This window comes from Mus musculus, chromosome 12 (genome assembly GCF_000001635.26).
Source record: "Mus musculus strain C57BL/6J chromosome 12, GRCm38.p6 C57BL/6J".
NCBI lineage: Eukaryota > Metazoa > Chordata > Mammalia > Rodentia > Muridae > Mus > Mus musculus.
In genome coordinates, this window is record NC_000078.6 from 96,385,465 (window position 1) to 96,962,180 (window position 576,716).

Consider the following 576,716-nt stretch of genomic DNA (forward strand, 5'->3'; position numbering starts at 1 on the left):
AGAGACATCGAAATGGATCACATATCATACTAAGGGAGAGACACTTTCTTCATGGAACAGATGATGATATGGTATCATGAAATTGCAAAAGGCAAGTTTCTTAACTTGATATTTGAAGGAGAAATCTCCTTTTTTTAAAAATCTGTCCTTTCAATGAATGTAGTTAGCTGTTTATTATGGAATAAGAGAAAGTTGTTGAGGTGTTGTAACTAAGATATTGCTATTAAAATTTGGCTGTTAGGTGTATATACAATGAAATCCTGCCAAAGTGTGGAGGAATCAGACTCCCCAAGGCCATCACTGTAACCATGTAATCTATACAATGTGATGTATAAATTTGCTCCAGTATTATTTTCATAAAAGTCATTATCAACAATGTATAATTATTTATACTTATTTTATTGTTAATATTCTGATCAGTTTAAAAGGAATGCCTATGTTTCTGGTAAATGCATATCCCAAGTTACAAATGATTGGCTCCAATATTTACTGGCATATTTACTAGGAAAAAACCTATTAGGTCTATAGTGTTGAAAAACTTTGGGGATCAAAAGGTGACATCTAGATTACAATGTCATGGTATATACATTAAGAGAAGAATTAAAAGTAGATGTGTTTTGAATGAACTCCAAAATTCCATGAATACATATTTCTAGGAGACTTCCATCATAATAAATTATTGTTTTACATATTATGATATGAAAAATTAGAAAATCTTATATTTAGAAACTAGAAACACATCATGTAGCCTTTATGAAATCTCTCACAATGAGAAATATGTAACAAATACCTTGGCTGACTTTCCATTGATTATTCTACATAATATTAAGTGGTTCTTTGGCTGAGACAGTGGTTTCAATTCCTCTGAAATTATGTCTTAAGCTTCAGGTCTGTTTGCTGGGTATACTATTTCTGAATTATTCTCTGTAATGTCAGCATCCCAGGAAATATAAAGAGCTGGCTCATAGGAAAGGTCAGGGAAAATGAAGTAGGTTGTTACCTCCTAAGCCTTTAATAATTATAAATTGTGAACAGGTGCTGCAATTTATAGAGTAGGTTCAATTTATTTTCATTAGGAAGCATACTGCCTTACCATTTATAACTAGTAAAAATAAAATAAAGTTAGTTGGAGTAAGGAAACATGCATGATACCTAGGTCTAAAAAAGGTTCTTTCTGCCATTTCTTTTTATAATCAAAGATATCTAGAAAATAAATCATGATCAAAGATTTCCATCCTGGAGAGTTGTATTTAAGTTCCATAAGAGACATTCTTGCTGTTACTTAATTTTATAGATTTCATTCAATTATTCATCCAATAGGATCCTTCAGTTCCATTTCATCCATTCAACTGGGGATAATAGAGTATGACTAAGTTAACTGTGTTATTCTAAGACAGGTTATTTAATAAAATATTGAGTATTATTTTATAATACATATCTAACTAGTCACCACCATACAAGGCATACAGAGATATGTATTATGTATGCACATATGTATATATGTAGGTAAATGAGATAGATAATTATGTAGGCAGGTAGATAGCTAGATCATAGATACATAGACACTTCCTCAATAAATACTCTTTGTTGTTGAAATTCTGATTTTCTAACAAAAACATCTTTCCTAAGTAAGTAGTTATTTTAGTACTTCTGAAAAATTACAAACAATATGTAGTTTGGGTAGTATTTAAGTTCTCTTTTGCAAAGCTCAGAAATTGATTCATAAATTATTGAACCTGCAAACTCTAAATCCCCTACAGAATTGTAGATATATTATTGATTTCATTCTTGAGTTTTAATCCTTTCATCTTCAGAGCATCCTTATACAGAATTAGTGAAGCCACTTGTAATACCAGCCTGTATGTTTCTGAGAAACTAGACATAAAACTACTATATGCTAACACTCTTATTTTTAGTTCTCAGTAGCTAAGAAATAATTTATCACCTGAATGGATAAGGAAAATATATATAACAAGTGATTGTTATTCAGGTGCAAAGAAAAATGGAATCATAAAATTGTAGGTAATTGGGTAGAACAACAAAACAAAACAAAAACTAAACCAAAACAAAATAAAACTGAATAAAGTCACAAAGGCCCCAAAAGATAAGTACAGAATATAATATAAATTTTCATGCTTGTATTGGCTTTTCATATTTGGTTTTATATAGTTGATCTGGTTTCTTGTGGAGTCCAGGAAATCAGAAACCAGCCTCTGTGGGTTAATGCCTTAAAGGATGAGTGATAATATAATAAAGGTAAAATAAAAATACCAAAGGAGGATTCTGGAAATGGAAAGGCTGAATTATGGAATGATGGAGGGAATGAAAAAATGAGGGAATTAGTTGATATCTTAGTAAAATTAAGGCTTCATTAAAACTTGTATGGAAAAACAGGTTTTCCAAATCCAAGTAAACAAACAAACTGTAGGGGGTAGCACAAAATAGGTGGAGGAGAGAAGAGAGTAGTTTAGTCAAAATGAAGGGTACAAGAATCCTCCTGGCTATCCAGTAGTCTATTGACAAATTACTCAACACAGACCTTGCAAGGTATATGTGCCTACCCCCCATACACATTCATATGTAGATAGATAGATAGATAGATAGATAGATAGATAGATAGATAGATATAAAAAATTGAGGGGAACAACTGTTTTACATTTTCACAGCATTTTCTGATTAGATTTGGGGTCTGCTTTACTGAGGGAATTTTATGCCTGGTACTTTTATCCTGGCCAAAGTTGTAAGTATCTGGAGAAAATCTTGCATATTATGATGAATTCTGTTATGTTTATTTTTTGCCAAGTGATTATCCTGTTAATTGGCTTTTACTTATACCTGGAGGTATGGATTACTCTTAACCTTGATTAGAGACTCTTCTTTCTGAATTCAACAACAGTAATATAAGGATGCGTAGCTAGTCAAAGTGCTGGAAATAAGAGACTCAGTACTCAGTCATAAATGGGATATCTGTATTAACCCACGATGACTGTCTCAGGCTTCAGGAAACATCACAGAATGGGAGCTGAAAGGATCTAAGAACTGCAGAATAGGAATGAGTGCTGTGCATTGCTGTCTTCTGGACATGGCAAGTTTTATGTAACCATGACCCTCTAGCAGCTGTGGTTACTATAAAAAATGTATATAAGATCATGCAAACAAATATCCTCACATAGACAGATGGATGGTTTCCAAGTCTGACCCCATTCTGAGGAGCTATGGACCATGGATAAAGGTGGGGGTGACAAGTGTTTATTGAGGAAATGGCCACAAATGTATCCACTAGAGAATAGCCACACACATATGCACATATGGCCAACACAAACCAGACTCAGTGGGTATACAAAAAAAGAAAGAAAAGAAACGAACTGAAATTGAGGGAGCTTGTTGATGGAAAGATGAAAAAAATAGGAGGAGTCAATGGAGACACACATAACGGTATTTTGTTAAATGCATGTATGAGATTATCAAATATAAAGAGAATTAAAGAAAAAAGCAAAAAGAATTTTACAAGGAGATACTGCATGAACAAACATCCTCCCAGAAATCATGGGATATTAAATGTAAACCTCAGAGCCAAACACAGGGTATCTCCATAAGAGTTATTGGTTATATAGACCCCCAGTGATCTCTGAAGACAATACCAACTTTTTTTTCCATTTTCCTTGGCTTCCTGCCATATGTGGATGGGACAACACTATTACTACTGACAATATTCACTTTTGATGTAGAACGCAGATAAATCAACCTGAAACTGAATAACAAGCAAAACCCTTTTCTACTACCCCACTTATACACTGCCAGATATAGTATGTAAGATGGTAGTAGCTAAAATATATCTGTAGTCTTATTCAGTGCTGGGTCCTTTAGGCTACAGTATGACTTGTTGGTAAGTCATGTCCACTGGATCAATAGTGGCATGATGGTATTGCTTAAAACTTTCTGATTGGATCTTAGTCATATTCTGTAGAAGTGATTTTATGACTCTGTACTATATACATGATCAAGAACATATGACTTGGATAATGTTCTTATGAGAGAATGTAAAACATGTTAAAACATCATGCCCTCAAGTAGTACTTTAACTAGCCATAGATTTGTGATGCTTATAACATTGATCAGAGGTGTTTCTTTTGCACTGGGTAGGGGCTAGTGCAGAGAATCATAACTACAGTTCATGTTGAATATGAGCAAATCAGCTGTAGAGGTACCATCGACACACACCTTTCTCTACTCAAGGCTTGGAGAATTTCATGGAATACTGAGAAAGAAAGAATATAAGGACTTCACAATAGAGGAGGGAGCTGTGAACTGATTGATGGAAATGGCTTGGTTGTTGCACACATCAACAGAGCAGCTAAGGTTGACTGTAAAATACTTAAACAAGTCCTTTCCAACCAAAATTCCAGTGTGTATGAGGTTGTGCTCTCTGTGGTTGCTCATCTATGACAGAAATCCCTGGCAAATGACAGGTGAGAAGAAATGTCATTGTCGTTTGATGATTTGGGCAATAGTAAATTGTACATACATTAATAGGTAGCCCCAAATTCATGTAACAATGGACAACACTAATGAAACTCATAATTATTAACAGAATAAATAAATAAGTATGGGGTGTGAAGTTTGAAAGTGTATGGAAAGGAGATACTAGAAAGTGTTGAGAAGCATATCAATGGGTAGATATAAATATATGCAACATTTTAAGAATAAAATATTATTCTAAAACATAGATATTTGTCCATATTCATTAATTTGTTCACTCATTACCATCTATACGTTATTTACAGATTGCTTACAGGGAATGAGATAAATTTGTGACTGCATTAATAAATCCACATTCATGACTTATTCCTACTATACTGGATACTTCTGTCAGAGATTTTCTAAAAAGACTTATGATTGCTTAATTAATTTTCTCTAACATACAATAATGTTAGTCTAAATGTGAACATGAACACAAAATTGTTATTTGAAGTAGGACGAGAACGCATTAAAATCTTACAGCTTATAAAATCTCCGGGCAAGAAAAACTGGTCCAGTTGCTGCAGGAGTAATAAGGTTACACAAACAAATACCAGAGTTTGAGAGATGGCTGGAGTTTGACCCAGCAGCTGATATAATGAACCTGGAAATTGACAGAAACAGGAAGCAATACCTCTAAACTCAGCAGCCATATGGAAGAGTCTCCCATAGGACTATTTCTTTCACCATTGAGTCGGGAGATGCTCATGAGCTGTCCTGGAAATCACACCTAGCTTACAGTTTACATCAGTTGTGACCTAAAAGCCATGATCTCTCCTATTTTGCAGAACTTGCCTAGAAGTCCCTCAATATCATAATCTCAGTATATTCAGAAACTTGTTCTGATTAATGGCATTCTAACTCATCTGTAGCATAAACGGAAAAATATAAGTGGTCATCTCATTAGAAGTAATAAAAAATTACACAGTTCATTCTTCTCTTTTAGTAACCCAAATAATTCCTAATGCTTCACAAACTTCTTTAAAAATCTCAACAATTATTTCATCTTTCACTTCAGATGATGCAACTATATTCCTTTAAGTGAAAATTAATCTCTTTCTCAAAAACATGTTTGAACATATTAATTTGTCTCCTAGGTGAATCACAACCATCTTTAATACCCTGCAATATTTTATTAATGTCATAAAAGTAATTGTGATTTAAGTGTACATCATGGTTATAAATTAAAGATGTAAAATATAATTAAATATGTAGAAAATAGTAGAAATAAATTAATAACTAGTATATGTGTATAGAAAACAATGGGAAATGAGAATGTCCACCATTTGTTCTTTCATGCTATTTACCCTCTTGTTACATTATATATTGTATTTTTAGTTTCTATTCCTTTTCAATCCATTCTCTAGCAGCTGACTTGTCAGTGGATTTCAGTGGATTGTGATTATGTACATGATCAAACAGAAACTTGCAATAGAATAATCAGAATAATCAATGCTTCTGCATTTGCTTGTTCCCATCTTTCATTAAGGTGACTTCTAACTGGAAAAAAAAAGAGCTGTGTCCACAGAGCTAAGGTATTAATTTTGACACTTTCTCCAGGCAAAGTTTTAAGAAATACACAAAGGTCATGAGCAGCCTCATCATCTGATTGAACAGACCTACTATTTTGTTGGCTTGTGGGAAGGTATCCTTTGTAACTGTACATTTAACATTGACAGCATCTGCATTAGGGACATACAGAAAGCTTGGTTTCTCAGCATCTTTCTTCTGGGAACAGTTAACCCTCAGAACAAGTGAACATCACTGTCAAGTCCTTTCATGTAATCAAATTGGAAAATGTTCATGTTCCTTATGAAGTAACATTGTCAGATGCCAAAAATCTGAGGGGCCTCACTTTGAACCATTAGTTAACTCATTATTACTAGTATGGAATGATAGCCCTGGCTGTGTCATCTGCACTGCTCTATGTGGTTTTACGTGAGCTCAGGATACCAAGGTTTGATATTCTGTCTTAGTCAGGACTAAGTATTTTACACTCTCTTATTCTTTATGCTTTGACTGATTATAGATCTTCATTGTTAATTACTAACTACTGCAAACAAGGTTCTCTTAAGAGGATTGAGAGATTCCTTAATCTATGAATGTTCTACTCCAGCAGTTTGTTAAATGTTGCTTCTATTTAGCAGCTAATAGTAGTAGCTTCTTTCCTAGGGTCTATTATGTCTAATGATAGGTACTTGGCCAGATAATGGTGCCACATATAAGTATCAGCCTGTGCAGAGGGCCTTATATTCACTATAAGGTAATTCTCATAAGACTGCAGTTAAAATTGCTGTAGTGGGCAGGACTTATCAGGCCAGTTATTATCGTCACTCCTGGGATTCACAAAGTGTTGTTTATCAAGAATTATTACAGATGCAGAATAGAGGGTTTATACACACACACACACACACACACACACACACACACACACACACACACACACACACCTGTGAATAAATAGCTGAAGAATCTTACATTTGAGACTACTAAATTTGAAACTTTTGCTGGACTAAAAATCTTATAAAAAATCTGTGTCAACAAAACAAAATAACAGACAAAAAGTTACTATACAGTAATTAAGTTATAAGAGAGAGTTCCTATTCTTCCTCCAAAAACTTCAAAGTAAGAGGCAAATCTTTTAAAGAATGTTGCCTCAATTGAGACTCCTGGTAATAAGAGCTATATAAACAGTTAGTTTGTATTTAACCTGATCTTGTTTCAATCTCCTCTTGCTTGCCAGAGCTTGATAATTATGTCCTAAAATGTGATACATACACTCAACACTTTTTTTCGAGAACAAGAAACATCTTACATCTTATTTAGTTATGAATTTACAAATAGCATCCCGCCACCCATTGTCCTTGAAGAAGCTAAAACACATGCTCAGTATTAACTACACATGGCACAGTGATATAAAATGGCAAGACACTTAGTAATCTTTAGTTTATACCCCAGCTAGGAAACACATGCTTTATACCAACCAATATACTATTTAATAATTTAGTTGATGTTTAATAATTCACCCAATGTGGATCTCTCCTGGGGGTGGGGAAGAATGATGAAGCTCATACTAAGCTGACAGTAAAAATAGACCACATATATCTCACTTTAAACTGCCAGGGCTACCAAGTCTATGTTTAAGTCTGTATTGTTGTCCTATTACAGATATTGAAATGAAGGAAAGGATGAATTGTGAATATATGAGTAATTCTGCATTGTGTGAGAATAGATGTACTCCTGGTGTGAAATATCAATTTAAATTTATGCATTACCTTCTTTACCATAGAAATATTATTTTGAGCCAATGATTTTATCCCAAATGCTTTTACCACTGGGTTAATTAAATGACTCAAATCCATGGAGACCCAGGCTTGTGAGAAGGACAAATGATTTTTCTATTACTTTGACATATGGTCAGTGTCTTTATATCTAAGGAACCTGGGTCAGTTGTTGATTTAAAGATTTATTTTCTGTATCAACAGCATTTCTACTTCAACTATACTGAATTTCTTCTAAGTCTGCATAGAATTCTTGTTGTAGCATGCATTGACTCTTTGAAATGAGTCAACTATTTTAGGTTTCAGTCATATTTATACTGTAATTATATTGACAATTTCTAGAGATGTATAGAAAAGTAAGACTTATTATTTAGCAATTTTGATTTATAAATTATTTGATTAAATGTATTTCCCCTTTTCATTTATTTTTAAATATAATCTCAAATATGTTATACTAAAACAAGACACTGAATGTAAAAAACATTTCTTCCCTTAAATTTTTTTAATTTATTCAATACAGATTTATTGACTATTAACTGATGTGTTTCTATAAAGCTATGCCTCAAACAAAGAAGGTTTCACAGTAAAGAACTATTTAAAAATTGTAAAATAGCATTACTACATGAATTCTAACTTGTAGTGACAATATTTAACTACTATTATTGGTACATATGTTTTATTTTTTTAATCCCTAAAGCACTATTCATTTTACAAGGAATCAGGATAAAGCAAGAGAATACCATAAAGCAAGAGCAGAAAAATAAATCTATATGATACACAGTTTATGGTTTGCACAGCACTCAGTCTGTATCATGACTATTTCATTTATTCTGTGAAAGCAAAAAAAAAAAAAAGTCATCAAGGACACTAAAATAAGTGGATCTCCCGCCCCCCCCAAAAAAACCACAAGTAAAATAGTGGACTTGATTTAGTTTTCAAACAGTGCATCCCCAATCCTTGAGCACTCCAAAGCAGTGTGAAGTGTAAACCAACTTGACATGTAAGAAGAATTCAAGGAACACCAGTGTGATTACATTCACCCTCTAGATGAAAAGAAGTCTAAAAGAAGGGGAAGTTGAATAATTCTAAAATCCTATAAGACAAATCCCTAAGAAGTGATTACATTATAGATGAGAGGTGTAAAAACTAAAAGTGAGAGACAATCAGGACTCAAAGGGATGGATGGTAGATGAAATGTCCTACAGTGGGAAGAGAGGACTTGTAAAACCTACCTCCAGCAGGGCATCAAGTAAGAAATGGGGTTGTCGTCCCACAGTCAAAACTCTGACCCATAGTTGTTCCTGTCTGAAAGAACTACAAGAACAAAGCTGGAGAAGAGCCTGAGGAAAAGGAGGTCCAGCCACTGGTCCAAAGTGGGATCCAGCTCAAGGGGAGGCCCTGAGGCCTGATACTATTACTGAAGTTATGGAGTGCTCACAAAAAAAGGGACCTACCTATAATGACTGCCTTCCAAAATACACAACAAGCAGTTGAAAAAGTCAAAGACAGATATGTACACCCAATCAATACACAGAAGCTCCTGATCCCTGAAGTTGAACTAGGGAAAAGCTGGAAGAAGCTGAGGAGGAGGGTGACCCTGTAGGAGGACCAGCAGTCTCAATCAACCTGGCCCCTTGAGATCTCTCAGATGCTGGACCAGCAACCAAGCAATGTACTATATCAGCTGATATGAGTTCCCCAACACATATACAGCAGAAGACTGCTGGGTCTGGGTCAGTCAGAGAATATGCACTTAACCCACAAGAGCCTGGAGGCCCCAAGGAGTGGAAAAGTCTGGTGGGATGGGGGCTGAGGACATGTCTGTGTGGACAGGAGATGGGGAGGGGGTATGGAATGGAAAACAGAGGGTGGACCAGGAAGGGGATAAGATCTAGAGAGTAAAATGAAAAAAAAAAAAGGATTAAATAAAATTTTTATTTTTATTTATTTATTTTTAGGGACTTGTTTACTTTTTAAGAAATTTATTGCATTATGAGGAGAAAAGATACATAATTTCAATTTATCTGAATTTGTTAACATTTAAAAAAATTAAAAAGTGCATATTCAGATACAAATTCTTGCTGTACTCATACCCTTTTCAATTTGTTTTTCTGTATATATTTTTTTGGTATGGAATCCATGCTTTCATTATTCAATGAGATGGCAACAATGGGGACATACACAGAAACTTGCAAAACTCCAGAGGCCAGAACAAATCTTCTCTATTGCTTTATGAGAAGTTTTGACTTATGAAGGTCTCCGTTTACTATTTGACTTTATGTAAAAGGATAAAAGCCACGTAGATCTGAGTAAAGTTGAGAGGAAAGTGGAAATTTTACTATTATCAATAGACTCAATAGTATTAAGAAGGATGGAATATATGGGTGAAAACAAAAGTCTGGGGTCAATATCTGTGTAGTGAGGTGGTTGTGTTGTGTACAATAAAAATGTTTCTGACTTGATTACTTTTTAAACAATGACAATCAAGATCTCTGTTTTGACATATCTCATTTAGAAAACAAATATGACATCCAAAGCCAAATGAATGGCTCATTTTGTTTCCTCTTCAGCACTCTTGCTAACATTGTTCATGTATATACTTGAAATATTAAGCTATATCAGTACCCATAATCTCAGATAATATTATGACTATACAAAAATGGAACAATGAAGAACAAATGAATACAACATTATGAAAAGAGAAAATCTCTTCGAAATTAATATAAAACTTCTCATCTTAAAAAAGACTTACACATATTTTAGAAACTTTTATCTAAATCATTTAATATTTAAAACCACAAGGTGAAATAGAAATCTCTCTCTCTCTCTCTCTCTCTCTCTCTCTCTCTCTCTCTCTCTCTCTCACACACACACACACACACACACACACACACACACATTTATTTAAACAAGGACTATCTGTGCAGCCTTAGCTAACCTAGAATTCTTTTTGACGAATATGATGGCAAAGAACTTATAGGTAGCGTCTGTGCCTCTGCTTCTGCCTCTGTTTCCTTTGCTTCTGCCACTGCCCCTAGTGCATTAGTGTGGAGATTAAAGGGGCATAATCACCTCTGGCCTGAGTTGATCATCATTTCTTGTGCCTGTAACACTAGCTTTGGGGTATATAGAGAGGGAATTTTTGCAGGATGTCTAGGCTAGCTTAAATGAACAGGTGGATGCTCAATGAGAAATACTGCATTAATTCATGCATAAGGCAGACAACCACAGAAGAAAGGTATAGAAATTTTAATCCCTTTGTTCAGAAAACAGACACACCCTTAGCACACACCTTTAATGAATGGATAATTTGAAAGGGGGGCAGCCATGTTGAAAATAATGTCCAATTGAGGGGAAGATAAAATGACAAATCAGAGAAAGAGTTGACAGAATTAGTCAGAGATCCGATATGCTCAGTTCTAATGAGAGGAGACAGGAGAGGGGATCTGTTCATGAGCAATGTAGGAAAAGAAACAATAATGGTCTTAGAGCTATATTTGGGTATAAAAACCACTATGAAACCACTCTCACACCCTAAATAAAGGTGTGAAAATTCCCTCTTTTCTCTCTTCATATTTCCCATTCTTTTTACTGTTTCCATCCAAACTGAAATTTGTAATTTTTGTTTAAGTCCCTTCTGAAAATATCCTAATTTTAAGACTCACCTTACTTATAGAAGAATGATCCAGAGTTCCTGACTACATTAATACAGAACCAATTTCACATTATTGTTCAGGGGCCCTTCAAATCAGGGCTGGCTTCACTTGGTGAAGTATCTCACCAAGTTCCATATAGCACTCAGTACTTGAAATAATAGCTGAAATATACTCATTCATATTATAGGTATCACTCTTAAATAGGGTATTGGTAAGTATTTTTAAAAATATTGAAGTGAGCAGTTTCCTCATTTATTTCTTCTTGACTAATATCTTCAAACATCTAGCCTCTCTTAAAATAGAATCAATTAGTTTTTCTAACAAAAAAAATGCTTCACTCTGAATGACTGATGTAATTATGTTCACTATCTGAACATTTTTGCTTTGATTTGCATTTTCAAGAGCAGAAACTTCTCACATTAACTCACATAGTGCCATTTTCAAATGTTTAATAGCCTCCATTTTTCCTAGTCTTCTACTTTTCTTGGTCCTCCTAATTTTGTAATTTTCTTAAGGTTTTTGACTTCCTCTTTTATGTCTGTTGCTCTAACATCTGGGGTAACTTTCACAGTATACAGAACAGAACTTCTCCAATGGATTATGAATGCATTGCTCCAATCAAACCTTTTATTTCATTTTCAATAGTTCTCCTAAGTTACAGAGAGCCTGTCCTTGTCTATAATGTATCTCTAATATCATTTCCAGCAATTTTCCCACTCATTTGTTTGAACATTTTGTACTTGCCTAGCAAACTGATGACTCGGGATATTTACATTTAACTGAAGATTTGGAACATGCACAGTTTATGTATTTCCATATGTACACATATTTTTATCTATGTATGGTTCTTTTAATATATAAGCTCTATAAGTGTAGGACTTTTTTCTTTTATTCCACTCAGAACTGTCCTCTTTGAATGATGACTAAAAAGAAAAAAATAGGGAGAGAAAGGCAGACATACTAAGAAACAAAAAGAAATAAAAAAAAATCTTGGATAGCTCTGAGAAACATTTTTCTAAAATTTATATTTAAAATCACTCCTAATGGCTTGTGGATTGAAAATATAGTGCTACACTGTCATTATTAGGAAGTAGTAGACATTTAAGGAGGGGGAAATTAGTTGGACATTTTTCAGTCACTGGCAATATGCTCTTGAAAGAGACAGTCACACATCTGCCTCTTCCCTCCCTCTCTTTTAATATAGTAGCCCCTAAGTGAATGACTTATCTAGGTAAGATGCTTTCCTAAGACGCTTTGCTATCTATCATCAGGGGTCCAAAGGTGATCCATTCGCCATCTCTTGAATGAGATCACTGAAGCTATGAGAGAAGAAGAAACTTTTCTTCCTAACAAGTAGATTTATATCAGGCATCTGCTACTTGGGGGAAGTTCACTAATGCACTCACTGAATGACAGTTGTATTTATGTCAATGGGTCAAGCATGGTTTGGTAGAGGATCAAGAGTTCAACGTTGACAGGTTAAGTCTGAGATACACTGGAAGACTGATTCTAGTGACTTTTATGTGGGGAAGAAAGCTACATGGCATAATAGGATCTGCTACAAGAATGCATTGTCTTTTTACGGAAGCTGGAGCTGGTTTGCTGTTTGCTAAGAAAATAATGAGCAAATGAAGGTGACATAGAGGAGTCTACCAGACGACCCTTTCTTGCTAGTTTCTATATATCTATTACTGGCATTATCTTCCTTATTACATAGGTGCCATGTTTACTCAAACTTGCAGTAGACTGTGTTCAATCCCAATTAAACTTCTGAAATGGTACAAGTCTTTTGTAAATTGCCTAATAGCATTTATCACGACTAACATGAATATGAGATTTCATTTTAAGCAAACAGCAAATTTACTTTACCTCCTTCTTGCACAGCAGACAATAACATTTTTCTAACTAATCCTATGTAATCTAGATGAGATGATAGGTTAGAAATTCTTAGGACACTTATAAAGCCCACAGTCAATGCAAGGGCTCCATGCTAATTTTGTAAGAGAATCCAAGGGCAGTGAGGAAAGACAGAGAAATGGAAATGGTGAGGTTTGGTTTGTTGCTTTTTGATTTAAAATGAATCACTGACTGTGTTTAATTTCTGTCCCTCTCTCTTGAGTTTTAAACTTTGCTACTCATAAGTTTAAGTCTTATAAAGTGCTTCCTGCTGAAATGCCACGCTGACTGGAATTCAGCAGCAAATAAATATTGCTGTCCTCACTAATTTGAAACAGTATGAGTTTTAAACCTCTAGCCGTGGGAGATTTATTAAGATTACAGTTTTCATCACCATCTCTTCAGTCCATCAAGACAGGTCAAAGCTATGCAAACTTTTTTTTTTTTTTTTTGGACCAGCAGCAATTTCAATTCTTTAAGACTCTGGCTTCAGAGCCAGTATCAACGTTAAATGCAAAAGCCAAAAGCCGAAAGTAGATGAAACACATATCCATGCATCCCTGTAAATATTTTAACATGACTTTGAAAGGAATGAAGACTGTTGAATGTTTTAATTTAAATTACAACTTGGTGATTTTTAAAGTAACTCTTCACAAAGAAAAAGGCATACTTCACATGCTTTGAATTATTATGCTTTTTTGTTTGTTTGTTTAAATTTGTTCTCTTACACACTTAATTTTAAAATAAAATCAGTAATCTTACATTCACTGCATGGTAGTAAACACTGAAAAAAGTACATTTTCCAGCTTCTAGAGGTTTAAAAGTACAAATTAAATGAGTTTTCCAAATCATTATATATAGTTATTGAATATATTGTCTTCTATAGATAATTAAATTAACAATAATTCAAAATATCCTTCCTGGTTCACTAATATTCATGAAAATGTATTCTAAACTATTTTAATGTTAAGATAAGATGTAGAAATATCTTTGGTGAAAATTCTGGAATATATTAAATAAAACCATTTATGTAACCAGAATCAGTACTTACTGTACAGTCTTCTATGAAATCTCAAATGAGTGTTTATCATTTCAGCTGATAGAATCAACATGCAAACAAAATATATAAACAGATTGGACCACTGTGTTACAAGTAATAAAGACTTTATTGAGGTGTTATATAAAAGTATAGAGTAAATACAATTACTATTTAATAAAAAAATCTCCTTTAAAGAAAACTATCAATAATTTATCTTATAATTGGTATTATTTTCATTTTGCAAGTATCTAGTGAGTGTGTGGATCGCTTACAACAGTATTTTCAGTTTACTTCTGGTGATATTTGTATATTTATACATTGGATGTGGACAAGGATCCATCAAAATTATAAAGATGATATGTTACTTTTTTCGTTTTTTAATGTATGTTATCTGCATGTGTTGTATGGGGAAGCACATATGCACGCAGGTACCTTGGAGGTTAAAAAACAGCAGGGGATACCCTGGTGCTGGAATAGCAGATAATTGTGAGCTCTGAATGTAAGTTTAAGTTTAAGTTGAACTCTGGTTCTCTGTAATAACAGCAAACATCTCTCCACCATACACATAATGACAAATACACACACACACACACACACACACACACTTATATTGGTATTTTATATATGTACATTTCAAAGGTTATCCCCTTTCCCAGTTTCCTCTCCACAAGCCTCCTATCACTTCTTCTCTCCCCGCCTGCCTCTATGAGGGTGCTCTCCTATCCGCCCACCCACTCCTGCCTCAGGGACCTAGCATTCCCCTATCCTGGGTCATCAAGCCTTCACAGAACTAAGGGGCTTCCTAACCAGTGATGCCAGATAAAACAATACTCTGCTACGTATCCAGCTGGAGCTGTGGATACCCCTGTGTACTCTGGTTGCTGCTGCAGTCCCTGGGAGCTTTGGGAACATTCTGGTTGGTTGATATTGTTCTCCCTATGAGGTTGCAACTCCCTTCAGCTCCTACAGTTCTTGCCTTAACTTTCCCATTTGGGGTTTGTCCCTGCACTTAGTACAATATTTGACTGTGTATATCTGCATCTGTATTGGTCAGGCTCTGGCTGAGCCTCTCAGGGGACAGGTATACCAGACTCCTGTATCTTTTTTTTTAATGGGTCCTGAAATTTTTTTTTATTGGATATTTCATTTATTTACATTTAAAATCTTACCCCCTTTCCAGATCTCCCCCTCCAGATAGCGGTTTTCAGGAGGGTTCCTGTATATTAATTTTGGTACACACTCATCCATCAAATATACCTTATCCATATATTCCTTTTGTCTGCTGTAGGCACTCATCTTTTATTATAATTGTCAATCTAGATCTGAAAAACTAGGGACAACACTCAGCCTTTTGGTTAGTTATGTTGCTAAATGAGCCTGTTGATGTTTTTATGCCTTCTTTGTTGCCCCTGGTGATTAAAATGGTTCAACCTTTGTGTGCTAAAACTCTTTGTAAGCATTACATGTTCAATTACTCCCATAAACTGCTCCTAGCACTCAATATCTAAATAAAATAGCAGATAGTGAGCTGTTTTCTTCATTCTTCAATAAGACAAGAATTCAAAACATTTTCATGGTCAAAAAGACACTTCTCAGATTCGACAGGATAAAGCAGAGACTGACCTCATTCCTAGTTTCCCACTGCCATGGAGTCAGTGTTCAAGATTGACAGTTTAACAGTGCCTCATTCTCTGTGTCCACTATTGGTGATGCTTGGTGGAGATTGCATCTGCCCGCTATGGAGAACTAGCACAATCATGCATCTCTATGTTCTCTTTCCTTATTCTTCCCCTCCGTCTTCCCTTCCATCCCTTGTTCCCCTCCTTCCTCCCTCTCTCCCTCTTTCCTCTGCTCTCTCATCTCCCTCTCCCTCCCTTTCTAGACCTTGTAATCATTCTCTCCTCCTCTACTTTCATTATTCCTCTACAATTACCTTTCTTTTGAATTATTTTATTAATCATTTTATTCGTTTACATTTCAAATGATATACCCCTTCCTAGCTACCTCCCAACATCCCTCATCCCAACCCCCTTCTCCCTTCTCCCTTTTGCCTTTATGGGGGTGCTCTTCCAACCATTCATCCACTTCTGCCTCACCCTCTAGCATCCCCCTACTCTGGGGAATCAAGCCTCCACAGGTCCAAGAGCCCCACCTCCCATTGATGCCCAACAAGGCCATCCTCTGTTACGTATGTATCTGGAGCCACGACTCCCTCCATGTGTACTTTTTGGTTGGTCGTTTAGTCCTTGGGAGTTCTAGGTGGTTGATATTGTTCTTCATATAGGGTTGTAATTCCCTTCAGGTCCTTAAGTCCTTTTAATTGAACTCTTTACTTTGGTTTATTCCAATTTTTACTTTTAGGAACTTAAAATTAGGGCCTTTTGAGCTTTGGGGGATATTGTTCTCTCTTTAATAGAGAAATCACAGATAAAACATCTTAGAGCCAAATAACAGTAGCTTCAACTTTCATCTATGTTATTGTGTTGTATATTATTTATATGAAGAATGTATGTTTCAAGGGAATGTTAGTCACTCTGACATGAAGACTGACATAAAGAAATCCTATTTAGAGGTAGATTACTCAATCTCTCTAAACTTCCTTCTCAAGGCTTATTTAGAACAGAAGTTTGAGAACTCTAGCACATTAGATTTGGGAAGAAAATTCGTTAAATATATATCTTCTCAAATAGTATGCTTTACATGAAAAAAAACCACCCTGTGGTCTTTATTCAGTGACCCAAGATATCTGCAAATGTGTAAACAGTAAATATGTGAATATAGAGAATGATTAGCAGAATAAATAAATTGCCTGTGCACCTACTTTTTTTTGCATAGTACTCTTGTTTTAATTTAACTTTAATTTATAACTTAACACAGCATATTTCAAATTTTAAATTAATAGCTTGAAACACTTTCAGTATGATTTGTTTACTGGTTTTAAAACTCAAAAAAGTTTATTAGATGATTACTGTAACACATTAAAAACTTTTGATTCAGTCAACTAACAATTATCAGTACTGTCACTATGGTAATGAGTGGTTTAAAAACAAACAACCAAGTTGATTTTTTCAATGCTATTTTAGGAATCTTCCTTGAAGAAAAATAACTGTATATTTTATGTATTTTATACCTGTAAGTACAATACTTAACATTTCCCTGTTGTGTGCATGCTGTATATTTTTGAATTATGATTCTTCTTTGAAATTTATATTTTAATATTTTACACAGTTCAGGCTATTTATGGAAAATATGTTTCAACAATGCTGCACATTTCACTTTCCATCATTATTAGAGACAAAAGGCTCTCTGGATACTAAAAACATTTCAAGGATCCTGTAAGAGCTTTCTTGTGTTCCATCAATTCAGCATATCCAAGACTCATTTGTCCATGAAGCACTTTTCTGTTGTCATTTGGTTTAAATTGTCTTTTATTTCATTTTACTCTGTCTCTGTCTCTCTCTGTCTCTCTCTGTCTCTCTCTGCCTCTCTCCGTCTCACTCTGTCTCTCTCTCTTTCTGTCTCTCTCTTTCTGTCTCTCTCTCTCTCTCTCTCTCTCTCTCTCTCTCTCTCTCTCTCTCTCTCTGTTTAAGAATAGATGTTATGTGTGCCATTGCTTACAAGGAACAGAAGAGGGAATCAGACCTCCTGGATTTGAAATCCTTATTAGTGATTATAGACCATCCAATGTGTGTGATGACCTTGAATCCTGTGGATGATCAGTAAGTGCTCTTGTCTGCTACACCTCCTCTTCTGCCTTTCTGTTGTTTTGTAGGAAAGAAAAAAAGTTTACTTAATTCACAGTCTATGGAAACAAGGTAAACTCTACTATATACGCCACAATGCCTGGAATTCTTACTAACAAAAACATTTTGTTAGCTAAATTGCCATGAGACAAAAATCAGATAGGAATAAATAACAAATATTTCATGTATATTGACATTTTGGCATGCCATCAAATTAGTTTATGAGGCATTGAATTTTACTCATATTCTTAATCTCATCCTTCAATTTTGTCATTTTAATTGGCTCATTTTATTGGCAACTAATCTAATCAGGGAGAAGTTTATACATGTGTTTCATTTTTAAGAATCTAATAACTATATAACTGAATATAACTGTTAAAATTATTTCTGTATCTTCATAATTTCTAAGCGTATGCACATGTTTAAATTTTTCTTCTCTTGGCCAACTTTTAATTTTTTATTAATTTTATTTATATTTCTGACAAAGTGAGAATGTATCACATGTGCCAGTGTTGAAGACAAATTCCACATCAAGGCATTATATTTTCTTGAGCAAGAGTTAGAGGTTGCACGGCAGTGGTGGCACAAGCCTTTAATCCCAACACTTGTGAGGCAGAGGGAGATGGATTTCTGAGTTCTAGGCCTACCTGGTGTACAGAGTGAATTCCAGGACAGCCAGGGTTATACAGAAAAACCTCTGTCTTGAAAAAAACAAGAGAAAAAAAAAGAGGAAATTTGAAATTTGATTCTTTTGGTGTGTATGCCAGAACTCAGGACTGAATTTGAGTGTTCTGAGTGAACAGGGAATGTCTCATACCAGTAAAATCACCATGCCGGCTCCTGATGAACATTGTATAGATAGAGGTTTATTCAAATAAAGGTATCAATGCAAAAATTTGTAGTCACTTTCCATTTGTCTTTACATAAAATACATATAAATATGTGATCAGGTATATACATAGATATGAACCATATTTGCATATATATGGCAAATGTTTTAAAAGTGTTTCTCAATAGTGTATTAATTAAAAAATCTTTTTATATTAAAAGTTTAGTGTTCTTAGTATTTATGGAGTCTTAACATGGATTCATAGCCTGTTATATTTTTAATATTATTATTATTATTAACTATTATTTTATTTATTTACATCCCAGATATTCCCCCACCTCCCAGCATCACCTCATAGAGTCCTTTTGCCCAGCTCTTCTCCCCATTGCCTCTGAGAGGCTGCATCCCCCATGTTATGCCCCATCCCAGAGGCATCAAGTCTCTTCAGAATTAGGTGCATTCTCTCCCATTGAGCCGAGACAAGGCAGTCTTATATTTTCATTGTATTTTTCCTGGCTTCCTGAGCTGTCCACACATTTGCCCTGGGATTCATATACTCCATGCTGACCTGAATAGTTCCTTTTTTTTCTAGTTTATGATTTCTAGCTTTTTATTTATTGTTTAAGGTTTTCCAGACCATAGTCTCACCATTCTAAAATACTTGTAGATGGCAGAAGATGCAGCTGAATTGAGGGAGTACTTAGAAAAAATATAGTTTTGATAAAATTGTAATTATCTGAGAATTAATAGTGGACTATTTATAAATACATTTCTGTTCATATTTGGGTGAAACTAACAAAGAAGTGAAACTTTCAGACATAAGAATCTATTGTTCATGACTTAAATGTCACTCAATAGTCAGGATCACTTCATTAAAATGTGTCCTTAATGGAAAAGCAGGGGACTTGTGGTGAGGGAACTAATGAAGGAAGTTAGACACAGGGGCATGCCATTGAAGTGACTAATGCATGCTCAGGCTCCTTTTCCCTTCAGGAATTGTGAAATTGTCCTTTACAACATAGTGCAATTTATAAAATACAGGATCCATTGACCATGGTCCAAAACTTGAGACTGTATGAAAAATAAATATTTCTTTCTCAAAAATTGATTTTCTCTGCCATTTTGTCATAGTTCTGTAAACCAGAAACCATGAAAGTGGTATAAATGAGGACTTCCTATTAATACTTTGAAATAGGATAGACAGAAATTCTGAGATCTCTAAAGAACGTGCCAGAGCCATTACTACTACTACTTTTATTAGCCCAAAAAATGTCAAGATGTTTCTGAAGATGCAAAATTATCTGAGTCCATATAATCCTTCTTATTTATATTACATAAACTCTAGTTCCTTCAATAACTTGATAAGGATGACTGGTTCCAGTAATAACCCATAAACATGCTATATTTGTCACAGCCATTTTTCTGTTTTCTTTGCAATGCAAGTGTGGTTAATTGAAGAGCCCAGAAAAAGTGGGCTTAGAAAAGAGGAAATTAAGTTTATCTGACATATTATAGTGTCAAAGCAGGTACTGGCTTTATCAAACACACTGAACAAATAATAAATATATTAATTAGACCATGAAGCATGAAGTGTTTGGATTAGCAAATTCTGATTTTTGTCTAAGTATTTTTATTTAGTTTTATTATTTAGCAACTCTTAACAATGTGTGAGCATAAATTTATGAATTTGAGAAATGCACATAGAAAGAAAAATTCAACATTCATTAAATAACAATTGTAGAAAATTGAAAAACTATGTATGGACTCTAAATTAAAAAAAAAAAAAAAACTTTAACAATTACAAATGAGGAGAAAGTGCCAGCAGAACCTATGTCAACATATTTCACTCCATATATAATCTAAAATCAATTTTATCAATTGTGATTGGTACAATATGTTTTTTAAAAATTTTCCTTAACATGCATTAGTAAAGTAAATTCTATGAACTAAATACTGTATCATTGAGGATACATTTCTACAAGTAAGATTAAAGTAATACTTGATTTCATGGTATTTATTTAGAGTACTTACAAACTAAATGTAGCCTTAGGAAAGGTTATAATTATTAAATGATGGTACAAAATTATCACATTAAGAACAAAGCGCTGTACTAGTTGCCAAGTAGAACACTGAAGAAAAAGAAATTAGTCTTGAAACATTTCTTTAAGTATAATTTTGTTTAGAAGGAGAGTAGTTAGAAAGTCTTTTCACTGGAACCTATTTGGCACATTGACAGAAAGCAATATCTTGGATTGTAATAAGTGACATCAAAATAATAAGAAAGCCGGGTGGTGGTGGCACACATCTTTAATCCCAGCACTTGGGAGGCAGAGGCAGGCAGATTTCTGGGTTCAAGGCCAGCCTGGTCTACAAAGTGAGTTCCAGGACAGCCAGGGCTATACAGAGAAACCCTGTCTCAAAAAAACAAAAAAACCAAATTCAACAACAACAAAAAGTAATAAGTAAAATGTAATTATTTTATTGATCAATTAATTCATTATTTTTTTGAAACACAATTTTACGTAATCCAGACTGACCTCCAATTTTTTCATGACTTCAAGGGCAATGCACTTCCTGAATCTTGAAACCCCCACCTCAGATGTATTAGAATTACAGTCATTTCCCTCTCTGCCTGGCTCAGGATATAAGAACTAGTTTAAATGCATTTTGGAGTTGTGTGCCCTCTCAGGAAGCATTCTCAATCCCCAACAGACCACCAAGGAGTCAATTCTGTTACTATCTTTGTATTCAAGCTGGAGATCGGCCTCACTGCTGACCCTGCAGGACTGTAGGGTGAAGCTCCAAGTCCAGTTTCATGTAAGCATTTATAGAGGCGAGCAAACAAGCAAGGGGGTATTGATCCCAGTACACAATCTAATTAGAGTGCTATTCTGGAATTTGGTTGCCCTTTAAAATAATTGCATGGTGCTGAGGGTCAAACCAAAATCTTAACTTCTGCTTTTCTCTTGATGGGTGCTTGTTAGAGAGTGACTTGGAAACCAGTGTTGGGTGCAGGCTTGTTGTGGAGGAAACTAGTGCTAGAAGCAGGATTATCAGTTAAATTGAGTTCACCTTGAAGTCAGGTTCTCTAAGATGAAGCCTGGACCCATGATGGAGTTGGTCTTGTCTCTCGGGAGCTTATTTATATTATTATTAGGCTGTAGCAAAGCCTAGTCGGTCATCAGTGGGAGGAGAGGCCCTTGGTCCTGTGAATGTTCTATACCCCAGTATAAGCGAATGACGGGGTCAGGAAGCAGGAGTGGGTGGGTTAGAGATTAGGGGGTGGGGGAATGGCATAGAGAGTTTTCGGAGGGGAAACCAGGAAAGGGAATAACATTTGAAATGTAAATAAAGAAAATATCTAATAAAAAAGTTGATGTTTAATTTTATGCAAACTTGTCTTGGTCAAAGATTTTAGAACTTATTTTATGCATACTATGCAGGTATTAATGTTGAAATCTGATTTTGTGAAATAAGGTATACACAGTAGTTATAACAAAATGTTCCATCTGTGCAGTTGAATAGAGACCCTTCAGTACTGCATAAAGGTTTAGTTTTTTAAAAAAAAAAAAAATCTGGGCAATTCTCTCTTGTTCTTTTCTCCTGTGTGAAAGTGACAGGAATGGATTTTTTTTTAAAGCTTCTATAAAATGGAAGCATTTTACTCAAATACTGTAAATTAGCACATAGAGTAGTGCAATGTGGAAATCTGTGTGAAACAGACTGTCCAAGCATGATTGGTATTAAGTGATTGCAATCAATGAGATCAGTTAGATAGTTAGAACTGTGTAAGCTACAGAACAACCAGACGATATAAGAAATACACTGACTAAAAAATAAAGTAGATTGAAATTGATGTCAGACATACTCATAGGGTGTGGTTTGTGTCTTTGGTCAGTAGCTGCGCAGTATCAGGGTTTATGATAAGATAAAAGGGTCTTTCCAGGAAATATGCTTATTTTAAGCTTATTCTTAGAAACAAGGATGGGAAATGGGGCAATTATAAAAATATCCCTGATGGAAACAATATTATGTTCAGTATAGTTGCTGCAGTGTATTGAAAGCCCAGCAAACAGAATTAATTCATATATTATTGATAAAGAAGAAATAGCTAAACTAATGGGTAGATTGGATTAGATTGGTAAAGTCCCTTGGAATTCTGTTCTATAAATTTCCAATTGGAATCACACACACACACACACACACACACACACACACACACACACACACACACACACACACCTCCATACCTGGTATACTCTGGTCTGAATTCTTTTAGAAGCAGCTGGAAGTCTGGAACCTCAGCAATCCCTGAGTCTTCTGACTGCAGCCTGCCAGTGGAAAACTCCTGTTTCGGGTTGGGAATGATGAGAAACATTTGGCTTGTTCTGGATTTACTGTAGAGGCTGGAGAGCTTTACACAGCAGTAGATTTTACACTTCGGTCTCTGGTTTTAGAATGCGAAGTAATTAAAGCTGAGATTTTTTTTCATATCAGTGATTTGTGTACTTTATGACACCTGAAATTCTAGCAGCCATCTTCTGAGTATTCTGTCTTAAAATCTCCCAACAGTCTCATAAACCTTTCATTTTTCACATTAAAACCTTTTTTTTTATAGAAATGCACAGATTGTGTCTTTCTATTTCATATTTAGTAAAATGTAGCATTACAGCTAATAGAAAATAAGATATCACTGTAGCCTCATGAGAAAAGGGCTGTGAGAGTCAATAATACTACTCAAGATCCCTGCTTTGAAATTACTAAAACTAATTTAAATCCACTTTATAATCTGTGGTCCTAACTTGTGTTCTATCAATGACTATGTCTCTCTGACTCTTAATACTCTCTTCTACAATGGTGGATTTCAAACAGTTTCCTGGATACCATTACAGTTCACATCATCTTGAACCTGTAATGAAATTTTTGCATATAAAGAAAATGCCAGGTACTGGTGCATTGCTCAATGCATTATTCTACTTCCATGTGCTTTACACCATATTGACATGTGGTATGCAGCTACAAAATCACATGTCATAATTGAAAGCTCATTGAATTTGATGGGCTAGCTTAACAGTAAGTGATAGTACTTCCCAGGATTGTTGTTTTGAATCCAGGGTTGGCACATCAAGTCTCTGTCAGGCTAGGTTCACTCTTTCCCACTGAGGCTAGACAAAAAGCTCAGCTAGAAGATCATATCCCACATACAGGCAACAGCTTATGGGGCAGCCCAAGCTGCAGTTGTTCTGGACCCACATGAAGGCCAAGTTGCGCTTCTGCTTCATATGTGAGGAGAGGTCTAGGTCCAGCTCATGTTCTTTGGTTGATGGTTCAGTGTCTGAGAGCCCCAAGGTTCCAGGTTAGTCGATTCTGTTGGTCTTCCTGTGGAATTCTTATCTCCTTTTGAACCCACAAACCTTTCTTCTACTCTGCCATAAGAGTTCCCAAGATACATCCACTGTTTGTCTGTGGGTGTATGCATCCTCCTGAGTCATCTTTTGGGTGGAGAATCTCAGAGGACAGCATTGCTAGATTCCTGTCTGAAAGTATAATGGAGCATCATTAATAGTGTTAGGGGGTGGTCCTTACTCATGAGATGAGTTGGTCCGGGTATTGATTGGTCATTTAATCAGTCTCTGCATCATGAACTGTCCATACAGTTTTTGTCGACAGTATAAATTTTGTGTCAGAAGTTTTGTGGGCAGGTTAGCGTCCCTATCGCTCCACTGGACTTCTTGCCTAGCTGTAGGAAGTAGCCTCTTCAGGTTCCATTTTCTCAATGCTGTGAGTCAAAGCTAAGGATACTCTCATTGATTCTTGGGTGCCTCCCTTATCTCGTGCTTCACTTTTTCCTGGAGATACTCCTTACTTCCCTAACCCTGTCAATTGCAGATTTCCAGTCATTCTCATGGCTATCTGGCCATATCTCCTGTCTCTTCCTACACCTGATCCTGAATCTTGCTATCCCCTTCTCAATCCTCTCCCAGACCCAATTCACTCCTTCCATCTGCCTCTTATGAGTATTTTATTCCTCGTAATAAGTGAGATTCAAGCTTCCTCTCTTGTGCCTTCCTTCTCATTTAGCTTAACTGGGTATGTGGATTGTAGCATTGGTACCATGCATTTAATTGCTAATATTCACTTATAAGTGGGTACATAGCATGCATGCATTTTTGGGCCAGGGCTCTTCTCTCAGGGATGATTTTCTCAAGATCCATACATTTGCCTGCAAAATTCATGATGTCCTTGTTCTTAATAGCTAAATAGTATTCCATTGTGTAGGTGTTCCATATTTTCTTTATCTATTCGTCAGTTGAGGCATAAATATGTGGTTTCCAATTTCTAGCTATTAAGAATAAAGCTGTTCAACTATCTTTGTGGGATGGTGCCAATCTTTTGGGTATATGCCCAGAAGTGGCATAGGTGGGTCTTGAGATAGAAAGTAATCACAAGTGGGGAGGGATGGATGGAGGGGCTTGGGAGGGAATGTGGACAGGGTGGGTGGGGCAGTGGAGAGTAGAGGGGAAACCTGATCTGATATTGGGTGAGGGAAAAGGGGCTGAAGCCCTGAGGGCCAGCAGAAAGAATGTAAATAGGCAACCTCTGGAAATAGGTTGGGGGGACCCCCCCCCCCGCAGAATGCACCAGAGACCTGGGAGGTGAGAGACTCCCAGGACTCATGGGGAGGGACCTTTGATGAAATGCCCAACAGTAGGGAAACGGAACTTGTAGATCCCACCTCCAGCAGGAAGACAGGACATCAAGTGATAGATGGAGTTGCTATCCCACAGTCACACCTCTGACCCTTAATTGTTTCTGTTTGAAAGAATGACAGGGATGGAAATGGAGAGGAGCCTGAGGAAAAGAAGGTCCAGCAACAGGCCCACAGTGGGATCTACCTCAAAGGGATGTCCCAAGGCCTGACACTATTATTGAGCTATGGAATGCTCACAAAAAGGGATTTATGACTGCCCTCTGAAAGACCCAACAAGCAGCTGAAAGAGTCAGATGCAGTTATTTGCACCCAACCAATTGACAGAAACTGCTGACCCCTGATGTTGAATTAGGAAGGCTGAGAGAAGCTGAGGAGGAGGGCTTCTGTAGGAGAACCAGCAGTCTTAATTAATCTGCACCCCTGAGATCTGGACCACCAAAAAGTCATCATACACCCACTGATATGAGGCCCCCAAAACACATACAGTAGAGGACTTGCAGGTCTATGTTCATTCAGAGAAGGTGCACCCATCCTCAAGAAACTGGAGACACCAGGGAGTTTAGAGGTCAGGTGGGGTGGGGATGGGGGCATCCACATAGAGATGGGGTGGTATGGGGTAGAGGTGTGGGATGTGGAGCAGTCAAAGGGTAAATGGGCAAGAGCAGGGAATAGAAAATGGAGTGTAAAAAATAAATTACAAATATAATTAAATTTTTAAAAAACCTGGAGAAAGGGTGTAAAAAGAGGCATCATCTGGATCTAAAATAAAGACAGATTTTATGGTAACAAACAAAAAAAAGATGTTAAAATATACTATATTTTGAACATTGTTGTTTTCTCAAATAAAATTACTTAATTTAAAAAAATAAATTAGATTTTTTTTCCTTTTTCAATATCAAGGCTACCTTTTTATTTAGAGATCAGTTAAGTCACATATTATGTTAGATTACAGATGCATAGAAAAAGCTTATTCATGAAGGTGAAACATGAACAAAATTGTTAATAATCAGACCCTATGAGTGAATTTAACTTATATATATCTTAGCCCAAACCCTATGTGGAAAACCATATATGGAGAACCATAAGTCTAGAAGTGAATTTGACTAAATATAATTAATATATAAGGTAGACACTGATCATTAAGCATGCCTATAACATAGAGGGATGCTACTTTAATAACAAGGTCAAAAGGATTGGAAAGTAAATGTCACTTTGTAAGCATTAGTCAGTGTTTTCTCTACAGTTTTATTCACTATATTTACAAATACATTCAACATTTGGTTTATGTTATATCTGATATATTCTCTTTCTCCATTGAAATTTAATACAGCAAGTAATAACACACATATCCAGCTCAGACATGAGAAGAATTAAGAAAGATGAGAAACATTTGAAACTAACCTTGGTATAGAGCAAAAACCCTAGCTAATTAGTACTGTTGACATAAATAAATATTAAAAACAATACCAGTGCCTTGCAATATGCATATTCTCTGGAGAAATGATGAAGTTGTTGGATAGACAAGAGAAACTACACAGAGAGCAGCACTTGGGATATACTTTATAGTGGAATCTTAGGTATGTAATTACCCACCCTATAAGTTATAATGCATATTCTGGAGAAGACAAAGAACAAAGGCAACAAATGTATCCTTGAATTCTGAAATTGATGCCTCAAGCAAATAGACAACTATTCCTAATTAATAATTGAGAAGATGAAAATACATATTCTAAATATCAAGTAAAATAATTACTAAAGTGCAAGAGACTCCCTGGTAAAGAGAGGGAATTCATACATCATGATATTTGTTATAAGCAAAGAAAAGGTCATTACAAATAGATGACATTTCTTATAGACTCCTTAAAATTTTACCACTTCAACTGCTTTTACTATCCCTGGGGGAAAAAATCACACATAAATTATAACTTCACTTTAGTAGACTAAGTAGATAACCCTGAGGATACCAATTCCAACTTCTTGTATCTGTTTCCATGCCATTATATTACAAAGTCTTAATATAAAATGTGTATAAAGATCTTGAGATGAGGATTATGTTAGGGTTAAAATTCAAGTTTCCCCCACAGCCTCATGTTCTGGCTGTTTGATTTTCCATTAAACATTACTATTTGTGCGGCTGTTTAAGTTTTCAAAGCGAGGTCTAGCTGGAGGTCAGAGGTGACTAAACGCTGCCATTTAAGGTTATACATATTCTCTGGTTTTCAGAATACAGCTACATAGACAACACATCACAAATTTTCATGAATTACCACCAGGAATGACTTTCTTGTTGTAAATTGACAATTTCAGGTATAATCTAAAAGGTGAACCCTGTATACAATTTTAATATTTTATGAAAGAAAAGGTGAGGTGGAAGATACATGCATATGCACAGGAGACAGGAAGAGAAATACATAGAGGAGAGAAATAATGGAAGGTGCCTTAATGAGTGTAGTGACATGGCAGCAAGCCAAACAATGCCACTTGTCACTAAGCGATTAAATGGTAATGCACACGTCTCCTCTTAGACATTTAGGAAGCATCCTTACCTTTGAAAAATAATACAGATTATAGATTAGTAGCCCCACAAATGTGAATAAGTTAACTTAACTTGCAATTTTCTTGCTATACTTCAGCTAGTTTGTGACAATCATTTCCATCACACAAAACAAACTATTCCACTCAGAAAAAGTAGTTCTTGAACTATATAATATGTGTGCTAGATTGATTTATATTGACTTCACATAAGCTAGAGTATTTTGCAAGAGGAATCCTGAAATTAAGAAGCTGCCCACACCATATTTGCCTGGGTATAAGTTGTGGTGCATTTTTGATTGGTTATTAATGTGATGCTTCATGAAAATGAATTGAACTCTAAAATCCCAACCCCTGTGATTTGTTTCCCATAGCACAGCCCTATCTCCTTAACCACTCCAAGTAACCCCCACAAACTTGGGAATATCTTCAAATGCCCATGTTTATGAGAGATCTTTTCATTCAAACCACCAGAGTGTTTTAATAAAAATTTCACAAAATTCATGACTTTATTCACAAAAATTAACAATAACAACAACAACAACAACAACAACAACAAAAACACATTGAAACATACACTTTTGATGTTGAAAAAGTTTACAACTACAATCAAGTGCCAAACTTATAGAAATGATTAAATAACTTACTTTATATTCACTTAATCATATATCACATTATTGCTAAGCAGGGTATTTGCCTTGCATTTTAGGTGTCAAAAAATCATCACTTATTATTAACAAGACATATATTATATAATTTACTTTAATTATGAAGAGAAATTAAAACAAATCTGTCCAATTGTTAAGAAAATGAACATGCCGGGCATGGTGGCACACGCCTTTAATCCCAGCACTCGGGAGGCAGAGGCAGGTGGATTTCTGAGTTCGAGGCCAGCCTGGTCTACAAAGTGAGGGTCCAGGACAGCCAGGGCTATACAGAGAAACCCTGTCTCGAAAAAAAAAAAAAAAAAGAAAGAAAATGAACATGAACATGAATCATAGGTGAATATGGCTCCGCAGCCCCGCTATGGGAAGACTTCAAATGTGAGAGGAAAATTAATCAGCCTTTCAAATAGTTAATAAATGCATAGTATAAGTAAGCTGTGTACCAAGTGGGTGTAACCTATAGGAACATGGGTTTCAGAAAATAAACCCAAAGTGTATTTTGGGGTCACCAAAAAGGATCTAGTTCAAACAGGTCCACAATGAAGTGCTTTATAAATAAGAAACATAAAAGAGCACCTTAAGTGAGATAGTCAGTCCCTATGACCAACAATTCTTACCCTATGAAGGTCACAGGGAGATGGATGGCAGAGACCATTCTTGTTCTGGATGAAAGACCCTTGCTTCCGTTTGTCAGGTGACCTGTAGTGGTGGGGATCATGTAATGACATAATATGCACACCCTTAAACAGAGGTAATGAGTACACACCAAGTCCAGAAGAGAGGAGTCAGGTACTACACACAGGAAGAGCAGAGGAGCATTTGCAATGACACCTTATCTTTTTGTTGAATAATGGCTTAGGTTGCCTCAAAGATGTGCAAGGAGCAGAACGATGCTCATGATTTGTTTTCCCATGAAGAAGGGCTGACTTGATTATTTATGTTAACATTTCAATGGGTAAGACACAAATTTACATAATTAAAATTTGCTATGGGACACAAATTACATAAAATCCTGATACTTCCTGAATGCACAATAAAATGGATTTTTATCTATCAGTCATTAGAAAACCATACAATGAAATTTTGGAAAAATGAAGGTATATTTCAGAAAAAAAAATTACATTAGCTACAAGATGTTCAAATCTCATACTAAGTAGGAAAATAAAATTAATAATACACATGCCCTAAAATGGCTAAAATAAATGAAAGCCCAACAAAGCCTATTACTTTCAGTACATAGTACGGTTGCGTTTTCATATGCTCTCTCTCTGTCTCTGTGCATCTGTATCTCTGTCTCTGTCCCTGTCTCTGTCTCTGTCTCTGTCTCATTCTCTGTGATTCTTTGATTTTTAAATTTTATTTTACTTTTAATTTATTTTTTACACTCCATAGTCCATTCCCAGCTCTCCATCCACCCTCTGACTGCTCCACATCCCACACCTCCTCCGCACCCCACCCAGTCTCCATGTGGATCCCCCCACCCATCTTCCACCCCATCTGACCTCTAAGCTCCCTGTGTGTGTTTCTTAATCTTTTTTTTTTTACTTATCTTTTTTTTTCTGTTTGTTTGAATACTTGGCTCTATTCTGGTTTTGTTTTTATTTTACCTAATTTTGTTTTATTTAGATGCCTGTTGTATCCCAGTGAGAAAGAGAAATCAAGAGTGTGAATTTTGATGAATGGTAGGTAAGATCTGCGAGAGATGATCATATTGTGTTTTTATAAACTTTTAATTTTAGTAAAACAGATTGATGTCAAATGTTAGTGAGTACATATAGTAACTGGTGTTCTCATGAGTTGCCAATGGACATGACAATTCATTATAAACTCTAACATTCATTTAGAAAGTCATCATTCCTTAAAGTGGCCAATAATTGGTAATTTTTTCATCCTAAGATTTACCTATGAAAAAATGAACACCTTTGCTCATACACAAACTTGTACATAAGATTACGTAGCACTTATAGTGCTTTAGCTTAAACCTGGAAACAATTCAAATATCCACCATGATGTGATAGAATAAAAATAAAATAAAATCTTTATTTGTAATGGACAGCTATGTAACAAAATAAAGAATTATTTGTTAACAGATACACACTCATCTGAAAGGTTCACACAGATTAATATTGGTTAAAAAATCTCAATAAACAGACAACTGTTAATTATGTAGTGTCATTTCTTTGAATATCTTTAAAAAAAGAAAATTTAATTGGTGATGACAGCAAGTCAGTCCATACTCACTAGCTTTGACGAATTGAGAGACTAACAAAAAGCAAAATTGCTGTGGTAGAAGATTCAGAGAAATGTGAACACATGGGGGGAGCAATCCAATGCAACAAGCTATTTACACATATGTTATAATGAACATACACATACACATACGCATGCACTTACACATACACATACACATACCCATATACAACATACACATACACATACATACACACATACATATACATATATTTGTTCTGAACAACAACTCGGGGAATCTGGAGAATATAGAGAATATGGCAATGCAGAATACGTTCTAATCAGAAAGAGTGTTTTCAGAAGGCTTCTACTCTCCTTCTCTGGCTTTTACCATGGAAACAGCCCAAGGTTTAGTACTTTGTTATCAAATATTGATAGAGAATTTTCAGTTGTGCTGGCCTATTGAATGCAAGGATGGGATTTTTGGAACCCTGAAAGCTGAATAGATAGGAAAGCAAGGCACACACACACACACACACACACACACACACACACACACTAATAAATAGATGATAGATAGATCGATTAACAAATAAATAGATAAATAGATAGATAGATAGATAGATAGATAGATACATACATACATACATACATACATACATGGAATATCTGAATAATAAACTGAGAGTCTGTTCCTGCATGGTTCTGAACATATGTGAAGCCATCAAGCAAGCTACTCCTGTGAATGAGATTTGATGATCTTTGGCCTAAGACCCACAGGACACCAAGTGGACTAGTCCTGAGTGCTAGCTACAAGCTTGTATACAGGATGATGGCATATTTGGGAGATTCTACTACATTTACTTCTGATGTACATGACACAATCCATTCCACAGGGCAACTGGAAAATTAGGAAAACATGGCTTTAAAGGAAGAACAGTAATATGTATTAATATGTAAATGCTCAGAACTGGAACTAGGATCCACTCATCTAATGGACTCTTTCATTTCAATTAATTTTACATATATATGTATATATATGTACATATACATATATTATTACTTGAGCTTATTAAGAAACAAAGTGTTATATACAAACCTAAAAGCACAACATTTTTTACATTTTATTTTAGTTTTATTTATTTATATTTTAATATTTTTATTTTTATTTTTGAACATTCCACCCAAGTATCGTGTTCTGTTATAAGTAGTGCTTGCCCTCCATATCAACTCCCTGTGTGAGGACCACCAAAACTAACAATGTTTTTAAAAATTGAAATTTAATATTGAAAGGGCAAGCATCACACATCCTACAACAAGCAGTAGGTAAGACAGGGTAGTTAATTGACCTTGGCATCGCATAAAATGGATCAACTTTAGAGTGAAAGCTCACTCTGCTCTGTTACTACTCTATTTCTGAATGTGTATTCTATATACATCAATAAAGCATTTGGGGCCTAGTCAATCATCAGTGGGAGGGGAGGCCCTTGGTCCTGTGAAGGCTCTATGCCCCAGTGTAGGGGAATGCCAGGGCCAGGAAGCAGGAGTGGGTGGGTTGGTGAGCAGAGGGAGGGGCTTTCAGAGGGGAAACCAGGAAAGAGGATAACATTTGAAATGTAAATAAAGAAAGTATCTAATTTAAAAAAAGAGAGAGAAAAGAAAAGAGAACTGCAAAGACAAGAACATTGTACTGCTGACTCTTCGGGGATTAAAGTCCAGTGCAATGCAGTCAGGAGAAAAATAAGAAAACCAAAGAGAAAATGGGTCGAAGATATGAATCATAGCCAGTAGGACCACAGAGGATGACAAAGTCAGGAGGAAGGAGATTGTGAGGCATCAAAGCAGGGTTGTGTGAGGAAGATCAATTTGAACAGAAGCTACTAGCAGAAGGGGAGTTGATAGACTTGGGAGGTACTGGTAAGACTGATGTCTTGTGCTGTGGTGCTTGTCCTTTCAATTGTGGCCATTTCAAATATTAGCGTGATGTGTCTTTAAAAAGTAATAATAATAAAGCAAATGTGGCTTCATTCACACAGCCAGAAAACCTGCCTACAGATCTGGTACTTGTGACTTTTGATTAATGTGTGTTTGTGTGTGTGTGTGTACTTGAGAGAGATTCTATAAAATTTGGAGGACATCTTGAGAGATTTGGTTCTCTCCTTCCACTAGGTTGGTTGGTTGGTTGGTTCTGGGGACTTCTTTCATGTCTTAGTGGTCTTAATGCATTGAGCCATCATGTTCTTCTTCCATTGTGAGGTTTCAGAAATACTTAACTTCCTGGTTTTCAATGAGTACAAAGAGGGAAGGAAAATAGGCTTTCTTTCCTCTCTCTCTCTCTCTCAGCTGCATCATTTTCAGGAAGATAATATTAAAATTTATGTATTCATGAGTTTTAATTGTAATTCTACAAGTGTATACAAAGTTGGATTTAGGGACAATCAATTTACAAATATTTTGCATTATTTGAGACTTAGCACACAGATACTCAGACTAGTGTACTTTGGGGAATCAATAACAGTATTAGAGGATGATAGTTTGCTGTTAAATGTTAGGTAATAATTCTCTCACAAATGGTTTGTTTATAAAATTTTCAAACGTATTTCTCTCTGTGAACAGTATTCCCAGATCATCAAAAGCTTGGCCTTTTAACTTCAGTCTGATTTGAATAAACTTTGAGGGACTTCACAGACACTTGGTCTTAGCAGTTCATTAGATATAATTTTTCTCCTGCTTAACATAAGTACAACCCTTGTTCTGATTCACGGGACAGATGTAGAGCTCCCAAAGAAAGGCTTGTTAAACTTCTAGCCAACTGGAAAGATTTCAGTTCCCACTTCAAATGCACCAACCAAACAAGCCTTTATTTCAACAAGAAGGTCATAGCATTTGTTAACAGTCACTGTCACTAGGGTTTTGAAACGATCTCCCTGCCAAAACTAACTCATTCTGTCTCAGACTGCACCAGTCCTCCTACATTTCCTTCTTTCTCATATTAGTCCTTTACATTTTTCTTAATTTACTTTTAAACTGCAACACTCATTTTATAAATGCTTGGCATTATATAGTCTCCCTGCCTCTCCAGGTGTTGGGAGAGTAGTGATTTAAAAGTGACAGTTAGCACTGGATGCCAAGATCTTTATTGTTGCATTGTGTGTTCTGTTTTTATTGTGGTGGGTAGACCCCAATCCATCACTCATCTTCCATAGGCTTAATGATCTCTAAGCCCATCTTTGAACAGCATACCCTTTGTGGTTATGGGCTGCAGAAAAGAGACTTTGTTTCTCAACTGACACTATTGTATGTGGTATAAGAGTTAAAAATGTACTCCCTCCTTGCTGGCCAGAAGAACTCTAAGTCCAGTTGATGATGTTGCAAACCTCTGTGCTCTGGTAAAATGTACTGTAAATGTATGATCCATATTAGACACTAGAATTCTACCTATCAACTTGCAAATCTACTTAAGGACTTTCAAACCATAAGGTCAAGCAATGATTCTTTAGGTCATTGTGGCTTTTGGATGTGGCTGCTCCCTGTGTTATTTGATTAAGAGGGTGGCCTGAGGTCACATGGCTATCCTTAACAAGGAACAATTACAGAGGACTGGCACACATATGATGTTATTTTACAAAGTATATGTAGCCCCTTTCTCCATTTTCCCCATGTAAAACAATGCTATAAATGCATTGAAATAATTATATCAGACACTAAAGCCATCATTGTGACATTTGAGGTTTCTGTTTAAAAGTAAATTCCTACTGTATAATAAAGACTCATTGAGCTCAGTTGTATCATATAGTAAATTAAACCACACATCCCTTTACTTCTAAGTATACATTCGAATTACTTTCCTTGATGCTATAGGTAAGTGCCTGTCAAAATCTACTATGGAGAATGGGGAGCTTAGCTTATTTCAGAACATACTTCCAGAGTACATTTCCTTCATGGAGGATATGCCACGGAAGAAGCAGCAAGAGACCTGTGTATGTTTTCAGAATCTGGAGAGAATTGAATGCTTGTTCTCAGCTCACTTTATCTTTTTCAATCAGTGTAAGAGCCTATCCCAGAGAAGATTGACTCTTATATTTACCGGCGTATTCTTATATCAGTTCACTAAAAATAAAGTCTCCCTCAAGGATGTTCCAAACTTTATGTTCTTTCTCACTCTTGAAACAAAAACAAAACAAACAAACAAAAAACAAAAACAAAAACAAAAAGCACAGACAAATAAGTAAATTCAATTCATTAAATCAAAACACATGGCCCATTTGGTTTTAGGTAATGCCTCCTTAGTTTGAGGCTATATCTCAGAGTATAGATGATATATTCTGTTTCATTACATTAAATGCAACTAATCTTCCTTCTAGTAGTTTTCAGTTGTAAATAGCTTTTTGGCTAGGAGTGATACCTTTTACCTACTTCTCTGTGATGACATTTTGCTTAGCTTCAGCATTTTGGCTAAAGAGGGTCCCATATACAACCTGAAAATATTAAAGGCCTCTGCCAAGGCTGTTGTTTACTCAACACAACCTGAGAGTAACCCTATGGTTGAAGACTTCACAATGTTATTGTCATCAAATGGTGAATGCTTAATGAGATGTTTAATTAGAAATTTCTTGGATTCCTATGAGCACTCCTAATGCTGGAAACACTATACATGCTTTCAGAGGAGAGACGTACTAACATTGCATGGTATTTTAAAGCAATCACATTCAGTATCAATTTTAGAGCTCTAGCTAAGTTATGCAAGTAAAAAAAATGAGTGGGAAACTAAACTTAATGCATGCTTTTTCATTTTAATTTCTTAAACATTTGTGCATATCTATTTGTGTCTTTCAATGCATAAATGTGTGTGAGTGTGCATCAGCAATGGCCACAAGACAGTATTAGATATCCTCTTTCACCACTGCCAACCTATATTTTAAGGCAAGATCTCTTCAGGAATCTAAGACTTAATTTTTATGGGCTAGGCTAGAAGTTAGTAAGCACCAGCCATCCTCCTGTCGAAGCCTTTATGTGATCTGGAGTTATCAGAATAAATTCTTCAGCACTTTCCTCAAGGTGTCCATGTGGATTATGATTCGAATGAATCCTGAAGTGCTACAAATCTGTTTTTCGTGTTCATGAGTGAGCCGTTTCTCTACATGTCAGGACCTCTTTGAGTAGAGATATTATTTGCTCACATTTTTTCCTCTTAAAGGATTTATGTTATTATATCAGACTGACCTTGAACTCAAGATTAAAGCCACCGTCAATTAGACAAGAAGGCCACCAACAGATTGGGAAAGGATCTTTACCTATCCTAAATCAGATAGGGGACTAATATCCAATATATATAAAGAACTCAATAAGGTGGACTCCAGAAAATCAAATAACCCCATTAAAAAATGGGGCTCAGAGCTAAACAAAGAATTCACACCTGAGGACTAATGAATGGCTAAGAAGCACCTGAAAAAATGTTCAACATCCTTAATCATCAGGAAAATGCAAATCAAAACAACCCTGAGATTCCACCTCACACCAGTCAGAATGGCTAAGATGAAAAATTCAGGTGACAGCAGATGCTGGGGAGGATGTGGAGAAAGAGGAACATTCCTCCATTGTTGGTGGGATTGCAAGCTTTTACAACCACTCTGGAAATCAATCTGGCGGTTCCTCAGAAAATTGGACATAGTACTACCGGAGGATCCCGCAATACCTCTCCTGGGCATATATCCAGAAGATGTTCCAACTGGTAAGAAGGACACATGCTCCACTATGTTCAGAGCAGCCTTATTTATAATAGCCAGAAGCTGGAAAGAACCCAGATGCCCCTCAACAGAGGAATGGATACAGAAAATGTGGTACATTTACACAATGGAATACTACTCAGCTATTAAAAAGAATGAATTTAGGAAATTCCTAGGCAAATGGATGGACCTGGAGGGTATCATCCTGAGTGAGGTAACCCAATCCCAAAAGAACTCACATGATATGTAATCACTGATAAGTGGATATTAGCCCAGAAACTTAGAATACACAAGATACAAGATACAATTTGCAAAACACATGAAATTCAAGAAGAATGAAGACCAAAGTGTGGATATTTTGCCCCTTCTTAGAATTGGGAACAAAACACCCATGGAAGGAGTCACAGAGACAAAGTTTGGAGCTGAGACAAAAGGATGAACTATCTAGAGACTGCCATATCTGGGAATCCAACCCATAATCAGCCTCCAAATGCTGAAACCATTGAATACACCAGCAAGATTTTGCTGAAAGGACCCTGATATAGCTGTCTCTTGTGAGGAGATCCCGGGGCCTGGCAAACACAGAATTGGATGCTCACAGTCAGCTATTGGATGAAACACAGGATCCCCAATGGAGGCGCTAGAGAAAGTACCCAAGGAGCTAAAGGGGTATGCCACCTTATAGGTGGAACAACAATATTAACCAACCAGTAACACTGGCGCTCGTGTCTCTAGCTGCATATGTAACAGAAGATGGCCTAGACTGCCATCATTGGGAAGAGAGGCCCCTTGGTCTTGCAAACTTTATATGCCTCAGTATGGGGGAATGCCAAGGCCAAGAAGTGAAAGTGGGTCGTTGGGGGGGGGGTCTCAGGGACTTTTGGGATAGCATTTGAAATGTAAATTAAGAAAATACCTAACTAAAAAATAAATTAAAAAGAAAAAAAAATTCTGAATCTATTCTTCAGGGGTTTTTTTGTGCATGGTGGATCTCCTTGACTGTATTAAATGATTACATCCTTATTAAAATTATTAAAATTTATACAGTTTCTAAAGTCTCTAGAAAGTTGTGATTATTTACCAATTTTAAAAAGGCAGTTATCTAAATATTAAAAATGGCTTCTGATTTATATACTCTTTGTTGGTAGTTTAGTTAGCTTATTTAATACCTTCTTATATATTCTTTCTTTTATGCTTTTATTAATTTAGACAGTATATACCCTGCCACTTATTTTATAATACTTATGTAGTTACCTGATCTCTGTGTCCTTTTAAATTTTGCCTCATTTTAAAAAATATTTATTTATTTAATTATTTATTTTAATTTAAATCTCAACCACAGTTTCTCTTCCATCCTCTCCTCCCAACCCCTCCCCACTATCCTGCCCTCCTGTAACCAATCCACTTCTCAGTTTCTCTTCCTCTTGAATCAGAACTTCCATAGATATCAACAAGCTATGTAATATCAAGCTGCAATAAGACTAGGATCCTTCCCTCCTTTTAATGTTAGAAAAGAAACCCCAGCTGGAGGGAAGGATCTCAAAAGCAGGCAAGAGTCAGTGACAACTTCTGTTTCCACTGTTTCTGTATTATCACAAGAAGACCAACATATACAGCGAGAATACATATGTGTATGTGCACGGGGGTCTCAGTCAAACCTATGCAAGTGTTTTGATTGGCAGTTCAGTCTCTGTGAGCCCTATGGGACCCAGGTATTTAATTCTTTTAGGGTGTGTGTGTTTATGTGTGTGTGTGTGTGTGTGTGTGTGTGTGTGTGTGTGTGTGTGTGTGGTGTTCTTGACCTCTCTGGCTCCTAAAATTCTTCCTTCTCCTCTTCTACAGGAGTCTCCAAGATCTGCCTAATATTTGGCAGCATGTCTCTGCATCTGTTTCCATCATTTCATGTTTGTATATTTGACCTTATGGGTTATTAATTTGTACTTAATTTAATCACACCCCATTTGTTTATTATTTTTTATATTATACCTTATATGATGGATTCAGAAAGACCTTTGGGTGCTCAATTGATTCAAGAGCACTTTCAAAATTTTGAAAGCTTAAGTCTGTTAATATAACACACACACACACACACACACACACACACACACAAACACACACTTTTTAGTAGTGGATTCCTTTGTGATACTTTCAAAGGGTCTTTAGTATTAGTTATCCTTGCCCATTCTATGTCTTTCATACTTCTTTTCCATCCCCACCAAATTTACTCATCTCTGATCCATTATCTTTCTCTCTTTATACCACAGCATTCTATCTACACCTTTCCTTAAAACACCACCTAGTCAATTGTTTAGTAATTTCCTGAGGGAGGGGTTTTAATAAAAGACACATAATTAAAGATTTTGAGCCAGCATGAAAAATTAAAGAATGCAAGTCAGGCTTGTTTTTCTGAGTCTTAAGTTACCTCATCAGGAATAACTAAAGGAACTTGATTCCTGATAATTTCAGATTCCTTAAAAAGCTAAATAATATTCTATTTTAAATATACCACCAGAATGTTCGTTCATTGGTTGATGGAAATCTAGGTTGTTTCTATTTACTGTTTATGGTTAACAGAGCAGCAATGGGAAGAGATGAGCAAGTATACCTGTCGTATGAGAGTCATTAAGTTATGTGATAAAAAATGATGTAGCAAGAACACATATAAGACATATTTCTAGATTTTCAAAGAACATACACACTGATTTCCATAAATTTTCACAACTAGCAATTTCACATTTAGCAATGGATAAATATTCCTTTTCTCAAAATTCACGTGAGAATATGTCAATCAAACATTTTTTTAACTTAGCCATTCTAAATGGATAAGTAAAATCTTAAATTAGATATAGTTCAGAGTTTTCTAACCAATAAGATATTACAATTTGTGTACACACACACACACACACACACACACACACACACACACACACACACACACACATCTTTGCTACCCATCTGTGTTTTGTTTTATGTGAGAGCTCATTTCCTGTACTTTAAATTAAAACATATTCCATGTTCTCTCCTCATTTAAATTTTGGCTATAAGGTCTTATGTAGTGATCTTTGATACACTTGGAGTTTGGTTTTGTGAAGTGAGAGACACAGGTCACTCTGCTTTCTTTACATGTAGCTATCTAGTCTGTCCCAAACCATTTAAAGCAGATATTGTATTTTTCTGCCATGTGTACTATTGGCCTCTCTCAGAAATCAGATGGGAGCAGGAGAATGGGCTTTCATTTGGACCCTTACTTATACTCTATGTCTGCTTTTATTGTAGTACAATAGTGCTTTCCTTACTATACATCTGCAATAAAACTTGAAATCTAGGTTGGGAGGCCTCTAGATTTTTTTTAAATCTCTTTGTTTTCTGTCCTCCTCCTCTTGCTGCTCCTCCTCCTTTTTCTTTTGAGTTGGACGATTTTTCCTCTTCTAGATATTTCTGAATCCATATAAAGCTTAATGTTCTTTCTTTAATTTCTCTGGAGAATTGTTTTGGAATTTTGATGGAGATTTTATTAATATGTAGATGATTTTTGAAGGATGACCATTTTATCCTTCTTGATTCTACCAATCCTAAAGTTTCATCCTTTATTTTTATATCATTTATCAAATTATCAATTTTCATCATTTATTATATAGTCAATATTATGAAATTTGATCCATACTGAAAATGTGTAGAGAGAAAATATTTGAATAAAAGAGAAAAAAATGAAAAAGATGAATTTTCTAGAATAAATTAATCTCTTCACACGAACTTATAAAATACCATTTCAAAAAATTCACATGGAGGTGTGGGGAATTGCAGGCTGGTATCCAGTCGAGCTGAGGTCTGAACCCTGATGGTCATAATTCACCTACATGACAAGGTGGCCATTCCCTCATGCTCCTGGAACTCAGGCCCCTGCCTAAGGTATCCCCTCCCACAGCCTCCCAAGAGAAGCATGGTCAGTAGTCACATAAAAGGAATGGCCCAAGCCACTGACTTTCAGGCCAAACTCCTCCCCAGTTACCTAGCAACAGTGAAGACCATAAAAGGGGTGCTCAGCCCATACTCTTATTCCTTTGTCCTTTCACCTCTCACTCCTCTTACTTCTTTCTCCTCTCCCTTTCTCTTTGTCTTCTCTCCTCTCTCTCTCTCTCTCTCTCTCTCTCTCTCTCTCTCTCTCTCTTCTACCTTCTCTCTTTTCCCTGCATTTCTATAATAAAGCTCTGAAACCATAGAGTCTCTGCTCTGCTCAATCAAGTTCTGCTACGCACTCTGGTTAGTGTTAAGAACTTCTTCCCTCTCTCCCACGACACTGGTGGCTTTAGCAAAGTAGCTCCTGGGGGGTCCCCAGGCAGGGTTGCCCCTTGGCCTCCCCCTGAAGAGTTGGATAGAGGAATGCCCACCCAGAGACGAGTGGATAGGGTAGGTAGCACCCCACCAACGCCTGACTGAACAGAGAATAGGGAAACTCTGGCGGGGTGTGGGCATATTTTTCCTTTTGTTCTTCCCCAGGACTCCCCCCCCCCCACCTGATTTTGTTCCCAACATGGAGGGACCCATGCCTCTGGGCACATATGTGGCAGAGGATGGCCTTGTTGGAGGAACATCCTTTGTGCCTGAGGGGGGTTGATGTCCCATTGTAGGGGAATGCCAGGGCTGGAAGGCAGGAGTGGGTGGATGGGTGGAAGCACTCTCATGGGGGGAGTGAGATAGAGGGTTTCTGGAGGGGAGACCTGGAAAGGGGATATCATTTGAAATGTAAACATAGAAAATACCCAATAAAAAGAAAAAAATGAAAAAGAAAATTCACAATACTCATGTATATGAAGATACTTACACAAGTTGTCAAACTGTAATTCTAATCATTTGTGTACTTGTGGAAGATAATATCTTTTGAACTAATGAAGACAGCCAGCATAGCTATAAACTGTGATGGAAATTATACATTGTAGTAAAATATAAAGCAATTCCTGTGGGAATCTAGAGTATTAAGAGACATATTTAATTCTGGTATATTTTATATACTTTTTAAACTCAGGATGGACAGACAGTTTGAATGATAAGGTTGAGTACAATATTATGTCCTTATTCTGAAACAGGCTTGGGGAGACAGGTACAATGCTGAAAATAATTACAAAATATGGAAACTTAACGGGTCTGGGGACTAAGCACTATTTGCAGTTTAACTTATTTTCTGTTTTGCTTATTATTACAAATAGGGTTTGAATCAAAGGACTTGGTTCTTCATCCTAATGACAGAGCATCCAGGAACGCTGTAGTAGGCTCCATAGAGAACTGCTATTTTTCTCTTTATGTCAGAGTAATAGAAATGCCTGTGCTATGTTCTCTTACTTTAGCCATTCTGGATTAAATAAATTAATCGTATTCATATTATTTGGAACGATTTTTTTAATCTAGTGACTATAAAGCATCCTCTCTACACAATTAACCTTTTATGTAGTAATCTATCATAAGAGTACTATGTCAAGCAAAGAGTGCTACAAAATGTTTACTTTTTGTGGTTGTAAGGGAGAGAATACTATACAGATGATGTCTTCCTTCACTGTTTTCATAATTGTCTCTAATCTCTCAGAATGAAGAAGACATAAGAACAACGAGGATGTAAATCTTCACCATATTAGTGCTATCCTAGTGACACATCCTTGGCTTGTGATAACAGTTTACAAATTCTTTTATCTCCCTGGCACTATTTCATCTTTCTATAAGCATTTTTGCTAAAGTTTAAAGCACTAAAATTTCTATTAAAGTTATCTTTATTAATTTAGTGTTGTTAGTTCACTTTGTAAAACCAGCCAAGTAATTATCAGGCTTATACCTTATAACCTTATGCTCACATCCATTGGTATTCTGCACTAAAAATTATTGTCAATGGCTCTCAAATAACATTCATGTTCTTGAGGATGCATACATGTATTTATCATATTTATGTTTCTATTGCTCTGAATAGGAAAATAGTTAGTAATTTGGATGAAAGAGATGGGCAATTCATAGTAATGTTATATGGATTCATGTGCTAAAGTTCATAAGAATTTCTCTTTTTCTTCACCAATACTAAATTATCTGCTGCCATTTTACAGTTAACTATCACAATTAGTCCTTGGAATGTTGGGAAGATGTCTCAGTGTTATATTTGTGTTAAGGACCAGCTGTGGTACAGTGTCCTCTGTTTCTTCCCTGAGTGTCCATGAAGGAGGCTGGAAGTCAAGAAAGGGTGGGATCTGCAGGATGTCAATCCAGGTGTGAGTGATTGCTGAGGAGTAAGAAGGAAGGCCTTCTCTGGGGAATTTAGTGTTACAGCTCTTTTAGGCAATATTCAGTGAAACAACTCTCCTAGGTGATGTTAGCATGTGTGCATACCTTAGTTGGGGTAGGCTTGGACACATACACTTTATTCAGGGTGAGCAAGGGCTTCATACAAACCATAGAGAGAGCAAAGGAATTTTCAAGGTGATTGTGAAATCAATAGTTAGATTTTAAAGTATTGTGAATGCCTCAGTTGTATTGAGAGGCATTGCAGGAATCCCAGATACTAGCTGGATGAGTTTTTATTGGAACAAGGAAGTTGAACATGTAAATGTCAAGGACTTCTTCCTCAGGTATAGGGTATAGAATGTCCAGCTTCCCAGACATGGTAAAGAAGGGGAAGCCCTGCTGGTAAAAGGAATGTCCATTTTATGTTGAGCTCAGAGGAGCTATCTGCTGAAGGTAGACTGAAGCCTTAATTACCAAGGTTATCCCACATCTTAGTGCTTAAGAATATGCACTAATCTTCAGAGGAATCAAGTTCTTTTCTAGGACTAGGTATTGGATTTGGTCACTATAAACTCTAACTCAGCCCCAAGGAATCCAACAACCTCTTCTTGGGCATTACACAACCATGATGCATATTCATGCAGGCAAACATGCATGTTCATCAAATAAAAATAAATTCATCTTTAAAAATAGACATAGGGGAGCCTGGAGAGATAAATCAACAAATCAGAACACTAGCTGGAGTCCTCTGTGCACCTTCCTTGCCAGAAGAGAGCTTGCCTCCCAGGAGTGTCTGACCCTAGGACTCAGGTGAAGTCACCATTTTCTCTCCAGTCACTCTCTAAGGTGGGTTCATGCAGGAGCACACAAACAGCAGAAGTGGCAGAGCAGCTGGTATCTGTCCTACATCTGTACCCAGGAAGGGTAGCTATTCTGCAACCCTCTATGAACTGGTCTTGCCAGGAAAGAGCTGATCTCCTGGGACTGCTGACACAGGCTTACAGACTCACAGGAGGATCAAGCTTCAGCCAGAGACAGCAAGAACATATAACACCAGAGATTACAAGAGGGTGAAGGCAAACACAAGAATATTAACAACAGAAACCAATACTACTTGGTATCATCCGAACCCAGTAATCCCACCTCAGCAAGTCCTGGAAGCCCCAACACACCATAAAGGCAAGGTTCACATTTAAAATCATATTTCTGATTCTGGTAGAGGATTTCAAGAAGGATATTAATAACTCCCTAAAAGAAATACAGGAGTAGACAGCTAAACAGGTAGAAGCCCTTAAAGAAGGAAGACAAAAATCCCTTAAAGAATTATAGGAAAACACAACCAAACAGATAAATCCATCCAGGATATAAAAATGGAAGTAGAAACAATAAAGAAATCACAAAGGGAGACAACTTTGGAGATTGAAAATCTAGGAAAGAAATCAGGAGCCATAGATGCAAGAATCACCAATAGAATACAAGAGATAGAGAATTTCAGGTGCAGAAGATTTGATAGAAAACATGGACACAACAATCAAAGAAAATGAAAAATGTAAAAAAATCCTAACTCAAAACATCCAGGAAATCCAGGACACAATGAGAAGACCAAACCTATGGATAATAGGTGTAGATGAGAATGAAGATTTTCAACTTGAAGGGCCAGTAACTATCAATAGAATAATAGAAGAAATCTTTCCTAACCCAAAGAAAGAGATGCCCATGAACATACAAGAAGCCTACAGAAGTTCAAATAGTTAGGACCAAAACCAAAATTCCTCCTGTCACATAATGATCAAAACAAAAATGCACAAAACAAAGGAAGAATATTAAAAGAAGTAAGGGGAAAAGACCAAGTAACATATAAAGCCAGACCTATAAGAATTACATCAGATTTCTTACCACAGACTATGAAAGTCAGAAAATCCTGGATAGATGTCATACAGAACCTAAGAGAACACAAATGCCAGCCCAGGCTACTATACCCAGCAAAACTCTCAATTACCAAAGATGGAGAAACCCAAGTATTCAATGACAAAAACCAAATTCACACAATATCTTTCCACAAATCCAGTCCTTCAAAGGATAATAAAGGGAAAACACCAACACAAGGAGGGGAAATATGCCCTAAGAAAAAGCAAGAAAGTAATCTTTCAACAAACATAAAAGAAGATAGCCACATGAACAGAATCGCAACTCTAACAACAAAAATATCAGGAAGCAACAATTACTTTTCTTTAATATCTCTTAATATCAGTGGTCTCAATTCCCCAATAAAAAGACATAGACTAACAGACTGTCTACATATACAGGACCCAACATTTTGCTGCTATAAGAAACCTACCTTAGGGACAAAGACAGACACTACCTCAGAGCAAAAGGCTGGAAAACATTTTCCTAAGCAAATGGTCCCAAGATACAAGCTGGAGTATCCATTCTACTATCGAATAAAATCGACTTTCATCCTAAAGTTATCAAAACAGACAAGGAGAGACACTTCATACATATCAAAAGCAAAATCTACCAAGATGAACTCTCAATTCTGAACATCTATGTTCCAAATGCAAGGGCATCCACATTCATTAAAGAAACTTTACTAAAGTTCAAAGCACACATTGCACAGCACAGAATAATAGTGGCAGACTTCAATACCCCATTCACATCAATGGACAGATCATGGAAATAGAAACTAAACAGAGACAGAGTGAAACTAACAGGAGTTACTAAAGAAATGGATTTAACAGATATTTATAGAACATTTTATCCTAGAACAAAAATATATACCTTCTTATCCACACCTTCTCCAAAACTGACCATATAATCATTCACAAAACAAGCCTCCACAGATACAAAAATATTGAAATAATCCCATGCATCCTACCATGTCATCAGAGACTAAGGCTGATCTTCAATAACAATATAAAGCAGGTGGAATCTGCACAACACTCTACTGAATGTTAACTTGGTCATGGAAGAGATAAAGAAAGAAATTAAAGACTTTTTAGTGTTTAATGAAAATGAAGCCACAACATACCCAAACTTATGGGACACAATAAAAGTGTTCCTAAGAGGAAAACTCATAGCTCTGAGTGCCTACAAAAAGAAACTGGAGAGAGCATACACTTACAGCTTTACAACACACCTAAAAGCTCTAGAACAAAAGGAAGCAAATTCACCCAAGAGGATTAGACACCTGGAAATAATCAAATTCAGGACTGAAATCAACCAAGTGGAAACAAAAAGAACTATACAAAGAATCTGCCAAACCATGAGCTGGTTCTTTGAGAAAATCAACAAAATAGATAAACCCTTAGACAGAAAGCAATCTACCGATTCAGTGCCAATCCCACCAAAATTCCAACTAAATTCTTCACAGAGTTAGAAAGAGCAATTTGCAAATGCATCCAGAATAACAACAAACCTAGGATATCAAAAACTATTCTCAACAATAAATAACCTCTGGTGGAATCACCATGCCTGAACTTAAGCTGTACTACAGAGCAATTGTGATAAAAACTGCATGGTACTGGTACAGCAACAGATCGGTAGATCAATGAAATAGAATTGAAGACCCAAAAATGAACCCACACACCTATGGTCACTTGATCTTTGACAAGGGAGCTAAAACCATCCAGTAGAAAATACACAGTATTTTCAACGAATGGTGCTGGCTCAACTGGTGGTTAGAATGTTGAAGAATGTGAATTGATCCATTCCTATCTCCATGTACAAAGCTCAAGTCTAAATGGATCAAGGACCTCCACATAAAACCAGAGGAGTTAAAGAGGAGAAAGTGGGGAAGAGCCTTGAAGATATGGGCATAGGGGGAAAATTCCTGAAAACAACACCAATGGCATATACAGTAAGATCAAGTATTAACAAATGGGACCTGTTAAATTGCAAAATTCTGTAAGGCAAAGGACACTGTCTTTAAGACAAAAAGGCATCCAACAGATTGGGGAAAGTTGTTTACCAATCCTAAATCCAATAGATGGCTAATATCCAATATATACAAAGAACTCAAGAAGTTAGACTCCAGAAAACCAAATAAACCTATTAAAAATGGGATACAGAGCTAAACAAAGAATTTTCAACTGAGGATTACCGAATGGCTAAGTAGCATCTAAATAAAAGTTCAACATCCTCAGTCAACAGTGAAAATGCAAATCAAAACAACCCTGGGGGTCTGGTGAGATGGCTCAGTGGGTAAGAGCACCCGACTGCTCTTCCGAAGGTCCGGAGTTCAAATCCCAGCAACCACATGGTGGCTCACAACCATCTGTAACGAGATCCGACGCCCTCTTCTGGTGTGTCTGAAGACAGCTACAGTGTACTTACATATAATAAATAAATCTTTAAAAAAAAAAAAAAAAAAAAAACCAACCCTGAGATTCCACCTCAACCCATTCAGAATGGCTAAAATCAAAACCTCAGGTGAGAACAGATGCTGGCAAGGATGTGGAGGAAGAGGAACACTCTTCCATTGCTGGTGGGATTACAAGCTGGTACAACCACTCTGGAAATCAGTTTGATGATTCCTCAAAAAATTGGACAAAAGTACTACTGGAGGATCCAACAATACTACTCCTGGGCATATAACCAGACGATGCTCCAGCATGTAATGAGGACACATTCTCCACTATGTCTATAACAGCCTTATTTATAACATCCAGAAGCTGGAATGAACTCAGATGTCCCTCAATAGAGGAATGGATATACAAAATCTGGTACATTTACACAATGGAGTACTAAGCAGCTATTAGAAACAATGAATTTATGAAATTCTTAGATAAATGGATGGATCTGGAGGATATTATCCTGAGTGAAGTAACCCAATCACAAAAGAACACACATGATATGTACTCACTGATAAGTGGATATTAGCCCAGAAACTTAGTATACTCGAGATATTAGATACAATTTGCAAAACACATGATACTGAAGAAGAACGAAGACCAAAGTGTGGATACTTCGGATCTTCTTAGAAAGGGGAACAAAATACCCAACAAAGGAGTTACAGAGACAACATGTGTAGCAGATACTGAAGGAATGACCATCCAGACACTGCACCACCTGTGGATCCATCCCATAAACAAACTCTAAAACCAGACACTATTGTGGATGTCAACAAGAGCTTGCTGTCAGGAGCCTGATATAGCTGCCTCTTGAGAGGCTCTGCCAGTGCCTGACAAATACAGAAGTGGATACTCACAGTCATCTTTTGGATGGAACACAGGGTCCACAATGAAGGAGCTAGAGAAAGTACCCTAGGAGCTGAAGGGGTTTGCAGCCCCCTAGAAGGAACTACAATATGAACTAACCAGTATGTCCAGAGCTCACTGGGACTTAACCACCAACCAAAGAAAATATATTGTGGAATTCATGGCTCTAGCTAGATATGTATCAGAGGATGGTCTAGTTGGTTATCAATGGGAGGAGAGGCCCTTGGTCCTGTGAAGGCTTTATGCCCTAGTGTAGTAGAATTCCAGGACCAGGAAGAGGGACTGGGTGGCCTGGTGAGCAGAAGGAGGCATAAGGGGATGGGGGGGACAGGGTTTTTGGAGGGCAAACCAAGAAAGGGGTCTAGCTTCCTCCAATTATGCCCTATCTTATTTGCTACTGTGATTATTTATTGGTAATGTCACACATTTAACAATCTTTTCATGCATTAGATAATCATTGGCAAAGAATTTTCAGGGTTCAATCTGTAAATTGATTTGGAAACCAAATTGCTTCCAGAGATGTTTCTAATACTCTACCTATATTTTTCCTTCATAAGTCCCTTGATTCATGCTCACATCTTCTAAAAAAAATACAACTAGACTATCTCCAAGGACCCCAAAATTCTCTACAGTTCTGCAATTTCCCATGTTATATTTTTAAATTTACCACCAGAAATAAAGTGGTAAAACCATATATAGATAGACATGTAATCCCAAATGTCCTTTCCAGGTTGAAAATTCCAAGAGAAACTGCAGGAATTGTATGACATGTTTCTTCTAAAGGCCATGTGTGTTAAGTGTAAATGTTAACCTTAGAATATGTGGTCTATGTTTTGGAGGAAGATAAAAATTAAATAATTGCCATATACTCTGAATGTAGTGGTATGAGAATCTTGTATCTTTCCTCTTCCTCTTCTTTTTTTTTTTATTTTGCTTTGTACATACAATATTATAAGCAGCTTATCTTGCATAATGATAAATTCCTTCACATAAAGTTCAAAAAATAATATGGACAAGAATTTGTTCATAAATACCTCTGAAAACTTTTTTCTTCCTTCCTTCCTTCCTTTCTTCCTTCCTTCCTTCCTTCCTTCCTTCCTTCCCTTCTTCCTTCCTTCCTTCCTTCCTTCCTTCCTTCCTTCCTTCCTTCCTTCCTTCCTTTCTTCTTTCCTTTCTTCCTTTCTTTCCCTATCTTTCTATCTTTCTTTTCTTTTTGTCTTTATTTAATCTATTGGTATTCTGTCAAAATTGCAGAAATCAAAGCTAATTAGCAATATTAGAAGCTTGGACACAAAAGGAAAAAATATTTCTACATATAAATATTTAAATGAATATCATTATATATGCTTTTGTGATTTTGTGTTGATAAACTTTTTGAAATATTAAAAATAATCTTACAAAAAGTCTTAAAATTGAAGCGAAAGTTTCCATATAAGTTTTACTGAGATTTTTCTGAAAGCTATAATTTCTCATAGCTATAATTACTAAGAATCATGACGTTTGATCTTTATGCTGCACTTTTTCCACTTTAAAATTCCACCCCTTTCACCTCCCTCTTTGCCAAGACCTGTGTGACCTTGGTAGGGATAGAAAGAAATGGGTTCTTCCTCTGGGCATTTGGAATAAAACTCATAGAACAGTCTACTCTTTACATTTCAGTGCACTACGCAGAGCCAGATAGGTTTTCCACGTGTTCATAACTCATAAAAGGAATTTTCATTTTTTGAGTAAGATATCATCTATCCAGATTCTCCACTAAAATATTTTCCATTCTTGTGATTCAGAAGTACAACGTTGTAAGGTAGCTTGAGATCAGATAAGTATTTTAATTCTGTTAATTCATAACAAAAAGAGAATTGTGGTGCCAGGTTTAAAGTATTAGAACACTTTAGAGATGTATATACTAAACTTATCAACATCTACTTAAGAGTAAACCATGAAGTGGGTAACACTGAATAACTTCTTTTGGAGCTATAGAGACACAAAGGAAGAGACACAACATACTGTATTTTTAAATTCATACACACATACACACACACACAAACACACACACACACTACATCATTATACATGTACTAATATATATTGCATATAATTTACTCATGCATGCAAATGTATGTTTAAAATGAGATGCTCTGAATTTGAGAAGATGTGAATACACAGGGCATTGTTATTGGAAGAGAGAGAGAGAGATTGAGGTAAATACAGCACCATATATGATGCTATCAAAATTAGAGTAAAGGTTAAAAGAGAATTGAAACATGATAAAGCGGAGACATTGGGTACATAATTTTTCATTTTTGAACATACTATGATAGAGTTTGAAAGTATGTATTTAATCTTCGCTAGATATACAGACATTAGAATATTGAATAATATTTTGTCATTATATGAAGCACATATGTTGATATATGAAAATCTGAACCTGCCCATTATTTTGATTAACTGAAAACATGAAGTAAAAATGAGCTCATTGCTCCTGTACTATTGGTGGCAATGACATGACTCCCTTTCATTTTCTTTATTTCTTTATTATTTATTTTTTTTACAGCCATTAGCTAACAGCTCTTGGCTGTCTTAAATTCATCAATAATGAGGTTTATAGAGGTAAGCAATATACTTTAATGTGAGTACCACTGATTTTGGAGTCATAGATGTTGTGAACATCAATTAGCTTGAGTAGTAGCATAAGTGACCTACCACAGATGAACAAATGTAATCAGATAAGATTCAACTTAAAGCTGAGAGAGAGTATTGAAGGAACTGAGACCTATTTATTCAGGAAACTTGAAACACAATATAGTTTTCACAAAGCATATGGCAAATTATTTGTGTGTTTAAAGTGACTGCAAATTTGATAAGTTTACTTCTTTCTGAATTGTTAACAGCAACAACTACTTGTTAACATAATAGTATAAACTTGTGTTTGGGCCAAATGGACCTTCAGTTGAAATATGTTCAAGATTTCTCTGTCATCTGAGTGCTTTTACCAAGTCTTATAGAGAGGTCTCTTATTTCTGTTTGTTAGTGGAATGAATACACTTTTTAAAAAATTATTATTTGTAAATGTTATTTAAGGAACTGTTGAAAAATGTAAAATTTTAAAATGTAGCTCAGTAAAATAACACATTTCTAGAATTTTAATTTTAGTTGTATAAAAAGCAAGCATTAATTACATATGTGATTTATTTAAATAAGGGATTTTTTTTAACAAGTAATAATAACTTCATAATACTGTAACTTATAAAAGAAAGAAAATTTATAGAACAAAAGATTGTTAAAATAATGACCCTTCAAATGAACTTAATTGGAGAGACGGGGCTGATGACCACAGGAGCCATGCCCAAGCCCTGCAGTGTTAGGAGAGATGTCATCATTGTCATAGATAGCTGTGGTATGAATTTAAAAGGAGAGATGTGTTCAATTGCTAGTCTAGTAATAAGAGTTTTAAGCATCCTGTGATCAGAATGAGCTCTTAAAGAAAGAGAGAAGCTTTAGATTTATAAGACTAAGGGAATTTCTGGCTCTTCTTAGGTTTTGAGAAAAGGTTGGAGGGAAATTCCCTTACAAGTCAGCGGAATAGGTGGAGTAAGTTCTTGTCTAAATCAGAAACTCTAGGCAGAGTAAGAACTGGATCTCTATTCAGATTCAATGCAAAAAAAAAAAAAAATGAACGCATATTTCGTCCGTGATCATTCTATATAAGTCCCCTGTGGAAACAATGTGGTCACTCTAGACTGTGTGTGGCAACTTGCTTTTGACTCTACTAATGCATATGATAATTTTGTTCAGAAGTACTCTCACAAGCTTATCTAGAAACCAATATTTCTCCAATCATGTTGTCAAGTGCTGTGTAGTTTTTCTGGAAAGACTTAAACAAATGTTGCTTTGCCCTGTGTGGGGACACTAATGACAGGTAAAAGAAAAAAAAAATCCCCTCAAACCTACGTTAGTAAGTCAGTGATTTTCTTTGTATTATTTGAATAAAGAAGAGTTTACTCAAAGGCAGTTGTGTCCCCAAGTGGCCACCTCCCCAGCATAGATTGACATAGGGACACTGTATCACAGCAGTACATTATATTATTTATAGCCACCTGGTTGTAGCAATCTCCTTTGCCCATTAATTCTTTACTGCTTTTATGACCTTTTCAGTTTTATTTACTTCCAGAGCCTTGTAAGTTTTGTTTACACTCTAAGTCTTATAAACCTTATTTTCTTCCTTTGAGGATGGCTCTTTTCCATTAGGATAGAATAACTACAGAATGGCTACTTGGGAACATTTGTATTCAATCTCTTTTGGTCATAGCAGAGAAATAAGACTTGGAAGCATGTAAAATTGGTTTATTCATTAGTACCAAAGTGAAAATATTCTTCAGGCTTCTCAAAGCTGAATTTGCAAGTTTTAGGAGGTTTTTATTTTTTGCTTGTTTGACTTTTTTTTTTATGTGTGTATATATGTATGAATTTATGTGAATCACATACATAGAAGAGTTCAGGGAGGCAGAAAATAGTATCAGAGCCCATATAAATGGAGTTAGTGTGAGTTGCAAGCTTCTATATGGGTGCAGGGAACAAAACCTAGATTCTCTGCAAGAGCAGATTGATCTTAAGCACTGAGCCACTTCTGCAAGAATTCTAATGGCCTGGCCTTGCCTTGCCTTGCCTTGCCTTGCCTTGCCTTGCCTTGCCTTGCCTTGCCTTGCCTTGCCTTGCCTTGCCTTGCCTTGCCTTGCCTTGCCTTGCCTTGCCTTGCCTTGCCTTTCCTTTCCTTTCCTTTCCTTTCCTTTCCTTTCCTTTCCTTCCCTTCCCTTCCCTTCCCTTCCCTTCCCTTCCCTTCCCTTCCCTTCCCATCTTCCCATCTTCCCATCTTCTCATCTTCCCATCTTCCCATCTTCCCATCTTCCCATCTTCCCATCTTCCCTTCCCTTCCCATCTTCCATTCCCTTCCCATCTTCCTTTCCCTTCCCTTCCCTTCCCTTCCCTTCCCTTCCCTTCCCTTCCCTTCCCTTCCCTTCCCTTCCCTTCCCTTCCCTTCCCTTTCCTTTCTCTTTGTTTTGCTTTCTTTTCTTTTCCAAAATTGCATCCCTTCCTTGAGGACTTATGGGTAGTCTATCATATGCATATAAAACTGTTAGAGTGAGACAGCTGATCCACTTTGATGTGGATTCCACCATGTTTACGGCTGGGCAGGTGCAGCCTGAACTTGCTTTAGAAAAAGAATGAATTGAAGAGATATAATGAAGAATCACTATAACCAATGCTCCAAAGAGTTGCACAGAAGGGCAGGTCTTTCTGTTGGAGGGTGTGAGGATCTTAAATTCTCAGAATACCTGCTGGTTGGCAACATAAAGAATCTGGATAGAAATGTTCACCTCTTATGCAGTTAGAACCAGATGTTATATCCCTCTATGTTATAGTTTAGTGGCCTGTTTTTAAACAAAATGTATTTGATTTGGCTTTCAGAATATGTTTTATTTTTCCCATGATAAATGACTGATGTAGACAGAATGATGCTTTTGTCTGTTTATTTCCTTCAAATTAGCTACTACCAAAGAGATTTTTTTTTTAATTTTTTAAACAGGTGTCAATTTAGTAGCTCACTATAAAATCTAATAACAAACTGTAAGTGGTCTTTTTGTATTCTCAATAAAAATTAAAATAAAAATATAGGAAAAAGGAGTTTTAAAAATTGAGAATGAATAAATAAAGAAACCAATTTGGCATTTTCATATCTCTTTTAATAAGAAAGAGATGAAGTTTTAGAGGGTATCAAATAATTTTGATAAGTACATTCAAATGACAGAAGCAATGAGAGAAATGTTCAAACAGCATAATATGAACATAACTGAAGGAGAAACATCAAATACATTTTAGGTTTTTGTGTAAAAGAAAACTGTGCTTATTCTTTTATGACTCGTGAATAAGAATATGAAATAATAGTTTTATTTATATTTTTAAATAAAAGATATGTTATTGTAAATATTCTTGAACAGTGTATATTGTATCCAGGTAGCTGCCTAGTGCAATCCCCTATCATTATTATTATTATTATGTTCTTTTGTTGTGTTCTTTTTAACAAGTTGGGATTGGAAAAGATTGTTTCTCTCCATGGCTGAACAAAATAAAAAACAAGTTCTTGCTTCAAAGACTGAAGTTCTGTACTTAGACTGATGATACTGTTACTAAGTTAGTGATAAATTCATTCTTGGTTTGCATTGGTCCAAATCAATGTGAAATGTTTTCTGTCTCTTACAGAAGAAGTTTTACTGACCCATGAAATAGCAATACTATCTCAATATTCTTCAAATAAAACCCACTCATTCACGATGCACTCTATCATCTTGCCATTCATGAAGTTGTTTTTTTTAAGTATGTAAATCCTGAAGATAAAAGAAACTGAGTTCACAGATCTTAAGATTCTGTTTGAAATATAAAAAATAATAATTATAGTTAATTTATATTATTTCATTCTGCATTGAAATTTGCCTCCATAATTGAAATTTATGATATCTATGAACTATAATGAAATTTATGAAGTTAAGAAAGATGCAATCAATACTTTACAACTTACCAAAATAGCAATGGATTTAATTTATGTTTCTAAAAATTGAGATAAAAATGTGAAGCTCAAAATACTGAGTTGCAAACCCTCAAATAGCTATATAAATTCTGTGAAACTAACTGCTGACCTGGCTTTCTTATGCATGATGTCCAGGAGAGGACTCAGTCAGTATACTGTACCTTAACAATTTTTAAGATAAGTTGTTTTATGATCATATATTAAATATTATTATTAAAATTATTCATCATATTTATATCTATGTCCATATGTACATCTATGTTTAAGTATATGTACATACACATGGTATATGCATATTTTATATGGTATATGGTATATGGATATATATTTTTTATATGTCTAAATATATGTATATGGTATCCACAGAAGCTGGAAAAGCATGGCCAATGCTGGGGAACTGAAAATACATACAGTTTTGCACAACCTGAAAAGGATGCTAGAATATGAACTAAGGTTCTCTGGGATAATAGTTAATATGTTTAATGCTAAACCTTTCTTCAGCCCCTAAATACTAGACCATTTTGAATAATGTTTAGAATCCAAAACATATAACAGAAAAATTATATTAAATACATATTCAAAGTAAATCCCCAATATCACTTGAACACTTCCAGCCTCTGTGTCCCACAGAGCTTGGGACACCATCATCTTCCACTTGAAATACTGCAATTGCAGAGGCTGTAAGTATTTTATTTTCATGTCACTGTATCAAGAAGCATGGGTAAGACAAGTCAGGTCAAGTCCCTGATCTAAATCTTCCTAATGTTTTCACATTACTCTTAAAGCAAAAGCCAAAGTTCTTCCAAAAGCTCAAAGGTCCTTGTGTAATATACTTTTATTTATATTCTTTATTTTATTTATGTATTTAATATTTATCACATATCACTACATATTATATATGTATTTAATTTTTTGCTATATATTCTTTCTCTCTCCCTCTGTCAGCAGAGCTTCCTTGAATCTCATGTTGCCTGAAACTTTCCATAGAGGGTTTGCCTTTTACTATTCATCCCTAGACCATATGCAAAAGTTGTGACAGGTTGACTTCTCTCTCCATCAGGTTCCTGATCCAATACCAGTGCTCAGTTAACATTTTCAAGATTATTCTCATCAATACAGGATTCACTAACTTTGTCAAACACCTCCCATTCTTTTAAACTTCATCTTTGCAATAACAATTAGTAGAAATTTGCAAAAATTTGCAAAAATGGTTAGTGGGGCAGTGAGAGAGGTAAGTGTGGCTCAAAATTGTGTATGATTATTGTATAATACTGCCTTCCCCACAGGAGATGCTCAGGGATTATTATCAGGGCATAAATGAAGAAATACATAAATGAAAGGATCTAGGAAATAATAGAAGATAATAAATAAAGCTAAATACATTATTTATATTTAGAGGAATCCACAGAACCCCTTTTATTAAATTATAATTTAAATATATACAACATTCTTTCATTTACATCATAATGAATATATTAAACAAATTCACATGTTATCATACAGATTATCATAAAATATTTAGGTAAACTAATTATTTGTATTGAATAAACTCCCAAGTAATCTTATTATTTTCATTATCTGTTCTTGAGTTCTAACATAAATTTGTTCAATAGATTATTTTTTTACAATGAATACCACAATGTTATTAGTTATTTTAAACATTCCCTAGTTTAGAATACTTTATTATCCATGGTGTTACTGATAATAAGCACAGATTCTTATCTTTACTGGTAGCAATAATAGTAGAAATATTACAGACAAAAAGTGTTATAGCTACCTAATATCCAATAATTTATGCCTGTAATCAAAACCACAGTGTTTTGTATCCAGATAATCCACCTTTTTCCAACTTAGGCAAGGAGTGTTCTAGTATTTACTTTTAAAAGGGAAAAGGAAAATATCAAAGTCTGAAACTACAGAATCATATTGAATCATTAAAGGACAAGGTTTATTACAGTGTTGTGCATTTCTATTTCATTGTGCTTTCATAGTTTATGGGTGTGTTTGCCTACACAACTTTATAAATTAAGTCTCTCATGGAATTGGGGACTTGAGCTAAAGGTATTGTTATTTATATTTTCTAATGAAGAAACATAGTTGGGATAGGTAATGGCTTCCCTATGCTCAAATAGGTAGTAAAGTGGGTTAAAAATGAGAATCCTAATTTCCTTCCTTGGCGCAAAGAAACACTGCTAGGAATACAGCCCTGCATTGACAGATGAATCAGAAATTCTTTATAAAAGTTCAGTTTCAGGGCAGTTATGAAAAAGTGGGAAGATTTAGTATAGAGTGACAATGGCTTATCTTATGTGACCTACTTTGTCCATCCATAAAAATCACTCAAAGGCAGAAGAGATAAAGGCTTGAAAAGCAAAGGCAGAAGAGGGAACATTGGCTCAGCATAAATCGCGAGTCCCAAGAAGTGTGTAAACTGGGTGGCATGCAGCCAAGAAGTGCTAGCTCATTGTCTTTCAGGATAGCATGGGATTACCAAGGCAGCTTTGAAAGCATATGGCTTTGACACTAGAGAGCTTGTAATATGTATACTTATTCTGAGTGCAACTACCTTAATATTAACTGAAGCAAGGTTAGGATAGTTTACTACTGCTGAATCCTTGTGATAAGTGATATCTGAACGTTCTTTCATTTTGGTCAACTGACATCTAAATGATTGTTGGAAACCTAACTTGAATAACAGTAAGATACTTTAGTTGCAACAAACTATAATTCTGTTTCTATATTGTACTAATTAATTTTCAGTTGCATGGGAAGAGTCTGGAGAAAAGCAATGTGAGGAAGCAAGGATTTATTTTTGCTCATGGTGATATAGTCCATATAGTCCATGATGGTGGGATGAAAATGGTAACAGATCATGAGCTGGCTGCATAAAATATGTCCTCCATCAAGTGATTGAGGAATGCTAGGCATACAACTCCTTTTCTGTTTATTCAGTCTACAATTCCAGCCCATATATGATGCTGTCCATGTTCAACTTGAGTCTTCTCACAACAAGATCACTGTAAGTGACCACATAGATGTGCCTAGAAAATTATTTTCATGTTAATAAGTGGATAATGAGGATAAACTCTCACAGATACAATCAACACTTAAGTATGCATTTAAAGGAGGTTGTATAGAAGACTAACTAGATACATAATGATATAGAAAGTACTTCCAAAACTCAATTCTCCTTTATCCTTCTTTACACTTAAATTTATTATTTTTGTAATTTTAAATAATTAACCTCAGCTGCTAAGAAGAATATATCTAGTATAATATTTCATGTACAGAAACTGTAAAAGATGAACAAACAAAAGTATATTTACAGACTTACAAATATAGCTGTAATTAATTAGAATACTTTAAAAAATTTAGTTTCTTCACTGCCACAAATCATTTTAATAAAAGACAAACGTGTGTGCTATAAGTTAATTGTAGTGTGCTCATTAAAGATCAAAAAATATTTACAATTCAAAACATATAGATGCTTCAGATATTGCTCACTGGGTACAATGCTAGCTGACCCAAGTGTCAGCATGGGAGACCAGGTCTCTAGAATAAGTTAATTTGAAAAAGCTGATCAAAAGTGGTGCCTGCCTATAATCTCATAGTTGCAGACACACAGATAGAAGATCCCTTGAGCCTAGGTCAATAAAGTCACAGAGATTGATGGGCTCCATATTTAGTGGAAGACCATAACTTAATAAGTAAAGAACTACCAAAGGAGACAGAGAAGTAGACTTTGAACTTCTACATGCATACCCTTAGATGTTCATAAGTGCATTGTCACATACCAATGTATACATATACCTAAGAATACACATGTACACAGACCACACACATGCACTAAGAAAATAATGTATCATATTGTTATCTTATTTCATTTCTATATAGCCCGCACTAATTGAAAACAAGTTGCTAGAACAGATGAAAAGTCATTATGAACGTTAGTGTTTCACATCACTACTACAAAATACTTGAGATAATCAACTTGAAAACAATCTTAATTTAGCTTACATTTTTCAAGTTTACAAGGCATGATTTTTTTACCATACACATGTTACTGTTAATCAACCTATATATTAATATTGCACTGCATTTTATGTTAAATTTTATTTATATTTTTATACTGTATATTTTAAATTTTTATTTATTATTTTTTATGTGCATTGGTGTCTTGTCTGGATATGTCTGAGGGTGTCAGAGCCCATGAAACTAAAGTTACAAGCAGCTATGAACTGCCATGTGGGTCCTGGGAATTGAACCCAGGTCCTCTCGAATAGCAAGTCAGTGCTTTTAACTACCTGTCCAGTCTGTGCATTTTTATCATTTGTTTTTCTTTTTACCCAAAAATTTTCAAATCCTCACTTCCTCCTTACCTACCCAGACTCATGTTCTCTCTATTAAGATATCAAAATAGAAAGACAAACTAGAACAAAAAAAAAAGGAAGGGGAGAGAAAGAGAGAAAGAAAAAGAGAAAGAAAGGAAGGAAGAAAGGAAAGAAAGAAAGAAAAAGAAAGAGAGAGAAAGAGGGAGAGAAACATAAAAGTTGAAAAGACAAAAACTAACAAAACTAAACAAAAAGGTCACAGAAAGTAAAGAAAAACATACATCCCCTTTTGGTTGACCAACTATTTCTGGGCATGAGACCTGCTCTAAAATGTGAATGATATATCCACTGATACATTATATTTTCAATGTAGTACATGAAATGCAGACTTCATAAGGTTTTGTTTTTATTACTTTTCCTACCAGATGTTGTGGATCTTTGTTAACTGTGTGTCAACACTGATGATTTAGTTATTTCTGGAAAACATTACTTTGCCTTATACATGCATCCTATTTGAGAGAATACATATTCTTTTAGTATTTACTAAAATCTTAATAGAATAACTGCTGTCCGTTGTAACTGTTGTTGAGTTGAAACAAACACTAATTATTAAATTATTGCGACATTGCATTTTTCTTCTTTCTTTCCTCTCCTCATTTGCTGTCCTTCCCTCCTTGCACACCTCTCTCTGTCTCACCCTTTTGTTTTCTTTGTTCTATCTTTCACCTCTTTGTTTCCTGTACTTGATTTTCTGGTAAAATATATTTCAACCCTAAGCAAACAGTACATATTTATACAGTATATATTTATTGTTAACCCCAACACTTCAGTTCTAGTACTTTGTGACTTCAAAATTACTAGTCACTGAAACTAAATTTCCTTCAAGTAACACAATGTTGTTCTACCTCATTAAATGGCAAAGCAGTTTACACGGGGTTTTGTATTTCATCTCTGTGGAAAATACACATGTAGGAGTGCCTATGACCTTCAGTACATTATTTTTTCATTGATTTTTGTGTTATTAAATGCAGTATGGAAGAGAATTTTTACTTCTATCATAAAGAAATGAGGGGTTGACTTTAGATTAGAATTGTGTGAGAGGCTTCACCTGACTTAAAACTCCAGATTTTAGATGTATTTTATGCTATAATAGATAGATTTGTAATATGTTATATGCTATGTTATTCTTATTTGCATCATTTTATGTGTAGTAGCAGAGATTAAAATGTTTTCATTTGCTCACTAAAGCCAAATTTTAATATAAAGGACTCTTCTGTTTATTATTTTACTGTCTTTTTCATTATTTATTCACTTTACATCTTCATCACTACCTCCTCCCCTTCACCAGATTGCTACACACACACACACACACACACACACACACACACAGACACACACACACACACACACATACACACACTGTCTCTCCCTTCATCCCTCTTCCCATTCTCTTCTGAGAGGATGGAGAGCCCCCATGGGCATTCCCCTCAACCCTGGCATATAAAGTCTTTGAAGGGTTAGGCCCATCCTCTCCTTCTGAAGCCAGACAAGGCAGCCCAGTTAGGGAACAGGATCCACAAACAGCTATAAAGACAGCCCCCACTGAAGTTTTGGGGGACCCACGTGAAGTTGAAGTTCAGGGACCCTGGATTCAGCTGGTGTATGCTCTTTGATTGGTGATTGAAGTTTCTGAAACCCCTAAGGGTCCAGGTTAGTTGAAGCTGTTGCACTTCCTGTGGAGTTCCTATCCCCTCCAGAGCCTTCAATTTTTCCCCAAACTCTTCCATAAAATTCCTTTAACTATGAGCATCCACTTCTGTATTTGCCAGGCACTGGCAAAGTCTCTCAGGAGACAGCTGTATCAGGCTCCTTTCCGCAAAATATTGTTGGCATCTGCAATAGTGTCTGGTTTTGGTGGTTGTTTATGGGATGGATCCCCAGGGCTGAAGGGACTTATAGTCCTATAGGAGGAACAACAATTTGAACTAACCAGTAACCCCAGAGCTCCCTGGAACTAAACCACCAATCAAAGAAAAGATATGGTGTGACTTATGGCTCTAGCTGCATATGTAGCAGAGAATGGCCTTGTTGGTCATCAATGGGAGGAGAGGCCCTTGGTCTTGAGAACATTCTATGCCCCAGTATAGGGGAATGTCAAGGTCAGGAAGCAGGAGTGGGTGGGTTGGGAAGCAGGGTGAGGGAGGAGGGGATAGGGTATTTTTAGAGAGGAAACTAGGAAAGGGATAACATTTGAAATGTAAATAAAGAAAATACCTAATAAAAGAAAAGAGTCCCTTAACTATGTACAATTCTTGACTGTGAGTTTCTGCATCTGTTTCAATCAGTTGCTGGGTGGAGCCATTCACAGAAGAGTTACTCTAGGCTCCTGTCTACAAGCATAACAGAGAATCATTAATAGTGTCAAGGATTGTTGCTTGCCTCATGGGATGGGTCTCAAGTTGGGTAGTTATTTTGGATATTCTCTCATTCTCTGCTCTATCATTATCCATGAATTTCTTGTAGAAAGGACAAATTTGGGTTTAAAGGTTTGTGGGTGGGTTGGTGTTTTTATCCCTCCATTGTTAGGAGGCTCCCAAGAGAATACTGGGGTGACTTTAACTGTGCCTTATTACTGTGGGGATATAGAACCTTACTTGTCTTTGTTCTTAAAGGCCAATACATGACCAGGAGAGATGGATTCACGATTAAAGGCATTTGTGACCAATTCTGAAAACTTGTGTTCAATTCCTAGGACCTATGTATAAGAGAGAATTAGCTCCTTGAAGCTGTACTCTGATGTCCACTGGGGCACCTTGATATATACCTTTCCACAACACAGAGTAAACCAATAAATAATATTTACTTAAAAATAGAAGAGTTGACATACTCTTCCCAGTTCACTTAGTCTCATTTAAAACTGCAGAGATTCTGTGAACCTTTATTGGACAGCCCTACTCCTAAGTGTGAACTTACAGACTTAACACTGGTAACGTTTTCTAATAAGTTAAATTATTACAGTGATCAGCTTTTACAGTACATATCCCAGCCCTACAAATACTGCATACTTAGGGCAGCATTTACTTAAGCTGTCCTTTTCAGATTTCCAGCATTTCTCATCGAAAAACATAAAAACACAGATGAATTCTCTGTCAATATTTTTTATCTCGCATTATCTAACAAGCTATGCATATACACAGTTTATGACCAACAAAGGAAAACTATTTTTCTTCATTATTTTCACTTGCTTTGTCACTGTATCATTAGTGGGAAAATGCCTTCTTAGCACTGCCTGAGTCAGGAATTATAAAAAGTGTCCATGTAAGACCATGCATTTCATTTCTTCATAAAGGTATCAAACTTTACATCATTTAGGCCTGGTCATTTTTAATTTGTGAAAATGAGGTGTTGCCTTTAGTAAGCATGGTTTTTCTTGACCTAGAAATTTGAAGTGGGGATAAATATCTACCTTTAATGCATTCTTTTGCAAAAATATCTTCCTTTCCTATATCTTTATGGAGTGTGCGTGTGTGTGTGTGTGTGTGTGTGTGTGTGTGTGTGCACGTGCATGTGCATGTTTGTGTTTGAGAGGGTAAGAGATATATGACAATACATTTACAAAGGAATGTCAAGTTATTACCTACAAATAGAATGTGTCATTTCACCGGGAGCTCATCACTTTCAGAGAGATAGTGGCCTTTGCATCCTACTAAAGAGCACTGGGTTATGAGAATAGTTGGTTATGCCCCAGTTTTTATGTAGGTGCAAGAAATTCCAAATAAGATCTTTATGTTTGGGCAGCAGTGATCCTATAGACGTAGCCATTTTGCTAGCTTTTCCATTCAAAAGTATGCATGATTCCTAGAGCAGACAATATAGATTTGAGATCAGAGTCATGGGTACTCAAATTCTTGGTATTCAATTCTAGCTCACTGTCGGCCCTGAATGGGTAGTCTTGTTACAGTTTTTAATGTCTCCGCTTGGATAACCTCAATTGTACAATGACAACATGAAGAATAATCAGGCCACTAAAGTGGACTCATTCAAAAAAGGGTATATGTGAGCATCCTGGTGAGTGTCCCAGAACTGTGTGTAAAGTACTTTCACTAAGTCAAAATAAGGTAATAAAGTCTAGTAAATCATCATCACCACCATCACCATCATCACCATCATCACCATCCTTTGTGTATATCATTGTTTTCTTTACATATATCTCTATGAACCACTTGCATGTAGTGCCGGCTGTGACTACAAGAGGGCATTGGATACTTTGTAACTGTAAATAGAGAAGGTATTAGTCACTATGTGAGTGTTGGGAACTGAACCCTGATCCACTAGAAGACCTTATAGTGTGCCTAACTACTGAGACAACTTTCGATGCTAAATAAAATGTGTTATTTCTTAAACTTGATTGTAATTAAATAATTTCTCTAGTAATCTAATCTAAATGCAAAATTAGAACGAGCTGATGGCAAAATTTTCATGTCAAAAGAAGCGAGATACACCTATAATCTTGGTGTTGAGAGCTTGAAGCAGGCAGATGGTTATTTTCAAGAAGGTCTGAGTTACATGATGAGATTTTGCTTAAAACAAACAGAACCTAAAATAATGCTTGATAGAAGAGACAACATGCATGGTCACTACTCCATGCAGCGAATAGGTTGCAATTTACATTGATATACTTTTCAGTTATACCTCCTCTTTAACTTCCAAGGGGCTGGCTGTCCTGTATTCTTGATGCCCCCAATCTAGGTAGTGCTCTAAGAGACTTGAAATCTGTAATAAAGGAGAGTGCTGTGTGTGCTGGCTATGTGCATCATTGGCGGTCAGAAAAAAATAGATATTAAAAGAATATTTGCCTCTTGACATGTGGTTTCAGAAATTTATTAAATAGCAGTTCCAGATAGTGTTTCTAAATTCCATCTTATAAATCTTGCTATGCTATGCTATGCTATGCAGCTTCTCTCTAGAAACCTTGACAGTTCATTATAAATAGAAAAAAATCTCCCACAATCTTTAAGGGGCATCCTGAGATATTTCTAAAAGAGTCACAACTCTAACCCTACTGACATAGATTCTTATTGGTTTTTAAAAGGATTACGTTTTATTTTTGTTGTTATTAAGGTTGTCTTCTACTTGCTTCATTTCTTGAGAACTCTACACCTTACACCTTAAAAACTCTTTTCCAAACAGAACCTTGTCTACTAAAATTGCCAAAGGCTTGGAAGGATTAATCATGGCACTACAACGTGCATTTGAATGGGAGCTGACACTGATGCATAATATGGCTTAGATGAAGCAGCTGATGTTGTTTGAATGATAACTCTTGACCTAGGAAGCTCGGAAGTAGTGAAGGGAGATAAATTTGCATGATTTGTGCCATAAGCAATATTTATAATGTAAGAGGGCTTTAAAGATTAATACATTCCCAGAGAAGCACATGAAAGAGACAAGAAAGGTTACTTGATGACTATCCAAATGCTCTGTTTATTTGCAATCCTTTCATCTGAAATTTTAGTCCTCCCCTCCCTTGACTAATATAGCACACAAAGGGGATATTGATATCTTGCTAATTTTAAAATATTTTCTGGACGCTTAACTCTTTTAATAAGAAGAGGCATAATATCGCTCAAAGTAATGGTTGATTGGTTGTCTCTAATTAGAAAAGTATCCTATATTACTTTGTAAACTCTAATATGGTTAGTCATTTACTTTGGAAAACAAATAAGTTAAAGTCTTTTCTACCCAATAGGTGCATGATTGTCTTATCTTCTTATCAGTTAGTAGGTGAATAAAATGAGATTATAGATTCTAAACCAAAATTCCTCACTGTGAAATTTTCACTATTAAGACTAAATTAGGAGTTAAATCTTTTAGAGAAATGTCTTCAGGAAAACCACTGATACACTTTTAATATTTAAAAAAAAAAAAGAACTTTTTAAAACAATCTTTGTACATTTCCCATAATTTATCAGGGTCCCATTCAGCTCTCCATTCCTTCTTATCTGCCATCTTTCCTTGCAACACCTGTCCTACCCTGGGAATAAAAATCACACACAGAAACAAACAATACTGGGTCCCACAGTATAGGCCTCTCTCCACACAGCTTCACTTGTGAATGTTCATTTCAACTAGATTCATTGTTCTAGTTTGAGGTTTCTGGCTTCTGTGACACAATCAGTATTGGCTCCTCACGGGGCCTTCTCTTATTTATTCTGTTGTTGCTCTCTGTCATAGAGATCCTGAAGGTTTTGATAGCGAGACAGGCTCTTTCATGATTCCCAACCGTTCACCAATGATAAAAGTAAGCCAAATCAAAGCTCTGGATGAGGGCATAGGTCTGGACTTCTCATCTTGTTGGCTCTCCCTTATCTGCACCACCAGAGTAAACCATTCAGCAATGCTCTGGCTAGGCTACCAATACCACCACTTGTAGGAGGCAGGTTCAGCTCTTGGGCTCTCATTCCCTCTTCTGTATAAAAATAGAAGATGGTTTCAAACTGACATTTTTCTTCCTTTCTTCTCCCACTTTAAAAATAATAATTAAATAAATTCTGTTACATTGTTAAAATTTAAGATGTGGAAAGAGAGAGTTATGGACCAATAAGTATACAAGGAATTTAAATTAGAATTTTATGACAGCATATATTCAATGTTCTTTGATATGTTAAGATATGATAATATAAGTGTGTCTGCCCAGTTGAAAAATGAGCGGAACCAGTTGAGAAATGGAGAATTTTGTAAAAGATTAAATGATCTTTATTGAACCAAAGTACCTGAATCTGTAGAATATTATGATCATCCTAGATATATGGACAGAGACTGATTGACAATCATATGATTGGTTCCCACATCAATGCCTATCATAGTGTCTGGCTTTCCTCATTTTCTCTTCTTACATTTTCTTCTCTCTTTGGCAGATTGGATTTCAATAAGGCAAGAAGTGGAGACATCATTACTTACATCGGGTATTCCTTAGAGGCAAGAATGGAAACATCCCATCTCCCTTAGGTTATGATTCGTGAAATGTGACATAGTATCATTTTGACTTAACAAATGAGGGGCACCATTTAACAACTGCAGCTAAAGTAGAATGAGAATAGGCAAGGCAAAAAATGAGAACTTTTTTCAGTCTCTATTTCCTTTCTAATTTTTTCTCGAGGTTCTTTTATTTTCAGACAATTTTCCACCATGTAATTTCTGCTGTATCCTGCTATGTTTGACAACAAACATGTTTACTGAAGTCTCAGAAGATGTGTTTTCCATTTTATGCTCTACACTTACTGAGAATATTCTCTACTTAAAGGAATTTTAAAAGAACAGGAAAGAAAAGCAAGTTATCTTTTGGTTGTTGTTTTGTTTTTGGTTGGTTGTTTTTTTTCCTAACTTTATATGCACATTGAACATGGTTGAATAACCGACTAAAATAACATATTTCTATTTTAGAGTCATTAATAATACATTTGTGTATGTAAAGTAAAGACATATTCCATCATTTATCATAGTAAATTAAATGGATCTCCTGATTTAATATGCTGTTTAGAATGGTGGTCTTCTTGTCCTTTTATTTTTCAGACAATTTTGTCCCATGTAATCTCTGCTGTATCCTGATCTGTTTGACAAGAAAAATGTTTACTTATGTTTCAGAAGATGTATTTTCCATTTTATGCTCTACACTTACTGAGAATATTGTCTATTTTACTACGTGATACCGAGAATGTGAGCTTGCAAACATAAGATGGAATATTCTGGGGTTAACACATCCAGTAGTGGGAGAGTAGAAGTTCTGAAGTTTCCGGTGATAACTTTCATCTAGATGGATTCTTGCTTCCATTAAGCATAAATATAAATCTCTTTGAAAAACAAAGTGGTTCTCACTGTCACGCTACAATTGTTGTTATGACACACATAATGAATAAGTAAATGGTATCAATGTGTTCACAGGGTTAAATATGAGGTTATTAATTTTTCCATCATTCCTCTATTCTGCAAGCAAATGTGGGATAGCTGTTATGGCAACATGAAAAACATATCCTAACAATAACCCCTGGTAAGTGTTAGCTCAGCATCCCAGGATAAAAATTTCTCCTTTTCAAGAACAATCATGACTGAATATTCATTGTTCCTTAATTTTTCATTGGCATAAATGGCTGCCCATCCTATGTGTTATTCTGTTATTTCAGAACTACAGTGTTTTTTAAGAAATGTGTCTGATGTTTGAATTCTATGAAAATAATGCAATGCATATTTCGATTATCAGAAGTTAATTCATTAAAAAGCTGGCTTCATACTGAAAATCGTAGATCCTTAAATCCAGCTCTACCTTATTATTCATTAATGTTTCTTATATAAGTCACCTAGCCACAATAAGCAATATTACCATAATTTTTTGTATGAAGAACACACTACCCCATAGCATGTATGAATCATGAAAAGCAATTCAAAATATAGTACTTTAAAATACTTAGTGTCCATTTAAAAAATCAAAGTCCTATCTTGAACTTAAGAGTGAGAGAGGTTACTCCTCATTTCTCAAAACCCTAGAGCATTTAATTTTCTTGTGTACTTGAAGCAATAATGTGATCTTCAAAACACACTTGAATATAATAACTTACTGATTTTTGTGATCTGCTTTTAAACAAGAGTGTCCCTTAGTATTACTCTATGTGATTTGAATCAGACACTGAATGGTAATGTCACAAATGGGCAGGACAAAATAATCAGAAGCTATTCATTTGCACCAACTTTGTTTGTCAGTCCTTTGTTTGGGCCCTGTTAGGAGAGAGGATGCTGTGCTGAAGAGCACAGCAGGATGAGAACAACTTTTCTTATGTCCTTTTCACTCCCAAGCTGACCTTTCACCCTCCTTCAAGAACAGACTTGAAATCCAACCTCCCTTCCAGGGCCACCATAAACATGAGCTGGTTTGTTTCCATTTCTCTCAGAGGCTGGAGTGAGAAATGTTGAAAACCACATGAAAGACCTCACTTATAAGTCCTCCAGCGGAGACTGGAGACAGCAGTGCTGAAAGCCCACAGGCTGGATCCAGACGTCATGAACTTTCCAGACAAATTCTGTAACCCCTAGAGACCGAGGTAAACTGAAGTTCCCCTCAAAGTTGTCATACCCAGAGGGGATTAATGGAGAGCCATGGAAGTTTTCTTAATGATATCTCATGTGTAGTAAGTATTGTTTATGAAGTTTGTTCTACTTTGGATCAGAAAGGCAAGTGTATATTTTGCATCATGTCAAGCATTCACCACATTACAGAAAATACTCTTTCTTTTCCTCCTTTTCATTTTTAAGGTATTTTTATAACCTTTCTTCTATGTGAGGCTTGTGGAAAATGAAGCGTTACCTGAATTAATAAGTTGCCATCTCTTGCACAGACTGCTTCAATGGTATTTTAGAGTCTGTTAAAAGGGATTCAGAAAATAGCAAGAAAGCATACAAAGATTCAAAAGCATAGCAAGAAAGTACCACCACCAAACATTTCATTGCAGTTATGTTATCTAGATTTTCACAGGGAAGTAGAAAATGTCTCATTTAGTAGTTTCTTTTGTTATTGCTTGCTTTTAGCAAATGATGTCTATCTCCACTTTCAAGTCACTGGCATCACCAGCATATATGTGCTACTGAACATACATGATGAAAAACAAACAAACAAACAAAACCAGATCATTGAAATAACAAGCCAGAGAACAATCACTTTGAAAAGGGAGGTATTTAATTTATGTTTTGAGTATTTATTTCCTTTCTGGATAGGAGTGTTTTGTCTGTACATGTCCATGTATACTACTTAGATGTAGTCCTCACAGAGACCAGTAAAGTCACTTGAACCCCTGAAGCTACACTTGGATGGGAGTTACCATGTATGTGTGCTAAGAAACCAGCACAGGTTCTTGGCCAGACCAACAAAAGATCTTAATCTCTGAGATATCTCTCCAGTCCCAATATACTAAATTTTAATAAAATATATAACTAACTCAAAATAAACTAGCTCACCATGACTGAATATGTCTTTTATTTTAATTTTATGTGCACTTTTAAATTTAAAATCTGTGTATGGATGCTCCATTATCCTGAAGGGAGTCATCTAAGTCCTTGAAACTGAGATGCAGATAACTGTGAACTGCGATCTATCTGCTCCCGGGAACAAAATCCAAGTCCTCTGGAAATGGTCTTAATTGCTGAGCCATCTCTAAAGTCATCATTAGTAAATGCTTTTTAAAGCAGAAAAGCATGTTAAATATTTAAATAATTATTATTTCCCAAGACTTATCCAAATAAAATACATGATATGTAAAAAACAAAAACAAAAACAAGTTTTATCTATCATATGGTAGCTCAATTAATCAAAACTTTCAATTACTTAAATTTTTTGAGATAGCAGAGAGAGAGAGTCTTGGAGGAAGAATGTAATCAATGTTAGGTGATGTTCTTCCTATACCAAAGGCTACGGAGCCAACAGTTATATTGTATTTCCTCTATTGATACATAAATACACTGAATAATTAGTAAGCCAAGACTGATTTTTTACCTAGGTCTGTTACTAAAAATGACCTGTATTTTTTTTTTTTTTGTAAGTTTCTGCCAATTTCCTGTGTTGCAACCTAAAAGGCTAACTAATCATGGACAGAATCACAGTTTAAAATATGTTTGAACATTTTCTGGTTTTACTTCCAGAATAAAAACTTTCTTGTAGGAAATAAATAAAAGTGTTGTGAATGAAAGAAATTCCCCATATTTCCCCAACGTTCTGAAACATTTCAGGATTTCTTACTGAACATGCAATACTATAAACTACTCTGAATTTATGAGTCACCGCCTCCACTTCTGCCAATACTACCACCACCACCACCAACAAACTGCTTTTATTTTCTTTTAATGTCTGTATGTAAGGCCTTGGTGAGCTAAAGGCTTTTTTTTATATATAGATTGTGAATGAAACTCAAGGTAAATATTTGTCTGTCTCCATGCAATGTGGAAAAATGGTTATATCACAGCATATCAAGTTGGGCTATTTCTGCCAGGAGTAATTTCACTCTAGGTTCTGATGTAGTGCTCAAATCTCAGTTTATGGAAACAGATGATGTTTCAAAAATAGACACACTTATTCTCCTTTTGAGACTATTTTCTTTTTTCCTGTTCCATTAAAGTTTGATGTTGAGTGTTTATCTGGGATCAGCAGAATCGGGTTATATGTTCATCAGTGAACCAAGCCTCACATTAGGATCCTAATTATGTTTCTTTCTAGAGTGATGAAGTTTGATATGAAAGAGAATACTAAAACCCTTGAAAAATAATGTAACTGTACATTTAGCCTACATTTTAATATATATGTGTAAATACAAAATTATTCAAATTTCCCATAAGTATAAATTTTAAATAAAAAGCAATTATTTCTTTATGCCACTGTTCTCAAAATTAAAAATAAGCTCTACAGTTACTTTCAGTTATTATTTATCCATTATTAATATTTTTGTGATAATTTAGAGGAAATACCAGGATTCTGTACATGGTATGTAAGTATTATATAACTAAATTGTATTTGCACACCATGACTTTCTTGTAATTCAGTCTGGTAGTAACCCTTTGTGTCACTCAGTGTGTCTTTTCATTGCATATCCCTTTGAGTTGACAAACATCACAGGCAGTAAAGAGAATGGACACATCAGACAAAAGACATGGTTCATATCTGAACTAGAATATAGTTAAACAGTATAAAGTTTCACAATGCTTCTCAGATGGAAAACAATTAAAAGAAGTAAATTTTTATTTCTGGAACTTTCCCTCCCATATTTTCAGATTGAGGTTGATGAAAGAAATTGAAACTGCCTGGAGAAGCAGGTTGCAGAAAAACCTCTAGATGTGAACACTTGTTAAGGTGAGAATCTCTCTAACACATGTGATTCTCTTATTGCTATTATATTCATCAGTATTTTTTCTCTTCAATATTAATCAAGATCATATGAAATAGGGTAGTGCAAATAAAGTCATCATTATGTATGGAAACTGAATAACATCAAATGAAAAATCATAAAATTCTGGTGATTTATTTAAAGTAACGTTTCATCACTGTGACAAAATAACTTAGAAGATATATTGACTGTGGTTCATAGTCAAATACCTAGACCCATTATTTAAGCTGGTGGTAGTGTAGAATATCATAACTTGTAGCATACAGCAGAGTCCCACTACCTACCAATACCTATATGCTGCCAAAGGCCTTAGGTATAGTTTCTAATGACAAGCTAAGACTCAAACCACAGCACCAGCATATGCTTTTTTTCCTTCATAAGTGCGTTTTTACAAATGCCAAAGATGAGAGTTTTCATGTCCCAGTTTTTATTAACTAACTTAATTCAAATATCCTTTTCAGGCCCCTCCTTCTTCCCTTTCTCATCCCTTTCTCTCACCCCATTCCCATCCACTCATCCCCCTCTCCTCAGAGAGGATTCCAATGGATATCAACTGGCCTACAGTAAGACTAGACACACATCTTCTTCTACAGAGACTAGTCAAGGCAGCTCAGTTAGGAATCCAAAGTCAGGCATTAGAGTCAGAGAGGACACTGCTCCTTCTTTAGGAGTCCCACATGAAGATCCAGCTGCAAACTGTTATACATATGCAGAGGGCCTAGGTATGACCTTTTCATGCTCTCTAGTTAGCAGGTCAGTCTATGAGCCACTATGAGACAAGGTTACTTGATACTATAGGTTTTCTTGTAGTATCCTTGACCCTCTGGCACGTTCAATTTTTCCTCTTCTTCTTCCACAGTATCTCCAAGCTCCATTTATTCTTTGGCTGTGAGTCTCTGCATCAGTATCCATCAAGTGCTGGGTGAAGCCTCTATAATGACAGTTATGCTAGGCTCCTATCTGTAAGTATAGCAGAATATCATTAATAGTGTCAAGGGTGGGATTTCTCTTTCTTAGCATGGGTTTCAAGCTTGCCCAGTCATTCATTGACCCTTGCCTCAAATTCTGCTCCATCTTTTATCCCTGAACATGTTTTATGACTGGCTTAGTATCCAGTTCCTCCATTTGAAGTCTTGCCTGGTTACAGAATATGGCTACTGAAGGCTCCAAATCACCCTTAACTAAGGGATATCAACTGGGCTTCGCACATCAACTAAGTCTGAGTCTTAACTAAGGTCACCCTCATAGGTTCCTCGGAGTTTCCATCATCCTAGGTTTCTTGCTCATCTTATTTTTAATAGCACTTCCTTCTGGAAATACAAAATAATTATCTCTATTGCACTGCGTTTGTCTCAGTTGTAGAGATATTTTCATACAATGTGATGACACTGTTAAATACACTTGTAAATAATAGATAAGCAGACAGATGGTAGAACAACTTGAACAAACATCAATGGAATGGATATCTATTTTGTAAAATGTTAATAGTGTAACTATTTCTAGAGGGTTGAAGACTAATTGACCTACAATTGTGCTGACTCACTTTTGAGTATTTCTTCTGTCATCTCCAAAGAGTTCCTTTATTGTTCTTCCTCTATAAGTCTGATCTGCAGTCAGAGCCCCAAGATTACCATCTGTTAAGGTTGCACTTTCTCTGCTTGAAGAGAATATTTTCTCCATGTTTCATTGTTCAAGAATTTAAGAATGTGATGTTTAAAAATGGTTTATTGTGAATTAATTTGGTCACAGAGACATTCAACATACTTATTACCTATGCCCAATCAACATAGCTATCATGCTGTTCAAGTATTTATCTGTAGTAATACTTTCTTTTATTAAATATAAAAATGTTCTCTATGTATGTATTAGGATACTTCTCTCAACTATTTGCATAGTTTCTTATAGATGAATTTTAATCCAACAATAAGAATGCTCTGGCATGGAATCACATCCAAAGACCTAGGTCTGTATGATCTTGCTGGAATATAGTCATGCTACATATCTTTAATCCTTCTGACTGGAATACAGACACACTTAGTGTACACCTTTAATCTCTAACAATGAAGGTAAAGTTACTTTGTAGAAGAACAAAGCCACATTTGAAAGTGATGTCTGAGAGCCAGACAAAAAGACAAATCAGAAAAAGATTTGACAGTGAGTCAGATATAGGATACACCAAACTCTCACAAGAAAAGCACAGAAAACACAGGCAAGTTAAGAGAGGAACACAGAAAAGACAGGGAGTGAGAAAAAGAGGAGGCAGATTTTCTGGGACAGGTGAAGACAGAACTAGCCAGTGAAGGAGAATGAGCCATAAGATTAGCACAGATTGTCTGAGTTAGTCAGAGGCCAAACAGAGCAATTCCTCCAGAAGCTTAGAGAAGCCAACTTGAATTAATCAACTTGGAGAGGAGTGTGGGACAACTGAGTTGAATGAGCCAATCAGAGTTCATGAAGAGCTAAAACGAGAGAATTTATTCAATAATAAGCCTAGAAGATGACAGTTACATCTGGTAAATAAAAGTTAAATTTAGAGTTTCCTATTTCTTTGTAATGGATGAGATAGTTTCTATAATGTAAATTTCCACGAAGCTGAAAATATTGGGAAACTTTTCTCTTTTTTGATTTAAATTTTGTTGCATTATGATGAGAAAAACATACATAATTTCAATTTATCTGAATTTGTTAACATTTAAAAACATATTTTGAGTAAATAGACTTACATTACATTCTTCTTACCCTTAAAGTATTGTAATAATAAAAATGAGTATTATAAAAGTTTTTTGGTATAAAACAACAACCAATGAAATCTTATATAGATACTTGTCTACAGCAATACTGAAAATACATGTTTTCTCAATATAAATTTTAAATAACTCCAAATATATTAACTGTATGATATTTTAAAATAATATATCACTATTAGGTTTTTTGTTTTTTGTTTTTTTTTTGTTTTGTTTTGTTTTGTTTTGTTTTTTTGTTTTGTTTTGTTTTGTTTTGTTTTTTCAAGACAGGGTTTCTCTGTGTAGCCTTGGTTGTCCTGGCACTCACTTTGTAGACCAGGCTGGCCTCGAACTCAGAAATCCGCCTGCCTCTGCCTCCCAAGTGCTGGGATTAAAGGCGTGTGCCACCACGCCCGGCTCACTATTAGTTTTTTAATGAATATAAATAGATAAAATCTTTTTGTTTGTTTTGTTTTTAGAAGAGCTTAAAATCTTGGTTCTTACTGTGGTACAAATACAAAATAAGAGCAATTTTGTGACATTGGAGTTCATTGTAATAAGGCTATACATAAGGTTTTTACTTTTAGGTTTAGTAAGTCAAATCCTTCTACACAATTTGTGACATATATTTTTGTATAGGGACTTTTGAAATTTGGGCCATAGAATAATTAATTTTACAAGTAGGTATCTTATTTGGCCTATTTGATTCTATGGGCATTTAACAAAGTTTGGTTTACTCCTTATTGTTATAAATAGCTCAGAAGTTCTTTTTTTTAGAACAATATTATTTTTTTTAAAATTTTATTGGGTATTTATTTCATTTACATTTCCAATGCTATCCCAAAAGTCCCCCACACACTCCCCACGCTCCCCCACCCACTCCCACTTCGTGGCCCTGGCGTTCCCCTGTACTGAGGCATATACAGTTTGCACGACCAATGGGCCTCTCTTTCCACTGATGGCCAACTAGGCCATCTTCTGATATATATGCAGCTAGAGGCATGAGCTCTGGGGAGTACTGGGTAGTTCATAATGTTGTTCCACCTATAGGGTTGCCGATCCCTTTAGCTCCTTGGGTACTTTCTCTAACGTAGTTTATTGTACTAATGCTTTTTAAAATTATTTTATTTATTTACATTTCACATGTTGTCCACTCTTGCTGGTCTCCCCTCCACAACCCCACCCCATCAATACTATCTCCTGTCTGCCTCTAAGAGGCTACTCCCTCATCCATCCACCTACTCTGGCCTCACCCATTTAGCATCCCATTCACTGGGGCAACAAATCTCCACAGGACCAAGCGCCTCCCAGTGATACTCGATAAGGATACTATGCTTCATATGCAGCTGGAGCCATGCCTCCCACCATGTAGACTCTTTGGTTGGTGATTTAGTCCTTGGGAGCTCTGAGAGGTCCAGTTCAATAGATATTGTTGTTCTTCCTATGGGTTTGTAATCCCTTTCAGCTTCATCAGGCCTTCCCTATCCCGTCCACTGGCATCTCCGGGCTCAGTCCAATGGTTGGCTGTGAGTGTCTGCATGTGTCTTAGTCAGGTACTAGCAGAGCTTCTCAGGGCGCAGCCCTAATGGGCTCCTCTCTGCAAGCATTTCTTGAAATCAGCAATAGTATCAGGGTTTGGTGTCTGCAGATGGGATAGATCCTGTACTGGGATGTTCTATGGATGGTTTTTTTCTTCAGTCTCTGCTCCATTTTCTGTCCCTGTGTTTCCTTTAGACAGGAATTTTGGTTTAAAATTTTTGAGATGTGTGAGTGGCCCCTTCCCTCGACTAGGGGCTGTGCCTATCTACTGGGCATGGTCTTGTCAAGTTCTATCTCCCCTATGATGGTTGTTCTGGCTAATGTCATCCCTATCGAGAACTGGGAGCCTCTTGTATCCAGGGCATCTGGGGCTTTCTAGTGGTTCCCACCCAACCAGCCCCACCACCAATGCTACATATTTCTCTTCATTCTCCTGGCTCTCAGGACTTGTCTCCTGACTCTTTCCATACCTGAACCTTCTTCCCATTTTCCTTCCCCCGCTTCCACGCAGCATCCTCCCTTCCTCTGCCTACAGTGATTATTTTGTTGCCCACTTCTACATTGAATTGAAGCATCCCCACTTGGCTTTCCTTCTTGTTAAGCTTCATATGCTCTGTGAGTTGTATAGTGGGTATTCTGATCATGTAGTTATCATGTACATCTTTTTGGATCTGGTTTACCTCAGTCAGGATGATATTTTATAGTTCCATCCATTTGCCTGCAAAACTCAAGAAGTCATGGTTTTTAATAACTGAATAGTATCCACTGTGTAAATGTACATTTTCTGTATCCATTATTCTTTTGAGAGAAATCAGGATTGTTTATAGCTCCTCGCTATTATAAAGAAACCTGCAATGAACATAGTGGAGTATTTGTTTTGTTATATATTGGAGGTCCCTTGGGTATATGCTCAGTAGTGGTATAGCTAGGTCTTCAGGTAACACTATTTCCAATTTTCTGAGGAAACCCCAGAATGATTTCCAGAGTGGTTATAGCAGCTTGCAATCCCACCAGCAATGGAGGAGTGTTCTTCTTTCTCCACATTCTCACCAACATGTGATGTCACCTGAGTTTTTTATCTTAGCCTTTCTGATTGGTTTAAGGTGGAATCTCAGGGCCATTTTGATTTGCATTTCCCTGATGGGCTCAATTTACCAATAAAAAGACACAGGCTAACATACTATATATTTTAAAAATCCATCATTCTGCTGCAAATAAGAATCTCACCTCAGAAATAAAGATAGACACTACCTCAGAGTAAAGGTTTACTAAGAAAAAATACCCAAGAAACAAACTACAGTATCCATTCTTATCTAATAAAATGGAATTTCAACCAAAAATTATCAAAAAAGATAGAGAAGGATGCTTCATACTCTACCAAGATTATATTTCAATTCTGAACATCTATGCCCCAAATGCAAGAACACCTACATTTTAAAAGAAACTTTACTAATGCTCAAAGCACACACTGAACCTCACACAGTAGTAGCATGATATTGGTACAGATAGATTGTATAATGAAATAGAATCAAAAACCCAAAAAGATGCTAGATTTTTTACAAAGAAGTAAATACCATACAATAGAATAAAGAAAGTATCTTCAATAAAGGGGGCTATTCTAACTGAATGTCTGCATGTAGAAGAATCCAAGTAGATCCATATTCATCTATGTTCATCATACTGCACAAAGCTGAAGTTCAAGTGGATTAAGGACCTCCAAAGAAAACATGATACATTAAACTTAATAAAAGAAAAAAATGTGAGAAGCAGTTGGCATGAGATAAAATTTCATGAACAGAACACAATAGCATAAGCACTTAAATAAATGCTCACTATATCTAGTCATCAGGGAAAAGCAAACCAAAACACTCTGAGACTCCATCTTGCATGCATCAGAACTTGTGAGGTAAAAATAAATAAATAAATAAATAAATAAATAAATAAATAAATAAAAAATAAATAAATAACTAAATAAAATCACAAAACCAATGGCGAGTACATACTCACAGGCATATGGAGAAATGGGAACATTTCTTAATTGCTGTTGGAATTTAAATCTTATACAACCACTCTGGAAATCACTTAGGCTTCTTTTTTTTTCTTCAGAAAATTGGGAATAGTTCTTCCAGAAGACTCAGCAATACCTCTCCTGGGAATACACATAAAGGATTCGCCATGACCCAGAAGGGCATGTGATCTAGTATGTTCACAGCTGCTTTATACATAATTGCACAAAAATAGAATCAACTTAGATGCCCCTCAAGCAATAACTGGATACAGAAAGTGTGTTGCACTTACACAATGAAATAATATTCAGTTAATAATAATAAGGAAATCATGAGTTTTTCAGGTAACTGGATGGAACTAGAAGATATTATCATGAATGAGGGAACCCAGACCCCCAAAGGTCATGTGTGATTTGTACTCACTAATAAGTGGATAAAGTACAGAATATCAATTGTGGATTGGTTCTAATGCAGTTGTGTTAATTTGGTTCAGAAATTGCATGAGAATCCTGCATTTGAGACCCTGAGTATCTCTACCCCCAGCTGGTAAGTAAAGTTGCCAGCAGTCAATAGCTGGGTAGGGAGACAGAGGCTGGACTTTAGGATTCACAGGAAAGGGGATCAAATGAGAAGGATTTAGAAAAGGAATCAGATCTGGGTTTGAGAGCTGTAGAAGACAGAGTACACGCTATATAAGAACCAGAGAAGAGTGGTCTCAGGGGTCTCTTCCCCGATTGGGTCTGGGGTAGCAAAGATGGAATATAGATTTTAGTAAGTAATAATTGAGGTGTATCAGAGGAGAGGTGCTAGCAACATGGAAGTTTGGGAGTATCCCAACCATTTAGCTGGGCTAGGCATATGAAAAAAAAAAAAAAAGCTTCATAAAGCTTCTAAAGTGTCTTTCATTTGAGAATCAAGAACATTGAGCAGGTGGTGAGGAATGTGTGCCAATGGGGAGATACTATGGATTCTACTGCTACAAATACTCATGATAAACTTCACAAATCCAAAGAAATTAAACAAGAAAGAACACCAAAGCAGGATGCTTAAATCCATGTATAAGGGGAAAGAAAATAGTCATAGAAAACAATGGGAGAGAGAGAAGTTGGTGGGAGAGGGGATTGGGAGGAGAATGGGGAACAGGTGTATGGAGGGACAGGAGAGAGGTCCAGAGAACCAGAAGAATGAAGAGAAATATGCAGCTGGCTGGGGCATGGATGATATCAAGGAAATACCAGAGACCTGGTATAAGAGAGGATTCTGGAAGTCAATGTGGGTGACCTGAGCATAGATGCCTAACATTGGGGCCATGAAGTCTGAAGATGTCAACTCCTACAGCCATGCAGAAGACCCAGTGGAGGATTATGGACACACACCTACCCACAAAACATTCAACTTAAGTTGTTTTTTCTTTCTTTTTTTTTCTCTAAAAGAATGCAGGGATGGAGCAGAGACTGAAGGATAGACAAGCCAATCACTTGCTCAACTGGAAACTCATCCCCTGTGAAAGCACCAGTTCCTGATATTACTCATCCTCTGTTTTGCTTGCTGATAGGAGCCTAGCATAACTGTCCTCTGAGAGGTTCTACCCATGGGTTGACTGAAACAGATGCAGATACCCACAGCCAACTATTAGCCAGAGTTCTGCGACATTTATTAAAGAGTTTGGGGAATGTTTGAAGTTCCTGCAGTAGATGGGAGCCACACAGAACGTCCAACAGAGTCAACAAACCTGGACCACAGACAGGTCTCAGATTCTGAGCCATAAACCAAAGGTCATACCAGGGTGAAATGAGGCACCTGGCACAAATGTAGCAGACAGGTAGCTTAGTGGTCATGGACGCCTTCTTTGACCTCAGTGGGAAAGGATGTGCCTAATCTCAGAGACTTGATGTGCCAGAGAAGGTGGATATCCAGGGGGGCCCACCTTCTCAGAGGACAAGGGGAGGTTGTCAGAAAAGGACTCTGTGAGGGACAGACCAGAATGAGTGCAGCATTTGGGATGTTAGTTAATTAATTTAGAAAGAAAAAAAATGTTGATTTTTTAAAAAATATTTGTAAGCTATGTTTTTCATTAATTTATTTCAAAAAATTGTTTTGATTTTAAATTTCTTTATAAACACATTTCTGGTTGAGTTATAATATTTTCATTGTGTAATGAACTTACATTAAACATAAGTTTTAAATTATTATAATTAATTAGTTTTAACTTTGAGTTTGCAATCAGTAACCTACACTTAACCTACAGTTAAGCTATACTATTATTCATATTTATCTGATAGGACATTGAAGCTAGAAACTCTAATGAGAAACACCATTTTTCTCTCATTTTTTAATTCATTTTATTCTTTTTTTTAAAATTATTAGGTATTTTCCTCATTTACATTTCCAATGCTATCCCAAAAGTTCCCCATGCCCCCCCCCCACTCTCCTACCCACCCACTCCCCCTTTTTGGCCCTGGCGTTCCCCTGTACTGGGGCATATAAAGTTTGTGTGTCCAATGGGCCTCTCTTTCCAGTGATGGTCGAATAGGCCATCTTTTGATACTTATGCAGCTAGAGAAAAGAGCTCCGGGGTACTGGTTAGTTCATATTGTTGTTCCACCTATAGGGTTACAGATCCCTTTAGCTCCTTGGGTACTTTCTCTAGTTCCTCCATTGGGGCCCTGTGATCTATCCAGTAGCTGACTGTGAGAATCCACTTCTGTGTTTGCTAGGCCCCGGCATAGTCTCACAAGAGACAGCTATATCTGGGTCCTTTCAGCAAAATCTTGCTAGTGTATGCAATGGTGTCAGTGTTTGGAAGCTGATTATGGGATGGATCCCTGGATAGGGCAATCACTAGATGGTCCATCCTTTCGTCACAGCTCCAAATTTTATCTCTGTAACTCCTTCCATTGGTGTTTTGTTCCCAATTCTAAGAAGGGGCAAAGTGTCCACAGTTTGGTCTCTGGTTTTATGTGGAGTTCTTTGATCCACTTAGAATTGAGTTTTGTACAAGGAGATAAAAATGGATCAATTCACATTTTTCTACATGATAACCGCCAGTTGTACAAGCATCATTTGTTGAAAAGAATGTCTTTTTTAAATAGGATGGCTTTAACTCCCTTGTCAAAGACCAAGTAACCATAGGTGTGTGGGTTCATTTCTGGGTCTACAATTCTATTCCATTGATCTACCTGTCTGTTCATGTACCAGTAAGAACCATACAGTTTTTATCACAATTGCTTTGTAATACTGCTTGAGGTCAGGCATGGTGATTCTTTTATTGTTGAGAACAGTTTTTGCTATCCTAGGTCTTTTGCAAATTGCCCTTTCTAACTCAGTGAAGAATTGAGTTGGAATTTTGATGGGCTTTGCATTTAATCTATAGATTGCTGCCCTTCCGGTCTAGCTAGCACCGGGGTAGCTAGGGCAAAGAGTTGGCTGACACCCACCAGCTACCCACAAGACCTGCCACGGGATCTTAAGACCTCTGGACAGCTTCTGTGGGACCTGAGACTGCATTAGTTAGGGAAGCAGAAAACCCAGCCTGATTAGGGGTACAAATCCCTTCTGGTCCATGACAGCACAGGGGTACACTGGGCATGGGGTCTGCAGACACCCGTAAGGTATACACAGGACCCTCCACAGGATCTTAAGACCTCTGTGACTGGATCACAACTTCTGCCAGGAGGAAGGTTCAAAAACCAGATATCTGGGCATCTTCCCTGCAAGAGGAGAGCCTACCTGCAGAGAGTACTCTGAGCACTAAAACTCACGAGGGAGCTAATCTCCCAGGCCTGCTGATAGAGGCGAACATAAACACCTGAGGAACAAGATCTAACCAGAGGAAACTACAACAACTAACTCCAGAGATTACCAGATGGTGAAAGGCAAACAGAAGAATCTTACTAACAGAAAACAAGACCACTCACCATCATCAGAATGCAACACTCCCACCCCACCCAGTCCTGGGCACCTCAACACACCCGAAAAACTAGACCCAGTTTTAAAAGCATATCTCATGATGATGGTAGAGGACATCAAGAAGGGCTTTAATGACTCACTTAAAGAAATACAGGAGAACACTGCTAAACAGGTAGAAAAGCTTAAAGACAAAGCACAAAAATCCCTTAAAGTATTGCAAGAAAACACGACCATGAAACTGCAAAGCTTCTGTAAGGAAAAAGACAAGGTCAATAAGACAAAAAGGCCACCAACAGATTGGGAAAGTATCTTTACCTATCCTAAATGTGATAGAGGACTAATATCGAATATATATAAAGAACTCAAGAAGGTGAACTCCAGAAAATCAAATAACCCCATTAAAAATGGGGCTCAGAGGTAAACAAAGAATTCTCACCTGAGGAATACTGAATGGCAGAGAAACACCTGAAAAAATGTTCAGCATCCTTAATCATCAGGGAAATGCAAATCAAAACAACCCTGAGATTCCATCTCACACCAGTCAGAATGGCTAAGATCAAAAATTCAGGTGACAGTAGATGCTGGCGAGGATGTGGAGAAAGAGGAACACTCCTCCACTATTGGTGGGATTGCAAGTTTGTACAACCACTCTGGAAATCAGTGTGGCGGTTTCTCAGAAAATTGGACATGGTACTACTAGAGGATCCCACAATACTTCTCCTGATCATATATCCAGAAGATGTTCCCACTAGTACGAAAGAAACATGCTCCACTATGTTCATAGCAGCCTTATTTATAATAGCCAGAAGCTGGAAAGAACCCAGATGCCCCTTAACAGAGGAATGGATACATAAAATGTGGTACATTTACACAATGGAGTACTACTCAGCTATTAAAAAGAATGAATTTATGAAATTCTTAGGCAAATGGTTGGACCTGGAAGGCATTATCCTGAGTGAGGTAACCCAATCACAAAAGAACTCAAATGATATGTACTCACTGATAAGTGGATATTAGCCTCGAAACTTAGACTACCCAAGATATAAGTTACAATTTGCAAAACACATGAAACTCAAGAAGAACGAAGACCAAAGTGTGGACACTTTGCCCCTTCTTAGAATTGGGAACAAAACACCCATGGAAGGAGTTACAGAGACAAAATTTGGAGCTGAGACAAAAAGTTGAACCATCTAGGGACTGCCATATCCAGGGATCCATCCCATAATCAGACTCCAAACGCAGACACCATTGCATACACTAGCAAGATTGTGCAGATAGGTCCCTGATATTGCAGTCTCTAGTAAGACTACGCAGGGGCCACCAAACATAAGTGGATGCTCACAGTCAGCTATTGGATGAATCACAGGGCCCCCAATGTAGGAGCTAGAGAAAGTACCCAAGGAGCTAAAGGGATCTGCAACTCTATAGGTGGAACAACATTATGAACTAACCAGTACCCAGGAGCTCTTGACTCTAGCAGCATATGTAGCAAAAGATGGCCTAGTAGGCCATCACTGGAAAGAGATGCCCATTGGACTTTCAAACTTTATATGCCCCAGTGCAGGGGAATGCCAGGGCCAAAAATTGTGAGTGGGTGGGTAATGGGGTATGGGGGAGGGTATGGGGGACTTTTGGGATAGCATTGGAAATGTAAATGAGGAAAATACCTAATTAAAAAAATAAATCCAAGTTAAAAGAACCTCAAGAAAAAAATCTATAAATTGCTTTTGCTGGATAGTCATTTTGACTATATTGATTCTGCCAATCCATGACCATCGGAGATTTTTCCATCTTCTGAGATCTTCAATTTCTTTCTTCAGAGATTTGAAGTTCTTGTCATAAAGATCTTTCACTTACTTAATTAGAGTCACAACAACGTATTTTATATTTTTGTGAATAACGTGAAGGGTGTTGTTTCCCTAAATTCTTTCTCATCCAGTTTATCCTATGTGTAGAGAAAAGCCTCTGATTTGTTTGAGTTAATTTTGTATCCAGCTACTGCACTGAAGCTGTTTATCAGGTTTAGGAGTCCTCTGATCAAATTTTTAGGATCACTTATATATACAATTATATCATCTCCAAATAGTGATATTTTCAGTTCTTCCTTTCCAATTTCTACCCACTTTATCTCCTTTTCTGGTCGAATTGCTCTGGCTAGGACTTTAAGTACTAAATTGAATAGGTAGGGAAAAAGTGGGCAGCCTTGTCTACTCCCTGATTTTAGTGGGATTTCTTCCAGGTTCTCTCCATTTACGTTGATATTGACTACTGAATTGTTGTAGATTCCTCTTATTATGTTCAGTTATGGGCCTTGAATTCCTGATCTTTCCATGACTTTCATCATGAAGGGGTGTTGAATATTGTTAGATGCTTTTTCAGCATCTAAGGAGAAGATAAGGTGATTTTTGTCCGTGATATTTTTTATATAGTGGATTAAGTTGATGGATTTCCATATATTAAACCATCCCTGCATCCCTGGGATGAAGCCTATTTGGTCATGATGGATGATCTTTTTGATGGATCGGTTTGGATTCAGTTTGTGAGGATTTTGTTGAGTATTTTTGCATTGATATTCAAAAGTGAAATTGGTCTGAAGTTCTCTTTCTTTGTTGGGTCTTTGTGTGGTTTATGTATCACAGTAATTGTTGCTTTATAGAATGAATTGGGTAGAGTACCTTCTGTTTCTATTTTGTGGAATAGTTTAAGGAGAGTTGCAATTAGGTCTTCTTTGAAGGTTTGATAGAACTCTGCACTAAACCCATCTGGTCCTGGGCTTTATTTGGTTTGGATACTATTAATGGCTGCTTCTATTTTTTTAGGTGATATGGGACTGTTAAGATCATTAATCTGATCCTGATTTAACTTTGGTACCTCGTATCTGTCTAGGAAGTTGGCCATTTCATGCAGGTTTTCCAGTTTTGTTGTGTATAATCTCTTGTAGTAGGATCTGATGATGTTTTGGATTTCCTCAGGATCTGTTGTTATGTCTCCTTTTTCATTTTTTATTTTGTTAATTAGGATACTGTCCCTGTGATCTCTAGTTAGTCTGGCTAAGGGTTTATCTATCTTGTTGATTTTCTCAAAGAACCAGCTCCTGGTTTGGATGATTCTTTGAATAGTTCCTTTTGTTTCCACTTGGTTGATTTCAGCTTTAAATTTGGTTATTTCCTGCTTTCTCCTCCTCTTGGGTGAATTTGCTTCCTTTCATTCTAGAGCTTTGAGGTGTGGTGTCAGACTGCTAGTGTATGCTCTCTCTAGTTTCTTTTTGGAGGCACTCAGGGCTATGAATTTTCCTCTTGGGACTGCTTTCATTGTGTCCCATAACTTTGGGTATGTTGTGTCTTTATTTTCATTAAACACTAAAAAGTCTTTAATTTATTTATTTCTTCCTCGACCAAGGTATCATTGAGTTGAGTGTTGTTCATTTTCCAAGTAAATGTTAGCTTTCTATTATTTATACTGTTATTGAAGATCAACCATTGTCCGTGGTGGTCTGATAGGATGCATGGTATAATTTCAATATTTTTGTATCTGTTGAGGCCTGTTTTGTGACAGATTATGTGGTCAATTTTGGAGAAGGTGCCATGAGGTGCTGAGAAGAAGGCATATCCTTTTGTTTTAGGATAAAATGTTCTCTAGATATCTGTTAAATCCATTTGTTTCATAACTTCTGTTAGTGTCCATGTGTCTCTGTTTAGTTCTGTTTCCAGGATCTGTCCGTTGGTAAGAGTGGGGTGTTGAAGTCTCCCACTATTATTGTGTTAGGTGCAATGTGTGCTTTGAGCTTTACTAAAGTTTTTTTAATGAATGTGTTTGCCCTTGCATTTGGAGCATAGTTATTTAGAATTGAGAGTTCATCTTGGTAGATTTTACCTGTGATGAGTACGAAGTGCCTCTCCTTGTCTTTTTTGATAACTTTGTGTTGGAAGTCAATTTTATTTGATATTAGATTAGCTAATCCAGCTTGTTTCTTCAGAACATTTGCTTGGAAAATTGTTTTCCAGCCTTTTACTCTGAGGTAGTGTCTGTCTTTGTCCCTGAGGTGGGTTTCCTGTACACAGCAAAATGTTGGGTCCTGTTTGTGTAGCCAGTCTATTAGTGTATCTTCCTTCCTTCCTTCCTTCCTTCCTTCCTTCCTTCCTTCCTTCCTTCCTTCCTTCCTTCCTTTCTTTCTTTCTTTCTTTCTTTCTTTTTTTCTTTCTTTCTCTTTCTTTCTTTCTTTCTTCCTTCCTTCCTTCCTTCCTTCGTTTCTTTTTTTTTTTTTTTTTTGTTAATTGGGGAATTGAGTCCATTTATGTTAAGAGAAATCAAAGAAAAGTAATTGTTGCTTCCTGTTATTTTTGTTGTTAAACTTAGGATTCTGTTCTTGTGGCTGTCTTCTTTTAGTTTTATTGAAGGATTACTTTCTTGCTTTTTCTAGGGTGTAGTTTCCATCTTTGTGCTGGTGTTTTCCCTTTATTATCCTTTGAAGGTCTGGATTCCTGGAAAGATATTGTGTGAATTTGGTTTTGTCATGGAAAACTTTGGTTTCTCCATCTTTGGTAATTGAGAGTTTTGCTCAGTATAGTAGTCTCAGCTAGCATTTGTGTTCTCTTAGTGTCTGTATAACATCTGTCCAGAATCTTCTGGCTTTCATTGTCTCTGGTGAGAAGTCTGGAGAAATTTTGATAGTCCTGCCTTTATATGTTACTTGACATTTTTCCCTTACTGCTTTTAATATTCTGTCTTTATTTAGTGCATTTGTTGTTCTGTTTATTATGTGTTGGGAGGAATTTTTCCTGGTCCAGTCTATTTGGAGTTCTATAGGCTTTTTGTATGTTCATGGGCATCTCTTTTTTTAGGTTTGAGAAGTTTTCATCCATAATTTCGTTGAACATATTTGCTGGCCCTTTAAGTTGAAAAATCTCCATTCTCATCTACTCCTATTATCCAGAGCTTTGGTCTTCTCACTGTGTCCTGAATTTCCTGGATGTTTTGAGTTAGGATCTTTTTGCATTTTGCATTGTCTTTGATTGTTGTGTCCATTTTCTCTATGGAATTTTCTGTACCTGAGATTCTCTCTTACATCTCTTTTATTCTGTTGCTTTTGCTCATCTCAATGGTTTCTGATTTCTTTCCTAGTGTTTCCAACTCCACTTCTAGTGTCTCCCTTTGTTGTTTTTTAATTGTTCATACTTCCCTTTTTAGATCTTGGATGGTTTTGTTCAAATCCATCACCTGTTTGGTTGTGTTTTCTTGTAATTCTTTAAGTTGTGTGTGTGTGTGTGTGTGTGTGTGTGTGTGTGTGTGTGTGTGTGTGTTTCTTCTTTAAGGACTTCTACTGGTTTAGCAATGTTTTCCTGTAAATCTTTAAGGCCTTCTACCTGTTTAGTAATGTTCTTCTGTATTTCTTTAAGTGAGTTATTAATGCCCTTCTTAAAATCTTCTACCAACATAATGAGATATGATTTTAAATCTGAGTCTTACTTTTTGGGTGTGTTGGGGTATCCAGGACTCGCCGTGGCGGGCATACTGGGTTCTGATGATGCCCAGTGTTCTTGGTTTCTGTTAGTAAGATTCTTAAGTTTGCCTTTCACCATCTGATAATCTCTGGTGTTAATGTTCTAGCTATCTATGGCTGTAGCTTATTCCTTTTGTGATTCTGTTAGCCTCTATCAGCGCTCCTGGGAGTCCAGCTCTCACCCGAGTCTCAGTGGTCCAAGCACTCTCTGCAGGCATTCTCTCCTCTTACAGGGCAGGTGTCCAAAAGTCTGGAGCTCTGATCCACCTCCTCAGCCCTCCCTGTAGGCTGACAAGGCTCTGGCAAGGAATGTGCCTAGGGTTCTGGGTCTCAGCTCTGCCTCCTGGCTGAGGATGAAGGCCCGAAGGTTCCCTGACTAAGAAGCTCTGTTGCTTCTGTAGCCCACATGCTCTCCCTTGATCATGAGGTCCTGGGGGTACTAGGGATCCTGCAGCATGGAGCATCCTCTTTGGCCTTCGACGCTCTAGGCCAGGTTCACATGGAAGATGGCGGGGCTGGCCTCATGATCCCGAGCTCCTGAGTGTGCTAGGGGTCCTGTAGTGTGGAGAGTCCTCTGGGGCCCTTGGTGTCCTCGTCCTGGTTCACGGGGAAGATCGTGGGGATGGCCCTGACTGGAAAGGATCTCACCCTCTGGTTGGGCGGGGTTCCTTTGTCCCTGTTCTTGCTGGCACAAGACCCTCTGTGGTTCTTTGGAGCTGATGTTGCGTTCCACTCACCTGTGATCCTAAGTCCTGCAGTATGGAGAGTACTCTGGAGCCCTTAGTGGCCTCCACTGGGTTCAGGTGGAAGATGGCAGGGCTGGCCCCAACCAACTTCTGTTTATTTTATGATTGTATTTTATTTTAAAATTTCTGCTTTACATTTTGTTCCTTCAAATCTCCCCAAATATACCTTCCTGCTTTTCTTCAAGCTAATAGCCTCTTTAATCAACAATAGTTATTGTAACTGTAATGAACCTTTTACATGGGACAATAAATTGATGACTTCTGTTATTTGTCATACGTTGGTTGTCTATCCTGAGAGACAGTTACCACAGGTCTAATTTTCTGAACATCATCTTCATTCCCTAATCAGCTGGGCTTTCAGGAACTTATGTTTCCATCAACAATCCCAACCCCTCTGCTTCTCATCTGTTTTAACTGATTGTATTATAGCTTCTGCATTGACTCGATTGAAATTGTTTTGACAGATATTTCCAATAACGCACTTACTCCTAAATTCAATTGATTCATTTCAGGGCTATCAGCAGGGACATACAAGATGGTTTTATTCCCTTCTTGTTCAATATGTGGCCATTGCCATAGCTTTGTTACTTTTCTGGCAGTTCATTTCAACCTTTTCTTATGGAATTCTAATTTCCAATCATTATTGGAACACTTTATTATGTCTGATATTTCTCCTTACAGAGAAAAGAAATGATGTAGGGGGAAGTAATAAAGATGGAGATAAAATAAGACAGATGCAAAGAAAGAGATAGACACAAAGAGAGGGAGAGAGAAAAAACAGAGGAAGACAGAGAGAGGATAAGAAAGAGGAAGATCAGCCGTCTCTAACTCTGGCATTTTCATCCATTTATTACTTTACTTCCCTAACCTGTGAACCAAAAATGTTTTCAAATTAAACAATTTGAAAAAAATCAAGGTTTATCTTTTCTCCAGCAGGACCCCTCAGTATTGTTGTTCACACTCATACCAAAGAAAGATTAACTAATGTCATTGTGGCTATTTTACAAGAAATAATCTCATAATGTTATATTGATTAAGTTTATGAGATCATTATGAATTCTGTCCAAATACAATGATCTTTAAAACAATGAAATGCATTAGCTAAATCTGCTTATATGTTTTAAGCATATTTTATATAGTTCTAAAGATTTTTTTGTTATTACTTTTATCGTTATTATTAGTTGATTTACTAATTTCAACTGAATAAGCTTGGAGAATGATTGTAATAACAGATATTATGTCTGAAATTTATTTGTGGTGACTGCCACTCTGTTGAGTATACTAGCTATTAAATGGTGGATATGAGCAGCTTCCTTTTATATTTGCCTGATTAGAAAGAAAATTGTTTTCTTTATATGTAATATAAATTATATATATATATATATATATATATATATATATATATATGATTTCACATATATATATTCTAGAGGCTTCATCGTGTTTAAAGCCAATTTTTTGCTGTCATGAATCCAATTACAGTTCCAGTATTTCTGATTTCACAATTTTATATTATATATTCTTATTTAAAAAAATTGAATATTAATGAACTCATCTGTAAATTGTCCACATTGATGTATCAAACATATAATGTTTGGTAATCAGCAATCTCTCTTTTTGGTTGTGAGCCTAGCTTTTAATAACTGATACATCTCTGCAGTGCTCTAATTTTTATTTGACCCGAAATCATGACTTAATTTAACTTGTCAGTTTTCTTGTTTTTCGCATCACTTTCCATTTCCCCATCATTTTCCCACTCTTATAGAACTTATATATCAAAGTTATCTCTCCATTTATTTTTTCTGCAGTGAACTGGCTGAACTGTAAATACAAAATGATTCAGAAATCTAAGCATACTATATTGTTCATTATTTTATACTCTCCTACATATACAATTGGGACATAATGTATATTGTCCAAAAATAAGCATTGCCTTTACTCTTTAGTTCCAAGAATCTGAGTTAGGTCCATAGAAATTAATTTTATTTTCTCCCAAGAAATTCTTTTGATTCCAAAACAAAGTAGCATACCCTATCCCTCTATTGTCTGTTTGCCACAATTACCACAGGGTTTTCTCTGTACCATAGGTTCTCAGGGCTGTACATTTTTACTGTTTTTGCTTAATTAACAAATAGGGTTCACTGACTAGCATGGTGAACATAAATGTTCCTTACAATATTACTTTTACCAGTAAAAAATCTGAAGACAGTAAGGCAAAGAATAACACAGACAGATCCTGATAAGGATGTTATTGTCTCTTTAAATGTTTCTATTACTGAGTCCATTAGAGGAATTTCAGCACACTCTTTTTAGTGTCTTCATGTTTGAGAACCACACAAGACATAAAAGTAGCTTTTAATGGGAATTTCTGCTGTTTCTCTTGTCACAGATTTTACTTGAACACAATAATGTTACCTTCTCCTGAAATAAAGTTATAACAGGCAAAGAAAAACAGGATATAGAGATAGTAGATAGATCTCCTTATTATATTTTATAATGCTATTCCTAATGATATGTGAATCTTGTATCATCTCATATAAAACAACAGAACCATTAATGAAAAAAATATAGTTTCAGAATTATATCAGACACAGATGAAGCCACAAGACAGTGTGTATTGGATTCAAACATTTGGTTATACTAATAAAAAATAGGGAGTCAGATGCTGAGTTGAAATGCTGCTAGCTCATAAAGACTAGGAAACCAACAACATGACCTTTCTCCTCATTTGATGTCCCCAAAAGAAAAGCAAGTCCTACTTGTCCATTTTGTCTCAAAATCCCTTCAAACTCGATCTCCTTCCCTTCTGCTTCCTCTGGCTATTTCTATTCCACATCCAGACTTCCTCTGCCTATCTATGGTTTTATCCTATGCTCAGTTCCAATGGCTAAGGATATGGAGAAATTATGGAAGGAACTCAATAGTGAATGTTGATAATGACAGGAGCAACTTAGGACATATAAGGTATCACGGATAACATTTTAATAAAGGATGACAACCCGTTTTTAAGAAAACTCGAGGTTTCAATTGAGTTGCTGTACTGTCAAAGAACCATATGCTGTGTTATAAAATAGAAATAGATAAGCTGCCTGAAGTTTGTGAAAATGGAAAGAGGCTGTTGACACTAGGATAAAACCTAATATTGTGAAGGACAAAGCAAAGAACACCAGTGTAGAAGAAATGGAACTCAAACCACATAGACTGTAAGGATACTGATGAGGACAGTGAATCTTGTTACAAATAAGATAGTGTAGTTCTATTTGGTGCTAAAGTACTGGGACATAATAGGTTTTGCATGCCTTCCAATAGTTCTTAATAGAGTATACGCAACAGAAGATAACATTTGTAAGGACTCCAGAGTAACATACTATTGTCAGATGCTTTCAATTATTTTAGCTTTCTATGAGAAAAGCCACTATGTCTAAGATAGGCAATCCACATACTTATTCAAACTTGGATTACGAATTTAAATGCCATTAGGACTGTTTTGTTTAAAACAGAGAGTTTGGAATTTCTGGGACATTTTTGTATGCATGTGTTTAGATTGTGTGATTGACCTTGTACATGCTTGGAACGTCTTACTGTGTTTGCTTTGCCTGGCAGAGACATAGAGATACATTTAGATTTCTGAAGATTTGTATTCTGATTAGAAAGTCACAAAATCTGAGATAAAACATCTGACACAAGTCCCAAAAGGATAAAAATGTGCATTGGAATACTCAGAGGTCAAAGACTAATGGGCAGCAAAATAAAATCCCGAGATGCTGAGAAGACAAGTTTAGATTTTGAAGATTTGAGGGAGAGAGAGTTCTAGTCTCATTCTCAGAACACTAAACACTAAGATACAGAGCAAATGATCAGGCTAAGTCCACATTCCATCCCTGATACCTCGTAGCCTCTAGTAGTAAAACAAATGCAGCTACACTCTATATGTCTCACAGAGGATAGGTTGAATTATTCATAAAGAAATATAGACAACCAAAAGTACCAGAGTAACTACAGTTTTCTCTGTGAGTGAATAAATTTTAAGGAAAATTCTGTAAAAATTGGAAAGAATAAGGTCAGAAACAGGAAGTGAGAGGAAAAGAGAGAAAGAAAGGAAAACCATAGAAACAAGAAGAGTATGTAAGACAAAAATCAGTTTAATATTGGATTTGTTAGCTAATTTTGATTAAAAAGAACAGAGATACATGTAATCACATAGACAGCATTCCAGCATTTGCTTTTATAATAACAACACTGTAATAAAATACAACCATTATATATATACAACAATGTAATAAGATAACAATTTAAAACTATGAAGAAATAGTTTTTAAAGTTCACAATAACTGATTAAAAGCACAAATGATATTTTATGAGTTAAAATACATAGGACAATAAATAACGGGGAAATTTTATAACACAGAATCAATTCATATAGAACACACATGGGGGATTGCAATACTTGGACATACATATTGAAACTTCAGGAAAAGAAGACAAGGGAGAAAGAATTATAAAATATAAAAAATACTAATGAAATCTTTTAATCATGAATCAAAGTAGCTTAAAAGCCCATGAAGAAAATTATATTGAGACATATCAAAATAATACTAATTGCTACGAAAGACAAATAGAAATGTATATATCAGTATCTAAAGGAGAAAACAAAATATGTTTTCACCAATTAAAAAAATAAAATCTCTAAGACCTTGTTTCAATGAAATGAGAATGACAAAAGATGTCAATTAATAGGTCATTGTGTTTGCCCACATTTGCACAGGTACATGTAACCACATAGATGCAAACATACACCTACACACTAAATACACACATACACATACACATTCACACACACAACTACACATACACACCCACCCACCCACACCCACCTATGCACACACCTATACACACACACACACACACACACACACACACACTAAAAAGAAATAGAAACCAAATTCATAAACCCTCATTCAAGAGAGAGAGAGAGAGAAAGAGAAAGAGAGAGAGAGAGAGAGAGAGAGAGAGAGAGAGAGAGAGAGGGAGAGAGAGAGAGAGAGAGAGAGAGAGAGAGAGAGAGAGAGAGAGAGAGAGAGAGAGAGAGAGAGGAAAGGCTTCAGATATACACAAAACAACAGACTGAAGGAAAGACCATTCAGAGACTGACTCACCTGGGAATCCATCCCATATATAGTCACCAAACCCAGCCACTATTCTGGATGCCAAGAAGTGCATGCTGACAGGGGCCTGATATAGCTGTCTCCCAGGAGGCCCTGCCAGTACCTGACAAATACAGAGGTTGATGCACTCAGCTATTAGACTGAGCACAGGATCCCCAGTGGAGGAGCTAGAGACAGGACCCAAGGAGCTGAAGGGTTTAAAGCCCCATAGGAGGATCAACAATATGAACCAACCAGTAGCCCCAGAGCTCCTAGGCACTAAACCACCAACCAAAGAGTACACATGAAGGGACCTATGGCTCCAGCCACATATGTAGTAGAGGGTGGCCTTGTAGGCCATCAATGGAGAGGAGAGGCCCTGCTCTTGTGTAGGGAAATGCCAGGACAGGGAAGCAAGAGTGGGTGGGTTGGTGAGCAGGGGGCGGGGGATAAGATAGGGGTTTTCAAAAGGGAAACCATTTGAAAGGGAAAGGGGATAACATTGGAAATATAAAGAAAATATCTAATAAAACAAAGGGGTGGGGAAAAACACAGAGAATGTGCTGCAAAGAAGACATCTGGGTCACACACCACTACAGATGCATGGTATCTAGTAGTAAGGAATGGAAACAGTCTAATCCAAACTGGAAGCCCATTAGCCTCAGTGAAGCAGAGAGACCTTTCTGCCATTAATGGGACAAAATGGCAGCCTACAGGTTGGGAAAACACCTTCACTAAACTCACATCTGACATAGGTATAATACTCAAAATTTACAAAGAAAATTAAGAAGTTAAACACCAACAAAACAAATAACCTAATTTAAAAAGTGGAGTATAGTTCTAAAGATAGAATTCTCTCTCTCTCTCTCTCTCTCTCTCTCTCTCTCTCTCTCTCTCTCTCTCTCTCTCTCTCTCTCTCTCTCTTAGGTATTTTCTTCATGTGCATTTCCAATGCTATCCCAAAAGTTTCCCATACCCTCACCCAGCTCCCCTACCCACTCACTCCCACTTCTTGGCCCTGGAGTTCCCCTGTACTGAGGCATATAAATTTGCAAGACCAATGTGCCTCTCTTTCCAATTATGGCTGACTAGGCCATCTTCTGATACATATGCAGCTAGAGACATGAGCTCTGGGTGGTACTGGTAAGTTCATATTGTTGTTCCACCTATAGGGTTGTAGACCCCCTTAGCTCCTTGGGTACATTCTCTAGCTCCTCCACTGGGGGCCCTGTGATCCATCCAATAACTGACTGTGAGCATCCACTTCTGTGTTTGCTAGGTCCTGGCATAGCCTCACAAGAGACAGCTATATCTGGGTCCTTTCAGCAAAATCTTGCTAGTATATGCAATGGTGTCAGTGTTTGGAGGCTGATTATGGGATGGATCCCTGGATATAGCAGTCTCTAGATGGTACTATACCCTTTCGTCTCACCTCCAAACTTTGTCTCTGTAACTCCTCCATGGGTGTTTTATTCCCAATTATAAGAAGGGGCAAGGTGCCCACATTTTGGTCTTCATTCTTCTTGAGTTTCATGTGTTTTGCAAATTGTATCTTGTATCTTGGGTATTCTAAATTTCTGGGCTAATATCCACTTACCAGTGAGTACATATCATGTGAGTTCTTTTGTGATCGGGTTACCTCACTCAGAATGATGCCCACCAAATCCATCCATTTGCCTAGGAATTCTATAAATTCATTCTTTTTAATAGCTGAGTAGTATTCCATTGTGTAAATGTACCACATTTTCTGTATCCATTCCTCTGTTGAGGGGCATCTGGGTTCTTTCCAGCTTCTGGCTATTATAAATAAGGCTGCTATGAACATAGTGGAGCATGTGTCCTTCTTACCAATTGGAACATCTTCTGGATATATGCTCAGTAGTGGTATTGCTGGATCCTCCTGTAGTACTATGTCCAATTTTCTGAGGAACTGCCAGATTGATTTCCAGAGTGGTTGTACAAGCTTGCAATCCCACCAACAATGGAGGAGTGTTCCTCTTTTTCCACATCCTCGCCAGCATCTGCTGTCACCTGAGTTTTTGATCTTAGCCATTCTGACTGGTGTGAGGTATTTTTTTTGAGACAGGGTTTCTCTGTGTAGCTCTGGCTGTCCTGTAACTCATTCTGTAGACCAGGGTGGCCTCGAACTCAGAAGTTCACCTGCGTCTGCCTCCCAAGTGCTGGGACTAAAGGCATGTGCCACCATGCCTGGCTTAAAAGAGAGAATTCTCAACAGTGGAATCTCAAATGGTCAAGAAGCAATTAAAGAGATTTTCAAAGTCCTTAGTCATCAGGGAAACAACCCTGAGGTTCCATCTAACACCCATCAGAGTGGGTAAGATAAAAAACTCAAAAGATAACACATGTTGGCAAGAATGAGGAGCGAAGAAATTACTTGTTCCTTGCTGGTGGAAGTTCAAACTTGTACAGGCACTTTAGAAATCAATTTGATGGTTTTCCAGAAAATTTGGAGTACTTTTACCTATGCCACTCCTAAGCAGATACCCAAAAGATATAGTGTCAAATAGCTTGAATCCCTGGAAGCTCCCAGAGACTTAGTTAACAACCACAGAGTATATATTGGTTGGTCCAATGCCTGGGGCACCTATGTAGCAGAGGACTGTCCTTTTTGGCCTCCATAGAAGGGAGTGTATACCCAGGAAAGGGAACCCTCTCAGAGGCAAATGGGAATGGGGATAGCAGAAGAACTCTTTGAGGGAGGACTGGGAAGAGAGAACAACATTTGGGATAAAATAAATGAAATAATGAATTCATTAAAAGAAATATTCAACTTCCTTCTTAGAAAAATGACATTGATATTCCACTTTATGCACTTCAGCATGGACAATAAACTCGAGGGACAACACCTGCTGGCAAGGGTGCAGAGAAAGTAAAACACTCCTCAAGTGCTGGTGGGAGCACAAACTTATGGGGCCACTCCATAAATCAATCTTGCAGATTCTCCAAAAAGTGGGAATAGTTCTATATCAAGACCCAACTCCTCCTTAATCATGAGGGAAATGCAAATCAAAACAACCCTGAGATTCCACCTCACACCAGTCAGAATGGCTAAGATCAAAAATTCAGGTGACAGCAGATGCTGGCATGGATGTGGAGAAAGAGGAACACTCCTCCATTGTTGGTGGGATTGCAGGCTTGTACAACCACTCTGGAAATCAGTCTGGCGGTTCCTCAGAAAACTGGATATAGTACTACCGGAAGATCCAGCAATACCTCTCCTGGGCATATATCCAGAAGATGCCCCAACTGGTAAGAAGGACACATGCTCCACTATGTTCATAGCAGCCTTATTTATAATAGCCAGAAGCTGGAAGGAACCCAGATGCCCCTCAACAGAGGAATGGATACAGAAAATGTGGTACATCTATACAATGGAGTACTACTCAGCTATTAAAAAGAATGAATTTATGAAATTCCTAGCCAAATGGATGGACCTGGAGGGCATCATCCTGAGTGAGGTAACACATTCACAAAGGAACTCACACAATATGTACTCACTGATAAGTGGATATTAGCCCAAAACCTAGGATATCCAAGATATAAGATACAATTTCCTAAACACATGAAACTCAAGAAAAATGAAGACTGAAGTGTGGACACTATGCCCCTCCTTAGAAGTGGGAACAAAACACCCTTGGAAGGAGGTATAGAGACAAAGTTTGGCGCTGAGATAAAAAGATGGACCATGTAGAGACTGCCATATCCGGGGATCCATCCCATAATCAGCTTCCAAATGCTGACACCATTGCATACACTAGCAAGATTATGCTGAAAGGACCCTGATATAGCTGTCTCTTGTCAGAGTATGCCTGGGCCTAGCAAACATAGAAGTGGATGCTCACAGTCGGCTATTGGATGGATCACATGGCCCCCAATGAAGAAGCTAGAGAAAGTACCCAAGAAGCTAAAGGGATCTGCAACCCTATAGGTGGAACAACATTATGAACTAACCAGTACCCCGGAGCTCTTGACTCTAGCTGCATATGTATCAAAAGATGGCTTAGGCGGCCATCACTGGAAAGAGAGGCCCATTGGACACGCAAACTTTATATGCCCCAGTACAGGGGAACGCCAGGTCCAAAAAGGGGGAGTGGGTGGGTAGGGGAGTGGGGGTGGGTGGCTATGGGGGACTTTTGGTATAGCATTGGAAATGTAAATGAGCTAAATACCTAATAAAAATGGAAAAAAAAAAGACCCAACTTTACTACTCCTGGGCATTTACCCAAAAGATGCTCTACCATGCCACAAAGACACTTGTTCAACTGCATTCATAACAGCTTTATTCATAATAGCCAGAAACTGGAAAGAAAACAAATATTCTTCAATTGAAAAATGGATATAGAAAATTTGTTTCATTTACACAGTGGAATACTACTGGGTTATTTAAAACAAGGACATCATAAAATTTGCAGGCAAATGGACCAAACTAGAAAATATACTGAGTGAGTTAAACCAAAACCAAAAGGACATGCATGGTATGTACTCACTTATAAGTGGATATTAGCCATAAAATACAGGATAACCAAGCTATAATACCCAGACCCAAAGAAGCTAAATAGCAAGGAGTGCCCAATGGAAGATACTTGAATTTCACTCAGAAGGGGAAATAAAGTAGTAACCAATGTAGGTAGTTGGAGGGAGAGATGTGGTTGGCAGAGGAGATGGGGAGGGAATTGGGGTGGGTCATTTATAGGGAAAGCTGGGAAGAGAGGGCTGGGAAAGTGAGCAGACTCTACCTTTCAATGACCTCAAAAGAACTCAGTCTGTCTCATCTTTTTTTTTTCTTTTCTAGTCTCTTCTGTTATCATATTTAATTTATCTATGCCTTTAGAAGTACCTTCATTCAAAAGTAAAATGTATAAAATATTTTAAACATTTATGTTCCATTTTATTCACCTTTACCCATGTATCTGATTTTATGCTTCTTTTTATTATTACATAATTTTTCTGATTTAAAAATTTTTAATACCTTGTCTTTTTCTCCTTTTTACCTCTACTATAAGTTATGTATTTTACATATTTTATCCATTTAATATTTTTAATTTTAGAGCTTTTTTCACCTTCCTGCATTAACTATATTTTGATGAAAAATTATTTCCTTTGTACATTCATTCATTTACTTTTTGGCTCTTATTTTTTTATTTCATCTATAAATATTTTTCTTTTTATTCATTTATTTTATTTTCTTTGCCTGTATTTTGTTCATTTCCTAGACACTTTCTTTAGTCTTACGTATTTATATTTACATTTTTACATGTAATACATTTTAATTTTGTAACACATTATTTATTTTTGGCATTTTCCTTTTTATAAAAATTGGTAATGTATTTTGTATGCTGTATGATGTGATATTTTTCTCTTACTAGAGTGTGTTTTCTTCTCTCTGAGAGATTTGAGAGAGGAAGAGTTAAATGTAGTAAATGTTAAAAATGATAGCCAAATAAAATTTGCATAAATATGTAAACTAATAGATACGCAAATTTTAAACCAGAAACAAAAGGACTATAAAAATAAATGGCAGTACAGATTCTCCAAATTATTGTAACAACTCATCTACTGAATAAAAATACTCTGAAGTACATAAATCTCTGGGTAAATTTCACAATGCACAAATAAAAGTTCAATAACTTCAAAAAGTACAAGCAAGGAATAATCAAGTAATTACTAGTTAATTAATTAGTCCAAAGCTAAAAAAAAAAAGAAAGCCAGCAACATATTAAAGAAAACAGAGAAAACAGAAACATTAAAATCAAGAATGAGAATACCACATTATTGGCTATGAATAAGTAATCAAATTATGCCGGTTCTCAGAAGTCAAGGTCTTTTCTAAGAAGCCTCTAAAGAGGTGATATGAAACAAGTAATAAATCCTGATGAAATAAATGAAAGGAGGAAAAATATTCCATGTTCATGGATAGAAGAGTAAATACTCTCACTATATCACCTCCTCATCACTCAATATACAAATTCAAAAGAGTTTCAGTCAGTTTCGCAGCAAGTTTTTTGTTTTTCAACAAATTGACTCTATTTCTATTTATTCTATATTTTCTATTTATATTACTCTATATATTCTTCTATTATTTTATTTACTTCTCTGTAAATAAATTTGTAAAATCAAATATGTTCAAAGATACAGTCGCAAAGAAAAAAAAAACAGCTAATAAATTAAACATCACCTGTGTCTGAGGCCATAAAACAGTAAAAGAGATTGGAAATATAACTTTACAGCTACTGGACATACAGGGAAAAAGATACAAGTAACTCAATTAAATATTAAAAACATCCATGAAAAGTTAAAAGATGTTAGAATACATGAAATAAATCAATGAACTATGCCATACACTTCATACCAGTCATAACATGAATGGAAGCATATCCTAAAATGTAGATATATAAAATCCTTGCTGATATAGTATATATTTCTTAGTATGAGGACATTTTAGAAATAGCACCCTTCTCTCATTGTTAGTAAAATTGACAAGCTAGATTTTATTAAAATGCAAGCTTCTATATTGTGAATTCAGTCAAGAGCATGAAATCATGACGTAAATAAAATTAAATGTGAAAAAAAGCTTTGATGTGGGAGTAAATAATTACAAAAGCATATTTGATAAACAACTGGATGCTACCCAAAACATGCAATAATATTTAATGCAAACAGTAACAGAACAACTTGTTCAAAAGTGAACGAAGCCTTGAATTTATATCTTACCAAGGAAAGAATGCATATACATGGTAAATAAAGAAGATAGGGGCCATTATATTGTAGCATGAACCATAATTTGCTGAGTACATACTATTTTGAGAAAATAAACCCAAAAGAAGTTAAAGAATGGCACTAGAGCTCTTGTTGAGCCTTAGGAGCAACTAGAATCCTCTTTATTGCCTGTGGGCTCTTTTTCTTCTTTTTTTAAAAAATTTATTGACAATTCAGTCATTGCACACCCTCCATGTCCCGTCTCCCCCAGTTCCTCATTCCAATCTTCCCGCATCTCTGAGAAGATGATCCCCAACCACCAGGCCTCCTTACTCCCTGGAACCTCAAGTCTCTCATAATTATGTGCAATCTTCTGCTATACATGTGGTGACTGATTGGTGGTTCAGTGTCTGGGAGCTCCCAAGGGTCCAGGTTAATTGAGACTGCTGGTCTTCTTATGGGCACACCCTCTTCTGTTTCTTCCATCCTTCCCCTAATTCAACCATAGGGGTCCCAGTCTTTTAAGCACAGTTCATCAATTTCACAGTTTCTTTGAAAACTCAATATACTATTCTGAAATAAAATTCATTGAAACCTGGACTCATCAGGGACTTATCCAAAGCAAACAGCTCAGAAGAAACCAAGGTTATCCTCACTAAATGCATGGAAGAATACAAACACCAGATTAATAGTAAGCTTTAGTACATAAAGATGTTAGTTACAAAGCCAGAAGACTAGGAAGTCACCTAAATGCATGCCATGTGAAAGAAGCTAATCTAGAAGGGCTATGCATTATATGATGTTGAAGTCAAAAGAATCAAGCCTACTATGATGCCTTTTTTTTAAATGGAGAGATGGCTTAGATATCACAATTGACTGCTCTTAAAGAGGATCTGAGTTGAGTTCCCAGTATTCATTCTGCATATTAACAACTGGATCTGCAACTGGTTGTTTTTTGTTTGCTTGTTTTGGTTTTGATATGTTTACTATTTGTGGCAAAGATATATTTTTATTCTTTAATCCTTTTTTACAGTCCTGACTTCAGCGCCCCCTCCCTGGGTCTGCACCCTACTGACCATTCCCATCCCAAACCTTCTCTCCCTGCCCCCACTGTCTGGAAAAGGATGTCCCAGCCTTCTACTCCAATCCCTCCAGGCCTCCCCACACCCTGGGGCATCAAGTCTTTTGAGGGTTAGGAACATCTTCTCTAATTGAGGTTAGACCAGGTAGTCCTCTGCTGTGTATGTGTCTGGATATGTGTCTGGAGCCTCATTTAAGCTGGTGTATGCATGCTGTTTGGTTGCTGGCTCAGTGTCTGAGAGATCTTAGGGGTCCAGGTAAGTTAGACTGCTGATATGCCCTTCCTCAGATTCTTCTCGATTTCCCCCAATTCAACCACAGGGGTCCCTGGCTTCTGTCCATTGCTTGGGTGAAAATATTTGCCTCTGACTCTTTCAGCTGCCTGTTGGGTCTTCCTAAGTGCAGTCATGATAGGTCTCTTTATTGTGAGCACACAGTAGCCTCAGTAATAGTGTCAGGCCTTGGGCCCTCCCCTTGAGCTGGATCTCACTTTGGCCTTGTCGTTGGACCACCTTTCCTCATGCTCCTCTCCATTTCCATCCCTGCCTTTCTTTTAGACAGGAACAATTATGGGTCAGAGTTTTGACTGTGGGATGGCAACCCCATCCCTCACTTGATGCATTGTCTTTCTCCCGGAGATGGGCTCTACAAGTTCCCATTCCCCACTGTAGGGAATTTCATCTAAGGTCCCACCCTTTGAGTCCTGAGAGTCACTTCCTAGTCTCTGATACATTCTGGAGCCCCCCTCCCCCCAACCTCCTACCTCCGGAGGATATCTGTTTCCATTCTTTCTGCTAGCCCTCAAGACTTCAGTCTTTTTCCCCCACCTAATATTAGACCGTGTCCCCCTCCTGCCTCCCCCCCCCGTTCCCTTTCACTTCCAGGCCCTCCCTCCATGCCCCCCCACACCTTGTGACTGCTCTCTATTCTTCCAAGTGCCACTGAACTGTACTCACTTGAGCCATTCAATTTGTTAACCTTTTAGAGTTTTCAGACTGTATCTTTGGTAGTCTGTACTTTTAGGTGGCTAATATCCACTTATTAGTGAGTACATACCATGTATATCTTTTTGGGTCTGAGTTACCTCACTCAGGATGATATTTTCTAGTTTCATCCATTTGCCTGTAAAACTCAGCATGTCCTTGTTCTTAATAGCTCAGTAGTATTCCATTGTGTAAATGAACCACATTTTCTCTATCCATTCTTCTGACACATATGTGTGTGTGTGTGTGTGTGTGTGTGTGTGTGTGTGTGTGTGTGTGTGTGTGTGAGAGAAAGAGAGAGGGGGGGGGAGAGAGGGGGAGAGGGGGAGAGAGGGAGGGAGAGAGATGGAGAGAGTCAGAAGCAGATATTTGATATATATACAGAGAGAGAGAGAGAGAGAGAGAGAGAGAGAGAGAGAGAGAGAGAGAGAGAGAGAGATTGCTGTAGAGTTTAGGACAAGAGAAATTATATGAAAAGGTCAAGTGCAAAGGATTTCCTGAGCCTTGAAGCTCTTCTTCATAATGTTACTATTGTTGATGTAGGGTATTATGTAGTTGGTAGTAGGCAGGAGATTGTACAGGTACAAAGGCAGAAGGTTTGTAGGAAATATTCTGATGTTCTGATAAGTTTTGCCTGTCCTGGTGACCAGTTCTAGTGGGGAACTAAAGCATGGAAATGAAATCAAGTTCATCAGTGGGAATTAGTTTGAAAATCATTTTACATTATTTACTGAATTAATCGTTGCACATATCTATGCATCTGTATATGTCTGCTAAATTCACATTTGTCATGTGACATTTCTTGGGGAGACCTAAATTGAGCAAGTATAAACACAGAAAGAGAGGGCACCACCAGGCCAAAGAAGAATCTTATCTATGTCTGTCTTAGTGAATTATAGAAATTATTTATGGTTCCTTACAATTGCTGATAAATCAGCTGAAACTACACAACCAAATGTTTCTTTCATACTTACAGACAAATCTGTATTGATTTAATTTGGAAACAGGTCACCTTGATATATATGATAGAAGGATTTATTCATTTTTTAAATGGTCTTTCTCTCTTGGTTTTCTTTACAGAGGATGTTCATTTAAAAGGAAATAGTTAAATTTTACCTTAATGACACATTTTTCTGCAGGTAGGTTCTCTATTAAATGATCTAAGAAGAAAGTAAAATGTGTAGAGCATGTACTACTTATAGATTATCATAAAATTATCACACTGGTATTAAGATGTCCTTCGCAGTAGAAAATTCAGAAGTTGGCACATTTCTTTTGAGAATTATGATCCACCATGGTTATTTGTTATCTTTATTAATATCCTAGTTTCCATACAGAGGTTCATGGCTTTGTATAAAGGAAGTGTCTACATTTTACATGCATATTCAATGAAGAACGATGTCATTGGACATTTTGTTGACTTTTGTGCAAAAGAGAAGTCTATACATACAATAGAAATGTGATAGACAGTGAAAGGTCAACAGGTCTAAATATGTAACCGTTGTGAAAGCATTTTAAACAAAGGAAATCATTCGCAGATATAGTCTAAACTAGGATTCTTTGGCACTAAGAAGATACCCATATTTCTGTCATTAAAATCCTCACTCTGAGCCTCAAATACTTTGAATGATATGATGAGTCAGGTGACATTTGGGAGTAACATTTTATTCTCTGCAGGAGGATGGGGCAGTCATACTCAGGGAGTAGTATGGTTTGAATTAAGAAGTCTAAATGCTGGAAAGAGATTCCAAATCTGAAATTTCCAAATGACAGTTTAGATACATAGTGCCAAATGTTCTCTGTCTCACGCTGTGCTACTGAAAGCCAAGAAAAACTAGAATACAACAAAGGGACTTTTTATGCTACATGTAGAGATCCAAATCAAGAAATGTGTTTAGGCTGGGGGCCATTAACACAAGTCTTGCATGCTAAGCCATGTGCACCTAATAGCAGACCAGATGACTACCACATTCAAGAAGGCTAGAAACCTATCTCCAAAGAAGACTAGCTGGAGGTGCTAGTTTGAGTTTCTGTATTTATAGGATCATAATATTTTCATTAACCATGTGAGTGTAATTCAGTGAGCACGTTAACACTTGGCAACATCTGAACCACATTAAGGGATGAAGCGCAGACTTTGTGTTGACTGGGGAGGTCAATATTGCCAACATGTACATACTATTTTGTTCAAATAAGATCAGTGATGTTCCTGAGTAACTCAAAACATCTGGATATGTATAAATGAATGTAAGGGCAGGCTCATTTGTTGGCATAATGTACAATTGTTGACATCGAGGGATTAAACTTGCTCATCATTGACTGGGAACATTGACTAAGACGAAGAAATAGTAGGATTCAATAATTAAAGTTTGCATTTTCTGTGTGTATCTAATAATTTCCCTGAGAGTTTTCCTCCACTATATCATTTGTTACATGTGAAAAATTTTCCAATTAAACAGTGGCTTTTGTTTTCAAATGAGAGTACCGATAAAATGAGAATGTGGCCCATTTTAACTCAGTTTTTCTGTTTTCATCCCTACGATTTTGTATCTTAAAAAAAAAAAAAGAAAGGGAATACTCTGGAAGTGAACAGAACGTATGATAAAATGATATCACACATCAAATGAAACAAAAATGCAAGAATATATTATCATATATTCTCTCATCTGGTGTGTTGAAATTATAGATTTTATGTTTTTCTTTTAATCACTATCACAAAGTCTTTATTATCTTTCTCAGGATAGTTAGAATTCACTATGTAGTCCAATGCTGTTCTTTAATTATTGATCCTTGTTGTCTCCACCATTCCCCCAATCCTGTCATTAACAAGCATAAACTACCATGCTTAACTATGCCACACTTTGAATAGTATTATCTCCACAGAATGCGACAGTTTCAACAGTACTGAGTTAGTTATTTTATTTTGAGCAAGAACAAGGCTAATGCAATCTCCTCATTTATGACTGCTTGATTGACAATGTACAATTAATAATTATATAAAAAATAATACTAATAGAAGACTCTGAAGTTTAATCATCTCATAGAGTTCCAGTACGTAATGCTGTGCTCTCTTATAATGACACTGAGTTGCAGATCTGAGCAAGCGACACAATAATGCAAGGGAACATTGTATGACAATAAACCTATCATAATGAGAGGGCTATGCACATCTTCACAAATGAAAGAAGCAAGCTCAGGGGAGGTGCCATACCTGTTCGAAGATGACACAACATATGTATTTGACCTTGATCTCAGAACTTATTCAGTCACTGGAAACAGTCATTGGTACAGAACACACATGTTAACAGCTTTAGAAGAAAAACAAACAGATATAAGGGTCTAGATATTGAAAACTCAGATCTTTCCTGGACAGATTTTGTTGACATTTCTCCTGGATGACTGGAATTTCATTCACACTTGACATTTTATAGAAGTTTTGATTATTCCATTGCTACCGTTCATTTGGTCAGCAGGCTTGCTGTACCTACATCATTTTGCTCTTTAAGGAAAGGCAAAAACAGGTGCAGCTTATCATTGGTATCATATTTGTTACAATAATGTTAAGAGAAGACTAAGTATTCTCAACTAAATCAATTGATTCTTAAGTACTCACCATAATACTGGTATTACTTTTCCACTTATTTATATATAATCTCTCTCTCTCTCTCTCTCTCTCTCTCTCTCTCTCTCTCTCTCTCTCTCACACACACACACACACACACAATCACACATATCTGCAGGTAAAATGAAATACTTCCTTAAGATTGAGATTCAGTGTTAGCAGGAAAGTAAGACATAGATAAAGATATTTAATTCCCGTGGGCTAGTTAATGTGCAAACTAAAATTGTAAGAAATCAAAATGAATTTTAATAATTATATACAATCATATTTTAGAAATTTTGTCAAAGCTATATTGGGCCCAAGTTAATTTGTAATTTTAGCACTTATTACTCTCTACATATGGGTATGAATGTGTGTGTGTGTGTGTGTATAATTACAATTCGTTTGCACTCAGATCAATTAGTTGCTCTGGTATTTATGGAAACATTATCAGCTCAATGCTGATAGTGAATCAAATTGAATCATTTACAAAAAATGCATGGCATGATTTTAGAAACACAAAACTTAAAATGTGTGATACTTTGTTATTTGTTTCATAGTATATATACACATGTGTGTTTGTGTATGTGTTTGTCTGTGTGTGTTTGTCTGTGTGTATGTGTGTAGTCAACCAACTTCAATACTTCTTTGTTCTAACATACATCAGCAATGTTTTTCCTCATGAAAATTTGCACATAAAGACTTAACTTCCCTTGTCTTTTTATTATTTAACAAAGTGCTTTTTAAAGTTATAACATCCAATAAAGGAGTTTAACAGAAGAGAAATGCCTAGTTATTATTAGAAGATAGCGTCTGCCTCCTTAAACATGCTCAATTCAATGTTCGTCATAGTCTGCCTCCGTAAACATCATCTGTCCAACGCACTTCAATAGTCTGCCTACATATTTGGTTATTTTTTTGTAATTTTTTTGTTTGGTTTGGGGTTTTTTTGTTGTTGTTTTTCGAGACAGGGTTTCTCCATATAGCCCTGGCTGTCCTGGAACTCACTTTTTAGACCAGGCTGGCCTCAGAAATCTGTCTGCCTCTGCCTCCCAAGTGCTGGGATTAAAGGCGTGCACCACTACCACCTGTCTACAATTATTTTTAAAAGGTAAAACTTAATTAATCAGAATCTCAATAGATATGTTTTCATGAAACTGAAAAACACATAATACTCATTGTATAGCTGTGCACAAACGCATACATTTTTTCTATGTATTATTTAGTTTTCATGTGTATGTTTATCTGTTAATGGGTAAAAATGTGTGTTTGTGTCCATCCTTACCAAATCCAGAAGACAGCATTAGCTGACATTCTTCTTCAATATCTGTCCATATGGATTTTAAGAAGGCTCTAGTCTTTGGCCAAGAAGTCGCTAGCTGTCTCTTGAGTTCTCATTTTCTCAGAACTGGGATGAAAAGTATTTAATACCAATTGTGGTATTTGAATAAGAATAGCTGACATTGGTTAATGTATATGAATTTATAGTTTTAAGTTTTTAGAATTCTTTAGAAAGAATTAGGATATGTAGCTATTTTGGAGAAGGTATGTCATAGTGGGTTGGCTTTGAAATTTCTAAAGCATGTCCCAGACCCAATTTTCTTCTCTGCCTTCAAATTGTTGATAATATGGAAGCTCTCAGCTACTGCTTCCACACCTACCTTACCTTCCTGTTGCCATGCTTTCAGCAATGATGGTCATAGACTGACCTTCTAAAACTGTGAACACATACCCAATCATGTGCTTTATTCAACATTTTTTTTTAAAAAAAGGATTTAGCAGCAAAGTACAGCATTTTAATGTGGGCTCTCAGAATTAAATTATATCTTCCATCCTTGTACAACCGGTGCTTTAACAAATTTACTCTCATGATAGGTCTTGTGTTATGTTTCTAAGTATGTATAATCAATGTGGCTTTGTCATTATTTTTGTGTGTAATAATGGGTATCTGGGGACTGATAGGACCTTACATATATTGTAAAAGCACTATGTAACTAACCTATGGTGCCAGCCTCTAAGATGCATATTAAAAAGCACATGTATCTGAAATTTTCCTGTTTTGTATGCTGTTGTGATTTAAATTTCTAAGATACTTGTTTAATTGCCATCAATAATTTCAATTTCTTGCTTTAGGTTTTCAGCTCTAAATTTAGTGTTCCTTTATCCAGATTATGATCTTGGCTCCAAAATCACTTTAAAATTTTATACTTATTTACTCACTTCTTCCATGCCTCAGAATGCATTTGTAGTTTGCATGTTTGGATTAAAAATAGAAAAATTCTCATGTTGATAATAGCCAAGGTCAATAGCCCAAAGCCCTGATCCTTCTCAACTAACCTGTTTATTTCTAAACAGTAAATACTTTGCAATGTGACATCTAATATAAATATATATGTATATATGTATATATAATTATCATGAATATATATGATAACACTCATATATATGATAAGATTTTTTGTAACTATGACATTCTGTTCAGTGTTTTCTTATATCTGGAACAGAAGCTGATATTTGGTTATCAGTAAACAAAAGTGTGTCCATTATGTCCTATAAGAATTAATAAAATAAATTTCTGAGTCTCTCTTGATCAGTTAACATGTGTAGGGCTGAACTTATTTTTAGCAAACCAGTGACCATGTAGTTGCTTTTCTTATCATCTCTCTACTTTATTATTGGTTAATTTTTCATCCAGCAAGACCCAATGTAACTAAATACCTGGAAGAGTAGTTATTTGCATTAGCATGCATAGTCATATCTTGTTTCTATTTCTCTTTCTCACAAATAAGATGATTAATTTGGCAAAGATTAGACTTTAGATTTTGTTCCTAAGATAAAAATAAACAAATACACAAATGAAAACAAGGTCAATAAATAGTGATGACATTAATTTTTGTTCTGCTGTGAATATACTTTAACACAAAATATATTGTTTTATCTTGTTTGTTTTGTATTATTAAAACAATATTTTCCTGCCCTGTTTTCTGATTATATTTTTCATCCACCCTCCCATCCAACTCCATAATATTCTGTCTCACATTAGAAAGCAAGAAGGCATTTAATAAACAACAATAACTTAATGTAAGATAAAATAAAAACAAGTCATAACAGAGTAAAGCAAACAAATAGAAGGAAAAGTGTCAAGGAAAATCGAGAAAAACATATATAGCCGTAGAGCCACACACAGTCAAACATACAGAAATCTTCTAAGAACATAAAAACTTAAGTTACAACATGTATGACATGAGCATGTAAGTTAAAGACAATAAGTAAACAAATAAAATAAATAAGTAAATGGGAGCTCATGAAATCAATAAATCTTCTATATGGCATAGCAGATTTACACATAATTGCCAGTGTACTCTGTAGCTCAGAGAAGAGGACAATGAGCCCCAGACAGGACCCATGCCTGTACCTCCTCCTCTGTGACAGCATAGATGTAGATCTCCTCTTCCTTCTCCTCAACCAAGATGTCACTCAACTGAAGAATGGATACAGAAAATGTGTTAACTTACAGAAAGGAATATTATTCAGCTATTAAAAACAAGGGCATCATGGATTTTCCAGGAGAATAGAAGGACCTATAAAAAAATCATCCTGATTGAGTAACCCATACCCAAAAGTATTTGCATGGTAAACGCTCATTGATAAGCAGATATTAGCCATAAAGTACAAGATATCCATGCTGTACCCCACAAACCCAAGAAGCTAAACATGAAGGAAGACAAGGGAAAGGATGCTTGCATCTCACATAGAAGGGAGAATAAAATAGACATAAACGAGGCAGAGGGATAAAGGGAATTGGGTGAGAGATGGTTTGGGGAGGGGGATGGAGGGAGTGAGGAGCAGGTTTGGTTAGAGACAAGAGAGAGGACCAGGTGGTCAGGAGAATGAATGGCAATATGCAGCTGCCTATTGTGGGTGGATTTTCTAGGAAGTCCCAAAGACCTGAGATGGAGGAGGATTCTGGATTCAATGCTGATGACATTAGCCAAGATGCCTAAGAATGGGAACATGGGACATGAAAAGGCTACCTCCTGTAGCCAGGCAGGATCCATAGTAGAGGGATAAGAACATTAACTCAGCCACAAGACTTTCAACCCAAAGTTTTTCCTGTGTAAAAGAAATGTAGGGACAAAGATGGAGCAGAGTCTTAAGGAATGTCCAACCAACAACTGGCCCAACCTGAGACACATACCATGAGTAAGCACCAATCCCTGACACTGTTAATAATACCCTGTTTTGCTTGTAGACAAGAGCTTAGCATAACTGTCCTCTGAGAGATTTTGCCCAAGAGCTGACTAAAACAGATATAGATTCCCACAACCAAACACTGGATGGAGGTGAGGGACACTTATGGAAGAGTTGGGGAAAGATTAAATTCCCTGAAGGTGATAGGAACTCCACAGGAAGTCTAACAGAGTTCCCTGATCCCTGGGAGAAGACTTTTTTGCAATATCCCACTTCGGAATGAGCGTTCCAAGTTCTCATCCTCTGCATGTTTGGCTGAGGGTCTCTGTATTTGTTCCCATTCAGAACAGAATGAAGTTTCTTTGTTGATGGCTGACTTAGGCACCTAAACTGTGAATATAACAGACTATAATTAGGAATCTTGTTTTGATATGCTCTGATATCAAAACAGTAGTATTTGGTTTCCCGGAGGTTCATGGCCCATCTATTCTCACATTCTTGGTGATCGCAGAACTATGAAGTATGAATTCTACCTTAGAGAATAGACATTAAAACCAGTTTAATGTTTGTTTATTACTCAAACAAGCTTTGTGCCACTATTTTACTGACATGTCTTCAAGGTAGGAAACTCCTTTAGAACATGAGGGTTTCACCTAACTGTTCCTGGTACAGACCATCTTCCAGTACCATGAACACTATTGAGTAGTGGTGCAAGCTCTAATTGGGTACCAGCTCAACTACACTGTGTTCAATGTGTTGGAAAATGGACACTTTTTAAACCAAAATCAATATCAATAAAACCAAATATCAATAAAGCCAAAATCCCTGCCATTTTCCCTTATGTACATGTATTTATTACAGTAGTAGAAATTTAACATTACAGATTTCCTACTGTCTTTCTGCAAGGTAATGCAGATCATTAGGAAACATCGGCATGGTTGCCATGTAAGTGTAGTGCCAAATATGCTGAAATATTGATTGTTATAATCATCTGTATTTACAAACCATGCAGATTAGTCATTCTAATGCACTATGAACTACAAAGCACAATTTTTATGCCACCAATTTTAAAAAGTACAACGATTGATAAATACATGACCGTTCACCTATCCTAAATTAAAATAGCATTACCACTAGAAACAAATATTCCTTCAAGGCATTGTGATGGAAAAGGGTTTCCTCAAGAGAGGTATTGTAAAGATTTGTTTAGCAGACAAGTAAGTTACCTATGAGAAAGGAGATCCTTGCCCCGACTATACACAGAAATGCTGCTCGGGCTGTGAGGCTTATACACTTCATCATTTCTCTACTGCTAACCTCAGCAGTGCCAATTCATGTAATTCAGAAAAGACAAGCCCATTAAGTCTTTAAGAAATTCTGAATGACAAGTGCTGTTTTCTCTTTACAAACTATATTTATTCTTTCACAATCTCCTCAGTCTCTCTTTCTGTGTATTTCTTTAATCAAAATATCCTCATTGTCCTCTTCTACCAATGTGTGTGTGTGTGTGTGCGTGTTTCTGTGTCCGTGTGTGTGTGTGTTTGTTTGTGTGTTATTGCATTTATTTAAGATGAACTTTATGAGTATGTGTGGGTCATACTCACTAAAGTGAGTCTTATACCTACCCTATTGTACCACATGTATTTTAACCTAGTAGGTTTTTAACACATATCTCATTATGTTGTCATCTAATGCTAACTGCATAATGAAAAATAAACTTTTAGTGCTGTAGATTTTAAGAGCTTTAACTTGCACATGAATTTCCTCTAACTGTTTTATTGTTCTACCAAATAGAACAACTAAAAATATTGTCAAGCAGTTTCTTGATAAATACTCTATATTTTAGTTGAAGGATGTTCATTTGCAACTTGATGCCCCTTTCCTTAGGAATAACAAGGGAAGTGATATATATCTGGTTCTTGGCTTACAAGGAATTTATGGAAAGTTGGAAATATTATAAATTAACATGCATTTAAATCACATAACCTGTTGAACACCATAGCATGAGAAGACATTGCACAGTAGAGTATTGGTTAAACCTTATGAATAGACACTTGGCTGTCTGGGGGAATGTGGATGACCACATCTGCCCAATGATATGAGTAGATATTGCACTACGAGGTTTTAAGCCAGGGAACTGGAAATTCGAAGTTTTATTTCTACTGGCAATTCATTGTTTTCACATAATCCAAAACCAGGAAAAAATCCTGTTAGTGATATAAAAGTGGTATGAATTGAAATGTCTTTTATCTGTACATCCTAGGATGTTTATTTTGGAATGACTTGCACAAAGATGATGGTATTAACCTTGGAACCATGTCTCAGGCATTAATCTGTCCAGTTTTATTGACGTTATACTGTATACAAATCAAGACTCCCACTTGTAGAGATACTGTATGAGTCTCCCATGCCAAATGATGTCACCCATCCAATCCTCCTGTCTCTAGTTACTTCTTCTCCTCTCAGTTTATGCTAAAAGTTCATCTAAATAGAATATCTTAATCTTAACATATTTATCAGTGTTTTATAAATTTAATTAAAACTGAATATTTTAAAATCTATTACATTTTATTTTATTTTATCATTCTTATTTTAAACTATAGACATTTTTAAACCCCTGGTTCCTTCAAAAGTTGAACTCTCTTCATAATTTTTATACCAAGGTCTTTCTAATTGGAGTTAATCTTAAGCAGAGGGTAGGACAAGGTAACACACAACTTCCATTCTTTGGCATGCAACCCTTTCTCCTGTATAGAAAGCCATTTTTTTTCTGTCCAGAAAACCTCCATTCTTGTTGGATACAGCTCTACATCTAAGAATAATGTTTTTTAATCTACAGACACAAAACATGCCAATGGTATTATACTGAAAAAAATATTATATATTGTATATTTGAAATATACATATATGGCATACACACACAGAGTGAGACTACATTGTGCCACAAATTCTTAGCCTGTGTGTGTGTGTAAAACATCTCTCAAGCTCAGAGTATAAACATATACACAAATATTATAATCTCTAGAGATATTTTACATAATAAAACATAACTTAGAAGCATTCAAGCTTGGAAAGTGTTGGTGCACAGCCATCGTCAATGACTCAAGCACTCTTGCTGAGGGTGAAAATCCCAATGTCAAAGACATTTTTGGCAGCCAAAGTGAAACAATTTTGCAAAAAACAAAACAACAAAATTGTTAAGAAATTGTCCATATTTAAATATACATCTTTAAAGCAATGCACTTAACATATTACTAAATTGTATATTGTGCATTATGGTTTATAAGCATTAAATATCTGTAAAATGTACATCTTAAAACCATTTATAATATTATGAAAATATAATTTAAACCTGTATGGCAATTTTGAAAATAATTGAGGTATTTGCAAAAATCCTTCTTCTGGTTATTGAGGGGTTTGCAGATTTTCAGGTCATAATATAGATGTGTGATGTGATGACCCTGTAAAAGATAGTATGGTTCCCCCTAAATTCAGTAGTGAATAAACACCTTCTGTAGAGTATTCCAAACCACTACAGGACTACTTTTCCATTAGTAAAACATGAATGCATGGCATTTATGAAATGTTGGACTTATTTTCCCTGAAAACTTAGGGATAATAGCTTGAATGGATAAATCTGGAAGGTAAGAGTAACCTTGGGAAATTGGATCCTAGTCATTCAAGTTGGAGCACAGCCCTGGGTATTAAATTTTACCTGTGTCTATAATTTAATCCTGCACTTTACAGATGTTCCTCATACCAAACAAACATATTTACTGAAGAAGAAACTTCAGCTAGCTTTCTCCAAAAATGCTGTCCCATAGATCCTTTCCCTTCCGGGAAAAAAATATCAACAGCATAACTTTCCAAATCACATTCCCTTTCACTTGCTGCAAAGACAAGTTTTTAGTTCTCTTGTCTTTAACCTTTCTCTCTCTCTCTCTCTCTCTCTCTCTCTCTCTCTCTCTCTCTCTCTCTCTCTCTCTCTCTCTCCCTCTCTCTCTCCCTTTGTTTCTCTTTCCTTCTTTCTTTCTTTCTTTCTTTCTTTCTTTCTTTCTTTCTTTCTTTCTTTCTTTCCTTCCTTCCTTCCTTCCTTCCTTCCTTCCTTCCTTCTTTCCTTCCTTCTTTCTTTCTTTCTTTCTTTCTTTCTTTCTTTCTTTCTTTCTTTCTTTCTTTCTTTCTTTCTTTCTTTCTTTCTTTCTGAGACATGTAACTTCTAACCCTTTTGACTTATGTGAAAAAAGACAGTGTATATTTTCTGCTTTAAAAGCAATTTAGTGTGGAGTGTGCTACCAAGCCCTGACAAAGTACTTATTTTTAGTCCCAAACAATGAAAGTAAAGTTAGTTTGTAGAGGAATCGCCTGTTATTTGAAAGTGAAAGATTTGTCAAGAAAAGATGTGCCCAACTCTCACAAGGAGAAGAAAGGGAAGCTTCTAAAGGAAGAGGCTAAGTAACTTGGGTATTCTGAGGTTCTGAGCTAATAGCCCTTATCAGTGATTGAATACCATGCATGTTCTTTTGTGGTTGGGTTATCTCACTCAGGATGATATTCTCCAGATCCATCCATTTGCCTAAGAATTTCATGAATTCATTGTTTTTAATAGCTGAGTAGTACTCCATTGTGTAAATGTACCACATTTTCTGTATCCATTCCTCTGTTGAGGGACATCTTGGTTCTTTCCAGCTTCTGACTATTATAAATATGGCTGCTATGAACATAGTGGAGCATGTGTCCTATTACATGTTGGTGCATCTTCTGGGTATATGCCCAGGAGCGTTATAGCTGGGTACTCTGGTAGTCCTATATCCAGTGTTCTAAGGAACCTCCAAATTGATTTCCAGAGTGGTTGTACTATCTTCCAATCCCACCAGCAATAGAGGAGTGATCTTTCTCTACATCCTCACGAGCTTCTGCTATCACCTGAGTTTTTTCTTAGCCATCCTGACTGGTGTGAGGTAGAATCTCAGGGTTGTTTTGATTTGATAGTCCTGATGACTAAGGTTAGGTATTCTCAGCCAATCGGTATTCCTACATTGAGAACTCTTTGCTTTGTTCTGTGCCCATTTTTAATAGGGTTATTTGGTTCTCAGAAGTCTATCTTCTTGAGTTTTTTTGTACATGTTGGATATTAGCACCCTATTGGATGTAGGATTGGTAAAGATATTTTCCCAATCTGTTGGTTGCTGTTTTGTCCCATTGACAGTGTCCTTTGCCTTGCAAAAGTTTGCCATTTTATGAGGTTACATATGTCAATTCTTGCTCTTAGAGCATAAGCTATTGGTATTCTGTTCAGGAAAATTTCCCTTGTGTCCATGTGCTCGAGGCTCTGCCACACTGTCTTTTCTATTAGTTTCAGTGTATATGGTTTTATGTGCAGGTCCTTGACCCACTTGGGCTTGAGCTTTGTAAAAGGAGATAAGAATGGATTGATTTGCATTCTTCTACATGCTGATTGTCAGTTGAGCTAGCTCCATTTTTTGAAAATGTTCTCCCCCCCCCCCCCCGATGGTTTTAGCTTCTTTGTCAAAGATCAAATGACCATAGGGGTATGGGTTTATTTCTGGGTCTTCAACTCTATTCCATTGATCTACCTGTCTGCTGCTGTACCTGTACCATGCAGGTTTTTACCACAATTTCTCTGTAGTACAGCATGAGTTCAGGGATTGCTGATTCCCTCAAAAGTTCTTTCATTGCTGAGAATAATTTTTGCTATCCAGAGGTTTTTGTTATTCCATATGAATTTGCAAATTTCTCTTTCTAACTCTATGAAGAATTGAGTTGTAATTTTGATGGGGACTACACTGAATCTGTAGATTGCTTTCAGCATAATGGCCATTTTACTATATTAACCCTGACAATCCATAAGCATAGGAGATCTTTCCATCTTCTGAGATCTTCCATTTCTTCCTTCAGAGACTTGCAGTTCTTGTCATACAGAACTCTCACTTACTTAATAGAGGCACACCAAGGTATTTTATATTATTTGTGACTATTTTGAAGGGTGTTGTTTCCCTAATTTCTTTCTCAGCCATTTTTTTAAGTTAATTATGTAATCTGCTACTTTGCTGAAGTTATCAGGTTTAGAAGTTCCTGGTTGAATTTTTGGGGTCACGTAAGCATAATATCATATCATATGCAAGTAGTGTTATTTTGACTTCTTCCTTTCAAATTTGTATCCCTTTAACCTCCTTTTGTTGTCTAATTTCTCTGGCTAGGATATCAAGTACTATATTGAATAGATAGGGAGAGTTTGGTCAACCTTTTCTAGTCCCTGATTTTAGTGGGATTGCATCAAGTTTCTCTCCATTTAGTTTGAAATTGGCTACTGGTTTGCTGTATATTGCTTTTACTATGTTTAGATATGGGCCTTAAATTCCTGAACTATTCAAGACTTTTATCATGAATGGGTGTTGGATTTTATCAAATGATTTTCAGCATCTAATGAAATGATCATATTTTTTTTCAATGAGTTTGTTTATATAGTGGATGAGGTTGATGGATTTCTGTACATTGAACCATCCCTGCATCCCTGGGATGAACCCTACTTAATCATGATGGATGATTGTTTTAATGTGTTCTTGGATTAGGACTGTGAGAATTTTATTGAGTATTTTTGCATCAACATTCATAAGGGAAATTGGTCTGAAGTTCTCTTTCTTTGTTGTGCCTTTGTGTGGTTTAGTTATAAGAATAATTGTGACTTCATAGAATGAATTGGGAAGAGTACCTTCTTATTCTATTTCGTGGAATTGTTTGAGGAATATTGATATTAGGTCTTCCTTGAAGGTCTGATAGTACTCTGCACTAAATTCACAGACCACATGAAGCTGGGGAAGAAGGAAGACCAAAGTGTGAATACTTCGGTCCTTAGAAGGAGGAAAAAAATACCCACTGAAGGAGTAACAGAGACAAAGTGTGGAGCAGAGACTGAAGGAAAGGCCATCCAAAGACTGACCCACCTGGGGATCCATTCTGTATATAGTCACCAGACCCAGACACTATTGTAGATGCCAATAAGTGTGTGCTGATGGAAGCCTGATATAGCTGTCTCCAGAGAGGCTCTACCAGTGCCTGACAAATACAGAGGTGGATACTCTCAGCCAACCATTGGACTGAGCACAGGGTCCCCATTGGAGCAGCTAGAGAAAGGACCCAAGGAGCTGAAGGGGTTTGCAGCCCCATAGGAGGAACAATTATAAGAACCAACCAGTGCCCCCAGAGCTCCCAGTGAGTAAACTATCAACCAAAGGATACACATGGAGGGACTCCTAGCTGGAGCTGCATATGTAGCAGAGAATAACAGTATCAGTCATCAATGAGAGAAGAGGCCCTTGGTCCTGTGAATTCTCTATGTCCCAGTGTAGGGGAATGGTAGTGCCAGGAAATGGGAGTGGGTGCATTGGTGAGCAGGGGGAAGGTGGTAGAGATAGGGGGTTTTTAGAGGGGAAACCAAGAAAAGGAGATAACATTTGAAATGTAAATAAAGAAAATATCTAATAATAAATAAATAAAAGAACAGAATACGCAGTATAGTTCAGGAATTCATGAGAGTTCTTGGAGAATCAGTAGAGAGTCACAGCAGTACAGAGTAAGAAGAAGAAGAAGAAGGAGGAGGAGGAGGAGGAGAAGGAGGAGGAGGAGGAGGAGGAGGAGGAGGAGGTGGAGGAGGAGGAGGAGGAAGAGGAGGAGGAGGCAGTTTACCAGGAGAGTTTTATAGATTGAAGGAGAGAATAAGTTAGACACAGGTAAAGACAAAACAAGCAAGAGACTGCAAAGGAGCTGAAAGATTAGAAAAGATTGCCAGAGTTAGTTTGAGGCCAAGCAGAGCCTTTCAGGAGAGACCAAGAGATAGCAAACATGTTCAGTCATTCTTCTTAGGTGAGAAGTTTTGAGACAGAACAGTTAAGTTAAGACAACCAGCAGAGATTGTTTAAAAAAAAATGTAGGCAGCGGTAAGCTTATTTAGTAACTTTTCAGAGGCTGAAAATATTCTATGCCTCGATTAGACCGTACAGAGGCTAGAAAATTCCGTGACTAGGCTTATGGCAGTAAACAAAGGCAATAAGCCTCTGAGAGTACAGTTAAACTTGCCCTTGAGTTTTCTCACCTAAAACATATCGTATCTATCAATAATCACATATTTTTATATTGACGGCCTATCTTCATTGTCAATATTTATCATTTAATTCTTATAAGCTTTAAAATCATAAAATGTGTTCAGTATTAAAAACATAACTCACCGAGAAGACTATAGCTGTTACAGTTATATTATTTTTAATATTTCAAATATTAGATAATAAGTCACCAACTTCAATTTATGAATTACACAGAGATGCTTCTGATTTTGACTTCCTGACAATAACAAAACAATCAAAAAAACAAAACCTTATGCTTAGTACACAAAGAAGTCTCAGACCTTAGCCAGGTGCATTTCACCATACACAGCTTTAAGATTCAGTAAGTTCTTAAGGAACAATACAAAATTACTTTATGTAAATGTCAAGCTGGCTGTATTCTGATGAGTCTTATAAGAACACTTTAACATTTAAAGTTCAGATAACTGTCAACAGAGGAAAGCTTTTAAGTGTGTGTTGTGTTACTCTGGCAAATTTTGAAGTCGTGTTCACTAAGAAAGAAAATATGAAGTCCAGTTAGAATGCAAAGAACACTAATGCCTAGATGAAGACTAATTCAAAGCTATATAGAAAATGACAATATATGTGAATTATTAGAAATAATTAGGTTTAAAAAAAAAAGCCGAGTTCGAGGCCAGCCTGGTCTACGAAGTGAGTTCCAGTACAGCCAGGACTATACAGAGAAACCCTGTCTCAAAAAACAAAAACAAAAAACAAAAATAAAACAAAAACAAAAACAAACAAACAAAAAAGAAATAGGTAGGTAACATCGCACTCCAATCAGAACTGCTTACAGACAACTTTAAATCTGGAATGTGAAACTGATGTGAGATATGCCTAAAGCATTCTATAGTTATAATTTGATAAGATACATCCACCCCAGGTCCATGTACTGGATTGGTTGTCCCAAGATGAGTTTTGACCTAATGTTTGTTTATAATATGATGATTTCATAACATGACAGTGTTATCAGGAGTTGACAAGATGTAGGTAGGAATGCCCTGTAGTGAATAGGTGACTGATAGACTTGGAAAACTGTTTCGTGTCCCTTATATCTTATGTCTGCTTCTTGCTAACATTTTTTTTTGAAGTGAGCAGTTTTGATACAGTATGATGCTGCTGCCTCCATTCTGAGTCTCACTTTAGGCCAGCAGAAAAAAAAAAATGGGCTGCTAAGTTTGGATTGAAACTTCTGAAACCATGAGAGCCCCAGTAACCTTTCCTTCTCCAACACATTTTTCTCTCTTGCATTTGTCACAATCATGAAAAATTTATTCCCTTATGTTACAAGGCAAAAAGAATCAAAGTGACTTGATGAAAATTCATCAGCCACTTTGTATGCATGCTTGTGTATATGCTTATAAGTGTGTATGTATATGCGTGCATGTGTGTATGTGTGTGTGCCTGTGTGTGTGCTTGTGCACGTGTGTGTGTGTGTGTGTACACATGCACGCACATGTGCAAATGCTAGAGATCAGACCTGGGACCTTGTACATGCTAGGTAAGTACTATATAACTTAGAATTATCCAGTCTTTCTTCTTTCTGCTTTGTATCACAGATGGATGATATCACACTATCAGTACCTTTTCTGGCCAAATCCTGACTTGTAGATGATAGAAACTGATGAGGCTGATGAGAACCACTTTCAAGTCAGACCAGAAGAAACAAACATTCTCAATCCTTATGACCCACGATGTCAACAGGCGTATGTGAGTCTATTAAGAACAACTGTCTGAAAACTACTGATGCCTAGTTTTAAGAGCAAAGAAGAGTTTAAAGACAGGAGACATAGATTATTATAGAATGTTTCTTTTTTAATTTATTTTATTTATTTTTTATTTATTTTTATTAGAAATTTTCTTCATTTACAATTCAAATGCTACCCCAAAAGTCCCTTATACCCTCCCCCACCCGGCTCTCCAACCCACCCACTCCAGATATTGACAACACAGTGATATTCCTGGCAAATGAATGTCATTTAAAGTCAATTTATATTTTGATTTGTCTGTTGCTTGCGTTATAGTAATCATTTTGTATATTTTTTTCTGTAGATGCTGAAGCAAACACAATTATACTATTTAGAAGTTTCCATAGTACTAGAACTACTGTGTCTTTCTGTTTGCCCCTTTTCTTGACATAAAATTACCTTAATTCTTCATTCTAATGATAAAATAATCTGGAATTTTCCTTTGTTCTAAGTAGAATTTTTCTTCATAAGCTTCATTGATGTCTGGTAATAGGCAATTCCCTATGTCCAGATATGAGACTCTTTCTGTTAACTTTCCTACATATTTCTGGGGAAAATTCTATTTCCTTGTGGTAATTCCAGTTATGTGAAAAATATCTGCTCCTTTGTACATGTAAAAGTGCCTTCAGACTTGAGGCTACTTTATATCATTTCTTTTGAAAAATAATCACATTAATTGACCTTATACTCTATGATATTTACATTTATCTGGGTCTTTTAGTTTTTAAGTATTTTAGTGTTGTGTTTTCCCTATAACAGATTTTCAGGTTGTTATAATTTTTAAATATGATTTTAACTGAAATATTACTGCACAATTTTCTCAGAACCCTTTCTTATTTCTATGCCCTCCCAGCAGCAACCCTCCTTCTATCCCTTCATGCTACCTTACTCTCAAGTGGATGACCTTATTAACTATATATATATACCAGACTTATGGATCTATTTTTGTTGGTGATGTGTTTATGCTTTCAAAGCAAATATTCTGTTTTGAACAACACTTAAGGGGACTCATCTCTGGGAGACACTAGTTTTTACTCCACAGCATTCATGAGTTCACTGTAGACCCTTGTTAAGGGTGTGAGTCCATAAAGAAATTTTATCTCTTCCACATTAACATATCTATTTATGTAGCACTTGGCAATATAGAATGAGATTATGTCAGAGACTTCCTGGTATTCTGGCTATTAGAATCTTTCTGTCTCATTTTTATCATGTTTTCTAAGCCAATGATGTCAATGTTGTATATTTCTTCAAGACTTTAAACAAATAATGATTAAAGTTTCTTAAAATCTTGTGAAAAAAAAGAAAGAGAAAGAGAGAGAGAGAAAGAAAAGAAAAAGAAATACAATTATTCCAAATAATTTTTTAATATTTTTATTACATATTTTCCTCAATTACATTTCCAATGCTATCCCAAAAGTCCCCCATACCCTCCCCCCACTTCCCTACCCACCCATTCCCATTTGTTTGGCCCTGGCGTTCCCCTTTACTGGGGCATATACAGTTTGCGTGTCCAATGGGCCTCTCTTTCCAGTGATGGCCAACTAGGCCATCTTTTGATACATATGCAGCTAGAGTCAAGAGCTCTGGGGTATTGGTTAGTTCATAATGTTGTTCCACTTATAGGGTTGCAGATCCCTTTAGCTCCTTGGGTACTTTCTCTAGCTCCTCCATTGGGAGCTCTGTGATCCATCCAATAGCTGACTGTGAGCATCCACTTCAGTGTTTGCTAGGCCCTGGCATAGTCTCACAAGAGACAGCTATATCTGGGTCCTTTCAACAAAATCTTGCTAGTGTATGCAATGGTGTCAGCTTTTGGAAGCTGATTATGGGGTGGATCCCTGGATATGGCAGTCACTAGATGGTCCATCCTTTCGTCTCAGCTCCAAACTTTGTCTCTGTAACTTCTTCCATGGGTGTTTTGTTCCCAATTCTAAGGAAGGGCTTGGTGTCCACACTTCAGTCTTCATTCTTCTTGAGTTTCATGTGTTTAGCAAATTGTATCTTATATCTTGGGTATCCTAGGTTTTGGGCTAATATCCACTTATCAGTGAATACATATTGTGTGAGTTCCTTTGTGAATGTGTTACATCACTCAGGATGACGCCCTCCAGGTCCATCCATTTGGCTAGGAATTTCCTAAATTCATTCTTTTTAATAGCTGAGTAGTACTCCATTGTGTAAATGTACCACATTTTCTGTATCCATTCCTCTGTTGAGGGGCATCTGGGTTCTTTCCAGCTTCTGGCTATTATAAATAAGGCTGCTATGAACATAGTGGAGCATGTGTCCTTCTTACCAGTTGGGACATCTTCAGGATATATTTCCAGGAATGGTATTGCTGGATCCTCCGGTAGTACTATGTCCAATTTTCTGAGGAACCGCCAGACTGATTTCCAGAGTGGTTGTACAAGCCAGCAATCCCACCAACAATGGAGGAGTATTCCTCTTTCTCCACATCCTCATCAGTATCTGCTGTCACCTGAATTTTTGATCTTAGCCATTCTGACTGGTGTGAGGTGGAATCTCAGTGTTGTTTTGATTTCCATTTCCCTGGTGATTAAGGGTGTTGAACATTTTTACAGGTACTTCTCTGCCATTCGGTATTCCTCAGGTGAGAATTCTTTGTTCAGTTCTGAGCCCCATTTTTTAATGGGGTTGTTTGATTTTCTGAAGTCCACCTTCTTGAGTTCTTTATATATGTTGGATATTAGTCCCCTATCTGATTTAGGATAGGTAAAGATCCTTTCCCAATCTGTTGGTGGTCTTTTTGTCTTATTGATGGTGTTTTTGCTTTGCAGAAGCTTTGGAGTTTCATGAGGTCCCATTTGTCAATTCTCGATCTTACAGCACAAGCCATTGCTGTTCTATTCAGGAATTTTTCCCCTGTGCCCATATCTTCAAGGCTTTTCCCCACTTTCTCCTTTATAAGTTTCAGTGTCTCTGGTTTTATGTGAAGTTCCTTGATCCACTTAGATTTGACCTTAGTACAAGGAGATAGGTATGGATCGATTCGCATTCTTCTACATGATAACAACCAGCATCAATTGTTGAAAATGCTGTCTTTCTTCCACTGGATGGTTTTAGCTCCCTTGTTGAAGATCAAGTTACCATAGGTGTGTGGGTTCATTTCTGGGTCTTCAATTCTATTCCATTGGTCTACTTGTCTGTCTCTATACCAGTACCATGCAGTTTTTATCACAATTGCTCTGTAGTACAGCTTTAGTTCAGGCATGGTGATTCCACCAGAGGTTCTTTTATCCTTTAGAAGAGTTTTTGCTATCCTTGGTTTTTTGTTTTTCCAGATGAATTTGCAGATTGCTCTTTCTAATTCGTTGAAGAATTGAGTTGGAATTTTGATGGGGATTGCATTGAAACTGTCGATTGCTTTTGGCATGATTATTCAATGATGACGGTATTACTCTAGTACCAAAATCAGAAAAAGAGACCTACCCCAAAGTATAAACAAACAAACAAAAATCACACACAGAACATTGCATCTGATATTGATGAAGATGTTCTCTGTAAAATACATGCAAACTGAATATATTCACATAATAAGAGCATTACCCACCACAACCATTTTGGGATTATCCCATAAATGCAGAATTAATTCAGCATACGTTAGTCACAATATAATAAGCAGTATAAATGGTTTTAAAAATAAAGTTTAAAATTCAATTATTTCTATAAATCCAGCAAAACATGATATCATGTTAAAAGTCCAAGAAAGAATAGAACTAAAGTGGATATTTCAGCATAATAAGAATTACACATAGAAAACTCTTAGCCAACATTATCCTAAAAGGCAAAAAAAATCTCAAAGCAATCTAATTAAAATTAGGAATGAGTAGGACTGCATAGACTGGAACAATAAGGCAACAGGAGGAAATGAACAAAATAAAAATAGAACAATAGAAAGTCAATTTTTATTATTTGCAGATGACATGATACTGTAATGAGATGCCAATTTATTTGCCAGAAAACTACAAACAAAAATCTCAGCAAAACGGTATAGTACAAAATCAACTTACAAAAATCCATTGCCTTTCTATGAAACAACAACAAACACTGAGAAATAACTCAAAGGAACACATTTAAAATAGCATCAAAGAATAAAGTATATTTTAATAAATGTAAACAAAGTGACAGGAGATCTTTGCCAATAAAATTCTATATCTGTGAAAAGATGGGGAAAGACTTTCATTATATCTGAAGTCACTGTTCACAATCTAAGTGTTATAATATAAAAGCAGTAACCAAAGACCCAGCTTATTTGTCTTGCTGAATTTTTCCTCAAAGAACACAACCTTTCCCTTTGCCTGTCAATATGGTTGACATGCCAGCCATTAAGATTCTTCCTAAAGTGGAGTCAACCTCATACTGTAATAGTACATTCATTAGACTGATTTAAAATGGGGTTAGACCTGTGTATAACCTCTCCTCCCATGGGCACCATTTTAGCTTGTTGGTATGTGAATGCGGGTTATTTGGCTGCTGTTGCACATAGTTGGAGTTCAATTTTCCCTTTAACTTCAGCAATTTCCCTAAGTCCAGGTGTCTCCCAATGTGCAGGAATGAATGTATTCCATTTCACTGCTTTTTCCTCAGTGTGTTTCATTAGGAAGGGTGAACTCTCTGCCTGAGCAATTTCTATTTGTTTTCTTGCCTTTTTCTTATTCCAATTTGTCATGCTAACTCACATTGTCAGCTAAGACTTAGCTGGTTTCTCTCCTTCAGGATTTTTTTTTAACATTCCTTGGCTTCTACCACCAGTATTCATCCCTAGGCAGAACAAGCTTTCAGCACAAAACACATTGCAGTCACTTGCTGTGGAATAGAAATGAGGCATAATTCACCTGTCTTAAAATAAAGTGTGTATGTGTGTGTGTGTGTGTGTGTGTGTGTGTGTGTGTGTGTGTGTGTGTATGTGTGAGACAGAGACAGACAGAGAGAGACAGTTATGGTATGGTTGTAAACTCCTTCCTTATTGTTAATGTGGACTAAAAGATTTTGCATTATGTTAATATTAAATTAGGAACATAAATTTTCATAAACATTTCTATTAAGGGTTTTTAAATTTTTGTATGTGTTTCCATATGGACAGGTGTTAAAATTCATGTGTAATTGTATGCATATTTGTGGATATTAAAGGTCCATATGCACTGTTACTGTCTGTTGTTCTCCATCTTAACTTTTGAGGCAGGAACTCACTCTGACCTTGAAACTCTTTGCATGAGTAGGCAGCCCAGTGAGCAAGGTCCAAGGATCATAGCATCGTGGACTCCCCACAGCTAGTGTTACAGGCATGCACTGGCAAGCCTAGCTTTTTGTAGGGCCTAGGAATATGAACTGGGGACCTCATCCTTTATGAAAGCAATCACTTTACCAAGTGAACCATCTTTATAGCCACTAAAGCATGAACACATTTTTAAATTTTGTCTCAGAATGGATGCACTTGTCTTTAAAAGTCTAGCAATGATAGTGAAACACTAGCCCTAATAAGCTCATTTTCAAATTGATGTACTTTTCTAGATTACATTAGAGATACTTAAAAAACACTCCTCTTCATTTTGAAACTGTAAATATATATATATATATATATATACAATGTCAATGTTTTCAAAAATACCAAAGGAATCTGAATTTGAAATACAACACTTTTAGGTGGAATGTTTTCCTTGCCCAACTTAGTAATATTTCTCTAAGGAGAGATGCTTAATTTTATTTCTAGAAAGTCAATAGAAATGTTTCAAAGCCAAGAGGGTAAACCAGATCTCGAACTTAAACACTATCAAGTGACTCATGACTATAGTATTCAGTGTGAGATCTAATATTGAACATATTACTTGGGCATGCAGTACAATGCCAGATGCGTTCCTTAGAAGTTGAAGCACATTATTTAGATGCTGCATCAGTGAGCAAGCTTGTACCTTCCTTGACATATTTACCTTACCTATGTCATAGTGCGATACTGGCATCACATAACTATATTCCTCATTTATCTCCTTCACTTGCGTTACTCATCTGGAAAACCTTATCTGCAGTTTTCAGATTCAGACACATTCCAAGGTTTGCAGAAGAAGCAAGAGAGGACAAAGATGCAAAGAAATAAAGACAGAAGATAATTAGTTCATTCAAATCAAGAATATACTAGAAAAACCTAGTACAGAGAACCTGACAGCTCCTGGAACAGGCAGAAGCACAGAGGCGCTGAGGCAGCACCCTGTGTGGGCCGGGGACAGCCGGCCACCTTCCGGACCAGAGGACAGGTGCCCGCCCGGCTGGGGAGGCGACCTAAGCCACAGCAGCAGCGGTCGGCATCTTGGTCCGGGACCCGCCGAACTTAGGGAATTAGTCTGAACAGGTGAGAGGGTGCGCCAGAGAACCTGACAGCTTCTGGAACAGGCGGAAGCACAGAGGCGCTGAGGCAGCACCCTTTGTGGGCCGGGGACAGCCAGCCACCGTCCGGACCGGAGGACAGGTGCCCGTCCGGCTGGGGAGGCGGCCTAAGCCACAGCAGCAGCGGTCGCCATCTTGGTCCGAGACCCGCCGAACTTAGGAAATTAGTCTGAACAGGTGAGAGGGTGCGCCAGAGAACCTGACAGCCTCTGGAACAGGCGGAAGCACAGAGGCGCTGAGGCAGCACCCTGTGTGGGCCGGGGACAGCCGGCCACCTTCCGGACCAGAGGACAGGTGCCCACCCGGCTGGGGAGGCGGCTTAAGCCACAGCAGCAGCGGTCGACATCTTGGTCCGGGACCCGCCGAACTTAGGAAATTAGTCTGAATAGGTGAGAGGGTGCGCCAGAGAACCTGACAGCTCCTGGAACAGGCAGAAGCACAGAGGCGCTGAGGCAGCACCCTGTGTGGGCCGGGGACAGCCGGCCACCTTCCGGACCAGAGGACAGGTGCCCGCCCGGCTGGGGAGGCGACCTAAGCCACAGCAGCAGCGGTCGGCATCTTGGTCCGGGACCCGCCGAACTTAGGGAATTAGTCTGAACAGGTGAGAGGGTGCGCCAGAGAACCTGACAGCTTCTGGAACAGGCAGAAGCACAGAGGCGCTGAGGCAGCACCCTGTGTGGGCCGGGGACAGCCGGCCACCTTCCGGACCGGAGGACAGGTGCCCACCCGGCAGGGGAGGCGGCCTAAGCCACAGCAGCAGCGGTCGCCATCTTGGTCCCGGGACTCCAAGGAACTTAGGAATTTAGTCTGCTTAGGTGAGAGTCTGTACCACCTGGGAACTGCCAAAGCAACACAGTGTCTGAGAAAGGTCCTGTTTTGGGCCTTCTTCTTCGGCCAGGAGGAGGTCCAAATACAAGATATCTGCGCACCTTCCCTGTAAGAGAGCTTGCCAGCAGAGAGTGCTCTGAGCACTGAAACTCAGAGGAGAGAATCTGTCTCCCAGGTCTGCTGATAGACGGTAACAGAATCACCAGAAGAACAATCTCTAAACAGAGTCAACTATAACTACTAACTCCAGAGATTACCAGATGGCGAAAGGTAAACGGAGGAATCTTACTAACAGGAACCAAGACCACTCACCATCACCAGAACCCAGCACACCCACTTCGCCCAGTCCAGGGAACCCCAACACACCTGAGAACCTAGACCTAGATTTAAAAGCATATCTCATGATGATGGTAGAGGACATCAAGAAGGACTTTAATAAATCACTTAAAGAAATACAGGAGAACACTGCTAAAGAGTTACAAGTCCTTAAAGAAAAACAGGAAAACACAATCAAACAGGTAGAAGTCCTTACAGAAAAAGAGGAAAAAACATACAAACAGGTGATGGAAATGAACAAAACCATACTAGACCTAAAAAGGGAAGTAGACACAATAAAGAAAACTCAAAGCGAGGCAACACTAGAGATAGAAACCCTAGGAAAGAAATCTGGAACCATAGATTTGAGCATCAGCAACAGAATACAAGAGATGGAAGAGAGAATCTCAGGTGCAGAAGATTCCATAGAGAACATCGGCACAACAATCAAAGAAAATGGAAAATGCAAAAAGATCCTAACTCAAAATATCCAGGAAATCCAGGACACAATAAGAAGACCAAACGTACGGATAATAGGAGTGGATGAGAATGAAGATTTTCAACTCAAAGGTCCAGCAAACATCTTCAACAAAATTATTGAAGAAAACTTCCCAAATCTAAAGAATGAGATGCATATGAACATACAAGAAGCCTACAGAACTCCAAATAGACTGGACCAGAAAAGAAATTCCTCCCGACACATAATAATCAGAACATCAAATGCACTAAATAAAGATAGAATACTAAAAGCAGTAAGGGAAAAAGGTCAAGTAACATATAAAGGCAAGCCTATCAGAATTACACCAGATTTTTCACCAGAGACTATGAAAGCCAGAAGAGCCTGGACAGATGTTATACAGACACTAAGAGAACACAAACTGCAGCCCAGGCTACTATACCCAGCCAAACTCTCAATTATCATAGAGGGAGAAACCAAAGTATTCCACGACAAAACCAAATTCACGCATTATCTCTCCACGAATCCAGCCCTTCAAAGGATAATAACAGAAAAAAACCAATACAAGAACGGGAACAACGCCCTAGAAAAAACAAGAAGGTAATCCCTCAACAAACCTAAAAGAAGACAGCCACAAGAACAGAATGCCACCTTTAACAACTAAAATAACAGGAAGCAACAATTACTTTTCCTTAATATCTCTTAACATCAATGGTCTCAACTCGCCAATAAAAAGACATAGACTAACAAACTGGCTACACAAACAAGACCCAACATTTTGCTGCTTACAGGAAACTCATCTCAGAGAAAAAGATAGACACTACCTCAGAATGAAAGGCTGGAAAACAATTTTCCAAGCAAATGGTATGAAGAAACAAGCAGGAGTAGCCATCCTAATATCTGATAAGATTGACTTCCAACCCAAAGTCATCAAAAAAGACAAGGAGGGACACTTCATTCTCATCAAAGGTAAAATCCTCCAAGAGGAACTCTCAATTCTGAATATCTATGCTCCAAATACAAGAGCAGCCACATTCACTAAAGAAACTTTAGTAAAGCTCAAAGCACACATTGCGCCTCACACAATAATAGTGGGAGACTTCAACACACCACTTTCACCAATGGACAGATCATGGAAACAGAAACTAAACAGGGACACACTGAAACTAACAGAAGTGATGAAACAAATGGATCTGACAGATATCTACAGAACATTTTACCCTAAAACAAAAGGATATACCTTCTTCTCAGCACCTCATGGTACCTTCTCCAAAATTGACCACATAATAGGTCACAAATCAGGCCTCAACAGATTCAAAAATATTGAAATTGTCCCATGTATCCTATCAGATCACCATGCACTAAGGCTGATCTTCAATAACAAAATAAATAACAGAAAGCCAACATTCACATGGAAACTGAACAACACTCTTCTCAATGATACCTTGGTCAAGGAAGGAATAAAGAAAGAAATTAAAGACTTTTTAGAGTTTAATGAAAATGAAGCCACAACGTACCCAAACCTTTGGGACACAATGAAAGCATTTCTAAGAGGGAAACTCATAGCTATGAGTGCCTTCAAGAAAAAACGGGAGAGAGCACATACTAGCAGCTTGACAACACATCTAAAAGCTCTAGAAAAAAAGGAAGCAAATTCACCCAAGAGGAGTAGACGGCAGGAAATAATCAAACTCAGGGGTGAAATCAACCAAGTGGAAACAAGAAGAACTATTCAAAGAATTAACCAAACGAGGAGTTGGTTCTTTGAGAAAATCAACAAGATAGATAAACCCTTAGCTAGACTCACTAAAGGGCACAGGGACAAAATCCTAATTAACAAAATCAGAAATGAAAAGGGAGACATAACAACAGATCCTGAAGAAATCCAAAACACCATCAGATCCTTCTACAAAAGGCTATACTCAACAAAACTGGAAAACCTGGATGAAATGGACAAATTTCTGGACAGATACCAGGTACCAAAGTTGAATCAGGATCAAGTTGACCTTCTAAACAGTCCCATATCCCCTAAAGAAATAGAAGCAGTTATTAATAGTCTCCCAGCCAAAAAAAGCCCAGGACCAGACGGGTTTAGTGCAGAGTTCTATCAGACCTTCAAAGAAGATCTAACTCCAGTTCTGCACAAACTTTTTCACAAGATAGAAGTAGAAGGTATTCTACCCAACTCATTTTATGAAGCCACTATTACTCTGATACCTAAACCACAGAAAGATCCAACAAACATAGAGAACTTCAGACCAATTTCTCTTATGAACATCGATGCAAAAATCCTTAATAAAATTCTCGCTAACCGAATCCAAGAACACATTAAAGCAATCATCCATCCTGACCAAGTAGGTTTTATTCCAGGGATGCAGGGATGGTTTAATATACGAAAATCCATCAATGTAATCCATTATATAAACAAACTCAAAGACAAAAACCACATGATCATCTCGTTAGATGCAGAAAAAGCATTTGACAAGATCCAACACCCATTCATGATAAAAGTTCTGGAAAGATCAGGAATTCAAGGCCAATACCTAAACATGATAAAAGCAATCTACAGCAAACCAGTAGCCAACATCAAAGTAAATGGAGAGAAGCTGGAAGCAATCCCACTAAAATCAGGGACTAGACAAGGCTGCCCACTTTCTCCCTACCTTTTCAACATAGTACTTGAAGTATTAGCCAGAGCAATTCGACAACAAAAGGAGATCAAGGGGATACAAATTGGAAAAGAGGAAGTCAAAATATCACTTTTTGCAGATGATATGATAGTATATATAAGTGACCCTAAAAATTCCAACAGAGAACTCCTAAACCTGATAAACAGCTTCGGTGAAGTAGCTGGATATAAAATTAACTCAAACAAGTCAATGGCCTTTCTCTACACAAAGAATAAACAGGCTGAGAAAGAAATTAGGGAAACAACACCCTTCTCAATAGCCACAAATAATATAAAATATCTCGGCGTGACTCTAACGAAGGAAGTGAAAGATCTGTATGATAAAAACTTCAAGTCCCTGAAGAAAGAAATTAAAGAAGATCTCAGAAGATGGAAAGATCTCCCATGCTCATGGATTGGCAGGACCAACATTGTAAAAATGGCTATCTTGCCAAAAGCAATCTACAGATTCAATGCAATCCCCATTAAAATTCCAACTCAATTCTTCAACGAATTAGAAGGAGCAATTTGCAAATTCATCTGGAATAACAAAAAACCGAGGATAGCAAAAACTCTTCTCAAGGATAAAAGAACCTCTGGTGGAATCACCATGCCTGACCTAAAGCTTTACTACAGAGCAATTGTGATAAAAACTGCATGGTACTGGTATAGAGACAGACAAGTGGACCAATGGAATAGAATTGAAGACCCAGAAATGAACCCACACACCTATGGTCACTTGATCTTCGACAAGGGAGCCAAAACCATCCAGTGGAAGAAAGACAGCATTTTCAACAATTGGTGCTGGCACAACTGGTTGTTATCATGTAGAAGAATGCGAATCGATCCATACTTATCTCCTTGTACTAAGGTCAAATCTAAGTGGATCAAGGAACTTCACATAAAACCAGAGACACTGAAACTTATAGAGGAGAAAGTGGGGAAAAGCCTTGAAGATATGGGCACAGGGGAAAAATTCCTGAACAGAACAGCAATGGCTTGTGCTGTAAGATCGAGAATTGACAAATGGGACCTAATGAAACTCCAAAGTTTCTGCAAGGCAAAAGACACTGTCTATAAGACAAAAAGACCACCAACAGACTGGGAAAGGATCTTTACCTATCCTAAATCAGATAGGGGACTAATATCCAACATATATAAAGAACTCAAGAAGGTGGACCTCAGAAAATCAAATAACCCCCTTAAAAAATGGGGCTCAGAACTGAACAAAGAATTCTCACCTGAGGAATACCGAATGGCAGAGAAGCACCTGAAAAAATGTTCAACATCCTTAATCATCAGGGAAATGCAAATCAAAACAACCCTGAGATTCCACCTCACACCAGTGAGAATGGCTAAGATCAAAAATTCAGGTGACAGCAGATGCTGGCGAGGATGTGGAGAAAGAGGAACACTCCTCCATTGTTGGTGGGATTGCAGGCTTGTACAACCACTCTGGAAATCAGTCTGGCGGTTCCTCAGAAAATTGGACATAGTACTACCGGAGGATCCAGCAATACCTCTCCTGGGCATATATCCAGAAGAAGCCCCAACTGGTAAGAAGGACACATGCTCCACTATGTTCATAGCAGCCTTATTTATAATAGCCAGAAACTGGAAAGAACCCAGATGCCCCTCAACAGAGGAATGGATACAGAAAATGTGGTACATCTACACAATGGAGTACTACTCAGCTATTAAAAAGAATGAATTTATGAAATTCCTAGCCAAATGGATGGACCTGGAGAGCATCATCCTGAGTGAGGTAACACAATCACAAAGGAACTCACACAATATGTACTCACTGATAAGTGGATACTAGCCCAAAACCTAGGACACCCACGATATAAGATACAATTTCCTAAACACATGAAACTCAAGAAAAATGAAGACTGAAGTGTGGACACTATGCCCCTCCTTAGAAGTGGGAACAAAACACCCATGGAAGGAGTTACAGAAACAAAGTTTGGAGCTGAGATGAAAGGATGGACCATGTAGAGACTGCCATATCCAGGGATCCACCCCATAATCAGCATCCAAACGCTGACACCATTGCATATACTAGCAAGATTTTATCGAAAGGACCCAGATGTAGCTGTCTCTTGTGAGACTATGCCGGGGCCTAGCAAACACAGAAGTGGATGCTCACAGTCAGCTAATGGATGGATCACAGGGCTCCCAATGGAGGAGCTAGAGAAAGTACCCAAGGAGCTAAAGGGATCTTCAACCCTATAGGTGGAACAACATTATGAACTAACCAGTACCCCTGAGCTCTTGACTCTAGCTGCATATGTATCAAAAGATGGCCTAGTCGGCCATCACTGGAAAGAGAGGCCCATTGGACACGCAGACTTTGTGTGCCCCGGTACAGGGGAACGCCAGGGCCAAAGGGGGGGAGTGGGTGGGTAGGGGAGTGGGGGTGGGTGGGTAAGGGGGACTTTTGGTATAGCATTGGAAATGTAAATGAGCTAAATACCTAATAAAAAATGGAAAAAAAAAAAAAAAAAAAAAAAAAAAAAAAAAAAAAAAAAAAAGAAAAACCTAGTAAGTATATGTCTTTGTGAAATTAATCTTAACAGGAAAATAACTGATGTGAAGAACTGTATACTGTTTTACTTTCATTTAAAATACACAATTACTATGATTTTAAATATATCAGTGATACTGGATACAACTTTTTTTCATGAACCTAGAATGAAAATGTTAATTTGAAAGATAAAATTCAGTATGGCAGAATGATATACTGTATTAGCATCTACTGGATGAAAATTTAAACATATTAGTCCTTTTAAAACATTTTATTTCATTCTTTGAAAGCTTCAAACATTGTTTATTATATTAATTTTCCATCATCTCCTCTTAGATTTACCAACCCCATTCCATTCTGACACAACTTTGATCGTCATATTTTAAAACCATCAATTCTCGTTAGTGGTGTGCATACACTATTATATATGTGCCTACTCATGGGAGAGTATTTCGACCACAGACCTAATGAAGCATTACTTGGTCTCTTCTAATTACTGATATCTCCTCATCAAAGATAGTACTTAAAGTATCTCCTCTCTCTACATTGGGATTTTGTGTAGTGTGAACGTATTTATACTATCACAACTCCTGTTAGTTTATATGGGAAACTGACGTGCTGTGTCCAGAAAGGGTTACCTTGTCTCTTCACTCCCTCTGGCTTTTACAGTTTTTCTGTTCTCTCTAACACAGTAAGCCTTTGGAGAAAAGGGTGTGGTGTAAATATCCCATTTAGTTAAAGCATTTCCCAATCACACATTCTCTGTAGCTGAGTATCTGTGGGTTTTTTGTTTTTGTTTTGTGTGTGTGTGTGTGATCACCTATTGCACAAAGAAACTTTTCTGATGAGTTTTGAAAGATGTGCTAATTCATGAGTATGTTATGAGAAATTGTAAGGAACAGATTTAGTATTATGTCAGGTTTAAGATTAGTAGATTAATAGAAATACACTCTTCCCTAGAGCGTATGACCTTGCTATTTCCTATCTTAGTCTGCACAATTATGCCAATTTTATATTTCTCAGTGATAGTGAAGGTAAATCCAAGTAAAAAGTGGCCAGTTACTTTAATGATGTCAGTGTCACTCTTGTACCAGTGCACATATCTTATTAGGCAGGTCGTTGCTGTAGCTCCTGGTGTACATAGCTGAGTAAGACTGGTGATCACTTTTCCCCTGTGATATCATGTACGGCATCTTCAAGGATCATGAGAGCTATCTAGTAGCAATGAAGGCTCTACTTCAATCTCAGTTTGTTTGTTTGTTTTTTTTCCAGTTAAGTTGAGATTCCTCCACATATTTATTTCTACAGAATTGATACAGCATTTAGTATGGCAAGTATATTTTTCAACTTCCTAAAAAAAGTATCAACATTTGTTATAAAACCCATAATAGATTTATGAGAGGACAAACAGCAACATATATTTCTAGCATTTTTGTATGTCTGTATGATAGCTAAGCATCATCTCATTTTAAAGCCAACTCTATTTAGAATTACCTAGAAAGCATACCTATGAATGTGTCTGAGAATTTATCCAGAGAGGGTGAACTAAGGTAAGAAGATACACCTTGAATGCACACAGTATTGTCCCCTGAATAAGGACCTAGACTTAACAGAAAGGTAACTACAAGTATTTAAGCTGAGTTCAGGATTTATATTTCTCTGATAGCTAATTTTAAGATAATTGTGAATAGATAATCAACATACCTGTTACCATGGTCTGCCTAATAAAGCACAATTCTTCCAAACTGTGAGTCAGAATAAGTGCTTTCATCTATGAGTTTCTTTTGTCAAGTATTTTATCACAACAGTAAGAAAGTAACAATATTGGCCTATCAAGCAATAAAACTACTATAAATGGGTCACCAACAAAATTAAGTAATGGAGTGTTCCCTGCTCCCATTGCTTCTAGAAACAATAACAAAAAAATCAACAATCAAACAAAAAAGCAAAACAAAACAAAATAAAACAAAAACAGGGTATATTACAAGCCAGTTGTAAAGAAAAATGTAAGAAAATATAGTGCCTAGACAATATACAGGACAGCTAGTGGGACCATAAAGCAATATGCTTTGATGCCTTAGAGTCCAAACATAGCTAGATACAGTAATCAATCAAAAAGAAGGCTAATGTGCATTGCCAAAGGAATGAGAGCAAATCCAACCTGCTCCACAGCCACCTGCAAACCAGAGTGCATAAAAAATCCCCACTTCACACCTTATTGCTCACTTGTAGTTCAATTTCAAATTTTATACCTTTTCATGAGTCCTATTTTAGTGTCCTAATTTTCAGCTATTTTAATCATTTTACAAAATGATAAAAAATCCTACATTTATAAAAAAGCCTCCTTTTCTCCATATCATAACTACATAAATTAATCATATCCAAACCACAAAATGAAGTCAAAGAAATTGTATAATAGAAATGCACATAATAGGGGTCAAGATAAAATAAACCTGTACTAAATAAAAAGAATCAGCATAATAAAAATAATTTGTAAACACAGGCATTCAAAAAATGCATAACTAATATAAGCAAAGTCTATAACTTGAATTTTTGAAATGAGACTGTGTCCAAATATTCTGTGAGAACAGTTGAAGCTTTGTGTTTACTCATATATTATTTAAACTTGATATTTTATATTGTAACAAACCAGATAATACATTAACATGGAAGACTGAATTTAAGACCTAGACTTATAAAGGTTTTACTCTTCAAACTAAATGTATAATAGCCTCTGAGGAGGAAAACATAACAGGGAAGGAAAATCTGTTCACTTTCAAAATTTTTATTAGTCAGTTTTTAACACAATATATTTTGATATTCTTTGCTGCTTCTCAACTACTTCAAAATTTTGGCCAACTCCTTATCCAACCAAAGTCATACTCTTTCTCTCACACAATTCAAAAAATTTTACAAAAACAAAATAAAACACAAAAAATGAAAATCTAAACTAAATTAGAAAAGAAAAGGAAACCAATAAGACAAAAATACAAAAGCAAAACAACCCAATAACCTAAAAGTACACAAAAACGCATGGAGTCCATGTTGTGTTGGACATCTCAAATCCATATTCAACACTGCTAGTATTACCAAGAATCTGAGCCTAGATAGCTCAGCCTTCTTCCTCTTCCCCATTCCTGTTTTCTATAGGTTTGATATTTTTTAAAGCTATTTTTCTTTATAGAAAAATAGATTCATCTCTCCTACAATATATCCCAACCACAATTCTCCCTTTCTCCATTCCTCCTAATTCCCCGCCTTAACTTCCCTACACCCAGGTCCACTTCACCCGTTTCCTTCATTAAGGAGCAGGCCTCCAAAAAATAACAACCATATACAGCAAACCAATATCCAGCAAGACAAGGTATATGTCTTCTCACTAAGCCTAAAATCTCTAATACAATCGTAGGAGAGGGTTACAAAGACCAAGAAAGTCAGAAATATTTCTCTTTCCACTTTCAGATGACCTACAGAAATACCAAGCTAACAGCCATAACATTTATACATGCAGAGGACATGGTGCATATCAGTGCACACCATGATTGCTCTTTCAGTCTCTGTGAACCCATGAGAATCCTGCTTTGTGGGTTCAGTGGATGGCTATGTCCTGATGTCCTGTATCCTTTCTGCCTCTTGTATTCTTTACATTCCCTCTTCCATGGAGTCCCATGAGCTCCACAAAATGTTTGATTTTGGGTCTTTGGACCTGCTACCATATGCTGGCAGAGGGAGCCTCTGTGATATCAACTGGACACGGCTCTGATTTATGAGTATAGCAGAATATCATTAAAATTTTATTTTATTGATATTTCCTTACCAGTCATACTTATTGTTTGCTAGAATTCTAGGGTCTCCTGTCTCCAGTTCTGACCATCCTCATTGTGTTGAGGTTCCATCCTACCTCAAGAACACTTCCTCAAATATGTTCATTGCAACTCCATAGGTAGTAGCCAGAAACTAGAAATTTAGATTCCCTTAACTGAATAATCGATAAAGAAAATTTGTTATAAATACACAATGGAAATGTATTACAGTTATACAAAAGATACTCAGCTATTAGAAAAAAATGACATCAAACTAGGATAGAACTAAACAGGGCTGTTCTTCAAAAAATCAGTAAAGTAATTACTAATGATATATTTTTTTATTCATAGATCAGTGCTTTTTCCAGTCATCATCAGAGGCTTTCTACAGCAGCATATGGGAAAGGATGATGAGACCCTTCAGTCAGACACTATGCAGTAATAAGAATCTAAACTGGAGATTTCTATTGGATCCCTCTTCTTGGAGATCAAGAATGTGTAGAAGAGTTAGAGGACAGACTGTAGGAGGAATTGAGGATGGAGGCCACAGGGAGATCATGGCCCATGTAATCAACTAAGACATTCTCATGTGAACTCAGAGAGTGAAAGAGTAAGCATGAAGCCTGCATGGATCTGCACTAGGCCCTCTGCATATATGTTATGGCTATTAGCTTGGTGTTTTTGTAGGGCTCCTAAGCATGGATATCAGTCTATAACTGATGCTTTTGCCTGCTCTTGAGACCCTTTTCCTCCTATTCAGTTGCTTTGTCCCATTGTCCAGCCTCTATAGGAGGGCTTTCATGTTGTCTTATTGTATCTTGTTTTGCTTTGTTTGACTGGTTCCATTTGAAGTCCTGCTCTTTTCTGAAGAACAAATGGAAAGGCACTGTATATGGGAAAGAGAGGAGGTGGGGCTATGTAGGAGTAATGGACAGAAGATAAACTGTTTTGCAGATGTACTGGATGAGAGAAAACTCTATTTTCAATACACACACACACACACACACACACACACACACACACATATATGTGGGAAGCCACATGTGCCGTTGCAGAGTGGCACTGAATACTGCTGGCCACCACGCATAAGTTTGGACAAACAACCAATGTGTACATATGCAGTAAGGTTTTTTGCAAAGACACTGCCTGGCCCGGGCATGATAATGAGGCTTTGAGAGTATAACCAATCAGATGTGATACATGCAAATGAGGTATGATAATGAGGCTCTGTGAGGTACAGAGAGAGAGAGTAGCCAATCAGATGAGGAACATGCAAATGAGGCTTAGTGCATAACCAATCTGGGTGTGAGACACGCCTCTCCTAGGCCTATATAAGCAGCACCAGTTCTGGGCTCCAGGTCTCTTCGCCTCTGCAATCAAGCTCTCCCAATAAACGTGTGCAGAAGGATCCTATTGCAGCTTCGTTACTGCTGGCCAGTCTGGCGCATGCAAGACATATATATGTGTGTATGTGTGTGTGTGTAAATATATGTACATATATATAATGTATTACATATATTGAATAAAGATGAGAGAAAATCTATAGAAATGAAATAATAATTTAAGAGTTGATGTAATAGTGAGTTTATTTATGTTTAAATAATTTTCCATCTCATATACAAGACTATATTGCTATCAGGCCTTTTTACTGTACATGTGCTATATGTGTATGAACTTTTGTGTGAATGACAGTAGACTTACATATGTGTGCATGCTCATGCAGTTGTCAATGCCAGGTGATTTCCTCAATGTTGTTTTTCTTAAACTTGTGAGCCTGGGTCCCTCAGTGAATCTTAAACACAACAATTAAGCTAAAATGTTTGTCAATTGAACCTTGGAGACATTTTTATGACTTCCCACCAGTGCTTGGCTTACAGACTTATGACACTGAGCAGAGTTTGCATTTTTATGTGGATGTTGATGGCTTAAATTCAGGTTCTCATGTTTGTAGAGCAGTCACTTACCCAATAAATGGTATTTTCATATCCTAATTTATTATGTTTTCAATGTTCTACTGATACTGATACCTATATGTATGTTTATAGTTTAATCACTGATCTATGGTTTGATATCTTACCAAGAAAGATTTGGCATAAAATAACAGTAACAAAATATCTTATCAAAATCAACCTATTATGTTACTATCAATAGAATTTAAGAGATTTTTGTCTAATTATAAAGGTATAAATCAATTTAAATTGATTGTACATATCAAATTACTTTGTTGAATATTACATTTATAAGCACATGCATTTTCTGAAAACTTGGACACAATAATGGGTTTTTAAATGCCGCTGACTTTGATTCAATCAATACATTCAATATTCTGAACAGTTAAAGATTGACTTTAACAAATACCCAAGATGTAACCTTTAAAAAATAAATAAAACAAAACTGAGTCTCATTATCTATGTAACTTAATTTTCAAGCTTCTCTCTTTGTCAAATGACTGTTATTTAGTACCATAAATTGGATATTTTTATTTTTCTGTATTGTTTATCTTACCAACAGAATTAATTGAACATAATAAAATTCCAGTCATCTTGATTCATGTGGTCATTATTCATATACTGTAAAATAAAGTCATCTTGCTTAAGGTTTCTTGGAAAAGAAGGTGAAGTTATCCTGAGTGCTGCATCTCTGATAGCAGAAAAATCAATACAATACATTTTATATTTATATACACATATAAATGCATTAGGTACATTCTGATCCATTCACACAGTCTTGTAAATTCCCCTCATGTAGGCTCTATGTGTTCTGCTATAAGCAGTCACTTTTAGAATAGCTGATATATTGTTTTCCCCTAAATCTGTCTGTGTGTCTGTCTATGTCTGTCTGCAGATGTATCTACGTGTGTACATCTGAGTCTATCTGACCCCCTTCTCTTTACTCTTTCCTTTCCTTCATCACTCCCCCTCTCTTTTCTCTGAATGTATACATAAGTGTTTGTGTGTTTGTCAGTTCCCGTATGTGTGTCTATTTTGTTTTAACATATAGTTAAGTATAATATATCATTTTTATCTGTAAAGCTTTTATAGCAATCAATATAAATTGTAAACTTGAATTTTGGCCTAATGCTCAAACTATATTCTTGTCAGTGAAGAGATAACAACAATTATCTTTATTTTGTTTTTAAGACAAAGTGCTAATATCAATAAATCAGTTAATGACTATGTTCTTGCCATCTTATTTGTTCAGAATAAGTAAGTACAATAATAACACTTTTAAATTTCTAAGTATCCAGGAAAGCTTGGGTGCTTAATTTGTGGTTTTTGACAACTTAAATTTCTTACTGGAGACAGAATGCTAGGAATTCACATATATTGGAAGTGAATTGAGTGAATCAAGAAAAAAGGAAAAAGAAAAATATATTCTCATTTTGTATGAATCAAATTAGTTGCAAGGGAGACAATTTAATTTCTTTTCTGATGGGATTATGATTCATGAATTAAGGCTTTAAATCTATTATATTATCTGTGCCTGTTCAGGGGGAACATTTGCCCTCTTATTCGATGTCTAGGTGTAGAATTCTTCAAGTGTCCTGAAACCCTTAGCACTGGTGTCATTGCATGAACATAGTATATATCTTCAAATCCAGAAAGTTTTTGAGAAGATAGGAACTTTGAGGAAAAGAAAATGATCCTGAAAAACTGGAGCTTTTGATCATCTTTTCTGTGAATCAAATATTCATAAGTAAATGTCAGCACCCATGTAGCATCGGTGATCTTTGTCTACTCCTGGATAATGAGTGAGGAATTTGATGCCTACCAAAGATACATTGCAGACAAAGCTGAATACAGGCTGGATGAAATAGCATATACTCACCAGCTGTTTTCACATTTTTTCATATTTTCTATGTGTTTTTACTTCAACTCTTTTTTTCACCTTCAAAGATACTGTCTTATCCTTCTCTTGTGGAGTTGCTTCATTTTGAAAAGTTCACCTATACAGCTAAAGGGGCAGGGCTACAGGTTTTCTCCTAGAGCTTTAACTGATTAGCTCTTGTCCAATGTGACAGAATTCATAAGAAATGAAAAGAACGAAACCAATTACTGTATTGAATTCAGCACAAAATTTAGCATTTATGCTCATAAATCTATCACCTATATGTACCTACTAAACAACTAAAACTGAGTACATTGAATAAACAATAAATATAAAGTCAGCAGATACAAGAGTGTGTGTGTCTGTGTGTGTGTGTGTGTGTGTGTGAGAGAGAGAGAGAGAGAGAGAGAGAGAGGGAGAGAGAGAGAGAGAGAGAGAGAGAGAGAGAGAATAGGTTTTACCTGAAAAATATTATTAGAAACACTTGGATGAATAAATACATTCTTCAAATTTGAGACACAGTCACTTCCACAAACTTGCAAATGCTAGAATTTTCTTTAATTATGAATGTGGTGATAGGTGTTGATTAGATTTATATCAGGCAGTTGTAAACCTTGGCTCTTAACTTTCTACAGGTATGTGGATTTGTTCTCTCTTTTCTTATCTTATAGGTTATATTTCACATTGTCAAAAATTTTGAAGCACAGCTTTAGACAGAATAACCACCAGTACTTTCAGTTATTAGCATAGCAAATAATGAGGAAGATGGCTGTGGCCTTCATTATAAGGCAACATGTTTACTATAGTTTAGAGACTATCTTTAAGCCATGGATAGATGCTTCTGATTAAAACTGTATGATCAATGACACACTCATAGCACAATCTTTTGTTAGATGCCGTTATCCACAGGATATTCTAATTCACTGAGTATTTTCCTTCCTCTTTATATTCTACAACCAGTTGAAAATCAAAATAATCACCTACTCCAAGACAAAATGAAAGTTTTTACTTTACCATAGATTGTACGTACTTAGAATTTGAATTTCAGGGTGTTCCGGCTTTAATAATATAGAGCTCATTTAACGTCAACATGAATACATGAATGTTTGTGTTTTGTGTGTCTGTGTCTGTGTGTCTCTGTGTGTTTCATGTGTGTTTAAAGTGATTTCTTTCACTATACTTTTATTTGTTAAAATAGTTTCTGAAATGCTATTTCAGTATGTTTCATGCTTTGGCATAACTTAATATATGTAAAATAAAAAAATAGTCATCAGCAGTAGTCTGACACAAACTTAATGTAGGTACATCTTTAGTGAATATGTTAATTTGTACCTCTCATATGGCACATTCATAAGAGAAGAAATATAATCCTCACTCCCGATTTATGGATGAAAAATTGACTTCTGAATTTACTACCCTGTACTAATAAATAAAATGATTTGAAGACCTTGTTAATTCTTCACTCTGCTTACATTAGTTTCTGGTCAATTTAATCCACCCTAAGAAATATATTCACATAAACATGACTGAGAAGAAATGAATCATTGAAATCCATTCAGCTCACAGAAAAAAGGAACCAGGCACATAATGCTTTGAATATCCACTCATCATCATATGCCATTCATGTAACCCACTTTTGTTTCCAACGTCTCTACGAAAGCTGGAAATATTACTTGGAAAATTGCTGATGGCATGGAAAATAAGAAATACACAAACATTTCCTGAAATCCCCAAACTGCATAACAATAGGGGGGGGGACCAAAGATGCGGACAGAATGAGCCTCCATTTGGAGGTTGAATATGCCCGTTTCAAAGACTCAGAAGTCTATGCTAATTCATGTTAGGTTTTTCTTTATGAAAACATTATGTAAAGCAGAAAAATGTGGTGGGAATTTGGTGCAAAGTTAAATTAAACGTTAGTTTTCTCTCGTATATCCTGAACACTCTAATATTGGTGGTTTGATCTGCGCAAAGATTGACAACACAAGTTACATTTTGTTTGTGACGGTCACAAGACTTAAGCAGACAGAGGTGGCACTTATGAATAATTATGGATGATTGCTTTTCACTTCATATACACAAAAAACACATCACCAAAGCTCCATAAATATCATATATAATTATTGGGAGAAATCTGTTCATGTTGACTTCTAGTGAAGTTTTATTTTCTAAAGAATAGAATTCAACTTTTTTTTTTTTAATAGTAGATTATTAAAGAAGGAATGATGATAAGAAAGAAAGGCAAGGAGGGACCTGGTGGCACACAGCTTTAATCTAATCTCAGCATTTGGGAAGCAGAGGCAGGCAGATCTCTTAGAGGCCAGCCTAGTCTACACAGCAAGTTCCAGGATAGCCAGGGCTACACAGAGAAACCCTATCTTGGAAAAAAAAAGAAGGAAAGAGGAAGGAGAGAGAGAGAGAGAGACAGAGAGAGAGAGAGAAAGAGAGAGAGAGAGAGAATTGAGGTTATGGGGAATGTGTCAACAATATTCAAGTAAAATTCTCTGCACAAGGAAGGAAAGAGAGCGGCCTTTAGTCACTGCAAAGAGTGATAGCAAAATTTCAGATTAATATGCTCTCACTGGAAAAGAAATCTTATTTGCTCTTTATATTGTGTTAGTGTTTATTTTTATTTGTTTGCTTTTTTCTTATTGACTATTTTATGTTTTTACATTTTGTTTATAGTGTATTTGTGTTTTTCAGAATTATACTTTTTTAGTGTTTTAGGGGTTTTTTTTAACGTTGTTTTTTAAAGGATTTTAGTGTGTTTTCCGTAACATAGTGATCGTTTATGGTTTTTTTTTTTTTTTAAGAATTTTATGTATTTTTACGTTTTGGGGGGTGTTTTGGTCTTTATTTTATTTTATTTTATTTTTTTACAGTTTTTCGGCTCTTTAGGGTTCTTGAAGGATTTTTTTCTTAACATTATAGGGTTTTTTTGGGTTTTAGGGTTTTTTTAGTTTCTTTTTAGGGTTCTAGAGATTTTTTTTTATTGTTTTAGGTTTTTTTATAGTTTTAGGGCTTTTTATAAAATTAGAGATCTTGAGTGTTTTTTTTTAGAACTTTACGTTTTTTTTAAACGTTTTTGAAAAGGTTTTATTATTTTTTTTAGATTTTTAAAAAGAGTTCTTTCATTTAAAAATGATTTAAGTGTTTTGTCCCTGTTTTCAGAGATTTATTAAGGCCATAGGTTTGGGTTTTTTGTTTTTTTTTTTTTTGTTTTGTTTTTGCTTTTTTTCGTTTTTTTGGTTGTTTGTTTGTTTGTTTGTTTGTTTTTGTTTTTTTTTTCCTTAAGGTTTTATGGTTTTCAGGGTATTTTTAAGGTTCTTGAAATTTTGTAGAATATTAGAGCATTTTTTTAGGTTTTAGAATTTTTTTCCCCTGGAGGAGCTGGAGGAAGGACCCTGAGAGCTGGGGGGGGGGGGGGATCTGCAACCCTATAGGTGGAACAACAATATGAACTAACCAGTGCCCCCCCAGAGCACGTGTCTCTAGCTGCATATCTATCAGAAGATGACTGGTCAGCCATCAGTGGAAAGAGAGGCCCATTGGTCGTACAGACTTTATATGCCTCAGTACAGGGGAACACCAGGGCCAAGAGGTGGGAGTGGGTGGGTGGGGGAGTGGGTGTGGGAGGCTGTGGGGGACTTTTGGGATAGCACTGGAAATGTAAATGAAATAAATTCCCAATAATAATGTTATTACATTTCAAATGTTACTTCCTCTCCTGGTTTCCCCTCCAGAACCGCCATCTCCCATCCTCCCTCCCCTTGTTTCAATGAGGATATTCTCCTCCAATCCACCCACACCCACCTCACTATCTTGGCATTCCCCTACACTGGGGTATCTAGTCCTCACAGGACCAAGGATAATCCAACTTTTTAATGATGTTTAGAAGTAAAATTCACAGAGGGACTACAGAAATTCATTCAATACCCTTGTCACTGTGAACTCTGAGTGAGAAACAAAATATTACTTGATGAAAATTATTTAGTGATTAACAAATATGTGCTAATTTCTAAATGAAATGATACTATACATTTTTACATATGTGAAGACTTATTATTTCAATATTTAACAAGGGGAAATCTACTTTCCTTTTTTCTTCTATAAAAACAAGTGGACCTTATGTGGCTTAAATCAATGTGAGAGAGTTTCTATAGTTATTCTAAGAAAAAGAAGGCAGCAGACAGGAAAAAGAGGGAAGCATTTTTATCTTCTGTGTTTTGACATTATGAAGACAGACATTTACCCCTGACATAGACTTTTCCTTACTTTTCTTTACTGAATTTAGTTCAGTTAAAACAGCAACAACAATAACAACAACAAACAAAAAAACAAAACAAAATCACCAAAGTTCTTCAGTGCTATACTGTTCATAGCATCCTTTACACCACAATGACTTTTAAGCTACGGACACATGATTAAATTTAACAGAGTGGATCTACTACTCTACACAGTTTAAATAGCAGTGAGGGCACTGAGTCTGTAGACTGATTTTGGTAAGATGGTTGTTTTTAATATATTAATAATACCAGTACATGAGCACAAGAGATCTTGCCGTCTTTGGAGGTCTTCTTCAATTTCTTTCTTCAGGGATTTGAGGTTCTTGTAATACAGATCTTTCACTTTTTTGGTAAGAGATATACCGTGATGTTTTATTTTGTTTGTGGCTATTGTGAAGGGTGCTTTTCCCTAATTTCTTTATCAACCTGTTTATCATTTATAGAAAGGAAGACCACTGATTTCTTTGAGTTAATGCATATCCTGCCATTATGGTGAAGTTATTTATCAGTTGTAGGAGTTCTTTGGTAGAATTTTAGAGGTGCTGAGTCTGACTGTTTTCTGCCATCTACTCCTCTTGGATGTGTTTGCTTCTTTCTGTACTAGAACATTCTGGTGTGCTATTAATTTGCTAGTATGGGCTTTCTATAATTTCTTTATGAAGGAACTTAATGCTATGAATTTTCCTCTTAATTGTTTCCCTTTCATAGTGTCCCATAAGTTTGGTTATGTGATGTCTTTTTTTTTTCATAGAATTCTATAAGTTCTTTGATTTCTTTCTTTATTTTGTCCTGACCAAGTTATCATTGAGCAGAGAGTAGTTCAGTTTCTATGAGTATGTGGGCTTTCTGCTGTTTTTGTTGTTACAAATGTTCAGCCTTAGTCCATGGTTAGCTGATAGAATACATGGGATTATTTCAACCTTCTTGTAACTTTTGAGGATTGTTTTGTGACTGATTTTATGGTCAATTTTGAGAAAGTTACACAAGGTGATTAAAAGATGGTATATTCTCTTGTTTGGGGGCCAAAATAATTGGTAGATATCTGTTACATTTATTTGGTTCATAACATGTGTTAATTTCACTGTGTCATTGTTTAGCTTCTGTTTTAATGACCTGCCCATTGGAAGGGAGGATAATGAATAGATTGTAAACATAAATAAAATAAAATAAAATAAAATAAAATAAAACAAAATAAAATAAAATATTTTAAAACAATAGCAGTGACTGAGCATACAGAGACACAGGCTGAACTTGAGGAGATCTAGTCTGCTATAGTCAGATGCTTATAGTGCCAAACTGCAGAGTGAGCTTCCTAGGTTAGTTGATATAGTGTCTCAGCCAGAAAGAAAAATAAAAGAAAGAAAGAAAGAAAGAAAGAAAGAAAGAATAAAAGGAAGAAGAAAAGAAAAGAAAATGCTACATAGACATAGAAAGGTAGAAAGGGAAGGAATCACTTCAGTGAGAACTGCAGCTTGGGGGAACACAGAAACAAAACAAAACCAAAACAAACGAACTCACCAAAATTAGAATAGGCAATATATAAAGAAAACTAGATGAAGGAGGAGTTATGATTCACTTTTATTGAGGTCACAGACACATGGACGTAACATCTTTTTCCCCCTGTTTTCTGGCTAAAGTTCAATCTTAACTCTTCCTATGTAGGCAAAATATACCAATGTGATGCAGATGTCAATGACATCTACTTACGGGAGTTTTTCAAGAACACTGAGAAATAATTTATCTTGTCAGAAGTTAAATCATTAAAAATATGGCATGTGTTTTATACAATATGGGCATAGTTTAGAGGAAATAATGCCAAATAACTTGCTTAAAGCACTCAATTAAATTCTGTGGTTTTCCTTTTTCCCATATGCATTTTAGTTCAATAAATACAAAATCAGAACATTAAATTTTACATCGCAGAGGAAAAATATATATGCTTATGTAAAACGAACAATTTTTATGAAATTGGTGTATCAGGATGTGGTTTAGAGAAATTATTACTCTGTTTACTCCCAGAAACTAGAAGAGATTTTTTTAAGGGCTCTTAAATACAGGGAAAGTATGTACATGGGTTTGTGTCAGTTCACACACTCTTCTATACATATTTCAATTTTTTCAACTATCATAAACCCCATTGGTATTATAGAAGATTGGTGTATGAATGCAAAAATGACATCACCAAAAGTTCTATATATTCAGTTTCTGTATCTTAAGAAGGGATGCTATTGACTTGACCGTTTATGATACCAAATGTAACCAGACTGATCATCAGAAACCTGAACAATCACTTGATTTCTAGTTTTATCAACAATGCATTCAGATCTTGCAGATAAATGATCTATGCCCCAGTGTAGGGGAATGCCAGGACCAGGAAGGAGTGGGTGGGGTGGGTTGGTGAGCAGGGGGAGGGGAGGGGATAGGGGGTTTTTGAAGGAGAAACCAGGAAAGGGGATAACATTTGAAATGTAAATAAAGAAAATATCTAATTTTAAAAAATGTGATCACCCTCATAGGCCAAGGCTTAGAGACAGAGGAAATGAACAACAACAAAAAAAAACAGCAACAAAAACAACAAATCTCACCACTTTTTGATATAGGAAGAAAGAAGAAAGAATCAAGAGGAAGGAGAAACAAAGGGAAAGAGGGAGGGAGGAAGGGATGAGGGGAGAGAGAGAGAGAGAGAGAGAAAGAGAGAGAGAGAGAGAGAGAGAGAGAGAGAGAGAGAGAGAGAGAGAGAGAGAGAGAGAAAGCTGCCTAGTAATGTTAAGGTGAATATGTTGAATTCAGAAGAAAATTTATAGGAGTTCATTCTTTGAATCATGTAGGTTGCAGGACTAGAACTCTGGAATTTAGGCATGGAAGAAAATATCTTTACTCCATGAGCCATCTTCCCGAAGGCTAAAAGTTTTTTTTTTTTTTTATCAATATGTCCATTTCCTGCATCTCTTAAACAAATTAAGAAGCTCCTTCAATATTTTTCCATTGTTTTCTTTCCTTAACTGAGAAAAAAAAAAACAATGGGTGTGTTGTAGAATACCAGGAAATTCACAGAACTGAAGGATAATCTAGTTAGTTGTATCATGTGTTATGATAAAAATAACACATGGTAAATTGCAAACCATGCTCATTGGTGACCCTCCACCATCTAACTGAGAAAGATACCCCAAAGCCTTTACTGTGACTTATAATTATGATGAGATACAAAGTAAATAAATAAAAAGGAAGATCTGTAATATTTGAGTAGAAAAATCAACAATTTTAAAACTTGAGATTGGGCTGGAGAGGTGGCTCAGTGGTTAAGAGCACTGGCTGCTCTTCCAGTAGGTCCTGAGTTCAAGTCCCAGCAACCACGTGGTGGCTCACAACCATCTGTAATGGGGTCCAATGCCCTCTTCTGGTGTGTCTAAAGATAGCTACAGTGTATTCATATACATAAGATGAGTAAAACTTGAGATTTACTTTCATACCTGTAGTATTTACCTATATGTACAGTGCATGTGTAAAGTGATGTTTGTGGACCCTATTAGAGGTAGCAGATGCCCTGGAACAGGACTTACACATGGTTTTCCATTTCCTTGTATATTATGTTAGGACCTGAGGTTCAGATCATCTTAAAGAGTAACAATTGTTCTTAATTTCTGCAACATCTTTTCATCCCAACCCTTTTTAAAACGTGAAAAGCTTTTTACAAAAGCTTTTTAAAAACTTTTCTTTTTAACTGACTTGAAGCCTAGTATGCAAGGGACAGTGGTGAGGTCACAGAGGTGTAAAAGAAGAGCATGCTTCAATCATTGCTTTCCTCTGAATGTGGATTTTATTCAAAGATATCTGACAGTAACTAGAACTGATTCACAGTCTTAAATATCACACTGCCTACTTCATGAAAATAAAATCACAGGGCAGAGTCAGAGAAGGCAGCCAGGAGAATATTAAGAAGCAAGTTACAACTGTTACAGATGTTTTTTTTTTTTTGGAGATGGAGAGATATGAATGGATTTGAAAATATTTCAGTACAGAATTGACAAGAAATATTCAGCTGTTTGGGTATGAAGAAATCATAGTTAGTTTTCAAGAATTTAGGCTCCTACCATCAATACATATGATTTATTTAAGTATATACATACCTAGTTTCTTATTATTTGTAATAAAATAACTGAGATTATATATACATATACATATACATATACATATACATATACATATACATATACATATACATATACATATACACACACACACACACACACATATATATATATATATATATATATATATATATATATATATATATATATTGTGTATTGGGTTTTTTTGAGACAGGGTTTCTCTGTAGAGCCCTGGTTGTCGTGGAACTCACTCTATAGACCAGGCTGGCCTTGAACTCAGAAACCTGCCTGCCTCTGCCTCCCAAGTGCTTGGATTAAAGGCATGTGCCATCCCTGCCCAGCTGAGATTGAATATTTAATAAAGCTCATATTTCATGGATGTAAAAGTTTAAGACAACTGTGACTTTATATGTTTTACGCTTGAGAATGGGCTGGGAACAAATGACATCACGACGGCAGAAGATATCACAGGGTAAGTCAGGAAGTGATGCTGCTTCTTAACCCCGTTTCTGTTTGTTAATAACAGAAAGCTTCTCGTAGAATGCACTGCATTCTGGTAAGAGTCCTGAGAAACAGCAATTTTGAGAACCAAGCTTTCTGAATGTAGACCTTTGAAGCATGCATAAATCCACTGCCAAACACTAAGCCTCAGCCTCAAGACACTGAATGTTAAATGTTCACACAGGTAATACATTTTCTGAAACAAAAAGGTTCAGTGAATGGCTTACAGGTTCTTTGCTGGTGTATAGATTTTTCCACAAGAGAGAGGCCAGTTGATCTACCTGGGGCAAGAGGTGCAGAACCTCCACCCGGATCCGGTGTTAAGTTTTCACAGTCAAAAACTTTATATATCTGAAAATAGAAGACAAATCCTTTTGGCAGAGAAAAATTAATACTGATTTACCATAAACTAAAATGTGAAGTCAGAATTATAATTTAATAATTAGTATGTGCTAGCCATATGGACCAGATATTTTAAAAACAAAAATAACCTGTTATTTTCACAGTAGGAAAGAAAACGGGAGAACAAATTTTTCTGAGCCCTCTCACCACACCCCAAATCATGAGCACTTCAGTTTGGAGGCCAACCTCATGCTAATTTGGCTTCTTATATACAATTTCCCACAGTGTAAAACGTTATTGCTCTTCACAAAATTGGCTTTTGCTACTTTTTTTTAAATGTGAAAATGGCTTATAAATATAACTACATACATTTCTTCAATTAATTTTCTTTTCCAGAGTACAGGTAAATTGCATAACAGTAAAATCCACTGGTTTTTGCTTCTGAAAATGTGGTTTTTAAGAACCTCTTCACATTAAAGCCTATTTTGACTGAAGTGCTCTCTGTCTCTCTGTCTCTCTGTCTCTGTCTCTCTGTCTCTGTGTGTGTGTGTGTGTTTGTGTCTCTCTCTGTCTCTCTCTCTATCTCTCTCTGAGTGTGTGTGTGTGTGTGTGTGTGTGTGTGTGTGTGTGTGTGTGTGTGTGTTCTTCAGGATCCCCAGGTGTATTTACATACTCTTAATTTTTTGTCAATTAAATATCTTAGCTTTAGATAGGTCCTGTGAGGTAATCTAGTGGTTTATAAGATCAGAATCACTTAGAATTGTTCAAAAGTGTGCACCTGTGTGCATTATTTAAAGCACAAGGGACTAAGGTATCACCCAGAATCTGGGTGGAAGAAAAACCAAATATAAGCTCCGAATTTCTCTCCATAGTCTATCAGCACTATTCATCAACTTTGGTATTTTTGTAAACTGAAATTCTTGGTAAGCATTTCTTTCTCCCGACCATGTAAAATGAACTGCAAAGAGTCATCCCATTTACAGATCACCTCTGGTGCAATCCTGCTGGTCTAGGATTTCATCATTCAGCTATGTAAGTTCTGGATGTAGAAATTCTTTTATTTTAAGTGGCTCCAGGACCATTGATAGTCAACAAATCCTGGGTGTATTTTAAAATCCAAGTGTCTGGAAGATACAAATTATCTTACTAAACCATGTAGGTCATCACGTTCATTTTCTTCTACAGAACTAAAAAATAAATTAAAGAAAAAATAAAATAACTTACAGCGTGTAAGTAAGACTGTCCAGGGCAAAACATTGGCGAGGAGTGGGGCAGCAAAACTTGGTTTTGCAAGTGTAAATGTTGCTTAGAGTTAATATCTACTCCTTCGATCCTTAGTTATTCTGGGGGCAGAATGTGATGGCTTCAGTGGAATTATCACCCTTGCTTAACTGCAGGAGATTATGTAGACGATTTATTGCCTTCTCTGGCCAGGTACCCAGAAGCCTAGTTAACTCCGTGAAACAGGAAGGATGGAAAGGAAAATAATTAAAATCCTCTACATAGGCAAAAATGCATAGACACATATACATATTCATACACCCACATTCAGGCCGGACACAGACATCTGTATAAATCAACTCCACAGGTTCATGCATGCTTATATACATACTCATGAACTTACATATGTGCCTACAAAGAAACAGACAGACGTATATATTTGGATGGAAGGTTGAATGGATGAATGGATGGATGGATGAGTGGACAGTTGGATGGGTGTATGTATGTATGCATGTATGTATGTATGGGAGGATGGATTGACAGATGGATGGAGAGATGGACAGACAGACAGAGGAATAGATGGTTGGATGGATGCGTGCATGTGCATGGGGTACAGCTCCCCAGGCTACCACACTATATCACACCACACCACACCACCTTTATTTCTTTTCTCTGGCCATTTTATAGGCAAACATTCTTAGAAAATTACCTTGTAGATAAAATGTTATGCAAAATCAGAGTTACAAATGGATGTTAATATTAGGTTCAAAGCAACAGTTTCTCATAGCCTTGTCCTATAATGGTATATACCTATGACTTCATCCTTGGACTTGAATGCTTTTCCTTGAACACAAATTTGTCCCAAGCCTATATCTCTTTTTCATGTGATTATAAAAGCTCATTTTATTTCTTATTATGTAGTCTTTACTTACTGCTATGAGGAGTGGGAACATTCTATTCTTTCTTTTTTTTTTTTTTTTTTTTTTTTTTTTTTTTTTTTTTTTGTATAGCCCTGGTTGTCCTGGAACTCATTTTGTAGATCAGGCTGGCCTTGAACTCAGAAATCCGCCTGCCTCTGCCTCCCGAGTGCTGGGATTAAAGGCATGCGCCACCACTGTTAGGAAATTTTAACCCACTGTTGTGAAATGCATTATTCTCTCTCAAGCTCTGTGACTGTGTCTTCCTGGTGCATAGGAAAGAAAATCATGACACGGAAATTAAAACTTCCTGGACACTAAGACACGGTAAACCATCTCTTTAGTATCTGTTCATCAATATTTCATGTTCATCAAAGTATTTTGTTAATATTGCATTAAGTTCAGAGCCCTTTTGGAATAAGGTGATATTATCCTAACAAAATCACTAGTGATTAGGCTTATACTAAACACAAGATGAGATAACATGCCCAGAAATAGGTCTGAACAATAAATAATGTTAATAATAGTAATAAAAATTATATTTAAAAAATACTGAAGACTAAGAGAATTTTAAGAAATTTTAGTCTAAGTGAAGTTCTCAACTCTAACACTGAGAACTACAGTAATTAACACAGTGTTATCTTTGAAAAATTAATGGTTTTTCAAACAAAAGAAATTAGATGCTGGAAAAGACACATTCAATGAATTGTATGTGAAAATGAAAATGAATTGTATTTTCTTGTTTTCCATGAATTATTTCTTCAAATTTTGTTTTTGATATCTTCATATTGTAAGTATATGTATTTGATACACATGGTGTGAAAATCTGAATTCTTGTAAAATAACACCAATATCCTGAGTTCATTAGAGCTAAGGTAGATAACTGTATACAAAATATTAGGACCCCATAAGCAACTAATCCAATGGTTATTCATATTAAGTGATTCTCCATGTCTTTAAGATGGTATCATCAGAATTTTTAGTCATTACATTTTTAGCAGAATTCTCTGTGTTCTATAAAGTTTCTGTGGTGTTCTACAAGCCTACAAGAACATTACCAAAAGCAGATGTGCTGTGGGATGAAGCCATCATTCAGGCGTGTGGAATGTCCAAAACTCCCTGTCACTTTTTGGCACTGAGAACTAAATGTCTGCTCTCATATCTCAATTCAAAGGCATAAATGTTTATCAGCAGAGACATATTATAAATAGTTCACTGAAATCTCAAAATCGCAGCACATAGAAAAATATTTGGGTCCAAAGAAAACATAGACATCAATTCTATATTTTTATTTTAATCTATAAGCAGAATGGAAAATAGTTTTAAGTCACATTAAGATTTGTTTGAAATAATGAAAACTATATTAAAAGATTCTCAATATTAAAAAATTTTAGATGGTAAAGCCAGCTGTGCTATGGTAAATTGTTATTAGTGATTTCAAGTCATATCTAAAACTATACATTTAACTTCAAACTATAGCCAAAGTATACGAATTTTTAAGTTCTATGTGTTTTTACTGTTCATAGCCCTTTTGCTTTGGTCCTCTTATGTGGGCTTAATTGATAGTTATAAACATATTTTTAAGGAAAATATAGCCAAACCAATATTTTATGAGTGTATCTTGGAAAGTATAGTATTTCAAAAAACTATCATCTATGTTGCCTAAGAACCATCAAAAAAAAAACTCTTATCATTTAATATTGACTTTAAATTTCTATTAAAATAAAGCCATGTAATATTGTAATGATTCAGAACTCCCTGGAGGAAGGTGATTATTATTTTTTTTTAAATTTCTTTCCCTAGAAATTTAAATTTTCTTTTCTTTCTTACATAAAAAAACACAATAAAATATAATGAGATAAGACAATCCATCACATTGAAATTGGACAAGATAAACCAACAGAAAATGAGAAGAACACAAAAGAAGGCACAGGAGTCTCCAGCTGTTGGTCACCCATGAGATGTCAGGTATGAGTTCCATCTTGTAAAATGGGCCTTATGTCAAATCATACATCAGTTGGTTACTCCCAAAGTGTGACATCATTTTTCCAGTGTATCTTGCAGGCAGGGCATCTTAATACATTAAAGGTTTTGTGGCTGTGTTGGTTTGTACATTTCCCTTTGGATAGCTTGGCTAGTACCTTCTTATAAAAAGATGCTAAGTCTTAGAGGTGAGGGCATTATATAGGCATGAACTAAACCTCTCTATGTTCGATGAGTTATGTGAGTGTTGTCTTCTGAAAGATGGCCTTGCTGTCAGTTTTTTTATTGTCTTGGCAACACCATGGGTTGTTTGGTGATTTCTATTAAACACTTGGCCAACAACTCAAATGGAGGTATGGGAAACTTCATTTGGTTAACAAAAGATATTCGGTTTAGACTCTTCCTCCCCATTATTTTGAGATTTCATTGGAATCATCTTTATATATCTTAAGAGGTTACATGGCATTATGTTTCTGTACCACCCTTTAAATGACTCTCACTTCTCCCTGTCTCCATATTCTCTCCTCACATGATCCTAGCATTCCAGCTCACTCCCTGCCAAATTTCCATGCACGAAATCTATTCTTTCCCCTGTCACAGGGAGATCCATGTGATCCTCATAAGCTTCTCCTTAACTAAGTCCTCTGCATCTTTGGATTGTCATATGATTATCATTTATTTAATAGATAATATCCATGCACATAATTATATACATTTATATTTCTGGATCTAGGTTACCTTTCTCAGGAATTTTTTTTTTTATCATTTCCTTTCACTTGTCGGCAAATTTCATAATGTCATGTTTTTTTTTTTAACAGTTGTGTTTAAATTCATTGAATAAATATAACACAATTCCTTAATACATTCTTCCCTTGGAGGACAATAATATTATTTCTCGTTTCTATTTAATGAGAAAGAAAAGCAATTAGCAAGGTTGAGGTAGAATTATTCTTACTTTCCTGAAGAAGAACCACTCATTTTCATAATACCTATACAAGTTTGTACTCTCACGAACAAGAGGTGAATAGTCCTCTCATTTCTCATCCTCCCCAGCAAGAGCTTATGGTATTGATCCTAGATATTCTACCAGTTGTGAGATGACTTCTTAACGTGGGTTTTCATTTATCTGATGTGTAAGGATTTTGAAAATTCCTTTTAGTGTTTCTCAGCCATTTGAGTTTACTTTGTTGAGAATTGTTTGTTTAGATATATACTCCAGTATTTAACTTGATACTTTAGTTTTTTGTGTCTATTTTCTTCAGTTCTTTATATATTTTAGATATTATTCCTCTTTCAAGTATGGAGTCGGTATATATATATATATATATATATACTGTATGTTGCTGTTTTGTACAAATGATTGTGCCCAATGTCTTACAGGAGCTTTTCAGTTTCATAAGGTCTCATTTATTAATTATTGATCATGGTGACTATACTAATGATAAGTAATCTGTTAAGTAATCTTTTGTGCCAATATGTTAAAGGAGATTTCCCACTTTCTCTTCTTGCAGGTTCAGAGTGTCTGGTTTGTTTTAACACGTTTGGTCCATTATGAGTTAAATTTTGTGGAGGAGGTGTCTGAATTCTTAATAATTCACGTGGAAGGAGAAAACTCCATTTGACTAGATGAATGAGCATTCCTTATCCATGAAGACTTCCTGCTACCAAGAATATTGAATGATTTTGTTAATCTAGGGCAGATGTCTGGGCATTCCTCCAATTAAAAAAACACATATCCATAAGTCTGTGAATCTTCAGAGCACATGTAGACACAGTGAATAAAATATTAGGTAGCAAAAGAAAAGCCTTTAAGAAAATTATTACAAAATTTCATTATACACATTGTCATTTTCTCCTTTTCTCTGTATTAGTTTTCCTTCTTTTCTCAAGTTTCCCTTTGGCTTCTGTCTTAGTTATGGTTTCTGTTGCTATGAAACAGTACCATGACCAAGGCAACTCTTATAAAGGGCAACATTTACCTGGGCTGGCTTACAGTTTCAGAGGTTTAATCCGTTATCATCAAGGAAGAAAGCATGTCAACATCCAGGCAAGCATGGTGCTAAGGAGCAGAGAGTTCTACATCTTGATCCACAAGTAGCCAGAGAAAGTTATCATCCCTACTTGATAAAGCTTGAGCATAGGAGGAGACCTCAAAGTCCATCCCAACAGTGAACTTTCTCTAAGGCCATACATACTCCAAGAAGGCCATAACCCCTAATAGTAGCATTCCCCGTGGGCTAAGTATGAATCTAGGGGAGACAAAGCTATTCAATCAACCAGAACTTTTTCAATTTTATCGTCAGAATAATGTTTGCATTAAGAGAAATAAGCTATCTTCATTCTGAAACTTGAGACTTTTCTAATTAAAAACACGTTTTAAAGGGTTATAAATGGTGTGTATGTTGAATATTTGGACATATTTTCATGTTCAATATCTCTGACTTTGAGATTTTCAGTTCTTTTTCTGAAACGATTATTTTCTTTTAATGAAAGTAGATGTTTTCCCCTACAGTATATTATGATTTCAGTTTTCTCATACCCATTTCCTCCCATTTCCTCCAAACTTATCCTCCCAAACAGATCCACACCTTAGGACACAAAGAGGCATAGAAGGATATATATATATATATATATATATATATATATATATATATATATATATATATACATATATATATAAATATGGGGGGCAGTGTGGGGGTGGGATGGGTGGGGGTATATGTGTATGTGGGTGTGTGGGTGTACATGTGTGTGTGTGTGTGTGTGTGTGTGTGTGTAGAAATTAAAAGCTGAAGAATAAAAAGAAAAAAAGAAAAAGAAAAACAAGAACAAGAACAAAAAATCTGAACAACAACAACAACAACAAAATCCAGGAAGCTTTTGACTCTGTGTTGTATTGAGATCCACTCCTCATCTAATGCTGTATTTGCGATCTATACTTAGGTATTGTTTGTTTTCTGGGTGAGACTCCTGCAGAGAAAACAATTTTCAGTAGCAACTGTTTATGAACTGGAATTATCTTTTGGGTCAGGTATAGGAGCATGTGCCCACTTCTCCAGTTTTATGACCACATCTGGTTTAGACCTGTGATAGCCCTGTGCATTTTTTCCAGAGTTTCTGTGCACTCATATGTGTGCCTTTCATGTCATATTTAGAATGCCTTGTTTCCTCCATATTTGCTCTCACCTTGGCTCTTACAATCCTCACAGTTACCCTTCTGCAGAGTTTTCAGAACTCTGAGGGAAAAAACATCCTGAAACCCAAGTCCCAATGCAGTAGCAGGTAACTACTTTCTGGTTTCAAAATAAGAAAATGACTTTTTAACATTCACATTCTTCTTGGTATGACATCCTGCAAACTTACTACATGTTTTTGTTACCAATATGGTAAGCATCTTTACAGATGAAATAAGCAACATTATCTTTTCATGGGAGTCACACCAACTCTAGGTGCTTGCAAGTGTCATTTTGTCTTCAACTAATGAGCCAGTAGCATCAGAAACTGGAAATTCTGTAATGGAATCATGCAATGTCTAATCTGTAATGAAATTTATTAAAAATTTCCTTAAATGAAAAATTGTCATCAACCAAAAATATTTGCTACTCCTTATTTTCAAAAGTTCTTTTATGAAAATAGAATAAACAGAGTACACATGGAAGGACCCATGCTCCAGCTGCATATGTAGCAGAGGATTGTCTTATGTGGCATCAATGGAAAGAGAGGCACTTGGTCCTGTGGATGTTCAATGCCTCTAGTAGAAGAATGCGAGGGTGGCAGGGCAGAGATGGGTGGGTAGATGGGGAAAACACCCTCATAGAAACAGGGAGTAGGGATGGGGTAGGAGTAGGGGATTTGTGGAGACAAAACCAGGAATGGGAATAACATTTGAAATGTAAATAAATAAAATAACCAATAAAAAATAATAAACAGAAGTATTCTTTCCACATAATTTTCAAATAAGTTAACAGTTTTATGCTATTTTATGTTAATATTAAAAAAGAAATTATTTTAAAATGTTAAGTGCATACATATATAACTTTATACATTAAATTCTTTCACTCATTTTTTCCCAATATCCTTGCTGTCACCTCTTAGAGATTTGGTTCCTTTCCCTAATAATTTATTTCTTCTGGTTTTATGACAAAATTATTCATATCTTCTCTGTATGCCACTTTCCTCATCCAGTTAGCTCTAGTCCTCTCATGTCATAATTCTATTGCAATACCCACATTTCTTTTGAATGGTACATTGCCTAAAATTATGTAGAAATAAGTCACCTGTCATTTCATATATGGTCATTCATTCTTTTATAGATGTAAATATCTCATTGTAATGCCATTAAGCAAAATGAATCATAGCAATTATTAATTAATGCATTATTTAGGCATTTTTAAAAATGTTTTGTATTTTTTCTTTTTTCTTTTCAGTTCTTTTCTCTTTTTTTCCTTTCTTTTTAGACCCTTTCTTTTCTTTCGACACAGTAGCTATAGAGCCATAATACTCTTGTCTCTGAGTTCTCAGAAGAAAAAAGAGGTTGTATGTGCATACTATCATATTTTGCTTGAGTTTTCTGTTCCATAATTAAGCAATTTCTGTATTAATCTCTTTTTAGGTCTGGAATATTACCTGTTTGTTTATTTATTAGAAAGATAAGGAAAGTATTGAAAATATCATCAGACCTTAAACTCATCTTCTAAAAGAAAAAAATTTTCTCTATATGTGAATAAACATTGAATCCATGATATAAACATATAGTAAGTTTGAAAGTGTTACTATTGTATGCACAGTGTTAAAAATGTACAAGGATTATTTTATACAATTTCCAGTCAAATGAATAAATAATAAATGTATTCTATAAGATCCATATTTTCCATGGAGAAATGCCATATCTCTAGACAAATAGTAGTGCCAACATATCAAAAGTTTGGGCAGTAGAAATTTATCTGGAGGCAAGCCACCGCAGAACACCCTCCAGAATGATAACACAAGCAACACATAACTTTAAGTGTACTTAGATCTTTATCACCCATCTGAGGTTATTTTGTTCCATTGTCAAATGGTATGTTATTCACCCCCTTCTAGTGAAGTGCATGTTTCTATCTGTAAATATATATATACAATATACATTTCTGAGTTCCAGAGTTTTTCATATTTCTTTACATTATGTACAACCCAAGTATCATTTACCTTTGACTTGAATTTATGATAATAAATTTGTTTTAGAATGTTTAAAGGTGAAACTATGTCTGTAGTGTTGAATCAGTTTTTCTAGATGAAATATCTCTTAGGTTATCAAATAACCTCTTCCCTCTCATTATTTGAATTGATGCAACTAAGTGATTAAACATGTAAATGCCATGTTTAATGTTACCTGAGCACCTAATAGTAGGATTAAGAGCTAGATGGGTGGCTCAGTGATTAAAGTGCTTGCAAGCCTAGAATTTGATCCCCATAAATATGCAAAAGAGGAAATGGACAGAAAAATCAACAAGCAAAATCCCTAAGCCATGTATATTAATGTTTTCTTAGAAATCAGAGGATAAAGACAGGAAGATCATGAGAACCTTCTGCCCAGTCAATTTATTCTTGTGCTGGAATATTTCAGGTCATTGAGAAATCCCACTAACTTTTAAAAAATTAATTTGTATGGCCCTTAAAAGGTCATCTAAAGTTGTCTTTGGAACTACACTGACAGGTACATTATTAACTCTTGTCTCAATACTAAAATTGGTATTAATTTCTATCATTTCATGTATGTATGTCCTTGTTCAGTATTTGAACATTTTACTTTCATATGATTCTCAAGTACATGCATGCATACAAGATTTCACATGCATGTGTTTAAGATGACAATAAATAATGCTTTAAATTTTAGGAATCTGCAAGCCATACAGGAAGATGTCATCAGGTCCAGCCTCTGTCTGAAGGCTCTGAGGAGAATTGTGTCTGAGATCATATCTTTTGATAATTGTTGACAATCTAAGCTTTACTTGTTGTGATTCCTTCTAGCATCCTTTTTATGGATGTGGAACTTCTGTGTATAGAATGGTTATGTATATTTTAGTAATATTGTTTTAATACAAATTCTAAATCTAAATGACTCTGCTTGCATTACTGGACAATATTTGAATTGAGTTACAGGAACTAAAATATGCTTTGGCTATACAACTGATCAGATACAAATGTAAGTCTGCAAGAAATGACAATGGGCATAACTTCCACAGTTTAAGTGTCCTACTCTTGTAACCAGGAGTGAGCACAAGATTCCTGCCACATTCAAATGATGAGGTGTAATGAACAGAGAAAATTTATACTCCTGAAATATTTCATAATACCTCTTGTCTTTATAATACCTTACTGTCTTTATCTATAGTATTCTTTGTCCAGAATATTGTCCATATTCTGCCTACATTACTCTCATTTCTCTAAAACCGTGTATTCCGATTCCCATTTTAAATGCAGCATCTTTCTTCCTATAAATTTCTCTTAAATCTTTTTGCACATCTATAATCATATGCATCACATAATACTATGGAGAACTTGTGTATGAACCAGAGTATCCACAAAGAGATTTACATTGTATAATGGAAGAATAAACATTTCTCAGTGAATGTTTCAATAAATTTCTCAAAAAAAGTTCAGAAAGGACTAGTGTGATGTCTCAACTCCATCACTGCTTTCCACTCTACTGTTTAGTCCATAAGTGCTTGAACACATGTTTAATATGCTATATTAATCATAGAGTATATGATGGAATGGACCATTTCATTGCTTGCTCTGAACAATTAATAGTATTTGGGGGAAGCAAGAAAATGGGGAATATCATTGTATAGGAGATTTTTTGGTTTACTCAGTATTAGAGTTGACCACATAAAAGTCTGGGTGGAAGGTAGAAGGGGAATTTTTAATTCAACGCAGGAAAATTCTCCAAAGACTTGACTAAGGAGTCAGTCCTGGTTTGTGAGCATCCCGAATCCTCCCTGACTTCACCCAGAGTACAAACCCTTTGACATTTAACCCCCAGGTTCAAAGATGAGAAAAAAAATAATAAATAAAAACGATGAAATATGTTTTTGTTGTTGTTGGTTCTGGGTTTTGGAGTGGGTGTGGGATCTTTCATCCTTTCTATATTGGGAAATTTTCCTGGTTCTTTCTGATTCCCATCACCTAAAATGATGTTTGGCAATCATCATGTTCTTCCTTAGATAAGGTATGATCTAAGCAGGGTCTCCCAGAAAGACCAACAAAGTCAATGGCTTTGACTACATAGTAGGAGAAACCACTTGGGGCTAAATTAATAACACAGAATTGTAATATTTAAGTCCAATATTTATGCAAAGATAATACAGAGCACCAAAAAGGACAAGACTGTCAGAGAAATAGAACAGGAATGTGATCTCTGTACATGTTTGTTATGTGTGCTTGTATACCTGTGCATTCACACACACACATGCATACACACACATCAGTGTGTATACAAATGTTTGTTGCTGTTAATCAAAACTCATGACCTCATAACATGCTAGACAATGACACTATCCTGGAATTTTTCTCTACCTCTTTGAAAAATCTAAATGGATTTTGAAAGTTATATTATGAAAATGTACTAAGAGGAAGTACAAAAAGGTATAAGAAGCAATTAAATGTTCTGAAAATATTTTATTTGAAAATTACAACAGATGGAATAGATATGTTGAAAATGAAGTAGACACATTTATCTTAACAGCTAAACAATATATAGAAAGGCAATAAAGGTTATTAATTGATGTGGTCTCACAAAAGACCTCAAATGGTTTAGAAAATAGAGAAACTCTGAAGTTTGGATGACACAAAAAAATTGCTGCTTTTTGCTGGATTTTATGTTTTTGACTGAGGACTGTCTAAATAATTAACTTGTGTAACCAAGCAAATATGTTAAAACATTTCTCAGAGAACATGAAGGAAAACACATTCACTTATTTGCTAATATTTTACTCACTTAGGTGATGTCTTCTATGCAGACCAACTGGATCTTGAACTTGGAAGATCCTACTGTCTAACTCCTGGGATTGTAGGAAACACCTAAAGTTTGATGTTGCTTTTTTACATCATTTACATTAATTCATATGATGTATCACTTTCAAAGTAGCTAGGCTTCACCCATATTTTACAGAAATATACTTATACACAGAGTTACATAATTGTAGATCACTTGGAAAAAATCAAAATGCAGCATTCTCTACAGCTTCCCATAGTTGGGCCTTGATCACTGAACCACGTAGACCTCTTTGGGGAACTTAATATTCAGAATAGATGCTTGACAGTAATAGATCATGTATAGTTATTATTAATTATTATTATTATTATTATTATTATTATTATTATTATTATTATTATTATTAAACTTACAAAATGGTTGCCTTCAGAAGAACTTACATTCTTACAGATAATATAATTCTCTATTCCTACCTTTGACAGAACTTTGCTATATAATTTTTAATTTACTTCTGATGTATGAAAATGGATACTGAACAATCAGTAAAGCCATTTAAAACCTCACAGTTCCCTCCTTACTGGCAATGCTTGTAGCCTGTTGTATAGGGTGTCAACCAGTCCTGATATCCACTTATCCATAAATTACTCAGTCTTCTCTTAAACTTATTAATGTATTTATCACCATTCACGATTCAAATGTAAAATTAAAACAATGTAAAATAATCTCTTGTGCACTGTGTAAAAGCATTCACTTGCCAATAAAACTGAATAGCCTGTGAGCTGAGGCTGGATTAAATTGATGGATATCTGGGAGAGAGAGAGAGAGAGAGAGAGAGAGAGAGAGAGAGAGAGAGAGAGAGAGAGAGAGAGAGAGAGAGAGAGATGCATGAAACTGAAGACCAGTTAATGGGCCACATGGCACGAAAAAGAGGGGATTAAATCATATAATTGAGCTTTGAGGTAGTCAGGGAACAAGTCCAAGATTATGAACTAAGTATTTATTCATAAATATAACGAAGTCTCAAAGTCATTATTTTAGGGAATTTATATATGTATTAGAAAGCCCACAGTTACAAAAAAACTATGCCTGAAATTGATTTTCATGAAAATTTGGTAAAATATTTTATAGTTCTCAAGTTAATTTTGCAGGTTGTGTGTGTGTATGTGTGTGTGTGTGTGTGTGTGAGAGAGAGAGAGAGAGAGAGAGAGAGAGAGAGAGAGAGAGAGAGAGAGAGAGAAAGAGAGAAAGAGAGAGTTTTGCAGAGCTTTAAATCAGTGGATGTGTGATCATAGGTGTACACATGTTTACAGAGGCAAGAGGACAACCACTTGTATCATTCTTTAAGGGTCTTTGTCTTTGTTGACAGAAGATCTTTCTGTGGATGCTAAGGATCATGAGGTCCTCAGGTTAGAGTGGCAAACACTATTGACTGAACCACTTCTCTAGGACACTCTCCCCATTCTGCTTCTTTGTAAAACACAATTATTTTAAATGTTGCAATGATCTTGATAGAAATGGCCTGGAAGGCAATCCTAATTCACAAAATATTCTGAGAAATAAATTAGTGTAATAAGATAATACAGGTATTAATTCCTATTTTTTTCAAATTAATTTATCTCTTTTAGCTTGGGAAGGACTCATCCATTTAATATTGGTATATTAGTATTATCTAATATTACTGCACATATTATATTGGAATTTTAATAGTATGTATTAAAGTACATACAACTATGAGATATCAAGTTAATTGAAGTTTATACTTTATTGTCATAGTATAACATTAAGCTCCCCTATTAGAAACAAAGATAATATTAGTGCCAAATTCTGAGTTTTAAAATTTATTTATTTACATTAGAACACAATCACAGCTTCTCTAACCACATACTCTCACTCCTTCTCTCTCCTCACCACCTCCCTTTCTCTTCATAGAAAGGGAAGCATCCCATGGATATCAACCATGCATAGCCTATCAATTTACAGTAGCACTAGGTGCAATTTCTGCTATTGAGTTTACACAAGGCAGTCCAGTTAAGGCAAAGGGATCCAAAGGCAGGCAAACAGTCAGAAACAGTGTCTTTTTCTGCTCTTAGGGGTTGCATATGAAGACCAAGCTGCACATCCATTGGATACATGTAGAGGTCCTAGGTCTGACCCATGCATCCTCTCTAGTTGTTGGTTCAGTGTCATTGACTTCTGATTATATTAGTTGATCCTGTTGTATTCTTGTGGTGTCCTTGACATCTCCTCTCTCTCTCTCTCTCTCTCTCTCCTTTACTTCTCTTCTTTCTCAAAATTCCCTGAGCTCTCCTTAAAATTTGGCAATGGGTTTCTACATCTGTTTCTATCAGCTGCTGGGTGAAGCCTGTCAGATGAAACTTACATTTGGATCCTCTTTGCAAGTGTAGCTTAATATCACGAATAGAGTCAGTGGTCAGCTTTCTAATGGCATGTGTCTTGAGTTGAGTGTGGTGAGCACTTCGGAGTTAACTTTGATTGACTTCTTGCTTGTGATTAATCATGAATGAGTCTGCCAACATCTGTCTTTTTTTTAATTAAGATATGAATTATACCCTGACAAGTTCCTCGGCTTACCCATATGTCCTTGAGAGACTTTCCTAGTCTGAAGAAAACAGCCTTAAAAAACATATATACTACATACCATAAACTTGCCACATAAGAATTTATGGTCATTAACTTCTAGGAATTGGCCATGCTTTGTGTTGCTTCCCTAGAAAACACTCTTGCTCACCTGTGTACTATTAGACAGTAGACCTCCTGCCTTTGTCTCTTGCATCTTCTTTCTGCCATTCCTGTAATCATCCTCACTTATCTAGTCATGGTTTCCATACTGATTAAACAGCTGACTCAGACAGTTGGGCTAGTCATTGATTGGCTCTTCCTTCATTTACTGATGTAAATTAATCCTTGCACATCTTATAGGTAGGGGAAATTGTGGGTCTCAAGATTTGTGGCTGGATTGGTGTCCTCATCCGTCCATGGGATGTCTTGCATGGTTACATGTTCAGATACCATATCCTCTATTGCTATGAGTCTTCACTAGGGTAACCTTCATAAATTATTGAGACATTTCGCTGTTCTGTTTCAAGCTCATCTCAGAAATACACACACATCACTGATTCTAGTTCATTCTCCCTCAGTCATCACAATAGTTGATCCCTTCTGTTCCTATCCTTACCTCCTTGCCCACCCCGTGCTCTCCCTCCATCTACCCCAGAATTCTGTTTGGTTTCCCTTCTCAAAAAGATTTAAACATTTTAGCTTGAGCCCTACTTTTTACTTAGTGTCTTCAGGTCTGTGGATTGCAGCATGGTTGTCCAGTACTTCACAACTAATATCCACTTATATGTAAGTAAAAACTGTTTTTCTTTCTGGGTCTGGGTTATCTAAGTCAGGATACCCTCTTCTAGTTCAATCCACTTGCCACATTAGTCACTGTTTTAATAGCTGAGAAATATTCTGTTTCATAAATGTTCCACATTTTTTTTAATCTACTCTTCCACTGAGGAAGATCTAAGAGTATCCAATGTCTTTTAGTACAGTTTCTATGAGCATAGTTGAGCAAATGTCCTTTTGATATGGTGGAACAACTTTTGGATAAATACCTAGAGTGATATGGCTCAGTCTTGAGGTAAAACTATTCCCAATTTTTTGAGAAAACACTGAATTGTTCCCAGAGTGGTTGTAGAAGTTTCCACTCCCACACTCAATGGCCATATTTTCTTCTGGCTCTATATCCTCACTAGTATGTGCTGTCAGTTGAGGTTTTTATCTTAGCAATTCTGGTAGACAGAGAATAGTATCTTAGAGTCATTTTGTTTTGTATTTCCCTGGTAACTAAGGACAATTTATATTGTACCTCATTTTTAATTGAATTATTTGGGTTGATGATGTATAAGTTCTTGAGTTCTTTTTATATTTTACATGTCAGGCTTCTGTTGGTTCTAGTGTTGTTGGTGAAGTGCTTTTCTCATTCTGTAGGCTGCCATTCTTTTCTATTGACAGTGTCTTGTCTTACAGAATATTTCAGATTCATGAGGAAGATGTTAAAAAGCTTTTACAAAAGCCAATAATCCTTCATTATAAAAGTTGTAGAGAAATCAGGAATACCATGTATATACCTAAACACAATAAAGGTAATACGGACCAAACCAACATCCAACATAAATTTAAATGGACAGAAAATAAAGTAATTTGACTAAAACCAGGAACAAACAAGGATGTCTGCTCACTCAATATCTATTTAATATAATATGTGAATGGTCAGGAAGAGCAGTAAGACAACAAAATGAGACAGAGGTGATAAAAATTGGAAATGAAGCAATCAAACAATCACTATTTGCTAATGATAACATAGTATACATAAATGATCCCAAAAATTCTACCAGAGAACTCCTACAGCTAATTAATACCTTTAAAAAAATTAACTCAAATAAATTTGTAGCCCTTGTTTATACAAATGATAAATGAGGTGAGAAAGAAATTAAGGAAACAACTTTATTCACAATAACCACAAATAATATAAAATACTTTGATGTAATTCTAATAAAGCAAGCCATTTAAGTCTTTCAAGAAAGTTATTAAAGACACCAGAAGATGAAAAGCTCTCCCATGTTCATGGATATGTAGGATTAACATAGTAAAAATGGATATCTTATCCAAAGCAATCTACAGATTCAACATAATTTCCATAAAAATTCCAACAAAATTTTTTATAAATCTTAGAAGTACAATACTCAACTTAATATGGGGAAATTTTTTAGATAGCTAAAACAATCCTGAACAATAAAAGAACTTTATCACCAAATTGAGTACATTAAATCTGATAGAAGAAAAATTGGATAATAGCCATGAACACATTAGTAGGAGAAAATTCCCTGATCTCAATCAGTATTTAAGGGCAATTTTGATAAGAATTTCATGGTAATGGTGTAAAAACAAATAGGTTGATCAATGAAATAGAATTCAAGATCCAAAAGTAAACCAAACACCTACAGACACTTAATTTTTTACAAAGAAGCTCAAAAACCTTTTACTCTAAAAAAATAAAACATCTTTAAAAATGTTGCTGGTCTAACTGGATATTTGCATATAGAAGAATATGAATAGATCCTTATCTATTACCCTGTACAAAACTCAAGTCCAAGTGGATCAAAGACCTCAATATAAAACTGGGTAGACTAAATCTGCTAGAAGAGAACTTAGATAGTTAGCATGGACACAGGCAGGAGACAATTTACTGAACAGAATACCAACTGCTCAGATACCAACATCAACAATTAATAAAATTGGACGACCATTATTTCTTAAGTGTAGCCTATTACCACTACATATTTTTTGGAGATTGGTTCTAATACTTTGATTCAATAGAGAATCTGCATATCCAGATGCTGAAGTCCTTTGTCCCATTTGGTTTTTGAATTGACAATAAAGATGCCCCCCCCCTCAAAAAAAATAAAATAAAGATGCCAATGGCTAATGGCACAGTGCAGGACACTTACTAGTTGTGATGGTCAGATTCAGAGGGGAATGGGATAATCACCATAACTTGAGTTATAATGGTGGGCCTCAGGAGCAGCAGGAAGCCAACCAGTCATGTGAGATTTTGGGCATTCAAGGCATTTTAAAAATAAGGTAATGTGTGTGTGTGTGTGTGTGTGTGTGTGTGTGTGTGTGTGTGAGAGAGAGAGAGAGAGAGAGAGAGAGAGAGAGAGAGAGAGAATGAGAGAGAGAGAGTCTTTCATCTGCATATCCAAAAATAGTTCCTGGGCAGGGGTGCATCTGAGTTCTGTCTACCAAGAGCCAAAGAGGGGTAGCAAAACTCATGTATTGGTCTTCATTTTCCATTTTCCTGACTAGAAGTAACAATTATATAAATTTATTGTTCAACTATATTAGAATTGGTATAATGAAATGTTAGAGGTTATACATCTTTATTATGGCTATATTCTCATTTTTAGATGTGCTTATCCACATGGTCTTCACAACAATACTGAAAATGCTTTATAGATATTCTTTCTCAGATCACTGAACTGAGGCAAGTTATACTAAATTTAATTCTGAATGATATGATATTCTACCATATTATTCTTGACTTGGGCATCTGTTCAGTAGGATCAACATCTTTTTTGTTTGTTTGTTTTGGGTTGTTTTTTTTGTTGTTGTTGTTGTTGTTGTTGTTGTTGATTTGTTTTATTTTTGGTTTGGTTTGGTTTGGTTTGGTTTGAGACAGTGTTTCTCTGTGTAGCCCTAGCTGTCCTGGAACTCACTCTGTAAACCAGGCTGGCCTCGAACTCAGAAATCAGCCTGCCTCTGTCTCCCAAGTGCTGGGATTAAAGGCATGCGCCATACCACTACCCGGCTAGGATCAACATCTTTACTTCTCTAAATGTGATGGCAGTTGGTAAAGTAAGACTATATCACAATCAGCTATCTAAAGAGTAGGTCAGTTGATATTTGTGCTGTTAAGAAAGTCTTAGGGGGTTCATCTTTGCTAGAGGAGGTATGTTACTGGGGGCAGAATTTGGCAGTTTATACCTTTGCTTTATTTTCTGTTCACTTTCTCTGTTTCAAAATTGTGTCTGAGATATGGTTCCTCAGCTTCCTGAACCAGGTGTTAAGCTTTCTACATACTTCCTTGCTTCCTGACATAATAGACTCTTATCCATCTAGAAATGTAACTCAACATATTTTTTTATTGGATAATTTCTTTCTTTACATTTCAAATGTCATCCCATTTCTGCCTCAACCTTCAAGCCCCTTTCACATCCCCCCTCCAACTGCTTCTATGAGTGTGTTCCCCTACCCACCAAACCACTCCTGCCTCCTGCCCTCGAATTCCCCTACACTGTGCCATCCATTCAGCCCATCCTCAGTCCATGGGTTGACTGCGAGCATCCACATCTGTATTTGTCAGGCACTGGCAGAGCCTCTTAAGATACAGCTTTATCAGGCTCCTTTCAGCAAGCACTTGTTGTCATCTACAATAGCGTTTGGGTTTGGTGACTCTATATGGGATGGATCAGTAGGTGGGGCAGTCTCTGGATGACCTTTGCTTCAGTCTGTGGTCACACTTTATCTCCATATTTGCTCCTATGAATATTTTGTTCTGCTTTCTAAGAAGGACTGAGTCATCCACATTGTTGTCTTCCTTTTTCTTGAGTTTCATGTAATTTGTGAATTCTATCTTGGATATTGTGAACTTCTGGGCTAATATCCACTTATCAGTGAGTGTATACAATGTGTGTTCTTTTGTGATTGGGTTACCTCACTCAGAATATTTTCTAGTTCCATTCATTTGCCTAAGAACTTCATGAATTCATTGTTTTTAATCCCTGAGTAGTAATCCTTTGTGTAAATATACCACACTTTCTCTATCCTTTCCTCTGTTTAAGGACATCTGGGTTCTTTCCAGCTTCTGGCTATAATAAATAAGGCTCCCATGAACATAGTGGAGCATGTGCCCTTGTTATTTTATTGGAGAATCTTTTGGATATATGCCCAGGAGTGGTATAGCTGGGTCCTCAGGTAATACTATGTCCAATATTCTCAGGAACTGACAGACTGATTTCCAGAGTGGTTGTACCAGCTTGCAGTCCTACCAGCAATGAAAGAGTGTTCCTCTTTCTCCACATCCTTGCCAGCATTTGCTGTCACCTGAGTTTTAGATCTTAGACATTCTGACTGGTGTGAGATAGAATCTCAGGGTTGTTTTTTTTTGGTCATGATGTTTTACCACAGCAGTAGCAATGTAACAAATATAGTAATGATTCTACTCTTGGTTTAATTTAGAACATTTCTAGATATATATTTTTCTATTTTTTAAATTACTTAATATTAAAAAACATGAAAGCTGTAAATAGCATTCAAATAATCCCCATTAACTATAAACAATGTAATTATTTATTATTTTCTACCACATGATTTTTTCTACTTAAAAAAATTGATTGCATATAAAATAAAGAGATTTTGTTCTCACTTAAGGCTTGCTGTGAATATAATCATGATGATTTCATCTTTTTGTATCTATTGATTGCTCTTCACATGCCCTGCTTCTGTAATTAGGACCTCTAGTAATCAAACACATTCTGAATGTTTCTGATAATAACCTTCTGCTTTGTATGCCTGTTGTCCATCCTTTAAATAAAACAGTATTTCATAGTACTTGGCATTTTCAGGAAACAGGTAATGTGCCCGGGCTGTGTTCCATTTAAGGGAACCTTTTTATATAACTCAATCTATACTCAATGCATTATCTCTGGCATGATATTAATTTTATGATGCAGCATATTTAAATAGTTTCTTAAAACAAAATCCATTTTATTTTAAATGAAATGGTTTCAAATATAGTAAGATTTAAAAGCAATTAGATGGTGCCTGCTATTAATGGCCTGATATTTTGTGACAATAAGACATCAAAATAATGGTGCCAGGGAGGGGAATGGCTCAGCTGTAAAAAGTCCTTCACTTGTAAGCATAAGCAACTGAGTTAACAATAAAATCGAAAACAAATTAAGAATAAAGTGTGTGTGGACTTGAGTTGGGTAAATTGAAATACACCAATACACAGGGTTTCCAGGTCATCCTGCTTAGTTAAACTTAGCAAATTCCTGGCTAAAGAGATCCTGTTTTGTTGTTGTTGTTTGTTTGTTTGTTTGTTTATTGTGTGTGTGTGTGTGTTTGTGTGGGGGGGGGTTTTTTGTGTTTTTTTGGTTTTGTTTTGTTTTATTCTTTGTTTTGTTTTGTTTTACTTAAAAGTGGACTGTATGTGATTCACTTGACAAATGCAAAATTGATGGTTTATTTTGGCTCTATATTCATATGCACACATGTATATGCAAATGTATATAGTTCATGTTGCAAGAAATATTTAAGAAGGGAACTGATACATTCCTGCACTAGTGCTGGCACTGATGGGCCACAAAACTATGCCCCAGTGGGTTCCCACTGGCTCTGTAAGACATTCCAGTAACCAAATTGAACTGCCAACCTCACGGTTAGATATCACAATACCCAGTAACCTGGTAAAATCAAAACTCTTAAAGCTTATAGTTAACCAATCAGATTTATGTATTAATAAAACCACAATTTACGATATGCCAATAAAATAATTTCAGGGCCAATTGATAATAATAAAAGCTTTAGCTCAATTATTCTAACCTTATGATATCATCACTACCTGTGGCTGATAAAAACCATGCTGGTTCATGTCTGCCTCCATTTTGCCTTCACCTTTCTCCCTCTATGCTCTCAGTCTCTGAAACTATTAGCTCCACCTCCCCTTTCCCTGTCTAATTACAGGCCTCCTGCTGCCCCAATATAATTGGACAGGGAAAATCCTGCAACAGATTCACACACAACTATGCATAGGCTCTCTCTCCCCTCTCTTGTTTCTGTCTGTCTCTTTGTTTCTGTCTCTCTGTCTCTGTCTCTGTCTCTCTTTCTCTCACACACACATATACACAATTAAATAATGCTATGTTTATGAGCCAATATATTTTAAGATTTTTGGAAGATTTATGGATAAAACAATTAAATAACCTTTCAAAACTTAAATATGATTAGGAGGGATAGCAAGATGGCCATAAGAATAAATAGAAATTTGAAGCTGATGGTGGTGGGGAGTTAGGGGACATCTCCAGGACAAGACAGAGACCAGGAATAAGTGAGGTGCCCAAAAAATCAGTGGGGGTATCTGTAACTGTGACTCACAGCATTGAAGTTATGGAACCTGAAGAGACTATCTACTGTAGCCAGCCATAAATCCCAATGGAGTGATCAGGATACCAACCTACTCACAAAACTTTTAACCCTAAATTATCTTGTCTACAAGAAATGCAGGGACAGTGTCTAGGGTAGAGACTAGAGGGGAAGTCCAACTAATATCTGGCCAAACTTGGGGCCCATTCCATACTCAAGCACCAATTCCTGACACTATTAATGATACTCTTATGCTTGCCAACAAGATCATGTTGTTCTCTAAGTGGCTCCACCAAGCAGCTCACTCAAACATATACAGACACCTACCACCAAGTAGTAGATGGAGCTTGGGGATGCTACAGAAGAATGGACATAAGATTTTGGCCTTTAAGAGGATAGGAACTCCACAGGAAGACAAATAATGTCAACTAACATAGACCCTTGGGGCTCTCAGAGATTGAACCACCAAGAATAGATTGTACATAGGTTGGACCTAGGCTTTCCAGAACAGCAACTTGGTCTTCATGTATGTCCTGAAAAACTAGAGCCAGGATTATCATAAAAGCTGTTGACTGGAAGTACCTGTGATACTTTCTTCTAGCTGGGCTGCCTGCCTAGCCTCATAGAGACTTGGTATGTGAGACCTGATAACCAGGGGGCTCTATCTTCTCGGAGAAGGGGAGGTTTGGTTAGGGAAAAGATTGTGTGTATATATGTGTGTGTGTGGGGGGGGATGACCAAGAGGGGGACAGTGATTGGTTTATAAAGTGAGTGAATAAAAGCAAAAATTAATATTAAAATTAAAAAAGAATTTATTAAACAATAGTCAGAGAAGATTTAAAACACAAAACAAAATAAAAAATAGAAATTTAAGATGACATGTTTTCCTAGAAAATAATAAGTCAGTGAAGATATTTGGCATCATTAGATCTATGGTAATCTAACTATATAATGAGATACCATGTATTTTAGTAATAAAATAATAAAAAGGTGTTTATACAGATAGTATCAATCATTGGATTTTTGTCATAGTTAACATAACTCTCAATAAGACACCTAGGCAGCAAAATTCCAGGCACAGCATTGTGGATTGTCTGTATTAAGGTTAGCTTCTGACAAGGCCTGCAAGGAATGGCCTCGATTCCAGTGACATATATCATAAATGACTGGGACCATTCTCTGAACAGAGGATCCTAGCCTGTATAGAACAGAGAGGGGCTTAGTGAACTCTGGTAACCATGAAATGTCACTAGTTGCTTCAAGTTCCTGCCTTCCTGACTTTTCTAAAGTGGTAGTTTATTGCAGGGACTTGTGAGGGAAAAAAAAAAAAAAACTCTGTTGAAATGTGTTTGGTAATTTTTCATAGCCACAGGAAATAGGGGGAAAAGGCATAAATGTTGTACTCAAATGCTTCTGGTTGAATTCTCAGCTGGTATAGGGTTGGGAAGTTCCCATCAAAATAAAACTTCACTTTCATGAATCAGTCTGAGATATCTCAGTTAGGAAAGTAAAAATGTGTCTTCACACAATACTTGAATTCCAATGTTCTTTGCCGTGATAGATGTAGTTGAGTAGATGGATAGCCACTTAAATCCATATATAGGTTTAAGATTTTATATAAATCAAAAAGTAGGATGTAGTAAAAGAAATTGAATATCAAAATGTATGTCCTAAGACCAATAACGTTTTATAAATGTTAGATTCCTACTTTGACTGTGTACTTTGGAATATGTGACCTGTCATGAGAAGACCCTAGATCAAGAATGGAGAAAGTGATACTTTATGAAGGTGATTAAAATTAAATACAGAGTATTTTTCAATTAGAAAATTGCTAACAATTTCTTATAATGAAAGAAGTAAAGCAGGCAAGAGCGTAAAAAAATATCATCACTAATGTTTAATTTTTATTTTTAAAACCAATGTACATAAGTAAACTCTCGAGCATTTTAAAACTGTGTAATGTTAATTTTCATAAGAATTAAAAATGCAGTTTACCAACATAGGATAGATATATGGTTAGAATTTAATTAACATTTTAGGTGGCCTGAAGTAAATTACATGTGCACTAGAAAGCACTTTCTTTATTTTAGTGTTTATATATTTTTATTATTTTATGGCAGTGAAGCACAATTACAGCTGTTAGCAAGAAAATATGTTCACCTTAGACAACAAGATAACTCAACATTGGAATAAAGATATATTTTAAAGGACAATTTTTGACATTTTTCTTGTTTTATTTGTAGTAATCTAAAAACTTTCCTCTTAAAACTTCAGTGTGCATTTCCTTAGCTAATTTCATGGGCAGACTTCTGTAATACATGGGAGAAGCAGATAGAAATATGTTCATTTTTTGTCTGAAATTCTTCCATTTCCCCAAGACTGTTGATTTCAATAGTAAAATGCAATGGGTTGAGTAGCTCTTTTGTGAAAAATCTATTATATTTTTTTTACAGACAGAATAATTACCTAACAACAGGAACAGCATGTTACAGAACACTCACCATTTTCTTTTTCTGAAATGAAACAGAACTGTTCTAAAGACAGAGGAAATAACTCAACACACCTCACCAAGCAATATGTTTTGGGACAAAGGAGGTTTAATGAAAGAGACACCGTGTTGGTTGGTTCTTTGTTATGCAGACTTATGACTGCTATGAGGATAAAAGGACAAAGCATTATTAGAAATTTGACATAATTATTTCAACTCATTATTCCTTTTTATATCAAAGCTCATATCTCACTTTGATGAAGTGTGTGTGTGTGTGTGTGTGTGTGTGTGTGTGTGTGTGTGTGTGTGTATTGCTGCAAAAGATTGAAAATGAGAAGGAAAATGTCTCTTTCTCGGAAAAGAAAGGCAGAAGGTGCTATCCGTGGCATTTAAAAGCATATGTAATTAAGCTGGTTGAGCTAAGGGGAGAAAGAATGCATGATGAATAGAATATAAACTATTACTCACAATAGAAGCCACCACTGTATCCTGGGATACTATATTTGAGAACATTTCTTTCAAGCAATATTTATTGTTTTCAGAACATTTCTTTGGATTTGATATCTCAAGTCCAATGAGAAAAATGAGGCACAAGGAGAAAAATGTGCAAAATGTGCATGTGCAAAGACATACAACTTTGAAGACATATTTAATTTCATTCTTCTCTCACACCTGATATGTGTGGCATATGTGGGTATATCTGTAACCAGTTTGGAAGTTGATCTGGCAATTCCCTATAAAGATAAATATGTTCATAGAAAGCTTTACCATACTAGTCCCTAAGTAGAAACAACTCAAAACATTCAGCCCTGCAATGGAAACAATCTTTCTATTAATAAGGGAATGGATAAACTAAGCACAGATTTCATACAACAAATCACTGTGCAGTTATTAAGGTAACCAATTGTTGTTATAGGAACCTCAAAAATATTTGGCTGAGCAAGAAGGGAGCTATAAAATAGAGTCCATATGATACCATTTATAGAAACGTCTAGAAATCTATGAATAATTTTTGGAGGAAAATCAAAACATTACTTGCCTTTGGGATTCAGGACAGCGTGAAAAGAGATGTAATAAATATGAAGTAATTATAGTAATATATATATATATATATATGTATATATATATATATATATATAATATGCAACAACAAACTTCATTGAATTCCGTGCTCATAGATTTTTTCCTATATTTCACTGCACATATCTAATAACATAAGCAAATAAAATTATGTGAATACATACATATTTAAACTATCCTAAAAATACCTCCCAAACTTAATGAACTGACCATTAATATTTTAGATAATTTCCCCAAAACAACACTTTGCAATATTTGCTTAATTTTCTTAGTTTCTTTATATATTTAGAAATTTGTAATGTCTAAATTATATATTAGGTTATATTATAAACACATACATATTCACATAGAACTCAATCCCTAACTAATATATTTCATTCATTTACATACTTTCATTATAAAACTGCAGTCCCTGAATTTATGATTTTTTAATGTTCTTAGTTTTTCTTTTGATAGGAGGTGTTTAATATAATTAGGTAACATGTCATTTTCTTTACAATCTGCATTGGTTGTCTCTCATTTAAAACCTTCAACTCAACTCACATCCCTTGAGAGTGTGAAAATAACTGACAACTCTCTGTTCTGTATTAGGCTGTTTAAGGCCTGGAGTGCATCAGTTTGATACATAGATCTGGTATGTGGTTAAGGTCTGATTTACTTATTTCTATCTTGATACCTAACTTTACTAACATAAACGGTTGAACAGTGTTTCCTTTTGCCTGCTAAACCATAGAGCACTGTCTCTGATGACGTCTTGTCTGCTTCTGGAATGGGCCATTGTTCTCTTCCTGTACAGCACAGGTTTCTGTGATTTTTATATTTACCTAACTTCAAGAACTTTACTATAAATATCTGACTGGAGAAGCTAATCTTCTCTATTACTTCCTTCATATTCACAGGAAAAATTAATTTCAATGTCAACACCCACCTTACATTCATCTTATCACATTCATTTGATAAGGGTTTGTTTAGAATTATGTTTACTGTACAGACTCATTTTGAAAACATTGTCTTTCTAACATTAGCATTTCTTACCCCTCCCTCTGCTCCTCAACCCACCCACTCCTGCTTCTAGGCGGTGACATTCCCCTATACTAGGGCATAGAACCTTCACAGGATCAAGGGCCTCTCCTCCTCCAACGAGGCCATTCTCTGCTACATATGCAACTGGAGCCATGAGTCCCACCATGTGTTTTCTTTGATTGTTGGTTTAGTCCCAAGGAGCTCTGGAGATACTGGTTAGTTCATATTGTTGTTCCTCCTATGGGGCTGCAAAACCCTTTAGCTCCTTGGATACTTTCTCTAGCTCCTTCATTGGGGACCTGGTGCTTCATCCAATGGATGACTGTGAGCATCCAGTTCTGAATTTGTCAGGCACTGGCAGAGCCTCTCAGGAGACAGCTTTATCAGGCTCCTGTCAGCAAGCTCTTGTTGGCATCTGTAATAGTGTCTGGGTTTGGTGGTTATTTATGGGACGGCTCCCAGGTGGGGCAGTCTCTGGATGGTTATTCCTTCAGTCTCTGCTCTGAACTTTTTCTCTGAAACTCCTTCCATGGTTATTTTGTTCCCCCTTCTAAGAAGGATTGAAGAATCCACACTTTGGTCTTCCTTCTTCTTGAGTTTCAAGTGTTTTGCAAATTGGAATGATTTTAAAAATAAGATTTTAGTCTGCTATAGCAGCAAATAGGTCCTTCTTTTGCAGATAACCCCATTTCATTTCTCATTTTCCATATCATGTGGCTGACAATAACCTATAACTTCATTTCCAGGAGATTCAACATCTCCGTCCTTTATGTACAATAGCACTCATATACACACATAAACACACACACACACACACACACACACACACATACACATACACACACACATAATTCAAAATTAAATGAACCAATAAATTTGAAAGAATAAAAATATTAAAATAAAAACAATAAATTAAAAAATAAGACTTTCATCATCTCCATAACTTTATAGTTCTTCTGCATATACTTCCATATTGCATGATACCTTAAATTGTTTTTCTTATTATAAGATAGGTCTTCGGGGTGGGGGTGGCGGCATCCACGTGGATATTGGAAGGGCAGGAGGTATGGGATGTAGAGCAGATGGAGGGTGGATGGGTGGGCATGGAATTGAATATGGAGTGTAAAATATAAATTAAGAATAAAATTAAATTGAAAAATAAAATAAAAATAAAAATGATCACACACAAACATAAAAATATTTTAAAAACTAAAAAAAATTAAAAATCATAAGACAGGTCTTGTTTCCACATCATTATCTGGCACATGGCTACATTATTGAAACTGGTGTCAAAATAAAAATCACTTGATTCAGTTTTCTGAGTACTAATATTATAGTCATGAGCTTCCATACTGGATAATTGATATAATTTTATATTAACTTTTCTATTATTTTGTGATAATAAATAATGTAGAATACTATTCTTTAGATTATTTCAAGCTTGCATTTTAATTAATTTTAGTAACCTGCAGAGATGTGATGTTCCCTAAATAAGCAGAAATAGCTTCTGAGAAGAATAAACATGCTTGCATATTGCATATTTAAAAAAAATTGATTCCCAGAATCTCATAACACTGGATCACGTTTCTAGTGAAAAAAAAAAATACATGCACGCACGCACACACGCATGCACACACACACACATGTATATGTATGTATTCTAATTTACTGGCTTCAGTCCTGCTAACCCAACAATGGCTGACTATGAATGAAAAGTCCAAGAATATGGCAGCTGTTCAGTTCACAATGGTGAATGACTCAACTACTCCTAAGTAGGCTCTGGAATCTCAAAGAGGCAAACTCTGAAGGAAGTGATGGAATGAATGGGCTAACAAAGGCAAGGTCAAGCAGGCAAAGGGCAAAAGCTTCCTTCTTCTATGTCTTTATACAAGCATCCAGTAGAGTGTCTGTCCCAAATTAAAGTTGTTTCTTCCTTTCTCAGGATGGATTTCAAAGATGTGTGTCTTCCCACATTAAAGGTCAGGACTAGAAGATGATTCACACACTTGCAACCAAGCAAAACAATCTCACAGGTGTGGTATGTATTTCTGGGTTGTATTTCATTCCAGATGTAATCAATTTGACAAACAAGAACAGTGAGAATGATAATATCTATTGATATCATTCTTCTGTGATGTGTAGTTGTTGACAATAGATGTATCAATGTGTATTGGATATCCTATGATCTGTTATTCTGTACCAGTTGTGTATTTCTGTAAAACTCTCAATCTGCAGAGAAGAATAACTTCTTGTTGAAAATTGAGATCTACATATTTCTGCGATTATAAGACTTTAGAATAAAGTTATAAAATACAGGGTTTAAAAAGTGGTAGGAACTCCTTAAAGGTCTGTGAAATAATCTTTCCAGAATTTTTCTGAATGGGCAATTTTTGGATGTTGTACAAGATAACATTTAAATAGAAGACTTGTAAAGGTACTGATGGTGTCAAGGTGTCAAGAGTGCTTAGGTTGTATGTGAACTCAATTAGGCAAAACTAAGACATTTCAAGAAAAGAATAATTAAGCTTAGTGACATTCACTTCTGTTCAAGAGTTTTCAGACTAAAACCATGACCCACAGTTACTGAAGGTGGACATCTGTTTCCTCCTACAGACTAGATTTCCATTAATAAACTTCATTAGGATCCTTCCATGCACTTTGTTTTATTGTTTCATATTTTTCTATTTTTTTCTCTTTTTACTTTTGTCAATTAGAAGTTACCATGGGCAACATAGCAGATGGTAATACACGATAAATATGAGACAGCATGATGACCATGATGATGATGACAATGATGACTGATGACGATGATGATAATGATGATGAAGATGTGGTGTGTGTGTGTGTGTGTGTGTGTATGTGTGTGTGTGTGTGTGTGTTTGTGTGTGTGTACATGCACATCCTTAAGCAAGTAGAAGCTAAAGGTTGTTTTCAATTGTAGCCTTCTATCACTGTTTTATCGTGTTTAGGGGAGATAGAGTCTCTTAATCAACAGATTATCTTTGCTGGCTGCTCATTCAATACATATGACAGTTTATCACAATGCAATTTTCAGTACTAAGGTGGCAGTTGTACCATCAAATGTAGCTTTTACACAGAGTCTAAGGATCTAAACACAGGTTCTAATGATTTTGTAAAAGGATTTTCCCCACTGCGCCATCTTGTCAGCTCCGAACACAAGATATTTTATAGCCCTTCTTCCAAATGTCCTTTCCCCTTTAGAATATTCTAAAGTAAGAAACAATTTGTTTTCTAAAATAGACCAGGTGAAAGAATTCTCCATCTTCAACAGTATTCACAGATTATGGCTCTAGTTCTGCTCGCCATTAGTAGTTTACTACTGAAAACATATTTATAGTAACACCGTGGATAGACAAGACTTCTAATTTGCAGTTAAGTTTGCTCACTATAAGCCTCTCAATCATCCTAATTATATTCACATCTATTTTTCTGCTCAAGTGGTGAAAGATCATTATTTTTCCTGCTCTGAGAGATCTAACTCTAATGATTTTCCATTAAACAGGCTATGTACTGACTTTATTTCCATTTTAAATGTTTAAAATGAAGGGAATAAGTTCAAGGTGAAAATACATAAGTAAAGTGTCATTGAAGAACAAATTTTAAGCAATATTTATCCAATAGGTATGAACATTGTGTTGTACTCTTCTTACTTCTAATGATATGTGTGTGTGTGTGTGTGTGTGTGTGTGTGTGTGTATACTAATGATCTATATACATATCATTGCACATATATAAAACAATACACACACATATATATACATACACACACACACACACACACACATATATATATATATATATATATATATATATATATATATATATATACATATGCATAGCATAATGTTGTAAGTTGATGAGAATGAAAACCAAACAGTTAAAGGAAGATACAGAATGTATTGAGAAATTTCAAGATAACCCTAACTGTATCTCTAAACCTGAGTTTTTCTTTGGGAATGAGCTAACATAAATACATTCTTTAAATTTCTCTTGGATTTTCATGTGTAGATGTCTTTGAAGTAGTTCCTTTACTAAGTTACCATGAGTTTTAAGGAGATGAAATAACTACATCTGATCTTAAAGCAAAGATCCCCCTCTTTAATTCCAGAAATTTTGGAGAATGAAACTCAAACATTATTTCATTGACTAGACAAATAGCCATACCATTTACAGCATAAGACCGAGTTTGCAATATTTGATCCATGAAAGTAGCATTCAGAAGTATTCCACAGGTGTGTTAATCTTGTCTCCATCACATAAAAGAACCAAGGTGACATTGTTCATCCTTACCCAGTAGTCAATATTTGGAACCAGAAAATAATCCAATCTTGGCTCTTAGCTCTTTTTTCATAACCATCTCTAAAGCATGTGGAATAAATGTTACCAGACTTGTTCATAAAAGATCTATAATGAAGTATTCACCTATTGGTCTTCCCTCTTCTTGATTTTATTGTGTTTTGTAAATTGTATCTTGGGTGTTCTATGTTTCTGGGCTAATATCCACTTATCATTGAGTGCATATCTAATGACTTCTTTTGTGATTGGGTTACCTCACTAAGGATGATATCCTATAGATACATCCATTTGTCTAAGAATTCATAAATCCATTGTTTTTAATAGCTGAGTAATACTCCATTGTGTAAATGTACCACATTTTCTTCTGTTGAGGGACATCTGGGTTCTTTCCAGCTTCTGGCTATTATAAATAACGCTGCTATGAACATAGAGGAGCATGTGTTCTTATTACCTGTTGGAACTTCTTCTGGGTATATGCCCGGGATAGGTATTGCTGGATCTTCCAGTAGTATTATGTCCAATTTTCTGAGGAACCTCCAGGGTGGATACTTCATTCCTCCTTAGAACAGGGAACAAAATACCCATGAAAAGAGTTACAGAAACAAAGTTTGGAGTTAAGACAAAAGGGCGGACTATCCAGAGACTACCCTACCTGGGGATCCATCCCAATATCAGCCACCAAACCCAGACACTATTGCATATGCCAGAAAGATTTTGCTGAAGGGTCTCTGTTATTGCTGTCTCATATGAGGCTATGCCAGTGCCTGGCAAATACAGAAGTGGTTGCTCACAGTCATCTATAAGATGGAACCCAAAGCCCCCAATGGAGAAGCACTCAAGGAGCTGAAGGGATCTGCAAACCTATAGGTGGAAGAACAATATGAACTAACCAGTACTCCCAGAGCTCGTGTCTCTAGCTGCATATGTAGCAGAAGATGGCCTAGTTGGCCGTTATGGGAAAGAGAGGCCCCATGGTATTGCAAACTTTATATGCCCCAGTACAGGGGAATGCCAGGGCCAAGAAGCGGGAGTGCTTGGGTAGGGGAGCAGTGTGGGGTTAGGGTATAGGGAACTTTTGGGATAGCATTTGAAGTGTATATGAAGGGAATATCTAATAAAAAAACTCTATAATGAACCTGTTAAATCATTTTAAAGGATTAAATCTGAGCCTCAATATTTGTGTATGTGTGTGTGTATGTGTGTTTCTTTACTCAGACATGAGATATGATATCCAACAATATAAGTGGTATTCTTTCCATGTTGTTTTTAGTTTAAGTGCAAATTTTCAATACATATCATTTATATTACCCTTATTTTTTAATATTATTCAGAATATTAAATCACTTTCTTCAAAAATGAAGAAATTGTACAATTTGGCTCATAAAGTAAACATTGGGTATAAGCTACAATTAAATATCAATAATAGAAAAAGGTTTTCTCTTCATATATTCTTGATAGCTATGTTCTGACCTTTAGTAATCTGAATTATATATACAACATCATTTTATTATTATATTTTGTAATCCTATAGATCAGAAAAGAAATTATCTAATTTTGACTTAAATATGTTACATCAAAGTTTGGGAATGTGCACAGCTTAAACACAAATTGGAGCTCCAATACATCGAGGTTACTGTAGTTTACATTTTTAGTGAAAATAAGAATATATATCATAATTTGTTTCCAGGGTAACTATTTTTATGCTGAAAATAAATTATTGAATCTCATAATGAGCTTTCTCTTCATCTGTTTTGGATAAATAACTGTGGCATTTTATTTATCAGTTGTGTAGTTTCTTCAATATAAACTATGCTGATATTCACTACCCATAACACTAAGAGGGATGTAGTTTTCTGTGATACCTTACAAAGAAAAAGTAAACTTCACGTCATGCTGGGTTGATAAATGATCTAGGAAAGAACAGACCAGACTTATTTTAGGACTCCAGTTGTTTACCAAGACTGGTATTCCTGGCCATAAGAAATCAGTTTAATAATAAATGCTAGGTATCTGAATTGGTGAGATTAGAATCTTTCAAGAACTTAATGGTATAATTTAAGAATTTATCACATTTTATTGATTAACATTGAAACAAATATAATCTCATTACAGTACACAAAGCAATTTTAGATTTTAATGAGGCTCTAGATCATGGTGAAATACTGCCCACCTACTAGACAAATGCCCTATGATTCAGTTATATTCACAGTCATTATTATTATTTCCATTTAAAAAAATCTCACTAAATTGCCTAAGGTGGTCTTGGACTTGTGATCTCCTTGCTTCCGTTTTCCTATGTACTTGTATCAATAAGCCTGAGTGTGGATTCTTATCCCTTTGCTATTGAGTATGTATTCATTCACGAAACTTGATTCTCTGCCATGTATTTGCCTTTCTGAACTTCATTTATTTTTATCCTTACAATAGTTTAACTTTTGTATTTGTACACGTACAGTGTACTAATGTACTTCTAATGGCCTGAGATAAGGCATTTTAAACATCTGTAATGATCAATTTCATTTTTTTTTCTAAATAAGTTTATGATTGCAATGGTCAAGTTCTGTTCTCACTTAAAACCCTAGTTTTATTTTTATTCTGTTGATAAAACAACCTGAGCGAAAGCAACTGAGAGAGGGAAAGTGTCATTTAACCTTACACTGCCAGGTCAGAGTACATCACTATGGGAAGTAGAAGCATGAACTCAAGATAATATGGAGACATGGATCACTCTCTGACTTTGCAAATGTTTTTGAGAGCTATCTTTCTTGTAAATTTCAGCATCTCCTACCAGGGAAGAGATTGCCATGGCGAGCTGGACTTTCCTACATCAATTAATAATTAAATAATTCCTCATCAACATGGCCATAGACAAACCTCTTCTAGGAAATTCATCAACTTGGGGTTTTCCAATATTATTTAGGTTGTGTCAGGGTGACAAGGTTAAGAAAGACAATCATAGTTTGATTGGCATAATAAGTATGCTTAGGAAGAATAATTTATGTTCATAGTTATTAAAAAGTAGCATGCTAAAATTTAAAAACAGGTACCTCAAACTGTAAGTTTAAAATATAAACTTTTTTGTGAAATTTCCTTATATTCTTGCACAAATGTACATTTACAGTTCAATATAAACAGAAAATACTTTTAAAAAGCATAAAACACTATATGCAAAACATATATGTAAAGGATTCTCAAACAATGGACAGTCTCTAGTTTCTTTGGTGCTTTAGTATTTTAGTGATCATAATTTTGTAGTCTCAATTTTCAAGAGATAATATGAAAAATTACAAGATGATATGTTACACAAAAGTTCCGCTTTATTTTTTTCATGTATATGATTAATTCTTGATTAATTGAAAGTTTCTTTTAATGAATATGATTTTCATGGATATTTAAAATCATGCTTTTTACCTGAAGAATCTTTTGAGGTTTCCTGTGGATGAGAAAAAAAATCATTATTGTGCTCTCCCATTTCAATGATAAATTTATATTATCTGTTTGACATAATTCTTTTGAAACACTTTGAGTATATTACTCTATTGACTTTTGCCTCCAGGGTTACTATTAAAGAGCTGAATATTAATATAATTTTATTCATTTATTGGTTTCAATTTTTCCTTTCAGTTTCCAGGAAGAATATGTACAAATTTCACGAGTTCTTTTCTAACTCACTTTTTGAACATGGCCCCTGGCCTCATTCTTCCGAAGCTCAAATTCATCTCTAGATTACTTAGCACATTTCAAATACTCTTGCAAAAAAAAAATTTTATCAGTTTTCCTGTTTCACACATTTTGTATTTCCCATTTAGGACATCTCCCTGAGCGAAATAATTATGTTCATGCTTACCTTCTTTTCAGAATAACCAGTAATATGTTTGAATTTAATTAAACTAAGTTTCTAGAAAAACACATACTATTTCAGTTTTACCAATATGCAATCCACTCTAAACTCAGTATATTCGGTTTCCTTCTCATCCATTGTCATAGTGTCTTCTTAATTTTGACAAAGGCTTTCAATAGGAAATATTGACATGGTTTATATTTTATTTTTCAACTGACTAGTTTTTGCACTTTAGTATACATTATCAAACACTTAATTGTGTTCACTTATGGATTGAAATATACAATTCCATATTTTTGGTCTGTGTTGTACATTCATTAGAATATTCCCCTGTACTTTCTTTATCCATTATTAGTCTTAGAAATTGATGTCAATGGCATTTTGTGTGATTTCCAAACAAAATGTACATCACAGTGTGAATAAACGTTCTGTTTTCTTAGAAGACAGGCTGCGGAAATTCTGAGCAAATGATGCTTTCTCTTCTGAATTGATTGGTATCATTAACTCCATTCACTTTTAAGTGTCCCCGTTTCCATTCTTGAGCAGTGACTCTTTCATCTCTCCAGTTTCTTCAACAATCTATGCTCATTTCTTTTTGCTCACTGTTTTGGTTCCCAGTTATTTCATTCCATACATTTTCACCGAATCAACCTCAAGTCATTTCTTCTTAATATCACTTATGTTTGTATTGTTCTTAGTTGTAGTAGTCAGCCCCATAACTGTAGATTACTTTAATTTTTACGCAAAGTACTCAGTCTCTTTTCTGACTTGTTTCCTATGGGTTGATTGTGCTTTAATTTATCCTAAATTCTGACACTATAATGCTGAGGACACAAATTTCAATTAAAAAAATCTTTTTTTTTCTTTCCATTTTTTATTAGGTATTTAGCTCATTTACATTTCCAATGCTATACCAAAAGTCCCCCATACCCACCCACCCCCACTCCCCTACCCGCCCACTCCCCCTTTTTGGCCCTGGCGTTCCCCTGTTCTGGGGCATATAAAGTTTGTGTGTCCAATGGGCCTCTCTTTCCAGTGATGGCCGACTAGGCCATCTTTTGATACATATGCAGCTAGAGTCAAGAGCTCTGGGGTACTGGTTAGTTCAAAATGTTGTTCCACCTATAGAGTTGCAGATCCCTTTAGCTCCTTGGGTATTTTCTCTAGCTCCTCCATTGGGGGCCCTATGATCCGTCCAATAGGTGACTGTGAGCATCCACTTATGTGTTTTCTAGGCGCCGGCATAGTCTCACTAGAGACTGCTGTATCAGGGTCCTATCAGCACAATCTTGCTAGTGTATGCAATGGTATCAGTGTTTGGAGGCTGATTATGAGGTGGATCCCTGGATATGGCAGTCACTAGATGGTCCATCCTTTTGTCTCAACTCCAAACTTTGTCTCTGTAAGTCCTTCCATGAGTGTTTTGTTCCCAATTCTAAGAAGGGGCAAAGTGTCCACACTTTGGTCTTCGTTCTTCTTGAGTTTCATGTGTTTTGAAATTGTAACTTATGTCTTGGGTATTCTAAGTTTCTGGGCTTAATATCCACTTATCAGTGAGTACATATCACTTGAGTTCTTTTGTGATTGGGTTACCTCACTCAGGATAATGCCCTCCAGATCCAACCATTTGCCTAGGAATTTCATAAATTCATTCTTTTTAATAGCTGAGTAGTACTCCATTGTGTAAATGTACCACATTTTTTGTATCCATTCCTCTTTTGAAGGGCATCTGGGTTCTTTCCAGCTTATGGCTATTATAAATATGGTTGCTATGAACATAGTGGAGCATGTGTCCTTCTTACCAGTTGGGACATCTTCAGGATATATTTCCAGGAATGGTATTGCTGGATCCTCCGGTAGTACTATGTCCAATTTTCTGAGGAACCGCCAGACGGATTTCCAGAGTGGTTGTACAAGCCTGCAATCCCACCAACAATGGAGGAGTGTTCCTCTTTCTCCACATCCTCGCCAGCATCTGCTGTCACCTGAATTTTTGATCTTAGACATTCTGACTGGTGTGAGGTGGAATCTCAGGATTGTTTTGATTTGCATTTCCCTGATGATTAAGGATGTTGAACATTTTTTCAGGTGCTTCTCTGCCATTCGGTATTCCTCAGGTGAGAATTCTTTGTTCAGTTCTGAGCCCCATTTTTTAATGGGGTTGTTTGATTTTCTGAAGTCCACCTTCTTGAGTTCTTTATATATGTTGGATATTAGTCCCCTATCTGATTTAGGATAGGTAAAGATCATTTCCCAATCTGTTGGTGGTCTCTTTGTCTTATTGACGGTGTCTTTTGCCTTGCAGAAACTTTGGAGTTTCATTAGGTCCCATTTGTCAATTCTCGATCTTACAGCACAAGCCATTGCTGTTCTGTTCAGGAATTTTTCCCCTGTGCCCATATCTTCAAGGCTTTTCCCCACTTTCTCCTCTATAAGTTTCAGTGTCTCTGGTTTTATGTGAAGTTCTTTGATCCATTTAGATTTGACCTTAGTACAAGGAGATAAGTATGGATCGATTCGCATTCTTCTACATGATAACAACCAGTTGTGCCAGCACCATTTGTTGAAAATGCTGTCTTTCTTCCACTGGATGGTTTTAGCTCCCTTGTTGAAGATCAAGTGACCATAGGTGTGTGGGTTCATTTCTGGGTCTTCAATTCTATTCCATTGGTCTACTTGTCTGTCTCTATACCAGTACCATGCAGTTTTTACCACAATTGCTCTGTAGTAAAGCTTTAGGTCAGGCATGGTGATTCCATCAGAGGTTCTTTTATCCTTGAGAAGAGTTTTTGCTATCCTAGGATTTTTGTTATTCCAGATGAATTTGCAAATTGCTCCTTCTAATTCGTTGAAGAATTGAGTTGGAATTTTGATGGGGATTGCATTGAATCTGTAGATTGCTTTTGGCAAGATAGCCATTTTTACAATATTGATCCTGCCAATCCATGAGCATGGGAGATCTTTCCATCTTCTGAGATCTTCTTTAATTTCTTTCTTCAGAGACTTGAAGTTTTTATCATACAGATCTTTCACTTCCTTAGTTAGAGTCACGCCGAGATATTTTATATTATTTGTGACTATTGAGAAGGGTGTTGTTTCCCTAATTTCTTTCTCAGCCTGTTTATTCTTTGTGTAGAGAAAGGCCATTGACTTGTTTGAGTTAATTTTATATCCAGCTACTTCACCGAAGCTGTTTATCAGGTTTAGGAGTTCTCTGGTGAAATTTTTAGGGTCACTTATATATACTATCATATCATCTGCAAAAAGTGATATTTTGAATTCCTCCTTTCCAATTTGTATCCCCTTGATCTCCTTTTGTTGTCGAATTGCTCTGGCTAATACTTCAAGTACTATGTTGAAAAGGTAGGGAGAAAGTGGGCAGCCTTGTCTAGTCCCTGATTTTAGTGGGATTGCTTCCAGCTTCTCTCCATTTACTTTGATGTTGGCTACTGGTTTGCTGTAGATTGCTTTTATCTTGTTTAGGTATGGGCCTTGAATTCCTGATCTTTCCAGAACTTTTATCATGAATGGGTGTTGGATCTTGTCAAATGCTTTTTCTGCATCCAACGAGATGATCATGTGGTTTTTGTCTTTGAGTTTGTTTATATAGTGGATTACATTGATGGATTTTCGTATATTAAACCATCCCTGCATTCCTGGAATAAAACCTACTTGGTCAGGATGGATGATTGCTTTAATGTGTTCTTGGATTCGGTTAGCGAGAATTTTATTGAGGATTTTTGCATCGATATTCATAAGAGAAATTGGTCTGAAGTTCTCTATCTTTGTTGGATCTTTCTGTGGTTTAGGTATCAGAGTAATAGTGGCTTCATAAAATGAGTTGGGTAGAGTACTTTCTACTTCTATCTTGTGAAAAAGTTTGTGCAGAACTGGAATTAGATCTTCTTTGAAGGTCTGATAGAACTCTGCACTAAACCCGTCTGGTCCTGGGCTTTTTTTGGCTGGGAGACTATTTATAACTGCTTCTATTTCTTTAGGGGATATGGGACTGTTTAGAAGGTCAACTTGATACTGATTCAACTTTGGTACCTGGTATCTGTCCAGAAATTTGTCCATTTCGTCCAGGTTTTCCAGTTTTGTTGAGTATAGCCTTTTGTAGAAGGATCTGATGGTGTTTTGGATTTCTTCAGGATCTGTTGTTATGTCTCCCTTTTCATTTCTGATTTTGTTAATTAGGATTTTGTCTCTGTGCCCTCTAGTGAGTCTAGCTAAGGGTTTATCTATCTTGTTGATTTTCTCAAAGAACCAACTCCTCGTTTGGTTAATTCTTTGAATAGTTCTTCTTGTTTCCACTTGGTTGATTTCACCCCTGAGTTTGATTATTTCCTGCGGTCTACTCCTCTTGGGTGAATTTGCTTCCTTTTTTTCTAGAGCTTTTAGATGTGTTGTCAAGCTGCTAGTATGTGTTCTCTCCCGTTTCTTCTTGGAGGCAATAGCTCCACAGAAAAAAAAAATTCAAATTATTTATGATATAAATGAATATTTAAAAGTAGAACTTTGCCCTTCTGGCCGGTGCCATCTGTTAGAGCAGACTTCCAGCTACTCCACTCCCCTGAAGACACCACAGCCTGAGGCACCTCAGGAGATCTGACACAATAGCGTTGCCATCTCACAGTCAAAAACTCGGACCCACAATTGTTCCTGTCTGAAGGAACCGCAGGGACAAAAATGGAGAAGAGCCTGAGGAAAAGGAGGTTAAAGGTGGGATCCAGCTCAAGGAGAGGCCCCAAGGCCTGGCACTACTACTGAGGCTGTGGAGCACTCACAACAAGAAACCTATCATGACTGTCCTCCGAAAGACCCAACAAGCAGCTGAAAGAGTCAGATGCATATGTTTGCACTCAACCAATATATTGCACTGACACCTGTGGTTGAATTAGGGGAAAGCTGGAAGAAGCTGAGGAGGAAGGCAACCCTGTAGGAGGACCAGCAGTCTCAATTAACCTGGACCCCTGAGGTATCTCAGACACTGGACCGCCAATCAGACTGCATACACCAGCTGATGTGAGACCCCCAACACATATACAACAGAGGTAGGATCAAATCTGGAATGCAAAAAAAAATGTTAAATAAATTTAAAAAAATAAAAGTCAACATTTGTCTAATTGCTTTGTCTACCAAACAATTTTATATTTAATACTAATCACTGCTAGCATTTGAACTTAAAAAATGTTGGTCTCTATCTACGTGACCACCAGGCTGTTTTTATATGGTGCTTTGCCTGCCTTACTTTTCTAACTTCTTCTTCCACAAATATTACTGTAAACAATAAACATTACATCGTATCTTCTTGAATACCATGCATTTGATCTGCGTTTTTGTGTTTACCCAACATTCATAGGCTAACATAATGTAAATGTATTTAAGAAATTTATTCTTTCCCTGTAGTTAAGATTCAAGAACTTCCTTAATGAGCAACAAGTCAATGTGTTATTTTTGCTGTGTTGGTTGAGTATGGAAACAGATGCCTTCAGTGTCATGAGCACAGCCTGCTCATGATCCTCCTGCCTCTGCAATCTAAAAACTGTGATTATAGATCTGTGCCACTATGCTCAGTGACAAATCTATAGCTAGAAGAAACTACAGAAAAGTAAACCTCTCCCTGTCACACAAAATAAGAAGAAATTATTCATTTCTTGTTACAAATGAAGCAGTTATACAGAAATTGACAATAAGTCCTGAATTCACACCTGAAGATTCCTCAAAGCTAATATGTATTTGTGACTGAACACACCTACACATGCTATTCTATGATTACATCCCAATTAAAATGTCAAGAAACATCTGACATTACTTCTTCAGTGTTCCCCTGCATTTAAACATTTCAAATAAGATACAGTAAAAGTGTCTTTGTATTGAAAATAAATTTCATTCCTTCAATATTTTCTGATTATAGTTACCTCCTTACCCAAATTTCTCAGATCATACCACTTCCCTTTCTGTCTGTATTTATATCCACATCATTTCTGTCTCCTCTTACAAAATAAACAAGTGTCAATAGAATTATAATTAAATAAGATAAAAATGATGATTAAAAAAACAAATCAAACAAAAATAAAAACAAGAGTAAGCAAAGTGCCCCCAAAAGCATAATATATATTCATATGAATTATAAGGTAAAGAGAAAACAAAATACACAAATCAATAGCAAATTGTGACAAAACTTTATGAGAGAAAGAAGGAGGCTATGATTTGGTTCTGTAGAACATCTACTGCTGGGCACTGGGCTTATTCTTAAGAGTGTTATGTACCCTTAATGAGATTACTTTGGAGAGAACTAATATTCCATTTGTAATTGGTTATTAATTGGAGAGAGGTCTGGGCTAGTGATGGATGTTTGCATGTAATTTTTTCAAGTCTAGGACCCCATCTGGCACAGCTCTATGCAGAAGCTCTCTGTACTGCCACAGTTTCTGTTTCTAAATGCATCAGTTCTACTTGTTTTTACATTTTCTTTTCCTAGAGTCCAGGTCTTGCAGTTTTTTCTATCTTTTGTACCCAAGGAGCTAAAGGAGTCTGCCACCCTATTGGAAGAACAACAATATGAAATAACCAGTACCCCCCACAGAGCTTGTATCTCTAGTTGCGTATGTAGCAGAGGATGGACTAGTTGGCCATCAATGGGAGGAGAGGTCCTTGGTCTTGCAAAGATTATATGCCCCAGTACAAAGGAATGCCAGGGCCAGGAATCAGGAGTGGGTGGGTTGGGGAGCAGGGCAGGGGAGTGTATAAGGGACTTTCGGAGACGAAACTAGGAAAGGTGATAGCATTTGAAATATAAATGTAGAAAATATCTGATAAAAATAACATTTAAAAAGAAGATATTATGTCTGTATCAACTATAGTTGGTAAAAATATTTTCTCATTCTCTTTGCTGCCACTTTTTCTAGATGATTATGTCTTTGTAATACTGAGAGGGTTTTTTGTTTGTTTTGTTGTGGGGCTTTGTATATTTTTGTTTTGTTTTGTTTAGATTTCATGATGTCACCATAATATTAGTTGTTGAATTTAGGGCCTTGCTATAATTGTTCTGTTCAGAAAATCTTTTTCTATGCCAATAAATTCACGACTATTGACCACTTGCTCTTCTATACTATGCAATTAATGTGCTCTTATGTTGAAGTATTTGATCTACATTGAGTTAGGTTTTGTGCAGGGAGAATAGTATGCATATATTTGCATTATCGTACATACAGCTATCCTATTTGATAAGTATCATTTATTAAAGATATCTTTTCTAGAGTATATTTCTTGGTTCTTTACTAATGATTAAATGTATATAGGTAGATGTGTAAACTTATGTCTCATTCTTCAAATTGATTATATTGATCAATAGGTCTGTTTGTTGTTGGGAGCTGTTCAGTGGCTCACATGGACGGGTACACCTGAATAGCAGGCTGGTGCTGAAAGAGAGGGAAACTAGTCGATGAGAGGAAGATGGAACCAAGACAGTGTTCTGATCAAGGTTCACATTTTTAATGGCGGACATGCTTTATGAAAGGGGGGGGGGGAGTCCATTCCCACCAATTCATCCTTGGAGCCTGCAACCAGCTGCAGGTGATGACATGCAGGATAGGGCATAGTCTCCGGAATAGCTCTGGGGCCTCTCAGCTGGTAGCAGTATCTTGAAGAGGAACAGTGGCAGGCAGTGGCAGAACAATAGAGTGATATAGGGAGGAAGGCTCCACCCTAGATAATCTCCTTAGTGGCAGCAAGGTCAAGTTTTGGCTTAGCCTGCTTCAGGTTTATGGGAGGCTACAGTTTGTGTGCTAAGCCATATGGCTTTTATTAATATACTTCTATGTTAAAATTAATGATTGGGATGGTGATACTTTCTTAATACTTAAGATTCCTTTAGGTACTTTGAATTATTTTGTGTGTCTGAATGAAGCTGAAAAGTGTCCTGCAATGTTCTGTGAGGAATTGTGTTAGAATTTTGATAGGGATTTCACTGAATGTCTACATTGCTCCTGGTAAGACCATTTTTACTATATTAATCTTATTGATCTATTGACATAAAAATTCATATTTTATTATTTTCAGTTTCTTTGTTCAGTGCAATCTTGTTCATTTGCTTTCTATACTGGTCTTCTATTTGTTGGTTAGCGATGACACAATAATTTTGTTGTTGAGGTTATTATTAATACATCTGCTTCCATGATCTGTTTGTCAATATGTTTGTTATAGCATCTAGAACGACTATTGACTTTTGTGCACTATGTTTGTAATCAGCTCTATTGCCGGAAGTATTTATATGCTGTAGGAGTTTCCCTGTGAAAGTTTTGGGTAGGTTACATAAACAATCATGTCATCTGCAAATAAAGATACTTCAAATCCTTTCCTTCCTATTCGTATTCACATTATTTCTGGCAGTTAACATACATAGTTTGCTAAGACTTAACATATGAAATAGGTATGAGGAGTGTGTAAATCCTGAACTCAGTCTTGATTTCAGTAGAAATGATGTGAATTTCTCTCCATTTAGGTTGATGTTGGCTCTAGACTTGCTATAAATTTTCTATAATATGCTGAAGTATGTTCCTTGTATCTCTAATTTCTGGAGGACTTTTATCAGGAAAGTGGGTTGAATTGTGTCGAAGGCATTTTCTGCATCCAATGAGATAATCATGTTTTGTAAATTTTAGTCTGTATATGGTAGACTAAATTTATTAATATACCTGTGTTATACTATCGGAACATGAATCCAAATGGAATGAAACATACTTGGTTATGTTAGATATTATTATGGTATACTGAATTTGGTGTGCAAGTATTTTATTGAGTAAATTTGCTATCATATTCATAAGGCACGTTGGTCTGTAAATATCTTACTATATTGGGTTTAGGAATTAGGTCATTGTGAACTAGCAACAATAGTTAGGCTGTGCTGTTTTTCTTTCTATTTTGTGTACTAATTTGGGGATTATTAGCTGCTAAGTCTTTGTAAAATCTGGTATAATTCCACAATAAAAGTACCTGGCCCTGTTTTGTTTGTTTGTTTCTTTGGTTGGTTGGTTGGTTGGTTGGTTGGTTGTTTTTTTGTTTGTTTGTTTGGTTGGTTTTTTGGGGGGTGGAGTGTTGTGATCATAAAAAGAGAAAGAGCTATAAGAATATGTTCTGGCACAGTGTGAAGGAAGGGGATGGCTCAGCAGGCCTATGCCAAGGCATTCCATCCCTCTGAGGAGCCAGACACACACCTGTGTAGTATAAAATAGAGTTTATTTAGGACTTGGGGAGGGGAGTTAAGAGGGTAGCAGTGGCAGAGAAAAGGCAGAGAGAAGGAGAGAGTAGAGAAGTAGGGGCAGGCTATGGCCACATGGAGAGGTGAGAGGAGGAATTGGGAGCAAGGGGGCAAGAGGTAAGAGAGAGGCAAGAGTGTAAGAGAGAGAGAGGAGGGGCCAAGCAGTGCCTTTTATAAGTCCATGCTTACTTGCCTGTTGCCAGGTAACTGTGGGGAGGGGCTTTGCTTCCAGCTGCCAGGAACTGTGGGGGAGGAATTTAGACAGAATACCAACATGGAGGGTTGGTTTTGCTTTGTTTTTTATTGTTATCTTTTGATTGTTCATTTTTATGTTGATTTATTTGTTCAGCTTTCTTTAGAAGACTTTTAGTTACTGCTTCCATTTTATTAGGGGCTATATATCTGTTTATATTGCTTGTCTGATGTTTTAAATGTAACAGTGGATCTATACTAAGACTGTTATTTGATTTCTTTTAGACATTCCTTTTTTTTTTTTTAAATATCCATTCCTTCTATTTTGCCTTCAGTGCCTGACATTCTCTACTCTATCTCTTTTATTCTGCTGGGAAGTGTTGCCTTTGTGGTTCTTGTCTAAGTTCCTAAATTTTTCTTTCTTTCTTTGTTTCTCTTGTTCTCTCTGGGTGTTAGGAGGGTTTCCTGGCTTTAAGTTGCATCAGATATCCTTTCAATTACCCCCCCCCCCCGAGGGTTTCTGAGTAGAATATATTTTCAAAATAGAAATGACTTTCTGAGGTTAAAAGACTCATTTTACTTGTTACTATTATCTTGTCATAGTGACTACATTCATGGTTAGCTATTGTTAAAATGTTACAACTCTAAGGCTAAAGTTATGCCTTAGATGTTGAGAATGAATACTAATTACTTTTCCAGAGACTCTGAGTTCGATAGCCTATGCCTGTTTCATTCCTCTCACCTATTGGGAACACTAACTCCAGGTCATCTGATTACTTTCCTGGCTTCTACACAACCAGGAATGCAAGTGGAACAAGAAGGAAGTCAAGAAAGGTAGATATAATAGCATACATATAAAATAAACCACAATGTAGAGTGTAATATTGAGTGAATTTGATATAGAAACATTATTCATGAACTCATTTGAACATATATTTTTCCTGAAATTGTATGTCATGAGAGCCCTAATGATGGTGAAAATATAATATCACACCTCTTATTCTTTATTGAGTCAATCAGTATAAAACATTAATATGGTAGATCAAATAAATTTTGTAAAACATCATACATTACATGAAATAAGGAACCCAACATGAACAGTTTGGTATTACATTAATACATACTACTGTTGAATTTTAGCTCATTCAAAAGCAGGGCATTCTTTGAAAGCTATATTTGGAGATGATGTATTTAAAAGACTCAAAATTCTTAGGTACTCAAAGCATATAAAATTATATAATAAGCATTTCGGGATGTAATCTTTTGAGAAGATGAGCAAAGTGAATCATGAAAATTTTCACACTTCCTCTAAGACTATTTTCTGTATTTCAAAGCTGTGTCTTTGAAGATGTTGGTTTAACCACCATGAACAGGGATAGAAATTTATATTACAATGGTGTTTTATATATGTTTGTATATCATTTCTATATTTTACTATATTACATGGGAAAACTCTATTAAGGCAAGTGTTAAAATTCATACAGTTATAAATACACACATATAGAAAACATGGATTACATTCTAATAAATAAAAGATTGAAAGCATACAGTTTTTCTTCTTTCAAAATCCAATATTTTTAAACTTTTTTTCAGAGCAAAATCTTTTAAAACAAAACTTGTTTCATACTTATGTAGATTTGCTGAGTATAAAATCTTAACTGTGATACTTAAGTTTGAATGTTGATTTCATGTTAAATTTTACTGCAGAAATTGTAAGCTATCCTAAAATATCATCCACCAATCAGGCATAGTATTATGGGACACCTTTGTGGGAACTAGACAGTTTTCTTCACTGGATTGCTGGTTTAATATTAAGCAACACTTTCAAGATCTGTGGATAATCATGTTGGAATTTTGATGGGAATAGCACTGAATCTGAAGGCTGCTTTTGGTAAGATAGCCATTTTCTCTATGTTAATCCCACTGAAACATAAACAAGGGAGATCTTTCAATATATCCCTCAATTTCCTTCCTCAAAGACTTGACTTTCTTGTCTTACAGGTCTTTCACTTGCTTGTTTAGAGTTACATCAAGGTATTTTATGTTATTTATGGCTATTGTGACAGGTACTATTTCCCTAACTTCTGTCTCAGCCTGTTTCTCGCTTGAGTAAAGCGAGATTTATTTGAGTTAATTTTATATTCAGACACTTTGCTGAAGGTCTTTAATAGCTGTAGGAGTTCTCTGGTAAAAATTTGGGGTCACTTATGGATACTCTCATATCATATGTGAATAACAAGACTTCTTTGCCAATCTGATCATAGTTGTCTTATTACTCTAGCCAGAACTTCAAGTACTATATTGAAGTGATAAGGAGAAAGAGACAGTGATGTGTTTTTTGTTTTGTTTTGTTTTTTGCTTTTTTTTTTATTATTAGGTATTTTCTCATTTACATTTCCAATGCTATCCCAAAAGTCCCCCATAGCCTCCCCCCCCACCCCCCTACCCACCCACTCCCACTTTTTAGCCCTGGCGTTCCCCTGTACAGGGGCATATAAAGTTTGCAAGTCCAATGGGCCTCTCTTTCCAGTGATGGCCAACTAGGCCACCTTTTGATACATATGCAGCTAGAGTCAAGAGCTCCGGGGTACTGGTTAGTTCAAAATGTTGTTCCACCCATAGAGTTGCAGATCCCTTTAGCTCCTTGGGTATTTTCTCTAGCTCCTCCATTGGGGGCCCTATGATCCGTCCAATAGGTGACTGTGAGCATCCACTTATGTGTTTTCTAGGCGCCGGCATAGTCTCACTAGAGACTGCTGTATCAGGGTCCTATCAGCACAATCTTGCTAGTGTATGCAATGGTATCAGTGTTTGGAGGCTGATTATGAGGTGGATCCCTGGATATGGCAGTCACTAGATGGTCCATCCTTTTGTCTCAACTCCAAACTTTGTCTTTGTAAGTCCTTCCATGAGTGTTTTGTTCCCAATTCTAAGAAGGGGCAAAGTGTCCACACTTTGGTCTTCGTTCTTCTTGAGTTTCATGTGTTTTGAAATTGTAACTTATGTCTTGGGTATTCTAAGTTTCTGGACTTAATATCCACTTATCAGTGAGTACATATCACTTGAGTTCTTTTGTGATTGGGTTACCTCACTCAGGATAATGCCCTCCAGATCCAACCATTTGCCTAGGAATTTCATAAATTCATTCTTTTTAATAGCTGAGTAGTACTCCATTGTGTAAATGTACCACATTTTTTGTATCCATTCCTCTTTTGAAGGGCATCTGGGTTCTTTCCAGCTTATGGCTATTATAAATATGGCTGCTATGAACATAGTGGAGCATGTTTCTTTCTTACTAGTTGGAACATCTTCTGGATATATGCCCAGGAGATGTATTGCGGGATCCTCCGGTACTACCATGTCCAATTTTCTGAGAAACTACAAGACTGATTTCCAGAGTGGTTGTGCAAGCTTGCAATCCCAACAACAGTGGAGGAGTGTTCCTCTTTCTCCACATCCTAACTAGCATGTGCTGTCACCTCAATTTTTCATCTTAGTCATTCTGACTGGTGTGAGATGGAATCTCAGGGTTGTTTTGATTTGCATTTCTCTCATGATTAAGGATGCTGAAATTTTTTCAGGTGTTTCTCAGCCATTTGATATTCCTCAGGTGAGAATTCTTTGGTTAGCTCTGAGCCCCATTTTTTAATGGGGTTATTTGATTTTCTGGAGTCCACCTTCTTGAGTTCTTTATATATATTGGATATTATTCCTCTATCTGATTTAGGATAGGTAAAGATCCTTTCCCAATCTGTTGGTGGCCTTTTTGTCTTATTGACGGTGGCTTTTGCCTTACAGAAGTTTGCAGTTTCATGAGGTCCCATTTGTCAATTCTTGATCTTACAACACAAGCCATTGTTGTTCTATTCAGGAATTTTTCCCCCTGTGCCAATATCTTCGAGACTTTTCCCCACTTTCTCCTCTATAAGTTTCATTGTAAAAATGGCTATCTTGCCAAAATCAATCTACAGATTCAATGCAATCCCCATCAAAATTCCATCTCAATTCTTCAACGAATTAGAAAGAACAATCTGCAAATTCATCTGGAATAACAAAAAATCTAGTATAGCGAAAACTCTTCTCAAGGATAAAAGAACCTCTGGTGGAATCACCATGCCAGACCTAAAGCTTTACTACAGAGCAATTGTGATAAAAACAGCATGGTACTGGTATAACAACAGAAAAGTAGACCAATAGAATAGAATTGAAGACCCAGAAATGAACCCATACACCTATGGTCACTTGATCTTTGACAAGGGAGCTAAAACCATCCAGTGGAAAAAAGACAGCATTTTCAACAAATGGTGCTGGTACAACTGGTGGTTATCATGTAGAAGACTGTGAATTGATCCATTCCTATCTCCTTGCACTAAGATCAAGTCTAAGTGGATCAAGGAGCTCCAAATAAAACCAGAGACAGTGATGTTTTGTGTCAGTTTTTAGCAGAAATGCTTTAACTTTCTCTCCATGTAATTTGATGTTGGCTGTGGGTTTGATATATTTCCCTTTTTGTGCTTAGGTGTGCCCCTATATCTCTGCTGTCTCCAAGACTTTTTTCATGAAGAGATTTTGTATTTTTCAAATACCTTTTCAGCATCTTGTGAGATAATCATGTGTTTTTTTTTTCTTTCAGTTTTTTTCATACTGTTGGTTACATTGATGGATTTTCATATATTCAACCACCCCTGCATCCCTGGATTTAATCCTACTTAATTATGGTGTAGATGAAAGAAAAATTATCAACTTCATATGGGAAAACAAAAACACAGGATAGCCAAACAGTAAAAGAACTTCTGACATATTGCCATCTCTGAACTAAAGGTGTACTTCAGAGCAATAGAAACAAAAAATAGCATGGTATTGGTATAAAAACAGACAGGTGAATCAATGAAATTGAAGACCCAGAAATAAACCCACTCAACTACAGACACTTGATTTTTTATTAAGAAGCCAAAGCCATACACAGCAACAGGGAGAGCATCTTCAACAAATGGTGGTGGTATGACCGGATATCTGCATGTAGAAGAATGCAAATAATCCATATTTATCACCCAACATGAACCTCAAGTCCAAATGTATCGATGACCTCAAAAGAAAACCAGACTCACTGAATCTAATATAAAAGTGAAAGTGTTTTTTTTTTTTTTCCACATTTGATTGTTGTCTCTATGAAGTCTGCTTTTTTTCTGAAAGGAGATTAGGCAGAGAGGATATAGTGAAAGGGGCAGTCAAGAGATGCTGGGTGGAGTAGAGGGAGGGGAAACTGTTTTTGGGATGTATTGTACAAGAGAAAAATTTGTTTTTAATTAGAAAAAATGAATGCAAATAAAACATACAAAATGACATAGTAAGTTTTCTAAATTAAAACTTCTAAATTTCTATATTACAAGACAGGTTAGTCATCAGAAAGCCAAACTGCAGAATGAGAGAATATATTAAACCTGGACATAGACATGAAACTTTTTTTAAAAGGATAGTAAAAAATTAAACATCAAGAAGATACATTCCAGTGTACAGAAAAGTAGACAGCATCTATTAACAAGAAATTTTCAGACATCTATTAACAAGAAATTTGCATACAATAATTTTAAAAATAAGAGTTCACCTCTACTACAGGCTAGGTTATTGATAATTTAAAAATTAATAATAAATTGCAAGCTCATTTAATAAAGAAACTTTATTTTACTAAGCCTTCATTCTTCTACCTATATCAATTTTCATGATCCTTGGTCTAGTGTTCAGCAGCTTGTTAGTTAAAAATTGTTACTTTACCATGCTAATAAAATGCACAAAATATAATGAAAACCTAAACTACATCCTAGATTTTAGCAATGACATGTTAAAGAAACCCTCTAAATGACTGCACTAAATACACCCTGATATACCAAAACATTAGAGAAGAGGTCAATTGTTATGGAATAATGATCAAGGATGTATTTGGTTGTAAAGTACCCTGTGGTATTAAAACCAGCTCAAGTCTCACATGTTGATCACGCTGATAAGAAGGAAATGTTACATGCTCATGGCTATTGATCAATTAAAGCTATTTCCTTTCTCTTTATATTATGTCACTATAGCTTCTACAACATGCACTCTTTTGTATATCAACTTTTGCCCTCAACCAAAAGAGAAGAAAAAATATTTAGACTTTTTAGTGCTTGTTAATGTGAAAGTGTAGGAATACAATTTATGTGTTTCATAGAAATGGTGAAGTTTTCACATCTCTTCACACTGAGCCATAGTAATTGTCAAAATGAATCAACTAATATGGCAAAACATTCCTTTAAAATTTTTCATCTACAGCTAGATATGTTTTAATATTATGACATGTATTTTAATACATTGTGTAAATATATATTGAGTGTAAATATTTCATAGTATATTAATGTTAAATTCTAGATGGTGGTTTTGTAATGACAATTATAATGTCAACATTTTGAAATATGATATTATATTTATTGACATACTAAATTTAAAATATACAATATATAATTATTAAAACTAATTTTACTATTTAAAACTATATAAACCTGAGCCGGGCGTGGTGGCACACGCCTTTAATCCCAGCACTTGGGAGGCAGAGGCAGGCAGATTTCTGAATTCCAGGTCAGCCTGGTCTACAGAGTGAGTGACAGCCAGGGCTATACAGAGCAACCCTGTCTCAAAAAAACAAAACAAAACAAAACAAAACAAAACAAAAACCCCAAAAAACAAAATAAAAAAAAAAAACAAAAACCAAAACAAAACAAACCAAAACAAAACTATATAAACCTAATGATTGTTTAAAACCTAAAATAGTATAAAATATAATGGAATATATTTTTCCTTCTAGTCTTCAGATAAAATAAATATATCGTTCTTTCTTATTAGAAAATAAACTTTTGTATAAATATTAATCATTTCCTACCCATTCAAAATATCACTTTTTTGTTACCTTCAAAAAAGTTGATTGAGTCATGTTAGTTAGACATTAGAAGTTTGTCAAGATTCCTAATCAATATAATGTACTGATATAAATATTAAGACTTAAAGGAAGATAGATGACTATAGGGAAGAGAGGGCTGTCTCCTTTGCAAGTCAGACTCCTGTATCCCTTCAATATCCCTCGTGCCCAGTGGAGAAAAGGCAAACCTTGCAAAGTTAACCTCTGTGCTCAGGAAAATGGCAGCTCCAATGACTGCATTCTTTGACAAACATTTGGAAACAACATCCATGAGCAGGGTAAGCAGAGTTGATGAGTATTTTCTTCATTAAATCTTATTGCTAAGTAATTCTGGATAAGATAATCCATTGTCATATTTGAATGTTGATTATAAAGATACTTCATAATTTACTGCTTATGATTATTTTTTAAGTTTTAGAGTAGGATTAACTATTCCTCAAACATAGATTGTTCATAAACACCAAATAAGTACACATCTCTTTGAGCATAGGGTTTTAGTAACTTTCTAGGGGACTATAATTGACTCTTATTAGAATGATATATTTGTGCCACTCAGATGAGTGTACATGTTTTATAACAACAAATCCTGCTGGCCAATTTACAAAGATGAGGCAAACCTGCATATCTTTGGTTTATCTTATTTTTTTTATAATTTTATTTTATCTTTTATTTACACTCCAGATTTTATTGTCCTGATAGTCCACCCTCTGACTGTTTCAAGTTTCTCATAACTCTTCCCCACCATCTTCTCTCCATGAGAATGTCACCACCATCCACCCCAACCCCACAAAACCGCTAAACACCCTGGGGCCTTCAGTCTCTTGAGGGTTAGATGCACCTTATATGACAGAACCCAGACCTGGCTGTCCTCTGCCGTATATGTGTATACAGCAGGTGTATGCTGTCTGATTTCTTGTTCAGTGTCTGATAGATTTTGGAGGCCCAGTTTAGTTGAGACTGCTGGTCCTCCTACAGGGTCTCCCTTATTCTCAGCTTCTTCCAGATTTCCCTAATTAAAGCACAGGGGCCAGCTTCTTCTGTCCATTGGTTGGGTGCAAATATCGCATCTGACTCTTTCAGCTGCTTTGTTTGGTCTTTCAGAGTGCAGTCATGCTAGGTCTCTTTTTGTGAGTACTCCATAGCCTCAATAATAGTGTCAGGCCTTGGGACCACCCCTTGAGCTAGATCCCACCTTGGGCCTGTTACTGGACCTCCTTTTTCTCAGGCTTCTCCCCATTTTCATTCCTGAAATTCTTTCAGACAGGAACAATTATGGGTCAGAGTTTTTGACTGTGGGATAGAAACTCCATCCCTCACTCGATGGATGCCCTGTCTTTCTGCTGGAGGTGGGCTCTACAAGTTCTCTCTCCCCACTGTAGGGCATTTGATCTCAGGTCTCTTCCCTTTGAATCCTGAAAGTCTCTGTCTCTCACCTCCCAGGTCTCTGGTACATTCTGGGTCCCCCAAACCTCCTACCTTCTTAGGTTTCCTGTTTCCATTCTCTCTGCTGGCCCTCAGGGCTTCAGTCATTTTTCCCCACCCAGTACCAGATCATGTTCCGCTCTTTCCATCCCTGTCCCCTTTCCCACCCAGGTCCCTCCTTCCCTCTCCCCTTGTGGTTGCTTTTAGACTGCTAAGGGCTATGAGAAAGAACAGCACATAGGAACCCTTTTCAAGAAACACTAAGCATTTGGGTTTTAAAATTAGTTCATCAGGTCTAGTGAGATGCTCACATATAACAGCAGTACTTGGCAGAACTTAGCTCCATAATGAATGTCCTACAGAAGAGAGAGAGAAAGAAAGCAAAGAATCCCAACTGTTGTGTCTAACTCTACTCTTAGATATCAACAGAGAAAAACATTCACACCACAGGTGGACACATACACGCAGGTGGGGGTGGTTGGATTGAAATAATTTGACACTTTCAGTCCTCAGACAATAAAAATGGGAATTTATCTAAAGATTTTACAAACAGAAATGATTGCCAGGAATTATTGTGTACCTCCCCATTTTTCTGGCTCTTTCTGCCCACATTCCCATGCCATAGCTTTCCAACACTGACATGTATTCCTTTACTTCTAAAATGGATAGTTATCCCTTGCCCTATTTGTAGACATAAAGTTTAGGTATGTTGACTTTGCAGAAGTACCTTTGTGATTAATACTTCACAGTGCTCCCTCTGATTTTAAAAGTAATCCTGAATCCAATTGTAACCTAACGTTATGCTGAGCTAGATTTCTCTTTTGTTAAGTTGTAGCAATCAGGGGCTATACCACGTTGGCTCCTGGTGGGTTGCATGCAAGCACCCATCCAGGAGCTATCTGGATTTGCAAATGGACACACACACATACACATACACACACACACACACACACACACACACACACACACACACACACACACACACCATGGCAGCTAATTTTAAAATACCTAGGCTAGCTCAAACACTGGGCAGTTCTAATTCTCCCCACAGCTAGAACAATTTTCTCTCCTGTGATCCTGGCTTAACAACCTCTAATTCCACATTGTACCATTGTTGCCCTGACTCATGCGTAGCTTTCTAATCTTTGCTGCACAAGATGATTCTGAGCAGCCCTTTCCAGGGCTGTATTCCCTCTCACCCACATTCCTTTTCATTCCTATTTCTCTTACATTTTGGATTATTTTCTTTCTGCAGCTAAATCCGATCTGTCTCCCTCTGAATCATGGTGATTTCCTTCTTCCTTCCAGTTCCTAGCCCTGCCAAATCCAAAGGTCTAGCCTATGTCAACCTTCCTAGCCATTGGCCATTAGCTCTTTATTGATCAATCAAAAGCCAACTGGGGACAAGGATCGTCAGCATTTGAACATGCAGATTTGCGATTTTGGGGGCCAGATTACTTCAAAGAATTAGAACCAATTCCAACATTAGAAAACAATATTTAAAACCTTTTATAACTTATTTTCAATTGAGTGTGCTCTGTTCTATAAGACATTCAAACACAAAAAAGACAGGAACACATATGAACACAGTACTTGTGACTATATGTACAAGATGTAAGTAAGCTCAAGCCAGACAAACTCCCAGCATGGAGGGTAGAAATGAACACAAGTCCCGTGTCTATGTGAAGAGCTATTGGTAATTGATAACTCATAAGACAGGCATCAGGTGATCTTATAACAGGCATGATCTTTGGCAGATCAAACATACTGCTGTGGATGACCACATACACAAAAGTAATTAGGTAGCACTCAATGAATTCAGTTCATTTAAGATACTAAGAAGAAAATATCATGTTGATTGTTTATGTATTTGGGCCATGGATCTGGAAATAGATGGGCTAGTGATGTAAAACTTATGAGAATACAATGTATAAAATTCTCCCAAATGTAATAATTGTAGTAAAAAAGCCTAATGATAAAACAAAAATTAAAGTTCAAATTTAAATTTACATTAAAAATTTGGAGTAAAAACATACTTATTATACTTTTGGTAAATGCTTAATTACCTTACAGAGTATATATTCTTATTTTTGTTGTTTTGGGGGGGGGGTATTGTTTTTTGTTGTTTCTTTGTTTTTGCTGTTTTTTTGTTTGGTTGTATGTTTTGCCTAGGTTGTTTTGTGATATAGCTCTTAGCTGTCTTAAAACTCACTTTGCAGGCCAGGCTGGCCTAGCACTCATAGAGATGCCTCTGCCCCTGCCTCTCTCTCTGCCTTTCTGCCTCTCTGCCTCTCTGCCTCTCTGCCTCTCTGCCTCTCTCTCTGCCTCTCTGCCTCTCTGCCTCTCTGCCTCTCTGCCTCTCTGCCTCTCTGCCTCTCTGCCTCTCTGCCTCTCTGCCTCTCTGCCTCTCTGCCTCTCTGCCTCTCTGCCTCTCTGCCTCTCTGCCTCTCTGCCTCTCTGCCTCTCTGCCTCTCTGCCTCTGCCCCTCTGCCCCTCTGGCCCTCTGCCCCTCTGCCTCTGCCTCTGCCTCTGCCTCTGCCTCTGCCTCTGCCTCTGCCTCTGCCTCTGCCTCTGCCTCTGCCTCTTCAGTGCTGGGACTAAAAGTGAGTGCAATTATGACTAGTTTAAATTTTTAAATACTGTGAGTAAAACCAAGCTTCTAGAACTATGACAAGATATTTAAAGATAACAAGAATTTTTTCAAGTAATTAGATGCAAAGAAATTCAATGCCTACTTTTGTGGTGTTCAGGAAAAGTTACAAAGATGAAAGCCAAGATGAACGTATTCCTGATGAAGGATGAAGTAATAGAAGAATGCAAGATGACGTTTATCAAAGACTACACTAAATCAAAGAGAGAATGACTAGAAGTTTCTGTTATTCCTCTAGGAATAGAGCCTCATACACATTGAGAAAAGAGCTATCTATTGATTGTGTAGGGCACAGAGTGAATGGGGAAGACTAGGCACCACTATTGATTGTAATTTCATGTAGTTAAATACAACGCATTCATAATTATTTGTATCCTGGTATGTTTTGGCTACTATCTGAATGATTGTACAGAAATTTTATACTTGGTGTGAATTTATTATTTATATGTTGACAAAAGAAATCTAGTACTCCATTGTGTAAATGTACCACATTTTCTGTATCCATTCCTCTGTTGACGGGCATCTGGGTTCTTTCCAGCTTCTGGCTATTATAAATAAGGCTGCTATGAACATAGTGGAGCATGTGTCCTTCTTACCAGTTGGGGCATCTTCTGGATATATGCCCAGGAGAGGTATTGTGGGATCCTCCGGGACCTGGAGGGCATCATCCTGAGTGAGGTAACACAATCACAAAAGAACTCAAATGATATGTACTCAGTGATAGGTGGATATTAGCCCAGAAACTTAGTATACCTGAGATATAAGATACAATTTGCAAAACACATGAAACTGAAGAAGAACGAAGACCAAAGTGTGGACATTTTGCCCCTTCTTAGAATTGGAAACAATCACCCATGGAAGGAGTTACAGAGACAAAGTTTGGAGCTGAGACAAAAGGATGGACCATCTAGAGACTGCCATATCCAGAGATCCATTCCATAATTAGCCTCCAAACGATGACACTATTGCATACACTAGCAAGATTTTGCTGAAAGGACCCTGATATAGCTATCTCTTGTGAGACTAGGCCGGGGCCTAGCAAACACATAAGTAGATGCTCACAGTCAGCTATTGGATGGATCACAGGGCCCACAATGGAGGAGCTAGGGAAAGTATCCAAGGAGCTAAAGAGATCTGCAACCCTATAGGTGGAACAACATTATGAACTAACCAGTACCCTGGAGCTCTTGACTCTAGCTGCATATGTATCAAAAGATGGCCTAGTCGGCCATCACTGGAAAGAGAGGCCCATTGGACTTGCAAACTTTATATGCCCCAGTACAGGGGAATGCCAGGGCCAAAAAAATGGGAATGGGTGGGTAGGGAAGTGGGGGAGGGGTATGGGGGACTTTTGGGATAACATTCTAAATGTAATTGAGGAAAAGACGTAATAATAAAAAATATTTTAAAAAAAAGAAAAAGAAATCTAGTACCAAAACTAGGTAAACTGTGGCTTAGTTTTAAACAAAGGCTTGGTGTTTAAGAAAAGTTGTTGTTCTTCCAGAAGGACTTGACCTTCCAGCAACCACATCAGGTGGCTCCTAATCACCTGTTACTCTGGCTCCAGAAGACTGGAAGCCACTGGCCTCTGTAGCCACTGGCCATGTGCACTGTATGCACATAATTCCACTGACACAAACACATGCACATAATTGAAACTAATATAAATAAATTTTACACTGAAAAGATGGGAGCCAGATAACTTATTTTTTTCCCGGAGAAATTCATTGGATTAACAACCACTAAGTCCACTCTCATTTTTCCTCCTTTTCTATCTATTACACACTTCCTTTATTATTCCTTACCTCTTTGGCCTCTTTGCCTCTGTCTCCCTGTGCTGACTAGATAACTACTCATTCTTGAAATTCCTTATACTTACTTCATTGTCTACTTCACTCTGTTTCTCTCTCTTAAACACCCTCACTCAGGATTTTGAATTTGGCACATGAAGTAGCATCATATGTTGACTCCATCTCTATAACTTCACATTCTGAGAATGCTGTGTTCAGGATGGGAAGCACCCCATAGACTCTTTCAGCATTAGTCACTAGCTTATGGGCCTGTTTGGGAACGTTGTAGAACTTATAGGAGTCAGAATCTTGTTAGAGGAAGTATATTACTGGGGTAGGCTGTTGAAATGCTGTATACTGATTCTAACTTCTGAGTATTCATGTTCCAGATTAGCTGCCCTGCTTTCTCAGACACTAAGTCTTCATACCCATAATGGGCTGGAATTTCTGAAATTCTCTTTCTGAAATTGTAAGCCAAAACAAACCTGCTTATGAGAGGTTTGGGGTTTTGTTGTTTGTTTGTTTGTTTGTGTGTGTGTTTGTTTGTTTGTTTCATCAGAACATTTTATTACACCCAGATAAAACTAATACAGGAATTTCCATTTTGTTACATAGAGCATTTCTCAAAGAATGACTCACTTATAGCCCTCAACTCACATTTTCATAATCTCTCTCTCTGTCTCTGTCTCTCTCTCTCTCTCTCTGTCTCTCTGTCTCTGTCTCTCTCTTTCTCTCCCTCTCTCTCTCTGTCTCTGTCTCTCTCTGTGTGTGTGTGTGTGTCTGTCTGTCTGTCTGTTTTCTGCTCCTCATTTCTTGAGAATTTCTTGAGCAATAATTATCCTTTATCATTTCTGTAGAAGTGATGGATAAACCTGAAAAAGTGCAACTTAGGACCGAAAGCATATATTAAATTTATAATTACAAATTTTAGTCCACGTCAGAGAAGTTACAGTGGCAGGAGCTTAACATCGCTGCTCATAACACATACACTATTAGGAACATAAAGAAACTTGATTTTTTGCCACTCTGATATACCTCAGAATCCCTTACCTAGGGATTAATGCTGCCTATAGTAGGATGTGGCTTTCTACATCAATTAAAAGAAGACCATAGTCTAGAAATATACCAGTAAGACAACTTAAATTCTATAATTCCTCATTGAGACTATCATTACAAGTGATTATAGGTTCCAGTAATTTGAAAATTAAGGTTGTTTATCAATCACAACTAAGACCTTTTGAACTCAGGATATATCTCTCTCTTAATTCCAACTGCTATAGCCTTAAATCATATCTCAAATGCTCCAACATTTTATAGTGTGTGTGTGTGTGTGTGTGTGTGTGTGTGAGAGAGAGAGAGAGAGAGAGAGAGAGAGAGAGAGAGAGAGAGAGAGAGAGAGGGAGAGAGGGAGAGAGGGAGGGAGGAAGGGAGGAGAGAGAGAAAAGAGGGGAGGGGAAGGGGGAGGGGAGGGAGAGGGAGAGAGGGAGAGAGACAGAAAAAATAAGGTTCCTAAAGATGGCCCATCATTTTGCTTGGATGTGATGGATACACTCTGGAGAGGCACAGCTCTAGAGACTTATTCCCAGAAATGCTTCTTGTTTCTGATATGCCTTTCCTGGCACTATTACATAGCCTAAGGGTTTTTGGGTATCAGTTCACTGCTTTGGGCAAATTTCCTGCAGGTCAACTTGAAGTCGAACTTTCATGAATTAATGCTCTTTAGATGAATTAATGTCTTTATATAATTCTTGATTTGATTCAATAAATTTGGGAATAAAGTTTAAATAAATGGTTTTAAGTTGTTTTGCCAAAAAAAAAATGTGATGTAGATAAAATCAAGAATAGAATGTGCTCCCTACTCAAAGAATAGTAAGTAAATGCAGCACAATAAGGAACACACTGATCTTTCATAAATTACACTATGAATAGAAATAGGGTTGGGACAAATTTTCGATCAAGAAAATATATACATTTTAAGTCCAGTCTAAGGATGAAGCCATAGGTATGCACTCTGATCAGGCAAGGACATATGAAAATGTTGTTTGAAGTTATAATGAATTTATAGAATAAAATACTTCTTTGAATTTACTATCAACATCCATCTCTAACTCTCCCTTTGTGTAACATTTTATCTATAAGGTAATTTTATAAAAAAAAAAGATCTTTTGTATAAGAAGGTATAAAAAGACTGATAAATCATAGGTGTGTGGATTCATTTCTGTATCTTTAATTTTATAATTCTATTCCACTGATCTACCTACCTGTCATTGTACCAATACCATGCAGTTTTTATCATGATTGCTTTGTAATACAACTTCAAGTCAGGGATGGTAGTCCAACAGAAGTTCTCTTATTGTTGAGAAGAATTTTCCCTATCCTGGGTTTTTTGTTTTGTTTTGTTTTGTTATTCCAGATGAATTGGTCATTTGATCTCGACAAAGGAGCTAAAACCATCCAGTGGAAAAAAGACAGCATCATCAACTGGAGGTCAGCATGTAGAAGAATGCAAATTGATCCATTCTTGTCTCCTTGTACAAAGCTCAAGTCCAAGCGGATCAAGAACCTCCATATAAAATCATGCACACTGAGACTAGTAAAAAAGAAAGTGGGGAAGAGCCTCCAGCACATTGTGAAATTGCTGGTTGAAGTACTTACCCCTTTTTTTAGAGCATTTTGTGTTAGTAAAATAAAAGACTTTTCATCAAGTTTACTCTTCAAATTCAAAGCAAGCTTCTGATACAGAAAATGATAGGAAATCAGTCCTCTTAGAGCTTACACAAATACATAACAATTTTCCCAGCATGCTTAAATAGTTGATTCATAAATACATTTATGCTGCAGCCTGTGTCAAAGAGATAAAAAAAGAAAACATGAGTTCTATTCAACAGTGCTTGTTTAACAAATGTGGCTGTTTTACTCTATGGTCCTAATGTGTAATGAATGACTGAATGAGGAAGTTATTTATTGTGCTATTGTAGAAGAGAATACGTTATAAGAGGGCTCTTGATTTCAGGAGTCTGCTGTCATCATATAGTTAGTTGTAATGTTAGTGCAACATGCTGGAGTGATTTTTCAAGTTCTTAAGACACTGCAGTCATAGCATATGCAAAATGTTTGTATTATGTAGCAGACATAAACTGCCAATCCCTATGCATATTTTTAAAATAGGTAATTTTCCATTATGTTTCTTGTCTGTGCTCTGGCAGCTTAAAGTTAATATATTATTTTCTTTTTATTCTAAAAATCAGACTCGTGTCAGCACATCTGAGGAGAAAAGAATTGAAAAAGAGGGAAGCATAGTTAGGTAGGACTGTATTATAGTATAAATTAAATGTTCATTTGTCCACTAATGTGAGCTATGGTTTCCTGGCTGCTTAGAGGTGGAATTCAGCTAAAGCCAAAGCTAATTTTTCTGCTGTTTCCAGAACACCAAGGACAGAACATTCAGCACTATATCAGGCCATATTCCCACGAAGCTAATAGATTTAGCAGAATTGAAAAGTAACATGACCCTTGGAACTGAAAACCGTGCTGACAAGGCAGAAATAGCATAACACTGGGACTTCCCAGGCTTCATTCCCTGGCCTGCTTATAGGAGCTTGGATCTGGGAGGGACCACCTGCTAAGGCACAGGCATTCCACAGTTAAGTGCACAGGACTCTGAGCCTTGTCCTTTGGTCATGTTCACAGAGTCTATGAACATGCCCAAAGTTCATTTTGAGTAAAGGCAATATGGCTGAGAGACAACATTCACAAATCTTAGAACAAACGAGGGAAGTTTCATCCAGAACTTTTCTTTCCTTTCTTTCTTTGGAAATGTTCAGTTAAATATAGTCATCCTGTTGATTTTTATTGATAATTTTACATTTATATTTATAAATTTTGCTTGAAATTAGAATTTGGTTGATTTATAAAATCATTATGATTAACCCAATATTCATGATCAAAATAAATATTTTCATTTTTTCCATGAGAAAAATCATCACATTTAATCATAGTTGTTTTTTTTTTTATTATTATTACAGGTGGGCTGGACAGAGTTTGAGAGAGCTAAACATATTTGCCAATCTCAGTACAGCATAAAGCCAAAATGCATTTAATAACAGGTGCTTTGAGGAACATTTTTTTAATGCTCATAAATTGATCTAAGATAGAGGAAATGTAATCTATTAAACTTTTTGTAATAACTTAGTTACAAATGTTCATACATATATTATTATTACTATATATTTATATTTTACCTCAAAGACAAAAATGATACTAGAATCATGTGTCTTTGTGTGTTTATATTTGTAGAGAGGAAAGCAGGAGATTATTAACTATAACAGAGTATGTGGTAAACTTGTCATATTATATAGACTAAAATGTAGGAGACCAAATCCAATTATAACTGAAAGTCACTGTTTTTTCTTTCAATAGATTTGTGATATCCAATTTAGTACCTTTTGAATTATTTCTGTTTGGACTGCTTGGCAATTAAACACAGAACTAATAGCTGTAATTATGTCAAAGCTGTGCTGTGTCTTATGAGAAAACATTTGAAGATGTGTTGGTCAACATGAGGACTGCTTGTTTTGATAAGTTGAATTATATGAGCACTACTTTAATAATAAACACTAGATAGTATATTTTGAAAGCCTTTGAGTCACTCACAAATATATTGAAAGTTTTGGCTATGTATATGTTTCTTATGAAGAAAATCTGACTTCAGAGAAAGTGACTACTTTTATAAGAGTATGAGTTGACATACTATACACACATATCTATTCTAATTATTGCAAAGGGAATGATTATTAATAATTAAATTACTATAAGTGCCTCAATAATATATTAGCATAACAATTACAACCTAGAAAGTAAATAGAATCTAAATCATTAATAATTAATGATTCTGAGATTTGTTTTATTTTTGTTTAAAATTTGTTACCTACCGCATCATCATCAATATATTTAAACTGTGGGTAGCTTAATATTACAACACAAAAGCAGCCATGCACAATGAAATATGCAAAGCCAATTTAACAAAAATCTAAGTAAACATTCATTTGAAAATAGAGGCCAATGAAACAAATAATAAAACAAGTTGTATAATTTGTTATGATCCCCAACGGAACTCAGCAGAGTGGTTTGTTACATCACTTCATTGGTAAAGTGGTGAGTTCCTAGGTTTGTGTGCTGGGTTATACAGACCCGACGGAGTGGCATATTTTCAGATATCTACATTTGAATAACCAGCTTCTCTGCACAGCTTATTTTATTAATATCAAACACAATATTTTTATTTGCATAAGTTGTGCATTGAGGTATGAGTGAAATAAAAGAGTAAGGTCATGTCTTTTAATGTCTGTAAATTAAGTATTTATAGATAAAAATATTAAACTAGTTTATTCTAAAATATACTATAACTTGATGATATCTATATTTAAAGTATATTTTATAGAGACTCTACTAGGATAATGGCTGTTTCAGTTGCCTCTGTGTTGGTGAGATAAACTTCATGACAAAAAAATTTGGGGGAGGATAATATTCATTTATTTTCCAGCTTTAAGTACGTGTTTGAGGGAAGACAAGGCAGGAACTGCAGGCAGTATCCTGTTGGCAGGAACTGACACAGCAACTGAGGAAGAATCCTGCTTAGTAGCTCGCTCCCTCTGACTTATACAACTCAGACCCACTTGCCTAGTGGAACTTTCATTTCCACATTATTTTATTTATCACTATACAACACTAATGAACTTGTGGATTTTTGAAATTATTTGTAGATACCACACATTCATAAAGTTTTCAAAGCTATACTTAAAATAATTAAGTGATTAATTATTTGGAGTATTTTTGATAGTACATGCTTGTTTATATGCGCTAAAATAAAATAATCTCCTCATAATTAGGCATATCTATTTGTTCCTTGTTGATTGTACTTTCATAGGGAGGAAATATATTGATCAAGGAGAGGGAAGGAGGTAGAAACAGAAATGAGAGAGAGAGAGAGAGAGAGAGAGAGAGAGAGAGAGAGAGTATGAAAATCAGATTTGCTGTTATGTTATCTCATGAAGTCTCTGCTACAGACTTCTTGTCTGTTCTGCTATATTACTATTCTAGGTGGTTCTACTATGTTGGGATAGCCATAGGGTTAATGCTTCCTTTGCTCACAGGTTAAGGAAGACACTACAGTTATGACTACTTAATTACCTATAGTTCATTTTTATGAAGTTTGTGTCAAGAGATGGAACTATTATGAAATTCATCGAGTTCCTGGACCTAGAGAAAAGCTTAGGTGGAAATATAATTTATTCTCATGAGGATATTAGTCCTTTGCCTCTTAAATTCTACCATCCTAAAAGGATCTATGTGTTGATTGCTACAGCAAGGGATTCTTGTTTCCTTTGTTATCTTGTAAAACAACCATTAAGAAACTTCCTTGTGGGTTCTAGAAGCGGTTCTAAGCTACTCATATGCCCTCTAGAATCCCCATCATCTTCTCTTCTTAAAGAATCATATTCTTTGACCAAGCACACAGCTTAGGGATGGACTTAAATGGAAATGGATACCAGCCTAGCCAACCCTAGCTCAACTGAATCAACCATGGGAACCAATGAAATGCAAGATGCTGCAACAAAATAGACAACTGGGAGGAGGAGGAGAAGGAGGAGGAGGAGGAGGAAGAGGATGAGGGGGAGGGTTTGAATAAAATTTCTGGAACTCAATCTTTCATATTATATAAAAATAGTATTAGTAAGTTTTCTGCTGAATAGCTGGAGGTATATTCATGGAGTTCAACATCAGAACTCTTCTGTGATAATGTCAAACAGTGTGCCTTCTGGATACATAGACCAATACCATCTTTCATCACACTGTTCCGTTTTCTTACACATCTTTCTACTCTGTATAGATATTGTAGTCTAGTAACATAATTCCATGCAAACCTGAGTAAGAACAATTATATTATAGTAAGAACAATATTATAGATCAGCCTGCTATTTTATTTTTGTCCTGTTGAGGCGTACTTACCCCTATGTTTGACAATTTCAAATATGTGTCTAGTATGTTCTGGTCACAGTTAAAACCAACCTATCAATAAATAACAAATACTTTAGTTAGGGTTTCTATTGCTTGATGAAGCACCATGATGGAAAAGAACTTTGTGGAGAGTGCTTATTTCACTCATAGGATAACAGTTCATTATCAAATGCTGTAAGAACAGGAGCTCATGCTGGGCAGGAACCTGGAGGCAGGAGCTGAGGCAGAGGCTATGGAGGGATGCTGCTTACTGGCTTGCTCTCCATGATTTGTTCAGTCTGCTTTCTTATAGAACCACCAGCCTAGGACTGGCACTGTCTATAGTGGGCTTGGCCCTCTCATAAGAATCACTAACTTAAAAACAATCTCTACAGAATTATGCACTGCTACATTGATTTCCAAACTGGTTGTGCCAGCTTGCAATCCCACCAGAAATGGGGAAGTGTTCCTCTTCCTCCACATCCTCACCAGCATCTGCTGTTGCCTGAGCCTTTGATCTTAGCCATTCTGATTCGTGTAAGGTAGAATTTCAGGGTCATTTTGATTTACGTTTTGCAGCTGACTAAGAATACTGAAGATTTCTTGAGGTGTTTCTCAGCTATGAGAGATTCTCAGTTGAAAATTCTGTTTAACATTAAACTCAAGAGAACGAAGAGCAAAGTGTGGACACTTTGCCCCTTCTTAGAATAGGAAACAAAACACCCATGGAAGGAGTTACAGAGACAAAATTTGGAAGTGTGACGAAAGGATGGACCATCTAGTGATTGCCATATCCAGAGATCCATCCCATGATCAGCTTCCAAACGCTGACACCATTGCAAGATTTTGCTGAAAGGACCCAGATATAGCTGTCTCGTGTGAGACTATGCCGGGGCCTAGCAAACACAGAAGGGGATGCTCACAGTCAGCTATTGGATGGATCACAGGGCCCCCAATGGAGGAGCTAGAGAAAGTACCCAAGGAGCTAAAGGGGTCTGCAACCCTATAGGTGGAACAACAATATGAACTAACCAGTACCCCAGAGCTCTTTTCTCTAGCTGCATATGTATCAAAAGATGGCCTAATAGGCCATCACTTGAAAGAGAGGCCCATTGGAATTGCAAACTTTATATGCCCCAGTACAGGGGAATGCCAGGGTCAAAAAGGGGGAGTGGGTGGGTAGGGGAGTGGGGGGGGTGGGTATGGGGGACTTTTGGTATAGCATTGGAAATGTAAATGAGCTAAATACCTAATAAAAAATGGGGGAAAAAAGAAAATTCTGTTTAGCTTTCTACCCCATGAAGACCCAACTATACTATTACTTGGCATATACTCAAAGGATGCTCCAACATATGACAAGGACATGTGCCCCACTATGTTCACAGCAGCCTTATATATAATAGCCAGAAGCTGGAAACAATCTCGATGTTCCTCACTGGAAGAGTGGATACAGAAAATGGGGTACATTTATACAATGGAATATTACTCAGCTATTAAAAACAATGACTTCATGAATTTTTTAGGCAAACTGATCGAAATAGAAAATATCATCGTGAGTGAGGTAACCCAGACCCAAAAGGACATACATGGTATTTACTCACTAAAAAGTGGTTATTAACCCAAATGCTTAGATTACACATGATAAATCTCGCAGAGGTTATAAAGCTTAACAAGAAGGAAGACCAAATTATGGATGCTTCAATCCCACTTAGAGGAGGGAGCAAAATAAGCATGTGAGGTAGAGGGAGGGAAGGTGGGAGAAGAAAAGGGGAGAAAAAAAGAGGGGCAGGTTCAGGTATGGAAAGAGACTGGAGAAAAGTCCATAGGGCCAGGTGAATGAATTGAAATATGTAGCAATGGAGGGAGGGGAGGGAACAGGGGAACATGAGAAAGTCCCAGATTCCAAGGATTCAAGAGGCTCCCAGGATCCAGTGCAGATGACATCAACTGAAATACTAAACAAAGGGGAGAGAGAATCTGAAGAGATCTCTTCCAGTAAATAGGCATAAATCCCAGTTGAAGGAAGGTACCACTCCCCTATCTCAAATATTTTTAATCCAGCATTGTCCCTGTCTAAAGAAAATGCAGGGACAAAAAAAAAATGGAGGAGAAACCGAAGGAAAGAACATCCAGAGACCACCCAGCCTTGGGATCTTTCTCATACACAGACAACAAACCCCAGCACTATTGATGATGTTAAGAAGTGCTTGCAGGCAGGATCCTAGTATGGCTGTCTCCTGGGATGATTTACCAGCACCTGACTAAGACAGATGCAGAAATTTACAGCCAACCATTGGACTGAGCACAGGGGATCCCTATAAAAGAGTTAGGGGATGCTATAGGAGTGAAGCAGGGGGAGAACCCTCTTTTTTTCTTATTTATTATTTGAAATTTTCTTTATATATATTTCAAATGCTATCCCGAAAGTTCCCTATACCCTCCCTCTGCCCTGCTCCCCTACCCACCCACTCCTGCTTCTTGGCCCTGGCATTCCCCTGTACTGGGGCATATAAAGTTTGCCTCTCTTCCCTCTGATGGCCAAAGAGGTCATCATCTGCTACATATGCAGCTAGAGGTATGAGTTCTGGGGGTACTGGCTAGTTCATATTGTTGTTCTACCTATAGGGTTGCAGACCCTCTTGTAATCAAAGGAGAGAGGGGAGCTGTGGGTGTTTGCAAAGGGGAGACTGGGAAGGGAAACAACATTTAAAATGTAAATAAATAAATAAATAAATAAATAATAAAGTGTTTGCTGATAAGAGACTGGTAAAGCTGTCCTGTGAGAAACTCTGCCAGAGCCTCACCAATATAGATGCAGATTCAGGCAACCAAACAGAGTGTGGAGGTGGGGTGGGGGATGGGGGAGGGACACCAAATGGAGGATTTAGGGCAGGACTGAGGGAGCTGAAGGGCTTTGCAACCCCAAAGGAAGAACAACAATATCAACCAACCAGAACACCTGAAGCTCCCTGGGACTAAACCACCAACCAAAGAGTACACATGGGGCTACCCATGGCTCCAGCTGCATATGTAGCAGAGGATCATTACCAGGAGGGGAGCCCCTTGGTCTTGTAGAGGCTCCCAGGGTAGGGGAATGCTAGGGCACTGAGGCATGAGTGGGTGGGAAGGTGGGGGAGCATCCTCATAGAGGCAGGGGGTAAGGGAGGAAATAGAGAGTTTGGCAAGGGGAAACTGGTAAGGGATTTAACATTTGAAATGAAAATAAAATAAGCAATAAGATGTTCAAAAATCAATGAAATAAAATAATCAAAAAATAAAAATAAAAATAAAAATTACTCTGTACAGCCTAATCATTTGAAGACTGTTTTGTCATTTGGGTCGCCCCATTCTCAGATTACGTTTGCTGTCTCAAGTTGACATAAAACCATCCAGCATACATCCAGCATAGGAGAAAATTCTTTCCCTTTTTTCTTTCTTTTTTCTTTTCTTTTTTTTGACATTTCTTTTTCAATATCATTTATGAGATAGGCATTAAATATAACTAGTACTTAAATTAACTAAGATAGTAAAACAGTTGAGACATGGTGTCTTTTCTATGATTTGCCCTCTGAGATACTCCTAGCGATTGACCTTTTTGTGTTATATTTTATTCTGCAGCTGTTATTGTCTGTTAATTAATATGCTTTGTTTTTGAGGTCCAGGTTCACATGTGTACTTATACTCAACCTAAATCTGATTTTTATAATTAGAGTCTGGATGCTGGAGAAATAGATCAGCAGCTAAAGTTACTTGCTTCATTTCAAGTGAACCTGAATTCCCAGGACCTACACTGTGCCTTTAGTTGCCTATAAGTCCATTTCCAGGACATGCAGTTAGATTTCCTGGCCTCTGTGTATGACAAACATACATGTTGGACAGACATACATGCAGAGAATATATATGCTCATGCATATGAATCAAAAATACTCTGTTTAAAACGTTAATAAAACCTTATCAAAACTAAATAATGGAATGGGGTTCATCCATCTGATAACAAACCAAGCCAAAGTTAAAATTATTATTTTCTCTGAAATTCTATCAGTGGATTGCAGGGAAAAAAAAAAAAAGAACTGTTTCGCAAACAATGCTGTCATTTGAGCATCATTACACACATCAATGATCCTCCGTCTTGACACCACAGGAGAATCTCCTGAGAGCTCTGTAAATCCCAGGACTCTGACCTTACTGAGGAGCTAGTCAACCAGAAACTTCAGAAGCACAACTGAGCATAGGGATTTTGTGAAGCTTCTGAACAAATTTCTGACAGAGTTTTAGAATTAGCTTTTTGTTCGTAATATGGTCAAATTGTGTGACAATCACCAATAAAGTAAAATGCATATCTGTGAATCTTCTGGTTTAAATGCCCAAAAAATCAATCTGATTTTAGTGGATCAGTAAGATTTTACAATTCAAATCATCAGAAATTTTAATATATGGAAATGTAATACTTCTTTCCACTTGTTTACTCTTATTTAATTTGATCCACTTCCTAAAAACAGACCTGTTGTGTGCACACAGTATAATTTTTTATAAGACAAAGATGTGTTCTCTTAATAACTTTTAGTTTATTGTTGTCTGTTTCTCACTTAATGTCATAATCTTGAATGACACACATTTAATTCCTGCAGAGATGATTATATTTCCACTGAGAGGATTATGGTGTTTAGAACTGATAAACTGCAGAGACAGAAAACTTCTTTTGTGCTTCCCTATGATTATTAGCTGGATAGAGGTAAAAGCCAACAATAAATGAAATGTAAAGAAAAGGAGGATTTGAAGAACATTATGAAATAATAGAGAACAGTACATTTGTTTCTATTGTTAAAGGCCATTGCCTCTTGAGATAGATTTCTGTTGATTGCATTAGCTGAACTACTTGCTTAAAGGGCTAATGTTTTGTCAGCCCAGTCAAATGTTTAAGGAGCTATTGCTTTAAATTACAGTTAGAAATGTACCTTGTGATTCAAAGACACCATTATGGTGGATGTTGGCTTTTTCACATTTATTCTTTAAAGTTCCACATGCATGTTTCCTTAAACCAGAGATGAATTGCAGTTGGCCTTCCTGAGAGCTAAGTTTTTCAAGAGTTTGATTAAACAATCAAAGTAATTTTATTTTATTTTTTTGATAAACACTATATTCTTTAGAAAGGTATACCTTTTCAATGCTGCTAGTTCCATTAAAAATATTTAAGTGGTTCCATGAGGAGGGAAAGCTTATATGCCTCCTCTTTAACCACTCACTTCAGCAACTGATCAACTCAATTCATTGAACACTATAGCACTTTGCATTCCAAGAAATATGGATTAAAATGGTGGGTATAGCTAATAGTCATATCCAGAGTTGCAGAATGAACAGGAAACAAGAGGCATGGTTATGACCATATGGACGCACTGCTTCTCATGACTGTCTTACGGGAATTTGACAAATGAGGCTACTTTGGAAATTATATTTTCTAGATGTTTATTGGTCATACATTTTATATGAGTGATGGAAAAATATAAATCATTACAATTAATTCCTTTAACTAATACTATCATCAAATTACAACTTTCTACTTAATGGACATTTGCATATGTTTGTGATATTTTCAGTTTTATCCTAACAACGTATTATTTAGCAAAGTTGTAAATTACAGTCTAGCAGAGAGAATGAAAAATAAGATAGGATATTTCTTTGTTTCTAAGAGACAATAGGTTGTGGCTCCAGAAAACTTAATTTGTACTAATCAATGAATGTTTAATTCTTTTGATATTTCTGATGTTGTCATTGAGAGTAACTATAGAATAGTCACTAATTAAAGGAGACTGTAAGGTGGCACTTTGTGAAAATATCCTCTTAAATAGGAAGAACTTTCTTTGTAATTACCTAAACACGATTTTCATTCTGAAAGCCTTCTAGCTTTGAAAATTTTCTAAATTATAATTAATAGATTTAAATGTTGCCTTGATGAAAAAAATCCAAGATGAGATAAATTTCTTAGTCTCTAAGTATCTACCTTATTCAAGAAGCTGTTCCAAATTTCTTAGTACTCATACCCCTTCGATTATAATTTATATTAGTGTTCCATTTCACTCAAAACCTCCCAAGGATGTGCAACATGTACACAAATCAGTGGGCTGGTGGGAGCATACAAAGCTGAGTCTGTTCATGTGAGTATTATAAAACTGATTTAATTATTTCTTTTAGAAGTTTAATATGCAAAAAGTTAACTTCTAGAAATACCCAGACCATTGCCAGATGGCTATGAAAATTGTTTTTTCATTAAATTGGATTGTTTAAATTTTCCAGACCTATGAATCCAAAGACAGTTTAAACAGAGTCAAGAGGGAATTGTTTAAACTCAGAAAACTAAGCAGAATCCCATGCCAGGACTGTAATGGTAATTATGAAATAATACCATGTTGGAAGGAGTCAGTCTTAAAGAAGGTAATTCTGGTCAGACAGAATTGCACATGAGATAAGAAGGAAGGCTTTGTGAGACATTCCTGAGAAAATAGAAGAATCCACTTGCTTTGAAAGAGATGCTCATGGTGTCATCTTCAGGAAGTGCTGCCATTGAGACTGGATTTTAGCTTCAACTTTATTATTCATTTACTCAGTTGTGAGATAATTGTTGGATACTACTTCACTGTACAGTGTTTGGATACGAAGTAACCTAACTGATTTGGAAAATGTTCTTTCCTATGATGTATATTTATATCTATATTTTGTGGTTCCTGAGATGCCCTCTCTACAGCTCCTTAATTTTTGACACTTTTTCTTTCTTAACCATATTTAGAATAATTATCAAAGCAATTTTAAAATACCATGTTGCTTCAGTTCAGATACCTTAGGAGCATGGCTGAATTTAGGTGAAATGTCATGGTTATGTGACTAATGCACAGTGATAAGGAATAGGTACAAATTCTCCTTCTCCTCTACAGCCTGGCAAAACTCTGATGTGTTTAATGTCCCAGAGAAGGTATATTTGATTGCAAAAATAAATTAAAGTAAGAACGAAATTATCCTAATATTTAAATGGATACATCTTTATAGTATGCTTTCTTTACTCACAGTGTCAATATCCTTTTTTTAAACTTAATTTATTTATTTATTTATTTATTTATTCATTTACTTATTTATTTTACACTAAAGATTTTATTCCCCTCCTGGTCCACCCTCTGAATGCTCCAGATCCCATACCTCCTTCCCACCACTGTCTCAAGGAGGATGTCCTCAACACCCACCCCCATGCCACCAGATCTTTAAACAACCTAGGGCCTCTAGGATCTTGAGGTTTAGGTGTATCTTCTCTAATTGAACACAGATCCAGAAGTCCTCTGCTGTATGTGTTTTGGGGGCCTCATATCAGCTGGTGTATGCTGTCTGGTTGGCTGTCAAGTGTCTGAGAGATCTCTGGGGTACAGGTTGAGACTGCTGGATCTCCAACAGGGTCACCCTCATTCTCAGCTTCCAGATGTTCCCTAATTCAACCACAGGGGTCAGCAGCTTCTGTCCATTGGTTGGGTGAAAATATCTGCATCTGACTCTTTTGGCTGCTCATTGGGTCTTTTGGAGGACAGACATGATAGGTGACTTTTTGTGAGTGCTCCATAGCCTCAGTAATAGTGTCAGTCCTTGGGACCTCCCCTTGAGCAGGATACCACGTTAGACCTGTTTCTCGACCTTCTATGTATCAGGATCCTCTCCAGTTTGCCCCTGCAGTTCTTTCAGAGAGGGACAATTATTGGTCAGAGTTTTGACTGTGTGATAGCAACCCCTTCCTTCACTTGATGTCCTGTCTTTCTGCTGAAGGTAGACTCTACAAGTTCCCTCTTCATACTGTCAGGCATTTTATCTAAGGTCCCTCGCTTTGAGTCCTGAAAGTCTCACATCCCATGTCTCTGGTGCATTCTGTAGGGTCTGCCCATCTTCCTACCTCATGAGGTTGCCTGTTTCCATTCTTTCTGCTGACCTTCAGGGCTTCGCTCTTTTTCCCTCACCCAATATCCGATCCACTCACTCCAATCCCAGATCCCAATCCACTCTTTCCCTTCTTCCCTGTCCACTTTCTCTCGCAGGTCCCTCCCTCCCTCCCCCCTTATGATTGCTTTCCTCTCCCTCCCAAGCCAGCCTGAGGCATTCTTACTTGTGCCCTTTAGCTTGCTGACTTTTTGTGTTCTGTGGACTTTATCTTGGGTTTTCTGTATTTATTTATTTACTTACTTACTTACTTACTCACTTACTTATTCATTTATTTTTGCTAATATCCAATTATTAGTGAGTACATACCATGCATGTCCTTTGGGTCTGAGTTACCTCACTCATGATATGTTCTAGTTCCATTTATTTGACTGCAAAACTCAGGATGTCCTCGTTTTTAATAGCTGAGTGGAGTTCCACTGTATAAATGAACCACATTTTCTGTTTCTATTCTTCTCTGGTGGGATATCTAGGCTGTTTCCAGCTTCTGGCTATCACAAACAAGGCTGTTATAAATATAGTGGAATACGTGCCCCTGTGGCATGGTGGGACATCTTTTGGGTATATTCCCAAGAGTGGTATAGTTGGGTCTTCAGGTAGATCTATTTCCAATTTTCTAAGGAACCTCCAGATTGATTTCCAGAGTGGTTGTACCAGTTTTCAATCCCACCAGCAATGGAGGAGTTTTCTTCTTCCTCCACATCCTCTCCAACATGTGTTGTCACCTGTGGTTTTGATCTTAGCTATTCTGTTTTGTGTAAGGTGGAATCTCAGGGTCATTTTGATTAGGACTTTGAATATTTTTAGGTGCTTCTCAGGCAATCAAGATTCCTCTGGTGTGAATTATCAGTTTAGTTTTATACCCCAGTTTTTGATTGGGTTGTTTGGTTTTTTGGTGGTTAGTTTTTTGAGATTATATATATATATTTGGATATTAGACATCTATTGGATGTGAGTTAAGGAAGATTTTTTTCCCCACTCTGTAGATTGCTGATTTGTCTTATTGACTATGTCTTTTGCCTTACAGAAGCTTTCAAGTTTTATGATGTCCCATTTATTAATTCTTGTTCTTAGAGCATGAGCCAGTGAAGTTCTGTTTAGGAAATTTCCCCCTGTGCCATGAGTTCAAGACTCTTTCCCACTTTCTCTTCTGTTAGATTCAGTGCATCTGGTTTTATGTTGAGCTCCTTGATCCTCTTAGACTTGAGCTTTATGTAAGGTGACAAATATGGGTCTATTTTCACCTTTCTACATACAAGCAGCCAGTTAGACCAGCACTATTTATTGAAGATGCTTTCATATTTTAATTTTCTTTAATGAAAGATGTGTCCCAATATGCATCAATCAAGACTAATTGTGAGATTGCAATTTCTTAGAAAAGGAAATCAAAGAGACAAAATATCTTTAATGATTCATTTACAATCAGAATTCAATGAAGACTGCCCTTAGCTAATAATGATAGATGGCCAAATTAAATATCATTAGGCTAAGGTTTGAAAGCGCTCAATTGACAAATAACACTTTTAAAATTATTTCTGCTTATAAAAAAACCAACAATTAGCAGGATTCCATACCCACATCCTGTGCTCTTTATTTCCTAAATAAACCATTCATGAAGATTAAGCAGTATTTCATTTCATGCCTATAGAACAGTTTCTGGAAGAATCCACATCTGGACGAGAGACAAGTTGCACACAGACTGCTGATCTACATTCTTTGAATCTGGCCTTGTCCCTTGGTCCTGAGTCACCTTGTGGGAGCCCGACAGTGTCCTGTGTTCCTGAGAATGCCTGCTTAGCCCCAAGAATAACCAGCTTGAAACCCTGTCCCACCAATTCCTTCCCAGAAGGGTCTTTCTGGGGTATAGCTGGCAAAGGTGAGCTTCACACTGCTCTCTGACATCTATTGTCTGCCCTGTCTTCCCCTTCAATAACTAGGAGCCTTGCAGGAAACAAGAACATCCAGCTTTCCCTGGGAGGCCTGTGGGGGCCCCAAGAACAACCAGTTTGGAACATTGCCCCACCAATACCTTGACAGTGGGATCAACCTGAGGCACAGCCAGGAGAGTCAGCTCCCCTAACCTCCGTTGTTGGGAACATATCTCCTCACGTCTTACAAAAAGGTCTTACTGTCATAAGGAGCATCAATCCAACACCAGGAAAAAAATTTAGATACATAAAGGACAGCATAAAATGACAATGGACAAGAGCCAGACCAAAATGGCATAACCAGAAATCAGCAATTCTGCTACAGCAAGCACCAGATATCCTAATGAAACTGAAGGACAAGAAGAGGATCTTAAATCCAATCTTGTAAATATTATAGAGGCTTTAAAGAAATAGAGGAAAATACACTCAAAGAGGTACATTAAAAGAGGAAGCAAACAAATATAAAAAAGATTTCCAGCTCAAAGGACCAACATATTCAGCAAAATCCTGGAAGAAAATTTTCCAAAGAAAGAGATTCCTATAAATGTACAAGAGGCTTAGAGAACAGAAGAAGTGAACCAGAAAAGAAATTCTCCCGCCACACAATGATCAAAACACTAAATGTACAGAACAAAGACAGAACATTAAAAAATACAAGAGAAAAAGGCCAAGTAACTTATAAAGGCTGGCCTATCAGAATTCTCTCCAACTTCTCAACAGAAACTCAAATTTAGAAAGGCCTGGATAGATGATTTGCAGAACTTAAGACACCACAGATGTCAGCCAAGGCTACTATACTCAGCATGACATCAAATCCACATAGACGGAGAAACCAAGCTATTCCACTAACCCAGCCCCACAGAGGATATTAGAAGGAAAACTTTAACACCGTGAGGCTAACTACACTAAAAAAATGCAAGAAATAAATAATTTCACACATTAAAATCAATAAAAGAAACACACACTCAAACACCACCACAACCAACATCAAAATAACAGGAACTAACAATCATTGATCATTAATATCTCTCAAAAAAACGAACTCTATTTCACAATAAAATTCATAAGGTAACAAAATGGATGCATGAACATAATTCATCATTCTGGTATATGCAAGAAATGCATCTCAGGAAAAAAAGAAAAAAAAAGAAAGAATAAGAAAGAAAGAAAAGGTAGACATGACCTCTGAGTAAACGGCTGGAAAAAGCTTTTCTGTAGGCTTAGACCTATGAACACCTCTTTTATTTAGAGTTCTTAAATACTTCAAGTTTCCTTCCACCTACCAACCAGAGGTAGGGAAGAAAGAATGTTAAAAGGAAAAGGGCATTGTGCATCTGTTAGAAATAGTTCCTTGGGGGTGATTCTACACGATAATCAGCCAGAATTAGCCAGAATTCCACTAGGAGTTCTTTCATGCATATCCCTCTATGAATTGAAGACCAATGAAGACCAGCAAGACAAGCAAATACCAGTGAAGATATGCAAAGAGCAGTGAAGAAGCAAAAGTTGCATGGTTAAGCAATGCAGAAATGACCTCTCACTGTTTATGGGGTTCCATTTAAACTCTGTTAAAACATCATGTATCATATCAAGTGTCTGTTTTTCAGCAAAATATTGCTGAGTCCTGCATGGCCATGGAAGGGATGGTGTGACATGATTCCATCCCTGGAACAAAGCCATCAGGGCGTAGGCCCCCATGCCCATGGATAGTGTCTCTAGGCATGGAGATTATTTGTATAATAAAAGAAATAATATGCTTTATGTTTCCTCTTTGGGAAATGTTCTCCCTGCCAAAGTTAATGACTCCTTTGTAAGTAGAATCAGGGTATGTCTGGTTGTTCCTCAGAAAGGTGGTGAACGTTGTGATCTTCAGGCTGTGAGAAAGAACTCTGAATACATGATTTCAGGAATATATAAACAAGATTTCTCAACTATGCAAAATATAAGGATGCAATATGAATTATTTGCGGGACTTCATGGACCTAAAAGAACAAATGCAGCTGTACTAATGAGCCAAAATGTCAGAAAGACACAAAGGTAAGGAGATTTCTGAGTTTAAGGTCAGCCTAGTTCAGAGCCCATCAATGGGAAGAAACTGTATCACACGTTTCCTTACTCAGCCATTCTGGAACTGGCAAACAGAGACCTCCTAGAGCTGATAAACACCTTTATCAAGGAGGCTAGATACAAAATTAACTCCAAGAAATTAGTATCCCTCGTTTATACAAATAATAAACAGGCTGAAAGAAGTAGGGTGACAATATCACTTACAATATCCACAAATAACATAAAATATCTTGGTGTAAGTCTAGTCAAGTAAGGGAAAGATCTGTATGACAAGAACTTTAAGCCTCTGAAAAAGGAAATTGAGGAAGATATGAGAAGATGGAAAGATCTCCCATGCTCATGGATTGGTAGGGTTAGCATAGTGAAAATGGTCAACTTACCAAAAGCAATCTACAAACTCAATGCACTTTCCATCAAAATTCCAACATAATTCTTTCCTGATCTTAAAAGAATCATCCTCATCTTCATATGAAATAACAAAAATCCCAGGCTATCTAAAGCAATCTTGAACATTAAAAGAAATTCTGATGGTATCATCATTGTTGAATTTAAGCTGTACTATAGAACAATAGAAATAAAAACTGGTATAGGCATAGAAACATACAGATTGAAGAATAGAATAGAATTGAAGATCCAAAAATAAAACTGCCCACCTACTGACACTTGATTTTTTTTTAAAAAGGCCAAAACCGTACAATGAAAAAAGGAAGACCATCTTCAAATATAGTGCCGTTTTAACTGGATGTCTGCCTGTAGTAGAATGCAAATGGATTCATATTTATCACTCTACCCAAAACCCAAATTCAACTGGATCAAAGACCTCAACATAAATTCAGATTACTGACTCTAATAGAACAGGACCTGAGTTATAACCTTGAACTCCTAAGTACAGGAGACAAGTTCCTGAACACACAAATAGTTAAGGAAGTAAGATCAACAATTAATACATGAGGCCTCATGAGCCTGAGAAGCTTCTGTAACGTAAAGATCATTGTTAATAGGAATAAATGACCACCTACACATTGGGGGAAAATATCTTCACCAACCCTACATCTGACAGAGGGCTATTATCCAAAATACATAAAGAAATCAAGAACTTAGACTCCATCAACACAAATTACCCAGTTAAAAAATGACATACAAACCAATGCAAATTTAAATGACCCATTCTACCTTATACCCATTAGAATGGCTAAAATAAAAAAACTCAAGGGATAGTACATGCTGGCAAGAATGAGGAGCCAGGGTAACACTCCTCCATTGCTAATGGTAATTCAAACTTGCACAACCACTTTGAAATTCAATTTGGCATTTTCTCAGAATATTTGAAATAGTTCTACCTCAAGAGTCACTCCAGAGTTTATACCCAAAAATGATCCAGCATCCTACAAGGACACTTGCTTAAGTATGTTCATAACAGCTTTATTTGTAATACCCAGAAACAACCTATATGCCCCTTGACTGGAAAAATAGATAAAAATAAAATATTTGTTCATTTATACAATGAACTACTACTCACTATTAAAAACAAGGTCGTTGTGAATTTTGCAGGCAAATGAATAGAACTATAAAATATTATGCTGAGTGAGATACCTCAGACCCAAGAGGATATGCGTGGTATATACTCACTTATAAGGGGATATTAGTCATAAAATGCAGAATTATTACGTTTCAATCCATAGACCCCTGGAAGCTAAATAACAAAGAGGTCCCAAGGTAGGATGTTTGAATCTATCATTGAAGAAAAAAATCAAATGGATAATGAAGGTAAATGTATGACGAAACTGGGAGGGCGAGGGGTTGGGAATGGGACCCTATTAGGGGAAAGGAGGATCAAGTATAGGGAGAGCAGGATAGCTAGAAGTGGAATTGTCTACGGGTGAAGCACTCTCTAGAATGTGACAAAGACCTTGGATGGGGTGAGGGCATAGAGTATCTATGGCAACTCTAGCTGAGACTCCTATCAGTAAGGGATATGGAACCTGAAGTGGCCACTTCTTCCAGTGAAGGCATAAGGATAGAAACTCACCCAAAAAAATCTTCAATCAACAATATGTCCTGTCTACAGGATGTAGACAATAGAACAGAGATGAAGAGAATGTCCAACCAATGAAGGCCTGAACCAATCTCTGGCACTATTAATGATACTCTGTTAATGCTTACAGACAGGAGGTTAGAATAGCTTTCCTCTGAGTAGTTCCATTTAGCAGCAAATGGAAACAGATACAGAGACCCACAACCAAACATTATATGGATCTTTTGAAGTGATGTGGAAGAGTTATGGGAAGGACTGAAACACTCAAAGAGGACAGGGTTTCCACAGGAAGGCCAACAGAGACAACATCAACCATTTAGAGCTCCTAAAGACTGAACCACCAACCATGGAACAGGCATGGGCTGGACCTAAGGATTCCTGTCCATATGAAGCAGATGTGCAGCTTGGTCTTTACACAGTATCCCCAACAACTTGAGAGGGGGCTATGGATCCAGTTCTGCTAATTGGGCTGCCTTGTCTGGCCTCAGTGTTAGAAGATACACTTAGTCCTTGAAGGGACTTTATGCACCAGGGCCTTGTGTGTGTGGTTGCTGAGGTAAAGTTGGTGATAACCAGAGGCAGAGGGTGGGATAAGATGGGGATTCCATTTCTCAAAGGAGAATAAGAGGGAGAAAATAGGGAATAATCTACATGAGGAGGTAATGGGAAGTGGAGGATGCCCGGCAGTAGGAAGAGGGAATTTATAAAGCCCACTTCCAGGATATCAAGTGAGGGATGGGGTTGTCATCCTACTGTCAAAACTCTCACCCATAATTGTTCCTGTCTGAAAGAATTACAGGGATGGAAATGGAGAAGAACCTGAGGAAAAGAAAGTTCAACTACAGGCCCAAAGTGGGATCCAGCTCAAGGGGACGTCCCAAGGACTGATACTATTACTGAGACTATGGGGCACTCACAAAGAGGGACCTAGCATGATGGCCTTTGGGTGCCAACAAGCAGCTGAAATAATCAGATGCAGATATTTGCACCCAACCAATGGACAGAGCAGCTGACCCCTTTTGTTGAATTAGGGGAAAGCTGGAAGAAGCTGAGGAGGAAGGCAACCCTATAGAGTACCAGCAGTCTCAATTAACCTGGACCCCTGAGATCTCTCTAATACTGGAATACCAACCAGGCAGCATACACCAGCTGAAATGAAGCCCCCAACATACATATAGTAGAGGACTTCCAGGTCTGCATTCATTCAGAGATGATGAACCTAAGCCTCAAGAGACTGGAGGTCCCAGTGAGTTTAGAGGTCAAGTGTGGGGAGGATAGGGGCATCCACATGGAGACAGGGGTTTGAGGAGGAGGTATGGGTATGTGGAGCAGTCAGAGGGTTGACATGGGGAGGGGGTAATAAAATATGGAGTGTAAAAAATTAATTAATAAAATTATAAAATATATAAAAATAATTCACATCTAGTGTAATATAAATAATGAAATTAGTGAATGTTTATCAAATGTATTCTTATGCTAGTTTACATTGCACTATAGACATTGTCCAATTTAATTCTGATATTCAAAAAGTGAATTGATATTCCATTGAGTCCCATTTACTCAAAAAAGGGAAAGCTTTATAAAGGGACTGACTTTTCCAGGGCCACAAATATACACTACAAGTTTTAATTTCAACACAGTACCCCATATTTGATATGTTGCAGAACATTCTGTCTCCTAGGTTTAGTAGGATTTTCAGATCTTTGAATAAAATTAAGTCAGTCTTCAGTGAAGTATTTACACTAAGTATCGTAGCTTTTTAGTGATCAGTCACTCTTGAAGTTACAAAGTACATACAGGAATGATTAGTACCAAAAAAGCAGAGGGGTGGAGGGTCTTGAATTTGCCTCTAGCCTGAAGTATGTGTCTAGTTCAATGTGTGAGCCTGAGCTACGCAACGGGGCTGTTTCAAAATGAACAAAAGCAAAAGAAAGGAACAAGTGAGAAAATGGAAAAGGGATATTTGACTGAATGAATGCATAAATCACTTTCTTCTCACAAATCCAAACATCTGGTTAATTCCACTTTTCACACAGACCGTTATACCTGAAAGTTTTACAAAGAGAAAGTTCATGCTACTATTTCCAAATATTACAACAACTTCAAACATAAGCAGCTAAGTATTATTAATTAATTTCAAAATGAGTGTTTTTGCTTTTGTACTGTTTGTAGCCTTACTACAGGAGGCCACTTACTGCTTTTATATTGACTGTTTCATAATTCCCAGGGGAGCCTGGCTTCTTATTTCCCAGCTGTGGAAATCATGTGAATAGAAGTACAGATTGGATTTGTTCGTAGCTGGGTCCTTGAAGTCCATTTCTTTCACTAAGAGTTCACTAAGAATTATGCTTTTCTTTCATAGTTTTACACACCTATATGTAACGTTTTGTCTGGTGGTATCTAGTTAGAATGACTATCTTCAGAATAAAGCGTGCTTTTTATTAATGTCTGCATCTCATAAATACTTTCTCCATTCTCAGTATTTTTGGATGCCACGGACTTTATTTATTTTTCCTATGGGAAAGCTATAAGAAATTAATTTCCACTCACAGATTTCTGCTTCCAGAAATGGTAAGGATAGTGGTTTGATTGTTACAACCATTCAATTACTTACAAAAACTAATCATTTTGCTGTCTTAGAACTATGGTGAAAAGTGCCTTTCAAATTAACTCCTTTATAGCCCCAGGTTATAGATACTGATTTATAGTATTTGCCAAGGGTGGCTGGATTTGATTCCACTGAAAGCACACAAAATGGCAGGTACAAATGTGTGCATCTGTAGCATTGACAGTCCTATGGTGAGGTGACAAATAGAGAAAGGAGAATAAGCCTGGAAGCTCCAATAACCAACTGCAGCATGATAAGACAGATATTGAGATACTGACTCAGCTCAGCAACAAGGGAGAGAGACGACTAACTTCCTAGTAAGTGCTCTCCGATTTTCACATACACATTATGGCATATATGATTACACTTGTGCTCTCTCTCTCTCTCATTCTCATTCTCTCTCTCTCTCTCTCTCTCTCTCTCTCTCTCTCTCTCTCTCTCTTTCTCACTCTTCTCTCTCAATCTCTCTCTCTCTCACACACAAACACACACACACAAACACATGCACTTGAGTGGACACACATAATAACACAAAGTAAATAATTATTCACATATTTATTTGCAAGGAACCTAAAACCCCCTGAAGTACTATGTAAGTATGAAAACTGCTCCCAATATAGTCAAAAAATAAATATGAATCTAAATTTTAAAGAGATGCTTTTATCTCTTTAAACTTATTTTAAGACAAATAGCAAGCAATCATTGTAAAGACTATTTTTCAGATTCAGGCACTTAAGAAAACGAAAGTGAAAGTACTATTTTTTAGTATTTTTTCTCAGTACTGGTAAAAAGATATATAATCATGAATTCTTCTCAGACGTTAATTTTCAGACTGTCTTTACATGGATGGAAGATATAGAGTGTGACTGATTGATATAGCACATTATTCAGGAAGAGAGACAGAAAAGCCAACAGACCTCAGCCTTGATGGTAAGGCTGGCTCTGGATTCCAGTGTTCCTCAGTGCGTCACCCTTCCAGCTGCCCTTAACGTCCATTTTCACTTATGACTCACAACTACTGGGAATATTCGTCACAGCTCAGGAAGTGCTTCTTGAAATAAGATAAAAGAATACATTCTGATAGGAAATGTCTTTGAAGCTTGGATATTTACCTAGATTATATTCATATATACTCTAAGTAGTTTCTGCAAAGAAATTCTGAGATCTTCCATTAAAATATGTTTTGAAAGAACAAAGGCAGATACAGTCAAAAATAAAAGTATGGGGTGCAAAAATAGATGCTAAAACTTTGTAAGCATAAAAGATTCAAAATAATTTAATGCAAACTATATTATTCCTTTGGAGTTGGCCTTAATAAAAAAATTTGTTGATGACTAATTCATCAATAAGGTCTATCTTAAACACAAAGCACAAATTTAACCATGTTTCCCTTCTATATCTGTGCTACTAATTATTAAATCTCTACTTGGGAATCATATCAAAAGTGAAACTCACTTAATTTTTATTTTCCCTTATTTGTAAACAAGTTCATGTTTAATTGAGCTGTAAACAAAATAAAATGTGGAAAGGAAAGACTAACAAACTCTCTAATCTCCATCATTCTTTCTACAATGGCTCTTTTGATGAAAACAAACAAACAAACAAACACACCTTACTGTAGAGTATTTCTCTATTCTTTCTAGAACCTAGATAAAGACATATGAAGGCTACAAAAATGTCTTGGCTTAACTTTTCCTGTTTTCTTTAAATTGGCACATTGGAGGGGCTTTTAAACATGGTTGAACACTTCCTTTATCTATACACCAAGGACTCTCTCTTTTTGGGAATGGACTCTCACAGAAATGTTCGATTATATAAGGAAGAGAATCACTTTGGACTAAATATCATTTGGACTAAATATAGACACGCAGAATTCACATCAGTAGATTTGATAAATGACTGAAAAATATCTGTAAAAGGTATTTGTACTGAAAATATGTAGAAAATTTTATTGATCATATTTCATATACAATACTTCTGATGACTTTTTAAAAGCAAAATGTTTAGTATTTCATTTACAATCTTAGGGAAAATATTTTCCACTTCGTTGATCTATGAGGAAATGCTGTAAATTTGTCTCTGTGTCTATATGCTTAAATGTTAAACAGGAGTGAATATGTATATCTATATACCTATATAATTTTTTCGCATATATATTGGTTTTTGTGTTAGCGATTATGCATTTCTCATCAATGGGGTAACTTTATTTTGAAGATTTAGTTTGGCTCCCTTTTTTTGTGATTCTAATCCACAGATAACTGTTGTGGGTGGCTTTGTGCACCTTGTATTTTTATGTTAATTGTGTTCAACAGGGAGAGGTTGTCTGGAATGAGTCACATACACAGGTGGCTTCTTGTGAACCAAGTCCCTAATGAAGAAAGGAGCCAATCACTGGGCAAGTAGGTGGGACTTCCGGGTTGGATGGAGGAAGAGGGAAAGCTGGAGTTAGGTTCTTTAGGAACTGGGACAGAGTATGGGTAAGATGTAGCTGCTAGAGTATCCTGTTATCATGGCAGATATGCAAGGATTTGCCACCTGAGGAACTGGATTTTAATAAGGCTTACAAGATTAAGTTTTAGCTGTTGCGCCCAGAGATTGAGTTACCATTGTTTCTGAACTAAATTTGTGTTGGGTTTTCCTTCACTTGGAGGCTCATCTGGCTTCAAGAGAGAAAGGTATAGCAGCAAAGCGTGGGTTTGCCAATTGCTCATCACAAAGTATTTGAAGCATGGGGCTAGCTGGCATAGTAGCGACCCACTAGTTGGTACTTAGTGAGCTGTGTGGAGATGGTTCCGAAGCTCTGGGCCAGAGAGTCTCCACAAAATAAAACAGGTTGGCCATTGTCTGCCAGGGCATGACCGGCAAGGGAGCCAGGGCAGAGAGTTGCCAGAACAAGTGTGAGAATGTGCCAGTTCTTCTTAAATAGTTCCCATAACAGATAACCAGTAACATTGTTCCCTGTGAAGCATAACACCATCACAGAAGCATGAAAGAGATTGTTGTTCACTAATTTTTAGATGACCATAAAGGAAAACGACTTAAAAGGTTGGACTAAATATATGCTTCCAAGACAAGCACATATTAACTTGTCTTTTCCAGACTGGCCCCCCACTTCCAACATATAAACGTCTGTCTAAATACTCCAACCATCTGCATACCAAACCTTAATAGTATGAGCCTGAATAGGAACTTCATATATGAACTACAGATGTTTGCATGTGTTTTATCCCAACTATACTATTATAGATGCTGACTAAAGAACCTGGGCCATGGCAATTCTCAATGTCAGATAGCACTAATATAGTTGAACAAATCACTAATAAAATAACAAAGGCAAGAGGATACATTTTTATTTTATTAATATAAGTATCATTAACAATTAAACAGGGTAACTGTAACAAGAAAGCACAAAATATGATTAAAAATAAGGAGCAATCAAGGTAACTAAGAAAATAAATTTTGCAAACATAATACAAATATATGTTTATAGGCAAAATATGTATTTTCTTACAAGGTAACCTCTCAAAGTATTTTTATAAGTTAAGAAGGGTAGGAAAATGATACTTGAAAGATAAATTTTGGAAAATATGAATATACCCATTTAATTCCAAATGCAAGAATATGCATGTTACTAATACAAAATTTCTACATCTTTAAGGTTATATTTTACAAATAAGAAAAGTGACACTAACCCATATAAAAGGACATTTTATCCAATAATATTAATAATTATAGGAAATATGGCAGACATAACACAAAAGCACATCAAAAGCCTTCAAAATATACATCCCATGGCAGGGGAAAGAGAGAGAAAAAAAGTGGCAAGTGGCATAATAACTGATATGAACATATTCAGTGATTTATCTCCAGCTACAATCCAGGTTTATTATACACTGTAAGTTTATGTACCCAATGTGTGTATAAAAGAATGAAAGAATTGCAATAAAATGTTAACAAAGTTTATATCTAAATGCTTATAAAATACTTTCAATTTAATATTTTATGTATTTGAGAAAAATTACACAACTTCAAATTTTGTATTTGTAAACAACAACAAAAATCCATCTTTATATCTTTGGAAAATTCTTTATCAAAAACATTCATACCAAAAACACTCATTCAATTCTACTCAGTTTTTCTAGGGTCTGAAGCAGGAATAGTTTTAACATTGCAGTAGAAAAATCACAAAAAGCATTGGAGAACAATATGCATGCATTTATTTTTAGCTCTACTGCAGACTCTGACAATACATATAATTATTATTCTATTTTGTATTTTACACACAGCTGAATGGGTTTATTATAATAACTCATTTTAAAGTCTTTATCAATATGACTGTCCCAGCCTTGTTCAGTTTCCAGGCTATTGCCCAGGGGGAAATGGACTGACAAGTTGATATAAGTGTTCTTCTATACTTAGGAATAATCTTATGTCCTTTATGAATATTGCCACCTAAAGTAAATAGACCTGAGGATGGACTAACCAAATTCAATTTCTGAATCTGCAAATGTAAGAATGGCAGTTGCTAAACTGGTGAACAGCCACAGCTTATTTGACTTAGATAAGGGGTAACGTTAATATTAGATAAACTATTAATGCTGGATGTATCTGTGATTATGTGTCTTAACGACATGAATATTTGATTCGGTAGTCTGAGAAAATAACTCATTGGATTGGTCAACAGAGACAGTTTAGTGCTTTAAAAGCCTTAATAGAGCACTAGAAGGAGGAAGGGATATGCACATGCCATCTTTAAGTTGCTATGTCCATATACCCTCTTTGGGGTGGGAATTGGTACTTCCTTTCTTTAGGCCTTGACACCCAGGCTCAATTCAAACACTTTTCATAAGTGCTTAAGTTTTAACTAGAAGGTTATCAGTCTCCTCTGATATTTGTAATTATGTACTTACTTTTTTTTTTTTTTTGGTTTATCTGTAAGTCCTAATAACAGATACTTTACACAAGGAGCTTGTTATTCCGAGAAGTCCTGCTTCTCACAGATTTACATTATATCTTCTGTAAATGTGGTATAATATGAATTAATGTATCCACACTGTAGCTTCAACCAGCATGAGCAGGAGGCCATTTTGAATGAACACTACCTGTAGTGAACATGTGTTGTGTCTGGCCAGCCGAACACATGTTTGGGTTCTAGAATGGAAAGGCATTTTGGAAGAGAAGAAGAGCTAGGCTGAGAGAGATAAGGAAGGAACCAAGACAAGGCTCTGCTCAAGGTTCAATTTTACTATTTCGACACTCTGTTATGAAGGAAGCAGGAGGGGCCGATTCCCGCCAAATAATCTAGGAGTAAGGTTGCAGGTGAACATGTGATGGCTCCGGAAAAGGAAAGCCAGTGGGCGTGGCAGAACAATTGAGAGGCAAGCTCCACCCCTGGGCAAGCAGGTTTCAGGCTGGGGGGGAGACTACAAACATGGTATGAAAATCTCATGTAATTTGACTTCCCCTTCAGTCTCACTTCCCTTCATTTGAAATATGTCTCCTCTAGTAATAGGAATTGCAGTCAGTCCAAAGCCAGGTGTTATTGCCTAAATCCAAAACTGTACATAGTAGGAAACTCTTTACTCTTTTTTTTTTTTTTTTTTTTTTTTTTTTTGCAGGTGGAGGAGCTATAACAGGAATAACATTTATGTGTTTTTTTTTCTTGATAGTTTTTGGTATGTTTTCTTACCATATATCTTAGTATAAGTTAACATTTCATTTTTATATTTTAAAATTAAGTCTAATTTTTATATTTATTCTTTGTTTACTAACATTCTTTATTAACGAGCCTCTTAGAGTTCCTTTTTCCAAAGTGCCACCATCACTATTTTCTATTTGGTTTTCTGAAGCCATTATAATGAAAAACAAGACCAATTGAGGCAGAGTATTCAGATGTAATCAGGGTTGATCTGATCAACGAGAAGACTACTGGAAGAGTAATATGTGCTGTGTACCCTTTTGCATGTGGATACTGTAGACAGAGTGATGTCTCTCATTCTGGGGTAAGCAGAATGGTAAGAGAGGGTATTTTCCTCACTACTCAGAATAATTTACAACTTATGAGTGGGTTATTTACATTGTTTTTCTATTTAATATTTTCAAACAATAGTTGGACATAACTAGATACACTATATCAAGTGAAAAGCACAGTGATTATAGTTGAGTTTTCATTTATTTAATGGCTAATGTCACTTAAAAGTTAGCACATACCATATTTGTCTTTCTGGATTTAGGTTACATCACTCAAGATTTTTGTTGTTGTTCTAGTTCCATCCATTTTGCTGAAATTTACATACCTTTTTTTAAACAACTGTGTACTACTCCATTGTCTAAATGTAACATATTTTGCTTATTTTTCTTCTATTAAGGGATATCTTGGTTATTTCTAGTTTCTGGCAATGATTAATAAATCCAGAATAAACATGTTTATCAGCAATCCTTTGTCAGGATATAGCACCCTTTAGGCAAGGTCAAGAGTGGTATGGCTTGTTCTTGAGGCAGATTATTTCCCAACTTTCTGAGGAACCACCATACTGATTTACAGAGTGGATGTTTGCACTCCCAGCAGCAATGGAAAAGTGTTCCTCTTACTTCTTATTCTCACTAGCATGAGTTATCACTTGGGTTACTGATCTTAGCACTCTGATATGTGTAAAATAGAATCTCAAAGTAGTTTTCCTTGGCATTTCCCCAATGCCTATGGATATTGAACACTTTTAAAATTTCATAGCCATCAGAAATTCACCTATTGAAAATTCTGTGTTTAGTTCTATAACATTTTTTTATGATTGGATCATTTGTTTATATTTTTTGATATCTAGTTTATATTTGTATATATTGAAAATATATATTTATATATATTGAAAATTAATCTTCCAGCTGAACTGAAGTTGGTAGAATTCTTTTTCTATTGTGTAGGCTGCCATTTTGTCTAGTTGATGATGCCCTTTGCTTTATGGTATATGCCTTCATGAGGTTCCGTTTATTATTTGTTTATCTTAGTGCCTATGCTCTTGTTTTCTGTTCAGAAAGTCATCTTCTGTGCCAATGCATTCAAGGCTGTTCTCCACTTTCTTTTCTATGAGGTTCAGTGTATCAGGTTTTATATTGAAGTATTTGAGGTTTGAGTTCTTGTACAGTGATAAACATGGACTTCTTTGCATTCATCTACATAATCTACATACATATATCTAGTTTGACCAGAATAACTTTTTGTAGATACTTACTTTTCTTTCTTTCTTTTTTTTTTTGTTTTTGCTTTTTTGTTTTGTTTTGTTTTGTTTTGTTTTTTCGAGACAGGGTTTCTCTGTATAGCCCTGGCTGTCCTGGGCTCACTTTATAGACCAGGATGGCCTCGAACTCAGAAATCCGCCTGCCTCTGCCTCCCAAGTGCTGGGATTAAAGGCATGTGCCACCACGCCCAGCTTTTACTTTTCTTTCTTAAGTGTGTATTTCTGGCTTCATTATCAAAAGTCATATTTCTGAATATGCTCTGATTTATGTCTGTGTCTTCAGTTCAATTCTATTCATTATTGTGTTTGTTTTTATATCAATACAATGCCTATTTTATTACTATATCTCAATATTAAAACTTGAAATTAGAGATTATGATAACTCTAGCAGTTCTTTTATTGTTCAAACTTTCTGTACCTATCCAGAGATAGAAGTAGAGAATTGTCTTTTCAAGGTCTACTAATAGTTATGTTAGAATTTTACTGGGGATAGCATTGAATTTGTATATTACTTTTGGTAGGATGGCTACTTTTATCGTTATTTCTACCAACCCATAGCATGAGATCTTTCCATCTTCTGATATCTTCAATTTCTTTCTTAAAAGACTTGAAATTTTAATTAGGCTAATGGAGATCATTACTCTAAATATAAACTTTTGGACTTCATTGATAACCAAGGACTGAACCTGCTACATGTAAAGACCAATACTTCACAGTTATTTCTCGCGATTCTTTTTACACTCCTTAATACATTTTTAAAATGGAGGTGAGGTTGAATTATTCAGCTCAAATCTTTCAAGTAACTTTATTACCGAGTACTTCACTTTGAAGTAAAGATTATTAATATTACAGCTCTAGCTTGCCAGAGAGGTAAACAAGATGGACTGACATATCAGTGGGAATTAAAGAGCTTCTTAAAGCACAACAGGCTGCCCTCATCAGGGACCTGATGCCTTCATTATTCACTTGTATGATTCTCACTTACCAAAAGGCCCTGACAGGACCCTCAGCAGAGTCGTGTCAGACTCTGACTGAGGTGAGGGTTAAATTTTTCATTTCACACTTCATTCAACTCCTTGCTTCAGTAATCCTGAAGAGCCAATAACCCACCTGTTTCTGCATGCATATTAGCACCAATAATTTAAATATATAGTTTGGAGCAATTCTTAAAAAGTATACACACTAAGTAATTTTATGACAAACAATTTTTTAAAAAGTCACAAAATGCAAACAACAACAGCAATAACAAAAATAATTTAGCTTAGCTCCTGATTGTCCCGTCCAGCAGGACCTAGTTATTCCATGGGTCGAGGAGGACTGAGGCCTGCAAGAGAAGCGGGCGGAGAAAGGGGAGCCAGACCAAGCAAAGAGTTGTCAAGGTCTGTTTAATGAAGGCTAGGAGCCTGATTATAAGCACACAGTGAGAGAAAATAGGGAGGGGTCGAAGGGGCATAGTAAAATACAGAGAAAGGGATGGGCATCTGGGGTAAATGCTGATTACAGGCTTCTCATAGCTTATCTTGGAATGGCGGTCCCCTAACAATCCAGGGTGGCCTTCAAACATTCTGCAGTTTATTTTGGAGTGCCATAAACAGTCCCAGGCACCAAACAGAGACATGGAGGAGGAGGTGAAGCTGCCTTAATGGAAGCAGTTCTAGGCGCCAAGTGAAGGAGGGAGTGAAGCTGGCAGTCTCAGGCGCCAGGTGGAGGCAATGAAGGAGGGGGTGACATAATTCCCTTCAAAGGGTCAGCCATTTCTTTAGGGTGAGAGTACCTGCTCTGTGGGACTTAGTTTCCCACAGTTTGGTCTCTCATACCTGATCTTCTTTCTTCACATTTGGGAGTGTTGTCTTTGTGGACCTTCTCTGTAACTTCATGAAGTGTATAATTGTATTTGACTTTACATTTAAAAAAATGTTTTATTATTTATTATATAACTCATTCTTCAGTAAAGTTCATTTGATGCCTGGTAAAAAATTAGTGGTTCTGGTCCTATGTGCAGCAACCCTTTTGGTGTCAAAAGACAATTTTTTACAGCGGTCACACAACCGATATTTACCTTAGGATTCATAGCAATAGGAAAATTACAGCCATAAAGTAGCAACAAAAATTGTATCGTGGTTGTGAATGACGACAACATGAAGAACTGTAAAAAGGTTGAAATATTAGGAAGGGTGAGATCCACTGAATTAGAGAAGGGAGGTAAAATACTTTCATCCACAAGTGATATCATGCATGAAAAATGCATATCTTCCAATCCTTAACACTGAATATTTCAAAATATGGAATTTCCTAACTGATAACAACGTTGATAGATTCAGTATAATATAGAAAACAAAGAAAATAAAATAGGTGAAACCCTGTATCTCAGCTGTAGGTCCACAGCTTATCACTCATGAGAAAATGTATTCCTATTTGTTTTAGTACTTATATGTTTTATTTGTTAACATGGTTATGAGACTGCTATAAATGTAAAGAATGATGAAAATAGCCTAAAGACTAGGGTTAAATTCTATATCCATAATTTGAATGCAAACTTTCATATGAATGGGGTCATTGCCATGAAATAGCGTTTCTTCTCATGTTGTATTTTTTCTTTAGTTTTGGTATACCTAGGTTTTACTCAGTAGAAATGATTTAGATTTTCCTTGCTAGCACATATATGCATTAAATTGGGGATTGGGAAAGCAATTCAATTTAGAAAATATTTTAGTCCTTAGTAAATAAATAAAACAGTTCAGAAAATAAGACTTTTTATCACAAACAAGGCCTCTATGAACATAGTGGAACACGTGCCCCAGTGGCATGGTAGGGCCTCTTTTGGGTATATTCCCAAGAGTGCTATAGCTGGGTCTTCAGGTAGATCTAGTTCCAATTTTCTGAGGAACCTCCAGATTGATTTCCAGAGGGGTTGTACCAGTTTTCAATCCCACAGCAATGAAGGAGTGTTCCTCTTTCTCCACTGTCTCTTCAACATGTGTTGTCACCTGAGGTTTTGATCATAGACATTCTGATTGGAGTAAGGTGGAACCTTGGGTTCATTTTGATTTGCATTTCTCTGAGCACTAAGGACTTTGAACATTTCTTTAGGTTCTTCTCAGCCATTTCAGATTCCTCTGTTGTGAATTCTTGGTTTATATACACCTTTTTTTTTTAATTGGATTGTTTAGTTGCTTGGTGGGTAGCTTCTTAAGATATTTGTATATTTTGGGTATTTGCTCTCTATCAGATGTGGGGAGAGTGAAGTTTTTTTCCCAACATGGAGGTTGTCAGTTTGTCTTATTGACTATGTTTTTTGCCTTACAGATGTGTTCCAGTGTAATGAGGTCCCATTTATAAATTTTTGGTCTTAGAGCATGAGGCATTGGAGTTCTATTTAGGAAATGTCCCCCTGTGCCAGTGAGTTCAAGGCTCTTTCCCACTATTTTATTAGATTCAGTATATCTGGTTTTACGCTGAGGTCCTTGATCCATTTGGACTTCAACTTTGTGCAAGGTGACAAATATGGGACTGTTTTCATTTTTCTACATACAGACAACCAGTTATACCAGCACCATATATTGAAGATGCTTTCATTTCTTCATTGTATATTTTGGGTTTCTTTGTCAAAGAACAAGTGTCCATAAGTGTGTGGTTTCATTTCTGGGTCTTCAATTCTATTCCATTGATCAATGTGTCTGTCTCTCTACCAGTACCATGCAGTTTTTTATCACTATTGCTCTGTAGTAAAGCTTGAGGTCAGGGATGGTGATTCCCCTAGCTGTTCTTTTATTGTTAGGGATTGTTTTTGCTCTTCTGAGTTCTTTCCTTTTCAAGATGAATTTGAGAATTGCTTTTCCATGTCTTTCGAAAACTGTTTTGTTGATTTTGATGGGAATTGTATTGAATCTATAGATTGCCTTTGGTAGGATGGACATTTTTACTATGTTAATTCTGACAATCCATGAGCATGGGAGATCTCTCCATTTTCGTATATCTTCTTTGATTTCTTTCTTGAGAGACTTGAAGTTATTGTTATATAGGTCTTTCACTTGTTTGCTTGGAATTACCTCCAAGATATTTTATATTATTTGTAGCCATTGTGAAGGGAGTTGTTTCCCTAATTTCTGTCTTAGGCCTCTGGAAGACCTAACAAGCAGCTGAAAGTGTCAGATGCAGATATTTGTACCCAGCCAATGGATAGAAATTGCTGACCCTTGTGGTTGAATCAGGAAAAAACTGGAAGATGCTCAGGAGGAGGGTGAGCCTGTAGGAAGACCAGCAGTCGCAATTAACCTGGATCTCCAAGGTCTCACAAACACTGGACCGCCAACTAGGCAGCATACACCAACTGATATGACGTCTCCAACATATATACAGTAGAGGAATGCTGGGTCTGGGTTCTGTCAGACAAGTTGCACTTAACTCTAAAGAGACTAGAGTCCCCAGGGAATTTAGAGGTATCATGGGGTAAGGGGTGGGGACATTCTCATGGAGACAGAGGGTAGGGTGGAGGTATAGGAAGTGGAACATTTGCAGGGTATACTGAGGGGGGAATAAATAAAATCTGGAGTATAAAAAAACAAATAAATAAATAGAGACCTTTTTATATAGAGTTACATACATATGTCTTTATATAAGACTTTAGGACACACACACACATGCACACACACTCTGGGAATTTTTGAGACAAGGTTTTATAGCCCTTTCTATTATAAAACCTACTCTGTATATCCGGCTGCTCTCAAATTCAGAAATTTGCCTTCCTTTTCTTCTCAAGTGCTGGGACTTAAGGTTTATGCAACAATAACCCCTGCCAAATTTGAAAATTATATGCAAGGTAAGTCAAATTTCTATCTAAATCCCACCTCTCTGCTCTTGAGTTTTTCAAGTCTTTATATCTAAAACTGAATCACCAGTGTTTAGGCTAGAGAAAACATTTCATCAAATAATTGACCATCAAAGCTAGAATGATATTGGCTGTTGCTGGAACATATTGGGGGGAAAAAGGTAATTTGTGTACCTAGAAATCACATTTACATTGATACTACTTAGAATTAGTCGTATGGATAGTAGAAATTGTAGACTAGAACAACTATTTCGTCCTATCTGAAGCATAGCTCAGTGTCTAACAGAACTTATGTACAGAAGAAAAGTTTCTCAGTGGTGAAACCTTGGTCATGATAGGCATAGTGTAGAAGCAACATGTGGCAGGGAACAGCTACTCCATTAGTCTCAAGCACAGAAACAAAAGAGATTGGATATAGCAACAAGTTTTGCACCATTGGTCATTTCTAGTGTGTAAGCAATCATGAGGTCACTTCTATCCTGCTACTGTATTAATTCCAATTTAGGAACAGAATGAGAGTAATTGTCTCTAAATTCTTAAATTGACTTATTATCTATGAATAAAATACTGGGGTAGATGTTGGCGACTTAGAAATGAATCTCACTCTCAATCAACCACAAATGAAATACAGCCAAAAACATTCTGAGAATAAGCTTCTCCTTCACCACAATTTTCACTGACAGAAATGATTTTCTAATTGTTATCTAATGACTCTTTTAAAATTATAGGATTTTCACTTTTATGAGAAATCTACACTTTATCACAGGATAGAATATAAGACTTTGGTATTTTATTCAAACTGGAAGTAGATTTGTTTTAGGATTTTTTTAAAAATATAAACATGTAGACCTAGTATATTTCAAATCCATAATTAATTTTTACAATAATATTGGAATAACTTTTCTCAAAATTGGTTACTATCAATGCAATATAGGTAAACAAAATACAACTCATGAAGGTGAACTGATTATTCGCAAAGATCAATATTTGAAACAGATGATGACAACCTCCTTCTAATGTGTTAGTATAAACATGCTACATATGTAAAGTAATATGTTAGAATAATTGGAACTCATTTCAATGCTTCAGAACTATCATCTGCTGACATTATGAGGCAACACAATGTTTATAAATGTGGGACTTAGTGGTATGTAGAAAAAACAATATCAAATAATTATATGTGATTTTTAACTATTCTAATGGAATTAGAAAATTTGAAAGGGAAAGATATGTGTATGTATTCAGTCCAAAAATGTGTATACAGACCTAATACAAACTATACTATTTTGTATCATACCAGATAAATATAGGAAGAATGTGAATATGCAATCAAATAAGCACAACATAAAATTTTAACTGTAGACTGTTTTAGATGTCAGTGGATTTAATTTAATAATATTAAATTCCTGAAATTAAAAAAAAATCTACCCGTTATGATTTTGGTAATGATAATCAAACTACCATATGTCAATTTGTATCAGGTAATCTCAATCTAGGCATGGCTTTTTGGCTGTTACAAGAAATCTGGTCTTTACAGATTCAACAAGAAATTCCAGAGACAAAAAGACCTTCAGAAAGATGTATTATATACTGTGTACTTTAAATAATCAAGGTATTGTACTGTTTAATTGTAATGATACTATTTGTTGCAACTTGTTCTTTTGGTAACATTTGTTTGATAATTCTGGCATATAGTATTGGATGGCTGAATGACAAGGTGAGTGAATTACTCAGTAATTGAACTTCAAAGCTGTGCTGAATATCATTATTACTTCAAAGAAATTGGCATTTCCTAAATCCAACATAAGCTGTATTTTCTGCAATTAGAAGTTGTAAATACTACATGTAAAATGTTAAGCTTACAATTAAACTTAAAGAAAAACTGCTGCAAGTGTATTGGCAATCTAAATCTGGCTAGAATGACATGAAGCACAATAGCCTGTCATCAATCTTCATTAAATGACTTCCAGACTCTTTGTTATTATCTCTATAAGAACTTTTCTTGAAGTTCACAAATCATAGGAGTTCTAGGCAGAATCATGGCACATCCTCATCAGTATATATCAAGTGAATGCTATCATGTCATACTAGGCATGCTCTTTATCAACATTAACAAAACTAATGATTGATGAATTCATCAGTTATTAAAGACACACTTCTCTCCTGCTCCATATGACATTTTCATTAGACTAATAAAATGGGTATTGAACATTTTCCAGTTTCCAATTAAGAATTAAAATATCACTGTAATGTATACTATAATAACATAGTGGCTTGATTTGATAAATATTTTAGATGGTTTAAGGAATTGTAGCATGTTTATCACTTATGCAGAAAACTTCTGCATAGTCAAGTTTAATAAAATTAAATAAAATATTTGCAGGAAAATAAAGCTTGTAAAGACACCTTGAAATTTGTTAAAAGAGTGTTCTTTTGTTACTGCATGTAAGGGATATGAGAGTAAATTACCATTAACATAGTTACTAACATGTGCTTTACAGTTTAAAAAACATTGCGAGTATAGGTGTAATAATGGCAATAACAGTTCAGATTTATGTACAAGTTAAAAAGTTTATAGAACATTTGGATTTATATCAAGAAACAACCAAGTAAAGCATGGTCTAGAGTGAGACAGAAACACACATACACACACACACACAAACATACACACACACACATACACACAGACACAGACACATACACACACACATATACACACAAACATACACCTCCACAAACTCACACACAGACAGACAAAGAGACAGAGACAGAGAGAGAGAGAGAGAGAGAGAGAGAGAGAGAGAGAGAGAGAGAGAGAGAGAGAGAGACCAAGAGAAAGATTTACAGAAGAGCAAATTAAGAACAACTGGCTGAACCAATCCTAAAATTCAGAGACAAAAAAATGGTTCATCCAGTCACTTTCTTCTAAGCACCTCATGAAAATTTCTCGAAAACTGACAATATACTCAGTCACAAAGCAAGTCTCAATAGATACAAGAATGTTTAAATACCACATCTGCACTTTATCTGAGAACCATAAGTGAAATCTGGCTATCAGTGCCAGCAGAAACCACAGAAAGCTTACAAACTCATGGAAACTGAACAGCTCATTACTTACTGAAAACTCCTGGTCAATACAGAAATTAAGAAAGAAAATAATGGGTTTTCTAAGTTTGAACAGGGAGGACATTAGTCAAAATACCCAACAAAGGCGAGATAGAACCTGAAGAGACTTCATCAGTGGATAGGCACCGTCCCCAGTTGAGGGATGGGGCCACACACTCACCTCAAATATATTAATCCAGAATTCCTCCTGCCAAAAGGAAATGCGGGATTGAAGAGCAGAGCAGAAACTGAAGGAAAGGCCATCCAGAGACCGCCCCACCTAGGGATCCATCCCATCTGCTGACACCAAACCCAGACACTATTCCTGATGCCAAGAAGTCCTTGCTGAGAGGGGCCTGGAATAGCTGTCCCCTGAGAGGCTCTGCCAGAACCAAACCGATACAGATGCAGATGTACACAGCCAAACATTGGACCGAGTATGGGGACTCTAATGAGGAAGTTAGGGCAAGGACTGCAGGAGCTGAAAGTGTTTGCAGCCTCATAGGAAGAACAACAATTTGAACCCACCAGATCCTCCAAAGCTCCCAGGGACGACACCACCAACCAAAGAGTACTCATGTGGTACCCATGGCTCCAGCTGGATATGTATCAGAGGACTGCTTTATCAGGCATCACTGGGAGGGGAGATCTATGGTCCTGTGGAGGCTTGATGGTCCAGGATACGGGAATGCTAAACTGGTGAGGCAGAAGTGGGTGGGCAGGTAGGGGAGCAGCCTCATAGAGGCAGGAGTGAGGGAGGAGAGGGATAGGGACTTGTGGAAGGGAAATTAGGAAAGGGGATAACATTTGAAATTTACATAAATAATATAACCAATAAAAATTAAATGGTAAAACCAACAAGTGAGAAAATTAAACTAAATTCCTACTAATAAAAAAAGAAAATGAAAACACAACATAAAATGTATCACAAGTTGGGTGGGTCACTGGATGGGATTTCTTTCAGTCTCTGCTTCATTTTTTGTCTCTGCATTTCCTTTAGACAGGAACAATTCTGGGTCAAAAATTTTGAAGATGTGTGGGTCCCATCTCCCCACTGTTGAGCATTTAGGCTAAGATCATCTGTATTTGCGTCCTGGGATCCTCTCACATCCCAGATATCTGGGACTTCTAGAGGTTCTGTCATTAGCCATTTACATTATGGTTTCTAATTTAGGAGTTTGATGGAATTGCTGGGTGTTTGAATGAATTAGTCGCTGTTTCTTGTGCCCTCTTCTGGGGTCTTTTCCTTTGTTTTGTTTTGTCCAACTCTAATGTGTTAATTTATGCTTTATCTTTTTAACACATTATATTAATTGTATTATATTATAATTTATATTATATCTATTATATTATAATACTGTTTGTTTTCTAATGTGAGACAGAATCAAGATGGGTCTGTATTGAAGGAGTTGTGTCGTAGAACTGTGAGAAATAGAGATAGGGAAAGCCATAATCAGATATATAATAAAAATCTATTTTTAGTAGAGCAAAAACATAAATACATGATAAAATAGTATAAAATCATTAATAAATATTACTGAAAATTTAAAATAAATAGAGAAAAGCTGCTAATAGTTGCATATATCACTATTGAAAAGAGATAAATCAATTATATACAAAAATTAGTGAAATGTGTTATATGTAACACTATACTAGTAACTATTATTAGGTGTGAAATAACCGATATTGGTAGAATGTTGTCTGACACCTGCTGAAGTAAAGTGTGTGCATTTCTCAGGAGCGACAACTTACCATTATAGGATAATTCTCATTTTCCTTAAATAACAAGATTCCTATAAATCTGCTCTCTGATAAAGAGGAAGAAATTATAAATTTTAAATAAAGAAAAACAAGCAGGTAAAAACAACCTTGGTACTTGTCTAAGTAACTGGGTAAGATCAAAGACTAAGTCAAAGGTCAGATTAAATAACACTTTGATACTAATGAAAATTTAAATCTTATGTTTATATATGTTATGTCTAAGATATATATGTGTGTGTATATATATATGTATATAGTCTAAAAATGTTTATTTACATCAGACCTTGGACAGAACTATAGAATTGAAATGATGTGTACTAGAAAAGCTGCAGTCTCACAAGCTAATATTCTGTAGGTTTATCATGAACAAAGAAATAAATGTGAGTAGAAAATACAACATAGAACAAGTATTGTAGTTAAGTCTCTTGTCATTATGGTAAAATATTAAGCAAATAAAAACTGGGAAAAATGGATAGAGGTTACAGTCCATGACTGAAAACCAAGGTAAGAACCAGGAAGCAGGAGCTGAGGGAAAAACGCTGGAAATCATTCAGGGGTCGAAACTCTCACAGTCACCTGGGCCCTCTTACATCAATCCTTAATCTAGAAAATGTCCCCTATATGTGGCCAGAAGTCAATTTCATGAAAAGAATTTTATGCCTGTCATTCCTTCTTTTCAGGTGACTCTAGTCTCTGTCAAGTTGACAAAACCTAATCAGCATAGCAAATAAAAAGAAATACATGCAAACCTCTCTGGCAAAGAATCAACAAACCAAACGGTGCAACAGATGAAAGAAATGCCCAGGCTCAGTGGGACATAGATCTAGAATCCTGTTAATTGAATACTGTAAAATCAACTTAGCGTTCTCTGTTAATGAAGTAATTAGCAAAATCACTTATTATTTCAATACAGTAGAATCAGCTTTGAAAAAAATGCATACATTTATTATAATACATTTTCAAAAACTAAACATACAAAGAAAATCAGTTATACTTAGCAACAGTATAGACAAATTCATGTAGCTATCCTTGTAAATGAAGGTAGGAGTCAGCATGGCTCCAGGTTGAGGATGAGTAAAATAAATGAAGCCTCTAATCAGAGCCTCACACTTTAGAACATACATATAATCACAAAGCTTCAAAAGACATCAGGACAAATAACTGCCTCCTTGGTCACATAAACAATAAAACCTAGGCAAACAAGCACAGAGGAGAAAATGATACAGAAACAAACATGACTGTGCATGTAAAGAAAGATATATGTGTGTATGCAAATGTATTTTAATTTCAGTGGCCTGAACATACACACACACACACACATATGTGTGTGTGTGTGTGTGTGTGTGTGTGTGTGTGTGTGTCTGTGTCTGTGTCTGTGTGTGTCTGTGTATGTATCTATGTATTTTTGTTCTTTAATTTTGTGTGCTGTGTATTCTTGACTACTACCTGTGAGTTTCTTTTCTGGTCCTGTCTAATTGCTTTTCTCTTTGCTTCTTGAACATTAATAGGAATTTCTTCAGATTTAGGAAAATTTCTTTATGTGTTTTGTTAAAGTGTTTTCTGTGCTTTAACTCTAATTATTTCTCTTTCTTCTACATCTGCTAACCATAGATATGGCCTTTTCATTGTGTTCCTGATTATATATACGTTTTGTGTCTAGATTTTTTGTTTGTTTAGTTTCAACATTATCTTCAATTTAGTGATTGTGTTTGGGGTTGTAGGAGAATCACAAACGGATGAATACTGACTTGGAGAAACAGCTGTAGAGGGGTCCAAAGATAAACTTCGAAGTATTCTAATATTGTGTTACATGTGGAAGCAAGAACCAAGCAAAATCTATATATTTCTCCACTAGCACCTTTAAAAGGGTAATAAAATTAATCCCAATAAGATAAAACACACAGAAAAACTATTTTGTGGTTCTTATTTTATTCATTGAGTTTCACAAGTAATTCTATTTAAAAATAAATTAAAATCTATATAAATATTATTATAAGAAAATACCTTTTACCTGCCTTTGTAATAAAAAACTACAAATATCTCAAATTGCTAACCAATATGATTTCAAAATTTGCCTAGCAGCCACACAACTTTTTAGAAAGCCACATAGTCAGACATTATTATCCCTTATTTTAACCACAAAAGAACTTTCTGTTAAAACTCACAATACTCTACTGACTCATGAGATACACTGTAGTTCTTTCTATAATTATGCAAAAGCATTTTCTATAGCACCAATCCAGCATGGATCTGAGTTCATCGGATTTACAGACTGGCTCAATGGTGCCAGGACAATCAAATTCTTGCTTACAAGGCACATGGCCACATGAACCAGTCATTTCCTATCCTGCTGGAACATGATTCTTTTGATTTCTTCTCTGGGGTACAATTTTTTCACCAACTTTCCAAAACTAAACATCATAAAATATTGAAAATTGATATCATTTAAGATAGAAAAGTAAAATCACCTGAAGTAATATTAATTTTAAAATACACAAATATCAACTCTTTATTTATAGGAAACAATGCTAGACGGTCATATGTATGATAAGCTAACATGCTGAAGGACAAGTAAACTTCGGAGGACTACTTACAAGTGAAAAGGCCTCATGTGAAATAGATATTATTTTAAGAAAACATTTGAAAACCTTTTGTGGATTTTATAATGAGCCACGTATGAAGACAAATTTCTTAGTAGACAATAATAGCCAATTGTGGGAAATAGATATTTAAGCCACAGTAATCATAGCTTATACCTGAGTTTAAAAAAGAAAGAGAAAAGAAATCTAGATAATAAATGCTAGGAAGTATGGAGAAAAGGGATCCAATAAATGTTCTTGTATTAACATAATTTTGGGTATCTATTGTGACAAATCATACAGAAGCTTCTGAAAAAGCTTAACAATTATGGAATCTAAAAATCCTATTTTCTGTTTCATGATAAAAGAAATGATTCAAGTATTACAATAAAAAACTTGTAGGTCATTTTTTTAATGCAACATTATTCACAATAAGTAAAACATGTAATCAAACTACATACGAATCAAAAATTGGGGATAAACAATATGGTCTACACAAGTAATTCAATAGTATACACCTTTTCAAAAATGAAAATAAAATACTCCTGGTCATTTGTAACAGCACATATTAAAAAAGGGGCGGGGGACACTATGCTCTAAATAAACCAGAAAGACACATTTTATACAATTTTACTCCACATACAACAAAAATGTTAGATTTACCAAAGCGCTCTCTCTCTCTCTCTCTCTCTCTCTCTCTCTCTCTCTCTCTCTCTCTCTCTCTCACACACACACACACACACACACACACAGAGAGAGAGAGAGAGAGAGAGAGGGGAGAAGGGAGGGAGAGGGAGAGGGAGAGAGAGAGAGAGAGAGAGCACACATAAACAAGGGTGTATGTTCAGTATTCATTTATGCACACGGGGCACTATTCTTTCAATTCAATTACAGCAGTACTGATAATATTGTAGATACAAATTCTTAGTCATTGGTATGGTGGTATTTGCTTCTAATTCTTGTACTGAGCAAGTTGGGCAGGAAGTGAAATAGTGAATTCCTGGTTGAAGATCCATTCATGAGAGAGAACAAAAGCTAGAGAAGGAGCAGAGTAGAAGCAAGAGCACACAAGTGGAAAAGAGGGAATACCAAGAACACATCACTGATGCTCTATGAAACATACCAATGCATTTTAAATGCATTTTATTTTTACTTCTTATAAATGTATATTTTTGTAAATTATGCCAAGAGTTTAGCATCTATATAAAATTATAAATCTAATCTACGATATTCAAGTTGTTCTAAGGTTCTTTGTGAAAACATTTAGCTATCATTTTTTTTAGATATTTTCTTTATATACATTTCAAATTTTAAATGCTATCCTGAAAGTTCTCTATAACCTCCCCCTGCCCTTCTCCCCTCCCCTTCCACTCCTGCTTCTTGGCCCTGGCATATAAAGTTTGCAATACCAAGGGGCCTCTCTTTGCAGTAATGGCCAACTAGGCCATCTTCTGCTACATATGCAGCCAGAGACACAAGCTCTGGGGGTACGGGTTAGTTCATATTGTTGTTCCATGTATAGGGTTGCAGACCCCTTCAGCTCCTTGGATGCTTTCTCTAGCTTCTCCATTGGGGTCCCTGTGTTCCATCTTATAGATGCTTATAGATGACTGTGAGCATCCACTTATGTATTTGCCAGGCACTGGCATAGCCTCATACGAAACAGCAATACCACGGTCCCTTCATCAAAATCTTGCTGGCATATGCAATAGTGTGCAATAGTCGTATGAAATTCATTTCTTCCTCTAAACCTAGGACTTAACAGAGAGAGTTCAGGAGCATAGTTCATGACTTGTATTATTTGTAATAAGCTTACTTATGAGTAGTGGGCAAGAGATCTATTATGGTGACAAAATAACTTTGGGTTCTCCCTTGATGGAAACAGGCAAATGAACTTTGTATACAATCTCTGTCACTTTGAGCTTTTTAAATTTGTTTTTGTTTTTGTTTTTGTTTTTTGCTTATTGATCATTTTACATATTTTTACTTCCTATATGGTATAAGTATCAGATCCTTATTCAGGAGCTAATCGTTTTTCTATTTGTACCTTTAACTGCTGTTTTGATAGTTTTGAGTGGGAAAAATCACATGCCATTTACCTGAAGCCTCTGAGATTCAATTTTACCATGAGTGTACAGAAAATTTCCAGTCTAGATTGACCAATTGATGTAAAGGTATAGGCTGTAGTTTCTTACATTTGAGTTCTTTATCAAGATGATAAATCAGCCTTCTTTCTTGAAGACATTTTTATGTTCCTTGTCCATGCTTCTCCTATGTATCTACAGATATTCATCTCATTCTCTAATATGTTACTTTTAGGGAATAATTTCAGTGTTGCTTGAGAAAATAGAGATATTTCATCACAAGTGTTCAATGGGTAATTTCTGATGTTTTGTGCAAAATGTTCAACATAAATATACTTTTGGAGGCTCATGAAAAAAAACAGCAGCTTTAATTGGCTTATTATGTTTCAGCTTGATAAGCTAACAAATGCTATGAATGTTATGAACCAAGTCCCTTTGTCTGAGGATGTTTGGCACAAAACCAGTTGCAAATGGATGTGATTACTGGTAGAGTTCTTTTGCTGCACCTACTGAATAGCTCCATCATGGTTGCTGGAAAGAGGTAGGCACAGCTTTTTGCAAATACACACAATGCTCACTTGAGTTACAATTGAGTTCCTAAATTATGGCTTAGCTCTAGTAGGTAACAAAATATCTGAATAAAATTGGTCTCATGGTGTTAGTATTGTTTTAAGATAGAGCATTCTGAAATACAAACTTCTCATGGTCTGCAAGGAATTCAAATATAAGTCTTATAAATGGCCTGGTTCTACTTAGTTTAAAAATATGCAAATATGAAAGGCCATTTAAGTCATTCATTTTTATTTATGCTATTTCCAGATGGGAACATAACTAATTGCAAATTTATTTCTACATTGCAACTCTTCATTTTCTGCCTTCAAATTTGAAAACAAATTGATGCTTAAATATTACAAATTGAATTGTAGCCAATGTAACTTATCCCAGTCTAAGAGATTCCAAATTTAAAGTCTCCTATGGGAGATTTTTCTAAATAATTACCTCATGCAGTTTGGCTTTGTATTTTAAGAATACTGGTAGGAAAATTAATGATTTGAAATAATAGTCTAAAATCATATTTGATATAACTAAATATTTCACTCTGATTTTTACAAAACAGCTTGTGTTTTTGTGTAATGCTAAAAGGTATTTTTAATTTGCTAAGAAAATATCTAATTTTAAAAATTAAAGCACAAATATACAGTATTTTGAAGTACAGCTGTGCAGACAATATTTTACTTTTTGACTAGAGATAACTGCTCTACCTGACAGTTCATAACACATCATCACAATAGAGATTCTTAAGTGAGATCCATTAAGTTCATGATTTCTCAATCATGACTTCATGGCATTGAGCCACATATTTTAATTGAATTTTATTCTTTTCAGTCTGATATTTAAGTGTAGCTTAAAGGATCAGATTATCCTTACCGACTATAGTTCTTCATAATTCTGATAATTATTCTTCACATTTTATGTGAAATTTTCTGAATAACCACTAAACATGATAAAAATAATAAAAATATTATTTTTGAGTATAGCAATTTAAAATTTGAAGATTTGTTTCCATGGTTTGCACTTTAAACCCAGCTACATATGTTTAAATTATTCATGATTCCAATCATTATTTAGAGTTAAATGCCTGGAAAATGCTTTGTACTAGCAGTAGTTTTTTGTTGTTGTTGTTATTGGTTTTTTTTTTTCCACATCTATTCCTTTCTGTGATAGATTTTAAATTGTGGTAGAAGCCTTACTGTGTCAAACTGGGCCTTGGTGCTTTGGGTCAAGGTGATTTCAATGGAGCCATTTGTATAAATTTAATGGACTCCGAATCTTAAATGTGCTCCAACAATTTTATGTGACCAAATCCTGAGTTTTCATCTCAACTTTATTTAGTATTGGACATCTGTAACAGTCCATGTCAATAATCTAACAAAGAAAACAGCAAGAATCAGAGCTTGTTGTTAGTACTTAGCCCAGTTTTCTTTCTCTGCTATAGGCATCTCTATTAATTGGTTTTAGGAACACTGGAGGTCTTCTGTACCTGCATTGATGTCCTCAATCTTTATTTCCAAATATGTGTCGTCGTTTTGTATACGTAATTAGTAGAATGTTAGTTGGTGTTAAAGCATTCTTCTCTGATGCATTTCTTGACCCTGCATTCCAGGTCAAGATGGGCTACAGCTCTTCTTTTGAGCCAGAAAAGATAAGTATGGAAGACAAGCTCTTCTCACTGCTAGGCTAGCTTCAGGCAAGGTCACTGGACCAGAAAGAGAGAGTCAATCAAACACAAGTCTTATACTTGATATTTCACAGAAGAGATAAGGTTCAGAATGCCTTATTTAAGTCCATTCCAAATAAATGATATTTGCAGTTTATATATTTTGTTTATTTTACTGATAAATAGCTGAATTCATAGACAAGAGCCATAATGAGGTTGACCTCAATTGAGTTGATAATATAATAAAATTTTAATTTCATATTTGGCTGTGTCATCTCTCATTGAAGAAATATTTCCAGTAATATCTAAATTTGTCCGTTTCCTCTGTTACTTTTTCCTATTAACAATTTTACTTTATCTTGTGTTGCTATATTCACCTTATGAGTTTATGTATTTTCATGTCAGTATTATATTTTTGTTTCCCAATTTTCTGTTGCATTGTTATTTAATTTTACTATTCTATATCTGATGAAACTAGGTTTATAACTAATAAAAATAATTTATTTTTTCAATAATATACATTTTAACTTTGTATCTAATGTTTGAATTGCTGTTTATATGAGAATTAATGGCATTATAATTTAAAATAAAATGCTGTCTTTTGTTTAGAATTCCTACTGTTTATATTATTTTCTTACTAGCTTGATGTTAGTCCACTCTTTATATTGAAAAATATTGATCTTATATGAGTACAAAAATATTTTTATCTTCTTCTTGCATAATACCAGGAACTCAGAATACATTTTTCTGGATTGAGATCTATTCTGTTGTATTGAAATTCCTTCACTTATCCAACACAAGCATTTACTTTTTGGCTTTAGATAATGTTCTTCTATTATTTATGTATGGAACTGTCACATTTATTGATCCTAATTATGTGTTCTCTTTGAACATTTGGTTGGCATCATAGAAGTTAAATTTCTTTAAAGACCGCCACAATTACTATTTCCATTACTTTTCATTCCAAAAATGTATTTGTATTTACTTTCCAAAATGTTCATGTGATTGATTTTATAACCATAAATTGTCAATGGTTTTCTTTGTTTTCCAAATTGAGAGAAACATATTTCAATCAGCTCAGCATAAGGTGGGCTTCTCTTCTCTGGATATGTGTTTATGTCCACCATGATAATTTGTATATTTTGTAATTTATTAATTTTATGTCCATTTTTAATCTCCTTCTTTTGGCTCAGTGTCTGTATTCACAGGTGCATTCCAAAGTAGAAGAAGTACTAGTTGGTGAGTTCTTCTTTTAAATTATTTTATTTAGTATACAATGTGTGTGTGTTGTGTTGTGTGTGTATGTATGTGTGTGTGTTGTGTTGTGTGTGTGTATGTATGTATGTATGTATGTATGTATGTATGTATGTATGTATTTGTGCTTTAGTGTCCCAATGTGTGAGAGAAGGTCAGAGGAAAAGTTTCAATCTTTCAACCATCAGAGTACCAGATATAGAACCCAGGGCATGAAGCTTGGTAGCAAGCATCTTTTTCAACTTTGCTGAGAAGCACATAAAGAAATGTTTAAAGTCCTTAGTGATCAGGGAAATCCAAATCAAAACGCCCCTGAGATTCCACTTTACACTAATCAGAATCTCTAAGATCAAAACCTCAGGTGGCAGCACATGATGACAAGGAGGTGGAAAAAGAAGAACACTACTCCATTGCTGGGGGGATTGCAAACTGGTACAACCACTCTGAAAATCAATCTGGAGGTTCCTCCGAAAACTGGAAAGAGATCTACCTGAAGACGCAACTATACTACTCTTGGAATATACCCAAAATATGCCCTACCATGACACAGGGGCACATGTTCCACAATGTTCATAGTGGCCTTACTTTTGATAGCCAGAAGCTGGAAACAACCCAGATGTCCCACAACAAAAGAATAGATACAGAAAATAATTGAATACTAAGAAGTTATTAAAAACTGGGACAACTTGAGTTTGGCAGGCAAATGGATAGAACTAGAAAATATCGTCCTGAGTGATGTAAGTCAGACCTAAAGGATATACATAGTATGTGCTCATTAATAATTAGATATTAACCAAAAAAAAAGTACAGAATTCCCAAGATACAGTCTACAGAACTAAAAAAGGTTAAGAAGACGCAGAACCCAAGTGAGGACACCTCAATTCACTTAGGAAGTAGAAGAAAGCAATCACAGGAGAGTGGAGGGAGGATCCTGGTTGGGAAAGGGGTCAGGGAGGGGAAGAGGGAAACATGATCAGGTATTGGGTTGGGAAACAGACTGATCCCGGAGGATCAGAAGAATGAAAACAGGCAACCTTGGGAAGTAGGAGGTAGGGGCATCCTCCAGAATGTACCAGATACTTGGGAAGTGAAAACCTCTCAAGACTAAAAGGAAAGGACCATAGAGGAAATGCCCTACAGTGGAAAAAGGAAACTTGTAAAGCCCACCTCCAGCAGAAAGACAGGGCATCATGTGAGGGTTGCCATCGCACAGTCAAAAATTCTGACCCATAATTAGTCCTGTCTGAAAGAACTGCTGGGACAAAAATTGAGAGGATCCTAAGAAAAGGGAGGTCAAGTGACAAGCCTAAAGTAGGATCCAGCTGAAGGAGAAGCCTCAAGGCCTGACGCTATTACTGAGGCTATGGAGTACTCACAAATAGGACCTATCATGACTGACCTACAAAAGACCCTAAAAGCAGCTGAAAGAGTAATATGCAGATATTTACATCCAACCAATGGACAGAAGCTGCTGACACTTGTGGTTGAATTAGGGAAAAGCTGGGAGGAGCTGAGAATGAGGAAGACCCTGTTGCAGGACCTGCAGTCTCAACTAACCTGGACCCCCCCAAATCTATCAGACACTGAACAAAAAAACAGGCAGCATACACCAGCTGATATGAGGCTCCCCAAGATACATACAGCAGAGGAATGCCAAGGCTGTGTTCATTCAGAGAAGATTCACCCTCAAGAGACTGGAGATCCCAGGGAATGGAGAAGTCTTGTGGTGTGAGGGGTTGGGGGGTAGAAATATCCTGGTGAGGAAGACAGGATCTCGTAGGTGTGGATGTGGAACAGAGGTTGGACCAGGATGGGGATAAACTCTGGAGTGAAAAAAAAACGAGTAAATAGATTTCAAAAAAAAAAAAAAAAATTTGTGTGGAATCACAAAAAAATAGCAGTTTTGATTTTCACATAAAATTTATACAGTGATAATTTAAACACACCATGATTGTATTATATTCAGTAACACAACATAATGCAGAATACAATGTAATTCATAAATTCATCACAGAATGATGTTAAAATAAGTTATCATGTCCCTGTGTACTGTGCTGTTTTCAGTTGTGTTTACATTATTCTTATGCATTATATTTCACAATATAAATATTTGTTAACGTTGATTTGTTCTTTTTGTACCCTATATAGAAATTATTCTTATCAAGGAAGTAACAAAATTAAACTCCTGATTGGAAATCAGCTAACCTGTAATTTCATGATGAGTTGTCTTGGAAATCTTTGTTGCAACAGCATAATTACTTTGAGGATGAGTTTTTCAGTAGAGAAGCTTTAAATTCTTCCTCTTGGGTTAGGTATGAGCTTGACTAGCAAGCATACATGGCTAAGTTCACTATCGCCAGTGCTGCATAAAGATTGGAAGGTGTAGCATATCCTCGTATTTACAGCACTTGGTTGGCAGAGGTAGGTGAGTTTAAGGCCTCCCTAGGATTCAAATTATTCTCCTGTCTTAAGACCAACAAACTAATAACATCCCTTCTAATTTTAAAGAACATATTACTAGATCATGCCAATAACAAATGTGCCTCTAACATCATTCTGTAATATATTATAGGATCTTGAAAATGGGTATTGAATTAACACATCTCAAAGCTTCCTGACCTATACAGACCACTCACATTATGTCCTGGACATTTGTTATGAGGTTCACCTATAACACAGTTGATTTTAGTCTTTTCTATTTTTAGATAATGACAGCTTCAGGTTGAATTTCTTCTATGTTGACTTCTTCACTTTTATTTTGAAATGTTCATTTCTCTGCCTAAAAAAATATAAATTTTGAAGAGGTATATTTACTTTGTAAATACTATATCTAGTCCTTGGCATTGAAGACTAAACTTTATAAACATTGTTAAAATTTTAAGATACTATTACTTTGTAAATACTATATCTAGTCCTTGGCATTGAAACTTTATAAACATTGTTAAAATTTTAAGATACTATTTGATAAGTTAATACTGCTTACTCTAAACACTATGATACTGATAACCACTGCAAAATAAAGCTTGAGAATCATATTTCATAAGTGGCTAATAACATTTACTTTAGCCGCTATATGTTATAGAGCTTTAAGTCTTTAAAATTTGTGTTTCTAAATAATTATTGAAAATACTAAAAAAATTAATGTTAACAATAATACTATGTCAAAATTAAACAGATATATACTGACACTTTTAAATATTAGTCTGAGGTTGTAGTCAAGGACAGGTGAGCAAAGCACCTGCCACCAGTCTGTGAGTTCCAGAATCTGGATTCCGACAAGCCATTTAAAAAAGAAGATGGCAGCTATCAGTAATCCCAACACTCAGGAGACAGAGAAAAGTGACTTCTTGATCAAGCTGGATGCCAACCAACCTATAATAAGCAAACACTTGATTTAGTGAGATACCTTAAATCAATAAATATAGAGAAGATTGACCCAGGAAGAAACAAACCATTAATTTCAGACATTGACACACATGTATCTCACAAGCACTTGAGTATACAGATATAGACACGTACCACATGCATGAAGGCATGCTAAAATATTTTTCTATATTATCCACTGTAATTCTAGAATATATTTTTTAAAATTATCATTAACTGTGGGGCATATTTTATTATATAGTCATAGTTTTCAGAGAGGACATGGTACTTCCTGCTTGGCCTGAATGAAAGATTAATATGAAAGGAAATGGATGCAACTTAGTATAGATATAATGTATGATAGATTTTAATTATAGATAAATAGAGTCTTTGAGAGAGAGGGAACATTTTGTTCATATAGATATACTTACTGGAAACAGTGTAAGCAAAGGACAATAGAATGAATGATAAAGTTGGAACAATGCTCAATAATAACTTAGTCAAGGAAGAAATAAAGAAAGAAATTAAAGGCTTTATAGAGTTTAATGAAAATGAAGCCACAACATACCCAAACTTACAGGACACAATGAAAACTCATAGCTCTGGATGCCTCCAAAAATAAACTGGAAAAAGCATACACTAGCAGCTTGACAGCACATCTAGATTCTTTTAAAAATGTCATTCAACTGAAATCCTACCAGTAAGGAAATTATAACATAGTATAGGACAAATCCCTAGAGAAACCTATAAAAGTTCACAGTGTCTGTAAATGTAAAGAGAGGTTTATTTAGTAAGGTATAGAATTATAAAATCTAAATTTTCTTGGGCAGTTGAATACATTAATTAAAAAAAGTAATCTGTAGGAACCAGAATTGTTAAGTACTTGGAATCTCTCTCATGCACTCAAACATGTACATAATATAGCTATGTCTGTTACGTAAATTGATTACAATGATATATAAGATTAACTTTACATAGGCATTGTATCATCAGAATAGGCAGGCTGGCATATGAAAATGATTTTGGCTTCTTTATTTAAAAAAAGAAATACATTTTCTAAGAACATTTTCCATACTTTAAAGCTTCTTATAAGGCAAAGGACACTGTCAGTAGGACAAAATGGCAGCCTAAAGATTGAGAAAGGACTTTTATATACCCTACATGTCACAAAGAGCAGACTGAGAGAGGGTGAGAGAGAGAGAAAGAGAGAGAGGGAAATTTATATACCATCAAATAGCCCAATACAAAATGGGATACAAAGGTAAACAGAACATTTTCAACAATGGAATCTTGAATGACTGAGAAGCACTTAATAAAATGTTCAACTTCCTTAGTCATCAGGAAAATGCAAATCAAAATGTCCCTGAAATCTATCGTACACCAATCAAATTGCTAGTGGGAGAATCTGCCCATTGGTTATGGGAGTCTAAACTTATACAAGCACTTTTCAAATCAATTTGGCAATTTCTCAGAAATCTGGAAATAGTTGTACCTCAAGACCCAACTCTACTACTCCTGGGCATATACCAAAGCGATATCCCACTATACCACAGGTACATTTGCTCACGTATGTTCATAGCAGCTGTGTTTGTAGTAGCCAGAAACTGGAAACAACCAGTTTCTAGATGTTCTTCAAGTGAAGAATGGATAAAGAAAAGGAGATATATTTACACAATGGAATGCTATTCAGCTGTTAAAAACTAAGGCATTATCAATTTTGCAGACAAATTGGTGGATCTAGAGAATATCATCCTGAGTGAGATAACCCAGAGTCATAACACATTTAAGGCATGTGCTCACTTATAAGTGGACATTACCCATGAAGTGCAGGAAAACCAGGCTATAATTCACATACACAAAGAAACTGGGTAATAAGCAAGTGCCAAGGGTGCAGCAAATATCACACTCAGAGGGGAAACTAAATAGTTATCAGAGGTGGGATGAAAAGAACTGGTAGGAGAGTGAGTGAGGTGCAGAAAGGAGAGAGCTATCAAGTGTGGGGAAAAGGGGGTCAAGAGAGGGCTTTGAAGTGGAAATTTCTGGTTTCTTTGAAATCTCACATCATGTCATGTTATGTTTTGCTGGAGTATACAGGAGAAAGTCTGTTTTGCTGAAGGGGATGCAGGTAAAAGGATGCTTTGATGAAACAGAAACTTTAGAGGACATGTAATGTTTAGAAAGAATATAAATATGACCCCACTTAGTGGGAGGAGGCAATTGCATTGGTTCTCCTTGCTGTTCCTCACCAGTCTTCTCTGAAGAAGCTCTTGTTTTTGCTTCAGTCTGCATTGCATTGCTGATCTTCACTTGTCATGACTTTGTGGAGAGTGACTTGCTGAAGAACATCTTGTGATATTCTCATAGCTACTTGCCTTGGAGCCTTGTGGTTCCTTCTGGATCTAACTGCCTTTGATGGTTCATGAATGGTGATTGTCCAGTGGATAGTATTGTCACTAATGATTCATGTTGGCATTTTGCTATTGGACCAGACCCCTGACAATGAAGATTGTAATAGCCCCAAAGAACTATTTCTAAACAGGTCCACAACTTCCATTTCTTAATAAAATTTCTTTACTACTACCTCTGGTGGGTGATGCGCTAGAAAGGAGGATAAAGCATTTAAGAACACATATTAAAATAGGTTTGAAAATCTGAGAATCTAGGGCTGGATGTGAGAACAGAAACTAATGGGGTGTCTCTGGTGAATATCAGGAGGACTGGGAAAGGGTAAAAAGATACAGGAAGTCAATGTGGCTGAATTATCCTTTACAAAAGGATATAGCAACTGAAGTGGTTACCTCTTGTACCAAGGCAGAACTAACCAAGGAGAAAGGAGGATATCAACCCACCACAAAACTTCAACCCAAAATGTGTCCTGCCTGCAATAATTACAGGAACAAAGATGGAGCAGAGACTGTGGGAACAATCACCCAATGACTATCCCAACTCAATACCTACCCCATGTAAGAGAGGCAGCCAGACACTGTTAATGATACTCTACTGAGTTGCAGGTAGTTATCTTGTTTAACTGTTTCCTGAGATGTTTCATCCAGCAGTGGATGGAGGCAGATGTAGCCAAACATTAGGCTGAGCTCAGGGAGACTTGAAGCAGAGTGAGAGATAGAAGTAAGCAAACAGGAGGGGACACTGTATAATGCAGCATCTAGACCTAGACACCCTATACATTTGTTGTGGGTCCCTTACATAGTGGAGGATGGGCCATCTTGGTCTCTGTTCTCTCCCACTGGATCTCTTTTCCCCTACCTGGACTTCCTTGTTGGGCCTCAGTTTGAGAGGAATTGCAAAAGTCCTACCATGACTAGATGTCCTATGGTGCTGTGGTGCCCATAGTGGTATCCCCTTCTCTCAGAAGGGGAAGTACAGTGGGGAAAGGGATTTGTAAGGGTAGGACTTGGAGGAGAAGAGGGAAGTGGGCTGTGAGGAGCATGCAAAGTGAATAAAAAATAAATTATTGTAAGCAAAATATTTTTAGAGTTGTCCTTCTCTTGACCTGGCATGCTCAGTTGGGATAAAGTTTCTATCTGATATGTCACTTCTGCCTTAACTGTTGTCTTTGAGAGTTGGTAAAGGAGAAACAAAATGGTGCTTATGAAAGTCTAAAGTTGGGGGGGATGAACGATTGTGGAGCAGTGACTTTCAATAAACCAATCAAAGCCAGTGGTAACTTCACTTGTGTAGATTTTTTTCTAGGAAATGTGCTAAGCATGATCTAGTTTTCCAGGGAAATTTGAGCTGGACCAGTAGTAAATGGAATAATCAGTAATATTTTGCAACAGGTTACATCAGTCCTACTATTATCTAGAAATTATGCAACACAAACAAGCATAAGAAAATGCATTGCAATAAACTGGCAATAGTCAAAAGAGGAGGATTTCTTTTTAGTTTAATTGACTACGCCGTTTGTCTAGGGAAAAATATCTTGATATGTATGTGTGGTATTACAAGTATCCTGGGTGAATTGTCCATATATTTCCATTATGCCACTAATTGTCACCAATTAGAGCTATCATACATAACATGATGTGTTGTATACATTGTATGAGCAGCAAATAAATCAGCACTTCAGAGATAGAAAGTTGCTGGAGTAATTTTGATTGGATTCAAAAGTAACTCAAAATTTGGGAACAGATCTCTTTAAGAAAAGGTTATGGTAATCCTAGTTATGACTTTTAGGTAATATCTGATATTTTGAGCCTGCTCAGTTAAGTCCTAATGGGTTCAAAAAGTACAGTATGTACTCTAAAATTATAGCTATTATCACAGTACCACATCCATTCAGGTATGACTATATAGTTCTGGATTGAAATTATATAGGATTGTGACTACCTAATATGGTTATTTATTAAATGAGGAAGTGGAAATGTACAAAAGGAGGCTCATAGCTGGTTTGAATCTATTTCTTTTTGTTCAGCTCAACCAAAAGCTTTTGAATAATATAGTTAGCAATCAAAAGCTGAATGCAAGCTTGATTATTCAAACAATCTAGGGTTTTGTCAATCCTTTCCAAGAACACTTTGATATGATCATGAAATGAAATTTCACTTACAAAATTCAATATAAATAGAATATGTTTACATGTATAAAAATATGACAGCATTTTGACCAGGTTGCTGTTTACACGATTGCTTTGTGAAATTAATCAGGCTATCTACATTTGATTTTGTTCTGTTTTGTATTTAATTGATGCCTTAAAATCATGATTTGCTTAAAATGTTACAGTGCTATTTTTATTCATGTTTATAATATATTTACTTATTGCAGAATAAGATAATGTTTACTTTAGGTCAGTATTGAGTATAATAAAAAAATTAAGTAGCGCTATAAAAGGTGCAGTTTGGAATGCATATATGAAGGATGGAACATATATAACAAACATGGTTTTATAGTTTTTTATTAGAATTTCTCATCTAATTTTATATGTGAGATTTTAGCCTGCCCATGTATATAGGCATCAAATATACGCTTGCTGTCCATAGAAGTCAGAATAGGGCATTATATCCCTTTGAGCCAAAGTTGTGAATGATTGTGAATCATCACATGGTGCTTGGAATTATACTGCGTTCATCTAAGAAAGTGAGTACTCCTAAACACTCAGCCATCTTTCAGCCCTTCAAAAAAATTGGATGAGGCTGTTTCATAATTTTTATCATAGCTATACATCCCTGTACATATATCTATAATTTCCTAATATATACAGTCCTCAGTAAATGACATCAGATTAGTATGAATAAGGAAAATTATCTCAATGGTTTTTTATCTCTTGTTAAATACAATGAAAAAAGTATAATATCATGATAGATTGAAGTCTTATGAGTGAGTTTGTGCACACATGTTAAATATTTTCTAGTCTTTCATTTATCAATCTACATTTTAGAATTATGATGCTCTTGTTACAAAGAGGATGGTTTTTGAATCCTCTACTGAATGTGAACATTGTTATTATGGAAAAGCTTACTTGAGATAAATGACTCAATTATTGCCACAAAGGTTGTTGAATAGTTATTTTAAATTATGAAAAATAAATAAATAGGTAGACGATAGATAGGTAGGTAGGTAGACAGATGGTAGATAGAAAGATAGATAGATAGATAGATAGATAGATAGATAGATAGATAGACAGATAGACAGATAGACAGATGATAGATAGATAGATAGATAGATAGATAGATAGATAGATAGATAGATAGATAGATAGATAGAATATATTTTTATTGTACTGGGGTCACGTACAGGGATGAAGCACACTGAAAACATATTGTTCAACCAAGTACATTCCCATTTAATAAAGTACAAAACATATTATATAAAGAATATGACAGATATGTGATTTAATGATGAATATATTTCACCCAGTGGTTCTTGTCCACTGATGTGTACTCTGGGTCACGGTAGCCTTTGTCTCTTTTGAACTCCTTATTATGTTTTATGTCAAAATACTGCAGTCATTCCTGTATGCTTGTGAGAAGGCATTGTTTATAATATTGTGTTGAAAGAGTGTGAACATACAGTTTAACATTATCAACAGCTTTTTTCATTTTTCAAGATACCATCTTTATAATTATTAATGTAGGCTACTTTTAACTTCAAATTAGCAAGAAGAAGGCAACAAAGCACATATTTGTCCACAAAACCATCAGACTACAATCTAGAATGTTCTTCTTGTGATTGTCTTCCTTGAAAGTTTTCATTCTCTGCGCCCAGTAAGACCTTCCATTTCTCAGGCACAAGTATGCATTTGTATATATAGATGTATTTGCCTATGTCATAGAAAATGACATGGACAAAAGGAAAATTATTTTGCAATCCATCATGGAAACAAAATCCAGAAATAATGCTCATTTCAGTAAATGGGTATCAATATTAAAAATTCGTCAAAAGTATTGTACTGGCTAGTTTTGTGTCAACTTGACACAGCTGGGGTTATCACAGAGAAAGGAGCTTCAGTTGAGGAAATGCCTCCATGAGATCCAACTCTAAGGCATTTTCTCAATTAGTGATCAAGGGGGAAAGGCCCCTTGTGGGTGGGACCATCTCTGGGCTGGTAGTCTTGGTTCTGCTCTGACCTGCTTGAGTTCCAGTCCTGACTTCCTTTGGTGATGAACAGCAGCATGGAAGTGTAAGCCGAATAAACCCTTTCCTCCCCAACTTGCTTCTTGGTCATGATGTTTGTGCAGGAATAGAAACCCTAAGACAAATTGGTACCAGCAGAGTGGGGTATTCCTGTGACAACCTGACCATGTTTTCGGGAGGTCTGTGGAAGGACTTTGGAACTTTGGTCTTGAAGATTAATTCTTTGTTAAGAGCTCTGTGGGATGCTGTGTAGGAGCTTGGAAGATAATGTTGAGAACAGTGCAGAAGATGGAGGCCTGGCTTGTGAAATTTCAGAGGGAAAATTAAAGACTCTTTTCAGGGCCATTGCTGTTTTGATTGTGAAGATTCTGTAGTTCTGGTTAGCTGGGGCTGAAGAATCAGCTGTGATTAACAAGATACCAGAACTACTAAAGCAAAAACTTTGCATTACTGGGACTATTGATGCTGGTTAGCTGGAGCTAAGAAATTAGCGGTGATTAAGAAGAGACCAGCATCATTGAGGTGACATCTTCTGGGAAGTGTTTTCTGAGAGCACAGTGGCTGTGTTCCAGATATAGCGAAAGTTGTACCTTGTGCTGTGGCTGGACTTGATAATGTGTAGGGGTCACCCAAGTGGTACTGGTTTTGAAGGCATGAAGGAGTTGAGCAGAGCAGCTGAGGCTTGGCACTGTGAGAGGCCATGGGAGGCCATTGGTGAAAGTCCAGCCTCAGTTGCAATTGATGGCCCAGGACTGAAGGGGTCATGGAGTGTTTTGGAGATGCCAGTACCATGAGATGACCACCAAGAGCAACAGCAGCAGTGGAGTACAGGCATATGGAGCCTAAAGGATGACGCGTGTGCTACAAAGGGCATGGCTGGAGAAGTGACCCAAGCCCTTGGAGGAGCCCAGAAGATAGTAAGTTGGATCCCAGACATTGGACGGTTGGAGATTGACTTTTGCTTTTGATTGTGGCTGTGCCCTGATATTTTCCCTCTTGAAGGAAGAAACTGTTTTAGTGGAGCCCAAAGTTAAGAGACTTTTAATTGTAAAAAGACTTTGGATTTTAAAAGAGATGGATATTTTAAAGAGATTGAAAATTTAAGAATATGTAAAGACTGTGGGACTTTTAAAGTTATTTAGATCTTGGGGATGAATAAGAATGTAAGGGTTGAGGCTTACTAGTGATGTGTTTGTGTGTCAAATTGACAAGGGGTCAATTGTACTGGCTAGTTTTGTGTCAACTTGACACAGCTGGGGTTATCACAGAGAAAGGAGCTTCAGTTGAGGAAATGCCTCCATGAGATCCAAATCTAAGGCATTTTCTCAATTAGTGATCAAGGGGGAAAGGCCCCTTGTGGGTGGGACCATCTCTGGGCTGGTAGTCTTGGTTCTATAAGAGAGCAGGCTGAGCAAGCCAGGGGAGGCAAGCCAGTAAAGAACATCCCTCCATGGCCTCTGCATCAGCTCCTGCTCCCTGACCTGCTTGAGTTCCAGTCCTGACTTCCTTTGGTGATGAACAGCAGCATGGAAGTGTAAGCCGAATAAACCCTTTCCTCCCCAACTTGCTTCTTGGTCATGATGTTTGTGCAGGAATAGAAACCCTGACTAAGACAGGTATATACGATGAAGATATGTTAGATTTAATCTTTTATCATTAGTGCTCAAGTGAGCAAGAGTATAAACTTTATTTTAAAATTCAAATCTAGATAAAGCAAACAAAACCTTCTGCCTAATAACTTAACAAATCCTTCATGACTTCCAGGTTGGATTTTTTTTGAAGTAAACAGTTTATCACAATTGGAGTGAGAACAACTAGAAATTTGGAATTATGCAATATAAATATTTTCAAATAGTTACATAATTAAGAACATCTTCAGAAAGAATGAGAAGAATTAATTGCTTTTTAATACTCAGTTTTCAATATGTTAATTTACTTTAGTTTTAAACTTAGTGATGACAATTATGACCTGTCAAGTATTTTTTAAAAATACTTGAGTTAATATACCAGTTGTTACTAGCCATATTAAAAAAAAAAAGACTAGAGCTTTCTTTTCTTCATTAAAGACCAATTAATGAGTTGTATCTCTGCTTTGTCTGACATCTATATTGTAATTATTTGAAGAACATTTATAAATCTCCACTTTATATAATTCCAATTATCTTTTACTCCTTTGCTGCAACAACATGCAGGGAAAGGTAAGCAAGGTATACTGAGTCTACAGCTAGAACTGTCTACTGAGGTATCTCTCTATATACTATGCCATGTGTCAGAAAAAAATACACCTTTAATGATGCTTAAAATAGTTCTATTAAAGCAAGTGTTATTATCTATCTTAATAGCAAGACTTCAGTTCTTCTACAGAATAATATAAAAGAAACAGTTCCTTTTGTGTAAAAGGATACGATATGCTTTAAATCCACTCATTTTCCTGGATTAAAATATTCAACTACTTTCTTGGGACACTACTGTGGCTAAGCAAAGAATATCATGCATGACTGGTATATGTGACATGCGAGATTATTTATGACTGACAAATCAAAGAGGACACAATCCTGATTCAGCATGAGGAATAACATTGCCAATTGGAAAACATAGTTTAGAGATGTAATGTATTGGTGGGTCATGATGTCAGGAATATCAATAAATATAGACAAAATGGCATCAGAAGCCTGCTCTCTATAAGCATTAAGTCTTCAACTCAGAGCTTTCCCTATCTTTTTTTATGATGGAACTCCTATTTCACTACCCTACCTTCCTGTCCTCATTGTGTTGGACCTAAGGCTCCCTGAATTTCAATGGTAGGTATATTTCTTCTTCATGGGCACTAAGCCACCTGAAATTCTAGAAGGAGAGGATTTTCCATTTTAAAGAGACTGTCAACATAAACATATTTTTAGAGATTTGTTTCTTTAGTCCAGGAACTCATGACAGAGATGACAGCTGCTGTCAGACTCTGTTTTTAATGAATAGAAGAAGTTTGCAACATGGAATGGCTTCCTGTGGGTCTGTAGACTGCTAGCATGAGAAAACTAATCTAATTAATCCTTCTCTGTGTCTGTAATGCGTCTCAATATATGGTATGAGGTCAACAGAATGAACAAACATTTGTTTTAAAAGTAATCACATGTTTACTGTTTAATATTATAATTAAATGCAGGGGGAGCTGGTGGTTCCTTAACACTCTAACAATTCTGAAATATACATTTTTTCTTGATATAACTTCATTATAATAGTGCTGTGCAAAATGAAAAAAAGATCCCCAAACCTGGAAAATCTTTACTAGGCTGTGACAGCTTAATAAGTACACACATAAAGCAAAGTAGAATTGACATTAATAAATTTGTGTTCTTCATATTCTATAATCCTTTAGTGAAATATCAAATGGGTAGATTCTAGACTCTAGAACATTCTGAGAAGCACATATAGAAGTTCTAATGTTACAAACTGGAAAGTAGATCTTCCCAGGAGCCCTTAAGAACACACAATGGGAACCATCTCAACTTTCACTGGCACGTAGATATTGCACCTAATTGAATGTTCTCTAAGATATAATGTTCTAGCACTGTTTATATTAGAATGAATCACAATTTACTTGAAACATATTGAACGTACCATGTGACCTGCAGTCCACTGTAGGCATGGGAAGGATCTTAGAGAGTGCATAAAATTAGCAAGACTACATGCCTATGTTTATCTCAAGAAGCATGAGGAAGGATATCAAATGATAAATCTATGTATATCTTAAAATTTTCCCTATTGTTATATCATGGTTGATAACTATATTTCTTTCATTTCATACAAAGTGAAGGGTATAGGTAGGATAAAAGGGACAGAAGGGTGGACAGTCCAGAAATTACAAACTTTCAGCAGGTGCAAACTGGTGCAGAGACCCTCAGATAATCATCAATCCGATCTCAGAGAGATTTGTGAAAATTTAGGGGATAGAATCCAACAAGTAGGAGGACTTGAAAACACCACAAGAAGACCTATACACTAAACTAACCTGGGTTCATGAGGGTCACAAAGATTGAACCGCAAACCAAAGAGCATGCAGGATTTGTACCTAGGCATCCTCCACAGTTGGAGCATAAGCGCAGTTTGGTCTTCTTGTGGTCCCCTAACAATTAGAGCACAGGCTATCTCTGACTCTATTGCCTGTCCTTAGAGCCTCTTCCCCTAACTGGACTACCTGGTTGGGCCTCAGTGTGAGAGGATGTACTTAGTTATGCTGTGACTGCATGTCCAATGATGGGGTGGTTCCAACAGGTGAGTTTCTTCTTCTCAGAGAAGATGGGAATGAATTAATAGGGGAAGGCATTTGTAAGGGTGGGACTGGGAGGAGAGGAGGGAGCAGACTGTGATCAGGATGTAAAATGAATAAATAAATGCATTAATTTAAAAAGGAAACTTGCTAAATATAAAAAGCACAGAGAGTTTTATAGGATTTCATCTATTTTGTGAGGGCTTTCTCTGCATGGAAAAAAATCATTTATTTACATTCTGATATTCTTCTCTGACATTTATTGATAAAAACATTTTGTAGTGCCTAAAGGAAATCTGGTACTATTAATTAATCATGAGCCAACCTTCAGGAAAAAATTACTGCTTAAATATGATTTTCTTGTTTAAAAAACTAAGGAAGTAATTAAACTTAACCTGTACCAGTCTCACTTCCTTGTCTGATTAATCTAGATTACTCCTTTTGGTTGCTTCCATTTTTTTTCTATTCTTGTTGTAGTCCTTTACATAGTTATTTTTTTGATACTTCACTGAAAATTTAAAAGAAAGCAAAACTATAATGTAAAATTTGTAAACTAAAAGATGATCTCTAGAAATTGAGTTAAAGCTAAACAATAGCTAAGAATGACAGTGAATGTTTTTCTTATACCTCAGAGTTCTTGATAAATTTTATTCCTTGGTAAATCCCCATTTTCACAAATTGTGGATCAATAACTAGTGTTTAGTTACTTGTTTACAACTAAGATGGAAAAAGTGTTGAAAAGCGGCAGGATAATTTTTTTTTCAAAAGGGCACAGCAAAACTTATTCTATTTCCAACTCCCAGCTGCATATGTAATACTATATAAGTCTGAGGTTTCTTTCAAGAGTAATTCAAATAACTTTCCTACTGAGATGTCTTCCCAGACTTCTGAACTGGTAGCTCCTTTGTCACTAAAATACTGCACATAGTCACAGAATGCTTAAATAAGGACCACATGAGGCAATTTTGGCTGGAAAAATGCTGGATATCATGTCGAGAATATAAGGCTGCCAAAGCTGCTTTCCAAGACAGGTCTCTAGCTATATTCATCTCTAATCCTGGAGATATTCTTTCTGCCAAATTACGGAGGAATAAATGTCCCATTTTGATACCACAATAAAGTCAGCAGATGTAGCTAGCCAGAAAAGACAAAAAAAATTTAAAAAATAAAATCTTAGACAATTGAAGAAAGGAAATCTGGAAAGCCACCAGTTGAAACATAAATATGATAATGACACTTGGAAGAATAGAGTTTTTGTACATCCTCAGGAAAAGAAAAAATGTAACTTCTTTTCTGAGGATTTTTTAATATAGCTCTACCATTTGGACTGTGGAGAGTTAACAGTAATTAGCATTTTAGTGGTTATTAAGAAACTGTAGAATTAACAATTTTCCAATGACGGCATAACTTTGGTTTCTATACCTCACCTTAGAAGTCCTTAATACTATTTGCAAAAAAAAAAAAAAAAAAAAAAAAGAAAGAAAGAAAAAGAAAGAAAGAAAGAAAGAAAGAAAACAAAACAAAACGAAAAACTACTGAATTTATACGGGAGCATATAATTTCTATGAAGAGAGTATTAACCAAAATAAATGTTCTTAGCTCTGTCTATCCACTTTTCCCTAGAACAGAGAAAGGTGAATGAGACACTAAATACATCAGCCAAATTTACCAGATAGTAAATTAGACGTGGGTGATTTGAAAGACAGAGTATCATAAGTAATTATGTGATGAGATTGTCAGGGACACTAGTAACCCTTATTTCTCACATCCGGTTTTAATAGTTAAAACAAAAACAAACAGAGGTTATGAAACAAACGGATCTAAGAGATATCTACAGAACATTTTATCCTAAAACAAAAGGATATACCCTCTTCTCAGCACCTCATGGTACCTTAACCAAAATTGACCATATAATTGGTCACAAAACAAGCCTCGACAGATACAAAAATATTGAAATTGTCCCATGCATCCTGTCAGATCACCATGGACTAAGACTGATTTTCAATAGCAAAATAAATAATAGAAATCCAATATTCACGTGGAAATAGAACAACACTCTTCTCAATGATACCTTGGTCAAGGGAGGAATAAAGAAAGAAATTAAGGACTTTTTGGAGTTTAATGAAAATGAAGCCACAACATACCCAAACTTATGGGACACAATGAAAGCATTTCTAAGAGGGAAACTCATAGCTCTGAGTACCTCCAAAAAGAAACTAGAGAGAGCACCCATTAGCAGCTTGACAACACACCTAAAAGCTCTAGAACAAAAAGAAGTAAATTCACCCAAGAGGAGTAGACAGATGGAAATAATGAAACTCAGGGGCAAAATCAACCAAGTGGAAACAAGAAGAACTATTCAAAGAATCAACCAAAGGAGAAGCTGGTTCTTTGAGAAAATCAACAAGATAGATAAACCCTTAACAAGTCTCACTAGAGTGCACAGGGATAGCATCCTAATTAACAAAATCAGAAATGAAAAGGGAGACATAAAAACAGATCCTGAAGAAATCCAAAACAGCATCAGATCCTTCTACAAAATGCTATACTCAACAAAACTGGAGAACCTGGATGAAATGGACAAGTTTCTAGACAGATACCAGGTACCAAAGTTAAATCAAGGTCAGGTTAATGACCTAAACAATCCTATATCCCCTAAAGAAAAAGAAGCAGTCATTAATAGTCTCCCAACCAAAAAAAGCCCAGGACCAGATGGGTTTAGTGCAGAGTTCTATCAGACCTTCAAAGAAGATCTAATTCCAGTTCTGCACAAACTATTCCACAAAATAAAAGCAGAAGGTACTCTACCCTTCTCATTCTACGAAGCCACAATTACTCTGATACCTAAATCACAGAAAGATCCAACAAAGATAGAGAACTTCAGACCAATTCCCCTTATGAATATCGATTTAAAAATACTCAATAAAATTCTTGCTAACTGATTCCAAGAACACATCAAAACAATCATCCATCCTAAACAAGTAGGATTCACTCTAGCGATGGTTCAGTATATGGAAATCCATCAACATAATGCAGTATATAAATAAACTCAAAGACAAAAACCACATGATCATCTCCTTAGATGTGGAGAAAGCATTTGACAATATCCACCACCCATTCATGATAAAAGACTCGGAAAGATCAGAAATTCAAGGCCCATACCTAAACATGATAAAAGCAATCTACAGCAAACCAGTAGTAGCCAACATCAAAGTAAATGGAGAAAAGCTGGAAGCAATCCCACTAAAATCAGGGACTAGACAAGGCTGCCCACTTTCTCCCTACCTATTCAACATTGTACTTGAAGTCCTAGCCAGAGCAATTTGACAACAAAAGAGATCAAGGGGATACAAATTGGCAAGGAAGAAGTCAAAATATCACTTTTGCAGATGATATGGTAGTATATATGTGACCCTAAAAATTTCACCAGAGAACTCCTAAGCCTGATAAACAGCTTCAAAGAAGTAGCTGGATATAAAATTAACTCAAGCCAACGGCCTTTCTCTACACAGAGAATAAACAGGCTGAGAAAGAAATTAGGGAAGCAACACCCTTCTCAATAGTCACAAATAGTATAAAATACCTTGGTGTGACTCTAACTAAGGAAGTGAAAGATCTGTATGATAAGAACTTCAAGTCTCTGAAGAAAGAAATTAAAGAAGATCTCAGAAGATGGAAAGATCTCCCATGCTCATGGATAGGCAGGATCAACATCGTAAAAATGGCTATCTTGGCAAAAGCAATCTACAGATCCAATGCAATCCCCATTAAATTTCCAACTCAATTCTTCAATGAATTAGAAAGAGCAATCTGCAAATTCATCTGGAATAACAAAAAACCTAGGATAGCAAAAACTCTTCTCAAGGATAAAAGAACCTCTGGTGGAATCACCATGCCTGACCTAAAGCTTTCCTACAGAGCAATTGTGATAAAAAAAAACTGCATGGTACTGGTATAGAGACAGACAAGTAGACCAATGGAATAGAATTGAAGACCCAGAGATGAACCCAACAACTATGGTCACTTGATCTTTGACAAGGGAGCAAAAACCATCCTTTGGAAAAAAGAGCATTTTCAACAAATGGTGCTGGCACAACTGGCGGGTATCACGTAGAAGAATATAAATTGGTCCATTCCTATCTCCTTGTACTAAGGTCAAATCTAAGTGGATTAAGGAACTCCACATAAAACCAGAAACACTGAAACTTATAGAGGAGAAAGTAGGGAAATGCCTCAAAGATATGGGTACAGGGGAAAAATTCCTGAATAGAACAGCAATGGCTTGTACTGTAATATTGAGAATCTATAAATGGGACCTCATAAAATTGCAAAGCTTCTGCAAGGCAAAAGACACCATCAATAAGCCAAAAAGGCCACCAACAGATTGGGAAAGGATCTTTACCTATCCTAAATCAGATAGGGGACTAATATCCAATATACATATATATATATAAAGAACTCAAGAAGGTGGACTCCAGAAAATCAAATAACCCATTAAAAAATGGGGCTCAGAGCTAAACAAAGAATTCTCACCTGAGGAATACAGAATGGCTGAGAAGTACCTGAAAAAATGTTCAACATCCTTAATCATCAGAGAAATGCAAATCAAAACAACCCTGAGATTCTACCTCATACCAATCAGAATGGCTAAGATCCAAAATTCAGATGACAGCAGATGCTGGTGAGGATATGGAGAAAGAGGAACACTCCTCCATTGTTGGTGGGATTTCAAGCTTTTACAACCACTCTGGAAATCAGTCAACAATATGAACTAACCAGGAACCCCCCCGGAGCTCATGCCTCTAGCTGCATATGTATCAAAAGATGGCCTAGTCAGCCATCAGTGGAAAGAGAGGCCCATTGGTCTTGCAAACTTTATATGCCTCAGTACAGGGGAAGGTCAATGCCAAGAAGTGGGAGTGGGTGGGTGGGTAAGTGGGTAGGGGAGCGTGTGGGGGACTTTTGGGATAGTATTGGAAATGTAAATGAAATAAATACCTAATAAAAAATACAGAAAAAAAGATATTTGTCTGGTGAATTACTACAATCTCTTCTAATGGGTATTCTTCATATTTGCCTACCATATGTGAGCTACACTCTTTAATATACTTCTATTACTCTTTGTATGTGACTTTTAAAGTTGCTAATATCTGTGTCTCTGACAACTGAGTTACCAAACTTCTGTCAAAGGAGAGATAGTGAATGTGCTATTATGAAAAACAACTATATGAATATTTCTTGTCAATTGTTTGTTCAAATCTTACCTTAAGAAATATGAAAAATTGGTTGCTGGGAACAAATTACTCTTATAAGTTTTCAGTTTTACTGCCCCAGATTTCAACCTCTTAGTTACCCTATCCCAGCATGCAATGAAATTGATTTCCCAGGCCTTATCTTCCCCATTCAAGCTGTTCCTAATAATAGATTTACAAAGTTCTCTTAGCCAGTGCACCTTCCTAGAAGTAAAGCAGAAGTCATAACAAGTCAAGAGCTACTGTAAGAAGGAGTTCACTTCCTAACTTCTAAGCAATCTGTTCAAGCTTGCTTGAGAAAACATACTACACGAATGATTCTTTCATTATCCAAAACCTATTCCATGAAATGATGGCATAGTAAGACAGCCAGTGGCATGGGGTTTGGACAAATTTCTATTACATAAACAACAACAACAACAACAACAACAACAACAACCATACATACACACACTAACCTTAACCTATCACTTTGGACTTTCTAGTTTAGGTAAAGTGGAAGTGGAGGTGCATTAAATAGACTTGAATGAAAGTAGAAGACATCCTGCACAGACTCAGATCACTTACTGTTCAGAAACTGCTTATGGCTCTGTCCAGGTTGCCATTCTCTGTTAACTTGACATAGCATATGGTAATCACAAAAGAAAGGCTCCAAGAAGGAACTGACTAGAACAGATTAGCCTGGAGGCATGACTATAGGACCTTTTTTGATTGTTAATAGATGCAAGAAATCCCTGCTCACTGTATAATAATTTGAACATATATATATATATATATATATATATATATATATATATATATATATTAATAGGCTACTAATAAAGATGGTATAATATTATAGCGACCATTAGTGTGGATCAATCCCAGTGTCATACTACTCCACACTCTTATTGGTTTCTCAGTGTATGAACTTTAAACAGGAAAAGTACAATGTACTCAGTTATTTGAATGCTTGCTCCCTCAATCATCTGAACAACTGGTCAGGCTGTTAGGGAAAGTTGCAGATCCTCTATGAGATGGAGCCTCTTTAAAGGAAGTAGATCAGTAGGGTTGACCATGAGGGCTTATAGTCCAACCTTACTCCCTGTTCCGTCTCTGCCTCCTAAGTATATATGTAATTTGACAAGACAGCCTCCTGCACCTGCCACCAAGGCTAGTTTCTGAAGTGGGCATTATGTTGAGTCTCTCTCTCTGTCTTTAGATATCTTCTTCATTTACATTTCAAATGGTATACCCTTTCCAAGTTTTCCCTCCAAATATCCCCTATCCCCTCCCACCTCCCCTTCCTCCCCAGCCCACCCACTTCCACTTCCTGGCCCTGACTTCCCCTAGACTGGAGCATAGAACCTTCACAGGACCAAGGTCCTACACAGCTATTAAAAACAATGAATATATGAAATTCTTAGACAAATGGATGGATCTGGAGGATATCATCCTAAGTGAGGTAACCCAATCACAAAAGAACACAAATGATATGCACTCACTGAGAAGTAGATATTAGACCAGATACTCTGAAAACCCAAGATACAATTTGTAAAACACATGAAACTCAAGAAGAAGGAAGACCAAAGTGTAGATACTTCGATCCTTCTTAGAAGGGGGAACAAAATACCCATGGAAGGAGTTTCAGAGACAAAGTTCAGAGCAGAGACTGAAGGAATTACCATCCAGAGAATGCCCCACCTGGGGATCCATCCAATAAAAAAAAACTACCCAAACCAGACACTACTGCGGATGTCAATAAGACCTTGCTGACAGAAGCCTGTTAAAGCTGTCTCCTAAATGGCACTTCCAGTGCCTGACAAATACAGAAGTGGATGTTCACAGTCATCCATTGGATGGAGCACAGGGTCCGCAATGAAGGATCTGCTAAGCCAATGCCCCCACTACATCAGCTTCTATTAGAGGTGCTATGATAATCTAGTCTAAATTGTAATTTTTACTACAGCTGATCTTCTAAGTTTGTGCTATGATACTATGATATACTCAGATGAATGCAAAGTCAGCAACCTCTTTTCATCTAACAGTGAAATTCAACATGCACAAATAGAAAACTACATTATTTTTTCAGTGTGGCTTCTTTTGGCTGTTCTTTCTCACTTGAATGTCAGAGCCACATCTGAGTCAATCCCTTCATTTTAAGTAAAACTCACATCACTCTATTATGCTGTATTTCAGGTCTAGTATAACACAATTTAAACTGTTGGTTATGCTTAAATTTCCACTAAATTTTTTAGAAGTTATGTATTATTTCTTTTTATTTATTTTTTTCCAATAACTTTGTCTTTTTATTCACTTTACATTCTAAGCATACCTTCCTCTCCTTTCTTCCTTCCCAGATCCACCTTACAAAATGCTTTCTGACAGCCCCTTTGTTTTCTCCTTAGAGAAAAGGAGCCCCCCTTGGGTACCATCTCATCCTGCAGCATCTAATCCTAGCAGGAATATGCATATCCTCTTCCTGACCAGACCCAACCAGGCAGCCCAGTCAAGGAAAGGGGTTCCAATGGCAAGAAACAGAGAATGAAACAGCACCTGATTCACTTGCTAGGGGATTCACATGAAGACCAAACTACACACAAGTTTGTAGTGGGGTCTAGGCCCAGCTCTCCCATGATCCCTGGCTGGTTGTCCAGGCATTATGACCCGCCCTGCCATGGTCACAGGTTAGTTGACATTGTAGGTCTCTTGTGGTCTCCTTGACCTTTCTGGTTTTCACACTTCTATCCCAAACACAAGACTCCCCAAGCTCTGCCTGATGTTTTGCAATGGGTCTGTGCATCTGCCTCCATCTGCTGCTCAATAAAGCCGCTCAGGAATAAGGTAAATGGGAGCCAGAAAGACACCTAAGGTATGTACTACCTTGCAAGGGGACATTAGCCATAAAGTGCAAGACTACACAGTAGAATGTGTGAATCTCACTCAGAAGGGGAAACTGAACCTCATGAGAGGTAGATGAAGAAAGGAAACTGGGAAGGACAAAGCATAAGGAGGGGGGGAGGGTGATGATGGTGGATAGTTATGCAGAGAAGTGGGCTGAGAAAAGACTGGGCTTGAGAATAGAAGTAGGCAAGATGTAGCTCATCTCTGGTGATTAGCTGGAGGCCTGGGACAAGTGCCAATACAGGAGTGTATGGGGGTGACCTTAGCTGAGATTTATACAGGAGAGGGATATAGAGACTGAAATGGTCACCTCCTGCAGTCAGGCAGGACTTCCAGAGGAAAGATGGGGACATCAATCTACCCATAAAATCTTCAACCACAAATTTGTCCTGCATACAAGATAGACAGGGCTAAAGATGGAGCAAATTCTGAGGGAACAGATAACCAAGGACTGCCACAACTTGAGACCCCCCTCTGTGTAAGAGAGACAATGCCTGAGACTATAAATTATACTCCGCTATGTTTGGAGACTGTCTCATTTATTTTTTAAGGTGTCAACATACAATTCTTAGCCTGTATTTTAAAAGTTACAAGCCAAAAGTTTTTACTATGCTATTGATCTTGCCATTTTGAAATAAATCTGTCTTATAAACTTTAAATGCTTTACAGGAATGCAAACTTTTCTACAATCCTATATGACCTATCACTTGAAATCATCTGATCAAGTACAATTATGTTTCCAGGGTAGAGGCTGGACAGTGAGTGCTTGTAGACAAATAGTGGTAAAATACTCTAGTATATCATGGTATATTCTGCATAGTATAATCATAATAGTTAAGAATAATGCCCTGTATATATGAAAAAGTCGAAATAATGGGTAGTGAATGCTTTTGCCATCAACAACTGATAAACATTTGAAGAGTTACAAGTTTATCTTATTATAAAAGCACATAATATAATGTTCATGTTTACATATAGTAATTAAAATAAATTTAAATTTATATGAAAAAGGATGTGTTTCTATCAAATAGCTGAACCAAGAAATTAAATATATTTTATGACAACAATGAAAATGTATAAACAACTTTAGATGGCACATATTTAAATATATTTTTTCTGCTTATATAATTACTCATTTTGTTTGAGTATAATTTATGCTTGAAAGAATTTTATTGATCATCATATTATATTCCTCACCACAGGAATAACTATGGGCAAATATATGAATCTATAGATCTGTAAAATAAATGAGAAATAATATCTGTATTTTCATATAATTATATATGTGCATCTTTACAAAAGTTCAACATTGTATTATTTTTAGAAGTGTGAAAGCAGAGTCAATTAAAGGCTTCATTAAATAATTATTATGAATCATATGAAGTAAATTTGTTAGTAATTCTTTTCTTAATGAGAAGAATTGTTTTCATTAATTAGTTGTTATGTCCCTGTATTACAATTCAGGGGTCTTAAACAGGTTTATTTTCTCTGTTAGCTCCAGAATTAAAAACAGAAAAAAAATCAGAATCGAAACAAACTGAACGGAAACCTCAGACACAGGATGAGTATAACCTTGTAAAGGAAGTTTCATTTATTAATGGGCAGGTGGGGGGGGGGGGCAAAGAAACCAGAAGAAGGGAGGAAGGGAGGGTGCTAGGGAGGTAGACTGAAACAGACACAGAGACTGACATACAGGGAGAAAGAGACAGAGAAAGAAGAAGAGAAGTCAGAGGAGAGAGAGAGAGACAGAGAGACAGAGAGAGAGAGAGACAGAGAGAGAGAGACAGAGAGAGAGAGAGAGAGAGGACTGAGTTTTGAAGGATCTTCCTACACTTATTTTAGGTTTGTCATGTCTGTCAGGAAGCTGACTTCTGACATAGCTCTGGCTGCAATCCTCCGGCCACGGCGTCACAACTGCCTAGATAAAATACTAGCTTGCCTTTTAGGCCTCTCTGTAGTTAGGCTTATGATGAAGAAGCTGGACATTTGCCATCTTTATTTTCCTCTTGTGGCTTCTCTTTCTGCCTTGTTGCCTGTCACTGACCTTTTAGATGCCTACCCTTACCCCTGCATTGTTGGAAACTAACTGACTTTCTTTCTTGTTCTGATAAAAACCCATTGACAAGAAACAGAAACAGTTTATGTTAGAACTCATTTCCTAAGTACAAATGATCACCATCTAGATTTTATGTTTGCAGCAGATTCAATGTGTCCACAGTCAGGATGGTGGGAGAAATGAGTGCATGCCTCTGCTCATCTCCTTTTACCAGGATCTCAGTCAATGGCACACCGCACCAACACACAGTAGGAAGTTTTCACACCTCAGTTACTACCACCTAGATAACGCCCTACATGCATTAAAAGAGATCATTCCAGTTGATCCTTAAATTGGGCTCCTTGACAATTCAATTCATGTTAAGTATCTCACTCTTTTTGTAAAATATACATCAGCAGTTCTACTTTTATCATGTTGTGCATGAAAACAATGAAGGACTTGTTTCTATATTGTGCAAGTCAAGCAACAGTAAATTATATACAATGTATCAATCCTAGGCATCAAAACTTAGTGCTAATATTTGGTGAGCTGTATTCACCACTTTTCAAACAGAAAAATTGATAGGCATTTCAGTTATTTCCTTTTTAAATTTCTGTAAAGTTTCTTAATTTCCAAAGAGCTTGCTATTAACTAGGGATGAAATTGTTTATTATACCATTGATCTTTCAGTTGAAGCATATTATTATCTTATTTATCACACATGCTCAGATGTCTTTGGAAGAATCAATCACTGTTTAATTTAATATTAATTTTCAATGCAATGGCATGTGTAATATGTTTTTATCATATTACATGGAGCTGGAAAAGGGGAGCAGGGAATGATTGGTTATTTATCAATTAAAAAACATTCCTACTTTTTGTGTCTTATGTCTTCTAAACTATTTTGAACACAGTGACAAAAGTCGCTGAGCAATTTTTAATTTCTATTTCCTTTGTCCTTTTCCCCCCCCTTTTTAACAACAGAAAAGGAGGAAATGACAAGTTGGTAACTTGATGCAGTGTGTAAATGTATCTTCTGCCAATCCTGAGTTCAGTTATAAATTTCACATGGTTGAGTGATAAAACAAATCCCAACAGATCCTTCTCCGACCTCCATATATTATTATATATCTGTAGCCTCATGCCACACACAAACACACACATTTTTTTAATTTTCTTATTTTTAATTTATTTTTTACACTCCATATTCCATTCCCCGCTCCTTATCCACCCTCCAACTGCTCCACAACCCACATCCCACACCCAACTCTCCTCCCCAGCCCCTCTGTATCCAACTGGATGCCCCTACCCCACCTCACCTGACCTCTAAACACCCTGGGGCCTCTAGTCTCTTGAGGATTATGTGCTTCATCTCTGGATGAACACAGACCTGGAAGTCTTCTACAATATGTGTGTTGGGGGCCTCATATCAGGTGGTGTATTCTGTCTGTTTGGTGGTCAAGTATTTGAGAGATATCGGGGGTCCTGATTAATTGAGACTGTTCATCCTCCTACAGGATCACGCTTTTCCTCAGCTTCTTTCAGCTTCCCCTAATTCAACAACAGGGGTCAGCTGCTTCTGTCCATTGCTTAGGTGCAAATATCTGTATCTGAATTTTTCAGCTGCTTGTTGAGTCTTTTGGAGGGCAGTCATAATAGGTCCCTTTTTGTGAGTGCTCCATAGACTCTGTTTCAGATCTTGAGACCTCTCCTTGAGCTGGATTGAATTTGGGCCTGTTGCTGAACCTTCTTTTCCTCAGGTTCCTCTCCATTTCCATCCCTGTAATTCTTTCAGACAGGTAAAATTATGGGAGATGTGACTGTGGGATGGCAATCCCTTCTCTCACTTGATGTCCTGTCTTCCTGCTGGGGGTAGGATCTACAAGTTCTGTTTCCCTACTGTTGGGCATTTCATCAAAGGTCCCTCCCTATGAGTCCTGGGAGTCTCTCACCTCCCAGGTCTCTGGTGCATTCTGCATGATATTGGTGCAGAGACAGAGAAGTTGATCAATGGAATAAAATTGAAGACCCAGAAATAAAATCACACACTTACTATCAATTGATCTTTGACAAAGATGCCAAAAATATACAATGGAAAAAAGAAAGCATCTTCAATAAATGGTGCCAGTCTAACTGGCTTTCTATATGTTGAAGAATGAAAATAGACCCGTATTTGTCATCTCGTACAAAGCTCAAGTCCAAGTGGATCAAGGACCTCAACATAAAGCCAGATACACTGAATCTAATAGAAGACAAAGTGGGAAATAGCCTTAAACTCATTGACACATGGGTAAATTCCCTAAACAGAACTCCAATGGCTCATGCTCTAAGATCAATAATTTATAAATGGGACCTCATGAAACTGGAAAGCTTCTGTAAGGCAAATGACATAGTTGATAAGACAAATTGGCAACCTACAGATAGGGAAAAAACTTCATTAACCCCAAATCTAATAGAAGGCCAATATCCAAAATACATAAAGGACTTAAGAAGTTAATCACCAGAAAAACAAACAACCCAATCAATAAAATAAAATAAAATAAAATAAAATAAAATAAAATGAAATGGTATATAGAACAAAATTGAGAATTCACAACTGAGGAAACTCGAATGGCTGAGAAGCACACACAAAATTTTTTAAAAGCAAATGTCTTTCTTCTATTAAACTTACTTAGACCTTCTCTTGAGAACTACACATGGTAAAAATAATGATTTAAATTATATTGAAAGCACCAGAATGTTAACAGAATTCTGAAGGATTATCCCTTGAGGCTAAGCAGAGGAAGAGTAGACATCTTAGCATAATGAACACATGGTTCAGTTACTTCCCCAGAAGCATCTGCTGGGTTCATAGTGGCAACTGTCAGGGCTTGGACTTAGGCAGTGGTTTCCACAGTGTGTGAACTTGAATTATTGGAAACACTGGAAAGCAGGATCTCAACAGAAAGTCTTAGGGTGAACATAGAGACTTACACACATTGGTTCTGCTTGTAATGGTAAGCTATCACTACAGCAGCTTTCATAAGAACTGTGGCTCAGAATTTAACTACATCAACTCTTTATTAATGTATATGCCTCCTAGCTCCCTACATTTAAGGAATACCCTTTGCAAAAATATTTCAACAATTACTACTACTAATGAGAAATATTTACCAAAAACTAGGTTGAGGGAATTAACAACATATAAAGAAGAGAAAAATGGAGAAATTATAGATATTATCACAGACTCATAGATTTCCTAGATGCTTTATTTTGTGATATGAGAAATGATAGATTTTCTATGAATATTTTAAATAAACAAAATAATTTAGAAATTTTAACATAATCTGTCAATGTTAAAAATTAATCCAATGCTGGCTTCACAAGATTCATGATGAAAAAGTTATAAACATAGTTGATGGGAAATATTATGGATAAGAAGATAGGACATAAGTAAATATCAAGTGAGGAATAGAAGACTATACACTATAAAAGAAAATAAATAGACATGATTTTCTACAATGGAAATTGAAAGATGAGGACACAGACACAGAAATAAAATGAGCTGGAGAGACTGTTATTATAGCATAAATCAAAATAAAGATTGAGTAAATAAGAAAATAAGAGTACAAAATACACAAGGGGACAATGATTGTATTTTGTTGGCATTAGTATGCCATTAAATTTAGAATAGGGCAAATGCTCTTTTACAAAATTGTTTAAAAATGGTAAAATGAGTTAGTATTGCTCTTTTGTAAGCCAAGGCTGTTGCATTATTCAGGCTAATAATAAATACAAAAAGATAATACAGAAGTAATAAATTGAATAGAGGAAATTAATAAATTAAATAATAAAAAAGATTAGAGGAAAATAAGCAACTTTAGAAAAATAGGCAAATTGAGTATTAACAGTAACTAAAGGATTGAAATGTTTTAGGTAAATGGATCATGTGTTCCAACTAAATAGATGACTTTTAGATCATATATGAGGTTAACTTTAAGCCAAACAAATTTGTCTACTAAAAAATATGGAAGTAAAATCACATAAAAGGTACACATGTTCCTCATAAGCAACAAAGAAACAGTCAAGTGTTCTATGCATCTCCAAATAAATTGTAAAAATTTTTTTCATTTTCATTATTAAGGAAGGATTAAGGAAAGGTATCAAGAACAAGAAAATTCCCTGAGAAGTTATTGCAACTTCACTCTTGTTTATTTCTTGTGTCCTATCTTCAAAATAAAGCCTATAATCAATAAAATCAAGATAGAAAATCTTAATTTTGGTATGATATTTTACATTAATAACTATGATTATTATCTAACATTACATGAAGAGAGTAAGAAAACCAAATCTGCAAAAAATTGAAAATATTAAAACACCGGGTTTTCAAGGCATCTTGGTAACTCCTATCCTTTGGAAGATGGTTCAGGAAGATTGAGTTCAAGACCAACCTCAGCTTCAGAGTGACTCTTCGGCCAGATTCCCAAGAGAAGGGGGAAAAAAGCTATTGAACTTTGAAACATAACTAAGAGGTACATTCTTGCGCGCGCTCGACTGGCCAGGAAGAACGATGCTGCAACAGGATCCTTCTGCACACGTTTATTGGGAGAGCTTGATTGTAGAGGCGAAAAGACCTCAAGCCCAGAACTGGTGCTGCTTTTATAGGCCTAGGAGGGGCGTGTCTCACACCCGGATTGGTTATGCACTAAGCCTCATTTGCATGTTCCTCATTTGATTGGCTACTCTCTCTCAGTACCTTACAGAACCTCATTATCATACCTCATTTGCATGTCTCACATCTGATTGGTTATACTCTCAGTACCTTACAGAACCTCATTATCATGCCTGGGCCAGGCAGTGTCTTTGCAAAAAACTTTACTGCATATGTACACATTGGTTGTTTGTCCAATCTTATGCGTGGTGGCCAGCAGTAGTCAGTGCCACTCAGCAACGGCACATGTGGCTTCCCACAGTACATGAAAATACTATATTCACTCTAGAATAGATGAACTTTAAAAACATTCAGGATTAATTATTAAAATATCTAGCAGATCATTTCTAAGCAACCACAATGGCCATAGTAATAATACTTAGGCATCATTTTTTTATTTATTTAATGGACTTATAAATATCAACAAAATATGACAATACCACAATAGTTTATTTGATGTGAAGAATAATAAAAATATTGTGCAAAGACCATACCCCAAAATAAATTGTATTGACTTTACAAGCTGTTCATGTTTAGGGAATTACAGGCTTTATAATGTTGATTATGCTTTTCCACAGTAATGATTTTCTGGGGCTATTGATAACTTATGTTCTAAATAAATATGATAGGCTTATTAACTTTGTGGGCTTTTATTTTCCTGGAATTCTAATTTGTACATATTTTTGTAAGAAAAAAAGATGGATGCTTCATTTTACTCAATTTCTGGATCTTCACACTATAAAGTCCTTTTTTTTTTTTTTTAAACTTAGGTACTCTCCATTTCTTAGTTTATTGTCATGCATATAACACATCAAAAATATTACTATTCTAATGGATATCACCAGTGCTAGGAATTTAGATGTTGTAAGCCATATAGGTGAGAGACTCAAATACTTTAAATAATGTCTACTCCTTTTTGCTGTCTTTCCATATCAGTGACCCAGCCACCTCTAAAGCAATCATCACTTGTTCTTAAAAAAGAGCAGAGCTCAAGTATAGCATACCTTCTGTAAAATCAAGCTAGTATTTTAAGTTCGTTATATAAAATCAATACCCCCTACTGGTCCCTAGACTGTGACAGAAATGATAAAAAAATGACATTTTATCTCAATAGGAGAAATTGGAGAGAAGAGATGCAAATACGCTGTCTCAGCTCTCTTTAGGGAGTCAGTGGAGATGTGGGGCAAGGAGACAAGCTGCTTTTCCAATTCTCCAACTTCGTTTATTTTTCCCTCTTACATTTATGTATTCGGTGAAAACTTTTCCCCAAGGTAGCACAACAGAATTTATTTGGCAGTGGAAATCCTTGTTACAATTCTTACGTGAGCAATGAAAATTGAGCACCACCATTTAAGACGCTCCAATCATTGAGATACTGGGTATAGTGGATTACCCTGACAGCTATAAGACCTCTAGTTCAGAGGAAGTTAGAAAAAAAAAGGCATTCTGAAGAAAAGTTCACATATGGGGCGGGTCTGATTTCAAAGCACACGGGAGAATCACACTGAAGATTAGTAAAAGCAGCGCCACAGCCTAAAATCTGTGACCTTAAAGTGGTGGTTGGAATGGTCCTCTGAGGGGGGGGGAAACAAAAAACCTGAGCAGCTTGTGTTTCTCTCAGGCTCAACACATCATATCCTAAACATTCTGTGAGTCGATCCTCCCGTGCAAATAGTCTGCAGATGCAGAGCTGAACAATGGGAATGATTTCTGGTGATGAAAGGTTAGGGAAGCAGCCAGCATCCCTCATTGTAGACTATTGTCTGCTCCAGCTGCCATCTGCTACAGAACAAGAATTTGGCACTAGCCTGAAAGATGTACCCACCAGTCAAGTCAGAAGACAGTTAACTTTGTTGACACTCATAAAACTATATAGGGAATGCCCTGGTTCTCTTGTAGCCTTGAAAAAAATATATATATATTAAGTTTAGAGAAGTTATTGTTAGGAACCTTGTTCTTTTGTATTGATTTAAATGCTCTATGTTGGAGTTTATGGGTTCCTACTAGGTTGAAGCAATGAAACACACAACTGCAAGGGGCTCTAGGAATGGAAACCGCATGCAGCATGATCATCTGCAACAAAGACACATTGTCCTTATGCCTCTGGGTTTCTAGGTGAATAGTGGGCTCACAGAAGAACCTGCAGAGGGCAGTTAAATATAAAGAGCTTCTGGATTTCAGAAGTTGAAATTTGGGAAGGAACCACACATGGCATCATTAGACATACAGAAAGAGGCAGAGAGCAAAGGTTAAAGTTGAGGATAGAGACAAGAAATTCTTAGGTGAAGAAAAAAAAAATTAAAGATATAGAATTTTACGGTTCTACTTTTTGAGGGCCAAATTCAACTAAATTATCTGAAGCAGATTTGTTGTGCTTTTCAGTGAGGTTTGCTGGAAGATGGTGTCATTTTCTTCTGTGTGGTAACATAACATTGCATTTTGGAAGCTATTAAGGCTCTGAGCATGCATTCTTCCATTATCCATAAGTATAGAATGATTACATGTATGCACTTAAAATATAGTTGGAAATAATAACAGATGTAATATATTCAGAAAAAGTTCTTGTGCATATATATCTTGACTTTTTTTATAAAATTCATATTTTATTGTGAAAAATGAGCATAGGCCAGTAATTATGTGTTCACTGCTGTAGAAAACAAACAGACAACTCTGAAGTCGGGATTTATTTACATCATTTTGTAAATATTGTTATTTATAATCTTAGCGAGATTCAATAACAAAAAACCTGCAAGCATTCCCATTATCTGTTAAAAACAAAGCAATGGAAGAGTTCATACAAATGCTTCCCATTACTGTCACCAGCTTATAATGCAAGAGTGGTTAATATGGACTCCAAGTACAAGGCTGTTATGAATTAGATAGAGCTATGCAAGGAAAGATTGTGATTTCGAGACAATAGTTTTCATTTATTCACTGGACATCCTGATAACAAACCCCTTCACCTCCTCAAATCCCCTGAGGCAGATCATCCCTCCCATTCCATTCCCCTCACTGTCCCCCCACCAACACTGAATCCTCCCTTCTTTCCTTCCCTCCCTCCCTCCTCGGCACTTCCATAATGGCATTACTCTATACTTACTTGGACACTAATGTAAGGCTGTATTATATTTCCTGGCTATGTTAGCTCAGATCTAAATTTTCAGGCATATTCTCTTTGTTTATTCTAGAGTAATGCACCAGCTAAATTGATATGCATCAATGTTCCACCTGATTCATAATGATTGCAAGTTCATAAATCTCCAATTTTCTTTGATTAGTGTTCAACAATCCCTTTAATTGTGACAATGTATATTAAGGCCTCCATAGAACTCTGTGTTAGTGTCTAGTTGTTATGACATCTTCTAACCAGTTCCCCTAATATCTCAGTCTACTGCCATGTGTTATGTGTACTTTATTTAAAAAAATAAAAAAGGTTTATGCATTACTGTGCTATTCTCCACTATTTTTGTTGAGTGAAATTTAAGATGTATTTAATACTATGAATATTCATACATAAAGGAAAGCACCCATATGTACAAAAAGGTAGGTAAATCTTTTCCTAAAAGAAAGTGAGGAATGTTATTTCAATTAATTCTTATGCTTACAACACATAGTCAATGGTTACACCATATTTGTCTACTTTCTTTAATACACTTATTTTATTTTACCAACTTAGATCATAGACATATGCATGTTATGCTGTTTAATATAGGTAGGCTAATTAATAATTTAGGGTTCCAAATATGTAGCAAAGCTCATATTCATCACTGTCATGGACTTCAGAGAAGTCACATAGGAGGAAAATACCTTCCTTTGTTTTGCAATGTTATTCTGTAGCTGTGGACACTGGCAGTACTGGAAGCTGGAAAACTTTCTCTGAAGGAGATCACATCAACTTTAATGTAATGCTCCACCTATCAAAAGAAGAGAAAAGAAAAACCCCAATAGACATCTGACTTTTTAAAGCTAAGTGACACAGTTTAGCATTGATTATATAAATCTGTGGATGATAGTGAGTTATAATGGGACTCTTTATACTTCTAAAATCACATATATTTTAGAAGGCCTTTTGGCTCTCCAAATTGTTATTCTGCATATCATATGTGGTTAAATCTTGTGTTATTAATGGTTATTCTTATGTAACATAAGGAAGGTAATATATCAAACAATATATTAAATTGACTCTAATCTTACATTGTACATTTCGGTGCTAGTTCTCCCAGAATTTCAAAGTCTTACAAAATATAGGGTCTAGAAGACATTAAATAGAAACACTCTACTTAGGAAATAACCCAGAAACACTGAGACTATCAGTCCTCAGTCAACAGTAACTTTTTGTGTCCTTGATGAAGTTTTTCTTATGGGTTATGTGGATGTCAATCTCAATTTATTTTTCAGTTGATAATTTTGGATATGAAACAGAAATGATTGTTTTGTTATTATTTATGGTTTATATCTCCTAAAAGTGTCTGTAGTTTTAATCATGTGGTAAAAGTTTTGAAAGGGAAAATTTGTACATCCTGAAAGTAATATGGTGATCTAGGTATGCATTATGCTCATTGCAATCAGAAGTGATGCCTTAAATGGTTCATACTTTGCCTAAGAAGCATGATAAAATTTTGCACATGGACCATTGCAAGGAGACAATCTCTCATTTCCTTTGATTGTTATGTTTTTATAATCACACTGTTATTAATAACTAGAATCGAGAAACTCAATATGAAAATGCTTTTCTCAACTTATAATTCTGAAATCATTGCAAAGATCAAATAATAAACATTGTTAGTTCTTCCAAGGATTATGCACTTATCATTTGCAAAATAAACTTAAATATACCCTTCTAAAGGACCAGAAATATATATACCAGAGAACTACATTGAAAACTTTAGGGTAGAAGAAGAAAGTGTAGATTGTTCTGATTATAGCACTACCAAGGTATTTGGTCTAATGACGCTTCAAAATACTGGGGACTTTTCAAATAGTAATACTATCATGACCATGATTGAAACACATTTTACATACATTGTAATAGTGCATGCCCATCTGTTAAAATTCTAATAATTATAAACAGAAATAGGTTTCCTGCCTGAAACAGTACTTGAGACATTACTTTATTTCAAATACATCCATTTCATTTCTGTCATTTTGATCAATGTTGTCAATACTATATCTCTATTAAAATGTAGGTACTGCATTATGCCAGATCAGTGCAGTTATTAATAAATTCAGATGTAATAAATGTATATGAATTTAAAATACTAAAGCACTAATGAGAGGCTATCCAAGTTTATATTTCCTGATTAAAATTCTAGATCAAGGAGTGGTCTGAATCAAATTTTAAATAGATAACTATATTCAAAATGGCTCTTCTAAATAGAACATTCCACTCACTGTATCACATCTCTTGCTCTAAAATACCAATGGAGAAATACTTTTCCAGAAATATTTTCAATTAATTTTACCTTTTCTTTTAGATACTCATAACACAGAACTTCTTTAATACTTTCTCATATCTACCCCTTTGTTTTACTTTTAAGTCTCCATATTCTATCATGTATGTGATTGATCCCTATATCCACTTAGTAAGTCTGGGTGCTTTATACATTTTTAGGTCTTATAATATTTCTCATAAACTACTTAGTAAAATTTCAATAAAACATGTTGGCTTACCTATTAAGCAATTATAGTTTTTCAAACTCTTGCTGATCCTGTGACATCCAAGAAAGGAAACTAGATTTGCTCAACGGAGGATAAAAATAACAATGTTTGTGAGTTCTTTTTGTCACAGGTTTATTAAGGATGGTCTTTGAATCCTTATTAGAACTCTTCACTGATGGACTATCTTTGTTTTTTGATTTCCTGTTTTGGTTTTAAAAACGTTTCCAAAAACACGTGCAAGATAGTTAGGCTTCAACGTTTATTAAGTAACAAGATTTTGGCATTTGGCATACATTTTGTGTACAGGTTTGGCTTTACCAACAGCACACTATCTCTTTACTGTCAAATCTTCATATATCCTAGCTTTTGCAAAGGATACTGATTACAAATTCCCAGTATTCCCTTTATTTCTTTGGTCATAGGTCTACATCTCTAAAACGCAGCACTTCCTGTGTTCCTGTTCTACTCAGCCATATAGTTCTTTCTTCCTGACTCTAAGGCTGAATTAAAGAATGTATGTCCTGAGTCACTAGTTTAAAGGCTTTCAGGGATCATCAAAAAATAAATTATCTGCAGATAATGCAGGAGCGAGGCATCTACTAAGCAGAAATAGGACATGACCAGACTGAATGGAGAGAGGAGATGACTTGTATTGGGTGTGGGAAACCTACTTCCAACAAAGGGGACTTGGAGGTTGTACCACTGTGAGGGGGAGTGGCATGTGGGAAGCATGAAGAATGTAAATCTTAAAACACAAAGTGTCAGATGAAATTATAGAGATCACTATGATAAAATCATTAGGCTGTGTATGCATTCTTTACTTTTTCTTGAATGTAAGTTCTTCAGATTTAGTTAGTTAGTTAGTTAGTTTAGTTTGTTTGTTTGTTTTAGGACCAATCATCTAATTTATTTTTCATGTACTTTTCTTTCATTAATTATATACTTAGTTGCTTTATACTCCAAGATCATATCTTCCTCTATCTTCTTTCTTCTCAGTCCTCCATCCCCTTCTCTCCTGTTACCTCTCCTCCTCAGAGAAGGGAAGGCTTCTAATGAGTATCAACTGGCCTTGGTATATCGAACTTTGGTAGGCACAGGTGCGTCTTCTATTGAAGCTAGACAAGTTAGCCCAGTTAAGGGAAAGTTTTCCAAAGACAGGCAAAAGAGGCAGAGATGGCCCGGCTCTGGCTATTATGGTCTTATATGAAGACCTTGCGACACATCTGATACATAGATGTAGGGGGTCTAGGTCCATTCCATGCAAGCTCCCTGATTGGTAGCAAATTCTCAGTAGCCCCATATGGGCCCAGGTTAGTTGGTTTTGTAATTTTTCTTTTGGTGTTCTTGATCTCTCTGGCTCCATCAATTACTCTTCCCCCTCTTCCAAAAGATTTCCTGAGGTCTGGCTCACATTTTGCTGTGTGTTCTGCATTTGTTTCCATTAGCAGTTGAGTAAAGCCTCTGCGATGGCAATTATGCTAGGCTCCTGCCTGCATGTATAGGACAATATCATTAATGATGTCAGAGGTGGGATCTCTTTTATGCCATAGGTCTCAAATTGGGCCAGTCCTTGGTTGTCTTCTCCACCAATTTCTGCTCTATCTTTATCCCTGCACATCTAAAAAGTAGGACAAATTGCAGGTCAAAAGTTTTTTGGGTGGGTTGGCGTTCCCATTCTTCCATTGGAAATATTGCCTGGTTATAAGAAATAGCTATTTCAGGTTCCATATCTCATGTTGCTGGTAGTTGTAGCTAGAGTTACCCTCATATCACATCCTAGGAGTTTCCTTTCTTGCAGTTTTCTAGCTCATCTAAGAGATGACCCTCCACCAATCCCAGTTCTCTCTTTTTAGTCATCCCCACAGTTGAACCCTCCTGTTACCCTTCTCACACACTCTACTACCCAGTTCTCTCCCTCTATCTACCACAAAGTCCAGTTTGTTTTCTCTTCTAAGTGAGCTTAAATCATTCTCCCTTGGGCCCTCCCTCCTATTTAGCTTCTTTTGGTTTGTGAATTATATCTTGAGTATCCTGTACTTTAGGGCTAATATACAGTTATAAGCAGGGACATAATTTGCATATCCTTTGGATGTGGGTTATGTCACTCAGGATGATATTTTGTAGTTTTATCCATTTTCTTACAAATTTCATGATATCATTGGTTTTTATAGCTGAGTATTTATTATTTGACTTGATAAAATACTGCATTTTCTTTATCAATTATTTGGTTCAGGGGCATCTAGGTCGTTTCCATTTCTAGCCATTAGAAATAAAGATTTTATGCACATAGGTGAGTAACTTGGCTTGAAGTATGATGGGGCATCTTTTGGGGATATTCCCAGAAGTGGTATAGGTTGATCTTGAGGTAGAACTATACCCAGTTTTCTGAGATACCACTGAATTCACTTTCAAAGTGGTTCTACAAGTTTGTACTCTAATCAGCAATAGAAGAGTGTTCCCCTAGTTCTATATCATTGCCAGAATGAGTTGTTTGATGCATTCTTGACTTTAGACACTCTAATGGGTGTAAGATAGAAGCTCATACTCCTTTTGATATGCATTTCCCTGATGACTAAGGATGTTGTACATTTCATAAACGTTTCCCCATCCATTAGACAGTCCTCTATTGGGAATTGACTGTTGATCTCTGTACCATATTTTTAACTTAGTTTATTTGGTTTGTTGATGTCTAAATTCTTGTGTTCTTTATATATTTTCATATTAGTCCTCTGTAGGTGTATGGCTGTTGAAGAATTTTCCCATTCTATAGGCTACCTTTTTGTCTTATTGACTTTGTCCTTTGCCTTACAGAATCTTTCCAGCTTCATGAGGTCCCATTTATTGATTGTTGATGTTAGTGTCTGAGCTGTTTGTTTTCTGTTCTGGAAATTGTCTCCAGTGAAAGTATGGTCAAGGTTATGTATCCAGTTTTATGTTGAAATTTTGATCTGCTTGGACTTGAGTTTTGTGCAGGGTGATAGATAAATATCTATTTGCATTCTTCTACATGCACAGATCCAGTGAGACTAGCAATGTTTGTTGACGGTCTTTTTAATCCCTATTCCATTTCATAGTTTGGACTTTGTTGTCAAAAACAAGTGTCAAGAAGTATGTGGGTTTATTTCTGGTTCTTCAATTTAAGTCCAATAATCAACTCATGTTTTTATGTCAATATCATGTCATTTTTATTACAACAGATTTTTTCATAGAGTCTGAAATCAATAATGTTGATTCCTCAAGATTCTTTTACTGTACAGGATTGTTTTAAGATCTGTAAAGAGTTTGTTCTAATTTTGACGGGAATTGCATTGAATGTCTAGATTATTTTGGACATGTTTACTATGTTAATCCTATGGGTCCATGAGCATTGAAGATCATTCAATATTCTGATATCTTCTTCAATTTATTTCTTAAAATACTTGAAGTTCTTGTCGTACTAGTCTTTCACTTGCTTGTTAGAGATATAAAGAGATGTTTTAAATTATTTCTAGGCATTGTGAAGGGTATGGACTCACTAATTTCTTTCTCAGCCCATTTTTTTTGTTTGTATAAAGAAGGGATACTGATTATTTGTTTATTTTTGTTTGTGTTTGTTTGTTTTTGCTTTGTTTGGAGTTAGTTTGTATCCAGCCACTTCACTTAGGCACTTAAGATGTTTGTACTGGCTGGTTTTGTGTGTCAACTTGACACATGCTGGAGTTAACACAGAGAAAGGAGCTTCAGGTGAGGAAAGGCCTCCATGAGATACAGTTATAGAGCAATTCCTCAATTAGTGATCAAATGGGGAGGGCCCCTTGTGGGTGGTACCATCTCTGGGCTGGTAGTCCTGGGCGCTACAAGAAAGCAAGCTGATCTTACAGCATAAACCATTGCTGTTCTGTTCAGGAATCTTCCCACTGTGTCCATATATTCAAGGCACTTCCCAACTTTCTCCTCTATAAGTTTTAGTGTCTCTGGTTTTATCTGAGGTTCCTTGAACCACTTAGACTTGATCTTAGTACAAGGAGATAAGAATGGATCAATTTGCATTCTTCTACATGATAACTGCCTTTGTGCCAGCACCATTTGTTGAAAATGCTGTCTTTTTTTTCACTGGATGGTTTTATCTCCCTTGTGAAAGATCAAGTGATCATGGGTGTGTGGGTGCATTTCTGAGTCTTCAATTGTATTCCATTGGTCTACCATAAAATTGCAAAGCTTCTGTAAGGCAAAAGACACTGTCAATAGGACAAAAAGGTGACCAACAGATTGGGAAAGGATCTTTACCAATCCTAAATCAGATAGGGGACTAATATCCAATATATATAAAGAACTCAAGAAGCTGGATTCCAGAAAATCAAATAACCCATTAAAAAATGGGCAACAGAGATAAACAAAGAATTCTCAACTAAAGAATATCGAATGGCTGAGAAGCACCTGAAAAAATGTTCAACATCTTTAATCATCAGGGAAATGCAAATCAAAACAACCCAGAGATTCCACCTCACACCAGTCAGAATGGCTAAGATCAAAAATTCAGGTGATAGCAGATGCTGGTGAGGATGTGGAAAAAGAAGAACACTCCTCTATTGTTGGTGACATTGCAAGCTTGTACAACCACTCTGCAAATGAGTCTGATGTTTCCTCAGAAAATTGGACATAGTACTAATGGAGGATCCTGCAATACCTCTTCTGGGCATATATCCAGAAGATGTTCCAACGGATAATAAGAACACATGCTCCACTATGTTCATCGCAGCCTTATTTATAATAGCCAGAAGCTGGAAAGAATGCCCCTCAAAAGAGGAATGGATACACTAAATGTGGTACATATACACAATGGAGTACTACTCAGCTATTAAAAACAATGAATTTATGAAATTCCTAGCAAATGGATGTATCTGGAGTATATTATCTTGAGTGGGGTAACCCAATCACAAAAGAACTCACATGATATGCACTCACCAATAGGTGGATATTAGCCCAGAAACTTAGAATACCCAAGATACAATTTGCAAAACATATGAAACTCAAGAAGAATGAAAACCAAAGTGTGGACACTTCACCCCTTTTTAGACCTGGGAACAAAACACTCATGGAAGGAGTTACAGAGACAAAATTTGGAGCTGACACGAAAGGATGGACTATCCAGAGACTACTGCACCCAGGGATCAGACACTTTTTTTTCCTTTTTCCAATTTTTATTAGGTAATTTTGTCATTTACATTTCAAATGCTATCCTGAAAGTCCCATATATACTCCCCCCACCCTGCTTTATTGCATATGCCAGCATGATCTTGCTGAAAAGACTCTGATATAGCTGTCTCTTTTGAAGCTATGCCAATGCATGGCAAACACAGAAGTGGATGCTCACTGTCAGCTATTGGACCAAACACAGGGCCATCAATGGAAGAGCTAGAAAAAGTACCAAAGGAGCTGAAGGGGTCTGCAACCCTATAGGTGGAACAACAATATGAACTAACCAGTACACCCAGAGCTCAAGTCTCTAGCTGCATATGTGGCAGAAGATGGCCTGGTTAGCCATCATTTGGAAGAGAGGCCCCTTTGTCTTGCAAACTTTATATGCCCCAGTACAGGGCAACACCAGGGTCAAGAAGTGGGAGTGGATGGGTAGAGGAGCAGGGTTGGGGGTATGTATAGGGGACTTTCAGGATAGCATTTGAAATGTAAATGACAAAAATACCTAATAAAAATTGGAAAAAGAAAAAAAAAGGAAAAAAAAAAGCAAGCTGAGCAAGCCAAGGGAAGAAAGACAGTAAGAAACAGCCCTCCTTGGCTTCTGCATCAGCTCCTGCTTCGCTTCCTTATCTGCTTGAGTTTCTCTTGTAGAATTTTTGGAGTCACTGTTGTATACTATCATATCATCTGCAAATAGCTGTACTCTGTCATCTTTCTTTCCAATTTGTATCCCCTTGATCTCCTTTAGTGATCTTACTGATCTAGATAAAGCATCTGGTACTATATTAAATAGATAAAGAGAGAGTGTGCAAACTTGTCTCTGATTTTAGTGGAATTGCTTTAAGTTTCTCTGCATTTAATTATGACATTGGCTATCGGTTTGCAGTATATGATGTTTATTGTGTTTACTTATGTGCCTTCTATCCCTGATCTCTCCACGACCTTTATCATAAAGGAGTGTTTGATTTTTTTTAAAGGCTTTTTGCATGTAATGAAATAATCATGCTTTTTTAAAAAAAATATTTATATGGTCAATTATATCGATGGATTTTCTTAAATTTCACCATTTCTACAACCATAGAATAAAGCTTACTTGATCATGGTGGATAATGGTTTTAATTCAGCTTGCAAGTATTATATTGGGTGTATTTACAACAAAGTTCATATGGAAAACTAGTCTCAAATTCTTACTTTGTTGAGTCTGTGTGGATTAGGTATCAGGGAGAGTTTAGCTTTATTTAGATTTTTCCAATTCATGGCATACACATTTTTTTTTAAATCAAGATCTATTGAATCTTTGTATTTCCATCCTGTCTGTTATGTCTCCCTTATCCTTTCTGGTTTTGTTCATTTGAATATTCTTTCTGCCTTTTATTTAACTTGGCTAAGGTTTTGTCTATCTTCTTGATTTTCTCAAAGAACCAGCTCTTGGATTTATTGATTCTTTGCATTGCCCTTATTATACGTTGGAGCATCTTCTGGGTACATGACCAGGAGTTGTACAGATGGGTCCTCAGGTAGAACTATGTATAATTTTCTGAGGAACCTTCAAACTGATATCCAGAGTGGTTGTACCAGCTTGCAATCCCACCAGCAATAGAGTAGTAGTGTTCCTCTTTGTCCACATCATCACCATCATCTGCTGTCACCTGAGTTTATGATCTTAGCCATTCTGACAAGTGTGATGTGGAATCTCAGGGTTATTTTGGTTTGCATTTCACTGATGACTAAATATGTTGAACATTTTTCTAGTTGCTTCTCAGCTGTTCAGTATTCCTCAGATGACAATTCTTTGTTTATCTGTATACCCTATTTTTAATAAGGTTATTTGGTTCTCTGGAGTCTACCTTCTTGAGTTCTTTGTATATATTGGATATTGGCCCTTGATCAGATGTAGGGTTGGCTGCTAGGATGTGGTCCTGTACATTGTCCTTGGTGTTGGCATGCTGTCAGGGATGAAAGCAGAGCCTTGAGCTGAAAATGGAGTGTAGAGGGGAACAGTCATATAGTTCACTTCTGCTTGCCTTGCCCCAGATGCTGGGCAGGCATCTGGGAATGTAGGCAGAAGCTTTTCTTTTTCTCTTTTCTCTTCTCCTCCTCCTCCTCCTCCTCCTCCTCCTCCTCCTCCTCCTCCTCCTCCTCCTCTTCTTCTTCTCTTCTTCTTCTTCTTCTTCTTCTTCTTCTTCTTCTTCTTCTTCTTCTTCTTCTTCTTCTTCTTCTTCTTCTTCTTCTTCTTCTTCTTCTTCTTCTTTTTACAAGAGGCTAACAACAATTTTCTATTCTTTGTATGAGCACATCTGTTTATGTATAAAAAAAGTCATCATTGTTGGTTTTCATTCTTTTTCAAGGGAACTAAGTTTGGTCTCATTGCTATCACAGCTGCCTTCACTATTGGAACAATAGAAGGAAAAGCTAGACTGCACTTGGCTGGACTACTTCTGATTAACAGTCTCCAGGCTTTTCATAGGCTTAATTTTCAATGACACTGATGTTTCCACAAGTGACTGCTGTGTGTGTTTTCTCATGAGCTCATCATTTGTTAGGATCCTTCCATGATGTCAGAGTGTAATATGAAGCCATCGAATTATCAGTTAACAGTGCTTTGAATGTGACTTTCTTGTCTTTTATTTAGAGAAAAAGTGGGGCCTTATAGTTTTTGTATGAAGCAAAAATCTTGTGTATGGTTATGGGTTTTTTTTGCATGTATATGTGTATTTGGTGTCTTTCTGTTTCTTTGTTCCAATATCTGCTTTATTTAAATACCTAGATTATCCACAAAACTGTAAACTGTTAAGAGCATTTAAATTATATACAAAATAGTTATTTCATGCTTCTGTGTGCATTTAAATGAACCATGCTACAAATCTATCTGCATCAAAATCTTTTTTTAAATTTATTTTGTGCCTGAACAGCCTTTCTCTCTTCTATAACAGTGGCTATTATTCTAAATATATTTCCTACTATTTCCTACTGCTTTTCTGGAACAAAGTCTAACATTTGTTCAACATGTACAGTTACTAAATTATAAGATTGGAAAATAGAAAGAATTCTTCGTAGCCTCTCCTTGGTTTAAATTTCACGTCTGTAATGTAGCAGCTGTTTGACCTCCAGCAATTTTTACCTCCATTTCCTGATTTACACAAATCTAGGATAATCAGAATAATTACTGTCATTTACCGAATGTAGGTGCAGCTAGCATTAAGTGAGTCAAGACATTTGAAGTCTTTAAAACTAGTGTTTATTACAGGTCACAGTTGTAAGTGATATTTATCAGCATTTCTGATGCTATTCTTCACCATATTCTTTGGGAACTGTATTCAATGTAAAATCTATGCATTTATTCTCATGACCTTTCAAATACTTTCTATTCTCCCACACCCTAGATAAATAATCTAGAGGATTATGATTTCATGGTGTTATTTTTCTAAGTAAATTAGAAAAACAGTAGGCATTGTGTTCATTAAGGCATAATTTTCTCCTTTTAAAAAGATTTATACATTTTATGTTTGTGAGTACACTGTAGCTGACTTCAGACACACCGGAAGAAGCTACCAGATCCCATTATAGATGGTTATGAGCTACCATGTGATTTCTGGGAACTGAACTTAGGACCTCTGGAAGGGCAGTCAGTGCTCCTAACTGCTGAGCCATCTCTCCATCCCAAGATATGATTTCCATAGCTAAGTGAAAGTACACACCTTTAATAAAAACCTAAAATAATAATGCAAAGATACACTTAAAACTTAAAGATCCACTTTAGCATAGTTTAATGTTTCTTGTGCTTCATAGCATTTTATAAGACAGAGGAAATTTTAGAGGAATATTTCCTATACTTGGAGTTCTAATATCTGCCTGTCATGAAACAATCCAAATACCTGAATATATTAATTATGCAAGTGTTTATCTTTCCTAAATTTATAACAAAATGCCTCAATAATTACACTGTTTTATTATATATAGTATTATTTAGCATCCTTACTATTAGAAATGAATTGATTATTTTCTCATCTCTGTCACAAAATATGTGGAAGAAATAATTTATTAGATAAAGGGCTTACGTTGGCCATTAGTTTCAGAGTGCACCTTCCATCACTGGCCTTCTGTTTGCTTTTTGGCATAAATAACATCTCAGTGGGCCGAGAGGTAGAACTTGTGCTTGAAATAGAATAGGCAATAAACCTGAGATCTCTTCTCAAGTAGCCACCTCCCCAAAACAGCACAATAGCTGTTAAACAAGTGTCCAAGCATAGGAATCTGTTTGTATTTAACTTCAAGCCCACCACAGTAAGAGTGACAACCCACAAAAGATGGGGCTGTGGAGCAACTGCACAGCCTACCAGCAGCTGTAAAGGATGGAAAGTATCCTTCCCAAGTGTTCCATTTGCTTTAAACTTTTTCCAGACAGCTTGCCTGATCTGCTTCTTTCAGGTAGCTGGTATGGTCTCACAGTCTTACCAAGGGCTTGACTTATCCCAGGAAACCTATGGCATAGAGGCAGAGCAGGGGATACCCAGGGAGACAAGGGGTCCTGCAATGGCTAGGAAAAGGAAGCTCAACAAAGAATTCTGAAAATTAATAATGAAATATATAATTTTGCATAGTAATTAAAATTAGCCAATTAAAAAGAAAGAGAAGTATAACTAGATAAAAGCATACATCGTGGAATGGTGTTGACAGGCAAGGAAGTAAGGTTCACACTAAAAAACAAAACATATGTATCAAAAGATGGCCTAGTCGGTCATCACTGGAAAGAGAGGCCCATTGGACACGCAAAATTTATATGCCCCAGTACAGGGGAACGCCAGGGCCAAAAAGGGGGAGTGGGTGGGTAGGGGAGTGGGGGTGGGTGCGTATGGGGGACTTTTGGTATAGCATTGGAAATGTAAATGAGCTAAATACCTAATAAAAAATTAAAAAACAAAACAAAACAAAACAAAACACCTTACTCACTAGACTTCCAGTTATTTCCTTCTTGGGGTCACAGCAACAATAACCCGATAACCTTTCTGCTATTGGCCACCATACCCTAACTCAGACCTGGATTCCATTATTGAATTCCTTAGAAAGGAGCCACACACCTGACCAACACCTCAGGAAAGGGGTCCAAGGCTTTACCAAGCTTCTTTCGCATGAACACAAGTACAAAGGCCACACCCAGAGATGTCCCAACCTACACAGACAGATATTGTGACTGTGCATCTGTTTTTCTGTCATGTTGTACATCAACCTTCCCTCTTAGGCAGCATGCACACAAGACTGTGGCTATGTCACAGTGACCCAGGACAATCAGCCCTCAAAGATGAATGAACTGTAATACTGCTGATATCTAGAATCAAAAGATGCTTCCTCCATCCTAATATTAGATTAATAAACATGCCCAATTTTCTAAATATTATGAAAATGACGTTCATTGCAATGATAACAAAATGACATATTTATCTAGAGATTCAAAAATATTATCATGTTTTTTGTTTGTATATTTGTTTCATTTCTTAGTATTGTAATGTTTAGGTCAGGCAGTTCACTGTGGTATCTGATACTGTGAAGCCAAGGATCAGATGTATATTCTCAGCTGACTCCCTTTCAAAAAGAAAGAGCCTTTCTCTGGATACATAGAGGGGTGAGAATCAGAGGTGGCCAAGGTAGTTTTTAAGTATTTTGTAACCATTTGGAAACAGAACGTTCAGGAAAACAGTAATCTGTTATCTGCTCAAAATGTGCATATATTTTATATGATATATTTGTCTCTCCATTACCTTCATGGTTTGTATGATCTAATAACCAAGGCTCAGACCATGGGGTCATTCAATGTCTATGGGCTTTTAGGTACTACAGGCTTTTTCATTCTTATTTTTCTGAACTGAATTTGTCTTAATAGACACATGGGCTCAACTCTTCTCCTCTTTCCTCCATTCCTTGCCTCTGCACAAATTCCTAGACAGATAGATTTGAATAGTTTCTGGCTTTTTAATCCTCTTCATTATTGTCAGGTATTTAAACCTTAATAGAGTGAGAAGCAAATATTTCTTTCCCCCAAAACATCCAGGCTAGCAGGAGGAAAAATATATTTCCAATCAATAACATCTTTCCAATATTCTTCCCAGGACAGGGAACTGAATTCCAAATATATAAGAGCACCCATGCAATTGTCTGATGGATTGAAATTACCCTGATTTATATTTTAACTCTGTCTCTTTCAATATCATAATTCCCTTGATTGCTTGATAATGGTCCCACCTCTCTTAAAAGGTGTCTAGTCAGTAATGTTTTTAAAATATTTGTCATTTTGATTAGAGTTTAAAACATTCATTTTTTCCCTTTTTGAAGCTGAAAGCTAAGACTGCTCCTTTTCTCTTTGTATTCATTTATTCTAGAGCCATTTGAGAGAACATTAACAGTGTAATTCTTGAATTTCAGTTTTGAAAGTTTGTTGACATTGGACTTGATGGTCTGTTGCCCAGAGTCCAGGCTTGCAGCAGGTAGAGTTCACCCTTTCTACCTACACAATTAAGACATGGATTACAGAATTCTCAATAAATATTCGAGGAGTAGAGGTACTCCTGTGTGCTTTGGAAGGGAAGTTCATTGCCTGAATGGGCTGCACCACTTTCCGGAAGCTGTTGAGCAAAGCATCACAGTACTGAAACATTCTAGATAAGTGCACAGTTATGGGGCACAGTAGAAGTCTGAAGGGTTTTCTGTGGCCTGCGCAGCTGTGCATCTCGCTTAGTTCATGTTAAACAAAAGATCTAAAGAATATTGTATGAAAGGGAATATGAAATTCCACAATTGGCTTTAAAAGATTGATTTTGAGCCTATGGCTGCTTATCTACTGCAGTGTAAATCCCCCATTTTTCCTCTAATGGTCTTTGAAAATGTTTTATAATGGGAAGCAGATTCGAGTAATCCACATTGTGCTCAAATTACTTTTCTCAGTGTCTTTTCCAAGAGCTATTATTAAACATATAAAGTCTAATCTGATATGTTTTTTAAAAAAGTTCATTTCTAAGCCATACTGATTGTCAACTGTTGGTGACTGGTATGAAATAACTCATTGCAGGAACCCAATTAGAATTTTAGAATACTAATGGAGGAATACATAAATGGAATTCTAGTTATTTTTTCTTTCTAGAATCATTAAATTCAGTAAAGCTTACTTGTAATCTCAGTGCTAGTCTATAATGCCTATCGTCAATGCTTTTCTGTAGAACCAATAAAATAACTGAAAATTGGAAAAATCTTGACCAATGTCCCAGAAAGCATTATATCCTACATGTCTCACATCTAGAAATTGCCTCTCTTCATTTTTTTTCTTTTCAATGGGCTGACATAAATGAATCTGTTTCCAACCATTTCATGATTTTCTATATATGAGAAAGACATGCTAACAGTACTACGCTGCTAATAAAACTCAGTCTGCCAGAAACAGGAAACGGGAAGATAAACTCTACAATATATGGGGGCTTTTGCCTTCTATCAAGGACAAGGGTCATATGTCTCAAATTTCTCCTGAAACCCCAGAGATAAATCATAAGACATCACCACCCCTCACATTTAGAGAAGAAATGATGGATACTCTGTAGTTGGTTTCATGAAATATAGAAAATCATATTTAAAGACTTGAACTTCATCAATTTCAATATCCCCCAACAAAATTAAAGTAGAAATCTGTAAGTGTTCCCTTACATACATATAAAATGTTTCAGACCAGGCAATAGACCCAATTCCTGGCCCAATCTCTCCACTGAAAAGCACGGGGCATCTTCCATTCCTCAGTCATGAATCTGTTAGGGATGGTTAAGAAGTACATGTTGGACTATCCTACCATCTGGTCTATAATCTCTCACAACTCCAGCTACTCCAATTTCTCCACCAATTGAGATTTATTATCTTCATCAACAGATCCAACTTCATGATATTTAAAAAACTTTGTACAATTAGAGACTCAATCTTTATTCAGACTGATGCAAATAAGATAAAAACTAACAAAACAAAATATCTATATAAGCTCTTATGTTTCTGTTTTTAACTGAAATACTATATATATGTGTGTGTGTGTGTGTGTGTGTGTGTGTGTGTGTGTGTGTGTGTGTATTGCATGTGTATGTGTGTATATATAATTTTCTTATCTATCCTCATTTTAATGCAGTTATACAATGAAACAAAGAATTTAGAATATCAAGAACAAGATATTTCGAAATGTGTTATATTTTGGCTTAAGTGTGTGTGTGTGTGTGTGTGTGTGTGTGTGTGTGTGTGTGTGTGGCCAAACAAACAGACATGGGATGATAATTCCCAAGAATATAGGAAAATTTACTAATTTCAACTATCTTTAATGATAGCAACTAAATTGGTACTACATGTTACAATCTGCTAGCAATAGCATAAGTAATTAAAAATAAAATTTGAGAAATCTCAAAATTCCTATCATATTATAATTCTACTTTTGTTTCTATGATTATTTTTTTTCATAAAAATACAGCCCTACATCAGACTCCCCTAATTCCTCTTCCCCCTTCACCTCCCTTTTCCCCCAGATTCACAGGCCCTCCATTTACTTTCAGAAAAGAACAGGCTTCCCAGGAATATCAACAGAACTTGACATAACAAGATGAATTAAGACTATCAAGACACAGAGCAAGGAAACCCAGTAGGAGTAAAAGGTTCCCAGGAGCAGGCAAAAGATTCTCTGACAGGACTTGTTTACCTCTAAAGTGATGCACAAAATCCTCAAGCTATACAACCACAGCATGTATGCAGTAAGCCTAGTGCCGACCTCCGCAGACTACTGGAGGACCAATGAGTCTTGTTTACATGAGTCTGTGGTTCCTGATGTCATTGATATCTCTGGCTCCAACAATCTCTCCTCCCTTCTCTGCAGGATTCCCTGAGTTCTATCTAATATCTGGCTGTGGGTTTCTCCATCTGCTCCCCTCAGTGACTGGAGAAAGCCTTTCTGATATCAATTGAGCTACAAGGCTCAAAACCAAAAACTTAAGAATAAGTCTAATTTATAAATGGCTATTTTTTAAAAGAACCATCATTATGTGTATAGAGTCAGCTAGATGCACATCTAGGAGAGAACCATTCCATTTTTTCACCTTAAAATTTCAAAGCATGCAGCTAGGGTAATGGCTCCATTGTTAAGAGTATCTGTGCCACCATATGGTCCTAGATTTGAATCCACTACAATCTCTTACAGCCTTGTGTGACTCTAAACCCAGTTCTGATGGAAGATGAGGCTGAAACAAAAGAACTGAAAGGATTTTATGCCCACCCTGCCTAGGGAGTGAACATCAAACTCAAAGGTTTATTGAGAACCCCAACCCCAAAAGAATAAATTGGAAATCGGTAGGGTAGGATATCAAACATCTCTGACCTCCACCTGTGTGCAGTGCAGGAATATTCATATCGACACATGCAGATGTTTACAATACACTAAAATACACACACACACACACACACACACACACACAGAGAGAGAGAGAGAGAGAGAGAGAGAGAGAGAGAGAGAGAGAGATGCACACACTAACTTCAAAGCGAATGTAAACATGGTTCAGTCTTAGCTACACCTGCAAATGCTACATTTCAGATTATATATAGGACTAAGAAAAATCTCTTCTTTATTGCTGGATTTTTAAAAATTATCTATTCCATGCTATAAAGTCATTTTCTGTCAACCATAATACCAATCTGGGGCTGACTGTTATTAGGTTGGCAGCTTAAGAAGGCACTGCTGTTATTAAGAGCATTAATTTTTCTCTGAATTAGTGGAAACATGGGAAGGGCACAATGTCCATTGTCTTATGCACTGAGTACCTTGCCAAAAATCATTTCAACCCCCCCCCCCTTTTTGCCAGTACATTTGACTGAACTAGAATCAAGATCTTAATTGGAAAATATAATACCACTAAGGGACCATGTTGACACTTATTTTTCTTCTTATAACTTCCTTTGCCTTCATTTTCTTTGAAACTTGGTTGGAATTTCTAGAGCTCCAGCAAGTCAAACTGAACAGCCACTGTTTAAATTTCTGTTGTGTACATTAAACCAGTGGATCTCAAACCTTGGTCTAATGTGGTTCTGCAATAAGGCAAAATCAAGTTTTTAATATCCTCTCTTTGTTGTTCAGAAAACATAGGTGTCTTTTTTTTAATCTGTGAAATATATAATAAACTTATACCATATTATATGTCTGTTATCAAAATACAATAATGAAGATAAAGTATCTTCTTGAGATATGTTTCCTAAAATACTGTACTAATGCATTTTTTAGTGTATTGATTTCTATCCATCACCAAAGGCTAAAGTAAATATTAAGAAGTATCTTCATTGATAAAAATATATGAAAAGACATACCATTGTAGACAATTAGGTTTTTATTCATACATAAAGGACATAAGTTTTAAATCTGTATCTATGATCTGCTGAGTATGCAAGTGACCTCCATGTCTTTATTCACTGATTGTGCAAATTATCTACCTTGATTACTTGAGAAGGAATTAAAGGACTAATGAATGCAAATTAGTTTCCTGAACAGCACTTTGAGAAAAAAGAGTGGTCCCTATAATTATGGTGATTGTGTGAGTAGTAGGAACAGTAATAATAATGGCAGTAGAAAAAGGTATGGGGAAGAAAATTTAGAACATACATGGAACGTCTTTACAATAAAAAATGGATGTTTCTCAGGTGGCTTGGAAAACTATTTGTGTTGTGCTTGAACACTTAGGTAGCAACTGGTGAGTCTCTTTATTAACATCTCAGCTGATATTAGACCTCCATGACTACACAAGTCGTGATTAGAGACCTCACAATGTGCAAATGTGAGCCACGGGCTGTGACTAAGGCAACTTTCCACATCTACTGTGGGACATGTAAAGTTAACCTTGGTATTTCCATTCCTGGGCAATGAAAATGGCATGCTTGTTTTCTGAGAACAACCCTGGAATATCCTCATCCGCAAGGTACCTGGTGACTTTTAAAAGCAATTCCAGGTAATGGCAACCATCTGGTCTGGGCTCTGATCCATAGCAAAGCTAACACTGAGGTCACTGAGATACAAGGCCAGCTACCACAGAGGAAGTAGAGAGCTGAATTTAAACATCTGTGCTGTGGCTTGGTTTGTTGTACACTGTGATGGATTCAAATAGAGAAAAAAATGGAAGAAAATACAACATATTCTCTTTTAAATTAAAACTAGGACACACATATATTAAAAATTACACAATATCACTATTATTTTTTGACTAACAATAAATGTGAATATGTTGTGAAGAGGTATTTTATGTGAGTGAGTTTATTTGTGAGATGTGTACATGTATAAATATGTATATAAATGTTCATGTATATAAATATATATATATATATGTTTTACATTGTGTTTGTTCACACATGTGCACATTTGTGCATGTGTTTTTGCATTTGTATGTACATGTGTTCATGTTTGTGCATTTTTATATGACTTTCTGCATGGTTGTGCATATGTGGATATGTATGTGTGTGGTTGTGTGAGCATGTGTGTGTGCATGTATGTAGATATGGGTGTGCATATGCATATGAGCATGTGTGTGTGTGTGTGTGTGTGTGTATGTGTGTGTGCATGTTTGTGAACTTTATAGATTTACCCATACTATCTTCAAATGAATAAAATTCTGTAAGTAATATTATCTATGGTGTCTTAATCAGGGTTTCTATTCCTGCACAAACATCATGACCAAGAAGCAAGTTGGGGAGGAAAGGATTTATTCGGCTTATACTTCCATACTGCTGTTCATCACCAAGGAAGTTAGGACTGGAACTCAAGCAGGTCAGGAAGCAGGAGCTGATGCAGAGGCCATGGAGGGATGTTCTTTACTGGCTTGCCTCACCTGGCTTGCTCAGCCTGCTTTCTTACAGAATCAAGACTACCAGCCCAGAGATGGTCCCACCCACAAGGGGCCTTTCCCCCTTGATCACTAATTGAGAAAATGCCTTACAGTTGGATCTCATGGAGGCATTTCCTCAACTGAAGCTCCTTTCTCTGTGATAACTCCAGCTGTGTCAAGTTGACACAAAACTAGCCAGTACACTATGGTGTGGTCACAAAAACTGTACCTGACATTCTGAACCATATAGGGCAATGTGATAAAGGCAAACTATGCTGGACTATATGAAATGCCACTTTAGAAAATAAAAATGGAAATCTATGACATTGTTCAGGCTCATCAACTTCCTTCTTACCTCACTGTTCTGTGCCTCCAACACAACTGCAGAAAGAACAGAGAGGATCACAGAGTAAGGTACTAGATTGGGGTCAAACTAATGATATCTTAAGATCTAATACCCTGGATGTGATGGAGTGAGGGAATGATATATGTTCTCTAGGATATAGCTCCCCAAAAGAAATGGAATCAGGTGCTGGAACGATACAAAATAATAACTTTTATTAAAATCTTTACCAAATTTTGTGGAATATATACCATCTATCAATTTATCAAGCTTCTCTGTAGTCCATCAAGTAGAGGAAATTACAGTTGTTTTATTAAAAGAATGATTTTATGTTAAAATTCCATATAAAATCTAAAAATCATATATGAATGAGCTGGTCCTGTAACTTACATTGCAGAATGCTGCTGTGGTAATAACAAAGTTAAATATTTTAAAGATGGTTTATGTATGTATGTGTGTGTGTGTGTGAGAGAGAGAGAGAGAGAGAGAGAGAGAGAGAGAGAGAGAGAGAGAGAGAGATTTGTGGAGCTGCCTACAGAGGACAGGATAAATGGTTCGATTCCTCTGGAGCTGTAATTATAGGTAGGGGTAAGCTACCCAACATGGGTTCTGGGATGAGGGTACTTTGCTTATTAAGAGTACCAAGAGTGTATTAACAGACTGGACATAGATCCAGTCACTGTAAGTAAACTTTTATTCAGTCTTCTATTGATCTTGCATTGCCAGGCATATTTACCATTAAAGAGGGTGCCATATCCCTGAAAAGCTAGTGATCAGGATGCTGAGTATCTATATTTAGATCCTGATTCTGTTACTCATACTCTGAAGAAACTTGCAAATTAAAATTTCTTTGAATCTTAGAAAACAGTAGTTAAGATAACAAGCTCAAAATTATAGTCATAAATTATTGTTTCTTCTTAGATACTTGCCACCTTACTATAATGTCCTTTTCTAATCTTCACCATAAGTATAGCATCCAACAAATGATGCTATGGACTAAACTGTATACAAAAAATAAACACATTCACAGGATAAAATACTGATTCAATTCATGTCTGGAAAAATCAATGCATAGAACCCACATGCCTTTTATAAGAGTAATTAAAACTGTTTAGTATATACAAGGCTTAACATTGTTGGAAAATTTAATTCTGAGGAGATATCTATGTTATCTTTCAAATGAATAATTTATATTAAACTAAAATATCTAACATTCTAACTAAGAGAAGAGCTGAGAGAGAAGAGAGGAAAGGAGTGGAGATGCAAGGAAGCAGGAAGGAAAATGATAATGATGGAGGGATGAGAGAAAGAAAAGAAGGAACAGAGAACAATAGTATGGAACAAGGGTAAGGGTCAGGAAGATGGATAACAAAGAGAGAAAGAAAATGAAATAAATGATGAAATGCTGAAGATAGTCAAGAAAGAAGAAATGGAGGGAAGGGGAGAGATTGGAGAAGGAAGGGAGGGAGGGAGGGAAGGAGGAAGGAAGGAAGGAAGGAAGGAAGGAAGGAAGGAAGGAAGGAAGGAAGGAAGACATGGGAGCAAATAAAGAAAAATATAGAAAAGGACAGATGGAAGAAGGAAAGAGGAGGGCAGGACGAAATTGAGGGAGACAGAACAACAGACAAAAAGGGAATAAAAAGTAAAGAGCAGAAGAAGGAATAGAAGTGGAAAGATGAATGGAAGAAAGGGAGAGATTGATAAAGGAAGAAGGAAGAATGTGTTTGAAAGAGTTAGAGAAGTAGGCAGGAAAGAAGATAATGAAGGAAGGAAAGAGCAGAAGAAAGGAGGAAGGTAAGGGAAAAGGATCAAATAAATGAAGGGGAAAAGAGGGAGGAGGCAAGGTTAGGGATAAAAGGAGGAAGGAGGAAAGAAAAGGTAAAAAGGAAGAAAGGAGACAGAAAGAAATTGAAAGGGAAGAAGGATGGAAAGAAGGGAAGACTTGGGGAGAAAGGGAAGAACAGAAGAAGAAGAAAGGGGAAAGGAAGTGAAAAAGGAAGAAGAAAAGTGAGAGAGTAGAATGGGAAATCAAATGGGGAAGATGAGGGAGAAGGTAGATGGAAGGAAAGGAAATTCAATAAGAGGTTGTCAGAAGAAGCTTTATTCTGATAGAAGTCTGATAACTTTGGTAAAGAAAATTATGATTAATGTAAAAAACTAACCCACACATCCAAATGATTTCACTAAGAGAATTTAGACATAATTTAGCATGGAAAAAACTAGAAAACAAGGGAGAAATTGACAGCAGTTAAGAGATATTTTCCCCTGAATCTTCATTTATTTTAAAGACATTATATATATAAATACACACACAACATTGGGGATTTCTGTCTTTGAAAACAGTAGAATGACTCTGATGTGTGTTCCATTGATAGCTATGAATCTTAAGTCAGATAACTAAAGGCTAAACTGAATATTCTATTCTTTTTTATTCCAAGGCAGTTAAACTACCAAAAGCCAAATAATAGAGAAGGTGTGCTTATATTTTTACTGTTGACACTGTTTCAGGCATGCTAAACGATAGTTAATATATTTGGCTAATCATAAGTGTTTCATGACTCAATATATACAAATTAACAATCAAAAGAACTTGGACCCCAATAAGTGATGCTGGGGAAAATGATATAAATATATTAAAACATCAATAAAAACATAAAATAAATATAATAATTATTTTTATCAACAGCTAACAGAATTCTAGAATATTCAGATACCAAGGTGTTTTGTTGAGCAGTTAACAATTCTGAAAAATACATTAATTGAATGCACTGCTTTATCTAATTTTTATCAGAATTCTGTGAATATGTTCAGAAATAAAGTGGTCAAGTACACAGGTTAAAGGTCGTCTACTGAGCTTCTGCATGCAATCTGATGACATCGCAATCACGCCTTTGTTGTCAGGAAATCAGTCTCACATTTATCTATGCAAGAATGAACATGATTCCTGTTAGAAAATATCGTCTTAAAAGTTATTAACTCACTGGTCTTAGTTATCACATTCACTTAAGACGAGGATAGCATATAAACAAGGAATGGATACTGAGTCTATGCATGTTTTGAGATCTTGTGTAATTACCATTTCTATTATCTTTTCCAAACATGGCTTAGATGTGACTTTGTGAACTGTGCACATGGCCTGTGAGGGGAGGTGGAAGAAAACTGATTTGGAGTGGCTTGCCTCCTACATGGTTTTCTGAGTACAATTGCCATTGTACAATTGATTGTATGACTATTTGATCATAAACAATGTATGGAAGTCACTTAAACTACTAGCCTATAATTTTCTTCTATCCAGGAGTTGCTAAGCCTTCTCAGTTATACTGAAGGAATGATTATTAAAAATGTCTCTAAAGCATTCCAACACTTTCTCAAACTTACAGGAGGTAGGCAATACTCCTTTCAATTATTTGCATTCTAATAGAAAAGAATTAAAAGTATAAGTACTTGTGGTACTTAAAAGTATAAGTACTAAATTGGAGGTAGCAAAAATAAAGTGTAGAAATAATTTTAAATGGTACAGGCATATAAGTTTGTGAAGATATTCATGCTTATGCTTAATTGTTGATAGTAGTAAATTATTTTGAGCTTTTATGAAAAAATTTAATGTCATGATTTTAAAATGAAGAAACATGGTCTGAGTATCATGGACATATTTAATTCTAAAATATAATTCCTCAAATATCATAATGTCAATAGATATTGCATACACATACATACATACATACATACATACATACATACATACATACATGAACACACACCTATATATGTACACAAAAATACACATAATAATATGATTTCTTGAGCATTTATCAAACAATCCTGGTGATATTTGTATCTAACCCCTCCTTCTTCTTCTGTGTTTAAGCACTTACTACACAGTTGGAGTCCCCTCTCAGTCCATGTGAAGGGAGCATAGGTTGAGAGTGGGGCAAGAGAGGAAAATAGGAAGATATAGAAGATAAGAAGAAGGTATCATCAACAAAGAACACAGAAAAGAGGATCAATATTTATTTTAAGATTAATTTCAGTGCTCAAGCTAAGCCATTTTTCTCTGGAGGGTATTTGACAGTATGCTCAATCATTTTTTTCCATCAATGTGAGAAAATTTCTGTTGCTATGTAATGAGTAGAAAGCACTGCTTCATATCCTAGAGTGTATGTAACAGCCCTGATGACAATTATCCGACATCAGGCATCAGTAGTATTGAAACTGATTTAGAGTGAATGAAGCCCTAGAAATCTAGTGCTTCCCATGCAGTGGAACGACTGCTGGGTGTTATGCCTCTCAGCCTTGGCTGGATAACTCCACTTCACTTTATTTAGCCATTTTCAGAATGAATATATTGCTATTGCTCAGTGAGCAAATTGAGACCTAAGACAGTTACAAGAGACAGTAGCTGACTGTGAGGACTTCTCCAGAAGGGAACTGATTGTGTTTCTCACATTATCTTTGGATTTGAAAGTCTAATGGACCATTAGCATTTGTATGATACGCCATTGCAGAAAAGAGGGTTGGATTTTAGTAACATATACTTAGAAGTCTATCAGGGCATAATTCAAAAAATGATGAAATATATATGAAATGGCCTCTGCAGATGAAGAGGCCCAAAAGGGAAAAATTATCAATTTGACAATATTGCTTTCTGTAGCAATTATACAGTGCTCTTCACATGAAAGAAAAAGTGGCTGACCCATATCTAGTATTTCTTAAGAATTGTGCCAGGCTCCTATTTTGCCTCATCCATGTATTTACTTCATAAATGAGACTCTGACTCTGACACATCAGATAATAAAACTTGTATAGAAATTTATTAAATTTGTATAATAATAGAAAGGATTCTTTTCCAGGAGAGTTTCTAGGGTGAATGATGGAGACATGCCATGTTAAACGTATACAAGGAAACATGAATAAGGGGATAGTGGGAGAAAGTCTTGGAGTATCAGACTGAAAGCAAATGTCTAAGACAATGTAGGAGTGATGAGAAGCAGAATGCTGAGCCCTTCCTTCACTGATTGCAAACATTGGCTCCCAACAGATGTTAGTGAGGGATGTTAGGACATAAATCAAGTACATCAAACAATTTTATACGAGTGGAGCTTTAAGGCTAGTTTTGAATTTTAAATTTACAACAGTGAGCTTGCTTTTTATTGCCACCTCCCTGTAGAGATAACTAGATATAGGCATGAGTCTAATGACCTAGAAAGCCATGACTTTCACCATATGTGATGTGCATTTTCACAGTAAGGACCACGTCAGCGACACTCTTGAAGTGTTTCTAACGTGGGGTGGAGTTTGTGGTTAGAACAGTCTTTTTTGTACAGCTGAGTCCTGAGAATTTAAGGAAAATGAAGAATTCTAGCTATGATGTCTGTTTTACTAACTTTTTACTGAAAGCAAACAAACAAACACGCCAATGACAAATTCTCTCTGTGAAATAAAAAGTTGATTTTGCCTTTTGGCTCGAGAGTCCAAATGGGGCTCCTTGAACATGGCAACAGGTCACTGTTGTAGGACTTTGAGAGACTGCAACTTTTACTGTAGGTAGAAACAGAGAAAAACACACAAACAAGTGACAAACAAAAACAAAAACAAAAACAGGAAGTAAATACAGTTATAAACCCTCAAAGCATGCCTGTGACATGCTTCATTAAGTAATGTTCCATATATAACAGGCTTCAAACCTCCTTTAGCAACACCACCATGAAAGGATTAGGTATTCAAATATACATTGCCTATGGGGGGTATTTCAAAAAGGAGCACTGTTATGATTTATAAAAAGAAGAAGATATGTTCTATGGGGGTGTGGTGAGGTAGGCGGTAGGAGGTGCCTCAGCGAGCCCACGTCAAGGCATCCCTTCCCCTGAGGGACCAGACACACAACCATATAGTATAGAATACAGTGTATTCAGGGCATGGGGAGGGGAGTTAAGGGGGTAGGTAGTAGAGGGAGAGAAGAGAAAAGTAGAGCCCAGCCATGACCACATTGGGTGTGGGGGGGGGGGATACACGGGGGGTGGGGACAAGGGGAAAGAGGCAAGAGAGTAAGAGAACAAGAGAGTAAGAGAACAAGCGAGTAAGAGAGATAGGAGGGGGCAAGCAACCCCTTTTATAGTGGTCCAGATCTACCTGGCTGTTGCCAGGTAACTAACTGTAGGGAGGAGCTCAGTACGTTTTGGGGGTGGAGTCCAGACAGAATACCAACAAGCACAGTAGCTTATACAGTTTGCAGTTACAAGATTTGTTTTTTGTTTTTTTTTTTTTGTTTGTTTTTTGTTTTTTTAAGTGGTTAGCTGGCAAGTAGGAAGGGTGACAACATCAGCAAAGGGAGTTTCAGCAGTTGGGCTTTGTCATTGTGCTGAGTGCTATTTTTATTTTTAATTTTTCAATCACATTTCAGTTTTTAGCACTCTTTCGCAGGGGTCGCCTAACACCATGCTGCATATCAGACATTAACATTATGATTTATAAGCATAGCGAAATTAGAGTCATGCAGTAGCAACAAAAATATAACTGTAGGGTTGGGGAGTATCCCAGCATGGGGAACGATTGTGTCACTTCCTTGGGGAGGTTGAGAACCACTGCAATCAGCCTGTAGATTTTGTTTAGGACTGGATTAGAAATTCTTCTGCCTTCTGCTGTTTTTGGTTCTGTCAGAAAAAGTGAAATGCTTCAACTCCGATGCCCAAATTACCTACCCGGGTGTCACGTGGATCTGTATTCCTCCTGCACATTCTCCACATCTACTTCATTACCAAATCAAGTGAATTCTTCTAGTTCATCTCCTGTCATTCCTCTTTCTCCGAGGCAAAAATGGAGCTAGGAATCGTTTGTATTAAGGATGGCCACATTCTCTACTAAACTGCATATGTTAAAGCAGGGACTCTCAGTATTAGCACTGTTGACACTTTGGGACATATTTTTAGTAGGAAATATTACATCCTACTCTCTGAACGTCACAGTGAAGAATCATTGAACTTTTCCTATCAACTCGGATACCGAACATGCACAGGTCTTTGAAATGTGTGTAAATAGATTTGATGAATGCAAAAATATTTCCTTTTTAAGGCAAAAGTAAAACATAGCATTGATACATCTGAAGTATCCAAAGAATCCTTGATACATTAAACAAACAAAAAAAAATATTTAAAGTTACACTTTTACAATTATACAGCAAGGAACCTAAAGGCTTTTTTAAATTATTATTTTATGTATTTAAATTCCAACCATTGCCCTCTAATCCTTCCTCCCACAGTTTCTCATCTCACTCCTCCTGCCCCTAGCCACCAAGAGGGTACTCCCTGAACTACCAGGCCCCACCATTCCCTGAGGCCTCAGGACTCCCTAAGATTAGGCTCATATTTTCCCGCTGAGGCCAGACCCATCAGGCCACCCTCGGCCAGGGATCTCAGACCAGCCCATGTGTGCTACTGGGTTGGTGACTCAGGCTCTTGGAGCTTTCTGGGGTCTGGTTTAGTTCCTATGAGGTCAGGCTCCCCTTCAGCTTCTTCAATCCTTACCCTTATTCAAACAGAGGATTCCTGACTTCAGTCTAATGGTTGAGTGTAAGTAGCTGCAACTGTCTCACTCAGCTGCTGGAAGAGCCTCCCAGAGGACAGTCATGCTAAGCCCCTATCTTTTGTCTCTATTGCATTTTTTGCCCCTGTAGTTCCTTTATGCAGGAACAGTTCTGGGTCAGGAATTTTGACTTTGGGTTAGTAACCTGGTCCCTCTACATGAGCCCCTGTCTACTACTGAAGGTAGACTCTTGATGTTCGCTCTGCCAATTGTTGGGTGGGCATTTTGGCTAACCAACCAAGGCTGCATTCAGTCTCTTGACCCTTTGGGTTTCTCTCCTGCCTCCTCTATACCTGCTCTTTTCCTCTCCACCCTGCTTCTCCCACTAAGGTCCCCCCCTCCCTCTGCCTCCAGTGATTATTTTCTTAACCCTTCTAACTAGGATCGAAGCATCTCTTCTTGGGACTTTCTGAATGTTACACTTGTCACAGTTTGTGGATTGTATCCTAGGTGTTCTGTACTTTTTAGCTGATATCCATTTATCAGTGAGTACATACCATACATGTCCTTTTCTGTCTGGGTTACCTGAGGGTGATATTTTCTAGTCCCATCCATTTGTCTGCAAAATTCATTATGTCCTCCTTTTAATAGCTGAATAGTATTCATATTCCATTGTGTAAATGAATTATATTTTCTTTATACATTTTTCAGTTCAGGGACATCTGGGTTGTTTCCAGCTAGACTTTTGTGTGTTGCTAAAACACAGCAGTCCAGTATAATTGTATTACTTGTGTTTACAAATAAAATAATGGCAACCTGTTGCCTTATGGCAGATTGTCAATTGAATCTGCTTCAGGTACCTTTGTTCTAAGAAAATTCACTTGATGTTTTGTCACTTTTTAAATATGTGTTAATACTAAGAAAAAATAGATAATGTGAAAGCTGTAACAGTATTCTTAATTCAAGATCTATAATAATTATTATAAACAAGTCCTCAAATGAGTCAGGAGATTCAGCTTTTTACATACAAAACATTGTAGGCTGACATCTGGATCTCCTTATAACAAAGAGATTTTATATGAAAGCTAGTAATGATGTTATTTTCTTGTACATACTCCATCTTATATTGGAACATATGTATTCAATGTCTGTGGGGGAGGAGGATGGGTGTGGGTATGTGAATTTGTGTAAAATTTATTGATGGAAAGATTATTAGGAACAACACTGTATACAATCCACACACAATTTAGGATATTAGCAAAGTAACAGAGTACCAAAATGCTATAGAAATTCAATAAAGGTTGACACATAAAATTAATTACATAATGTTTCACTGGCTTATATTTTTTTCTCTGATAAAAAAAGCAATTTGCTTTCTAGATTTTACCTGTGAGACTATTTTCTTTTTTAACTTTTTTATTGGATATTTTCCTCATTTACATTTCCAATGTTATCCCAAAAGTCCCCTATACCCTCCCCAACACTCCCCTACCCACCCACTCCCACTTCTTGGCCCTGGCATTCCCCTGTACTGAGGCATATAAAGTTTGCACCACCAATGGGCTTCTCTTTCCACTGATGGCCGACTAGGCCATCTTCTGATACATATGCAGCTAGAGACAAGAGCTCCAGGGTACTGGTAAGTTCATATTGTTGTTCCACCTATAGGGTTGCAGATCCCTTTAGCTCCTTGGATACTTTCTCTAGCTCCTACATTGGGGGCCCTGCGATCCAACCAATAGCTGACTGTGAGCATCCACTTCTGTGTTTGCTAGGCCCCGGCATAGTCTCACAAGAGACAGCTATATCAGGGTCCTTTCAGCAAAATCTTGCTTGTGTATGCAATGGTGTCATCATTTGGAGGCTGATTATGGGATGGATCCCCAGATGTGGCAGTCTCTAGATGGTCCATCCTTTTGTCTCAGCTACAAACTTTGTCTCTGTAACTCCTTCCAAGGGTGTTTTGTTTCCAATTCTAAGAAGGGGAAAACTGTCCACACATTGGTCTTTGTTCTTCTTGAGTTTCATGTGTTTCACAAATTTTATCTTATATTTTGGGTATTCTAAGATTCTGGGCTAATATCCACTTATCAGTGAGTAGATATCATGTGAGTTATATTGTGATTGGGTTAACTCACTCAGGATGATGCCCTCCAGGTCCATCCATTTGCCTAGAAATTTCATAAATTCATTCTTTTTAATAGCTGACTAGTACTCCATTGTGTAAATGTACCACATTTTCTGTATCCATTCCTCTGTTGAGGGACATCTGGGTTCTTTACAGCTCCTGGCTATTATGAATAAGGCTGCTATGAACATAGTGGAGCATGTGTCTTTCTTACCAGGGGGAACATATTCTGGATATATGCTCAGAAGTAGTATTGCTAGATCCTCCGGTAGTACTATGTCCAATTATCTGAAAAAATGCCAGACTGATTTCCAGAGTGGTTGTACAAGCTTGCAATCCCACCAATAATGGAGGAGTGTTCTTCTTTCTCCACATCCTCGCCAGCATCTGCTGTCACCTGAGTTTTTGAACTTAGCCATTCTGACTGGGTTGAGATGGAATCACAGGGTTGTTTTGATTTGCAATTCCCTGATGATTAAGGATGATGAACATTTTTTCAGGTGCTTCTCAGCCATTAGGTAACCCTCAGGTGTGAATTCTTTCTTTAGCTCTAAGCCCCATTTTTAGTAGGGTTATTTGATTTTCTGGAGTCTACCTTCTTGAGTTCTTTATATATATTGGATATTAATCCCCTATCTGATTTAGGATAGGTAAAGATGCTTTCCCAATCTGTTGGTGGCCTTTTTGTCTTATGGAGAGTGTCTTTTGCCTTACATAAGCTTTGCAATTTTATGAGGTCCCATTCTCGATCTTACAGCACTAGCCATTGCTGTTCTTTCAGGAATTTTTCCCCTGTGCCCATCTCTTCGAGACTTTCCCCCACTTGCTCTTCTATAAATTTCAGTGTCTCTGTTTTTATGTGGAGTTCCTTAATCCACTTGGATTTGACCTTAGTACAAGGACATAGAATGGATCAATTCACATTCTTCTACATGATAACTGCCAGTTGTGCCAGCACCATTTGTTGAAAATGCTGTCTTTTTTCCACTGGATGGTTTTAGCTCCCTTGTCAAAGATCGAGTGACAATAGTTGTGTGGGTTCATTTCTGGGTCTTCATTCCTATTCCATTGGTCTACTTATCTATCGCTATAACAGTACCATGCAGTTTTTTTTTTTAATATCACAATTGCTCTGTAGTACAGCTTTAGGTCAGGCATGAAGATTCCACCAGAGGTTCTTTTATCCTTGAGAAGTGTTTTTGCTATCCTGTGTTTTTTGTTATTCCAGATGAATTTGCAGACTGCTCTTTCTAATTCGTTGAAGAATTGAGTTGAAAATTTGATGGGGATTGCATTGAATCTGTTGAATGCTTTTGTCAAGGTAGAAATTTTTACGATATTGATCCTGCCAATCCATGAGCATGGGAGATCTTTCCATCTTCTGAGATCTTCTTTAAATTCTTTCTTCAGAGACTTGAAGTTCTTATCATGCAGATCTTTCACTTCCTTAGTTAGAGTCACGCCAAGCTATTTTATATTTTTTGTGACTATTGAGAAGGATGTTGTTTCTCTAATTTCTTTCTCAGCCTGTTTATTCTTTCTGTAGAGAATGGACATTGACTTGTTGGAGTTAATTTTATATCCAGCTACTTCATTGAAGCTGTTTATCAGTTTTAGGAGTTCTCTGTTGGAACTTTTTGGTTCACTTATATATTCTATCATATCATCTGCAAAAAGTGATATTTTGACTTCTTCCTTTGAATTTGTATCCCCTTGATCTCCTTTTGTTGTCAAATTGCTCTGGCTAGGACTTCAAGTACAATGTTGAATAGGTAGGGAGAAAGTTGGCAGCCTTGTCTAGTCCCTGATTTTAGTGGGATTGCTTCCAGCTTCTAACCATTTACTTTGATGTTGGCTACTGGTTTGCTGTAGATTGCTTTTATCATATTCAGGTATGGTCCTTGAATTCCTGATCTTTCCAAGACTTTTATCACGAATTGGTCTTAGATTTTGTCAAATGCTTTCTCCACGTCTAAGGAGATGATCATGTGGTTTTTGTCTTTGACTTTGTTTACATAATGGATTATGTTGATGGATTTCCATATATTAAACCATCCCTGCATCTGTGGAATAAAACCTACTTGGTCAGGATGGATGATTGCTTTAATGTGTTCTTGGATTCCGTTAGCGAGAATTTTATTGAGTATTTTTGCATTGATATTCATAAGAGAAATTGTTCTGAAGTTCTCTATCTTTGTTGAATCTTTCTGTGGTTTAGGTTATCAGAGTAATTGTGGCTTCATAGAATGAGTTGGGTAGAGTATCTTCTGCTTCTATTTTGTGGAATAGTTTGTGCAGAACTGGAATTAGATCTTCTTTCAAGGTCTGATAGAAATCTGCACTAAACCCATCTGGTCCTGGGCTTTTTTTTTTTTGGTTGGGAGACTATTAATGATTGCTTCTATTTCTTTAGGGGATATGGGACTATTTAGATCATTAACTTGATCCTGATTTAACTTTGGTACCTGGTATCTGTCTAGAAATTTGTCCATTTCATCCAGGTTTTCCAGTTTTGTTGACTATAGCCTTTTGTAGAAGGATCTGATGATGTTTTTGATTTCTTTAGGATCTTTGGTTATGTCTCCCTTTTCATTTCTGATTCTGTTAATTAGGATGCTGTCCCTGTGCCTTAGTCCATGGTGATCTGATAGGATGCATGGGACAATTTCAATATTTTTGTATCTGTTGAGGCCTGTTTTGTGACCAATTATATGGTCAGTTTTGGAGAAGGTCCCGTGAGGTGCTGAGAAGAAGGTATATCCTTTTGTTTTAGGATAAAATGTTCTGTAGCTATCTGTTAAGTCCATTTGTTTCATAACTTCTGTTAGTTTCACTGTGTCCCTGTTTAGTTTCTGTTTCCACAATTTGTCCATTGATGAAAGTGGTGTGTTGAAGTCTCCCACTATTATTGTGTGAGGTGCAATGTGTGCTTTGAGCTTTACTAAAGTGTCTTTGATGAATGTGGCTGCCCTTGCATTTGGAGCATAGATATTCGAATTGAGAGTTCCTCTTGGAGGATTTTACCTTTGATGAGTATGAAGTGTCCCTCCTTGTCTTTTTTGATAACTGGGTTGGAAGTCGATTTTATCCGATATTAGAATGGCTACTTTAGCTTGTTTCTTCAGACCATTTGCTTGGAAAATTGTTTTCCAGCCTTTCACTCTTAGGTAGTGTCTCTCTTTTTCCCTGAGATGGGTTTCCTGTAAGCAGCAGAATGTTGGGTCCTGTTTGTGTAGCCAGTCTTTTAGTCTATGTCTTTTTATTGGGGAATTGAGTCCATTGATATTAAGAGATATTAAGGAAAAGTAATTGTTGCTTCCTTTTATTTTTATTGTTAGAGTTGGCATTCTGTTCTTGTGGCTGTCTTCTTTTTGGTTTTTTGAGGGATTACTTTCTTGCTTTTACTAGGGCATGACTTCTCTCCTTGTATTGGTTTTTTTCTGTTATTTTCCTTTGAAGGGCTGGATTCCTGGAAAGAAATTGTGTGAATTTGGTTTTGTCCTGGAATACTTTGGTTTCTCCATCTATGGTAATTGAGAGTTTGGCCGGGTATAGTAGCCTGGGCTGGCATTTGTATTCTCTTCGTGTCTGTATAACATCTGTCCAGGCTCTTCTGGCTTTCATATACTCTGGTGAAAAGTCTGGTGTAATTCTGATAGGCCTGCCTTTATATGTTACTTGACTCTTTTTCCTTACTGCTTTTAATATTCTATATTTATTTAGTGCATTTGTTGTTCTGATTATTATGTGTCGGGAGGAATTTCTTTTCTGGTCCAGTCTATTTGGAGTTTTGTAGGCTTCTTTTATGTTCATGGGCATCTCTTTCTTTAGGTTTGGGATGTTTTCTTCTATTATTTTATTGAAGATGTTTGCTGGCCCTTTAAGTTGAAAATCTTCATTCTCATCAACTCCCCTTATCCATATGTTTGGTCTTCTCATTGTGTCCTGGATTTCCTGGATGTTTTGAGTTAAGATCTTTCTGCATTTTCCATTGTCTTTGATTGTTGTGCCGATGTTCTCTATGGAATCTTCTGCACCTGAGATTCTCTCTTCCATTTCTTGTATTCTGTTGCTGATGCATGCATCTATGGTTCCAGATTTCTTTTCTAGGGTTTTTATCTCCAGTGTTGCCTCACTTTAGGTTTTCTTTATTATGTCTACTTCCCTTTTTAGGTCTAGTATGATTTTGTTCATTTCTATTACCTGTTTGGATGTGTTTTCCTGTTTTTCTTTAAGGACTTCTACCTGTTTGGTTTTGTTTTTGTGTTTTTCTTTAAGGATTTGTAACTCTTTAGCAGTGTTCTCCTGTATTTCTTTAAGTGAGTCATTAAAGTCCTTTTTCATGTCCTCTACCATCACCATGAGATATGCTTTTAAATCTGGGTCTAGCTTTTTATGTGTGTTGGGGTTCCCAGGACTGAGTGAGGTGGGAGTGCTGTGTTCTGATGATGGTGAGTGGTCTTGGTTTCTGGTAGTAAGATTCCTGTGTTTGCCTTTCGCCATCTGGTAATCTCTGGAGTTAGTTGTTATAGTTGTCTCTGGTTAGAGCTTGTTCCTCTGGTGATTATGTTAGCCTCTATCAGCAGACCCTGGGAGACTAGCTCTCTCCTGACTTTCAGTGGTCAGAACACTCTCTCTGCAGGCAAGCTCTCCTCTTGCAGGGAAGGTGCCCAGATATCTGGCATTTGAACCTGCCTCCTGGCAGAAGTTGTGTTCCACTCACCAGAGGTCCTATGATGGAATGGAGAGTCCTCTGCGGACCTTGGGGGTGTCCGCTGACTCTGTGTCCAAGGTGAACAGGTGCTGGTGCAGACCAGAAGGGACTTGTGACCCTGGTCATGCCAGACTTTTTCATTAAATACATCATTGAATTGTTGTTTTACCCAAGGTAAGTAGGCAAAAATCTATTTCTATCAAGAAATAAATAGAATTGTAGCAGAAAAGATTTTGCATCATAAATTCTTCTCAGAGGTGGTTATAACTGGACAGTAGGTAAAATAGGGTGATAAAAGTACATGTAGGTATCTGCATGGGATAATCATTGTGTATTTTTCCCTAATTTTTGACATCTTTAAATAATTTCTAGTCAGAAGATACTTTACCCCCCAAAACATACACCACACACACACACACACACACACACACACACACACACACACACACACACACAGACACACACATTAAACAACGTGCACAAATGTAATTGTTATTAATAAATTGACAGAAATAGTCAAATTTACTTTACCTAAAGTATCACTAAGTTTAGGGAATAAATCTAATGAGACTATTAGTAATTCCTTCTTGCTCACTGTTTTTATAATATCATGTGATAATATCCTTATCCTGCACATTATTCTCCACGTTCTACAAATCATTCTGTCCTCCCCTTCACAATGATCCTCATGAAGGTCATTTGTAAAATTACCTTGTCTAATATTCTTGCAAATCACCATGACATTCCTTACCAATGTCAAACCTAAAAACTGTAACTAACTCTATCTTATAATTATAAGATTTAAGTAACTTATTAAGCATCATCTTGGATTTTTTCAATCAATAATAGTCAATATGTTATGCTGATTTTTTCTGATTTTGAGGTCTTTAAAAATACTTTCTATATAGCCATGTCCTGTATTTTTCCCCCTTTGCCTTGTTTTCCACAATGAAATCTACAAAATTCTTCTCCAAAATCTTAGCTTATCACGGTATCATCACATTCTTTTAAGTCATTTTAACTTTTTTTTTCTTATTTTAGATTTTAAGTAAAATATAATGGTTTGACTTCCCCCTTCCATTTTATCCCTTTGGCCTCTCTCACATTGCTTACCCCCAACCCTTTCTATATCCTCTTAACCTCAAATTAATAGCATCTTAAAAATAATTGAGGAAGAAGAGTCATAGGGGTTTTAATATCCAATCACTCTCTACATTCATTCATGTAGAATTCTAACATATTAAAAATAATATATTTTTCCTGATTAATAATTCAAATATTTCCCCAGTCATATTTCATATCATAAACAGTTAAGAGTTCAATTCATATTTGTTGTTTTCAGTAAGTGTAACTATTAAATATGTTTGAATTAATTATGGTTCTTTTTCGCTAAAATTATTCAATGTTTAATAATAATCCGACATTCTCAAAGCAAGGCAGAATTTATTTTTAGAGAATGTACTCTTTCCCATCATCAAATTACTAACTGAGCTTGCATTTTTGTGTATTTAGCACAGTATATGTGTTTTGTTATTGCTTGAATAACTCACATAAAACAGTGCTTTCCACAATTTTTAATATCATAACTCTCGATTATGTAATGTGGGCAAAGGCCTTCTGTTTGATTTAATAGTAGCAGTTTGCATATGTGTTTGTGTGTGGCCTGCATACTACTGGAAGGACTTAGTGGTAGAACGGAGGTGAAAGGATGCTAAGGCTTGTCCTTCACGGGAGGGTTCAGGAATGTCTAACTTCCACAGTGAAGCTTAAAACGAATGTCTTTTGTAAACTTAGGCTCAGAATATATGAGATAATATTCTGTCTATAATTTACTGGCCTTCAGAATCTAAGAGAACATTCTTTGGTTGGGAGTAAATTCTATGACCAAGAATGACTAACAAATGTACCCCAAACTTACATAGAACATATGCTTCTGCCAACATGGACATGATATCAATTTGAGGCCTTAATATTTGTTCTATTTTGCTTAATGATTAGAGTACAGTAAATAATAAATACAGGGTTCTACTTTGTTACTAAGAATATATAAGGAATCTAATGAAGGATAGTTATTGCACAGTTCAAAAGCTCCTGTGGAAGGAACATACCTTCTACTTACTGCTAGTCACTCTCTTGCTCCAAATCTATTCCTTCATTACCAATCTGTGGTGGTCCTCTCACAGGTGCTAGATGTGTCATCCCCCTCACCACCAGGATCATCGATGACCGCATCTGTGGCTTGAAAGACCAGTATAGTACTTTTATCTGAACCTTCATTGATGCTTCTTTTCCTCTTAAATCAAGGAGAAAGCTCAGTTGGTTAATATTTGCCATTTCTTAAGAACCCAATCCACAGGGATCACTGTAGTAAAATCAGGACACGATTAAGCAGAGAACTTGCAGTATCCATTGTGCAATTATTAACTGAAGTCTAAATCTCTGGTCTTCAAAATCAAATCTCCTTCTGCTCTAGACCACTGGGCAAAATCTCTCCTTGCCTATTTCTGCTTGGATCTGACAACCAACTGAAAAGTATTGGTCTGACTCCCTACACCAAGTGCAATTATCAACACATCTGCTCCTGATGTGGCCCAGGAAGAGGAGACTGCAGATCCTGTGCATTTGTGGAGCTTGTGGCTGTTCTTCTGGGAAACGCCTTCACATGCAGACTGGTGCTTATTGCTCCCAAGCTACTTGCTCTTGATCTGGCTTTGTCTTGCAAAAGAGTCAGAGCATAATTGCCATTACTTGTCCAAACATTCTCCATTAGAGTTTGAGAAAGCGGGTTAGTGTGGACTCAGCCACTTGCTCTTCTGGTACTGCATGGAATGCTCTCAATCACCAGGGCAAACACGCTCCTCCTAAACAGCTTTGTAGTGCCAGTTCACTTTGATAGACTCCTTTTCTGTCTCTCCATCTTTGATTCTCATCTACTTCTCACATTTTCCTTCCCCTCCCCGCCCCGCCCTTATTTCTGTCTCTATCTCACTGTCTCAATCACTCTCTTCCTGACACTTATAAATGAGAGCAGTATATTATTTCCTTTATTTGTATACAAAAATAAAAAACATAGAAAATATTTCAACTTACCATTTCACCCTTGTACCATTTTAATGTCAATAAACACGTGTTCATTTAGCTGTTGACCACAAAATTAAGGTATACCTATATAAACCTGATATAGTGCACCCAGTTTCAGGGCACTCATTATTAGTCTTTCTATCCTTTTATCATTGACAAACGTTACCAGAAATGACTTGCATTCACTGTCCTTCTCTCAGTAAGGTAAGGTAACATGTTTACTATATCAGTATTGTGTTCCATTAGGATACTGTAGAGAATGGGTGAAGAATTAGAGAAAGAAAAGGGGGGAGATAAAAAAAAAAGAAAGGAAGGAATCATGAAGAAAACGAGGGAAGAAGGGACATGATACTAAAATGGAAGGCACACTCAAATGTGTATAAGACATTTAGAAACACCTCTGACAAAAAGATATTCTTAGTGATACCTTTTAAGAAGATACATTATCTACCAAATGGTGATTTTTGTGTATACATTCTATAGATTTAATCTAGACAGCAATGAATGACTTACTTTTTTGTTGTGAACAACACACTGTAAAGATGTAATGTATTTGACTAGAGAGTTTATCTGGACTTACAGTTTGAGGTCATTGAATCTATCATGGTAGAACAAGCGTGTCAGCAGTAGGGTTTGTTGTCAAGTAGTGAGGAAGACCTAACAACTGGGGCCACACTAAAAATGAAAATAAAAGTTTAAAAAAAAAAAACAAAAAACAAAAAACCTGATGCCTGTGACACACTTTGCCAAACCAAAACTCCACTATTTTAAATGTAACAGCTTTTTACAAAATGCCTCTCTCCGGGGAATCATTTATTTAAACACAAAGTCCTATGGAGGACAATTAATATTCTAACTCCGGCACATGGTATCTTAATTTACACAGATGAAAATACAAAGGAGCATAGCCACACACCACAATTTAAATACATATGAATTATTTGGAAGTAAGTGTGCTAACATTTCTGTGCACACATGCATGTGTAATGAATGTTTATGAGTGTATCCATATGGAAGACAGAGGTCACCTTCAGGTCTCTTCCTTGACCACACTGCATCTTATTTATTGTGCTTTTCTGCGTGTGTGTGTGTGTGTTTTTTGATATATATGAATGGTACTCTGTTTTGTTCGGCTGATTGGGGAGTTTTGCCATAAACATGGGGTACAAACCCAGTTGCATATGGAGAACAGATGTCCAGGCTCTTACACTTTTTCCTTCCTTTTTGAAAGAGTGTCTCAAAAGGAACGTGCAGCTGCAGGTGACTGATTCACTTACACTGGCCAGCAAACTCTAACCTTCTCTCTCTGCCAACATTTGCATTTAAGTCATATGTTGCTGTGCCTGGCTTTTATGTGAGCACACAGAATTCCAACTCGGGTCCTCATTTATACTTGCAAACCAGTCTGTCTCCAAAGTCGTTTTGATCATACTGATGCAGCTGTTCTATTGTCTCTAACTTACTACCTTTTGAGTATTTTATATGAAGTTTGAATTCTGAAGATTAGACAAATATTAATGCAAGATATCTTTCTCCCGACTCTTTAATTATAAAAGAGAAAGGTGAAGATGCTTGGGTTCATTGCCCTTACTAACAGCATTACAGCGTGAGTCAGAAAAGTCTAATATTTTAAAGAGAGCAGATTCCACTCTTGAACAGGCCCCAACTACACAGCAAATCAATAGAGAGTTGTAAGCAGGATACAGAGAAATAGGTAGAAAAACAACTTCAAGCTATGGTTCATATCTCTTTTAAATAAATATTTCAATGTCTCTAGTATGCTGAAAATGTACTTATAAACTGAATTGAGAAACAAAATGGTTTATCATTTACAATATCCCTCTCTATAAGAGCACTGCACACTCCTTGATTTGAATTTTTAAATAAAATGTCCATCTTTAAACATTCTCAGTTATTTCCTCTGTAAACAAATTCCTTCCTCCAATATGTTATGAAATTTTAGAAGACTCACTCATTGAATCTGATTTATTTCTGTATATACACCAAGAAATGAAAGGTGATCATGTTGGTTGTCAGTTTAAATAAAATGTCTCTGAAAAAATTGCACATAAAAGTTTCTTTTTATTTCTACATAAAACGTTCATTTTAATCCCCATATTTCTCAGCTAAACCGATAGTGTTCTTTTTTTTATCAGCATGTGAGCCTAAATATTGCATTAATATACTTGTTCTTATAATCACTTATGCCCCATATGGCAAAAATTGATGCATACAGCAAGAATCTATGGCATTTTCAGTCTCTAATAAAAGGGTCTATAGAGATATGTAGATAAACAAGAACTAAGCTTGGTTTAGCTTATTCTGGTTTTAGACACTGTCTTAGTTAGGGTTTCTATTCCTCCACAAACATCATGATCAAGAAGCAAGTTAGTGAGGAAAGGGTTCATACAGCTTACATTTCCACATTGCTGTTCACCACTAAAGGAAGTCAGGACTGGACATCAAGCAGGTCAGGAATCAGGAGCTGATGCAGAAGCCCTGGAGTGATATTTCTTACTGGATTACTTCCCCTAGCTTGCTCAGCTTGCTTTCTTATAGAACCCAAGAATACTATCCCAGAGATGGTACCACCCACAAGGGGCCCTCCCCCCTTGATAACTAATTGAGAAAATGCCTTATACCTGGATCTCATGGAGGCATTTCCTCAAGGAAGGCTCCTTTCTCTGTGATAATTCCAGCTTATGTCAAATTGAAAGAAAACCAGCCAGTATAGACACCATAATCTTCCAAGGCTCTTGAGAAGACCTTAATGTCATATCATGTAAGTTTTATGGACAAATTTTGGAACCCATGAAACTGATCTTGACTACCTTTCATGTTTTTTCTTTCTTCTGAGAATTTCATACATGTATACAGACATACATTTATGTTTACTCCTTTTTTTCCCATTTTTATTACGTATTTAGCTCATTTACATTTCCAATGCTATACCAAAAGTCCCCTATACCCACCCACCCCCACTCCCCTAACCACCCACTCCCCCTTTTTGGCCCTGGCGTTCCCCTGTACTGGGGCATCTAAAGTTTGCGTGTCCAATGGGCCTCTCTTTCCAGTGATGGCCGACTAGGCCATCTTTTGATACATATGCAGCTAGAGTCAAGAACTCCGGTGCACTGGTTACTTCTATCCCTTTGTCTTCTTCACCTACAACCATGATCCATCAACATAACTCTTCTCAGTTTTATGCGTCTTTCAGTTTGAATAACTTGCTAATTAGCTACTCATGCTGCTCATACATGCATGGCCATTCATTGGGGCACTAGGAAATCTATATGTGACCATAACTCCAAAATAAGAATGATTTTGCCTCCGTAATTAATCATTCACAGCTATAGTTCCTCAGTAAGTCGTGATATCTTGATATCATCTACCATAGATATGCTATAATTTCTTTTTTTCTGGCTTAGGCTTATATGTATCTTTTCCAAGTAACCATGGCTTTTGTAAGTTTTTGTGTACAATGAGTGTTCTATATACAGAAGACGGAATTTCATAATATTCCTCTCAATCCTTCAGCTCTCATATTCACCCTGCTTCTTCTGGGATATTCTCTAACAATTGGGTGTCACAGCAGTGATTTTTATTTAGATGACTTATTGAGAGCTATTTAGGGGGTTCAAATTCTTAGTGTTCTGAATTATGCATCTATCTACTGGTTACTGCTCACTGAACAAAGAAAGTTCTCTGAGAAAGGTTGAGAGTAGTTGAGGTCTGTTGATATATACTAAACTTAAATGTTTACAAGGAAATTTGTCAACATGACAGTTTTAATTTAAATGTTAGGTTCTACTGTAGGCCTATGACCTACCAAACTGTTTACTTTTGACCTAGATTACAATAGCAGAAATGAACTCTCCTCCTATTAAGCAGGCTTATAATCTAAATAGAAATTGATTAGCTATCACAATGAAAATCATGGCATTAATCCACCAATCGGTCCATATTATCTCATGGATTACTATAGTTACTTTTTCTACACCCTGTAGCTGAAATATATGGTGTCTTCAGCAATAGGTTCTTACCTTGTTGTAATGAAGGTTAACAAAAAGGCAAAAACAAAATCCCATATTGTTTTAGGGAGCTCTTGGGTCACTGTGACTAGTAACTCCTAGAGATATATCATCTGTGTGGCCCTGATACCTATATTTAATAATTTATGTTTTGGTGAGCAAAGGTGTACACCAAAGCACAGGAATTCTAAGAGAATCCATGTTTGATTTACATTTTTATGCATACTTTGGTTTGTCAATACATCTACTCTTTATGTTCTCTCAACTCTCTATACCTATCTCACTTAATGTTTGAACTTCCAGTATCCCTTCCTCTGCTCCCACATATGTTTTACTATCACTGCATGTGTTATGTCATTAGTTCCTATGTGAGAGAACAGACTTTTATATTGCTATCAAGGTGCTTCACTTCGTATTTTTTCATCTTCACTTCCTTATTTCCCACGATTATAATTATCCTTACTGCTCTATTCTTGCAGGTATTCTATCTCACAATTGTAATCACCTCAGATCTACTAAACGCCCCTTGCTTAGTATGTCCTCTCCTAAAACACCCCCTTTCTAGTTCCCTTACTTCAACTGTGCACCAAGTAAAACAAATAAAAGTATTGATATACATAGTAGAGAAAAACATGTCTACAATTCTTCATTTGAGAAATTTCTATTTATTTCCCTAGCCCACTGTTTAATTGGGTTGTTAATTTTCTCAGAATTTTTCAGAGGCTTAACAATATCCCAGAAGAGGCAGAATGAATGTAAGAGCTAAAAACTGGAGAAAATGTTATAAAATCCTGTCTTCTGGCCATGGCACACTCATTGCACACACAAACATACAAAAGCCATGGTTACTTAGAAAAGTTACATACATATACAGATGCACCTCCAGCCAAATTTAATATTGTACATGGAGAAAGGTAATTTTTCTTTCATTTTTCTGTATATTGAATTCACATTTTTACCAGTATATATAGTTGTTCAGCCTTTGTAAAATCAGGTAACATTATGTGGCCTTTTATCTGGGTCCTCAACTATATGGATTATTGACTGTATTTGTGATATTACAATAACTTTTTTATTACTATGGCTCTGTAGTATGATTTGAAATCAAATTAGATGTTACCTGCCAAATTATTATTTTTGTTCAATATTCCTTTTGGAACAATTCAACTGGTCTTTTGTGCTTCCATGCAAATTTTTGGTTTGTTGGTTTTTTATTTTCTTATTTTTTATTTATACCTGCTAAGAATATCATAGGCAGTTTGACAGGGTCTTGCATTAAAACCATAGACTGATTATACTTTGATCTATGGGGTTGGGATGATCTTTCTGTCTTCTGTTAACTTTCTTTATTTCCCTTCAGTGTACATCAAAACCAATTCTCTTACTGATTACATTGAAAAGCTCTTCTAGGAAACATTAGAAGTGTGAATTCTGTGATTTCATCAGTTCCTGGATGAACTTACTCACTCAGCTCCTAGTTACTGTGTAAATACTGAGTGGCAAGATGGTTTTGAAACAACTAGAAAATATTGGATAGAAATCTATTAATGTTAGGAAACTGATAAATATACAGACGTGAATTACACTAGTTTTAAATACAGTCAAGAACCAAACTAAAAATATATATTAGCAACATCTGAGCATTTTTCAAAAGTTTAAGTAGTTCATTTTAATGTAGTGTTAATTGTGTACACATGCATTATTATAGAAAATAACCTTTCCCTCAATCACATTTTAGTCTGGTTATAATGAAACCAACTATTTTCTTTATTCAAGATATTATAGTTTATTATGACTAGAAAATAAATGAAAGATGAGTGGTTACTTGGTTATGGAAGATGATACTTTCAATGTAGTCAAACCCATAAATCATTTAGCTTGCTGATGCAGAATAAGTCTATATCATATACATAAGTAAAATGAGTAACAACAGAAACCCTCTAAATAGATTCTTCACTAGAAATTAGTTGACTTATCAATTGAGCAACCGTTTTTAGCCTCAAGTTAAACAAGAAATTATTTTTAGACTTCTTTGATGAAGTAATTTTTGTCTTGGCCAGGCTGTAGTGGACTTCACTCACATTTGCTGTCTTGGCGCAGGCTGTTGTTGGAATTATTGTGTCCTGGAATATTTGACTATGTTCCTCCACTTCCCAGGAATGGGAACTTGTGATGATGTCTGGCAAAAATCAGAGTTTCGTCAGCAGGGTAATGTTTTAAAGGAAAAAATATCAGTATAGATATTGAATAGAGAATTTAAACTCAATGAGTAAATGATAGATTATTTAATTTTTAATCAAATTGGCACTGCATATCACAGATATTTCAAAGTAGATGGTACTCTCATAGTCCTAGCTTAGCATTACAGTATCAGTATTTAGTATTCACACTTAGTAATATCTGAAGGGCAAAGAAATTCTATAGTTCACCATGGTTGTACTATGATGTGAGGCAGAGAGAAATGTTCCACATAAAGAATTTCTTAGCAGTTAGTTAACAACACATAACTGTAGCCCTTTTTTTTTATATATTTCAAGATATTGATCCACTTAGAACTCTTCATTAATACATTTTTTGTGTTCAACTAAATCCTCTAATTTCTGTAACAGAGAGTTAGTTCTCTGTATCAGAAGAATGACTGCTTCTTTTACATTATGCTTTCCTTTATGGCTTTCTTTGGAGAACCAGCTCTTTGAGAAAATAGACCATTTTATTTTATCACATTTTAAAATGTAGTGTCCATTTTATACCATTTTTCAAAAAGATATTGTAATGTCTGTGGAGGAGAGTAAAGGTTAAAAGGCTGCCGTAATTGAGATTGTTTCTATTAGTGATCTGGTATTAATCAGAAAAGTGACCTTGAACTAATTCTTGACTATTTCTTTATCAGTTTATTCATTTGGAAGCAGATGGGCTGGATTTTATTGCTTTGTTGGTATTATTTACTTAGAAGAAAGTGCCCATGATGACCAATATTTATATATTTACTATACATGCAACTTTTGAGTCCTCACAGGGATGGCCTGCGGTAGCTACTAATAGCTCTATATTTCTTTCTTTTTTAATGCAAAAATGCTTTTATTTATTTATTTTTAAATTAATTTATTTTTACACCCCATATTCCATTCCCCGCCCCACCACTGATCCAACCTCCAACTGCTCCACATTCCATACCTCCTCCCCAGTCCCCCTGCCCCCCCCCGGCAGTCTCTTGAGGATTAGGTGCATCATCTCTGAATGAACACAGACCCCGAAGTCTTCTACTGTATGTGTGTTGTTGGTCTCATATCAGCTGGTGTATGCTGCCTGTTTGGTGGTACAGACAGGTTTGAGATATCTCAATTGAGATTAATAGTTCTATATTTCAAGGGTATAATCTGATACCCAGAGTAATGGCTACATACACACTCTCCCAGTTGCGGGATATAACCAACTCCTCAACAACTCACTGTAGTACTTGACATGGAAGAAGTTTACAATAAATATCACTTGAAGTTTTTGTTTTAATTGGAGGCTCACTCAATCTATGAAGTTTCTTTGATTTGAGGCATGTTATTCATTGTTCAGTTGACTACAGTCTTTCCAGTCCCCAAGGTCATATAGTCTTTTATAAGGCTTCCATTTATCCTCAAGTTTTAAATTCATATATCTGGAAAATAACTCTTCATTTCTTCCTGTGGGTTTGTTTTGATATTTTGAATTCAGTTAGTTTTAGAAGATGTATAGTTGGTATGCTTTGAAACAGCTTCCCACCACAGATGAGAAAACTGGATCTATACTGAGTCTCGGGAAGGCATTTTTGACTGTGTGAATGAGCAGATATATGCCAGACTACTCCAGTATAAAGTTACTACTCATTCCTCTACAATTAATAAGTATATTACCTGAAGAGGTATTGAGAACATGTAAATATCCCTTTATGTTTCAAAATTCTACTTAATGTATTTACATTGCCATGACTTTAAAGACAAATTCCAAAATAGCCAGGATTACAATCTATTTATAACAAAATCTTACATTTTTATACCCTTTTTTAACTTTAGAATGTTTGAAATTTATGTAAAATTTTTCAAAGAGTAATTTTGTTTGTTTATTTGTTTGTTTTTAAATTTCTTGTCAGGCAGCACTCTCCCCTTCCATTACCAATAGCTTATATTCTAGGTCATATTTATCAAGGATAGGTAAAGAAACAGGATAACTTAACTGCTATTTGAAATGTTATTTGTTTCATTTCACTTTACTGTTGCCCATTTGAAACACTAGCATCTAATTCAGCATAGTAATTTCCCCTTAACCAACTTAGGAATAATTTATTTTTGATCTCTGATCACTGACATTTTGAGTCTTTCCTAATGACTCTGAATTTCTACTTTGGAAACATTTCCGTTGGGTATTTTGAAGAAAAGAGAACAGAACAAAATTTCCTTCTTTGATTATCTACTTGTAGAATGAACTGTTGTGGCCACCTCTGTTTAAACGCCAGGGTACTGCACAGCCCCACATGCATCTCTTGCAGAAAGACCTAATTGAAGACTGCTTGAGAGACCCAGGATTGCTGATGCAGACAATGCCAGCCAATTGAGAACTGCAGTTTAGAAGAGATGCTTTCTTGAGACCAATAGGACATGGGGGAAGTGTATTAAAGGAAATTGGAAAAGTGTTCAGATGAGCCTAATGAAGCATTTCTCACCTGCTCCTGGAGACTGTGTCATTGATTCCACTCCATTCTACCTCACCACTAACCCCCAAGACCATGTAGGGTCAGCAGTGAGTAGTCCAGGGCACAGGCAGCATCTAGTATTTCTTATGATTTAGTTCTAGACAACAGGGAAGATGACTACTGAAAAGAAATGTTCTTATTTCAATGAATCATGAATTATTGGACTGATTTCCACTAGATTCCTCAACTCTGTGTGTGTGTGTGTGTGTGAGAGAGAGAGAGAGAGAGAGAGAGAGAGGTCTATAAGTCTGATCAGCAAGAGTGCTAATCTGCTGAGCTATATCACTGCCCCTGTCCTGCTTTACACCACACTAATTCTATTTAACTCTTTCATCAATTTATTGATATTAAACATATAATATTTGTACTGTTTTTTTTTTAATTTCATGCCATTCATTATTGAGGAATGCAATGCCTCTGGAGTTAAATTTAAAATTTCCTGACAGAATTCCTGTTATTTGTTTCACAACCCTTGGGCTGGGATACTACTCCATGGTTTGTTGATGACTAAACATCAGATGCCTCATTACATATTATAAAATCTGCTGGGAAACAGCAGGGCCAGAACTAATATCCAGGTGCTTTGTATCTCAGACTTCTAGCATCTCAAATGCTTTATCATAGCGGAAAATGAAGTTTTCTCAAGACTATTTGTCCATAGGTAGAATTTTAACTTGTTCTCTTTCACAGATTATCTGGAATTTCAAGTCTATTATGTAAAACACACGCTCAAAAATCTATATGAATACTAAAAATAAGTTTATCTATAAAAAGTTGTCTTTACCCAAAACAAAGTTAAAATTTTACAGGATAGAATATAGATTTGTATTTTTACTCAAAGAACTTAACAAATTATATGGCAAATTCAATATGATTTGAAAATTCAAATAAGTTTTTATTTTGATCCTTTCAACTCCTGACTTATTTTTTTGCCTTCCCAATATTTTTTGAAGCACACCATTTCAGCTACTATTGATCCTTGCAGACAGATTGTACTGAAAGAAAGTAAAAAGTTCTCCCCTTTCTATGTTCATGAGACTGCTTGGAGCACCCTGTGCCTTTAGAATGTAAATATGTAAATAACTATGCAAATTGGGTTCTAAGATTATTTTAAAAATATGTATGAATGATTGAGTGACAATAACCATGTCATCATCTTTTTTCTAATATAAGGATATTCATAAACACCATAACTAAAATTTGCTGTTCAGCAAAATAGGCAATAGTAGTCTCTACATTTAAAGATTTCCCCATAAAAAGATTACTTAAATAATACCCATTTATTCCATATTGTCCACCATTCTTTTTTTTAAGACTTATTTGTTTATTTACTTATTTATTTATTATATGTAAGTACACTGTAGCTGTCTTCAGACACTCCAGAAGAGGGCATCAGATCTCATTACGGGTGGTTGTGAGCCACCATGTGGTTGCTGGGATTTGAACTCTGGAAATTCGGAAGAGCAGTCGGGTGCTCTTACCCACTGAGCCATCTCACCAGCCTTCTTGTCCACCATTCTTCTGCCTCCTTCTCTACAACTCCTAAGATATACAGAACATATTACAACTGTTTGAAGACATTTAATAGTATTATATCCCTTTCCTCAGACTTAGTAGGCTCTGTTCATATTACATATAGGTCACCATATTTTCTGTAATCTGTATAATATCAACCTCCCCTCACAAATAATTAGTATACGTAGAAGAAATGATTATGTTTTACAATGTTGAGGTACGTCAGAACAGTAAATATATATTTTGTACTACATATGATTTTCAAACTCAATGATTATGTATAGTTATATGTAGCAATAATAAATGTTATGATAATGATTTTAATAATTAAATGTTAACAACACATAAATGTGGAAGAGAAAAAAATGAACTATAGAATATTGACTGGATGATTAATACAGAAGCCCAAAACAGGTGATAAGATTATTTTACAGGATCACATCTACCAGATTCTCTAAATTTGGAAGGGACTAACTACTTCTCATGTTTTGGTCTTATAACAGAATATAGGTCAGGGCTAGGTTCTCCAGCAAAGTCATACTGGCCTGAGTCTTATGGATTTAGGATCGGCTTCAGTGTCTTCTTCTGTGCATGGAGGCAGAGGTATCCAAAGAACATTACCCTTGGACTAAGATAAAGATATCTAGGCAAGAAGATACCTAATCAATAGGTATGAAGGCAAGGATCAGCAGAGTCTCCAAATCTAACTAATTCATCACACCAGATAAGTCAATGGGCATGTCAAGTGGAGAAAACTGCTTTCTCCTGTGAGATATACAGGTAAATGTCAGCTGAGAAAATACATATGGGCTTCAAACCAGGAATCACACCCTGAAGAGCATCATTTGTGAGGCAGGTGTGTTAGTATGTGCCTCTCATGCCAGCACAAGGGGCCCTTGCCACTTGGGTGAAACTTGGTTTCAATTCATCAAATAGTGAGCAAAGGCAGGGGATACCGAGAAAGAAAAGCTTATCAACTGCCTAGGATAGGATGGCAGTCTTTTAAGTGTTGCATGTGGCCTTGTTCCCCCACCTAAGCTCTAGGAGTGGTCCATGCTACCAGACGCCACCCAGATTCCTTGAATAGATATACACGTTGCTCATTTTGAATTTGCCCTTGACCCAATTGCTGGGCACTACTTATCTCCTGCTTGGAAAAATACTCCCTTATCAGTATTCTTATCTCTGCATCTCTCTACCTGCCATAACCTTTAGTTGCTCAATTACAATTTATTCCCTGCTAAACACCCCTGGAACATTGGCCTGGCCTGTAGGAATATCCTGAGTGGTGATGCTACTTTGAGATCTGACAGGGCTGGTCACCTTTTCTCCATCAGAAGCAAGGTAAACTCTGTTCTCTTCTCTTCACATCTGTCTGCTTGCCTCCAGGGACCCAAAAGCCCTGCCTATCCCTTTTACCCAATAATTAGCCCATGGCTTCTTTACTAACAGATCAAGAACCAATTCAGGAACAAGACCTACATGAGAACTCCCCCTACAACTAAGTGTTTTGCAAATGGAGCACTGTTTTAGTTATCATCAAAATCAGCGTACTATCCCCACATTTTACTGCAAATAAAAACAATAACTTGCTCAAGTTATTAGTATGCCATAGCAGAACCATGATTTGTGGTCAAGAAAACTGGTACACTATAAAATAACTTAGGGAATGTGGTTTTCTTTCTTAGTGAAGAATCCCTATGTGTTTTCAAATCATCACTGAGCAAGCCTCTGAAGCTGTAATGTAGTGTGAGTTTTCTAGAAATGATACTGCCACATAAAATGCTTAGTGTTATACTTCACTTCCATTATTTATGAAAATCAAATGTATAGTGACAATATCACTTACAATATCTCGGCTGTCAAAGAAAGAACCTCAACAGAGAAAATATATCCTATATCCAACACATGGGCCTGTAGGCAAGCCTGTGAAATTTCCTATTTAAGGATTAATGGGAAAGCATCTAACACACTGTTGTTGGTGTTACCTCTGGGCATGTGGTCCTGGGTTGTATAAAAATGAAGATTGGATAAGCCACTAAGAGAGTGCAAGTAAGCATCCTTTCTCTGTGGTTCTGTTTCAGTTTCTACCTCAATTTACTGCCTTGAATTCCAGGTTTGGCTTTGCCTCTTGGGAGACTGGGACCTACAAGTCAACTAAAAACTTTTTCTCCTCCAAGGTTTTTTTGTTTTTTGTTTTTTGTGTTTTTTTTTTTTAATTTGGGTGGGGGGAGGTCAGTGATACATCAGAGCAGAAGAAAAGCAAACACAAGACCACAAGTATCTGTGTAGTGAATATTGAAATTGTGAAATGAGTGTTTATTTTCAAAACCATTCCATGCAGGATTGTCGTTATGAATCTGATTTATTAGATATAATTTATTGAAATAAAACATTTTAAATATGAGCCTATTTTTGCAAACAATAGCAGACTTTGGTATTTACCAATATAGGTATATCACAGTAATATTAATTAATATAATTTCCAGTCAGCCTTAATTGCTATAAATGTGATCTTTATGGCATAATATACTGAAGAAGTGGTAGTAATTTGATTTCTTTTTTATCTTAAATAAAATTGGTATAGCTTGATACACATCACACATTTATATGAAGGTCATTTAAGTTGGCTTCAATATCAGACAAGCACAAGTAAAACAAATAAGTATTTACATATAGTTTTGTTTATACAGATGTGTAGGTTAACATCTATTTGTGGTTTTATTGGATATTATTATAAAAGTAAAGTTCCTAGTTGAAGTGTTAAGCATATGTTTAAATTTTTAGAAACTTCTGATAGGTTGTAGAAAAGGCTGTATCATGTCATACCCTTATTAGAAGCATTGAAGTTTATTAGTTTTTTTGTGTTTTTATCATTCATTATTTAATAGAAATCAGTGAAATTTGGTGTTTTATATCATGACACTAATTTAGATTTGTCTAACAAATAATATTTAATACTTTAATGTGGCTATATATATCTTAATTGTTAAACTGTATTTTCTAATGATCTTTTTAATTGGTTTGATCTATTTTAACATTGTGTTCGATATCTGTTATACTCCTGAAGTCTAAAAAACAAATTTGTCTCTGATTGCTTTTTATTCTTTAACTTTTTCTGTAATTATATTTGAAAATCAAAATTTTTGTTTTGGATAAAGCCAATTTTTACATGTTACTTTTCTTTTATGAGCCCCACCTTGGCTGCTAAATAACATAAATCTAATGATAAATCAAAGGTGTTTTTTTTCCCCAATCATAACTCTTCAAGATTTTATACCTCAGGGATTGACCTCATATATTTAGCATCTGTGGGTTGAGAATCATTTTGACTCTTAGACCTTCATTGTTGCAGAATCCATTGCGGAGAGCAGGATTCTCTCTCACCGTTCTCAAAATGACTGACCTGTGTAGCTCTGTGTCTATTTCAAAAGCTTCACCGTGCCCCTTTGATCGCTGTCTCTATCCCTCTACCAGAAACTCGGTGCTGAATACGGATTACTGAGTCTTTGTGTTAAGCTTTGGAATCAGATATTGTTAAGTGTGACTTTTGTCAAAGTCATCTGGAAGCTTCCTGTCTCCTTTGCTTTCCTAAGGAATGACGGAAACCAGAGAGCAGATTTCAAAGGACAAGTGAGGTACCACATGTTCTCTCTAATTGAAGTGACATTCCATCCTCACGTGACTTTGTGAACAATAGTTACATCAAATTTGCTGAGTCATTTGATCCATTCTCTCTGTTTTCCATTTGTTTAGATCTTGCTTCAAATTATTGTTATTTACAGAGATCTTAAATTTTCTGCACAGAGATAGTGCATGTGTCTTATTCAATCAACTGAAGTGTAGTGAGTGTAAGTAGTAAGTTTATGGAAATTTCAATATTTATTGATGTGGTATGAAATATAGTAGATAGTAAAATATTTAACTTGCAACCTGAAAAAGATAAAAAAATACTGTGGTTAGATTTAGTAGCTATTTTGCTTTTTACAGGATCTGTGAGTTATTTCACGTAAGAAAAAACAAAACAAAACAAAACAAAAAAAAGAAAACAAAAAACAAAACAAGAATTGAGGAATCTGCATCCTAAATAATAAATCTCTGACCAACAGCTCCAGCCATCACTCATAGTTTCAGGAGAGCATGATGACATTTGACACCAAATTTCTAGGTCCCAAGCAAAAATTTTAGGGGATGGATTCCTAGGATAGTAAATAATAAAATTTGTGTAATTACAAAAAAAAATGATTGATGAAAATAAGTTTTGAGACACTTTGATTTGCAGCTATGAATAACTAACATAGCTCCCTTCACTGTACCCTGGTCTGAATTCCAAGATTCCTCCTGTGCTTACAGTGGGGAGGCTCATCTGTGGCTATTTGTATATACTCTTGCTTCATGTGAGCAATAGATTCCTAATGGACATGTGACTACTCGCCAGGTTCTCAGAGTACAGAGTCTGAACTATTTTCTCTCTTGGGAATATCCCTAGTGTTACTAAGCTCTGCTTATAATCTTTGATTACACTTAGGCACCAGAATTGGTGATTTTTTTTTTTTTTTTTGGCCCTTCCTTGTTATAGAAGACCACTTGATTCCATGTCCAAGATATCTCATCTTATTTCAAGGTTAATTATTTTTCTTTAGTTTTACACATTTTACTGTTGTTAGTACACTTTGGAACGTTTCCTATGTCCACAGTGGCAAGATTTACAAGTTTTTCACAAATGAGTTGATTTCTCTTCTTTCCTTCTTCTGTCTTTTAAATCAGAAGAGACCAGGAGGAAGGATCAAGGAAGGATTTTGCTTTTCCTGTAAAGGCAGTGATGTTCTTCCTCCCAGGACACAGGGAGGCTTTATTTCAGATTCCTAGCCTTCTCACTGGATTCATGATTGACTTCCCATATCGGTGGATAAGGTTACAGGATTGTGATTATGGTACCCAGAGATTCTGGGCTTCTGTGAAGCTCTGCAGGCTCGCTCAGAGGTGAACTAACTATTTTATTTGCATAATTTCTCATATATTTTGTCAGGTCCTTCTGTACTCTGCCACAATGATGCAGAGCCTGTGTTTCTTCTTCTTCTTCTTCTTCTTTTTTTTTTTTTTTTGGATAGGTGTAGCTTACATTTCAGGTCACTTGATTGGCTCATTAATGGAAATTTCTGAGGCAATTAAGAAAAGTGACATTCTTTGGCCTTGTGCCTTTTTTCCTTATTGTACCATGACAGAAGAAATCCCTCAAAAATTTAACCTTATTTTCTTCCTTGTATTTTCTTTTATAACCTCTGAAATATGATTTAACAATGATTCTAGGTAAATATGTAAATTATGTCATCCATTTATTTTTTTTTCAGAACACTAATCAAAATGTCTGAAAAGAATGTTCTTAGTCATATTTCCCATAATACCAATGTAGGAGAAGCAAGTCACAATTTCACATCTTGGTGAAGTAATCAACAGATGCTTAAGGGAAAACAGAACTAATGATTTGTGTAACAACATGATCATATGTCAAAATCATTATGTTAAATAAAAAGATATACTAAATATGATCGAAAATGTGCACGGTCTGAATTCAGTATCACTTATTAATATTCTTTAGTAAAACATTCTATTTTATTAGTGATTTAATTGGGAGATGGACATGCATTCCAAATGGGCTTGCAAGATCTTATAAAGTAAAAAGAATCTATACATGTATAGTACTAGGAGTTTCAGAACCATATAAGCCTAACAAAACCTATTTCATCTCTAACTTAATTTAACAGTTTATTTTATATACACAAATGTATTTTTAAAATTATTGTATTCACATTTTTTCATATTGCCGTGGGTGGAAAGTAGTAAATGTTTATATTAAGATCAGAAAAGAAATTCCTGTGTTCTAATGATCGTTATACCTTTATCAGACAGTGCACATAACAGTCACAATGCACCTAAACATCCCTCGTATGAGTGGGTGATGTTTGCTAGCATGTCTTCCTATCTGAGATACCATAAGTCTAACACAGAAAACCATGACAAACACTGCATGTATGTATGTATGTATGTATGTATGTATATTGTATAAATGTATATAGTGGATATTTTTGCTCCCACTTGATCTTTCAAACACACTTAGTTTTATGATCAACAACTTTTGATAGGAAATTTCAACACATTTTTCCTGGTCCAGTCCCAACAATCCAACCTATAGAGTCCCACTTACTGTAGTTCACAGTACATTTTATTCCTCATTTAGTGATTAAATATTTTAAGAGACTACAATGTTTTATATAGCATGATGTGCCACATGTTTTCATGGACAGAAAGGCTAATGTGATTTTCATTTGCATGTGTTTATATGAATAGATAATACTTTTTTAATAATAAGATTCTAATATCAAATATGATATCATGATAGAGTTTAAGTTGAGTACATGTGACTGAAGAAACAACTCACCTGAGAAGGGACACTTTAGAGCTATAGAGCTAACTCATGAATTGTTTTTGTAAAACCCTCACACTCATGAATAGATTTATTTTCTGTTCTATGAGATCCAGCGGCTCTTCCTGTCTTTTACCCATCCCTGTACCCATATGGTGCACATAAACACAGGCAGACACACACAAATTGATATAAAATAAATCAATAAATAAAATTTTAAATGAATATTTCTATTTTTAAAAAAACTAGCTACAGAAACATTGATTGCAATTCCATTGAATTCCTTCTTGCTTTTTTTTCCTCCTGAGATCTCCAAAATGAGCTTTCAACTTTATTTTGAAAACAAAACAATTCTGGCCATATAAAGCTTGTGACATTGAGGGTATGAATAGATTTTAAAACTTCCAAACTAAAACAAAGCAAAAGAAGTGCATGCTCAGCATTTTAACTTCACTTCAAGAGTGGCTATAGATAGATCTTCTGACATAGGCTGGCACCTTAGCCTGGGTTTGTCCGAGTTGCCTGGGACCAGAAGGAGCTCATTCTTCATTGACTGAGAGGTGGCTCCCTTAGCAAACCATTGTGTACTTCACAGGACCACGAACCATTCTTGCAGTGGACAAAGACACTTAAGTTCTTGGCTTAGCTTCTTTTTCCACCAAAAATTCCTTAAAGCAAATTTCATCTTATGTTCCTTTGAGTCTGCCTTCAATTTATTGTGACACGAAAAGGAAAGCAGTCTAACAATGGCATAATTCCTCTGTCTTTACCAGTCTCTATAATCTCTGATTATGTAATGTATAATGTATATTATATATTTTATACATATATGATATATATACAGACAGATAAATAGATAGATAGATAGAGAGAGAGAGAGAGAGAGAGAGAGAGAGATAGATAGATAGATAGATAGATGTATTTTAATTTTGTTTGGTTCTTTCAGTTGCCAAGTGAGGCCAGTGCTGAGTTCTTTCCCTCTCAATTTGGAAACAAATTAGGCTCAGAAATGTTGTTTCTCATAATTCCATAATGACCTTAGAAACTTCCTTTAGGTACATTGACCTTAAGGTCTATTCCTTTGCCACTATTGGATATCAAGCAAATAAAGTAAGTGAATCTCAGATGATTGATTAATTAACCACTATGATTATCAATTGGGCAAAAGGAAGCAAATTTTATTTTTTTTAGCAAACAAAGTTGAGTATTTTGCTTCATCCAAATCATTTATTCGAGACCCTTGAATAGCATGTGTTCCATATGCCTGCAGCATTTTCAAGAAGGGTAAGAAGTTAATGGTTGCCCTGGTATTTCCTTGTCGCATGCTGCTGTCTACTAATATCCTTATGACATTTTGATGGATATGGGTCAGAATACTACTCCAGGTCCATAATTTTATTTAGCCATAGGTGGTGTGAGCTTTTTCTGATTACAAGCATACCAGGACTAATGAAACTTTCTCCTTATAATCTGTTTCCTAAGGTGATGTGTATATTAGGAGTCAGGAAAGATATGGTATCCTCTTGAGGATATGTTAAAGCAAAGGTGTGGGTGATTACTGCTTATTTTACCAAATCAAATCATATTTAACCAGAATAAGATACTGTGAATTAAAACCTCATGACTTGGACACTTGCTGGTGTGGTTTGTACCTAGTTGAAAAACGAACATTAAGGTACTCATATATACAGCAATGGTCATTGTAGAAAAGGAGTTATTCATGTACAGAATGAATCTGAGTTTCTTCGCTGAATTACAGTTTGGAAATGATGTCACATTTTGCATTATTTTCAACCCAAGTCTTCTCCCATTCTATGTTCACAAGCTTCAAGTGTGAACCAAAGAGTGATTTACGTTTATTGCATTTTCTACAGTGGCAATTCCATGGTCTCATTTTCAAATGTTTGATTTTATAAAATTTCTACTTCATAAATTAATTAATACATCCAGCAGGGTTAGTAACATGCACGGTCGTTAGATCTATGTTCAGTTCATGGTCACGTGTATGCCTATTAAAAAATTAAATTATAGCAATCCTTCACTTGTATCTATCAAAAAGCTTGTTCTATTTTACCATTAACTGTTAGATTTAAGCCAATTTAAATAGTTTTAGGGGCAGAACAATACTAATTCTTATCTTAAATCAGAATCAAATCATAATGGTTTTATTAGTCATCCATGTAGTATTTGTTTATATGGAATACTGATCAAAGCTATATATTGTTTGAAAGCTTGACTTACATTTACTCAGTTTGGATTGTGTTTGCTTCCTACCCATATGACTTAAAATGTCTTTACATTCTTGCTGTAACTTTAAATGAGATTAATATGACCTTTTTGCTACTAATATTAAATCCTCAAATAAGACCATTGAATTAGTCAGGCCATCCATTTTCCAATCCCGTAGATATTAAAGTAATAGGCTCAGTGGCTAGTAAGTGGGTGGTACCATTAATTAAAGTGTATTTTATTTTTATTATTATGAGTATCTCCCCATTCCCTAGGCTGAAAATCAGTTAAACAAGGTTCAATTGAGCTACACTACCAAAGAGTAATTTTTCTTCCCAGAAATTGTACTCTAGAGACAAAGGGAGTAAATGCCTGAACTATTTGAAGAGTTCAATTTTTCAGGCAGTAAATGACTTCAGCTATTACATTGTCCAAACCTATTTTGAATTATGATATATTTAAATGTAACACATACTCTTTCTTATGTGCCCAGGATAAATAAAAAGAAGCAATAATCAACTGTTACATATGTATATAATAGACTTAGGTGTCTCTATTTAATTTTCAGGTAGGATTATACAGCACTATGCCACACACTAGTTCAGCACACTTTATCCATTTAATAAATCAGTGTAATTAAACATGATTCCTTAATAAATGGATTTATAGATTTGTTTATTGTGGAGAGAATACATTAATGTTCACTTTCAGGGTCATTGGGGCCATTCGTACATCCATTTTATCGTCTGGGTTTTTGTTGAACAGGTTGTCGATCAAACCTACTTTCAAATTTAGGTGTTTATTCATGACATGCCTTGGCAAGTGAGAACAGATGTGATATATCATTTCTAAAGGAACTTTGAAGAAAATGAATATCATTTGCACACTGCTGTCTCCTTGCTGTGGTAATCAAAGAGCAAGTAGATCATGAACATTTATTTGTCTGGTTCTCTAAAACCACTGTATACAGAGGCCTCTTGTTGAACCAGAGGGACAATTAGCTGAGAAAGAAATATACATATATCATGTTTGACCGCAAGGATTCTAGGATGCTATAGTCATGGCTGTCCGAGATATACAACCTCCATGTTAACTGAGGATGTATTTGACTTTCCATATATCTCGACCATCTAATCCTCCATTGCAGGAAGAATAAAAATTTTTGATATGCCTTATTACAGTCTCCTAACATCTCCTTGAATCCATAATTATTTCTATAAAAAGCTTGAAAATCACACAGTGGGGATTTGATAATCAAAGAATGTGAAGTCCAATTAACAATTATTTTACTTTAATTTTCACATACTGACACAAAGTTCACAATAGAAATTGAATTGAAAAGTGAATTGGATTTCTATCCAATTTGCATGAAATCTAAAATTGTTCTAGATGTAGTCTGATTCAAATGGGGGCATTTAATTGCAAATTTTAGTTCCTTTTTACAATATTTTTGCTAAAAAATTTCCTTAATTATCTTCCCTACCTAGATGGTTATATTCCTTTTTATACAAGCCATTCTTATTTATTGGCTCTCAACTGAAATGTAATATGCACAGGAAAAGATTGTCTGACCAACAGATTTTTTTTTAATGTCATGATTCACCAGAATTGTGCGTTTTAGTTTTGAAGGGTGTATCCTAGAGGTGCTTAAGACACAACCACTATCTTTCATTTAGTACAATGTGACATTTATTGTTAAATCCAGGCTCAACCTTATTATGATGACACTGTAATATGACATGATGTTGAGAATAGTATAACTACTAAAATTATTGTGTTTGCTATGGATGGCTTCAGCTTTCCAGAGAATTCTGTGTGTCCACATAATTTAAAATATATTTTATTTTTAAAAATAATATAATAATTAAAAAATAATATAAGACCCGAGGACCCAGCTATTCCACTCCTTGACATAGAACCAAAAGATGCTCTAACATACAAGAAAAACACATGCTCTACTGTGTTCATAGCAGCTTTATTTATAATAGGTAGAAGCTGGAAACAACCCAGATGTCCTTCAACACAGAAATAGATACAGATAATATGGTACATTTACACAATTGAGTACTATTCAGCTATTAAAAACAATGACTTCATGAAATTCTTAGGCAAATGGATAGAAGTAGAAAATACAATCCTGAGTGACTGTCTTAGTTACAGTTTTACTGCTGTGAACAGACACCATAACCAAGGCAAGTGTTACAAAAAAAAAAAAAAAAAAAACAACATTTACTTTGGGCTGGCTTACAGGTTCAGAGGTTCAGTCCATTATCATCAAGGTGGGAACATGGCAGCATCCAGGCAGGCATGGCACAGGCAGAGCTGAGAGTTCTATGTCTTCATCCAAAGGCTGCTAGTGGAAGACTGACTTTCAGGCAACTAGGGTTAGGAACCTTTGCCCACACCCACAGTGTCATACCTACTCCAACCAAGTCACGCCTATTTCAACCGGGCCACACCTCCAAATGGTGCCACTCCCTAGCCCAAGAATATAAAAACCATCATAATGAGTTAACCATATCACAAAAGAACACACATTGTATGCACTGGCTGATAAGTGGATATTAGCCCAAAAGTTCAGAATACCCAAGCTACAATTCACAGACCACATGAAGTTCAAGAAGAAGGAAGACCAAAGTGTGGGTGCTTTAATCCTTCTTAAAAGGGGTAGCAAAATACTCACAGGAGTAAACACAGAGACAAATGTGGAACAGAGATTGAAGGAAAGGTCACCCAGAGACTGCCCCACCTGAAGATCCATTCCATATGTCACCAAACACAGACACTATCATGGATGCCAAGAAGTGGATGCTGACTGGAGCCTGATATATCTGTCTCCTGATAGGCTGTGCCAGAGCCTGAAATATACAAAGGCTCACAGCCAGCCATTCAACTGATCACAGGGTTCCCAATGGAGGAGTTAGAGAAAGGACTAAAGGAGCTGAAAGGGTTTACAACCTCATAGGAAGAAAAACAATATCAATATACTAGAGCTCCAGAGGTCTAAACCACCAACCAAGGAGTACACATCGAGGGACCCATGACTCCAGCTGCATATGTAGTAGAGGATGGCCTTGTTGGGCATAAATGGGAAAAGAGGCCTTTGGTCCCTTGAGGGCTCGATTCCCTAGAATAGGGAAATGTGAGTGCTGGGAGGTAGGAGGTTTAGGTGGTTGGGGCACACCCTCATAGAAGCAGGAGGAGGAAGAATGGAATAGGAGCTTTCTGGGCGAAGGACTCAGAAAGGGGATAACATTTGAAATGTATATAAATAAAATGTTTAATAAAAAATGACTAAGCATAATATATTAATTTAAAAACCTCCATAATTTTATTTCAATCTAAAATGTGAATATTTAAATGGGTATTTTAATGGTAATTGTGTTGAATCTTTATTCCTTTTTTCACATTAATAATAACTAACAAATATTTTAAATGTTTAACATCATTAACAATCATGAAAAATGCAATTGCTATTATCAAAAAAAATAAGAAAAATAATAGATGCCTTTGAGGAGTTGAGCAAAGTAGAACATTCATTCACTGTTTGTGAGAGTATAAAATGATACAATCAGTGTAATAATCAATTTTGGAGTTTTCCAATAACCTAAAATTAAAGCTGCCATATGGCCCAACTAGACCCTTGCTGTGCCTTAACCAAAGCGGTCTTTATCTAACCCTAGAGACACTTGCTCGTACATGTTCTATGCCATCTATTGAAAGTGGCCATGAATTGGAAACAGACTAGATTTATATTAACTGATGAATGGATAATAAAAATAGTATATGTTCTCATAGTAGAATCGTATTCAGTCAAATTATTAAAAAAATGAAATCTTGAACCTTATAGTAAATGTATACACATAGAAAAGATTATATCAACAATAAATCAAATTCCAAAAAAAAGACAAGTTCTGCATGTTCTCCCTTATAAGTGGATCTCAGCTACAGATTTCTAGATTACACAAAGAAGAAAGGATTCCAAAACGACAACATTGAACGTCCAGTACATAAGGCAGTGGCAGGGGTAGAGGGATAGAACAATGTAGGTCAAATGAAATATAAGCAGGGAGTTCATGAGGGGTGGTAAGGTTTAAATGGGAAAACGAATGGGGAGAAAAGAAAAAAAGAAAGGGTTAATCAAATGACATTGTCAATGAAAGTCATAAAAAGATCTCTTACCTTATTATCAAATGTGGTCTATATTTATACATTTAAGGAATGAATATAAGCAAGACTAGATGTAGCTGCCTCTTTGAGTCATGAGTCATTAAACAAGTCACAGTTCCTAGGATTAAGTACATTCTTTTGGTTCTTCTGAACCCCACATCTACTCCTAGGTGGGGAAAACTGAACAATACACTCTAGGCATTTTTCTTGGTTGACACCAGAAATAGATGATAATCTAATGCTGAAGACAACACACACCTTGATTGGAATATACAGAGAAACATAGCTGAAATTGAGGTGAAAGTGTGCATTCTACTAGCTACCTTTTGTAGTAGTAGCAGGTGCTCTATGGGTTACTGAGGGTAAGCACACAATACAATTTTTTTTCGATTTTTTAATTAGATATTTTCTTCATTCACATTTCAAATGCTATCCCCAAAGACCCCTATACCCTCACCACAGCCTGCTCCTCAACCCACCCACTCCCACTTCCTGGTCCTGGCATTCCCCTGTACTGGGGTATATGATCTTCACAAGACCAAGGGCCTCTCCTCCCATTGATGGCAGACTAGGCCATCCTCTGGTACATATGCAACTAGAGACACAGCTCTGGAGGGTATTGGTTAGTTCATATTGTTGTTCCTCCTATAGGGTTGCAGACCCCTTTAGCTCCTTGGGTACTTTCTCTAGCTCCTTCATTAGGGGCCCTGTGATCCATCCAATAGCTGACTGTGAACATCCACTTCTGTATTTACAAATTATTTTATTTATTTACATGCCAAAACAAAAATCAATTTAATGAATATTGGGGAAAGACAAGGGGCAAAAAGGAGCTTGCTATGGATGAGATAGGAACAAAGGTGGTTGGAGTGACACTAGTTTGCATTCATTGTACACTTGTTTGAAAATATCAAAGAAATAAAAATATCCTTAAAATCCATTTTTATGAAAATCACAATACAAACTTTAGTAGCTGAGAACATAGCCCCTGTACATAATATAAGAAAAGAGCAGAGCAGGGTGTTTTCCAACAAAAATTTATCTAGTATGAAGATTAAAAGTTTAAAAAGTTAATACAATAGTGGTTTAAAATCCACAGCTATTTTTGATTATTAATAAATATTGCAGGTGTATCACTGGGATATGTTGTGGTTAAAGTGATTTAGTTAATTCCACTTCATGGTGCAAATGAGTATATAATTCTAAGGAGAAAGCTTACCATGTAGACTAGTAGTGCCTAGGGAGAAGCTACAGTTCTTTTTGCCATTTGAAACTCAAGGAAGCTGTCATCACACTGATCCAGTAAGGGTAATCAATAGATACATGCTGAATGATTATATGTGATCATGTCTGTAGATAAGACCTGAGCCCTAAGGGTCAAACTATGGTTCTTCTTGTAAAAATGAATTAAAAGTGAGGGAATTTGGATCAGAATAAAAGAGGTGCATTAGAAAAACGTGTCAACTTCTGTGCATGTTTCAGGAGAAATCTTGGTTTAAGCCAGCCTGATGAAGTAACTCAGCTTCATTACCAACTTGAAGATTGAAAGAACAGAACCATGCTGACCTTTCTCTGCGCTGGCGAGAAGGGTGCACATCCTTTCACTTTAAATGACCAATTAAGTAGCAAAGAGACAGCAGTGAAAAAGCCACAAAACTTCCAAATTAAATGTGACCAGATTAGTCAGTGACTGTCTGGAGAGGTATACACAAGCAGTCTCTCACTGTTCAGCCTCTCACTGTTCTGGCTCTTGTCTAGCTCTCTGCTAGATGGTCCCTGGCAATTTATTTTCAAGATGAACCAACTAGGACAGTAATAAAGAAGAGATCTAAAAACATAATTTCAAAGAACCTTCTCATGCAGTGAAGGAAATAACGTCAATGTTTTATAAATTTATTTTATTACTGATATAATTACAGTTTTTAAAATACCTAATATGACAAGATATAGTAATTTATTCAAAGGGAATCTCATGATTCCTTCATGTTTCCACAGGCATCAGATACACACAGAAGCAAGCCAAATACTCATAACATAAATACATAAAAAGAAAGTGATGGATATTATTACCTCCTTTTTATTTTAATTAATTTATTTTGTTTACACTCCATATTATATACCCCCATCCACCCCCTGAGTGTTCCACATTCCATACCTCCTTCCCATCCCCTATCTCCATGTGGATGACCCCAGACCACACCTCACACACATACCTCCTTTTTTAAAAATAGAATAATTTGTGCACCAAACTCAATCATCTACAAAGCAGATACAATGCTATAATTGAACAATGATGCAAAATGTCAAATGTATGCTTTAGCAAACTAAGTCCACTAGTACATTAAAAAATTCATCATGACGAAGAAAAATTGATTCTATGAATATCTAAAGATTTCTTACAGGTAGACATTGCCTTACAAAACAATCCATCAAATTAAGTGTTAGAAGAACCAATATCATCTTTATGCAGAAAAAGACATGAAATGAAAAGTACAGTTTATAGGCAGAGTAATATGTGTAAATACGATTATGATATATTGAATGTGTGTCTCAAAAACAGAACCCAATAAATAAACAAAGAACCATTGAAATAATCTACCAAATGTCACTCACTGATATTTATAAGTTTTTAAAATTAATTATTGCTGGGGCAATGGCTTTCATAAGTTTGTATGTGTCAAACCTGTTGAACTTTGGGAACAATGAGTTCAAAGTATGACTATATTTTTCTGTGTGTCAATTTGTAATAGATATTAAATTTAAGACTTCCTGACAACTGATAGCATAAGTTAGATAATACAGAGTAGAATAGATGTAAAGCTGACTTACGAACCAACTGATGGGCTGGAGAGATGACACAGAAGTTAAGAGCACTGAGTGCTTTTCCAGAAGTTCTGAGTTCAATTCCCAGCAACCACATGGTGGCTCACAACGATCCATAATAAAAATAAAGTGATCCAATCCCTCTTCTGGTATATCTGATGACAACTACAGGACACTCATATAAATAAATAAACAACAACAAAAACGAAATTATAAAGGGATATACATTCCTAGTTGCATGCTGAGTGGAATATAATTTAGAATTTAAAAATAAAAAAAAAAATGGTCACTTCAGGCAACTTAAATAAGACCATACAAACTAAGTGAAATTCTGGGAGAACATGGTGGTGCTTATTTACAAATTTCTAAATGGGGAAATGTAGGTCTATACACAATTCATGGAAAATTTTAGAAATTATTTAATAAATATCATTCCTTTAGAGGCAAAATAATGGAAAAAATTCACCTCCCATGAATCTTAGGAGACAGAGAGAGAAAGAAGTGAGAGAGAGATTAAAATTTCCACTGTAGAAAAGGAATCCACTGTAGATGCTGAACATAATAAGAGACAATTACATTATCACAAAACCATGCCATGGTTGATTTGAGTGAACACAGTTGCTCTTAAAAAGCATACCACAAGGCCACAGGAGCCAAGTTCATATAAAAATGCAAAGGTTTCTCACAGGTAGACAGTGCATTGTAACACAGTTCATCATATTAAGTGTTAGTTCAAACAAAAATAACATTTATGAGGAATTACATGATGCTGAATATCATGTTGCCTTTGCCAAAACCACAAATGCAAAAGGAAAAGGCTCTTCTAGAGACAGCAGAGATAAATGGCCTTCTATTGCAACACTATGACCAATGTGGTCAAGTGTGACAGGTAAAGGTGAAGAAGATGCATTTGCGCAGAATGCTCAGGAGGAGCACTACAGAGAGAGACAAATAAAACATGGGCTGATGGTGGATCAAATTGTTCAGATATGTCCCGCAACTCTTGCTAAGCACAGATATCCAGTATTTAGGCAGATGGAAGTAAATGTCCTTTTCATGTCCACAGGACAGAAGACAGCAAGAGAGGGACCCCCTTCTGCTATTGGTTTAAATTTCCATATGACCAATGCTACCTCGGGAGTACCTTGAGCTGTAAGCTGTCTTTCTAGGAAACAGAAGGTAGGGTAATCATCTTAAACAGAGTCAGGTGTGAGAAACACTGTAATACTGATGGAACCAAGATAGCAATAGAGAGTGATGAGGACTTTTAAGCGAGGGGTGCTCTGGTAGCTTAATGATGAAGCTGTGAGGTGGCTCCTGGAAATAAAGGCATATTATCACATGGAAGATCCATGTGTCTTTACATCCCCAGCTTCAGGTTTAGGCTATGTAAAATGAACAACCCAGATCCATACTCTATATATTTTAACGAAGTAAACTTTTTCTGATGTACCCTTCTGCCCCTTTGAGCTGAACAGATGATATGCATTTAGTTTCTTTTCTAGTGGTTTGACATAAGGAAATGTTACGTTTATTCTTGGGTTAAATAATATTCATTTTCTTTCTTTTAGAAAAAATTATGATTTGACAATTAAAATATAGCATAATTACCATAAATTTGCCTTAAATATTAATGTACTACAATTAAAAACTACTTAAAGTACATCTTGATAGAAAACCTCAATGTGTTTCAAGAAATACATATAAGACTAGTATTCTTTAATTCGAAATATTAGTAACTGGAAACAGTAAAAATGTAAAAAGGAACAAAACATGCTTTAATATTAAAAACAAAATAAAAAAATATTAAACAACTCTAGGATCAGAGGGTGAATATAAAAGGATTGCAAAATGTTTTTGAAAATAATGGTAGTAATAATAATAGGATACAAAAGAATTTGTGGCATATATCCAAAGCAATTGTGAAGAAAAGTCCTATAATATTGAGAACCCTGTCAATAAAAATGAGTGTAAAATAAAATGAACCTTTTCTATAATTCAAATCACTAAAAAAAAATGACAAAGTAAAAAAAGAAAAGACAATAAAGCATTTTAAAATGTGAAGTCATAAATATTGTAGGAGAGTCTGCAACCCACCTTATTAATAAAACAACATAATCCCTAAAAACATTTTAGTATTTTTCCTTATATCCCCAAATAAATGTAGTCCTTGACTCTCATTAAGGAAACTTTGTAACTGACAGAGAGCACAACATAAAACACAATCAATCAAGATTCAAAGATGTTGAGCCCAAATCAATGGATACTTCAACAAAACAGCTACACCAAACCTCAGGAAATACTGCAGAAAAGGGGGCAGAATGATTAGAAAAAAGCAAGCCAATCAGGGAGTGTGGTATGAGGCTGTGTCTCATGATCAAACCTGAACTCAAAAGGACAGCAACAATGGACATGCCAAAGCAGACAGGGAAAATTTCATGGGGGCTCAATATTAAACAAAGATCTTCTAGCAACAAAGAGGGGTTCCCATCCCACAGTCAAAATTGTTCCTGTCTGAAAGAACTGCAGGGGTGGAAATGGAGAGAAGCCTGAGTAAAAGAAGGTCCAGAGACAGGCTCAAAGAGGGATCCAGCTAAAGGGGAAGTCCCAAGGTCTGACACTGTTACTGAGGCTATGTAGGGAACACTCACAACAAGGGACCTATCATGACTGCCCACTGAAGTACCCAACAAGCAGCTGAAAGAGTCAGATGCAGATATTTGCACTCAATCAATGGACAGAAGCTGCTGACCCCTGTGGTTGAATTAGGGGAAAGCTGGAAGAAGCTGAGGAGGAGGGGACCCTGTAGGAGGACCAGCAGTCTCAATTAACCTGTAGTACTGAGATCTCTCAAATGCTGGACCACCAACCAGGCAGCATATATTAGCTGATATGAGGCCTCCAACTCATATAAGCAGAGGTCTGCGGTGTCTGGGTGTAGTCAGAGATGATACACCTAACACTCAAGAGACTGGTGTCATCATGGAGTTTAGAGGTTTGCTGGGGTGGGTGGAGGGTGGTAGGGACATCCTCACTTGGTCATGGGGAGGAGGTATGGAACAGTTGGAGGGTAGACTGAGAAGGGAATAAAATCTGGAGTGTAAATGCATAAATAAATAAATAAATAAATAGTTTAAATTTTAAAAAAAAACTCAAAAAAAAAAGAAAGAAAAAGAAAAGAAAAAAGAAATACTGAGTGCAGGAGAAATAATCCTTTCTAAAGAACAGGACACCTGCTAGTTATCTAATACCAAGTGATGTACTCTGCAAACATAACAAATGAGTAACATTGTGCAGAGCAGGATATATTTAAGAATATATATCTGTTTATATGAATATAATCATAGTTAATGAAAATAAAGTCAATTCTCTCTGTTCATGCTTACATGGTGTAACCCACTTGTTTACTGCCTTGCCTGAGCATGCGCAGTGAGGCTGCATGTGTGGGCTGCCTGCCAGGCTGGAGTCATAATCGGGACCTGTGAGCCTATCGGTGAACGACCTGAGCTTGTGCCTTGAGTGTGTGTGTATTCTGATTGGATGATGTGGGTCAGATTGACATGTCCTATAACTCACAGAGTTTTCCCTATCTATCCTCTTATTGAAGGGACTAGAGCATGTTCCACCACAGTTTCAATTGTAAAAAACAAATCTATAAAAGGTGAACAAAGGCAGCATATTGTAAAATTGTAATGACAGGAGTAGATTACAATCATCCTCATATGAAATGTAATTTAAATGAGACAAAAAAAGAACGACTTCCACAAAAGAACTAAAATATTTTTTCCATGGAAGAAAATTCTATATAAAAATTTTTCCAAAAAAGAATTACCCAACAAAGATTATCTCTATTTTTAATCTGGAAATCAAATGAAGAAAAAAAAATGAACATTAGAAAAATGTAAAATTGTGAAAATAACATTTGGTGAAAACCATATATACTTGTGTCCCATTTCACTAAGAATATACAAACAGAAGGTCTTTTTTTTCCCCAAGGGAAAGGTAAAAAGTAATGATGAAACGCAGCATCAACTGTATCATATCAGTTTTCTATTTGATGAATTCTTAATGGCAGAATAGTTCCTGTAACTTCTACTACATACACCAATAATGATATTTGTGACTTTATTCAATGCAATAGAGAAAAATAAAATGAAAAGTTACAAATAGAAATGTACAGTACAGGACATAGTCATTATTTGTCCTTGATAAATTTGTATATTCAAGATGGTTAACAGGATATCAAGAAGGTTAACAGGATATAGACAAAATATTAGGTCATTTACCAAAATTCCTGTACATAAGGCTCTATAAATAGATGAAAAAAATAAGTATTTGATTCCTAAACTGAACACTACAATCACTAGGAAAAATTGAGTAAGTCATTAAAAAGCAAAAAAATACTATATGACCACTGATTGGAGAAACCAATTTTGAACACATCCCAAGTCTACCAAAGTTATTCTGTATAAAATCTTAGCTGAAAGGAAAACTGTATTTGTGATTGATGATGGTTCAGAATGTATATGGAAAATGAAAGTGGTGAACAGGAAAAAAATCTTAGATCATAAAATGCAGCTCAGATTTTGAGCTATCAGCTCTTATTTTAATATTCAGATGGGGAACTTATGGACAAGTGTCCATTTATAGTTATTTGGTCTATAGTAGTTGTGACTGGGAGATAAAATATTTTGTCTAGGAGGTGGCTGTGAACATTCCATGTCAGAAACATAGACACATTTGTCTCTCTCCACAGTGTCAGAATGTAAAGAATAACAATGAACTAAAGACTGCATAGACTTTGTGACCTTCAACTTGCCAAGAACTCCTGATTTCCCCTGATAACTGGTTACATTCCTAACTATTAATATTAACTCTTTCATCACACATTACATACCACAGAACAAATATTAAGGCTAAAAAAATGTCTCCAAAGGGAAAAAGAGTCTAAAGCAGTATTTGCAAAATTCCACTTAGTTCTTACTGAAGGGCAGAAGTAAAAGAGTGATACCTAAAATGCTATCAGGTATAGTTCGGTCAGATGCAATGGTCTCAGAATCAAGGCCGGCACTTGGGATTAGAGTTGAGCTAGCCTCAGTGATAATTATAGCTGTCCAGACAGGCCCATATTATAGACCCTGGAGGCTGGGGCATTAAGTACAGAATCAAGGAATGATGGATGATCAGAAGGATAGACCATCAGATAGCAATTCAAGTAGTTTGTGTTATCAATGTGTTACCACATCAATGAGCTGAGCTGAAATCTTTGGAACAATTGAAGTTCTCTGCTTTGAGTCCATTGAAATACATGTGAGGTGGTCATCTCTGGCCATCATAGTCTTATGGGAATCAATTGAGAGAGTTACATACTTTCTTCCATTTGGAATGTTCAATCATCTCATGAGCTTATTTTACTTTTTCTATTATGATTTCACTATACCTGTGTCGCTCATAAGAACCCGATTTAATTAATGAATTTATATGGTTGTTTCATTTCTTCTATTAGGATTAAATTGATGCTCTGACTTATGCCTCCAGAGTTATGCCAGAGACATTATGTTTGCACTGAATATATAAATGCAGCTTTTAAAATAGAATCTCAGTGCAAAACTCACAGCCTGTAATCCTACTGGTTAGCACAATATGCAGCAACATAGAGCAAATTACAACAATATTTCAAAAAAGCACTACAGCAACAAAAAATTTGGTAAAGTATTTGAATGATCACCACATATACTGGTAATAGGAATTTCTATATGGTACATTCACTGATAAGTGGATATTAGCCCAGAAACCTAGAATATCCAAGATGCAACTTCCAAAACACAAGAAAATCAAGAAGAAAGACCAACGCGTGGATACTTCATTCCTCCCTACAATGGGGAATAAAATATCCATAGAAGGAGTTGCAGAGACAAAGTTTGGAGCTAAGATGAAAGAATGGACCATCCAGAGACTGCCCCACCTGGGGGTCCATCCCATAATCAGTCACCAAATGCAGACACTATTGCATATGCCAGCAAGATTTTGCTGAAAGGACCCTGATATAGCTGTCTCCTGAGAGGCTTTGCCAGTGCCTGGCAAATACAGAAGTGGATGCTCACAGTCATCAATAGAATGGAACACAGGGCCCCCAATGTAAGAGAAAGAGAAAGTACCCAAGAGCTGAAGGGGTCTGCAACCCTTTATGTGGAACAACAATATGAACTAATCAGTACCCTCCAGAGCTTGTGTCTCTAGCTGCATATGTAGCAGAAGATGGCCTAGTCAACCATCATTGGGAAGAGAGGCCCCTTTGTCTAACAAACTTTATATGCACCAGTACAGGGAAACGCCAGGGCCAATAAGTGGGAGTGAGTCGGTAAGGGAAGAGGGTTGGGGAAGGGTATAAGGGGTGTTTTGAGATAGCATTTGAAATATAAATGAAGAAAATATCTAGTAATTTTTTAAAAAGGAATTTCTACATGAAAGTAAATTTATGTGTAGCTTCAACAGACAGAAACTCTGTGACATTTGGTGGACATTCAAAATCTACACAAGAGCAAACTGACAAAATTCCAACACACACAAGCATTGTATATATATTCATATATGCATACATACATATAGATTTACATATATACATACACATACATATGAGACACATATATACTATGGACACATATATACAATGGACACATATATATGAGACTATAATATATATTATATAAAGAACTATATTTATATAAATATGAATATATTATTTACTAGAGCACCATATTTAATTGTATAGCACTCAAATTTATCTATACAGGTGTCCACATATGTCAGAAGCCTTCTGTGAGAGGCTAACCTTAGCAGATGACTTTCCTAAGAAGGTCAGCCATTTACATGGTCCATGATGGACAAAGTCTTAGAGGCAAGGCCAAAAACGCTTAATCTCAGGATTCATTCTTGCTATGGATATGTGTTCCCTATTATTATTAAATTAATAACAGCAATTTCTGAGCATTATTCCAACCTACTGGGCTGATTTTCAGTAGATCAATGAAGATGTATTCTTTTGTACCAATTATATGTAGACAAATAGATGATTTCTTAGTATCTAATAATGATTCTATAAAATTTCCTATATTATATTAGTCATTGTTAAACTCTTTATAGAAAGGGCTGCAATTGGGGCTCTGCAAATCTTCATGTTTCATGGGCTAATTGCACTAATATAGAAAGTAGGCCTGCGATGGATTTATAATTAAACATGCCTTTCTGGGCACCTAATAAAATTATTATCTGATAGCTAAATTTCATAAAATGGAGCAAACAATTTAATTTATGTGGGAGGCCAGAAAATAAAATATTGAATGGGTTTATCTATACAAAACTTCAATACCAATCAGATATAATGCAGATTATATGGCATCTTGACAGGAATGTGCTAATTGAAAATTGTAATTTGAAACTTTCAATCTGTGTAGCTAGTGGCAGATAATGAATGTTTAGTTAGATAACTAGTCTTAATGGAGACACATGTAAACATATCTGTTGTAACTTCTTATCAATTTGAATTTATCAGTTTGAACTTTTTGTGTACTTCTTGGAGGAGGGATGCTTTGAATGTCATGTGATCTATTCTCCTAAATATGTGCAAAAACTAGGAATGATGGCATTGATTAGGTAGAAAGAGAAGAGAAATGATGCAGAGTAGAAGCAAAATAAAAGCAGAAGATACAGCAGAAAGTAGCAGAATATAATAGAGCTGAAGAGAAAGAGAAGCGACAAAGGAAAGGGAGGCAAGGAAGGATGGAACAGAGAAAGCAGAGAAGAAGTTGCAGAGAGAGCAGAAAACAGTAGGCAGTCTTCTTCTTACCATGAGATGAGATATAACAGGATGCTTCTTAATGTCTTTCATTAAGCCGGAGAACTGTATAAGAGTTTTTCATTGTCTATGCTATAAAGATTGAAGCTTATTTTCCATCCACAATGAGTAAGTTATTTTCTGTGCTGCTACTTGGGCTTTTGACACACCCACCTATATATATATATATATATATTTGTAAATATGTGTGTGCTTAAGTATGTAAGTTGATGAGACAAAAAGATTAATATGTATATGAATATGTGTGTTTATATGTACATTTTTATGTGTAAAAGTGCTTCATTCCGTGAACCTGACTCTTTTTTGCCTAGTTCAATAGAAGTTAATTGCTCAAAGTGTCCTTGGAACAGAGAAAGCAGCCCTAACCACCAATCCTTTACTTCATTGCCCACTGTTTTACAATTGACTATTATAGTCAGAGGTCTGCAGTCAGAGTAACTTAGAGACAAGACTGGCAAATATTATTTTATAAGTAACCTTTATTTTCACTTGACCAATTCTTGCCCCAGACACTTCTCTACCCTATCAGCTGCCTTCCAGAGTGGACCAGCCAAGGACATGGCTCCTGGCAGATTAATAAATTGAATTCATATATAGCATGTGTATACAGTTGAATATTAAGCTTCTATGTACAAAGAACTCTCAAATAGTTATATAGTGTGATTCTCTAAATGTATATTAAATTAAGTTTCAGGCAAGAGTGGTGATAGGCTAAGTAAATAAGAAACTGAAAGACCGGGTGAAGTTGCTAAAAACGAAAAGTAAATGAATATTATTCAAAACTCTTCAAAGAAAAGGGTATGCTACATGTTCAGGTTTTGTCTTTTACTGTCTATTGTAATGCTAAGTACAGGTACCCAAGACCTGCAGTCTACATATAGCCCCTGTGACTCTCCCCCAAAGGTAATTCTGATTGATATATAGCTGGGCAGAAAAAATATAGTTGGTGGTTTAGGTTTCACTGGCATAGGTTCATAGAAGGAGGAGCAAAATAAGGTACAGGAGAGGAGAAAGAAGAGCTCCCATAGTTTAAGGGTGGAGAGACTGTGGCCCTAACGCCTGTGCAATTGGAGATAAGAGCATCCCAGGTGGAACAGAGTAAATAGTAAGTAATAACTCGTGGTTATTACATCCAGATATCCTGATATTAAGGCCAGAAAATAAGTGCCTGAAAACAGTGAAGACATAATATCAAGTCTAAAATTTCTAAACCAAAATTTGTGTGTGGGGGGGGGAATCAACTTTCTAAATCAAGAGTAAGAATAATGAAACAGTATGTGGAAGCATTAGCCCTGTCATTAGAGCACAGGAGATTGTAGATTTCAAGTGTAGCTTAGGTTACATAGGAAGGTCAAGGACAGGTTGGGTTACATAATATTATGACTAAAAACCAAGCAAGGCAAAGGACGATTTTATTATAGTAAACCTCCTGCACTGATAAACCAAATACAAGTCTATGTACATAGACATATTCCTTAGACAAATAGACAAACTCTTAAAAACTAATCCATCTATATATTCAAGATGAAATAATTTCAAAAGACCTATGATATTTAATATTTATTTTATCATTTAAAAGTTATTGAAAAATATCCATGCCAAATAATTTCACTGATGATTCCGTGTATCCAAGTTTACAGTAGTACTGATAGCCAATAACTCTCCAATTTGATTTAAGACTCACTCAGCAACAGGGAAGTCATGCTCAATCCTGCCTATGGCTAGAGAAGTCATGGATCTTGAAGGAGAACCTATAACCTCCCAACCCCTAAACCAGTATTTTATACTAAACCAATATAATCTCTAAATGCATGCTAAATATTTGTCCATTTTACCTATAGATAGTATGTTCCTCAGCCCTTCTCAAGGGAACTTCTCTTTGCAGCAGACAGAGACCATACAATACAAACAAAACTCAAACAAAATACAGACCACTAGAACTCAAGTCCAGTGAATATGTTTGCAAAATACTCTTATACCTAAGGTTCAAAGAGCATTGCAGAAAGGGGCCAAGAAAGAGTATAAGAGCACAGGATGAGCAATTTTGTTGATAAATGTGTCTCCTACTAGTGTCATTTGCATAAAGTCTCACCAACATGACTAAGTAAACATGAGCTATATGAGGACAATGGACATGCCAAAGTTCCTGAAGGAAGCCCATGAGGCCTGAATTCTACACAAAGAACTACAGGCAACTAAGGAATCCTGAATGGAGAAGAAATAGTCTTCTCCAAGGAAGAGCACACTTGTTTGTTACCCCATACCTGATGATCAGCCCTGAAAATAAATGTACAAATAACCTTAGGTAGGCTGAGCAGGCATACTTAGAAATATGTATGTAGATACACATGTATATAAACTCAGAGTGATTCAAAACCTTAAGAGACGGATAAAGAAGATTAATATGTATTTCTGGGCATAGCTTTAGAAACATCATGAGGCAAAATTATGCTAATATAGGTATCTGCATATTCATATACACATATTTACACTTATATTTGCATATACATGCATATTTGTATGTAGCAATTAATAATAAAAAGAGGCCATGGATATTAAATAAAGAAAGGAGAGTTTTGTGAGAGTGTTTGGAGGAGGAAACAGAGGCAGGAATTATATAATTAAAAATCTAAAAATAAAGAAAAACTGGAAAAAAAACAATTCAACAAAAATATTCCTAGGAAATAGAAAGATGAAAACATATTAAATTGTATTGCATCAACATGAGTTTAGAGTTTTCTAAATTAAGAAAAACCCAAATGCAAGCTACACATTAATTATCTCACAAATAAACAAATGTACTGTTAAATGAAATACAAGCATATTGAATTCATTAGTTGAGAACAAAAGTATTTACCTGATAAGGAAAGAGCTGTTTCTCAGATAAGCAAAGAGATTTCATCTATCTAAAGTCAGAGTAGTTCAAAATTTTAAGAAAATCTTAGATGGTTTCAATATGTATTTCTGGCTACAGCTGTAGAAATATCACATGACAAAATTTATGCTAATTTTTCACAAAGTGCTCATAAGAATGAAGATGAATTATGTGTGTTTAAGTGTGCATATGTCTATATTTGTATGCATGCATGCATGTGTGTGTGTGTGTGTGTGTGTGTGTGTGTGTGTGTGTGTGTGTACATGTGTGGTGTGCATATGTTTGTTCATAAACTTCCAGGAATAGATATCTGGTGTTTTCTATCTTTCTCCACCATTCCATGCTACTGGGGATTGAGACTACTCAAATTTATTTTAATATTTATTTTCATTTTAAATTATGAGTGTGTTTTGTGTTAATATGAGTTTGTACACATAAGCATATGTGTGGAGGCTAGAAGAGAGTATAAAATCCTTGAAGCTATAGTATGGGTTCTTAGAATCAATCTATGGCCCACTGAAAGAGCTGCCAGAGCTCCTAACTCTTGTTTATCCATTCTTCCCTTCTCTTAGATAGTGGATTCTCTGTCAAGACATTATGTGGTACGATAGTATTTTCTCCATCTCTGACATGAGACTCAGGTTGTTACCTAAACTTACAACTGGATTTCCAGCTAGTAAGAGCTGAGAGTTTGTATCTCGATGCAGGACTACCTGTATCTTACTGGCTTAGCAACTGGAGTTGGTTTCCTTTCCTCTTCCGTACCATGGAACTGTGGGACTGAAAGCTGTATTTTGGTTTTATTTTTCCATAGAATTGTCCTTCTTTTCCTCTGTAAATTTTGCTATCCTTTAATTACCTTAATGGAAATAAGCAAAGAGATTTCATATCTCTAAAGATATAGTAGTTCAAATTTTTAAGAAAATCTTAGATGACTTCAATATGTTGTTCTGGCTACAGCTGTAGAAATATCACATGGCAAATTTTATTCTAATTTTTCACACAAGTTCACTCATCAAATCTGTCCTTCCTTTACCTGTCCCCTTCTGTCTCTTACTCCCCCATTCCCCAAGTCCTCCTCTGTCACCTCTTGTTTGCTTTCTCTTCTGAAACAATGCTATTTGGAAGGAGTTACAGAGACAAAGTTTGGAGCTGAGACGAAAGGATGGACCATCTAGATACTGCCATATCCGGGGATCCATTCCATAATCAGCTTCCAAACACTGACACCATTGCATACACTAGCAAGATTTTGCTGAAAGGACCCTGATAGAGCTGTCTCTAGTGAGGCTATGCTGGGGCCTAGCAAACACAGAAGTGGATGCTCACAGTCAACTATTGGATGGATCACAGGGCCCCCAATGGAGGAGCTAGAGAAAGTATCCAAGGAGCTGGGAGGGATCTGCAACCCTATAGGTGGAACAACGATATGAGCTAACCAGTACCCCCCCCCCCACACACACACACACAGAGCTCGTGTCTCTAGCTGAATATGAATCAGAAGATGGCCTAGTTGGCCATTAGTGGAAAGAGAGGCCCATTGGTCATGCAAACTTTATATGCCTCAGTACAGGGGAACACCAGGGCCAAGAAGTGGGAGTGAGTGGGTGGGGTAGAGTGTGGGGAACTTTTGGGATAGCATTGGAAATGTAAATGAAATAAATACCTAATAAAAATATTATTAATTTCTTCATCAAAAAGTTATAGAGAGTGATGATCTAGTCTACCATCTTACCCAAAAGTCACAATGCTATCACTAAAAACTACTTTTCAAGCTTACCTCTCATGAGATTTAACATTCAAATATCTGCTCTGACTTACACATATAAAATAAAAATAGCTTTTGTTCTCTCCAAAAGACTATTTGTTTCTACCGAGGAAGTGTTATAAAATACAGAATAAAACAGAAAAGAAATTCTAAGACAAGGCCTCTTCTCTTACCAAGAAAATAGAGATGATTTAGTTACACAGACTATTCAAATGCTGTCTATTTAACTGCTGGAGAGAGATATGATTGATGCAGACAAACCATTAATTTGGAAGAAAAAATAAAATTGAGCTCCAGGCAACTTATTCATATAAATACAGTTTTGATTCAATGAGGAATCACTGAGCAATCGAGAGTTTCAATGTCTAAGATTCAACAAAAAACATGCTAGGATGAATAACTCAAGGATCTACTCAAGTAGAACACACTAAAAGTATAATTGCCAGATCTATTAATACAGTCACTGAGATATATGGAACAGCAATGAATAAGAACAGTAGGCTTGGTTCTAAAAGTCTCGTCTCAGAACATGGAGAGTAATGAATCTCAAGTTTTCCAGGTAAAGAGCCATGATAGTATTTAGTATTGATGAGATCACATGGCAAAATATAATAAGACCCCTGGTGATATTAATGATTAAAACAAAGGGGGGGGGTAAACTTGAGAAGACCAGGTATGGAGGCACTGTATGTAATTAGAGGGTGGTACTGTTAGAAAGACATCATTAAAATACTTTGTATAAAAATATAATTCTTAAAATAATAGGTAAAATATTATTTTAAAGTCATACGTATAATTTCATTTGTATCTCTTTTTTTTCAGCTTTCAACTATTCTACATCACAAAAGGAAAAAAAAATGATCAACAAAAGGAAACTCTTTCTTCTTCCTTTCCCTTACATGGAGGGCTATTTCTGACAGCTGTAGTGGTGACTGAATCCTGGATCCTAGCCCACACCATGGTTCTCACAGGCCATGGGCAATGGTTCCATAGGTTTAGCTGTCAGATCCTCAGGCTTTTGTTTTCTTACTTTTGCCCTCACACTCCATTTACATCTTCACATGTGGAGATATTTCTCCCTATAAGTTGATGTAGAAAATCCTTTGTTTATGTAGAAGTTCCAGGAGGCTACAAATTAGCCCTTTACACACACACACACAATTGGCCTCGTAATAATACCTCCCTTTATAGAGGCTTTGCAAGGGCTTTATTCCCTATCCATGTGGTATTTAGAGATTAATGGGAGTGGTGTCCACATATTTGTGTGGCGGCCAGACTCTACCACTTATCTGCAGCCAGTGTCAGGGCCTTATGACGATTAATCACCTCTCTGGTCCCTGAAATAAAATCTGCATTGTACACTTCTTGGACCGAGGAGAGGAATGGGAATGGTATGGTTTTGGGCTGCTTCTCATCATTAATTTTCAATTATGATTTCAAGAACCATCCCAGTTAAGCCTCACATTGGAGGGCAGAGGGTAAAAAAGCTCTAGGGAAGATTAATAAGGGCCACATGGAGGGAGGAATCTGGGAATTATAAAGTCTTTTTTTAACAAATGAAAAATAATACACAATTTATAAAGTTTCTCACAGGACAGTATAAAATATATCCAAACTAAAGTCACAGGGAGGGCAAAACAGAGAGGCCCTTAAAAAGTATAAATAAAAGGAACGGAGTTATAACCTGACTTGGAATTAAAGATGTGAACCCACATTTTGCGACTATTTAAGATTGTTGTTTTCACTTAGAATAACTTTATGAATATGTCTTCAGCTCTACTGAAACTTTTCTCAGTGCAAGGATACTGTTATACTGTCTTCCAAGGTTTGTCCTTAGTCTCTCCTTCTTGTGTGAAACGAGCAAACCTAGAAACTTCTCTTTACAAGAGGTGATGGATAAAGCAAACATATTCAGGAGTTTAGAAATGGCTTTGATAGAGAATATTAAAATCTTGTAACATTTTAAATATTGTAAATAAATATTATTTTGAACAGAAGTAACTAAATACTTGGAGACAAATCCTACCAGACAGATTATAGTTTAGAGGGAAGATGGTTGACATTCCACTGTCCAAGTCCATCTCTGAGTCCATGATGCCTTTGAGTCTTTAGCAACTGAACATGAAAGCACTTGTTTTGAGTTGTACGTTTATATCACAATGAAGATATCTTTTTGTCCACAGAGAATACTATATTATAAACCATAATGGATATTACTCAAACTTAGATAGTGTTTCCATTCAACAACTACATTCCTTTGTGTATATGTGTGTAGATGTTTATATATGATTGTATATGAGAGAGTGTGTGTGTATGCATGTATGAGTGTGTTTTCAGGTATTTGCATGTAGAAATCAAAGAACAACCCTCATGTGTGGTTCTTCAAATGTCATTCACTTTGATTGTTGGATAAGGTCCCTCACTCACTTTACTGTCATCAATATACTTGTCTGGGTAGCCAGTAAATCTGGCATCTACCTATCTCAGATATTCACAGTACACTGGGCCTTGATACATGTGCCAGTAGATCACACTCAGATCCTTATTTGTGCAAGGCATACACTATAGATTGAGGCATTTCTCTAGTTACCTGCCAAAAATTATGGTCCTGTTTAATTCTGTAAATCTTTATGAATAACATTAATTGGGTTATTTTGGATTTTGGAGGTTAGCTTCTTGAATTCTTTATATATTTTGAATATTAGCCCTCTATCCAAAACAGAGTTAAACAGGGAATTCAAAACAGGGTGGCCTGGTGGTGGCAGAGTATCCTCTGAGATGGCAGGAGGAGGAATGGGATGAGGAAATGTGGGAGTGGTGGTGACCGAGAAGGAGACATCAGCTAGATTGTAAATAAACAAAATAAGAAGAAGAAGAAAAAGAAGAAGAAGAAAAATAACCTTACTATATTTTTTTTTGAAAGTCCCAGCTGTTATTTGCAGATTCTCTATAAGTCTTCTTATCCTAACTGTTCATGAATACCCTCTATGCATATTGGCTTCTAAATGACAGGAGGAGCAGAGCCTTGTTGATAATCAGTGCTAGCTAGGAATTCAAAAGATTGTAAGCCAGCTGCTTTATCATACCTTATAAGAGAAGTTTGAAGAAAACCTCAAAGTTAGGGATGGCTTTGCTGGATCATTTTATGTCATCTGACACAAGTTATCTGAAAGTAGGTAATATCAATAATATCTGAAAGTAGGTAATATCAATAAAGAAAATATTCCAGCATGATCCAGCTGTTGGGCATTTTCATTGTTAGTGATAATGTGTGAGGGCCTAGCCCAATGTGCATGGTGCCATCTCTGGGCTAGTAATCCTAGGTTCTATGGGAAAGCAGGCTGAGCAAGACATGAGGAGTGAGGCAGTAGGCAGCACTCCTATATGGCCTCTCGATCAGGGCCTGCATACAGGTTCCTGCCCTGTGTGAATTGATGTCCTGATGTCCTTCCATGGTGAGCAGTGATTTGGAAGCACACACCAAATAAACCCATTCAACCCAAGATGCTTCTGGTCACGTTGTTTCCTCACAGCAATAGTAACCCTAACTAGGACAGTCCATCCTTCTCACATTCCATAATTAAAGTATTTGTCATTCTATGAAGTTTTAATTAAAAATATCAGTGTTCAGTAGACTAAACTCAGGAATAAATTTTTCTCCTTTGCAGCTTTGAATATCCCTGGATTGTGATAACACTAATTAGCATGAGGCTTATGTCCTAGATTACAGATCACACATTAATATAAAAGGTTAATTTCTTTGAGATATGAAATTGAGTTTCAAGGTGTTGGAGATCGAATAGAGAAGACATCTAAGGAACTGTTGGAAGAGAAATGCAATGTTCACAGGAAAAATGCTGAGTTTTGCCACCGTTGCACCCCTACAGTACTTTAATATTAAATGCTTTAATATTAAATGTGAAGGCATTGAAGGAGCAGTTCATTTTTAAAAATCCCTGCCAAGGTCCAGCCTCAGTGTGAGGAGGGTCCTGAGAAAGGCGGGAATGGGAACAGAATAATGACTCGGAGTCAGTAGTAGATGCAAACTGCTAGTTCAGGTAGTCTGTCTGTTCCATGATGATTCTCAGTATTTTTTATTCCTCGGCTTAATCCTTCTTCACCTTAATTCTTCAGCTTAATAACAAGAGAGAGCCTGAACCCTGTCTTTTCTTTGCTAAATCTACATCATCAAGGCTTTGAACATTTTTCATAACTATCAAAAAGTCATGAATTTACATAAACTCTGAGTCCCAGATCAATCATGCCAGCCTCCCTTTCCTCAGAGCAGAACTGGACCAAAAGCAAAAGCAGCCTTCCTTACATGTTTGCACAGCCTGTTCTTCAAGGGTAGCTGGGCAAAGAAAGCTCTTTCAGTTTCCTGTTACCGCAGACAACAGTCTTTTTAACTATTTTCATATAAAAACAGAAAGATAACAGACTACTAAAATTAAAATTATTCCTTAAAAAACTTTGAATTTATGGAAGTAAAACGGTTTGTTCTCTCTATCTTTCCAGACATTATTATCTCTAATTCTTCAAACAGCTAGAAAAACAGAGTACTGACATTTTATATGCTTCTACATCATCTTTTAATTGTCTAATCTTCATTTCCTCATACTTGCAATTGCATTCCCTGTTGTACTCTTCTTGTAATAGTATTTATTCTTAAATAATAGAGAATTTCCTTTTTTTTTCTATCTGTACCTTTTCTGCCTGAGACCACTTTAATTCTCTATCCTTGATGTCCCCAAGTTCACCCTGACTAATTAGTGTAGCAGTCATTGGACCAGAGGGTTCATGTGTCTCCTCATGATTTTGCATTCAAGGCTCAGACTGGCAATGAACTATTTCTACAGAGAATGTCTAGGCTTTTATGACCTTGTGGCTATATTGTTTAGATGCCTTCCCATAGCCCCAAAGGCCAAGCAAAGGTCCTGTTCTGCATCCTCTGCAGCGTCATGACCATCTCCATACCTCATTCCTGAAAACCACATCTGTTTCAATTATTATGGTGTGATTAGCTCTGAGTAATAGGGGAAGTATATTCCCAGGAAGAAAGATTGAAAATAGAATAGTAAAGACAGCAGATCGGCTTCAGAGCAAGAGCAACCATCAGCACTTGTGGGGCTCATGCGTTTCAAAGGCCTGGCAATGCTCCAGGGGCAGGAACTGTCTCAAACCTCCCGTTACACAGCCGTACCAAACCAGGTTGGATCGGCTTGATGAAGACTAGAAAAAGAAACAATACAAGGAGAAATAAGCCCAGATCAATCCCTCCATTAATCAACAGCGTAGTCCAGGATGATGAGGAGACATGTTTAAGCACTACAGAAGCTAAGGTCCCAGACCCTTTTTCCACGGAAATAGATCCGGTGTTTGACTCACCAATCTCAACTATTCTTCGAAGCAAATTGTCAATATCAATAGACAAGTGAGTATTATTCCATAATCCTTCAAGATTAGGTTAAATTTTATTCCATTCATACTCAGAAATACTATACTCTAAAGCAGTAGCACAGAGCAAGCAGAACAATGAGCAACATCGAACTGAAAGCCCAGTCTTAAAATATCAAATTTGGTTTCCCATAAAGAGAGCTGCTTCCTCGGAAGCATGTGGTCTGTTTTGAAGACACTGTCAATGGTCTCTTGTAGCAGCAATGCAACTGAAACATATTTATTAAATATTTTCTTTGTTTACATTTCAAATTTTATCCCCTTTCCTCACTTCCCCTGAGAAAACCTCCTATCCCATCCTCCACCCCAACCCCTGCTGACCACTGCTCACTAACCTACCCATTCCTGCTTCCCTGTTCTGGCATTCCCCTACCCTGAGCATAGGGCCTTCACAAGACCAAAGGCCTCTCCTCTTGTTGATGTCCTACAAGGCCATCCTCTGATACATATGGGGCTGAAGCCTTTGATTGGTGGTTTAGTCCCCGGGAGCTCTGGGGGTACTGATTAGTTCATACTGTTGTTTCTCCTATGGGGCAGCAAACCCCTTCATCTCCTTGTGTCCTTTCTCTAGCTCCTTCATTGGGGACACTGTGCTCAGTCCATTGGATGGCTGTGAGCATCCACTTCTGTATTTGTCAGGCATTGGCAGAGTCTTTCAGGAGACAGCTGTATCAGGCACTTGTCAGCAAGCACTTGTTACTTGTTAGCATCCCCAATAGATAACTGATCTACAAGATGAGCAGTATGAACTTCCCTGACAAAAGATGTGGTAGATAATGCAGAACTAGAGATCCCTCCAATTAATGCACGAATTCCCAATATTAAGGCTGCCACAAATCTTTTCGATCTTTTAAGTGTTAAAGTGGCTTGGTGAAGAGCCTCAGTTTCAGAATTAGAAAGCCAAGAGCCAGTAACATTAACAGGAAATAAAACATAAGATGGCTAACAGAATATGGCATAAACATCCTTAGAATTGGGCCTAACACAACCAGACAAAACACAATTAGTGCACGTATAATATCTTTACAGAAGACTTCCTTATTAACTAAATCTGGAGCCCATTCATGTCTTCAAAGAGTTAACTTTAAGTTTTTCTTCTGTTCCAATTTTCATTTTGATCTAGATGTCAGATTTTTGAGTAATAAGAATTCTATCCCGGAGAGTGAAAATGGCAAATTTCATGAAAAATGATCCTGGGTTGGTGGAATTTTCAGCCTTATTTTCAAGGTTCATTATGATTCTTTTATGTTGTTAAGCCGATGTCACTAAATGTGCTTTTATGGTTGTATAATGCCAATGAAAACCGCTGGAGAATGGGAGATTTACGTAGTCGGTGTGTGAGAGGAAATCCCTCATTCAGTGGCCACAGCATGTGTTAAATCTCAAATTTGATGAGACTGACACTTGCCTTTATTTATAACGACAGCTGCCTATAAGCTGTGCAGACAAGCAAGATTAAGAATTTCCTGATAGGTTTTCTCTGAAGATCATGTGACAGGAAAGACTCAAGATTTAGCTATTATTATAGAAAATACAAATTCTCTTCTCTAAGAAGTACCTCTAAGAAGTAATTGTAGCAATTGACCATTTCAGGGGTGGAGTGGGAGAGAAATGGGCATAGTTACAAAATTAAGAAATGCTCTAATTTCATGCCAGAAAATGCACCAATAAAATTTATTTTATCTTTATTAATAGTTAAATCATTTTCATATCAAGAAGAATTGATGGTTTGTCTATGCGCAGAGAAATTTTTAAAAGGAGAAATATAATGAACTTCAAATTTATTCCTTAGGGCTGGTAAGGTGGCTCAGCATTTAAAAGCACTGGTTGCGTTTCCAGACATCCAGACTTCAATTCTCAGGAACCACAGGCTGGTACAAGAGCATCTATAAAGGGATTTGTTCTTCTCCTCTGGTATGCAGGTGTATATGAAGACAGAGCACTCACACATTTTAAAAATCCATAAATAAATATATTTTTAATTTACTCCTCATGTAAAGAAAATGTGGTAGAGAAGATAATTGCAGAAAAGGGAAAAGAAAATTCGAAAAATACAGAAGGGAGCAGAAGAAACAGATAAGATTTTTAAAAAATGGCCCAGAGATGAATTTATGATAACCCACATTAAAGTCATGATTTGGATTGTTCAATTATTATGACCCAGAGAATCTATATGCATTGATGGTAACCCCATTAAATCACCTATAACATTGATCTTACTTTGCCCCCAATTTACAGCTCGTTAAAGAGTTAAAGGCAAGGGGGATAAAACCATGGTGTTTACAGCAGTTCTTGGGGTATAATAAGCAATGTTAGTTTCCTAAAATTGGCACCTGCAGGTGTGATTACTTAAAGAAATTATGTAAGTTCTGAAGACAGTTAAAAATTCTGACTTGGAGCCCTGGGACCTTTTCGATTCTTTCCTCACAGTCAACATTTATCCCAAAGGTGATGGCACAATTTGCACTCGTTCAGTGTCTCTTTTGTTCATAGACTAATTTCTGCTGTTTATGAAATTTCTATGTTCCATAAAGAGCCTTGGCTTCTGTTAAGAGATTCTGTGAAGTGTCAATGCCCCAGTGTAAGGGAATGCTAGGGCTGTGAGGTGGGAGTGGGTGGGTGGGATAGCATCCTCACAGATGCAGAGGAAGTGGGATGGGATAGATGTTGGTGGATCAGAAACTGGGAAAGGGGATAACATTTGAAATATAAATAAAGAGAATAACCACAACAACAAAGAGTGGATTCGTGTAATCCACAAATCCAGAAATTCTGACCTCTAATGCCACAGAATGTACTTAGAATGACATCTGCCTCAGACATAATTGGTGGAATTGCCTAGAGCCACCATTGAAATGGGTTGGACCTCTATCCACCATGATTAAGAATCTCATGAGAAGGGGATATTATAACACACAGAGAAAAAGGATGAATGCCATATGGAGAATGGAGGTACACTTTCTATAGCCAAACAATACTACAATGCCAAGAAAGCCTTGTTACAGACCCCCTTTTTCTTGGCCCTAAGAGAACACAAGCCCTGTCAACAGCTTAATTTCAGACTTCTGGCCTCTGGAGATGTGAAATACCATGTGTCTGCTGTTAGCTAGGCAGTTTGGGCTCTTTGTTAGGAAAGTTTCACAGTCCCATGGAAAGGAATTGATACATGGTCAAATTGCTAAAGTTTATACATGTGGGAACACCCACATACTGAGAAAAAAACTTTTCCCTGGGAAGTGGCAATTCTGTGCTCTCAATGCATGGACACTGTAGATCTCGCTGCCTGTAGCAGGATTATTTTCCTCCTTGTGTTTGAAGTTTAAAGGCAAGTATCTAGAGTATTCTAAGTAGGCAGGTTTTTCACTACACTACTATATGTTTGAGGTTCATACTGAAAAAATAAAAGAAAAGCAATGACACTTGCAGTTTTTAATGGATTGCTACTTTGAGAAAGTTTATACATTGAATTTTAAATTGAATTTAAAATAAATTTAGAAAATAGCTCATTTTTAGGAACTTTCAGAGAAATACATACAAACACAAGATTACTAACTTTAGGAATGTGAGGGGAGAGGTGTTTCTGGCACTATGTGAAAACGGATGAAGAAAATATTGATATTACAGAGACATTGCTTGGAAGAGATCCTGAATGTGCCCAGAATGTGCTCATTCAAACTAGCAATTAAGAGAGAATTCATAAATTCCATGGCACTAAAACTGAGCTTTGCAAAATGAACACAGGTTTATTTAACTGAGAAAATATAAAAGGGCAGGGGGCCCCAGCCTGTGTATACTTATACAAAGATCACTTTTATGGTGATGTGAAGGCAAAAGGTAGATTTCTGAACAAATATTAGAAAATGAAGCTGAGAAAGAAATGAGGATTAAGGCTGAAACACTGAAAGACGTGACTAAGACTGAGAAGAACCTAACTTAGTTGTTCTGCAATAGGGAAAGATTTATACTCCATCAGACATGTTTTTATGTTTAATCAGAACAAGTTTTAAAGTCATAATCATTTTTCATCCACAACTTCTCTTCCTTGATCAGAATTGTGTCAGTGTATCAGAAGCCTGCTCACTTAGTAATTCAGCTTGAAAGGGCTGGGTCTTCACCTATGGCTAAGTAATCTTTAAGCCTAGATATCCAAGAATTTCATAATGTCTAAAGCCAGGTATAAAGTTGGTAGTTTCTGTGTTCAAGGATACGACAACTTACAACTATTGCTTTTGACTTACAAGCATTAAATCCAGGTTTGTTTCCTTATTTGGGCATTGTTACATGCTCTGAACATTGTAGCTCCCTCATTTGCTTAGATATTTACTAAGTCTTCTCAGCATGTCCTGGGGACCACCACATTGTTTTATGACAAGTGGAAGCTGCCTCAGCAATTCTTCCAGTAGGCTATAAGTTGCTAAGCATGTTGCCCTATTTAATATGAGCAGCTGTTAGAACACTAATAGTTGTTGAACATCGATAATGAGATACACATTGATCTGCTGGCTCACATAGTTAGTTCATCCTCATTAAATATGTTAGTATTTTATAGTTTTAAAATTTGAATGTCCCTTGGAAACATGTGCTTTGGAAGCTTGGGCTCTACACCATAGGAAGTGGAGGACCAATGGTGAGAACTTTTCAGAGAATGTCCAGTCATTTCCTGAGGTTCATAACTAAAATAGACTTTTTCTCCAACATCATGATGTACAAGGCTGCCAATGAGCAGAGCAGCAGAGCAAGGAACCTGTCGGTAAACTTTATACATCTGAGAAGAAATAATTATTTTTCTATTACGTTGCTAAAGGAAAAACCAACTTTGGTGTTTAATGATAGGAAAGGAAAGTTAACTAACACATTATAGCCTGATATTTCGTTTTCTAGCCAAGATTGCCATTCTAAAAGACCTAGTGGCTTTCATTGAAAATTAGAGCAGAGATATGCTTAACATTTGGGGCTGGCTTCATAGTGAATGTTCTTGCTGTACACAGAATCTGTAATTTTCAACATTGAGGTTTATATTTGAAAGATCTGAGACAACAGTGCACCTGCGCTAATGCAGTATGCATCTTTTCTGTTTCTGTGGTGGTTGTTGTCGTCGTTGTTGTTGGTTGGTTGGTCGTTTTTTTGTTTGTTTGTTTGTTTATTGTTTGTTTGTTTTTGTTTTTAATATAAAGTTGAAAGGTAACCAAGTCCTGCTTCCAGAACTGCAGCTAAAATACAATATCAAGGGACCTTTTGACATTCGGACATTTGCCAAAATTTGGAGGTAACTAATTTCCATTGACACATTTTATTCCAATAACTCTCCAGAATGGAAAATTGTCAAATTTTTATCTTCTAGATAAGAATTTAAGATGGGGAATAAGTTGAAAATGGCTCAAAGACATGTGCATAACACTGGTACTTGTTACATATACAGTTAATATTTCTTAAAAGAAATAAGGAAAAAGGGGGCACACATCTCTGATATTGGTCAACACTCTCCAGACTACACTTTTAGAGCAGAAAGAGATAGAATGTCTCTATTTTTGCTATGAGGCACAATTAGCAGTCAGGTACTGAAGATTTCTGTGTATGGCTTCCATTTTCAGTTAGAAAATAATATCTCCTTTTAACAAGTTATCTATGTGACTAAATATAAGCCAACCAAAATAGATAGTTCATATTCATGCCACAGAGGGAGATCTGAGGTTGAAAAAATCAATTATAATAATCGACAGGCTCTGGAAAATGCTAACTGCATGAAAGAAGGAGTTGCTAACCATAAAAGTTCAATACAATCTTCCTTATTAATAAGATTAGAGAGTAGATTGGGAGCACAGTTATATATATGAAATAGCAAGCTCCTGAGGTGGGACAAGCAGCTAGCATCACTTTGGGTTCTTATTTTACAGAGTTCCACACTCAAAGAACTATTTGCTAGAAGGGGAATAACTAGCATATACAAACAAAATGTTAAGTAATTTTTTTTTGTTCAAGGTCATTTCAAGTAAGCCCCTTGGGACATAGCAACAACTTTGTCAATACACTCTAATGTGACAGCATCAAAGAGCTTATTAAAATGAATTACTTAAGAGGATTCATTCATTACATTGACTGAGCCTGTAAAAACAAACCAAAGCAAAGCAAAGCATAAGCTAGTCTTGAAATCATAAGGAAATAGAATAGAATGTGCCGTGTGCATTTATGTTTCAATGATCCAGAAGGACGGTGTGCTATTGATCACATCTCCCAAGTATGATCTACCTCAGCAAAAGGTTGCCAAGTCAGTGTTGAAGCATGCAGATGGCTTGCAAAGTGGTTTTTAATAAACAATGAGAATAATATTTATACATTGTGATTTTGAAATAATTCTAAATTGACAGAATGGCAGCAGTGATACCCCAACTACAATTCGTATGATTGTATATATTCTTTTTTTTTTTTGAGTCTGTATTGTAGAAATACTTTTTTTTTTCCATTTTTTATTAGGTATTTAACTCATTTACATTTCCAATGCTATACCAAAAGTCCCCCATATCCACCCACCCGCACTCCCCTGCCCACCCACTCCCCCTTTTTGGCCCTGGTGTTCCCCTGTACTGGGGCATATAAAGTTCTTAACTCATAATGAGTGCTAAGGATTAACAATGGTATATGATATTGGATAATCGATCACATGTTTTTTCAGATATTTTACTAGTGTCCTTTTCTTTGGCTGTACTATTTTTCCTTCAATCTCATCCTACTGAAAATGGCAAGTGTTTCTCTTTGCCTTTATGCTCCTCTCATTTTGTTTGTTTTGTTTTTTTTTCCTCCCTCTCTTCATTGGTTGACCACACTCCCCGTTCCCTTTTGTCAGAAGTCCTTGTCAGGCTTCCTTCTTTTCAGATAACGTTTCTCACATTCACTTTGAGTTCAATGATGCTTTTTTATGACCAGACAATTATTGTAGATTTTGAGGGAGAATACTAGTTTCAGAGTCAGGTAATTTTTTTTTTATTTTATCAACGGAAAGGATGACTTATTCCAAGTCTTGGTAAGCACATACATGTATACTATGTAGTAGGTAAATTAATTCGTTGGCAGCCCAGCATTCTATATTTTATTTCCTGGATACAGGCCGCTAATTCAGTGATTCAGCCCACAGCCATAGGAGTAGAATATCTTATTCCCTCTAGAAAATGTGAATGGTTATGAAATATATAAAGGAATATAATAATTTATAAATATCTTGGAGATAAAATCACTAAGGCTAAGAAACTATTCTATAGTTTTTTTAGAGCTTTGCCCAGACTGTTATCATTCATCAATTAGATACAAGAATTATGTCACTACTCTAAAAAATGATTTTCTTTTCTACTGTCTTTCTACATTTATTTCTGTCTCGAATATCTGTGACATTTCACTATGCTTTAGTTATGCAAAGTCTTGATTGTGCCAATATTTACATATACTGGTAGTAACATAATTTAATTATTATCCTCTAATAATAGTGTTTTATAATTTAATTTTAGTTATATGATTAAATATATAGTAGCTGTACCATATTTATTTGTATTTACTTTACCAAGAGATTTTATTTCTATTTTCATGGTGTCTTAGTCAGGGTTGCTATTTCTGCACAAACATCATGACCAAGAAGCAGTTGAGGAGGAAAGGCTTTATTCAGCTTACACTTACACAGGAAGTCAGGATTGGAACTCAAGCAGGTCAGGAAGCAGGAACTGATCCAGAGGCCATAGAAGGATGTTACTTACTGGCTTGCTTCCCCTGGCTTGCTCGGCTTGCTTTCTTATAGAACCCAAGACTACCAGCCCAGAGATGGCACCACCCACGAGGGGCCTCTTCCCCTTGATCACGAATTGAGAAAATGCCCCACAGCTGGATCTCATGGAGGCACTTCCCCAACTGAAGCTCCTTTCTCTGTGATAACTCTAGCCTGTGTCAAGTTGACACACAAAACCAGCCAGTACACATGGGAACAGATTAAATATAATAAAAACACTACAGCCAGGCATGGTGGTGCACACCTTTAATCCCAGCACTCAGGAGGCAGAGGCAGGTGGATTTCTGAGTTCAAGGCCAGCCTGGTCTACAAAGTGAGTTCCAGGACAGCCAGGGCTATACAGAGAAACCCTGTCTCGAAAAACCGAAAAAAAAAAAAAAAAAAAAAAAAAAAAAAAAAAAAAAACAAAAAAAAAAACAAACCAAACCAAACCAAACAAACAAACAAACAAAAAACCCCAACAACAACAAAAAACCACTACAAACATAGCTCTCATTGTTCAATGTACATCTTAATAAACATTTCCTAGGTTTTGTCTTTTTCTCCCTAAAGCAAAGTGATATTTTGATGGTTTTGTTTGTTAGTTGGTTTGCATTGTTTGTTGATTTGCTTGCTTTTTGAAAAGCCAAAACAGAGTAAAATCCACAAACAATATTTTACGTATCAAAATTGATACACATGAGAAGATTAACCAAGAAGAAAGGATCGAGATACAAAAGGAGAAACTCTCAGGGTACCTCTGATGTACAAAGTCTAACAGGCAGAGTCCATCACCATTACACTGTAAGTAGCAAAAGACACAACACAGTGGTTTAAATAATGGTTATAGTGGTTGTGAATTGTACAGTAAAAGTTATAAGGTAAAGTATAACCACACAAAGAATCAATTCATTAACGATCAGGGTACAGAACAGGACACTGAACATCGTCCTGATTTTGTTTAAAGGAAACGAATGTGCACAGAGACACTGAACACGTAACTTTGCATATGTAAAGTACTGCAAGTTTATGCATTCATATTATGCAGGTGGCCAAAAAAGGACATCAAATCTCTGAAAGCTGGTCTTAAGGCCATTTCTTTTTTCTGGAACCTGGCATTTTATATGGGTGCTATGATCCAGACTCCAGTTGTCACAATTGGAGAGCAAGCTCTCATAACCACTGAGTTCTCTCTCTAGATCCTAATACAACCTGTAAGTATAAAAGGATACACTCCTGCAGCATTTTTGTGCCTGATAATCTATATAGTATATTCTTAAATTGTTTACTGAACATAAAATCTCTCCAAGCAATAATGCTTGGAGCATTAATTTCTTCTTTCTGCCCACGTGCACTTTATTTTAAAATATTTTTTATTATTACGTATTTTCCTCAATTACATTTAGAATGCTATCCCAAAAGTCCCCCATACCCTCCCCCCCACTTCCCTACCCACCCATTCCCAGCAACCACATGCACTTTTTATGGTTTTTATGCTGGACAACAGTAGTGAAAAGTTGATGTTTTAAAGAAGTGAGAAAACAGTAAATCTTGAAACTTTTATCAAGTTCTTAAAAGTGATAATGAAGATACCAGAAACTAGAACAACATTTTGGGTCGGAAAAGACTTTATCAAAACTGAACTTGTCTATTTATTTATTTATTTATTTATTTATTTATTTATTTACATTCTAGATTTTATTCCCCCAACCTTGTCCACCCTCCTACTGTTTTTCTTGTTCACCCACATGAGAAGTTAGCTGTTCAATACAAATAGTGTAGGTCACCTGAAAAACACATAGAATAATTGTAACTGCTCTAGGAGCCTTTGAAGTTATAGATTGAGCCAGTGGGAAATTAGCAAGATTGCCATTACAGCAGAAAAGTGCCGGAAGGCCCCAGCAGCCGGTGTAATTATGCAAGCTTTGTGAGCCTTGAACATTTTGTGATTGTAATGTGTGCTCTCAGCCTTCATAAAGTTCTCGACCAACCTGCATCCTTTAAGCTTCTCTCTGGCCTACGGCTGAGTAATGAAATAGGGAGAGGAAAAACAAATATTGCATAATATATTTTTTCATAACAGACCTTTCTCTGCGTGTGCTTGTGGCTTACACTCACACTTTTGCTCTTCAGTGAACAGCCTGTCTCAGAAACAATGCCCTTTGAATGGAGCCTTTGCCTAAAGAACAGACATGTACACATCTGTGTGTGATTACAGAAGCTGAATAATAAAATAAGCCAGCTGGGGACAGGCAGGGGTCATTGATAAGATAAGGGCCTCATCAGTGTCTTAAATTTTCAGGGCAGGATTCTGGGGTATGTAAGGACTCAAGTGAGATGAATGTGGACTTCTTTATTTGAAGTAGAATAACTAAAGGAAAGGGTAGAAAAGGGAACTTGCTTCTGCGAGTTAAAGTTACCGTTGCTGTGATGTAAAACCATGAGAAAAGCTACATGGAAAGGAAATGTTTGTTTGGCTTATACTTCAACATCACTGTTCATCAGGAAGACTGTCATGGCAGAAACTAAAACATTGCATTGGTGTTAGGAGCTAAAGCAGAAGTCCTGGAGGAGTGCTGCTTCCTGGCTTGCTTCTCATAGCTTGCTAAACCTGCTTTCTTACAGAACACAGGACCATCAGACTAGGGTTGATTCCATCCACAAAGAGCTGGGTCCTCACCCATCAATCACTAAGAATTTTTTTCTTTTTCAGGCTTGCCAATAACCTTATACTATAGAAGCTTTTTTTTTTCTTTCTAAGTTTCCTCCTCTCAGATGTTTATAGCTTAGATTAAGTTGACATAAAACTACCCAGTATTCAAACTTTACAATCCAAATAGCATTACAGTCACAAAAGACCAAACCCTAAGTGAAGGAGAAAATTATCATTCTCATAAGAAAGATTTCTATTGCCCTTTTACTTGTGTCTGGAGAAGGAATTCCAGATGAACTGAGACTAGAGAATGAATGAGTGTCCCATCCAAGTCCAGGAGTGAAATGTTTCTTGTGTGTGACCTTTGATTCTTCTGCAGATCCCTTGCCAAAGACAGCACTACAGACAAGGAGCATATGTCTGGGAATAGTCAGCACAAACATTGTGTATGACATTCACCTTAAAATTTGAAAGGCAGAGATCACATTAAGAATGTAGAGAAATCATCAATTCCCCCATACACAGTTCCCATGCACACAAAACTCATTAATCAGGAGTTCCAGAGCCCCCTGATACTCTTTGAAGCCTGCAAGCCCTCATTAGCAATAACTGATGCCCCAAATGAGAGATTTCTTATTGCATTCTCCCCAAGGAATAAAGGAACATTTCTCTAATCTCTCAGCTAACCCATGTTGGTTGCATACAATCACCTCTCTCTCTCTCTCTCTCTCTCTCTCTCTCTCTCTCTCTCTCTCTCTATCTATCTATCTATCTCTCCCTATGTCTCTCTGTGTCCCTCTCTCTGTCTCTCTCTGTCTCTCTCTCTGTGTCTCTGTCTCTGTCTCCAGATAAGAACTTCTAGGCAAAGAGAAGTCTACTGCCACTGGCTAGCCAGCAGTGATTCAAGAGTGAACACGTTTTCATGCATTTCCTACTGCACTGTTCACAAGATCATTGCTTGCAAACTTGGTTTTACACTCTCAAGGAGGAGCTAGAATTTCCTCGATACATTTCTGGATTCAAGCAATTCAGTTCACAAAAGAAACCAAAAACCTCTTTCATCAGTGCCTTCCTGTAACTTTACAAAGTATAATCATTCTGCTGTCTCACTTGAAAATCATTTCTGTAATTAAACGGTCAAAGAAACAGAAGAGATTGTATTAAAATTGCACAATTAACTCTGCTATTTATGTTACTTTCCGTCCATTGATTTACACTTAGGAGTAAGGAATGAATTGTCAACTACCGTTTAGTACATTTTTGTGTTTCTTAACACCAAATTCCAAACAAGGAACCATGAATAAAATGTGATAAAGTTGTGAGAATAATGGTTAGATTCTTAAATATAATCTCACAATAATTTCCTTAGTATGCATTCTCCCCATGAATCTGATTTTCTTAGGTAGCTAGAGAATGAATGCACACGATTACAAAAATCTTACTCTCTGAATACATTCAACTATCTTCAAAAGACATGCAGATTACAGATTATTGTATATCGAACTGACCTATATGGTGCATTTTTATGAACAGGTGTGATCCACATGTACACTGTCACACACATGCAAAACACACACACACACAATCTCAACCCAATTTTACAATGGGATTTTCTATGGGCAGGTCATGTATTTTCATAGATATATTGGGGAAAAACAAATATAATTTTTGATTGGTTCTTTACTCTCTTCCATCTGTAGTTTTTAATATATATATATATTTCAAGACAGGGTAGCCCTGGCTGTCCTGGAACTCACTCCAGGCTGGCCTTGAATTCAGAAATCCCCCTGCCTCTTCCTCCCAAGTGCTGGGATTAAAGGTGTGCGCCACCACTGCCCGGCTCCATCTGTAGTTTTGAATCCAACTCAAATAGCAGTTGAGAAGATTGTGCCTTTTTGTTTGGCAACAGACATTTTCCTGTTTTCCCATTTAATAAAGAAAATTTGGCAGGGGAACGCCAGGGCCAAAAAGGGAGAGTGGGTGGGTAGGGGAGTGGGGGTGGGTGGGTATGGGGGACTTTTGGTATAGCATTGGAAATGTAAATGAGCTAAATACCTAATAAAAAATGGAAAAAAAAAAAAAAGAAAATTTGGGCATCCCGGCTTCTTCTCTTCTAAGTTACTTTTGTCTAGTGACTGAATTATTCTTTTTTAAAATTTTTTTGTTTTTTTTTCTTTCATATATTACCTCTGAACCACAGTCATCCAAATCTCCTTCCATTATCCACTCCTCTTCTAATTCCCTTAAGTAAGAGGTAGGCCTCACAGAGATATTAACCAAACATAACAGATCAAATTGCAATAAGTTTAGGAACCTCCCCTCATATAAAGGCTGGAGGTGGTAACCTTATAGGAGGAAAATTAAAATATTAGGCAAATATTCAGAGACATATTCTGCTCTGAGAGTTCCATAAGCTTTTCACAAGAAGACCAAGCTACAAAACCATAACATTCATGAGAGGGCTTAGGTCAGACCCATGCAGGCTCCCCTGATTGTCTGCTTAGCCTCTGTAATCTCATGTAAGCCTAGGTTAGTTGATTGTGTATTTTCTCTTTACCCCTCTGGCTTCTAAAATTCTACCTCTCCCTCATCAGCAGTATTCCTCAAGTTCTGCTGAATACTTGGTGTAAGACCCCCTTTCGGGACTCCTACTCTAGTCTCGGGAGTGTGAGAGCACCCAAAGGAACACGAGGACCCAACTTGCTGTAATTACATGAGGACGTTTAATTAAGGAGCTCCGGTCTGACATGCATCCCACACAGGAGCTAAAGGATGTCGGCCACGAGGCTCGAAAGCTAGGGGTTTTTATGGGGTAAGGAGCTTAGGGGTGTGGAATTCAGCACAGCAACACACTATTGGCTTATTCAAACATTAACAGAAAGATTACATGTATGTGCAGGGTGTCAGAGTTCTGTGAGTTGTTGACTCAGTTCAGATAGCCCTGCTATGTCTTTACATTCCCTTTATCTTATGGTCAAGATGTTCCCAGGAATGTTTTAACTACGGGGCATACCCAGGTTTGTTTTTCTCTTTTCTCAGCCCCAGGCAGCCTCTAGGCTCACAAACAACCAGCAATTTCTGAGTACTTTATTTGACTTACAGGTCTTGAAATTTCATCTTTCTTTCACTTGGCAGTGGGTCTCTGCATCTGCTTCCATCAATTGCTAGATGAAGCCTCTGTTGTGTTATCCTTAGAGTCTGCTATTTTTCAGACATTCTGTTGTTTTGTTTTGTTTTGTTTTGTTTTGTTTTTTCACATTATTCTGACTAAAAAACCTTGAGTAGGTATTTTGTAATCTTCCCTCTCTTTGGGTTTAATGCTTGTTCACAATCAGCTTGTGGTTAGCAGAAAAGGCAAAATTAAGTTTGAGGTGAAGATGTTTCTCTCTGTGTCTTAGGAGGTACACAATAGCCACTGAATTATTATTGGTAATCTTAATCTATGTGGCACCTGCACTTGTTCTGACGGAAAACTTTTTTCTTTCCTTTCTTTTCTCCTTGAGTCTGTACCCCAGCTCTCATTTGCAGATTAATTTCTGAGAACTCAATTTACAGAAACTTTGGTTCAGCTTAAAAAAATCTCTAAGATAGTAGGTGAATAATTTTGTTCTTAAATTTTAACTTTTTTATTAATAGGAAATTAAGACAAACACAACCTCAGTAAATATAATTACATAATTATAACTGAACTACACTAAGAATTATATGCTTCTGTTGAGTTTACATGGTAAGCTATTTTGAACAATAGTTTTAACTCAAGGGAGCTGTAGAAATAACAAAACAAATCCCATAACCACATATGCATTGTTTATATATATTTGATTAATGTCATGGATTCATTCATTTTACAGCCAGAGTACATATGTCTTCTATCACATAAAACTATAGATCAAAAATTCAGGTGACAGCAGATGCTGGCGTGGATGTGGAGAAAGAGGAACACTCCTCCATTGTTGGTGGGAGTGCAGGCTTGTACAACTACTCTGGAAATCAGTCTGGCGGTTCCTCAGAAAATTGGAAATAGTACTACCGGAGGATCCAGCAATACCTCTCCTGGGCATATATCCAGAAGATGCCCCAACTGGTAAGAAGGACACATGCTCCACTATGTTCATAGCAGCCTTATTTATAATAGCCAGAAGCTGGAAAGAACCTAGATGCCCCTCAACAGAGGAATGGATACAGAAAATGTGGTACATCTACACAATGCAGTACTACTCAGCTATTAGAAAGAATGAATTTATGAAATTCCTAGCCAAATGGATGGACCTGGAGGGCATCATCCTGAGTGAGGTAACACATTCACAAAGAAACTCACACAATATGTACTCACTGATAAGTGGATATTAGCCCCAAACCTAGGATACCCAAGATGTAAGATATAATTTGCTAAACACATGAAACTCAAGAAGAATGAAGACTGAAGTGTGGACACTATCCCCCTCCTTAGATTTGGGAACAAAACACCCATGGAAGGAGTTACAGAGACAAAGTTTGGAGCTGAGATGAAAGGATGGACCATGTAGAGACTGCCATATCCAGGGATCCACCCCATAATCAGCATCCAAACGCTGACACCATTGCATACACTAGCAAGATTTTATTGAAAGGACCCAGATGTAGCTGTCTCTTGTGAGACTATGCCGGGGCCTAGCAAACACAGAAGTGGATGCTCACAGTCAGCTAATGGATGGATCATAGGGCTCCCAATGGAGGAGCTAGAGAAAGTAGCCAAGGAGCTAAAGGGATCTGCAACCCTATAGGTGGAACAACATTATGAACTAACCAGTACCCCGGAGCTCTTGACTCTAGCTGCATATATATCAAAAGATGGCCTAGTCGGCCATCACTGCAAAGAGAGGCCCATTGGACTTGCAAACTTTATATGCCCCAGAACAGGGGAACACCAGGGCCAAAAAGGGGGAGTGGGTGGGCAGGGGAGTGGGGGTGGGTGGATATGGGGGACTTTTGGTATAGCATTGGAAATGTAAATGAGCTAAATACCTAATAAAAATGGAAAAAAAAAAACTATAGGACAGTGGTTGATCTTCTATGTTTACCAATTGTCCACACTACAATCTTCGAACAGTAACAGAAATTCAGCCATTTTAGTTTGTTTCCTCTTGAACCCATCCAAGAATATGGCACCTATGGCTACTACTATAATAAGTACAATTCACATTGAAAATGACTGACTCTAATATCTACATCTATTCCATTCAATCTCCACTGAAAAGTCTTGAAAATCTGTCTCATGCACTTGCAGAAAATTACCTTTATCACTGCATGAGCTTCAGTGAACACCGTCTCATTTCCAGAGAAGTTGTATTTACTCAGAACCGGAAAAAAGGTTTTATTTTTTTTCAGTTTACTTTACTCAAACTGGAAAATTTCTAAGAAAAACTCTTAAATTCTCTGTGGTTCATTGCAGCCTCTTGGTGTGGAATGTGAAAATATCTGTACAGGATTTGAGCTGTAGGGCAACTCAATTTTTCTTTTCATTAAGTAAATTACTAAACTATCTGGTCTGATTATGGAGTGATTATTCTTTTCGTGAAATTTGGAAACACGTAATTATACAATCCTCAAAGGGGCATTTAATCCCCCAAAACAAAGAAGGGTGTGCTCCAGCCTTCCCTAAGGAGCAGTGGTGATTTAAGCCAGAGCCTTTGATGGCATGTGCTACAATCACCTCAGAAGATGAAACATCATTCTCTTTTTGCTGACAGAGTTTTTGAGGAAAGTGCACAGTGGTGCCACATATCATGTGTGATCCTGAAACAGGGTTATTCTTCCTTGACAGAGGACACAAATCGTGAGCAGCCTCCTCCTGACACAGCAGGGTCATCCCTATTATAAATTGTATCACATAGCTCAAGTTAAAATAAAATGCTCTGGGGATTGAACAGGCTGATTTTCCTCACCTTTCAGTGGACTGGCTCAGAGGTCCACACATCTCAAAATGCATCACTTTTCTGCCCCCTGCCAATGGCTGTGTCCTACCACTCTGGTAGCCTGAAGTCCCTGTCTAAAACATCTATGTCTCCGGAACTATTCACTCTTTCCTGGGTCTGCTTAATAATTCCTCCTAGTTCTTACTGCTACCCTTCTGTAGTTCTTGATTTTTCGTTAAATTTCTGTTTCCACATGCTATGTCATCTACAAGAGCATGAACAAGGGAAGACAATAATTGTTTACATTTTCACCTAATATCTGTATTCATAGAATAGTAATACCATATACTAGGTGTTTAAAATGATGTTTTAATTTTTTTGTGTGTTCATACCTTGGAAACCAAGTTCTGATGCATACTAGGCAACTCCTTGATGGCTGAGCCTCATCCCTAGCCAGGAGTTAGTGGGTTGGAGGTAAAGTGACGGAAGAGTGTGCTTCCATCCTCTCATATCTTGGACCAGGATATGAAGCATAAAGGAAGCATGGCCTCTCTGTAACGTTTAGGATCCTTAAATCTGAAGATCAAATGTGGATAATTTTATTTCTTCCAAATAACTTATTGAAATTTATAGTAGCAACAGCCTCTTCTTAACATTCGATGTATATATGTAGCGTAACATATTTTCACCTTGATTTTCTACAATACCTAAATATTAAAGGGGCAATATGATATTGGATCTTTGACAGATTCTTGTGACCATAGTAGGTCAAGTACTAATTGACTTTATAACTAAATTTGTCAGTTCAAATAAGCAATCTTTTTGAAAGAACCTTGTATCTAGAACAATATTTACACATAACAAGAACTCTCTTGAAATACCTTTGTCAGGGACAACATTTCATGATTTAAGGCTTATAAATATATACACTCCTTTCAATACAATTAACTATTATTCTATGGGTCCTTTCACCCTATATTTAAATAGCTATATCTTTCATATGTCACATTTTTAGATATGTTTAAGTTTTTCTATTGTTATCAATTATTTCAATCTTGCAATATTAAAGACAGCAAGTTACTGAGAGTCACAGACATGTTCTAGAAACTTGTAAATAGGTTGGATGTGTTGAATACACTCCTTTCAAACAGGCACACTGTCTGACTTTGTAAGGTATGTTATACAGAAGCCAAACCTTTAAGATTATATCTAGTTTTTTTCTATATTAATAGTTGAAGCTGATCGAGGGATGTATTGTAATGACATAGACCATCATGCATAACATGCAGGATGTTCTGGAGAGTGGCTCTCATATCCAAAAGTTCACTCTCTGGTTAAACAAACAGTGAAGCATTGAGATCGTTTCAGAATCCCCTGATTACTGATGTTAAGTTTAAAAGTCACTTGCCAAAACTATCCGCTTGTAATATTACTTAAATGCTGTGATTTAAGTTCCTCTTGGTAGACAGCCCTAGTTACATTTGTCTACATTCTTGCAAGTGCTCCTCCAAAGGATATGTCACAAGTACTAATGCAGAGCAAATGGTTAAAGGCAATGGAAGTGACAGTAATTCATCTTGTGCCGTTTTGATGGTTAGTAGCTATGGCAATCATTGCAAATACACATTCCCAGCCTTTCCTCTTCTGTGAGGCTATGAAAATAGCCTCTAGACTGAGGCGACACACATGTCATCACCATGGTTTTGATGGGTTTATCACCCAAAAAGACAGGCAGCAGCTCTTAATAAGCCTCCACTGGAGAAGTCTTCTCTTGGGTCTGATAGATTGCTGTGGTTATCGGGTTTCCCAAAGTACGACATTCTCCTCTCCTACCTCCAGGGCCCATAGCTTATTATTTCAACCATACTTATTATTATTATGGGAAACTTTCCATCAAGAGAGAACCCACATTATAACCATTTACTCTTCACTTTTCTTGTCACTTTTCTTCTTTGTCAAAATGAGTGGGAGACAAAGCTTTCCCTTTTGGACCAGTGCAACCCTATTTGCTGATTCGAAGGCAGGGACTCTGAACATCAGAAGAAGAGAATCCATTTCTCGCAATTCTAATGACATCTTTTCTTTGTCACTTCAATACTTCAGTATTTCTCCTCATGGATTGATGCTATATATTTGATACAATATGCTTCAGAAGATTGAAGTGTCTCAAACATAGACAAAACTTTGTTCACTGTAGCAACGATGGGCACTAGAGTTAATTTCCTTACATAATTTGGAAATAAAAAAACTTTTCTATAGTCACACCTAGTGTCAAAAATAAAATTGTAAGCTTATTAACATGATATATGAAAGGATTCTCCGAGAAAAGTATTCCCAAATACAAACTTTATTATCAAGATCCAATTTATACATATATGAAGACCTCACATTGAATAAAATAATGTTGTATAACTAATATGCAAAGAAAACATTGAAGACCTAGATTTATGTTTCTAGTGAGTTACATACTCTGATTTTTCAGACAGAAAATTAAAAGTTTTCTCTTTTCTTAAAGGATGTTTGCTTACCTTATTCCTATATGTATCAATCAATATATTCATAAAATATATTTTTCACTTGCTATGCTTCTGTTTCTCTCTCATTTTTTGAAAATTTTGTAGGTTAGCAAGTTTTCTTTATAGGTTCTCAAACAATCCAGTCAACTCACAAATTCCTTGTACATACATATATATGTGTACTGCAAATGACTGATCTCATCTGGAGGAGTAAAAACAAGTCATTTTTAACACCTGGAAGCTTTCTCAGAGTAATAGCATTAATAACTATCCTGTCCGGCACGTTTCCCAAGGTCCTTGCCACACCGATGACCAAATTCCCCCTCTAATATGTAGGAAGGGGGGTAAAAGGCAAAGGAGGTGGAAATGATTTTTCTTTCCAAATATTCATTCTCTGAATCAATATGTCTATAAACTACATATTTGGAAACAAAGAAAACTTCTTATATTTTAATATTCTGACCTATATTTTGTTATTATAACAAGAATCTTAACATTATCTGATGCTATTATGATGATTGATTCCAAAATCTTATGTTAATCAACATATTATTAAAGTGAAGGATTTTTTTAACCTTATCATACTACATCAGTTTTGAGCAGGATAATAAAGGAGGACCCTAAATATTTTCCTTTGAATAAATAATAACTGCTTTTAAGAGACTAGAAAACACATAAAATTATAGAGATAAGAATTAAACTCATACTAATGAATATGCTTTCTCATTAGTGTAGTGAATATTTGATTTTCTCCTAAATAGTTTGCAATTATAACAAAAGTATGGTGACAAATGTCTAAGCAATTAAAACTTACAGCTGTTTCCAATTATATCCATATGACAAATTATTACATCTGGAAATTGGTAATTTACACTCAATATTTTAAAGTATTTCATGTACATTATCATTTATCTTTATGGGCAAATTTATGTATTACATATAACAATTATACAGTATATAGTTAACTTTATTGAGAGAAAACCTAAATTCATGGTTCACCTGTATCCAAGGTTAGACTTCATGAAAGACACAAAGAAGAGAGTAGGGCATCAGGAATCAAAAAGAAAAGACATGTGAAGAGGTGAATGAAGATATGAGGTAAAGAAAATAGAGGAGCCCTGGCAACCTTGGAACCAGAGGAAGGAATAGAACCCAATTCTCTTAGAGTTTCCAGAAGTGCTCCCAACTCTCTTTGATTCTCGAGGGGTGCTCCCCTTTCCTTAAATTGGATTACAGGTGATCAGAATTGTAAGAAAATAGTTTTCTGATCACGTAAGCTTCTATGGGTTTAGTAATTTGTTATACTATCCCAAGGGCACACAAACTTCATTTTGCTTTCTTAAACCCATCTTTCTTTTGTAGTATATATGTTTTATTTCAAGAACCAGGAAGTAATTCAATTACACATCCTAATTTTTCCTTGCCTCAAATATTATTTGCTGTTTTTTTTTTTTTTGGTCTTTTCACAGTTAAAGTTGTTTATTTAAGTTTTCTTTGGCAAGATTATAGAGAACAGATATGAAGGTTTTATCAATTGATGCTAAGTGGAAGCCATATGATATGAATGAAATAAAAGCTGATAATTTTTTTTAAAAAGTGTATGTACAGCTCATCCAATTCACACTGAAATATGTATATGGAAAAGAAAATAACACACTTTGTAAAATATAATATTACTTATTAAAGTAAACCTAATATAATAGCTTTATAACTCTGACAATATTAAAAAACCAGTATCATTTACTTGTAACAAAAATTAAATTCATAAATACTGACTTATTTATTTTTAATTTAGAATACATTTGGCTTATTTTGAAGATAGTTTTAGGGTGTACCATAAAAGGAGTGAAGGAGTGAAACAAAGATGGGAAGTCAATCAAAATTATCAAAAAGCCATAGCGAAGCTGTAGCTACATGCCACTGAGTAGCATAGTAGAGTTCTGCCTACTAGTATATGCTGGAGATGAGACAGAGCAAGTGAGTAGGCACTGGGTCATTGTCATTGGGTGGAGTCTCTTATCTGAAGGATGAAACATCTCCTAGGCAATTTTGTTAGCATGGGAAAAAGAGAATATGAAGGCAAAGTACAGAAGTAATGGAATACAGATTCTATCAATGGAAATTCGGTCAGATTGCTCTAAATGACAGAGAAGTATGACAAGGCCACAAAAGGGATCTTCTGCAATGACACTGAACACTAATTTTCAGTCAAAGTATTGAAAATCAATATTTAATATCACCATCATCATTTACAAATGAACACAGCATTTATAAAATAGTAGCTACAAGTGGCAATTCTGTTATCCTGGTGATCTTTCTATTGTGAGCCATTTGCCCACAGTAATTCAATCTTTTGTTCTTATCGCACCAGTAAAAGAAGAAAAGGCAATATAGAGGTAGGAACATTTTCTAGGAGTTACACCTTTATGAGCAGGTAAAATGTGTACTGTAATCCTCCAGCTCACATGTTAATTCTTTATTTTTCTCATAGAAAAGAGATAAACCTATTTCACCATATCATCAGCAGTCTGTTATCCTGTTGTCAAAACACACGAGAAGTGTATTATTTACTCTTCTTTTTTTAATATTCTTATTACGTATTTTCCTCAATTACGTTTCCAATGCTATCCCAAAAGTCCCCCATACCCTCCCCCCTCTGAATTCCATGATCTTAATTTTACTGACTGTATGAACTCAACTCCAATCAACTTCACTGACTCCATTGTACTCCCTGCACTGTTCTGAATTTGTAGGGCTGGAGAGATGTCTCGGTGGTTAAGAGACAGAGAGAGACAGAGAGACAGAGAGAGACAGAGAAACAGAGACAGAGACAGAGAGACAGGGAGAGAGACAGTGAGAGAGACAGAGACAGAGAGACAGAGAGACAGACAGAGAGAGACAGAGAGAGAGAGAAAACCTAGAATAATTATTTGCCTCTAAAAAGAAGTATTTTTTAAGTGCAAGAATTAAATTCTTTAATTCTTCCTATATGGCAGAGCTACAGAAGTGACTCAAGCCCTTGAAGAAGCCCAGAAGGTCATGAGTAGTTCCCAGATATTGGAAAATTAGAATTTGATTTTGCTTTTGATTGTGACTGTGTCCTGATATTTTTCCCTCTTGTAGTAAGAAAGTATTTTAGTGGAGCCCACAGTTAAGAGATTTTTGAATTTCAAAAAAAGATTGGATATTTTAAAGGAGTTGAATTCTTAATATGAAAGAATTTGTAGGGCTGGAGACATGTCTCACTGGTTAAGAGCACTGACTGCTTTTCTGAAGGTCCTGAGTTAAATCTCAGCAACCACATGGTGGCACATAGCCATCCGTAATGAGATCTGACGCCCTCTTCTGGTGTGTCTGAAGACAGCTACAGTGTACTTACATAAAAGAATAAATAAATCTTAAAAAAAAAAAAGCAAAGAATTTGTAAAGACTGTGGGACTTTTAGAGTTATTTAAATCTTGGGGATGAATAAAAAAGTAAGGGTTGAGGCTTAAAATTAAATACACATTCATGTATATATGATCAAATATATATTATGAGAAATATGTATATATACGTGTGTGTGTGTGTGTGTGTGTGTGTGTGTGTAGACTTAACCATCTCTGAAGTTGCTACTCAATTCAAAATCCTTACAACTTTGTTTAGAGTTCCTTATATTTGTGAGATGTTACCTGCAAAATCACCTTCTATTTGCCTAATATAATTGTCTTGTAGGCTTACTGTTAAATAAACTCATTCTTTCAATTTTTTTTTTTTTTCTAAGCTCTGGCTAGCTATTTTATCTTGGTGTTCTGACTTAAACTCCTCTCCAATCTGACTGATTCAATCTGTCTTCTCTTGGCTACTCACTGAATTGCTCTGCTTAGAAAAACTGACTCTGAATTCCATGATCTGAATTTTACTGACTGTATGAACTCAACTCCACTCAACTTCACTGACTCCATTGTACTCCCTGCACTGTTCTGAAATAGCTTCTCTTTCCTGTGTTGCTCTTGAGAGAGTTGGGCGTATTCCATCTCTGACTCATTCTACCATGTCTTTCTCTGTTCTGTCACCTTGTCTGCCTCTCAATTAGAAGTCACTCTCAAACAAGGCAGATCTCTTCTACAAACTGTCTTACTTTAAATGTGTATAGTAAGTTGTGTCTGATTTGCATCTGGATTACACATATCTATGTCTTTAAATATGATCCCTTGCCCTAACAGCCATGTTGCTGAATTAAAATTTCTAAAAGTTACCACACATTCTTTTCTGGTATCTCCTCTTTTGGCATCATTTACTGCAAATATTTATGTATTAATTATTAATTCCATTTAAGTACTTCACTCCCTCAACAAACATGGCAGTTATAATAAAGATATATATGTTAATTTCAGTATTCTAAAATAACAAGTATTGAATCAATACTCCTTTTTATACAATTAATAGACAACAGACATGTTTTAGATTGTGTTTTAGATTATTCATGTTGACATATTTGCCAGAGTAAATTAATAATAAGTGTTTTGTATTTTAATTTTATTTTATTCCGACCAAAATCTTCACAAAACTTCCCACAGATTTATAGGCTTAAGATAAACTTAATTTGAATTATTCAAAGAAAAACAAATTGTTCATAAAAATCCTAAAGCATTATCCTGGATTTTCACTAACTTACTTTCACATCTAAAATAAATAAATAAAAATAATTCCTTCCCATCATCAGTTAAGTACTTGCTCATTGCTCCTAGAGGTCAAACTGTACATTTTATAGGCCTATTATAATATGTTTTTTCCTCTCACCTCACTTAGATACAATCTAAAAAAAGAGCTTCATGTGGAAACAGGCAGTCCATTTTCTTGGTTTCAAGGCAAGTTCATGCTTTGCATTGTTTCAAAGAACACCTGTAAAGATTAATAAACAAGTTAAGACAAAAGAGGCATACAGGAAAGATCATAGAAGCTTTTCATATATAATTACAAAAAATAGCACTCAATATATAAGCCATTAACCTTTCATAGACTAGACTGAGATTAATGGCCACACCCTTCTGCAAGGGTACATGGAGTCATCGTCTCACCTCAAGATCAGTTAGAAAAATATTATTTCATGGTCATCTAGCTCTCTTCTCCACATTGTTCTAGATTCCCCACATTTTCTGCTCAGTAATAAATTAGAAAAAAATAATTTCATTTATCATTTTTTTTTCATTTTAAATAGTCTCTTTTTTTAAAATTAGCTTACAAAGTAGCAAGTTTCTGTACAGCACTTTTAAACAAAATTCACTCCGATGAATTCAAATCACCAACCCCCATTCATTTCTCTGCTTTTCCTGCTGGTGCTATCTGCTCTCAGTATTCTAAGGTTGACTTCCTTCTACTTCTTTCCCCATACAAATCCCTCAAAGCCATTTTCTCCAAAATCTTGGCCTCTGATCTAGTTTTTGTTGTTTTGTTTGTTTTTGTTTTTGTTTTTTTTTAACCCATATTAACTTCTACCTGAGTATAAATACAGAAAAGTTTAGAGGCTATACAAGAACGAAAAATATGGAATTTCTTTTTCAGAGCCTGGGTTGACTTGTTTAACATGTTATTTTCCAATGGACCTATTCCTTGCATTTTTATGGTTCCACTCTTCTGTTTAGCTGAATGAAATATATTGATTTTTGAAACATTTCTGTTTTCCACTTACTAGGTGATGACATCAATGTTTTTTTTTTTTTTCTGCTACTGTGATTACTTACTACAACCATCAACATAATTGTGCACTTATCTCAGTGATAAGATGGAAAGTCATTTGGGCATATGGCCAAGAGTAGTATACTTGTGTCTTAGGGTAATTCTAATTTTAGTTGTTGTTTTTAACGAATAATTCATATGCTATCTGTTGATTGTGCTTGCTTTCACAACTACCAACAGTAAGAAGGGGTTCCTTTCCTTATCCTCCCATTCTCATTTGCATTTATTGGCATTTATTTTCTTGAGTGAAGCTTTAAAACCTGTAGTGAGATAAAATCACACAGGTATTTCTCTGATTGCTAGAGAAGATAAACAATTTTTAAAAATATTTACTGCCTATTTGTATTTCTACTTTTGAGTACTGACTCTTCAGATAATTGACTCATGTATTAATTAATGGTGTTCATTTTGATTAGTAGAATACCAAGATTTGCAGTACTTGGTATAATCCTGAAATTAACTCCCTGTCTGAAATACAGCTGACAAAGACTTTACCCTTTCTGTACGTGGTCTTCATATTCTGCTAATGTTTTATTCTATGTTATCCCATTATTAATTATTGGAGCTCAACAAAAATGATACTAATAGACATGTCAAAGTAGATGGGGAAAAGCTTATGAGGCTTCAATCCAACACGAAGAACCATAAGCAGCTGAGGAAAACTGGGAATGAGAAAGGCAGCCTGCCCTGGGGAAGAGGTCACCTATTGGTTGTTCAGTGCTCATCCCTGAAAACAAACATACAAGTAGCATTATAGGGACAGAACAGCTTATATTATTTTATAATACACACACACACACATACATACACACTTACACACTTACACACTTATGTGCATGTAATACAAATATGTAAAAATGGGCAATGAATTTGAGGTAAGAAAAAGATTACATGAAGCACTTGAATGGAGAAATGTTGTAATCAAATTATAATCTCTAGAGTAAATTGGGAAAACAATTTAATAAAACATGTTATTAATTACTTAACATTTTTCATTCTTACTGTGAAGCAACAGTTTATCTGTGTATGAAGTTATAGAAATTATAACAATACTTTCTCACTAGCATCAATATTTAAACATATGCTCAACAGTGAAAATAAAAATAAAAATATCACAGAGGATGGAGGACAATCCATGAGGCTTCAACCTAGACAAAGGTACAGACAACTAGGGATTGCAGAGAAAGGACAAATAAAATCTTTCCCAAGGAAGCATGCATTATTAATTTAATTTTTTTCATCTTAAACGTGTCTTGATAGAACTATAAAAGGTAATACTGGGGTTATATTTTCCTTTCATATACTAGAAAAGAAGGATAACTTATTCCTTCAAAACCCATAAATATTTGTAATATTAAAGCTATTTCCTATAACTGACATGATTTAACTTTTGTTGATAGTATGACAGTTGGTCTCATTTACTTATATGTGTGAGATGTATAGATATTTTTAAGGCAAAATATCACTCATATTTATTCTATACTGAGTTTTGGAAGTCATAGTAATCATTACAAATCAAATATTCTCTCACTTATAGTGTAATAGCACCTACAAATACAGTTTACACAAATACCCAAGGTTGTCATCTGAGCTATAAGGCAGGTTTCTTGAACACTGAATTTACACACTTGAGAGCAAACACATGTAGAAACACACACACTCTCTCTCTCTCTCTCTCTCTCTCTCTCTCACACACACACACACACACACAGACAGAGAGACAAACAGAGACAGAGAGAGACAGAAACAGACAGTTATTCTTCAAATGATATTACAAGTTTATAAGCTATCATAAAATATTGAAAATAGTGTCATCAACCATTGCATACACTAGCAAACGTTTGCTGAAAGGACCCTGATATAGCTGTCTCTTGTGAGACTAGGCCGGAGCCTAGCAAACACATAAGTGGATGCTCACAGTCAGCTATTGGATGGATCACAGGGCCCCCAATGGAGGAGCTAGAGAAAGTATCCAAGGAGCTAAAGAGATCTGCAACCCTGTAGGTGCAACAACATTATGAACTAACCAGTACCCCGGAGCTCTTGACTCTAGCTGCATATATATCAAAAGATGGCCTAGTCAGCCATCACTGGAAAGAGAGGCCTGGGGCTGGTGAAATGGCTCAGCTGTTAAGAGCACCGACTGCTCTTCCAAAGGTTCTGAGTTCAAATCCCAGCAACCACATGGTGGCTCACAACCATCGGTAATGAAATCTGATACCCTCTTCTGGAGTGTCTGAAGACAGCTACAGTGTACTTACATATAATAAATAAATAAATATAAAAAAAAGAAAGAGAGAGAGGCCCATTGGACATGCAAACTTTATATGCCCCAGTACAGGGGAATGCCAGGGCCAAAAAGTGGGAATGGGTGGGTAGTGGGGTGGGGGGGGAGGGTATGGGGAATTTTGGGATAGCATTGGAAATGTAACTGAGGAAAATACGTAATAAAAAATATTAAAAAATATTGAAAATAAATATTTTTAATATGTATTTCCCTAGCAATGAAAAATTCACAGGTACAACAAATGCTCTTTTGACATTGACTGAGAAGACGAAACTGCATAGATAGGACTGAGCATTGGTTGATGTTAATATTACAAATGACTTTCTCCACAAATAAAAACTGTAGAATTGGTGCAAAAGTTGACATGTCAAGCATCTTCCCCTGGTATCTCCTAGTCTTCTATTCAAAATATTGTATTCTTCTTGAAATACTAGTTATAATCAAACTCAGGTCTGAAATTAAGAAAATGTATATACCTCATACTACCAGGAACTACTATTCTAGCCAATACCACATACAAGCACATGGCTAAAGGTAACCACAAGAGCACTATCAACAAAAGCCAGTGCAATTTGGCACCATCATAAGCTGTTCTCCATTGGCAGCAAGCCCTGGATATCCTAATATACCTGAAGAGCCAAACTATGATCTTAAATCTCAACTTATGAAGATTATAAAGGTATTTAAGGAAAAAATAAGCAAACCCCTTAAAGAAATCTAGGAAAACACAATGAAACGGATAAAGGGGGAAAAATAAAACTGTTTAAGTCCTAAAAATGGAAACACAAGAAATAAATCACAAATAGAGGCCACCCTGGAGATGAAAAACCTAGGAAATAGAATAGGAAATACAAGATGCAAGGATCATGAACAAAATACAAGAGAAGGAAAAGAGAATCTTAGGAGTCAAATACACAATAGAAGAAATTGATGTATTTGTAAAAGAAAATGCCAAATATAAAATTTTTCTAAAAGACCAAACCTAATAATAATAGGAATATAAGATGGAGAAGATTCCCAATTCAAAGATCCAGAAAGTATCTTCAACAAAATCATAAAGGAAATTTCCCTAACATAAAGGAAGGGATGGCTATAAACATACAAGAAGCTTATAGCACATCAAATAGACTAGACCATAAAAAAATCCTCCCACTATATAATTTTCAAAACATTGAATGTACCAAACAAAGAAATAATTTTAAAAGTTGGGGGAGGGCATGGGGGACTTCCGGATAGCATTTGAAATGTAAATGAAGAAAATATCTAATAAAATAAAATGCATTGCTAAAAAATATAAATAAATGTCATCAGGGAAGAAGGCCAAATAATATATAAAGGCAGAACTATCAGAATTTCACCTGATGTTTCAACAAAAACTCTGAAATTGAGAAGGTTCTGGACAGATGCCTTATAGACTAAGAGACCCAGACTCCTATATCCAGCAAAAATGTCAATCACCATAGAAGGAAAAACCAAGATACTCCATTAAACATAAATTTCAATGCTATCTTTCTACTAATTGAATCCTACGGATTATACTAGTTGGAAAATTCAAACACTAGGAGGGTAATGGCAACCAAGAAAACATAAGAAATTAATCATTTCACAGCAAAACCAAAAAGACAGAGAGAGGGGGGGAGGGAGAAAGAGAGAATGAATCACACACACAATATCACCACCAACATGAAAATAACAGGAACTAGCCACCACTGGTCATTAATAGCTCTCAACATCAATGGAAGCAATTATTGTTGAATAAAAGGACACAGGCTAACAGAATAGATACATGAACAGGATCAAACGTTTTGCTGCATAGAAGAAACACAGCTCTTTGAATTTTATCTTGAGTATTCCAAGCTTCTGGGCTAATATCCACTTATCAGTGAGTGCATTCCATTTTCCTAAGAATTTCATGAATTCATTGTTTATAATAGCTGAGTAGTACTCCATTGTATAAACGTACCACATTTTCTGTATCCATTCCTCTGTTGCGGGACATCTGGATTCTTTCCAGCTTCTGGCTATTATAAATAAGGCTGCTATGAACATAGTGGAGCATGTGTCCTTATTACCAGTTGGAATATCTTCTGTGTATATGCCCAGGAGTGGTATTGCTGGGGCTTCAGTTAGTATTTGTCCAATTTTCAGAGAATTTGCCAAACTAATTTCCAGAGTGATTATATCAGCTTGCAATCCCACCAGAAATGGAGAAGTGTTCCTCTTTCTCCACATCCTTGCCAGCATTTGCTGTCACCAAGATACAATTGACAGACCACATGCAGCTCAAGAAGGAAGACCAAAGTGTGGGTACTTTGCTCTTTTAGAGAAGGGGGAACAAAATACCCATGGGGGGATGGAGATACAGAAACAAAGTGTTGAGCAGAGACTGAAGGAATGGCCATCCCGAGACTGCCCAACCTATGGATTCATCCCATATACAGTTATGAAAACCAGATACTAATTTGGATGACAACAAATGCTGTCTGGAGTCTGATATAACTATCTCCTGAGAGGCAATGCTAGTGCCTGACGATTACAGAAGTGGAGGCTCACAGCCATCCATTGGACTGTGCACAGGGTCCCCAATGAAGGAACTAGAAAAAGGACCCAAGGAGCTGAAGGGTTTTGAAGTCCCATAGACAGAACAACAATATGAACCAACCAGTATCCCAAGAGCTCCCAGGGACTAAAGCATCAGCAAAAGAGTACACATGGAGAGGCTCACAACTCCAACCTCAAATGTAGCAGAGGATGGCCTTGTTGGACATCAATTGGAGGAGAGACCCTTGGTCCTCTGAAGGCTCAATGCCCCCAGTGTAGGGAAATGCCAAGACAGGAAAGCAGGAGTAGGGTGGATTGGTGAGCAGGGGGATGGGGGATGGGATAGGAGGTTTTAAGAAAGGAAACCAGGAAAGGGGATAAAATTTGAAATGTAAACAAAGATACTATCTAATTGAAGAAGAAGAAGAAGAAGAAGAAGAAGAAGAAGAAGAAGAAGAAGAAGAAGAAGAAGAAGAAACACAATTCAGCAACAAAGATAGTCACTACCTCAGAGTAAAGGGTTGGAAAAGGTATTCCAACACAATAAACCCAAGAAACAAGGTGCAGTAGCCATTCTAATATCTAGTAAAATAGACTTTCAACACAAAGTATTCAAAAGAGATAAGGAAGGACACTATACTCATTAAAGAAACACTCAATAAGACAACATCTTAATTATGCCCCAAACAGAAGGGTAAAGACATTTGTAAAAGAAACATTACTAAAGCTCAAACCACAGATTTAAACACATACAATAATAGTGGGGACATCAACACCCAACTCTCGGCAGTGGACTAGTCATTAAAACAATAAGTAATAGAGAAATAATGAAATTTACAGATGTGATAAACCAAATAAATATATCAGATATTAATAGAACAATTCACCCACAACCAAAGAATATACATTCTTCTCAGTATCTCAGAGAAAGCTCTTCAAAATTGACTACATAATAGGACACAAAGCAAGCCTCAACAGATATAAGAAGATTTAAATATATCCTTTCATCTTATCATATCACCGAGGATTAAGGCTAGATGTCAACAACAATAGAAACAAGATAATGCCTAAACACTTGTAGGAATTGAATAACTCAATTCAGTGACCACTGGGTCATGGAAAAAAATAAAGAAATTAAAAACATTTTATATTTCAGTAAAAATTACTACCCCATATACTAAAACTTATGGGACACAAAGAAAGTTCGTAGCACTAAGTGCCTTCATAAAGAAATTGGAGAGAACCCATACTAGAAACTTAAAAGCACATATGAAAGCTCTAGAACAAAAGGGAGCAAACATATCCAAGAGGAGTAAATGGCAGGAAATATTCAAATTTGTGGCAGAAATCAATCAATTAGAAACAAGTAGAAGTATGCAAGGAATGAACAAAACAAGGAGCTGGTTCTTTGAGAAAATCAACATGATAGACAACCCTTTAGCCAATCTGACAGCAGGGCAGAGAGACAGTACAAATTAACAAAATAGGAAATGAAAAGGGGAGACATAACAACAGAAACTGAGTAAATTCTAAGAACAATTGGGTATTACTTCAAAACCCTGTACTCCACAAAACCATCAACATAATCCAATATTTAAACAAATTGAATGAAAACACTTGGCATGATCATCTCATTAGAAGCCAAAAAACCTTTGAACATCCCTTCTTGTTAAATATCTTGGAGAAATCATGGATTAAAGAAACGTGCCTACACATAATCAAAGCAGTAGAGAACAAGCCAATAGCTAATGTCAAACTAAATGGTGAATAAACAATTCACTAAAATAAGGAAAAAGACAAGGCTTCTCACCCTCTCCCTATATAATCAATACAAAACTTGAAGTTCTAGCAAGAACAATATGACAATAATGTAGGTCAAGGGTATACAAATTGAAGAGAAAGAAATCAAAGTATCACAATCAGTGGATGATATGATAGTATACACAAGTGACCCCCAAAATTCTACTAGAGAACTAGTACAGCTTGTAACACCTTCAGCAAAGTGGCAGTATTTAAAATCAACTCAATGGAATCAGTAGCCTCCCTTATATTAAAAATAAGCAGAGTGAGAATGAAATTAGGAAAACAACACTCTTGACAATAGTCTCAAATAATATAAAATATCTGCATGTGACTCTAATCAAGCAGAGAATAGTTATGTGAGACAAGTACTTCAAGTTCCTGAACAAAGAAACTGAGGAAGATAAAGGAAGATTGAAATATCTCTCATGCTCAGGCATAGGTATGATTAACATAGTGAAAATCGCCATCTAACCAAATGCAGTCTTCAGATTCAATGCAATTCCCATCAAAATTCCAACACATTTTTACAGATACTGAATAAACAATTTTATATGGAAAAACAAACAAACAAAACAACAAAAGAAAATGAATAAATAAACAAAAATGGGGTATTCAAAACAATATTGAACTCGAAAAATCTTCTTTACAAATTATCATTCTATTTCTCAAGCTGTACTACAGAGCAATAGTAAATAATAAAACACCTTGTATTGGAACAGAAACAGACAGGTCGATCAGTAGAATCAAACTGAAGACCCCAAAATAAACCCACACATCTATGAACACTTGATTTTTGAAAAAGAAGCCAAAAATATACCATGGAGAAAGAAAGCAGCTTCAACAAATGGTGCTGTTATAACTTGGTGTCAGCATATAGCTAATTGATATAAGTAATAAAGCTAATTGATCCATATTTATCATCCTGAACAAAATTCAGGTCCTACTACATCACATACCTCTATATAAAACCAGATATACGAAATCTAATAGAAGAGAAAGTGGGACATAGCCTCAAATGCCTAGGCACAAGAGAAAATTTCCTAAACAAAAATACCAATATCTCAGACTGTACAATCAAAAACGAAAATGGGACCTCTTGAAAGTGAAAGGCTTCTATAAGGTAAAGAACACAGTCAACAGGACAAAATAGCAGTCTACAGATTTGGAAAATTTCTTTAGTTCCTCTAACAGAGGGCTAATATCCAAAATATACAAAGAATTCAAGAAGTTACACTCCAACAAACTAAATAACCCAATTAAAAATGGGGTAAAAATCTAAGCAAAGAATTCTCAACACAGGGATCTTGAATGGCTAAGAAGCACTTAAAGAAATATTCAATGTCTTTATTCACCAGGAAAATGAAAATCAAAACAACCCTGAGATTCCATCTTATACCCTTCAGAATTGCTAAGAACAAAATCTCAAGAAACAGAGCAGGCTGACAAGAATGCAGAGAGATGGTAATACTCCTCCATTGCTGGTGGTCATGCAAACTTGTAAAACCACTTGAGAAATTGGTCTAGGAATTTCTCAGAAAATTGGATGGAAATAGTCGTATGTGAAGACCCAGCTATACCGCTGATGGGCATATACCCAAAAGACATTCCACCATACCACAAGGACAGGTGCTCCATTATGTTCCTAACAGCATGTAAACTGTAAAGAAACTAGATATCCAGCAGCCGAAGAATGGATACAGAACATGTGGTTCATTTATACAATGGAATATATTCAGTTATTAAAAACAAGGACATCCTGAATTTGTAGACAAATGGGTAGACCTAGAAAAGATTATCCCCCGGAGCTCGTGTCTCTAGCTGCATCTGTATCAGAAGATGGCCTAGTCAGCTATCAGTGGAAAGAGAGGCCCATTGGTCGTGCAAACTTTGTATGCCTCAGTACAGGGAAACGCCAGGGCCAAGAAGTGGGAGTGGGTGGGTAGAGGAGTGGGGCGGAGGGTATGGGGGACTTTTGGGATAGCATTGGAAATGTAAATGAAATAAATGCCTAATAAAAAAAAAGAAAAGTTATCATGAGTGAGATAACCCAGACACAGAATAACATGCATAGTATGTACTCACTTAGAAGTAGATATTAGCCACAAAGTTTGGGATACCCATGATCCATTCCACAAACCCAAAAAGCTAAACAAGAAGGATGGTCCAAGCAAGGATACTTGAATATCACTTAGAATGGGAAATAAAGAAGTCATAGGAGGTGGAGAGAGGGAGGGAACTGGGAAGGAGAGGGGAGGGTAGTGATAGGGATGGAGGATCTAGTATGGAGAGCCAACAGAGATTGACAGAGGGCCAGGACAATGAATGGAAACCTGAAGCTGCCTGGGGAGGGGGACATTGAGGGAAATCTCTAGGAAGTACAAGAGACCTTTATTGGAGAGGCTCTCAATAGCCAATGCAATGACAGTAGCTGAAATGTCTAACAGTGGGGATATGGAACCTCCTATCACTAGGCAGGACTCCCAGTGGACAGAACACCAACCCACCTACAATACTTTAAATCCAAGATTAGTCATTTCTACAAGAAATGCCAGAACAAATATCAAGCAGAGACTTAGAGAAAAGCCAATCAATAACTGGTCAAAGTTGAGAATCATCCCATGGATAACAATCAAAATCTGACATTTTGAATGATACTCTTATGCTTCGGACAGGAACCTACCATCACTGTCCTCTGAGAGGCTTCATGCAACTGCTGAATTGATGCAGAGACCCACAGACTAACATTCGATATAGCATAGAGACTCTTTTGGAAGATTTGGGAGGAAGAATGGTGGGTCCTGAAGGTGATAGGAACTCTATAGGAAGACTAAAAGAGTAAACTAACCTGACCACTTGAGGCTCCCAGAGACTGAGCCACCAGTGAAAGAGCATACATGGGCAGGACTGAGGCTCCAGTGCATACGTTGCAGATGTACAGCTCAGTCTTTATGTGGGTCCCCTGAACAACTAGAGAGGGGCTGTCCCTAAAGCTGTGGGGAGGATAACCAGGGGACCCTCTCAGAAGACAAGGGTAGTAGCATGGAAGGGGTCGGGAGGTCTGGTGGGGTAGGGGATGGGGAGGTACGGACATCCTCATGGAGATGAGGGATGAGAGGAGATGTGGGATATGGAACAGTCAGAGACTGGGCCAGGAGGGGGATAAAATCAGGAATATAAAAAAAAAGATTAAATAAAATTTAAAAAAGAAAGAATGTTTTTTATATAGATATAATATTTTTAGAATTTTTGTTTATGATTTCAGTTTAGTCTGATGGAACAAGTTCTAAACTGCCTACAAGTGAATGGTCTCTCTCTCTCTCTCTCTCTCTCTATATATATATATATCCTATACATCAGTAAGTATATATATATATATATATATATATCCTATACATCAGTAAGTAGTACATTAGTCTGCTTAACCTAACTTCCTGCAAAGATTGCATCAGATTATCCAATTACATGGTATGCTAACTTTGTCCCTAGTGGAGGACTTTACTGTAATATGTGTTATAACTATGGCTAAAATGACATTTGCAAGCAATGAAGCTAAATGATAAACTGTTGATGAGATAAACCTAGATTTCCATGGAGACTGAATCAGAGAATAACACTTATCTCCATGCATATGTTCAGTGGCATGGCCTAAAGTTGTACCTGTGATTGAAAAGTTGAGACTCTTTAAGGTTTAAGTTTAGGACACATTATGAGTTGGAGTGGAATTTCCCTAGAGAATAGCATACATCAGTTCTCCTGCCTTATTTGCCCAACTAATGCTCTCTTTGAAAAATCCATTGATATTCACATAATAATATATGTATGCATAAAATTATAATACATATAATCTCAACATCAAAACATCCACCAGTGTGTAATAGTATCTGCTTTATCCCATTTTGGTTTCTCCCAAGTTTTCTGCTTGTTACCATGTTTCTTTGCCTTATCCTACAAAGTCCCAAATCCCCAAAACTATACTTTGTGATGTAAATTCAGTGACAATGGAGAGGAGAGCATAACAGAGGTTAGAGCTTACAGAATAGCCTCAAATATGACTGAATTGGGAAAACTCTAATTCTCTTCTCAGTGTGAAAGATCTTCTCATTGGCCTCACCCTCCCTCATTCCCAGAACACGTTCAGCATCAGAACACATTATATCCCTCTGCTTTCTATGTTGATATCTAAAATGAGGCTATTGTACTTACTGGTCAAGATGAGTCGGATCTCCAACTTCCTGTTAGGTATTTACAAGCATTTTATTTCAGTGTCCCAGTGTTCTGGAATGAAGGAAAACATCCATTCTTATTAAAGTTGAATAAAGGAAACAAACAAAATACCTGAGTTTAGATTATAACTGGAGACATTTTCCTTGTCTTTCTGAGCCATCCACTCTAATTATTTCACAAACCTTGGGAGAAAATGGACGATAACATTTTCCTACAAAATGCCATTTTATTTTCTTTCATTATATTTTATTTCATTGCATTTTTTTAAATTTTCCCTTTCCTTAAACAGTAACCCCGTGTCAATATATCTGCTATGCAGTTTGGAGGACAATGGTAGAATATGTGAAGTGTATGTGTTGATAAACTATCCTCAAGTCACCAAAAACTAAAACACAGAATATAAAACAGCATCCACAAATGCATTCTAGGCCCTCCTAGGAAAAGATTATAATGAATGTTCTTCTCACTAAGCATCTGTCTTTATAGAAAAACATGGCAACCATTTAGTTTGTTAAATATAACCTCATTGAAAACTACATTGTTTCAGAGTGTCTCGGGGGTATTGGAATTAGATGATTAATTTATGTGCTGTGAACTGAAAAGAATGTTCTTTTGTATTCTCTGTTTTCAGTTTTGAATATCGGTGAATTTTAAATTGTCTTTTGTGATCACTCCTGTGATATTTATTTTAAAACGCTAATTTTCTATGTTCGTGAGCTAAAACTTCTGTTGCTTGCTCTGTCCAGAAACCCATCACTTTCTGAAAGCTAAAGTGGAATTAGGTATTAATGCTATTGACTTTTTATATGTAAGCATGAGGTTAAAATCATCTGCAGATTTAACTGGAGGAACTACTTTTCCCCTTGGGGTATTTGGCATTTTGGCAGGGAGCTTGAGCTGCCTTTTCCTCTAGTCTTTGTCTGGTCTCTCCAGGGCTCAGGGCAGGCACTATCCATTAAGATCAGATGCATGCAATCATGATCAATTTCCTGCAAGTGTGGAAGGATGGGGTACTTGCAATGCCTTGCGCCATATATTTTATTCTGTTTCAATGGGTGGTGTTTTTCTATCCTAATAACAGCTGGAATCCAACTCTGTAAAGGATGAGGGGGGGAAGAAAATGAACCTCCTCTTAGGTATAAAAATATTCCCCATTTGTCTGGTTTCTTTGTCTGTGCTACATACATGTGATGAAAGCTAAAGGAACCCAAGCTTAACTTGAAGCACAATGACTTGATGCTGAAAATCTGAAGACAAGTTGTTTATTTCAAATGATAAAATTCAGTGTTTTCTAGAAAGGTCAGCCTTCAGAAGTTCCCAAATCGCCTATAACTGGTTTCTTGGTTGCTGGCTTCAAACCTCAGCTGAGAGTGGGGGAAAAAAAAAGCACTTTCAATTTTATTGGCATTCAATTTATTTAGGGCTGGAAGCACACTTGGTATATTGGCAAGTTGTGTACAGAAAACTAAGAAAAATTGGGTAAGAACTGTCTCTTTTTTTCTCTCCCTTGTTCCTCTTTCTCCTTTCTTTCCCTCTTTCTTCTCCCTCTCAGTATCCTCCTCCTCACTTTCGTCTCTGTCTTTTTCTTTCTTCCCCATTCACAAGTATATCTGGTTTTACCCATCAAATTAAGGATGAGGGCATTAAAACACAATTTCTCTAAAATAAGGTATCTCAAATCTCATTGCTATTTTATTCTCCCATTCCTTTCAGAAACTTTGCCTCAAACACAGAGTTTTCTGATTATGCTCAGCTTTCTGTTAAGAATGAACATATTAAAAAGTGAGACATGAAGAATACTCTGTCTGTTATGATACTGTCCTATCAAAAGGTCTTCATTGAGCTATTCATTTTTTTTCTACTACTTTACCCTATGGAAGAACAGCCTGAAGGAACTTGGTTTATACAGTGACTATTATTTAAATGAATGAAGCACTGAGGGAATCCTCTCATTTGCATGGAAATTCCGGGTTCTTCAGGCACCTGCCATCAATATCTTTTTCTCAGACTTATTGGTAGTACATTCTTTAGTAACTAATAATGATGGAAATTAAAACCATATTACAGTTCTCATCACCAAGCTCAGCTTGACCTTAAGACAGTCCATATGTTGGTTACTGAAGAAGCACTCTGAAACTTTGTTGGGTGACATTCCTACAGTTGCTGGAAAGTCTCAAAATTAGATGCATGAGCACTTGCATTGTTCAGTTCTCTTAGTAGCTGAGTAGCAAGAACACTCAGCTACTAAGAAGAAGAATCTCGAATCCCATACTCAAATAATGACCAGATGTCTGACTCAGGTTGCCCTAGTTTTCCAGTTATATGCAAACAGCAGTCAACTATGGAAGAACTCTAGTCTACAGATTCATGGGAATGTAACCATTTACCTTCCAATATATTTATATTGGTCAGGCATTTCTAGCACATACTCAGCAGTTGTCTGCTTTGAAAACAATTTTGGGGGGGGGGGTCAATCATCCTTCACACTGCAGAGCTTCCTAAGTCATGTGTCTTAATTCATACTTATCTCCACGCCACCAGATCAAAATTCTTGCTTTGTTGATATCTGCAGTACACCATGAATTCTCAGTAAGAATCATGTAAATCTGCTATAATCAGGCCTCAAATTAGCTATAGAACATGTGTCTTGACTAGTCTTGAATTTAAAAACTCTTTTTGGCATGATGAACAAGACCAAGTGGCATCTGCTCTGAGAGGAAGACTTAGTGTTTTGATTCACCAGATACAGCAGTGCTGAAATGGCTTAGACGAATTCTCATACCAGATACATTAAAAAGGGAGTTCATTTTGCAAGTACTTTGAAGACTGAAGTTCTACTGTTGCCTGGAGATCATCAGTTCAGTACATGCCAATTAGATTTTGCATGCAGCACCTTCAACCTCATAAAAATAATAGACTGTTTTTCTGGCTATTTAGGAGGTAAAATAAAGACTAAAGGAAATAAGAAAACACCAGGGTATGGTGGTAGAAATTGGAAAGCTAAGCATTGTGAATGTTTTCTTCTCATTACATATTTAAACCAAATAGGTAACTTTTAAAATTAACTATGTTTCATTTTATGCCCCATTTTGTCTCATTTATACACTTTAGAACAGTTCCTTCCTATTTGAAATTTGAGAGAAATCCTTATTGATTAGGGATTGGAAATCAAATACACAAAAGTCTTTACCTAAGGAATAGAGTCAACATTTAAAGAAAACAAAAGGAATCCAACTTGCATTAATAATTAGTTAAGCCATGGGCCGTACATTAACACGCTGCTTAAAGGGAGTAGAAATTACCAAACTGACGTTGTATTTATGAAGTAATGAGTCAACCCATGGATACTTTTGGCCTGAATTCTACCACTCTGTAAAGAATTTACTCATTTTAATGATGTAGAATTTTAGCTTCTGCCTTTCATCTTATAGAAACATGAGGGATTCAAATAGATTACTGTAATGTCTAGTAATTAAATATTTGATGAATAATATAAAACAAGTTACTCATGTTTGTGATCTCTGGCACTTTATTCTCCACATGGCTTGTCTTGAAGGTATTTATGGATTCATTCAATCTCCTAGCCAAGACAGACAAAATTCTATTCTCCCCAGATTAGCTCTTGAACATACTCATCACTTCTGATGAGCACTTCTGGATCTGTTTCTTAACTCTCAGTTTTGAGGACAAGCTCTCACTGGCTGTGTATAGGCTGAAATACAGCTAAAAGAAGCAATATTGACATATTTAATTTCAATTAGGCTCTTTAAATTTTATCCAGTGTGTGAACACATTAATGGAAGAGGTCTCCATTCAAGCCACCGAGCAAGATTAGCATCTCATTTTATTCTGTTGAGAATTTCATAAAATGTATTTATTCAAATCATATCTGTCCCATTCCTCTGTGCCTGCCACCATTTCTAGATTCATTTGCCTTTTATTAACTCACGGAGTTCATTTCATGCTATCAGTGTGTGTATGGTGGTAGAGACATATACTAGAATATGGGAAACCTATTAGGGACCAATATCCCCAAAGAAAACTGATTCTCCCTGCCAAGTGGGCAGCAACTGTCAATAGCTCATCAGCTATTTCTAGGATGGACTTAGTGAGTCTCTCTTCTTTCTGTTGGAATTAGAGTTGGTTGGCTCTTCTGCAGGATTTGTGCGTGTAGCATCGGCCTTCTAAAACTACTTTTGTGCATCCAACAATGTCATGTAAGGAAAAGGCTGTTTGCAGATGGCATGTTTGAATATTTTCTTTTTATTATTTTAAAGTTCTACAATAGAAATAATTTTGAATGGTCCCATAGACATCTAAAAAAAATCATCCTTTTGCACTTTTCAGGAAAGCAAATAAATATGTAGGCTGCAGGCTTATAAATCAGTAGAATAGTGTTACTACTCATGGCAAGGTCACTGGTCAACATGTTTAAGATTTGAGTCTCATATTTAGTATCTTCTGTTTTTATACTCAACAAATCAATTTATAATTCCTACTCTGGGTTGTGATTTGGGTTTGGAGACCTTTTATGTCATAACTCTGAAGTGACTGTCTCCAGCCTTGTTATAGAGCTGGAGTCAATCATCCTGTTCTACTACATCTAGTTGAAGTACTAAGTATAGCAATGTATTTGCAAAAGATTTACTACCAGAAATTGTCTGAAAAAATTAGGAAGGAGGAAATGTTTATTTTTAAACTCACTGAAAGACAAATATGTCAGTCAGTAGAGGTTGGATGGCCATTTTTATTGGTTGCTTAAGACTTGTTAGTCAAAATTGGCAAAGAAGATAAAGCAAAATTAATTCTAATGTTAACCTACTAATGTGGGATATGTGCACAAATGAATATTAGTTAGCTCTTAAGAAAATTAAAGTTACCAAATTCATAGGTAAATGAAAGAAGCTTGAAACAATCATGTTGAATGATTTAGAGTATAGCCAGGAAATAAGAGATATCACATGATTGCTGTTATTTGTGGATGTTAGTCTTGAATTCTCAAAAATGTGTGATTCACTTGGAATTTACTCAGAAGTCAGAAAATAAATAACCGACTGAGAGTCGGTGGAGCTTCCAAGGGAGAAGACAGGGCTTTCAGGGGAGCTGAATAAAAGAAAATAAAAGAAAGAGGTAGAAAATATTTAAGGAAATTAATGGAAGAGAAAGCTTCAAATTGGGATAGGGAAGAGGAGAACAGGGTAGAAGAGGGAATATTTTTTCTATTCTTAAAAATCAATCCAAATATATTCTATTATATTTTCAAATCATATAAAACAGATGTTCATTTATTTATTTTTTTCTATAACTTTTAATATCATGACAGTCAGATTTTTCTGTAATGAAGAAATTCTGATTGAAATCCTTCTTTGATTCACAGAAAATCACAACCTGTTCTGCCTGTAGTAGTGCAATGGAGATCACCTGCATATTTCACTGAACGGCTTAGCATTGTTCCCTCTTCCAGCTTTCTAGACAAAGCACAAAAATCAGCTATAATTTCAGGAACCATCCCTTTGTTGTTTATGTGAAATACAAAGTCAACTGATTTTTTTAAACTTATTTATCTATTTATTCTGATAAATAAATAGATAGGAAGACCTATTTCTCCCAATAGATTTTTAAAAATATTTTTTATTACATATTTTCCTCAATTACATTTCCAATGCTATCCCAAAAGTCCCCCATACCCTCCCCCCACTCCCCTACCCACCCATTCCCACTTTTTGGCCCTGGGGTTCCCCTGGACTGGGGCATATAAAGTTTGCAAATCCAATGGGCCTCTCTTTCCAGTGATGGCTGACTAGGCCATCTTTTGATACATATGCAGCTAGAGTTAAGAGCTCCGGGGTACTGGTTAGTTCATAATGTTGTTGCACCTACAGGGTTGCAGATCTCTTTAGCTCCTTGGATACTTTCTCTAGCTCCTCCATTGGGGGCCCTGTGATCCATCCAATAGCTGATTGTGAGCATCCACTTAATTCAGTGTTAAACTTCCTTTAATCTCAAATTTAGCATCACTATTGTCAAAACTTGAAAAGTTTTATCTGAAAGTGGTGTTTACTTTGATTTACATTACTTTAGTCATATAAAAATTGTGGCATATTTAGGAAAAAGCAGAGTGTGTGTGTGTGTGTGTGTGTGTGTGTGTGTGTGTGTATTTGTGTGTGTGTGTGTCTTTGACCCCAAAGGTTATTTAGAAGACAAAAAAAAGGACAAAATGAAAAAGAAAATGTAGTTGAATAAACAATAACTCTTGCATACTCGAAGTGTCAAATGCAATCCCTATTTGAGAATATGTAGATAGAATTATAGAGAAAGCTGCAAGCTATAATATATTAAATTTCATTACAAATCCATATATAAAATACTTGTTATAATTCACATTTGTAGTACAATGTGGACTTAGGCTTATGGAGACTATGTGAGTTTGGGGAAAATAAGCTCTCTGTTGAGGATATTGGGAAAGACATTCCCACTTTTCAGTTTTCTGCTGGGAGATTGTGAGAAAAAATTTGACGCTTACACTCCCCAGTCAGAAAAATATACGAGAGAAGATGTTAAACTACAGTGAAGGGATCCTTAGTGTGTGGTAGGTGAAAGTGGTTACCCAGAAGTAGATGTTTTGGGGGTTGCATCAAATGTTATCAGTGATAATTTTTCACAACAGGATAACCAACCAGAGATGTAGAGAGAAAGCCGGTTTCCCATTCAATTTTTAATTGTTTCCTCATATTTGCTGGAATGTGAGTTTTCTATATGATTCTTAAATTTTGTCTTCATGATGATGAGCCACTGATCTATAACTGTGAGCTCTTGTCTTATTAGGGAGATTAGTTTTGGCTGTGTGAGGAATAGGACCCACGAAACAATAAAACAACCACAGGGCTTGAGCAGAAAAAAGGAGGTAAAAAAGCTAACAGAAGGAAAGAAAAACCAGATGCAATAAGAAAATTTTAAAGTTTCATTTTGGATGACTGAAATATAAATTCAACCCCATGATCAATGACTATGGGATGCAGTGTCTCAATATAATTTTCAAAAATACTAAAGTAATAATTAAAGTTGTGTTTCGTGGGAATAATTTTTATTACTATACAATTTTCCACAAATGAGTTAAAAGATTTCAACTATGATAAATTACTTATGCCGTATCTTAGGTTGGAAATGGACTAAAGATATCATCACTGACCACTCTATAATTGTTCAACACACTTCCACACAGTGTTTGCCTCCTCCATGAGTTTAGTGTTCTAAGTAAATACTGAGCATCATGCTCAGACATTATCCCAACGCTTGTACAAGAAGCTTCTAATTTCAGCACATGGTGATTAACACAGAGATCCACAATGAGTTAAGGTAAAGGTAACAGAATGCCCAGGCATAATTAGGATATCTGTATCCCACCCAGTCCTCTCACATTCCAGCAAGCAGCTTGGAAGAGGGAACAGAAAGAACCTAAGAGTTAAAGACAATAGATGACTGTAATGCACAAGGGAACTCACACAGGATATGATACAGTGCACCTATCTAAGCCCAAGAGAGATCACATGCCACCGCAGGAAGGCCAGGGGAAGTATAGCAGTCCATCAGGAGCCAAGGAGCTTTAGGGATACTTAATTTTCCATGTAAACATATCTTTTATTCACCAGATATAATTGTCATCTTGAAGTCTTACTGATGAATAAGCTTACTCTAGTTCTTTCTGATCTTTGGCAGGATCAACTCAGCTGTTCTACCCCAAACTCCTCTCCAAGCGGACTGATTTAATCTGACTTCTGATTCTCATTGAATTACTTTGCTTGGCCTCAAAGTAACTCTGGGAATTTGTTTTAATCTTCTGGCTCATTCTCATTCTCTGCCTCATATTATCTTCACCTGTGACTAGCTTGTTCTCTCTGCAAGCTGTCTCCATTTCACTGAAATACCACAAACTTAACTCTATGGCACTGCCTTTCAACTAACTCCCAACTGACTGACTCAACTCAACTCAACTGACTGAACTGAACAGAATGGCTCTTTAAATGGCTAGTCTTTACTGTACTATTCACTTGAGATGTGGGTGTATCTTATCTTGTCAAGACTTTGATTTGTCATTGTGTCTGTACCTCAGTTAGAAGGCATTGTTTGGGATTAGATGTTATAATATACTAATGGAATATCTATATTCCAGTCACAAGAGCCATTTTCCTGGATTAAAGTTTCTCTACAGTCCACAGTAGTTCAGCCATGCTTTATTGAAAGGACACAAATTCAAGAATATATGGACAACACATATACGTAAAATAAATAAATAAATAAATAAATAATACAAAATTGAGTGAACATCAAATAAAGTGCATGAATCTGGAAGGAGTCTGGGGGAAGTGCAGACATGATCCAAACATATTGTAAGATTTAAAAAAAACTAATAAAAGTCAAGAATAAAAATAAATAAATAACATTATACACATTTAATCAACAGCAATTGATGACAAACCAGACAAAAAGATAAAATCCACTAGAGGATCATTGTGAAATTAATTAATATATTCATAAACTACACAGAAAACTGAAAAGAAGGAAGTTTGTGATCTATGTCATCTTTTAGGTTCATATAAATTCAAGAAATGTATGTCTTTAAATTTAAATATTTAGTAATACATTGATACATGAAGATATTGTTGTGAAGTTAGGAATGTTGTGTCTCATTCCTGTAATCTCAACACTCATATGTCTTTATCTCAATAAATTAATAGATATGACCCCCAGAACTAGGACTGGGACATGTCAGAGTCTGAGCCATTTACTATTTTGAATGGAGATTGGGAAAGCCTAAATCCAAAGATTGTAGCACTGCACTGCAGTGAATACAATATAGCACACAAACAAAGTAAGGAAAATGGACTCTCAGGCTTAGTTTTTAATTAATACTTAAAACAATTGATATTGAAATGAATTAAGAAACTGATAGATGAAATAATGGAAATAAGAATATGTGATTGAGGTATAGAAAGCTAAAGGCAGATGTCTAGAAGGTAAATGTAAAAAAAAATAATTGTATAAAATAAATTAATTGGAAACTAATAAAATGCGAAAATTAAATGGTCACAAAAGGCAAAATGTACTCTGTAACAGTAGCTGTTAGAGGTGACATTTGACAAGTCTCAAACAGTGTCAATTAATGTACAATACACATGCTGAAAAGTCTTTATAAAATATTGCAGTGATGATGGATTATTGGAAAATAGTTACTCAACTATGGCTTGAGAAACTATATCAATATCTAGAAAACAAAGTTGATAGTAATCATAGTATCTATGAGTGATATTGAAAATAATAATATAGAATATTACCCTAATTATACCATTTAATCATAAAATATTATTGTAATTTTGTAAATACATGCAATTATAAGATTTTGTTTAGCTGTTTGAACCAGATATTAGTCAAACTATAAGAAATATTAGAGGAATCACACAAAAAGAAGGAAATCAGTGTGCCCAAATTTTGTTACCCTAATGATAGTTTATAAAAGAAGCATATAACTAAACAGAAAGCTTAGAGAGTCATGGAAACTGAAGAACATTCTACTAAATAAAAATGGGATATATAAAAATTAAGCAAGATATTAATGACTTTCCAGAATTGAATGAAAATAATTACAAGACATACTCTAACTTATAAAACACAATAAAAAATCTTCTGAGAGACAAGTTCATAAAAGTGTCTATATAAAATTGTTGAAGCCTCATATTATTAATTTAACATCACATCTGAAAGTTCTAGAACAAAAAGAAACACACATGCACACACACAAAGGAGTAGATGGCAAGAAATAAACTGAAGGCTGAAATGAATATAATATAAACCAGCAAATAAACAAACAAATAATAGAAATGATTAATGAAGCAAAGAATTTGTTCTTCTGTCTCCAGAGAAGCTAAATCCACAGCAGATGGAGGCAGATGCAGACTCCCAGAGCCATCAGGAGATCCAGGAATCTTGTGGAAGAGTATGTGATAGAATTGAGCAAGTTAGAGAGGGCAAGGACACCATAATAAGACCTACAGAGTCAACTAACCTGGAAAGATGGGACTCAGAGAGACTTGACCACAAACCAGGGACCACATAGGGACTGGATCTAGGTTCCTTACATATTTGTAGCAAATGCTCAGTTGTTCCTCTTGTGGTACCCGTAACATGTTAGTCTCTGTTCTCTGCCACTGGATCCACATCCCCTACCTGGACTTCCTAGTTGGGCCTCACAGGGAGAGGATGTGCCTAGTCTTTCTGGGATTAGATGTCCCTGGGTAGGGTGGTAACCTAGGGGGTTCCCTCTTCTTTGAGGAGAAGGGGAAAGATATTGGAGGCAGGGACTTGTAAGGGGAGGCAGGGGAGATATGGAGGTGCTGTGATCTAGATGTAAGGTGAATAAAGTATTAAAAACTAAATTATCAGAAAAGAAAATAAAATTGACAAAACTTTGTCCAAATTAACAAAAGTCAGAAGGAAATAACAATAGACACTGAAGAAAAGCAGATAATCATAAGGACATAATTTAAAAACATGCATTTCCCCAAATTGGAAGCCTAAAACAAATATATTATATAACATAAAATACATAAAGTCAATAGTAGAAAAGCATTTTTTAATCTTTTAATTTTTAATTAAATAATTAATTAATTTTAAACTCCAGATTTAACTCCACTTCTGGTCTACCCTCCAACTGTTCTACATTCCATACCCTTTCCCTGTCCCCGTGTCTCCAAGAGGATGTCCAACTCTGTGCCCCACCCTATCATACCTCTAAAATCGCTGAGGCTTCCAGTCTCTTGAGCGTTAGGTGCATCTTCTCTGACTGAACCCAAACCCAGCAGTCCTCTGCTGTTTATGGGTTGGGGACCTCATATCAGCTGGCGTATACTGCATGGTTGGTGGCTCAGTGTTTGAGAGATCTCAGGGGTTCAGGTTAATTGAGATTGCTGGTCCTCCTACAGGGTTGCGCTCCTCCTCAGCTTCTTCTAGCTTTCCCCATATTCAACCACAGGGGTCAGCAGTTTCTGTCCATTAGTTTGGTGCAAATATCTGTATCTGACTCTTTCAACTGCTTGTTGGATCTTTTACAGGGCAGTCATGATAGGTCCCTTTGTGTGAGCACTCCATAGCCTCAGTAATAGTGTCAGGTTTTTGGGCCTCCCCTTGAGCTGGATCCCAATTTGGGCCAGTTACTGGACCTTCTTTTCCTCAGGCTGCTCTCTATTTCCATCCCTGCAGTACTTTCAGACAGGAACAATTATGGGTCAGAGTTTTGACTATGGGATAGCAACCCATCACTCACTTGATCCCCTGTCTTTCTGCTAAAGGTAGACAATACAAGTTTCCTCCCTACTGTAGGGCATTTCAGCTAAGGTCCCTCCCTTTGAGTCCTGAGAGTCTCTCATCTCCAATGTCTCTAGTACATTCTGGAGGGTTCCCCCAACTTCCTATCTCTGGAGATTGCCAGATTCCATTCTTTATGCTGGCCCTTAGGACTTCAGTCCTTTTCCCCCACCCAAGACCAGATCATGTTCCCTCTCCCACCCACAGCTCCTTTCCCTCCAAGTTCCTTCCCTCCTTCCCACCTCTGGTTGCTTTCTTCTCCCTCCCATGTGGGACTGAGGCATCCTCACTTGGGCCCTTCAGCTTACTGAACATTTTGAGTTCCGTAGACTGTATTTGGGTATTCTGTACTTTGGGGTAGGGGAGGCTAATATCCACTTATTATTGAATACATACCATGCACATCCTTTTGAGTCTGAGTTACCTCACTCAGGGTGATATTTTTTAGTTCCATCCATTTGCCTGTAAAACTCAGGATGCCCTCGTTCTTAATAACTGAGTAGTATTCCATTGTGTAGATGAATCACATTTTCTGTATCCATTCTTCTGTAGTGGGACATCTCCTGTAGTGAAATAGAAGCAGTCATTAAATATATCCCAACCAAAATAGCCAAGGACCTAATGGCTTTAGTACACAATTCTATGAGACTTTCAAAGAGGAGTTACTGTCAATTTTCTACAAAAAAATTCAAATACTACAGAAGGAAAATACCCAGACTTATTTTTTGAGTCCCCACATCCTCTGATTCCAAAACCACATAAAGACCCCCAAAGGAAAGAGAATTGCAGACCCATTTCTCTTTTGAGCATAGATGCAAAAATTCTCAATAAAATACTTGTAAACAGAATCCAAGAACACATCAAAAGCATTGTCTACCAAGATCAAGTAGGGTAGTAGTGACACAAAGCTTGTGTTAGCACCCTACCAATAACTGATTTGATTTAAGGGGCAATGCACAAGACGAAACCCATACTGGCACAGTTTGGGTGACCAAGCACCATAAATTACATGACCAAGGGACCTCAGGTAAGACAAAATAATACTTGTATAACCAAATAGAAGAAAAATGTAGTAATAAAATTATGTCTGGTAGTGTTCTGCTATCATAATGTATTTGTAGATGTTTAGCCGTCATCTAGAAATTTCCTCCCGTAGCCAATGGGAATAAACATAAAGATTAACAATGAGATGTTCTGCAGTGAGTTATAGACCTTGAAGCAGTAATTCCTACCTGGGATGTCTCCATTGAAGTCATTCCCTTAAAGCCCAGGAAGTCCTCTGGAAGATGAGGCAGAAAGCATCAAAGAACCAGAGGGGATAGAGAACCCCAATAAACTAAAGCCCTCTAAATCATCCTATACTAAGTTCATATGAACACGTAGAGACTGGAGAAGCAAGCACAGGTCCAGCACATATCTGCCCCAGGTCTTCTGCATATATGTTATGGCTTCCAGTTTAGTGTTTTTGTGGGCTTCCTGAATGTGTGAATGAGAGAGTCTCTGATTTTTGTGTCTTCTCTATGGGCTCCTTTCATTTAGTTGGTGTGTTCTGAAGAACTTTGGTACGATAGCTTTACTTATCTTACTATATTTTATTTTGTTGTTTTCTAAATTAATAAATGAAAACCTAGACACTAAGATAAGAAATAATGCCGGGTGTGGTGGCACATGCCATTAATCCCAGCACTCGGGAGGCAGAGGCAGGCAGATTTCTGAGTTCGAGGCGAGCCTGGTCTACAAAGTGAGTTCCAGGACAGCCAGGGCTATACAGAGAAACTGTCTCAAAAAAAAAAAGAAGATATGAAATAATATTCATTTATAGTTTCAGCAAGAGAAGAAACAAGGTTTGTGTAATGGAGTAATTCTGGGTTTATCAGCAACCCATTTCAGGCCTCATGTTCAGACGCATGTCACCAAAGTATAAGAGACACGCCTAGCATTTTGTTTAGTTTTGATGTGTGCTTTTATTTGGTTACAATTTGATGGGCATTTTCTTTCTTTTGGGGCATTATTTTATTTTGGTTTATTTTTAGTTCTTTTGTGTTTTATTTTTTTTGTTTGTTTGTTTGTTTTGTTTGTTTTGGGGGTGCTTATTGTATTACAATTTTGCTAGTTATTTGAGAAAGAACTTTCAGTTGGGTGGCAGAGTATGGGGAGAGAACCTGGAAGGACTTAAGGGAGGGAAAATACATTTAAGTTTAGAATTCTTTTATATAAAATACATAAAAATAAAAAGTGAAATGAATCCTAAGTATGTATAACTAATTAATCTTACAATTATGATGAGAGAACCCATTGATCTTCCATTCTACTTCCAGAAGTTATATATTCACACTTTTCTTTTTTTTTTTCACTTTCTTTTTCTTTTTCTTTTTTTTTTCCTTTTTTTATTAGGTATTTAGCTCATTTACATTTCCAATGCTATACCAAAAGTCCCCCATACCCACCCACCCCTACTCCCCTACCCACCCACTCCCCCTTTTTGGCCCTGGCGTTCCCCTGTACTGGGGCATATAAAGTTTGCGTGTCCAATGGGCCTCTCTTTCCAGTGATGGCCGACTAGGCCATCTTTTGATACATATGCAGCTAGAGTCAAGAGCTCCGGGGTACTGGTTAGTTCATAATGTTGTTCCACCTATAGGGTTGCAGATCCCTTTAGCTCCTTGGGTACTTTCTCTAGCTCCTCCACTGGGAGCCCTGTGATCCATCCATTAGCTGACTGTGAGCATCCACTTCTGCAGAAGCTGTAAAGAACCCAGATGCCCCTCAAAAGAGGAATAGATACAGAAAATGTGGTACATCTACACAATGGAGTACTACTCAGCTATTAAAAAGAATGAATTTATGAAATTCCTGGCCAAATGGATGGACCTGGAGAGCATCATCCTGAGTGAGGTAACACATTCACAAAGGAACTCACACAATATGTACTCACTGTTAAGTGGTTATTAGCCCAAAACCTAGGATACCCAAGATATAAGATACAATTTCCTAAACACATGAAACTCAAGAAAAATGAAGACTGAAGTGTGGACACTATGCTCCTCCTTAGAAGTGGGAACAAAACACCCATGGAAGGAGTTACAGAGACAAAGTTTGGAGCTGAGATGAAAGGATGGACCATGTAGAGACTGCCATATCCAGGGATCCACCCCATAATCCGCATCCAAACGCTGACACCATTGCATACACTAGCAAGATTTTATCGAAAGGACCGAGATGTGGCTGTCTCTTGTGAGACTATGCCGGGGCCTAGCAAACACAGAAGTGGATATTCACACTTTTCTACATATTCTCGAGGCATTTGAATACATTTATCCCCCTCTAGTGCACACAGAAAGCCATCACTGAGTTCAAATGATAGTAATATTTACAAATCTATGCGTGTCTTAGAAATTACTTCAATTTGCTTGGCAAAGTTACTTAAGTGGTGAATATTTCCTGTGATAGGAATGATAATGAAGCTACTCATGGAAAGGAAAATGGTGCTCTGTCTAGAGGCTAAGATATTTTTGCTTAAATAAATCTGAAATCTTTTAGAGTCTAAAGTAACCATTGGTTGATAACAAGTTAATGACTTTACTGCTGATATTTCTCTGGATTAAATCCTCTTCTAGTATTTGATTGTAGAGTACCTAATACCAGACACCACCCACCTCTCTATATTTCAGGTTCTTGATGAAAGGTGATCTCATTGTGTTTGTGTGTGCATGTGAGTATGTGTGTAAGAATCTGTCTATCTATCTATCTATCTATCTATCTATCTATCTATCTATCTATCTATCTATGTATCTATCTATCTCTACATCTATATATGAGAGAGGGTTGTACTTAGAAGAGTGATATCACAGTAGATGTGAGAAATGCCAGCCTTTGTTATGGATGCTCACAGGACACATTCAAAGAGTTACAGCACTCATTAGCACCATGCAGGGCTTGGTTTGAAATCTGTGTTTGTGTGTGTGTGTGTGTGTGTGTGTGTGTGTGTGTGTGTGTGTGTGTTTGTGTGTATGTAAGTGTGTTACAGATTATTTAGGTAGACACAGGTGTGCATACAAACATGTAGAGGCTATAAATCAATTTCAGTGTTTGCACTGTCTATCTTTCTTTTTATTTCTTCCATTTTTTGAGACACCCTTTCACCTGCTTGGAAGTATTTGGTAAATTAGATTTTATTGCCAAATAGCTCCAGGAATCTGCTGTCTCTTCTCCACTAGCACTGAAATTATTGTCAAGTGTCTCCACACTTGAAATGTTTCATTTGGGTTTTGAGGACTGATTTCAGGTCTTTATACTCAAAGAGAAAAAAAAATAACTTAACTGATTAATCTCCCTAGCCCTACATTGTTTCACTGAAAATATTTTTATAATAAGCAGAATAATAAAAATATTCTCTATTTGTTTCGGCTTTTTCATAAGAAATATTATATTAAAAGCCTACATTAATTAAAATTTCATTATAAAGTAGCAGTTATATAACACTAATAATTGAGGTTTAATTGAATAAATATTGAAGTATGCATTCTTTAATTTAATTAATATGTCTTAAACTCTACTGTGTAGCAAATATTTGTTGATTCTATATGGTTCTATGAAGTTAAAAGGAAGATATGTATCAGTAATTCATTTTCCTATTAGTAATTGTATGTTTATTATAGTCATAAAAATGTTGTTACTTCCTCATTCCATACTTCATTCACACATTGCTAAAACTGAAAGAGTTAAGAGTTCTTAATTCACAAAAATATCTATTCCTTCATGACAGGTTAGATGACATAATCTGAAATGAGAATATGAATGAGGTATGAACTTAAGGCTTTGATAGATGCTTTTTCAATAATCAAAAAACCAATGAAGGGATTCCTGTGAAATTGAAGACCATTGTATTAATAGCAACCATTTATATGTAATTCATATTAATTATTACAAAATATACAAAAGAAGATCGCTTTTAAGCTTTGAACTTTTAGCAGAATTTGTATTATTGATTGTACTATACTGTTACGTCAAAGTTAAGATCTGAAAGCTGGAAAAACTGAGAGTTAGAATACTAGAAGTTGTAATTTGAAAATCTACAACATATCAAAATCTAAAAGCTATTATGGAAACGGGGATATTATAGAGATTATGATTTTACAAGACCTTCAAACACAGATAAAATAAAGGAAACTAGTGAGTAACACTAAATATTTCTTTGTCCCTTTGTATGTGTATGTTATATACACATGGTCCCCCTAAGGACATCATATAGATAGCCTACTTAGCATCTTCTTTTGGCAAGAAACATGTGACTATCACTCTATAAGATTTTGGCTTCCAGACAACCAATCATACTGAAAAATAGATGTTCAGTCAATTATGTAAATGTTAGAGGATGGAAAGTCAACTTTAATTGTATCTCCTTTAAGTGACCTTTAAAATGAGCTATTCTCTGGATCTCCTGTTTCTGGGGGAATCAACTAGTTGTTGCTAATTAATTTTTCTATTAACTTTTCTCTTTTTCTGTTCATTGACACTGATCACTTTGTAACTCCTATCCCAATGCAACATTATTCATTAAGAATAGTTACAAGGAATAATTATTCGTGTTGATGTATTCAATTTGTTGATTTGGAAATAATTTGGTATCAGAAATTGAGTTTAGCCAACAGTCACTTCAGGAAAGTTAATTATGAAGATATTTTGCAATGGGTTGTTTATGGGTATGCCAAAAATTTCAGTTCCAGCTATCGGATCATCCAGAAAATTCAAGTTGGTAATAGAGACAGTATCAGCAACTAAAGGCAACTGTCATAGTTCATGGCTTGACACTGCATTCAAGGAACTGGAGAGCAGCAGCAATAAGCTGCAACTTTATAACTTTGTAAAGGAATTCAGATGCCCTGGTGTTGGGTAACTTACCATACAAGGGATGTTTCACTTTACAGCAGATAACAAAAGCAAGTGATTTTCCATTAAATGAGTGGTTTCCTGAAAAGTTTCAGCCATTATGTTAAAATATCAAGGTAATATTTTAAACCCAAGTATTTGGATATATTATCAATAAATAAATATCATCTAAATATATATTATTCTCTGAAGGCATGGGAAGCCTTTTATGTATACATTAGGCTCTCAATGGCAAGTCCTGGTTCCACATGCTCTGCCGTGAAAAGTGAGGATAGACTAAACTAATCCTGTAGTTTCTGGCAGACTTAGTTGCAATTTTGTTATATATTCTGTTTTCTATTACATATTATAAGCATTGGATTCAGAGTAAAGAGCCTGAGAAGTTGCTTAATAGCATAGGTCTTTCAAGCATTATACATTTAGACTCTGAGTTCAAGCCAGAGCATGAAACTATTATCTTATACACACAACTATAAAGACCTATTTTATAAACTATTACAGTTACCAGAAGAAAATGCATTATGCATGTGTGTTTCTCTTGTCCACTGAACATGTAGGAAAACATTCATTTAATGCTTGTCACATCTCTGTTCCTGCAATTCATACTATCCTTTACCAGGTCTAAAGGTTTTTGATTCCTTAATGAACATGATACCTGTATTTGTCAAGATTCTTCAAAGAAACAAGTCTGTCTCTACATAGCTCATTGGACACATAAAATACATAAATATGATATAAATATGTATATATGTGTGTGCATGAATATATTTAGGAAATAATATGATATGGAAATTGATAAGATTTGTCTGACATAATTACAGACATATGAGACGACCATTAAGATGTAACATGCAAACTGGAGAAACTTTAACTACTTTATTAATAGAATCCATCTTGAAACTAAAAGACTAAAAACTTCAGCATAGTGTACAAGGGCAGAGAAGATGGTTGTTCCATCAAACAGGAAATATTTCATTCTTTCTCTGCCATTTGTCTGACCCTTGAAGAAATTATTGATGACCAATTATGTTCATTTGGATGAAACTATTTATTGATTTTGGTTTCTTTAATGGTATATCCACAATACAGTTGTGTCAGATGGTTTTTTATTTTCTTTTTTAAAAATTAGATATTTTCTTCCTTTACATTTAAAATGCTATCCCGGAAAGTCCCCTATAAACCCGGCCCTGCTTCCCAACCCACCCACTCCCGCTTACTGGCCCTAGCATTTCTCTGTATTGGAGCATATAATCTTCACAAGACCAAGGGCCTCTCCTCCAAATGATGGCTGACTAGTCCATCTTCTGCCACATATGCAGCTAGAGACATGAGCTCTGGGTGCACTGGTTAGCTCATATTGTTGTTCCTCCTATAGCGTTGCAGACCCCTTCAGCTCCTTGGGTATTTTCTCTAGCTCCTTCATTGGGAGACCTGTGTTCCATCTAATAGATGACTGTGGGCATCCACTTCTGTATTTGCTGGGCACTGGCATAGCCTCACAAGGGACAGCAGCTATATCAGGGTCCTGTCAACAGATTTTTTCATCTCTCAAGTAAACAGTACTTGTGGCAGAGAGCACTGATTGTCCCTCATTATATTTTGTCTTGTTTTCTCATAAAAATATAATTACATAGATGGCTTGAACCTACAGTTCAGCATTAAGAACTTCAACACTTATTACTGGGTTTAAGTAAGCCAGACTTTTGGCACCAGTTTAAAACTATTCTAGCTATATTACTATATCCTTGAGATTTTTGCATTTCTAAATTAATTATAACTTCAAATATTTATTTGTTTATTATGTACATGTTCCACCAAATGTTGGCCTAAAAACCAGAACCAGGTATCAGATTTCATTATAGATGGTGGTGAACTAACACATGGTTGCTAGAAATTGCACTCAGGACGTCTAGAAGAGGAGCCGGTGCTCTTAACCTCTTAGCCTTCTCTCCAGCCCTATTTATTTATTTATTTATTTATTTATACTTTAAATCTTATATGCACATTACACTCTTGATTAGGCAGGATGTTTTACACAGTAAGGGGTCTCACTTGAACTTAGAGTCTTATTATGCCTAAGACTTTGGATTCTAAAAGTAGTTATTTAGGTTTCTATATGGCTATGTGTGTGCCTACTTCCACATGTCCTGGGTATGATCATATTCTCTACATAGCCAATCCTATATACTTCTTCTGCATCCTCCATTGGCTGTTCTCATTACAGAGGGTAGATGTGATTAGGACAATCATTCTCTATATACCTGATGATAGTGAATTATACAGGTGTTTGGATCAATCAAAAGCTGAATAGAGTAAACATTTCCCTTAAAATGTTTTAAAGAAATGAGGACAGAACACCCCTGGCATAACTTACTCACATGACAGCTTTACATATAATGTTAAAGGTGAAGATATTGTGTTAGATCCACAAAAACAAAAAACACAAAAAACATCTTGACACATACATTTTGTAAAGATTATCTCTAAACAAGTCAGGTGGTAATCATGCCTGTCTCTTAGTGACAAATGTAATAAATCCTGGCCTATTTGATAAATCCTGGTCCATTTGTTATAATCCAATGAACTGCTGTTAACTCAGAAATAACACAATGGAAGCTTGAGACGGGTTAAAAGGACTTGGCTTTCAAGCACACTGGAGCCAGACCTGATGTTACACCCAGGCTTACAGACTTTGTAGCTGTGCCTTCTCTTTATCCAACAGACAATCCCAACACTGCAAATCCATAGATTAAAAAAAAAACCTGAAAGATTGTCTGACATGTGAGATTAAGCAAAAGGCAATTAATGGTTTCTACTCATAAAATTTTACAAAAAAGAAGCTTTGGTTTTGTTTGTTTGTTTGTTTTTGTTTTTGTTTTTTGTTTGTTTTTTTTTTACCTGATGTTTACAATGGTACATGAAAGATGTCCAATCTTTCCTTTGCAACTCAAGGTAAGTCAATTTTCAAAGACACACGTCTCTCCAGTTAACATGAAACAGAACATTTGAGGAACTTTGCCGACCACCATCACTCAGGAGTATTTACTCCTTTAGAACTTGGTAGGCTGCATGAATAACTTCCAAGAAAATAATGTTTTGGTGGGATGCCTTTAAAGTCAGCCAAGTCTTAAATAGCATTTATATGACATACTGGAGAATTTAAAACATTAATGTTTATAACTGAAAATAAAATCTGGCAATTCTCCATGGATTAGAAAATATTAGAAACACTACTCCAAGAACCTATATAATTATGCTGATCACATTTTGTGTTCTTATAATTTCATTGGCTTATAAATTATTCCATGTATTTTGTCCAACAAAATGATTTAATTGGTATAAGAAATTGAAGTTTGGATAAAGATACAATTTAGCTCACTTTATGCATTTGGGCACATTATTCCTTTGTGAAATTTATAAATTTCAATGACTGAGGTCATGTAAGCGGCAATAGAAAATAAAATGCATCAATATGCATGGCTTTTTAATAACATTGAGCACATTTCAAGACTGCGAAAGGATCAGGAGAAGGATGAGGCTCAGTAAAGTCTGAGGACATGACTTTGAGGAACATCCTTCTAAGGAGATCTGCTCTGCTTTCAATCTATAGTATTTTTTTCCTTGTGTTCGGTTTTCAGTTTGCATCATAATAATTAGATTTCTTTGTTTTCAGGAGTTTCAGTGCAAAGGTCAAGACAGTATTGTTTACTTAAAAAAAGTTTCATTCAAACAAATTATCATAGAAACCCACGTGGAGATAAAAAACTCCATACCAGTGAGCAAGGGCACATTCCCACAGCTGCTGTTACATGGCATGAGCAAGCACTGTCTCTGACCTGGTGAACTATCTTTGTGTTTCCACATCCAGCCTTTTTGCTGGTGCTATATCAAATATTCACAAAATATTTTCTGTGTCAAAATTCTGGTTCTCACTAGTATTATCCCTTCCCTTGTTGATTTGCTTCTTTTATTCCTACCTAACCAGAGAAGGCACCTACTCTCTATTCTTAGTTTTTTATTGGATATTTTATTTATTTATATTTCAAATGTTATCCCTTTTCCTGATTCACCACCACCACCAGAAAACCCCTATCCATTCCCTCCTTCTCTTGATTCTATGAGGGTGTACACCCACCCACCTACTGCCTCCCTGTCCTCCCATTCCCCCACAATGGGCATCAAGCCTCTCCAGGACACAAGGGACTCTTCTCCCGTTGATGCTCAACAAGGCCATCCTCTGCTACATATACAGCTAGAGCCACAGATCCCTCTTTGTGTACTCCTTGGTTGGTGGATTAGACCCTGGAATCTCTGGTTGGCTGATATTGTTGTTTTTCCTATGGGGTTGCAAACTTCTTCAGCTGCTTAAGTCCTTTCCCTAACTCCTCCATTGTGCACCCCATGATCGGTTCAATGGCTGGATGTGAGCATCCACTCTGTATACTTCAGGCACTGCCAGAGCCTCTCAGGAGACAGTTATATCAGGCTCCTGTCAGCATGCACATCTTGACATCCACATTTGGATGACTGTATATAGGATGGATCTCCCGGTGGAACAATCTCTGGTTGACCTCTCCTTCAGTCTCTGCTCCACACTTTGTTTCCATATTTGCGCCCATGAGTATTTTGTTACCCCTTCTAAGAAGGACTGAAGCACCCACACTTTGGTCTTCTTGAGTTTCATGTGGTTTGTGAATTGTATCTTGGGTATGCCACTAAATGGCAACCAACAGATTGGGTAAATATCTTTTACATAGGGTAGAGGTCTAATATCCAATATATACAAAGAACTCAAGAAATTAGACTCCAGGCAGTCTAATAACCCTATTAAAAATAAGTTACAGATCTAAACAAAGAATTCTCAACTGAGGAAACTGGAATGGTTGAGAAGCTCCTAAAGAAATGTTCAACATCATTAGTCATCAGGAAAATTCAAATCAAAACAATCTTGAGATCCCACCTCATACCAGTAAGAATGGCTAAGATAAAAAACTTGGATGACATCAGATGCTAATGAGGATTTTGAGAAAGAGGAACACTCCTCCATTGTTGATGGGATTGCAAGCTGGTACAATCACTCTATAATCAGTCTGGTAGTTCCTCAGAGAATTGGACATAGTATTACCTGAGGACCCAGCTATACCACTCCTGAATGTATATCCAGAAGAGACTCCGACATTTAACAAGGACAATTGCTCCACTATGTAGAGCAGCCTTATTTATAATAGCCCTAAACAGGGAAGAACCCAGATGTCCTTTAACAGAGGGATGGATACAGAAAATATGGTACAGTTATAGTTCAGCTATTAAAAAATGTATTGATGAAATTTTTAGGCACATGGATGGAACTAGAAAAATACCATCCTGAGTTTGGTAAATCAGTCAGAAAAAACAAACAAACAAACAAAAAAAAAACAAAAAACAAAAACAAAAACAAAACAAAACAAAAAAAAAAAAACCAAAAATGTATTCACTCACTGATAAGTGGATGTTAGCCCCCAAACTAGAAATACTCTCTATTCTTGAGCAATGTTCACGTAATTTTATTTCCATTTACCTTCCATATACTACGTAAATCCAAAACCTTCATTCACTTTTCCCTTTCATCCTCTTTTCTTACTCTAGTTCTCCGTCCTCTGCATCCCTCTCCATTGTTCTCCTTTCTCAGTGATTTCTTCTCTCCTCTTTTGGACTTCTATCTTTTTCTCCAATTATATTAGACAATTAACATAATTAAAATGCATATGTTCAAAAACACGCATGTAGAAAATATATGTACAAAATTATAAAGCAAATATCTAAGGGATTTGATTCAAAGGTAGCTCCCCATGAACTCTGTGCAAGGTGATATGAACAGAGTTGAAGGCTGCTCATTTTGCCATAGCCTCTACAATTATTAGCTGGCATAACTGCTGAGTTTCACCAATCAGAAGGGTTTGCTGCATTTCCGTTTTTCTTTAATTTATATTTTTATTTATTTTATGTTAATTTTTTTTGTTTATGATGAATGAGACTCTTCTCTGTGTGTCTGTCTGTCTCCCTCCCTCTGTGTGTATGTGTGTGTGTGTGTGTGTTTGCGTGTGTTTCATTACGACTATTAGATACCTCTCCTGTGTTCTATGCTTAAACCAATACGGTTGGGATCTAATTTGGAGGTTCGTAAAAAGCTACCTTTTTTTTTTTTAAGTTAACTTGGTTATTAGTTAACTGAAAAAATTCTCAAAACATGAGTTTTCCCTTTTGAATTTTGAAAGCATGGAGATACATCTGTGGTACCTTACATATTTGGTATGTTGTAAGCTGAAGGTGGGAGAGCGACATTGTCTACATAACTTTCAGATGTCTCATCATGGTAGTAGACAGAAAAACCTTATAATTGCTTGATCCTGGGCCATAATTCTATCTGAATTATTTGATATCATTATTTTAGTTATGTTTAGTATTTCATGATTCAAATAATGTAAACTAGGAAAAAAAGAATTTTTTTGGTGACACTACAATCTGTTTTTGAAAGTCAAATTATTGACAGACATAAATATCTAGGCCTCTGCACACACACTTAAAGAGTCATGCTGGCTTAGTGCATACTAACTTAGAAGTCATGGTGATTATTTATAAAGATATTGGTGTACTCCTCACTAAGCATGTACATTTCAAACACTAAATTATTTATTATAAATTTACATCTTCTTATTTAACTTTATACTGATGTAATGCACTGCATTATAAAACTAGAAACTGTAGTATTTCATATCTTCTACTATTTTGTAAGCATATAAAGTGCTTTATTATAAAACTTGTTCTTAAAAGACTGATTTTTCAGTCTACTCCAAGGTCTATATTATTATTAAGGTAAACAAGAATCTTTGTGTGTGTGGAAAGGCATTTATGCTGCTTTGTTTAGTGAGAGTGTCAGGTACATAGTGCTGGCCTTAAACTCACCATGTAGCTGGTACTGATTTTAAATTCTTACCTTTTTCCCTTAGCTCTCACTTCCTGGGATTATAAGCATTCATTATTATGCCTGACAGCAAATCCTTATTTTTGAAAGAGCATGTTTAAATCCCTTTCCATTTTGAGATTTATGCTTTTTGCTTGGATTATGCTGAGGAAATGCATTGCTACTCAAAAGGAAAATCAGTAAACAGAGTCATCTCTTCCATTTGTTTTGTTTCTATAATATTCACATTTAAGTTTAGTTCAAATGTACTGCATAGTAAGATATAATTAAAAAAACGTATTTACTTCTTTTCTGGGTTTATGTGCCAATTTTTCTCAAGTATCATTCATTTCTCATCAATTTATATTTTATTCTACTTTTCAGTAGTGTTTTATTATCAAATAACAGCTCCCCATCATACATGGCAAACAGATATTTAATCATCCTTTTGGTCCCTAAAGAAATCCTTTAAATATTTTCAAATAATCTTGGTAAATTCCTATATATCTCCTGCTTTTCTTTGTTAAATCATATTCATTATTTAATGAGAATTTGTGTAATTTCAGAAAGTAGTTCATATTATATTGACCATGCTCTTGATACACATTGTTAGGTAAGTAGGGGTGTTTTTCAAACTAGTAATTTGCTGCATTCATTTCATATACCACGGTCTGTATAGAAACAATTCTGGTAGGTCGTTTTTCATGATATACATTTTAATTTGGGAATTACTTAAGTCTTAATAATACTTATGTGTCCTGGATTTAATATTTGAGCATCAACACACTAACAAACAAGATATAGTAAGAAAGGCTAATTATTAAGGAGTCAATCTTTCCATTTTATGATTATCTTCTAACTCTAAGGTGACTGGGACAAAATGAGGGGAATACCAAATAAGATATTATAAAGTCTTTGGGCCTTAATATAAGGGCATAAAGATCCTATCAACCTAATGATGACTATTTTATTACATATTGAACACAGGTGTATACTTGAACTGCAAACAAAACATTCAAAATAAAAATATAAACTCTATCTGGCGAAACATATTCTGTACGTGGAGCTAAAGGGGTTTGTACCCCATAGGAAGAACAACATTATCAACCAACCACACCCACCAGAGTTCCGAGGGACTAAACCACCAACCAAAGATTACACATGGGGGAAAACATGTCTACAGCCATAGGAGAGGATGGCCTTGTCAGGCATCTATGGGAGGAGAGGCCCTTGGTCCTGTGAAGGATTGAAGCCCCAGTATAGAGGATGCCAGGGCAATGAGTTGGGAGTGAGTACACGGGTGAGGGAGCATCCTCATAGAAGCAGAGGGAGAATGGATGTGATAGGGGATTTCCAGAAAGGAAACCAGAAAGGGGATTACATTTGAAATGTAAATAAACTATTCAATAAAAATGGAAAAAATGCCAATAACTTCTTGCTTGTTATTCCATTTATTTAGAGAAATATTACCCATATTTTTCCTTTAAAATGATGCCTAATTTTGAACTTTTATATTACTGTTATTTTTCTCCCTTCTATTTAAAATAGATTTTTTTCCTCACATAATATATCCAGATTTTACTTTTCAAACTTGACCCTTTCCAACGCCTTCCAATTCCCCAACCATCCAGGTTCACCTCTTTCTGTCTCATAATAGGAAACTAACATACTTCAATGGGATAATAATAAAATAATATTTATTATGTTATCTCAAAATCTAAAACATATTGAAACTGGAAAACCAAACAGATGGAAAATTTCCCAAGGGGGGGGTCATAAAAAAAGAAACCTACTTGTTTGTACACTTAAAGATTCCCATAAAATCACTAAACTGGAAGCCATCATATATACAGAAAAAGAACTGTAGGGTGAAATTACAAACACACACATACATATATGCATATATGCATATATACATATATATGAAATTAGAAAGAAATCGTCCTGAGTGTGGTGACTCAGACATAAAGAGACAAATACAAACATTCCTTTGCTCAGCAGTTGTCAGAGAGACCATTAGTCCTCTTTATGATGTGTAGTTGGTAAAAATCTTTTCTTATTCTGTAGGCTGCTGCTTTGTCCTAAGGATAGTGTACTTTGTAGTACAGGTTTTCAATTCTATGAGATCCCTTCTTTAATTGTCAACTTTGTGCCTGTATTAATAGTGGTCTGTTCAGAAGGTCTTTTTCTGGGTCATGAGTTCAAAACCATTGCCCACTTTCTCTTCTATTTGGGCTCAATGTATCTGTTTTGTTGTTGTTGTTGTTATTGTTGTTTAGATCTATGATTTATTTGGAGTGAAGATTTGGAAAATGTGATAAGTTTGTATCTGTTTGGATCATCTGCAAGCACCTATCTAGTTTGAACAGCACCATTAGTTTAAGATGATGGCATGTTTCCCAGTATGCATCCATAATTTCTTGATCAAATCTCAGGGGTGGATATGTGTCTGGAGTTATATCTTAGGTCTTCAGTTCTACTCTTTCGATCTATGCGTCTGCTTTTTGATAATTCTATGACTATTTTTTATTTTGATAGCTATGCCAAACATCTTAGAGGTGGTAATACTTCCAGCAGTTCTTTTACTATTCAGGATTCTTATGGCTATTATAGTTCTTTGCTCCCTTTCTCCCACTTTCTCTATCTTTACAAATGACACTGAAGGTTATCCTTTTGTGATCTGTAAAAAGGAAATGGTGAAAATTTGATGGGGATTGCACTGAATTTGTATGTTGCTTTAGTATAATGTACATTTTTCTATATTAATCCACCTAATCCATGGGCTAGGTGTTATTTCCTTTTTTGATATCTTCTTCGATTTTTTTTTTATTCAATAGGTTTTTTGTTTGTTTGTTTGTTTGTTTGTTTGTTTTTTATCATGCAAGACTTTTGCTTCCTTCATTGGAGTTCCTCCGTGCTATTTTGTATTATTTGAGGCTATTGTGAAAGGAGGTTCTGGATACTAGAAACTAACCCCTAGGAATGGGAATGAGCTGGAAACAGGGGCAAATAGATTCCATTGCTGGATGAAAGCACAGAATTTCACCAATATCTGCTTAGTTATCTGGGAATGGGTTGGGGTGGGGAGAATGAGGATAGTGCTCAGTGGGTCTGTTATAGAGCTGGGAATGAGACTGAGGTATGGGATGTGAAGGAGAAAAGGAGGGAGGAGAAGTTCTGAAGCTCACCAACATATTTGACTGGCCTATTTGATCTCTATTATTTTTCACTGGCTAGTACCTAGAATAAGTCTTCTGGAATTGACAGTTATGATAACATCATGGCTTAGGAGAAAGCTTGAAGAAGAGGAGGAAGTGGTGAAAGTTTGCAGTTGGTCTATGTGCCTTCTTCACTGGCCAGAGTGTCCTGAGGATTGCTATGAAATACCTGCTCAATGTTGGGGACTAGGATAATGTGAAGAGTTGGGGGAGGAAAGGTTGAAGAAGATCTGTGTACTCTTCTGGAGATAGGAGCATGGAGAAAGAAGAGGATGCAGCAGGCAGTGTGGTACAGAGCTCAGAAAGCAAAAGGGGTATTGGATTTGGCAGAGGGGAGGAAGACATTATAATGTGCAGTTGGCTGAAGTGGCTTATGGGTTTACAGGAAGTGTCTGCCCTGAGTTAAAACAATGAGTAGGGAGAGAAAAGTTGGGAGGTGAAGATCTGTGTGATCAACTGGAGATAGTGGCAAGGAGAAAGAGGGGCTGTCACAGGCAGTGTCCTACAGAACTGGGAATGAGACTAACATGGAAAATAGCATTCAGAGAAGTAGAGGGAAATGAAGTAGAAGATTGGCTACCTACTTCTCTGGATTGTTTTCTATGTAGTGACTGCTTTTAGAGCCAAGCCAAGTTTATTGTAAACTACAGAAAGATGTAATATTCTCTTTAGGCAATTTCGCTAGCCTATGTCCTTTGGTAAGAGAGCTGAAATAATTAATACTTAACATGATTATTGAAAGCTGTTAGTTGGTTTCAGTCTTTTCCTTATTTGTACTTTTGTAGTTGTTATACTTGTTTTTTAATTTATTGTTGTTTGTATTCCTAGTCATGCTTTATATTTTATTAAGTGTAGCTTTGCTTGTTTTAGTTACAGAGTCTCTTGGCAATGTTTACTCCTCTCTTCAATGAAAAGACTTGGTTCCAGTGTTTCTTTATGTTCACTCTGGTGAACATTTTTTAAAGCAGTTTGTACCATTCATATTTTTTTCTACTATAGTAGATAATGTTTCTGAGTATAGGAATCTAGTTTGCTGTCATGGTCTCTAAACCGTTGAAATTCATTCCTTTCAAGTCTTCTAGATATCAGAGTTTCCACTGAGCAATCTGTTGTTATTCTGATGGGTTTTGATGTATATATGACTTGTGGCTTCTCTCTTGCATTTTTAAATATTTTCTTTTGTCCCTTTGTATACTTAGTGTTTTAACTATGATATGTTGTACATTATTTCTTTTCAAGTTATGTCTGCTAGTCCTTCTTTCTGCTTCTTATGGGCTTACCTTCCCTTAATTAAGATTTCATCCATGATCTTGTTTGAAAATCTGGTCTATTCCATTAACATGGGATTCTTCTTTCTAATCAATGCTGAAACTACAAAGATTTGGTCTTCTGAGTGTGCTTATTATTATTATTATTATTATTATTATTATTATTTGCATTCCTGTCCTATGATTTGTTTTTTCATAGTTTGTTATTGTTGTTGTTCTTTGGTGTAATTTTTCTGCATTGTCTTCTATGTGAGGCTAGTGAGTCCTTGTACTTGTAGATAAGCAGGGGAAAATCAGAATATTAAACATACATGGTTGTTTCTTCAAAGGGAGGGATGTATAAGTTTTTTCCCTCCCAAAAGTCTGGGAAAAGATGCGGTTATTAGCCTGGTGAACTTTGCGCTATCTATATGGCTAGACTACATCAATTCCCACTGACCCCTATTTTGAACTTGTTTACCTATCTTTATGGGAAATGCCAACTGTACTTTATAATAGTTTTGAGGTAGAAATGTTTCAAGTTTGTTGCACAACCAACGTTGAGTAAATTATTACTAGGGAAATTTTTTTCTATATTATGCTGTGCTTAAATATGTCTAAAATAACCCTGATATAGCTGTCTCTTGTGAGGCTATGCCGGTGCCTGGCAAACACAGAAGTGGATGCTCATAGTCAGCTATTGGATGGAACACAGGGCCCCCAATGGAGGAGCTAGAGAAAGTACCCAAGGAGCTAAAGAAGTCTGCAACCCTATAGGTGGAACAACAATAGGAACTAACTAGTACCCCCAGAGCTCGTGTCTCTAGCTGCATATGTAGCAGAAGATAACCTAGTTGGCCATCATTGGGAAGAGAGGCCCCTTGGTCTTGCAAACTTTATATGCCCCAGTACAGGGGAACACCAGGGCCAAGAAGTGAGAATGGATGGGTAGGGGAGTGCGAGGGGGAGGGTATGGGGGATTTTTGGGATAGCATTTGAAATGTAAATGAAGAAAATACCTAATAAAAATTGGAAAATATGCCTAAAATAAATCATATGGTGTCATTTTCTCAAAGTTTTATCCAACATTGCCTACTGGGTCACTTTGAATCAGACATGTTTCTTGCCTCCCCTGGATTGATACTCTTGTCTGTGGTGTTTAAAGAGAACTAAATACCTGTACAGTCTAGGTCTGATAGTTTTTATTTTTGATACATTTTATTCAAATTCTTCCCCTTGAGTTTTCTAGATTGTTTGTTGTGTTATTTCAGCTTGAGTTCTCCTTTCTATTTCTAGTTCTTTAGTAAATTTTTCTTCCAAGTCCTAAATTTGTCTTCAGCACTTCATCACTGTCATATGTTTTAATTTTTTTTTTTGAACTCCACTCACAGATTTATTGTTATCTTCTTAAATTTCAACGACTGGTAAGATGACTGAAGATTTTTATAACCTGAGAATAGGAATAGAAGGTGAGGTATTGATGCAAAGCATGCCTAAGCACATAAAACATTAAATGAAAACTAGTTAAACTAATTGACTGAATATTGTTTATGGAACTGTATTATGTCTTGAGTCAGATAGAAGTAGATAAGTTAAACTCAAAAGTTATCAACTGGTCTTAGGAAAGCTTGGGTCAGTCCACTGTCCTAACTATGCTGCCTCTAGCACATAGCTTCTTTCTTGAATTGCGTCTTCTCCTTACATACAGGTCTTCTTGGCAGATGTCACATGAGCCAATCATCTCCAATATCCGGGGGTTTCCCTACATCTTGAGCTTTACCTTCATACCTTCAGACTACCCAAGCTTTCTCAAGATCAGTTGATAACATTAAAAGCCTCAAACACCCGAAATGGAGCTATGGAATTTAATGTTCTCACTGCTTGGTTTTGATTTACTTTGGTGTGATTGTTTCTAGCGATTCTTTTGTTCTATCTCTTTGGAATAAGAATGTTTAAATTTGTACCACTATATGGCTGTGAGCCTATATCCTGTTTTTCATTTTATAGGCAGACACAGTTATACACATTTGGATTCTTAAAGAGCTAGGACACTGTAAGACTATGGGGCCTTTAAAAGTTATACATGATTTTCTGGTATGAGATAAGCATGAGACTTCGGAGTCTTTTAAGCCTTCAGGGTTGTGGTTTTAAGTGGATTTAAGTGAGGTGTTCATGAGTCAAGTAGTCAAGGGTAGAGGTACAGTGGCTAGTTGTAATTGTCAAGTTGGTACAATCTGTCACCTGGGAACGGAGTGTCAAAGGAGTATTATCAAGAGTAGGTTGGCCTATGGGAAAGTCTGTGGGTGATGATCTTGTTTAGTAGGAAGATCTATCTGCTCACTCTGTGTGATACCATTTCCCAGGCAGCAGGTCCCAGACTCTGTAGAAGTGGGGAGAGTACTCTGAGCATCCATTAGTCCACTGAGCTCTGTTCTTGGCTGTGGATATAACATAATAAGCTGCCAAGGCTCCTGCTGCTGCAATTTCCCTGCTGTGATGAACTTATGTTTAATTTTGAGCCTAATAAACTCATTCTCCTTAAGAAAAAAAGAAAGAAAGAAAGAAAGAAAGAAAGAAAGAAAGAAAATAAAAACTTCAAAAGTTATAACCTCACCATATTTTCTCTTAAGTATATAAAAAGGGTTTCTTAGAAAAACTATTCTTCTAAGGAAATACAAAGGTGAATCCTGGAGGTGTGATGCTGCTGAGAAAATTGAACTTGTTCCTTAGACAGCTTCTATGGTTGATTTAACTCTGTGTCTTCCCAGGTTGTGTGACAAATTGAACCTAATGAAGGTGAATTTCTCATTTGAGAGGGAAAAAATCAATCAAACTTTTCCAGTTTCATGTTTACTAAATCCATGTGCTTACATACATGCTCAAATTTATGAAATGTTTTATGTATGTGGCCTACTGACAATAGAACTGAAACAACAGTTTAACATAAATAATAAATTTCAAAAAGAAATGGTGTAGACATAGCTCAATGATAGATACCTTGCCTAGCAAGCTAATCAGTTAGATCTCTAGCATCAAAGGAAAGGAAGGAAGGAAGGAAGGAAGGAAGGAAGGAAGGAAGGAAGGAAGGAAGGAGAAGAAAGGAAGAAAGAAAGAAAGAAAGAAAGAAAGAAAGAAAGGAAGGAAAGAAGGAAGGAAGGAAGGAAGGAAGGAAAGGAAGGAAGGAAGGAAGAAAGAAAGAGAGAGAGAGAGAGAGAAAGAAAGAAAGAAGAAAGAAAGAAAGAAAGAAAAAAGAAAGAAAGAAAGAAAGAAAGAAAGAAAGAAAGAAAGAAAGAAAGAAAGAAAGAAAGAAAGAAAGAAAGGAGAGAAAAAAGGAAGGAAGAAAATAAAGAAAGAAAGAGAGAGAGGATACACAGACACACACACGAGAGAGACAGAGAGAGTCAGACAGACAGATGGACCACTGGGCAGACAGAGACAGAGAGACAGTGAACAGAGGCAGAGAGAAGGAGAGAGTCAGAGAAGCAGAGACAGAAGAAGAGAGGGAGAACGAAATGTTAAAATACTGCTTGTTCTAAAACAGAGATTTGCTTGCTCTGACAATCCTTCATTGTTCAGGAAAAGCATCTCAAAACCTTTTACTTCAAAAGATATCCATCAGCATATTCAAAGTGTAAAATATGACATGTCTTATGCCAGCTGAGACAGCCTGTCACTTCCTTTACCTTAGGATCTAATTGGCAGGTTTGACTGAAAGGTCTGAAATTACCCTGAAAGTTTGCAGCATTGTTTAATAACACCGAAGAGTTTTTAATCCTAACAATCTGCCATAAATCTTTAAACAAATAGTTTTGCTATATAAATGTTGGCTGATTTTTCTGTGCCCTTCCTTGTACTGCGAGTCAGGACACTAGAAACAGTAAAGAAAGGGTAAGGCATATAATAGTACATAGCCAGCAGTTAGCAATACCTTATTAGCACTGCAGGCAAGCAGAGATGTCTTATTTAAATGTGTCCTGTCAGCATAAAATTAATGTGATCTTCAAAGTCAGTCTTATTTTGCCACTAATAGGAGTTGAGTGGATCCATCTGGCTGAGCCATGTGCAATGAAGTATTTTGAGAGAAATTAAAATGGGTGTGCACACTTTCTTGTGTGTGTGTGTGTGTGTGTGTGTGTGTGTGTGTGTGTGTGTGTGTAAAGGCTGCCTAAGAATAGGAACTAAATATTTTAAAGGAAAATACACTTAAACATTAATTCAAATGAGTCAATTACATACACACACACACACACACACACACACATATGAACATTTACACAGTATGTTATATGTTACTACATGATATAATACATGGTGCTATGACAAATAATATTTAATATATCCAAAATAATATCTAGTAGAGGCATGCCAGTTTGTATTTCATCCTTTACTTTACTCAATTTATCTTTTATTTTTACTCCACCACCATGATAGAAATTGTGATAACAAAATTTAAAACCACAGTTGAACCTATATGATTGAACCAGAATGAAAAGTGATGGATATTGTGTGGTAGGTGAAGCATTGATGAACTTCTATCATATAAAAGGACTCTCTGTTTGCAAAAAAGTTTTATCGAATTGAAATTTAATTTTTTAAGTCTATTTATGTACTGCATGGTTATAAAATATAGGCAAGTATGTTCAGATTATCTGAGAGCCAATCACCAGCACTGTCGCAAGCATGTGAGACCAGATGAATTTGATTACTAATGTTCTTCATTTTTCTCATAAAATATTGTCCTGACTGCTTATAAAATATGATCAACCCTGAACGATGTCATGTGCAGGAATTTTGGTTCAACTAAATATCTGTTGACTTTCTATGCTGTGCTCATCATCCTCTCCAAGAACAACCTGCAGAAAAACTATAAAGGTTGAGGGATTTTTTTTTTCAGAGTTTGCTGATGCAATCAAACAAACCTTCGAAAAAGTTAATTTTTTCAGTACATAATGCTTCATTCCCTTCATTGTATATGAAGTAATTAGACAGAGGCAACTAATAAACACAACTGTCAACTATTTTATTGTAGCCACAGCATGCAGATTATTGTATTAATTTTGTTAGCTCAAATGTGTACACAAGTTTAATATATCAATCATTTTGTGAGCTCAGACCATTGCCAAAGCAGACACAGATGCTAATGAATTCGTTCCAAACACACGAGCTTATCCATCTTTGTGAAAACAACATGCCTCAGTTCTCTGAAGTTATTGCCATCATGATCAATAATACATATAACACAAATATAGTTGCCTGTCCAACCCAAAATATTGTCTCCATTTTTTTAGCTTGTATTTATTTCTGCCTGTGTGTATCTTTGTGGCTTTATCTTATGTCTAATTGGAGAAAGAGTCAAAGCTTGTGTCTTTCTCACGCACATGGACAATTTATTTACTGACCACTACTTTTCTGAATAGTGGGATTGTATGCTTTAATTCAGAGCATCACACTGTGAAGAAAAATAAAGCATGATACTCAGGAAAGCTATTTCTAGTTTGGATAAAAACTCAGGAAATTTTTAAAGGATGCGATAATGTAAAGGCAGAATAATGAAATATATTTGGTTTCCTTTTATTTTTTCATTTATTTATAATATTAAACTATTTTATTTATATAAATTCCAAATATTGCCCCCCATCCAAGTCTCCCCTCCCAGGGCAGAATGCTAACAATTGTAGAAGTCTCTGTCCACAGTGTGAAAAAATAAATTTGCTTTTATTTTCTTCAGCTATTGAGACATTGGTGTAGTTTATTTTGGTACTTAGCCTGACTGTACCCCAAACTGCCTTTGTGTAGAAGATTCATGATTTCTAATGTTAAAATATATATGACAGTTGGAGGAACAATAAAACACTTCTCAAACTATGGTACTTAAATATCTAAAGTTTCCCATGACCTTATAGATAATGAATTTGAAGAAAGTAGGCATCTCTTAAATAATTAAATTAATATTCTTTTAACATATATTCAATTACAAGTTCAGGTGTAAGCATCATTAATAATATCATATCGTTTTCCTGTATGAAAGGATAATAGAGAAACATCAAGAACATGGATTGTAAGCATGCTTAGTGGATAAGAGAGAAGCAAAAAAGGGATGTGAACAGAAAAATGTTTTCATATTACTCTCATGGCTTACATATATTGATAACTACTTACAAATATTTGAAAAGGACATTCCTGTATTCATTTTAACTCAAGAAAACCGAGAAGAGATTCCTGGATACAGCTTCACAGAGAAATATTTCCATTAAATATTAGAAGAAAACAATGTTATGTAGACTGTCTAATAAGTTATCCATTACAGGTTATAACTGGAGACTTCACATGGCCATCTTAGGTGGCCATCTCTGCCTGTCATTGTTATTCTACCCGCCGTGATTTAATTTCCATGTTTGCACCTATTGTTTTCACATGCACACTGGAGCCTTCAAGCTTCCTTCTTATTTCTGTGGTGTTCACTGTTCTCCAACATCTCTGAGGATGTTGAAGCTGATTGAGATCCCATTCAAGCAATTTTGCACAGCATTGCCGTTTTCTTTGTAAATATAATTAGTTTAAGTTATTACCAACAGTAACTGCTTTTCATTTTAGAATCCACTGTAAAGATTCTCACAAAAGAACTGTATAAATCAATTAATTTTCATCTTTGTAGAAACTTCAGAATAGATACATCTGAGCCATTTAACAATTCAAATGTTTCTTCACTCCAACTTAGAAAATGTAATAAAATTTGATTGCATCTATTTTATTGAATGGTTGATAAACTTAAGAAAACTTTTAGGGCCATTATATGCTTCAAGGGGTTTAGAAAACTCAATAACATGATTCACTTATAACTCTTATTCTTGCACAAATCATTTCTACTTTTCTATTTGGTTTTCTACCAGGCTTATTTTGTTTCTTTGCCATCTGGTTTCATATGAATTTTTATGAACTCATCAATGGTGTTTCCTCCATTCTCTCCTGTTTTTACTCCTTTGCTCATGTAAGTTTGACATTTCTAAATGTCATTATGTTGCTTTCGTAAGTCAACTGATTTGATTGTCTTTACTGTGTATTACTCTCCGTCTTACTGTATAAGTTTTACTGTCTTCATATTTACATAATGATATATATGTATATACATAATCTTAAAAATATGCTCTACATATCCTACAAATACATGCACATATATAAACTTACTTATACTTATGCATATATGTGTATATCTCATGTCAAGTAGTATATTATGATACATGAAATCATAATTTAGTTTATGAAAATATGTCATTAAAATTTAATACTTAGAATATATTCGGCCGTCACTGGAAAGAGAGGCCCATTGGTCAGGCAAACGTTATATGCCCCAGTACAGGGGTATGCCAGGCCCAAAAAATGGGAATGGGTGGGTAGGGGAGTGGGGGGGACTTTTGGGATAGCAGTGGAAATGTAATTGAAGAAAATACGTAATAACAAAAAAGAATATATTATGATATATAATATTTACCTAAATAAGATACATTAATGTGATATTGTTATATGTATCATATAAACATATACATATATCATATATATATCAGGAGAGATGTGTTTGTCATCACTCATTTGCTGAACAATTAATAATATATCTGTTAAATATTTATGCCTTCATCTTTTTTTAGTAGAGGCGAAAATAAACTTAGGTTTTATAAAGGATCAAACTTTTACTGTTCTGCAAACATGAATTTAATCATATTAGCATCCAAATAAATTCTGCTCATTTGAAAGTATTAAAATCAGACTTAATTCTCAGCAACTGGATGGTGCACTAGACAACTATTTAATGCCCAAACTAACAAATCAAAAATAGTAGTTGTTACATAGAGGTAGACAGTGCTCTTAACTGATTGTAGTTTGATTAGAAACTAACCATATCTCAGCTCATACTGTTCAAGACAAATCTTTGCTATGGCTCTAATGTAAACTTATCTCTACATTAGAATGCTTACTTGCTAGTAATTTAGTCTCAGTAGGCATTGTTCTTTCTGCATTGAACAGAGGTCTCATTCCCAAGCTAAATGATGGTAATTCTTACCTTTTCTTAGTAAGTATAGGATGATTCAAAGTAAAGCTACCTCTAAAAACCTGTCTTTAAGCCATTTAAGATTGACACGCAATAAAGCAAGTCACAAATTATAATGATTCCCTATAGTGAGTAGTAACAAAGCAGATACTGCTGACTCATTACCTGATGGGATGTGGCTGCCAGTTGTCAGTTCTGTTCTCTCACCTTGTAGCTCAAACTAGCATAGAGCTCTATGGGCCTTCTGGGCAAATAGCATTGTAGAACACATGAATCCCCACCCCCAAAATCCCTTGTTCATCCTCTGACTGAACTGTGAGCAAATGGTTTGGGACTGAGAGACCTTACATAGAGTTCCTCTGCTCTTTTTCAACCTTTATTATATAAGGTTTACACTACATATCTGAGAATATCTGTTGAATGCTTTAAAGAGATCAGTTTCAGGGTAGTCTGATAAGTGGCCAAATATGAGAGATGTGAGTTACCTTGAGGTGGTTCCCAAGTCATATCAATAATAGAATTCTGTAACGTGCTCATAACGAATGCAAAGACGTATGTATGCACTGGTTCTTTGAGTAGGCTTATAAACTAGTAGGTAGAAACCCACATAAATTGTCAGCACGTAGGTTAAAATAACTCAGGAACTTGTCTACAATGCACACTGGACCATTAAAACCATTTAAAATAGTGTTTGGCAAACAGTTACCCACACTTGACAAATTGAGATCCCTTATTAGTTTCATGTTGCTTTTGGCTCCAGTCTTATTAACCACTCCCTTTTCTCCTGGGTTCCAAGTGGCTAATAGTAGCCTTGAACATATTGAAAATATGTGCGTAATGGAACTAGGAGCTGGTTGCAATGAGATAAGGGTTTAATATCAACAATTTTAAGTTCATTCAACATGCTTATTCTGCATACTGTTTCTAAATTATTTCTGATTTTCCAGAAGGTTTAAACTATGGAACTAGCTCACATATTCACAGAAAGGCATCTGATACTCTCTGTCCTATTTTCTCTAAAACATGGTAAGCCATTTTCAGTGAGCTATAATAAAATCCTCTAAATATGGCTTTGTCTTGAGTTGTCCCTACAATGGGGGAAGAAATTGGTAGCTACAACTGGCTCACTGTCAATAAACCCATGTTCTAACATTAGAAAATTCAATTATAGACAACCCTGATTGGTGCCTATCTGAAGTACAAACAGAACAAAATTTGAGCAACTATAGGGCTTTTTTAAAAATAAACATTGCATCTTATTTTAAAGTTCTTGTTTATGTGAAAATATGTTAATAGTAATAACTAAGCTTTCCAAAGTCACTAGGAACAATTTTTTTGTGTATGAAGTAAGTTCTTGAGGGGCAATTCCTTTATGTAGAAATATTTTCAGGTTATATGCAGAAATACTTATGGAGTACAACACATCTCTGTTGTCTATTTCTCTACAATGTGTCATATCTAAATTATATATTCATATTGAACTACTAACTTATTGCATGTTATATCCTATGTTCACTAGACATTAATAGATTCTATAATACTCCAGAAGTGTTAAAGTCTTAGGGAAAGAAATGTTTCAAATTGCAGTATAAACATGAAGGAAATGGTTCATGAGGTGGCTCTGAAGTTGGGTAGCCACACAGTCATTAAGACTTGATGTCAGATCCCTACTGCCCAAATAAAATTAAACTGTGGTAATGTGCATATTTAACCCCATTTGCAAATAGACAGAAATAGGTATATCCAGGAAGTTGCAGGCTCTCTAATCCAAACATCCATGCAAAATATAGGTTTGATGAAAAAAAAAAAAAACAGTCTTTTAAAATAAGGTGGAAAGTTCCCAAGATAGTCATTTTACACTGACCTCTAACATCCACACACATGTGCATACATGGATATTTGAATATATGTATGCTCACACCCAGATGAATACATATGTACACAACACACATCTTCACACTAGCCTAAAATATTTAAAAGACTATATGTAATAAATATAAGCTGGTAAAGCCTTAAGAACACACACAGAAAATGCTACAATATTAATATAACTATATAGATTAGAACCCAGAGTATCTGTGACCTCTACACACATGTGTACATAGCAAAGATTCAGATTCCAAGATGAATCATAAAAATAGTAACATATTACTTACTAAAATCAGGCACTAGTTTTGGGAGGGCAGAGGTAGGGATGTGCACATTGGAGGATAACATTAATGCGACCAGATGTTATGTCACTCTATTGACACAAAACTTTTTATTGCATTATATGTGCTTTGGTTGTTGTTATTTATAGTTCTTTAAATGATGGAGCTTCTGAGTAAGACTTTGGCAGCCATTTTAGTAAGAACTTTGCAATAACCTGCTTTGTGTAGCCCAACCAAGTTATGTAACACTTAAAAAGATATGGTGGAGTGACTTTCTCCCCCCAAGAACCAACTCTCTGCTTAAGGGTTACATTGGAAATGTAGCCTGCTGTTTCTCATTACCCTGCTTGATCCAGCTCCTATGCACAAAGTATATTCTTTACCTCACTACAAGCTGACAAAGAAGACCACCTGTCTAACAACCTACACACTTTATAGCTCACTTCTCGGGTAGAGACCCTGATGCATGAGGCACAGATATTTCCCTCATAGGTACTGATTTTAGGAAAATTGTTCCCCTTCAGGGAAAATATACCCAGGTTGTACATGCAACTACAAGTGGTGTGAATACTTACCCTGAGTGAATTTTTCCCCTTGTAAACAATGAATTCCTCAACTCTGAGCGATGGACTGATTTTATTTAAACAGAAACTAGAGAATTCCAAACATAAAGGTATTGATAAAAGAGAGAAAATCTTTGTAAAGACCCATTAGAAGACATTGGTACTCTGAAAACAAAATACCAGGAAAGTATCAAGTTTAATGTAGTAATCCATGGGAGAAGAGAGGAACCTTTAAAAGATAGAAAATTGTGTGTGCTATAATTGTGTGAATGACTCAGAAGAGACCAGAGAATGAAAGTGCCTAAAATATAATGTCTTAACAGAGTGTGTTCATAAACTAGCAAGTAAATTCCCTGAAACTTGGAAGTCTCCAAGAAAGACACATATATCTCCAATGCTAATACGTAAAATATTTAAATATCTTAAGTTACAAGGCAAACAAAATGCACCTTTTGAACACTAAGGAACCTTTACTAACTAAATATGACACCGAGGTAGCCAAATTAAAGTATGGAAAATAAAAAAAAAAAATGAAATAAAATGTTGACCACATGAGCAGGGCAATAGAGGCCCACATTGAGTGGGGTGATAAAATTAAAAACAAACAAAACATAAAGTTAAAAGTGAAAGCAAAACAGATCCAAACACTAGAAACTATAGCTGTAGAAAATGAGAAGATGGCTTGAACAAAAAGGTCAAATAAATTTAATTATATTAAAGGTACTGAGCTAAAGTATAGCTAAAAGATGCTATGAAGATACTGGTGTGACAAGGCAATCTATCTAAAAGACCAAAATCAGATAATACTACATTCATATGCAGTCAAGAAACTTGTGAAAAAAATTGACCAGTGAAAAGAAAAACACTAAACAATAATTGTACTAATGGTTTCAATGTTCTAGTTTTAATAATCGATGTGGTAGATGAAAACAGAGAAACTGAGAAGCTGATCCCCTTTGTATGCCAATGTGAGCTCATGGAAGTTTAAAACTGGTTACAGAGAGCTTAACCTAGCATTGAGAAAACACACATGGAACATTCTTTAAGATAATCATATTCTATACCAGAGAACAAGCCTTAATCTATTTAAAATATTTAAATGATATAAACTATATTTTCCTTCTAGAATCAAATTAAATTAGAAATCAGTACCGAATGACATTCCTGAATATTTATAATGGAATCAGAAAATAACTGGGCACAAAACAAAAAAGTAATATGGAATATATGAGAACTTTCTTGTGCAGAGAAAGTTACATTAGAGGGAAACATTGTTCTGTAAATATCTACATTGAAAGAAATTTCACAAGTAATCTACTCTTCCACTTCAATAAATTAAGAGAAGTAAGCAAAATTAAACAGATAAAAATCAGGGTAGAAACAAATAAAGCAGGCAATGAAACAATGGAAAACACTTTGGAACAAAAGTTGAAGGGACTGGATAAACTATGACATAGATGAATGGAGTTGGAAGTTGGGGAATTAGGTAGAGAAGCAAGGAGTCAGGACTTGGATGTATTAGCCACCAACCAGGCATCATACGTGAGCTGGTCTGAGGGCCTGGAGACATATGTACCAGAGAACTGCCTGGCCTCGCTTTAGTTAGAGAAGATACACCTAACCCTCTAGAGACATGAGACCCAGAGATGGGGGTGTGGGGGGGCACTGGAGGGAGGCAACATCCTCGTAGAGACCCGGGGAGGAGGAATGGGATAAGGAACTATGGAAAGGGGACAAGGAGGGGTAATGGCTGGACTGTAAAGTTATAAAAAGTACATTGTATGAAATTCTCAAGTAATTAAAAAATCTATTTGTAAAAACTAAAAAAAAAAAAAATCAATTTTTGAATAGTGCTCCACACACACACGTGGAGTAAGTATATACCCTACCATTAAGAATTTCAAAGTCATCTAACTACAGAGTCTCAGACCAAGGTGGAGATAAATTCACGTGAATGTTAATTCATTCTGTCACCTAGGAAAGGCAATTGTATTTGCTACATAATCATTGCTTTTTCAAGTACAAATAATATGATGTGAGCAACTCTCATTATCTCTACTGAGGGTCATTTCCACTTGAAATGCTTTTCGTTTGTGTGACACTATAATACTCATAACACTGAATTAAGTCATATTTTGTGAAAATTTATGGAGAGGAAAATGAATGAGTAAACAGAAGTTATATTTTAGCCTCTGACATTGTTAGCCACAGACATAATGCTCTCTGTGTATATCAGAAATAGGACTATGCAATTATTTCTTTTCTAGAAAAATATCAACATCCTTCAGAATGCAGTTTACATCTTAAAAATTTTTTGGTGTTAGCTTTTTAAAAATTAGTTTACTAATTAATTAATTAACACTCCATATTTTATTCCCCCCATCCACCCTCATACTGTTCCACATCCCATACCTCCTCCCCATGCCTCTGTATCCACGTGGATGTCCCTACCCCCATCCTACCTGACCTCTAAACCCCCTGGTTCCTCCAGTCTCTTGAGGGATGGATGCACCTTCTCTGAATGAACACACACCTGGCATTCCTCTACTGTATGTATGTTGGGGGCCTCATATCATCTGGTGTATGCTGCATGCTTGGTGGTCCAGTGTTTGAGTGATCTCAGGGGTCCAGATTAATTGAGACTGCTGGTCCTCTTAAAGGATCGCCCTTCTCCTCAGCTTTTATCAGCCTTCCCTAATTCAATGGGGATCATCTGCTTCTGTCCATTTGTTGGGTGCAAATATCTGCAACTGACTCTTCCAGCTGCTCGTTAGGTCTTCCGGAGTGCAGTCTCCACCTACAATTCGTATCTCACTGTACAAATGCTTGCCAAATAGACTAAACAGATGTCCACTGAACTACAAAGCTCCACTTGTCCTTATCCTCAGCAGGAGGATTAAAAACTATCACATTGGGTGTTGAGTTGGGTCTTGTGAAGCCAGATAATGTCCTCCTGATAGCACAGGAAACCCTACTGATGGCTGCTTTTTTTTCCTAAGCCCTAAACAGCTTTATCAGTAATTGATCTGTACATTTACACTCCTGTAAAACCAAATGCCTCCTTCTTCAACATAGTGTGGTTACGTTGAGAGTCATACCATTTCATATTTATGAAAAGCATCTGTAGTCTTCTCCAGCAATGTTTAAATTCCACATGATTATTGCAACAAACGTGCGAAGAAGCAACTTGAATATCAGATTCCTTGTAGAAGTCACATGAGGGCATCAACTGGGTCTTGCTTAAGACATGGATATCCTCACAGAAACCACTGGTTATGTGGCATTCATGTCTGTGCCACTACATTCTACTTGGATTTTTCCCATAGGAAATTCTTCTCCAAAGAGGCCTTTCTCAGTCCTTGTCTGATGGCAGCTTGCTCTCCCAAAATGTCTTCCCATCCCACACAGACACTTTCATTCAAGCAAACTACACATTAATAAAGACAATAGCAGTTCAGATCAGAATCACTGGGTACAGTGTCTTATTCGAAGAAGTTAAAGGACAATAATCAAGGAGTTTAAATGTCTAACTCTAGATGGGAAAGACACTTGTACTGAATTGATCATAGAAGCAATATACTAGTAACCATGTCCAGAGAATATTTTAATATATATTGCATATTAAATTTCAGCTTTAGTTACCATGTCCAACTAATGAGCTAAATTGCTTCTTATACTTACTGACTACTTTGCTTGTAATCATGAGCTATGGTTTGATCCAGTGATTTTAATAAGAATCTCAAACTCCCATTTGGGAGACAAATATTAAATGCCCATCATCATGCTTAAGTACTAGGTGAAGAATAGATCAGACAGAATTTAATGCTCATCTAAGCCCTTTACTTGGGCAAAGAGTATTGAAAATACATAGCATTTGGTAATAAATATAGAAATCTTGAGAGTATTTTGTTCTTTAATGTGCACTGCCTCTGTGTTGTTAGAACAAGGGTTGCTGACTGCTTTAATATCATTCTAAATTAATTCACTAGTAAGAATTATTAGTTACTAATATTAAAATTCTTTCTCCTTAGTACTACTGAGGACGAAGCCAGACAAAATAGTTGAACCATCTGAAACTTGTTTATTTCCAATTAGTTAAAGGGAGATTTTGCACATTAAGAAGTATGTGTGGGGATGTATACACATGTATACATATGTATTTATGCATAAACACTACATACATATATTTATATATTATGTATAAATATACATATATTTAAATATTTGTGATACACACATACATATACATATAAAAATTAATATATATATATAATATATATAAAACAGTAAAAAAAAACCTTAAAAGGAAGAATTTTGAAAAAATTTTCAAAGTCAAAAATATTTATAGATGCGGAAATCAAACAATGATTAGAAATTGATACTTTCAGGTCCTGACATTGCAAATGCTTGTGTTTTTTTGTATCCTTTAATATATAGAAAACTATTCAGCTGTTCAGCTTTTCTTTCTTCATATTCAAAGGGCCCAGTGGGTATTATTGAATCTCATTTTTAATTAATATCGGTACAAAAACAAAACAGACTCTAGTGGTAGTTAAATAAAATATCCAGGGAAATAACATAATGTTTGTTTTGAGTACTGACATGTCTTTGTATATAAAAAGGAAAATGTTGTATTCATTTGGTAAATTTTCCTAACTCAGATCCAATTTTCTGCTATTTCCCTTGGGTCTGGTAATGTGTCTGGCTCATTTCATAGTCAACAACCCTAGGGACTTAGCACAAGAAAAAAAAAAGCAGAAAAAGATGCAACCAGAGATGTGATATCCTCAGTTGAAAACCTCTATGATGATTAAAGACTTGCCATTAATTCCCATCACACCATAAACTGTGGAATCAGGGAAGAGCTTATGCAGTAGATACAAAATGGCAGAAAAACATGCTTCAAGCTGGGACCTATTAATGGGCAATAATTCTCAAATAACTCTACAACGCAAGTAACTGAGCTTTAATATTAATCCATAAGGATAAACACCGTGGAGCAAAATACAATCTAGAAGATTGCTTTTTCTTTTAAGATTAATAAAAATAATATATTTATACAACTAAAAGTAAAGGAGTTAGGCTTTTTTTCTGTTCAAACTTCAGTGAGTTAGCTAAATTGTAACAACCCTGAATCTATGGTTTTGAGTACTGCTTTTCTAATAAGATGGTGCACTGTAGACTGCTTGGATAATTTTCTATTATTTATTAAATTTTAACTGTAAATGTACAATTTTCTCACTTGTGCCTATAAAGATAACCAAGAGCAAAAGTTCCCTTTACCTCCTATCTTCTGAGCACTGAGGGATTGGTTTGAAATAGTAGATAATAAAACAGATTGTGGAGAAGTCAGAATAATGAAAAAGGAGTATTAATTGAGGCAAGAAGGGAAGGTGGGATTAATTCTTGGGAAAAGGAAAACACCATTAAAGACCTCTGAAAATGACATAGCAAATGCTTGTACTACAGACACTACCTATAATATGTATATGTAAACATATACCGGGAGTTTAACTCATCCTGGAAGATGAAATGTAATAGACACCATAAACATTCAAATCAAAGGCTCTATGTCAGGCACTGATTACTTATTTTTGAGTTGTTGATCATGGTGTTCTAATAGACCTTCTAAACTTTACAATATTCTGCCCCCAATTTAATGGCAAGTCCTTCTTGGTGAAGAAACCATATGCTGAGTAGGAGGACATAGAGAAACATGGCTTGCACAGTCCTGAAAGCAGGATCCCAAAAGGGCAGCTTTTGTAGTACTGTAAGTTGCTATGTAAACTACTTGGAGGCAGACATAATCATCAGTTTCACCCCATCTCTGGTAACCACTGGCCTGTCAAAATATGTCCATTCACACAGGAGTGACAAAGCTGTTTTGGGAATAATCAACCACCATCTTGATGGATTTAAAGTCACTGCACAAAATTAAAAAAAAAAAAAATCATGCCTGGTACCACTATGCCCTAAACTCCATGGTTGGCTGAGGTATTGGCTATGGGGGAAATCTAATACTATCATTTTGCTAAATTGGACTCATAATATATTGTCCTAGCAGTACTATCTTTAGACTGATAGGTTAATACCTTTCCCACTCTCCAAAAGAATAGCTTCATTGTAAAGTACATAACAACAGTGAGATCTACAAAAGACCAATCTCTAAGCAAATAGGAGATTGTGCAGTGCCAGCTCTGAATAGAACATTTATGCCATACTCTTTCCCCTTCATCTCGGTTGAGGGAGGCAGAGAGAGTATAAGAACCAGAGTGGAGTAGTCTCCAGCAAGACAGTATTTGTAGGACACAGTAGCTAAGTTGAACACTTGGACAACAGCAGCTTTGATTACCTTCAGAAAACCTGCACAAGATAAAGATAAAAATAACAACTGAGGGAGAGGCTCATGACATTCCACCCCTCATCCAAGGTGATATTAGTAAAAAATGACTTCTGATGAAGGGAGAATCATTTTTCAGGGATGTTGCCCCTGAAACGTTACCCCTGACCCAATATACATACACACACCAATGTCAGACATGTCCCCAAAGTCAGCTGACAGGGTGTCCAAGTGTCTTTTCTTTACTCCCTAAATTACTGTGTCACTGCCTTCCTCCCAGAGGACCTGGCTAAAGTTTCACAGGGAACAGTGTTCATTTATCTCCATGTCTTTGTTTTTGGACCTTACCTAGTGACATATTAAATACATGCTTCCACTAGTATTTCAAGGAGAGGAATACACTTAATAAAATAAAAGGGTACACACACACACACACACACATGTATATGCAAGAATGGCAATCACTTTATATATTAATACATACAACAAGAAGCCTGTAACTGGACAGGATATATATATATATATATATATATATATATATATATCCATTTATATACATTTATATATACACACACATATATACATTTATATATACATTTATATATATACATTTATATATACACACACATATATACATTTATATATACATATATATACACACACACACACACATATTTGGAATACTAAAATAATAAAAAAATAGAGTTCTGTTTATAAACAGCAGGTATTTAATTTTTATAGCCCTAGAGGTTTAAAGTCTCAAATGAAAACCTGAGTGGAATGAATGCTTGATGAAGTCCCTCCCTCATTTGTGACCATCTTCTTTCACTAAGTTTCCTGGTATGGAAAGGGCATAACATGTGCCTCTCAGTTCTGTTTGATAAGGTCAATAAGTGGTTCACTAGGGGCTTCATGGTTATGGTTTTATCACCTCCCACAGGTTCTCTTTCTTAAAATCATCACCTGGGGAGTATTTCAGCATGAACTGGGGAGCACATAAGTATTCAGGGCACAGCATACAAGTAGCAAAAACCATTTTAGTCAGAACACATGTACTTCCACTGACAAAATGAAAGCACTGTAAAATTACTCTTGGGAATTAAGTGGACCCAGGGAAAGTATCCAGCCTTGTCTTGTCTTATAGGGTAGTAGGGCCAAGTCAGCTTGCTTCCAAAGGCTAGAATGTTTATACATGGAGAAGCAAACCTTAAATACAGTAGCGGTCCAGGGAGAGGGTTGAAAAGAGTACACAGAGAAGGTTTTAGCTCATTCCAGGAAATATTACTATAAAATGATACTCAGTGTTGCTAGCATATGAATTAGTAAATCTTGATGTAATAAAAAAATGTAGCTTAAGATGAAGCACACCCCCCCATCTTTTAAATTTAGTCCAGCAGTGACTAGGAAAATTTTATACCATATTGGGAATTAGTTATTATATTACATTTAATTAATTAGTAGTGCCTGATGGTGACCAGAAAGTAATGAGAACTATATATATATATATATATATATATATATATATATATATATATATATATATATATATAAAGTACTAAAGGAAGATCCAGCAATTTCTCTCCTGGGCATATAACCAGAAGATGTTCCAACTGGTAATAAGGACACATGTTCCACTATGTTCATAGCAGCCTTATTTATAATAGCCAGAAGCTGGAAAGAACCCAGATGTCCCTCAACAGAGGAATGGATACATAAAATGTGGTAAATTTATACAATGGAGTACTACTCAGCTATTAAAAACAATGAACTTATGAAATTTTGGGGCAAATGGGTGTATCTGGAGGATATCATCCTGAGTGAGGTAACCCACTCACAAAAGAAGTCACATTAACCCTTCAGGGGGACTTTTGTTATCTTTAAAGAAGCACAGAGTTAATTTAATCAGTAGAGATGGATGATAAAAAATGCTCTCCTGTGGCTCTCCAGGTCAAGTATACCCTGTGATACAATCACTTAGTTTTAAAGACAGACATGAATCAAGACAAGCAGAACTTGTGTCACTTTTCCTAGTATCTACAAAGTAGTTATTTGCAAGTTTTACTCTTAAGATATATCACTGGAAGCTGCAAAAGTTTCTAGTGTTCACGTTCAGCATGCCTAATTGATTATTAAGCAGTTAGACTCCAAGTGGCAATGTACACTTTAATATGAAACTGGAATAACAAAACTGGAATTTTTCAAATCCTAACTGTAAATGATGATATTTGGAAATGGATCTGGAAAATGAGTTAAATGGGCAGAAGAAATAGTGTAGGATTCTTATGAGGTTCTTTTATTTAATTGAGTTCCCAGAAATTTTATTTTCTACCTTCAGTCTAACAACAGTGGTTTTCCTGCCATGAATTTAGCTCTCCCTTACCCCCTCACGTTTTAAGAATAGAAAATAAAGTGCACCATGAGGGCTTCAAGCTGTAATTTCCATGGAAACTGTTGAAGTCATAAATTGCAAGTGGGAGCCTAAAGATAAAATTACAACTTCTCTAAAACTCCAACCAGGTACAGTTTCTGACTTTAAGATTGGATATTTTCACCAAATCCACCAACATCAAATTTAGACACAGTTGCCCTTAAAATAACTTCCCTTTTATCTTTTATAAAGAGAAGAACAGGCATTGACCTTAAAACAGTTAACACTTTCGAAGCAATCCTTGGCAGAACAAATGATTTTTTTTTAACAATTTACACTTAGCAGATGTTAACAGCAAATCAGAAAATAACAAATTAATGAAAAATTCCTTATGCACAATATGGTAAAAAATTGATGCTTCTTTGTTCTTCTTTCTGGAGAACACCCTATAATTACAACATAAAAAAATGAAATAATACTATACAGATGTGTTTAAAAATGTATTCTTATTAAGTTTAAGTAACAATTTCATACATGTATATAAGGCATTGTAAATATTCTATGCCCAAGTTCTCCCAAGAAACATGTTTCCTCCTCCATAACTCTCCTTTATTTAGATTCATGACTTTGGGTTTTATTTTGTGGCTCATTAGTTTAGCAATTTACATCTGCTTGATTGGATTAAAACTACCTATTAGATCACTGTGGAGTCAACCGTTGTTACATAGCTAAAGACAGTAGTACTACCTCTTTGTGAGTGTACCTTTAGTCAATAGTTCAATGGTGAATAGTTAAGACACCTAAATCCTTCCTCTATCTGGGTCTGACTGTTGAATGGCTCATTACTTTGGAGACCTGTGTAAACACCCATAGGTCCTTTTTTTTTTCTTTCCATTTTCCTTTCCTTTACTATTTCCTTTTCTTTATCACTGATTCCTTTTATTTTTCCTCCCTTTTCTTTTTCTTAAAAAAAACATATCCCCCTTTAACCTGGAGATCAATTTGGGAGACTTACCGGTACCACCGTTCCTCAGCTGAAGAGTTCTGAATCCATGCCGGATCCTTCTCAGCAGTCTGTTTTGCAGGAACACTTCATTATCACCGTTCCCCAGCTGAAGAGTTCTGAATCCACTCCGGATCCTTCTCAGCAGTCTGTTTTACGGGAACCTTTATTAACCGCTCATTCCCCGTGATGCAGTTCTGAATCCTCCCTGTAGCAGGGGGTCTTCGCTCGTGCCTGAAGATGTTTCTTTTTTTTTTCCATTTTTTATTAGTTATTTAGCTCATTTACATTTGCAATGCTATACCAAAAGTCCCCCATACCCACCCAGGTGGACTTCAGAAAATCAAATAACCCCATTAAAAAATGGAGCTCAGAACTGAACAAAGAATTCTCACCTGAGGAATACCGAATGGCAGAGAAGCACCTGAAAAAATGTTCAACATCCTTAATCATCAGGGAAATGCAAATCAAAACAACCCTGAGATTCCACCTCACACCAGTCAGAATGGCTAAGATCAAAAATTCAGGTGACAGCAGATGCTGGCGTGGATGTGGAGAAAGAGGAACACTCCTCCATTGTTGGTGGGATTGCAGGCTTGTACAACCACTCTGGAAATCAGTCTGGCGGTTCCTCAGAAAATTGGACATAGTACTACCGGAGGATCCAGCAATACCTCTCCTGGGCATATATCCAGAAGATGCCCCAACTGGTAAGAAGGACACATGCTCCACTATGTTCATAGCAGCCTTATTTATAATAGCCAGAAGCTGGAAAGAACCCAGATGCCCCTCAACAGAGGAATGGATACAGAAAATGTGGTACATCTACACAATGGAGTACTACTCAGCTATCAAAAAGAATGAATTTATGAAATTCCTAGCCAAATGGATGGTCCTGAAGATGTTTCCTGTCCCGGGTTTTCGGCACCACTTCTTGCGCGCGCTCGACTGGCCAGGAAGAACGATGCTGCAACAGGATCCTTCTGCACATGTTTATTGTGAGAGCTTGATTGTAGAGGCGAAAAGACCTTGAGCCCAGAACTGGTGCTGCTTTTATAGGCCTAGGAGGGGCGTGTCTCACACCTGGATTGGTTATGCACTAAGCCTCATTTGCATGTTCCTCATCTGATTGGCTACTCTCTCTCAGTACCTTACAGAACCTCATTATCATACCTCATTTGCATGTCTCACATCTGATTGGTTATACTCTCAGTACCTTACAGAACCTCATTATCATGCCTGGGCCAGGCAGTGTCTTTGCAAAAAACTTTACTGCATATGTACACATTGGTTGTTTGCCCAAACTTATGCGTGGTGGCCAGCAGTAGTCAGTGCCACTCTGCAACGGCACATGTGGCTTCCCACATCTCCCCCTGTTTGTTTTAATAAAATGAGGCTGGACTAGGCCTGTGCAATTATGCCCATCCACCGTGGCTCCTGTTTTAGGTCGTTCCTCTAATGTCACAGCCTTACCCATCATAGGGTAACCCTATCGCCACTGGGCCCCATGTCTTAGGTTGGACTGTGCACGAGGAAAGTTGCCCGTCTCTGGATGCCGCAGTGCTGTGTGACAATAACTGCTAAATGACCTAGGGCGAACTCTGAAAAAGAGGCCAGCCAAAAAATGAATTAGTGGTGAAATCATGATCTCTCTATCGCTTGCAATGAGGAAACCTCAGTGATGTGCAAGGGCTGATCAATGATCCTTTAGTCTCTCTCATCTCAGTGCTGTGGAGTGCAGGAGCAGAGAACTCAGATGCTGACTAATTCTTGAGCATGGATAACCAAATTTCAGGGGAGGAGCCGTTTTCAATAGCTAAAAGTGCCTGAGTTATAATCATCTTGTCACGTTTTTGTTGGGTTCTGAATTTGCATACCAACCAGAGCATGAACACCAGTCCACAGCATATGGCAGCACCAAACAAAATCACTCCCACCCATTCCTTAAAGTAAGAAAAAGCAGAGGTAAGCCAAGAGGTAAAGTCTCCAAGGGTCACTGGTTCCACTCTGGTCCCATTAAGGTTCAGGATCTGCATCTGCAGTCTCGTCTGCAACCTCTCCAGCTCCTGCGACCAGTTCCCCTTCAGGAATTTCGATAGGTCTGCACTTTTAATAAGAGAATTATTAATATACCTATTGGGAGTAATGCACACATGCGATGTAGATGCCACACAACTTATTTGTATGACATCCATCATCTGTTCCATGTCATGTTGTAAAATATCCACTCTGATTCACTAACATTAACCCAGAGGTGATATGAGAATCCACCCTTTGCAGGGTAAGCAATGCCTCAGACGTTTTTTCTGCTATCTGACTTATAGTGTCAGCAGTATTAATTTGATCTGCCCAATTAAAGATAATCTTTTTCTTAAAAAATATACAGGGTGTAAAATGTTTATCCACATTATGCACAAAGCATAATGTATAATTTAAATGAATACTAGTACTCTTATACACCCGTGGCTCTTGAGGAGTTTGTCGTGCATAAGGCACATCCAAAAAACATTCCTTTGCAAAAAACAAAGGCTAGGTAGAAGAATTGGAATGTACCAGTAAAGGTACTGGCCATGATCTTACTATGGCCCACAAAGGTATACTTATCCTGGTTTCAATCATCAGGAGCAGGAGAATCATCTTGGGGTTCATCTTGCTCTTTCACGGTCCTTGTCAGTCGCGTCGGGACCCAAAGTGGATTTTCTTCACCCTGTGGAAAAACACAAATAGCTCCCCGGGATCTGATTAAGATAGGATCCGGGCCATACCATTTATTATCAAGGACATTTCTCCATTTGACCATTTCATTGGGCGATTGAGGCCATTGTGCGTGCCTTTCAGCTGGTGATCTTCCAGTATCATCCAATTTTAAAAAATTAAGAGTAAATATTGTAAGGGATAGAGCCATCTTTGGCGTCATAGCCTCTATTCCCCCTTTCTGTTTTTGCAAATATTGTTTCAGAGTGCAGTGGGCTCTCTCAATGATGCCTTGGCCCTGTGGATTATAGGGCAATCCAGTAAAATGTTTTACTTGCATTTGTTTGCAAAATTGGCTAAATTTAGAAGAAGTATATGCAGGACCATTATCTGTCTTTAACACTAGGGGCTTGCCCCATGCAGCCCAAGCCTCTAAGCAGTGAGATATGACATGAACTGCTTTTTCCCCTGTCAAGGGAGAGGCATGTAGGACACCAGAACTGGTGTCGATGGATACATGTACATATTGTAATTTCCCAAAAGATGGGATATGTGTGACGTCCATTTGCCAAACATATAGGGGTCGCAATCCGCGAGGATTAACACACACGGAAGGTGCATTAATAAATTCTACACATTTACCACACTGTAGGACAATATCTCCTAATAATTTTTGAAAATCATTTAGTGTCTTTAGATGATCCTTTCTTATACTAATCTTTTGTGGGGTGACACATCGTAAAGTAATAGTGGCTCCTAGAAAATGACTAACATTAGACTGCTGTACCTTTTCTGGTGCAATAATCAAGCCATTATTATTATTATTTTTTTTTTTTTTGCTTGACTAGTCAATAATTTTCTTTTTTTTTTCTTTCCATTTTTTATTAGGTATTTAGCTCATTTACATTTCCAATGCTATACCAAAAGTCCCCCATACCCACCCACCCCCACTCCCCTACCCGCCCACTCCCCCTTTTTGGCCCTGGCGTTCCCCTGTTCTGGGGCATATAAAGTTTGTGTGTCCAATGGGCCTCTCTTTCCAGTGATGGCCGACTAGGCCATCTTTTGATACATATGCAGCTAGAGTCAAGAGCTCCGGGGTACTGGTTAGTTCATAATGTTGATCCACCTATAGGGTTGCAGATCCCTTTAGCTCCTTGGGTACTTTCTCTAGCTCCTCCATTGGGAGCCCTGTGATCCATCCATTAGCTGACTGTGGGCATCCACTTCTGTGTTTGATAGGCCCCGGCATAGTCTCACAAGAGACAGCTACATCTGGGTCCTTTCGATAAAATCTTGCTAGTGTATGCAATGGTGTCAGCGTTTGGATGCTGATTATGGGGTGGATCCATGGATAAGGCAGTCTCTACATGGTCCATCCTTTCATCTCAGCTCCAAACTTTGTCTCTGTAACTCCTTCCAAGGGTGTTTTGTTCCCACTTCTAAGGAGGGGCATAGTGTCCACACTTCAGTCTTCATTTTTCTTGAGTTTCATGTGTTTAGGAAATTGTATCTTATATCTTGGGTATCCTAGGTTTTGGGCTAATATCCACTTATCAGTGAGTACATATTGTGTGAGTTCCTTTGTGAATGTGTTACCTCACTCAGGATGATGCCCTCCAGGTCCATCCATTTGGCTAGGAATTTCATAAATTCATTCTTTTTGATAGCTGAGTAGTACTTCATTGTGTAGATGTACCACATTTTCTGTATCCATTCCTCTGTTGAGGGGCATCTGGGTTCTTTTCAGCTTCTGGCTATTATAAATAAGGCTGCTATGAACATAGTGGAGCATGTGTCCTTCTTACCAGTTGGGGCATCTTCTGGATATATGCCCAGGAGAGGTATTGCTGGATCCTCCGGTAGTACTATGTCCAATTTTCTGAGGAACCGCCAGACGGATTTCCAGAGTGGTTGTACAAGCCTGCAATCCCACCAACAATGGAGGAGTGTTCCTCTTTCTCCACATCCACGCCAGCATCTGCTGTCACCTGAATTTTTGATCTTAGCCATTCTGAATGGTGTGATGTGAAATATCAGGGTTGTTTTGATTTGCATTTCCCTGATGATTAAGGATGTTGAACATTTTTTCAGGTGATTCTCTGCCATTCGGTATTCCTCAGGTGAGAATTCTTTGTTCAGTTCTGAGCCCCATTTTTTAATGGGGTTATTTGATTTTCTGAAGTCCACCTTCTTGAGTTCTTTATATATGTTGGATATTAGTCCCCTATCTGATTTAGGATAGGTAAAGATCCTTTCCCAATCTGTTGGTGGTCTCTTTGTCTTATTGACGGTGTCTTTTGCCTTACAGAAACTTTGGAGTTTCATTAGGTCCCATTTGTCAATTCTCGATCTTACAGTACAAGCCATTGCTGTTCTGTTCAGGAATTTTTCCCCTGTGCCCATATCTTCAAGGTTTTTCCCCACTTTCTCCTCTATAAGTTTCAGTGTCTCTGGTTTTATGTGAAGTTCTTTTATCCATTTAGATTTGACCTTAGTACAAGGAGATAAATATGGATTGATTCACATTCTTCTACATGATAACAACCAGTTTTGCCAGCACCAATTGTTGAAAATGCTGTCTTTCTTCCACTGGATGGTTTTAGCTCCCTTGTCGAAGATCAAGTGACCATAGGTGTGTGGGTTCATTTCTGGTTCTTCAATTCTATTCCATTGGTCTACTTGTCTGTCTCTATACCAGTACCATGCAGTTTTTACCACAATTGCTCTGTAGTAAAGCTTTAGGTCAGGCATGGTGATTCCACCAGAGGTTCTTTTATCCTTGAGAAGAGTTTTTGCTATCCTAGGTTTTTTGTTATTCCAGATGAATTTGCAAATTGCTCCTTCTAATTCGTTGAAGAATTGAGTTGGAATTTTGATGGGGATTGCATTGAATCTGTAGATTGCTTTTGGCAAGATAGCCATTTTTACAATGTTGATCCTGCCAATCCATGAGCATGGGAGATCCTTCCATCTTCTGAGATCTTCTTTATTTTCTTTCTTCAGAGACTTGAAGTTTTTATCATACAGATCTTTCACTTCCTTAGTTAGAGTCACGCCGAGATACTTTATATTATTTGTGACTATTGAGAAGGGTGTTGTTTCCCTAAATTCTTTCTCAGCCTGTTTATTCTTTGTATAGAGAAAGGCCATTGACTTGTTTGAGTTAATTTTATATCCAGCTACTTCACCGAAGCTGTTTATCAGGTTTAGGAGTTCTCTGGTGGAATTTTTAGGGTCACTTATATATACTATCATATCATCTGCAAAAAGTGATATTTTGACTTCCTCCTTTCCAATTTGTATCCCCTTGATTTCCTTTTGTTGTCGAATTGCTCTGGCTAATACTTCAAGTACTATGTTGAAAAGGTAGGGAGAAAGTGGGCAGCCTTATCTAGTCCCTGATTTTAGTGGGATTGCTTCCAGCTTCTCTCCATTTACTTTGATGTTGGCTACTGGTTTGCTGTAGATTGCTTTTATCATGTTTAGGTATGGGCCTTGAATTCCTGGTCTTTCCAGAACTTTTATCATGAATGGGTGTTGGATCTTGTCAAATGCTTTTTCTGCATCTAACGAGATGATCATGTGGTTTTTGTCTTTGAGTTTGTTTATATAGTGGATTACATTGATGGATTTTCGTATATTAAACCATCCCTGCATCTCTGGAATAAAATCTACTTGGTCAGGATGGATGATTGCTCTAAATGTGTTCTTGGATTCGGTTAGCGAGAATTTTATTGAGGATTTTTGCTTCGATATTCATAAGAGAAATTGGTCTGAAGTTCTCAATCTTTGTTGGATCTTTCTGTGGTTTAGGTATCAGAGTAATAGTGGCTTCATAAAATGAGTTGGGTAGAGTACCTTCTACTTCTATCTTGTGAAAAACTGTGTGCAGAACTGGAATTAGATCTTCTTTGAAGGTCTGATAGAACTCTGCACTAAACCCGTCTGGTCCTGGGCTTTTTTTGGCTGGGAGACTATTTATAACTGCTTCTATTTCTTTAGGGGATATGGGACTGTTTAGAAGGTCAACTTGATCCTGATTCAACTTTGGTACCTGGTATCTGTCCAGAAATTTGTCCATTTTGTCCAGGTTTTCCAGTTTTGTTGAGTATAGCCTTTTGTAGAAGGATCTGATGGTGTTTTGGATTTCTTCAGGATCTGTTGTTATGTCTCCCTTTTCATTTCTGATTTTGTTAATTAGGATTTTGTCTCTGTGCCCTCTAGTGAGTCTAGCTAAGGGTTTATCTATCTTGTTGATTTTCTCAAAGAACCAACTCCTCGTTTGGTTAATTCTTTGAATAGTTCTTCTTGTTTCTACTTGGTTGATTTCACCCCTGAGTTTATTTCCTGCCGTCTACTCCTCTTGGGTGAATTTGCTTCCTTTTTTTCTAGAGCTTTTAGATGTGTTGTCAAGCTGCTAGTATGTGCTCTCTCCCATTTCTTCATGGAGGCACTCAGAGCTATGAGTTTCCCTCTTAGAAATGCTTTCATTGTGTCCCAAAGGTTTGGGTACGTTGTGGCTTTATTTTCATTAAACTCTAAAAAGTCTTTAATTTCTTTCTTTATTCCTTCCTTGACCAAGGTATCATTGAGAAGAGCGTTGTTCAGTTTCCACGTGAGTGTTGGCTTTCTGTTATTTTTTTTTGTTATTGAATATCAGCCTTATTGCATGGTGATCTGATAGGATACATGGGACAATTTCAATATTTTTGAATCTGTTGAGGCCTGTTTTGTCACCTATTTATTATGTGGTCAATTTTGGAGAAGGTACCATGAGGTGCTGAGAAGAAGGTATATCCTTTTGTTTTAGGATAAAATGTTCTGTAGATATCTGTCAGATCCATTTGTTTCATCACTTCTGTTAGTTTCAGTGTGTCTCTGTTTAGTTTCTGTTTCCATGATCTGTCCATTGGTGAAAGTGGTGTGTTGAAGTCTCCCACTATTATTGTGTGAGGTGCAATGTGTGCTTTGAGCTTTACTAAAGTTTCTTTAATGAATGTGGCTGCCCTTGTATTTGAAGCATAGATATTCAGAATTGAGAGTTCCTCTTGGAGGATTTTACCTTTGATGAGAATGAAGTGCCCCTCCCTGTCTTTTTTGATGACTTTGGGTTGGAAGTCAATCTTATCAGATATTAGGATGGCTACTCCAGCTTGTTTCTTCATACCATTTGCTTGGAAAATTGTTTTCCAGCCTTTTATTCTGAGGTAGTGTCTATCTTTTTCTCTGAGATGTGTCTCCTGTAAACAGCAAAATGTTGGGTCTTGTTTATGTAGCCACTTTGTTAGTCTATGTCTTTTTATTGGGGAGTTGAGACCATTGATGTTAAGAGATATTAAGGAAAAGTAATTGTTGCTTCCTGTTATTTTTGTTGTTAAAGTTGGCATTCTGTTCTTGTGGCTGTCTTTTTTTATGTTTGTTGATGGATTACCTTCTTGTTTTTTCTAGGGCATTGTTCCCGTTCTTGTATTGGTTTTTTTCTGTTATTAACCTTTGAAGGGCTGGATTCGTGGAGAGATAATGTGTGAATTTGGTTTTGTCGTGGAATACTTTGGTTTCTCCATCTATGGTAATTGAGAGTTTGGCTGGGTATAGTAGCCTGGGCTGGAATTTGTGTTCTCTTAGTGTCTGTATAACATCTGTCCAGGCTCTTCTGGCTTTCATAGTCTCTGGTGAAAAATCTGGTGTAATTCTGATAGGCTTGCCTTTGTATGTTACTTGACCTTTTTCCCTTACTGCTTTTAGTATTCTATCTTTATTTAGTGCATTTGTTGTACTGATTATTATGTGTCGGGAGGAATTTCTTTTCTGGTCCAGTCTATTTGGAGTTCTGTAGGCTTCTTGTATGTTCATAGGTATCTCTTTCTTTATATTTGGGAAGTTTTCTTCAATAATTTTGTTGAAGATGTTTGCTGGTCCTTTGAGTTGAAAATCTTCATTCTCATCCACTCCTATTATCCGTAGGTTTGGTCTTCTCATTGTGTCCTGGATTTCCTGGATATTTTGAGTTAGGATCTTTTTGCATTTTCCATTTTCTTTGATTGTTGTGCCGATGTTCTCTATGGAATCTTCTGCACCTGAGATTCTCTCTTCCATCTCTTGTATTCTGTTGCTGATGCTCAAATCTATGGTTCCAGATTTCTTTCCTAGGGTTTCTATCTCCAGTGTTGCCTCACTTTGAGTTTTCTTTATTGTGTCTACTTCCCTTTTTAGGTCTAGTATGGTTTTGTTCATTTCCATCACCTGTTTGTATGTTTTTTCCTCTTTTTCTGTAAGGACTTCTACCTGTTTGATTGTGTTTTCCTGTTTTTCTTTAAAGACTTGTAACTCTTTAGCAGTGTTCTCCTGTATTTCTTTAAGTGATTTATTAAACTCCTTCTTGATGTCCTCTACCGTCATCATGAGATATGCTTTTAAATCTAGGTCTAGGTTTTCGGGTGTGTTGGGGTGCCCTGGACTGGGCGAAGTGGGAGTGCTGGGTTCTGCTGATGGTGAGTGGTCTTGGTTCCTGTTAGTAGGATTCCTACGTTTACCTTTCGCCATCTGGTAATCTCTGGAGTTAGTAGTTATAGTTGACTCTGTTTAGAGATTGTTCTTCTGGTGATTCTGTTACTGTCTCTCAGCAGACCTGGGAGACAGATTCTCTCCTCTGAGTTTCAGTGCTCAGAGCACTCTCTGCTGGCAAGCTCTCTTACAGGGAAGGTGCGCAGATATCTTGTTTTTGGACCTCCTCCTGGTCGAAGAAGAAGGCCCAAAACAGGGCCTCTCTCAGAAGCTGTGTTGCTTTGGCAGTTCCCAGAAGCTGTCAGCTTCTGTGGTGCAGACTCTCACCTGTGCAGACTAAATTCCTAAGTTCCAGGGAGTCCTGGAACCAAGATGGCGACTGCTGCTCCTGAGGCTGAGGCCACCTCCCGAGCCAGGCAGACACCTGTCCTCTGGTCTGGACAGTGGCCGGCTGTCTGCAGCCTGCAAAGGGTACTGCCTCAGCGGCTCTGTGCTTCCGCCTGTCCCAGAAGCTGTCTGGTTCTCTGGTGCACCCTCTAACCTGTTCAGACTAATTTCCTAGGTCCCGCGGAGTCCCGGAACCCAGATGGCGACCGCTGCTGCTGAGGCTGAGGCCGCCTCCCAAGCCAGGCGGACACCTGTCCTCTGGTCCGGATGGTGGCTGACTGTCTGCGGCCTGCCAAGGGTGCTGACTCAGCGGCTCTGTGCTTCCGCCTGTCCCAGAAGCTGTCTGGTTCTCTGGTGCACCCTCTAACCTGTTCAGACTAATTTCCTAGGTCCCGCGGAGTCCCGGAACCCAGATGGCGACCGCTGCTGCTGAGGCTGAGGCCGCCTCCCAAGCCAGGCAGACACCTGTCCTCTGGTCCGGATGGTGGCTGACTGTCTGCGGCCTGCCAAGGGTGCTGACTCAGCGGCTCTGTGCTTCTGCCTGTCCCAGAAGCTGTCCGGTTCTCTGGCGCACCCTCTGACCTGTTCAGACTAATTTCCTAAGTTCTGCTGAGTCCTGGAACCAAGATGGCGACTGCTGCTGCTGAGGCTGAGGCCGCCTCCCAAGCCAGGCGGAAACCTTTCCTCTGGTCCGGACGGTGGCTGGCTGTCTGCGGCCCGCCAAGGGTGCTGCCTCAGCGGCTCTGTGCTTCCGCCCGTCCCAGAAGCTGTCTAGTTCTCTGGCGCACCCTCTAACCTGTTCAGACTAATTTCCTAAGTTCTGCTGAGTCCTGGAACTAAGATGGTGACCGCTGCTGCTGAGGCTGAGGCTGCCTCCCCATTTTTTTAAAGTTTCATTAAGCAAGCCATAAGCTTGCTGTATACTTTCTTCTTCAGGTCCACCTGATAACACTGTGTCTCCTTTCTTTTTCCTTTTTCTTTTTAAGCCCTTCTCTTCTTCCGACATACTTTCTTGTTGCTCTGTAAGGATTTTCTGACCTGTCTTGACTGCCTCTACACACAGTTTCAAACAGTAACAGAGTCCATATATCAGAACAAACAAGACCAAAACTATCAGACCTACCCACAAAGGGTCAATGGGAGAAAAAAGCATAACTCATGAACCTTAACTTGTCCCAAAGCCAGGAACCTTATTGTCTCAATCCTTTCTTTCCTTCTCTTCTCTCTTTTCTTTTTCTCTTTCCTTTTTTTTTTCCCTTTCCCTTCCCTTTTCCTTTCCTTTTCTATTTCCTTTTTTTTTATCACTGATTCCTTTTATTTTTCTTCCCTTTTCTTTTTCTTAAAAAACATATCCCCCTTTAACCTGGGGATCAATTTGGGAGACTTACCGGTACCACCGTTCCTCAGCTGAAGAGTTCTGAATCCATGCAGTCGGATCCTTCTCAGCAGTCTGTTTTGCAGGAACACTTCATTATCACCGTTCCCCAGCTGAAGAGTTCTGAATCCATGCCGGATCCTTCTCAGCAGTCTGTTTTGCTGGAACCTTTATTAACCACTCCTTCCCCATGATGCAGTTCTGAATTCTCCCTGTAGCAGGGGGTCTTCGCTCGTGCCTGAAGATGTTTCTTGTCCCGGGTTTTCGGCACCACTTCTTGCGCACACCGGACTGGCCAGCAGTAACGATGCTGCAACAGGATCCTTCTGCACATGATTATTGGGAGAGCTTGATTGTAGAGACGAAGAGACCCCGAGCCCAGAACTGGTGCTGCTTTTATAGGCCTAGGAGAGGCGTGTCTCACACCCGGATTGGTTATGCACTACGCCTCATTTGCATGTTCCTCATCTGATTGGCTACTCTCTCTCAGTACCACACAGAGCCTCATTATCATACCTCATTTGCATGTCTCACATCTGATTGGTTACTCTCTCAGTACCTTACAGAACCTCATTATCATACCTCATTTGCATGTCTCACATCTGATTGGTTATACTCTCAGTACCTTACAGAACCTCATTGTCATGCCCGGGCCAGGCAGTGTCTTTGCAAAAACTTTACTGCATATGTACACATTGGTTGTTTGTCCAAATTTATGCGTGGTGGCCAGCAGTAGTCAGTGCCACTCTGCAACGGCACATGTGGCTTCCCACAATGTACAGAGTCAGGAAATTGAACCGCAGTGTGTAGCAATGGGGCATGGGACACAGGAGGTTGCAACCAGATAGTCCCAGATGCCAGGAAACAAGAACATCCCATGAACCCACAGGAATGACATTAGCTGAAATGCCGTACAAATGGGAGGGAGAACCTGTGGAGACTATATCCAGAGCTTAGGCATGGCCCTCCAGTTGAGGAATGGGGCCACTCATGCATCTCCAAAGTTTTAACCCAAAAATGCTCTTGTCTAAAGGTAATACAGGGAAAATGAGTGGAGCAGAGACTGAAGGAAAGGACATCCAGAAACTGCCCCACCTCGGGATCCATCCTACTTGCAGACACCCAACCCAAACACTACTACTGAGGCCAAGAAGTGCTTGCTGACAGGATCCTGGTGCAGCTGTCTCCTGAGAGGCTCTGCCAGATACTGAACAATATAGATGTGGAAGCACAATCATGTGACAAAGATGGTTGTCACAGCCAACCATTGTCTTGAGCACAGGAACCCCAATGGAGGAGTTAGGGGAAGGACCGAAGGAGCTGAAGGGGCTTTATTTGGCATCAGTATAGGCCCTTGGTCCTGTGAAGGCTTGATGCCCCAGTTTAGAGGCATTCTAGCATTCTAGGGTGGTGAGTGGGTGGGTGGGTGGGGGAGCACTGCCATAGAAGCAGAGTAAGGGGTGATGGGAGAGAAAGGAAAACTAGAAAGGGGAAACATTTGAAATATAAACAAAATAACCAATGAAAAAAAGAAATATCATACCAAATGATTTCTAGCTTGATTCCTCTATATCATACACTCAAATTACACAGTGTTTTCATCAGTAGTCTTACAATATAGTTATGCTAGACAGCCAAGTGTAATGGCAAGAGTCTGTACTATTTGGTAAGTGGCTTTAAGTCTTCTTGATTAATAATTCACAAGTCACTCTCTCACCAAATGGCACTATGGTTTGTTTAATAAACAATAGTCTTTTTTAAGAGCAGGTTTTATGGTCAGGGAAGTTTACTTCTCTCTCTCTCTCTCTCTCTCTCTCTCTCTCTCTCTCTCTCTCTGTTATTTTAAGATAATATACTAATATAGAAAAATGTGATTAAAATCTTGCTGGACAAAATATTAATCTAGGAATATATGACATGCTATAGATAAGACAAGGTGCCTGTTGTAAAGTGAGTGGGTAAACCTTCATTAGTCAACTAAGACTGCAAAGAACAATGAGGAAAACATCTTTAAATAAGTGAAAGAACATTTATCAAAAGAATTTGGAAAATACAGGGGAGTGATAAGCATGAGTTATTTTACACAATGACTAAGATTATTTAAATGTACGTGTATAGTTGAATGTACCTAGAAAATAGTTATAAAGAATAATAAATTATGAGGCAATAAGGATATTGATGTTCTTTTATTAGCATTAGTAAAACTTTTCTAAACACAGTAACAATGTGATATAGAAGAATCATTCCAGAGTTTCAAGAATTAACAATTTAATTCTAAAAACAGAAACAATTCTCATAGACTCAGGTAAAAGTCAGTACATTTTAATTATCTCATTATATTCTCAAAAGATGACTCCACTTCAAGAATAGTCATGAAAACCAAGAATATTTACTGATGGAGAGTTGCATGATATATAATGTGTGTGTCAATATCTCATTGTTCATAAAATACTGTGAAGCAACATGGAGTAATTTATCACCTTACCATGAACAGTTTTTAACTCTAAGTCTGAAAAGATGATGCTTTTGCAAATAGAAGCAAATAGTCAGTATATATGTGAGCAATGCTACCCACATTTTACTAATAACAAATTCAATAATTTATACCATTCCTAACAATGAAATATCATAATTAAACAATTAGAAAATAATTAAATTACAGAGGATATTGAACTAGTTCTTTTAAGTTATTATATTTACATACAAAAATACTCACACAAACAAGCACGCATACTGTATATCAAAGTTTGATTAAAGCAGAGAAATGCAGCCAGGCGTGGTGTCACACGCCTTTAAATCCAGCACTTCTGAGTTCAAGGCCAGCCTGGTCTACAGAGTGAGTTCCAGGACAGTCAAGACTTTACAGAGAAACCCTGTCTCAAAAAACAAACAAAAAAACAAACAAAACAAAAAACAAACAAAACAAAAAACAAACAAACAAACAAACAAAGCAGAGAAAAGCAAAACCACTTACATTCCTTCAGTTGTTTGACTTCAAGAACCCAACGCTCATGGCTACTTTTTTTGTAGGCTTGTGAGATTTTTAGAGTTTGACTAACACCCATAATTACCTAGAGTATTTGAAGCCTTGGTAAGCTACAAACCACTCTTTCAAAACACAGTTTTGAAAGCAAAGGTAAAACTTGGTTCTAAATATGTCTAATGCTCCAAAATAGAATTAAGAATTCAGCTAATTAGCATTTGTAAAACAACACTGGTACTTAACATCTTAATTCATGCTAGGAGAAATGGATAATGAAAAAAAAATTGTTAATCTTCTGACTTCAGTTAATTCGAGGAATGTGTTTATTTTAAGTCTCCAGGTCAATTACTACTCACTGAACTTAAAGACAGTCACCATCATTATCATTTCTTAAAGTTGACTTAAGTACACAAGAAAGTGAGAATGAGAATTTTTATCTCTTGAAAAAATATTCTGATATGTAATCTACATATGCAGATATTTGAAATAGTGTTAGTCTTGATATCAGGATATGGCATAGAAAATTTAGATGGTCCAGAAAAATATGTCTCTCACAGTCTGTAAACTTCAAGGAAGTTTATGTGATTCAATTTGAGCCTTTTTTCCCCTGCCACAAAATGCTTTCTCCCTCAATTTTATAACATCTCTTTACATATAGTAAATGAAGCAAAAATAATTTTCTTATAAATAAATTGAAAAGATAATTTCCTATTCTATGCTGTTTGCATTGTCTCAAAAGGCAAACCCAAATATTGTCACCATAACAACATCTGTGATTCTGTTTTATTTCCTGGTAGCTTTTTAGTAGATATTATAAACATGTCTATGGTATTTGTATTTATAATGTGTGTAGAATAATAAGCAGGAGACAAATGGCTCATAATTATTTTCACCTGGTGGACTCTTTTTTGAGGAGATTTGATTAATTAATAGCACATATCTGTCATCATTAGATATGGAATCATATTTTAATTTCTCAGAACACCAGGATACTATTAACAATTGTTTAGAGCAGGAAACTACTGCCCATCTTTTGGATCATTGCTCAGGAACTCATTATCCATATAATTGGAAAATATTGCTACTCTTTATCAATGTGAAAATGTTATATAATTTTGAAAATTAGTTTTAATTTTGAATAAAGGAAAAACTATTATATTTGAAAAAATAAACTAGCATTTTAGATGATTGTTATAAATACCTTGCTTGCTTTGTACTCAAGGGATGGAATACTTGGATTTCAGCCATTCTATTTTTATAGTATTTGGGGAAAAATCTAGTAAAATAGTGTGAAATGTGCTCCTGTCTTAAATGGATCTATTATTTTATCTTTTTCTTTTATAGAAAAAACAGTGTGTTGATTAAATGATAGGTGATTTAGATCTAACTCTTCCTTTATTTAATAATGTAGAACTAAATGACTTATGTTGACTTATTTTTCCTCTCAGGTCAAGCTCCTGGGTAGACTCCCTAATCTGAGCATACTTTTGAGGCTTTCTCTCTCTACATAAACTTTTAATTTCAAAAAGAAACTTATGATCTTAAAAAATAATGAGTATGCTGACTTAGTAGCCTGAATGTAAACATTATAAGATTTTATAAATTTCGTAAGTGTAAATTGATCACTCCAATCTCACAATGCTCCCTTAGTCAATTAGCAACATTTATCTCAGGTTATACTTCATTAAGACAGAAAATGATGTTTAGAAAAAATATATATGACAACAATATATGAATTTATGAAAGTTTGACTTGTTCCCTTTTGGATTCATAGAATAAAATATACTCTTGTAATTATTAGTGCTGGCTCTCCCCATTCAATTTCTTCTCTTCTCTCCAACCCTACTTGATCCCTGTGGCTGAGCTACACTGGAAGTCCACTCATAGACATTTTAGTGTAGCCCTTAATACAACCATCAATTTTTGATAGTTGAAGACAGTTTTGATAACTTAAAGATAAAAGTCACTTAATATGCAAATAAGTCACTTTTCTTAGCAAACTCTTTTAATTATCTGGTATTCATTCCAGTTTTTAAAATGTCAGGTGATGATTTTTGCTTTTTCCAGGTTACCTGCTACACATTCCATATTATATTAAGAACTATCAGAATTAAATTAGTATCTGTACTTAACATAATTATCCTTCAAGATAGAAGGTAAGATTATCATTATTGGTTATATGGACCACACATGAGCAAATATTAAAATTTAGGTCGTGTGTATGTGTGTGTGTGTGACTTATTCATTTATTTATGATGTATCCAGCACTCTGCCTGCTTGCACAGCTGTACAGCAGAAGAGGGCACCAGATTTCATGATAGATGGTTATGAGCCATCTTGTGGTTGCTAGGAATTAACTCATGACCTTTGGAAGAGTAGCCACTTCTCTTACCTTCTAAGACATCTGGGTGGGTATGGAAATTGGGATGAGGATTAGGTTGAAGTTGGGAAGGGCTGCAGAAAAAATAGAAATCTATTAGGGGCAAGCAGGAACCTAGGATTAGGGATGTTGCCATAAGTCTATGCAGAAAACACTACCAAAGGCTCCTAGCAGTTGTGGATATGGCAAACAAAGTGGCAACCTTTTGTAGCCATGTGAGACTTCCTGTAAAGGGAAGGGAACACCAAACTACTCATGAAAACTTCAAACCAAAGTGTGTCTTAACTACAAGATGTACAGGGATAAAGACAGAGGAGAGAATGAAGGAACAAATAATTAGCCCAACTTGAGACCCACCACATGGGCAAGATTCAACCCTGGCACTGTCAGGGATAACTCTGCTATGTTTCAGACAGGAGCCTAGAATAACCATCTCCTTGGAGAGTTCATCAAGCAACGGATATAAGCATATTTATAAACATATGCAAAGACTCACAGCCAAACAGTAGGTATATCTTAGGGAGAAGGCCTGTGGATGAGTGTGGGAAAGGATTGAGAGAGCTGGAGTAGTCAAGAACACCATAATAAGACCTACAGAATCAACTAACCTAGGGCCATGGGTGTTTGTAGAGATTAAACCACCAACCAAAGACCAGGCATGATCTGGAATTAGGCCCCCTACACATTTGAAGCAGATGTGCAAATTGGTCTTTATATGGAACACCTAACAATTAGAGTGGGGGCTGTCTCTGACTCTGTGACCTGCCTTTGGATCCCCTTCCCCTAGCTGGGCTGCCTTGTCTTGACTCAATGGGAGAGAATGTACTTAGTCCTGCTAAGAATTAATATACCAGGATGGAGAGGTAGTACATTGGGGGTCAGGGGCTTCCCCTTCTATAAGGAGAAGAGGAAAGGGTCATGGAAGATTGGTATATAAAGGGGCACTGGGAGGAAAGGAAGGAGGGGCAGTTGTGATCATGATGTAAAGTGAATACAGAAATAAATATTTTTAAAAGAGTTACATATGTGATTATCTCAAATTTTTCTAGATATAATAGATTGATGAATAATACATATATCTGATGTTTACCAGAAATTCCTCAGACCAAGGTGATCAGTGATAGCTTTATTACCAACACAGTGTTATCAAAGCAGTGTAGGTTTCTTTGAAATGATACCTTTCGCTCCATTCAATTATTTTATTCTGTCATTTTTCACAGCTTCAAAAGAAAGTATGTTCATGTTTTTTATTAGTATCATTCTAGAATGTTTAATTACACTGTGTTTTCTGTACAGATGTAGAAGGAAAAAGAAAACAAGAAGGAGAAGAGGGAAAAGGGAAAGGGAGTGATGTATGCTCCAGAAGCAATATGGCCTCTCATCATGTTTACATCATCATGTTTACAGATCTGGGAGTGGAGCAGCCAGGCTTCTAGCTGGATGCTGCTGGTTTAATGTGCCTTAGCTTGAGGAACATAGTTCTTTCAGTGTGCATATCAATTTCCCTGTGTGTTATTAACTAGTTCCTGCAGAGCATATGGACTAAACCTATGTAAATTTATCAGAACCAGGCTTAACCTATGATATATTCTCAGTCACTCATTCTTTAAATAACAATAATTCCTTGGTGTTACAACTACCATTGTTCAGGTTTAAATCTAGACTGAAACAAATCCAAAACTTTAGCAATTTTATATAAAGCAAGCCACAGGACTGAATGTACTTTGTAGCCCTGAGATTTCATTCCCAATAAGGCTATATTAATTTAGGGTGCTCTGATTTAAACTTAGAGGGTAATTTAAATTCAGTTCTCAAGGTTTCACAATGACACATCTGGAAAAAAGTGTAATTCTTTGACAAGGAAATCACTTTGCATGGAGTAATGTCTGTTTTGTGATCCTGTTGTTTGGCCTCATAACTGGTCTTCTGATAGGACAACCAGGGTGCTTAGCAAGCTTTACATCCAATGTTGTCTTGGTAATATGCACAGTGATGGAAGAGTTCTTGTGATATTATCAATAATGAGTACAGAAGACAGATGCCATGCACATGGTGGAACATTTCACCTGTTTATACTATAAAAATGATAACTGATTGTATATGCCTAGCAATTTTCTTCTTGCTTTTCCCATAATATTTTAACAAGGACTGAGTTATGAGTCATGTGAATTATTTAAACAAAAGTAATTCATATCTGCCAGGGGCACCTGAATGGAAAACTAGAACATAAATCTGAGCAAAGATATATATTCAAAGTGGGAAAACTGCAGCACTGTAGAGGAATTTTAAACCAACACCATGGCTGCTCTGTCAAGGGATCACATTGAAAGTTCTAGGTCTGTGTGATCAGAATAGAATGAAACAATTTAAGCCCTTTCCATGGAATACAGATATCCTCGTAGTACACACCTTTAATTCCAAACAATGAAGGTAAAATTAGTTTGTGGAAGGAAACAGCCATGTTTGAAAATGGCATCTAATTGAGGGGCAAACAAAATGTGGAATGTTTTTATAAGGATACGTTTACAGAAAGAGGTTGCAAAAAAGAACAAGCTAGACACGGGGGAAGACAAAACAAGCCAGAAGATTAGAACATATTGCTAACATTAGTATGAGTTCAAGCAAAGCAACTCACATAGAAGTTAAGAAAAACTGAATTGGATCAATGAGCTTGAAGTGGAGTTTCTAACCAGCACGGCTGAGTTGAACCAGCCAGCCAGTGTTCAGAAAGAACCAGAACGAGTTAGCTTCTTCGGTAGTAAGCCTCTGAGAAGACAATTTCATCTGGTGAGCAAATGTTACATTTACACAGCATGGATTTTTTGAGAAGGCAAAACAGTCAACCTTAAAAGAGATACCCAAAAGTTATAACATTGTCATTTTATTTAATCAGAGATGAGCCATGTTACCTAATATGTTAACTTGGAGGAACTACTTGAATCCCTAGGTTTCACCAATTTTCCCTATAAATATGAACAACAATGAATACTGTCTGTGAAATAGAGAAAACTTAAAGTCTACATCTATGAATGACAAATAGTGCTTGTGATTCAATAAGCACAAAAAATTAACCATATAGAGAAGCATATTATTTAGATGGCCATGAATTAACTAAGAGCACAGTAAAGGATTTCTCCTGCTGTGTGTCTGCACCTGGCTTCAGTTTTAATTGTTTTTTCTATTTCCATGACCAACTTGTAAAGAAAAGGGCTTATTGGGGCTCATAGTTCCAGAGGAATAGAATTCACCATCATCATGGCAGGTAGCAGGCAGGTGTCTCACTGTAGTAGTAGGTGAAATCTTACATCTTTATCTTATTCAGTAGTGAAGAGAGCTAACTGTGAATGACATGGACTATTTTAAATCTAAATTCTGCTCCCAAGTTGTGTGCCTTCTTTGATGGACCAAACCTTCTGATCCTTCCTAAACAGTTTCATCAACAGGTTACCCATCATTTACATTTATGAGCCTGTAGGAGCCATTGTAATTCAAACAACCACAGGCAGCAAAGGTCTGGAGAGCATTCTTGCTCTCCTTGTATAGATTGTTGAGCACATTTCAAGGAGTTTTGTCTACATGACCTTAATCAGCTCCTTAAAGCAAATTAGAGATAAAGTGAAAACATGGTTTTAGTTTGTTTTGTTTTGTTTTTTGCATTCCACACTGGCCAGGGAAACAGGTAGGCTAACTTGAGGACTTTACTTCCTCATACCCTCCTCTAAATACGATCCGATTCTTTCCTTCCAACTTCAGCAGCTACGGAGGCCTTACCCTATCTCCACTGATCACACTGATCTTCCACTCATACTTTTCTCCACCCACTCATTGCTCTTTCTTAGGCCCCAACTCTACCAGGCTTTCTGGGAACACACAGATCACATTAGCCAGTGAAGTGGGTAAGGTAGACTACAGAAACTTACCTAACCATTGGCTCCTCTGAAAATGATCACCCAAACTCATCCCCAGCAACATAGCAAAGGATGGTTATAGTTTTGTGCATTCATAATTGAGTCTTACATTTTAAAACTTTAATTTATGATAATTGGAATGTTATTTACATGCTGATTTAGTTAGTTAGTTTGGATGGTTGTTTTTGCTTATGTTTTGTTTTTCTTTTCTTCCATAGTGCCAAATGCCTTGCAATCTGGTTTGGTCATCACTCCAACATTGTTCTTTTATCTCAGGATTACATTGACTATTATAGTATTTGGCGGTGGGGGGGGGGTTTCCATATTATTTTTAGACTTCTTCTATATTGATTCTGATTGAGATTGCATTGTATCTATCAATTGCTTATGTTGGGATTATAATGTATAACAATATTAATTAAGATCATCCATGATCATTGATTGTCTTTTTAGATTTTTAGTATCATTCTCATTTTTGTTGTTTTGTTTTGGTTTTTAATGATTAAAAGTTTTCATTGGAGGGCTATGATATGCTTGGTTAGGTGTGTTCTTAGATGTTTTAGATTTTTGAGAATATTATGAAGGAGTTTTTTTATGACCTCTTTTTCAATATAATTACTATTTGCATGAAGAATAACTAGTATTACGTCAATCATAATGAGTAAATATCAATAAGACACCTGCCAACAAATGCTCCTGAGCATGTGGAGAAAGAGAAATAGCTATTCATCTCTCATGGAAATACAAATTGCTAGAGATACAGAGAAATCAGTAGAAAGAATTATCAAAACGTGTAAACTAGATATACCACATTACCAACTATACAGTGCTCAACATATGCCCAAAGTGCTTCCCATCCTATTCTATAGTAGGGTGTCTCATAACCCACATTCCTTGCTTCACAATAGTTAGGAAAGAAAGCAATTAATACACCCTTCAACTGAAGAACAGATAATAAAAACATGTCCCATATATAACAGAATTCTATTCAGCTGAAAAAAATAAAATAAAAATCACTAAATTTTCAGGTAGTTTATGAAACTCAAAAGTATTATGCTGAATGGGATGACTGAGACACATGAATACAGGTTCTGAAAGTTATCACTTGTTTGTGAATACTAGTTCATAATCTTTGTGTGTGAGTCTATACTGCAAAAACCAAAGATATGATAGGGCAGGGACACAATAAAGTTATAAAGTGGATAAAAAATGCACAGTAATGAATGAATACATGGGAAAATTGGGTGAGATTAGTTAGTGTGAATAGAAACAAATATAGAACAAGATGAGGATGAAAAATAGATAACACAAATGAGGCTTAAAGTTAGAGAAAATTTTTCATATATATGTATATATATAAACTTGAATTAATTATGAAACTTGCAATAGTGTTCTAGCTAAATGACATAAACTATCTAACAGAAACACCAGTACTAGGCAAGTGAACTTCTCTTTCAGTTGCTTTTGTTGTTTGGTTTTGGTTGCTATCATTGTTAGAGTTTTTGAAAGACTCCCAAAATAATATAAGCTCTTGTTTTTGTCCTTGTCTGTCATATAAAGTTAAGTGTAGACCTTATAGCTGAAGGCGCCACACACTTTAGACACAGAGTTTGAGGAATCAAGCTTTGACAGACCTGGGATATTCACTGCTCACTACTATCACGGTATCAGAGGGTAGTATGCTATCTGCAACTGGAGAAAGGCAATCAACATTTTTACACATATGTGATGCTTATGGCCCAAAATGACCAAGAAACATAGTAAGAAATCCCTAGTTGTACAGTACTGCCATTTGTGTCCTGTGATTGACACATGGTCATCCAATTGGACTTAATACAAAGGAACTTATGCCATGTAAATCTAGCCAACTACCTGGGCTGGTGAGAGCATTGGAGATAGAGAATCTATTCCACTATCTTTCAGCAAAAAAAAAAAAAAAAAAAAAAAAAAAAAAAAATTCAGACTTCATTCTCTATGCTCATCTCTATACACCCAGAATTATGTAATTCATTTATCATTTATTCATTTAATGGGTAATGAGAGATCAATCTTTCCTTTATTGAAAGAAATGAAAAGTTTTTTGTTCTCTTTAGAGGAAGAGCTGTATTAGTGAGCTAGAAGGAGATCAAATAACTCTTCTTCAGGAAGATTTTCCTTGACAGATTATTCAATAACAAGTGGTTTTCTATTTGATCATACAAGCAGGAACACATTAAATGCATTTGGAAAAATATATATATATGTGTGTATGTGTGTGTGTGTATGTGTGTGTGTGTGTATGGAAATAATTCAAGAATATGTTATGAAGTTGAGAGAGAGAGAAAAGAGGATACACAAAGAGTTGTAGAGTAAAGAAGGCATGGAAAGGATATAAATTCAAAAGTCACACATATAATTATCAAAGGACTCTTAAATAATATTGTAGAGTAGATAATGAGTATTATTTGGTGGAAAATATAGAATAAGATAGGAACTGACTTGGCAACAGAAAAGAATTATTTGGTTCAGAAGAATAAATGTAACTCCTGTTTATCTATTATGTATTAGTCAGCATATTTTGGCTCATGATTGGAAAGCCTTTCTCTTTGTTGAGTGTGAGCTGACAAGCTCCTTGGTTATTTCTGGATGCTCACCCACTGGGGAAACTTGTAGTGAGTTGAGGAAAATAGAATTTCCAAACAAACAAAGCAAAGCTCATCATGGCATAATAATCTGCGTCTCAGCTTGAGAGTCTATTGCTATTTTCTGCAACTCTGACAATCAAATTACTAGGAATAGCATCCTTCCAGGTTCGGTTCTTAGAAGGGGGTAACTATAAAATGGTAGCTCTCTTAGCCTGTACTTTCTGCTCTCTCTCATTTTCATTAATTCCCTGTAGCTCTGCATTTGCCACAGGTTAAGCATCTCTCCTTGATTGGAAGAAGTGAGAAGAGTTTTGTGCCTTTTGGGAATAACTTCTAACAGTGAGCTGTGAAGAGATGGAATTCTGTTTTGTTTGCAGTGTCACGTTGTACACTGTAGCACAGGTACTAGACCATGCTTGTTTTAGAATGTCCAGTGTAAAGTATATTTCTGCTCCCATCACTAAAGACACACATCAGCATTTACGCTTACACCTCAATGTCCCTACATTATTCTCCTTAATAATGGTTTAAATTGTGTTTTTCTATGAGAAAATGTCATAAAAATATTATAACAACATAAATATCATAGAAAATTATGATTTGATTCTAGGAAACAACGTTTCTATAACAGAAAAAAGGGAATCCATATCTTTGTGAGAATTATGTGGAAATATATTCCAAGTCTTTTTAAATGTGTGGCTTTTTGAGTGAGGTATAGATTTGGCCTTGGTCCAAGAGAATGCAATGGGCTATGGACACTGTTCACATTTCTTCCTCTTCTGTTGTCCTTGCCTTCTGTTAGTTCACTGCTGAAACTGGTAGAAGCACACATCTATAATCTTCCAGCCATCATGAGAAATGGCTTTTCAAACATTTCCAAAACACCTGTCATCAATTTCCAGACAAGAAATCACTGAAGTTGTTCCATTCTGAATAAATAATAAGTGCATTAAGACATATTTGTAGCAAAATGTAAATAAAATGTAAACTTCTGGCACTTTTTATGTTGTCTACCTATTATTGACAAAATGAAAATATGATTAAAGCCAATTAATGGGATTTTTTTAATTGTCTATTTTTATCTACTATTTCTATTATCTACTTGTATGTCTATACCCTATATTTTTCAAACATCTATGTATCTATCATCCATTATCTATTTGTTGTTAAAATATATTATCTAGCTCTATGACTACTATCCTTATATCTACTATATATTTATACTATATGCATCCTTTATCTGCTATCTGCCAATTATCTATCAGTTGTCTATTAGCCAATCAATCAATCATCTTCTAACCATCTCAAAACAACTCCAGACGTCAAATTGCTGTACCATGATTAATTGGGTCACCCTTAATGTGTACCTGTTGGCACTGTCTTTGATGACTTCATGAGCAAACATGATGAAAATCATGTTAGAATCTCACAGAGTTCTTGAGTCTGACTGAGCAAATGATGCTGTCAGGTCCAGGCATGTGTATTAAACATGATATTGATTAAATTTCCTGCACCCGACAAGGAGGACAGTTAGATGAAAGTTGTTTGAAGAAATAGGAGATAAAGCACAATCAAAAATGAAATGACAAGTTGAAACTGGTAGAAGAAATTTAGAAGAGTATCAGAAAGTATATAAGATGAGGATGTGTAAAGTAAATAAAAAACAAACAAAACGTGTAAGGTTCAAAAGTATACTTTATAATTGTAGATTATTATACTTGTTTCATTATTATAAAATATTAAATTATGATCATGAATCAGGTATTAGAAAATGAACCAATATGCATTGATCTAAAATAACTTTAAATGGGCTTTTCATACATATTGTGTACTAAGATAGAAATTATATGTAACCTTTAATGAAATGTACAATATTATTAATTTATAATGAAAATTCTAAAAACTATATTTCATTTATAAGATGAATAATATACTAATATAAGCATTTGGGGACAATATTTAAATTTAGAGTTTTTTAATCATTGCTTTGTCTCTCTATATTCAGTGAGAAACAAATCTTATTAGAATAAAACTCAAATGGTTGTACAAACAGTTTGGTTTTGTAAGTCAAACTAATAGTATTTCACTGCTTGCACCTAGCCAAATTGTTGTTAGCCTCTGTTGTGAGGAGCGGGTGTGGCGGCAGTCCCAAAGGCGCCAGGGACTGTAGCTGCGTCATTCTTCCTGGCCAGTTGGGCGCGCGCAAGAAGTGGTACCGAAACCAGGGACAAGAAACATCTTCAGGCACGAGCGAAGACCCCCTGCTACAGGGAGGATTCAGAACTGCATCACGGGGAAGCAGTGGTTAATAAAGGTTCCCATAAAACAGACTGTTGAGAAGGATCCGGCGTGGATTCAGAACTCTTCAGCTGAGGAATGGTGGTACCGCCCTTGGAAGATATAGATGAAGAGAAAGAAGAAAGATGAAGACTGAATAAACTGCTGTTTTGGGACAAGTTAAGGAACTATGATAACCTCAGTGTAGTGATCAAGAGATCCTCACTGTGTAGTTATGCTTTTTTCTCCCATTGACCCTTTGTGGGTAGGTCTGATAGTTTTGGTCTTGTTTGTTCTGATATATGGACTCTGTTACTGTTTGAAACTGTGTGTAGAGGCAGTCAAGACAGGTCAGAAAATCCTTATAGAGCAACAAGAAAGTATGTCGGAAAAGGAGAAGGGCTTAAAAAGAAAAAGGAAAAAGAAAGGAGACACAGTGTTATCAGGTGGAGAGAAAGGACAAAACAAAAGAGCTGAGGCGGAGGAGGAAGGCGAATTAGCTTCTGCGCCTCCTCCCTATGCCTCCTCGGCAGCCACCTATAGGTGGATCTTCTGTCTGGAGGTTTGGAGAGAGGATAGATTCTCCTTGCTGGGATGTCCTGTTTTCACTGACCAAGCAGGGCAGAGATATCATGAGCCTCCAGATTTCAAAGTAATCGGGAATTTGGCTGAGTCCATGCAGATGTGCGGCTTGGGTGCTTCCTATACTGTGGCTCAAGTAGAGGCCTTGAATAGACACTGCATGACGCTGTCCTGTCCGATTGGGCAGGCTTGGTAAGGGCATGCCTTTCACCTGGGCAGTATTTAGATTGGAAAGCCTTCCTTATTGAATTTGCAAATGAACAGGCAGCTGCTAACTCTGCTGCAGGAAATCCATGGGATAGGGATATGCTGCTTGGTCAAAGTCGCTTTGCACAACAACAGACAGGATATCCAGTGCAGGTGTTTAAGCAGGTGAATCAGATTGCTATAAGGGCGAGGAAATCATTGCCTATCAGAGGGGAAGCTAGTGAAAACTTGACTCTCATATTGACTTCCCGGATGGACACACAGGTGATTGAGGTTATGGTCTCATCAGCACAAGGTATTGTGTCCATCTCCTCTGGGGATCGACCAGATCAGGTGTTGATGTGGGTGAGAGGGTCTGTTTGTGTGTTTCCACAGGACGAGAAGGAACCTCTTTGGGTGCCGGAGAGGTTGGTGAGACGCTGCAAGAATGAGGCTCCTGATCCAGTTGCCCCTGTGGATGTGGTGGATGGTCCCACAAGCACAAACGATGGAGCCGAGATGGGAGATCCTTTCAGTGTTCCAGAAGCAGATACCAGCTCGACATGACGTTCAGATTTTTCCATGCCTTTTTTGATCCCTGAATTCCCCTTAAAGAGATAGCCCCTCTGGCTATCTATCCCTTGCTTCAGGGAAGATGAGCAGGGATGAGAGCCCTGGGATGTATGCTTGTTATAGTGTGTGTGTGTTGTGAGTTTGGCACATGTGTTAGGAGCAGTGTGTGCGGGCCCGCACTTTCGCCATAGTAGCGTAGGCTTTTGCTGCAGTGGAGGCAGGACAATCTCCTCAGATTTGGTTTGCTGCTCTAAAAGAAATTATGCTGCGTTATGCCGTGGGGTGCGAGGCTAAGCACTGCACAGAGGATAGCTTGCTGTTGGCATCCTGTGGAAGGCATGTCTGATTGCATGAAGGTCCAGTGTCCTAGTTCCTTTCCCCCAGGAAGCTGGGAGCTGGCCAAGACCTCTCTGGGTGATGAGCCCGAGGGATGGTTTTGTGTAGGGCCCCTATGCTTGCACACTGGGGATCAGACCTCTACCTTCACCCATGAGGCTTGCTTGCAGCAATTAACATCTGGCCATAGATTAATCAACATCCTGGCCTTTTGATGCACCTGCCGCAAGCAAAACACAATCTCCCCAGGTGTGGCTTGGCATGATAGAGAGGTAGTCAGTGATAAGACACCCTGGGCATGTCACCAACCTAAGACAGGGATCAAACCAATGCTATTTGTCTCCCAACGACGGGTAAGGGGCATGGCTGTGGGGGAGCTATCTACAGAAATTCTCTCTGCCAAAAAAGAAAAAAAAGGGGGAGATGTGAGGAGTGGGTGTGGCGGCAGTCCCAAAGGCGCCAGGGACTGCAGCTAAGTCGTATGACTTGCACCTGACTTCCTCATATAAGCCACAAACATCTTGAGAGTTGCGCAGGTGTACCAGGATACTGGTGAATCCATTTTGATGGAGATATGCCCCTGCTGCCCGAATTAGCTGAAGCTGTGTACCTGGTGAAGTGGCGTCGCCTGCTGTGCGTGGATGGGAACTGAGAGTATAAAAGAGTGAGAGGCCCAGGGTTCGGGGGAGATATAAACAAGGGAGATATAAACAAGAAGAAACAGGACTGAATAAACGTGTGCAGAAGGATCCTGTTGCAGCGCCGTCAAATTGGGCAAGACTCTGTAAAATCTGCATAACAAATACATATTAGTAATACAGAACTTTTGTCAATTTCTCACCTAGATGAAGTGTCATAGTTTAGTATTTTAGAGCTTTCATACTGCTGTCTGTGTTCATTGTCATGGTATTTTACTGCTACCCTATGTGTGTCAGTGAGCTACTGTCACACTCCATTTCAGGGTACATGTCCTTTACACTCCAACATAGTCTTCACAACTATAGAAAAAGCATTTTCTGTTTTTTTTTTTTTCTCTCGAGAATTGTATCCACAATTTTATATAAATAGACTAGAACACTTATATTCTTTAATCATTTTTATTCCTCAAATTCAGCTTTTAATATACCATATATTTAACTAACATCCATTTTCACTAAAAAAAATTCTTACCACTTAGTGACCAGACAAATGATAGTAAATCTGTGGTCAACTTTGTGTTAACTTATGAGGATCATCTCAAGAAAGCATAAAAGTATCAATAAAGGCAAACATTAAAATAGAAGTGATTTTTAGCAAATGTGTATACATATAGGTATATTTGTATGCATATTTTTATTAATAATTTTTAATTTTAATAGGCAATTTTTAATATACTTTATTAGATATGGTTTGATAGTGTAAAATTTGTATCCAAAGTTTAAATATTTTTTTTTCTTTCTTCACTGTCAGCTTCAGAGTAACTGGTGGACAGTTAGAAAAATATAGCGTACATTTTAAGGAATAAGGTGAAAGGTATGGTGGCATAAATAAATATGGCCCCTAGGCAATTCTATTTAAATACTTCTTCTCCAGTGTGTTTGATAATGGTTAAGAGGTATAGCCTTGTGGATGCAAATGTATCTCTGGGGATGAACTTTGAGGATTCAGAAGATGAAGCCATTCTCATTCTGAGCTCTGTCTACCTCATGGTTGTGTCTTAACACATGAGCTCTTCGCTCCAGCATCATGTCTGCTATGATGCCATGATGCCATGGTTCCCAATCCTGGTGGGTATGGATTTTTAACAGACTGAAAGGGTAAGTGCATATATTAAATGCTATGTTGTATAGGATGCCTTTGTCATGTATTTTTACCACAGCAACAGAATAGTAACTAAGACAAAAAGTTTCCTTGACCAGTCTTGGTTCCCAAGAATTTTATGTTCCCACTGCTATTTTCTTTTCAAAGCAAATTCAAAATATAATTATGTTATACAAAATACAATAGATAAGAAAGCTCACTACAAAAATTAAAGGAAACAATAATTTCCAATTTTAATTAAGAATCTATCCTTTCATTTTATTTATATAAAGTTATTTATATAACTTTAGGGATATATGTAGTATATACACTGCAGTATATATATACATATATATAATATACATATATACGTATATATACTTATGATTATCAATTTAGGGTAGTTGCAACATCTTTCTCTTGGTTATCTAGTATATATTTGTGATAGAAATATTAAAAATATTGTATAGGATCTACTTTGAAATACACAATTATTTTCAACCATGGTGATATATCTCCCTTACAGAACATTGAAAGTTGTTCTTTCTATCAAACTATGTCAGTAGCCATTAGTCATCCTCTCTTTACCCTTCCTCCTTCCATATAACTTACTACTTGTGCTGCTAACCAAAGCACTGTTCTTTGCTTCTATGGGATCAAAATTTCTCACTCTATTTATGAATAAAACTGTGCTTGCTGCCTATCTCCTGAATGTTGAAACAGGAAATATCTCAGATTATTCAAATGTAAAAAGGGAATCCTGATATACATATCTCTATCATACAGATTCTAGAAGGACACTAAAATATTACGACGGTTTTAAAATTACTTAAAATTATATTTTATACTATATCTGATAACTTCATAGCTTATTTTTCTTCCAGTTTTTTGTTTGTTTGTTTGTTTTTCCAGACAGGGTTTCTCTGTATAACCCTGGCTGTCCTGGAACTCATTTTGTAGACAAGGCTGGCCTCGAACTCAGAAATCTGCCTGCCTCTGCATCCTGACTGCTGGGATTAAAGGCATGTGCCACCACTGCCCGGCCTTCTTCCAGTTTTATTTTTTAAATATATCACTGTTTTCATAAGAGACAACTGCATCCAATTAGAACAGATTCATGAATTCTATTAACTGAATATTATAGTTATAAATGTGACAGTTAATTTTTATGTATCACTGTAGACTGAAAGATGCATAGATAGAGGAGAAGGCATTATTACTTCTACACAGGATGTCTGAAAATAAATTAACATCTGCATTAGCAAATAATGGAAAGAGATTTCACATACCATCATAAGCAGGCCTCACCTAATATGTTAGGGATCACATAAAAGAAGACAGTAGAGCAAAGATCAGTTTATATGTTTCTGTCATTGTGAATAGAGACATCAAATTCCTATACCTTTAGATATTGAGGATTGTAATTTCTGGACCTCCAGACTAAACTTACTGTAGAGACTCCATTTGTTCTCAGCCATTCAGAAAAATTGTGGCTTTTCTGGTCATCTACTTTCTCTAGGACATTATAGTCTATGATATGATGAACTCCACCATTGTTTGAGGAAATTACCCTAACAATCAATCTTCCGCATATATTTATGTATATCATATTGGCTCTACTTCTTGGCTATGTGCAATTTTTCTTCTCTGCATTAGTTTCAAATGAATAACGCAATGAAAGAAATGGGAAAATTAAAAGATATGCTTCTCTCTGTGTGTTTGCATGTATGTATGCATATGTGTGTGAAACCCTATGTAAGAGTTTATACATGTATACTCATATATGAGCCTGTCTGGGTCATACAGAGGCCAGAGTTAATAGTTATTAAGAAGTCGTCTGCTATTTCCCACATTTTGTCTTTGTTATAGTTGTTGATGCTGTTTGCTTTAAACATATTTTTACAGGAAACTATGGTATACTCTTTAAGCTAGAATGGAAGGGTAGCTAGCTGTAAGGATCTACTCTATTTTATATTTCAAGTCCTTGAGATGTAGGCAAACCATGCCATCATATTCAGGGTTGTTTGTTTGTTTTGTCTTTGTTGTTGTTATTGTTGCTGTTTTATGTGGGAATTTTAAAATCATTGCCTTACTACTTTGTCCACTAAGCCATCTATCCATTGCTTCACGATACTATCCAGGGTATATTGGGGTGTACTTATTACTTAGAAGGAAATTAGTTTCTAGTAGCCACTTACGGAACAGGGTAAATGGCCAGTAGAATTAACAATTCTGGGGAAAATAGACAAATTCCTTTGTTTCTAGCTTGTGGCAATATACACATATTAAGATAAAGGATCATGGTTTGGGGATATTTTATGCTTTATATAAAAGAGTATAAAATTTTACATAGATGATTCTAAGTTAAAAAGCTTTGAAATTCACCCAATGTCATTAAAATTTAATTCTTCTTTTGATAAGTATAGGGGTTGTAATTCTATTTGTTGTGCAGCTGTGAGGTTGACATTATATAGGCTGTATAAAAATATTCAACCCTTCATCTGGCACATAGATAGCAATAAATGAGTTATCTGTCATATTATATGCTACGTATTTATGTGTTTTCAAAATTATAAGATATCAAAATCCCTCATATCTTCCACAGTCATGGAGATGATATAAAATGAATTTATATTGTTTCCTTACTCTCTTACATCACATAAGTCAAGGATGGAAATTAACTAAAATGTAGTTCAAAAATGGCATCTCTTGGAAGCTTGTAAAGACTTTATAAAAATAGATAATATGATTATGTGTTACTTATCTGATAGTAATGGCAGGCATGTTCTTTTTCTGAAGATCTTAATCTAACCCTTTCAGAATTGCATACACTGTTCATTTATTTCTTTATCTCATTGCCCCCAAGTGGTCTTCTTTCCTGGGGGCACATACATTATCTCACAGAGCTCTTTACAAAACAATAATCATTTTATCTGGTTGGTTCTGACACAAATTCTTTGTCTGAGTTACATTGCCTGAACTCCTAGACAACCATTCATTTCCTTTTCTCTAAATAAACTGGATGGAGAACTGAAGGGATGTAGATGGCTTAGGGAATTAGTAACAGGAGTCTCATCAAACCTCGTCCATTAAATAAAGTATTTAGGAAGGAAATCTGACATCAGTTCCTTTGTGCAAAGAGTAAATAATTGTCTATAACATCTAAATGTAGATTCTGTTAGTGTGAGATCTATGCAACAGGACTGCTTAAAAGGAGGAAATATTTGGTAATATTGAAGATATAATAAAGTATAGAATAATGAGTATGACTATGAGAAATTTTCATTTTGTTATGGCCCCAGGGTAAGGATCTCACAATGATGTGGGCAAACTAAGATGCCCAGAACATGGTTAACATGTCATTCATGGTTTATCTCATGATTTCTGTGTATATGGCATGTTTAATCTAAAGACTAATGTATCTGTTTTTTTCTTTTATTAGTAAATAGATATAAAGCACAAGTGATCTGGTCAATAAAAATAATCACCCAGAGCCAGGGCTACATAGAGAAACCCTGTCTCGTAAAACCAGTGTGTGTGTGTGTGTGTGTTTGTGTGTGTGTGTGCGCGCGCGCGTGTGTGTATTCACCCAGACCCTGTGAGCTATTTGAAAAGACCCTAAACAGACATACTTTTAGTAATTCTGTCTCCATCTAAGAATGAATTTATGTATCTTATTTCTATTTATACTTAAATCTGATAAAATTAATATGAATACTATGTAACTAAGAAAAAGGAACATTTTAGAAATTACAAATCATATATTTTCCATGTCATTTCAAATATCTTAGTTTAAAACCCAAGACTTATTTTTCTTCTAGTAAATCTCATGAGACAATGGATTAAATCGATGTAGTGTTTATGACAACTACACAACTGAAAAGCTGCCTTTGAAATTCTCCTTTTGAGACAATGACACTTGGTTACATCGTTTAAGCATAAAACAAGAGCTCAGTCTGGGAATTGCTGTCCCTTTTGTTGCTAATGATTGTGTCTTTAGATTGTTTTCTTCTGCTTTGTTAGCCTTTCTGTTTGAATTATGGAACCTTGGTGTCCTTCATGAAGTTACAAAAGCTTTTACCATCATTCAAAAAAAATGTAGGGAACATCATTTACCTTTAATAACTTGAAACATTTCAAATCTATATTATTAAAAAAAAAACAAGGTAAATATTCTAAATACAGAGAAGAAAGGGGTCTATTTTGACCCTCACATCTACCTACTTTTCAGATTCCATGCACCTTACTCTTAGTAAACTTAATTTTAATATATTTCACTTAGAGATGTTTACTACCTTGTGTAGATGAATTTTAAACCAACAGCATCTTTGCTCTGCCAAGGGATCACATTCAAAGACTTTCTGTCTAAAGGAGAGCGAGATAAAGTGATGAATCAGAGGAAGATTTTACAGAATGAGTCAGATGTAGGATATGCCCAACACTCAGGAGAACATACAGGAAAGGCTATTTATGAGCAGCACAGAGAGAGGCAGACTGGAGTTGAACATACTTTCTGCAGTTCCCTTGAGTTCTGTTCAGTTTGTGCAGTTCAGTTTGTGAAATTCAGAGGCAGGTTTTCCATGAATAACAATTCAGTCAAAATCTTAGAAAACCCTACTTGAATCAGTCAGCTAGGAAAGGAGTTTGAGCCAGAACAGCTGAGTTGAGCTGGCCAGCCAGAGTTCAGAAAAATCTTGGAGAGAGTTTGTTCAGCAGTAAATCTAAGAGGCTTAAACATTCTAGGCCTAGGTTAGCAGATTGAGGCTGGAAGTTGAGGCCTTCAAGGTCCAAGCTTGCAGAAGATTAGATTGTTTGTAGGCTAGAAGCTCCTAGGTGCAGATCTAGAGATAGTTAAGTAGAAATGCTCTGAGCTCAGCCCAACCCTTGTATTTACAAAGCTGGGATATACCTGTCATCTCATCCCCCCAATAAGGAAGTAAAACCAACATTTAAAATATTGAAAAGATAACCTTTTAAAGATGTTTCCAATATAGTTGTAAAATGAAGACAGTAGAGGTACCGTTGTTGCCTAAAATCTACTGTCTCAGAAGTTTGTATCATAACATCGAATATGGTAGAATAGTATATTAGACAATGTGCTAGATTTTGAGTTAGTATATGAAAACGTTTCTCATGAGGGTCATTTGTGAGTGAGATGACAAGGCATACTTTCATATATGTAACCAAAAATGTTAATTTAATTTACTTAAGATAACCTGTGTTTATGTGTACGTCTGCTAAGGTATCAGCAATGATTATATGGTAGTAGATAACTTGCAAGAAAGTTTCCACAAAGTAACAGGACAAATTTAAGTTCTCTGTTTTATTTTTATTTATTTATCACTGTGTGTATGTATGTATAAGCAAGAGAGTGGTGTGGGGGAGGGGCAGGGATGTCTGTGTGTGGTATGTGGTTATCTGTGGGGTATGAACACATGTGGAGGTCAGAGAACAGTTATCAAGTTTCATTCTCTTCGTTACTCTTTTGAGACACAGCCTCTCACTGAAACTGAAGCTCATCATCAGATGTTGCCTATGCCCTGGACTACTCACTGTCTGACCCCACCTGCCCTTGAGTGTTGGAAGTGAGGTGGCACAGAGTCACCTACACAGACTCTGGGCAGCAAGCTCATCTGAACACTGCTGCAAGCTCCTTTAATACCCCCCCCACACACACACCTGGGCCACATTGGTCCCAAGAAAGAATCTCTTCTAAACATCTTCTCTTCTAAACAGCAGTTCCTGATTGGCTGGCATTGTCTGCACCAGCAACCCTTGGTCTCTCAGGCAGTCCTCATTAAGCTCCTCCTACAGTTTATGCTTTTGTGGCTGTGTGGCCCCAGCATTTATATAGAGACCTCCCGCCATTAGTGCTATAACCATTTTCACTGGACTTGAGGCCGGTGGCTCATGGGACCAGGTTGTATTGGCCCGCAATATTGGGATTACAAGTAAATGGCCCTCTATGGCCCATGCCTGGTTTCTCTGCGATTGCCAGAATTTAACGTCAGATCCCAATTTTTGCTACTACTACTTTGCTTTCCACTGTTTTATCTTCTGACCAGAATTGTAATTTTCTAATGAGTTAGTTCCACCCACCCAATAGGAAAACAAAGATATTTTAGAGGAAACACATGTGCCTCTAAAATAAACATGCCAGGTTTTACAACTTTTTTCTCAATTGCCTGTGTTGTGTTTGGAAGCTGAAAGATGAATATGAATATGCTAATCAAGTTTCCATGATTATACAACAAAACTGCATGAGAAAAATAAATGGATGCAGGCAAGATTCATTTTGGCTCCCAGTATTGGGAGTTCCCATCTGAGATTGGCTGTGTTTCTTCGGTCCTAAGTTGGAACAAAACTTTACGTTCCAGGCAACTGGTTCCTGAAGTTACTCACGTGATTGACAAAGAGAGATTTGGAGACAAGAGACCAATAACTTCACTGGCATCACTACTGTTAGGGTTGACTCCCTGTTGGTACCAAAAAGACACAATCCAGCATCAGCTGGTTAACCAGTCCCTAGTGCATTTTCTTTGGGTTACATTTAAAATTCAAATCATAGCAAGGGACAATCTGAATTGTGTTTAGTGTATTGTCAGTCTTTATGAGCCTAATTCTACATATTTAAATCTGTGCTTTAGAACAGTGCTTTTGTTAGTTTCCAAATTAATTTTGTATATATAATTTGAAATACTTTCATTCTTTGGCATAAAGAACGTTCTCTCAGGAGGCTCCCTCTTGCCTAGGATCTTCTTTTGAGACTACCACATTCCATTGTTCATAACAAGAGAGAGATGGCTGAAGCAGGAGGTAGCTCTTCTAGCTTCAGCAAATGTCACTCAAGGTTCACTCAATTAACCAAAGCAAATCATAGGAACGAGGCTAAACATAGTAGGACAGAGCAGTGAAATTTTCCCAGAGAAACTTATATCAGGGCACACAGCACAAGGTTGGATGTAGGATCATTGTGGCTGAGAGAGGACAGGAAACAAAACAAAATAAACATAAAAATACAAAACAACAACAACAACAACAACAACAAAAAAAACCCTATTACTCACCAAAGTAAACACATTACAGTAAGTACAATATTAAACATTTGTGAAGAATTTGGTCTTTTGCTCAATAAACAAAATCAAATCTTAAATTCTTAGTTAGATAGTGAACATCAAAACGTAATAATGTCCTGTGCAGTAAGGAAATAGACTAGTCTCACTTACTTTTGAGCAGTCAGTAGTGCTGTTTTTATATCCTTTTCTCATTGTCTATAGTTATCAATGAAATTTTTGTATTAGTTTTGATTCTCATTAAGAACATTTGTATACTTTTATTTTTATTTTTGGTAGTATTTTCCAGTTCAGGTTTGATAGTATGAGTAAAAACGCTACATTATTTTATTTATGTGATTGAAACTGTAGCTGACAATAAAATTACATTTTTTTCCATCAAGAAAGAAAAGTTATTTCTAAGCCTTGCAGTCTTCCCATCTTGCAGGAGGGTCAACTCCTATAATAAGACTTTATTTTATTAGATGTGGCCCCAGAAGATTAGAGTTATTTCTCCCTGTGTCCAACTTTGCTTCCAAAACTCTAAGAAGAAAACAAAGAGGTTTCTGTGTCTCTGTCTTCAAAATCTATAGCCCTCCATTCAATTTTATTTTATTGTTATTCTGAAAGACAGAGCTGGGTCAATAAAAGGCTTGAGAAAACTGAATTTCCTGGAAAGCTCTGTACAAAAAGCTTTGCTGACTCACAGTAGCCTACTTCTAGAGTGATACACACTCTTGTTCATCAGCAATAAAAACAGGAGGAAGTTGAGGTCAGGGAAAGAAACATTAAAGAAATTCTTCTATCTAATAGAAATAAAATAAAGTGTCTCAAAAGATAGCATCAATCCTAGCCATTGGATGCAATCTGTCAACTCCTTAAGGAAAATATTCCTTTACCCTGAGTGTGCTCACTGTCAGTGAATATGTATCTGCAGGTGGGGGACTGAAGGGGCACTCCAAAATGCACCATCCTGTCTCATATGTATTCCTGCTGCTTTGAAATGACCTACTTCTAAATTTTCACTTCGAGCAAAGTTGAAGGCAAGAAATCATAACAGAATGAAATGCTGCTTTACTCACCGAGGTGAATCAAATGGATAGCTGCTAAAATAGTAGAAATTGCTCTTCTCACACACACATTCAATGTAAGAGCAGCCTAACAGGAACAGATGAACTCTGAAGGCAGATTTCTTGCTGGAAATTTCCAGTGAAGCTTCTTGCAATGAAGTGAACATTTAAAAAACAAAACAAAACAAAGAAAAACAAAAAAGCATGTAATTTACAGGCCACGAAATCACCTACTTGGTACATAAAGTATATAGTTTCTAATCTATAAATAGGATTATGTAACCATCACCACAACCTCAATTTGTGGCTTATTCATTGTCATTCCCCAAAGCACACTCTGTGACCATATATGGTAGGGTGACAACTACTTAAGTCCTCGCCTAATTTAACCACTGTTACAATTTTGTTATCCTTATCCTTTCTCTTCCCTCTTCTGGATGTCTCATATAAATTGGTCTTATAATATAAACCTTTTGGTGACTGAATTCTTTTACATATATCAGTCTTTAAGAGTTGTCCTGAATACCAGTAATTACTTCAGCATATGCGTGGTCAACTAATAGTCCACTGAATTAATAATGTGCATTCTGTCTATCTTTTCTTCTGTCACTGGATACTTATGTCTCTATATACCCTATTATTAATATTGTAACTAGCAATTTCCATACTGATATTTATACAAATATTTTAAATCTCTGCGAGCAGAGAGGACAAATACTGAATCACAGAGGAAAGACATATTTAATCTTTCAAAGAACTTCCAAAGTTTCCTAAATTGCTAAGCAACACTTGGCAGGTGTGTCAGAATATCAACAGACTACCTATGGCTAGCAATCAAAGCATAGTTGATGGTATAACAAAGTGAAGGTCAAACTAAATTAGCCTAGAAATCCCCTAAGCCTCTTTTGTGAGTGTCAGTAAATAATCTTCACGATGGCCATCAAACAATAAAGCTGTGTAATTATGAGCTGATGTCTAAAGAGATGCTGGTAATCATTAATACTTACAATGCTCCTGAGAGCTGACTCCCCTCACAACTCTAATTATAGCACAAAACATAGGTGCTATGGTTTGCTATGATGATATGATCCTGAGATTGCATTACTGTTATGGAGAGGGAAGAAGAGACTTCAATAGCAATTACAATATGGATGAAATAGGAAAAGAGTTTCTCTACCTGTTTCACATTTAGAGAGACAGAGACAGAGACAGAGACAGAGACAGAGACAGAGACAGAGAGACAGAGAAAGACAGAGAGAGACAGAGAGAGACAGAGAGAGACAGAGAGACAGAGAGACAGAGAGACAGAGAGACAGAGACAGACAGACAGACAGACAAACAGACAGACATGAAGGGGCCCATGGCTCTAGATGCATATGTAGCAGAGGATGGCCTTATCTGGCATCAGTGGGACAGAAGACCCTGGGTCCTGTGAAGGCTCCATGCCCCAGTATAATGGAATGCTAGAGTGGTGAGGTGTGAGTGAGTGGGTGGATGGGTGAGCATCCTCATAGACACTGGGGTGGGGTGGAGATGGGACAGGGGTTTTACAAAGGGTAAACTGGGTACAGGGATAACATTTTTAAGTGTGAATAAATAAAACAAGCAATAAAAATAAATAATTTGAGGATATAATGATAGAAAGAAAATCTCCTGTTCCTATGATCTTTGCCAAAAATCAATAAGAAACTGGTTCAACATTTACTCTAAATATATTTGTGGCAATTCTTTGAGAATCCCTTACACTATATTTTGATCATATTCACCTTGTACTTCCCCAACCATTCTTCCCATGCCCACCCTCACCGCAGACTCCTCAATCCCCACCCCTCCCAACTTCATAGACTCTATTTTAATCTCCCACTAAGTCCAATTTTTGCTGTCCATTGCAATACAAAGAGAACAATATGGAAGTTGATTAAATTGTGAAAAATTTAATTACTCTGTGGTACAGCAATTCCACATCCAAATATAAATATGTACAACAATCTGTATATACTCCATAAAATTATGTATCAATTATACCTTGTTAAATTTGGAAACAATTGTATGCACATTCCCTTTTGCTCAAACAAAAGACAAATACATACTGAAGATGGAAGCTAGAGATAAGATTTATTTTATTCTCAGATTCCCATCTTGCTGCTCACAAGTTCTATTTACCCTCCATTTATTCCCTCTGTATTATATTAATTAAGGTGAAAAGCAAGTTCTTGTCATCTTTAAAAAAGTAAAACAAGAGTAATTCTGATTAAAAGGACATGCACTAAAATAAATGTCCATCATCATAATTGCTCTCCTGAAGGTCATCAAATTTACACCATATTTTAACAGAACTAAAGGTGTTGTTGTTGTTGTTGTTGTTATTGTTTTATTAATTAGGTGATGACAGCCACTATTTCATTGGCAATGTTTTTCCCTGAAAGACATTTTACAAAGAATACTGAATGCTTTTGAAAAAGAGCTAATTTTAATGTGTGTGTGTGACTGTGTGTGCATGCATGAGAGCGAGCGAGAGCAAGTGAGCAAGAGGGGGGCTCTGAATATGTATTTGTTCAACTATCTTACTAATATTGGATATTTCTTATTATATAATTAAATCACTCAACACATTTTTAGACCTTTAGACCCATAGAATTATAGAACCGGATTGGTACCAATTTATTCACTCTAATGATGTGTTTTACCTCTGTTTTTCAAATAGGCAGGAACTGATACTTTTATCAATACTGATATCCCGATGAGCCTTTGCTAGATCATCTGGCCCCATGAGAATGCATGCACTCTGTGTAGTGGGTACTGTTTCTAAGGAACTATAGTACTTCATTTTGTTACGGTTTTATACTGAGAATGGATCCAGTGCTTCTTGAGTGTTAAACAAAAATTCTATTGCTAGGATGTAACCCAAATATTTTCCCTTAATTTTAAGAATATCTTCAAATTGCCTAAGAAGTCCTAAATCTTGTGATCCTGCTGTCTCACTGTCTCAATAGATGAGTCTAGAGTTGTGGTCCAATAAGCCTAGCAAGGATGTCAATTCTTATGAGAGGAACCCACAACCAGTGTCTTTCATGGTTTGCCAGTGCAACTTCTGAAACTGTTAAAAATGAAACCTATTTAAGAATGCAAAGTTCATGCTTACTGATAAATTTATATAAATGTCTAATATGAATAGTTTTCTCCAGAAGCACCTTGTTAGGGATACAAAGAATTCCTAAGCAGAGGCACCATGTCCTGCGGGGAATGGTCAGCAGAAAATGAAACCAATGGTTCTTCGGTGTGCTTCTGTAATGTGTCAGGGTATTTTAACCTTTATAGATCATTCCCATATGGCTTCTGATTTCATGGTTTAGTGGAATTGCTGTGTGCGCAGATATGTGTATTAATGTAATATATAAATTTCCTGTGTTTTTCTTCTGTTCTTTTTCTTTTTTTGTGATTTTTTTTAGAATTAATTTTTTTAATTAGGTATTTTCCTCATTTACATTTCCAGTGCTATCCAAAAAGTCCCCAATACACCCCCCCCACTCCCCTACCCACCCACTCTCACTTTTTGGTTCTTTTTCTTTTGTATGTTACAGCCTATTGTAATTTGTTTTATCCATCTGATTGTATTCTTTATTATTATTATTATTATTATTATTATTATTATATGCTTATTTGTTTTCAAACTAGACACAGAAAAGGTGTGGGTTTGATTAGGAGAAAAGAATGGGAGGATCTGAGAGCAGTTGGCAGTGGGCAAACCAGAATCAGAATACATATTTTATATAATAGAGAACTATTTTCAGTAAAGGAAAATCCAAAAATAAAAATAGCAATATTTATAAAAATATACAAGAATTTCTCTACCATATGCATATGTTTTAGTCGTATACATAGTAGTACTATGTAGATCTTAAAGTTTGCTTAAGTATGAAGGGGAAGTTCCACGTTGAAGTATATGAGGAGGTGAATCAGAGTATAATGCACTTATCAATCAAATGGGAAGATCCTAGCATTGATCTCCAGAACTCAAGTAAAAGTCTAGCTGGCATAATGGCAACCTGAAAAGCCAGCACATGGTTGGCATACAGAGTGCATTCCTGGAGCAAACTGGCTGAATTGGTAATAACTATATTATACAGAAGAGACTGTATAGGAAAGGTCACTAATACTGACCTCTTGCCTCTACATATGTGTTCATATAAACCTGTGCACCTAATTAAGCCCCCAAGCATATAAACCCAGATAAGTGCATCAAACCCACACATATGCACACACCATCAGAAAGGGAAATGTGGGTTAAATATATAAAATGGATTGCCTACAATAGCAGTTCATGGATACATGTATAATTTATTCTTTAAATGTTATGCCAATTTTTATAAGAAATTAAAAACCAATAGATTTGAGTACTTATTGCTGTGTGTGTGTTTAAACACTCACCCACAGAGTACTCAGGTCTCTGACACTCTGTTTTCCTGCTCTGGTTTTGTCTCTATCCAAGGCTCTTCTTGCCAGGAAAACAATGTATCTCGGTGTTTATTTTGTGCTTTGCCAATACTTGAATACCACATTGTGAAACATTTAATCTGTAGTATCACCAGGAACAGAAATTCTGACAGTCATCTTTATTGGGTAACAGAGCCACTGAGCATCAGATGGAACATGGTTCATTCACTTTTTCTCTTCAATATTTTTCTCCCTTTACCAGATGGTCAAATCCTCAGAGCATTTTTAAATTGAATCCAGACTTCATCAGTTCTATGCTTCCTTTTGGGGTGAGCTTTGAAAGATCAGACATTACGTTCTGTTCTGTGCTCTCAATTGAACTGTGTTTGTATATTTATCCTGGGTCTTTCCCAGTAGGTTACAGCTTTCATTTAAGCTATTAGCATTTAGACTAAGTGTCAAACATAGTGATTATGAACTCAACAGGGGAAAAATAATTCCCTCTAAAATTCTTAGTGAATTGTGGCCAAGATGGTGGTAGTAACATGGTTTTCTTAGAGACTTTACTTAGATTGTAATTCCCTTCTACAATCTATTATGAGTTTAATAATCTCTAGCCTTTGTGCTTATTTGTCACAGGCTCACACGTGCACGCACGCACACACACGCACATGTGCCTGCTGTTATATAAGTTGATCATAAGTAAGAATAAGTGTCATTATTAGAGGAAGGATAACATTTACTCACATCATCCTGTCAATTATCAATTGCCTCCTTATATATTCCTGAATTGTGTACCTTCTTTGGCACTTAGTTAAAAACAGACAGACTTATTAGACAGCTTTTTTTAAAAATAGTATTAGCATATACTTCACAAACAGAACCCAGAGACCACTAAGCTAGAAAGGATTGAATGTTCCCTCCAAGAAGAATAGATTTCATGGTACCATAATGCACCAGGCAAGCTTTCAAAGGTGGAAGGCAATGATCAGTCCCACCCAGTTATAATGTTATGAACCACATCATCCAAGTGTCTGATATAACAATTACAAGGGTACAATAGTAGCACACATAGCTTGGCAGTAACCAATAGCTCTTTAATTTTGCCTTAGATTGACTCAACAGGAGGAACATTATGTCTGGTATCAGGGACCTAGCAATCTACTTAGTGCCAATAATTTCATGGTTATTCAAGAAGAATATATAACCACTAGTTTAAAAAAGCAGCATAGACTCTAACTGCATTTTAAACATTTGCTCTTATACCCACACATAAGTATAGACCTCAGCTCTCGTGATGGAAATTTCTTTTCGTGATAGACTAAGAACCCTATGGAAAACAACCACTAGCAAAATGCAGAGTTGTAGAACCTGGTCCAAAGGGACATCATCAAAGCACTCCTGCATTTAACGCTCAGGAAACATTGCAGAAGATGGGACATAATGGTTGTAAAAGCCAGAAAATTGCAGATTTTGCTGTGAGATTATGTATACTAGTAATTTTGAAGACGACACTCATAAATTCTCACCAACATCACATCAATAGCCAATTGTGACTGTATGCCAATGATGTCTCAACCATACACAAAGAATTATAGGCAACCAAAGAAACCTGAGACTTGGAGAACTAGTCTTATTCAGGAAAGAAACATATCAATTGAATGGTCGGTGCAAATGGCCTGCGGTTGAAGGCATATATAGAAAGGAAATTATATAGACTGAACATGTTATTATTAGGAATATGTATGTATTTACATATATGCATGTAAAAAGTTAGTGATAAAAACATGAGTTTAAAGGAGAGCAGGACATGTAAAGGAGATATATGGCAGGTTATAGAAGGAAGAAAGAGAGTGGCAAAATATAATTATAATATTGAAAATACAAACTACTATTATTTATGTATATGTATGTGTATGCCTGTATTCATGCAAACATGATTGTGGGTGTCCATAGAAACTAAAAGGGGTATTAGAGCCTCTCGCGCTTTTACTACTGTATGTATGAGCAACCAAACTTGGCGCTGCAAACTGAACTCTGATTCTGTAAAAGATTCAAATTTGATTCAAAATTGATTGTGAATACTATTCTTATTTAATATAAATATTTAGTAATGGAAATAACTTTGCATATAGTTCTAAAGGAGACCCTCACTTTAATCATGGAGACCTTGCCATCACTAAACTTGGAGACTCACTTGAACTTCTAACAGTCCCCTCCCTAAAAACTCTTATCCTTTAATGCTGTCACCATTTGATTCAGTTTTGTGGCTATGATAAATTGGGAAATAATTTTGAATGAAGAAATATTGTTTGAATGAATGAACTGAATGTGTGGTTTAATTAAATTGTATATTATGCTCATAATAGTGATATTTCTCTTTTTCTCATAGACTGCTTGCATGTTCAGGCACTGTGCAAAATATAAATGCATTATCTGGCAAAGTATACTAGTAATAAATATGTGGTGAACCACTGTTCCAGTCAATAGAATAGCATGTTATAGCTCAGGAAGGCAACTTCGTAGGCCTGGTTACTTTATGGAATGCATCCTCTATTACCATTTTACCATGTAAGATATTTAAATTTTTCCTCACTCTTCTCATGGTTCTTAAAAATATAAAAAGTTTTGTTCAGTGCATCTTGCAACAGCTTTCTCCTGAAAACACTAGAATAAACAAAGTGAAAGTCACAGAGAAGGACAGAATCAGCCATAAATTAAAAGGATGAACTATTTTCCTGACATTTTATCCATATCAGGAAGCCATTGTCTTCCCATGCCCTACCTTTTAAATCTGACAGTTTATTTGAAATACACAAAAATGCTAAAATGTTGTAAGCCTTGAAAAGTGGCTGTTTTCTTGGGTAAAAATAAAAAAAAAAAAATGCCAGCTCAATCCTATTGATCAGCCCATTCTGAGAATCATAGCATACAATAATGGAGAGCGTCTGTGAGACTGAGTTCTGGGATGTGGAATTACCCAGTCGTAAAGGGAGAACTTGGTGGCTATTGTGTATTGAAAGACGGAGTGCATGAAAATTCTGATTTTAGAATGTTTCCCTTTTGAGACAGGATTTTCTTCCAATAAGTCACTAATAGGCTGTGCTGCCTAAAGCTCAAGAAAATAATAATAATAATAATTAATAATAATAATAAATATTATAAAAGGAGGAGGAATTCACATCAATTTCTTCATTTTTTCCCAAGCAGTTTAACACATAACCAAATCTCTAACTTGCTAGAATACATAAATTGATTATTTTCTGTAAAAGTTTTTACTGAAGAGAATCCATACATACTAAATTGCATGAAGCATTTACATATTTCCCTTATATTTTTTTAAAAAGTGAATCTTTTTCTGCTGTAAATATTTTCATAACTGGAGTCTTCAAGATTTGTCTTACAATATTTGCTTACATTTTCTTAAAACTTCAGCAAATATAGTAGATTCCAGTGCCAGATTTTGATGGTTGGAATAAGGAAATTGTTAAGGATCTAGGAAAGAGTTTCTCAAAATGAAAACCTCATAAGACTACAATCGACTACAATTATATAAATACTAAATAGGGCATGATAACACCAACATGAAAAGCAACACAGTAAAGAGTGATAGTAATTTCAGTTCCCACCACACAGCAAAGTATGAAACGCTATAAGATTTTATATCTCATGGGTGAGCCAAATTTGTTAGAAGTTTCACCATATTTCATATAGAAAACTACATATTTATGCCCAGTCTAGTGCTGGGGTGCTAATCTTCATGTAACGTTTGTGAATTATCACTTTAAAAAGAAAATTAAAAAATGTTGACACTGAGAGAAAAATTAACCAACAACAATTTCATACATTATAAGGAATTCATAATAAACAGTGCACTAAATTATCTCACTTTTCAAGAGTGGTTTTCGTGGTAGGTGAGAAGGAACTCATATATAGAAATGATAAGCAGCACTATTGTTTTATTTTTCTCCTCTGATCATTCCCTTTACAAGGAAACTTGGCTACCTCTCAGGAGTTTATAACACAGGTGATACATTCACAGACATGCTAACTGAACTAAGGGGATATGCAAATACCAATTATTACTGCCAAAAAGCTTGATTCAGAGAAAAACTAGAAGAATGAGAAAGAATAATCCTAATCTTCAATTGGCTTGAGAAAAATGAGGATTTCCAGAACAAAGTGATACAAGAACTGGAATCCAGGGCCTTGTCCAACAATACACCTGTGGTTAGCCTCTAGCAGACACTTTAACTTAAATGATACCCTCTTAGCTCCCCTCTTTTATAGTTTTTGTCACAGCCTAAGTTCCACTGTAATATTCAAGGTACTAGGGAACTTGAACGCTAAGCCTGAATAATCAGAAATATGGTGAATTTCAAATATCTGTATTATATCGCATTTCACTGTAAAGGTATAAAATCTATGTCAAAAGAGGCAATGAGTTTGTTGCTATGTTCTGTAGATCTCACTCATGAATAATTTTAGGAAAATCTCCTTGATGACCAAATCAGAGATACCAAGAGGGAAATAGTTTCTTAGAATGGAGTAAGATATTGGTTCAATTTCAGATAGTTGATTTAAGATTAAAGTTTGTGCTATATGGGATGGTTATCTTTAGTCTCTTCCATCTTACAATCTCATATAAGAGGCTCACCTGCTAAAAATCTGGAGAACACGAGAATAGATTATAGGGAGGTGAAATGTCTGTCAATTAGGTCCTTGTAGATAGACTAGCACACCAAATGACTTGTTAGATGTAAATTTTGACTTTTTTTTCTGTGTCTTTTGAAAGAATTTGTCGATGACTTTATATAGATGTTAAATCAAATTATGATTGAGCCTCACACAGATGAGAGAATGCACTCCAAAATGATTTCTCAGTGGAGAAACTTTTGAAATAAACAAAATCCTGCAGATAAAAATAATATGATGTATTACAATTCTTGAAATTCAGTTCTGGTCCACACTGAGTTATTTCAAGAAATATACTCTATAAAAATCAAGAAAATTCTGTATAACACTATGTGTGTGTGTATACATATTTAATGCACATGTCTGCATCACCTGATATATTTAACCATAAGCACAATTGAATTGGACCATGAAGCTATAATGGTTTTATAGAAGAAAAGTGCCACATAAATCAGAGGCTGTAACTTCACTATGTGTAAAAAGTCATAGCATAATTTTAAAATTTAATAATGCTGGATGAACCTATGGTAAAAGCAAAGGGCTAACACCATGAAAAGACATATTTCAAGCACTTTAATGCAAATATTTGAAACCATTTTAACAAGTGCTTTCAGAGTGCTCAGAAAGTGTGCATTACTAGAACCACAAGGGTTTTTGTGACAATAGTAGTTAAAGTGTAAGGTTTATATTACCTTTTGTAGAGTCATATAACTGATTCGTTATTTCTTCTCTGACAGTGACCATTTCTGTTAGAGACGTCTTCTAGCATGATGCTGCCTTTGCAAACCTGTTAAAGTTATTTATGGTTTAGGAAATGTCATTTTGAGATCATTTCATATAGTATGATTTTGCCATCATTCTACTATTCCTAGCAAAATGTATTTATCTCAGTCTTTAGGGAGTGTCAGTTTATCATACTCAATACATTAGAGAACTTGAACAACATGTAACATTAATATATTCTCTAGAATAACCAGTAACTATTTAAGGTTTAAAAAAAAAACTAACTTGCTTATTTATATTGCATTATATGTCTGTGTATGTGTGTTGTGTGAAAATGGTGCTTCTTAGCAACACTCACATATTTCTAGTAATTTATATGTTCTCTTATGATTTAAGCTCATTTTACACTAATCATCTAATTCCTGGATCAGAATAAATCCTAATAATTTAGGTCTCCTGGCCTAACATAAGAAGAAGTAAGAATTACAACATATAAAGGAGATAAAACAAAACTAATATTTATCTTTCTTCTTTCCAAGTGGGAACAGAACTATTATCATTAAAGGCTACTTCCCTCCAGAGAAAGTGAGCATTAAAGGTGCAAAGACAGTAATGCAGTAATGGATAACAACATAGGGAAGTGATTAACAGCTAAAGGCAAAAGAGAAAATGTAAGGAGATAGAGTTAGCAGCATCTTTTGAGAGCAGGAATTTAAAAGATGGAAATCCTGTACTGTGAGGATTCAGCTCCTGCCATAGATGTAATTTTGATTCTAAAATGAGCATGAGAGAAAAAAAAATACTATAGTTCTTTCTACCCTTACCAGACTCCATGTCTCCTTGGTGCATTTAACTTAGAGAACATATCTGACAATCAGCAGGAAGCATAATTGCTCTACACAGTTTCCAGTGTTCTTCCTCTTAGACACTATCTAGGTCAAAGATATGTAGAACGGTCTAGTATGAATAAATGAGAATAAAGAGCATAAGTGTTCATGTCAAAGTTCCAGGATGCTCTAGAATTAGCATGTATATTTGAGTGGATTTCACATGGACTATATTCGTTAGGTCATCACTCCATTGTGCATAAAAATTCAGCAATAGTATGTTTTCTCAGAATTCCCCAAAGAATGAAATTCTTTTCAAAGGATGAAATTTATCAGCGTCTTCTTTTGTTACTCTATTTTCTGTTACAGATAGTCAGTAACCTTTGTACAAATGGGGCCTTATTAAAATGTGTTTTACTCATTATCATTTTAAATATATATGTAAAAGAATCTACTTTAGTCTTTCCCCAAATAAAGTACACCTTATTTCTCTTCTGTTTGACATATGACCTCTCCTCTTATGACCTCTGATAGACATGACAGTTTATGTAGCTGATCTTTCTTACCTTTATGTTCTCTGGATTCTAAAAGTTAGTTCCCATGATCAGTCACTGGTTAGTCAGGCCACATATTTTGAGTGACTGCTGTAACCCCATGGTGAACTACTCTTTACAAATCTTCTGGCTCATGCATGAAATACCATGAATCAATGTGAGGCCAGAAGACTAACTTCATTATCCTTTGGACAAGCACAAAATATATTTACATGGCCTCCTGGAAGTGTTTTTACTGGGGCTGATTTTCAGAGACAGGTAGTCAGAGATATTCATATTCTCTACTGATATTCCTACTGGAAGATCAAAAAAATGAAGAGAGTAATACTATCTACTGCCTTATATAGTTTTAGATTTTTCTGCACATGAAAGGATATGTAGAAGCCTAGGTCCATATCTCTTTATTAACCTGGTCTTAATTGATTGAGATATGGTCTGCCTTTTAAAATATTCAAAGTCAGTTGCTGCTATTCAAGGTGATAAAAGCAATTTGTGTGACACACATCCTCATATTTACAATGATGAACTAAAAATAAGTATGGAAGTATTCAACAGGGCATTCTATGAGGCCATCTTATATGATGCCCTTCCTTTGAGTAAGAAAATAATGCTTAGCTCATTTTCCTCTAGTATATGCATGTTTAATTTGAACATTTATATTTTCTAAGTTTAAATTTAAGAAAGCTTTGAAGAGTAACCATATTTACATTATATGTAGATTAAAAACTTATCATCTATTATAAGTTCACAAAGAATTGAATCACAAAGATATATAAAAACAAAATGCTATATATCGGGACAATAATTCTATAAGTGTATAATAATCACTTGAGCCTATTCCTTATCCTCTAATTTTCATGCCTAAAACTTAAGTTTTTACCCAGTAATAGGAATTCCATCCAGCTATTAATCAAAACATTAGTTAAGTCAATACGTGAATACTCTCTTTCCATTAACTAATAACAATAGTTTTCCATGAATAAAAATTTATATGCTTAAATGTCTATGCTATGTGTATTTAAAAATTGTACTCAGTGTTATTGTAAGTCTTTTACAACCAGAAGAATTAACATATTCTAATCAAGTATGCTCCCTAAAAATAATTACTGAGGAACACCAATCAGTATTTCCTAACAGTGTTTTCCAAGTTCTGTACTAGCTCTTACCTGATGCGTAATTATGATTGAATAAATGACATTGAGTCTTTGGATATGGTTATATCCAACCAATCCATAATACTTGAATCATTCATTATAATATCTAAGAATACTATAATTAGGTCCACTTTTGTCATTCTGTTATTTTACAAATGTTTGAAGAACTAGTATCAAGATATTTAACATTTTCTTAGAGCTACAACTACTCAATGAACATAATTTACAGTGAAAAAATATGAACAATTCTCAGTCAAACCAGAATTAGTTGGTAGCCTCATCTACTAGGTGAATGTCACCCATTCCAAAAGATTACATTCTACAAGAGCATGTGTTCATGGAAGCAGACAGTGTGCTGATTCATGTAGAAACACTAGGTATGAATAAAATATGTGAAAATAATTGTTTTAAGTTGGATCAGTATAGTGAGGAAATACTCAGTGAGGAAAAATAATTAAGAAAATAATGGAGTCCATGTGTTGATATCTGGCTTTAAAGTTAAAAGACAGAAACAGTGACACAGGGGGTGTGGGATGAGGGCGTCCATGTGCATTCTAATCATTAGAGGGGGTACATTTCAGTGATCCAAATTACTGTGACAAATTCATCCAATAATGCATTCAGACAAATAAACAGGCTCACAGAGTCTCAAGTATTTAAGACATAGTGAAATTTTTGGTTTTAGAACCTTTAAGCTAAAATAAAATACACTTTCACCTACTTTTAGGCTTATTGTGCAGCCCTGTCTAGAATTATCAAGGATGACACTTCAAGAATCAAGTTAGAAATCTGTTAGACGACTATGAAAATATTACACAGGAAAGCAGATAATGCGGTGTTTCCCATTTGTAGAGAGAGGTCGATTCATCATTTTTGTACATAATCAATAAATATTTTGGAATGAATTGCCCAATAGGAAGGATGGATCATGTGCAGGAATTAAAAGAACTAGTTATATGTCTGAGATTTTGATAAAAGGAAAAATAAACAGCGTATTATTGAGATTGGCAAAACCAAGAGTTTTGGATACAGACAATGAGAATGGACCAGAAGCCCAACTTGCGGAATGTAGTACCTGCTTTCAGGTACATTTGTCCATTCCCTCTTTGAGTAGAGTGTTACCTATGCAAGGAGCAATCCAACACAAGCCTATCATGCAAGTAGGAAGGATGGGCTTTTTGGTATGTATCACTCTGTGGTTAGATGACTGTAGACATAAAAGAAAAGCAATACAAGTATTAAAACCAGAAACATTTCAAAAATTAAGAGACTTAAATAAATAGAATAAAGTAATAGAGCCTCAGAGGAGTGAGGGGGAGGGGTGGGGGACAACTAGGAGACTGCAGTATCCTGACAGCTGAGCATGTATTTCGAGGCAGAGGAAGTGATCAATTTTATTTCATGCTGTTAATAGGTGTCACAATACAAGAACTAAAAGTGGTTTCACAGTGTAGAGGTTAACATAGTGATGGGAAGGTCACGGGGACTTTGAGAAGATCAGTTTCAGGGGAAAAAAATCTGTCTGAAACAAGAACAAGAGAGAATTGGGGGAGATAAATCGGAGAGACTCAGGATTCAAGCGTCCGAGGAGTCTTGCTGGAAAAGGTAAGAAAGTGCGGAGACAAAAGCTTCCCATGTGTGCTGCAGACAGTGGCAGGCTTGAGAGACATAGTAGTGTCTGTCTGAACTGCTGAGATCGATGGAGGGAAAAGAGAAAAGATGATAGAGAAACGGAGATGGAAGGACACCATATGGGAGACTCAGCAGGGAACAAGTGTTGGGGTAATAAATACGTCAGTCAAATTGTCAAGTGCTAATAATGGGATCTACCGTAGTTTACAGTCTCATTTCATAGGAAGTGAATGAGAAATGAGAAATGAGACATGAGAGTACTCACAAATATCTCCATTAAGCAAGAGTAACAATGCCCTAGTTAGGTTGAAAAACTGCATTGCTCTATCAAAAGATGGCCTAGTCGGCCATCACTGCAAAGAGAGGCCCATTGGACTTGCAAACTTCATATGCCCCAGTACAGGGGAACCCCAGGGCCAAAAAGAGGGAGTGGGTGGGTAGGGGATTGGCGGGGTGGGTATCGGGGACTTTTGGGATAGCATTGAAAATGTAAACGAGGAAAACACCTAATAAAAAAATAAATTAAAAAAAAAACAAACAAACCACTACACAAGGATATAATATGTGACTGTGAGAACTTTGCCTTGCATGATGCAAAGTACTCTGCCTTGCTGTATCAGCAATGCTTGTCACAGACAAACCTGCGTCAATGTCAGCCTGATTGTGGCCCTTCTCATCCAGCACATGCTTAGAGATGTGTCTATGCCATATAAAGTTGCAATCGATGGAGAGACACTGGTGAGACTCAGATCTGGCATCAATTTTAGGAGATATGAAAATATTTATGGGTAATTCCAAAGTAAGGCATCATAAACATATATATTATTTTTAAAATGTCCAGTTTAAACATCTCTTGGGAGGAAACAAAATATAAAAATAGGAGCACAAAAACATTGATAGAAAATTCCAATTTTCAGTTGACAATAAATTTCTATTTTCCCTCATAAATTATGTATTTATATTTATGTCATGATATCCACCTCATATATACACACAAATGCAGATATTGTCTTATGTTCATAAAATATAAAATATAATCATTACTGAATACACATGAATTAATAGAAAAGACTTCACTTATTTCTATCCTAATTTTCTATCTCTTAAGTGGACATTTTGGGTTCATAGCAAACACATCTGTGTTAAAAACATTTCAAATGCAATGTTTATGCTCTGCTAAATTTACATTTGAATGATCATTCTTACCACAGCAACTTCGAAAATCTATAGTCATAGCAGAAGATTTGCATTGAATATATATATATATGTATATATATATATATATATATATATATATATATATATATATATATATATATATAATTAAAAAGATGTTTTTAAACCTACATGAAATGCAAGTAATACCAAATAGGTAATTATCTAACTCAGCAATTCCTCAGCATAAAATTCTTATTTAAACTTTATCTATTTCTGTTTAGTTTCTACACTAGCAGCTGAATTAATATATTTGCATAATAGAATATCTCTCTTTGGGATAATAAAACCTTATGTTTTATGTATTTAAAAGTTTTAAGGAGTCATCTCTTATTTTTTTCTTGTAACCTAAAATAAAATTCTAATTAGAATAAAGATATATATTTTATTCCAATGTTTTGTATATAGTTTTATCTAGGGTATTTATCATATTTTCAAATAAAGTGCCAACCTCCTCACAACTTACCATTGTATGTTTCAACAAAATTGATAATGGCTTCTCTATTGCATGTAAATTCTCTCAGCAGCCTCAGGTAATATGTTTCTACTCAGAAGCAATTGAACATTTTAAGTTCAAATGATTTGAACTGATTCCACACATGCTGAGGACGCATACAGTCTGGTCAGTTTAATAAGTGACTTGAGCATGATTTAGCTGTTCTAATAAGTGGACACCACTGTGGAAAATTTTATAACCAAAAGTAGACCAGTAACTTTAGGGATTAAACTTTGAAGGTTGTATAATAAGCTAGTTACATTTTTTTGTAGGAAAAAATGAGCAGTAAAGCAGCAGACATTAATTTCCTCTTCCAAGATTGAAAGTCAAGGTTAGATGTTAGTAGAGCACTCAGCTGTGACAGGAAGTGGAAGATGTTGGATAAATTAATAAAATGAGTGTGATAAGGAAAAGAACATGGTTGTTTAGAATCAGCTGGAGGGAGGGCAACTGAGAATAAAATCCCTGAAAAACACTAAAAATCCCAGAATGTACAAAATCATGAATATGTGTTGCTAGATATTTGCAATAATTATCCATAATGAGTGATGTGAAGAATGTCACTGTATGAAATATGTCTGTATTTAAACTTAGATGCATAAGTTCACATAGAAACTTTTACATATATTTTTTCTCTCCTCTTTCTTATGCACTCTTTTTGTCTTGTCTCTTTTCCTCGCTCCCTCTCTCTGTCTTCCTACAATCATTATCCTTTCATATTTGACCCTAAAAATCACCAGTTAAACACTGACTGTTATAAAATAAATAACTAAAACTTCATATCATACTGATTTTGTCTTTACATTGGACATATTTATAATGAAACTCACTGAATTAATATCTGAATGTTGTAAGAAATGCAAATATAAGTAAATAGCAAATTCAGAATTGATCTTTCAATCACTGTTCTATGGTATCTCAGTCCTTCCCTCAACTCTCCCATAAGACTTCTAGAGCTTGATATAATATTTGTCCGTGGGTCTTTACATCTGTTTTGTTCATATGGATGGAGCCTCTCAGAGGACAGTTATACCTAGATGATACCTGCATAAGATCATGAGGATTTCAGAAATGAGGATTTTTAGATCCATATTAAAAAGTTGGAACAGCCATCTATCTTGAAGTTCTTTATCACTACTAATTCAGAAGGGTTTTGCTCTTCCTTTCAGTCACTTCAAATTCCTTTTAGGTAGAATTCAGAATGACACCCATACATGTTCTGTAGTCCTTGGAAAACACAGGGGCAATCATTTCTTGTTTCCTGATGCTGGGCAAGTTAACCTAAGTTTCCTCCCAAGATTAAACCTGAGTTCATAGTCAAGTAGAGTAATGAAGCTTCTAGTAAGATGCCCATATCAAATGTGTGTCTCATGAAGAAGGTATCCTGAAGTCACGTATCAGAGTCTGATTTTGGAAACAGTAATAGATTTTGACACAGAGTAACAAGTCTGCATATTAGGACTGTAAGCTTTGGGATATCCAATATGAGTTACACTGGTCATCTAAGTCCTCAACAGGTCTTTTCCAGGCTTATTGTATGATGCCCTTAATTTTCCTCCCTTATATGTGATGCCCTATTAGGAGATCAAGACATATACTATCTATGTAGATCTTCCCATAAGAAATCTGAAGATACCTATATCTAAGTGTTCCCATATGCAGATTTCAGTGGGAGCAGGAAAAATGCCACACAGATTTATTTCAAACAGTCATGGGAATCTGTGATGGATTTTCTTTGAGAAATCAATGGAGAACTGGATGTTGAAAGGTACAGAACCAAATCGCGAATTCATATTTCCCTTATTAAAGAAATATCACAGCCTCTGCCACAGGGCTCCATACCCAAGTAATACTGGGAGGAGTGAACGTCCCAGGAGTGTGGAACCCACCTGGAACCCTCAGACATAGGAACTAAAGAGCTGCCTGGGTCTCCGAGTCTCTTGCACTCAGAGCTGATCCTGTGCCACAGAGCTGCATACACATATACTACCATGAGAGAGCTGGTCTCCCAGGAGTGCCTACACACCTGTGAGCACAAGTAAGACCACCACATCTCTTCAAATTTCTGGCCCAAGAGGGACCCCCACAGAGCCATCAGAACACAGGAACCAAGCATCAGCTGGGGACAGGATCCTTCTGGTCTCTGTCTGCACCCCAAGCATACCCTGTACCACAGATTGACATAACTAAATTCCTCCCAGAAAGAACTGGTCTCCCAGGAGTACTAACACACAGGCATGCAGGAGGGGCATGACAAAGTCAGAGACAGTAAGACCAGCTAATACCAGAGATAACCAGATGAGGAAAGGCAAGTTCAAGAACATAAGCAACAGAAACCAAGTCTACTTGGCAACATCATAACTCAGTACTCGCAACAGAGCAAACCCTAGTTACCTCACCACACCACAAAAGCAAGACTCTAATTTAAAATCACATCTCATGATGATAATAGAGGATTTTAAGAAGCACACAAATAACTCCCTTAAAGAAATACAAGAGGTAAACAGGTAGAAGACCTTAAAGAGGAAATACAAAAATCCCTTAGAGAATTACAGGAAAACACAACCAAACAAGTGAAGGAACTGAACAAAACCACTTAGGATCTAGAATCAGAAATAGAAACAATAAAGCAATCACAAAGGGAGACAACATTGGAGATAGAAAACCTAGGAGATATCGGGAGACAGAGATGCAAACATCACCAACAGAATAAAAGAGATAGAATAAAGAATCTCAGATATAGAAGATACCATAGAAAACAATGACACAACAGTCAAACCTAAAACATTCAGGAAATCCAGGACACAGTGAGAAGACCAAACCTAAGGATAATAGGTATAGAAGAGAGGGAAGAGTCCTATCTACAAGGGCCAGTAAATATGTTCAACAAAATTATAGAATGAAACTTCCACATCCCAAAATAGTAAATTTCCATGAACATAAAAGAAGCCTACAGAACTCCAAATAGATTAGACCAGAAAAGAAATTGCTCCCATCACATAATAATCAAAACACCAAATGCATGAAACAAAGATAGAATATTAAAAGCAGTAAGGGAAAAAGGTCAAGTAACATACAAAGGCAGACCTATCAGAAGTACACCAGACTTCTTACCAGAGACTAGAAAAGCTCATGGGCAGGTCTCATACAGACCCTAAGAGAACACATATGCCAGCCCAGACTTCTATACCCAGCAAAACTCTCAATTACCATAGACGGAGAAACCAAGATATTCCATGAAAAAACCAAATGTACACAATACCTTTCCAAAAATCCAGCCCTACAAAAGATAATAGATGGAAAACAACACAAGGAAGGAAGCTACACCCTAGAAAGCAAGAAATTAATCTTCTTTCAACAAACTCAACAAAAGATAACCACACAAACATAAAAATAACATCAAAAATAACAATGTGCAACAATCACAATTCCTTACTATCTCTTAACATCAGTGGACTCAATTCCCCAGTAAAAAGACATAGACTAACAGACTGGATAAGTAAGCAGGACCCAGCATTTGCTGCATACAGGAAACAAACCTCAGTGTCAAAGATAAACACTACCTCAGAGTAAAGGGCTGGAAAACAATTCTCCAAAAAAATAGTCCCAAGAAACAAGTGGGAGATGCCATTTTAATATAGGATAATATCAACTTTGAACCAAAAGTCATCGAAAAAAGATAAAGAAGGCCACTTCATACTCATTAAAGGAAAAATCTACCAAGATGAACTCTCAATTCTGAACATGTGTGCTCCAAATGCAAGGGCAGCCCCACTGATAAAAGAAACTTTACTAAATATCAAAGCACATATTGCACCTCACACAATAATTGCATAATAATTGTTGTGGACTTCAACACCCCACTCTCATAAATGGACAGATCAGGGAAACACAAACTAAACAGAGACACAGGGAAACTAACAGAAATGTTTAACCAAATTGATCTAACATATAATCCCAGCACTCGGGAGGCAGAGGCAGGTGGATTTCTGAGTCTCCAAGGCCAGCCTGGCCTACAAAGTGAGTTCCAGGACAGCCAGGGCTATACAGAGAAACCCTGTCTTGAAACCCCCCCCCCCCAAAAAAAAAGGAAAAAAAAAGAACATTTCATCCTAAATCAAAAATATATATATACCTTCTTCTCAGCACTTCATGGTACCTTCTCCAAAACTGACCATATATTTGGTCACAAATCAGACCACAACAGATATAGGAAGATGAAATAATCCCATGTGTCCTACCAGATCACTACTGATTAAGGCTAGTCTTCAATAGCAACAAAAGGAACAGAAAGCCCACATACACATGAAAGTTGAACAGCATTCTACGCAATGATAACTTGGTCAAGGAAGAAGTAAAGAAGAAATTAAAGACTTTTTAGAATTTAATGAAAATGAAGGTACAGCATACCCAAACTTATGGGACACAATGAAAGCAGTCCTAAGAGGAAAACTCATAGCTCTGAGTGCCTCCAAAAAGAAACTGGAGAGAGCTTACACTAGCAGCTTGGTAAGAAAAGCTGAAAACTCTAGAACAAAAAGAAGCAATACACAAAAAAGGAGGAGACAGAAGTAAATAATCAAACCCAGGGCTGAATCAAGAAAGTATAAACCAAAAGAACTATACCAAGAATTGACCAAACTAGGCGCTCATTCTTTGAGAAAATCAACAAGATAGATAAACACTTAGTCAGACTAACCAGAGGGCACAGAGACAGTACCCAAATTAACAATATCAGAAATGAAAAGGGAGATATAACAAAATCTGAGGAAATTCAAAAGATCTTCAGATCCTTCTACAAAAGCTTATACTCAACACAAGTTGAAAATCTGGATGAAATGGACAATTTTCTAGACAAATACCAAATACCAAAATTAAATCAGGATCAGATAAACCATCTAAACAGTCCCATAATCACTAAAGAAATAAATTCCCCCAAACAAAGAAGCCCAGGACCAGATGGTTTTAGTTTAGAATTCTATCCAACCTTCAAAGAAAACCTAATACCAATACTCTTCACACTATTGTACAAAATAGAAATAGAAGGAACACTACCCAATTCATTCTATGAAGCCACAATTATGCTCACACCAAAACCACATAAAGACCCAAAGAAGAAAGAGGCCTTCAGACCAATTTCCCTTATAAATATTGATGCAAAAATAGTCACTAAATTTCTTACCAAAAGAATCCAAGAACACATCAAAATGATCATTCACCATGAACAATTTGGCTTCATCCCAGGGATGCAGGGATGGTTCAATATATGGAATCCGCTACATAAACAAACTCAAAGAAAAATCCCGAATGTTCATTTGATTAGATGCTGAAAAATCATTTGACAAGATTCAATACCCTTTCATGTTAAAAGTCTTTGAAAGATCAGGAATTCAAGGTCCATGCAGAAACATAGTAAGAGAAATATACAGTAAACCAGTAGCCAACATCGAACTAAATGGAGAGAATCTTGAAGCAATCCCACTAAAATCAGGGACTAGACAAGGCTGACCACTCTCTCCCTACCTTTTCAAAGAGCTCAAAGTCCTAGCCAGAGAAATTTTACGACAAAAGGAGGTCAAATGGATACAAATTGGAAAGTAAGAAACCAACCTATCACTATTTGCAGATGATATGATAGTATACTTAAATGACAACAAAAACTTCACCAGAGAACTCCTACACCTGATAAACAACTTTAGCAAAGTGGCAGGATATAAAATTAACTCAAACAGATCAGTAGCCTTCCTCTACTCAAGGGATAAACAAACTGAGAAAGAAATTAGGGAAATGATACCTTTTACAATAGTCCCAAACACGATAAATATCTTGGTAGGACTCTAACCAAACAAGTGAAAGATCTGTATGACAAGAACTTCAAGTCTCTGAAGAAAGAAATCGAAGAAGACCTCAGAAGATGGAAAGATCTCCCATGCTCATGGATTGACAGGAATAATATAGTAAAAAGACCATCTTGTTGAAAGCAATATACAGTTTCAATGCAATCCCCATCAAAAATCCAACTCAATTCTTCATAGAGTTAGAAATAGCAACTGTCAAATTCATCTAGTATAACAAAAAAAACCAGGATAGCAAAAACTATTCTCAACAATAAAAGAACTTCTGAGCAAATCAGCATCCCAGGCCTCAAGCTGTACTACAGAGCAATAGTGATTAAAACTGCATGGTATTGGTACAGTGACAGGCAGGTAGATCAATGAAATAGAATTGAAGACCCTGAAATGAACCCACACCTCTATGGTCACTTGATTTTTTGAAAAGGAGTTAAAACCGTTCAATGGAAAAAAGACAGCATTTTCAACAAATGATGCTGGCACAACTTGCGGTTACCATGCAGAATAATGCAATTTGATCCATTCTTAACTCCTTGTACAAAGCTCAAGTACAAGTGGATCAAGGACCTCCACATAAAAGGAGATACACTGAAACTATTAGTAAAGAAAGTGGGGAAGAACCTCAAACACAGGGAAAATTTTCCTGAACAGAACACCAATGGCTTATGCTCTAAGATCAAGAATTGAAAAATGGGACCTCATAAAATCACAGAGCTTCTGTATGGCAAAGGACACTGTCAATAAGACAAAAAGGCAACCACCAGATTGGGAAAGGATCTTTACCAACCCTACATCTGGTAGAGGGCTAATATCCAACATATACAAAGAATTCAATAAGTTAGGCTCCAGAGAACCAAATTACCCAATTAAAACTGGGATACAGAGCTAAACAAATAATTTTCAACTAAGGAATAAATGTAAATAAATAAAATATCTATAAAAAATTAAAAGAAAAATATTTTCAATAAAAAAAGAAATATCACATTTAAAAAGCTAGGTACCATAGCACCCAATCTAGTTTTCAGCTGAAATAGGTGAATAGAGGAATTGTATTTCCCATTATATTAAAGGAATACTCTGAAGTTTTGTGCAAAAGATATGTAAAATCTGATTTTTCTGTCGCAAAGTTCAGTTTCATCAATGTTTGATTTTATTGGTCTATGTGTATGATTCAATTTGGAAAGTACACTGTAATAAAAAGTACAAACATTCACAACTTTTTTATGGTTACTGCAATATAAAACTAGATTAATACATGCATACACTTAAACATGTCTGATAAATACCAAACATTCAAATAAACTAATTTAATATATTATTATTATTATTATTATTATTGTTGTTGTTGTTGTTGTTGTATCTTAATCTCCTTATCATTCTTTGATAATTCTTTCCAATCACATTATCTTATCACAGCTCCAAATTATTGGGTTTTAATTAAGTAATATTCTAATACATTATTATTCATAATATACAAAAGATAGTTCCACTAATTTTTATTGATTTCCAATAATCAAATCATTTTCTGACATAAAGTTATCATTGAGAGATAATGTTTGATAAACATCACCTGAGAAATATTTACCATTTCATTGGTACATATGATCTTCAAAGATTTACCATGATTACTTTATTACCTGCTCATTCTCAGACATTAAGTGATGTGATTATATCTTCTAGATTTATATGAGCCAATGTCCTTAGCTCTCTTACTGTCCATGGAATAAATAGAAGTGGTTCCTCAGTCCCACTCTCTTAGATAAGGATGCTGTGCACAAATTGTCCTGGATTTTAGTTGTTGAACTGGCTTTTCATTTAATTTCATATATGTGGACTCTATTTGAAACAATATATGCTCCCTCCAATCCACACTCTGGTCTGTATACATATATCAATTTCATGACCCCCTTTTATTTATATTTATTATATGTATTGTTTTGTGTGTATATATATATACATATATTATATTTCTCATATATATCTACATATATGTATATATATATATATATGTGTGTGTGTGTGTGTGTGTGTGTGTGTGTGTGTGTGTGTGTGTGTGTATTAACATAATACACCATACTGAGTAGCCCTTTCTTTTCTTCTAAATAGCAGTTCTTAAGTTACAGCACAAATCATACGTTAAAAAGACAGCTCACACATTTGTTAGATGTGATGAAAGGAACACTAGTTAGAAGTTTGGAGCTAAGACGAAAGGATGGACCATACAGAGACTACCCCACCTAGGGATCCATCCCATAATCAGCCACCAAACTCAGAGAGAATTGCATATGCCAGCAAGATTTCTCTGAAAGGACCTTGATATAGCTGTCTCCTGTGAGGCTATGCCAGTGCCTGGCAAACACAGAAGTGGATGCTCACAGTCAGCTATTGGATGGAACACAGGGCCCCCAATGAAGGAGCTAGAGAAAGTACCCAAGGAGCTGAAGGGGTCTGCAACCCGATAGGTGGAACAGCAATATGAACTAACCAGTACCCCCAGAGCTCATGAGAGCAGGATTAAGAAAGTCACGTGCCTAATCATGCTATCATTAAATCCTAACCACAAAGAAAAAAAAAAAAGAAATATATATATGTGTGTGTGTGTGTGTGTGTGTGTGTGTGTATGGTTTGCCTAATAACTTAAGAACTGTTATAATTTAACATTCATTTTCTTTTATTTATTGACCATGTACTTTCTTCTTATTTGTATATATGATATGGCCTCAGCTTGACTGTATTCTATTTGTAATGTTTTTTAAAACTAAATTGTTTACTTTCTTCCTCTATTGCCCTGGCTCTGACCACGAGGAACTTTCTCCGGCAGGCTTCTCTTTCCCTTTTCCCTTTTTATAGGTCTTCCACTTATTTTTAGCTTTCTCCTATGTTGTGGTTCAGGAACCAGACAAATTTTTCCTAGGAGTTAAGGTCCATTACTAGAGTCTAGAGTTTAGAGATCAAGACATGAGTGTTGGGAATTCCTTTTGATAAAAAGAATAAAATCTATGATCACAAGCTGAATGGCCACCTGTGTCTAGGATTGCCTAGAAGTTTACTCTTCCTCCAAGTCTGTTCTCTTTATGTTAAGCTCTTCAACGCTACATTGTTATGGACAGAATTCTTTACATGTAATAGTTTGTATTTTAAGTTCTTGCAACAGAGTTTGATATTTTACTATTTCATATAAATTTATATCTAATATTTATGAAATTGACATCGAAAATGTCTTCCTTTTTTAGATTTTGAATAAAAATGTAAAAGACTAAAAGTCTTTACAAGTCTTTTAAAGAATGAAGGAACAAACATTTTTTATTGTTTTATTCATGTGTCTCTGGTTTGTTGTTTTGTTTCATTTTGGAATGTGTGGTTTTATTTTCATCACTTTGACAGGGAGGTTCTTTATATACTGAAAAATATTTTGTAATTTAATATAGATTCTTCTTTCCTAAAATACATCCTGACCACAGATTTCCCTTCCCCCCCCCTCTAAGCACACCCCACCCAACCTCCATGCTTGCCAGATCCACACCCCTGTGTTTCCTTTCAGCAATGAGCAGGCCTAGAAGAGAAAACAAATGTTCTGCCAGCCATGGAAAGAGAAATCTGGACACCAACCCAGCTATAAAACCCATGAAACCTATTTTATAGAATCAAATAATATAGCAGAACTAATTTCTTCAAGGGGTATAGCAACAGAACTAATAGAATTGAATCTACCAATACTTTTTTAAAGAAAAAAAAAACCTAACACACAGTTATTACAGGGAAGGAAAAACTTACTTTATCATCAACAATAGAATATGTATAGGGTAAAATTATAGAGAAAAGCCATATTGAGTTGAATTTAGATATGTGACTACAATTCCAATCTACAGTCTGTGTAAACTCAAGCCTTTTGCTACAAATGTACCTACAACTCCTCATTGAAAGATAAGGAGAATATCCCACTACCCCAGTATTGTTTGAAAATCAATATAAAGTGCATGACTGATATTTCTTAAACTGCAAAATGCTTTGGAAATGTAAATTACTATTGTTATGTTACCAGGTGGCCATTTTGATGTCATAAATAAGAACTACTTGTTCTTGTTCCAATAGGGAAAGCATGGATAAAGAAGTGCTTTTAATGATGTATCTGTCCACCAAACTCACAGCTCATTTTTGTAATCCTAATGGCTACCACAGTACAGTGTGAGCTGTAGTCAGTAAAGGTTTAAATAAAAGTGAAGACCATCAATCATATGCCTCTTTTCTCATCGTTTTCACTGCAACTGGACTCATTTAGCTGATCTCCTTCGATGTCCTTCAAACTAACCAGTAGTTTTTTTTGTATTCTACCCATTATCCAAAACAGTAATGTTGGATTTATCTTTCAAAAGTTTGTCAACTGACCTGAAAGATCAAATGCCTCATTGTAATAGAAAATAATTCTAAATTTTAAACACATTACAAGGACTTCCATGTTTGTTTCCATGTCTTTTTCTACCTACCATTCCATTATGAATCCAATAATAAATTTGTTTTCTATGTTTGACAAATATACATTGTTTTTATTGCCTTTCGTTATGAAGGACTGAGAGTCAGAAGCACATCATAGCCTCTCACTGGGTGCTGTACACACACACCAACAAAAAATGCACAAGACATTTAATTACAACTTTCAAGTTATTAACACTAGTAATTTAACAAATGAGAATTATTCAGATCATTTGTTTTTCCACATAAATTATGGGTTTATCAATCTATTTGAAAATGTAAAGGTTTTAAATATTTTAAATATTGACCCCCAACTGGGGCATCTTTCTATTGATGAAATGTATCTCTATATTATTCTATACATGTGAGTATTCTGATTCAGAAGAAAAGTATTGGAAAATAGCTGATACACGAAATATTATGGAAATGAATAACCCGGTTTTCATTTTATTCTTTATATACTTTATTACATGCTATCACAAAAATTTATTCAATATATAAGAATATTTTCCACCAGCAACATCTTCATCTTCATCAACAACAACAACAACAACAACAACAAGCCTTGATTCACACACAAACTGAGGTCTGTATTAGTTATAGGAATTTTAGCTATACAGAAAACCCGAGAAGGGTCAAAGTGTGAGTGAGCTGCTCATACAGTCAGTGTAAGTTATGGTCTGGGTTTGCATCCATCACTCTCAGTTGCTATTGCTAGTAGCCCTCTGGTGAGCACTGATAGAGAGACAGTAACAAGTGGTGAAAAAAAATCTAGGGTTGCAGTGAATGAGCAATAGTGCATAAAATGGTGGTATATGCAGCTCAGTGGTTGCCTGATGGCTGTGGCATAATACAGAGTTCCTTTGCTTAGCCTAAAGGCTTTCATGAGTGATTCCTAGCTGTCCCCAATTATGTGTGACTTCTCTTCTCCCATTCCCATTATTCTCTATAATAACCATTTCTTTATAGTTATACTTATGGAAACTTTTGTACAGATTTTCCTGGGTTGTAAATATGCCTTTTGTATTTATTCAATAAATTAAATAGTTTTCACCCACTTATATTCTAGTCACAGAGGAGTCCTTTTCAGTATAAAATTCTATGTTAAGTTCTGTTTTTGTTTTTTTCTTTTCTCTTCTTTTCTTCTTTTGAAGAATATGATGTAAATATGTTCAAATGTCAATATTCAACAAACAGAATAATTATTTTAGTATATATTTCATTGTTATATCTCCCCTTTCATTTCTGATTTTATTAATTTGGATACTGTCTCTGTGCCCCCTGTTTAGTCTGGCTAAGGGTTTATCTATTGTATTGGCTAGTTTTGTGTCAACTTGACACAAGCTGGAGTTATCACAGAGAAAGGAGCTTCAGTTGGGGAAATGCCTCCACAAGATCCACCTGTAAGGCATTTTCTCAATTAGTGTTCAAGGGGTCGGGCCCCTCGTGGGTAGGACCATCTCTGGGCTGGTAGTCTTGGGTTCTATAAGAGAGCAGGCTGAGCAAGCCAGGGAAGCAAGCCAGTAAAGAACATCCCTTTATGGCCTCTGCATCAGCTCCTGCTTCCTGCCCTGCTGGAGTTCCAGTTATGACTTCCTTGGTGATGAACAGCAATGTGGAAAGTGTAAGCTGAATAAACCCTTTCCTCCCCAAGTTGCTTCTTGGTCATGATATTTTGTCCAGAAATAGAAACCCTGACTAAGACATCTATCTTGTTGATTTTCTCAAAGAATGAGCTCCTGGTTCGGTCGATTCTTTGCATAGTTCTTTTTCTTTTGTTTTGTTTTTCCATTTTTTATTAGGTATTTAGCTCATTTACATTTCCAATGCTATACCAAAAGTCCCCCATACCCACCCACCCCCACTCCCCTACCCACCCACTCCCCCTTTTTGGCCCTGGCGTTCCCCTGTACTGGGGCATATAAAGTTTGCGTGTCCAACGGGTCTCTCTTTCCAGTGATACATATGCAGCTAGAGTCAAGAGCCCCGGGGTACTGGTTAGTTGATAATGTTGTTCCACCTATAGGGTTGCAGATCCCTTTAGCTCCTTGGGTACTTTCTCTAGCTCCTCCATTGGGAGCCCTGTGATCCATCCATTAGCTGACTGTGAGCATCCACTTCTGTGTTTGCTAGGCCCCGGCATAGTCTCACAAGAGACAGCTACATCTGGGTCCTTTCGATAAAATCTTGCTAGTGTATGCAATGGTGTCAGCGTTTGGATGCTGATTATGGGGTGGATCCCTGGATAAGGCAGTCTCTACATGGTCCATCCTTTCCTCTCAGCTCCAAACTTTGTCTCTGTAACTCCTTCCATGGGTGTTTTGTTCCCACTTCTAAGGAGGGGCATAGTGTCCACACTTCAGTCTTCATTTTTCTTGAGTTTCATGTGTTTAGCAAATTGTATCTTATATCTTGGGTATCCTAGGTTTTGGGCTAATATCCACTTATCAGTGAGTACATATTGCATAGTTCTTTTTGTCTATACTTTTTTGATTTCATCCCTGGGTTTGATTATTTCCTGCCATCTACTCCTCTTGTGTGTATTTGCTTCTTTTTGTTCTAGAGCTTTCAGATGTACTGTTTCAGTTACTTTTTGGAGGCACTTTGAGCTATGAGTTTTCCTCTTACCACTGCTTTCATTGTGTCCTAAAAATTTTGGTATGATGTGTCTTCATTTTCATTAAATTCTAAAAGGCCTTTAATGTCTTTCTTTATTTCTTCTGTGACCAAGTTACCATTGAGAGTTGTTCAGCTTCCATGAGTAGGTGTGCTTTCCATTTTTCTTTCTTATTTTATTTATTCATTCATTCATTCATTCATTCATTCATTTATCTATTTATTTATTTATTTATTTTGTAAGACCAGCCTTAGTCCATGGTGATCAGATAGGGGGCATGGGATTATTTCAATCTTCTTGTATCTATTGAGGACTGTTTTGTGACCAATTATATGGTCAGTTTTAGAGAAGGAGCCATGAGGTGCTGAGAGAAAGGTATAGCCTTTTGCTTTAGGATGATATGTTCTATAAATATCTGTTAAATCCCTTTGTTTTCATAACCTCTGTTAGTTTCACTGTGTCTCTGTTTAGTTTCTGTTTCCATGATCTGTCCATTGCTGATATTGGGGTGTTGAAGTCTCACACTATTTTGTGTGAGGTTCAATGTATGCTTTGAGCTTTAGAAACGTTCTTTTATGAATGTGGGTGCCCTTGCATTTGGAGCATAGATGTTCAGAATTGAGAGTTTGTCTTGGTAGATGTTTCCCTTTGACCAGTATGAAGTGTCTTTCCCGATCTTTTTTGATAAATTGATTTTATTCACTATTGCAATGGCTACTTCAACTCATTTGTTGGGACTATGTGCTTGGAAAATTGTTTTCCAACCTTTTAGTCTGAAGTAGTGTCACTCTTTGTCACTGAGGTGTATGCAGTAAAATGATAGGTCCTGTTTATGTATCAACTCTGTTAGTCTATGTCTTTTATTGGGGAATTGAGTCCATTGATGTTTAGATATATTAAGGAAACGTGATTTTTACCTCCTGTTATGTTTGTTATTAGAGGTGGAATTATGTTTGTGTGGCTATCTTCTTTTGGGTTTGTTGAAAAATTACATTCTTGCTTTTTCTATGGGTTTAATTTCCCTCCTTGTGTTGGTGTTTTCCATTGAATATCATGTGTAGGGCTAGATTTATGAAAAGATATTGTGTAATTTGGTTTGTCATGGAATATTTTGATTTCTTTGTCTATGGTGACTGAGAGTTTTGCTGGGTATAGTAGCCTGAGATGGATTTTTGTGTTCTCCTAGGGTCTGTATGAGATCTGCTCAGGATGTTCTAGTCTCTAGTTCATAGTCTCTGGTGAGAAGTCTGGTGTAATTTTGATAAGTCTGTCTTTATAAATTATTTGACCGTTTTCCCTTACTGCATTTTTTGTTATTTATTTATTAGGTATTTTCTTCATTTACATTTCCAATGCTATCTCCAAAGTTCCTCATACCCTCCCCCCAATCCCCTACCCACCCACTCCCACTTCTTGGCCCTGGCATTCCCCTGCATTGAGGCATATAAAGTTTGCAAGACCAACGGGCCTCTCTTTCCAATGATGGCTGACTAGGCCATCTTCTGATACATATGCAACTAGAGACAAGAGCTCTGGGGGTACTGGTTAGTTCATATTGCTGTTTTACCTATAGGGTTGCAGACCCCTTCAGCTCCTTGGGTACTTTCTCTAGCTCCTCCATTGGAGGCCCTGTGATCCATCTAATAATTGACTGTGAGCATCCACTTCTGTGTTTGCTAGGCCCTGGCACAGCCTCACAGGAGACAGCTATGTCAGGGTCCTTTCAGCAAAATCTTGCTAGTGTATGCAATGCTGTCAGTGTTTGGAGGCTGATTAAACAACACAGATGCCCCTCAACAGAGGAATGGATACAGAAAATGTGGTATGTTTACACAATGGAGTACTACTCGATTATTAAAAAGAATGAGTTTATGAAATTCCTAGGCAAATGGATGGACCTGGAGGGCATCATCCTGAGTGAGGTAACCCAAACACAAAAGAACTCACATGATATGTACACACTGATAAGTAGATATTAGCCTAGAAACTTAGAATATCCAAGATACAAGGTACAATTTGCAAAACACATGAAACTCAAGAAGAACGAAGACCAACGTGTGGACACTTTGCCCCTTCTTAGAATTGGGAACAAAACACCCATGGAAGGAGTTACAGAGACAAACTTTGGCGCTGAGACGAAAGGATGGACCATCTAGAGACTCCCTTACTGCTTTTAATATTCATTCTTTGTTTGGTGTATTTGGTGTTTTGATTATTATTTGACAGGAAGAATTCTTTTCTGGTCAATCTATTTGGAGTTCTATAAGCTTCTTGTAAGTTCATGGCCATCACTTTTTTTAGATTATGGGAGTTTTTTTTTCTATAATTTTGTTGAAGATATTTACTGGTCCTTTAAGTTAGGAATCTTACATCTCTTCTATACCTATTATCCTTAGGTTTGGTCTTCTTATTTTGTCCTGGATTTCCTGGATTTTTTGGATTAGGATCTTTTTGCATTTTGCATTTTCTTTGACTGTTGTGTCAATGTTTTCTATTGTATCTTCTGCACCTGAGATTCTCTCTTCTATCTCTTGTATTCTGTTGGTGATGCTTGCATCTATGACTCCTGATTTCTTTCCTAGGTTTTCTAACTACAGGGTTGTCTGCCTTTGTGGTTTTTTTTTTTTTAATTGTTTCTCTTTCCATTTTTAGATCTTGGATGGTTTTGTTCATTTTCTTTGCCTGTTTGATTGTGTTTTCCTGTAATTCTTTAAGGGATTTTTGTGCTTCCTTCTTTAAGGGCTTCTAGCTGTTTTCCTGTCTTCTCCTGTATTTATTTAAGGGGGTTATTTATGTCCTACTTAAAGTCCTTTATCACCATATTGAGAAGTGATTTTCAATCCGAATCTTGCTTTTCCAGTGTGATGTTCTATCCAGGACTTGCTATGGTGGGAGACATGGGTTCTGATGATGCCAAGTAATATTGGTCTCTGTTGCTTATGTTCTTATGCTTGACTCACACAATCTGATTATCTCTAGTGCGACCTGCCCTCACTATATCTGACTAGAGCATGTATCTGTCCTTCCCGTGATCTTGCTTGTATCAGAATTCCTCAGAGTTCAGTTGTCTCTGTGATCCTGTGATCCTGAGATCCTGTATTTGTCAGAGTTCCTGGGAGTCATACTACCTCTGGGACTCTGAGATCCTGGTGTGACCAAGCTCCTGTGATCCTGTGGTCCTGGGTAACTTAGAGTGCCTGGGAGTGGAACTTCTTCTGGGCGTTGTGTGACTGGCTGTGAAATTAGCACCCAATGTCTGCTCAGGCCAACTCTGATCCTATGATCCTGGGTGTGTTAAAGCACCTGGAAGCGGAGCTTCCTCTGGGTGTTGTGCGACTGGCTGCAGAGTTCACACCCGAGGTATGTTCAGGAACATGGGCCACTGGGTTGGGCAGAGTTTCTGGGTGCCTGGGTCCCACTGGTTCCAGTTACTCCTGGTGTTGGGGCAGATGATGTGTCTTCCTTACCTCTGATTCTATCATCTTGGTCATGTTAGAGTGCTTAGGAATGGAGTTTCCTCTGGGTGTTGTAGGACTGGCTGCAGAGTTCGTGCCCAAGCTTTGCTCAGGGCACCTGCCCAAACCGGAAGGAACCCATGCCACTGGTCAGGTGGAGTTCCTGGGTGCCTGGGTCCCCATTTCAGATAGTCTCTCTCCATATATTATATTTGCTCTTAAGAACAATACCCATGGAAGGCCCTTCGTATTTAGTATGAGTCCATGACAGGATGAGAATCCTATGAGCTACTTGGAATTTATTTTCATCAACAGCTAATTTAATACTTAATATAATTCATCAAATATGTCACTGAGAAAGAGTGAACCACAAAGTTTTATTCAGAGAGAATATTACTTAGCATAAAGTAAATGGGTGGGTGCAAATTTCATTTACTAAAGCAGGCAGGCTAATTTTCTTGGCATAATTTCAGTATGTCAAGTTTACCAGTAACTGAATGGCTGAGAAGTAACTAAAGAAGTGATCAACATCTTTAGTAACTGGAAATGCAAATCAAGCAACCCTGAAATTCTACATCACACCATCAGAATGGCTAAAATAAAAAACTCAGGTGAGAGCAGATGCTGGTGAGGATGTGGAGAAGGAGGAACACTCCTCCACTGTTCATGGGATTGCAAGCTTGTACAACCACTGTGGAAATCAGTCTGGTAGTTACTCAGAAAACTGGACCTAGTGCTACCTGATGGCTCAGCTATACCACCTCTGGGCATATACCCAAAAGATGTTCCAACATATAACAAGGACACAAGATCCACTATTTTCATAGCAGTCTTATTATAATAGTCAGAAGCTGGAAAGAACCCAGATGTCCTTCAACAGAATAATGGATACAGAAAATGTGATACTTACACAACTCAGCTATTACAAACAATGACTTCATGAAATTCTTAGGCAAATGGATGGAATTTGAAAATATCATCCTGACCAAGTTAACCCAGTCACAAAGGTACACACATGGTATGTACTCACTGATAAGTGGATAATAACCCAAAAGCTCAGAATGCCCAAGATACAATTCACAGACCACACGAAGCTAAAGAAGGAAGACCAAAGAGTGGAGGTGTCAGTCCTTCTTAGAAGGCAAATCAAACAAACAAACAAACAAACAAACACTCAAAGGATGAAATATAGAGTCAAACTGTGGAGCAGAGACTGAAGGAAAGGCCATTCAGAGACTGCCCCACCTGGGTATCCTTCCCACATACAATCACCAAAAGCAGACACTTTTTACAGATGCCAAGAAGTGCTTGCTGACAGGACCAGAATATAGCGGTCTCCTGAGAGACTCTGCTAGAGCCTTACAAATACAGAGGCAGATGCTTGCAGTCAACCATTGGACTGAGCATGCGGTCCCCAATGTAGGAGTTAGAGAAAGGACTGGAGGAACTGAAGAGATTTGCAACCCCAAAGGAAGAACAATAATATCAACCACATGTCAAATAAACTTACCTATTATTATCACTGAATTTAGAGTTTGTTAGTTTTATTCGCTTTCATATCTCAGTTTCCTGACTAGATGCTACAGATAGGCTGCAATATGACCCCAGACACAGTATCAGTCACATTGTTTATATCCAGAGAGAAATAATCTTTCCTATAAGCAAGTCTCTGACCTGCCCTCTATTTCCTCTTCTTTCCATTCTAAAAAAGTATGGATTATTTTGGTTCTACAAAATTTCCTGAGAAATGAAAAGTTAATGAAGCTTTCCATCTGGCAGGATAATACTTTGAACTCTTAGGCTACAGAACATATTTTGTTTCTGAGCACACTTTATTTATTGGTGCCATTTATACTTTGCTATTGATAATGATAGCATTAACCATGTGAAACTTATTATTTAGTACAATAAGAACAAATAAGGGAAGGAAATGACTTTAGCTCAGGGGCAAGGAGGGTTTCTTGTGTTTCCTTATAACATAGAGGAAAGCAAATGGCACTTAGATTATTGAATCTAACCTTGAAGGTGTTTCCCTTGATTCTGTTATTTGTATCATTTTTGAACATCACTTGTCATGCAACCCTATGAATGAGATGTAAGTTAGGCATTTTAGAGTTCGAAAGGACAGAAGAAATGGTGAATTCCCAAACAGCACAACAGAAAACAAGCCCAATATCTTTACCAACACACATTTCCCAAAAAAATCATCGGGGTGCTTATAATTTAAGCTCATTTTACAATTATCAATGTAATTCCTGGGTCAGAAGAAATCTTAATAGTTTATGACCCTTAGTCTTACAAAGGGTGTAAGCATCAAAATATATTAAGGAGATGAAGTAAAATTAATGTTTACTTTTTAATCTTTCCAGGTGGGCAAAGAGGGGGGTGTAGTAACATTTAGGGCTACTTTCCAAGACTAACAAAATGTGTGCCAAAAAAAAAAAATGAAAATAAAACTTACAGGGTTGTGGAAAACTAAACCTACTTCAGATTCACTTTCGTATACAAGGTATGACTTGAGAGTGGGCTCTACACTGCATTCTGTGAGTGGACCAGCTATCATCACTCATGAAAGCCCTTGATTTACATTACATAGGAGGTGAATTGTGAACTCTAGGCAGCAGGTCAACATCTAACTAAGTGGTCCTTTACTCCTACAGTCTGAAGGCAGACTCTCAATAGCAACTACTAGAAAACACAGCTTGTTGATGATCTGAGTAGATCCTCTATCTTCAGTGTTCAACTTCTTTAAACTGTGGAATGTATTAAGTATCCCTGATGGAGTTCAATATATAAAGATTTCAATGTAACAATTACAGGGTTAACCTTAAAATTCTGACCTTCAAATCTTCAAAATGATCATGGACTTGAAATATACATGTTGAAATATTGAGTTAAATTTTTATAGTTTTTGAGTTATTTTATTCTATATTTCTGCTTAGTTGATTACAAAAAAAAAAAAACTGGAAAGAATGTTTATTTGAGGGATGTGGCATCACATTTCAAGGGTTTGTGAATTTTACCTTCTCAGAAACCATATTCTGAGATTTGTTGATTCAATGTTTCTCACCTTTTTTGAATCATTAATTTCTGCCCTAGTATTTTTTTGTTTATTCACATTTATTGAATTTAGTTTCATTTGTTTTTTCAAGTTTTGGACTTGCATCACCAAATCATTTATGTGTACTTTTATTGATATTTGATGTCAATTAGAATTATAAATCTCTCTCAGAGGACTGCTTACATTGCATTCTAGAGAAAGAAGGAGATGGCCAAAATCAACAGAATCATAGGTGAACAAGAAACGTTTCAACAGACACTAAAGAAATCCAAAATATTATAATGAAATCCTGTAAAAGCCTATGTTTTATTATGTTAGAAAACATAAAATAATTTAATGAATTTCTAATTCATCCAAACCTCCAAAATTTGACTAAGAAGAGATCAACAACATAAACAGATTCATGACCAATAAGGAGACTGAATCAGTAATGAAAGCCTTTGACTAAATAAAACCAGGTAGATTCATTGCAGAATTCAAAATGCTAGAAAATTAGGCTGTCCTTAGGCAGCATAAAGAAATTAGATCTATATCTAGTACTTTGCCCAAAATAAACTTCAAATAGATCTAAATCCTCATTGTGAAACATGAAATGTTGAATGTGCTGGAGGAAAATGTAGTTTGACAGTATTTTAAGCACATAACTTTCTATTCAACTCAGTATCTCTTTTATTGTGGCATCTGTAAGTAGGCCTGTGAGTAGGTAAACCAGAATTGAACAATAATGAAAAAATAGTGAAATATCAATAAAAAAGGATATTTCTGTAGAAAAACTGATTAAAAATCCCATTACATGGCCATGCACCAATCACTGATATTATTAAGGATAGTGTCTTAGTTAGGGTTTTACTGCTATGAACAGATGCCATGACCAAGGCAAGTCTTATAAAAAACAACATTACTTGGGACTGGTTTACAGATTCAGAGGTTCAGTACATTATCATCAAGGTAGGAGCATGGCAACATCCAGGCAGGCATGGCGCAGGCAGAGTTGAGAGTTCCTGGTCTTCATCTGAAGGCTGCTAGTGGAAGACTGACTTCCAGGCAACTAGGGTGAAGGTCTTAAGCCCACATCCACAGTGACACACCTACTCCAGCCAGATCACACCTCTTCTAAGAAGGGCATACCTCTAAATGGTGCCACCCTTTGGTCCAAGAATATACAAACCAACACATTCCACTCCCTGACTCCAAATAGGCTTGTTCAAACACATGAGTCTATGGAGGCCATACCTAAACATAACATAATAAAAAAGTACATTTAGTCCAACTTCCAAAATCCCCATAGTTTATAGAAGTCTCAACAAAGTTAAAAGTCCAAAGTTGAAAGTCTCTTTTGAGATTCACCCTATCACTTAACTGTAATCTCCAAGACAAGACAGACAATCAACTGAGCAAACTCCAAAAGTCTCCATGTCTGATGTCATAGTGGCTTTCAGATCTCTACTTCTTTTTCATCTTCGTTGACTGCAACAAACTTCTTTTTCCTGGGATGGTTCCACTCCCTGTTAACAGCTTTCCTCAGCAGGTATCCCATGGCTGTGGCCTCTTTAACATCTTTAGGTATCCATGGCAAGTTCAATGTTACAGCTGCTTCTTTCAATGTCTGGGATCCACACATGATCTTCTGGGCTCATCCAAAGGGTTGGTGTCACTACTTCAGCTTTGCCCTCTGTAGCACTCTAAGCTCAGATTGATCCACTTCACTGCTGTTGCTGTTCTTGATGATCATCCCATGGTATTGACATCTCCAATACACTGGGGTGTTCCATTCCAACTAGGCTTCACCAATAGCCTCTCATAGACTCTCTTCATGGTTCCAAGTCTCAAGTCCTTTGCATGACCCCTTCAGTTCTGGGCTGTTAATTGCTAACGAGACTGCATCTTCACCAATGGCCTTCCATGGGCTCTCACAGTACCAAGATTCTGCTGTTCTTCATGACCCCTTCATGCCTTCAACACCAGTACCACCTTACACATGACTCTTACGCATTACCAAGTATAGCTGCAGCACAAGGTACAACCTTGGCCATCTCTGGAATGCAGCTTCTTTGTGCTTTCAGAAAACACTTCCCAGAAGATTTCATCTCAATGATGCTGGTCTCTTCTTAATCACCACTAATTTCTTAGTTCCAGCTAACCAGCATCAATTGTCCTAGTAGTCCCTTTTATTATGGACTCTGAATCCAGAGCCACGTGGCTAAAGCTGCCAAATTCTTCTGCTTTCTTGGACTGGAACATGGCCCCCTTGTTTTATTACATTATCACTTTCTGTTTTCCAATTCCTTCACTGCCTAAACTTGGCTGTCCTGGAACTTGCTCCCTAGACTGACTTTGATCTGAGTGATCTGCAGGCCTGTTTCCTAAGCACTGGGATTAAAGGTGTGGGCCACCAAACCTGGATTTAAGTTTTCTTTACCTAGAACTTGCTCTGTATTAGGCTTACCTTGAACTCAGAGATCTGCTTGTCTCTGTCTCCTGGGATTAAAGGTGTGCATCACCATTCCTGGGCCTAAGGCTTTTGTTTTTGTTTTTGTTTTTGTTTTTGTTTTTTGTTGTTGTTGTTGTTGTTGTTGTTTTCAAGAAAGAGTTTCTCTGTGTAGCCCTCGGCTGTCCTGGAACTTATTCTGTAGACCAGGCTGGCCTCAAACGTAGAAATTCTCCTGCATCTGCCTCCCAAGTGCTGGGATTATAGGTGTGCACCACCACGCCTGGATAAGCCTAAGGGTTTTTTTTTTTTAATTATGTATTTATTCCATTTACACTTCCAATGCTATCCAAAAAGTCCTCCATACCCTCCCCCACCCATTCCTCCACCCACCCACTCCCACTTCTTGGCCCTGGCGTTCCCCTGTACTGAGGCATATAAAGTTTGCACGACCAATGGGCCTCTCTTTCCACTGGCCATCTTCTGATACATATGCAGCTAGAGACAAGAGCTCCCGGGGGTACAGGTTAGTTCATATTGTTTTTCTACCTATAGGATTACATATCCCCCCAGCTCCTTGGGTACTTTCTCTAGCTTCTCCATTGGGGGCCCTGTGATCCATCCAATAGTTGACTGTGAGCATCCACTTATGTGTTTGCTAGGCCCCAGCATAGTCTCACAAGAGACAGCTATATCAGGGTCCTTTCAGCAAAATCTTGCTGGTGTATGCAATGGTGTCTGCATTTGGATGCTGATTATGGGATGGATCCCGGGTATGGCAGTCTCTAGATGATCCATCCTTTCATTTCAGCTCCAAACTTTGTCTCTGTAACTCCTTCCATGGGTGTTTTGTTCCCAATTCTAAGAAGGGGCACAGTATCCACAAGTTGGTCTTTGTTCTTCTTGAGTTTCAGGTGTTTCGCAAATTGTATCTTATATCTTGGGTATTCTGCTACTCAGCTATTAAAAAGAATGAATTTATGAAATTCCTAGGCAAATGGATGGACCTGGAGGGCATCATCCTGAGTGAGGTAACCCAATCACAAAAGAACTCACATGATATGTACTCACTGGACCTAAGTTTTTATGGCTACTATTCCTCAAGATTGAAATGAAAAGCCTCAAGATCTGGATCATAGTTGTACTCTCTATTTCCAGATTGTTGTTCATTTCAGATTAAAATTCCAAATGAGAATAATAACCAAGTCCCTTGTTCAACTGCAAAAGTATAAACAATAAGCTTAGCAGGGTGGGACCTTGCTTCCAGGTCAAAAACTTGTATCTCCCAGCCTCCAGATTAGGATCACTGGTAAGCCTCCAATTCAGGATTGTAGTTCATTCTAGATATAGTCAAGTTGACAACCAGGAATAGCCACTACACTCTGTTATACGTGCAGAAAGGAATCTGGCATGGCTGTCCTCTTAGAGGCTCCACCCAGCAGGTCACTCAGACAGATGCAGATATCCAAAGGCAAGCAGTGGGTAGGTGGAGCTTTTGAACTCTTAAGGAAGAATGGGAAGGATTGAGGCCTCTAAGTAGATAGGAACTCCACAGGAAGAACAACAAAGTCAACTAACCTTTGGAGCTCTCAGAGGTTAAACCACTAACCAAAGAGCATATACAAGGTGCCAGACCTAGGCCTCCCTGCTTACTGGTAGCAGATATGTATCTTGATCTTCATCTAGGTCCTAAATAACTGGAGCAGGTGCTGTCCCAAAGCTATTGCTTGTAAGTGGGATATGTCCTTCTAGCTGACTTCCCTATCTGGTCTTATTGGGAGAGGATATACCTAGCTTCACAAAGACTTGATTTTCTAGGGTGGGGAGATACCCAGGGGGCCACTCCCTGCTCCAATGAGAAGGAGGGGAGGAACGGGAGAAGGATTGTGAGAAGGGGTGACTGGGAGGGGGACAGTGAATGGGATGTAAAATGAATAAGTAAAATAAACAAACAAATAAATAAATACTATAAATTAAGGGGAAATACAAAAAGTAGATCAAAATGGAAATCATAATGGTTACATAACAAATATAATTCCAAAACGAGAAAAATTACCCGGAAATGGAGTATGGAATTTAAAGTGCAGCAAGAAAAATAAGTATGGCATAGTCATTAGAAAGTGGGACTGTTTGAAAGGATAGGTGGTATGATCATGCTGGAGGAAGTCTGTCACTGGGATTGTGTTTTGGGTTTTTAAAATATCCTATTTCAAGCACAGAATTCTCAACTACAACTCCAGTACCATTTCTACCTGTACTCTTCCATGTTTCCCTCCATGATGATAACAGAATAAATGTCTGAAAATGTAAGTAAGCCCAAGTTAAATACTTTGTTATAGGAAAAGAGTTATCTCAGTCATGTCGTCTTTTCACAACAATAGAACACTGACTAACATATACGGATAGGACATATTGGAATTGATGAGTTGAGAGAGAGAGAGAGAGAACACAATTTTGGGTGGGTTGGAAGTAGGGGAAGCAGGAGTTGACATAGGAGGAGTTGAGGGAGGGGAGTGAATAAGATACAAACCCATTATATGAAATGGATGGAACTAGAAAATGTTATCTTGAGTGAAGTAAGCCAGAGCCAAAAGGACACGCATGGTATGTAATCCCTGATAAGTGGGTATTAGCCATAAAGTAGAGGATACCCACAATATAGTCCACAGACCCAAAGAAGTTAAACAAACAAAAAAGGCACAAGTGAGGATGTTTGAATCTATTTGAATAGGGAACTAAATAGACAGAGGAGGCAGAGGGAAGGAAGAAATTGAGCAGGAGAGGACAGGCGGAGAATAGGATCACGATCAGGTGTTGGGAGAAACATGAGAGAGGACAAGGTGTCCATTTGAATGAATAGAAATTTGCAACTTCCAGGGGTAAGTGGGTGTGTTGGGAAATCACTAGGAAGTACCATACACCTCTCAGGACTCAATCCAGGTGACCTTTGATGAAACTCATAGCAGTAGGGAGGGACATGGAACCTTAAGAGACCACCTCTTGTAGCCACGCAGGATCCCCAGAGGAAGGATAAGGAGGCCAACCTACACACAAACTTTACCCCAAATTTGTACTGTCTAAAAGAAATGGAGAGACAAAGGTAGATCAGAGACTTAAGGAATGGCCAACCAGTAACCAGCCTAAGTTGAGACCCATGCCAGGGGAAGCACCAATACCTCATACTATTAATTATAGTCTATTTTGTCTAGCCTAACTCTCCTCTGAGAGGCTCTACCCAGAAGCTGACTGAAACAGGTGCAGATATGCTGAGGCAAATATTGGATAGAGCTCAGGGATCTTATGGAAGAATTGGGATAAGGACTGAGGGCCCTGAATAGGATAGCCACTCCATAGGAATACTACCAGAGTCAACTAACATGGACCTTGGAGGCTCTCAGAGACAGCCACCAACCAAAGAGCATACAGAGGCTAGACAGAGCCCACCCCCTCATTCCTACCCCACACACATATGTAGCTGATGTGAAGCTCAGTCTCTATGCAGGTCCCCCAACATCAGGAGAGAGGACTGTCCCTAAAGCAGTTGCCTGTGTGTGGAGTCCATTCCCCAAATGCGCTGCCTTATCTGGCCTCAGTGGATGCATGCAACCTTACAGAGATTTAATGTACCAGAGTAAGATATATAAAATGTGGTAGCCCACTCACTCAGAAGAGAAGGGGATGGGAATGAAGGAGGGGCTCTGTGAGGGGGGGGACCAGGTAGGGGCAGCAACAGGAATATAAAATGAATAAATATATAATAGCCAGAAGCTGGAAAGAACCCAGATGCCCCTCAACAGAGGAATGGATACAGAAAATGTGGTACATCTACACAATGGAGTACTACTCAGCTACTAAAAAGAATAAATTTATGAAATTCCTAGGCAAATGGATGGACCTGGAGGGCATCATCCTGAGTGAGGTAACACATTCACAAAGGAACTCACACAATATGTACTCACTGATAAGTGGATATTAGCCCCAAACCTAGGATACCCAAGATATAAGATACAATTTGCTAAACACATGAAACTCAAGAAGAATGAAGACTGAAGTGTGGACACTATGCCCCTCCTTAGAAGTGGGAACAAAACACCCATGGAAGGAGTTACAAAGACAAAGTTTGGAGCTGAGATGAAAGGATGGACCATGTAGAGACTGCCATATCCAGGGATCCACCCCATAATCAGCATCCAAACGCTGACACCATTGCATATACTAGCAAGATTTTATCGAAAGGACCCAGATGTAGCTGTCTCTTGTGAGACTATGCCGGGGCCTAGCAAACACAGAAGTGGATGCTCACAGTCAGCTAATGGATGGATCACAGGGCTCCAAATGGAGGAGCTAGAGAAAGTACCCAAGGAGCTAAAGGGATCTGCAAACCTATAGGTGGAACAACATTATCAACTAACCAGTAGCCCGGAGCTCTTGACTCTAGCTGCATATGTATCAAAAGATGGCCTAGTCGGCCATCACTGGAAAGAGAGGCCCATTGGACAGGCAAACTTTATATGCCCCGGTACAGGGGAACGCCAGGGCCAAAAAGGGGGAGTGGGTGGGTAGGGGAGTGGGGGTGGGTGGGTATGGGGGACTTTTGGTATAGCATTGGAAATGTAAATGAGCTAAATGCCTAATAAAAATTGGAAAAAAAAAGAAAAAAATAAATAAAATGAATAAAAAAACACCCCTCCTCCCCCCAAACTCTAGGGACTAAACCACCAACCAAAGAATGCACATGGAGGGAGCCATGGTTCCAGCTGCATATGTAGCAAAGCATGGTCTGGCATCAATGGAAGGGGAGGCCATTGGTTTTGAGAAGGCCAGTGTGGGGGAATGCTAGGATGGTGAGGCAGGGGTGGGTGGGTGGGTGGTTGAGGGAGTACCCCCATAGAAGCAAGGGAGAGGGGATAGGATAGAGGGTTTGTAGAGGCAAAACTAGAAAGGAGGATATCATTGAAAATGTAAATAAATAAAACAACCAATATGAATGAGTAAATAAATAAATTAAATAAATAAATAAATAAATAAATAAATAAATGGAAAAAATAAAATAGTAAATGAGAGCTCTGAATGAAAATGAATTATTCAAGATCAGCCTTCCTCTGTGGTGATCTGATAGGATGCATGGGATAATTTCAATATTTTTGTATCTGTTGAGGCTTGTTTTGTGACTGATTATATGGTCAATGTTAGAAAAGGTACCATGAGGTGCTGAGAAGAAGGTACATCTTTTTCTTGATAAAATATTCTGTAGATATCTGTAAAATCTATTTTTTTCATAACTTCTGTTAGTTTCAAAGTGTCTCTGTTTAGTTTCTGTTTCCAGGATCTGTCCACTGAGTAGAGTGGGGTACTGAAGTTTCCTACTATTATTGTGTGAGGTGCAATGTGTGGTTTGAGCTTTACTAGAGTCTCCTTAATGAATGTGGATGCCCTTGCATTTAGAGCATAGATATTGAGAATTGAGAGTTCACCTTGGAAGATTTTACCTTTGATGAGTATGAAGTGCCTCTCCTTGTCTTTTTTGATAACTTTGGGTTGGAAGTCGATTTTATTTGATATTAGAATGGCTACTCCAGCTGGTTCCTTTGGATCCTTTGCTTGGAAAATTGTTTTCCAGCCTTATACTCTAAGGTCATGTCTGTCTTTGTCCCTGAGGTGGGTTTCCTGTATGCAGCAAAATGTTGGGTCCTGTATATGTAGCCAGTCTGTTAGTCCATATCTTTTTATTGGGGAATTGAGTCCATTGATATTAAGAGATACTAAGGAAAAGGAAATGTTCCTTCGTGTTATTTTTGTTGTTAGAGTTGGGATTCTGTTCTTGCAGATTTCTTCTTTTAGATTTGTCGAAGGATTACTTTCTTGCTTTTTCTAGGGCATGAGTTCCCTCCTTGTTTTAGAGTTTTCCCTTTATTATACTTTGAAGGGCAGGATTCATGGAAATTGTGTGAATTTGGTTTTATCTTTAATAACAACATAAATAATAGAAAGCCAATATTCATGTGGAAGCTGAACAACGCCCTATTCAATGTTAACTGGGTCAAGGAAGAAATAAAGAAAGAAATTAAAGACTTTTAAAAGTTTAATGAAAATGAAGCCACAACATACCCAAACTTATGGGACACAAGAAAGCGGTCCTAAGAGGAAAACTCATAGTTCTGAGTGATGCCAAAAAGAAACTAGAGAGAGCATACAGTAGCAGCTTGATAGCACACCTAAAAGCTCTAGAAAAAAAGGAAGCAAATTCACTGAAGAGGAGTAGACAGCAAGAAATAATCAAAATCAGGGCTGAAAACAAACAAATGGAAACAAAAAGAACTATACAAAGAATCAACCAAACCAGGGGCTGTTTTTGTTTGTTTGTTTGTTTGTTTGTTTGTTTTTCAAAAACAACAAGATACATAAACCCTTAGCCAGACTAACTAGAGGGCACAGGGACAGTATCCCAATTAACAAAATCAAAAACGAAAAAGGAGACATAACAACAGAACCTGAGGAAATCCAAAACATCATCAGATCCTATTGTTAAACGCTATACTCCACCAAACTGGAAAACTTGGATGAAATGGACAATTTTCTAGACAGATACTAGGTGCAAAAGTTAAATCAGGATCAGATTAACGGTTTAAACAGTTCCATTTCCCCTAAAGAAATTGAAGCAGTCATCAATAGCCTCCCAACCAAAAAGAGCCCATGACAAGATGGGTTTAGTGCAGAGTTCTATCAGACCTTTAAAGAAGAACTAATTCTAATTCTCCTCAAACTATTCCACAAAATAGAAACAGAAGGTACTCTACCCAGTTCATTCTATGAAGCCACAATTACTCTGATACCTAAACCACAGAAAGACCCAACAAAGAAAGAGAACTTCAGACCAATTTCTCTTATGAATATCGATGCAAAAATACTCAATAAAATTCTTGCAAACCAAATTCAAGAACACATCAAAACGATCATTCATCATGATCAAGTAGGCTTCATCCCAGGGATGCAAGGATGGTTTAATATGTGAAAATCCATCAACTTAATCCACTATATAAACAAATCCAAAGGCAAAAACCACATGATCATCTAGTTAGTTGCTGAGAAAGCATCTGACAAAATCCAACACCCATTCATAATAAGTGTCTTGGAAAGAACAGGAATTTAAGGCCCATACCTGAACATAATAAAAACAATATACAGCAAACCAGTAGCCAACATCAAACTAAATGGGGAGAAACTTGAAGCAATGCCACTAAAATCAGGGACTAGACAAGGCTGCCCACTTTCTCCCTAATTATTAGTATAGTAGTTGAAGCTCTAGCCAGAGCAATTAGACAATAAAAGGAGATCAAGGGGCTACAAATCAGAAAGAAAGAAGTCAAAATATCACTATTTGCAGTTGATATGATAGTACATAATAGTGACCCTAAAAATCAACCAGAGATCTCCTAAACCTTATAAAGACCCTCAGTGCAGTAGCTGGATATAAAATTAATTCAAACAAATCAGTCGCCTTTCTCTACAAGAAGGATAAACAGGCTTAGAAAGAAATTAGGGAAACAATACCTTTCACAATAGTCACAAATAATATAAAATACCTTGGTGTGACTCTAACTAAGGAAGTAAAAGATCTGTATGATAAGAACTTCAAGTCTCTGAAGAAAAAAAATTGAAGAAGATCTCAGAAGATGGGAAGATCTCCCATGCTCATGGATTGGCAGAATTAATATAGTCAAAATCACTATCCTGCTGAAAGCTATCTACAGGTTTAATGCAAAGCCCATCAAAATTCCAACTCAATTCTTCAATGAGTTAGGAAGGGCAATTTGTAAGATTCATCTGGAATAACAAAAAACATAGGATATCAAAAATTATTCTTAACAATAAAAGAACCTCTGGTAGAATCACCATGACTGACCTCAAGCTGTACTACAGAGCAATTGTGATAAAAAAAAATGCATGGTACTGGTACAGCAACAGATAGGTAGATAAATGGAATCAAACTGAAGATGTAGAAATTAACCCACACACCTATGGTCACTTGATCTTTGGCAAGGGAATTACAACAATCCCGTGGGAAAAAGACAGCATTTTCAAAAAATGGTGCAGGCTCAACTGGCAGTTATCATGTAGAAGAATGTGAATTGATCCATTTTTATCTCCTTGTACAAATTTCAAGTCTAAGTGGATCAAGGAACTCCACATAAAGCCAGAGACATTGAAACTTATAGAGGAGTAAGTGGAGAAAAGCCTCAAAGATATGGGCACAAGGGAAATGTTCCTGAACAGAACAGCAATGGCTTGTGCTGTAAGATTAAGAATTAACAAATGGGACCTCATAAAATTGCAAAGCTTCTGTAAGACAAAAGACACTGTCAATAAGACAAAAGGGCCACCAATAGATTGGGAGAGGTTTTTTACCAATCCTAAATCCAATAGGGGACTAATATCCAATATATACAAAGAACTCAAAGCTGGACTCCAGAAGTTCAAATAACACCATTTAAAAATGAGGTGCAGAGCTAAACAAAGAATTTTCAACTGAGGAATACAGAATGGCTGAGAAGCACCTGAAAAAAATATTCAACATCCTTAATCATCAGGGAAATACAAGTCAAAACAACCCTAAAATTCCACCTCACAACAGTCAGTATGGCTAAGATCAAAATTTCAGGTGACAGCAGATGCTGGTGAGGATGTGGAGAAAGAGGAACACTCCTCCATTGCTGGTGGGATTGCAAGATGGTACAACCACTCTGGAAATCAGTGTGGCTTTTCCTCAGAAAATTGTACATTGTACTACTGGAAGATACAGCAATATCTCTCCTGGACATATACCCAGAAGATATTCTGGTAATAAGGACACATGCTCCACTGTGTTCATAGCAGCCTTATTTATAATAGCCAGAAGCTGGAAAGAATACAGAAGTCCTTCAACAGAGGAATGGATACAGAAAATGTGGTACATCTACACAATGGAGTACTACTCAGCTATTAAAAAGAATGAATTTATGAAATTCCTAGGCAAATGGGTGAATCTGGAGGCTATCATCCTGAGTGAGGTAACCCAATCACATAAGAACACACATGATATGTGTGCACTCACTGATAAATGGATCTTAGCCTAGAGACTTAGAATACCCAAGATAGAATTTGCAAAACAACAATTTGAAACTCAAGAAGAAGGAAGACCAAAGTGTAGATACTTCATTCCTTCTTAGAATGGGGAACAAAAAACCCATGGAAGGAGTTACAGAGACAAATTTGGAGCAGAGCCTGATGGAACAACCATCCAGACACTGCCCCAATTGGTGATCCAACCCATAAACAACCATCAAACCCAGTCACTAGGCATATGCCAACAAGAGCCTGCTGACAGGAGCCTGATATAGCTGTCTCCTGCAAGGCTCTGCCAGTGTCCAGTAAATAAAGAAGTGGATGTCCACAGTCATCTATTGGATGGAGCACAAGTTCCCCAATGAAGGAGCTAGAGAAAGTACCCAAGGACCTTGAAACCCTATAGGAGGAACAGCAATATGAACTAACCAGTGACCCCCAGAGCTTGTGACTCTAGTTGCATATGTAGCAGAGGATGGCCTAGTAGGCCAACAGTTGGAGGAGAGGCCCTTGGTCTTGCAAAGATTATATGCCTCAGTACAGGGGAATTCCATGGCCAGGATGTGGGAGTGGGTGGGTATAGGGGACTTTCAGATAGCATTTGAAATGTAAATGAAGAAAATATCTAATAAAAAATAAATAAAGTAAACATTTTTTTAAAAAAGAAAATGAATTATAAGGAAAAAGAAAAATAACTTTCAAAATTACAATACACAAAATGATATATTGGATTCAATTTTGAGCCCATAAATCAAAATTTTGTTTCAACATAACCACATCTTTATTTCTTTTTTTTTTTTTTTTTTTTTTTCCATCCAACAAGAAGCCACAACTTTATTAGTGATAGAAACAGTACAAATTTTAAACCAAGCTGTAGTTCCACTTTTCAAACACCAAAAAGGGGGGAAAGGGGGAGTTGTCTTCGCTGTCAAATAGTTACATTGTTAATTCCATAATAGCATTTACAATATCATTACTGTTGTTTTTCAGGGCTCGAACAGCCTTTGCTCTTGATACGTTTGCTTGTGACATGACCAGTTCTATGTCCTTAACTTCCACACCCGTCTCATCAACCTCCTCTTCTTCACTCTCCTCTTGGACGGTTGGAGTCTGAGTGTTTTCCTGAATGTTTGAAACAGCTTCACCTTGAACTTTGAATTTCTCAGCAGCTGCTAACTGTGCTTGCTGAGACAAATCTTCAATCTTGGCTTCCCCAAACACTATGTAGGTGTCTGAAGCTGGGCTCTTGTAGACATCGGGTTTTGTGATGACAAAGAGGATATTTTTAGATTTTCGGATAGTGACTCTCGTAACCCCTGTAACCTGTCGAAGACCCAGTTTGGACATAGCCTTCCTTGCCTTCTTCTCACTTCGACTCTGCTTGGCTTTACTAACAGGTTCTTCATCGATCTCTGCTGCGGCTGCCAGCTGGGCTTGCTGCGTGGCCGTCTGTGTGGAGTCTTGTTCCTCGAGCTCTGGTACTGACTCATCACTGTCAGACTCTGTTCCCGATCCTGTCTCAGCCTGAGGCTGTGGCAACTCCTGCTCTGTAGCAGGGACGGTTGATCTTGGTTCCGTGATCTCCGCACAAAATGCCCGGTGAAGCCACATCTTTATTTCTATACATATTTCATAGCTTTTCCTTAATCAAAATACAGAGGTGAATAGTTACAATAGTTACTACTCTTTAGAAGAGCTTGCTACTCTTTTCAAGAACTGTCTTCTTTTAAGCTGTTAAGACATATATTAGTGTAGTTTCTTTAATTTGAGTATTTGAGAAATTTTAGCTTGAAAATTATAGAGTGTAAATACTTAAGAAAACTTTATATTGTTGTGTATAAGCTTTTGTCATAAAGTAATCTTTTTGAAATTTACTTTTTAAAAAATATTACACACTTAGAAAACAGTCTAATTATTGATTGTTCAAAGATTATTATAAAATCACAAACGTTGCAGTTTTTCATAGTATTTGTTTTTTTCTCTTTACTAACATTTGTTAAAAGGAATAAACTACTTTTTATGCATATGCTACAACCATGTGATTTTATATGGCTGTTAATGTGATAAACACTGTTCAATTTATCATGTCTAAATTTCCTTGAAATGTTGAAATAAATTTTTTGAATATGATAAGTTACATGCAAATTTAGAAGTTGGTACATGTGAAGGAATATAAAGTGTAGATTTTCAGGCACTATGTATATGCATGAAGTTATATATCAAGCTCCTTTTATGTATAATTTTGCATAGTTTTAAGTTCAAAAATTCATTAGCATCACAAAATGAGCATTACATTTGTTATATATTTTCCTTATTCTGGGGAATAAGCAATATAACTTAGAATTAATTTTCCTTGGAAATTATTGTAAATCATATAGAAAGGTCATTGGTATCAATTTTGGAAGAAAACTAGGTTATTTACATACTGACCATTTTATCTTCTAAATAAAGTAGCTTTTTTGAAGTTTCTGATTCATGTTTCCTTATTTTTTGATTGAATCATAATGAATTTCATTTTCTATAGCTATGGATTTTTCTCCACTTTTGAAAGGATTCACAGATGTTTGTTCATAGCACTAACATCTTCACAAGCAGCTTAATTTCACCTTCTTCGTAAGTAACTTGTATTGAAATAATCTTTCATGTCATCACTTCTTTTACTTTAAATTGATTTTGTCTTTGAAATACTCCCTTAGCTTTCATTTGTATCCTTAGTGTATATGCACTGCTAGTGTATATTAGTGTATATTAAAAGTGTATATTACTTCTTAGGGTAGATTGTCAAGTGCTCTCACACAGCAGGTATCCCCACACCCATTTTGGCCTTCCCAACTCACATTGAGTGTTTTGTTACAATATACTGACATTTATTCATTATCACACAACAATCTCACTTCCCAAAAGATATACTTGCTTCTGTCTGTTTCTACTTCCTTTTGTGATTTTTTTTTCTGCAACTAAAGTTTTATATTTTCCAAATGCCATAGAATTAGAATAACAATATTTAGAATTTTCAGATTAGCATCTGACTCAGGATATTTATTTAATGCTTTCCCTTATCTATTATATCTGTAGTTGTAAGCAACTCATGGGCTACATGAACCTGATACTCCTGGAAGGCAGGCTGGGGCCGAAAGAGAGACTAGATGGCGAGAAACGAATGAAGCCAAGACAAATTTTCTCTGATCAAGGCCCCCGAGTTTACTAAGAGACTGTGCTTATAAAGGGGGAAGACATCTCTCCCCACCCCCTCCGCCAGTCCATTCTTGGTGCCCGGAGCCATCCTGAAGAGGAAACCAGCCAAGTTGGAAAGCTGCACCGCAGGTGGCCCCACCTCAGTGGCGACAAGGTCAGGCTGGGGGAGGCTACATATTATACCTTATTACTCATTTCTTACTAATACTGAGTAACATTCTATTGTCTGACTGTCGTATATAATATCTACTCACTTTCATAATGGCATCTCAATTCATCTTAATTATTTCAAGTCTTGGCAATTATAAATAAAGTTTCTGCAAACATATTTGGAGAGGTCATATGCTATAGAAATATCTTCATTGAAGTGTATAATATGTCTTTTGTCTACTTTTTAATTTGGTTGTTCATTCTTTTCATATGGATACTACAGCCATTCACAGAGGTGAACATAGCAAAGTGACTATCACCTCTACTCTTCTAGGGACTAAAACTCTGGATCCAAGTTCATCATTAAGCAGGCAATGTTTTGTTCTCCCCTTTAGTTCCTCTGAGATTTACATATTTTGGCATGCACTCAAAAGCACCATGCTCTTCTTGGCCTTACATTTAATGATGTATACATAAAGTGAATAAAGTACTTTAGTTTCTGTATCTTTTTTTTAATTCCTGACATTTATACTACATTGAATATAATGCTACACACTCCATTATAACTTAAAGAGAAGAACATTTAAAGATACTTAAAAGTCTTCAAGGGGGAATGAAAGAGAAAATACACAGCAGGCAACTTGCATTTGGGGCAGGTTAAAGGTTAGTTTTAAGTAGTTAAGACTATTCAACTAATAGAATGAAAGCATATGACATTCATGATTTTTTAGCAATGTATGCTATGCTCAGAAAAATCAGTTTAATCCCAACTACAGAATGTCTTAGGAGAAAAATGTCAGTTCGACACTAGCCATGCAGGCATAAGCTAAATCTATCGCTTAAAGGCAATCATTCAGAGGGAAGGCTCAGTGGGTCATACTTCTTGTCTTGAGAATCAGGGAACCTGGATCCCAATTGAAGGTAGAGAGATTCATCACCATACTGTTCTCTACTAACATCTACACATGTGCTTGGCATGTGATCTACCCATGTACTTGGCATGTGATGCCCTCCACAGCACAATCCCCCCAAACATAGTAAACAAATACAGCTTTAAAACAATTGCTTATATTGATACAAATCTTATTAATGTAGCCTATAACAAACATCTAGCTTTTCAAGTCATTGTGCTTGGATAACACCAATGTACTCAGGTTTCATATGAATGTAAAGTTTTTGTTCATTTTCACTTTCTTCTGAGCACAGAGTTTATAGTTTCAGCTTCTGTTTATTTTGAAACTTAGTATTCTTATCATACATAATTGAAGTGTAAATGTCACCATGCTTCTTTAAAAACAAACACCAATTAAAGAAAGAGACGCTGGCATTGGGCACAGGCTCACTTCATTTATTATAACATGGTCTGACCTTTTCATTATTTTGGTGGTAATTATTCTGTTTCTGCAACCAACAGAAACTCAGACAGATTAGTTGATACAGTTCTCTAACGTGACTCAAAGTTTATGCTTTCCTTTCCCTTTTAAAAAGCTATGGTGAATTTCTTACCTAAATTTGCAATCCCTCATTCATTAACCGCCAATTAATTATTCAGATAACTTTGGTTTTTATGGTTTTGTGTTGTGGGAAGGAACTTTTGTTTCTTCTGATGTGTGGTGTCCCTAGGGACTCTTTAACAGTAAAGATCTATCCAATCATCTTTATTTTATGCTCCTCAATTTACAATATGTAACAGATTTCTATTCATGTGTTTTCTTTAAAATTAAAGAATAAGAAGTCTTTGATCCTAAATTTGGGAACTAATTTGTAGATAATTCTTGGAAATAGCAAAGACTTTTTTAATTGTCTTTTCATTATTTGCTTCTTTGGTGAAATATATTGCTTACAGATTTAAATTTCTTAAACATTTATGATGTTTTCTTTCTAACCTTAGTAATGCATCATTATTTTGTGTGATTTCCAGGGAAGCTAGGCAGCACAGCGCTCCTTTAAAAGGAGCAAAATGAACAAACATGAAGCTGTTTCTCCCTGAGAAGCAAGTTACTCTGTCATTTGGAGATCTAGAAAAATGATTGTTTTAATTTGATTTTATGATTTAATAATCATTTTTGTTTGTTTGTTTTCATTTATTTTTTAGTTTAGTTTAATTTTGTTTTGTTTCTGAGACAGAGCTTCTCCGTGTAGCTCGGCTTATTCTGGAATCAGCTCTGTCGACCAGGCTGGCCTTAATCTCACAGAGACCCACCAGCTTCAGCTGGAACTGGAGGTATGTGCTACCAGTCTTGGCCTGAATCGTCCCTAATAACCATTTTAAGAGGTTCTCCACATGGGATCAGAGTAGATTTTTGATTAGGAAGAATCTTAATAATAACTGGTGATTTTTGCATGTTTAAAAAAATATTTAAAAAGAAATGACATATAGGTACTCCTCTGTAGACACATAGAATATTCATATTGGGGAGAAGAACTCTGCAAGGCAGGACAGAGGGCTAACATGTGGGATGTAAATAATTATTATAATCAATTAATAAAAAAGAATAACCATACTGACAGAGCAGCTCAATATGTTTTGATGAGTAGTAATATTCTTAAAAATGGAAAGGTATATTAATTTTAATTAAAGGATCACAGAGTATTGCATTAGTCCATATGTGTTATGTGTTGCATATAAGACATGCAGACATATATACACTGGTATATGTAAACTTTAGGGAAGAAAAATGAGTCAGGATAATGTGTAAATTAGAGATTTTAGCTTAAAATTGCAGGAGCCACCCTGTACATTATAATTACTAGATCATTTAGGGAAAACATTGGGTCACTATATTGTTGTTTGGAAACACAGATGTGGTTTGAGAGAGGCCAGAGCTCCCCAACCATGGATCAAAACAGGCTTTTCTTTTTCCAATTGCAAATTAGTGATAGCCCTCCTGTATAGCCTCATGGCTAGCTAAAACAATTGAAATAATTGTACAAATTCTTTCCATGATTTATTCCATATATATATATATATATACATATACATATATGTATGTATGTATATACACATATGTATGTATGTATGTATGTATATGTATGTATGTATACATATATCTATATATACATGTTACATATTGTACATATTACATATGTACTCATTTATTACACACATTATTCACATATTACTCACATTCTACAAAAGCATAGTTATTTTGGTCATTGAAACAAAATATATGACAAAGGCAGTTTAAGAAAATGACTTGGGGCTGGGGAGATGGCTCAGTGGTTAAGAGTTCTGACTCCTCCTCCAAAGGTCCTGAGTTCAAATCCCAGTAACCACGTGGTGGCTCCCAACCATCCGTAATGAGATCTGATGTCCTCTTGTGGAGTGTCTGAAGACAGCTACAGCGTACTTACATATAATAAATAAATAAATCTTAGGGGAAAAAAAGAAAATGACTTATTTTTTGTTACAATTATTGTGATAAATACTATGACCTAAAGCAATCTGGGGATCAAATAGTTTATTTCATTTTAAAGACTGCAGTAAACCATTGAGGGAAGTATAAAGTGAAGAACTCAGGGCAGGAGATGGAAACAGAAATGGCAGAGAATACTCTTTTCTAGATTATTTCCAGACTCAAACTCAGCCATCTTTCTTATAGAGCCTAGGGCCCTTGCTTAGAGATGATGCTGCCCACAGTGTGTCAGCAGGTCCCTAATCAGTTAGCAATTAAGAAAATTTTGTCAGAGACATGCCCATAGGCCAATTAGAGGAAGAAAAATCTTTAATGGAGGGTTGTCTTCCACAGCTATGAAAAATTGACTGCGAAATTAAGCATGTCAGGAGGAAAGCATTGGTTTTGTCATGTGGTCCAGGTTGTGAAGTTTATCATGGCAGGGCTCAGGGCCGCTAATCATATCATATTCACAAAGAGTCATGAATTCCCGTGCTCAATTCATTTGGTTTGTGCTCAATTCATTTGATTTCTCTTCAGTATTGGAGCTTGGCACATAGAATGATACTGCTCATATTTATGGTTTCCTTTTGCACTTAACAAATTTATATCGTCTCTTTTAGATATTCCTAGAAATGTATTAGCATGGAGAGACTAATTCATGGAAAGTTGACAAATAGATTACCAAACAAAATTCTACATTTCAAAACATTACCAGTGTTTCTAAGTGATCTGATATAACATATTATGCATATATATAGTATATATATATGTAATGTATAATATGTATATATTATATTGTGTTGAGAGAGAGAGAAAGAGACAGAGACACTGACAGATACTTACACAGAATAAACTTTTTCTATACAGTGTTCTGTCGTTTAGGTAACCAACTACACTATTGGTGTTTCTGCAGCTATGCACAACATGTAAATAAATTAGAAGCTTATGTCTGTCTCAATAAAACTTTAGCTCCTTGGGTACTTTCTCTAGCTCCTTCATTAGGGGCCCTGTGGAGGAGAGGCCCTTGGTGTTGTGAAGATCATATGCCCCAGTAGAGGAATGCCAAGGCCAGGAAGCAGGAGTGGGTGGGTTGGGGAGAAGTGCAGGGGGAAGGTGTAGGGGGCTTTGGGAATAGCATTTGAAATGTAAATGAAGAAAATATCTAATAAAAAATGCCTTAAAAAACAAAAACAAAAAACTTTAAATCATCCACTGTTTGAGATCTAACCTACCATCAATAGAATGCAAAGTTCACATAATAATTGTATGAACTAATGTTTTATGCCATCTTCATTGCTGGTCTTTAGTGTTTACTAAAGTAAGTTACTTACAGCCATAATGTTTTGTTTGGTGTGAGTTACTGAGACTCTATTTGTCTCTAAGGCCTTGTCTATTTGTAGTTTAATAATGATCCTGCTATTACTAGGGACAACAGAAAATGATGGCTAAGCCAGTCTAACCATATTTTTATTAATTACCAATATGAAGTTGTAAAAGAGATGAATAGATAGACAGATTTAAATGAAGAATATATGTGTGTGTGTGTGTGTGTGTGTGTGTGTGTGTGTGTACTGGCCACCGGTACCACCACAAATTAATCCCATATTTTCTACCATTTTTCATTTTATAGTGTATCCTGCAATATAGATGCATAACATAATTAAAGTTATAGATTCAATGAAAAACAAATAAATTTCTCAGAAAATGACCCAAGGAGATAATCTAGTTCATAAAAGTATCTATCAAATATTTAATTGTTTAGCATTTAAAAATGTGCTCTTTATAGTGAGCTAAGGCATTAAAGAGTTTGTACTATAAAAGAAATGTTATTTTAAGGCAAAAACCAGTGCAGTATCAACAATGTAATAAATTTGAAAACAGTAACAAATACTGTCATTGAATCCTTCCCCAAGGAGTCAATAAGAGTCTCTGAAGAAGTTAGGACAATGTGATCATTATGACCTCTACGGAAATGTCCTATGGAATATGGGCATGCAGTTCCAGAGCTTAACAAGTATAGAATAGTAGTGAAAGTGCCTTGAGATATGGGCACTTAAATGAAAGCCAACAAGATAAATAGGAATTAGAAAGCGTCTTACTCAGGGATTCTATTCCTGCACAAACATCATGACCAAGAAGCAAGTTGGGAAGGAAAGGGTTTATTCAGCTTACACTTCCATATTGCTGTTCATCACCAAAGGAAGTCAGGCCTGGAACTCCAGCAGGTCAGGAAGCAGGAGCTGATGCAGAAGCAATGGAGGGCTGTTTCTTACTGGCTTGCTTCCCCTGGTTTGCTCATTGTCCTCTCTTATAGAACTTAAGACTACCAGCCCAGGGATGGCCCCACCTACAAGGGGCCTTTCCCCCTTGATCACTAATTGAGAAAATACCCCACAGCTGGATATCAAGGAGGCACTTCCCTAACTGAAGCTCCTTTCTCTGTGATAACTCCAGCCTGTGTCAAGTTGACACACAAAACCAACTATTATAGAAAGAAGAAGTGATTAGAACACAGAGAGATCTTAAGAGTGTCACAAGTTTGAGGAGTCACAACACAGTACCCCTAACACTGATGCAGAAAAGAAAGTGTATATTCTTCTTAATGAATTGTATGCTTATAATGAACAGTGATTCTCACTCATGGATACTATAAAGCAAGTGTTATAACACATATTAAAATGTATGGTTTTATTAATTTAATTACTACAGTGCATTGTAGCATGAATGTGTGTTTTTTTAAAAAGTCAATAGGTATACTTTACTGTTTGGCTGCACCACTGAAAAAAATCATCCCTCCCTCCTCCATCAATCATCACCTGGCAACAAATGTTCAGTAAGTGGTAGGATTCCACCAGTCTGTCCCCATCTATGGCAAAAAAAGATAGGAATGAAAAAGGATACACATTGGGAAAAAGAATTTAAGTGACCTTACAGGAACTGGGAGAAAAGAGAGAAGTTTATGGAGTAAGTATGATCAAAATATATTATGTACATATATAATGATAATGTAGTAAGGTCCATAGTCATATATGATTATCAATGCTAGTAATAACAGAAATGGATTAAGGATAGTATGTAATATGATATAGGGTATATGACTTAGGATAAATAAATTTAAGACATTATGATTTATATTTACAATTTATTATTTTAACCATAATTATTAGTTTTAACTATATCTACTCTCGATACAATAGGTCAAGTCTGAATGGCAGTGTCAGTACTTGGTTGTGGAGAGCCAGTACGTGCTGCGAGCAATCGTGTGCGTGCCGCCAGTAATCTCTGAGGAGAGCCGTGTGTGCAGCGAGCAATCGCCATTATAAGATGGCGCGGGCCTCCGCTGTGCCTAACTAGTAAACAAGCCTTGTACGCAGGTGCAAGAGTGAATTCACTCCTAGTCACTCCCATTCTCGGGGTGTAATAGTGGGGTGATGGGCAAGCAACGAATCGGGAGCTGTCACGCCATATCAGGTGCTGAAACGTCATGCTGCGGGTTATAAAAGCAGCGCCTTTTTCCTGGTTTGGGATCTTCCTGAGAAGCAAGCAATAAAGCTTTTGCCGCTGAAGATTCTGGTTTGTTGCGTCTTTCTTGCCGGTCGAGCGGGACGCAATACTTGGTAAAATGTAGGCCACAGGTGTTTGCCCAGTCTGTTTCATCTCAAACAGCTTAAACAAACTGAAAGATCTACCAGTAAGGAAATTTCCCTGCAGAGCACCTTGAGCCTCAGATTCTAGATAGCATTTCCTACTCTGTTCTCCCTGAATCATTATACACAAATCGACTTCCATTTTCTGATTTTCTACCTATACATATTTCCTGGCACTTCTGATGTGATGGTTTTCTTGCATGCTAATAGATTTGAGGTTTTCTGAAGAACTGCAGGTTCTAAGTAACCCAGAAGAGTAAGACCATCCCAACACTAACCTGATTGTGCAGTATGCACAGTAAGAGTTCTCTTTTTCTATATTTGTTTCAACTTGCTGCTAAATGCATACATGTGTGTATATGATTCACTTTCATCCAGCATATGGTATTAGGTGGGTTTATGCAGTTAACTTGTTGCAAGCATTCTCAAGTTACTATCTTCCAAGAAAAGATTGACTGATCTACACAAGAAAAAGCCAGTTAAAAACTATTTGTATATGCATACATTGTGTGTGTATACAATTTAAAATTTAATTTACATAGCATAATCATATGTATATGATTATGTTGTGTATATTAAATTATGAAGGCTAATTGATAACACTTTCTTTGTTTTGTCTGCATGTATATATGTATACCATTGCATGTCTGGAGCACACAGGAACAAAAAGAAAGTATTGGATTCCCTGGATTGGAATTGCAGGCAGTTGTGAAGTACTATTTGGATACTGGAAGTAGAATCTGTGCCCTATGCAAGAGTAACAAGTGCTCCTAAACATTGAGCTATCTTTCTACCCTCTACATGTCATAATCAGAAGACCAGATTTGAGCAAATAAAAAATCATAGCTCTGTGAAGGAAGCATTGCATAGTGTCATAAAAAGAATCTTCATGATAGACAAAGTTTAGGCTCCTCCAATGTCCTATTATCCTACTTATGGCTTCTCAGTCCCATTCTGTCACATCTGTGTTTGCTCTTTTCAGTGGTGATAAAGTTTCATGTGATCATTCAGTCAAGAAGGAACTTAATAAAAGACAGTTCTCACTCTCACTGCTAAATTTTGTTTCTTCTACTCATTTCCATTCCCCTACATTCTGTATAGGAATAACAGCTCAAGTTGTTGATAAATGGTTCACTCTCAGCAAACAGTATCTATTGACCTTGTGTTGATTTGCATTAAAATAAAATAATCCAGGGAATATGAGACAGGAAATCTATCATCACCTTGCTCATAGGTAAAGGGAAGTGATGTCTTCTCTAAGGTTAAATCAAGGGCAGCCAATGTTGATTTGTTTTGAAGTACTTGAGGCATTGAGGGAGTTGTTAACATCCTATTCTATTTGAGTCAAACACCTGCACTTACTTGCTTTGGATAATGAGGAAAAATGGGGTCTCTTAAATATAGCCCTTTGCTATAAATAGGCAATTCATCTTAAATTTAATTATTTTCATTGTCAAACTATAGAGTCAGGGAACTAAAGCAAAAAAGCTCCCCTAACTGGGAGGAAGTCATTTGGTTCTAATAGTAGCACTGGTGCTCATTAACACTCTGACTCATTTGATTAATTTTCCATCATTGAGCCCCTGTTTACCACAACTATCCATTTTATCTCCTTATTCATTTTAAGTGTGCACCCTTTGTTCCTTTTTCGCATCCTCACTGAAACAGCCCTTAACAGGAACCCATCTTTTTAAACCCTACATTTTGGGGGTGTTTTGGCTCCTATTTAATCTGCCATTCTTCTTGTCTTGGTTCTTTATGAACTTGAGGATCTGCCAAATCTTTCTCCTTTACCGATGAATGTCTTACCACAGCATTGCCTCAATTAATAACTTTCAAGAGTTTTCTATACATTACTATGACGTCTAATTCTTTGGTTTGATATAACAACAGTAATGGAACATAGACTATCAATTTACCCTCTTTTCTAAAAACACTGCCCCAAGGACAGTAATTTTACAGCTATTAATCTTTTCTACATAAGTACAACTTATTCAAATATATACACACTTATGTGTGTGCTGTCCTCTGATCTATGTTACTTTCTACATACTGTCCAAACTCTGCACTTTCTGGTGAACAGAAACAACCCTATATTGCCATCTTCTGATTATCTTCTATGAATTTTATCTAGTTTTCTACTGTGTTGGATTGTTTAAAACCTGATTTTTTTTAATCATTGTGGTAGATCTTGTGTTCTACAAAGATAACTACTAATAGGTTTTGCACCAAACATTGATGATGATCACTTCTGACTGGTGTGAAAAAAAATCCAGAATTTAAAATGAGTGGATAAAAGACTGAGCATGAACACACTATCAATTTTTAAAAGTATCATCATTCAAAATCATTGTGCATACCAGACAGTAACAAGATTGATGTTTTATCTTCCTCTTTGATCCCAAATATGGAAGTGTGGATTAAGTCTGCAGAAAAGAAATAATTGAAAAAATTTAAATCTGCATTTGATATCAAGTAGAAGCCAATAACCCCTCCTGTCAGTTACACTCAATGTCCAAAAAGTGTTCTTGCGCAGGGACATAGGTTAATAGATGTCAAATGCAGCCCTGGGAATATAAAGAATAAAATAATGAGTTTGAGGACAAAAGAGAAAATGAGAATTTGAAAAATAAAAAGGACTTTGGATTGACAAGATATAAGATCCACAAAATACTCATTAACTAGGTTTTCTCTAAGCCAATATCAACACATAGGGGAATAGTTGAAAGAGGTAATTCTTTATTTGCTACAATATTTAGAAAACAATGGATACTGTAATTTAATGTCAGCTACAATGTTGTGCAGTAGCTAGAATTTAAAGATTTAGCAACATGGGGCATCTTCTTAGATTCAGTGCAAATGTTTTGGGTCCAGATTGTCTCTGGGATTTGTGTGCTTTTATTAGCAATGGACCTAATATCACTAATTAAGAGAATTTTCATTTTGAACTTTCATATCAGGTTCTGAACTTTCACATCTGGGTGGCAACCAAGGCCACTAGAAATAGGCTGTAATGTTCTGAGAGACTCATAGAGAATTCTCGCCATCACCCCAAAAGAGGACTTCTCATGCCAGCTGCCAGAGTTTTGTTAAATGGCCTTTGGTTTGGGAGAGGGGATGGGCAAGCATTTTTGGCACAAGTGGGACCTTTTCACTGAAGGTATAAATATATTTTTACATAGAAATGTATACTCTATGTTGGGGAAGTAAATCATTAAAAGTATTTCTTATCTGTATTTTCAGACATCATTACTGTTATTTTCATCTCCTGTGTTTTTTTTTTCCTTTGCTTCTTGATTTTTTTAATAAAAATAGAAAATAATGACTACTTACTGAGTTGTGGCCATTTATTGACAAGGAGTTAAAAGAGAAAAAAAAACAAAAACAAACAAACAAACAAACAACAGCAAATAGTTGGCAGTGTAATTCATTTTTGTATCCAGAAAAGAGGCAGATTTATCCAATGTTCCAAACTGGATCTAAAATAAAAAGATAAACCCTCATAGAAGGAGGGGGGATGGCATAGGGAAGAGGGAATTTGTGGAGAGGAGACTGGGAAGGCGGATAACAATAACCAACAAAACTAAAGTAAACTAAACTAAACTAAACTAAAATAAAATAAAATAAAATAAAATAAAAGCAAAGCAAAAAAAAAAATGTAAAGGGGAAGCAGACCAGAGATATAGTTCATTAGTTAAGACTCATACTTTTTTTTTCATGTCCTGCTTATTATAACTGAATGCTTTCCTTTTTGTTTGTTTTCATTTATTCTGAATTTCTATTTTTTAATTAAATCATCTTAGTTATTTGCATTCCAAATGTTGTCTACCTTCCTGGTCCCCTCTCCTAGATTTCCTCACCCTGCACTATCTCCCCTTTGCCGCTGAGAGCTTGATCTGCACCCACTTACCCACATCCCTCACACATACCCCAAACCGCACATCACTCCCGCAGAATCCCTCTCCCTGAGGGCATCAAGTCTCTACAGGATTAGGTGCATCCTTTCCCACTGAGGCCTGACTAGGCAGTCCTCAGATATATGTGAGCCACAGACCAGCACATGTATGCTCTGTGGTTGGTGGCTTAGTCTCTGGTCTGAGCCATCCAGGTTAGTTGATATTGTTGTTCTCCCTTATGGGGTTGCCATGCTCTTGATCTCCTTTAATCCTTCCCCTAACTCTTCCATAGGGGCCCCTGATCTCAGTCCAATGCTTGGCTGTAAATATTTGCAACTGTCTCAGTCAGCTGCTGGTTAAGCCTCTCAGAAGATAGCCATGCTAGGATTCAGTCTAAAAGCACCAAATGGCATCAGTAATAATGTCAGAATTTGGTACCACTCCATGGGATAGATCCTAAGTTGGGTTTCTTCAGGTTGTATCTCCCCACTGTTGGGAATTTCAGCTAAGGTCATCTCCATTGAGTCCTGGGACCATCTCCCCCTGGATATTTCCATCCATTCTCCTGGCCCTCTGGGCTTCTCTCCTGTGTCCCCTTATACCTAATCCTGCTCCCTACCCGCCTCCCCTCTTCCACCTAGGTCCCTCTCTCCCTCTGCCTCCCTTGATTATTTTGTTCTCCCCTTCTATGTGGTACGGAAGCATCCTTACTTGGGCCTTCCTTCTTGTTAAACTTTATAATGTCTGTGAGTTGTACTATGGGTATTATGTACTTTTGGGCTAATATCCATTTATCAGTGAATAAATACCATGCATGTCCTTTTGTGTCTGGGTTACCTCACTCAGGATGATATTTTCTAGTTCCATACGTTTGCCTACAAAATTCACAATGTCCTCGTTATTAATAGCTGAATTGTAGGGAGCCACCCTCACATTTGCCGTTACAAGATGGCGCTGACATCCTGTGTTCTAAGTGGTAAACAAATAATCTGCGCATGTGCCAAGGGTAGTTCTCCACTCCATGTGCTCTGCCTTCCCCGTGACGACAACTTGGCCAATGGGCTGCAGCCAATCAGGGAGTGACATGGACATGTCCTAGGCGGAGGATAATTCTCCTTAAAAGGGACGGGGTTTCGCCATTCTCTCTCTTGCTCTCTGGCTCCTGAAGATGTAAGCAATAAAGCTCTTACTCTCTTGCTCTCTTGCTCTCTGGCTCCTGAAGATTCCGGTTTGTTGTGTCTTTCCTGGCCGGTCGTGAACGCGTGTAAGATTTGGTGCCGGAACCCGGGACGAGAAAACCCGGGACGGAATTTACCATCACCAGCGCAAGGAAGATCCCTCATTCCGGAACCAGAACTGCGGGTCATGGTAATGAAGTGTTCCCATAAAACAGACTGTTGAGAAGGATCCAGCCTGGATTCAGAACACCTCAGCTGGGGAACAACGGTGGTAATGAAGTGTTCCCGCAACACAGACTGTTGAGAAGGATTCAACTACGTGAATTCAGAACTCTTCAGCTGGGGAACAGGGTACCCATAAGTATAGCTTTACAAGGTAAGTCTGGTCTTGAACTTTCTAACGAAATTCAAGACAGTCTATCAGAAGTAAAGTGGGAAATAGCTTTACAAGGTAAGTCTGGTCTTGAACTTTCTAACGAAATTCAAGACAGTCTATCAGAAGTAAAGTGGGAAATAGCTTTACAAGGTATGTTTGGCCTTGAACTTTCTCTAGTGTTAGGAGCCTTTTTGTTCCTTTTCACATGTTATCAAGCGGTTAAGGCAGGGCTGAAAATTCTGGATGAAATTCAGGGCAATCTATCAGAAGTAAAGCGGGAGAGAGAGTAGGAGCAAAGAGGAAATATGGTACACAAAATAAGTATACAGGCCTTTCCACGGGTCTTGAACCCAAGGAAAAGTTTAGGTCAGGTAAGAATACCTGGGGAGAGATTAGAAGGAAGGAAAAGAAAAAAGAAAAGAACAAAGATCAATTAGCGGAGGTTTCTAGGAGAAGGAGCCTATACTCATCACTAGATGAGCTCAAGGAGCCAGTTCTTAGTAGTTCTGAATCAGATGAAAAGGCTATTAGGGCCTGGAAGGCGCTCTCCCGAGCAGGTGAAGCCACTGGACAACTAACAAAGATCGTCCAGGGACCTCAGGAGTCCTCAGATTTTGTGGCCAGAATGACAGAGGCAGGCTCTTGCAGCCTACAAGGTCTTATTGTCCACCCTGGAGTTTTAGATCAGGGTTATAAAGGGGAACTTCAGGTTCTCTGTTCTTGTCCTCAAGTTGTCTTTTCTATATCACAAGGAGACAGAATAGCTCAACTAATAATTTTGCCAAGCCTACATGGCTGTTTTCCTTCCTCTGGTATTCCTCGAGCTGCCAGAGGGATTGGTTCTACTGAAAATGATTCTGATTACTTAACGCCTTTAGATTGTTGTCAAATTTTATCTACTCCTCATGTAGAGGTAAACCCTCGTGGCATCAGGCCATTACAGGTCTGACAAATGGATGTCACGCATATTTCCTCCTTTGGGAGAAATCAATATTTACATGTCTCTATTGACACCTGCTCTGGCATCATGTTTGCTTCTCCTTTAACCGGAGAAAAAGCCTCACATGTGATTCAACATTGCCTTGAGGCATGGAGTGCTTGGGGGAAACCCAAACTCCTTAAGACTGATAATGGACCAGCTTATACATCTCAAAAATTCCAGCAGTTCTGCCATCAGATGGACGTGACCCACCTGACTGGACTTCCATACAACCCTCAAGGACAGGGTATTGTTGAGCGTGCGCATCGCACCCTCAAATCCTATCTATTAAAACAGTAGAGGGGAGTCGAGGAGGCTCTATCCCGAGTACCAAGAGTGTCTGTGTCTATGGCACTCTTTACACTCAATTTTTTAAATCTTGATGCTCATGGCCATACTGTGGCTGAACGTCATTGTTCAGAGCCAGATAGGCCCAATGAGATGGTTAAATGGAAAAATGTCCTTGATAATAAATGGTATGGCCCGGATCCTATCTTAATCAGATCCAGGGGAGCTGTTTGTGTTTTTCCACAGAATGAAGACAACCCATTTTGGATACCAGAAAGACTCACCCGAAAAATCCAGACTGACCAAGGGAATACTGATGTCCCTCATCTTGGTGATGTCCAGGGCGACAATAACAAAGAGAGAGCAGCGTTGGGGGATAATGTCGACATTTCCACTCCCAATGCCGGTGATGTATAATGCTCAAGTATTCCCCTGCTTTTTTACCACTAACAAGGAACTGGGTTTGGCCTTGATTCAGACAGTCTTGGCTCTGTCTGGACAGGTCCAGACGACTGACACCATTAACACATTGTCAGCCTCGGTGACCACAGTCATAGATAAACAGGCCTCAGCTAATGTCAAGATACAGGGAGGTCTCATGCTGGTTAATCAACGCATAGATCTTGTCCAGGAACAACTAGATGTATTATGGCAAATAGCTCAGCTGGGATGTGAACAAAAGTTTCCGGGATTGTGCGTTACATCCATTCAGTATGAGAAATTTACTAGGGCAGCTAATTTGTCAAAAAGTCTTTCTCAGTATATGTTACAGAATTGGACGGCTGAATTTGAACAGACCCTTCGGGAATTGAGAATTGCCATTATTCAGGTCAACTCCACGTGCTTGGACCTGTCCCTGACCAAAGGATTAATTACTCAATTGGATCTCCTCAGCATTTTCCTTCTTTAAAGAATGGGTATGGGTGGGATTATTTGGAGATATACTTTGCTGTGGATTAGTGTTGCTTCTCTGGTTGGTCTGTAAGCTTAAGGCCCAAACTAGGAGAGACAAGGTGGTTATTGCCCAGACACTTGCAGCTCTAGAACATGGTGCTTCCCCTGATATATGGTTATCTATGCTTAAGCAATAGGTCGCTGGCCATTCAGCTCTTGCACCCCACGAGGCTAGTCTCATTGCACGGGATAGAGTGAGTGTGCTTCAGCAGCCCGAGAGAGTTGCACGGCTAAGCACTGCAGTAGAAGGGCTCTGCGGCACATATGAGCCTATTCTAGGGAGACATGTCATCTTTCAAGAAGGTTGAGTGTCCAAGTGTCCTTCTCCCCAGGAAAAACGACACGGGACCAGACCAGGACCCCTCTGGGTGATGAGCCTGGGAGGAGGTTATGTGTACGGCTCCTTTACCTGCACACTGGGGATTTGACCTCTATCTCCACTCTCATTAATATGGGTGGCCTATTGCTCTTATTAAAAGAAAAGGGGGATATGTAGGGAGCCACCCTCACATTTGCCGTTACAAGATGGCGCTGACATCCTGTGTTCTAAGTGGTAAACAAATAATCTGCGCATGTGCCAAGGGTAGTTCTCCACTCCATGTGCTCTGCCTTCCCTGTGACGACAACTTGGCCGATGGGCTGCAGCCAATCAGGGAGTGACACGTCCTAGGCGGAGGATAATTCTCCTTAAAAGGGACGGGGTTTCGCCATTCTCTCTCTTGCTCTCTTGCTCTCTTGCTCTGTGGCTCCTGAAGATGTAAGCAATAAAGCTCTTGCTCTCTTGCTCTCTGGCTCCTGAAGATGTAAGCAATAAAGCTTTGCCGCAGAAGATTCCGGTTTGTTGTGTCTTTCCTGGCCGGTTGCGAATGCGTGTAAGACTGAATAGTATTTTATTTTGTTCATTAGTAATAATTTTTGTATCTACTCTTTAGTTGAGGGAAATCTGGGTTGTTTTCAGCTTCTGGCTATTATGAAGAAGGCTATTATGAACATAGTGAGGCATGTGTCCTTGTGATATGGTGGAGCATCTTTTGGGTATATATGCCTAGGAGTGGTATAACTGGGTCTTCAGGTAGGATTATATCCAAATTTTTGAGGAACCGCCAGATTTATTTGATTTGAGCATGTTGAAAGTTCACAACCATCAGTAACTTTAACTCCAGGGAATATGCACCCTGTTCTGGATCCACAAGACCCCAACATATGTGACATTTACTTATGTACAAAATCACACATACACATGAATATAAAACATTATAATTCTTTAACAATATAAGATGTATTAAAGTAAGGAGAAAGTCTCCAAATGGGATCGAAAATGAAATAAGTTAAGATTTGGAAGATAAAGATGTAAAATTAGTAAGAAAGTCAGAAACTGACATATATCACATGATAATAACAACCCTGGCTGATCCTCCTGAACCATTATCACTTCTTGAATTCTTGATTTCCCATCATTCAGTTTACTTCTTTCTCACCCATGAACTGCTTAGAACTGTGTTTTCCTAAATCTTCGACAGTTGCAAAGAAAGGAAATTCTCTCTTGCTTTTCTTATTGCTTCTTAGTTATCTGTGATTCCCTCTGTTTTTGGCTTTGCAGAACACCACTTAGCTAATACTTTATGCTACCCATAACATGAAGAGAAATGATTTGTAATTAAAGACTTAAATATTTTAACAGGCTACCCCAAATGGTTTCTTAATAAGCTGTATTGCAGCAGAATCTTTACATAGCCGACTTTTCATTTTTCATTTGTTTAATAAATCAACACGTATTACTTTATATTATATTGTTAAAGGAGACAGAGTAGCTATTGAAATTAGATGATACAATCTTGGAATGGGTTAAATCTTATTTTAAAATTAGCATTATTGCATATTTTAATAGAGCTTAAGACAAAAAGTTCACTTTTGGCTGATTCTGAGTTATTTTAATAATAAAAATTCCCATTTAATTGCAAAGCACAAGTTATTTTAAACTTTCTCCAGAGAAAAGAAATCTCTGCTGCAAAAATGATATCGCTATTATATAAAATTTGCTGAGGAGGACAATAATGCCTGGCTTTCACATGGGTTCTGATCACCCAGGAACTACATGTTCTAAACACCACTATTAAAAATCACATGACAGCTTGGATTCAGCTCACAATAAATTAATCACTTAATGGTTTTGGATTTTTTTAAACAAATTAATGGCAATGATTATGTTACAATGACTTTATTAGGACTTATTTAAGGGACTAACACCAAGGAATATAGTTAATGCACAATCCTTACTGAATAATACCTCAAAATTGATGTGACATTAAACAAATTACATTTTGATTTTTCAAGTTGTCTATTTGTAGTTGTAAGTATCAAAGTTGCACACACATTTTAGAATATCATTGTCTCTTGTGGATTTTCTAAATGAATTGGAGGATAACTAAATCAAAATTATGTTTTGACCATTGTCTTAGTCGGGGTTTCTATTCCTCACAAACATCACAACCAAGAAGCAAGTTGGGGAGGAAAGGGTTTATTCAGCTTACACTTCCATATTGCTGTTCATCACCAAGGAAGTCAGGACTGGAACTCAAGCAGTCAAAAAGCAGAAACTGATGCATAGGCCATGGAGGGATGTTCCTTACTGGCTTGCTTCTCCTGGCTTGCTCAGCCTGCTCTCTTATAGAACCAAGACTACCAGCCCAGGGATGGCCCCACCCACAAGAGGACCTCCCCCCTTGATCACTAATTGAGAAAATGACCCACAGCTGGATCTCCTGGAGGCATTTCCCCAACTGAAGTTCCTTTCTCAGTGATAATTTTAGCCTGTGTCAAGTTGACACATAAAACCAGCCAGTACAACCATTTTCTTGATGTCTGGTGAATAATTTAACAGAATGAGACCCAAGACAGTTTTCTTGAAGGGCTTGGGAATTAGATTTAGCCACTGAACACTGTATAGTGACAGTACTGACTGAGTATACACTTAATGTGTTCCCTTTTTTAGTCTCTCTGTGTATATGTGTGGATTATGTGTGGGGACATATTGTGCATGTGAGAGTCACATATATGTGCAGGTGTCTTTGCATGTATGCATTACCACGGGGAGAGACGAGTTTGACTTTATGTTTCTCCTTTCATCACTCTCCATCATGTGCATTGAGGCAAGGTCAACTAGTTAAACAGAAGCTTGCTAGTTTCTGGTCTAGCAAGCTAGCTTGCTCTGGAGACAGAGTCCACATCCCTACTTCAGGAATCCAAATTCATTCTCACTTGACGTATTGACTTGAGGTTTACATAGGCCCTGTCTATTTTTACTATAGCTCATACTGTGCTCTCTCTCTCTCTCTCTCTCTCTCTCTCTCTCTCTCTCTCTCTCTCTCTCTCTCCCAGTGCAAATTTATTAGTGTGGTTTAGGCCCTTTATGTTCTGTTTCATTAAGTTAGCCTTAACCTGGCACAGTGGCAAATTCCTTTAATCCAAACACTGAGGAAGCAGAATCAAACATCTCTATGAGGTCAATGTCATACAGCTTTACCTAATTACAGGACAGTCATGCTTCACACAGGCAAAAACTAAAACAAACAAACAAAATAATAGCAACAAAAATTGCTATTGCTTCATATGGAAAGTATATCCAGTAACCTTTACCCTCAGTCATTTGTCTGTTTGTTTGTTTGTTTTTTCCCTGTTTTGAGTTATCTAATTCTGTAATCCTTGCCATAGTGCTCAGTTTGTACTTCTACCTGGCCTCAAAGTACAATAATCCTGGAAGCCTCCTTTGTCCTAAGTTACGGTGGTGATCTCAATGCTAGGTCCATTCGTGATAAACTAACTTTTTATCAGAAGAAATTTATCATGAAAGTATTTATATTTCCAAACGTAGAGAAAAATTATCATTAATTTAATTTATTATTGTCATTAGAAGACTCTATTTAGATGGAAATACTTATTTCCTATTGTTAATCCAGGAAACCTTCTACATGGAGACTGACCTGTGCCAGTTCCCCAGGCTAGTCAGCCATTTTCCTAGAGACTTCCCTTCATGAGCCCATGCATTTGGAAATATTTGAGGTTTGTCAGAAAACATGGATTTGATCAGGCATAAAGTGAGCCTCTCATGTGATGCTATTACTACTGACTGCTTTATATGTAAGATTTTTTTTTCTGGATTTTATTTTCAGTATTCCTTGGGTAGTCTTAATAATGTTGTGTTGAGTACAGCAGTGGGTTAATTACTTACTCCTTTTCTTTTTTGTCTTTTTTCTTCTTCTTTTTTTTTCTTTTAAGACAGGTCTTTCTCTTTGTATGTGTAGATTTGCTTCAAATGTGTAATCTTCCTGATGCAGGCTCCCATCTCTTGAGTTACAGGAGATAGCTACCAGCTCTACTTTTTTCTTTTTAGGTAGGTTGTTTGATTTCCAGTATATCCAGTAAATTTTTGATTGATTTTACTCTCCTCCATTGGATATACCAGCATTCCAGCCACCTTCTTTTACCTTGCACCTACCAAATCTAGGATCAGATGAGTTCCAAACCATAGTTAGTGTAAATATTCAAGGCTGCATTCAAGCACATAATTACAATATGACAAGTCTCTTCACACTTTTCTTTACCTATTTTGACTCCTGGAGATTTAGACTCAATTCCTAGTAGTTTATTACTGATATTCAATGTGTAGATTGTCTTCTGTGTTTCTCATTCTGTGGTTCCCAATTGCCTGTGGAAACATCACCTGTACAGTTAGAAGACATCCAGGAGTCCCTGTTTCACTGTCACAGCCTGAGAAATTCTTAAGTTAAATATTTGAAAACCCTTAGTGTTTTCATTTCTCACAGCCAACTAAACTTTGGGACCTCATGAAATGGACTGATGCGCTTTGTGGATACATTTTCTTAAGTATTCCCAAAAGTCTCCGCTCCTTCCTACTGATTTCCTGAGAAAACGAGCAGAAGCTAGGATCATGTGCATCTTGAGAGCATATGTCTGCAAGTCTCCTAGGATAACTGCAAATATCCAGGCTTATACTTTTAAATAAGATATTGTATTTTAACGAAAGTGTATTTTATAGTTAAAATAGAACATCTTTTGAGAGACTGAAAAAATTCAGCTTAACTACAATTTTTAAAGTTTCCAGAATTTGTTTAAAATTATTTATACTTTCTTTTGCAATAATGATAAGAAAGATTAATTTAGGGAGTATTACCTATTAACAAGTACTGTCCTTGGCTTTGACATGGATTCTCAACTTTATATCACCCTATCACATTTTAATAAATGAGAAAACTGATGGTTGGTATGATGCACTAAATCAGAGACACATAATAAATCACACAGTTAAAATTAGCATTGGTCTGTATAATATTTTATGTTATGATCAGATGATTATACCTCCAAGGATTATTTGAAAATTAACTATAATGTGATCACAAAGTTTGACATTTACATTATTAGGTCATAAGGGCTTTATATTCATTATCTGTTTCATTAACTCCGCAAAATACTTTATGAAAGCAACCATATTAGATTCCTGTTGCTGTGATAAAGTATGATGATCAAAAATAATTTATGGAACAGTTTATTTGGGCTTACAGTTCTAGAGGGATAAAAATTCATCATGGCAGTGTATCCTAGCAAAAAAGGCAGGTATGGCAGAAGGAGCAGGAAGCTGAGAAATCACATCACTAAGTAAAGTAAAGGGCACACAGAGTAAATGGAAGTAAGGCTATAAACTCTAAAATGCACCCCTGTGTGGTATCTCCTTAATTAAGTTTATACCTCTCCAAAGTATCACCAAATGGTTCAAAAAAAGCTAGGAATCCATCTATCTCAAGATCCAGCCATACCAGTCTTGGGCATACACCTACAGAACATTTCATTGTACTATAGAGAAAATTACTCAGTTATCCTTTATTTATAATGGGAATGAAATGGAAATAATATAGATGCTCACCAATGGGTGAATGGGATATATATATATATATATATATATATATATATATATATGTTAGATTTAAAAATGGAATATCACTCCACTATTAAAAAATAGAAAGACAAAAACAGTAAGTATTCACTTGTTTGTGGCTGTTAGTGTTTAAAAACCATTGATGAAAAAGGTACAATCTATATAAATAAAGTGTCTGCACATCAAAAGAATATATGGAAGGGATGGCTATCTCCAGGAAGGACAAAAGAGTTATGGATGAACAAAGAGGTAGGGTATGGAACAAAAAGAGGAAAGGGAAGCAAAGGGAGGAAATACAGGGAGGGAGGGTTAGAACTAAGATCCATTTGAAAGGTCCTTTGGAATCCTACTAGATTGGGAATCTTCTAACATATGTACATACCTGAAGGCAATCTAAATGAAATTGGCAATAAGAAGGGAGATAGAGGTACAGTTGCACATCACTTATCACCAGATGCAGTTTTTAGTGCTGAGAATGAATTACAACTACTTGACTTGTTGGCTAAAGAAGACTATGGTAACTCAAAATGAACCAAACGCTGCCAAGGCTATTGGTTTCTCTCCACAAGCTGAAAGCAAACCTCTGTTGATGAAGTCCATAGGTACACAACTCACTGAACATAAAGAAGTTGAACTGATGTGTACCTAGAGCTTTCACATCATAGACAAGTTCATTGTATTAGAAACTACTCTCCACACAACTAAAGGAAAATGGTAAACACCAACCCAGCTTCAAACCCTTCACTCTACAATGGTGACCTACCTGCAAGATATGATAGGGCCACTGAAGCACAAAACTTGTAGGAGTTATCAATATAAGATTCAATTTAAGGCTCATTGTAATTTTGCCCTCAGATTATTCAGGCACCATTGTTATCTGAGTCAGAATGAAGGAAGGGAACCTTCTCTAGGTAGGAGGGTGGGTTTGCTGGCTCTCAAATCAGCAGTGTGTGCGTGTGTGTGTGTGTGTGTGTGTGTGTGTGTGTGTGAGAGAGAGAGAGAGAGAGAGAGAGAGGGAGGGAGAGAGACACAGAGACACAGAGACACAGAGACACAGAGACACAGAGACACAGAGAGAGAATGAGAGAGGGAAGGGGGTTGTTCAGTATTACAACTCTTTATCAAGGGAAAGGGAAACACATTTTCTAGATGATATTCAGTGAAACAGCTCTCTGAGAAGATATTTCATGAAACAGCATCTCTCTCTAATGAGAGTAACAAGGACTCTATAAACTTTGGGGAATGGATATCGGTTTTCAGGGACAGTGTATATTATTAGCTAGGGCTGGGGTTCCTGGATTGCTTTATTTTCCTGAAAAGGATTATTAGGTGCTTAAACCTGTAGTTTGACTAAGAAGAGGGGGTCATGGGGATCAGAGGGCTACCTGTCCCAGATCATGTCGGTCCAGAATAGGGAGTAAGTATTCTTACTCATTCAGGTCTGAAAACGAGATTTCAGGGATTATCAATGCTTCTCGACCTCACTCTTATTCCCGGCCCATTCTCCTCAGTTACACTTGTCCCACAGCCCGTATCATGAGCTGGATTCCATACCAAGCCCTTTCTGGGTACCTAAGAATGTAAGACTACATAGGACAAGAAGCTAGCGGGAATACCAAATGTTACTCTTCTACCAAAGGAGTGTACTCAGATGTCGTGCTCAGCTCTAGTGAGAGAAGCCTCTTCCTACAATAAATGGGAAGTAATACCTAAAGCCAAACCATGGACAGAGTGTGAGAGACCTGTGTGGGATATCTCCATCAAATCTCTCCCATCAGGACTGAGGGTACTCTGTGGAAGAGGAGGCAAAAGTTCAGTAAGAGCTAGAGGAGACAATAGGCAAAAAATGGAAACAAGAACATCCAAACCCAGCACAACCATTGCACATGTTAACTCAGAAAAACTGTGACAGTGTGTGCAAAGTCTGCATGGGGCAGCACCAGACAGTGTCTGACAACTAAGGGGAGAAATGAACACACGCAACCATCCCTACACCAAAACCAGTTTCCAGTTGGTAAGCACTTAGATGTGAAACAGTGGTTTTCTCCAACAGAATCTCACTGGAGAAACCAAACACTCTAGAGAGCAGAACCGAAACACACACAATGACATCTTTGGATATTCTTTGACTCCTAATGCTCATAATGTTCTTTCAGGGCATTTTTCTCGACCTGTATGGTCCTTTGCATATATATTATGGCTCTAGTTTTGTGGTTTTATGGGATTTCAATGTGTGCAAACTTGCAGGTCTCTGCATCTATATGTGTTTGTTAGGCTTCATCTATTGCACATTTTCTTCTATTTTGTCATATTCTGATTTAACTGTGTTTTATGTTTTATCATATATTTTATATTATTCATTTTATTATGATTACTTAGATGCCTGTTTGTACTTGAAGAAAGAAAGAAAGGGTGGGAACAGATGAAGGGAAGAACTGGAAGGAATTGATGGAGGGAAAACCTTTTCAGAATATAGTGTATATAAAAATCTGTTTCCATTAAGAAAAAAAAAAGAATTTAAAAGAACCAAGTGTTCAAATGATAGAGCCTGTAGGGGGCGTTACTATAACAAATCACCAGAGCACCTTATAGAAGGACGTGTTTAACTTTAGTGCATACTTTCACGGTTCAAAGTAGTTCATAATGATAGGAAGTCATGACAGTGTGAGGGTATACTCTGTGAAGCCAGGAGACAGAGATGAATTCAATGTTAACTGGCTATATGCTTTTTATTGAATCCAAGATCCTAGCCCATGGAATCTTTTTCTTTCTCTTCTACCTTCTGCCCTTTAATTCTTACTACCATGTTGTGTTGCAACAAAATGACCCTTAGTAGAAGCTAGAGACTTTGGACTTCTTGACAAAGATGTTAGAATCTATTCCCATATTTACACAGCTTATGACACTATGTGCTACCAATATAAAACTGATCAACAACATGCTATATGCTATATTATTCTTTATTGTTACTTTTCTTGAAGAAAAAGGTACTTAAGCGAAAGTAAATACACACACATAGGTACATACATACAAACAAACACACATACCACCAGAGTAGGTACACACAGGAAATGACACTAGACAAGCAGAATTGGGGTTTCCTAATCCAAGCCCTTCTCAAAGGCTGGGGTTTCAAAAGTTTTAAAACAGTCTTCCTTGTCAAATTTAAAGTTGGTGAATTTTCAGAAAGACTAGAAGGTGTGTGTGTGCTTGTGTGTGTGTGTGTGTTTAGAGGAAATTTAACCCAGCAACATGGCAAGGAATTTTTCATCCAAAGACATTCTAGGTCTGTGTTATCTGGCTGAAATACAGATATGCCCATAAACCCAGGATATACATTAAACTATGGGGCAGAAATAGAGTAAGTTTCAAGTAAAGCTGCTGTTAGTTGTGATGGCACTCGGGAGACAGAGGCATGAAGATCTCAGACTTGTATTCATTTAGGTTTGTTGAGAGACTACAGTGTTGTAGAATTTGTGTCAGTTCAGTTCATAGAGTTCAGAGACAGTTTTTACGGGGACAGTATTACCGAGACAGGTTGCAGAGACAACAAGCTAGACACAGGATAAGACAAAACCAGCCAGAGAATGAAGAGGAGCTGAGATTAGAACATATTACCAGAGTTTTGTACAGTAGTTTAGGCCAGAATAGCTGAGTTGCACCAACCAGCGAGAGTTCAAAAACAACTAGAAAAGTTAAGCTTGTTCAACAATGAGCCTCAAAAACGACAAATACATCTGATGAATAACAGTTACTTTTACAGGGTTGTATAACTGTGCACATGCATAGGTCAGGGGAAAATCTTGGGCTACTCAGTTCTCTCCTTTCCCTTTGTGTGTCCTAGGGGAGGTACCAAACTTGTGTAGTTAGGTGTGATAGCTGGCACCCTCCTTACCACTGGGACCTCTTGATAACCCTCCATTTAAAAATTGTTTTATGCAGTAGTGATTATTATTTAATCTCCTCAATGCAAATTATTTAAAAAAACAGTGCTAAGTCTTACAATGTTTGTGAATTTTTCTATTATTGGATATTAATATCACACATCATCTAGAACTGTCCATTCAAGAGAAAACATGTTTATGCATTTGATTCAGCCTAAATCTTACCTTTCCCCACTGTGTGGTTGTATTTAGATGGCTGTCTTTACTTAGTACAGATTTAATTTGCAGGTTTACAGTATGTCTTTCCTGACTACCAATCTCATCTAGTTCCTCATGTAAGAATCCTCATAGTAATAATGACAGTAAACACCAAGGCAGATAGACTCAATTCACAAGCTAATAATCTTAGTTAATAAAATGTCAAGATAAATGCTGATAATAAAATGAAATCTAAGTCAACGACTTCAATATAATTTAATTAGTCCTGTGGTTAATACTCAAAATCCCACATGCCTCCTCTTGTTTAATATCTGTGTTGATAATGTTGTACTGGGAACTACACAATGGCTTTAATAAACCACTGATTAAGGTAGGTGATTGAAACTTTATAATTTTCATGAAAATTAGAAGCAAATATGATTAAGTTAAGTATATCTCAGTTCTAACTTATATATGTTTAGCTACAATTGTCCAAAAGCAAAGCTTTTCCTTTTTCAGACTTAAATTCTAGAAAATATCAAAATGTGTGCTTTAGAGCTCTGATAGAATTGAGCACATGCCACTCTGTTGTTTTATAGTGATCCTTATCAGTTATGTCATAAAAAATATGGTATTAAAGCCATAAGAACTGTACATGCTTATTTGAAAATTCTGCTGGGTTAAAAATTGTGGGTTGCTTGTGTTTTGTTTGTTTTGTTTTGTTTTGTTTTGTTTTGTTTTGTTTTGTGTTTTTCTTTGGTTTTATTGGTTGTTTTGTTTGTTTTTGTATTGATTGGTTTTTGTTGTTGCTGTTGTTTATGACCTTCACTCTTATTTTCTCCAGCATAGAGTCTCAGATAGAGTCTCATCACCAGATTTCTTCAATTTTCTGATGTTTGTAACTCATGCTTCAATACACAAATGTCATTTTCCACTTTTATATTTCTTATAAATATACTGAAATTTAGTAACAGAATGCCCATCTACATTGCTTTCCGGTACCCATGAGTCCCTGGTAGTATAGGAATTGTGACTGCCAGGTATCTACCACTGCATTCCAATGCTTAGAGTGATGGGCTCTGTTACTGACACTCCTGTAACTCCACTGCTTACCCAGATATCTGCCAGCTGCCCATCGCTGAAATTGTCTGCTTTATTTGCTTTGATCAATATGATGTCAGCAGATTTGACCCAGAGGGTTGAAATCTTTTTTAAACATTTTATATTTCTACCATTATATTTTGTGTGGTCACTGGAGCACTGTTAGAATAACTTGAAGTTAGGCTGAGAAGTTACCTGAGGTACCCTGCTAAACACAGGAAGAAAGAAAGGAAGGAAGGAAGGAAGGGAGGGAGGGAGGGAGGGAGGGAGGGAGGGAGCAAGGGAGGGAGGGAGGGAGCAAGGGAGGGAGGGAGGGAGGGAGGGAGAGAGAGAGAGAGAGAGAGAGAGAGAGAGAGAGAGAGAGAGAGAGAGAAGAAACCATGTCAATCCAAGCTGTGGACTCATGTGAGATTATCGGCAAGCTCCTCACAATTGCTTGCCAATTACTAGGAGACAACAGATAATCCGTCAAAGAAGCAGGATACAGGGAATTATGGGAAAATATAAATACGTGTGTATTTAGGAAAATATGTTTAAACCCTTAACAGTGACCTAAAAGAAGCACTTGAAAATGATCTATGTGGATGGCTTTGTATTTTGTAAAGTGTATTTGAATTAAACACTCACCTGACTCACCAGCATGAGCCTATGAATATAAGCCTGTCACCTCCTATACTGAACTGTAAAGTTTGAAATTGCCATAGCACAGTAATGGTTGGTGAAAGATGGTACATTACAAAACAGACATAGCTAACTAAAGTATTGAGATTTGGTCTCACTGTGCCAGTAACAACAGTGTGAACTGAATTTACCAGGCAGTCAATGAGTAGTAACTTATTGACAAGCAGTTTTTTATGATGCAATGACTGCTATTGACACTCAATTACAATCATACAGATATTGATATTCAAATTAAGAATACAAAATACCATGAATTATGTACATATATTATTAGATAGAGTATTTCTTATACTTCTTTTAATGTTAACGACAGAATTTTTGAAAACTTGACTCTTCCTGTTTGCAAGCTCTTTAGCCTGAGCCTGTTCACCCTACTAAAACTAAATGTTATTGACATTTTAACTTTCTGTTTTTAGCACAAGTTGAAAATAGATATTTAATGATTCTTCCACAGACTGTATGTCCTGTGTCCAAATGCAAATATGGCATTAGATTTTCTATAAAGGATTTTAGCTGCACCTGGAAAACTCTATTTTATCTGAATTGCATCATGATTATAAATTAGAGAAGGAGGGCAAAGAGCAGCAGCCCCGTTTCAAACTGTGGTGAAGTCATCTACCGACTGCATGACCTTGAACAATTATCTTCATTTCTGTTTGACTCTGTTTATTCATCAGTGATTTGAGAAATTGGGAAAACAGTAATCATTCATTCCAGTGAGTGCAGGTAACAGACTGGGGATTGCAGACAATGAGAGCGGCTGAAATATCCCATTCATATTACTGATCAGCCATTTGCGATGTGCCTTGAGCTGTGGAATCATGGAACTTTTCCTTTCTCACTGGTAAAGTGATGCTAATACATCGTTTAAAGAGCCGTTGACTAGATTAAATGAACTAAAACCCTCTTTTCCTGAATATTGCAAGCTTGCAGTGGAAGATTGTCTATGAATGCTGCACATTGCCCCTCTTATCTGTGCTGTCCTAAATATTATAAGAAATAAGATAAAGACATGTTTGTGAGGGGAAAATGCCCTAACTATAGACAACAAGAAGGGGGACTCTGAGAACAAACCAAATGCATTTCTTTAGTAAACATGAGAACTAGGCAGTTTTTACCAATGGGATGGCAGGGTGGGAGCAGAGGAAGAGGCTAGCAGATATTTCTGACAGCCCACGTAACATTTAGCACAGTTTGCTCAGGAAAGATGCATGTGCTTTCGAGGAGGAAATATTTTCCCAGAATTAATGAGGAGCAGGATTGAAGGAAACATGCACAGGTCATATATTATCAATAGGATGAAGTCCCCTTTTCCTGTCTTGGGATGGGATAAGCTAAGGCCAGTTATTCAGACTAAATTCTTTCCAGGAATAAATCTTGATAACCAATGGCTGACAAGTGCAGACCTCCAACAAACGATAAACGTCTGAAGTCATGGAGTTATCGTAATTATTTTTCAAGTGTTACTTTACATTCTAGACCTCGAGAAATGTTGTAGCTCTTTGAATGTCAATTACTGTCACTCATGTTCCGTTCTGTGTTTAGCAAAAGCAGTGGCTGCAATGTACTTTTAAGAAACACTTCCCAAGATTCTTGGTAAAATAAAACCCTGGATACCAAAATAGAATACCTATTTTTAAATTTTCGTGTCCAATTTTATAGATAAATACTCATAATAAAACTATTCTGTTGGGCATTGATCATTCACATGGGGGAACAACTATATTAAGAAATATAATGAAGCTAGGCATCCCATCAGTAATCCTAGCATGCTGGAGGAAGAAGGTGCTGAGGCAGTAGGATCATTGTAACTTCAAACACAACCTGAGCTATCCAGTGAGGCCTGTTTAAAAATAACAAAAACAGAAATGATAATAAAAATATAATGGAAGGCAGAGTGTGGGTAACAATAAAACATGACAAAAATCAATGAACCAGACAATTCAAAAGTTACCAGAAATTAGTGTATGGTGACCTCACAAACGAAACCAACTCTATCACTGTCTTGATATTTCCTGAAACAACGTAAATCATTCTGAAACATTTAAAAAAAAAAAAAAAAACCTAGAAGCCGGGCGTGGTGGCACATGCGTTTAATCCCAGCACTCAGGAGGCAGAGGCAGGCGAATTTATGAGTTCAAGGCCAACCTGGTCTACAGAGTGAGTTTCAGGACAGCCAGGGCTATACAGAGAAACCCTGTCTCAAAAAACCAAAACAAAACAGAACAACAACAACAACAAACAAAACCAAAAACAAAAAAACAAAAAACAAACAAAAAAAACCCATAGAACAGAAAATTGAGGTTTTTAGGTTTCTTTTTTTTTTCTTTTTGCAATAAAAGCAAAATCAATTTGTCTGAAAAACATCCAGAATTTTCTATTTCTATTCAGAATATAAAATTTTATCTAAGCTTTCTATTTATGGTTATTTTTATGACTGTAGAAAAAAACATGATGCCTTGAATATACATCTGAAAGTGTTAGTGTTGTCTTTTAAATGGTTAAGTAACATCTTTCCTTACTTATAAAACCTGTCTTATGGTTACAATAAGACAAATAAACCAGTGCTGTAACATAATGCCCAAATTAACAAATTCTTCAGGATCTCTTCCCTCTTCATCTTTGCTAGACTCAAATAATAGGCATCCAAACTTACAGTCTAATATGGCATGGAGCTGGCAGCTGGCTAGTTTGCAAATGGATTCAAAATCAGTGTACTAAGAAAGTATGGATTCAAAATCGGTGTGTTAAGAAAGAAGGACTAAATGGGAAACTCAAGCTACCTTACCTACTGGACACACATGCACACAGGGCTATGGAGATGGGGGAGAGGAAAGTTTGCTTCACTATCAAAAACACAACCACTAAGGTAAGAAGGTATCCAGTCACTATCCTTAGAAGTTCTCAGGCTGTTTGTAACAATACTGGAGGAGCAAACGTAGACCCACTCTTCCTGTACATAATTAGCCTGTCCCTAAATCTTATAGCAACTATCCTAAGAGGAAAATGAATAAACCAAGGGAAAAGAGAATTGTCAACACGTGCTCCTGTGTTCATCTGATGTTTTACTTTCTGTATCATTTCTCTTAGCACAATGTCTACTACTGTCACACCTGCTGGATTCCTTCCCTTTGAAGGTACCTGCCAATCATACGATTATGTCCATTCAGTATTAAACTGAAATATATATTTTTTGGTACTTCTCCTGACTACAAAAATGACAGTAAATCTGCTCATTTTTTCATCAGTCACACATATCCTAAGACAAGCAAACAGGCGTTACATAATTTTGGAGATAAGGTATAAGTTCATACCTTTCCTTGTGATGATGACACAGCAGGAGAGCTGTTTTCTTCTCTCCAACCTTAACATATTGTATATATTGTATGTATTAAATGCTTATTTTTTAAGGTATTAAACAATGTACACAAAAGGAGTGGAGAGATGTGACAAGAATACCCTTATTGACCTCTGGACAGGCTTCTGGTCCCTCAGAAGAGCTATACCTTCAAGCAAAACGGAAACGTTTAGAGCCAGGTAGGTCTTTCCTTCTCCAAGTTACATTATAGTTACAAAGATGCCTTCTAAACAGAGGACATGCAATAATTTCATTTTAATGTCTCCAGTTGACTGGTGCCATTTAGTTCAGCTTTTAATGTGGCCTTAAATTGCTATTTTATTGGCCTTGTTGACATTCTGGAAGCATGAAATTAGTGAGTCGCATTTAAAAAACAAGCAAAAACAACAAAAGCCTCAGCCAAGTTGAACGATGCCTGCATGAATTACGTACTTGAATAATATTCTTACTTTAAAACACTGAGCATATATTTATTTGAAAGTTTCTTTGTTTCCGTGACCAATTAATTAATGTTTTTGAATAACTACATATCCCATTACATTGCAAATGCATATATTCATGGTGACCTTGACGGATGCTTGAGAGAAAAAGGATAGTTTTGCAATACTACTGCTTCCTAATGAGAAATGAGATTCCTGTGGACTCCATTCAATGAAAGCATCCTGTTATTTTTTTCCCCTTTTATAAAAGTTCCTTGTCAGTACTTTCACTGTTTTATCCACTGCATTACTCCTCCCTGTTATGAGAGTGAAATTCTGTCCATTGAGGCATGCCTATTCAGGTTTGTAACTCAAAGCACAGAATTTGTGTGTGCATGTCTATGTGTGTGTTGGGAGGGGAAGGGGGTGTTTAATTCAACTAAAAGTAGTACCTAAAATAAATTTTTGCGTCTAATTATTAAATATTAAAAACAGTCTAATATTCATTTCAATGTGGTGTCATAACAGAGGGTTTTACATCACCTCTCTTTGTTCAGCTCTGATATTCACATCCTATTTCTATCAGTGCCCTAATTTTACAATCTGATCATCCTTTGTTTCTGGATAGTTGAATTGTAATCAGAGGTTTTCTTTCCACCAATTTAAATTGGGAAAATCTAACAATTCTGTCACTTGCTGTGAACTATGAGCAGAGGAGTTAAAGGACTGAAAATTGTTAAGAGTTTTATTACAACACGTGACATGCATATTGATAAGTTATCCCTGCTGAAATAAGCTAATTCAAGCCAAATTAAAGTTTATTGAGGCCTGTTTATTGGGAAGTCACTCTCAAGCAGTTTCACTGGTCCTAAGGAACCTGGCCAGGGACTTCACAATGGGGAGGGAGAGTGAGAGGGCAGAGAGAAAAGAGAAGAAGCATGGGCATTCTGGGAGAGAGAAAATGCAGAGATGGAGAGAGAGGAAAGAGAGAGACTGAAGTGTCTGGATAATAAAGGGAAGGAATTCTGGGAGAGGGGAAGCTTAACCCGGGAGCTGGGAAGTTCAGGGAAGAGGGCAGGGTATTCTAGCCATGCCTTTTAGCAGGTAGGGACTCAGGGATGCTGGGAGAACCTGGAGGCCAGGTCTACTTTGGTAGGTATTCCATGTCCACAGTTGACTCTCTATCTTCTATCTTATTTATAGAAGTCACTTTTTCATTGATTCTCTGATTCCCACAAGCTGACGATGCTTTCTGATGCATAGCTTAGAGGGATGTTCATAGTTTGTGGGCAAAGTACAAAGAACAATTAAGGTATAGAAATTATCCAATAAAAAGTTTTAAGTTCATTCTCTCCAAGTGAGACATACATGAACTCCAAATATTAAAATTTGGCAATATGACTTTGGACAACTTCCTTGCAAAATGACTCCATTAATTATCAACCATGGTCAGCAATAGAGTAAGCTTCTCCTTCTAAAAAGAAAATGTGGGGCCATGAGATATTTAATGTAATTAGGAGCTATCCTAGGAATACTAATGCAATTAAGGTCATAATTAAAGTATTTTTTCATGTATGTGGTATAAAAACCTAAAGCAAGAAACAAAAGTTTTAATGAAGTCTAGAATAGAAGAGAACACATTAGTAAAAATCAAAGGAAACAAACTATAGCAGAAGAGTGAAACAGAAGTGAACTTTTACAGTACACAAGATTAAGACTATGTAAAATTTGGCTCTACATATGTTTAGAAATATATATGTACATACATACATGAGTAGAATAATAATTAGTGAAAAGAAGTCATGGAATTTTTATTTTATTTTTAATTTATTTTTACACTGCATATTCCATTCCCTGTACCCCATCCACCCTCCGACCGCTCCACATCCCATACCACTTCCCCACCCCACTCCATTTCCACATGGATGCCCCCACAACCCACCTTACCTGACCTCTAAACTCCATGGGGCTTCCAGTCTCTTGAGAGTTAGGTGCATCATCTCTGAATGAACACACACTCAGATGCCCTCTACTGTATATGTGTTGGGGGCCTCATATCAGCTGGTGTATGCTGTCTGTTTGGTGGTCCAGTGTTTGAGTGGATCAGAGCATTTCTGGAGACTCACTTCCATTTTACTAATAATAAAAGAGAAGGTAATATTACCATATCTTTACTCAAGCAGCCGAGGTGGGTGCTTTGCTAAACCTCCAAGAAAACAGTCCTCACGCATGTCACTACAGATTAAAAAGTAGATACATGTAAGAGTACCGATTACTCATACATTGGTTTAAGCCAAAGGAATGATGAAGAATGTCCCTGTGGAGACTAACAAAGGTAGCAGTTTGATGAGGCATTGGAGTTAAATAAAGACATGGGTTTTATTTCTTGTGAATTCACTGTATAGCAAAAAAAAAAAAAAAAAAAAATAATTCACACGTGAAATATTCTTTGTTGACTGATATTTAAAATTATTCATTTCTGTTTTTTTTTTTTTTTTTTTTTTAGTGATATACAGGAACCTAGTCAATTTATAAGAAGAAAAGTAATAAAAATGCCAACGAATATAAAATCAATCCTAATTCAGCTAAATGGAACTGAGAACCTGAAGAATCGTCTAAGGAACCTGGTGCAGCTATAACCTCAGAAATTAGCAGCAACAGTCACCTGCCTGTTCTTGTTCGTAATAATTGTAAGTCACCAGACCAAGCAGGTGACAACTTATCTAGAGTTTATTTCTGGAGTAGTTAAAATATCAGCAACTATGTAAGTAGGACTCTGAACCATAGATAGGTTCCTCATTTGTGCTTGAAAACATAAAAAAATTAAAATAATAATTATAATAGTTATGAAAAGTTCAAAAGAAAGAAAAACACCAATCAAGTGTTATATAGTTCTTAGCTTACTTTAAAAATCATCTTCTATCTGAAAATTAGCTGATTTAATCAACACAAGCTATGAAGACATTACTGTTATTACTATTTTCATTGTTGTTTTCTTCATTTAACAACCAACCACAAAAATTTTGAATGACTGAGTATTCTGTCCATTGATTTCTGGGTAGTGTGAATGAAATCCACTCTCAAAACCGGATTCTGGATATGGAGATGGGCTTGGATATATATCCCTCTTTACTGGAATATCTCACAGTTAGTGTGAGCACACCCCCTCCCGCAAGGAAGTTACTGTAGTAAAGCTCTAACCTGATAGAATTACTTTACCAAAGGAAAGTCATGAGATTTTTGTCTGAACAATGATTTTGTGCTGTTCCATAAAAGCAGAGATGATGTTTGAACTATTATAGGGGCTGTCGGGTCTGAGCAAACTCTGTCCACAAAGAGGGTGTTTTCATCTCTACTTCAGACACTCAACAAGTACTTGTACTTTAATGCCCTGAAAATAACACAGTCAAGATGTTCTGATATTGGCAGTTAAGTATTCAAATTGTCAAGTTGCAAATGACAGAACATTTCCTTCAGGGTATTTGCTGTAGCAAGTGACATTGCAAACAAGCAAACAAACAAAAAGTCAGATTGCAGTTCACAGTTTATATAGGGTGTGGGATCAAACCAATATTATATTATGACATAGAAGGTAAGTGAAGTATCAAAAAGAAAGAAAATATGTCTAGTTGAATATCTCTAATTCAGGACTGCAGGCAATCTTGTTATGGGAAAATAGTATTGTATATAATCCAAATGTGCTTGTAGTTGAGTGAAATCTTAAGTCATTCTGAAGATGATTTCTCAGTAATTAATTTTAATCGCTTGAAAAAATGAACACATGTCAGTCTCCATTTTCTAAAACCATTCATGATACTCTGCTAAGGAAGGAAACAGAAGGTTAAACTGTCTTTTATGAAAAGTCTCTCCTATCAATAGAGTTACTGACTGAGATATGGATGGTTCTGAAAAATCACATTAGGAAATACATGAAAGGAAGTTTATAATTAACTGATATTAACCTCTGTCTATAATCTCTTATGGGTGTAATTGAATAACTGTATGTTTGTGTGTGTGTGTGTGTGTGTGTGTGAGAGAGAGAGAGAGAGAGGGAGAGAGAGAGAGTCACAATATATACTCCTTCATTCATTTGTATACTCAGCAATATTGACTTTTAATCATATGCTAAGTATTATGCAAATAACCAGTATTCATCAGGAACTTGAATTTACATGGGATGGTCTTATTTAATGAGGTAATTCTTTAAACAAAACTTTATCAACAAAAGAATGTTTTGCCTTAAACAGGATTGGAGATAGAATGAATGGTCATATTCAAGCAATGACTCCCGGCTCTTGAATATTTTTTTGTTCACACATATCTCAATATCCCACAAAATTCCGTAGTATGATTCATTCAAAGGCTCAGAGCCATTAAAATTAAACAGATGTCAATATTAAACCATGTAATTTTTATCAAGATCTTTCTCATACTTTTTGTTTGACTACCTCAGTGAAATGGAATCAATACTTCCTTGAAGAATTATTTGGGAAAGAATAATTATGTCAAGTACTTGGAACATTGTAGGAACTCAATAAATCATGTAATTATGTATGCTATTATTTTATTGGTGTCAATGATAGCAATAAAATACACTTGTTGGGTAATAGGTTTCCTTCCTCTTTAAGAATGTAAAAATGAAAATCTTTAGACTAATATATAAATTTATATTGGATAAAGTGTATTTCTTGCCAAATGAGTTTAGGGCATACATCAATATGCAAACTGCCATTAGTATATTGTCAAATATTTTAAAAAGTCAGGAAGACTGGCATTATCATTTGAAAGTTTAAAGATATACTAAGGTCTCTGATTTAAATTCATTATTATATTCTGTGTTAATTGTGTATGAACATGTGGACATGGAAGATAACGTGGTTGTGATCACAAAAAACCCAGTGGGATTTTCTGAAAACTTTCACTGAAAGAAAACAATTTAATCAAATCATATGAATTTCTCTGTGTACAATAGAAACCAAATGAAGATATTCTCTCTCTGAAAATTTCCCCACAGAGGACAAAATAGCTGGGAAGTTCAGTGAGTGAAGAACATTCAAAAAAGAGAAATTGGTTTTGTTAAGTTTTAGTATTCTTGAAGGAAATCTGTCAATCATTCCAGTTGGTTTATTGCTGATGTTCTTCAAAAATTATCTAGAAGAATTAACATCAAAAGTCTAATTTTATCTTATATAGAAATAGAAAGTAATTTTTATTTTACACTGTCCTTTCAGGATGGAATCTGGTTTAAACTGACCCAATAAGTTGGGTTGGACACAAACGTAGAACTCCTGGGAGGTAGGTGGAGATTTGACTGGGGCAATATAATTTGATTGTTAAAGGACTGTACTTTTATTGATTAATTAACTGGTTTTTACATCTCAAGCACTGTTTTTCTTCCTTCCTTTCCTCCCAATCCCTTCCTCTACCTCTGCTGTTCTCAGTAGTTCATCTACTTCTCCATTTCTCTTCAGTAAAGGGCCAGCCTAGATAACTATCCATCAGTCATGGGATATCAAGTTTCAGAGAGAGTAGGTACCTCCTATGAAGGCTAGATAAGGCAATTCAGTAGGAAGAAAGGGTCCAGAAGCAGGCAACAGAGTCAGAGACAGATGCTGCTCCAGTTGTTAGGGGTCCCACGATAAAATCAAGCTACACAACTCTAACATAAGTGCGGAGGGCATTCAGACTCCCTGGTTGGCAGTTCAGTTTCTATGAGGCCCTATGGGCTCTGGTCATGTCCTTGACCACTCTACCTTCTACAAATTCTTCCTCCCACTTCTCAGTGGGATTCCCTAAACTCTGCTTAATTTTTGGCTGTGGGTGTTTGCATCTGTTTCCTCTAATTGATGGGTGAATCTCATTAATTAGTGGGCTAATGTACTTTTTGAGAGAACATCTTAGATATCTATTTCATGAATAAATCCCCAACTATATTTTCTTTCATACAAATATGGACATACTCAGGTAGACAAACCAGGCATGGATACACATAGGGTTGAGGTTCATGTAACCTCTGCATGAAGGAGAAAAGCAAGCGAACAGCAAGGACTTCATGACCAACCTGGTTACTATGGAAACTTTTAGCCCAGCCTTGGTTACATTACCATGTGAAACCCTATCCTACAGACAAGTAGACCAATGGAATAGAATTGAAGACCCAGAAATGAACCCACACACGTATGGTCACTTGATCTTCGACAAGGGAGCTAAAACCATCCAGTGGAAGAAAAAAGCATTTTCAACAATTGGTGCTGGCACAACTGGTTGTTATCATGTAGAAGAATGCGAATCGATCCATACTTATCTCCTTGTACTAAGGTCAAATCTAAGTGGATCAAGGAACTTCACATAAAACCAGAGACACTGAAACTTATAGAGGAGAAAGTGGGGAAAAACCTTGAAGATATGGGCACAGGGGAAAAATTCCTGAACAGAACAGCAATGGCTTGTGCTGTAAGATCGAGAATTGACAAATGGGACCTAATGAAACTCCAAAGTTTCTGCAAGGCAAAAGACACCTTCAATAAGACAAAAAGACAACCAACAGATTGGGAAAGGATCTTTACCTATCCTAAATCAGATAGGGGACTAATATCCAACATATATAAAGAACTCAAGAAGGTGGACTTCAGAAAATCAAATAACCCCATTAAAAATGGGGCTCAGAACTGAACAAAGAATTCTCACCTGAGGAATACCGAATGGCAGAGAAGCACCTGAAAAAATGTTCAACATCCTTAATCATCAGGGAAATGCAAATCAAAACAACCCTGAGATTCCACCTCACACCAGTCAGAATGGCTAAGATCAAAAATTCAGGTGACAGCAGATGCTGGCGTGGATGTGGAGAAAGAGGAACACTCATCCATTGTTGGTGGGATTGCAGGCTTGTACAACCACTCTGGAAATCAGTCTGGCGGTTCCTCAGAAAATTGGACATAGTACTACCGGAGGATCCAGCAATACCTCTCCTGAGCATATATCCAGAAGATGCCCCAACAGGTAAGAAGGACACATGCTCCACTATGTTCATAGCAGCCTTATT

The 576,716-nt window shown here is 36.5% G+C and overlaps 1 pseudogene; it reads right to left on the reverse strand.

Moving 5' to 3' along the window:
* On the reverse strand, positions 536,830-537,594 carry Gm6863 (predicted gene 6863; annotated as a pseudogene).